This window comes from Alosa alosa, chromosome 14 (genome assembly GCF_017589495.1).
Source record: "Alosa alosa isolate M-15738 ecotype Scorff River chromosome 14, AALO_Geno_1.1, whole genome shotgun sequence".
Lineage (NCBI taxonomy): Eukaryota > Metazoa > Chordata > Actinopteri > Clupeiformes > Clupeidae > Alosa > Alosa alosa.
This window is the reverse complement of record NC_063202.1, coordinates 32,925,557-33,502,272: the sequence shown is the minus strand read 5'-3', so window position 1 is coordinate 33,502,272 and position 576,716 is coordinate 32,925,557. Positions and strand designations below refer to the sequence as shown.

Genomic DNA, 576,716 nt, shown 5'->3' with positions numbered 1-576,716 from the left:
TCACAATAATGTTACATTTAATTTACATGTTGACAATGATTACCCTAGTTTTGGTTGTTGTTGGCGGCGTTATTGCATGTTAGTTATGCCTACAATGCAAAATTGCTTCCTCACGATTGGAAGCTCCTGTGGCTGCATAGGATTTCAAAACACGGCAAAATGCCGCAGGTTTGTGAATAGGTCTGTGAGTAAGGAGTCCTCTTGACTTCTTTTAAGCTGTCAGAGGTGGGAAGGTGTGATTTGTTGGGGGCAGGGCCGGATTAACTGGGCACAAATGTCTGATGGCCCCCCTTCCCCCCAGCCAACGTGAATCGGGTGGTTAGTTAATAGGCCTATCGTGAAGTTTTTTCTGCCATCTAAGGCACGAGCGCATCTGTGAGGCCAAGCCTCACCAAGTAGCTTGTTTGTTTACAACTAACATTCCATTTAATTAAACTGCTTTGTAGGTTATGCCGAAATAGTTTTCAACATTTTGAATATTAGTGTCGGGTGAATTGAAATGTTCTCAAAGTAGCCTTATGGCTGAAAGCTGCTTGGGATCCCCCCCGCCAAGCAATATAACCATACAAACGCGCTTCCTGCACTCATTGTTTCAAAAGGAGTCATTTTGGCTTTGTCAGAACTGAAGAGCTGTGGACGGCACGGCACGGTATGCCCAATTAAAATAAATTAACGCAACACAACACAGACCCCGCTTCTCTCGCGTCAGTCACTGACATGAACGAAACACAGAACCCGCTTCTCTCACGGCAGTCACTGACAGTAACCTAGAATAAATGCATGGGGAAAAACACTTCCCCATGACAAAGACATCGTAAAACACTGAAAGTTAATATTTTGTCACTAGCAACATACATCTGTCCTTTGTCAAATGTGTTATGTTCCAAGTAGCCTATGCATATTTCTGCTTCATAAAGTTGAACAAATACATTTGCTTATTTCACAGAAAAATATAAATAGCCAGTTAGGGTCTACAGTGCAGAGTTGGTAAGTTATGGTAGGCCAACTTGCAGTGAACATACAAACAGGGGAAATTCTTTCTCTTGTAGCTGAGTAGCCTCAGGTGCGCACGTAGACATAAGGCAAACATGCTCTCACGACAATAACGCCGTTAAACTTAAATAGGTTAACATCCCTCTGAGTTCGCCTTCAAGCAAGGAAAACTATGATTTGAAGACATCTGTTTCGTTGGAAGGGCAAGGGGTAGCAACAGGGCAACACAGAGACAGGCCCGATGGCAGGGCTGTTATGAGAGTATTAAAATATGGGATATTCTACGGGAAAACATTAAAACGGCAAGACAGCGGGGGAAAGTTAAAATACGTGATAAACACGGAAAAAGTTGGCATGCATTGTTTCGGTCCCCGTGCACAGGGATTATTTGTCATATTATTAATCACATATGATTATTTGTGAAATTGTGCAAACAGGCGCAACACATTTGAAAAGGAAGGACTGATAGCATGCAAGCTCACGAGAAAGATGGATTTAAGAACGTTATCGCAGTGTGTAGCTGTGGCGCGGGCGGAAGACAGCGACAATTGGGAGGGTCATGTCATGTCTTTTTTAACAATTCTGTCGGAGGGTCATTGAACAATTTCTAGCAGGCAAGAGAGGGTCATGCAACTTGCAACTGAAGCACTCAAAATTCCTCCGGTGGCCCCTTCAATAAACGAACAGTCCCTAGATTGCTGCTGGGCTATATGTCTTGGTTCATGTCTGTTAACAACTCATTGCCGTCAAACGCACAGCCTATCTCGCGGTTGCATCCATTACAAACAAACATGCAATGTGAACGTCTGGGATTGGGGAGAGCACTAAATGCTCTACTGAATAAGCACGAAGTCAAACCTTTAAATGAAAAACACTCTTTAATAATCAAAAAAATAAAAATAAACCGCTGATGAAGTAAACTTGTGACCATCAAAAATCGTTTATCGCCTGTAGGCTAACTCCGTGATAACAGGACGTAACAGGAAGGCATTTGGCTGAGCAACGGAGGTTAATATGCTCTATATTTTGTCCAAATTATGTCTGTCTATCATCGTTGCACTCGGAGAAAACCAGAATGTTTAATTTGTCCTGCGTTTCTTCTACGGCTGCAAACGGGATTCACTCGCAGTTAACCAAATATTTCTTTATTAGGGCAGGGCAGGCATATTTCAAGTCCTACACCCACTCTGCTGGCCATTGAGAGGACACTGGTCAAGTCACTGGAAAAGACGCCTACAGTAGTTGATACGACAGGGTCACAGAGGAACATAGGGCAGAATTTACGTATAAATAAATAGACAATTTTTATGATGTAGGCCCGAAAATGAGATTTCCCTCTTTGAAAGACCAGCAGCCGCCACTGCTCCCACAGTATAAGCTGAAGTATGGACTAATTTGGGCTTTCACATGATGGTGTCTTCATTATAATGTCATAGCTTTTCTAAAATTAGACTTACAAAAATCACTATAAATCGCCCTATGCACAATATCAAAATATTATTGTGATATATGTATTGTATCACCAGGTTCTTGCCAATACACAGCCCTTTTATTTTTTTTATATAAAATTCAGCATTTTTTAAAATAGGCCTATACTATGCACATTGCAATATAAAGTCAAATTCTATTACAATGTTATGTATTTATGTATCCAGAAGACTTCTAAGTGATTACATTTAACCAAAATGATTAATAACCCTTAACCCTTAAAGGGGTAGGTTTTTGAACATTTTGAACAAGTTCCGCAACAATTGAAGGTTCTAAAATTCTATGTTGAATTCAATGAACCCAGATATTCTTTAGAATGTTAATTTCCCAACATTCCCGTCTCACCGGTGTGACGGTACTCCTTTAAGGGTTAATTCTTGAATTTAAACATGAAATAGGCTTCTTGAATGTGCTTGATATGCATATTATGCTAGCCTAGAAATCTAGACGCGCCCCTAGCGGCTAGTCTAGCAACTCTCCGTTGGCTTGTGAGCTCCAGAAATCGAAACTCAATCAGGCCAATGAAATCGTGTATAGAGTCGTTAGGTGGGCTTAACATAATGATTGATGGCAGAGTTGCAACGGTTTGGCTTGAATTCCCTGCTACTTGAAAACAAATAAGATGGATGTTGCTGTTGGCGAACAGTGTGACACGAGTTAAGCTTTTATTAAGTTGGCAAACGTTTGAACTAGCCAACTAGCTCCGCTGGTGGGAAACGCATGGGACTCATAGCACTGCCGCTGTCCTATTGCGTGCAGAGGGAATTTGAAAGACAACTGATTATCCCGCCCCTCGGACTGAACACTGCAAACGGTGAGTGCCCAGTGGCCAGTTGCACAAAGCACCTTTAGTTAAGTTTTTCCCTTAAAATCTGATTTAAGGGTCCCTTAAAATAAAAACGGTTGCACAAACACCCTTAAGTTTTCTCCTTATCTTGGTCTTATACTTAAGTAATCCCTTAAAGTTCGTTAAAACCGTTGCACAAAAGCCCTTAACGAGAAAACTAAGGGAAATATTTAAGGTACTTTCAGCGCTCCCTTTAACCGTTATCGAAATATGGCTGAGTTCATGATTGTAAACCATTGTAAACATGTTCCGAGATGTGTTTTCCGCGACCGAGAAAACCCGCTGGATACATTAACTGATGGGAAGTTATTGCTAGATTACAAATTTGACCGGCGGTCAATTTGTGAGTTGTCTGACCGTCTGGAGTTGGATCACCCTACTTTCCGCAGCTGTGCGCTACCAGCGGTACTGCAATTAATGATCGCTCTGCGATTTTCAGGGTTCGTACACCTATTCCAAGATCAAATTCAAGCACTTTTAAGATCAATTTTTTAAGCTTTTACAGCGGTGGCAAATGACATTATACGAATATACTAACTCAAAATGATTTTCACTTTTTTATCATTTAAAGATGGTTTTAACAGACAAAATTGTGTTTCTTAATAGCAGGAAAAGAAATTAAAGGAAAACTTAAAAATGTGTCACCTGTCTGGAAGTAGACTTTGCTTGCTATCTAACTGGCTGAGTCAATATACCAAAAAAATTCTTTGCTGAATATGTGAACTCAAACTAATGTTAAGGCTGCTCTTTCATGACAGTCAAGACTGATTATGTCTCTTTCTTGCCTACAACGGCATGCAGACAGGCCTACATTTGTTATCATGAGCTACCAACCAGTAGGCTAACAATGCGGAGATGTGACGTTGGGTGATGTAAAGATGACTGAGTTGTCATATAATTGGATAAATTTAACTTCTTGCCAGAAGGCACGATATGCACATATGCATGGTCAAGTCAAGTCAAGTCAAGTCAAGTTTATTTATATAGCACATTTCATACACAGAGGTCATTCAATGTGCTTTACATAAACAAAACCAAACGATAATAACAAATAAAAGCATAGAAGGGCAATATAGTCAAAGAATAGTTAAAAGGTAAAGATCATAATAAAAAAGAAAACATAAAACACAAGGTAAAATCATTTAAAAATAAAGAATAATTAGTAAGCAAAAACAAAGGCAAAAGTAGTAAAAAAAGTAATAAAAGACAAAGTAGAATAATTATCGAGGCAGATTCAGAATTTGTAACTCGGCACAGTTAGCAGAAAGCGTCTGAGAACAGTTTGGTCTTAAGTCTAGATTTAAAACTGGCTACAGTTGGGGCCTTTTTAATGTCATCCGAAAGTTGGTTCCACAGCTGAGCCGCATAGCAGCTAAAAGCTGCTTCACCATGTTTAGTTCTAACTGTAGGTTTTACTAGCAGGTTTTTCACCTGGGACCTGAGAGGACGAGAAGGTGTGTACTGCTGAAGCATGTCTGACAAGTATTTAGGTCCTGCTCCATTTACTGATTTATAAACAAGCAATAGTGCTTTAAAGTCAATTCTTTGACTTACTGGAAGCCAGTGCAAGGACTTAAGAATTGGAGTAATGTGGTCAGTTCTTTTAGTTTTTGTTAGAGTCCTAGCTGCTGCATTTTGTATCACCTGAAGCTGTTTAATAGTCTTTTTAGGAAGGCCTGTGAACAGTCCATTGCAGTAATCAACCCTGCAATGGTGTTTTAATGTCTTTCCACTTGTAGAGCCTATAAGCATTAAACCACAAAACTGAGCTAAAGTTTGACATGACCAAGCCAGGAGGTCATGGGTGTTGATAGAAATGTTGCCCCCCGCGAAATTCTATGGGGGTCCGGGGGCATGCCCCCAAGGAAGAAAAAAATTAAAAATAACCCCTTAAATGATGACTTATGGTGAATATTGCAGAAACTAATAGATACATTTACATAAATATAATTTATACATTATAGCATAAATCACACTTAGAAATACAGCCTATTAGGCATATGGTACATTTATAAAAGAGCAAAGTAGCCTATATATGCCTATGAAAGACTTAGCCTTTACATTACAGCCCTCTATGGTTATCATGATCATTTTGCCGTATGACGTAGAAACATTTGTTCAGTTTATAACATGTTTTGTTTATAACTTAAACCAACACACTTTTCCACAATATTCTACTTTTTTAGATGCACCTGTATATTTCAAGAGCATTTTCTCCAATTGGTTTTGAAGATATTTATACTGATCTCTGCTCCATCTTTATTTAAGAATGCTCTGCTTCTCCTCATCATAGTGAATGTTGCATTTATAAATTGCAGGGTCATAGGCTGCGGAGCTTGTACCTTCTGACACAGTGAGTGTCACATCTTGTCTCTCACTCACTTGTGAGGGCCCTTTGCCTATTATTTCCCTCCCTTCTCCTAACTCTTTCTCCTCATGTCCACCTTTCTGCCTGATTTCCCTTCTCCCGTCTCCTGTGTAAATAACTGACCGATAATCAATATCATGCTTAGATAATATCCATATAAATATCTACTATCTAGGCTACTATCTATATGCTACTATTGGTCCAGACTCTGATATCTAATTGTCAGTGCAGGTTAGCTAGCTGCAACTCCACTGAATTTCAGCATAACATTTTGAGTAGGCCTTGAAGTCAGCCTTTGTTCAGGTCTGACGATTATTTATTTTGGACAATGGATTTGTGGGTATTGAAGTTTATTTGAGCTGCGTGAGACACTGTGTTGCGTCGTTAGTTAGGACATAGCTCCGCGATAGCAGTCAACTCTACTTTCGTTTTGACATGTCAGAGGTATATCTACAACTACGTGTTGCGTGACGCTGCATTGATGCAAGGATAATTGTCTTGTCGGCTATTTTTAGTTAATGAATAAAACGAAATTTGAAGAAAGAAAGGTGACCTCTATCAGATACGGCCATAGACATGACTGGTCCGGTTTTGCATTCACATGCCATAAAGTTTCGTCTCCCTCTTCAACCTAACTTTTTCCTTGTCTTCCAATGATTGGAGCTAAGTAGCCTATTCAATAATATGTTAGCTTTAATGGCGACCTAGCTAGCAATGCACCTGTAAGACCCTAGGCCTACATGATTTCTGTTCAGCAGTCCAAAATAGCTGTTTTCTAACCAACGCTCATTGAAACGGCAACCTCACTTCATGTTGATGGTCATCTCCGACTGTGTGCAGGGGGGCGTTGTCACGCATGAAAACAGACTGGCAGATCAGTCACATAGCCTACGCAGATCGGTGCGCAACCGAGGACCATGGCGGAGAAGTTTTAATTTTAAACTCTCCGACGTTCTGTATCTAATAAGCTAACTATTCCGTCAGATAGCTATTTGTGTCAAAAGAAATACACTTACAATTTTAAGCATTTTCAAGCACTTTATCCGAAAGGCAAGCACTTTTCAAACCTTGAAAACGCAACATTAAAATTCAAGCATTTTCAAGGATTTCAAGCACCCATACGAACACTGGATTTTATGCTACTGGGACTTTACAGTCTGTGGTAGCGGACGTCTTTCACGTACACAGATCGACAGTCTGCCGCGTAATCCATCACGTTTCAAATGCCCTTTCTAGGCTCCTTAACACCGAGGTGAAATTTCCATCAAAACCGGAGGAGGACGAAATAGCAGCACATTTCTTCGACGTTGCCGGCTTCCCACGAGTGTGTGGGGTGATAGATGGGACCCACATCAGGATCCAAGCGCCTGTACAGTATGAAGACCAATTTGTAAATAGAAAAAAATACCATTCAATAAATGTACAGTTAGTTTGTAATCATGAAAGCAAAATAATCAACATCGTGGCACAGTGGCCTGGAAGCACGCATGATGCGCGCATTCTCGAAGAAAGCAACCTTGCACGGGAGTTTGAGGAGGGTAGACACAAGGGCATCCTTCTGGGTGACAGTGGCTACCCATGTCGTTCCTGGCTGATGCCACCTTTTAGGAATCCGGGAAACAGACCTCAGGCAAGTTGTCTAAATTGTAGCCAGGCCTGATAGGCAGTTTGACCTAAATATGTATCCTAATTAGTTGTGACTGATGCCATTATGTTCATCTCCAATCCCATACAACAGGAGAACTACAACGCCAGTCTGTGCAAAACCCGTTCAATTATTGAATGTGTCAACATGGTGAGCTACGCGTGGAACCGGGCAGGGCATGCAAAATAATTCTTGCATGTGCAGTGTTATTTAACCTGTCAAAGGACTTCGCAGGAGTTGAGGAAGACCTACCGGAGGCCATTGAACAGGTCGAAGAGGATGGGGAGGGAGGAGTTGAACTTAGTGGGAACATTGTAAGGGAAACCATGGTCAACAATTTCTTTAGCTAAATTAGGCTACAACAATGAATAAATAACTATTATGAATCACAGTCAGTCTAACTCATTTGATTACATGGAATAAAATGGTGATACACATTTAATTATTAATATATGATTTATTGATTGTGTAACTGGACTTATTCTTCAGTCAAGGTTAATGTTATTGATTCCCCAGCCAATTTGCTTAATTTATGCTGCAGCAAAACACTTTGCATTGTCAAATTATTTTTTTCAATTTCAAATTTTTCTATTTCTAATTGTAATTTATTTTTCTGAAGAAGCAAAACTTCTTTTTGCAGGGCCAATACGTCGTCCGAGGTTTCTTCGTTGTTTCTGTAATGAAAAGAAAAGAACAAAAGTAGCCTAATTAGGTCTGGTGGTTACATAGGCTAAACGTCAGCTTTTTGCTGCAATAAGACAGGCCTTGCCTAAATTGCATAGGCAGTTATATAGAACATCTGTATTTTATAAGACTACCATGTTTAGGATTGTAACACCATATGTAACATTTGAATATGGAAACATCAAAGTGTCATCAATAACTTACTTTTCCGCTCTCCGTCTTTTTTGCGCTTGGGCTGGCACAGGGATCACCTCATGCAGGACAACAGGGACATCGCGTTCACCCCTTGTTTCTTTATCTGGCTCACTGCAGAAGGTTTTGATGGTTAACTATACAATCATGCCATTAAAGATAGGATAATGTCATTAGGCTAATTAAGCTCAAACTAAAGAATATTATCAGGCTATCTACCTTTCCATTATGACACCGCTCTCCTGTCCACCAGCAATCCCCATTACTGTGGGTGAGTCCCTACCAATGATGTCGGCAACCATTGCAGCATCGCTTGAAATTGGTTTTGGAGCTGATCCACCACCTAAAAAATTATATTTGTATGGAAATAAACTTCGTTAGTAACATCAGGTAACATGAATTACGTTATAGGCAGTCAAGGCCAATGTTAAACGGACGCATGCTAACGTTAGTTAGCTAACTAGCTAAGTTAACAGCGGATGATGTACAGTCTAGTTTATAATTAATATTCATAACTTGTAGCATAATGAAAGCAATCACAGATTAATAGTTTGTTAGAGGGAAATATAATTGTTATTATGAACGACACCAGAACAGAAATATCAATGTCAATGACCATCAGTGACAAATTAATAACGGTTCTAACGTTAGACTAACTGGGCCAAGTTAACGAAAAGTTAGGCCTAGCCGTTGACTTGATTTATCTTGAGTCTGCAGTTAAAACATATCTTAAAAGTTATTCTTAACTTACCAGTTCCATTGGACTCCCTCCTAAAGCAGGACATCTCCTTCTTGGCCATCACAGTTAGATTCTCTAACTTTTTTTGTATTTCTGGTACACTCCTCTTCACCGTACTTCTCGCATTAATTTTAGCAGTGATTTCTTCCCAATTTTTGTTTTTTGTTTGCTGTTATTGTCGGGTCAAATTTACTTTTTAGTATAGTTTCTCGTTTACTGTATTCTTCAAGAAGAATAACTTTTTCGTCCTCTGTCCAATTTGGCTTCCTTGCCTTCTTTTCCTCCATTTTGAGTTGATAGTTTTGTAGTGTTTGTCTAACGTTATCGCAGGCAACGTTACCGTTACAGGTAGGCCTAGCCTACACAGGTGCGAGCGAGGTCTCCATGGAAACTATAGAATTTTCGTGTCGGAAAATCTCTTTCAATGCAGTAAATCCCTTAACGATTTTCTTAACTAAGGAAACAATTTAAGGCATTCTGTGCAACACCCTTAAGTAAATCCCTTACCTAAGGAGAATTTAAGCTTTAAGGGTCATACTTAAGGGAAAAAACTTAAGGTGCTTTGTGCAACCGGCCACAGACCCTACATTTTAATGTGGGTCTGGCTCGTCAGGCTAATATTATGCAAGTTTTGAAGGTAAACTTGGTTTTCCATTGGATGTCTGCTCATTCTGGCTGATACATTTATCACTGCCTTGATTGCCAAGTGTCACTTACAATGAAAGTTCAAAATGACTTTGGCGCAAACATGGCAAGAAATCTGATTAAAAATCAGGGCTTAAATTTCACTGCGGGATTGCGGGTATTGCGCATAATTTGTTCAAGTCCCGCAACTCTAGCCATCATAATGCGAGAAATTCCCGCATACACTTTTACAGCCTGTCTGATGACGTTAATATAGCCTAATCATTAAGTGGCGTGAATGCGGTGCTATTGACCGGACTGATCAACTACCGAGTTGAATTGAACATAGCCTCATGCAGACGCACACACACACGGAGAGAGAGAGAGAACCACTTTGCGCTTACGCAAATAGGCTACGCTACCATGGCAAGCTTTTACATCTGGAAAGAGCTCCTTGGTAACTATCCTGCTAGCTCAGGTCACGTCAACACTTGATCCCAGAAAGATTGTCTTCGACATGTTAGTTTTTTGAACATTTATTGTATCTAATGACATAGAAAACATAATGATTTGCATACACATACCGCACTATGCACAACTTTTATTCACTAGCGACTATAGCCTAAAACCGTCAGGTTGAAGGGGGGCTAATTACTCCATAGAATTACTCTCACGTATTTTCTTAAAGTGACAGGCACTCAATTACACCTACTCATCAGCAATGTGCACTCAATTGGACCTACACACCACATTAAAGATATGCCTAAGTGTTATAGGTTAAACGTCAATATGAGGCATTCAAATTACTAAATATGTTTAGCTACTAGTAATCACTAGTAAAATGCTATACTTTAAAAAAAATGCATTATTAAATAAATACACTCTATATGAATTCAAAAATATATGATAGAAACACATCACATAAGCTATCATTTTCAGTGTGTGTTTGTGTGTGTGGAGAGAGTCAAGCAGAATCTAGGATGTCCACTGTTGTGAATGATCCCACTACAGTATATATTACTGATGACGTCAGGGTGGTGGGGGCCCCAAAATCAAACACTTTTTTAAAAAAAGTATCGAAGTATTGAAATCGCAATTCTTGACTTGGTATCAGAATCGACCCCCAAATTGTGTAAATCCCCCCTACATGAATAACCTAAGGGGGGAATTCCCCCCCATTTTGAAAAATGAATTTTAAGCCCTGAAAAATGCAAAGCAGCTCTTTGTGTGGCTCTCTTTTCATTTTAAAACAATCTGATGCAAAAGCTGATGTTGCTGTGTTGCCTAGACCTGCATTCACCACATTCCAGGTTTAACATTGCTGTTGTGCAACAGTTTTGCTAAAGTTAAAGAAGAAATCTTTGTAACAGAGACTTGAAACTACCACGTTACTCAAACAACAACCAGCTTGCAAGTAGCCTACGATGAAAGTGATAATATGCCATGTCATAATGACATAATAAAATAATGTAAAAATGCTATGGCTGATACACTTTTTACTTTGGGCCACCTGAAAACCCATAGGCACAACTACATGAATATCTCTGCTTTTAAGTTGGGCCCTTTTATTATAGAGTTTGACTACAGGAACCAATCTGCGTGGGTAACAGCAAGCAAGGCAAGTACAGTATGAGCGCAACACATTCATCAATTTCTTGCCACTTTTAAAAGTAGCTTAGTCTGTGGCTATTGGCCACTAATTTTGGTAACGAAAAGTTATCATCTGCCAATTCAACCATCATCTGATGTTTTACAGTCATATAAGGGACAGAAGACACCTGTCGTTCCCACCAGCAACCCACTAGCCTAGGCTATAGGTCTGCAAATAATGTCAAACTTGACACAGCGCAAGTTTACTTAATTTAACCTATCAGTGCTCTCCGGTCAGGTTTACGCAGTCTCTGCCATGCAGCCTAGGCTACAAAGTTTCATACGTTTATAAAAACGATAGAAGGCCATAAGGGCAACATAGTCGCTTACTGTTTAATGACCCATGGTTTCCATCTTCAAAGTGCGAGCCATAATCTATAGGGCCCTGGTTAATGCTTTCCGTCAAAAGTGGTTGAGTTTCCATGTGATCCGCGATTAGTAGGCTAACTCCTTGTTTGTTGAGTATGATTCCTTCCTGGGATAGATGGGTCACTGATCTTCGTTTTCACGACAATAAAGAAAAGACTGAAAAATAAGACCACATGCTTGATTACGGAAGTCACGTTTTATGACGATTGAAATTGGAATGCAAGTAGCTTTTTACCTGTAAATGAGCGCGAAGCCTGACAACTTCTGAACTTGTGGCCGATCTTCCGCTCACTGCATGAAGTTATTTGAGGAACCGCGAGTGTAAAGCTGACAGCTCCTCCCATATGTCATTTTCTGTTACAGGAGCCTGTAAACACCTTTATAAAACGCGCTGCTTTCTGTCACCTCAACCGCCGTCTCAGAGGCGGACTATTTGCTATTCAGGCGATTTCGTTTTCCACCCGCATGTTTGGCCTGTAGACCGTATTGCAGAAGTTAAGTTTACTATGCTGGTTGAACGTTGCTGCTACATTTAGACAGGTAGCCTACATTGACACTGAAAATGTGACTGGACTCTTCTGAGATTTCGAAGTAGCCTAACTGCAGCACTAGGCTAGGTCACTGACAAAAGTCTTGTCACCTTTTTTTTTTTTTTTTTTTTTTTTGAGAAGACAAACAAACCAGAACCGTTTCAATAGCACAAGCACAACACAACTGAAACAACAATTGGTTTCCCCAAATTCAACACAAAATATTACAAAATGCTGCATGAAGTGAATACTGTCAAACTGACACTTAAGTCTTGTCACCCTTCACAAAAAGTGTCTTTTGCCCTGATAAAAGCACACCTTTCATTGTTAAAATTCAGTGCTATGGTTATGGGTAGTCAGGTGTCAGCTGTTGTAGCATTCCTGAGAAATATCAGTCCATTTCTAATGGACAATAGACGCATGTTTACTCACTTTACATTTCTATTGGTTTCTATGGACAGTATGATGTTATGTTATTATTTGCAGATCTTATACACAGATCTTAAACACTAATCCTGGCGCAGTGAGCTGCCTGCAACAACAGCAGCACTCGGGGAGCAGTGAGGGGTTAGGTGCCTTGCTCAAGGGCACTTCAGCCGTGCCTACTGGTCGGGGTTCGAACCGGCCACCTTCCGGTTACAAGTCCGAAGCGCTAACCAGTAGGCCACGGCTGCCCCACATGAAGCATATGATATGTCGATTGAAATGCATTCCACTCAGACAGGTGGCTACCAGGCTCGTAATTCACTTCTAATTGCAAACAGAAAATGTCTAGATAGCATCATGTTATGCTTCCATTTCCAAAGCAATGCAAGCTGTTTATACCAACTTAATATTATGCATATCATTGTTAATATTGTGCTATAAATGTAGCACAAACAATGCTATTGTTTGTTTATCAACCATAGTCTATATTTGAATGGAGCTGGCAAAAAGGTCTATGTAGACTCAATGCCCTTAAAGTGACAGTGCACCATTTATACTAGTACTTCAAACTAGTCATATTTTAATAGTAGCCTAGTATTTTTCTTAAGAAATTCATAGTTTAAACAAAAATACTTTGTGTGTGTGGGGGGGGGCACCACAAAGCAGTTCTGCTTAGGGCACCCAAATGGCCAGCAGCGGCACTGCGCAGGTGTTGCTGCTTCTGTTTATCACAATAAGTTTCATCTTCCCCTCTTATCACTGAATGGCCTGACATTTTTCTTGTCTGAGGGAAACGGTTATGAACAATGGGTTTCCAGACTAAATAAAACAACTTTAAGAGAGCGTTCTTGGAATGTTTGTTGAAGGTTACACAAAATTAAAACCTTTGGAGGATGTTCTGGGAAGGTTTCATTTTGAGTAAACTTCAGCGAACCTGACAAAAAAATTGAATTTCCATGACCTACTTTATAATGAAGGGTACAATATACCGACCAAAGATTTCAGAACAGCTGCATAGCGCTCAAGAATCTTTTACTTTTTTTCAGAGCGGGAGATGAATAGATGGGTATTGAATGAGCAAAGTTCGGCTAACCACAACTACTCAAGCAAGCAATAAAGCTAATAACCTGTGTAGCGTTGTGAGGGGTTTTCTGAGTTCTGAGGCTGTGTGGGCAATATTAGGACAAGAACAAACTGTGTTAACAGAAGATTGGAGCTTTTATTTTGCTATAATTCACTCTTTAGAGTAACTCAGGAAGGTGTTGACATTCATTTAAAGGAATATGTCACCCCTAGGTGAAATTGAGTCACTCCCCGCAGTCCCTAGAGTTGGATGAGTGAGCCAAAGCGTTTTATAGCCGACCCAGCCATTGTCCTAATCTAGAAACGGCCCGGTTAGCTTTAGCTTAGCGTAGTCGCTGTAATCCGGCGATATCAGCTAGCATGTCGTTGCAAAAGTGAATCAAATAACTCAGATTTTTTATAATTATTTCTCGTAAACTGTACATTCACATCGAGTACAAATATCAATGCAAATTGACACGAAGGGATTTACTAGACCAATTTAGATTTGGAACTATTTTCGGGCATAGCACTGGCATAGCACCGCTATGAAGACATCACGCAGCATCTGTAAACCCTCAACTTCCGGCAATACACCAGCGTGACTACCAAGTTCTCTGCTACTAGGCTGACACTAACAGGTGGGCTTTCTCTAAGAGTTCTAATGGCGATGAATATGGAAGATTACACGATAGACGAAGATGATGACTTCGACTACCAAGATCCAAGACCCTACCTTTTCGAACCTGAGTTCACTTAATAGGAGTTGCGAGCTTTGGATCTGGGAAGAGAGGACGTTGCGACTAGTCAAGGCGAGTCGGATGAGAGAACGAGAGCAAACACGAACTGGTGGTGTGAGTGTGGAGTGTGCCAACCCATGCCGACTGAAATGGAGGGTTTATGCTGTGCAGAGTGGGATAAAATACTGCCATCGATGGTGGGCAACGCTCCCGAAGAGGAGCTTGACCGCACTTGTGTCACTGCTACCGACGACTTCTCAGCAATGATCCATCCTGCAGTCCTCAGTTTTTTTCCACACTCCACACTCACACCACCAGTTCGTATCTGCTCTCGTTTTGCAACGACATGCTAGGTGATATCGCCGGATTACAGCGACTACGCTAAGCTAAAGCTAACCGGGCCGTTTCTAGATTAGGACAATGGCTGGGTCGGCTATAAAACGCTTTGGCTCACTCATCACACTCTAGGGACTGCGGGGAGTGACCCAATTTCACTTAGAGGTGGTGTATTCCTTTAAGTCCTCCAGATAAATCCAAACTCAAAAGTCCAAAGTCCAAAACTCAAGTTCCAGCTTTCCCGTCCACAAACGTATCTTTCTTGGAGCAGAGTTCCCAAGGCTTCCTCCGTGTGCTCCTTTGTCTTCCCCCAAGCACACCTTTTGTTGACCTCCATTCTGCCTTGGTGATTAATCCCAAACACCTGCACTCCTCCCATTGCATTATGGGAGATGTAGTTTCTACAAAGGCGGCCATCTTGGGACTTCCATGACCTCCTTCTACGGGAATGTACCGTCCGTCCACGACATGTCCCCTCGGGATGCCACACCAGATATACATCAATTCTGGATGAAGATATATTTGAATTAATGTATTTTGGCAAGTCAATTTAAAACAAAACAAAATTCCCTGACATTCCATGACAGCAGAGTCGTAAGTGGCTCACAGGTTCACAGGAAGCTAAACAAAGATTTACCGTATTTTCCAGACTATAAGTCGCATCAGTCAAAAATGCGTCATGAAGAGGAAAAAAACATGTAAACAAGTCGCACTGGACTATAAGACGCATGTATTTAGAAATGTATTTAATAAAATCCAAGACCAAGAACAGACAGAGACTATGTAACTGGACACATAGAGGCCAAGAAGATTGAGAATTCTACCGGGAATGTTAATGAAGACGAAGGAGTGAATGGCAGCGAAGCTGAGGCCAGCCGGCGATAACAAAGGCGGCCAACAAGGAGGGCCCGGCGGTAATTGTAAAGCAATTTACAAAAGATTCGATGAACGCTGATGCTGATGTGGTACATGAAAATGTAGCAAAAAAAATAAAAAATTTGAAGAATGCAATGCAATCAAGCATTTTGGGCGATGCGGAGGCACAAGCTGGCAGCAGAGCAATAGTTTGAAATGCTACCTCCGAAAACGAGAGAGAAAAAAAGTGTGTCTTTTAAAATATATCTATACTGCTCTGCATTCCACAAGCCTAGAGAGTTTGAACCTCCCATAATTAGTCCAGGCAAAGTAACTCATTTTGGAGCCAAAAACAGAACTAATTGTAAAATATTTTTTTTCAGCATAGATCATTTCTATGAGGTGTCCAGAACAACATACTAAAAGTCCTAAGAAATCCTAGTTGAGGAAATATGTTTAATTCTCATCAATCGAAGATGTGTGCCAGTATAAGGCCAGACAACAATACACCCCTATGGGACTATTTTCTCCCTTTACGTCTATCAAAATAAAACTTTACACAATGAAAGTGTCCATGAAAAGTACATTTTTTTGTATTACAAGTTTCTTTGAAAATGAATTTGAATATGTAAATGAGCTATACACTAATCGAATATAGGCTAAATATACCCGCATAGGCTTAATTTATTCCTTTACTCCTACCACAATAAAACTTTACACAATGAAGTCTACATGAAAAGTAAACATTTTGTATTAGAAGTTTGTTTGAAAATTAATTTGATAATATGCAAATGAGCAACATACTAATCGCATATGCCCAAAATACACCCTAATGGGCTTATTTTTTCCTTTACTCCTATCACAATCAAACCTCGCAGTGAAAATATACATGGAAGGTATTTTTTTACAAGTTTCTTGGAAAAATCCATTTTAAATATGCAAATGAGCTCAACACTAGGCGTAATTGACTTATGGCCTAGAAGCCATAAAGTCACAAGTAGAAAAAACAGGGACCATATTCTTGTCCATTCAGTAAGTTAACGTATGCATAAACGCGATCATTTTGAAGTCACTTCCACACTTACCACCTGGGTCACTTGCCACAAAAAGACTTGATTTGCATGTGTGTTTTGATATCTACAAATAAAAAAAATCATATTTGTAACTTGTATATTGATTTTTACAAATATAGATGTGCATTTGTAAATGAAATGCCATTTGTAAAACCGAAAATTTTATTTGTGAAATGTGATTCTGCATTTGTGGATCACCAGCACACGCATTCTTCGCTTTCCAAAGTTACGTGTTTTTGAGACGTTCTTCACATGAAAGTCACACAAATCCACACGTAAATAGGCCTACTTTAATTCACCGGCACACAGAAATCGCAATCCAGTAGATGGCGACATCCACAAATATTTCTTGACTTGCATTCGTGTTTTGATATCCACAAATATGCTGACACTTTGTAATCTGAGCTAGCGAACCTAGTTCTTAAATCTAACAAGTTATGCCTTTTACAACAAGCTTTTTGATGGAAAAGTGGTGTTTAATTTCCATAATCTTTGGAAAGCGAAGAATGCGTGTGCTGGTGATCCACAAATGCAGAATCACATTTCACAAATGAAATTTTTGGTTTTACAAATGGCATTTTATTTACAAATGCACATCTATATTTGTAAAAATCAATATACAAGTTACAAATATGATTTTTTTATTTGTAGATATCAAAACACACATGCAAATCAAGAAATATTTGTGGATCCCTCTCTGCGCATAAAAATATTATTGAGACAAATTTAGCTCCATAGAAGAGAGTGTACACATATTACATTTTGGTTTGTGCCATGAAGGGAAAACTGATTCAACTATATAAACCATATATTTTCTGAAAGCTTAGACCCTCAGGATGTGATCTAACATGACATGAGACATGTCCCACCCTTCTCATTAGTATGCTGCCCATGCATAATACATTGGGTATTGGTAAATAGTGTATATGGCTAATACCTTTTTGGCCTGTACCATTTAGGGAAAACTTATTCAACCACCTAAACCATATATTTTCTGAAAGCATACCCTCAGGATGTGATCTAACATAGGTTTTGACCTTTCTCACCCTCCCCTTTACTTTGCTGCCCGTTCATAATACAAAGGGTATGAGTAAATCGGGTATATGGCTGATACCTTTGGGTCTGTGCTATTTACTGTTTCAATCATATAAACCTGTGCCAAAACTGTTTGAATCATATAAACCATATATTTTCTGAAAGCTTATACCCTCAGGATGTGATCTAACATGACATGAGACATGTCCCACCCTCCTCATTATTATGCTGTCCATGCATAATACATTGGGTAAAAATCTCTGCCTCGTCACACGAATCTCCGTTTGTACCTGTTTAGACGCATATGAACAGAGTTTTCCCAAAAAAACGATCAGCCTGGAGTTTTTTTAAAAACTCTGTTTGCGAGGGGATAAAACCTCCGTTTGAAAAACAGAAAAACATCACCGGTTTCATCGTTTTCGTTGTCATCTAAACAGGGCCTGAGTTTCATGTAAAAAGATGGGAGGAGAAGCGTAAAATGCACCTCATTGTGTATTCCTCTGTATGTACAAACTGCCTGTGAAATGTTTTGGGGTGAAATACATCCGCCTTTTAAAAGCAGACCTGTGTAATCAAATTGTGGTTAAATTTGTCAGTAAGAGAAGCATTCAAAGCACCAGTTTTGCTTCTTTGTACTTTGTCAGAAACTTTCGCTGGCCTTTCGAATGTCTAACTTACTGTCTAACTTTTTGCAATTATTATGTAAGCACATAATGTAATCTGAAAACTGCTGCACTGGGTAATAAAACAATACAACTGATCTCAGCTTGTATTCTGTCTATAATTGAGCGGAATGGATATTTCTAAGTGTCTCCAAACTTTTGACTGGTAGGGTATATTGAAAGTAGGCCTATCAGTTGCAATGAAGTTTTCTGAAGCATACCCACCCATATAAGTATAGTTGTTGCTGATATGATGACCGTATCCCAGTGTATGCAATATCCTATGATTAGTGTGACTACAAGAAATTATACTCTGAATCAGAGTGGGGAAGAGCCAGTTTGGAAAAGGACTCTTTGCTTACTGCTTTGGGATTACACTAATGTGCTGGACATTGCACATCAATGCATAATCATAGTGGAAGTGGATAGGCAGAGGGTGTAGACTGTAGAGTGTCATTTGAAAAAGGGCAAAAGAGTATCATCAGGCCACATTTATTTTTTTTACATGTAAAGCCAGTTGACCATACTATATGACTCAACTGTTATCCCAGTAGTGAGTTCACACTTTGAGGGTTAAGCTGAAAACAAGTATGAGGGTGTATTTACATCAGCAGTCTAACTGAAGGTTTTGCTCTGTCTGACTAGGTGTTAACAGCCGTTAACATTCTTCTTCCTATCAGTGTCAACGACAAGGCAATTCACTGAGCTGTTTCAAGTCCTATGTGTCTGCAAAAAGTGTGAGTGGGCATGGAGTGGTGGGGATCTGTGGGCATAAATACTAATAATCATGAAATGATCTTATATTAAAGACTTTGGCAAAACTATTAACTCATTGAATGCCAAAAACGTTTTCCTTCCCATGCGTTGAGTGCCAAAAACGTAATATTTCGTTTTTAGCTTTTTTTTTTTAAATTACGAAACTAAATACTCTAACACACCTTATATGTGATTTTGGGAACTCTGTGATTCATGGAAATGAAATATATGACGATCGAAAACTCATGAAAACGCACAATCTGGACATTTTATCTGGACATGTTAGCATAACTCGGTTGCCGCTTTGGGTTGAATAAGTGACGCATTCACGTCAGGTCAAAACCAGGCCATTTTCGTGGGTCTATCACTAGGTGGCAGTCTCGCCAGGTCTCGCTGATCACTTCCCGGAAAGTTTACACAAGTAAGTAACAGGCAACACTTCATATTTCATGAAAGACGTTATATCTCCATTTCTAGAAAAAAACAGCGATTTTGATGAAAACCACAGTGATGGCCACTGTTTAGCTTGGGATTTCTCAGGAACAGAGGCGTGTAGAAATACACGGTTTGCACCCACCGAGAGCTTAAAGTCTCACCTTTTAAACGAGCCATTGTATGTGTTCATAGCTATAACACAGAATATGCTGTGGCTGTACAAAAATCATCAACAATGGTCTAGATTGCTGGCACTCTAGGACAAAGCTCCCGAAAACAGCTTGGCATTCAATGAGTTAAATTAGCTTTAGCTCAATAATCCCTCACTTTACATTAGGGTAAATGTTATACTGTACATTATTTATAGATTTTCATATCAGCTGTTTATGTGCTATGGCACTCATTAGGGTAAATAGCTTACTCTACATGTATTTATAGATTTTCCTCTCAGTTATTTATGCTGCTATGGCACTTAAATAGTATCTCACTTCACCACTCACATTAACATTGTTGCCACTTTCTGGCAAATAGCCAAATCTTGCTGAGGAAGATAGATTACCTGTATCAATTCCTGACTGAGAGCAAGGCCAGAGCTTTCCATTTTTTAATGCCAAAATTAATCCTCTAAACTGATGTTAGTTATTTGAAACAGGGGGCTCTACTTGGCAATCAGAAGAAGGAGTCTGCTTGCAAGGCGATGTATACAGTAGAACACAGCGATTCCACTAAACCTTGCTTACTGAAACCTGTTTGTGACTACATGCATTCTGCACTCACCTATTATTTGAACTCAAAGGCAAAGTGAAACTATCATCACTGTGGTCTAATAGGCAGTTCTACACAGTTATTCACTTTCACTATTGATTAACTAGGGGTTACAATCATAAACATAGCCTGAAAAAAGCAACCCTTACCCCAATAATGTTTGAATGACTAAATAAAAGTCCTAAGGCTATTTAACATGCAGTGAAGTTGTTTGGGACTGCTTGCTAAGGGCTGCTTACATCTCGTGACTTTGCGTCTTCAGCTGTGCTTTACATGAGTCTTAAGCTATAGACCAGGTTTTTCTTGGTCAGTATCGTAATGATTTTTAGATGGTGTAAGATAGCGATTTTTGGATCATGAGCCAGACCACAACTTTTGCCACACCCCCGGGCACAAGGCTTAATAAAAACTGAAGCGCATGGCACAAAATCTTACAGAAGCGTATTGCTGCCACACTAAAAAAAACAAAGGCTCAGTATTATGTAATTACGTGAAACATTTCTTGTTATATCTTTTTTATGTTTTAACAAGATATGTATCTCGTTTTTACATGAAATTATCACGTTATTGTTATGTTATTTCAAGATAACAAAACGAAACGAGGCCACGAGAGCTCATGGCCGAGAGAGAGATTCTGTGCGGGAGTAGCCTACTCACACAGCCTTATAGTTCTGCTTCATATCAACACAATAAATAAAACTTTCGTTAACTTGACGCAAGAGGTAGAAAGGGCTTTGATAATTACTAGCAAACTAGTAATTACCTAACCCTTTGTTAATATTTGTTAATTGTTACTAAAATATCTTTTTGCCACAAGTTAATAGTTAACATTAATTAAATATTAGTTGTTTGCATAAAATCTGTATGTTAATGTTTTAACAAATCTATTAACTAATATTGCCCTACACACATGTGTTAATAGTTAACTAAATGTATTTTTGGCACTAATTAACAGTTATTTATCATTTAAATGTTAAATGTTTATTTACAAACTATATGTTAACAGAAAAGTTAATGACTTATTATGACCGCCGCGCAGCGAAGCGGCGGTCATATAGATTTGGTCAGATTTTTTTTATTATTATTTATTTATTTATTTATTTATTTATTTTCTTTTTCGCATGCCCAAATTTCCGTCAATGATTCCCGGGACACTGAAAGACCGGGGTACACGAAACTTGGTGGGCATGTAACCCCACATGGATAGCATGGAACCGTCGTTTTTCGTTTTGATCTGTAGCCCCCCCGCTGGACTGGACCCCCCGAAAGGAGGGTAGGGCAGACACAGTTTTCTGTGAATATCTCGAAAACCGTAGGGTTTAGGAGGACCATTTTTTTTTTGTATGTTGATCTCAATGGGCCATGTCAACCTATTCCATAACCACTCATTTCATGTATAGCGCCACCTAGTTAAACACAAAAAAGTAAAAATTAGGTGTTGTAATTGAAGGTATCTGTGACCTAACATAGTCAAAACTGCACGAAATTGAAGTGTAGGATCATTATGACACCCTCTGTATGCACGCCAAGTTTTGTGGAATTCCGTTCATGGGGGGGCCACACAATAAATTAATTTATGTTACTATACACCAACTGGCCTGTAGGTGGCCGGAGACAGTTTTCTGTGAATATCTCGAGAACCGTAGGGCCTAGGAGGTCCACCTTTTATGTATGTTGGTCTTAAGGGGCATGTCAACCCATCCCATTACCACTTATTTCATGTATAGCGCCACCTAGTTAAAAATTAAAAAGCAAAAAATTAGGTGTTTTCATCACAATATCTCTGGCTGACAAGGTCAAAACTGCACGAAATTAAAAGTGTAGGATCATTATGACACCCTCCGAATGCATGCCAAGTTTTGTGTACTTTCGTTCATGGGGGCCTTTACAATAAAATAATTTATGTGTACATACGGGTACACAAAACTTGGTGGGCATGTACCCCCACATGGATAGCATGGAACCGCCATTCTTCGCTTTGATCTGTAGCCCCCGCTGGACTGGACCCCCCGAAAGGAGGGTAGGGCAGACACAGTTCTCTGTGAATATCTTGAGAACTGTAGGGCCTAGGATGACCAATTTTTTCCTGTGATGTTTGCCTCCAGGGGTCATGTTAACCCATTCCATGTGCACACATGTGCATAAACAGATACACACGCACACACATACATTTACAGTAATCATAATTGATGACACATACTCACACAGTAGACATATGTACGCATGCATGCAAAACACACATACGCAGGCAAACACACAAGCACGCATTACACAATAACACACACACACACCCACACATAAACATAAATTTGTACACGCACACATGCACACAATTCAAGAATTTTTCCCGCCATCTACTCCCCTGAATTTTTGGTCATTGATACCCGACACCGGAACCACCGGGGTACATGAAATTTGGTGGGTATGTAGCCCCACTAGACTTTTACGGAAAAATTTCAAAATTTCCACCACCACCACCCCCACACCACCCCCCCTCGTGCTGGGCCTACCTGAACCGTGGCACTGAGGATGAAGAATCTTTTATGGTATGTTGGTCTCAAGGGCCCACATCAACCTGGCTCATAATCACTCATTTGTGATTTGCACCCCCACCCCCCGGTAAAAAATGAAAATGCAATATTATTCTGCTTTAATCGCCCCAATCTTCAGTTAAGATGTTCAGAACTGCACCAAGTTGTAGTCTTGTGAAATTAAAAAGCACGTGTGTGTGAAGTATCCAAACAATGACACCTTCATTTCATTATGGCTGCTTTAGCAAAACACCTTAAGCTACTGTGTAGTGGGTCCCATTTAGAAGTGGCTACTTCATTCAAGGCTTTCCTTGACTCATGGAGCTGCGTGAATGTTATTACAACTTTTCGCCACGATATGACAGTTTAAGTCCCGCTTTGATACTGTAAGGCGAAGCCATTGGTTTCCAAAGGAGATTTTATTTGTGTCGCCAGCATAGCCTATTGACAATTTATGTTGTAAATAGGCCTTCCTTATAATCCTACCTGTAGCTTAGGGAAGCTAACAGCTTTCTATTAGATCTAGTTTGTTAGTTACCGCTTTGTCATAACTCCCTGATGCATTTTTTTGCATTTAGAATAGCCAGAGCGCAGTATATCTCAATCGAAAATTAAACAATATCGGTGCTTAGGGGACTAGGCTGGGTGAACCCAGCCTGATCTGCCCGCTATTTATTTTTTGATTTCTTAAAAGATTGAGCTTGGTCTGATGAAAGCCAGACTAGCCATGGACCTCAGTTAAACAATGCAAGGGAACATGAATCAGCCTATATTTGCACTAACAATAACGGACAAAAGCTCTTCAACTTTGGCCCGTTAAAATGTGTATGAACAGTCTAGCGACGCATTTCATCAAGGCCCATTTGGACATGTCAGTTATTTGAAAAACAAAACGGTAACTGGTTAAATGTAAAACAGCATTTCGTTTCAGACTAGGCTACTGTTACTTAATTTGTGCATTAACAATAACGTTTCAGACTACTGTTACTTAATTTGTGCATTGACAATAAAGTATTACATGAACTAAAGATGACTAAAATCTTATGTAGAAGAAGAAACATTCATCATTCATCAAACATCCATCCAAAAATGACCTTTGTTTTTGATAGCTGTTGAAAACGGCATGGAACTGACAGAGATGTTTTTGTTTAAAAATACATAAAAAATAAATAAAAATAAATAAATAAATAACATTATGCTGATACCTTTTGCTTTTCCCAAATACAATGTAGCCTACAGGTGTAAGTGACCTTTCATCAATCCAGTTGCAATGGATGAACTGTGATGAACTGCCCTACTTGTGATTGTTTAGAGATTTTAAAGGTTTTATAACAATGCTACATCTTCTTTGGCTATTCTAATGATCTATTCACCTTTTCAGCACCAGTAGGCTACTTTCTGTGCAGCCGCGACACACACACTCAGGCATGCCAAACAAGCATACACAAAAGTTTCAAGAGTGGGGGATGGAGTAAAATATGGAGACAAATTGAAGTGTGATTTATTTTCGCGGAACGGATGTACAGGACTGAGCGGCGGTCATATTTTGTACCGCTATGCGGTACATCTAGTTATTATTTAACTATAATTGTTATTAAACTGTGCTTCTGACTATCCCAATATGAACCACTCCCCATAGGACCCTTACAATTGATAGAATACTTTTATTGATCCCTCAAGGGGAAATTCAAGAAAAAAAACACGGAGCTACCTTGACATGCTGCCACTCTTGTCGGGCGCCGAACCACTTGCAATAAAGTTGGTTGCTTAATTAATATATTAGTAGTATATAGCTATAAGCGTGGGGCCCCTTATAATAAAGTTGGTTGCTTTAATTAATATATTAGTAGTATAACTATCAGTATGGGGACCCTTATAATAAAGTTGGTTAAGCTTTATTAATATATTAGTAATATATAACTATTAGTCAGACGGTGAAGGGACTGAGACCAAAACTGGCTTATCACATTTATTCCTTTAGGAAAAGTTCAAACAAAACATGCCTTCAGGCACTGGCTTACATAAAACAGCATCTGCACAAGCAAAATAAAAAAGAAGTAGTTGAATGGGCTATATTACATGCATCATTCCTATACCATCACTGTCAGCCCTACTAGCAAGGGAGACATGCGACATGGAATGTTCAGGTGCACAGAACGACAGTTAATTAATATTCTGAGACTCACTAAACACTCACAGACGTAGACCATACAGAGGTAATGCATAAACATGCTAAACTATATGTACATTCATTTCCTGCTAGACTGAATTGCACTTTCCATGCACAGTTGCACACTAAGCTAAACTACACTAAATGCATGTGTAGCGAAGCGGGAGTAGAGTTTCAGATTTTAGTTGTCGACTACGCCACCTAGAGGAGTTATGCTCCCCTAGGAATTAAATGGTGAGGTGGTGTGCTTAAATGCAGCCTGGGCACACACTTCCTAGCTATCAGATTTGTAGACACACAGGTTCAAGGTAATTATGAGACAGAGACAGAATTCTATAAACCAATAATTACGTGTTTTTATTGTATTTCAAGAACACATCAAGAGAATGGCATACGGTCATTTTATTTTGAACAAGACAGAACAATTCACATTAGGGATACTCCCATAGACAGGACACAACAAATACTTAAACACATGGAGTGGGGCTTACCCAGGGGAGGCAGGCTATCTGGACTGGGGTCAACAGGACCACACGCGGAACTCTGATACACCACAACCACCCAGGTGCACGCTACACTGGGAATGCACACACAGTAAAACACACACACATGAAAATAGACACCCACCACAAGGTGACAAGCCTCCCTGCAGTAAAGCCCCAACTTCGTAACAAAAAAAAAAAGAAACAATGAAAGACACAATCACACCAATGGGTCAAGAAACCGTCTAAGTCATGAGGAGCCAACAGACACTCTCACCGCCTGAGGGGCAGTGAAACAAAGGTGTAAGTGCTTACAGTTAGAGTAAACACAGCATGCACAACTGCAACAGAACCAAAACCCAACAGGGGCACCACAAAAGCGCCTTAACCACTCACAGCAGACTTTGTGACAAATACAGACACATGCCCATGCAATAGACGACACTTGCCACTGGTGAGACATATAATGGACAAGATAACAAAGAAATAAAACAAACTAAACACAATGCCAATGACGCCGCTTGACCTTTTCCCACAGACAAAGACAGAAATAAAACCATACAAATAACACATGCACAGGCCCGCATGCACACACAAGCGGAGGGTTACTGTAAGAAGCCTGTGCCAGCACGCACAGTAGGCTCGCCTAGATTAGGCCTACTGCTAATGGCATCACGTCGCGTGATCACATAATACAATCAAATCGCATTCAATGAAACCGGACATACCTTCTGCAGAAGACCACGGATATCCACGAGCTGCTAACCACAGGAGCACAGAATGAGAAGGAGCAAACGAGGGCACAAAACTAGAGACAGACAAACAATCCCAACCTAGTCCTGCCGCTTCCCAGGCCATGTCTGACACCACACTTATAAAGCAAGCATCAGCCTCTTTGATAATTACTACCCATCCGGCATCCGGTGTGGCACCGATGTGGTGGGTTGGCTTAAAGGCACAGGCACTCCATTTCAACCTATTACACATGGAAAGTTGCTAGCGGAGTTTACAGCTAGTCACGTAGGCCTACTGTAAGACTCAGTGTGTATGAACTCTTGGTCATAATGAAAACATTAATAAACGTTCTCTAAGTTGCTAGAATTGCACCCAAATCCTAACAATAGTGCAATTTTGTGCAAACAACTAATATTTAATTAATAATGATAACAATACAGGTGGTATATCGGCTTTCAACTTAAACAACATTTTACAGTTACAAAAATTAAACAAAGTGGGGAGTGCTTTATATAGTCAACCTACCCAATGCAAAGCATACCGCTTGATCGGCTATTGCAACAATACAGGACAAACGCAGCAGAGCTGCAGTATACCGCTTTCTCCAAAGGGGGCTCCAAAACACCAATCTCAATAAAGCTGCTTAATTAACGGGCGAAAAATCACATACAAACACTAAACTACATTTCTAACTCTGGTACACCCACTCCCACCTGAATTTTTACCAAATTCGAAAGCAGCAACCAAATAGTACTCCAAAGGCAAAGAGTACACTACTTTCAAACACTAGACAGAGGGTCACCAATTACAGGACAGCCAACCACAAAGGTATCCAATAAGGATGAAGTGGAAGAAGAGGTGCTAAACCCTCACACAACCAACCACTGGCAGTAGGGTGCCTTATACACCCCACAAGACCATAAAGCCATAAACCATAAATTCCATAAATTCTTGAAAATTAGAAAAGCTAGATAAATAATAATATGTCATTAACTTTTATAATTATTTGCATATAGTTTGTAAATAAACATTTAACATTTAAGTGATGTAAGAAATAATTAATTAGTGCCAAAAAGACATTTAGTTCACGTTATAACGTTATATACACGTTATAACGTGAAAATATCATTATCTTGAAATAACGTGATAATTTCATGTAATAACGTGATAAATATCTTGTTAAAACATGAAAAAGATATTGTTATAACAAGAAACTTTTTACGTAATTACGTGATACTGAGCCTTCCGTAAAATCTGCCACTGACTGGGTGTAAGATTCCTTGACCTCAATTCCTTGACCATCACTAATATTGTAGGCCTAGCTGATTTCAACTAGTAAGCAAATTTCTCGACAAAGTAAAATCCCTTCAGGTAATCCGAAGAGCTACAAACTGCAAACACTCAAACTGTATTGTTCATTTTAACTCACTAGGCCTAATCCATGTCCACCTCAAGCTGCTTCTTGATGGATACTCTCTTCACAGACTCACGTTCCTCCTCTTTGATAGATAGGCCTAGTAGTTTGAAGCCTTTTCTTACAGGTCACAAACTCCACATATGACCCCAACGTTGTCAATCATGGTTTAGGGCCCTATCATGACTTTCTAAAGTGCATCGTCACTCGTCATAAGTCTATTCAAATTTAGTAGGATGTCCAGTTCACATTGGGAGGGGTTTTGTTATCAAACGTGGAGCGCATGGCGCAACAAGGTGTTCCTAGGTTTTTTGATCAGTCATATGGGTGTGTTTGGGCGAACATCATTTAAACCAATGAGAATGACATTTGTCATTCCTTTAACGGCGAAAGCGATATGTCAAATAAATGCATCGGTATTTTGGCATTCAACGCACATTTGAAGGAGGCTGCTTATGGGGACCGTATGTGAAATAGTCATTCTTAAACCATTCTTTACTAAAACCTAGCATAGCCTTCATGCATTTGCACTCGTCTATTATTTGAACTCATTGGCAAAGTGAAACTAACTTCACCAAGGTGTCAGTCCACGAAGACAGTTATATGCAGTTACTTTCACTATTGACTGACAATGGGTTACCATCGAAAACATAGGCTGGAAAAAGCAACACTTACCCTAATATTGCTCAAATGACTGAATAAAACAACATTTATCCTGCAGAGGAGTTGCTTATATCTCGTGACCGTGCGCCTTCAGCTGTGCTCCATACGTGTCTCTCGCCTCTTCCCTTCCCTCACTTTTAACCGTCATTACCAATTTGCAAATGATGGTGAATAACTGCTCATCATGAGATGTACAGTATTTCGTAATATCTTTATTCTAATTATATTTCCCATTGTAATCGTGCAATTTGTAATGCTTTGCATGGAAGTGCGCTAGTGTGCGTTCATGAATGATATGACATGCGCTCTTAAAATAGCATATGAACAACTCGCCATTGACTTCTGACCAGGTTTAGGTGGAGTACGATAGAGATTTTTAGACAACGCGCCAGGCCCCTCCCTAGGTTGTTAATTGCCACACCCCTGGGCGCAATGTTTAAAAAATTAACGTGCAAAATACCGAATTAAACTTTGCGCGGGTGGAAAATGTGTTTTACGCCATGCGCTGGTGTGCAAAATACAGCCCTTAGAGTGAACTCATAGGTCTAGTTCAGGGGTCACCAACCCGTCGATCGCGATCGACCTGTAGATCTTTGGGACTTTCCCAGTAGATCCCGAGAATAACAGGAAAAATAAAAACACAGTCATCCAATGTTCGCCAACGTCACAAGGCCTACATTTCAGCGCGGGATTGCGGGTGTAGCGCATGATTTATTCAAGTTCCACAATTCTAGCCATCATAATGCGAGAAATTCCTGCGCACATTTTACAGCGCTGTCTGATAACATTAATCTAATAATGGAGCTGCGTGAATACGGGACCGGACGGACCAACTTCTGACTTGAACCAAATGTAACCCCATACAGAGACACACACATTCACAGAACCACTTTGCAGGTGCGCTCTCCAGGAAAGGAAAACAAAAGTTTAGGGATCGTTCGTTATTTATAAACGGGATCACCGGAGGGATTTTGAGTGCTTCGATCAAAAGTTGCATGACCCTTCCTTGCCTGCTATTTAATTTTCAACGACCCTCCAGCAGCATTTTAAAAATTATATGACCCTCCCCAGCTAATTGTCGATGTCTTCCACCCACGCGCTTACGCGCTAAGAAAACACATCAACATATGCTACCGCCTTAAAACCAACCTCTGCTTTCTGATCTTACACATCACACTTCACCAAGATGGTGGCCATTTCAGTAGATTTACTCACTAACATTGTTGTGGAAACACAATAAGCATGGAAACGAAATGCACACTGCAACTGCATTAGCCTACTTGAAAAGTTACTCCTCTAGTAAGTATTCACATGAAATAAAACAATAAAGCATTGAGACCATTCAACAAAGCACACTGGGTAATAACAAATTCAACACATGAACTTGTTGCTATGGACTCGTCTCTAGCCGCCGAAGCTGAACATTATCCAAAACTCAATTTCTCAGATGAGCGTCAATTTGGGAGCTTGCCACACTCTTTCCTTCTCAAATGACTTGAAAAGGCCGTTTGCACAATTTAACAAATAATCACAGGGACCGAAAAATACCTAACATGACAACTTTTTCCGGGTTTATCATTTTAACGTTTCCCCGCTGTCTTGCCGTTTTAATATTGTCCCGTGAAACAGATGTATTCAAATCATCGTTTTGCTTGCTTGAATGCGAACTCAGAGTGATGTTAACCTAGGCCTATTTAAGTTAATGACGTGGTTGTCGTGAGAGCACGATTCATTAGCGCTTGCAGTGTTCGGCCGTAGGTTATGCCTCGTCTTACCTGCCAGGCTACTCATCTAGACAAAGAATTCCCCTCTATATTCACTCCAAGTTGGCCTACCATAACTTACCAACTACACTGTAGACCATAAACTGGCTATTTATATGACCAAATGTATTTGTTCAACTTTATGAAGCAGAATTACGCACTGCTACTTGGAACGTAACACATTTTTGTTGGCAGGAGAGAGAATAACAGCCCAGATAGCAATTTCCTTTGGGCCGGATCCGCATAAAAGCCATTAGATCCGCCTGTAGCGGACATACGGTATCTGACTGTGGGCCAGGTCTGCTCCTGATACAGGTTTCAGCTCTGCTGGCAATGCTGTTTTATCACCGGTTTACAGATTTGTCCCAGGTCCAATTTCCGCAACTCAACTGGAAGTCAGGAGATGCGTTTAAAATACAAAACAATCGATTTGGCCCAAACCTGTGATAATGGATATGAGCCGAAGGACCATTTGTTCACAGCAGACCCAGGTGGTAATGATATTAATTAAGGTGCTGATTCTGCTAAATTGACCTTTCCCTACTTCATTGTCAACTGGCTGCTAAAGAAAAAAAAGGTATTTTGGAATGGCACAAATTTAGAAACCATGGGGGTGCACTATGTTCCCATGGCCACTTCATTTCTACAGTAAGGCTGGAAAAGAAGATATAGTTGGCTCAATATTGATCATATGCTCGTTTCATTATTTTTATTATTACCTAGCAGTGGTAAAAGTAGTCAATTGTTGTTTGTGTCAGATCAAACAGTGCTATGAGACAACCCCATATTCTTGCCACGCATGCAGAAGTCCAAGCAGTAACGTTAATCAAGGATCTTTGGTTTGCTCACTGTCAATCTTTTGACATGATTTGCCAGCCTGGACTAGGACAGCCCAACTTTTCAAGGTAGGCTCTGCTTTTCTGCTTTTATCTCTGTTGGTTTATTCAGAGACAACAATAAGCAAAATGGCGATTGATAACTTTACTGTAAGGTTATACTATTATTTTCCAGCAATATAGGCTAGGCTACTAGCTTAGCTTGAGCAAAACAGCCATCACAATAACTAGCCTATTTTGGTAACAGCTAACGCCAACAGGATCACTGATGATAAAAAAACGAGTGTAATTGTGACTTAACCTATTTTCAAAAGGAATAAATGGCTCATGTTTATTTTTTTTTTTTTTGTTGTTTCAGATTGACCATGGAGATGACTGATGAAGACAGCCTGAATATCGATGGGAACAGTGGAATTAACACGACTTAAACTTTGTCTGGGATTGCACTTCTACAGCCAGGTTGTTGAATAAAAAAAATAATAAGACACTTATGTGTAAAGTTTTTTTTACCCCCCTTGTGTTTGTAGCCTAGCTTATGTTTATCAGTTGAGCTGTTGGGAAAACGTTACGAACTTTAGCCTGGGTGAACCTATAACGAACCTGTTAGCAAATGTGTAGCAAACAGATTTTTCAGGATAATTTAGCCCTAATTACCAATCACATTTCACATGTCAAATAAAGCCGGCTGATGTCTGATAAACGGGTCCGTACCACACACAATAAGCGGACCCGTATTGCATATGATAAACAGATCTGGAACACGTCAGTAACACAGACTACCATACGGAACTGGGCCAGTCTTAGCCCTTATTGGTACCAGATCCGTCAAACGGATCCAGACCAATTTTGGACCGATGTGCGTTTGGACGCCGGATCAGGTCCATTATGCAGATCCGTGCCGGACGTTGTGGTAGGTGTGGCCCAGTTCCGTCCCAGTGTATGTTTGCTATCTGGGAGGTTACTGCCTCCAAATTTAGTAGTGTGGGCTACAGAAAACAACATTTCAATTAAGAGAGGCACAACATAGCCAACGTTTTCGGTCACCAACCATGAGAGAAAGGGTTCCACTTTCATCTCACACACACAGGCTACTAGCTCGTGTCTTAGAACATGCCAAACTAACGTCTTCTCTGGGGAGTCCGTTACTGCATATCAAAGATTCTAGAACAGAGCTCTAAAAAAGTGGTGGTAAAAAAAGTGGGGTAAAAAAGTGCAGTAGAAGAGGGGTTTAGTAGATTAAGTGGCAAGGGCTGCATAAAAAAGGTGGGGGAGGATTGGGATTGGGTGGGGGGCACCAACAAGGAGCACCCAAGAGCAACAGGGGCAAGGAAAACTCCCTTACCAAGGAAGAAACCTTGGGCAGATCCACGGCTCAAGGGGCTAACCCAACTGCCAGGGTCTTGGTGTGTGTGTTGGGGGATGACAGGGGAGATGGGATAGTGTGCTGTGTATGTGGGGGAGAGGGCAGTGTGCAATATGTGTGTTGGAGAAGCTTCCTCATGAGACAATGTGCTGTGTATTGGGGGCAGTGTGCTGTAAGTATGTTGGGGATGTGTGTTGGAGAAGCTTCCTGATGAAATAATGTGCTGTGTATGTAGGGGCAGGGACTTACTATTGCAAGCAGAGTACTGTATGTAATGTATGTGAGTGATGACAGTAAAGATGTGTGTGTGGGCGGGAGGGGTGGAGCAGTGACTATGTGTGTGTGTGTAGTGACTGTGTGTGTGTGTGTGTAGTGTGTAGGTGGGTAGGTAGGGGCAGTGTGCTGTAAGTATGTAGAGGATGTGTGTTGGAGAAGATCCTGAAGACAATGTGCTGTGTATGTGGGGGCAGTGTGCAGCAAGTATGTAGAGGAGGCTTACTGTAGCAAGCAGTGTGCTGTATGTATGTGAAGTGATGACAGTGATGATGTAAGTGTGTGTGTTGGGGGTCAGGGACTTACTATTGCAAGCAGAGTACTGTATGTAATGTATGTGAGTGATGACAGTGAAGATGTGTGTGTGGGCGGAGTGGAGCAGTGACTGTGTGTGTGTGTGTGTAGTGTGTGTGTGTGGGTAGGTGGGGGCAGTGTGCTGCAAGTATGTAGAGGATGTGTGTTGGAGAAGATCCTGAAGACAATGTGCTGTGTATGTGGGGGGGGGGGGCAGTGTGCAGCAAGTATGTAGAGGAGTGCTGTATGTATGTGAAGTGATGACAGTGATGATGTAAGTGTGTGTGTTGGGGATGGGGGTGGGGTGGGGGGCAGAAAGGCTAGGCAATCAAGGACATGGGTAGATGGAGGAGAAATCAAAAATAATAAATAAAAAGTGTGCAAAAGTTGGAGAAAGTCAGATATGTGTGTGTGTGTGTGTTTTGACGTGTGATGAAATAACAAAATAAATAAAAAGGTCTGTAGCATAGGGAGAGGGATGTAAAAGTGCTAAAAGTCTTGTAGGTGTGTGTGGGGGTGTGTGGGTGTGTGGGGGGTCATGAGTGCTGAGGAGTGAATGAGTGCAAAGTCAGTATAGTGTGAGTTCAGAGTTGGGAAATGTTTGAGAGTGCTGAGGAGTGAATGTGTGCAAAGTCAGTATAGTGTGAGTTCAGAGTTCGGATGGCCTGGGGATAAAAACTTCTCCTGAGTCTCTCAGTTCTGGCTTTGTGACTACATAGGCGTCTTCTTGATTTCAGCGGTAGGAATAATCCATTGTTAGGATGAGAAGAGTCCTTCAGAATCTTTTGGGCTCTTAGGAGTACTCTTCTGGAATAGATATCTTGTAGAGCAGGGAGTTGAGTTCTTATAGTACGTTCAGCTGAGCGCACTACTCTCTGCAGAGTACTACAATCTCTAACTGTGGAGTTCCCATACCAGGTGATGATGCTACCAGTTAGAACACTCTCAACCGCTGAAGTGTAGAAGGCCTTCATGATGGATGTAGAAACTTTGAATTTCCTTAGCTGACTAAGGAAGTAGAGTCGATTGTCTGGACTTCTTCAGAACATATTGAGTGTTAACAGTCCATGTTAAGTCTTCAGTAATGTGGACACCAAGGTATTTAAAACTTGTGACTCTCTCTACAGGTTGCCCGCTGATCATTAGTGGGGTGTAACTGTAGTTCTGCTGCTGCCTTCTGTAATCCACTACCATTTCCTTGGTTTTATTGATATTCAGTGTCAAGCTGTTAGATTGACACCACTGTACACTTGTCATATTCAATAACATTCACATATCATATTAATATTAAAACACTAACATTACAGTACAGTAAAGTACAGTTCAAAGCAGTACAGTAAACGTAAATCTCCGATTGGTTTTTTATATCATTCAATTAGCTCAAAGTTATCCTAGCATGCTACATGCTAGCCCCATTCTAATGCAATTGCTGCTACGCGATGCTAATCACTCGCTAGCCTTATCTTTGCTAGCAGATAATCACCGGCGTTCAAAAGAAGTGGATAAAGACGTGAAAACAATGAGGGAAGATTAAGGACAAAGTAGAAATAGTAAAACGACTAATGATTGAATTAAAAATGATTCACGATAGATAGGTGTCAAGAAGTAAAAGGTTTTGATTCAAAGTCTATTCATTCAAGTGTAACGTTATCGAGTAGAACGTAAAATAAACGAATTCTGGTATCCAAGCAACACGCTTGTCAAAATAAAAGCATTTCCCGTTGACTAGAAAATCGTATCCCAGGTAGCATTCTGACCCATTCAGCATTGGCCCAAGGTCAGTGGTTGTGTTGGCCCAACGTTGGCTGCTGACGGTGGCCCAACGTCATTTTGTCCGGTGGCCCAACGTTGGCCCAACCATTTAATTAGACCATCAGCAGACCTTTGGCCAACCCTAACCCAACCATATGCCAACTTAAAAAGCCTACCCAGCCAACCCAAAATACACCTTACTAACGCTATGCCAACCAAAAACCTACCTTTCTAACGTTGGGCCAACCATTTCATAGACCGACAGCCGACCTTTTGCCAACCCCAACTCAACCATATGCCAACTTAAATAGCATACCTATAGGAAAACACTATGCCACCCCAAAAATTACACCTTGCCAACACTATGTCAATGTTCTAACCTTAAACTGACTGCTTATTTCAGCAGAACACTCATCTTGATATTTTGGTCACCTTTATAGTTAGTACAGTAATTTAGAAATTAATCTGCCCTGGACATGTAATCTTAATAGTGATATAATACCAACACGAGATTAAGGGTTAAAATAAATACATTTAATAATAAATATTGATTTAATAATAATAATAATAATAATAATAATAATAATAATAATAAGCTTTATTTGTATAGCACCTTTCATACACAGAATGCAGCTCAAAGTGCTTTACATTTGAAGCATGTAACACAATAATAGTCAGTCAGTCATTATCAATCACTTTTCTTTGCTGTTTATGATCTACTCAGCAACATATCAAAAATATAGAAAATGGCGCCATAAGACTGGCAGCCTTAACCCTCTTACCCCCACAAGCACGCCATATATGGCAACTGTGGCAAGGAAAAACTCCCATATTCCAGGAAGAAACCTTGAGCAGAACCTGACTTAATAGGGGAGCCCATCTGCTTCTGGCTGGCTAAGCCCTCCAATAGTAGCAGATGTAGAATAATCTGAAAATGTAGTCTACAGGATAAGATGAGTTAACTAAAAGCTTTCCTGTACAGGTATGTTTTCAGATCTTTTTAAAAATATTTACTGAACTTCGCCTGCTTGATGTACAGAGGCAGGGTGTTCCATAGTTTGGGGGCATAATGGATAAACGCAGCTTCTCCACTTTGTTTGTGGAGCACTTTGGGTAATGATTAAAAGATTAGAATTGGATGATCTAAGTTTCCTTTGTGGTTGATAAGATATTAAAAGCTCAGAGATATATGAAGGTGCTATGCCATTCAGAGCTTTGTAAGTAATTATCATAACCTTAAAATCAATTCTATAGGAAATAGGAGCCAGTGCAGTTCAGCCAACACAGGGGTGATGTGTTCTCTCTTCTTAGTCTTAGTTAAAAGTCTAGCCCAGAGAGTTCTGTATGAGTGCCAATTTCTTTAGATGTTTTTTGGGAAGACCAGTGAAAAGTGCATTGCAGTAGTCTAACCTGCTAGTAATAAAGGCGTGAATTAGTTTTTCTGCATCTTGTTGAGTTAAAAAGGGCCGCACTTTGGCAATGTTTCTCAAGTGGAAATAGGCTGTCTGAGTAACTTTACTGATATGGGGGCTTAAAACTTAACTCTGCATCTAAGATGACACCGAGGCTTGTTACTTTTGGTTTGACCTGGTGTGCCAAGTTCCCCAGATTACTAAGAATAATATCTAGCTTAAGTTTTGGTCCAACCAGAAGTACCTCTGTTTTGTCATCATTTAGTTTCAAAACGTTTTTGCTCATCCACTGATTAATGGAGGTTAGGCATGCAGTGAGGGAGCAAAGGCCATCTGGGTTAGTTGGCTCCACAGAAATATACAATTGGGTATCATCTGCGTAGCTGTGGAAGTTTACATTATGCTGACTTATGACGTTTCCCAATGGAAGCATATATAGAGAAAATAGCAGGGGACCAAGGCAGCTCCCCTGGGCCACACCAAAAGGCAAGTCATGTTTTTCAGATACATGATCTCCTAGACTGATATAAAAATCTCTGCCAGTAATGTAGGTTTGAAACCAGTTTAGAGCATGATCAGAGAGACCCACCCACTTCGCAAGGCAGTGAATTAGGATGCTATGATCAATGGTGTCAAATGCCGCACTCAAATCCAGAAGAATAAGGATTGAGACTTTGTTTGAGTCGGTAGCTAGTCTGAGATCATTGACTATTTTTACTAGAGCCGTTTCTGTGCTGTGATTTGATCTAAAACCTGATTGGAATTTTTCAAGGATACTGTTTTCATTGAGGAAGGTATTTAACTGATTACAAATAACTTTTTCAAGTACTTTGCTCAAAAACGATAGATTTGATATAGGCCTGTAGTTGCTCAGATTGGTATGGTCAAGATTTGACTTATTAAGTAAAGGTTTCACAACAGCGGTTTTAAAAGCAGTTGGAAATATACCTGTTTCTAATGAGGTATTTATTACCTTGAGAAAAAAGGGAGCTAAGCTATCATATACTTTTTTGAGGAATGTAGTAGGGATTGGATCTAAAACACATGTTGAGGAGCCAGTTTGAGTTATAATTTTACCAAGCTCAGATTGAGTAATAGTGCTAAAGGACCTTAATTTTGGGGGGCTGTTTTTGGGTGTACTATCAAACATATTACTTGTGTTACCAATAGCCTCCCTTATAGAAATGACTTTGTTTTTGAAGAAGTCTGCAAATTCTTCGCATCTTAGAGAGGATGCCTGACTGAGTGTATCAAAAGGTGTTTGATGCAATAGCCTATCAATGGTAGAGAACAACACCCTAGAGTTTCCACTGTTTTCAGCAATTACCTTAGAGAAGTGGTTCCTCCTCTCATTCAATAGCTCTATTATAATTTGCAATTTTTTCTTTTAGAATGGCACGGTGAACCTGTAACTTAGTTTTCTCCATGTTCTCTCAGCTTTCCTACATGATCTTTTTAGATCATGGATATTTTCGTTCATCCAAGGTGTCAGTTTGCTACAGGGCTTTTTTTTAGTCTTTAAGGGTGCCACTCTGTCAAGCAGAGCCTAATTCCATGATTGAGAGCCTCTACCATTTGATCAATGGGATGATGTAAAATATCTAAATTTATGGAGTCTATAAGAGCTATGAACTGCTGTTCTGCTCTAATGTCCAAGAGTCACATTTGATTGCAATTTCAGGATGAATTTTTGGAGTATGTAGTACTATATTAAAAGATACACAATGATGATCAGACATATTTATATCATTTACTGATAAGTCTGTGACTTCTATCCCTCTAGAAATGACTAGATCGAGGGTGTTGCCAAGGTTGTGGGTGGGTCCTGTAACATGCTGCTTTAGCTCTAAACTGTCCAACACATTAAGGAACTTACTGGCTTTAGCATCAGTTGTCTTATTGACATGAATATTGAAGTCGCCATTTACAATTATCCGATCATAGCTAGTGATGATGAGCTTACATAAGTTCAGAAAACTGGTCGAGAAAGCCAGTCCATAGTTTAGGAGGGCGGTATAAGGTTAATAGAAGTACAGCTGGGTCAGCCTTCAGAGTGAGGGCAATATACTCAAAGGAAGCGACCAAAGTTGACTTCGTGTGCAACTATATTTGTTTGAGAGAATGGAGGCAATTCCACCACCTCGTTTGCCTTGTCTAATTGAGTGGAAGAAATTATAATTTGGGGACAAGTCTCAACAAGAACAGCTTCGCTGTCTGAAGTCAGCCAGGTTTCAACAAGAAACAGAAAATCCAATTTTTTTCACTAATAAAATCATTGATTGCAAAGGTTTTGGTAGTAAGTGCACCTATATTTAGTAAACCCATGTTAGCTGAAAATGCCTCTGGCTTTTGAGGAATATGCTGAGGTATGGAAAGAATATTTGTTAGGTTTCTAGTTTTAAATTTGTCTTTTCTTTTTGCTATAATGCTGGGTAGAAATCAACGTTGGAATAGAACTATAAGCATAAGTCATGCTATTGCATGACACAGCTTGATCTATGGTAGTAGTATTGTATGTTACCCTGCAGAAAACATTCTCAGACTCATCCACATGTATAAGGCCATTCAAATCAATACCTGGGGGGCGTGAATCTGTAATATTTTCTACAGAATGTCAATGCCAATAATGTCAATAATGAACATGTATGTGATGAGATCCTCAAGGGTTGATGGGTCATCAATCAGTTCTGCTCCTATAAAATAACAGAAATTACTTTTAGTTACTTTTAGAAATTATTTTGTTTTGCTTGCTCAAATAAGACTTCACTGCATTAGGAAGATTATACAGATAATTTGTCTGTAAACAAGAGATTACGAAATGTGTAACATTAATAATTTGTCTCAAGTGTAATCAAGCAATCATTTTATTAACTGGTGCCAATGTACAATCTATGGAGGCCTATTTCATAACATTCTCTTAATTATGTACAAGTACAAATGATGTTAATGCCTTCTGGTCACATATTTCCACATTTGTCGAACAGTTATTCATTTCAAGCTAGATAAAAAGATGAGACAAAAAGGTAAAACAACTTGCACTATGCAAACGACTATGCACTAATGACTAAAAAAACGTACAATGTCAGATATTTCCTCGGAATCACTGCTCATGTCAGATGGAGGATGTGATGGGGGATGCGTCTGCCTCTCTAAATTGAGGAAAGGAATTCAAGTTAACTACTTACTATTTTTCACAACTGTGATAAAAGTCAGCAATACAGACATACAGGCAATTAGAAATATTTTTGATTGGTTGTTGAAATCTGTACCCTTTTCTGATCTCCTTTTTCTTCCTCCATTTCGGTCACCACTGTATTTCAGCCATGTTTTGATTTTTTCTTCTGCCTCCATTAAGGTGGTCCCTTGTTTTTTGGCAGCATCTGCGTGGGGAATTTGGGGGAATTGAATGGAGAGTGAAGGATAATATTTTGTGTAAGACAAACAAGAAGATATTAATTATTCCACCACCTCTTGAAATCAGTTTAAACACCACTGATTTAGAACATGACGTGAAGTGTTGTTGTGTAGGGTAGATAAAACTGGATGTGTATAGCAGGCTACCAATCAGAATGTGTGTAGAATAAACATTGAATGAAATTGTAAAAGAGCTGTAGGCCTACCTATGATGACTTTTGCCAGGTGCAACACAGAGAAAGGACTTTTTTGCCCCCTGCCCATCCAGTTAAACTTTTTCGCTAAATCATTGCTGATTGTTTCACGCATGATCCTGTAGATTATATCTTTTGTTGTTGTCCCACCCAAACTCATGAGATGTTTTACCTATAAAATTAAATGTCCTTCTGGATTTTTAATTATTTTGTTATTTATTCAATTTATGTACCTATTTATTTAACATTGGCAACTAATTTTGGGTTTAGTAACCAATGCTTAGGTGGGTTACACCTTCACCCCTCTCCATCGACTTTGTTTGTGCATGCACATAAAAATGTCAAAGCAAAATAAGATTTAGGTAAGCATAGACTCAACCTAATGTTACATCTAAAAGGCAAGCTCGAATTAACAATGTTTGGTCTCCTCATTGCCAGTGCACAGGCTGCAGAGGGCAGCATGGTGGTACTCCTCACATCTGGTGTAGAGTAGAGTTACAGGCATAAAAACAAGATCAGTCAGAGACTTTCTAATGAGGAGACAGCACTCAAAAAATCCTCCATAGAAATGCATGGGGTACTGTTGTCTACACATATCCCACCCCTTCTTCGCCAAAATGTCGACATGTGTATACATTGAGCCAATCATGTGGTGTGATGTGACTACATTGAGCCAATTATGTGCTGTGTTGTGCAGACATCGTGCCAATCATGTGTTTTGAACTCGCCACTGGAGCACACTAGTATCGTGAAGCCTTGTGCTAGCGTATTTCTGCCGAATAGGATGCCCGATGAGTACCCAAAAAGCGTTGCAATATGACTGCCGAGTGGAGGGACTTGCCTAAAAGGACTTTGGAGCAGTCAAACTCAGCTAGCTAGACACAATTGTTCTTGTATAGGTGTCTATGCAAACTTTTTCATTTCGCTTGAAATTTTATTAAACTGGATCCAAATCAGTCTGGGTTCAAAAGCGGCCACTCTACCGAAACGGCTCTGCTGTCTGTAACAGAAGGCTTAAAAGAAGCCAGGGCGACCGCTCGGTCATCAGTACTCATTCTGCTTGACTTATCGGCTGCCTTTGACACGGTTAATCACCGTATCCTTCTCTCTATACTCGCTGACATGGGAATCTCCGGTTCTGCTCTCTCCTGGTTTGAATCCTACCTCACAGGACGCTCGTTTAACGCATCATGGCTTGGTCAGCTATCTGCACCTCACCATCTCACCACAGGGGTCCCCCAGGGCTCAGTGCTGGGCCCCCTCCTCTTTGCTATCTACACCACCTCCTTGGGACAGATTATCCGTTCGCACGGCTTCTCATACCACTGCTATGCAGACGACACACAGCTCTATCTGTCCTTTCCACCTGACGACCCCCTGGTTTCAGCACGGATCTCGGATTGCCTTTCAGACATAGCTACATGGATGAAGGCACACCACCTCCAGCTGAACCTCTCAAAGACTGAACTGCTGGTCATCCCAGCTAAACCTACCATACACCAATTATTACATCAACATCAAATTTGACTCCCTGTCTGTTTCACCGACCAGGACTGCAAGAAATCTAGGAGTTGTTCTCGACAACCAACTAAACTTCTCAGATCATGTTGCCTCAGTTAAGCCCGGTCATGCCGTTTAGCACTCTACAACATACGGAAAATCAGGACTTACTTGACTCAAGATGCTACCCAACTTCTGGTTCAGGCAATAGTCATCTCCGCGACTCGACTACTGCAATGCCCTCCTGACAGGTCTCCCAGCCTGCGCCCAGTGAAACCACTTCAGATGATCCAGAACAGCGGCGGGTCTACTGGTCTACAACCAACCCAAAGGGCACATGTTACCCCGCTGCTCATCCAGCTCCACTGGCTACCTATGGCGGCCCGCATCAAATTCAAGTCTCTAACACTTGCCTACAAAGTAGTCTCGGTTCTGCTCCCACCTACTTGAATGCCCTCATACAGACTTACACTACCTCCAGACCGCTGCGCTCTTCTGACGACATCCTTTTCCACTTTCAAAAAACTCCTGAAAACCCAGCTCTTTAGAGAACATCTACTCTCATAGCAACACTTACAACAAGTCTTACTGATCCTAGCACTCACCAGCCGTTTTAAACTGACAAGTAACTGTTAAAAAACAGCACTCACCGACGACTTATTCTTACTGTACTCTAATGTTTTTTTTAAACGGTCCTAAAATTGTGAGAATTGTTCTAAAACTTACTGTTTACCATGTTGTTAGTCGCTTTGGTTAAAAAAGCGTCAGCCAAATGTAATGTAATGTAATGTAATGTAATGTAAACTGTGAGTGTGTTAACAGAAAGTATTAAGACATTCTTACCTTTTTTTCTTTTCCAGGGACCGAACTGAAGAGGGATCGATCCACCATTTTGGAGACAACCGGAGGCAACATTGATAACCCTGACTCAGTTACGACAGCAGAACCAGCATCTCTACGGCTTAAGGACAACTTCAGCTTGATAGAAAACTTGCAACACTTAATTGACATATGAACTGATGTTGGATTAGCACCACTTGGCCTACTTGCTGATCGAATAATTTGGTGAATACAATAATAATTTAATTATAATTATGCTGGTGTTGTAATGTAGAATTATTTTCTCATGCTATGATTTCATACAACATTTGGGTTCTATGGAATTATTTGTTTTCTTATTGGACAGGAGACAGCTATTCCCAAAAGTGGGAATATCCCAGGTCAATAGAATAATCTGGTGTTTTAAGGTTAATTAGTCGGCGGCAGAATTAATGTATTGAATCAACACAGCATTTGTGATCGTAGGGTTGTTACCTTCACCACTCTGCCTCAGAACCTCGAGGTTACAGCCAAACAAAACACCTGTGATTATATCATTACCCAACACTCCTACTCACACAATTTGAAATTGCTTAACCTCTTTTCAGCCTTGGTAACTGAATACTAAAATTAAACTTAGGTTGATTGTCAGTTATCAGTCTTATCCTGTGGGTCATGTGCACTGCTGTTATTTTCTTATAACTTAATATAAAGCATAGTTTGGATTGGATTCTGATTAGCAGTCAGTGGTTTAGCTACTCTCCACCTCAGCCTCTCAAGGTCTTTATGCTCTCTCTCCTGGTTGACCAATGCCTACCCTGCAACGTGGTTTGTTTGTACACATCACTTGAATTCATGAAACACATGAATTTTACTTCAAATGTTAATAGAAATAATTGTCAGTGTGATTTATTAATGTGTTCCCTACATGCATTTAAAATAAATGATTCATCAATTCAGTATTGAATTCAGTATTTTTCAACTGGGTCAGAGTTTGTGGAAATTAGAAAATTGTAGTTCTGGATGGTAAACATTAATCTCAGTTTAGCATTATTTTTGTGGGGATGAGTCATCAGGTAGTAAATAAACAGTACAAACCAGTGGTCCATTTTTCTGGCTGGAAGATAGTTTGACTTAAAAATAAATAAATAGATAATATCTCTGCGGCCACGTTATTTAGACCACTAAATGGCAACGTTGCCAAATGACCATAGGGCCACGTTGCTCAAGTCACTAAATGGCAACGTTACCAAATGACCATAGTGGCACGTTGCGGCCACGTTATTTACATCACCAAATGGCAACGTTACCAAATGACCGTAGGGCCACGTTATGGCCACGTTGCTCAAGTCACCAAATGGCAACGTTACCAAATGACCAAAGCACCACGTTGCGGCCACGTTATTTAACCCTCTATACCCCAGTGGAATTCTACAACAATGCTTCAGATTCCTGGGAATTCTAAGAGAAAAGGGCAATTTGAGAAACATTTTAAATAACCAAGAATAACTAAAAATCTAATGAAAAGTGTCAGTTGTAAGTTTCTTTCAGTTTAAAGATTAGAAATTGCTCTTTCAAATGATATATGATCCATTAAAAATTATATATTCATGTTTCCCATAGACAGCCATAGGCCTACTCACTTACAGTCTCAAAGTTTTTCACTAACAAAAAGTTATAAATATGGTTCACATATTTCTGTATTAGAAGCTGGGAAACACGATACTATATGAGTACTGATTTCATTGAAATAGACTGGCATATCTTGCACTTATTTGGGATTTAGCTGGACAGTGAGCCTTACAGCTAAAAAATGATGAGGATATGAACTAACGTAGGCCATGAAGCATAGCGTATGAAATCGTGACTCATTTGATAAGCATGTCACCAACAACAGGGACTGTTAATCCTGACATGGATTTACGTTTTGTTTTATATGCACATCATGTTATATAATTTATCTAAACTTGATCAGTTGATGATAATGAACCTGTTGCACTCGTTCACTAACCTTCAACCTATCCTGTGCTAACATTACGAGTCTCAGACTAACGTTAACGTTACATCAGTGAAGGTAGCAAATTAGCAGGCTTTTTGTAATCAATGAAGATGACGAGACATTGGCCTACTTGTATACAAATACATTTTCCTGACATCCATAAGCAGAAAACACAACGGTGGTTCCCGCTTTGGTTATTAGTCAACAAAAACTCATTTAGAGAGACATACATAAGTAGTAGTTTGCAATAACTATCTGTAAGTGGGATAACGATAATGTTAGCTTTACTGTACATGCCAGAAAGGGGTAATGTTAATGTGATATAACTGCAAATAAACCTGGCATGGGTTTATCATAAACTTTATTGTTAATTAGGCCATGACCCATCATTGAATTATGCCTATATTTTGCTGGTGCTAGCTAAACTCAAACTGACTTTCACAGTGACAGCCATACAATTTTTTTTATGCCAGAGAGGCAGCTAAGTCAGTCATGACAAACGGGAGGATGCTAACGTTAAATTTATTACACTTTCATGTTTTTATTTTGTCAATTTCTCACATCAATATGATCGTCACTTACATCAAAACATGGTGGATGCACATCAATACCATCTCATCTAATGAGAAAAGACGCGGACGCTTGTTAGAAGCCATAACTCCAGAGGCACCGTAAGTCCTCAGCCGGTCAGTCAACAGGCTAAACTCAAAAATACCGGAGAAAAGTCAATAGCGACCTAGCCATTTATGTGTGTCAAAATAAAAGTCTGGTGTTTATTTATCCACTAACGCTGTATTATTTCATGTATGAAGGTTATACTGTAGCAGATGTCTCTTTAAGAATTGCGGCCGGCCGCGGCCGTTACAGGAGAATACAGAACGGCCGTCGACGGCCGCTACGGGGTATAGAGGGTTAAACCACCAAATGGCAACGTTACCAAATTACCATAGGGCCACGTTATGGCCACGTTGCTCAAGTCACCAAATGACAACGTTACCAAATGACCATAGGGCCACGTTATGGCCACGTTATTTACACCACCAAACGGCAACATTACCAAATGACCTTTAGCGCCGTTGCCAGGCAACGTTGCTTAAGTCACCAAATGGCCACTTCATAGTGGCAACGTTGTGGCCACGTTGCAGGAAGGTTGCCAGAATGTTAGTTGGCTGTGACCAACTGGCAACTTATAGGCAACGTGGCTGTTTAGTTGTGTGTTAGCTGGGTTGTACCCTTTTCATGCATGCTAACGTGAAGAATATGAACATGCTATTTTGTAACAGACGTTAGTTGGAAAAGTTTGTTTGTACTTACAGCCTGTGAGCTGGTGGTCGATCGTCATGACGGTACAGAACCAGGTTTTCAGAACATCGATGCAAAAACACTTTCTAACTGTAGGCAGTGAGTGTGGTCGAAATGATTGGAACACAGAACTAATGTTGCACTACTTCGGTGGTGCTTTTCCAATGATAAATCCGAACCATTTCTTCCTCAACTCTTGTTTCTAAGGCAAGACATGCCACATTAATGTGTTATTGCCACAAATAACACAGGCAGGATTTTTTTCCGCCATGTTAGCAACTTGCTGTTGGCTCCTACTAGCTGCAGAGAGACAATCCCCTAGCTGCAAAATCTTCTAGTCTTTCTGTAGGCGGTCACAAGCCAAGGTGGGCGAGGCCATGAATAATCCGTTTCCCTTCGGCTTCATTGGGAAGGGCTTTTTCTGATTCGCTTGTTTTTCCGTGTATTTTCTTTCATTGGCTAATGCGGGCAATGGGGGTAGAAGATCATTTTCACGTGCAGCATGCATATGCAACTTGAAGTGAGCTATAGTATTTCGAAAGTAACAAGTATTAAACGGTTTCTCAGTGAATGAGACCTTTAACTATGTCTGACTATCCACCACGTCTGTTTTTGAATGAACTTACCTGTTGAAATGTATTAGGCCTAGGCTACGGCCGACAGTGGGTTCCCCAAGCAATTTACCTCACGTACTGTAGCATTTTCATCATTCGCCTTTGCAGCATGGCTAGAGACACGTATGACTCATTGCATATTAATGAGACTTCCCATAACCGTATGAATATGAATGAGAAGTCCCGTAGCACCCCGCAAGACGAAAATCATTCATTCAAGCCATTTATTCTGTTTTTTTTTTATCGCTCTTCCCTGGTCAAATGACATGGAAGGGTTTGTTTACTAGTAGTGCCAATGTAGAATGCTTCAGCTTTTGCCACCCGGAAGAATGTATATTGTTATTGTGACGTCATGGTAAATTCTCGTATATATTTTTTAAAAAGTCGTGGTAGCGATTCAGACAAGGGTTTCTGCCCCACAAAAATGTATGGTCACCGGTCAATGATTGTAACAGCAGTACGCACGCTACTGCAAAATACACTTTTGTAGAACAAAAACAATCGCCTGAAACCACAGTTTTCAGCGCAGGCAAACCGCTGGATGGCTAAGCGGATTCACACCAATCGCGGTTGTGGATGCTGAAAAAATTAAACAAGCAATTGTGCATTATTTGCTTTGGGTAATATCATAGAAAAAGGCACACTCCCACCCTGTTCCACATTGACTATTAAATCATTCTAATTACTTACCGCAACCAGCGATAAAAGCCTTTTCTATTATTAATTTAGGCCTATTTTGATGAATTGCAAACAAGTCTCTCTAGCGCCCCTAGAGGAGATTTCCCCCCTCAAAACGTGGACTGGTTCAGGCAGGGGCCTGAAAGTTCATAATCCATCCATGCTGGTAGTGTTTCTCTTTCTCTCTGTTACACACACACACACACACACACACACACACACACCTGTCTGTTTGTCTATCTGATCCTTTACCCTTTCTTTTCATCACACTTACATAAGCTACGGAAGGCCTTACAGACTTCAGCTGGTACTATGTAAAAGTCTATTAAGTCTATTAAACTTGATTTAACAGAGATCTCTGCACTTTGTGCTCTGAATGGGTGTAGACAAGAACTGACAGAGCAGGCTAGGCCTACACTCAAGCACACTAATAGGCATTAATTGATTGTATTGATATTGAAGTATCATTTTTTTAGCGGACAATTTCGAGAATTGTAGGCACAATTTCTTGTTAAAGAGATCAATCATCAGCCTAAAAATGTTTTATAATGTTGTATTGTTTATGTGGCCCAAAAACCATATTTGACCTTTTCTGAATTTGACCTTTGATTTGGGTCCTTTAAAACCTTCAAAAAAATGGAGACATGTTTTTTTTTACACTTAAGAACCCCTAGAACAGGGATGTCAAAGTCAAATACATTAGAGGGCCAAAAAAACAAATTCAATGGTTATTAAAACATATTAAAATGACTGCACGTAACCTATTGAACCAAGACGTGTACTGTATTTTATTTAATGATTAAATGAATAATGAATAATGACTGTGACTGAAGTGCGGGCAAATGTACGATTTTCCCCATCCTCACCGACCTTGTCATAAAACTTGTTTAAATGATCATATGATGCCTCCTTGCTGCTTTGTCGTCTACATGAGCCTTTCTCAAACTTCTTTGACCTGAGGCCCAGTCAAGGCATACTTTGGGGTCATAGGGCCCACCTACATGAACCCACTCCCTCCTCCCACCCCCCATTAAATTATCATAATGATATCACAATTATTATTATTTTTTATACTATATTGCTATACATGCACTTCAAAACAGTCAATGTTTAAAGTGCTAAGATTGTTCACAAAAGTTTGTGAAAACATGCACATCAGAGTACTGCTTTACCAATGTAAAATATAATTAGGCCTACAATAGTTTCATTGTTTTTGCATTGTTGCATGATGCTTGCATGAGAAATACTTCTCAAAACCACTGCAGTTATATGGGTGCCGTTGTTTTGGGATGTTTCCCTCATGCAAGCATCATACACTGATAGAATATTTATATGTTATTTAATTACATTTAATTTGAATGCCTGAATGTAAGGATTCAGGAGACATAATACCAGCTTTATGTGAATGGTAAATGGCGGGTCAGATCATGCGTAAATCACTGATCTGGAGATCTTTAACTATCTTTAACTAAGACTAATTAATAGCTTTTGGCTGACTTTAATACTTAATGCCAAACAGTGTTTTATATAGTCTGTGCTCTGTTTTTTATGGAAGTTGCATAAATCCACGTCGTTCTATTAAATGTCGTTTCATAATTAGCCTTCCAATAGGTTGAAGCTTAGCTTTGCTACCAACGTGCACACGCATGCATTGAATAAACGCTCATACCACGACTTAATTCTATGCCTCTATGTTTGATGACACCAAATTAACAAGTATTTCCTACTAAATGCAGAAATGTTTGTTTTCTTTTTCTGTCCGCGGCTCTTTGACCAATTGCGCAGCAAATTATCAGAGGATGGCCCGGGAATAATTTCACTCTGCAGACCATTGTCCACATTGCGGACCGCGGCCCATAGTTTGACAAATGGTGACCTGCATGCTGCCATATTAAGGCCTTTTTACGGTGTGTTTTAGCCGGGTTTTCGCGTGGAAGGCTCTGTAGAAATCTGGCACCCTATTCAACTAAGTTAAACTGAAAGAGCGTGCCGTTCTGACACCAGAATGAACGAGTTCACAGTGACGTTCATCAGGCAGTAGTAGCCTAAAACAGTACGTTCAGTTCACGTTCGCTCAAAATACTGTAACGTCGGCGCAAAAGACAGTGTTAGCGTTCTCCCGCGCAGGGCATCCTGGGATACGAGAGCGAATATTTGGGGGGTTTATGTTGTTAATTCTCCTTAGTTTTGAGTGTAATGTTAGCGTCTTTATTGTAACATGTTTCCCTTTTAGTTCTCCCTCGTGTGTGATCCTTTTTGTGTGGGGGGCTGCGTCCTCCCCTGTATGTGTAGTGTGTGTGTCTGCTTGACGTGCCCCGTGTGTATTGTGTTCTGTGCCTGTGTCCTTACTCTCGTTCTCAGCTAATAAACCTTTTGATTGGACAGCTGTGTGTGTTGCTATCAAATCGTTATAATACATATGAACGAGTGACTTTTGTTCAATGAACGCGTTCAGGCACAACATTGGGGAGGGGGGTAGCTGAAAGTTGACATCTGCCCTGACTGAATACTGATGAATAATGAAGCCGAGGCCCACTTGCGGCGCCGCAGTGAGTTCGTGGGCTACCGTTGCATTGCGGGGAGTATTGATGAGCAAAACAGCACCTGGCGGCTGTGGCCTGCGGGCCGGTTCTAATACTAATCAAATATCATCCCGGGGGCCTTGACTTTGACATGTCTGCCCTAGAACAAAGATATAATCAATAGGGATGGGCAGAACGAGGCTTTGTGAAACAACGAAATGTTCGAAGCAATTGCGCCGGAATGTGTCGAGGTTTCGAAACAATCCGACACACGTAACTCCATGGTGACATCTAGTGGCCAGTTTTGCTAACATCACATTTTGACCGTGAAGCACAACTGCTTCAGATGAAGAATATAAATAGCCAACATGGAACACAAGATTTCGTCCACAGCCACGTGGTTCAGTGGTTAACACACTTGCATTCGGCCGGAGCGGCCGGTGTTCGACTCCCTGCGGGTGCTTAGAAATTTCAGACTAGTATATGCGTTCAGTAACTAGAACATTTTTAAATCTGCCAGTTAGATGTTTTGTTATTTCAGTTTCATAGTACATTATCCTTTGGAATATGCTGGAGAGGAAAATGCTACAATGGTTTTAAAATGTAGGCTATGCTTATGGCCCAGGGGTTTTTTTGGGAACATGTTGTAGGGAAATAAAGGATACATGTGAAGCAGGTTAGACTAATCAGGTACAACATGGGAAAACACATTTTTTGTATGTCAACATACATTTTTATTTAGGAATAACAGTTGTTCTGCCGTCTTGGCATTTAATCTGTTTCTTGTTTTTGAATAAACCTCCCCAGCCTTGGAAAAAATTCTTTCACAAGGCACACTTATTGCTGGCATGCACAAATATTTTTTTGCCATCACAGTTAGGTTTGGATAAACCACTCTCTCCACTATTTCAAAGGGTCAGCTGTTCTTGAAATAAAGGCATCAGTCATATATTTTTTTTACTTCTGCTACTATCTAAATATTAACGTCACTAGACTATATCTATCTAAACTATCGCTTACTGTCTGTCTCTAGCCTGTCAATTAATCTATATCACTAACCTATCAATCACAAGAATGCACTATAAATCGCTATATCTCTATATGTCTCTGTCGCTATATCTCTTAAAATCTCTCTCCTCACAAAAAAACCACAAAGATAGGATGTGTTTGAATGACTTTTAAGCATTCTGGGACTTTGTAATTTAGATCAAACAGGTGTTTACTCGGGTAATTGGCTCACGCGGCAAGTGTGCCACCTGTCCAAACCAAATTGAAACACCACGAAGCCTCACTAAGCCATGGTCACGTGACATGGGCGCTTTTGAACCACACTTCAAACACTTTATGCGTTTGGAAGCTTCGACACTGTTTCAAACGTCCAGCTTCGAAGTCCACATCCCTAATAATCAAAGATTCTATAGTTAACTAAGATGAATCATAAGACGATTCAGCAATGGAACGAAATGGCACTAGTTCCGGGCTCCTAAATAGGCGTGTCAAAACATAAACTTTTCTCTGAATAAGCAATAATAACATATACATATAATTTTGTATACTATTTTACAGTCATTGTTTGTGTGTGATGCCAATGAAACACTCTTTCGGACACGGAATGAATAATTTCATTTTGCCCCGTTAACCGAGCTAGCTAGCTAGCTAGCTAACGTTAGCACAGTAAACGGAAAGTGAATGTTCACTAGCTAGCTAGCAGCTAAGAACTTTGGTTAAACTTATATATTGTTGCAAACAAACCTGAAGTAACATATGTTCAGCAACTTTGTGGTAGTCTACTAGTTCTAGCAGAAAATATGTTAGGTTAGTTTATCAACCATCTCTGAGTCTAGAGCCTCTGAGAACAGGTGGCTGTGCACCAGAGCTTTGAGGAGACAGTGACAGATCACGAACAAAGCTATTTTTGTCTTTATTTGTTTCGTTGGAAAATACAATTTCAATGTCGGAATGTTAGGGAGACATGTGGCTTTTAGAAAATGGGTTCAAAACTTCGCTGAATGTAGGGCTAAGGGATTGGTCATATTCCGTGAACATGTTCATTTCTCCCATAGGAATACATAGACACTGGACCTCCCGCTAGACTCCTAAATGGGCGTGACAGCTTCAAACCCCACGTCACAACGTGCCAGAATTTACCCTCTTATGAATCGTCTCGCTTTATCAACCGTCTCTGATATAATACTCTCCAAAAATTAACATGCGATCGAGGCCCCCAAATTAGACACATAGGCCCCCCTACTATAATGTAACACCGCACCAAAAGGCAAATTCACCCTTCGCTAAGTCCCGCCCTCCTTAGTTACTGTTGCTATGCCTGACAAGCTTTAGCACCCTGCACGTCTATTACATAGGGGGAGAACCGGGACTTTTCAATGAAATGTAATTTACAAAGACATCGTACCACACTGAAAGCTAATATTTTGTCACTATCAACTTACATCTGTCCTGTGGAATTTCATCTCTGAACAATACCGTTCATGAGTTATTTAAGCAGAAGTCGAATGTGCGTTTTGTTTCATTCGACTCTCCTGGCCAGAATGAATGGAACAGGCATGGGGGACAAAAGAAACATACCATTTAAGCCATAGACTGTATATATATAACTGGACAGTGTGGTTGCATTCAGCAGTGTTCTATGGAATTGAAGCCGCCGAGGCGACGCCATCTTGGAAAATTTGCAAACAATTTGAAGTGCGGCTGCGCAGCAGAAGTTGAAGCATGCGCAGTGAAGAGGAGTCGCGGTCAGGCACGCCCACTCAGTGAGTTAAACACGCCCCTTGTGGAGTGAAACCCCCTTCTCGTTTTCACAACACAGGTCGATAATGAGGTCGACTCGGTGCCGAAGGCTATAGCTGGCTGAATGAATGATGTCACCACATCAATGAGCACCACTACGTTCTGAAAACACATGACTTTCAATAACTTGCGTGGCACCAAGAAAGGTCTGCCGCTGCTCTGAACCTTCTGTTAATGTGACATCATTCATACTTGAAGCTGTACACATCCCTTTGTTTCTATTTTCTTTATTGATGTCACCCAAACTTCAACTTTCTGTATGCCCCTGAACTCACACAAATTGTAAATTGCAATGCGCCATTTAACCAGTGGTGTAGTCTAGTTAGTTAGTTGTAGTGGTGGGTATACTGTGAGCAACCCCAAATGTTATTAAATACGTATCCTTGCCTATTTTAAATGGGTATACTGAGATGATGATGCTTTTTAAATGGGTTTACTGTGTAGTCCTGTGTATCACGTAGACTATACCATACCACGGTCATTTAACTGCCTTGGTATTTAAGTCAGAGGCCATTGCTTAGTATTTAACTGTAGCCTACACAAAGATGTAGACATTACAAGAATATTAATATTAGAATAATTATTGGTTGGTACTAAATCAATATTGAATGTTTTTTTTTATTTCTTTTGTGTGATATATCATTCAGAATGCTGCAACATGACTGGTCTTCAATCAGCCAAAGAGGACACATCGTAACTCCTCTCCTAGTTACTCTCCATTGGCTCCCTACAGTAGCCAGAATTAAATTTAAATCTCTCACTTTGGCCTATAGGACACTGACTGGATCTGCTCCTTGTTATTTTAATTCAATGATCAAGATATACATCCCCAACCGCCCACTGCGGTCTTCTGATGAGCGTCTGTTGTGTCGACCAGTCTTAAACGCTGGTTTGTGGTTCCATGTTGGTGGAATGAGTTGCCCAGTGCTCTTCGTTCTTGTGATAGTTTTTGGTCTTTTAAGCACGTCTTATACATTATGGTTTGTATGCAGTAGTACTGTTTTATTTTCATTATAGGCTGTTAATTAATTTGACATTGTTTATTATTGATATTCTCCTTACTGTAGTCTTACCATGTTTTTGTTATTATATTATTGATTAAATGGGCATTATCATTTATTATTGCTTTCCCCCCTAATTTTCATTGTTTATTTCATTAGGCTATTGATTGATCCCTGTTTTAAGTATTATATTGTTTTGTATTTGTTAAGGGTAACCATAACCATCATCATCATAATGTGGTATTTTCTTAGGCACTTGAAACAAAGAATAAAAATGTTTCTTTAAATGTAGTACCACCTTAAACACATCACACACTGAACAGCAAAGTAGCTTCCTGATTATGTGTAAAATGAGTATCCTGATGTAGTAGGTCCATGTTCTCATATTTTTACAGCTGACATGAAGGCTGCAGTATTACATTTTTGATTTATAATGGAGCAACCTCTCTGGTGAAAGACTAGCAAGCATGTGGTAGAGGCATACGATTACAGACATATTGAGAGAGCCTATCAATGAGTTGTCACAGTTTTCAATTTAGACGTATTATTTTGAAATGATGTACGTCTACGGGAGGATTTACACATCACTGGCAAGACCTGATCAAATCATACCAATGCAAAATCCTTCTCCAGCAGTGCAATCGCAGGTAACAACGATACCTTAACGCATTTTCAGATACCGCTGTTCTGAGCATACTAAGCAAATTGGCCATTTGTAACTTTAAATCCCTCCTCACGTTAAGCTATGGTCCAATAATGTTTTCACTAAAACACAAGTAACGTTATTTGTCGGGCTGATTCATAAATGGGCATACCGAGGTTGTCGACCTAGCAGGCTAGGTGGCGTTTATTGCCATTCGCAAAACTAAGCAAGAGTTAACGTTAATGAAAATGAAACTTAACATCGCCTTCTCCAGTGACAAAGTGTATTCAAATGAAGTTGCAACGATGATGGCGGCAATCACTGGTTACGTTATACCATTTGAAACAAGTAGGACTGTAAATGATGGTGACTATGGCTAACGTCACTTCGGATCAATATAGCAGAGCCCTTTTACTTTACCTATCAACTGGCTAATGCTAGCATGATGTAGCATGCTATGAGCTAATATACTTAGCATCTACGAAAGAACAGCACATATCTTTTTTCACAAAGAATCGGTCACAACTAACAACGATGTCTCGATTACAAACAACTACACAATGTACGACTATCAATATGTATTTAGTCAGACTGTGATAAGATATAGCCTAATGATAATAACAGCAACACTTATTTAGGTTAGATTATGTGTCAAAATCAGGTGTCGTTAAAATAAGGTAGCGACAAAGCGTCGAGTCTGCTGCCAGCCAGCTGTCAATCATAGGTGTAAACACACCCTTTTTAGATTTGTTAAAATAACATTTAAAAAAATAATTTCAGCGAGAAAAGAAAAATAGTGTGTATTTAAGCATCTTGAAGCCTATTTTTTTCGAATAAAAAGTTGTAGATGCAAAAATAGTTTTAGGTGAGAAAAGTGACACGGAAGGTTGGCTACTTGGCCATTGAAATACATGGAGATGGGCGGAGTTACGCTTTGTACTGCAACCAGCCACCAGGGGGCTCTGGACTAGCGCTCGCATCACTCTTAACAGACGGCACACTGTCCAGTTCTATATATACAGTCTATGATTTAAGCCATGTACTTCCCACAACTTCAATATTTGACAACATATTATGAATGGTACTTCAAATAGGTGTTATTTTAAATAGATTGCTGATGGGCTATACATCTTGGTGAACGTCTGTTAACAACTTCTTGCCGTTATCGTGAAGCGTGTATCTTGCGGTTATGGAAATATCATGCAATATGCCATTTTTTATAGTTAGAACAATATGTGTTCCTAATTATATCATGTTTCTATAGTGTAACATGTTATTTCACTGTGTCTTTACGTCGGTTAGGGCACCACACATCCAAACTAGAAATGCAATTCCAAGGAATTACCAGTGCATGAAAATGCTAAAGTTGTGATGTAAAATATCATGTATAGTTAAAACAGATAATACAGAGATGGTTACTACGGTGATGCTAGGATAGACATGGTGGTTGCATAGCTTAATAAAAGTTGATAGTTTAAAAGTAGACTGTTTAAAAGCTGAATGTATATAGTTTAAAAGTTGTTGATAGACAGTAGATAGTTTAAACGTTGTTGATAGACAGCTAGTTTAATAGATAGTTTAATGATAGTTTAAAAGTAGACCGTTTAAAAGTTGAAGGTAAATAGTTTAAAAGTTGTTGACAGACTGGAAGTTTAATGAATGTTGATATTCAAATAGTTTAATGGCTGTGTATAGGTAGATATTTGACGATAACTAAAAGTTGGAATGGCTCTAATGTTTGCTAGCAGTTATGCTAAGATTTTTAACTATGCTAACCATGCTACTTAGCTAATGTTTTATAGCAGTGCTAGCAATGCTAACATGTTAACCATGCTACTTAGCTAACTTAACTAATGTTTTCTAGCAGTTTTGCTAAACATGCTAACTATGCTAGCAATGCTAACATGCTAACTATGTTAACCATGTGACTTAGATAACCTAGCTTATAATTTTTAGTAGTTATGCTAACTATGCTAACTAACATGTTAACTATGCTAACCATGTGACCTAGCTAATCATTTTTAGTAGTTATGCTAACTATGCTAACTAACATGCTAACCATGTGACTTAGCTAACCTAGCTAATCATTTTTAGCAGTTATGGTAACTATGCTAACTATCAAGCTAACAATGCTAACTATGCTAACCATGTGACTTAGCTAACGTAGCTAATCATTTTTAGCAGTTTTGCTAACAATGCTAACATGCTAACTATGCTAACCATGCTAACTAGCTACAGTGGGTAGGAGTCATAGTTGATGACAAGTGTTGACATAGTTGATGACAAGTTAAAAGTTGTTCATAGACAGCTAGTTTAATAGATCGTTTAAAAAGTTGAATGTATACCCAGACAGCACACATACATCTGCCCGATGTCGGTTTCAGATCAGCATGGAATCCTCCCATATAATAATGTCGCAGGGGTATCGGCCTGAAGTCGCTTCTATGTATGTTGGCTTTTGATCGTTCCTACTATCCAAAACAGATCCCGCTATCTGTTTTTTTTTTTTACCCCAGCTTCCATGTATGTTGGCTTTTGATCGTTCCTACTAACCAAAGCAGATCCCGCCATCTGTTTTTTTTACCCCAGCATCCATGTATGTTGGCTTTTGATCGTTCCTACTACCAGACGCAGATCCCGCTCTATCTGTTCTTTTCCTGCATGTGTAGCAGGCAGCCAGGCACGTCAGATCAGCCTCCTGGAGCAGCGATTTTCATGTTGGTAAATTCACTCATGTAAATTGTCAGAAAATAGGCATTGTGTCAATTGTATGACTGTTTATATATTTGCCTGCTAGCCTAAGCCATAACTTGGTGTACACATTACTTTATAAAGAGCTGTTTTGGGGTAATTACAACTTCGTTGTGAACTAATTCACGTTAGCTAGTTGAGCTAACACTGGAAAATATGTTAAACCTAGCTAGCGGCTATGGCGAAATGTTAACACTACAGCATCCATGGTTACCGGTACAAGGACAGCAATATGCTTGGGTGTAAGAATAGCAAGTTATTATTTGACCGTGAGACTTAACCCAGGAAAGGCTGTCGTTTTTGTATGGAGAGGAGTGGGAGCTAGGCTATTAGCTAACGTTACTGTCTTGGCTGAGCTAACCTGCTGGTCGTGTCATCATAACGCCTTTGCACAGAGGAAATGCACAGATAAATGCATCAGCCAAAGTTCCCAAAGCAAATGTTGGCTACGTTTCAGTCCCAACTTTCTCTAGTCACTTCCAGAGTTCGATTTATGTGTGCCGTCTGGGTATAGTTTAAAAGTTGAATGTAGATAGTTTAAAAGTTGTTGACAGACAGCTAGTTTAATAGATAGATAGTTTAAAAGTAGACCATTTAAAAGTTGAATGTAAAAAGTTCAGTAGTTTAATGGGTTACATTGTTTAACAGTGGATTATTGTAGTGAGGACTTTTATTTTGAAACAATTTTGGGCAGAGAAAGCAGTTGAACAGGATGTGTAGTCTTAATAGGGCCAGTTTGTATGCTTAAAGCCTGAGACTGGCAGTTGATCCAGGTGGCCTGAACACCTGCCATAGGATTCTAATTGCTTAACGGCCGTATTATGATGTCATAATCGGCAATGTTAAGTCTATGGGGATTTTTAAAAAGTTTTTCTTTAATAGTTTAAAAAGTATAAAAGTTTCAAAGTTGAAAAGACATACCAACCTGATCTGTTTGAAGACCTACGTTACAAAGTTTGAATGAAGTTTCTAAGTTAAACTGTTCAAGAGAAATAGCGTACGGAAAAAGTGGTAAGCGGAATAATAATAATAAGAAGTAGTTGCCTAGGAAGAACAGTACAGTGCATTTTCATGCACTGTAATAATAATAAGAAGAAGTTGCATAGGAAGAACAGTACAGTGCATTTTCATGCACTGTAATAAGTGCCCTTCATGACCCACAGGCCTTCAGTCTCCACAGGTTAACATGGCAAAACTCGAAAAGCTTGTCAGACCTCCCGTGCCTAGTGACGGGTTGCTAAGCCACGATTGGCCTGTGGCGGTTTTCGGGTGTGGCTTAGCGAAGGGTGAATTGATCAACGTGGGCTGAGCTCAACGTTGAGCTCCACCTACATTTCACACTGCAGCTAGGTTAGGGGCTTCTTCCGTAGCTCTCGCCTTATGGGGCGTTGATGGCTCTAGCTAGCGCTGACCAATCGAATGTCTAACCGATAATACGTAGATGCATCACTTGAATGTGACTGGATGGTATCGCTTACATAGCCTACGCGAGTAGGCGGAACTCCATCAAAGAAATTCAGGTACGTAACACATCTGGCTAGCCAGTATTATTCGAGTTGCTGTGTAAATCTTCCAAGTGTGAGTATGAATCGGAATTTATTTTTACAGTAAATTACTTGCATTGGGAATGATTACTTATCGTTCGGGTTTTTTCAAGATCTAGTGATATCTTGCAAAGCAGCGGTGAGATGTTGTTTAGCCTACAGTAGCCTATCCTGCATGTTGTTGATAGACCATTTTTCAGACTTGCATGTTTCCGTAAATAATGTTGGTGCTTTGTGCTCTGTTTTAGTTGCTTGACATGATTATATGAGGCTAGAATTAAAGCCAGGTAGTATTCAGTTGGTTTATTGGTTGGTTGTTATCTTACGATAGGTCTAGTGTGTTTACTTGCTTGTGTAGCCTAGGCTATTGCTCTCGCATGCGTTTTGCAGCAGATTCGTTCACTATGTTAACCTTCCTTTTGACGTTACTTTACTCCAGCCTGGAAGCAAACGTGAAATATCTGCGTATAGCCTACCAACGCGATGACACAGATCCAGATGTGGTTGCGTAAAACAACAGTCGTATAGCCTACTTTAACCATTCACATCAGGGAGAGGTCTACTATATGCATCCATAAGCAAACAATTTTCGTTTCGGGGAAAGTTCAGGCGGACGTCCGCTGAAGGATGCGGGAACGTTTGCATAACATTCACGGTCATTCAGGAAAGTTTTCTCGACAGCTCAGGTCAGGGGCGCAGTTACCCATTTTTTGAGAGATATGCAACAATATTGCCCCCCCAAAAAAAAAGGCCAATAATTTACACTATTAGTGTGTATTAAATATTATTTTTTAAATAAATGCTGCCAGAGATAGAGTCTACTCTAAACGCTTCTCATAACGTCCTTTTGCCAGCTGTTGCTCACAGATAGATAGATACAGTAGATAGATAGATAGATAGATAGATAGATACTTTATTGATCCCTAGGGGAAATTCAAGAAAAGATGATAACTCTATAGGCCTACTTGTTTGTTTGCGCCATATTGACAACGCAATTTTAAGTTATTACAAGGAGCCTTCATTGTTAGGATATGGAAACATGTAATGAGTCAAAGATCCTTGAATGAGTTGTTGCTAGCGTGACATTTCTGTTTGCAGTTTGCCATTAAAAGTGCAGTATGAGCATGGTAGCCACCTAGCTATCTGAATGGAATAGGCTATGTTTCAATTGGCATATGCTTAGCAAACGCTGTTAACGTGAATATTTGCAAGCCTCCAAGCACAGACGTCTACCTGTTGCCTTTCACCATTCACTTATTTAACGGCTGCATACCTTGCCATCTCCCTTTCCCTCTTTCCTTTTCTATTTTTAGCCGCCTGCAGCTTTTTTGCTGTATCCATCTTTTTAGACGACAACTTACTACTCGTAGGCCTACCTAGCGCCCCCACACCCTTTTCTATGTCAGAATTCTATGATGGAATCTTATGAGATATGGCCTACTTTAGCCTGTTAGTCCTCTAAAATGTTATATAACATTGAGAACATGTTGAAATGATTCTCAATGTTATATATAGATTTAGAAATTATTTAAAATTAAAAATATAAATGGGGGGATCTATATAGTGAAGGCGTTAAAATGACAACAAGACGCAATCCACAAGATAAGATAAGATAAGATAAGATAATCCTTAAATTTGCATTGCTACAGCGTCCAAGACAGCTGTAGACTAACAGACAACCCCCCCATACATCTTCAGTAAGACATGCAACTATACACATTCCTTCATTGTATCCCTCAAGGTTACAATGCTCATAAAACTAAAGATAAAACATAGAATAAATGGATAAAGAAATACACAAAGGGGCTACTAAAAAGTCCAAAATAAGATAATACTAAAATCAAGAAAAAAAAAAATAAATGACAATAAAAATAAAATAAAATCAGAATGAGTAGTTACTCACCATCATTTCCAAATTGGTAATGATGGAGAGGCAAATATGAAGCACAGCTGAAGATGCACTGTCACGAGATGTAAGGAACTCTGCTTTTTCCAGCCTATGTTTTCGAAGGTAACCCATTGTCAGTCAATAGTAAAAGTAACTAACAGTGTATAACTGTTTTGTCGTTGACTGACACCACGGTGAAGTTAGTTTCAGTTTGCCAATGAGTACAAATAATAGACGAGTGAATGCGTGTAGGCTAGCGTTTTCTCCATCGTCAACGTGAACCATGTTCAAACAGTGACATGTGGTTTAATGCATGGGTTAACGTGACATGAGTCAGACAGAAGATGGGCCTGTCTTTAGTTCCTGAATCCTGTCCCTCTAACGTTAAATGGTTTGATTAGCAGCTAGAATAAAAAAAATCCCGACACCCCCCAACCCCCATGTTATTACACCCCCAACCCCCATGTTATTATTATTATTATTATTATTATTATTATTATTATTATTATTATGCTATAGGTTCAAATTAAGCTATAGGCTATAGATCCTATGAGTCTAAGCCATAGTAAAAAAGCCTAATTAGTCAAAGAGCCATTGTGTTTTGTGTAAATAGAGGTTAAGAAAGATATTCTATTCCCCCACTGCTAAAAAAAAATCTAGAGGAAACACTGGACTGTCTGACTATCTCTGACCACTATGCATTTTATTACCGCACCTCAACAATGCACCTCAACAATGCACCATAGACGATCATACTGCATTCTGTCTTTACTAATTATGGACTATGGACTGTCTGATTCCTCAGAACTATGCACTTTATTTGCTAATGCACTTCTGTGTTTTATGTATTTTTTTAAGCACTGCTATAAAGAAAACCACTTTTTAATGATTGCACTACTGGTTAAATGTTAAACTGCATGTCGTTGTACTGGTTGTCCTTACTTGTGCAATGACAATAAAGTTGAATCTAATCTAATCTAAAAGATGATAGCTTTTTTGTAGGCGAACTTCAGAGGTCTATTGTGACTGATTTGGTTGAGACCAGTGTTATTTACATGGGTTGTGATTCAGTGAGGATTTCACCTCATAATCATAATTTGCTACCCTGGGAATCCAGAGTTCTCGCGGAAGCATTTACTCAGCGAGAGACTCTGGCAACGAGTAATGATGCACGTAACTTTTGCCCCTTGCATCGCGGGGAACCAATCATATCTGTGTAGCTGATATAAGCGGGCCAGAGGCGAGCTAAACAGATAACAGACATGGCGTTATCCAATTGCGTCTAAGTCCGGAATCAGTCAGTTAACATTGATATTGTATACTGTTATCCAATTGCGTGCAGTGAGATTTTCAAATGCGTGCTTGGTGCCGCTCCTTGAGTTGGGACGTTATTCGTGACCAGACCCTTAATCTTTCAGATTGGGTCTGGTCCTCCAGGCTAATAATTCGCCTCATAATTTGAAGACTTACGGTACTTTTACAATCAGAAAGAAAAATGAAGAAATACATTACCATAGTATAGACAGAAATGGTAAACTCTGGTTCTATCTGCGCACCTCAAATAGGTGATTTCACTAATAAGCTTATCCACCTGGCTGAATAGTTGAGAAGACTCAGCTGGTGTAATAAATGGTTAGAACAAACAAGTGTGGTAGGATTTTTTCTCTGTGAACGCTGAACATCAAAGGATTTGTATAGAAAATAGTCTCCATCAGCGCAAAAATCGTTATTGGTGGACACAGGCAATTATACAGACCAGAGCTAGCCTATAGTCTTGGCAGAGGTCTTTGCTTGCTAAGTGTGCTTATAGTTACATTAAATGTTTTCTCTTTCACATTGTTCCTTAGTTAGTCTTCTCCATCCTCTCTCAAGGGAGATGATGACAGCGACACATTCACATTCTTCTGGAGTCATGTCTGAGGAACATGCCAAGAAAGTGCTACATGGCCAGTGGGGACGGGCTTGGTAAGTCTGAGGCATATCTGAAATCATTTCTAACATACACATAATGTGTCTTGTTTATGATCTACAGCTTAGGTTTTTTACTGTCAGTGATCCTACAGTGAAATTAAAAATACATATTTCAACAATCCCTTAGCAAAAAGAAGGTTATGGAAGTGTACTGTTGGTCTACTTATTTTGAACTAAGCATACGTATAGCTTACTTTTTGTGTACTGATCAGAGGCTTATATTGATAAGTATACATGAAGGTTTAAGTATATCCAGCCTATTCTTGGTACTAGAGATGAACCGATTTTTGGTCCGGTTCCAATTTCCGATTTTTCATAGAGTTTCACCTGCCGATACCGATTTTAGCCGATTCCGATTTCATTTCTTCTAACCATTTTACAGCACACACAAATAGTTATTTTCTATCTTTTCTTTAATAGAACATGTTAATATAGAAATGTAATCAACTTATCAATAATGAAATGGCTGTTAAAAAAATGGAACCGGTGATTAGACAGATTCTTCTTCAAGTCTAATTTCAGCTGCAGTGTCAAACTATAATGCCAGTGTAATTATAATGGCATATGCTATAGGCCTAATGCTATAATGCCAACTACAGTGTGGGACATTCATTTCACAGACTACTAATATAAATGCATTGTTTTGGAACATCCATTTTTTTCTTCTCACATCCAATATCCAACTAAAGATATAAGAACAATTTTCATGATACATTTGAACATGCTACCATGGAACATATTTTCATATGCATTGATCAATTTATGGGAGGGCGAGGGAAAAGTGGGAGTAGGCTATCACGCAAACACAGGGGAGGAGAAGTGCTAGTAGCGATTTAATTAGGTGCTCCACCATATATGAAAACAGCGCACGTCTGTTTTGCGGTGAAAAACTTAAATCCAAATTCCGGTTAAATGCATCAATTAGGCTATAGAAACTTTTAGAGACAGCTGATTTAGTATTCAGAGCATCAGTTTTCTTCATTGTAGGATACAATGGCAAAAGCAACTTTTGTTTTCCTTTCTAACATTGTTTGTTCACTTTCACGACATCCACTTCTCAATCTGCTAGGCATAGCCCTAGTCTACGTGCAGTAAATAGTTCTAGTATTTGGACTGTTTAGTGGAGTAGAACTACTAGGGCTACTGTATGTCGCTGCTTGTTGACATCTTATTATCATGTAGCCTATGATCGCTAAACTTTCAGCTGTGTGCACGCAATTAGCGGCAGGGATGGGCAGTGATGAGCGATGTTTACGTAGCCTATGAAGTGACAGCTTAGTAAATTCCACGCAATATGGCAAAGCACAGCGTTCGCTGCATAAAAAAACTCAATAGCCTATTAGCGCTATTTTCTGTGTAGCCCTACGTCCAGCCCTGAGTGTTGGTCTGGTTGCTGGCTTCTTCAAACTTTGCAAACTCAGCTGGGTGTTGTTACAATTGCAGCAGGCGAGCATTTGACCAGCATAAAATCGGCATGTCCCAGACTGACCGTCCCATAGACTGTATAGAACTGGACAGTGCAGTCTGTTAAGAGTGATGCGAGCGTTAGTCCAGAGCCCCCTGGTGGCTGGCTGCAGTACAATGTGTAACTCCGCCCATCCCCATGTATTTCAATGGCCAAGTAGCCAACTTTATTCGAAAAAATAGTTTTCAAGATGCTTCAATACACACAATTTTTCTTTTCTCGCTGAAATTATTTTTTTTAATGTTATATTAACAAATCTAAAAAGGGAGTGTTTACACCTATGATTGACAGCTGGCTGGCTGCAGACACGACGCTTTGTCCATTATGTTTTACCGTCTAGGCTGCAGACACTACCACGTCATCGCTCACTTATTTTAACGACACCTGATTTCAACACATAATCTAACCTAAATAAGTGTTGCTGTTATTATCATTAGGCTATATCTTATCACAGTCTGACTAAATACATATTGATAGTCATACATTGTGTAGTTGTTTGTAAGAGACATCGTTGTTAGTTGTGACCGATTCTTTGTGAAAAAGATATGTGCTGTTCTTTAAGTAGATGCTAAGTCTATTAGCTCATAGCATGCTACATCATGCTAGCATTAGCCAGTTGATAGGTAAAGTAAAAGGGCTCTGCTATATTGATCCGAAGTGACGTTAGCCATAGTCACCATCATTTACAGTCCTACTTGTTTCAAATGGTATAACGTAACCAGTGATTGCCGCCATCATCGTTGCAACTTCATTTGAATACACTTTGTCACTGGAGAAGGCAATGTTAAGTTTCATTAACGTTAACTCTTGCTTAATTTTGCGAATGGCAATAAACGCCACCTAGCCTGCTAGGTCGACAACCTCGGTATGCCCATTTATGAATCAGCCCGACAAATAACGTTACTTGTGTTTTAGTGAACACATTATTGGACCATAGCTTAACGTGAGGAGGGATTCAAAATTACAAATGGCCAATTTGCTTAGTATGCTCAGAACAGCGGTATCTGAAAATGCGTTAAGGTATCGTTGTTACCTGCGATTGCACTGCTGGAGAAGCATTTTGTATTGGTATGATTTGATCAGGTCTTGCCAGTGATGTGTAAATCCTCCCGTAGACGTACATCATTTCAAAATAATACGTCTAAATTGAAAACTCATTGATAGGCTCTCTCAATATGTCTGTAATCGTATGCCTCTACCACAGGCTTGCTAGTCTTTCACCAGAGAGGTTGCTCCATTATAAATCAAAAATGTAATACTGCAGCCTTCATGTCAGCTGTAAAAATATGAGAACATGGACCTACTACATCAGGATACTCTGTAAACATTTTACACATAATCAGGAAGCTACTTTGCTGTTCAGAGTGTGATGTGTTTAAGGTGGTACTACATTTAAAGAAACATTTTTATTCTTTGTTTCAAGTGCCTAAGAAAATACCACATTATGATGATGATGGTTATGGTTACCCTTAACAAATACAAAACAATATAATACTTAAAACAGGGATCAATCAATAGCCTAATGAAATAAACAATGAAAATTAGGGGGGAAAGCAATAATAAATGATAATGCCCATTTAATCAATAATATAATAACAAAAACATGGTAAGACTACAGTAAGGAGAATATCAATAATAAACAATGTCAAATTAATTAACAGCCTATAATGAAAATAAAACAGTACTACTGCATACAAACCATAATGTATAAGAAGTGCTTAAAAGACCAAAAACTATCACAAGAACGAAGAGCACTGGGCAACTCATTCCACCAACATGGAACCACTGAGGAAAAGAGTCTTGAATTTGACCTAGCGTTTAAGACTGGTCGACACAACAGACGCTCATCAGAAGACTGCAGTGGGCGGTTGGGGATGTATATCTTGTCATTGAATTAAAATAACAAGGAGCAGATCCAGTCAGTGTCCTATAGGCCAAAGTGAGAGATTTAAATTTAATTCTGGCTACTGTAGGGAGCCAATGGAGAGTAACTAGGAGAGGAGTTACGATGTGTCCTCTTTGGCTGATTGAAGACCAGTCATGTTGCAGCATTCTGAATGATATATCACACAAAAGAAATAAAAAAAAACATTTAATATTGATTTAGTATCAACCAATAATTATTCTGATATTAATATTCTACAATATTGTAATGTCTACATCTTTGTGCAGGCTACAGTTAAATACTAAGCAATGGCCTCTGACTTAAATACCAAGGCAGTTAAATGACCGTGGTATGGTATAGTCTACGTGATACACAGGACTACACAGTAAACCCATTTAAAAAGCATCATCATCTCAGTATACCCATTTAAAATAGGCAAGGATACGTATTTAATAACATTTGGGGTTGCTCACAGTATACCCACCACTACAACTAACTAACTAGACTACACCACTGGTTAAATGGCGCATTGCAATTTACAATTTGTTTGAGTTCAGGGGCATACAGAAAGTTGAAGTTTGGGTGACATCAATAAAGAAAATAGAAACAAAGGGATGTGTACAGCCTCAAGTATGAATGATGTCACATTAACAGAAGGTTCAGAGCAGCGGCAGACCTTTCTTGGTGCCACGCAAGTTATTGAAAGTCATGTGTTTTCAGAACGTAGTGGTGCTGTGCCATGTCCCATGTATAAGGGGCTTCAGGTTGATCCAGTGACGGTGGGTGATGATGTCAGGGAGATGGATGTCGGGGGACTTGGAGAAAGGGGGAGGACATGCCACCTCAGACCACCCCAGCCAAACCACTTCACGTAGGCATTCCCTTGCTTGCAGACTAATGTAGACCATGAAGACCACCTTGCCGCCACCTCCGGTACATTCAGCCATCACCCATATCTTACCTGCAAAAAGGAAAGTTACAATAAAGTTAGTCAGACAATTTTACAACATTACAAAGCATCTAATCAGGCACTCAACACCACTAGTAATACCAATTAATTAAATATATGTGTGCAATAAACTTCACAGCCTACCTAATGTTAACTACACATTTAAATATGCTGTGTGAATGTTATTAACTTGCGTCAGCTTGAAAAATAACGTTATCAGTATGACTGATCATGGACGTTAGATGACAAACTAAGGTCTTTCTCAAATGTTCACCGATATCCCTGGGAAGTGACTGGTTCTTGGCATAGTGTTTAATGCAGGCGTTTCATTTATCGATCATTCACTTATGCGGTCTACAACTACCGACCTACCGATCTATTTTTTAGAGTCTATCTATGCTACCGACCTACCATCACAGAAGTAGCTCTAGCTAGTGTCTGTCGTTAACGTTAGGAAAAATGCAACGCTGGCAAACTGGCTAGTAGTTACATTAACATGAGGTTGATGAGGTCAATGCTTCACATTACGTTAACTTGCGTTGCTTTATCACATCATACCGTTGCTTTATCACATCATATACTGTACTGACTGTCTTAGTGTTATTAATCCCCATGTACAGTCAATGGTTACTCCATGTTGAGATGGCATACATTGAGATATTTGAAAACAGCAACAACTAATAAAACCAAGTATATCATGCATTGACTGTTACGGGAGCTGTGTGCTAATCTTCACTTCAATGACTAACTTAGCCTCCCGTTAACGGTAACGTTAATGTAGCTGCTAACGTTAGCATGTAATTTGCTGTCCGTATTTCTGTTGTTAGCTCATTAGTATTCACCATACTAAATTGTCACAGTCTATAATCAACATAATAAGCTCTCTTAGACGTATTTAAGAACACCAATAGACAAAAAAAACTTTTCAGTTGATACAGAACACTTACCAGACGAGAACAAACCGATTGTTGTTTGTACTGTTTCGCTAACTCACAGCCGCAAAATTCATCCAGCCAGCTAGCCTTCGGCGCCGAGTCGACCTGCGTTGTGGAAAGGAGAAGGGGGCGGGTTTCACTTGACAAGGGGCGTGTTTAACTCGCTGAGTGGCAACTGAGTGGGTGTGCCTTACCGCGACTCCTCTTCACTGTGCATGCTTCAACTTTTGCTGTGCAGCCGCACTTCAAATTGGCTCCAAATTTTCCAAGATGACGTCGCCTCGGCGGCTTCAATTCCATAGAACACTGCAGAATGCAGCCACACTGTCCAGTTCTATATATACAGTCTATGGACCGGCCGATTGCCGGTCATGGCCGATCACGTGAAAAACGGCCAATTCCGGTCACCAGCCGATCTATCGGTGCATCTCTACTTGGTACTTTACTTAAATATACTTAACCCTTTAACTGGCACACCATGATATAAGTGATGAAAAAATATTTTTTTGGTTTTATCTTGCTCTATTATGGCGGCCTTACATTGTACAATTTTGGTGTGTTTTCACAATCGGCGACTAAATTTCCAAAATCGGACAGAAATCACGGGAGTTGTACTGGAATTGCGGCGCGCTCCCGTCAACTAGATCGTTAAGTGTAAGGGGCCAATCTTAGCGGTTTTAAGCGGTTTTAAGTCAGTCGGAGTCAGTCCTTTTCTAGTTTGTTTTGTAACATGTTTGATATTATAGGGGAATGCCGCGATTGGCGGACTTTGACCTACACACGCAGTAGCCGGTGTCACGAGACTCTATGAGACTCCCGTGACATCTTATGAAGCCAAGAACCTGACTGTTTGTAACTTTTTGCGTCCTGTTTCTTGTGCTTTTTTTAATGAGGGCAATCATATTAATCAATTGCAACACCCAGAGGAATAAACATCAATTTTACAAAATTGGGGAATGCCGCGATCAGCGGACTTTGATCGGCGGACTTTGACCTTCACACGCAGTAGCCGGCGTCACGAGACTCTATAAGACTCCCGCAAGTCTTTCTAGTCGTGGCTCATGCAAATAGTTACATGAACTATAAAAAACAATAGTGACCTCTCTCCAACACCAAACAGGAAGGGGCAAAGTAGGCGACAGCTGTAGCCTATATGATTATTTGTTATTCTTATAATATTTGTCATTTCTTATACATATTTAGTCGGCTCTTCCACGTGACAGGACAACTCTATTTCGGTTAGGGATGTCACGCATGAAACAATGCTGCAGAAACACAAAAATATGACTTTGAGTTTAGTAGGCTATCATTTCAGTTCCTGTTTATCTATTGCACGATGGGTAATAATTTAAAGGAATCTAGTTGCAGTCTTGTAATTAGTGACCCTGCAAGATCCCTAGTCATTGCAAAATCATAGTCTGTGACTTAAAACTCAACTACTTGTCTTTATGGCCTCCTTACACGTCTTTTCAGTAAAACTTGAATGGGGGGCATTAGTTAAAAGACTACAGTCGTTCAAGAATCTTTCCCAAATCTGGTCAAAGTTGTTTGGTGTAAGGTGGCCATGTAAGAGGGTCTGAGACTGTAGTCTTTCAAAAATCTTTTCCAAATCTTTGCCAATCTTTCCAAAGTCTGTCAGTGTAAGGAGGGCTTTAAGCTGTAGTATGACAAATCTGTGATTTTTTTTTTTTTTCAAATGACCCTCCCATTTCTATGAACCTCTACCAAACGGTTGAAGTGCGAGTTTATGATAAAAGTCAGTTATCTGACTTTGGCATGAGATTATTGTGTTTTACTGAAAGAAAAAAGTTTTTTTCCCCAAAAAAGTGGTATTTTGTTGTAGCCCTGGTCCCAGAGTTTAAGAAAAATCATGTTAACAAGAAATTAACTCATTCCCACTGTACCTGCAGACCACTTAAGTAAATTTACCAGTGAAATGAATGGGATTTTATGGATTTAGGTGAAGAATGTGTACACATAATACATTTTGGTCTGTACCATGAAGAGAAAACTGATTCAACTACATAAACCATATATTTTCTGAGAAGGTGTGGCCTTCGACATTACAGAGGTACTGAGCAAATATTTTGGGCTTAACATGTAGTACTCAAGTGGTAGATATGGCTCCATATGTTTGAACTCAAAACAGTTGGATTTTTTGGTAAGATATGGTGTCTTAAAGTGTGCTCTACCAAACAGCAGGCAGTATACTGATTGAAAAGTCTATTCACCTGTATACAGCCAGAGACTGATCTTTGAGAGGCTGCATGATTCATTTAATTTTATTCACTTAGATTCAAATATTACCCTTCTGGTAAACTTTAAGTATACCGATAGTATACTTAAATACTTTAAGTATACTATCATGATCATGAGAAATTGGGCTATACTAGAAATAGTATAGACTAGTACTAGATTCCCTGACTGTTGCACCTACAGTGGCCTTTATTTTGAAAAGGCCAATTCATTCACGCATTACGTGACGTGAAGCTGCGTGAAACTGTAGTACCACTTTGAGCCACTGTGCGTCGCTCTGCCACTGTACGTCACTCTGTCAGTAGCCTGCCTGCCGCCCCTTCTGAAAAAGCAGGAGGCTACCTTTAAACATAATTGTTGCCGAGAGGAAAAGGCTTGGCTACACAGTGGTTAATGGAAATCGAAATCTGCTTTTGATACCTGTGCCGCTCCACAAAACGAAAAAATATCTTAATTTGCTGTCTATGTTATTGTCCATGAAGGCATATCTTGCAAGTTGTTATTTTATGAAGACGTAAATGGTTGCTTTGCTTTCATTAATGGTTTTGCTATAGTCAAGTTTGCAAGAAGGAGACATAACGCTGGAGCATGCCACACTATCCAGGGACGTGCTTACACAGCTGTGATGGCGGGGGCAGGAGGACAACTGTTAGTGCAGGCTTTATATAAAATTCTTCAAAAGAAGCCTTATGAAATAAAGGCCTGCCTCGAATGCAGGCTTGCCCAAAATAAAGGCCTGTGGTTTGTGCAGCCTACAGTAAGTAGGCTAAATAACAGACCCGCCACAATATGCGGTATGATGATTTTTTACGAGCAAGATGTTTTTGGTGCCCTACGTGCATGCACTGCATTTTCTTAAATAAGAAATGAAATATCATCAGTAATATTCAACCCTTATTTTGTGATTTAGGAATAATGTACATTTTCATTAAGCACAGAGAATCGCATGTCAGTCCCCTCATATTTGGCTGACTTCTGCAGACAGGCAAAAGAAACACTGCCACTTCCCTCCCCATATTCCACTGATCATACATCAGATCGGCTTGTAGGCCATTAGCAATCTGTTTATTTTATTTTATGGCGCCTATACAGTAGTTGCCTGGTCATTTGCCATCCCCTTGGTACGCTTCGCTTCTGGTCTGGGATCTCGAACGTTTGCAAGCTGGATGCGTGGACTTTGTAGAAGTTTGAAACGATTGGATCTGATTTCACCCAATCGCTAACGTTTAGCCGTGACGTATGTTATGCGCCAGCTCGATCGTGAAGTAAGCTACACTACAACGCTCAGAAATTGCCCACAACAATCATTCCCCACCAAAGCGAACAAGATGGATGTAAATGACCATGCCAGCTTTGCGATACAAATGTAAGAGTTAGTGGAAGAATAGCAAATAGCAGATTGCTATTCAACAGTAAGGTTGAAGATAACATATTGTAACGCCGATGAGAAGTTAAGAGACAGGGAGGCTGATATATCGTTCCAAAACTCCGGTAGTTTATTTCCTATAGATGTACAGGCTAGTGCACGGGCAACAGGAGGTGTCCACTACAAAACAACAAACTGATCGCTGATAAATCACAGTCTCAATCAATCGTCATTCACACTCATCGGCCAACAACACAACGCAACACAACTCACTCGTACGTAATCCACTTCTACTCTGACTAAACTTAGACATCTTAGAACCCCCTATTCAATTCCCTCCCCTTAGCAATCGCTAACCTATCTGAACCCCTAAACATTCCCTCCCGGACACCTCCCCCCAATCAAAACACATCAGAACTCATTGACACATTCTATGACACAGGAAAGAGAGGGAGACACTCGCGCAAACACACACACACACACACGCACACGCCGGGAAGACAGAAGACACAGGGGAACACAGGGGAAAGCCCAACACGGGGGCAAATAGCCTCGGTGATACAATATCATCACAATTGTCAAAGCTATATGTGATCATTGAAAACATGCCGCTTCATTCATACCAGGTCTGCCGCACATGCTGTAATTTAATATCGAGGCTACTGCGCGATACAAATCAAACGTTTCCCAAATCCATCCATCCACGACATCTTTGCCCGAAATAAAATGTGTTAAACACTCCTTTTGTTCGGACTTCAGTTCCTGAATATTTGGAAGCGTAGCCAGCACAGACTGAGTTACTTCATTAACTTATGCCATTGCCAACTCCTCGAGGACTACAATTCAAACAGCGCAGAATCTCAACATCATCTCTCACAATTCCCGCCTTCTGCTCGCTGATTGGCGCGGAGTCGAATCTACCCCTACGAGCGAGGCCAATGGCCAGAATCCCAGACGGAGTCATGGAGGGAGATGAAAATCGAGCGGAAGTACGTAGGAAGGCAATTAAGGCCAGGCTAATACAGTAGATCACCTGCCACATTCTCACTTGCAATAGACAGATGCAATACCATCGACACTTACAGTAGCCTACTGCTTCAACAGTATCAGAAGGGAATAGTAGCCTATACAAAAAGTACTTCATACTATCTTAAAAATTTGTTAAAACGAATAGCAATTTGCAACCTGACAAAACACTGGATTAAATATCATAGGCACAGGAGAAAACTTGTACATCCATTGGCCCGTGGGGAGATCACATGCCAGTTGCCTCTTCCTTCAGTGCTATGACTCTGTTGACTTTGTCCAGATGGTCTATGTATTTATTGCAATGTTCGGCTGTGAGTTTGTTTCGCCAAAAAACTCTATTGCAGATATCAATGCGTGTTTGTTCATAGGTTTGGCCTCACAGGAAATATATTGTTTCATTTCAGCCCACACTAACTCGATAGGGTTCAGATCTGGCGACCTAAAAACATGGCTAGTTTTAATGGCTAGTTGTTTTGCGATAGAGCTAGTCGGACAGCCTTTTTTCCGCAGGGTCCTGAACTGTTTAAATGGGCTATGCTTTGGGTTAGTGATTGAAAGCGGAAAAAAATGCAATCAAGTTATGAAACGAGACGTTGCCAGAATAGTTTGCCATTATCTTTATTAAGTGAAGGCTATATTTTACTAAGCCTATGAGGTAAAAACAGAGAAAGGAACATGTGGTTTAGTCTGTGCTGCGTCACAATCTAAGCCTACTGTAGGCTTATGTTATTTAAGCCTACACATTTAGTCCGAAGCGCTAACCAGTTGGCCACGGCTGCCCCAAAAATTAGATGAATCAGAGCAAATCATTCAAATATGTGTTCCGAAAACCCAAACTGACTTTTTTTATATTATTTTTTTAATCATTAGTAAAACAAAAGCAAACAGTTTATGTCAATGAACACAGTTTGTAATGATCAATTCTGAGCTGCGTGACATCTGCTACAGCTCTAATTATGAAAAGCCAAGTGAATTGTATGTGACTTGTCTGTTCTGAAAACCTATAACCTTTATGAAAAACAATTGGCCTATTTTAAGGAGCTCCAAATAAACTAACGAAATCTGCTGAAGTAGCCTAAAGCATGTAGGCTAATGCTTCCTAAAGCATACCAAATGAAGTCCATTCTGTGGCTATTGAAATTTGTGTACGATCGTGTTAACTGTAACCCACCCTCTGAAGCCTTTTGTGACGCATAGAAAATACTTTTTAATGAACCTAATGTGTTCTTCATTCTCTTCTAAAAGTGTGAGGTCACGTGCGAATCACGCATGAAGCTGGCCAATTTGAAGTAATGCTCACTGTACCAGGGCTGCAAGAAATTTAGGAGTCATCCTCGACAACCAACTAACCCTCTCCGATCATGTTGCCTCTGTCCCCTGGCCATGCCGTTTCGCACTTACCTGACTCCGCCCGCATCAAATTCAAATCTCTAACGCTTGCCTACAAAGTAGTCTCCGGTTCTGCTCCCACTTACTTGAATGCCCGCATGCAGGCATATGTTACCGACCGACCGTTGCACTCCTCAGACGAACAACGTCTAGCTCTGCCACTGGTGCTTAGGCCAATACAAACTTTTCTCATCTGTTGTTCCTCGTTAAATAAATATACATTAGATTAGATTATATGTGATTCGATTAGATTAGATAATAAGAAAAACAGAATAAATATGGATATTTACTATGAACCACATAGACAGATATGTACAGTTATGTGCAGTGTAATTACAGTATGTTGTGTTGAGGGGCAAAAAATGTCCACAAAATGTTTGCACCTGTCAAAGTTGCCATGGTCGTGGATACCTCAACAGGCACAGGCAAGGAGGCATCGGGCAGGGGGCTTAGTTTGTTTGTTGTCACCGGGATGCAGAGCTAGAGTTCAGTAGTGTGACAGCCACAAGGAAGAAGCTTCCTCTGAACCTGCTGGTTTGGGTGCGGAGAGACCTGTAATGCCTCCCGGAGGGGAGTGGGGTGAGAACAGTCTTTGATGATGATGAAGCGCTCCTACACAAGCATCGCTTGCCTTGAATGGCCTTGATGGAGGGGAGTAGAGGAACCGGTGATGCTCATGTTGCTAGGTTACGGGGACGCTGGCGAGACACGCCGCTCCGTCTGGCATCATGTTTTTGTTTGTTTTTATGTAATGCCATGTTTATTTTTTGTATTGATTTGTCTAGTTAAATGTTTTCCCTGTTTATTTACGTTATTTGTGATAGTTGTCGTGTTATTCTTAGTCCTTTTTACTGCTTCTAAGTCAGCTGATGTCATTGACGTTTGTCATTTGGGAGCTTGCTATGGCTAGCTTTTGCCCTGGGCCTCTGACATCCTTCCATCCATCCGTGAGCGGTGTTGCACTTCCGAGGGGATCTCTCGGGACAGCTGGACCTAGGCTACTCTGCGAAAGATCTGCCATGGCCGCCGAGCTGTTGTTGACCTGCGAGCTGCCATGCCAACTGCTGACTAACTGGGCCTCTGACATCCTTCCATCCATCCATGAGCGGTGCTGCACTTTACTGTCTGGTCGAGGGGATCTCTCGGGACAGCTGGACCTAGGCTAATCTGCGAAAGATCAGCCGTGGCCACCGAGCTGTTGCTGACCTGCGAGCTGCCATGCCAACTGCAGACTAACGTTAACGTTGAAGAGCTGCAATCTCACGGAGCAACAAATGGTCGCTGTTAAAAGTCCACCGAGTTGCTGATCTGCAAGATCGCCCACAACTTCAGACTGTGCTTCCAGTGATATCCAGACTGCAGTCTACAAGGTCTAACGTTAACGTTATCTCCAGACTGCCAGTGAATTCACTGGGTTGGTCAGTTGTAAAGAACTTGCGAAGGCGTTGCATCGGTTGTGAAGACACAGCTGTGCGCAGTTTTCATGCGGGTCATCATTGCCCTTGGACATTTTCAGCTGGTTTGGAAATTGGACTAATTTTAACATCACCTTTTCCCCCTTTTTAAATGTATTTTCTTTTTTTTTACTTTTTATCTGTTTATTTGTTTTGTTGTCTGTCTTGTATCTGTTGGTGTCACGGGTACACTGGCGACTACGCTGCTCCGTCCGGCATCTTTTGTGTTTGTTATTTTTTAAATGTATTCGTCATGTCTTGATGTCATGGGCACGCTGGCAACTACGCCGCTCCATCCGCATCTTTTGTCTTTCTGTTATGTGTCTTGTTTGTGGAGCGCTTTGGGTTGCACTCTGTGCATGTTAAATGCGCTTTAAAAATAAAACTGACTTGACTTGAAAACTGACTTGACTATGCACAACTATTATTCACTAGCCTAAAACCATGAGACTAAAGGTTAATTACTCTGACATATTTCTTAAAGTGACAGGCACTCAATTACACCTACCCACCAGCAATGCCCACAATATGAAGTATTAAAACGACTAAATATTTTTTTAGCTACTAGTAATTATGCAGATTATAAAATACTATACATTGTTAAAATATATACACTTTATATGAATTAGAAACATATGACATAAGCCATCTAGACCTTCCTACCAAATAGATGGATTTGAACTTAATATAAGATTAATAGATTTAAGATTATAGATTTATTTTATTTTTTGCAGTGCATGTCACACCTCCTCATCGCTACACAGCATGTATGTTAGAATATGCTTTTTGTTTATAAAGAATATGCAGAAACTCAAAAAGAACATCTTGTGGGGAAATTCAGGGAAACAACATTAACCCTGCTACATAGGCTATGTTATTAATTTGCGATCAATTTAGATCACAAACATGTATATTATTAGACTATATAAATCACTTCAAGCACTATGGATTACATGCTAAAGAACATCATACATTCTGAAATGTATAATTTCTCCAATACCATGTTTGCTATAATACATACTTGGCAACTGTTTTTATATCATGTTCTCATTCAACTTCAACAGGCAAGTGGACTGGTTTTCCCTCATTAGTGTGATCCTGCTACTGTGCTTTGCACCCTTCATTGTTTTCTTCTTCATCATGGCATGCGATCAATATCAGTGCTCCATCAGCCATTGCCTGATTGACCTTTACAACGGTGATTCTACCCTGCTTTCTATCTGGGACCAAATACCCTCCATCACATGGACAGCAGCTAAAGTATATTCAATTTGGGTGATTTTCCAGGTACAGGCATTTTCTTTGTTATACATTTCTGTTCTCCCAAGTAGCTCTCAATGTGCCTCATGTGCCCTGTAACTCCTCATATTGCAAGAGATGCACAACATATAGCTTGCTATTAGGTCCCACTTGTCCCCTTTATACCATAGCCTTAAAAGCTGTATGATTGACACTGATAGTGTTTGTCTATTAATGAGCGTATATTTGATGCTTAACATGTCTATGTGAAGTTAGACTTGATCTTACTAATATTAAAGGAACACGCCAACTTTTTTTGGAAATTAGCTTATGTGCAGTCTACCTCAGTTAGATGGAGGATATACCCTTCTCTGGGTGTGCAGTAACCAGTCTGACACTGTTAGGCCCAATCCCATTTTTCATTCTTACCTCTTCCCCTTCCTCTACCCCTTAGAGCAGTGTTTGTCAAACTTTTTCAGATGAAGGACCACTTAACCAATAAAAAAGTAACGCACGGACCACCTAGTTAAAAAAAAAAAAAGATTAGACCTACTTCAACAGTAGGCTATATTAGCCTATACACAATAGGCCTACTCACTGAACCACCTTGCTTATTGTCTTTGCACTTTGCTTATTGTGTCAGAGGATTCATATGATTTAAACTGGCATAGGCCTATCTTACATAGACAGTGTTGCAGAACTGTTTGGATTTAGCCTACATACAAGTTGGTTCAATATTGCAAACAACTCATCTATTCTATATTATATTTTACCACGTCTGCTCGCGGACCACTTAGGATAGCTTGCGGACCACCAGTGGTCCCCGGACCACACTTTGAGAAACACTGCCTTAGAGTAATAGAGTGGCAAGACATAGGGGTAGAATATTCCCCCTTGGAAATGAGACACCACTAGCAGCAGGGGTCACCAACCCTTTGATTTGACCTGTAGATCGTTGGGACTTTCCCAGTAGATCCCGAGAATAACACGCCAACGTTTACAGGGCCTACATTTCAGTGCAGGATTACGGGTATAGCGCATGATTTATTCAAGTCACGCAACTTTAGCCATCACAATGCGAGGAATTCCCGCACAGATTTTACAGCGCTGTCTGATAACGTTATTCTAATAATGGAGCAGCGTGAATGTGGGACTGGACAGACAAACAGGTGACCAGCAGGTGTGCGCTTTCTCTCTCTCAGCAGGACAAAGGCTAGGTGCTTCTACATCAACTGATAACTGACAGGAAAGGAAAACGAAAGTTTAGCGATCAGGAATTTTGCAAACACAGAAGGATTACATAGAGTGTCCATGAGACGCGAGGGAACATGGATGTGTTCTCCATTTGAAAAACATAATTGATTGCGGACGTGCACAGACAGCTACAAACACGGAGCGCATCGTAGGCCTAGGTTACTTTCACTTTCTAGAGTGCGCAATCTGCGCATTCATTACGTGAAAGCTGCTTCATACCAAAACAGCAATCAAACATTAACAAATTTATCATGTGTTGTCACAAACACTTACTCATAGAAAATCAAAACCAAAATCATGTAAGTAAAGACTATGTGTTATCTCATTGACGCCTGTATAAGGAAAATGCGGTATCGGTTTGTAAAATGTATGGCATCGTTGTGTAACCCAGACTAAAAGGTACAGAGGCACGGATTCACGGGGGTGGAGGATGTGATATTTTTGACCTGATACATTTGCCTAAATAAAATGCCTTAAATTGCACTTCAAGGTAGAACTTGCCTTTGTTCAGGGCCGAGGTCAGGGATCTTGGGCTCAAAAAGGTTGGTGACCACTGCCCTACAGACAGACAGACACTGTCATCATGGTTCTGTATTGTATTTAACCAAGTTCAACTCTCAAGTCTTTCGACGCTAGCTTACTGCTGCCATTCCGCTGCTGAACTATAGCGAACAATTAGAAATCTGCCACCTGCCGCTGGTCACTGTGACCCCGCCATATGGTTATTGACTGTTGAAAGGGATAGTCTACCGCTAATGCATTAAAGAGCAACTTGCAGGTTAACAACCACAGTTAATTAACGTGAAGTAAAAATAAATAAAAATGAATTAATGTGAAGTAAATATTTTTCCAATAAAAGTTATCGAACGTTTACATTTAAAGTTGTTTTCATAACTGAATTTATTAATGTTCCAAAATAGATTTTGACATAGCATGTATTATGAGGGAGTCCAGTCAAGTTAGGTCAATAATATTAATTTGCAATTAATTCATTAATTTCATTAATTTCCTATACCCCTCTTACTGAGATTGTACTCCTAACATGCAATTGCCCTGTAACATACTAGACCCTATTCCTACCAACGTCCTCCATGACATATCTCCCACCATCACACCAGCAATCACACATGTAATAAACACTTACCTTGCTTCTGGTACATTTCTGACTGCATTCAAACTGGTTCAGGTAACTCTGCTGCTTAAAAAGCCTTCTCTTGCTCCCACGCAGGTGGAGAACTGGCCTGGTCTCACTCCTACCTTTCCTCTCTAAGGCTATAGAAAGGGCAGCTTCCAAACAAATCACGGGATTTCTATTACAGAATTACCTCTTTGATCATAACCGGAGCGACTTATATAATACAGTAAATGCAACAGCGTTTCAACAAACATTAAAGCAATGTCTGAATGAATAGTGGTCAAAGTGGGATACTTTGTATTGCCTCTTATAACAATTTTCAATTCAATTTTAATTTAATTTTACTTATAAAAAAAAAACATTACACATGTCTCATGGCGCTTTACAGAGTGTTAGACAATCAGAGAAAAGAAAAGAAGGCCCATGGGTAACAGGGGCGAGGAAAAACTCCCTAGAATTGGAAGAAACCTCGAGCATATCCACGACTCAAGGGCCTGACCCATCTGCCTAGGGTCAGTTACGGAACAGTAATATAATAATAATAATAATAATAATTTTATTTTATACAGTGCCTTTCTCAAACCCAAGGTCGCTTTATATAGTAGGAAGGCAAGGAAACACAACAAAAAAAACAAAACAATACAACAAAGACAAGTTATCTGTATGGAGCTATGTGGTGTGGAAGAGAAGTGATCATTAAACAAAAAGGTCTTGAGATGTGTTTTGAGGAAAGGAAGGTCCAGGAGGACTAGGTCCAGGAGGACTAAAATTGATGTATGTCCATTATCGGCAGCAATGAGGAGGTCGTTAAAAACTTTAACTAAGGCTGATTCAGTACTGTGGTGAGCTCTGAAACCAGACTGATATAATTCTGGATTTTATTCATATGTAAGAAGGCACTAATTTGTTTGGACACTATTTTTTCTAGTATTTTCGACAGAAAAGGGAGATTAGATATAGGGCTATAGTTGGCCAGGCTGTTAGGGTCAAGGGTAGGTTTTTTGAGGGATGGCTTAATAACAGATAACTTAAACGACTGTGGTACATGCCCTGATAGCAGTGAGTTATTTATGATCTGGAGCAAAGCATTGTCCAAGAAAGGGAGAGCAGATTTCAGAAGATGAGTAGGGATAGGATCTAGTAGACTAGTTGTAGATTTTGATGAGGAAATTGTGGTCTAATATGTCGATAGGTGTAAATGAATTCAAAGTTGTTTGTCTCATCTGTTTTACTTTGCTTTTAGTAAGTTACTTTGGACTAATTATAATTACATATAGTTTTATATACATTATAGTTAATGTAAATACTGTAAATGACCACACATACAGTCATCAGTGTAGATTTGGCAGTTGCAGATTACAATTATCATTATAATCACTTAGCTTGTTTCTCCAACAGGTTGTGCTATACATGTGTTTCCCAGACATTACTCACAAGTTTTTGCCTGGCTATGTCGGAGGAGTTCAAGACGGGGCAAGAACCCCTGCAGGTAGAGAAAATATCTCTGCTACTCTGATACATTTGGAATAATCCCTTTAACTGGGGCTATTATGAATGAGCTATTAAACTTACTGAAAATGTACTGTGTTGCAATGAAAGAATGATTAAATAATGGTATTTAATACAAAGTATATATTTACATGCCCAGTTTCATTTCAGGTCTCATAAATAAATACCAGATCAATGGACTTCAGTCCTGGATCATCACCCATCTGCTGTGGCTTGCAAATGCCAGTTACTTCCACTGGTTCTCCCCAACTATAATCATTGATAACTGGATTCCATTGCTATGGTGCACCAACATTCTGGGTTACTCCGTCTCCACCTTTGTATTCATCAAAGCACACCTGTTCCCAACCAATCCAGAGGACTGGTGAGGATTACTCTAGAATGAGAAAACTCAGTTTAAAGAAACTACAAATTTGAAGTTTTATTTGGTTCAAATGAACAAGCAAAAAATAACAAAAATATAAACTTGAAGTAGGACAGTTCCGTGTGTGTGTGTGTGTGTTTTGACGTGTGATGAAATAAGAAAATAAATAAAAGGTCTGTAGCATAGGGAGAGGGATGTAAAAGTGCTAAAAGTCATGTAGTTGTGCAACCAAAAAGGCGTCCGAACGCAGCGGCGCCATGGCATGCTCTACACAAAGAGTTAAATAATTTCTCACTTCAGTGCTGCGGATCATCTCGTACAGATCGTGTAATGTGCAGTAGCCTATAAGGGTAAATCGCACTGATTTGAAGTTACATAACTACCAGTGAGCCGCAGTCTCCTGCGCAGCATGGCGCAGCGCTTCAGCTTTACTTCACTACAAGGCATATGAAGTGCGTCCAAATTCACCCATTCTTCTCTGTTAAACTCCGCGAGAAGTAGGTTACTCATCACACATGTGTCACATGAAAGAGCCTTTTCTCAGCTTTTAAACGGTGCTAGCTAGCCATGATTTGCTGTAATAAACAGTTTGCGAGAAAAATAACTTATATAATTATTCTCTGCGCCCATCTCCACATCCATTCGTCTCGGTGGAATATCGTAGGCCTACACACTCTTCACGCAACACGACAAGCCATATATCAGAATAAACAGCAGACCTTACCGAACACAAAGGCATTCCCGTGTATAGTTAGTTGTTCCAGAGTAATCCGGTTTTGAAATAAATTGTAGCAAAATTCAACATGGTCTTTCGGCTTTAAGCATTTCTTAAAACTGAGCTGTGCTTACATCGCCTGTAAATATTAGAATCAGAGAATATACAGGCAGCTCACGGTTAAGAGTTTGTCAATGTAGCCTTAATGATTTCTTTTCACAAAATGCTAAGCATGCATGTATTTAAGTTTCTTAAAACTGAGCTGTGCTTAAATGGGTCAATGCATGATTTCATAACAGACCAAATAGAAAATAAATGTTAAATATAGCCTACATATCTGTACATATTAAAATCAGATTATGTAGGCTACACAGTATAGTTAGATCAAGTTGGACAGTAGCACATTTTAATCATGGATAGTAGTTGTACAGTAGCACATTTTAATCATGTTATATATCAATAGTGGCTGGTGAATGAGTTGAGTGGCTTTTTTTTTGGGGGTTAGTGGGTAGTGTCCCCACCAAAGCTCAGACCAAACCTACGCCCTTGGAAATAAGTGTTACATTCTTTTCAGTAAATATATTGCCAATAGGATATATTCATATGAACTTTTCACCAGACGTTGGTATTAACTCAAGACATTCACACATATAAGAATCCAAACATAAAGTCCATAAAAAAAGTTATGTTAAGTGGAAGGGCAGAGGAAACGTGAATTGAAATGTATTCAATACTTAGTGGAGAACCCTTTGTTTGTAATGACAGCTTCAAGACACTTCCTCTATGAAACTAAGTCCAGTACTATGAAACTAAGCCTATTTGGCCCCAGTATTTAGGTGTGAATATGGCCTATTCTTCTTAACAGATTGTCTTAAATCTGGAAGATTCAGGGGGGCCCTCTTGTGAACCCTGATCTGTAGTTCCTTTGCTCCTTCCACAAATGTTAAGTCAGGTTTGACTGGGTCATTCTACCTTTTTTCGGTATTTTGCAATTTTCCATATGGGAAAATTACATGGGTATTTTGAATTATCGCACATGTTAAACTCTTGCGGGGACCAAGAAGTCTGAAATGCAGACATTTTGCTCAACACACTTTTGTCTTCTGCCTTCGAGTGGGTACTGTGATCTTTGGTGCGTTAAGACGGCAAACTTACATTTACCCCTGGATCTCCTTATATGGGCAAAGATGGCAGCTTTGGTTGCTTTTTTGTAGGCGAACTTCAAAGGTCTATTGAGAGTTTCCTCTGCTGTATGCTTTGGATAGTTGTCCTGCTAGAAGGTCCTCATCCTCATCATGGTGGATAGCAAGATTCTCCTGGTAAATAGTAACACTCATTGTTCCTTATATTTGTTCCCTCATTGTTCCTCCAATTAGGCCTATATGAAATCTGGCAGTACCATGAGATGGAAAACAGCCCCACACCATTATGCTTCCACCTCTAAACTTCGCTGTTGTTGTAGTGTTTTAGGGTGATGTGCTATTTCTCCTCCAAACATAGTGTGTAGTTTGACAGCCAAAAAGATTAATTTTTCTCTCATTTGACCAGACTACATTGTCCCAGTATTTCATAGGCTTGTCCAAATGTTATGTAACAAACTAGTTTAAACGAGTTACAATATGCTTTTCTTCAGTAGTAGAGTCTTGGGGGGTAAGCGTACATTATGGCGGTGGAGTGCATTGCCCATTGTTTTCTCTGTAACAATTGTTGTTGTTCCAAGTCTTTTTGGAGCTCTTTCTGAGTGGTCCCTGGCTCTTGGGCTTCTTTTCTGACTCAGAAATCTTGCAAGGAGCTCCTGTGCCTGGTTGGATGATGATGAAGTTCGGAATTATTTCTGTATCCAGTTCCTTTAATATGTTTTGCAACAATAAAGTTGCAAAGGTCTTGCACAGCTGTGCACTTTTACCCATCCTGAGATGTTTCTTGTGTGACACCTTAGTAAGGGAAAACTTAATCGGTTCAATTGTGCTGCTCACCCTCAAACAATAGCACCTTGCATAAATCCATTAACTGTAGCCTATGTTACATAGATAGATAGATAGATAGATACTTTATTGATCCTCAAGGGGAAATTCAAGAATTTGACATTTGGAATTACTGTACTGTAATCCAAAAACTATAGCCTGTTACACTGGAAGTAACAAATCAAATTGCATCAAAACATCAGACCAATCAGCACCAATGTACATTAAACATAAAAATAGTTTGGTCATAATTGAATTAAGTTACTTTTAAGGATGTAGTCCTTAAAAGTAACTTAATTCAATTACGAACCAAACTATTTTTGTCTTTTGTTTTTATTCAATTCCATTTTTAGTTAAGTTTGGCACATTTAATATGGAAAATAGAGGGGAAGAAAAGACAAAATGAATAGAAAGGGCTAGGTATCCTAATAGGTTGCATGATTTATGAATATGTAATTATAGATTTTAATTCAATTAATATTTGAAAATATATTCTGTGCTCAACTTAACTCAAACTGACATGATGTCTATCTTTTCTGCAGCAAATTTTCTGGAAACATATTCTATGATTACATGATGGGAATTGAATTTAACCCTCGAATTGGGAAATGGTTTGACTTCAAGCTCTTCTTTAATGGTCGACCTGGGATAATTGCTTGGACTCTCATCAACCTGTCTTATGCTGCTAAGCAAAAGGAGTTGTATGGTTATGTCACAAACTCCATGATCCTAGTCAATGTGCTCCAGGTAAGTTCTCCCAAGAAAATATTGAAAATTAAAGAAGGATATTTTACACTGCACAAATATTTCGGTGTAAGGTGCAGACAAATAAACAAGCAGCATTTTAATTAGATAACAAGAGTGTTAGACTAGGCAGGATTTTGGAAAATGTGCTTATTTAAAGGCAAATCACGTTAATTTTTGGCATACAACATTTTTTGGGGTTTTGAAGGGTGCTGAATTCAAATCTTCTGTATGCCAGGCTCAAAAATGTCCCATAATGCCTCAAAATGGAGAAATCCAATATGGCCACCACTGCCAGGTCAAAATCTAATTAATCACTTGTCTTTTGGACTGTACAAGGTAAAAACCTGAATGTAATGTGCTTTTATAGGTTTTCACATATAGGGAATTCAATGCCATGCTCAGATTTAAGATCAAGACTAAAAAAAAAATGCTTGAAATGAATGTACATGGTTAAAATTGTTGCCTCGGATAATGAATAATTCATGAAAAAAAGAGGACCATGAAACAGGTTGATGGCTTTCTGAAGAATTTACTTGAAACATGTTTAGAAGCAAGGTTGATTACCATATTTTAACTATCTATTTATATTATTTATCTGTATTTTAACTATTTATTTAGTATTTGAAGAAAATGCTTGAAACTCTTAAGCTAAAGGCCTATGTTTAAAACTACTACTACTTACTACTAGATTTGCCTACTAATGAAATATGCGCCTATTATTTTGATGTCCAGTGTGCTATGATGACATGTTTGCTCATCCCACCCCCACCCTTACCCCTACACACACAAATACCCATATGTAACCCTGAATGAGGCCACACCCTCTACCTATACACTGAGTAGGCGCTTGTGAATTATGTCATTCCCCTTACATGATGCTCAGCAGTAACAGGTAAACTATAATATAATTAAGCAATATAGCACGAGTGAGAGTGGGGTTGGTCATGGATATTCCCACGGGTGTTGGGTCCCACAACAATTCTACCACAAACTAAATAATCTAAAAACACCCCAATATTGTTTAAAAATGTTAATTTCGACATCGTTCTTACGCATCAAAAAATAGTTCCCTTTTCAATAGACAGCGTCTTGGTTGCTAGGTAACCAACATTCCAGATCCCTCGTTACTGGTCTTTGTGGTTTACGTGTCTTCTTGAAAGAAAATTGGAAAGTCGGGCTGAAATCACATTCATATCTAGGTTTGCTGCATGCATGTTACAAGGACACTGGGCCATGTCATGTAAGGGACATGGTACTGCAAAAAAACGGAAACATAGCCTACATTGCAGAACCACTCAACTTTATGAATTTATGGTGAATAAATGTTACACTACTGTGCACAGCCTGACGTGACGATGCTAGCACGTTAGCAGCGGTTAGCTAACTATGCTAACGTTAGTTATCTACACGTCTCCTCCAAGTGACAATCATATTATACACAATACACTATGCTGGCAATGCTGAGAACAATTAGCATTCTCGTTTATCTTACTTACATTAAGTTGACTGTGTGGCTTAATCCACAGATGTGGTGAAGCATTGTTTTGTTATGGTTTGCTAAGGAGTAACCCATTGCTTGAAATAGTGGAGAGCTGGGATGAGAACATTGTGTCAAATCTTCGCATTGTATAGCGGAGTGATTTATTATTAGCTGTGCAAAGTCTGAGTTGAAATGTCCAGAGATATTCCAACTCATGGAACGTCTCTCGGCCAATCAGAAACAAATAAATAGTTCCATAGAACCCAATTGTTGTATAATATAATCACAATTTGTTTAGGACCATGTAATACATCTGTAATAGCATGTGAAGATTGTTATGTGAGGATTATGTATAGGCTAACTGAATAATTAATATATTATAAGAAACTAAAAAAACATAAGCTAGTTAGCCTTTGTGAATAGGAAGAAGCTAACTAGAGCCTCCACTCTCCGGGATGTGGGCCCCCTCTCGACAAGATGTCGGCCGCAGCATTCAAGGCCCCCGGCACATGAACTGCTCTGAGAGAGCTGAACAGGGATGAGCCCAGAGCCACAGGTCTGTCGCCAGGCTGCAAAGACCTGGGGCCTCATGTACAAAGACTTGCGTGGATTTCATACTAAAACATTGCGTACGTGCAAGCCTGAAAAGTAACGTACGCACAAAAAAATCCTGATGTATGAAACTGTGCGTACGCAGCATTCCATGCAGCCTTTCTTTGTACATCCCAATTAACGTGAAATTAAGCGTACATGCACGAGCATTACACTCCACCCTCTCTCCCTCAATCACACTCATTTTAATATGCTAACTAGAAGGCCACTCGAGAGCGCAGACCTCCACAAAGACAAAATGGCCTATCGCGCAATATTATTATTAACAATGAAAACTCATTTATGGATCCATTCATACTCGAACCTGCTCCAAAGTTTAATAATTGAAATCATCAAATTAATAATAAAAAAAAATTGTTTAGGCTATCTCCAGCGAATGCGAGGTAGAAGTGTTTATCCGACGAAATGGAAAGAATCTTACATCTTTATCATCTGTAATCAATAACAAAACAGTAGTGGCAGAGCGAAGCAGTGGCTAGCTATAGGGTCAGAGACTGTGGCAGAATTATCGGTCAGTCTGCAAGTAGGTGACAGGGTTCGCATAACTGGGTTTGATGCATTTGAACCATTACAACGCAACTGCATTAATTAATAAAACATTAAATCAATCGTGTCCAAGTAGGCTACCACGCATCGTGCACTCGAGATGGAATAAACGAAGTTGATCCAGGCCACATCGCCACAACATTACGATTTCTAGATCATATCCCTATATTTGCACACAAGTGTGACAACAATAATGCGAATGCTTACTCGAGGAAAGTCAAATGTATCCTATGCAGTCAATCACACTAAGGAAAATATAGCTTATATCCGCGCTTATTAGTCAGCCTATCTATTCTATCAATATGTGTAGGCAATAGGTTTTACATTCCCTTTTAATTTGTATCCTCTAATAAGTCTACAGTTGTCATTATAGATAGGTTGTTGCATATCAGCATTTTTGTGAGTACGCAAGCTTTGTACATGAGGCCCCTAATTGAGCCAGTAGAGAAATAACTGTTCAGAATTAATCTGTAGCCTTGGGTAGGCTTCTGCAGAAAACAATGTTGTTGCCGATTTAATACTATCTGGCGACGTTTTTAACAAGCTACGCAATTGAGGCTTAGACAACTATGACCCACGTTTTGGTTTCGTAAATTAATTTGCCCTACTTCTTGACTGCAATGTAGTCAATTGACTGCTTGACATGTCATTTTTATTTTTCTGTACAATAAACAATTACATCTGCTTTATGCACAGAATTACATTCATATTTGGCTGACTGTAGACGCCACTTCCCTCCCCATATTCCAAGATTAAGATAGTATGAAGTGCTTTTTGTACAGGCTACTATCATAAAAAAAAATAGTTAAAACGAATAGCTATTTGCAATTTGACAAAACACAGGTCCTCATTTTTTGCGAATCGAGGGACGATATGAGCCTGTTGCATTTAGTTAGATGTCCGAGTCACGATAATGTTTGAAAACCACTGGCTCGTAATCACAATAATTTAACACACGACAGTTGGATAACCTACTTCATCATGTCCCCATGCCTAAATTTTTGTGAGTAGCATAGAGATCGTTAAAAACAATAAAGTATGGCTCTCCGTTTGGGACATCGAAAATTATATTTTTAATAGACTACTGTCGAAGATGCTGACTTGCAAAAGCCTTGGGATAACACATTATCTCCACTATCATCAGTCATGCCCCTTGATCAAAGTGGGGAATGAAATAAAAGTTTGAGAACCACTGGCTTAACAAGTTACCTACAGTCCAGAACACAGAATCTGTTGCAATATTCTGATAATCGGCGATGATATCGGCAAATGTTTGTTTTCCAAAGTAAGAATTTCACTTCACCATGCACCTTCGACAATACCTGGCCTACCTGGTATCATTACAAACATTATTCTGTGTCCTAAAACTGGCATATTTTATGGCATTGTGTCATGTAAGTTCGTTGCAAAATCTAGAGAAATGTGTGAGGTGGTCAGCGGGGGACAATTGAGACACACATTGGGTTGTGTTATTACTTGAACATTCCACACTATCCACAGCTGTGGTAGGCCTATCAGGGGCAGGAGGATTACTGTCAGCGCAGGCTTTATATAAAATTCTTCAACAGAAGGCCTCGAATGTTGTCTTGTTTGTGGGAGCTTTGCTTACCTTCTGTAATTTCGGCTTCATTGAAAATGAGGGCTTCCCTCAATGACCCTCCGAGAATAAATAAAGGTTGAATGAATGAATGCAGGCTTGCCGAAAATAAAGGCATGTGGTTTGCGCAGCCTACAGTAAATAACAGACCCGCCAGAATGTGCGTTATGATGCTTTTTTACGAGCAAGATGTTTTTGGTACCCTATGCACACTGTGTGTTCTTAAATAACAATGATCATCAGTAATATTCGACCATTAATTTGGGTAAATGGGCAAGCGTGACCACCTTGATTGGCTGATTGGCTGATGATTGTAACGCTGGCATGATTCCAAACACCTCCCTTTACGATGATGAGTGACAGGTCTCAGAATGCGTCGCTACACAGGGCGGAAGATGATGAATAACTGGGGCCGTGGGCTATTCACAAAGGCTTTTATCTTACTACTAGGAGTAGGCTACTCCTAAATCGCACTTAAAGATTTTAGATTGGAGTTTTCTCTTAAAAGTTATTCACAAAGCCTTTCAGACAACTCCTAAACTGAGTCTTCGTGGCTATGGATGACGTCATTATTCATGCACGAGCTTGTCTGAAGTGACCACCTTGATTGGCTGACGATTGTAACGCGGGAATTCCAAACACCTCTCTTCCGATGATGACTGACAGGTGACAGGTCGGAGAATGCGCGCGCCACACAAGTAGTCTTGAAGGACGGAAGATGATTAATAACTGAATAAAAAGGCCTAGCCTAAATGAATAAAGAGTAAGGCAAAACAAATAGCTTAGTAGCCTAATGAAACATAGGCCTATGGATTGATGCAGTAGCCTACCTTTGCAACATTATTAAATTAATCTGTCACCATATCCCTAGGCTACGTTTGCAAAGAGGAGAACATTTTAATTTGATTCACAATGAAACGTTACATTTCATTTACATGTTAACAATGAGTAGTTTTGGTTGTTGTTGGTGGCGTTATTGCATCCCTTTTATGAATGCAAAATTGTTCCCTCGCGATTGGAAGCTCCTGTTGCGTATAGGCTATTTCAAAACATCGCAACATAAAATGCCACAAAAAAGCTGTTTATGAATAGGTCTTAGTGAGTTAGGAGTCCTCTCGACTTAAGCTGTCCCAGACTTAGGTGCTACTTTTAGGTCTAAAATGCTTATTGAATTACTTTTTTGAAAAATTAGAGTCCTAAAGTTAGGAGTGACACATGCATTATTTTTAGGAGTTGCTCCTAAATTAAGCCAGTTAGGAGCTACTTTTAGCCTTAAAATTCTTTTGTGAATATGGCCCTGAATAAAAAGGCCTAGCCTAAATGAATCAAGGCAAAACAAATAGCCTAGTAGCCCAATGAAACATACAGATTGATGTAGTATCTTTGTAACATTATTAAATTATTCTGTTACTATGCCTATGTTTGCAAAAGAGAACATTTTAATTTGATTCACAATAATGTTACATTTAATTTACATGTTGACAATGATTAGCCTAGTTTTGGTTGTTGTTGGCGGCGTTATTGCATGTTAGTTATGCTTACAATGCAAAATTGCTTCCTCACGATTGGAAGCTCCTGTAGCTGCATAGGATTTCAAAACCGCAGCTTTGTGAATAGGTCTGTGAGTAAGGAGTCCTCTTGACTTCTTTTAAGCTGAGGTGGGAAGGTGTGATTTTTGGGGGGAAGGGCCGGATTAACTGGGCACAATTGTCTGATGGCCCCCCTTCCCCCCAGCCAACGTGAATCGGGTGGTTAGTTAATAGGCCTATTGTGAAGATTTTTCCCTGCCATCTAAGGCACGAAAGATCTGTGAGGCCAAGCCTCACCAAGTAGCTCGTTTGTTTACAACTAACATTCCATTTAATTAAACTGCTTTATAGCCTATGCCGAAATAGTTTTCAACATTTTGAATATTAGTGTCGGGTGAATTGAAATGTTCTCAAAGTAGCCTTATGGCTGAAAGCTGCTTGGGACCCCCCCCCGTCAAGCAATATAACCATACAAACGCGCTTCCTGCACTCATTGTTTCAAAAGGAGTAATTTTGGCTTTGTCAGAACTGAAGAGCTGTGGACGGCACGGCACGGTATGCCCAATGAAAATAAATTAACACAACACAACACAGACCCCGCTCTCGCGTCAGTCACTGACATGAACGAAAACACAGAACCCGCTTATCTCCACGGCAGTCACTGACAGTAACCTAGAATAAATGCATGGGGGAAAACACTTCCCCATGACAAAGACATCGTAAAACACTGAAAGTTAATATTTTGTCACTAGCAACATTCATCTGTCCTTTGTCAAATGCATTATGTTCCAAGTACCCTATGTGTAATTCTGCTTCATAAAGTTGAACAAATACATTTGCTTATTTCACAGAAAAATATAAATAGCCAGTCTACAGTGCAGAGTTGGTAAGTTATGGTAGGCCAACTTGTAGTGAACATACAAACAGGGGAAATTATTTATCTTGCAGCTGAGTAGCCTCAGGTGCGCCGCGTGGGCATAAGGCCGAACATGCAAGCGCCAATGAATCGTGCTCTCACAACAATCAGCGCCGTTAAACTTAAATAGGTTAACATCACTCTAAGTTAAGCCTTCAAGCAAGGAAAACGATGATTTGAAGACATCTGTTTTTGGAAGGAAGGGCAAGGGGTAGCAACAGGGCAACACAGAGACAGGCCCGATGGCAGGGCTGTTATGAGAGTATTAAAATATGGGATATTCTACGGAAAAAACATTAAAACGGCAAGACAGCGGGGAAAGTTAAAATACGTGATAAACACGGAAAAAGTTGGCATGCATTGTTTCGGTCCCGTGCACAGGGATTATTTGTCATACTATTAATCACATATGATTATTTGTGAAATTGTGCAAACAGGCGCAACACATTTGAAAAGGAAGGACTGGTAGCATGCCATCTCACGGAAAGATTGATTTAAGAACGTTATCACAAAGTGTGTGGCTGTGGCGGGAAGACAATTGGCAGGGGAGGTCATGTCTTTTTAACAATTCTGTCGGAGGGTCATTGAACAATTTCTAGCAGGCAAGAGAGGGTCATGCAACTTCCAACTGAAGCACTCAAAATTCCTCCGTGGCCCCTTCAATAAATAACGATCAGTCCCTAGATTGCTGCTGGGCTATATGTCTTGGTTCTGTTAACAACTCACTGTCAAACGATAGCCTATCTCAAGCGGTTGCATCCATTACAAACAAACATGCAATGTGGACGTCTGGGATTGGGGAGAGCACTAAATGCTCTACTGAATAAGCACCTAAGTCAAACCTTTAAATGAAAAACACTCTTTAATAATCCAAAAAAAATAAACTGCTAATGAAGTAAACTTGTGACCATCAAAATCGGATTTATCGCTTGTAACTCCGTGATACCAGGACGTAACAGGAAGGCATTTGGCTGAGCAACGGAGGTTAATATGCTCCATGTTTTGTCCAAATGATGACTGTCTATCATCGGTTGCACTCGGAGAAAACCGAATGTTTCATTCGTCCCCGTTTCAATCGTCCTGGTTGTACCTACTCAAAACGCAGATAGAACCTTATTATTCTAAGGTAGCGAAATAGCGTTCAGCATGATTCATGCCCAATTAATTCCCCCCTGTTAAAGTGTTAGCCTTTGTAGTTTGGTTTTAGTGATAGCCTATGATAAACGGCTTATGGCCAAATATGTGAAAACGTTAAAATACAGTAGGCGATAAACCCGGAAAAAAAGTTGACAGTGATTTTTCATAATCACTTTGGAGGGTCATAGAAAAATGTATTGCTGGCGAGGGAGGGTCCGTCTTTTTTTGGACTAATGCTCCCAAAACTCCTCGGTAGCCCCTTAAATAAATAACGAACAGTCCCTAATGAAGTAAACTTGTGACAACGGAGGTTAATACTCTATATTTTGTCCAAATGATGTCTGTCTATCATCGTTGCACTCGGAGAAAACCAGAATGTTTAATTTGTCCTGCGTCTCTATGGCTGCAAACAGGATTCACTCGCAGTTAACCAAATATTTCTTTATTAGGGCAGGGCAGGCATATTTCTGGCTATTACATTATTTCTAAACCAGTCTGCTAAAGTCTGTAGTGAAGTCTGTGTAGGGTTTTCCAAGCTCCATTTCTTTTTACGAGACACCCTGCTCACTTGAGCCATCTACCGGTTGTTTGGGTTGTTGCAATGTCTCACTGGAAAAATACTAATTAAAGTCGCTAGCGGATACCAGCGTGATCCCACGCCAAGGACCCTGAAAGTGAAGCTGGCCAAGTCGAAGCACTGCCCACTGTAGGTGCCCTCGTCACACGGGGTCTGGTCCTGAACTGCAGGCGGGACCCATGGGTCATGGTGGAGAACACCCATGGATCCACTCCTAAGGCCAGCCAAGCCTTCCTGCATCAAGCTGAGAGGAGAGGCTGGCCCGGAGATTGTCAGGAACGACGAGGGCGCCTGGTGGGGCCACGGCCACTAGCGCGCTGGCCCCCCCGGCCAGCTTGTGGGTGGCTACACCGACCTTGGGATGCCTGAAGCCGCTGCCTGAGATCAGTCGGCCCCCAAGACGGATGCCCCAAGGTAGGTGTTGGCTGAGGCGTGAATGCCCTAGGGCGCCTAGCGCCCCTGGCACGCCTGCCAAGAGACCCGGACACCTCTTCTGCACAGTGAGAGCTGTCACACGCCTGCTGCAACAGGGTGGTTGCCTGTGGGCCGAACATGGACCCAGGCTCCACCGGCACTCTCAAAAGACGCTCTCTGTCTGCCTGCTGGAGCTGAGATTGAGACAGCCAGAGATTGTGTCTAGCTACCCAGAACTGAGCCAAGGAGCGGCCCGATGCCACTGCCTACTCCTTAGACACCACAGCGAGGTGACTAGAGCTCTCTCAAAAGAGTGGGATCACTGGCACTGCTTTGCAAGAAACCAGAGAGGTGTCGAATAGACAGGGACAGAATGGGCGCTGTGTTATCCAGGTGGGCTTGCATCGCTATGGGCCTATGCAACTTACCCAGCAGAGCCTCCATAGTCCTGCCATTGGCACTGAGGCAGGAGGGACCACCAAAGAGGGAGTTGGGAGAGGAGAAGAGGGGCTCCAAAGCTTGAGCCACTGGGGGAAGCGAGCCACAACCAATCAGCCCTTCGCCGTGCATGTTGGAAAGCACCTTAGCCTGGCCAGACCACCTACGAAAAGTAGTTGGGGAGGAAAACTGGCGACAGACCAAGTCACTAAAGTCTGGTATGAGTGCCGCCGCTGGGCGCTCAGTCATGTCTGTGTGGAACCTAGACACAGAGGCAAGGGTCTTCTCTGGAAGGGGAATATCAAGAGCCCTGGATGCCCTGCCAACGACCTCCTCAAACAGACGGGCCAGCTCGCCTCCCACCGGGCTGGCTGCACAGGGCTGTGCACAAGGTAGCTCCTCTCCCTCAGACAAGAGAACAGTCTCAATGTCCACAACGGCCTCCTCATCTTCCTCCTCCAGCTCACGCGGACTGGTAGGAGGAGCAGGTTGGGGAACTGCAGGCCTTGTGCTAGGAGAAAACAGTGAGGCTTGTGAGGCTGCTGAGGACTCCCCAAGCCCCCTGGCTACTCTTGCCATCTTCCTTGACGGCCTCTCGGAAACAGGAGAACCCGCACATTTACCAGAGAAAAAACGACAACGGGCGTCCCTTGTGTGCATAGGCATAATAAAACAATTCATGCATGACTGGCCCAAACACAACACACACTTATCATGGCCATCCAAATGTGGATGATCAGTTAGTGCCACAGCTACTATCTCTAAAAAGCTAAAGGAGATCATCTCTAAAAGCTTGTAAGGAGATCACCCTTCTGTGGTTGCTTCAAGGAATGTCTAAGCCTGCGCTGCAGTTGCAGGAAAAGTGGCATGTTATGCATAGTCATGCAGCTGCAGCAGCACCTGTCAGAACACTGCTGGAGAGGAGGAGGATGATTAGGATAGCCTAAGTGTGTAGCCTACCTCTTCATACCAAGAAGTTTAAAGAATAGAATAGAGCGGATTAATTACTAAATATAGGTAAATATGCATTATTAAATAAATAGTTAAAATATAGATAAATACAGATAAATAATACAAATACATAGTTAAAATATGGTAATCAACCTTGCTTCTAAACATGTTTCAAGTAAATTCTTCAGAAAGCCATCAACCTGTTTCATGGTCCTCTTTTTTTCATGAATTATTCATTATCCGAGGCAACAATTTTCACCATGTACAACTCAACGCTCTTGAAAAACTTGTTTGGTGAATTGCTCTTACGGTGAATTGCACGGATAAATATTACATGATTTTGTGCTTCTTTGTCAATCGGACCTTCGTCAAAATGAAACGCCATTGTGTGACAAGTGTAAAAATAGCGACCTGGTTGAACATGCACTGAAATAACCGAACATAATTGAACATAACTTTAAAAAAAACCTACCCCCTACCAGGTTAAGTTCAGAGACTATGTTACCATAGCTACTTACATAGCCAGATCATTTTTGAACATTTTGGAACTGAAATCCCAGGTTTACCTCTTCCTCTGGGTTAACATACCCATTTAAGTTCAGAGCCAATGTTACCATAATGACTTACATAGCCTGATCGTTTTGTAACTGAAATCCCAGGTTTACCGTTTACTCTGGGTTAACATACCCAGTTAAGCCAGTAAACCTGCTTTCTGGAATACCCCCCAGGCCTCTTACCATGACTTTACCAGGCCTCTTACAGTGCATGCACTGTACTGTTATCCCTAGGCTTCTTATCATCTATTCTTATTACAGTGTATGCAAAGCAAATGTTCAGTTTCAGCCATCTCTGTTTTTCACACTCCAATTCCAGGTAGTTAAACAACCGTTACTATTCATTAATTCAACCTTTATTTAGCTTGGTTGCTTGCTAAGGATGCGATGCAGAGAAACTTCTCTGTATGACAAAACGCTGGTTGTTAGTGATTGGGCTAGGCCAGAGCTAGGCCAGACTCTCTGCGAAGTCAGAGACTTGTCACCTGGTTTGACAGCAGTCATCTTCATCTGAATGTCAGCAAGACCAAGGAACTGTGCTTTGGAGGAAAGAGGGGAGCAGGCAACAGAGGACCTAACTTCATGACCATCAACATGAAGGGGAAGGATGTGGAACAGGTCAGCAACTTTAAATACCTTGGGACAATTATAGATGAAGATCTTACGTTCCAACTTAATGCAGACTACATCTATAAAAAGGCAAGACAGAGTCTCTCTCTCCTCAGGAAACTGCAAAACTTTAACACCAGCAAACACACCCTGACCATGGTGTACAGGTCACTCACTGAGAGTGTTCTCACGTTCAACATCACCTCAGTTCCGGACCAAGCTGTAACTCCATCTGAAAACTTCTCCATTCTACGGACGGACAAAACACCAGAGGCAGGTAAAGCCAGGGGTGGAGATGTCTGCTTCATGGTGAATAGCAAGTGGTGTGATCCCAGAAATATCACCATCCTGTCGTGCTCTTGCTCACCTCACCTAGAGCATCTCACAATCATGTGCCGGTCCTTCTACCTTCCTTGGGAGTTCAAGGCAGTCATTGCCACAGCTGTCTACATTCCACCACAGGCGGATACAGTTACAGCTCTGTCTAAATTCCATGATGTGCTTAATGTCTCCATAAACAAACACCCAGACGCTGCCATCATCAGACTTTAACAAAGCTAACCTTAAACGGGTGATGCCAAACTTATCCCAACATGTCTCCTGCCCAACTATTGGTGCAAACACTCTGGATCACTGCTATTCACAGTTTAGGAATGGCTACAAAGCCATCTCACCCGGCTTTTGGAAAATCGGCCATGCTGCTATATTCCTTTTACCGGAATGTAAACAAAGGCTCATACAAGAACCCCCGAAGTGTCGGGTGGTGCTGCGCTGGTCTGACACATCACTAGCTGCGCTTCAGGATGAACTAGACGCAGTTGGCTGGAACATGTTCCGGGAGAGCTCTGTTGATGTCAATGAGTTTGCGGAGACAACAATGAACTTCATAAGTATGCTGGCTGAGGAAGCAGCACACACTGTCACCATAAAGACATTTTCCAATCAGAAACCTTGGATGGATAAATTGATCCGGACTGCAGTGAATAATCCCGCAATACCACCAACGTCGACAGTGGTGAGGAGCAGCTTAGATAGAGATGAGTATGCGATCTCCGTGTCGGAGGACGAGGTTTGGAAAGCTTTGAAACGAGTTAACATCAGAAAGGCAGCCGGCCCCAAGTTTTGCGGATGATACAGTAGTCCTGGGCAACGATGAGACTGCCTTCTTGGAAGAAGTGAAAAAGCTGATTGCCTGGTGTCAGGCAAACTGTCTTCAACTGAATGTTGAGATGAGCTAATTGTAGACTTCAGAAGGAGGCAGCAGCAGACTTAAACCCCTCTCTTGATTGATGGAACACAGGTAGAGAGAGTTAGTGGTTTTAAAAATCTGGGAGTACACATCTCTGAGGACCTGACTTGGGCTACTCACATCCAAGCTCAGGTTAAAAAGGCCAGACAACGAATGTACCATGTAAGACAACTCTGGAAATTCAGGTTCCCCCAGTGATTTTAAAAAAAATTTTCACTGGGCTCATAGAGAGTATACTGACCCAGTGTATCACTGTGTGGTATGCCAACAGCACTGAGAAAGACAGCAACGCCTTGCAGAGAGTGGTTTCGCTCAGCCGAGCGCATCTCTAGGACTTCTCCCCTGCATGATATTCAGTTAAGAACACAATTATTCATACCACTGGTAAATATTGATGTAATGTTGATTTTCTCTTGACCAATATGTTTGTTCTGACTGAAAATGACACTGCCACATGCCCAAAGGTTGTAAGATAATGTAGTAGAAACATGGGATCAAAAAAATAATCATTTTCGTCTTTTTTTAGCATTTTTATGAAAAATGGCAAGTCCAAAATTATTCATACCCTTTTTAAATAATCAATGGAAACATCTTTATTTGCATTAACAACTCTCAAAATGGTTCTTGTAATATCTACCAAAGGACTGGACATATTTAACTTCTCACTACCCCAGCCAGCTGTCCCTGCATGCTTTAAAACCACCTCAATCTTGCTGGTGCCAAAACACTCCACTGCAACGAGCCTTAACTCATTGAATGCCAAGCTGTTTTCGGAAGCTTTGTCCTAGAGTGCCAGCAATCTAGACCATTGTTGATGATTTTTGTACAGCCACAGCATATTCTGTGTTATAGCTATGAACACATACAATGGCTCGTTTAAAAGGTGAGACTTTAAGCTCTCGGTGGGTGCAAACCGTGTATTTCTACACGCCTCTGTTCATGAGAAATCCCAAGCTAAACAGTGGCTAGTTTTCATCAAAATCACTGTTTTTTTCTAGAAATGGAGATATAACGTCTTTCATGAAATATTAAGTGTTGCCTGTAAACTTTCCGGGAAGTGATCAGCGAGACCTGGCGAGACTGCCACCTAGTGATAGACCCGCGAAAATGGCCTGGTTTTGAGATGACGTGCATGCGTCACTGATTCGACCCAAAGTGGCAACCGAGTTATGATAAAATGTCCAGATTGTGCGTTTTCATGAGTTTTCGATCGTCATATATTTCATTTCCATTCATCACAGAGTTCCCAAAATCACATATAAGGTGTGTTAGAGTGTCTAGTTTTGTAATTTAAAAAGAAAGCTAAAAACGTAATATTACGTTTTTGGCACTCAACGCATGGGAAGGAAAAACTTAATATTAAATTTTTGGCACTCAATGAGTTAATGACTTCCGTCCAGTTGCACTCACCCCTATCATCATGAAGTGCTTTGAGAGGCTGGTCCTGGCCCACCTCAAGACCTGCTAACCACCCTCACTGGACCCCTTCCAATTTCCCTACCATCAGAACAGGAGCATGGAGGATGCCATCTCTATGTTCATTGACTTCAGTTCAGCATTCAACACCATCATACCCTCCAAACTGATCACCAAACTCAGGGAACTGGGCATCAATACCTCCCTCTGTAACTGGATTCTGGACTTCCTAACCAACAGAACGCAAGCCTGTTAGGCTACATAACCTCATCTCCTCAACCCTCACCCTAAACACCGGCGTACCACAGGGCTGTGAGCTCTCTCCTTTACTCCCTCTTTACCTACGGCTGCAAACCTGTACATGGCTCTAACACCAAGTCAAGTTTGCAGACGACACTACGGTCTCAAAAGCAACAACGATGAGACGGCCTACAAAGAGGAGGTCTAGCACATAACATCATGGTGCACCGACGACAACCTGGCTCTTAACACCAAGAAGACAGAAGACCAAAGAGTTCATTGTGGACATTAGGTAGTCAAAAGCTGGCACACACCCCCCCATTCTCATTAACGGGACTGATGGAGCGTGTTACCAGCTTCAAGTTTATGGATGTCCACATCTCTGAGGACCTCCCTTGGACCCTCGACACCTCTACCCTGACCTCTTCCTGAGGAGACTAAAGAAGGTCCACCTGTCTCCTCAGATCCTGGTGAACTTCTACCGCTGCACCATTGAGAGCATCCTCACATACTGTGTCACAGTATGGTATGCCAACTACTCTGCCTCCGACCGTAAAGCACTTTAGAGGGTGTTGAAATCCGCATCACCCGTTCCTCACTCCCCTCCATCGAAGCCATCCACGGCAATCAATGCTTGCATAAGACACGCAGCATCATCAAAGACTATTCTCACCCCAACCACACACAGACTGTTTACCCCACTCCCGTCCGGGAAGCGTAACAGGTCTCACCGCATCCGAACCAGCAGGTTCAAAGGAAACTCCTTGTCTGTGGATGTTATATATATATATATATATATATATATATATATATATATATATATATATATATATATATATTTTATTATATAGTTATTTTAATTGTAAAGGATTCCACCTTCTTAACTGTATACTATTGTCTACACTGCACTATATATCTTATAGTATAGGCAAGCAGTGCATAAACAGTATATCACATTGCATTTTTCTGCTTTTTTACACTTCTGCGGTGCATTGCTGAACCACGAAGCAACTTGCGCTCAAACAACTACATTGTAACACCTGTTTCTAGAAAGCATCGCACCTGTGTCGCAATTCGCTACTTCCGGCGTTCGAACACCGTAGTACCAACTACGTTTTTCATGATGCTATACATCATTGGTGGAAACAGTGGCAACATGTGTAATATCCCAACCCCTAGAAATTCTTTGCCAAAGCTAGGGTTAGGCACCGAGCACCGGTTCTAATATGGCACCGGTGCCAACGCAAACGGTAGTAACTGCATCGAATAACAACGTGGATTTCGGTGCCTCATTTCGGTGCTCTGATAGCAACACATCCAGATACAGTTACCCAACATAAACACTTGGAACACAACATAATGGCATGATATTAATCTTTCATGTGCATGAGGCCCATATAGCATCACAATGAATATGAAGATCATGTTAAAAGTTAGCTGGCAAAAACATAAATATGTAGGTTACATACCTGATGTCATTGAGCTGTCAAAGAGGCTACGAAACCATCTCCGTACGTTATAGCTAATTAAACTCAGCTGACTGGTGTTAGCGCATATCCATAGTTGCTGTTAAAATGCCTACTAGGCTAGCGTTGGGAATCTAAACACTTCAACACCAACATGTAGCCTAACATGTTCAAAACTATTGCGTGTTATGGGGGAAGACATGAAACTTCTTGAAGCATTTGGGAACACACTGAATTAACTGGAAAGTAGAGTCTGTGTTAGATTAGCTTGCTTGCAAATGCCGTTGTCTATGACCTGGCAGTTCTATGGCAAGCGGTTTTAACATATCTTATGGCAAACCGCCCACACTGGGTAAACTTGAAAGCAGAGCTTTCAAGTTTACCCAGTCGCATCCTATCTAAATGAGAGGACATTCTCTGTCTCTATTGAAAACTTTTCTTCCAATATCATTAAGGGTACCTCAGGGATCAATTATTGGTCCTCTGCTCTTTAATTTATATATATTTATATTTAATTTATATATTATTTATAGTCTATCATTCAGCAGTACAACATCTCCTATCACTCATGCTGATGATACACAATTATACATTTCTATTTCCTCAGATGATCCTAGCCCTTTAAATGATCTTACCCAATGTATCTCGGATATTAAAACTTGGATGGGCCAGAACTTTTTAAAACTCAACGACAATAAGACTGAGATCTTATTAGTCGGCCCTAAGGCCCTGAGACAAAAGTTTCATCCTCTGTTAACCTCCCTGTCAGTAAATTCTCGTGAGGATGGCAGAAATCTAGGGGTAACTTTAGATGCTGAACTCAACTTCCAGAAGCATATCTCAAGCATCTCAAAGACTGCCTTTTACTACCTTAGAGTCATTTCTAAAGTTAGATGCCTCCTTTCTCCTCCTTACTCAGAAAAATTAGTACATGCTTTCATCTCAAGTCGATTAGACTACTGTAATGCTCTTTTTGCTGGACTAACAAAGCAAACACGATACAAACTCCAGCTAATTCAAAATGCAGCTGCCAGAGTACTAGTCAAAGTCAAAGTCTGCTTTATTGTCAATTTCTTCACATGTCAAGACATACAAAGAGATCGAAATTGCGTTTCCTACTATCCCACGGTGGAGACAAGACATATTTTACCAATTAGGTCCACAGACAAACATAAAATTCAAGTAAACAATATAAAAAGTAAAAATAAGAAGGCACATACAATGAAGAAATAAGAGCAGCAAAATTTGGTAGAAATTGTGCAATTGTGCATACAGTAGACAGTCAATATAATAGTGCAAAAGTCAGGCCAATAAATGGCTGAGGTAGTTTTGTTTGACCTAAGTATGCAAGTGGCATAGTGGTGCAAGTTATGTAAGAGCAGCAGAAGTGTGTTCAGAAGTGTTCAGGACAACAACAAGAAGTTGCAAGTGTACAAGTGGAGTAGTGCAAGTGGAGTAGTGCAAGGCAGCCATTGTGGGTCTAAAAGTCCAGGATGTTATGTAGCTGAGGGTGGAGGGGGGGAAGGGGGAGAGAGTTCAGGATCCCAACAGCCTGGTGTATGAAGCTGTTGGTGAGTCTGGTGGTGTGGGAGCGCAGGCTTCTGTACCTCTTCCCAGAGGGCAGTAGATCAAACAAATTGTGAGCGGGGTGACTTGCATCACTCACAATTGTGGTTGCCTTGCGGGTGAGGTGGGAGGTGTAAATGTCCCTCAGGGAGGGGAGTGAAGCACCAATAATCCTTCCAGCTGTGTTCACTATGCGCTGCAGGGCTTTCCTGTTGTATTCAGTGCAGCTTCTGCCCCACACAGCGATACAGCTGGAGAGGATGCTCTCAATGGTGTCTCGGTAGAATGTGGTCATGATGGCTGGTGGAGCACTTGCTCGCCTGAGTTTCCGAAGGAAGTACAGGCGGCGCTGAGCTTTCTTCACCAGTGATGCAGTGTTGGTGGTCCAGGAGAGGTCTTCACTGATGTGCACCCCCAGGAATTTGGTGCTGCTCACTCTCTCCACCACAGCACCGTCAATGGTCAGTGGCAGGTGTTGGGTGTGACCTCTACGGAAGTCAACAACAATCTCCTTGGTCTTGCTGACGTTCAGCAGGAGGTTGTTGTCCCTGCACCACGTGGTCAGAAGGTCGACCTCCAACCTGTATTGAGTCTCGTCGCCCTTGGTGATGAGACCCACCAGAGTTGTGTCATCAGCAAATTTCACTATGTGGTTGTTGCTGTAGGTTGCAGTGCAGTCATGCGTCAGCAGGGTGAAGAGCAGCAGACTGAGTACGCAGCCTTGGGGGGTCCCCATGCTCAGTGTGATGCTGCTTGAGATATTGTTGCCAACACGTACTACTTGAGGCCTCTGACAGAGGAAGTCGAGTAGCCAGTTGCAGAGGTAGGTACTGAGTCCCAGTTTGTCAGGTTTGCAGAGGAGTTGTTGTGGTATTATGGTGTTGAATGCAGAACTGAAGTCTATAAACAGCAATCTCGCATATGAGTCTCTTTTTTCCAGGTGGGTGAGGGCTGGGTGGAGGGCAGAGCAGATTGCATCCTCTGTGGACCGTTTGGCTCGGTATGCAAACTGGAAGGGGTCCAGGGTGGGGGGGAGAATGGCTTTGATATGTGACATGACAAGCTGCTCAAAGCACTTCATGATGATGGGTGTCAGTGCCACGGGGCGGTAGTCATTGAAGCAGGATGGAGCAGTTTTCTTCGGCACAGGTATGATGGTGGCAGCTTTGAAACATGATGGGACGATGGCTTGCTTCAGGGAAGTGTTAAAGATGTCTATGAAGACATCCTTAAGCTCCTCAGCGCCAGTCCTTCAGCCCGACCTGGGATGTTGTCTGGGCCTGCTGCCTTACGGTGTTGATAGCAGCAAGTGTCCTCTTCACGCTGTCAGCAGAGAGGCACAGGGGCTGCTCGTGTGGAGGGGGAGGGGTCTTCTGTGGGCAAGTGCTGTTTTGTGCTTCAAAGCGAGCAAAGAAACGGTTCAGATGGTTGAGCAGAGGGATGTTGCTCTCACAGCTCTGTGGCGCGGGCTTGTAGTCAGTGATGGCCTGAATGCCCTGCCATAGACTTTGTGCGTTCCTGCTGTCTTTGAAGTGGGTGGTTATCTTGCGAGTGTATTCCTTTTTTGCTTCCTTGATGCCACGGGACAGGTTGGCTCTCGCTGTTCTCATGCCAGCTTCATCCCCAGCTCTGTAGGCTTTGTCTCTGGCCCTCAGCAGCCTGAGGACATCCCCTGTCAGCCATGGCTTCCAGTTAGCCCGAGTGATGATGTCGTTTGTGTGGGTCACATCATCAATGCACTTTGTGATGTAAGAGGTTACAGTGTCTGTATACTCCTCTATGTCTGTCTGATTGTTGTAAGTGGCTGCCTGCTTAAACATTTCCCAGTCTGTTATGTCAAAGCAGTCTTGAAGAGCATCAGAGGCTCCCTCAGGCCACACTTTTACCTGCTTGCGAACCGGTTTGTTTGCTTTCACTCTACTAACTGGAACGAGAAGATATGATTACATATCGCCAGTACTAAAATCACTACACTGGCTCCCAGTAAAACAAAGAATTGATTTTAAAATACTTCTTATTGTTTTTAAATCATTGAATGGCTTAGCCCCATCATATATCTCTGATATGTTAACTGTATACTCCAGCCAGATGCCTATGGTCCTCAAGCAAAGGTCTCCTCTTAATCCCGAGAATAAATACTAGTTCCGCTCATGGTGCTTTTAGTCACTATGCCCCTACACTCTGGAACTCCCTACCTTCTGAACTGAGATCTTCTCAATCAGTGAATTCTTTTAAAAACAGACTGAAAACATAGTTATTTGCCTCAGCTTTTGGTTAAAATTTAAGGTCTTTCCAAGTTGGTGTGGCGACTTTCATTTTTATTACTTTTATCAGAAACTTTTATTTTTTATTACCATTTTATTTATTTTTTATTTTACTATCAATGTGTTTTAATGTCTATTTGATAATGTTTTTCTAAAAGTGCATCGAGTCTGTGTATGCCATATGAAATGTGCTATATAAATGAACTTGAATTGAATTGAATCACCAACCGGAACTACCAAGGAATGACACGTGCGACTGCTCAGGGGCAGTAGTTCAAACCACCAAACTTTTGCGATTGAGAGTTCAAACTACTCTTTCTAGAAACACCCAATCTATGAACGATGGATCGGACTACAAAGTTGCGACAGAATTTAGCCAACTACGCTTTCTAGAAAAACACCCCTGGTTAGACGTAAACTGCATTTTGTTGTCTCAGTACTTGTACTCTGGACAATGACAATAACAAAAAAGTTGAATCTAATGTAATCTAATGCAGATTGGTCCTAAAATGGGTAATAATGATGAAAACATATTTTGAATCATTTTTTTGTCATGAGTTAACATTGACTCATCAAATTTGTGAATTGTACGACAGAGTATTAGGGCCACACATGAAGGAAAAAATATTTTTGCCATGACGAGATTAAACTCGCCATGTCGACATTAAACTCGACATTTCGAGAATAAAGTTGAAATCTAATGTCGACTTTAATCTCGACGTGTCGACATTAAACTCAACATTTTGAGAATAAAGTTAGTTTGGAGAGAGAACGACCGCTCGGGACGATTGAAAGGGAGGACGAATTAACCATTCCAGTTTTCTTCGACTGCAACAATGATTAGACATAGGCCTATATCATGTGAACAAAACATAAAACATTAACCTCCGTTGCTCAGCCAAATACTTTCCTGTAGGTCCTTATCACAGAGGTACAGGTGATAAATGCGATGGTCAAAAGTAGCCTAAACGTCATTAGCGGTTTATTTATTTATTGTAGGCCATTAAAGAGTGTTTTTCATCTAATGGTTCAACTTCATGCTTATGCACTAGACTAGGCATACTAGGCGCTCTTCCCAATCCTAGAATTTCACATTGCTTGTTTGTAATGGATGCAAAACAGCCTATTGCTGAATCTAGGGACGAATGAAGATGTCCTCCTCCCGACCACCCCATGTACTAGTAGCCTACATGCGCACATATGCACACATAGTGCATAAATAAAGTATACATGCACACATATTCCCTCACGGGATCAAAATAGTATGCTTAGGCTATACCTGTGTTTATAGCCTCCTCTGTTTATTGCAGGTGAGACATGGAAAAACAGTTTTAGAGAAATTAGTTAACCTATGGAGAGTGACGGCCTGTGGTTCGTGAAGGGCAGTTATTTGAATGTGTGGTGGCCTTACCCACGTAAAACAGAGTGAAATAGCATTTTGTATAGAAACATTATATAATTGGATACATGTATTATTCTAGCTATATAGCCTAAACGGTATTTCCAACCGCGAGATACAGCACTTCACGATGACGGCAATGAGTAGTTAACAGACAAGACGCAATCTATCTGAATATCTGCAATCTAGCAATCTATCTGAAATAACACCCATTTGATTTTAAGCCCATTATTCATGTAACATATTGTGTGTTAGTGTAGGCTAGCTTAAACTGTGTATGCTATGTTTAAACTGTATTGCGACTTTAATGTCAGCATGTCGACTTTAAAGTCGACACGTCGAGATTAAAGTAGATATGATATTTCAACTTTATTCTCGAAATGTCGAGTTTAATCTCGCCATGGCAAAAATATTTTTCTCTTCATGTGTGGCCCTAATACTCCGTCATAGAATTATATAGTAGTCTACTGAAACACTGAAAAAGTTGAGTTTTTTTTTACCATGTCACTCATATCCACTGTCTAGACATTAATTGGAAGAGGAATGTAAATGTAGGTATAGCTGAATAAATCATTAAAATTTCATTTTCTCCTTCTCTCTCAGGCTATCTACGTGTTGGACTTCTTCTGGAATGAGGCTTGGTACTTGAAGACCATTGACATATGCCATGACCACTTTGGATGGTACCTTGGCTGGGGGGACTGTGTTTGGCTGCCTTTCCTTTATACTTTACAGGTTTGGATAACTGTCTAAAGTTACAAAAGTTTTTCTGTGGAATTCTGACTGATTCTGAAGTTTGACTGACTTCATGCCTTTATGTACATCCACTAATTGCTTTTATTTATCGCAAATAATGCCAGTTATTGCCAGCTAAATCTTATTTTGTCAAAATCGTGGCACATGTCCCCATTCTATTCCATTAACTGTCTCAGTTAACAACTCGGGTTAACTATAGGCCTACTAAAACAAAACAAATGTCTGTAGCCAGTTGGTTCCGGAATGGAACCACCAATCCAATTTGCTGCAGGCCTGATTAAAAAGGAAGTAGCATCCTCCAATGCGGGCTTCTAGCACCTCCATTTCAAGAGAAGTTTTCAGTCACAGATGACTCTACGGGGACGCCACTGATGGTGGGTGAGTCTCCTTTTTGCAGTGTAGACAGACTGGGACAACTGCTCTGGGATGGGAGGTGTCACTAAAACTGGCTCATAATATTTCTAACTGACCGAAGGCTTGGCACAGGGGGTCTGTCACCTCTGCCCTGGTCCTGATGGCCTAGTTGTACATTTCAGCATGGTAAATCATCATGTGGGTACTGTGGATTCCCTCCTGACCTTCTTAGTAATTGCTTGGCAAGGCATGGGTACTGTAGGCTACTCTATGTGTAGAAATAAAATATTCCGTAATATTTCAGTCAATCTTTGTGTGCTAAAATTTTCCTGTAGATGCCAATAACACATTCTACTTTTTTGCCGTAGTCAAAAGTCATCAATGTCTTCATAAAAAAATCTCACCTTTGGTCTTAATGATGTGCTTGAAGTCAAGTCAAATTCTTTTCAGTTTGTGCATGATTACATATTACATTACATTTGGCTGACGCATTTTTAACCAAAGCGACTAATAACATGGTAACAGATGAAGTTTTAAAGCTATTCTCAACAATTTTAGGACAATTTAAAAACGGTATAAGTGCATCAGTAGTGAGTGCTGTTTTTGACAGTTGAGTGTCAGTTCAAGACGGCTGGTAGGTGCTGGTATCAGCAAGACTTGTTTTAAGTGGTGCAATGAGAGGAGATGTGCTCTAAAGAGCTGGGTCTTCAGGAGTTTTTTGAAGATGGAGAGGGATGTCCCTGCCCTTGTAGGAACTGGCAGTGTGTTCCACCAACAAGGAACAACAGATGAGAAAAGTTTGGATTGGCCTGAGCGTCCGGTGGTAGAGCTAGACGTCGTTAGTCTGAGGAGCGCAGCGGTCTGGAGGTAGCGTATGTCTGTATTAGGGCATTCAAGTAGGTGGGAGCAGAACCGGAGACTACTTTGTAGGCAAGGGTTAGAGCCTTGAATTTGATGCGGGCCGCCATAGGCAGCCAGTGTAGCTGGATGAGCAGCGGGGTAACATGTGCCCTTTTGGGTTGGTTGTAGAACAGGCGTGCCGCCGCGTTCTGAATCATCTGAAGGGGAGATCCGTCTGGGAGGCTGGGAGAGCCGTCAGGAGGGCGTTGCAGTAGTCAAGTCGTGAGATCACTATTGCCTGAACCAGAAGTGGAGTAGCATCTTGAGTTAAGTAAGTCCTGTTTTTCCTTATGTTGTAGAGTGCGAAACGGCATGACCGGGCGACTGAGGCAACATGATCTGAGAAGGTTAGTTGGTTGTCAAGCACAACTCCTAGATTTCTTGCAGTCCTGGTAGGTGAAACAGACAGGGAGTCAAATTTGATGTTGATGTCGTGGTGTATGGTAGGTTTAGCTGGGAGGACCAGCAGTTCAGTCTTTGAGAGGTTCAGCTGGAGGTGGTGTGCCTTCCTTCATCCATGTAGCTATGTCTGAGAGGCAATCCGAGATCCGTGCTGAAACCGAGGGGTCATCAGGTGGATATGCACAGATAGAGCTGTGTGTCATCTGCATAGCAGTGGTATGAGAAGCCATGCGAACGGATAATCTGTCCCAAGGAGGTAGTGTAGATAGCAAAGAGAAGGGGGCCCAGCACTGAGCCCTGGGGGACCCCTGTGGTGAGATGGTGAGGTGCAGATAGCTGACCAAGCCATGATACGCTAAACGAGCATCCTGTGAGGTAGGATTCAAACCAGGAGAGAGCAGAACCGGAGATTCCCATGTTAGAGAGTAAGGAGAGAAGGATGCGGTGATTAACCGTGTCAAAGGCAGCCGATAAGTCAAGCAGAATGAGTACTGATGACCAAGCGGTCGCCCTGGCTTCTTTTAAGGCTTCTATTACAGACAGCAGAGCCGTTTGGTTAGTGGCAGAACCCAGATTGATTTGGATCCAGAAGGTTGTTCTGTGAAAGGAAGTCAGAGACCTGTTTGGAGACTGCTCGTTCAATGCCTTTGGATAGGATAGGCAGGAGACAGGGGGGTAGTTCTCGACTTGAGCAGGGTTGAGAGAAGCTTTCTTAAATACCCGGTGTTACCCGGCCATTTTGAACGCTGTTGGAAATGTGCCGGAGGTTAGCGAGGCATTGATTACATGTGTGATAGCTGGTGCGATGGTCGGGCTGATGGACTGAAGTAGGCTCGTAGGTATAGGGTCCAGCGAGCATGTGGTAGGACGGCTACATGTCAGGAGTCTAGATACTTCACTCTCGGAGAGAGGCTAATGCTGAAAAAAGATGTTCCAGCAGCCCCTGGAGGTTGTAGGAGTCGCGGTATCTGAGTCTGATCGTTGTGTGGGCATGTAGAGAATTGACTGCTGATTGCCGCCACTTTGTTTGTAAAAAATGAGGCAAAGGTATCCACAGTAAGGCTGGATGGAGGAGGAGGCAGCTGCGGGTTGAGTAGCGATTTGAAGGTTGAGAAAAGTTTTCGAGTGTCTGTAGTGCTGTTGATTTTGTCATTGTAGAAAGCAGTCTTAGCAGCAGTGATGCTGGCTCAGAAGGAGTTTAGGAGTGTCTGGTAGTTTTTGAGGTCATCAGTTAGTTTGGATTTGTGCCATTTCCTCTCCGCGGCTCTGAGTTTGGTGCGCTGCGATCGGAGGGTATCATTTAGCCATGGATGAGAGTGTTTTGATCGAGCTGGCCTTGTGGTTAGAGGGCACAGCTCGTCTAGACACGAGCTCAGTGTGGAGCAGAGCGAATCTGTGGCCTCATTAACCTCCAGAGAGGAGAAGGTGTTGAGTGGAGGTAGACTGGAGGCAACCACCGAGGAAAAGTGGGTTGGAGACAGGTTCCGGATGTTGCGGCGGAATGTCACCATGGGCTGAGGAGCCGGAGGCAGTTCTGTCAGGCTGACGTTGAACTGGATGAAAAAGTGGTCAGAAAGATGAAGAGGCGTCACCATGAGGGTGTCTGTGCTGCAGTTCCGAGTGAGGATCAAGTCAAGCTCTTTGCCAGCTTTGTGAGTAGGTGGGCTTTGAACCAGTTTGAGGTCAAAAGAGTGGATCAGGGCCAAAAAGTCCGCTGAGCCAGGGGCATCTAAGTGGATGTTCATATCGCCGAGGACAAGAAGCAGACAGTCATGCTCAGGGATGGAGGATAGCAGAGTGTCAAGTTCGGCCCATAAAGTCAGCCTAGTTGGCCTGGAGGGCGGTAGATGACCAGCACGTAGAGTTTTGCTGGGGCGATCACTGTGATGGCATGGAATTCAAATGAGACATATTTGTTTGAAGGCAGTAGCAGTGTGAATTTCCATTTGTTGGAGATTAGCAGGCCTGTCCCACCTCCTCGTCCAGATGGGCGAGGAGTGTGGGAGAGGGTCAAGTTAGTGGAGAGTGCAGCCGGGGTGGCAGTGTTCTCAGGTTTGATCCAAGTCTCAGTCAGAGCAAGGAGTTCCAACGAAAGGTGGTTGGCATAGCCAGCTATGAAGTCTGTTTTGTTGACTGCAGATTGGCAGTTCCACAAGTATAAGTAAGTATATACTCTTTTGATCCCGTGAGGGAAATTTAGTCTCTGCATTTATCCCAATCCGTGAATTAGTGAAACACACACAGCACACAGTGTACACACAGTGAGGTGAAGCACACACTAATCCCGGCGCAGTGAGCTGCCTGCATCAACAGCGGCGCTCAGGGAGCAGTGAGGGGTTAGGTGCCTTGCTCAAGGGCACTTCAGCCGTTCCTACTAGTCGGTGTTCAAACCGGCAACCCTCCGGTTACAGGTCCGAAGTGCTAACCAGTAGGCCACGGCTGCCCCCCTGCCAAGCCCATGGAGAAGGAGGTTTCTGTAGGTGAGGACCGTTTAAGTTGCTGGAGGTTAAGCAGATTAAACATGATATAGCTATACTAATACTGTAGCCTTAATGGTGCCTTAATGGTGCATAATTAAGCAAAGCTTAGATCTGGTTGGCGTAAGGCATGTTTGTATTGTAAGATTCAGCCAGATCTGCGCAGTGCTGCAAGATCGAATGCTGATTGAACACAAAGCCAGGCAATTTGCTTCCTTCAGATACAGGTCTTGTTATAACATCTCTATACATTTTCAAAGTTTACAATACGGTTTGTCTGTAGGAACCCTCACCACACTACTACAGAAGTGTGATTATATTTTGAGCATTGTCAGTGGTATAAAATAGCGTTTGTTTTTTGACATGCTAGCTGGCCCCCTTAGCTTTCACCATAAACCCATTCACAGGCATGAAAACTTCACCTTTTCGGCGAAATTCGCCGTTTTGAATCCAAAATGGGGGACTTGCGAGGTTCGCGCAGATCCGATGTGAAAATATTTGGGGGTATGGGGTTACTGAGTTTACAAATCACGCGCAGACACGAACTTGATGTTTTGTCAGAGCCCCATTAAAAACTTGTCTGATCCAGCAACAAATATGTTAATGCAGCCCCTATGCATTTATTAAATAGTGGAAGCTAATTGTTGCCGCGGATGCAACGCGAACAGAGCGCTTGCGCTGGAATAGCCTCTCTGTCTGTGACTGCAGATAGATGTGTCTGATATCAGCTGGAATGTGCGCCCGGCGAGGAGAGATGCTTATTGAGGTCACAGGTGGGCTAGTTGAAACTTTCAACTTCTGTCAGAAAAAGACATTGAGATTGATGTAGCAATGTAGCATAGGCTGTTGTTAAAGTTAGCGATATTGGACAGAAATATAGACATAACGAGTTCATTTGATGAAGAATATGTGCAGTTTGAGCCATCTAGATCGACAAAAGGTGAAGCAAATAGGCATACTTTATCAGTTGGCCTATAGCAAAGGCTAATGTGAATAACTAAATAGTTGAACTAAACTGGGCTGGTGCGTTTTGTCGAGTTCAGAGACAAAAGCAGTGTTTGACATGGTAATGCTGTCTTTTAAGAAACGATCAGTGGCCTGATCAGTAGGCTATAGTCTGTGTCTACAGGGTACTCTTAGGCAACTTCATCCATGGAAGCTATTGGCAACAATGTCACTCATTGTTGTTTTGCTATGAAACGGCCATTTCCCTCTTCATGCACCCTTCTCACCTTTTTCACCCCGGACCCGTTTTCATGCCTGCATTCAGTGTTAATGCAAAAAAACGGTCTTACTCAAAATGTAATTTTGCTCTCAATCAAAACTTGTTTACTAGCGTAAATAGACCTTAGGTTGTGTCATTCTGGAGTTATGCTTTAAAGGAGAATTCTGGTGTGATATTGACGTAAAGTGTGTTGAAACATGATACCGAGTGTGAACGTATGTCTCATAGGCCATCTCGGCTTGTCCCCTGCACTCCTGGGGGCGTATTACAGAAACTTCCTAACTCGAAAATCCTATCTTATCTGTTTGGTAACTACGGTAACAAGGGTTAGGATCGGATTTAGGAAAAAAGTCATTACAGAACGGCCGATCCTAAAGTCAGTTTCTTATCTTAACTCCAGATAGGAAATGTGTATTACACAAATATCCTAAGTTACCAAAATCCTAAATAAACGGTCCTAACTTTAGGATGACCCATCAGCTCTCCTAACTATCAAATTACTGTTACAAATAAGCGAGATGGCTGCTCTTTTGTTACATGTAGCGCAGGTACTGTCTGTATAAATCATCTTGTAAATAAACTACCAGTGCTTTTTCAAAGTTCACAATGTCTCGTTTTAAATGTCAAGGCCCTCAGAAGTCTAACAATGAAGTATGGAGCTACTTTGAGACTCATAAATGGTGTAAAACAGTGATTTATTTGCATGGCTAGGCGGATAACTAGCGCCCGATTTCTGAGTGCAGGGGACAAGCTGAGATGAGCTAGACATACGTTCACACTCGGTATCATGTTTCAACACACTTTAGGTCAATATCACAGCGGAATTCTCTTTTAACAGAGGTGGCAAAAGCCATTGGTGGATTAGCGCGAAGTTACATCAAGTTTCCAACGGGTAATGAACTCCACATTGAATTATTATTATTATGATAGCTGCTAGTTGTGAAGTGAGGTGATCCAACAACAAGTTTCATCTGTTGCTAAGTAACAGACATAAAAGCTGAACGTCGATGCTAGATCGCCTACTTAGGATATCTTAACTTGAGATAAGATAGGATTCCTAAATTAAGATAGGATGTGTTTCTGTAATACGGCCCCTGATTTATTTGCATCGGGCTAGCCATGCAAATAAATCACTGTGTAGTTTACTTACAAGACGATTTACTGGAATCCATGCATTTCCACTGAATTATTTTGGGAATCTGATCCCTTATCATACCTGTTCATTCTTACTCGTCGCTCGAATTATCGTGACTAAATTCAAGATGGCTGCAAATGCTAAACTTTGTGAAGATACTGTCTGTATAAATCGTCTTGTAAGTAAACTACCAGTGCTTTTTCAAAGTTCTCAATGTCTCGTTTTAAATGTCAGGGCCCTCGGAAGTCTACCAATGAAGTGTGGAGATACATTGAGCCTCGTAAATGGTGTAAAACTGATTTATTTGCATGGCTAGCCCGATGCCGAAGCACCACCATTGAAAAAGCTGTTGGTAGCATCGGCTAACTAGCGCCAGATTGCAGGGGACAAGCAGAGATGGGCTATGAGACATGCGTTCACACTCGGTATCATGTTTCAATATACTTTAGGTCAATATCACACCGGAATTCTCCTTTAAATGTTGGAGTGTCAAGAGTCCCAAACTTCACCCCATAGACACTTATAGGCCACTTTGGCAAAGTATTGTAACAGGCACTTATTACATGTGTAATAATGATCTGTAGGTGCACAAAAATACATTATGTATGTATAATACATAAGTATGTGATAATAAGGGATAATGTATAGAACGCCGGTCATTGTCGGGAAATACTGTAGGTCCCAACAGGGCGGACCGGACCCCGACGCGCAGCGGAGGGATCTTGTTCTGCCTGGAAGGGACCTATTTCCCGACAATGACCGGGCGTTCTATACATTATCCCGCTTATTACACGGCTACCCACTAAAGCAATCAACACCGGCAACAAAATATTGATTTAACAATAATTTTAATGATGATCATTATATCAAGGGTTGTGAAATGTCGAGATATCCCTGCCCTAATTGCCATGTAACTTGCAATTGAGTAGGTCTTTCCGTTGGCATTTTGCACCGATGGATAAAAAGAACGTAGTACCTGATTGAGACTCTCTGCATTATAATCAGCAAAGTCAACCGACATTTTTTTTCCACTAACCTGTCTTTGAAAACTGACATGGCCCATACCGTGGTCCGTTTTTTATTGATTTCATGTCGGTTCTCTTCAATTCTGTCTATGTCTCTGTCGTCCAGATGTTTGTGTCGTTTCGCTTCTTTGCCTTCCTCTGTGTTGTTTTCTTTTCTTTTTCTTTTCTTAACTGGTGAAGACAACTCAGCCTTCATCCAAGAATCGAAATCTGGGTAATCTCCAAGAATATTAAAACTCATATTAAACTCATCCATTGCGCCGGATGAATTGAAAGTTTGTCGGTTACAAAGTATCTGCAGGTCAACTCGCGTAGCTTAGCAACAGAGTATTCTAAAGTGATAAGTGGCTGGACTACTTGCGCAGTAATATGAAAGACGTGAAATAGAAGCACAAAGCCCATTTTCCTTGACAGCGGTCTGTTATACTTAGCAACGGTCTGTTATTCAGAACTAGCAGACTGCCGAACGTTGGGAAATCCCATTCAAGCCAATGGAGCGTTCTACTTGCCTTGTGAAGAGCCGTGTAATAATACATATCATTGCATAGGTTGTTACACGGTAACACTTTATTTTAATGTGTCGCTGTTACAGTGTACCTACCTAATCAGGTACAGTGGTACAACCTGTGTAACAACATGTACTATCAGGTACTATCATTGTACTTGCATTATGTATTTGTGGGTACCTACATATAGTTGTTACATTGTAATACTGAGTGCTTTTACAAAACTTTGCCAATTTGCCTAAATTTTCATCAGAGGCAAAGAGCTGACCTGAGACCTGCTGGATGGGGTAAATCTGGTCATGATAAATTTGATATACAAACCATTCTTAGCTCCAGTCAAGGCCTCATTGTCTTCAGTGTACATGTAACAGCTGTGCTGCTACAACCTTGTTACTCTTTGATACAGTGGAATAAACCTATTAAGTGTACCAGTTAATTACTTACATGTATGTTGTGTCATTAAATGTCTTGGAACATGTCTGCCATTACCCTACATAGCACATGTATCAACTGTGTTGGTACACATGTATTACTATTTGATACAGTGGCATAAACCCATTAAAATGAAGTGTACCAGTTAAGTAATTACATGTACAGTACATATTGTGTTGTGTCATTGGTGTCTTGGAACATGTCTGCCATTACCCTACATACTGTAGTACATGTATCAACTGTTTTGGTGCACATGTATTACTCTTTGATACAGTGGAATAAACCCATTAAAGTAAAGTGTACCAGTTAAGTACTTACATGTACATATTATATACATCCTGTCAATGATGTCATGCATCCTGTAATTGATCTGTTGAAACGTGTCTGCTGTTACACCACACAGTACATGTATCAACTGTATTGGTACACACTAAATACTCATTTAATACAGTGGAACAAGTCCATTAAAATAAAGTGTACCAGATAAGTATACATCCATATTACATGTATGTCCTCATTCTCAAGTCTTGAAATGTGCTACTACAGGTAGGCATAAACAGACCAACTATGTTACTTCATGAAATAATAAGTCATGTAATAAGTGTGTACCAACACAGTTGATACATGTGCTACGTAGGGTAATGGCAGACATGTTCCAAGACACCAATGACACAACATACATGTAATACTGTATGTAATTGTAAGTACTTAACTGGTACACTTCATTTTAATGGGTTTATGGTACAACTGAAACAGGTGCTTGACAGCAATGTCAACGGACAGTAAAATACTTTGCCGACTTCGTAAGAGTCCATAGTTGCTTTTGGTAGGTCATTCCACCAACATGGAACAACAAAAGAGAATAGTCTCGAGAATAGAATTGCCATGTGTGTAGGCTGGCAATGCCAGACGACGTTCCTTGGAGGAAGCCTTTATGAGAGCTTTGAAGTAAGTAGGAGCAGACCTAGCAATCACTTTGTAGGCAAGCATTAGTGACTTGAATTTGATGTGGGCGCTAAGGGTAGCCAGTGGAGCTCAATGAACAGCGGGGTAACATGCCCTTATTGGTTGATTGGAAACTAGAAGTACCGCCATTCAAGTCGGGAGGCCCATTAGGAGGGCATTACAGTAGTCGAGGCAAGAGATAACCTTGGTCTGTGGCAAGAGCTGGGTAGCGTGTTGGGTTAAGTATGGCCTGTTTTTTCTTAACATAGACAAATGTATCCAAACAATTCAATGGAGTATAAATTGGGTCATGGGTGTCATTAATCTGTGCTAATTGTTTTTGACAAGTTATTTTTTGTTATTAATTACTCAAAATGAACACATTCATTTTACAGCCCTATTTATTACATAATATGTTCAGACTGCTTATTACAAAGTACAATCCAAGATCAATACAAAATGTGGATTCTATATAATGAAGTGACGGTCCATTACATTTTGTGAAATTATTACATAAAGTGTTGTTACAGTTACCATATCTGTGCTGAAGCAACTAGATACTACTGTGTGTGAGGTTGCAGTTTTGAGTCTAGTGATTCCCATAATACTGGTCACATGCATCATGTAACTTTGGCTCATGTTCATAGGATTGATTTGTTCAGAAAACCATAAAATATCCTTCCAAACACTGATTTGTCTACCATGGTACTACTTCAGTATCAGTCCTGCAGTTACTATAATTTACCCATTTTGTTTTTTGACAGGGGCTTTACCTGGTCTACAACCCCATCCAGCTCAGTATACCTCATGCTTCAGGTGTTCTTATGCTGGGCCTCGTGGGTTACTACATCTTTCGTTCAACTAACCACCAGAAGGACCTTTTCCGTCAGAGTGAAGGAAACTGCATTATCTGGGGTGAAAAACCCACATTCATTGAATGCAAGTACCACTCCTCTGATGGCAACACTCACAAAAGCAAGCTGCTAACTTCAGGATTTTGGGGTCTGGCTCGCCACTTCAACTACACTGGTGACTTGATGGGTTCCCTAGCCTACTGTGCGGCTTGTGGAGGGACACACCTGCTGCCATACTTCTATTTTGTATACATGACCATTCTGTTGGTACACCGCTGTGTGCGAGATGAGCACCGTTGCAGTGCCAAATATGGTCATGACTGGAAGCGTTACACAGATGCTGTGCCCAGCCGACTTATTCCTGGAATATTCTAGAGGATAAAAGAGATCATTGAGGATAGTGCTGTGTTGAAGATGGTGTTAAATCATGACCCGTGAAAAAAATGGACATACTGCCAAAGGCAACTTACAAAAAACACTGAATAACCATAAACAAAGTGCATGTTGCACAGAGATACAGCAGAGGTACAGACTTCTCCAGCCCTCCCCTATCATTATGTGAGATTATAAGTAACAGTGTAGGTATAGATACAAGGATATCTTTGTCACATAGATACAAGGTTTATTTGTCACATACATGAAATCATGTGTTAAGTAAATAAATAATATTTTTACTTTGGAATTTAAGTGAGGTGTGTTTATTTTCTTGTGCTGAATTTTGTAATACATTAAATTTATATTTATTCATTTGGCAGACACATTTGTCCAAAGCAACTTACAGCAATGGAATAACATTCAATTTACCTACCTGGTAATCTCTGCAGGAACAATGCATCTTCTTAAATACTGGTTTCTTTTTGTTGATGTTTTTAGAATTTACTCAATAAGTAAGCAGAAACTGTATTGTAAAATGAAGCAATATTCATTTCCATGGTCTTACCTGGGTATTTTCCTTTTCTTGGCAATGAATACAAACTTTGACCATGTAGGCCTATGTTCTGCAACATTATCAAGTTAAACTGTCACGGATATGCAGGAGGACCCAAGCGCAAAACTCGTTGCAGGCAGAAATTTCAATAAACATACACTTTATTATCACCAACTACTTGCAGACAGGACTCTGACAGAACAAAACAGAGAGACGATCCCACAAAGAACAGAGAAACAGGAGGATAGAAATACACAGACCAATTAACAGAAAGACAGAGGACTGGACCAGACTAATAAGACAATAACAGGGAACAAGTGTGAGCAGAAACGGAGGGAAACTGACGAGACAGGAAGTGCAGACCATATAAGGGAATGGGTGGAGACAAAGACACATGACAGCAGACAGGTAACCAGAGCACATGGGGAACAGGCAAAACCAAACACAGGACAATACACAAAATGGCCACCAGAGTGGCACAAACTCATCAGTCCTGACAGGATCCTGGCAATGGCATATCTCAACTGTTATAGACTAATATGACACCATTGAACAACGTGGGATGTGTGCCAAAATCTCTACCCGGGACAGAAGTCCTGAAAATGACCACAATAAGTGACACTGTTATCACACTTCTGGTGAATGGGACTTTTTTTCTCTTTTATAGATATCTTCATACATTTCTACCAGATTAATCTTCATATTAACAGAAATACTTTTTGTATTACACTTTGCCTAAAAAACTAAAATAAAAGTATAAGTATATACTCTTGGATCCCGTGAGGGAAATTTACAAATGTATCAATCAATATCTTATTAAATATACGTACATATCAACCCTTGAAGCTTCAGATTTTAAATTGATTTTATAGCCAGATATAAAACTGAACTCACTGAATGTGTCCACAATAGCAGGAATAGATAGAGCAGGAGATGAAACAAACAGAAGAATGTTGTCAGCATATCAGGCAATTTTGTGTTCCTTGCCCCCCAAAAAGACATCCCTTATTTCAGCGTGTAGGCAGATTACCTCTGCCAATGGTTCTAATGCCAAGGCAAAGAGAAGAGGGCTTAAAGGGCATCCCTGGCAGACACCCCTGGCCACTGGACATGGTTCAGAGCAGCGACCATAGTAATGATAATAAAGTCTCCCCCCAGCCCAAATCTCTCCATAATGTAAAAAAATAGGACCATTCAACTCTGTTGAAGGCCTTTTCTCAGCATTCCAGTGTTTTCTGTTTGTTCTGTAATGTAGATTGTAAAATATTCAAAAGCCTCCTAACGTTGCTGGAAGAGTAGCGTCCATGAATAAAGCCTGTTTGGTCTGGGTTTATAAGAATTGGAAGCAGGTTTTCAAGGCATTTTGCTAATACTGTAGTAGTTTGCTGTCAACAGATATCAGACCAATTGGCCTGTAAGATCCGCATATATCGGGGGGCTTGCCTTTCTTCAGAATAACAGAGATGTGCGCAAGGTTTAAAGTATGGGGAAGACAACCCTTATCAAAGCAGCCAAAAAAGAGCAGACCACTAGTACTTTGCTGAAATTTAAAAAAAAAAAATGTGAATGTGATGTGTTTTTGATAGTTTCTGAAACCTCTTCCTCACTAATTGGCCTACATAATATCTCTTTTTGTTCAAATGATAGGGATGGAAATTCTATCTTATCAAGAAATGTTCTGTCTTATAAAGACACAGTGCATCTTGAGCTATAAAGGTCAGCATAAAATGAAAGTATAACTATTGCAATGCGATGCAAGGGTAGTTGTATTTTTAACACTATTCTATCAACACAGACATTTATATCGATTGTCTGGAATTTGCCTCGGGTGTACTGTGGAGTGGGTAAGATTGTTTTTAGTGGCACCTGTGAACACCTGACGAAGACCTGAGTGGTCGAAACGCTGTGTATCATCATCCACCATTAAACTGGGAGCTTTAGATACAGTGTGCGGATATCTCTTCTTGTGTTCTACGTGTTTGCATGGAATCATTGCCTCAATATCAACACATCAGGATGTAGGCTATGAATCTGATTGAATTTAGTATTGGCCATCCCCAAAATGCTAGCCTGACGAGCCAGACCCACATTAAAATGTAGGGTCTGGGCACTCACCGTTCGCAGTGCTCAGTCCGAGGGGCGGGATAAATGAGTCCCATGCGTTTTCCCACCAGCGGAGCTAGTTGGCTAGTTCAAACTTTTGCCATCTCAAAACAAGCTTAACTCGTGTCACACTGTTGGCCAACAGCAATATCCATCTTCTTTGTTTTCAAGTAGCAGGGAATTCAAGCCAAACCGTTGCAACTCTGCTATCAATCATTATGTCATGCCCCCCTAACGACTCTGTAGACGGTTTGATTGGCCTGATAGAAGTTTAATTTTTCGAGCTCACAAGCCAACAGAGAGTTGCTAGACTAGCCCTGGAAGCAAATGTAATTTGCTGCCGCTAGGGTGTGTCTAGATTTCTAAGCTACCAAAATGCACCAGAATACAGAAAATCACATCAAACAAATGAAAAAAATTCTGGGGGAGGACCCCCAAACCCCCCTTCTACATGCGACAATTAGTAGGGAGCCCTTAATACATGTGGGCCAGGGCCCCGAAAGTTCATAATCCGTCCATGCCTGGTCCCTACACCTGAGAACCACTGATGTACGTTTTGTTTACTGTACGGTATAATGCTGAATGACCCAAACAAAAATTTCCGCAGCAAAATTTTGGTTGGCCCCACCAAATCTCACTCCAAGGTTTCTTGAAAAGTTGGCAGCCCTCTAACAAGCATACATGATGGACTGAGACAACATATGAGACAATGTTTATTCCCACGGTAAAATCTGGTCAATGATTATCACCGATTTACGTGGGTGTTAACAACATATCGCTGCTAGGTCCCGTAGCTGCTAAGCTAAGCGCTTGTTTCAGAGCGGAGGTAAACAGCTAGCAGCTAGCTAGCTAACGTTCACCAGCCTTCCAACTTGCTGGGAAAACATACGAAACCATGCGACCAATTTATAACAAAACAACTGATATAGATTTCTGCCAAACGCTATATAAATGTCACTACAAATACAAGGGAAAGACTTACCTGAAACAAAGTGTTCACTGCACAACTATAAACATAGAGAGTGATGTAGGTGTCCATTTGTCCAGCTGTTCCGTCTTTCGAGGTGTTTTGGTATGGGTAGCTTAAATGATTTGGTGAAATTGCTACTTAAGAATTTGGGTTGGCAATAGCTATACTAACTTATTTTGAATGTTAAATAAAACACGAAATGTCGAATTTAATGTCGTAAAATTGAATATTTTTTCTTTTCTTGTGTTGCCCTAATACTCGATCTGTAGTAGCCTACAGCATTTGTGTGTGGTTCATACCTGCACCTTTTTTGTATGGTTGCCTATTTGCGGGTAACAGTAAATGAGTTCAGTTTAGAGATATCTTGATAGATATGTTGCATTTCTAGAGTTTCATCAGTGTATCTGTTGTACTGTATGATATGATTGTATTTTTTGTCTATTTTCTAGAGATTATTTGAGATTTGCGAAGTGGAAATAGTTAGAAGTGGAAGAGGAGAGTGCGTCAAAGAAAATGTATTTTACTGCTGTTCACACCTGCACCTTTTTTGTGTGGTTGCCTAATTTGTGGGTAACAGTAAATGAGTTCAGTTTAGAGATATCTTGATAGATACTTTTAATTTGTACAGAGTTTTATTGGAGCACCCGTGTTATGATATTTGTATTTTTTGTCTGTATTTTCTAGAGATTTGAGATTTGCCAAGTCGAAGTAGTTGGAAGTGGAAGAAGAGAGTGCGTCAAAGAAAAGGTATTTTACTGCTGTTCACACCTGCACCTTTTTTGTGTGGTTGCCTATTTGTGGGGAACAGTAAATGAGTTCAGTTTAGAGATATCTTGATCGATAAAACTCTGTACAAATTAAAAGTATCTGAGTACCTGTGTTATGACATTAGTATTTTTTTGTCTATTTTCTATGGATTGATAGAGAGTTGAAATTTGCGAACGTGGAAGTAGTTTGAAGTGGAAAGTGCATAAAAGAAAAGTTATTTTAGTGCTGTTCACATGTGCATCTTTTTTTGTATAAGTGTATATATACTCTTTTGATCCTGTGAGGGGAAATTTGGTCTCTGCATTTATCCCAATCTGTGAATTAGTGAAACACACTCTGCACACAGTGAGGTGAAGCACACACTAATCCCGGCGCAGTGAGCTGCCTGCTACAACAGCGGCGGTCGGGAGTGGTGAGGGGTTAGGTGCCTTGCTCAAGCTCAAGGGCACTTCAGCTGTTCTCACTGGTTGGGGCTTGAACTGGCAACCCTCCGGTTACAGGTCCGGAGTGCTAACCAGTGGGCCATGGCTGCCTTGTGTTGCTTATTTGGGAGAACAGTAAATTAACTCAGTGTAGAAGTGTCGTTTTTAGCAGACTAGTGCCTCTGTTTAATGACTTATTTGTATTTTCTGTTTTTTTTTTTGGGGGGGTTTCCAGAAATTACTCTTTGCCATATTATGGCTTCAGTGGCAAAGAGGTTCAAGTTCTCTGAAAAGGAGGATAGCATATATGAAGGCTTTGTCCATCAAGTGTCCGCGGTAATTGAAAGTGCTTCAAAGAGAAGATATTTTACAGCTATACTCCAGCAAGCCGACAAATGTTCACGCATGGTGGTTTTTGATGTGCAAAAGCATCTTTTTCCAATGTGCTGAAAAAGATCAGTAAGTTTATGAATAAAAATTATGTTATTGCAATGAACAATGCTAAGTAATCATAGCATTAATATCTTAATTATGATCTGTCTGCAACTTGTCAAAATTATCCATTGAAACAAAATATGTAAAAGTTCTTATTTAAGTAGTGTTTTAGCCTTGGAAACCTCATATGAACAAGGTTATGCTTGTTTAGTAGCTAATTGAGAATTTGTAATACGAGTCTGTTTTATGTGTTAAAATTTGCAGGAGTCCTTTGAAGGTGTCTGGTGTTGGGATGAGTTCGTCGAGACAAAGTGCTGGACAAAATGACCTGCTCGTGAACCATCGCAGCATTGTGAATAGTGTTACAAGAGTGGATTTTCTATTTGCTGAAATAGCCCAGGAGAACATACAGGAGAAGAAGATTCATGAAATCTTAAGCAATGGACGAGAGTTTCAAAAGGTGAATGTTGCAATATGTAATTGTATTGTCTTTTTCTATAGTTATTAGGTGGCATGATTGAAGTTGAATGGAATTGTATGTATGTATGTATGTATGTATGTATGTATGTATGTATGTATGTATGTATGTATGTATGTATGTATGTATGTATGTATGTATGTATGTATGTATGTATGTATGCATGTATGTATGTATGTATGTATGTATGTATAAAAGCAAATGTGTTTGTGTTCTAGGTAAACGTTACTGCCAAAGCTGTGAAGTTGTGCGAAGAGGGTGATGGGGTCACTCGTCAGAAAGTTGTAATGAAGAAGGCTACTTACATCATTGCAGATGCTACTGCGAGTGTTCCATTGACCATTTGGGGCAACAATTTGATAAATGTCGATTGTTGGTATAGTTTTTCAAATGTGTCTGTACGCCGAAATTTAGGTAGCACAGTGCTCACTACCACGGCAGAAACCCTTATTAGTACAACTGTAGAGCAGGCTACAACTGTTGTGTTTAAGGAGGATTCAAGTGAGATCATCCGTGGAGAGATAGCTTCAGCCGAAGCTAAAGTCGTTCATGTTTGTCCGAAACGGCATGAAATAACAAGTGTAAATGTTGACAGTCCGATCACACGTTGTGAGATGTGCAAAACTTTTTGGAAAACTAAGTACGTCACAAAATCTGTTAGTGTGGAAGTGATGGTGGATGTTGGCCATAAACTTGTGCTGGTGACTTTGGGTACGGTTTTGGTTAAGAGTTTGTTGGGGGTTGATGTTACTTCATTGAGTGCAGATGATTTGGTGTCTTCTCTTTTGGCACATAAAATTTTACAGGTAGAATTGCGAGGTACAGTACCTGTAAATGCTGAATTTGATACAGATGAGAGCGTCGGACTTAGCAAGATTAGTTTGTCATCAGATTGATTTTGTGAAAGGTTAAATACCTTTTTTTTGTAGTGTGTGTACATTTTCTCATACTGGAATATTATCATGGCTAACATGATATGAAAAGATTTGGTTGATATGCACACTGACATTTTTGAAAGACCATACCGTTTTTCAGTGCCTTTTTTTTGTTTTTGTAGTATGTGCATATATATATATATTTTAAGTTTTACATTTTCTCATACTGGAATATTATCTTTGCTAACATAATATGAAAAGATTTGGTAGATATGGACACCATCTTTTGAAAGAGCATACCGTTTTTCAGTTTACCTTTTTTGTTTGTTGTGGCTGATGAGCCATACCCATCAAGATGTAGGGTCTGGAAACTATTCATTGGTACTGCTTGATCCAAGAGGCGAGATAAACGGTTGTCTTTCAAATTTCCTCTGCACGCAATAGGATGGGGCTATAACTCATGAGTCCCATGCATTTTTCCACCAGCAGAGCTAGTTGACTAGTTGATCGAACTTTTGGCAATAAAAAAAAAGCTTGAGTCACGATTCAAAGATTGCTATTCGTCAGCAACAGCTTTCATCTTTGTTTTCAAGTAGCAAGGAATTCACGTGGAACCATCGCTGACTTTAAAGCACTACAGCTTGTTTATAAATTGGGTATATATGTCCTGCTCCATTTACAATCACGCATGCTTCAGCAGTACATAGCTTCACCTCTCCATTGTCAGGATAAAAATGTGTGTGTTCTAGGTAAATATTACTGGCAAAGCTGTGAAGTTGTGTGAAGAGGGCAATTGTGTCCCTTGTCAAAGTTATAATGAAGAAGGCTCCTTACATCATTGCGGATGCAACTGCGAGTGTTTCATTGACCATTTGGGGCAACACTTTGTTAAATGTGGATTGTTGGTATACTTTATCAAATGTGTCTGTACACAGATATTTAGGTAGCACAGTGCTCACTGCCACGGCAGAAACCTCCATTAATCTAACTGTATAGTAGGCTACAACTGTTGTGTTTAATGAAGATTCAAGTGAAATCATCTGTGAAGAGATAGCTTCAGCTGAAGCCAAAGTCGTTCATGTTTGTACAAAACTGCATGAAATAACCAGTGTAAATATTGACAGTCTGATCACACGTTGTCAGCTGTGCAAAACATTTTGGAAAACTAAGTACGTCACAAAATCAGCTAGTGTTGAAGTTATGGTGGACATTGGTAGTAAACTTGTGCCGGTGATTCTGAATATGGCTTTGCTTAAGAATCTGTTGGGGTTGGACCCTGCTTCATTGACTGCGGATGATTTGGTGTCTGTTCTTCTGGCTTACAGGATTTTAGAGAGAATTGCGAGGTGTAGAACCATTCAAAGCTCACTGACACCGAAAGTCCATCTTCTTTGTTTTCAAGTAGCAGGGAATTCATGTGGACCCATTGTTGACTTTAAAGCACTATTGCTTGTTTATAAATCAGTAAATGGAGCAGGACATAGATACCCATCATGCATGCTTAAGCAGTACACCGCTTGACCTCTCTGTTCTCAGGAGAAAAATGTGTGTGTTCTAGGTAAATGTTACTGCCAAAGCTGTGAAGTTGTGTGAAGAGGGTGATTGTGTCACTTGTCAGAAAGTTAGAATGAAGAAGGCTACTTACATCATTGCAGATGCCACTGCGAGTGTTCCATTGACCGTTTGGGGCAACACTTTGTTAAATGTGGATCGTTGTATAATTTTTCAAATGTGTTTGTACGCAGATATTTAGGTAGCACAGTGTTCACTACCATGGCAGAAACCTCCATTAATCTAACTGTATAGCAGGCTACAACTGCTGTGTTTAATGAAGATTCAAGTGAAATCATCTGTGGAGAGATCGCTGAAGCCACTCATTCATGTTTGTCCAAAACGGCATGAAACAACCAGTGTAAATATTGACACTCTGATCACAAGTTGTGAGATGTGCAAAACATTTTGGAAAACTAAGTAAGTCACAAAATCAGCTAGTGTTGAAGTTATGGTGGACATTGGTAGTAAACTTGTGCCGGTGATTCTGAATATGGCTTTGCTTAAGAATTTGTTGGGGTTGGACCCTGCTTCATTGACTGCGGATGATTTGGTGTCTGTTCTTCTGGCTTCTGGCTCTGGATTTTAGAGAGAATTGCGAGGTGTAGTACCATTCAAAGCTCAATTTCACACTGATGAGAGTCCATCTTTGTTTTCAAGTAGCAGGGAATTCATGTGGAACCATTGCTGACTTTAAAGCACTACTGCTTGTTTATAAATCAGTAAATGGAGCAGGAGAAAAATGTGTTCATAAAATCTGCTGTTTAAATTAAACAAGGTGAAGCAGCTTTTAGCTGCTATGCAGTTCAGTTCTGTACTCAACTTTTAGGTGACTACAAAAAGGCCTCAATTGTATCCAGTTTTAAAATTAAGCTTAAACTGTTCTCTGCCTTTTGCTAATTGCACTAAGTTATAGATTCTGAATGTGTCTTTAAATTATTGTGTCTTCCGTTTTATATTTTGTCTTTTAATTATTCTTTTTTAAACTGATTTTACCTTATGTTTTCTTATGTTCTTTACCTTGTAAACTATTATTTTATTGCACTTTTATGCTTTTATTTGCTGTTTGTTTATGTAAAGCACATTGAATGACCTGTGTATGAAATGCTCTGTTAATAAACTTGACTTTATTAATGTTTATGGTGACTTGATTGTAGATGTTCAGTTATCTTAAAGCAGTACTAAAGATTTGCTTTTGGGAGGGGCCCTCTATAGTTGAGAAGCTAGTAATAAATTAACTAAATGTTTCTTATGCAACTATGTAAAACCATAATCTGATACAATAGGAATGCACCAACAGTAGTCAGGAGAGTGAGCTCTTAATTTCTGTAGTATAGCACCTGTTCTGTTTTGATTTTGAAGGCAGGGAGAGTGAGGTTGACCTGGGGCAGCAATTTCCTATGGCTGTTTTTACAACTGGCTGACTTAGAATGAACAGCATTTCTGCTGCACTCCATCAAGTGTTGACATCAAAATTATTTTGGGAAATGTTATTTTAAAAGCAAAAACGTTAAAGGAATCCCAAAGATTATTTTGTACCTTGAAATGTTTCCAAAATCATTTTAGTGGTTCATCAAATTTGTAACCGGGTGAACAGCACTTCTGCATTCGCTTTGTGACCCTCTATCGGCTATAACTGCACTATGCAAGTTTGCATGATTGGGTAGCTGATCTGTATTTCAATGGAATGTGATGTAAGCAGTTACAAATTTGACTTTCTTCTAATGTTGCAATAGACATTATTATTTCTGAAGTTAATGCTAAATAAACAAATAGTGTGTGTGCGCGACAGGGGAAGTGTGTTTTCATGAAATATTGGCATGTGGCAGCAGTAGACCTACTGCACCTTATGGACAATGTCATGAACTGCAGTGCAAGTTCTAAGAGTGTCACATTGATTGTGTGTAGGCTACCAAGTTTGAGTAAAATTAGATCTTTAGGCCTGGTTAGTTTGAATAAGTCCGCCTGTATTATTCATGAATATTGTCTCAAAGTGTCTTTTGTGACGTTTATAGTTAGTCTTTTTTGTTGATATGCAAGTTAATGTAGTGTACATAATTGCTTTAATGGTAATTTGTTAGATGTTTTATAGTGAATTCATTTTGAACAGGCTTTGTTTATAATCTGAAATGACAATAGGCCTAACTAAAAGGATGATTACTTAGGGCTTCTACACACAGTTGCGTTCCGTCAACGCATGCCAGTGGATGTTCCCGACGGTAGCTATGCAAATGACTTAAGGTATAATCAGACATAGTTGATAAAATTAAGGATCTTTGGTATAACCATAATTTGATTGGTTGATGCCGTCTGTCGATGGGCTTGATTGGCCGGTGCGGTTACGGCTCCTACACACAGTTGTGTGTGTTGCAGTGCTTGAGACGCATCCCAATAGGCATGTTTGTCTTCATGCACATCTGTGCAGATGTGACTTGATGTGATGCATGCTGGGTTGAACCCAATTGACTGACGGCACCAACCAATCAAATTACGATTATACTTCAAGTCATTTGCATAGCTACCGTCGGGAACACCCACTGGCACTGATGGAACGCAACTGTGTGTAGGAGTGGTTAGCTATGTAGCCATTTGGCCACGGTCTGTTGTCAATGCACCTGCAGCTAATCAGTGATATCAGCTGATTGAATCAGTGACAGTATTTAAAAGTGTGATCTGTGGAGCAGTCGCTGCAGAAGGATGGATAGTTAGCCAATCTGATTTGATTGCTGGAGAGTTGAACGGATGGTGACGTCGACCGGAAGTGATTGGAAGCAAGCGAGTGGAGTGCGGAGTGGCGGTTTGTTTGTATCTCCAAGAGATATTTTCTTTTCTTGTTTTCGTTTGTTTTTGTTGTCGTTTTGGTATAATCTGATTTGTGACTGGGTCTGGATAGTATAATGGAGGAGGATGATGGGAATGATGATTGGTTAAATGGTCTAGAGGACTGGAAAAGTCAAGGTTATGTACACGGTAGAGGGAGAGGAGGAAACAATACTAGGTCTAATGGGGCTGAGGGAATGGGGAAAGGGCCATCGAAGAGGAGTATTGAAGAGGTAACTGATGAAGTAGGTAGAGATGTGAGAAGGAAGTTAAATCAGGAAGATGATTTGAAAGTAGTCGTTAAATTTAGAGGGGCATGATATAAGCGAAATTGGTTTGTTTGCAAACCAAACAGTGAGCAAAAAGAGAAGGCTATGAGATTACAGTCGGTGTGTAAGAAAGAAGTGAGCGATGTACGAAGCTTTGTAGGTATAAGAACAAAGGGAGTGATATCAGGTATACCAATTGGGGGAAAATTGGACGATCTTAAAAAGAATATAAAGGGAGGAACTGTAGTGGATATAAAAAGATTAAAAGCAAAGCGTAATGGAGAGAAAGTAAATAGCACTACAGTACTTTTGGAGTTCAAGGAGCAAGTGTTGTCAGATAAAGTGATGGTGGGCTATTTGAGTTTCAGGGTGCGGGAGTACATTCCTCCACCAACTCGATGCTATAGATGTCAAAGGTATGGTCATATAGCAAATGTTTGCAAAGGGAAATTAAGATGTGGGAAGTGTGGAGGAGAGCACGAATATGGGAAATGTGGAGAGGGGGTTGAGAGGAAATGTTGTAACTGTGGTGGGGATCATACGGCTGCGTATGGGGGGTGCCCTGTAAGCAAAAGGGCAGTGGTGGTGCAGCAGATACGGACAACACAAAACATTACATATGCTGAGGCTGTAAAGGTTGTCAACATGGAAAGGAAAGAGACACATGAGGTACCGGCAACTCAAGGTAGTGGTGCTGAATGCAGAAGGCCAAAGGAGGATGTGATAAGCTCAGAGAAATTAATATTGTACATTGCGTATGTGGTTAATTGTTCTGATCAAGCAAAAACGAGAACTGAGAAAATAAAAATAATTGTTAAAGCTGCTGCAAAATTCTTGAATGTGGATAATTTATCATGGGAAAAAATACAAGCTGATCTTATGCAGGGTGAAACAAATGATCCATCATTAACACCTAAGAACTTATTGATTTTACAGTGGAATGCAAGAAGTCTTATATAAGTATATATACTTTTTTGATCCCGTGAGGGAAATTTGGTCTCTGCATTTAACCCAATCGGTGAATTAGTGAAACACAAACAGCACACAGTGAACACACAGTGAGGTGAAGCACACACTAATCCCGGCGCAGTGAGCTGCCTGCTACGACGGCAGCTTCGGGGGAGCAGTGAGGGGTTAGGTACCTTGCTCAAGGGCACTTCAGCCGCGGCCCACTGGTCGGGGCTCGAACCGGCAACCCTCCGGTTACAAGTCCAGAGTGCTAACCAGTGGGCCACGGCTGCCTCAAATGCAGCCGTGCAAATGGGCAGGAGTTGAAAGGTTTTATTTATAATTTAGAATTTAGTTAAGCCAGATGTAATTTGCATTCAGGAGACATGGCTTAAACAGTCATTAGATTTTGTTATAAAGGGGTACATAAGTATTAGAAGGGATAGAGTGGAGGGAAGTGGTGGAGGGTGTGCAACTTTTGTTAAAAGAGGGATGCAGATGCAGTTTAGAGAGGTTAAGAAGGGTGTGGATTTAGAATATATTGTAATAGAAATATGGACAGATAGTGGTAGTATGGGTATCATTAATTATTACAATCCATGCAGACAACTAGAGGTTGAGAATCTGGATGAAATGTGGGATAACTTAAATGGGAAAGGTATTTGGTGTGGTGATTTTAATGCACACAGTACTCTTTGGGGGGATAGGGATGATTCTAATGGAAATATGATTGAGGAATATTTGGGTGAGAAGGGGCTAGTATGCTTGAATGATGGATGGATTGTAATGAGGGAAGGTAGGTGGATGTTAGAAAGAGCAGATTGGGACAAGTGAATACAGATTGGTGGGTGTAAATAAGGATCAAAGTGTTGAGAATTTATGTAGGGAAATCAGCAGCAGCGTATTAGATGCAGCAGAAGTAGCTGTACCTAAAACTAAGAATAAAAATGTCACCAGAATTGTAACTTGGTGGTCTAAGGATTGCAGTGAGAGTATAAAGCATAGAAATAGAGCCTTTAGAATTTTGAAAAGGTCACACAACTTTCAGAATATGATTGTCTCACTATTGCTTGCAATCTTTTGTACTCAGACAATAAGGAAGGCAAAAAAAATATACTGGGAAAAGTTTTGTGATTCTATTGGCAGAACTACACCAATACAACAAGTGTGGGGTATGATAAAGAAAATTAGGGGTAATGGGAGAGAATGAGTATCCAATAATGATGGATGATAACAGGATTATTACTAATGGTAGAGACAAGGCCGAAATTATAGCAAAGACATTAGTAAAGGTACATAGTGAAGCAAATTTAAATCAGGTAGAAAGGGAAGGAAGGGAAGCTACTAAACAAAGATATAGTGCTGATGTAACAGGGGAATACTTTGGAAGGGCCAAGAGGCCAATCACAGTAGCCTGACTACGCCACCCTGATGCCTAGTGCATCAGGGAATCTTTAAGAGATCGTACCTCTAAACCGAGACAGCTCTTTCAGGTTCGTAATTACACCATGAAGACATGATTCCAGGAAAACAAAGGATTTATTAATACACAAACGGGTGGGGATCTGAGGGTGGCAACTATGGACGTCCACACAAATATTTTACATGCAAGCATTAAGAAAAGCTCACCTATTACACAGCAAAGGCACACTGCAAAGCGATAAGCAATATACAAAACCACACCACACATATGCTCAGAGTAGCCCCCCTCAGAGCCACCTCCCTACTAAATAAACATAAAAGTTACAAACAGAAGGACAAGACAGGCAACACAAAAACCAAACATAAAACAACCAAAGCAAAACCAAGACAAGACAGCAGCACAACCCATGTTCCCCATCAGCATGACTGTGCTGCCTAAAAGAACAGAACACAGAAGATTAAACAAAGAACACACCACAATATACATAACATAAAACCACAAATGTTTATGGGGAGACAGCATACCTGACGGTAGCAGACAGGGGCTACACCAGTGGAGTCTACATTGCTACTGGCTGCTGCCCCTCTTAAGTAGCACTCCACTGGTGCCAGATTGATCAAATGCCTATGCCCCGCCCCCTTCATTAGTACTTGCAGGTGCTATGGGGAAATAGCAGGCAGAGAAGGTCTACCTGCTACACTGAGTTGGGTAATGATATTGAGGAAGGTGGTGTGATGGAGGTTCTATTTACAATGAAGGAACTGAATTGTGCTTTGAAGAAGGTGGGTAAATCCACCAGGGAATGACAAGGTTTGCTATGCAATGATAGAAAATCTAACTGATAACGGTAAGGAAGTAATATTGGCTCTCTTTAATAAAATATGGGTAGAAGGGGTAATCCCTTGTACTTGGAAGGAATCAATTATTATTCCTATTAGGAAACCTGGTAAAGACGCTAAATTGCCTAGTAGTTATAGGCCTACTGCACTGACATCTCAGTTGGGTAAGACCATGGAACGAATGGTAAATGATAGATTAGTATTCTTTTTAGAAACTAAAGATGCATTAAGGAATTACCAGAGTGGTTTTAGGAAAGGTAGGGGGACCATGGACCCAACGGTGTTACTTGAAGATGACATAAGGAAAGCTCAGGTAAACAAAGAAACAGTTTTAGCTATATTTTTTGATATAGAGAAAGCATATGACATGATGTGGAAGGAGGGGCTTCTTATCAAATTATCTCAGTTGGGAGTAAAGGGGAGAGGGTTTGCGTGGGTAAAATCTTTTTTATCTGGCAGGAAAATTAGAGTAAATGGGGTTTTGAGTGAGGAATATGAGGTAGACAATGGTTCTCCTCAAGGGAGTATTATTAGTCCATTACTATTTTCAGTAATGATAAATGAGATATTTAAAAATGTAGAAAGGTCTATTGGTGTGGCTTTATTTGCAGATGATGGAGCAATGTGGAAAAGGGGGAGCAATGTGGAAAAGGGGAAGAAATTTCAATCACATTGTAAATAAAATACAACAAGCAGTGGAAACAGTACACACATGGATACACATGGATATCTGTGGAAAAAACTAAGGTAATTTTCTTCACAAGGAAGAAAATAAGCCACGAGTTACAGATTCAAATAGCAGGTAAGGAATTGGAAAGAGTAGAGAGCTTTAAATATCTAGGTATATGGTTTGACAAAAGATTAACATGGGCAGTTCATATTCAGAAGATGGTAGAAAAGTGTAAAAAGTTATTGAATGTAATGAGGTGTTTGTGTGGGGTGGAATGGGGTGCAACTAGGAGTGCTATGCAAACAATATATACTGGATTGATTAGATCAGTTTTTGATCATGGGTGTGTTGTATATGGGTCTGCTGCTAAGACAGCTTTAAATAAACTAGACAGAGTGCAGAGTTGAGGTTTAAGACTATGTTGTGGAGCCATGAAGACAACTCCAGTGGCAGCCATCCAAGTAGAGATGGGGGAGTTGCCTTTAGATCTCAGAAGGGACGAGCTTAGCCTGGTATTTTGGGCAAACCTTAAAGGTCATAGGGAAGACCATTTTAGTCAATCTACATTGGTAGAGTGCCAAGAGAGACAGAATGGTACAAAAAGTAGTTTTGGGTGGACTATTAAACAGAAAATAAATGAGATGGAAATAGCCTTGTTGGATCTAAGTCCTACAGTAGTGTTTCCAAGAGTGCCTCTACGGACTCTTGAAGATCTTTCAGTTGATCTCAGTCTTTTGGAAGGAGCCAAGAATGGGGATATAGATAGTAATGTGGTGCAGGGGTATTTAAGTGAAAGATATGGGGATGGGATTATATTGTACACAGATGGGTCCAAAAGGGATGTGAGAGTGGGGGTGGCTTTTGTTATTCCAAAATTAAAAGTAGTAACACAAAAAAGAATTAATGATAATTTAGCAGTCTATACAGCAGAACTAATTGCTATTTTAATGGCGCTCTCTTGGGCTGAGAGTAACAGGGCAAGAAGTTTAGTAATTGCTTCAGATTCAGCATCAGCTCTGATGAGTATTCAGAACATAAATTCACAATCTAGACAAGACATTGTTATAGAAATTGTCCAACTGGCTAGTACATTAATTAAAGCTGGAGTCAGTGTTGGACTTGTATGGGTTCCTGCCCATAAAGGAGTAACAGGGAATGAGTTGGCTGATAAGTATGCAAAAAAGGCAACAGAAATGGAGTATATAAGTTTAAACATTAAGTATAGTAAAGCTGAGGTGAAATCAACCATTAAAGGAAAGATAAAGGAGAAGTGGCAAGTATTGTGGGATAATGGCCAGACTGGTAGGAGATTTTATAATATCCAAAAAAGAGGGATATTTTGCTAAGGAATTCTGGTGATTTTTGTTTTGGGTTTTTCTTTTCCTTTTTTAGAAGAACAGGTTTAATAAAAGAAGATTTAAGTGTAGGGAAATATTTTATTCAGACCCACACTCCATTTCAGAAGGTGGCGGTAATGCAACCAGACGTTGTTTGCCAACCGAAGAAGAAGAATTATTATTATTGTGCTATCTTGTGTAAACCATAAGAGTTTGTGTTTCTGCTCATTGTTGAGAATAGCCATAGTAAGCTTTTGAAATCATTTAGAAAGATCTCGGACTGTTATTTGGACTACGGCTTAGCTCATTGTCCTATTGGATTTGTAATTGTTATCAATCGTCTAATTGGTAAGTACCTACCTCGGATTGTTTGTTGGATGAAGATTTCTTCATAAGGCCTAGGCCTACCTGTCTGTCGCGTGTAACAACCCGGTTTCAGATTAGGCTCAGATGACCTGAGATGGCACTGCATGTTTTTTGAGAGGTAAGATTCTACTTCATCCAAATAGTTCTTTCAAGATTGTAAAAACAGTACTTTGAAAATTAGATATTTAGAATGCAAAATGGCATGCTTTTGTATAATGACCCTATTATTTATACTAGAAATCATGTAGTGCAGTAAGTATTTTGTGCAAGATGGTAGGCTGCAAGTACATCGGAGTTAAATGTTGGAGACTAAAAGCCTTAGGGAAGATGCGTTTCATGAGCCTATTAGTTTTGTTCATTAGACTGTTTATATAAGTATGCTTATAAGTGTTGATATTCATTTTGAATATATTTGATTTAAATGAATTACAATAGATATTTGTATGTATTCAATTTTGAAGAAGTTGTCATATGTTAAGTGAAAGAATGTTACAAATATTTACATAATATTTTTTTTATCTTGTGTGTGTGTGTGAATTCTAACTGATTGAATTAGTGTTACTATCTGAGATCCTAAAGCAAATGTAGCATGTTACACTTGACAGTTACTGATGCGTTTTCTGTGTGCTTTGCAGATGCCAAGTCCCAGTAAGCGGTCCATGGCGGCCAAGAAAAGACAGGCTGCATTGAAGTCCACAGAGGTCAAGTGTTGTGAAGAATTGTGATTGTGTGATTTTAATAAGGAATTGTGTAATGTTGAACACATTTTAAATGTTGACCCTAATTTTTATTTACAGTCAGTAGGTTGCAAAAGGGTTTTTTTTCTTGAAAATGTTGTGGTTAAATTTTGAATGTATTTGATTTAAATGAAAGACTATAGGTCTGTGTCTATATGAAGTTCTTGAAGAGCTTTTATGCTGTAAATATATGCATTGTTGTGCTGTAGAACTGCCTGAATAATTACAATGCAACTGTATTATATTATTATGGAAATATAGTATGTTAGACTTGATTGTTTATGATGTGCTTTCTGTGTTACAGATGCAGAGTCTGGTGGAAAATGCACTAGATGAGCTGGGTTCCAGTGACAAGGTTGGGCGTCCTTGTGAAAAAAAAGGCCAACCAATATCAAAAAACCTTCCAATACCATCCAATACCCTCCAAAACCTGTCAAAACTTGCCTACAAGTGTGCCTGAATATCCAACAAACCAACCTACTGTTACAAGTTCTGTGAACGAAATTGCTTCTAATTGTGTCTGTATAACTGAGCCTTGTGTTCCAGAGAGATCTGTGCTGATCGGGTCTTTTCATCAAGGTCATGCACGGTTTGGAAATGCACGTAACAGGCAGTGTGGAGCCATCAGTCTGACTGCACTTTTGATGTGCAAGATGAAGAGTGTGTTGACCTGGGAACCTGAAGATTTAGATGAAGTTTTGGTCCAGGGTACTGTCCTTTACAGGTCCATGAGAGCCCAAGGTAAAATAAGAGACCATGTTGACGGAAGGGGTTACATTGCAGTGTCTGAACTGCCAAGACGTCACAGATTGTGGAATTGTGTTTTTACGATAGACTTTGCCGAGTCTTTCACTGGTATTGTTCATGTTGATGACTATGACCATGCATTACGTGATGTTGCTATGCCTTTTGATGTAGCAATACAGCGGACATTGTTGAGTAATGATGGCTGCCTGTTAACCATATGTGCTAACACATGTGCTATTGTGAAAGAAGGATCCAAGTTTGCCTTTATTGATTCACATGCCAATGGGAGAGTTAATCAGAAAGGTCAAGATGCAAGTTGTGTTGCTTACTTTAGCTGTGTAGAGTCTCTGTTCACTTTTGTCTATAACTTTGCACGATCTTTTGGAGTAGACACGCCACGCTTTGAATTAACTGGAGTCAACGCAAGAATAATCGATGGCAGCATCCAGATGAGCAATGCATCCAGCTGTACAATGAGCTCTGCGAACTGCCTTGCAGGCTACAGTGATGTGGTGAAGGGTAAGCATAAACTAAATACAGATGATGTCATTGTTGTTAACGTGGAATCATACAAACAGCCTTTTCAATCTTTAAAGTGTAATTTGCAGGCAACTGATGATGTCATAAGTGATGTAAGAGTTCACAAACAGGTGTTTAAACCTTTAACTCGTCAGGATCAGGATGCACTGTGCACATGTTTAGATGTTGATTTGGGCCAAATGGCAACAACTGATCTTGATGACATGGGATGTCCATGTAAGACAGAAAGCATAAAGCCAGATGGGAATTGTTTTTACCGTAGCTTGGCCTTTACCATATGTCACAATCAAGACAAGCATCTGAAAATCAGACGGGCTGTTGTGCGACACCTTAAGACAAACAGCACCAAATTTGAAACATATTTGAGGGATGAATACACATCTGTGCAGGACTACATCACTAAATCAAGAATCTACTACTGTGGTTCATGGGCAAAAGAAATTGATATTTTTGCTGCCGCTGACTTATTGCAAACAACTATCATTACTTTTAATGATGGAAGATGGAATATGCACAAACCTACTGACTTGCAGTCATGTCGAGAGAATTGCATCTATTTGAATCACACTGGCAATCATTATGAAGTTGTTTCATGCGTACAACACAAAGATGCACGAAAGCGTTGTGTAGGCATGCCAGCCAGTCAAGATTGATGACAATTTGAGATCCACACGAAAAAGAAAGTTGGAAGATAAATCAGAAAATGTGAAGGCTAAGAAACAGCGCCAACGGTATGACAATGATGATTACAGACAGAGAAAACTTCAGAATGAGAAAGACAAGTACCAGAAAGATGAGGTTGCTGCAGAGAGAAAGCGTCAGTGTTCTCGTGATTATTTTCTAAAGAAATACAGAACAAATGTTGATTTCCGGAAATTTGTGCTTCAAAGTTGTCAGAGAAAATCAATCCAAAATTGCAGACATTAAGGATGTGTCTATTTTCAAAGGAGATATAAGAAAAATACAGATTTTCAAGTAAGAGTACGGGAGTATTCTAAGGACAAATATAAGAGAAACCAGAAACATCAGAATGCTGTCCGAGAGTATTCCAAAACCAAATACAAGAGAAACCAGAAATATCAGAATGCTGTCCGAGAGTATTCTCAGGACAAATACAAGAGAAACCAGAAACATCAGAATGCTGTCCGTGATTATTCCAAAACCAAATACAAGACAAATAGAAACTTTCAAAGTCTTGTTCGTGATTACAGTCGTATTAAATACAAGACAAATATTGGATTCCAAAACAAAATCAAAGAGCATAACAAGAGGAAGTATCAAGAAAATGAAAACATCCGTGAAAATAAAATCAAAAAGTTGTGAGGGTTATTCAACATGGCAGAAGAAACAGGAAGACATTGACTTAGCTAATGATCATTTTCGTCAGGAGGTCCTCCACGGTTCTGAATATGTATGTTCAGTATGTCACCGTTTACTGTTCAGGAAACAGGTGGTTGAGTGTAAAAGACACTGCTATGAAAGCAAAGGAGCAGAAGTGGCTGCATTGGCTAATAGATGCATAACATTGCAATATGTGCATGTGTGTGATGTCCAGTGTGAACAAGGCTGCCATTTGTCTGATAGTCCATCAAGCAAGTTATGGATTTCCTATACATGTCATCGAAAAATACTTGGCGGAAAGCTTCCTGAGGAGAGTGTTGCCAACAATATGCATTTGGATGAAATTCCAGCTGAATTGAAATGTTTGAACTCTTTGGAACAGCATCTTATTGCACGTCACATTCCCTTTATGAAGCTGTTGTGTTTGCCTCGAGGCCGCCAGAGAGCCTGCCATGGTCCTTGTGTCTCTGCTCCTATTAATAACACAAATGTGACAAATATACTCCCAAGAAATGAATGTGATGACAAGATGGTAAGAGTGAAATTGAAACGCAAATTGACATATAAAGGTCATTACGAGTACATGTATGTCCACACTGATCGTGTCAGAAATGCACTGGTATTTGATGGCAAACAATAAGTGGTACGGTGATGTGACTATGAATGATGAGTGGGTAAACTCTCTGAATGGCAGTGAACAGCCTGAGGAATGTACAAAACAGGAAACATGTCATGACCGTGATGATGAAATTGTGCCTGAAGAGCAAGCTGAGGAAGATTTGACTTATATCAAAGACCAGAATGGGCTTTTGTCAGATACATCATTACAACCTGTTGATCTGGGTTCAGAGATCATTGATCAGAATTTTCAGGACATACTTAATGTGGCACCAGGTGAATGTAACAGCCCAGTGAGGTTGCTGTCTGATAAAACCAACGAGGCAAAATGTTTCCCTGTGTTGTATCCATCTGGTGGACCTACATTCCATGATGAGAGTCCAAAATAACTCTGGCACGGTACCTGAATACACGCATTCTCAATGCGGATGGACGTTTTGCACAAAACACAGACATTTTTTATGCACAATATATTTCAGAGGTGCATCAAGTTGTATCTAGTGTATCAGTGGCATTACGCAAAGGTGGCAGCAACTCCTCTTTGAAAGATGCATCACCAGACATGTTGTTGAACTCAGAATCGTTGAGTAAAATATTGCGCAATGATGAAGGATAGCATTAAGTTCTTACAAGGAATTCGTGGCACACCTCCATACTGGATGTCAGTTCAGAAGGATTTATTTGCCATGATAAGACAGCTCTCCATACCCACATTTTTTGCATCTTTTAGCTCTGCAGATTTGAGATGGCCTGAAATGCTGAGCACTCTTTTAAGAACAGAAGGCAAACAAACACCTGTTGATCTTGATTGGTCTGACAAATGTGGACTCATACGTCGAAACCCTGTCACAGTGGCAAGAATGTTTGATCATCGATGGCATTGCTTTCTCCGTGATGTAATCATGTCATCAGCAGAACCCATAGGGAAAATAAAGGACCACTATTATCGTGTTGAATTTCAACAGCGTGGCTCATGTCCACTGTCTTTTTTGGATTGAAAATGCTCCCAAGATTGATCGAGGCAGTGATGATGAAGTGGCACAGTTCATAGATACGTACATCACCTGTGAGATTCCACCAGAAACTGATGCAGAGCTTTACGAGGTTGTGAGCAGCGTTCAGAGGCACAGCACAAGACACTCTAAGACTTGTCGCAAGAAAAACACAGTGTGCAGGTTCAATTTCCCACGACCACCATCAAGTTGTACTTTCATCACAAGAGGCGGTAACTGTGAGGATTTGAATGGCAATGATGACCATAGAAGTGCAAGTGCAATGATGAAGAAAGTCAAAACTGCGTTGACCATGCCTGACATGAATTTTGATACAGCTGATGCATTTTTTGAGTCTCTTGGGATAGATCAAGATTTGTTTGAAAAGGTGTTCAACATATGTTCCAAAAAGAAAAGCATCGTCTTGAAACGAAATCCTGGAGACATTTGGGTGAACCAGTACAACAAAGACTTACTCCGTGCTTGGCAAGGCAATATGGATATCCAGTATGTCACAGATGCTTTTTCTGTTGTTGTCTATATCCTGTCATACATCACAAAAGCAGAACAAGAAATGGGATTGCTGTTACAACGTGCACAAGATGAGGCAATGAATGGCAACCTTGATGCAAAAGCTGCATTCAAACAGCTTGGAAGTGTATATTTACACAACAGAGAAGTTTCAGCCCAAGAGGCAGTGTATCGATTAACACAAATGCACTTGAAAGAAGATGTACAGTTCATTCCCATTGGTGAGAACCTTTGTTACGGCTCCCACACACAGCTGCGTGCATCGCGTTGCTGGAGACGCATCCCATTCACTTTAAATGGGCTCACGTGATCCGTTGCCGAACTGAATTGTGGGTCCGTCGTGTTGCGTTTCTCCCACTGCTCGCGTTGAGGAGTTCAGCTGTTGCTGCACCGACAGACGGCACCGGCCAATCAAGCCAATCTACGGACGGCACCAACCAATCACATTACGGTTTTACTTCAAGTCATTTGCATAGCTACCGTCGGGAACACCCACTGGAATGCGTTGACGGAACGCAGCTGTGTGTGGGAGCCGTTAGGATGAGTTACCCTTTGCATATTCTCCAAACCAAAGTTCAGTTCCAACAGTGTAATGACGAAAGCAGCATTTGGATGACCAATATTGTTTAGTCCATTTTTATCCAAAGTTCTTTGTGGCAGTGAAACGATAGGCTTGGCAGGATTAACGCACCTTCTCCTTTACGTGGCAAAAATCATATTTATTGCTCCATGCAGCAACGAAAGGTAAAAACTTGTTGTAAATTAGTCCAGGTCCTAACGAAATAACTGTTTTATAGTGGTTTGTAAAAGAAAAGTGTGGCCGAAAAAATGTTTGTAACCAAGCTATCACATTCAATGCCCCCTGACCTCAGGTGCACCCGTCCCATATGCGGTCATGCCAACTACGTCACCCCTCGCTTGCATGACCTTAAAGTGCTAAGCACAAAAAATAAATAAATACCTAAAATAAATTATAATTCAAACTAAGTTATTGCAAGCATTCGTAACTAATCCAAACAAATTTCCCAATACTTATAAATAATTACATTCAAGACTTTAACCAAGAAAATGGCTATAACATTCCGGCCCCTAATTTCTTGTGCAACAAAAATTACTAAATACATGAATAGCCACTTCATATATCATAGACCAAAAATATGCATAAACCATCTAAACATTGTACACAGTTGTCATTGTATTTCATATTCAGAATGAATGTTCAGAATGAGTCCACATTGTTATGTATATCAAGGAAAGTTCATTGAAGTGTATGCAACAGTCCATCCGAATGTGTGTGGGTCTGAATGTATATGTACGAGCGAATGTGTTCACGAAAAAATATAATCGATCAAGGAAAAGCCGTTGAAAAAAAAACTCATAAAGTCTTCAGACAAAAATGTCCATAGAGTCCAAAAAGAAGTTGACCATACAAAAGTAAGTCATTATCATAGTCATTAACAAAAACATAAGCATTAGCATCAGCAAATATGTTAATGTCCATTGTATTCTTTACATTTGCACCTACTGTGCATTATACTTAATTATTTTCATTGAAAACATCAAATTTCATTTCAACAAGCATTTGAAAAACATAACTGAAAGTTTTTCAATTCAATAAATTAAGATCTTCAAACTTATTTGGCCTCGAGCAAAAGGCCTAGCTTAGTGATAGGCCTTTCCAATTCATTGGTTTGTGTTTTAACACTTTTCTCACAAACCCTCTAGAATCTTTTATTGTCTCTGTAATGCGCCCTAAAGGCCATGAATTTCGGGGGGCACACTCATCAGCTAAAAGGACCAGATCTCCTACTGAGAAGTTTCGCCGCGGACTGCTCCACTTTTGGCGCTGTTGCATTATGGGGAGATATTCTTTTGCCCATCTTTTCCAGAATAAATCACTGAGGTACTGGACTTGTTTCCAGCGCCTTCTTCCATAGGTTTCATGTTTGTCAAACAGACCGGGCGGTAGAGTGGGCTTCCCTTTTAACAACAGAAAAAGGCAAACAGTTTCAAATGGTAGTGACCATCTTTCAGTTCGGCTGAACTAGACACAATATTCATGAACTGCTCATCTTCTTGAGACCATTCATTCTTTTCTCCATAATGCTGCTCCATGAAATCTTGGTTGTATTGTTTTATCAACAAATTCTCTAAGTTTTGGATGGATACTCTGTTGACAAGAACATTAGCATTATTCATACTCCCACAGCCGAGTGGACCATTAATAACCCAGCCAAGCAGGGTTTTCACATATGGTCCTCCGTCCACACTGTTAATAATTTTCCAAGGTTCTAAGGCTCTTGGAGCATTGACTCCTATTAGCAGCCTGATGCCTGCATTGATGGGAGTAAAGTCAACTTCCTCAAGGTAAGACCATTTTCTTAAATCTTTTGCTGTCGGCATATTGTCATGTGTCACAGGGATTGATTTTTGTGTAAAAACATCAGGAAGCTTGAGGAAGATGTCACTGTCAAGAGCAGCTACTTCAAAGCCAGACACTTTGTAGCTTGTTACTGGTCTTTCTTGACCCATTGTCTTTAAAATAATTTCTACTTTCTTTCCAGGGGCCTGAAGCCGTCTGGACAATTCTTCAGTGCAAAAGGTTGCTGAGCTCCCCGGATCTAGGAAGGCATATGTTTCAATGCATTTTGTTCCCTTTTCTAGTTTAACTTCAACAGGCACAATTGCAAGAGCCCATTCCTTATTTCCGGCCTCACTATCACTACCAGTGGCCAGCGAGACCACTGTATCAGAACCTCTGCTATTTGTTTGATTTCCTTTGGTTGGTATGTGGAGAACTGTAGGATGTTTTTGCTTACACACGTTGCAAGACATTCGACTTAGACAGTTTTTGCTCATGTGTCCCTTTTGTAAGCATGCAAAGCACATTCCTTTTGCCTTCAGGTATTCCACCTTTTCGTGGTTGGGTTTGGTTTGAAATGTTTGATATTTTTCCATTGGGTGATTTTTATTGCAGAACATGCAGGGGTTTGTGAATGTGCTTGTGGTGATAGCACTTGACGCTGGTAAAACAGCTGTTGCAAAACTGCTCCCCCTACTGGACTTTGAGATGACTCTGCTTTGCCTTGGCTCTGCAGTTTTATTCAGTGGGCTCTGGATTTCCCCAAAAATTGGATCTAGCATTATGCGTGCCTGTTTATCAATAAACGCAAGTAGATCTCTAAAGGAGGCTCTTTGTTTGTGCTTGTCGTATATGTTACTGACAACTCCTCTCCACTTCTCACGAAGCTTGAACGGCAGCTTGGAAGCGATGACCTTCAAATTTGATGGTGTTTCGAGGTCTGTGATGTAATCAACTTCCTGCATGGTGTTGTGGCAGGATTTGAGGAATATTGCATATGACCGTAGACCAGACGCATCCTCTGCCCTAATAGCAGGCCATTTCAGCGCTTTGTCCAAGAATGCAGAGAAGAGATCCTTATTTTATTTCCAAAGTGCCACTCCAATTGTTTCTTGGCTTCCCTATAGCCTTTGTCTGGTGGCAGGTGAAAGCAGCTGTGCACAAGATTCTTAGCTTCTCCGGATGTATATTGCTGCAGATAGTACAGTCTTTGTTCATCATTGTCTGTTTTTGATTCGATTGTTTGTTCAAATGACTTCAAGAATGACCTGAACTGAAGTGGGTCTCCATGAAAGACAGAAACTGCTCTTGGTGGAAGCTGAGAAGATCCATGTTGCTTCACAAGTAGTGATGTAATTTCATTCTGCCTTTTAATCACTTTGATAAGAGAATCGTTGTTTGAATCTGGAATATATTGTAAGGATTGCTTTAATGCCCCTCGAGTAGGCATTTTGGTTGGGATGGAGAAAGAACCTGGTAATTCCGATTTAACCTCTGTTGAGGTAGGTCTAAAGTGTTCAGGATATATTCTTTGCTTTGTTTGTGTCTTTTTTGCTGTAGTTGGAAGAATGTATTCTGTTGATGCTCTAGATTGTGCAAAGTGACTTAAATCAACAGGCAAAAATTCCCTTTCCGAAAGAATATTGCCTCAGCTATTTTTGTTTGCAGTTTAAGTTTTTCCTTTTTTGATTTTAGTCGCAATGCCTCCATGTCTACTTCAAGTTGCTCCTCCAGAGACCGTGATTGCACAACACGTTGTATTCTTGCTTCGGACAGAGTCTCTGAGGCCTTGCTGGCCCGACTAGAGGCTGCGCTGGGAGGCTTTGTTGCGGCCTGTGAAACACTATCGTGCGGTGACACGGACTCATCAGCTGGCTCATGAGGATCGGCGTCTACCTCATCTGCTTTCAGCCAAAATTCTACGCCATCATGGAATTGTCTGAAGCTGGCCATCTTAGGTTCGTTCCAGTCTATTCTGTCCGGTTCATTTTCTTAATCAGATAACAATGACTGCACGTTATTTTGCAAATCATCGAACTCTTCTAAATTTTCAATAAAATCTCAAATTGGTTGCTTCACCTCTTCTTTAGTATATCCTGCCTCGATCAGAGCATTTATCTCGTTGCGCTTCCTTGTGAGAACTCCTAACTTTCCTCTACGCGTTCCGATTAGTTTGAACAATTTATTTTCTTTCTCAATCAAGGTTTCCCCTCGTCTACTTCGTCTGCGTTTTCTTTTTCCATTTTCACACTCTATCGTTTTAGTTTACAGAGCATTCAATGTCCAAAACATTCGAATGTTTTCTTTGTTTCCGCACGGCAAAACAGGTCAAAACTTTGAGCGCGGCGGCCCGACGTTGTTTAAACTTTGTATTACTCACAGCCTTCCATGAATCCACCATCAAAACTTTAAGATTGCTCCTTGTCCATAATCCATGTAACGAAATCCGTTTAATCCTTATATTTTTTCGACTTTGTTTAGTCCATTTTTATCCAAAGTTCTTTGTGGCAGTGAAACGATAGGCTTGGCAGGATTAACGCACCTTCTCCTTTATGTGGCAAAAATCATATTTATTGGTCCATGCAGCAACGAAAGGTGAATGAAAACTTGTTGTAAATTAGTCCACATTAAGGTCCTAACGAAATAACTGTTTTCTAGTGGTTTGTAAAAGAAAAGTGTGGTCGAAAAAATGTTTGTAACCAAGCTATCACATTCAATGCCCCCTGACCTCAGATGCACCCGTCCCGTCATGCCAACTCCCAGATTTTCTCCCACCAAAAACCCAGAAAAGTACTTCCATTCGTTGTTGCAACTGTTTTTGCCTTACTATGAAGACTGTCACTTGAAACCACCCCAGTTTGATACATATGATGATTTTTATAAAAATGGTGCAGTGAAATGTGGCATTGATGTCCAAAGAGTACAGTCAATTGTGGATACCAACAAATCTTTATTTGAAAGAAAAAGTGATGAGATTGACAGAGCTAAACAGTTGCTGGAAGACAACATTGACTTAGAAGATGCCTGGGCTCAGATATGTCCTGAAACAGAAAGGGAGCGTCTTTGTTGTTTGGATCTGATGAAGGACAGAGTTGTAGATGATGAAGGTGATAATGATGACAAACTCATTCCTGACCTGACCGCAAACCCACAGGCTACATGCACTTTGGAAACAAATCATGTATCAATGCCCAGAGAGGATGCTTTGCATTTATTACGATCATTAAATGAAGAACAGTCTGCAATATTCTATGCTGTACGTAGATGGTGTTTGCAGAAACTGTTTGGGCAAAATCCTGAACCATTGCGACTATTCATTAGTGGTGGAGCAGGAACAGGGAAGAGCCATTTAATCAAAGCGATAGGCTACATTACGAATCTACTAGGCTGTTGTCACAGATTGCTGAAAATCCTGAGGATCTCACTGTGCTTCTAACAGCACCTACAGGAGTGGCTGCATATAACATTGGCGCTGCAACAATTCACAATACTTTCTCCATTGGTGTAAATGTCAAACTGCCGTATCAACCACTAGGTGATGAGAAAGTCAATTCTTTACGAACCAAAATGGGCAGTTTGCAAATTTTGATCATTGATGAAGTATACAAGGATACAAGGAAGTTTATTGTCACATGCATATAGTTACTGGAAGTAAGAAATGCAGTGAAAAACTCCCTTACCAAGGAAGAAACCTTGGGCAGATCCACGGCTCAAGGGGCTAACCCAACTGCCAGGGGTCTTGGTGTGTGTGTTGGGGGGATGACAGGGGAGATGGGATAGTGTGCTGTGTATGTGGGGAGAGGGCAGTGTGCAATATGTGTGTTGGAGAAGCTTCCTCATGAGACAATGTGCTGTGTATTGGGGGCAGTGTGCTGTAAGTATGTTGGGGATGTGTGTTGGAGAAGCTTCCTGATGAAATAATGTGCTGTGTATGTATCAATGGTTGACCACCGTCTTATGGCCTACATTCATGGTAGGCTGCGTCAAATTAAGCAAACTGGTGATTATTCCTTGTTTGGAAAAGTGTCTGTGATTTGTGTTGGTGATTTTTTTTCAATTGAAGCCAGTGAAAGGCACACCCCTTTTTGCTGAAAACGAAGGAGCCAATCTCTGGGAGAACAACTTTGATGTTGCTGAGCTCACCAAAGTTGTAAGACAAGAAAATGCATTATTTGCAGAAATGCTTAATCGTCTCAGAGTCCGTAAAAAGAACGAACCTCTCACTTATGGAGTGTAATATGTGACAAAATGTTCAAACAATACTTTTCAAATTTAAACAAAAATCAATGAATCAAAATATGGAATAGCCTACAAAATTAAAACAAAAACAAGTCAAAGAAAAAAATAAAAACTCGCAAACAAATTATTTGTGTAGTTGCAAAATAAATTTGTCTTTAACTGTTTGAATAACTTCTCTTTTGGTGACAACATTCGTTTGTTTGCTGGCTTTACAGATGCGATTCTGTCTCTCGCGTTTGCGCTGCCTGTCTTTTCGTTTGCCTCGGATGATGAGACAAACTGCTCTGGACTGGAGTGTCGACGGTGAAGTGAGCGGTAGCTTCTAGCATTCTCTGGTGGTGAAGATAGCTTGAGGAACAAGAGGAACTCAAAAAAGTGTAAGTATTGGCCGTATTTGTTGTCTAGACCTTTTGCTGATTTGTTGTGTTAATGGAAAAGTAAGACTCAGCTCTGCTAGTAGCTACGTAAGTTTAGCTTTTACCTCATAAACAGACTGTAACGTTATAAAACGCTTACTAGTAGCTAACTTGTTAACGTTATCCATCTAGCACTTGCTAACAAACATATTTTCACATTATTTATATCTGCGTCACTCTATTAGCGTAACTTGCATGTACGACGGAGTATTAGGACCACACACGAAGGGGGTATTTTTTTTTTGTTGCCATGATTAGAGATTAAACTCGACTGTAATCTCGACCGCTCCAAAGTTAGAAGCTAGCTGCCACCGAATCCGGACAGTCAGACTCTAAATTAACCTTTGGATGACGACTCAACAAAATGCCTTGTGTAGTAACATTAGGGTGAAATTGTACTTGAGAATTGGGTTTAACAACAACAAAGTTAGTGCTATACTAACTAGTTTTGAATGTCAAGAATAAAAAAGACAAAATGTTGAGATTAAATTTCGACTTCAAAGTGGACATGTAGGTTTTAATCTCGTCATGGCAAAAATATTTCTTTCATATTTGGCCCTAAAGTTAACGTCAATGACATGTACAGAGTAGGCTACCCTAACGCCAAGGTAATGTGTGGAATACCATCTATGATTTATCCTTGTTTTGGCCATTCAAACATGTAGATTTTTATTCACATAATTACTAGGTTGTTGCCTTTTCTATCCAGTAGGTGGCAGTCCAGGATAAGAAATAGCAGTTCAAGAAAATAAACAAAATAGTAGGAACAAAGAAATTGAAGCAGCATAGCCTACAAGTGCAAACGGAAATGTAATGTGTGAAGTTATTGGAATGGAAATAAATGTAACCACCTTCCACATACTTTTGAATACATTTGGTTTCAAGTGTGCAACAAATGTAGTCAGCATTATTATCATCAAGAGGTTTGATAACTCGTAGGCCGAATTCCGGATTGTTTTGCATTGAGGTGCTACTTCAAACTTGACGAACTCCTATGGTAGGCAAAGGAAATTCCTTACTGCAGAAATAGTAGATTGATGCTACTGTCAACAGGTCTGGGCGTTCTTTTTAAAACGTAGGCCTAGGCTAAACGTTTCATTCAAAGCAGTGCTTTCTCGTCTGCCTCCTTCAGTCACTGTAGCCAGACTACACTGGGGCAAACGTCACTATGAAATGTGATTAATTAGTGTTAAATTTAACGAGTTATTATTTTGACAGCCCTAATTTTTACATTATTTATTCAGTGAAACAATACATTTCCTTGTATGCTGACCAATTGTTACTAACTAGCCTCTCTGACACCATACTCATATACAAAAGGGATAATGTAAAGAAAGTCTCAGATTTACTGTGAACACTTCAAAATGGGGAAAAAAAGGTGTTTGACCTTTTTGGTCATACTGCTCAGGATGGTTTATCTGTTGCTATTTCTCTGTATAGATTTGTTGTGGGACTTCAGTAGGATCCAATGCTCCAATGCAGTCCCAGGTAAGCTAGTGCATAGTCTATTCAATTACAAGCAGTTCATGGCCCATCTGTGTTTTATGCATCTCAATGTCACTATACTTTGGAAGTGTCCAACTGGGCTCATCTAGTCAGTACTGCAATTCTACATGCACTGGTGTTATGATGTGATGATGATGATGAGTTCAGTTGTGCAAAAAGGTCATTTTGACTGATGTTGGATGTTGTCTGTGTGTGCAGGAGCAAGTACGAGATGAAATCTTACAGAGAATTCATGCAAGATTCAGCTTAATTCTTAGAAATGAAACGTTAGATCTAGATTACCTTTTGGATGTGGCTCAGCAGGAGCTCTCCTTGGCAACAATGGCATTACGCCAATTAAATATCCCACTAGAACTCAACAGCCTACAGCAGCTGATTGACATCCTTAGCTTGCCAGCTAGATCTGCTCAACAAGCATCAGTTAATGTATCAGATGTTGTAACTTTGACTGTGGGAGAGCTGGGACGGCCTCGCTTAAGCATAGCTGCAGATGCTATTGAAGGCCTCCTTTCAAATGCACTACCTATAGGTCTTCTAGCAAACTTGTATGGTGTTTCAAGAAGAACAATGTACAGGCGAATGAAGGAAAATGGTCTCTCTGTTCGTGGATGTTATTCCGACATATCTGACGATGAACTTGATTGTGTTGTGAGGTCCATAAAATCAAGAATGCCCCATGCTGGGTATAGATTGGTTAAGGGTGAGCTATTAGCCAGAGGCTACCGTTTGCAGTGGCGTAGAGTTAGGAGTAGTGTAGAGCGTGTGGATGGAGCTGGAGTTTTGGCCAGGATGATACAAGTTGGATTTGTAGCGCGCAGAACCTATAGTGTCCCTGCACCACTGTCTTTGGTTCATGTAGACACTAACCATAAATTAATCAGGTCAGTGATCACACACACACACTGTCATTTACTACATATACTGTGTACAGTTTTGTCAAGTAGCAAAAATATCTGAAAATGTTGTACTTCTCAGATATAATATTGTTATATTTGGTGGAATTGATGGCTTCTCAAGGAAGGTATGTAGAAAGAACTTAACAAAATACACAAACAAACAAAGGTCACAGTGATTTACATGGCATGAAATATATTTTTGTTTGTTCAATCCTGTTTCTACACAGAGCTTCTATCTTGATGCTGCTGCAAACAACAAAGCCTCAACTGCTTTCTCTTGGCCGTCAAGGTAGGAAATACTGTCTTGAGAGGACTAATTAGTGCAGTGGTTCTCAAATACTCTGTTAGGGGTTTTCAAGCCCCCCTTGTCATCCATTACCCTAAAAATGTTAACACTACATGATTATTTTTACACTTATTTAACTTAATGTTTTCTACTAGTCCCCTATATCCTCCCTCACTTCTCCTCTTATTCTATAGAATGTTCTATTCTATGTACCATATCTGTATACCCCAGTGGGACCTGCCCCACACTTGGGAACCAAGCATACCTGTCAACATTGCCGTTTTCCTGGGTTCTCCCGTATTTCAAGGTCATCTCCCAGCACCGTCCCGTTTTGATATTCCTTCCGGAAAACTCCCGTAATTTGCATGGCCATCAAACTTCATTTTAAAATCATTGATCCATTCTCCCAGGTTACCAGATTGTGTATGAACTACACCCTACACAATCACTTACTTTCAATTTCAACCATTTTGTCATAGGCTAAAAAATAAGAAAGCGGGTGTCGGCTGCGCAGCCTGAGTCTCGCAAGCAAGCGAGCTTGTTGAATAGCCTACTCCAGAGGTAGCTGTTGTCAAATTGTTGGGAATTTAATTGATTAACACATCACATAAACTGTTATTGAGTGTGGTTTGATACACAATTGGCAACTTGTGTCCTCGGAACCGAATCTGACAGCAAGCAGTTTTGGAAGAAGGCTGCAGGCAGGCAGCTGGTGGATACATTCTTGCATGCATAGGCTTTCGGTAAGGTGAAAGCAACAACTGAAATACAGTGTTGAAAACGCGTGTATGAAACATGTTAAATATGCAAACACTGCTGCCCCCCAAAAAAAAAAAAATCTCCTGTTTTTGGAAAGCTAAATGTTGACAGGCATGGAATCAAGGCTCTGGAGAGCTTTACTATTTGCGGATCTTAGGCCACACCAGAACTCATTGCATGATGACTGGTATAATTGTTTTGTAGAGTACGTGGTGACCAAGGAGTCGAAAATGTCGACATTGCCCGATGCATGTTCTCAGTGCGAGGAACTGGACGTGGGAGTTTCATTGCTGGCAAAAGCGTCCACAATCAAAGGTAAGAGTTACGGTCATCAGTCAAAGCAGTACATGTTATACGTGTCTTTCTTTTACCGTATTTGCATGCTTGTGCTATGAGGGTTTACTATTGTTCTTTTCACAATATATTCTGATGCTGTAGAATAGAGAGACTCTGGCGTGATGTGTGGTCAGCTGTCACTTGCAACTACTATGAAGTGCTACATTCAATGGAAGAAGAGGGGCTGGTCGACCTATCAGATGAGATGCACCTCTTTTGTGTACATTGTGATTCTCCCACGATTGAGATCTGATCTGAAGTGCTTCTCGAGTGGCTGGGACAAGCATCCTCTTAGAACAGAGGGAAACCTATCTCCAGACCAGCTGTGGCACATTGGGATGCTACAAACACCTGTGGTTGAACCAGATGTAGAGGTACGTTTAACTTGATTCGCAAAACACTCCATTTAATGGAACGCGCTGACTTTTGCTGTATTCTCCAGAGTTAGTTGATACATACCCTTCTCATCTCCGTGCGTGTAGTTACTTGCTGTTTTTCAGCCAACAGAACCTATTCCTGACTGCACTGGTGACCTTGAAGATGGAGTGGTGGTGACCGAGATTCCCTGCCCCCTGTCAGATACGAACTTTGCGGTTCTTGAGGAAACAATTAATCCCTTACATTCCACACTGTGTCATACGGATTTGTACATACAGACTTTTGATCTTGTACAGAGATTGAATTGAATTAAATTAAATCTGAATATAGTTTGGAGACTGAAGTCCCTAAAAATGAGCCGTCTCCAGCTGCTATGGAAGCTGTGAGATACATAAATCCTCTTTTACCATCCAAATAAAATTAAAGAGCATATATGTTAATGGTTTACTACTTTCATTGTGATGGTGATTAATGATAAAGGACTCCACTGCACTATTCATAACATTTTATTGAAACAAAAATGTTTACAGCTCATTTACTTTAAAAGTTGACACCGAAAAACAACACACACTGTATAACACAGACAAACAGACTGACAAAGTATACTTCCACATCACCCAGAGCCATTTTCATGTTTTTGAATTCCTACTAGAATCAGATACTAACCAAAGTAACAGAACCAAGTGCTGAACAAGAACAGTGAAATGGCTCACACTCTGTAGAAGGATTGCCCATAGGATAGAGCAAGTTTCATTACGTTTTTAAACTCATCAAATGTTGTCAGGTGAGCAACTGGAAATGTTATTGTGCGGCTACAGGCACTAACAGTTGGAAAACAAATTGTATGACTCTCGTCACAATCATGGTGGAATTTCACATATATGTTGAAGTCCTTCTTCTCGCTTGGCAGAAGGGGCTTATGCGCTTGTCCGGTCATCCACTGCATGATTTTGCCAACAGTCAGATGCTGTGGAACCTCATCACTCAGATCAGTGTACAATCAATATAGTGTCCTCAGTGCAATATAATTGACTAAAGAAGGAAATTTGTACAAGAATATAATATTTTTATGTAAAGTCGCAAGTCAGTTCACTAGTCAGTTTCACACTATGGACCTTGGCCTGTATTCACCAGCGCTCCAGCAAGGAAGTAGATTGCAAGTTCCAGAGGGGGATTTCACAAAACCTGGATAAGGTATTTTAAACTGGGATTTTTTGGTTATCCTGGATGAATTTAGCGTTGACTTTGTTTCACAAAAGAGATGGCACATAAGTTAACACTATATATAATAACACTATATTTCTAGCACTAAACTTTAATAGGTACGAACTAACAAGTAAGGGATAATGGACGACACGGTGGTCTGTTCACAGAAGTTAATGCACGGTCAAGGTTGTAAAACGGCCCCGACGCGAATCCCAAGATTTATAATAAGGTGAATCAGAGTTCATAAACTTAATTTACATTACCTCAGTTATAAGCTGTGACAATTCCAAATCTGTGACATCACTGGTTGACACCTGTATGCTGTCTGAATCACCAGAGCAGAGGTATCGATAGCACCATTCACGCATACAGTTGGGGAGAGGTCCACCTTGTGCCATGCTAGCCGCCATAACTTCTCCTGCAGTCCTAATATCAAGAGAATAACAACAATACTGTATTTCAATCAAAGTAACTTTTCAGGAATGCAATTATTTACAGTACACAAGGACTAAACTATGTACCTGAAGTACAGTAGTTGTTATCCAGGCTGTTAAGACAGTAAAGGGGATTTTTCCCCTTATTGTCAGAGCTGTCCGTGAAAAGTTTTTTTTCGATCCCTGCAACCATCTCTGAAAAACAAACAAACAAAAAACTGATTATCTGTTATTAGATTTTTTTTAATAATGTCCAAAATTGCAGTGATATACTGTACAACTGTACCTGTTAGAACGTCTTTACTCAGGGCACCTGTGTCAATGCCGGATTCCCCCAAAAAAGTAACCTTCAGTCTGCCTTTAGGGGAAGATTTTTTTTGCCGTTGCCACTGTTGCATTCCTCTATTAAAGAGGTCACTTCTCACACAAAGGGGAAATGTGCTGCCTTCATCCACCTGGTAACTGATCCAGTCCAAGACATCCTCTGAACTTTTATTTTAACAACATAAGTGAACAGGGAAACAAACAATTAGATAATGCTTTACTGATACCTTTGAGGAAAATCCACTAGTAAACGGACTAGGCTACTTGCGGCGTGATATTTGGAAAGATGTGAAGCATAAAACCCGTCGTCATTGTCAGCGGCCTGTTATAGCCTACATAACAATGGTCTGTGACCTCTGACCGACTCTCTGAAAAACTCGGATCTGTACAAATTGCGTGGGTCTCGTTTTCAGATTGAAAAAACAACAACGGAATTCCGTTTAAAAACGGAACCTGATAGTTACTGGGTTAACTGTTTTTTTTTCCCAGTAAACAATACAGATCATGCAGTCTTGAGAACAGCTTAAGAGAGGAGGTTTTACCTTTGAAAAGAATGCATTGCTTCACTTGACATGTTGCAATTGCCATCATGGTCTGCAGCTCTGCAAAGACAAAAAATAATCTTTACACGGAGAGAAGCCACACGGCAGAACCTTGGTTCCGCAATCAAACATTTGTATTAAAGGCGCTCTAAACGATGCTGGGTAACATTACTTCTGTTGACGTTCAAACAAAACAGAAAGCTAGCTCGCTACTTCCTCCCCCTCTCTCCCCTACAATTTAAAGTCTCCTAAACACGCATCTCGTCAGTGATTTGCTGGAACTGTTTGTTATGTTTTTATGGGCAAGGTTTGCCCAAATAGTTTTGTGGCTGTTTTTGGAGCCTGGATTGTCCACAGAGATTGTGTTTTTTACAGTGTATTCAGGACACAGGCAGCTAGCGGATGGTGAGGTGATGTTTGCTTTAAGTGACAAAAAATGTTTTAGCCTAAGAAACGTATGACATCGCTTAGAGCACCAATAATTGCAATTTCATCAGAGTATGAATGTCTCATGAAAATATTATACTTAACAATACCTTCTCGAGTTAATTTCCAGCTCCCTACAGGAACTTGCATGTTGTTCCAATTCCACAACTGGATATTCCATTTGGCATACAGGGCACTGTCCTTGTGTTGGCTAGGAGAACACAAAAATGAATACTTAAGCTACATTGTGTAATTGCATGGGTTAATTCTTGGGGGGAATTCTCCTATTCTGTCCTTAGAGTTACATTTTGAGGAAGGTACTCATATGTTGTTTCTAGGAAGCAGTTACACATTAAGTGTCAATATTGCTTTACCTCTGGTTCTGAATCTGAGTCACATTCCAGGACATCGCATTGTTTTACATGGAGAGCAAGAAGCTGCAGTGGCATAACTTTAAAGCAATTCTTGCATTCAGCTTTGGGCATGAGGGAAAACTCCTGGGCATCACAGGCAAGAGGTACTAGATCAAATTCCTCCTGTAACGGGACAATGTACAACATGGTTTTCCCACCTACAGACGCGCTTCTGATGGTACTTCCTGTGTATCCCTCAGATTCAGGGGGTACTACAGATAGATGCCTTCGTCCATTTCCACCTGTTCAAGAATGATGCTATGAGAAATATTCCACAACAATTTCAAAGTAATTTTACATCAAAACATGTTTGAGTTTCTATTAATTGATATTCATACCAGCTGCTTTGTACAAGAGCCAGCCCTAAAAAATATGAGCGTACATTATGGATTGAATTGCGATAGACAAGGTCCATTTCCTGACTTTCGTAGAAATAAAAATCTTACCTCTGAGTGAGCCATGTCATCACCCATTAAGAGTGTTCTTTTACCAAGACCTGCCTGCATATGTTGTAGGTCTTGCTCGGCTGAGGGGGTCATGTCAGAGTTTTTGCGTAAGAGAAATACAGAAAAGTTAAAAGGCCTCCAGACTTTGGCCACCTTTGGTGACTTTGTGAATGCCATGACAGCGCGGTTAGGTCTCCGTTTGAAAAATCCTGGGAAAGACCTGTAAACAATATTGAGTAAATAAATAATATTCTATTTTACTGTATTTATTCTTTACTGCAAATCAGACCAGACGTCCCGAAAAATTCGGGACAGTCCCGATATCCAAGCAGTTGTCCCGAATCCCGAATCCTGCCCTAATTGTCCCGAAAATTATACTCAATCAGAATACTGAGTAGTTATTTTCTGATAAACATTAAAAACTGTCTGTAGAGAGGTTAAGTCGACTGCATGCAGCTACTTTGTTTCTTTTTGACGTTCTATAATTAGGCGCGAATATGCACTGATTTCGCGAAGCCGAGGACATTGAATGTGCAGGCAGCGCAGCAGGCAGAGCCAGCGTGTGTGCAAAAAAAAATACGTCGGAAGTTCGGCCTAATGTCCATGTCATTTTAACATAATCTACTTAATCTAACAATTATTTTGTATTCTTACTTAATGACCCATAATTTTGGCAAGGCTTGTTATTAGCGTTAGGCTATTATCCTTATTCTGAAAGGTCTGATTTGCACTGTTACGCAGTCATTGCTTTTTTTTGTTTTTTTCCCCACAATGACATTTTGAGTTAATGATTTCTCTGTTGTATTTTGAGGCAGACTTGATGTTTGAATAAAAATGTGTTTTGGTACAGGTTTGAAAATTAGCTGTAGTAGATAATTAGCCTGTTAACAGAGTGACACAGATATGGATAACGTAAAAATACCTTTGCTAGCTAGATGGTAGCAAGTTGGCTACTAGTACGCGTTTATACAGTCTGTTTATGGGGTAAAAGCTAAACTTATGTATCTACTAGCATAGCGGAATCTTACTTTACCATTATTCTTTCATGAGTTCTGTCTGTCTCTCCCGCTATCTCACACAGGCGCGTGAACGCACACACTTAAGTTCTCTGCCCCAAGCTGGCAGTGAGTGTCCATAAAAAATCTTTGGTGTCCATGGTTCTCAAACGCGCACGCACGCACACACACACACACACACACACATACCCATAGCTACGACAGAGTATTAACCAAAGATTCTAAAGTGGAGCGTAGCGTTAACGTTAACTTTAGGGGCCAAATATGAAAGAAATATTTTTGCCATGTCCACTCTGAAGTCGAAATTTAATCTCGACATTTTGTCTTTCTTATTCTTGACATTCAAAACTAGTTAGTATAGCACTAACCTAGTTGTTGTTAAACCCAATTCTCAAGTACAATTTCACCCGGCTAAAGGAATTTTGTTGAGTCGTCATCCAACGGTTAGTAGCTAATTTAACGTTAGCATCTAGAGTCTGACTGTCCGGATTCGGTGGCAGCTAACTTTGGAGCGATGGAGATTACAGTCGAGTTTAATCTCTAATCATGGCAACAAAAAAAAAAAAACCCTTCGTGTGTGGTCCTAATACTCCGTCGTACATGCAAGTTAGGCTAATAGAGTGACGCAGAAATAAATAATGTGAAAATATGTTTGTTAGCAAGTGCTAGATGGATAACGTTAACAAGTTAGCTACTAGTAAGCGTTTTATAACGTTACAGTCTGTTTATGAGGTAAAAGCTAAACTTACGTAGCTACTAGCAGAGCTGAGTCTTACTTTTCCATTAACACAACAAATCAGCAAAAGGTCTAGACAACAAATACAGCCAATACTTACACTTTTTTGAGTTCGTTGTTCTCACCATCAAGTTACCGCTCACTTCACGAGTCCACCACAGCACTGTACTGATGCGACATCAAAACCGCCAAAACCAGAGCAGTCTCGAGGCAAGTTGTAGTTCAGCTGTCAGTCAAAACACATCAGCAGAGAAACCAACCCACATGTGAACTTTTATGGAATCAATTTTGTGTCAAAAAAATTAAAGAATACTTATAAAATAGCAAGCAAAAAAATACAAATCAAAATACCAAATAGAAAAAATCAAACAAAAAAATTAAACTCAATCAAAAAATACAAGATTGCAATGAAATCATTTGGGTAACCGTGTAACATATTTGTCTTTGCCTCTTTCTTAGTTTTGTTTGATGCTGTTTTCTTTGATTTATTCCAGCTTTCTCGTTTAAGCCCCCTGACTTTTTGATTTTTTTTGGTTTTGACACAAACGTGTCTGGGGGTTGGGATTTCCTTGGGTGCATTCCCATTGGCTTATTTATGTTTGACGGACAGCTAAGCAAGTTTACGATTCAGTTTATTATTAACAATTGTAACTATTACTGATTGTACATTGTTGTTTACAGGAGCATTGTACATTGTACTGATTGTACATTGTTGTTTACTGATGACCTACGTGTTATTTAACCTGGAGCTTTTTGTATTCTTTGTAAGAACTCAGTTCATACTTGCTCCTGTAAACAACAATGTACAATCAGTAATAGTTACAATTGTTAATAATAAACAGAATCGTAAACTTGCCTATGTCCAGCCTTACCTCGGATTGCATTCTGCCATTAAGGTTTTCTTTTACTGTCTATGATTAAGGTGTATTTCTGTTCAAAACTCGCACCGGTGATGACGTTGTTACAACCAATCAGAAGCAGAGTACGGCATTCGCTTCATACACTTCCTTAGCTGTCCGTCAAACATAAATAAGCCAATGGGAATGCACCCAAGGAAATCCCAACCCCCAGACACGTTTGTGTCAAAACGTCAGGGACCGCAAATAAATAAAACGAGAAAGCTGGAATCGTAATCAAAGAAAACAGCATCAAACAAAACGGAGAAAGAGGCAAAGACAAATATGTTACACGGTTACCCAAATGATTTCATTGCAATCTTGTATTTTTTAATTGAGTTTAAATTTTTTTGTTTGATTTTTTCTATTTGGTATTTTGATTTGTATTTTTTTGCTTGCTATTTTATAAGTATTCTTTATTTTTTTTGACACAAAATCTGGTAAGGAGAAATAAGCATTTTTGACAAGAGCGCCACCTTTAGGTGCAGTACCCCAAATTTTGGGTTATGGGTAGTGGGGGGTACTGGTAACAATACTTGAAAATGTGAAGTTTCTAGGACTTATGTTTATAGGAATATAGGTGATCTAGGAAAAATGGCCTAAGTGGTCTAACTTTATTTGCCTATATCTTATAAATGGAACAAAATATCAAAATTCTGAGCGATAACTTTTGTTAGGCTTGGTCTAAACATTGTCTGTGAGAATTTTGGTGAAGATTTGATTATTTTTGAAGTGTGAAACTTTTTATAATGTTTGGCTTTTCCATGAAATTGTGTCAAAAGTAAAAAAATTTAGACCATAAGACCAGGGCCAAAAAGATGCATCTGAGTTTAGGGATTACTATTATGAAAGAATTTTGAAAAATTGAGAAATTAGCATAATTAACTTTTTTTTTCAGTAGCGCCACCTTTGGGTGCAGTACCCCAAATTTTGGGTTATGGGCAGAGGGGGGTACTGGTAACCATACCTGAACATTTGAAGAGTTTTGGAGTTACGGTTTAGGCTGCAGTATGACTTTTACAGAATTTTGGCCAAAAATGAACGGTACAGAAACAATAGGGGTCCTGCAGCTACGCTGCTCGGACCCCTAATAATAAGAACAAATAGAAATATAGCTGCAAGCAGCAATGAGGGGGCCAAGCAGTTGAGCAGGAGTTGTCATGACAACCCAATTTTGCTACATTATACACACACCCAATTTACCCCACCGTCCCACACACAGACATAAACACAGATAAACTTCCTCCCCCACACAACCCAATAGCTCCCCCTAGTGTTAATTTTGTCACCTATTTTTAATTTAGTCATAGTCTTAGTCTTGTGACGAAATGTCCTTTTTAGTCTTTGTCATATTTAGTCATTCAAATATCATTTTTGTTAGTCAAGTTTTAGTCGACTAAAAGTCTCGTCATTTTAGTCTAGTTTTAGTCAAAAGAAAACTAAAGGTATCTTAGTCTTAGTCAGTTTTAGTCAACACATTTTAGTCTTTTTTTTTAAAAACAAATTATTTCTGATTACCATTTGAGTCAAATAGTGTTTCACACATCTCAATTTTCCAACAATATTGTGTGTCCACAGGGCTACTCGTCTGTTATAATTACTCATTCTGATTTTTTGTCAGTCCGTATGTTTACATGCACAGGTAAGTCGAGCTACGGTTATAGCTCGGCTGGGATTTGACCATAGACAGTAAAAGATTTGACTGGACCACTGTCATATTCGTAGACCAGTGTTTCTCAAAGTGTGGTCCGGGGATCACCAAGTGGTCCGCGAGCAGACGTGGTAAAATATAATATAGATGAGTTGTTTGCCAAATAACTTGTAGTTAAATCCAAACAGAATAATTAAATCATACAGAATGAATCCTCTGACACAATAAGCAAAGTGCAAAGACAATAAGCAAGGTGGTTCAGTGAGTAGGCCTATAGACTAATTATAGGCTACTGTTGAAGTAGGTCTAATCTTTTTTTTTTTTTTTAGCTAGGGTTAGTTAAGTGGTCCTGAAACTGAAATAGTTTGAGAAACACTGTCGTAGGCCAATGTATTAATGTTTTATTCCGCCGCTAGATGGCGATATGCTTAAACACAACACATTCCCCAAACAGACTCTCCATCTTAGCCATAGCTAACTTGCTAGCTTAACTTTCTATATTAGCTTACTTGCTAGCAAACTTTGCATCATCAGTCTAACTAGATGAATAGTTGACATTACATGCTGAACATTTTCGTATGGACATTCTGGGGGATGTTAATTTGTATGAGAGAAGCGTCAACTTCTGGGTATGTAGCAGTGGCATAAAGCTTAGGTAGTTAGCTTGCTAACTCTGGCAGAAATCTCCAGTGTTCTTGTTCCATGTAGTTTTAGTTTGCAGCCACAGGGTTGCAGCAGCAGCACGTAGACTAGCCTACAGGAAAGCTGTTATGTATGAACTCATTCGAATATTTTGAAAATGTAACAGCTAGATATTCTGTCTTCTCATTTTGTAGACGAACATGAAGGGAGATTTTATCTTAGTTTTTATTTCATGCAAAACATTTTAGTCTCGTCTTTTTTCGTCAACAATAATGCATCTTAAGATAGTCTTAGTCAGTGTTTCAGGACATTACTGACGTCTCATCATCGTCTCGTCTTAGTCATGAAAAAAAAGGTCGTTGACGAACATATTTCCTCTCGTCTCGTCTGACGAAATTAACACTAGCTCCCCCACACATAAGCACACCTCAAACATCACCAAATCCACAGTCACGAGTCCACATACCAAGTTTGGTGTTGATACGAGAAAGTGTTGATAATTATAGCGCCTCTAGTGGTCAAAGGTCACTAAATATATTGAGCATCTTCAGGATGTGGTCCCGAGTCCATTTACCAAGTTTGGTGTCGATATGAGAAAGTGTTGCAAATTATAGCACCCCTAGTGGTCAAAGGTTGCTAAAATTATTGTGTCTCCTTAGGATGTTGTCCTGAGTCCATATACTAAGTTTGGTTTCGATACGTGAAAGCATTGCTTAAATATGAGCCCACTTCCTGTGATTATAGATCAAAGGTCATTACATTTATTGAGCCTCATCCTTATTGGGTCCTGACCCCATGTACAGACTTTGGTTTATCTATGTCAAAGCGTTGCTGAAATATGACTATACTTCCTGTGATTATAGCGACACACAGTGGTCAAAATGCACCAAATTTCTTGAGCCTTCTCCTAATTGGGTCCTGAGACCATGTACTGAGTTTGGTGTTGATACGCAAAAGCCTTGCTTAGATATCACTTCACTTCCTGTTTGGCGACTTCGATTGAGGTTTAATATAGTTGGAATGACTGAACAGTTAAATAGGTGGATAGTTTATATAGTTAAATGATTTACTTGGTAGATAAGGTTTAATATAGTTGGAATGATTGAACGGTTAGATAGATGAATAATTTAAATGGTTAAATTATTTAGGTAGATAATTGACGATAACTGACAGTTGGAATGGCTCTAATGTTTGCTAGTAGTTATGCTAACTATGTCATCAAAGATAATGTTAACCAAGTTACTTAACTTAGTTAACTTAGCTAATGTTTTCATTTTTAGTAGTTATGCTAACTAGCACTATGTTAACCATGTGACTTAGCTAACCTAGCTAATCATTTTTAGTAGGTATGCTAACTAGCATGCTAACATGTTAAGTATGCTTACCATGTGACTTAGCTAATCGTTTTTAGTAGGTATACTAACTATTCTAACTAGCATGCTAACTATGTTAACCATGTTACTAAGCTAACCTAGCTAATAATTTTTAAAAGTTATGTTAACTATGCTAACTAACATGCTAACAATGCTAACAATGTTAGCAATGCTAACATGCTAACCATGCTAACTAGCTACAGTGGGTAGGAGTCATAGTTGATGATAAGTAACAGTTACAATGGCTGAACAGTTAAAAAGTTCAGTAGTTTAAAGGGTTAAATTGTTTAACAGTGAAATATTGTAGTGAGGACTTTTATTTTGAAACAGTTTTTGGCAGAGGAAGCAGTTGAACAGGATGTGTAGTCTTAATAGGGCCAGTTTGTATGCTTAAAGCCTGAGACTGGCAGTTGATCCAGGTGGCCCGAACACCTGCCATAGGATTCTAATTGCTTAACGGCCGTATTGTGATGTCATAATCATAATGTTAAGTCAATGGGGAAATTTTGATTAGTTTTTAATTAATAGTTTAAAAAGTATAAAAGTTACAAAGCTGAAAAATACATAGCACCCATGTCCTAAGTAAGACCTACGTAACATAGTTTGAATGAGGTTTCTACGTTAAACGGTTGAAGCTGCATTAAGCGCGTTAGAAGAAGAAGAAGAAGAATAAGAACTAGAAAAGCATTTCTTGAAGGAAATACAGTGCATGAAAATGCAAAAATATGATGATACAAGGATACAAGGAAGTTTATTGTCACATGCATATAGTTACTGGGGGTAAAAAGTGCAGTAGAAGAGGGGTTTAGTAGATTAAGTGGCAAGGGCTGCATAAAAAAGGTGGGGGAGGATTGGGATTGGGTGGGGGGCACCAACAAGGAGCATGTATGTGAGTGATGACAGTGAAGATGTGTGTGTGGGCGGGAGGGGAGTGGAGCAGTGACTGTGTGTGTGTGTGTGTGTAGTGTGTGTGTGGGTAGGTGGGGGCAGTGTGCTGTAAGTATGTAGAGGATGTGTGTTGGAGAAGATCCTGAAGACAATGTGCTGTGTATGTGTGTGGGGGGGGGGGTGGCAGTGTGCAGCAAGTATGTAGAGGAGGCTTACTGTAGCAAGCAGTGTGCTGTATGTATGTGAAGTGATGACAGTGATGATGTAAGTGTGTGTGTGGGGCAGAAAGGCTAGGCAATCAAGGACATGGGTAGATGGAGGAGAAATCAAAAATAATAAATAAAAAAGTGTGCAAAAGTTGGAGAAAGTCAGATATGTGTGTGTGTGTGTGTGTGTGTGTGTTTTGGCGTGTGATGAAATAAGAAAATAAATAAAAGGTCTGTAGCATAGGGAGAGGGATGTAAAAGTGCTAAAAGTCTTGTAGGTGTGTGTGGGTGTGTGTGTGTGGGGGTCATGAGTGCTGAGGAGTGAATGAGTGCAAAGTCAGTATAGTGTGAGTTCAGAGTTCGGATGGCCTGGGGATAAAAAACTTCTCCTGAGTCTCTCAGTTCTGGCTTTGTGACTACATAGGCGCCTTCTTGATTTCAGCGGTAGGAATAATCCATTGTTAGGATGAGAAGAGTCCTTCAGAATCTTTTGGGCTCTTAGGAGTACTCTTCTGGAATAGATATCTTGTAGAGCAGGGAGTTGAGTTCTTATAGTAATGCTCAGCTGAGCGCACTACTCTCTGCAGAGTACTACAATCTCTAACTGTGGAGTTCCCATACCAGGTGATAATGCTACCAGTTAGAACACTCTCAACCGCTGAAGTGTAGAAGGCCTTCATGATGGATGTAGAAACTTTGAATTTCCTTAGCTGACGAAGGAAGTAGAGTCGTTGTCTGGACTTCTTCAGAACATATTGAGTGTTAACAGTCCATGTTAAGTAATGTGGACACCAAGGTATTTAAAACTTGTGACCCTCTCTACAGGTTGCCCGCTGATCATTAGTGGGGTGTAACTGTAGTTCTGCTGCTGCCTTCTGTAATCCACTACCATTTCCTTGGTTTTATTGATATTCAGTGTCAAGCTGTTAGATTGACACCACTGTGCCACCTCATCAACCTGATCCAAGTAGAACTGTTCCTTGTTGTTACTAATCAGGCCCAAGATCACTGTGTCATCTGCAAACTTGATGATGGAGGTATGACTACTGTTGGCTTTGCAGTCATGTGTGTAGATGTTGTACAGCAGTGGACTCAAAACACAGCCTTGGGGAGCACCAGTGCTGATGGTTAATGAGTCAGATGTCAGACCCCCCACTCTAACCACTTGTGAACGGTTCGTGAGGAAGTCAAATATCCAGTGACACAGGGTGGTGTTCAGTCCTAAGGCCTTCATCTTTGTGACCAAGGTGAGAGGTACTATCGTGTCGAATGCTGAACTAAAGTCAATGAACAGCATCCTCACATAATTCCCATTCCCCTCCTCCAGGTGAGTTAAGGTGGTGTGCATGAGGTTTGAGATGGCATCCTCTGTAGACTTGTTGGCTCTGTAAGCAAATTGGAGGGGTCAAGGAGGCAGGGAGGGATGAGCAGATAATGTTTTTCACAAGCTTCTCAAAACACTTCATCACTGTAGACGCCAGGGCTACTGGGCGGTAGTCATTCAGACATGATGGACTTTTGTTTTTTTTGGTACTGGAACAATAACAGACTGCTTGAGGCAAGTAGGAACTGTCTCTTGAGCCAATGATGTGTTAAAGATATAAGTGAACACAGGAGCTAACTGAGCAGCGCAGGGATTTCAAAACCCTGTTAGAAATTCCATCCGGGTCCAGTAGCTTTTCTACAATTTACCCTCCTAAAGGCATTGCTCACATCGACCTCAGAGACACAGAAAGGTGCATCCTCATTTGCTTCACATGCTGCAGCTAGTCCAATATAGTCTGTGTTTTTCATGTCAAAGCGAGCATAAAAAAGCATTAAGTTCATCAGGGAGGGCTTTACTCACATTCATCATAGGAGGGACTTTCTTTCAAAGCTAGTGATGGTTCGAGTCCTTTCCACACTGCATTGCTGGATCACCCTCCAAGAAATCAGCTTCAACTCTGTCTCTATAGCCGCTTAGCATCTTTAATAGCTCTAATGAAACTATAAGATGCTGCTTTGTAATCCGTCATATCCCCTGAAATAAGCAAAGCATTATAAGTCATGGTGCGTGTCTTTAATGCCGTTCTCACTTCTCTATCCACCCATGGCTTCTGGTTAGGGAAGGGTTCGGATCTTTACAGTTGGGATGATGGAATCAGTTAGCATATTGATATAACTCAATGATACTTCCGTAAACTCATTGATGTCAGCAGAGTTCGCCTTGAACATCTCCCAGTCAACGTTGCTAAGGGCGCCCTGTAGCCAGGCTTCCGATTGGTCAGTCCAGCTTGACCTCCTTCGTCACTGGGGGGTCCGTCCGACTTCTCTGTTTGTACATAAGCAGTAGGAAAACAGCGGCATGATCTGATTTTCCGAAAGCTGGTAGAGACTTCGCTTTGTAACTTTGTGAGTTCATATGGTTAAATTATTTGCTTGGTAGAGAAGGTTTAATATAGTTGGAATGACTGAACAGTTAAATAGGTTGATCATTGAAATGGTTAAATTATTTAGGCAGATAGTTGACTATAACTAACAGTTGGAATGGCTCCAATGTTTGCTATCAGTTATGCTAACTATGTTAACAAAGATAATAATGCTAACCAAGTTACTATGATAACTAGCATGTAAACAATGTTAAAATGCTAACATTTTAATTATGCTAACCATGTGACTTAGCTAACTTCGCTAATCATGTTTAATAGTTATGCTAACTATGCTAACCATGTGACTTAGCTAACTTCGCTAATCATTTTTAGCAGTTATGCTAACTATGCTAACATGCTAGCATGCTAACTATGCTAACCATGTGACTTAGCTAACTTAGCTAATCATTTTTAGCAGTTATGCTAACTATGTTAACTAGCATGCTAACATGCTAGCATGCTAACTATGCTAACCATGTTACTTAGTTAACTTAGCTAATCATTTTTAGCAGTTTTGCTAAAAAGGCTAACAATGCTAACAATATTAGCAATGCTAACATGCTAACTATGCTAACTAGCTACAGTGGGTAGGAGTCATAGTTGATGACAAGTAACAGTTACAATGGCTGAACAGTTAAAAAGTTCAGTAGTTTAAAATTGTTTAATAGTGAAATATTGTAGGACTTTTATTTTGAAACAGTTTTTGGCAGAGGAAGCAGTTGAACAGGATGTGTAGTCTTAATAGGGCCAGTTTGTATGCTTAAAGCCTGAGACTGGCAGTTGATCCAGGTGGCCTGAACACCTGCCATAGGATTCTAATTGCTTAACGGCCGTATTATGATGTCACAATCGGCAATGTTATGTCTATGGGGATTTTTAAAAGTTTTCTTTAATAGTTTAAAAGTATAAAAGTTTCAAAGTTGAAAAGTCATACCAACCCGATCTGTTTGAAGACCTACGTTACAAAGTTTGAATGAAGTTTCTAAGTTAAACTGTTCAAGAGAAATTGCGTACGGAAAAAGTGGTAAGCGGAAAAATAATAATAATATGAAGAAGTTGTTGAAGTTGCCTAGGAAGAACAGTTCAGTGCATTTTCATGCACTGTAATAATAAAATGCCTTGGAATAACAATACAGTGCATTTTCATGCACTGTAATAAGAAGAAGCCTAGGAAGAACAGTACAGTGCATTTTCATGCACTGTAAAAAGAAGCCTAGGAAGAACAGTACAGTGCATTTTCATGCACTGTAATAAGAAGAAGAAGCCTAGGAAGAACAGTACAGTGCATTTCATGCACTGTAATAAATCGGATAACAGTAGAGTGCATTTTCATGCACTCTAATAAGAAGCCTAGGAAGAACAGTACAGTGCATTTTCATGCACTGTAACAACAGGCAAGTCAACATACTTGACGACATGTGCAACAACAGTCATGGCACAACATCACAGTCAACACTAGGGGGTGTCGTTTTGTAAGGTGAGCAATGACATGAACAAGGCCGTTTTGTCACGTCTGTCATAAAGTGATTGTTGCATAGACATCTTCAGTGGACATAAGTAGTTGACAAAAGCAATATTTAGTCGACATAGGCATTATTTTTGACACTAATGGAACGCCATAGTTTTGTGCATAGAGGGCGGATTCACAATATATATTTTTTAAACTTAAAACAAGTCTACCTGTTTTTTGTATGGATTTTTATTTATTTCCTTGCATTAAAAAGGAAAACATTACTAGGCCTAGGCTACTCCAGCGCAGTAGATGGCAGTGCGCCTCCCGGTTTCCAATCGTAGTCATATTGATCATGACGGAAGAGATCTTAGAAACTGAACCAACCCGTTGTTGTTGTGTATTTCGTGAGATGGATATATTCCGTTTGCATTAAGATGTACTAACCTTTGCGACAGCATGGTTTTTGAGTCACTCGTGAGTGATCTGTTGAACAGGTTCATTGGTAATTATGTGGAAAACCTTGACAAGTCTCAGTTGAAAATCGGCATTTGGGGAGGTAAGTCAATATAGCAATGCACATCACGGTGTTGCAAAGTTCATGTAAACTAAACCGTGTCAGTCGCCTTCAACACTGAAACATGTTGCATGCTTTCTTTGACGTCAGTCTAAGCATGGGGATATCTTTGTGTTTGTTTAATTTCATGTAGGCTATTGTGCAATGTGCACATGACTCAGCTTTATCTAGCACTTGACTATCACTCTTTTAGAACTGTCACTCGATTCTATGAATACAACTACGTCAAATTCTCTAATCGCTCAGGCTGGCACTTGCACTGGCACTTGATGCCAGTTATCATTAAATTGCTTTTATATCGTCTGACTTTAATCTACATTTTGCTCAAATTCAGCCAAATCCACGCGGACCTCACCTGTCAGACATGTTTGTCTAATTTTTACAAAGGCTTTCTTGAAATAATCCGACCTGGCGAGAGGTCATTGAATTTGTGGGTGGGGCACCTGGCAACTAACCGAAACTAGCGTACATGCGGTATGTCACGGGATTTCAACTCTCAGTCATGAGTAGGCTACACACTATTGTTCTTTTAAAGCAAAAGCTAAGGTGTGACACTACAGGTGAATAGAGTACAATTTAGCAGATCGTCCACCTCCAGTGACAGAAAGTTCCCAGCATGATGTTTGTGGCAGTCTCGTTCCATCTCCTAACGAAAAAAAAAAAAAAAAAAACTAGGCTTAGCATAGTTGAGGCCTATACATTTTATAGTAGTTTGGGCTAAAATATTATAAGAAAACTATAGATATTATAGAAATCTTACAATAGGAGAACTGCCTGTATTTCTGGCTTAATCTGATCTAATGAACCTCAGTTGTTAGAACAACCTCTGTAGCATAATTTTGCAAGGTTTTATATGTCTATGGAGATTCATTTATGCATCCAGGTATTGTAGTTTCAACAAAGGTTTAATTTTAAAACACATTTCAGTGTTCAGCCAAACACCTTCATCAGTTGTTTAGTGTGCACAGGAAGTAACTCTGGCATTAATACACAAGGCAGTCACATGATCTCATGGCATGATGTCACATGACTGCTGAGATGTATTTAATTTGTGTTTGCCAGAGGTGTCCCAGCTTCAGATGATTCCCCTCCCTCCCCATCTTGAAAACTGTGTTGTTCTTTTCGTAGATAAGTATAAGGTATAGGTAAGGTATTATATGAAATGGCAGTCAGATTCCCCAGAGCCTTACCTAAGTCATAAAAGGTCACTGTAGTGGGGAGTATAAGACTTAACTAGAAATGTAATGCCAGAGGAATTACACTAGTGGATGGAAAGCTGCTGGCTTAATGTTGGTGGGGAGATTCCTGATAAAAAAAAACAAAAACATTGAATCACTTAATCTTTGAGTTCATACAAACCCTCGTACCAAAAAACCTTGTGAGTCAAGGCGTTCTTGAGATATAACACTCAAGGTGTTTTTGACCTTGACATTTGACCTTTGACTTCCAACATCAATTCTCCTCATCTTTAAGTCCAAACAAACACTCATACCAAATTTCAGGCATGTATGTCAAGGCATTCTTGAGATATCGTGCTGAGAGTATTCATGAACTTGACCTTTGACCTTTGACCTCCAACATCAACTCACTTCATCTTTGAGTCCATACAAACACCTGTGCTAGTGTTCTGATTAGCCTGGTAGTAGTTCCAAAGATTCTATAGTTAACTAAGATGAATCACAAGACGATTCACCAATGGAACGAAATGGCACTTGTTCCGGACTCCTAAATAGGCGTGTCAAAACATAAACTTTTCTCAGAATAAGCAATAATAACATATATATAATTTTGTATACTATTTTACAGTCATTGTTTGTGTGTGATGCCAATGAAACACTCTTTCGGACACGGAATGAATAATTTCATTTTACCCCGTTAACCGAGCTAGCTAGCTAGCTAGCTAACGTTAGCATAGTAAACGGAAAGTGAATGGGAATGTTCGCTAGCTAGCTAGCAGCAAAGAACTTTGGTTAAACTTATATATTGTTGCAAACAAACCTGAAATAACATGTTCAGCAACTTTGTGGTAGTCTACTAGTTCTAGCAGAAAATATGTTAGGTTAGTTTATCAACCATCTCTGAGTCTAGAGCCTCTGAGAACAGGTGGCTGTGCACCAGAGCTTTGAGGAGACAGTGACAGACCACGAACAAAGTTATTTTTGTCTTTATTTGTTTCGTTGGAAAATACAACTTCAATTTCGGAATGTTAGGAAGACATGTGGCTTCTAGAAAATGGATTCAAAACTTACATCGCTGAATGTAGGGCTAAGGGATTGGTCATATTCTGTGAAAATGTTCATTTCTCCCATAGGAATACATAGACACTGGACCTCCCGCTAGACTCCTAAATAGGCGTGACAGCTTCGAACCCCACGTCACAACGTGCCAGAATTTACCCTCTTATGAATCGTCTCGCTTTATCAACCGTCTCTGGTAGTTCACTCTGGGAGCTTAACAAGCGCAGCTGCCTTTAGGCCATTATGACATCACAGCCATTGAAGTCTATGGGGGAAAAATGAGCTTTTTAACATTTTTTTTATCCCCTATTTTTCAAAAAGTATAAACTTAAAAATCTGAAATAATAATTCTCTCGCCCAACTCCAGACCTTCAGAACGGTTATTTCAACATGTCTCTATGTAAAGCGGTTAGAGTCGCATTAATTCTTGAAAAGGTAAAAAGATAGTGGATTCCATCCACTATAATTACCCAAACTAATAATACTGCTGCCCCTAGTTTAAGGCTATATCAGGAGTGGCTAACCAGTTCAGCATGACTGAGCCACACAAAGAAAAGAACAAAGAAAATATGTCACACTACAGCATCAACATCGTCTTAATGAGACATAAGGTTACAGTTTAAAATGGCTATTCTCTTTTTCATTTAAAGCAGGACACTAGGCAGATGCTACAACAGATAATTTTGCAGAGTGAAAGTAACAACAATATCTGAGACGCATCACATATTCCCCTTCACTGAATGACTTATTGAGCAATGTTCCAATTGATATGATGCCAATATGACCGTCGAGTGCCATGTTAGTTTTCAAAAAACAAAATGAATTTGCTTCCCTGATTAACGATTAAGCTAGCAGCAAACCAACACTTTTATGGTGTTATTGGTGCAGACACATTCGTCTCCTCCTTCTGTTTGCGCTTTACTTTAGGCTATGTTTTCCTGATTGACGTGATTGCAACAGCAGTATTAATTCTGGCTAAAGAAACAAATGCTTTGCTTTCATTTAGGCCAGATTCCTGGGGGGTATTCCAGAAAGCAGGTTTACTGGCTTAACTGGGTATGTTAACCCAGAGGTAGCGGTAAACCTGGGATTTCAGTTCCAGAAAGCTCAAAAATGATCAGGCTATGTAAGTAACTATGGTAACATGGGCTCTGAACTGAACTGGGTATGTAAACCCAGAGTAAACGGTAAACCTGGGATTTCAGTTCCAGAAAGCTCAAAAATGATCAGGCTATGTAAGTAACTATGGTAACATAGGCTCTGAACTTAACCTGGTAGGGGGTAGGTTTTGTTCAGGTTATGTTCAGTTATTTCAGTGCATGTTCAATCAGGCCGCTATTTTTACACTTGTCACACAATGGAGTTTCATTTTGACAAAGGTCCGATTGACAAAGAAGCACAAAATCATGTAATATTCATCCGTGCAATTCACCGTGAGAGGGTGATAAGACCACGACATCACATAATAGGACTAGCCTATCCATTCTTTTCCAAACAAGTTTTTCAGCTGAATCCTAAATATATCCTACTTGAAAAGCATTCTCCATCCCTACATTACGCATGGTGGATTAGAATAGAATAAAATAAATCTTTAATGTAGGCTAGCTAGCCTAGGCTACACCATAGTGGACATTTGTGTTTGGCTCACCAGACAGATGGACAAACAACATCTCAGACACATTGAAGATATAATTAAAACAAGTACAGTACAAAAAAGGGGAAACATAGCCTATAGAAAATTAATAAATAGGTTTAAATAGCTGTACAGCTCAGCCGGGTATGCATGTTGTCACTAAGTTTGGTTAAGAATGCTGATGGCATTTGGGATAAAATATTTTTTTAATAGGCTACACACACTCTCCGACTGGGAGTTTTGTAGTGTTGGAGACATAGAGCATATCGGCAAGCTGTCGGTTGGTGCGTAAAGTTTGCCTTTGGCGCTAAAAGCAGTTCCTGCGCCTTCATTCGCTTTTCCTGGACACAAACCCACGATGATCATTAAAGTGTAGTTTCACCAACTGGCAGGTCAGCATCACTTATTAAATTTTCCAAATGTGCACCGAATTGTATCCAATAGGCTACCCATGCCTTCCAACATTCACCCTTCCGATGATGGAGCGCATGGAGTGCTCTTTCTTTCGCCGGTTTCACTCATGGTTTCGACTCTCAATAGATGATGTCTTTATAAGTTCGCCGTGAACGCGCACAACTCTAGGTTATCTAACACAGGGTTGATTGAACTAACTGGTAACCGGTGTTTTGGAACCGACAGCTCGGGTTTAGTCGTCACAGGTTCAGACAACCCAGAGGTTAAGTTTTATCTCAGTGTTTGTTAAACCTCCTTTCTGGAATACCCCTCTGTCCATTACACAAAGGGGTAGCCGTGGCCTACTGGTTAGCGCTTCGGACTTGTAACCGGAGGGTTGCCGGTTTGAACCACGACCAGTAGGCATGGCTGAAGTGCCCTTGAGCACCTAACCCCTCACTGCTCCCCGAGCGCCGCTGTTGTTGCAGGCAGCTCACTGCCTAGGGATTAGTGTGTGCTTCACCTCACTGTGTGTTCACTGTGTGCTGAGTGTGTTTCACTAATTCACGGATTGGGATAAATGCAGAGACCAAATTTCCCTCATGGGATCAAAAGAGTATATATACTTATACTATACTGCTCCAGCATTCTGATTCAGGGCCTAAATTTCACTGCGGGATTGCGGGTATTGCGCATAATTTGTTCAAGTCCCGCAACTCTAGCCATCATAGTGCGAGAAATTCCCGCATACACTTTTACGGCCTATCTGATGACGTTAATCTAATCATGAAGTGGCGTGAATGCGGTGCTAACCGTGCTATTGACCGGACGGATCAACTACCGACTTGAATTTAACATAGCATAATGCAGATGCACACACACACACACACACACACACACACACACACACACACACACAGAGAGAGAGAACCACTTTGCGCTTACGCAAATAGGCTACGCAAACATGGCAAACTTTTACATCTGGAGAGCGCTATAACTATCTCTGCTATGGTAACTATCTCTGCTATGTTAACTATCCTGCAAGGTAAGGTCACGTCTGCCAGTAATGCTCACTAAAATCATTAGTGAACATTGCAAAACACTTGATCCCAGAAAGATTGTCTTCGACTTGTTAGTTTTTTGAACATTTGTTTTATCTAATGACATAGAAAACATAATGAATTGCATCCACATATCCTTATGCACTATGCACAACTTTTATTCACTAGCCTAAAACCGTCAGGCTGAAGGCTAATTACTCTCACATATTTCTTAAAGTGACAGGCACTCAATTACACCTACACATCACCAATGTGCACTCAATTAAACTTACACACCACAATAAAAATATGCCTGTAATAAGTGTAATAGTTTAAAAATCAATATGAAGCATTCAAATAACTAAATATGTTTAGCTACTAGTAAAATAATATACATTAGTAACATATCACATAAGCCATCATTTTCATGAGTCAAGCAGAATCTAGGATGGCCACTACAGTATATTCAATATTACTGATGATGTCATGGTGGTGGGGGCCCCCAATCAAATACATTTTTTAAAAAGTATCGAAATCGCAATTCTTGACTTGGTATCAGAATCGAACCCCCCCCAAATTGTGTAAATCCCCCCTACATGAATAACCTAAGGGAGGAATCCCCCCATTTTGAAAAATACATTTTAAGCCCTGCTGAATCAGCTTTAATGATCTTATTACCCAAGCGGGTAAGTCAGCTAATAGTGAATTACAATAGTCCAGATTGAAGATGACCATGGTTTGAACAAGAAGTTGTGTGGAATCTTGTGTCAGATAAGGTTTGATCTTCCTAATGTTGTAAAGCATAAACTGACATGATTTTGCAATAGAAGCTACATGCTCAGAGAAGTTAAGTCAGTCATCAATTACAACGCCCAAGTTACGTGCCGATCTAGTTGGGGTCAGTGAAGTTGAGTCGAGCTGGATGTTAATCTGTTGAGGAATAGCTGTTTTAAGTAATGAAATGCATTTTGATTAATCTACTCAGAAATATATTCCAAGAGCTAAATATACTATACTGTCAGTGCTGTCTCTCTGTGTGTGTGAAACTATACATTTGCCTGTCCGTGTTTTGTCCTGAAGTAATTCTATTAGAGGGGAAGCAATTCTGCTGATCATTTGACTAGGTTACATTATTTTCATGTCCACCTTTTCCTTGCCACTAAAATGAAAACCTGTACTGTAAATGTAGAACTGACACAAAATATTGAATGAAATGGCACTGTTTTTCTCTGTAGATTCATTATTTTCATTTCTCAACACAAAGATATGGAATATAATATAATCTATTTGTTAATGACGTGTGTGTGTGTGTGTGTGTGTGTGTGTGTGTGTGTGTGTGTGTATGTGTGTGGTATTTGTATATCTATCAAACCGTTTGTCTTGCTGATTTCAAACTTGGCTGACAGACAAGAACACACATGGTGGTCGCGCCATTAGTTGCAATATTCTCCTGAACAGAGATGTCGCTGTTGTGAAAAGGCTATCGCTACCTACTTTACACAGTAGAAGAAGCTGTCTGTAGCATTGTCGGCAATGGCAGTAAAAGCCATAGAGACAGTAAAAAATAAAAGTTAGCCTCTGTAATGATACTTCAGACTTTGGTTGCTGCTATTCACAACTACCATCATTACCATCTAGTTTCCAAGGTGTGTGCAGATAGATAGATAGATAGACCGATAGATAAATACTTTATTCATCCCGAGGGATATTTTAATAATCTAAAAATTTTTTAGCAGTTGGCTGAGTTTGTGTAATTTCCTAAAGTGGAAAGAGATTTAGTTCAGGTCTTAGCAGATATCCTTTGGTTGAAAATAAATCTTTTCTATTCTTTCCTCTTAATTCCATGTGTTGCATATCTCGCTGGTAACTTATCCAGCAAACTATTAAAAATTCACGACTTTAACAAAACAGTCCTACGAACTGCAACTCTCGCTTGCCCTCAAACTAGTCCATCTTCCGGTTTTCGCAATTCGCTCAGCTGAAAAAAATAGAGTGATGCGCTACCCGGCAAAAATCCTGGCACGCCAGAGAGATCAACGTCATTTTGACGTCACATTGTCACGCTACCGGTCGGCAACGTCGAGTATGTAAGACGCCTTACAGTGGCACCACCAAATAACCTAAGGGCACATTTTGGAGAGAACGGGCACATTTTGGAGAGAGAATGTACGCACGCAAGAATCTGTAAGCTATTTGTGGCGGGTTACTAGCAAACAATGTTTAATGCATTAACTCAAGACGTCAAACGTTTTCTAAACAATAAAAACAGAAAGGATGTCTTATGCAAATCTTTCTTTTTTTATTTTCCACCCTGAACATGGGCAAAATGCCCCATTGACATCAATATGTTTTATATAGAGTTACCACAGTGCCACCTGTGGTTGTATAGAGTAACCTGTGGTAGCTCTATACAAAACATATTGATCTCAATGGTGCATTTTGCCCATGTTCAGGGTGGAAAGTGAAAAAGAAAGATTTGCATAAGACAAGTCAAATTAGTGTTTTTTTTTTTTTTTTTTTTTTTTTAAATGGAGAATCATGGAGAATAAAGAAAAAAAATATGAAAAAAATATTTGCATATTCCCACAAGGTGTTTGGCTGATCTGAAAATGAGACTTGTAAGGTCTGCTGTTCAGACCCTGAAGGAATTTATTTTCTGTTCATTGTTTTTTGTGAGAGTGTTTCTACTTACAGTATCTCCAGTAAGGAAAATAAATCAAGAGCCTATGTTGAGTACAAAATGTCTTCTGAAGGCCTAAACAGAGCCCAGCCAAAAACTCCAATAAAATTTGTATCAACTTTGAGGGAGAGCTATGACCATGCAGGATTATCCAGACCAAACATGACGATTTTGCTACATACTATTCCTATTTATGTACCAGCATGCAAAATTTGAGCCTCCTACATGGTTTAGTTCTTGCGCTGTGGGCTTGTGAACTTTGACAAAAAAAAGAGGCCGACCAAAATCGACAGCCCCCTCCCCCTGTAAAATTGGCTGGATCTTGGAAAGTATTGATTACTTTGTAATTTTACAGTGTGTCTCCTGGGTAACATAGGTACACCTGATAATTTTTTGGCGTGGGCCCTGGTTCAATTGACGTGGAATGACCCAGCAAACAATGTTTAATGCATTAACTTAAGACATCAAACGTTTTCTAAACAATAAAAACAGAAAGGATGCAGCAAGCAGCAAATGTAGAAGAGTCATTTCCAGTGGAAGAACAAAATGCTGAATGAAGCCCAAAGATATGAAGGCATATCAAGTCAAAGTCTGTTTTGTCAATTTCTTCACATGCCAAGACATACAAAGAGATCAAAATGACGTTTCTCACTATCCACGGTGGAGACAAGACATCATTTTACCAATTAAGTCCACAGACAAACATAACATTCAAGTAAACAATACAAAGTAAATAAGAAGGCACATACAATGAATAAATAAGAGCAGCAAAATTGGGTTGAAATTGTGCAATTGTGCATAGACAGTAAATATAGTAGTGCAAAGTCAGGCCAATAAATGGCTGAGGTAGTATGACCGAAGTAAGCAAGTGGCATAGTGGTGCAAGTTATGTAAGAGCAGCAGAAGTGTGCAAAGTATAACTGGGAAAATAAATCCGTGAAAATGCATGGATTCCAGTTGCTTCCAGTAGCAGCAACTGGAGTCCATGCATTTCCACGGAATTATTTTTGGAATCTGATCCCTTATCATACCTTACCGGGGCAGCCATGGCCTACTGGTTAGCACTTCGGACTTGTAACCGGAGGGTTGCCGGTTCGAACCCCGGCCAGTAGGAACGGCTGAAGTGCCCTTGAGCAAGGCACCTAACCCCTCACCGCTCCCCGAGTTGCCGCTGTTGTTGCAGGCAGCTCACTGCGCCGGGATTAGTGTGTGCTTCACCTCACTGTGTGTTCACTGTGTGCTGAGTGTGTTTCACTAATTCACGGATTGGGATAAATGCAGAGACCAAATTTCCCTCACGGGATCACAAAGTGTGCAAGTGTACAAGTGGAGTAGTGCAAGGCAGCCATTGTGGGTCCAAAGTCCAGGATGTTATGTAGCTGAGGATGGAGGGGGGAGAGGGGGGAGAGAGTTCAGCATCCTAACAGCCTGGTGTATGAAGCTGTGAGTCTGGTGGTGCGGGAGCGCAGGCTTCTGTAACTCTTCCCAGAGGGCAGTAGATCAAACAAATTGTGAGCGGGGTGACTTGCATCACTCACAATTGTGGTCACTATGGGTGAGGTGGGTGGTGTAAATGTCTTTCAGGGAGGGGAGTGAAGCACCAATAATCCTTCCAGCTGTGTTCACTATGCACTGCAGGGCTTTCCTGTTGTATTCAGTGCAGCTTCCGCACCACACAGCGATACAGCTGGAGAGGATGCTCTCAATGGTGCCTCGGTAGAATGTGGTCATGATGGCTGGTGGAGCACTTGCTTGCCTGAGTTTCCGCAGGAAGTAGAGGCGGCGCTGAGCTTTCTTCGCCAGTGATGCAGTGTTGGTGGTCCAGGAGAGGTCTTCACTGATGTGCACCCCCAGGAATTTGGTGCTGCTCACTCTCTCCACCACAGCACCGTCGATGGTCAGTGGCAGGTGTTGGGTGTGACCTCTCCGGAAGTCAACAACAATCTTCCTGGTCTTGCTGACGTTCAGCAGGAGGTTGTTGTCCCTGGCAAGTTGTTATTTTATAAAGACGTAAATGGTTGCGCTATAGGCCTAGTCAAGTTTGCAAGGAGGAGACATAACACGTGAGCATGCCACACTATCCACAGCTGTGGTAGCGGGGGTAGGAGGATTACTGTTAGCGCAGACTTTATTTAAAATTCTTCAACAGAAGGCCTGCCTCGAATGCAGGCTTGTCCAAAATAAAGGCCTGTGGTTTGCGCAGCCTACAGTAAGTAGGCTAAATAACAGACCCGCCACAATATGGGGTATGATGATTTTTATACAAGCAAGATGTTTTTGGTGCCCTACGCGCACTGCATGTTCTTAAATAACATCAGTAATATTCGACCATTATTTTGTGTAAATGGGCTATGCATTGGGTTAGACACCAGGGGCCATATTCACTTACTTTACCACTAGGAGTACTCCTAAATAGCAACAAAAGATTTTAGCTAGGAGTTTCTCTTATTAAGTTATTCACAAAGCCTTTCAGACCTACTCTTAGTAAGGAAAAATGACAACTCCTGAACTAACAGTGAGTCTTCGTTGCTATGGATGACGTCATTACTCATGCACGAGCTTGACTGAAGTGACCACCTTGATTGGCTTATGATTGTAACGCGGGAATGATTCCTAACACCTCCCTTATGATGATGAGTGACAGGTAACAGGTCTGAGAATGCGTGCGCTACACAAGGACGGAAGATGATGAATAACTGAATAAAAAGGCCTAGCCTAAATGAATCAAGAGTAAGGCAAAACAAATAGCCTAGTAGCCTAATGAAACATACGGATTGATGCAGTATCTTTGTAACATTATTAAATTAATCTGTCACTATGCCTTTGCCTACGTTTGCAAAGAGGAGAACATTTTAATTTGATTCACAATAACGTTACATTTAATTTACATTTTGACAATGAGTAGCTTAGTTTTGGTTGTTGTTGGTGGCCTTATTGCATGTTAGTTATGCCTACAATGCATTGCTTCCTCGCGAATGGAAGCTCCTGCCGCGTAGGATTTCAAAGCATCGCTTTGAAAAGAGGTTTGTAAATAGGTCTTAGTGAGTTAGGAGTCCTCTCGAACTTCTTTTAAGCTGTCCCAGAGGTGGAATGTTGGGATTCATTGGGGGCAGGGCCGGATTAACAATTCATAGACCTCTGGGCACAAATGTCTGATGGCCCCCCCTGCCCCCCAGCCAACGTGAATCGGGCGGTCAGTTAATAGGCCTATATCGTGAAGATTTTTCTTGCCATCTAAGGCATGAGCGCATCTGTGAGGCCAAGCCTCACCAAGTAGCCCGTTTGTTTACAACTAACATTACATTTAATTAAACTGCTTATAGGCTATGCCAAAATAGTTTTTAACATTTTGACAAAGCTGCTTGGGATCCCCCATGTCAAGCAATATAACCATACAAACGCGCGGCCTGCTCACTCATTGTTTCAAAAGGAGTAATTTCGGCTTTGTCAGAACTGGCCATTGTAGGTTATGTAAAAATAAAAAGCACCATTAAGTAGCCTATGCGAAATAGCCTTAAAATCGTTCCGGCGCCACTCTCTTGACAGGCTATGGACAACAGGCTAGTTGAAACAATAGCAAAGTATGCATATGTTTCACAGAATTTACAATTAAATTGAGCTTTTGTGCATGGTAGGACTAGGCAGGCACGTTGCTAGGAGCTCAACACATTGCAGACTTAAGCCCAGACATGAAATGTCCTATGTGGGAGAGGATTCAGGGGTTTCTCCCCCGAGAAATGTTTAAAAGTTGGTCACGTAACTCCTAGGCCTACCCAAAATGGACAGGATGTGGACAGGAAGGAAATGAAAGACTGTGTTGACAAGATCACCGAATTACTGCGTACAATACGCAAGACTTCCCAATCCCAAGGATTCTCTCTGCTGTAAATTTAAAAGCCTTTAGCCTTATGGACATTTTATTATTGTCGACACTTTTTTTATTGCCATTTGTACTTTTGCATTGTTTATTGACACTTTTGTAGGCTACCTTTGTATTGTTTACTGGACCAAATAAAAGTCCTCTTCTTTTTCACACCAACCTCTGCTTCATCCTTTGCTTAAAATAGACCACCAGTCACTGTTACCCTTTAAACCTGTGAGAGGAGGAAAAGGGCGCACACGGGTAGGCCCGAAACATTAGGAAATAGATTAAAAATAGGATTTCGGTCCCTTCCATTAAAAAAGTAATGCAGATGTAAATTAGGTTAATAATGCAACCTTAATGAAACCGAACTCTGGGATTTATTTGAACGTTTATTTTGAAGTGTTTCAGTTGATTTGATGTCAGATTTACATGATTCAAACGTTGTACTGGCACTTTAAAAAAAATGTAATCTCTAGCAAGCGCTGAGCTGTTCTCCACTCTTGCATCTCTCGTTCGCTTTAGTCCTGCAGCCACTGCACCTCAGCCGATTGCACAAGTTAGACTACATTACAATCAGGGGTGAAAGTAAGCCGGTACTGGCCGGTACGGAGTACCACTAAAATATTTGGAGAGGGTGCGGAAAAGAAAACTATACTGTCTCTGAAAAATATAGCACTTTCAGCATGACAACACAACTGCTAACGTCAAATTACCAGAAGCAACACGTTTCCCCAAAATATATTTCATATACATCGCTCTGAACTGTATCTGAATTGTGTCTAAACCTCCCGTGCAGCTGGACAGACAACGAAAGCAAGCTATAGCGGCGTACAGTAGCCCTACAGTAATTAGCCAACGCACTGGTATCCAAAGTGTTTTAGCAGACGGACGTTTCTTGGAAAGTCTCCCAAATAAAAAAAACATACAGGCTAAAAAAAAAATATGTTGATGTTTCAATAGCCTATTCTGGTTTTATGTGTGCAGTGTTTAGCTGGAGAGACAGGAGACAGACAGTGCGTGTAATGGGCTTAACCAGATCTTAGCGCAGCAATAATGAAAGTGTTTTTAGCGGACAGAAGTATGTTGCAGTCTCCCAAATAAAAAGGCATGACTCAAAGAAACGTGTTTAATGATATACAGTAGCCTATATAAAAAAAAATTGATTGGAAGAGGGAGCGAGCAGAGTAACTAGGTTAAATAAATAAATAAATGTTGAAATTAAGTGTTTGCAATTTATTCATAATCAAAAACAGATGCAGGTGGGTTAAAGAGTGATACTAGAGTGATAAGAAGTCCTAGTGAATGCTTGATAAGTAGACTATAATACAGTAAATAAACAAATAAATAAATAATAAATAATTAGGCTAAGTGAAATTTTCGGCGCGCATTATAACTCTATATCATAGTACCACCAAGAAATAAAAACTACTTTCACCCCTGGTGTCCAGTGAATCCCGTTTGCAGCCGTAGAAGAAAAGCAGGACGAATGAAACATTCCGGTTTTGTCCGAGTGTAACGATGATAGACAGACATCATTTGGACAAAATATAGAGCATATTATCCTCCGTTGCTCAGCCAAATGCCTTCCTGTTACGTCCTGTTATCACGGAGTTACAGGCGATAAATGTTTTTTGATGGTCACAAGTTTACTTCATTAGCGGTTTATTTTTTTGATTATTAAAGAGTGTTTTTCATTTAAAGGTTTGACTTCAGGCTTATTCAGTAGAGCATGTAGTGCTCTCCCCAATCCCAGACGTTCACATTGCATGTTTGTTTGTAATGGATGCAACAGCGAGATGGGCTACACGCTTCACCATGATGGCAATGAATTGAACAGACATGAACCAAGACATATAGCCCAGCAGCATCTAAAATAACACATACTTAAAGTACAATTCATGATGCGTTGTCAAATATTGAAGTTGTGGGAAGTTTACATAATTTAAGCTGTAGGATGCTTAATTCGTCCCCTATGCTGTTTCATTTGTCCCAGCCAGGAGGGACGAATGAAATAAAACTCACGTTCGACTTCTCCTTAAATAACTCTTGACCGGTTTTGTTCAGAGCTATACATGCAACTGTATTTGACAAAGGACAGATGTATGTTGCTAGTGACAAAATATTAACTTTCAGTGTTTTACGATGTCTTTGTAAATTACGTTTAAATTAAAAGTGCTTCATTCGTCCCGGTTCTCCCCTATGCTCTGGCTCATAGGCGCCGATACCGTGGGTGCTCTGTCGCTCCGTTGCTTAAAATCAAACATCGCAGTTGATGTTAAATTCAGCATCTCTCATAATGTGATTGGCTATGTTGCTGTCAATCCCCTACTCCATATCCTAACAACCAATGAGGGCGTCTCTCGTATGAAAATTCCTCATAGTACCTGGTGCCTCATAGAACGTCTATAACATAGCCTAGGTCAGGGCTATTCAATTAGTTTGTAATGGGGGCCAGTTCATGAAAAGCATCACAACTGAGGGGCCAGAGAAATGTGGCATGAAATATGAGTCACATTAACAGCTGTAGATACAATGAACAGCAGCAATATGGGTGTTCAAATGTTGTATTTTGTACATGCATAACAACATCATTAGCCAGTTGGTGACTAATATCTGAAATCTGTGATAATAACAGTAATGGAATATGTGCTTTGCGCACATCCAAGATTTCCAGTGAGTACAAACATTCAAACACTGTTCAGGTGAAATAATGTGTAATCAGTCGCATATGTAGCTCTTCTGACTTATAGGCCTACTTGTTACATTTGACGTTCCCACCATTTAAATGAGATGACCGTACCTCTAGATTTTCTTTAGCAGTGGGGGCAGGCCAGTCATAATAGCCTAATAATAATAACACGGGGGTCCGGGGGTCCGGGGGTGTGTCCCCCGGGATTTTTTTTTCTTTCTGGTTGCTAATCACACTATTTTAACATGTTTTGAGAGGGACAGGCCCATCTTTTTTCTGACGCACTCACGTTACCCCATGCATTAAACCAAAGCCACGATTTCCAAGAGGCATTTAGACAGGCTCATTTCTGACTTCACTAGACTATTATTGCATTTGTTTATGTTGTAAGACATGAAGAAATGAAGGACATAGCCTGGGCTACGCACAAATTCATCATTCACTAAATGGAGTTAACCAAATATTTCTTTATTAGGGCAGGGAAGGCATATTTCTGGCTATTAAATTATTTCTAAACTAGTCTGCTAAAGTCTGTAGTGAAGTCTGTGTAAGGTTTTCCAGGCTCTTTCTTTTTACGAGACACCCTGCTCACAAGAGCCATCTGCCGATTGTTTGGGTTGTTGCAGCGTCACTGGAGAAATACAAATTAAAGTCGTGTGATCCCGCGTGATATCACGCGCTGACCTCGAGGGAAGCTGGGCAATTTGAAGTAATGCCCACTGTAACACTTCAGAACATTTTATGTAGTCTCCAAAAAACAGCAATAAACATTTGAATTTAAGTCATTATTGAATTTTAAAATCATCAAAACTGGTCAAAAAAGAATGAAAAGTATGTTAACAAACTTTATTAATTTGTTTTAATAGCTTTTTAAGGAGGTATTGTCCTATCGTGTGACATCTTTGTCCTATGGTGTGACAGGCCAAAGTGTCACCAAATGACATTTCCCGTCACACCAAAGGACCTTTAACCTTTTGTGGCAGTTAATAACCATGCTAATACTAGCTGAACTGTCATTAGCAAAGCACAGGCCTTAATTTGGGGCAGGCTTGTGTTCGAGGCAGGCCTTTATTTCTTACGTCCGTTTTTATTGTGAGACAAGCGTTTCGTTTGGAGCGGCATACTGGTAGTAGGGTTGCAAAATTCCGGGAATTTTCAAAGTTGGAAACTTTCCATGGGAATTAACGGGAATATACAGAAATTAACGGGAATTAATGGAAATAAACTAGGAATTTTTAATATGACAAGTTAGTCTATAACAGGGAACTTAAATGTAGTGGACAAAACCCCATCTTGTAGCATAATTTTAGTTAAAACAACCTGATTTAATGCAATTTCAGTCAAATTTCTACCCTGCACATACAGTACGCCAATCACATGCACACAGCAATCAGCATAGGCTACTAGACATAAAGGAAACCTATGATGCGTTCATGTGCATGGGGAAAATAAATTCCCAGTGAAAATGTCAATTCATGTGGGAATAACTGGTGTGAAACTGGGGGAAGTTTGCAAACAGAGTTGCCCAGTTATGGGCTTGCTCACTTTTGTCCTCATTAGGGTTGCAAAGGGGCGGAAAATTTCCGGTAAATTTCCGGAAACTTTTCGGAAACTTACCATGGGAAGTTAAGTTGGGGAATTTTGGAAATATCCCAAATTGGAAACTTTCATGGAATTAAAGGAAATTATGTGAATTAATGGGAATTTACGGGAATTAACTGGGAATTTTGGGTAATTCATACAAACTGTTTCGTATACAAACATTAACATTTTGTTTCGTAATAAGCAATATGACTTGTATGTTGGTATTTTCGCTTAGCTTAGCATACAAAGCTAGCTAACATGCTAGCGGGAATCCCATTCTCTGCCTATGGTTTACTAGCATGCTAAACTAGCAACACTGAACTGCCCAAGATACACCACACCACTCAACAACAAAATCCGATTGGTTGGAAAAAATGTTCCCCATGCATATGAACGCACCATAGGTTTCCTTTATTTCTAGCAGCCTATGCCGATAGCTGTGTGCATGTGATTGACATATGTGCAGGGTAGAAATTTGACTGAAATTGTATTAAATCAGGTTGTTTTAACTAATATTAGACTGCAAGATGGGGTTTTGTCCACTACATTTAAGTTCCCTGTTATAGACTAACTTGCCATATTAAAAATTCCCAGTTTATTCCCATTAATTCCTGTTTATTCCTGTTAATTCCCATATATTCCCGTTAATTCCCATGGAAAGTTTCCAACTTTGAAAATTCCCGGAATTTTGCAACCCTAGTCCTCATTCAAATGGGTGTACGTCATTTTGCATAAACTGTAATGGGATGATTAATCTGTCTGATTAAGCTTGACAATTTATATATAATTTACATAATTTATAAGGTTTGGTTGGGGTGGTATGTTGTGTCATTATATTTTTATTTGTTTTACCAGTTTCTGGGATTCTAACTGAACAAACTGATGTCAATGTTCCAACCAATTGGATTTTGTTGTTGAGTGGCGTGGTGTATCTTGGGCAGTTCAGTGGTTTCAGTGTTGCTATCTTAGCACGCTAGTAAACCATAGGCAGATAATGGGATTCCCGCTAGCATGTTAGCTATCTTTGTATGCTAAGCTAAGCGAAAATAAGAACAAACAAATCATATTGCTTATTACGAAACAAAATGTTAATGTCTGTATATGAAACAGTAGGAATTACCAAAAATTCCCAGTTAATTCCCGTAAATTCCCATTAATTCCCATAATTTCCTTTAATTCCATGAAAGTTTCCAATTTGGAATATTTCCAAAATTCCCCAGCTTAACTTCCCATGGAAAGTTTCCGGTAAGTTTCCGGACATGTTCCGCCCCTTTGCAACCCTAACTGGTAGGCTATCAAAATCAGAAGATTTTCGGTTTGGTTTGGGATTTAATTTACTTTTGGTCTGTTTGATTATATTGCTAAATGTTGGGACTAATGGGCACTGAAATCTGGGGGTATTTGATGGTTCACTATGTAGTTGAAAGAGTGTCAGGATTTCCACCCGCTGTGTATTCCGAGACAAGGCAGTCGTTTTCACTTATTCATTGAACATTTAAGTTAAAGTTGAAGTTCAAGTAGTTTTATTGTCATGTACTTCTAAAATGAATTATAGGTAATGAAATTCTTAAGCTCAAGAGCCAGCTCAATTTAAAAGAATAAATTAAAAGCAGTAATTAAGAAGGTGTAATTTGTGTGTGTGTGTGTGGGGGTGATGAAAAGGGTAATGATGAAATGGTGTGTATTTGTGTGGGGAGGGGGTATGTTGTGTGTCTGTGTGGGGGTTCTGAGGTTTGAGGTTGATTAGCTATAGGGAAGAGAATTACAGTTCAGCATCCTGGTGGCTTGTGGAATGAAGCTCTGTATCTCTGTATCTGCTCGTACAAGTCTGCATACTCTTGTACCTTCTACCAGATGGTAGGAGTGTGAAGACACTGTGGCTGGGATAACTGGGGTCAGCGAGGATTCGCTTGGTCTTTCTCCTGCACCGCTGGCTGTAAAGGTCCTGGATAGTTGGTAACTCAGTCCTTGTGATGCGTTGCGTTGACCTGACCACCCTTTGCAGAGCTTTGCGATCATGAGCGGTGCTGTTACCATACCATGCTGTAATGTTGCCGTCAGGATGCTCTCAATGGTACAGCAGTAGAAGTTGGTCAGTATTTTACCGTCCATACCAAACTTCCTTAGCTGCTGAAGAAAGAAGTCGCTGTCTTGCTGACTTTGTGACCATACCTATATGGTGTGACTAGCTCAGACCCTCACTGATGTTAATTCCAAGGAATCTGAAGCAGGTGACTCTCTCTACTGCTGTGGCTCCATCTTTAGGGTGTGTGCTCTTCCTGCAGTCTCCTGTAGTCCACAATCAACTCCTTGGTTTTGCTGACGTTGAGCAGCAGGTTGTTGTCTTGGCACCAGGATGTCAGGGTTGCCACCTCTGCTCTGTAAGCAGACTCATCATCACCCGTGATACAGCCGATTATGGTAGTGTCATCAGCAAACTTAATGATGGTGTTTGAGGTGTGAGTTGCCATACAGTCATGAGTATACAACGAGTACAGCAGGGGGCTTAACACACATCCCTGCGGTGCACCAGCTGCTGAGTGTTAGAGTGGAGGAGATGATGTTACCCAGCTGTACCGCCTGTGTCCTGTCAGTCAGGAAGTCAAGGATCCAACTGCATAGAGAGGAACTGATGTGCAGGGCTCTCAATTTCATGATCAGCTTGGATGGAACTATGGTGTTAAAAGCAGAGCTGTAGTCGATGAAGAGCATCCGTACATAGGTCTTTTTTCTTATCTAGGTGAGAGAGAGCAGTGTTCAAAGCAAATGCTATGGCATCGTCTGTGGACCTGTTTGGCCTATAGGCAAACTGGAGTGGATCTAATGTAGAAGACGGGGAGGATGTAATATTATGATCTTTAACTAACCGCTCAAAACACTTCATAACAACAGAGGTGAGAGCAACAGGTCGGTAATCATTAAGGCAGCTCATTGTTGATTTCTTAGGGGCTGGAATGATGATGGACCTCTTGAAACATGCGGGGATAACAGGTTGATGTAGGGAGAGATTAAAGATGTCCATAAAGACCTCACCCAGTTCGGATGCGCAAGCCTTGAGAATAGGGCTGCACGATATTAGGAAAACATGCAATATGCGATAACATTATTGAGTACTGCGATAACAATATAACTTGCGATATTTAAATATTTAATGTTTTTCTCCATTCTACTTGCTGCAAGCATAGACTGTAGGTTTGGGGGGCGGGGAATGTATAATTACAGAAATAAATGTATAATTTTCTCTACGTAAACAATATAAAATATTATGTAGCCTAGGTTATCTATGGCCTGATGAAAGTGGACAGCTAAGAGACCTCAGGCTATTGAAGTTGTGTGGAAGATCCAAGAAAATCCTCGTAAAAGCTAAAAGACAGCCAATCTGAACACTTGTGCACCAACCAGCGGAATATTCCACATGGCCAGCCTTTGCTGGGCCTAGCAAAAAAGCTACTTAAGCTATATCACGGCGGTCTTAAGTAGCCCAGTCTGTAACCTCATATGCTGCGCATCCCACGTTATTAGGCTACTGGCATGCCGACTAAGAGTGCAGCGGAAAGTGAAAGTAAGGGGCTGCGATTGCACAGTCCAACAAAGTAGGCTAAACAACTTTTACAAATAACGAATCCTGATTACCTCTCTGTTGCTGTCTGGGGCTTTTGCTAAATGCAAATCATGAAATACAAAGATATCTTTGAAAGAAAGAAAGAAAGACAGATATCTTCTGATCCTATAACGATAACGAAAGAAATTGTTTATTCTAACACGGTGGAGAAGGACGCATTTGGACGCACGTCATCTTAATAAAACCAAAATATATTTCGATATAACAGACATGCTTTTCCTTTTAGTCACCAATTCCTCTTCACCCAAGTGTAGCCTACTGTACCTCGCTCGACTCACTATCTTCAGCCATCACGACATTAGCTCCCGCCTCAACACCTAAAACACCACACACCTAAACTGGTAGGGGACGGGCTTCTAGTAGAGCATGAAGACATCGGTTTGGTAAAATATGTTGACATTCAGAATGTGAATACACCATAGACTGTATGGAATGCGCACGGCACAGAAAATGTATCGAAATTTATCGAAAATTAAGTAATATTTGCGGTATGTCCACCGCAAGCGTTGATATCGCGATAATGATAGATTTTAGATATATCGTGCAGCCCTACTTTAGAACACTACCTGGGATGTTGTCAGGTCCTGAAGATTTATGTGTATTCACCCTTCTAAATGATTTACACACATCTCTTCCAGATAACTGAAATGGGCAGCAATCTTGCTCTAACAGAGACTCTGACCTGATGTCATTTTCAAAACGGGCATAGAAGGAGTTCAGGGGCCTCATTACAGAAAGAATCCTAACTGCTCATCCTAACTTAAGTTAGGATAGGATTTCAGAGTTAGGAAGTTTCTGTAATGAGACACCTATGCTCTGACGGTCCTTCCTCTGTAGTCTGTAATTGTCCTTAGTCCACTCCACTCCACGTGTCTCTGGTGTTAGAGCCGGTGTAGTGTGACTCCACCTTTTCCCTGTAGGCCTACTGTCTCTTGGCACTTTGGTTTTCTCAGTTCATAACGTGCTTTACTGTACTCACTTGGATTGCCAGAATGGAAGGCAGCTGTCCGAGCTCCGAGTGCTGAACATACCTCTCCGTTCACCCATGGCTTCTGGTTAGGAAAAGTTTGTACGGTCACCCTCGGTATAATGTCATCAATGCATTTGCATATATAGCCCGTTACATACTCAGTGTAATCGTTGATGTTATCAGCAGCCGTCCGGAAAACTCCCCAGACTGTTGTGTGGAAACAGTCACGCATCTGATTGATCCGTCCAGCGCTGTACTGAGCGAATCGCAGGTCGCTCACATTTCAGCTTCTGTCTATAGGCGGGCAGTAACAAGACTGAAGAGTGATACGATTTACCAAAGGCTGGGAGAGGGCATGCTTTGTAGGCATGGCTGTATGGAGTGTATGCATTATCCAGGTTGTTATCACCTCGAGCTGGAAAACTCACATGTTGATTTCGGTAGAACTTTCTTCAGGTTGGCTTTATTGAAGTCGCCGGCCACGATGAATGCGGCCTCCAGATGCAGAGTTTCATGCCGATCAATAATTTCATACAGGTCGTCCAGCGCCCGTGTGGTGTTAGCATGTGGTAGGATGTAAACAGCGATGAAAAAGACTGCTGAGAATTCCCCGGGTAGATAGAAAGGCCAGCATTTGACCATGAGATGTTCGAGGTCAGGAGAGCACCCTGTCGATGTCGTTTGTACATCCACACACCAGCATTTGTTAACCAGAATGCACACACCACCTCCTCTGTTCTTGCCCGACTCCGTTGTTCTATCCTGCAGATGGATGAAGTCCCTCCGGCAGAATGACAGAGTCTGTAATCGAGGAGTCCAACCACGTCTCCGTAAAAAAAAGACATTGCAGTTCTTGATATCACGTTGAAACACCAGTCTGGCTTTAAAATCATCCAGCTTGTTATCCAGTGATTGGACGTTGTCTTTTCCTCAATATGACCAATATTAACGGTAATGGTAAACCGAGGACAATGGCAACATTTTAGAGTGTCCCAGCCATAGTCCAGACCTCAATCCGTAAAAAAAAGTGAGCACAAAGACAGAGTGATGGCAAATAATCGCTCTTCACTCAAAACCCAGATTGCTGTTAAAAAGGTGCAGTCTAGAATCATTGTGGAGACATGGAGAGGCTTGGTAGGTATTATAAGAACCATTTTGAGAGTTGTTAATGCAAATAAAGATATTTCCATTGATTATTTAAAAAGGGTATGAATAATTTTGGACACGGCATTTTTCATAAAAAATGCTAAAAAAGATCAAGACTATTATTTTTTGATTCCATGTTTCTACCATATTGTCTTACAACCTTTTGGCATTGGCAGTGTCATTTTCAGTCAGAACAAACATATTGGTCAAGAGAATGAATAATTCAAGGGTATGAATAATTTTGTTCTTAACTGTATATCTGCCGCCCATAAAACGAATTTCTACCGTTAGCCTGTTAAACTAAATTAGCTTACATAGACTAACGTCTGGCTTTAGCTAACGTCATACCATATTAACCAAAGATTCTAAAGTGCTTCGCTCATTTTTAAAAGATGCATTTAATTCAGTCATCAGTTCATTCAGTTTATTAAGTCATGTTTTGTGAGACAGCTCTCTATGTAGGGAAGGAGGCAGCAGGCAGCTGTCTTCTGTTTCAAACAGACCCTCTATTGCTGAATCATGGTGAAACTGATTCCCACAAAATGTTTCATACAATATAAGGTAATTATACTTTTAACCTTTATTTTCAGGCAATGTTGTCCTTGAGAACCTGAGAGTGAAAGAAAATGCTTTGGTGAGTCTACTATCACTTTACCTTCATGATTAATGTCAAGCATAAACCAAACACTAGTGTTTTACTGGTAAGCTATCTTTAAAGGTGTTACAACTTTTTGAGCAATGTTGCTGAGCAACCATATAACCGGTTTAATGGGTTCTGAATGGATGTTCACGATAATTTGTCTACTGATAATTAAATTTCTCCAGAAAAAAAGGTTGCCCAATATGAATGGGAATATGCCGAAACAACAATACAGGAACATTGCCCAGCAAAAAGTCACCCTTTGTGTCATCAGATTTGCAGCCTATTTGTCTGTAATTTGAATTTGTTCTAGAATTTTCAGGAGGGCCATGTACTGTAGCCAGCATGCATGAAACATTTTTTGAACAACTGAAAAACATTGGAATTTTTTTTCTTTTTCTCTTCCTAGAGTGAGTTGGATGTACCATTTAGAGTGAAGGCAGGGCAGATTGGTGAGTATCATGAGTCATTTTCTATGTCCCCAAAACATTATGGGCGATATTTGAAATGATGGGCAAAGTGCAATGTCACTCACTGAGCAAAGTGTCTGAACTAAAGCTACTGAGCTGTCCCGACAACATACCTGCAAACTAGTCGCTTTTTGAGTGAAAATCCGTAGATCCGAAGAGCTTTTTTTTCCGGAGGTGGGGATTGGGGGGGTCAATTTGTGAGACTATATTGATCTATTTCATGCGAGAGTGATGGAGAGAGAAAGTGATAAGACAGACAATGACAGGCATGATTGGCCACTCTTTGTGCTATTTTTGCAGATCAGTTGTTTCTGAAGGCGGGCTATATCTCTCTCACTTTCTGTTATGCATAGCCTGCTTGCAGCAGCGATATAACTGAGGAAAAGAAGAAAATGTTGGCTAACAAACGCCCCATGCTACACTAAAGTGTATCTCTCTGACTATAGACTCGCTGAAGGACTTGCTGAGGTGCGCTTAGTGTAAACTTGTAAAAATTCACATTACCGCAGCTGCCCGTTTTGAATTCCTTTGCAAAAAATACCAAAATGAATCTGCACTGAGTGTGATTGTGAATTTACCTCAGCCTCATAGTTTAATGTTGTCTTGGAAAGTTATTGCTTGTTCACAAGTTTCAGTTAGCATTATATTTTCCATGTGTCGCAGATGGTTAGACGTTTTCAGGGAGCGCAGACCTTTCCAAGGCCAAATGTAGCTATTTGTAACGAATCTGGAAGTGGACCTATCAAAATATTTTGAGTTGTTTAGTGATTCTTTATAACATACACCAATCCGCCACAAACTCTATGGGTGCTGCCATCTTGCCTGCCGCCTTTACTGCGTGCCTGCGGAGTGTGACGGTGTGACACTTGCCTGTGCCTTCTAATGATTTTTCAATGAAAGCATCCTGTCATAGAATATCTAATAGGAGATCCTGCTCATGAAAAAAATGTCAGGTGAAAGGGAACATTAGGTAGATGATGTCAGGCAGTGGCCAAAACTTACCGATGAAGGTAATTTATTGACAACATAATGTTTTAAGACATGTATTAATTAATGACAACAATAAAACCGAATGCTGTCCTTACTAGCTGTGTTGCTAATATGTTCACAAGCTTCAGAAGTTGCAAATAACTATTACGGTGTGTTTCCACACAACGAAATTTCGCGTCGCTCTCATTGAGGTTGAATGGAGACGAAATTCGCCCTAGTTGGGCGAAATGAAAGCGAATCGCCCGAGGCAGAAGCGAAACAAAGTTAATAAGTTTAACTTTATTTAAATGAGGACCATTCAAGAACCAATCAGGTCCGCGTCTTTGTGTTTGGAGGCGGGAGTTACAAAAAAGTCTGACCAAGATGGCGGAGACTATCGATACCTGAGCTGTAACACAAACATATGTATGTGATTAAAATGTTTCTACACGAACATTGGCACTTGTATCAACACAAATTGTGGTTTATATGCCACACGAACTTAGTCAGAGCACATACACCACTAAATAGACCACTATATATGTTAGTTTAAGCACTCGATCTTTTTAGCTAGCTGACAGGCGAAATGCTAGTATTTTAGGACATTGGATTGCATTGTAAACCTAGCTAGACAGCTAGGCTACATGCTGCAACACAGGTATGAAATATATTATGTCTTATTGACCTTGTTGTTTCTATGAACATGAATTGTTGTTTATAGGCAACATCAACTTAGTCGAGGCATAAAGACCCCTGGATATCTTCATTAAGTACTTAAACGTTTGAATTAGCTGATTAGCCTAATTAGCTCGCTTGCCACCACTGGCTAGACACTGCAGTCAAAAGGTTAGCGGTTTCGCCGTCACGCCCCCGAGGCGAAATTTCGCTGGCTGAAAATAGCGAGGTGTTTCACTGTGTGGAAACACACCGTTAGCCACGACCACTGTAGCAGTAAAATACATGTTCTTACGGGTATTCCGGATTATTTTATTAATGGTATGTATTTCATCCACTTTTAACACACATCTTGGTCCTCCACCAGGAACTCTGTGTAATCCGTAAGGCTGTAAACATGGGCAGTCAATGTGCAACAAAGGTTTGTGAATTTCACAAACGGTTTAATTCTAGGTCTGTATATTTGTACTGTTAAAACAGCCGACCACACAACACGCTTTTTCCGGCATCACTGAACATCATGGGTACTAAATAAAAATTAAGAAAAAGAAGAAGATTTCGCATCTACAGCTAACGTTTGCTACAGCCGCCTACGGGACCAACACATTGCTTCGCTACTCCCTTACCAGCAAGGCAACGCAGTAATGGCGGCGCTGCTTTACTTCCGTGTTTCTCATAATTCTTGATTGCATTGCATGTAAATGCAATGGACTATTATCGCTGTTCTTCTTATTACAGTGCATGAAAATGCACTGTACTGTTCTTCCAAATCTTTTTACAGTGCATGAAAATGCACTGTACTGTTATTCCAAGGCATTTTATTATTATTACAGTGCATGAAAATGCACTGTACTGTTATTCCAAGGCTTTTTACAGTGCATGAAAATGCACTGTACTGTTCTTCCTAGGCTTCTTATTACAGTGCATGAAAATGCACTGTACTGTTCTTCCTAGGCAACTTCTTCTTCTTATTATTATTATTCCGCTTACCACTTTTTCCGCACGCAATTTCTCTTGAACAGTTTAACTTAGAAACTTCATTCAAACTTTGTAACGTAGGTCTTCAAACAGATCGGGTTGCTATGTCTTTTCAACTTTGAAACTTTTATACTTTTTAAACTATTAAAGAAAAACTTGCACTGTACTGTTCTTCCTAGGCTTCTTCTTCTTCTTATTACAGTGCATGAAAATGCACTGTACTGTTCTTCCTAGGCTTCTTATTCTTATTACAGTGCATGAAAATGCACTGTACTGTTCTTCCTAGGCTTCTTATTACAGTGCATGAAAATGCACTGTACTGTTCTTCCTAGGCTTCTTCTTATTACAGTGCATGAAAATGCACTGTACTGTTCTTCCTAGGCTTCTTATTACAGTGCATGAAAATGCACTGTACTGTTATTCCAAGGCTTTTTCTTCTTCTTATTATTCTTCTTCTAACGCAGTTAATGCAGCTTAAACCGTTTAACGTAGAAACTTCATTCAAACTATGTTACGTAGGTCTTACTTAGGACATGTGGGCTTTGTATTTTTCAACTTTGTAACTTTCATACTTTTTAAACTATTAAGGCGAGACACGGCAGGTGAAAACATCGTTTTTTCATGCACTGGTCAATTTCGAGATTTTGAGCTAGTATGTTACCTTAGCATGTATTCTATCACACTACTACAACAAAAAGTCCGATTTACACATTTAGGTGTTTATTTCATTATATTGTGTCTACTTTCGGCCTGTATATTTCTCCTAAATTCAGCAAAAGTTAGCATTCTAACCTTGCATGCACTCCCGCGACCGTGGTCCAAAACATAACATGTGTACTACCGTTGGAAAGCTCTGTTTTTCCTGTATCACGCTATGTGATCCATATATGGACACTTCCTTTGTATCAGTAACCAATCACGAAAGTTCAAAGGCGAGTCTAGGCTGAGAACGGAATCTCATTGGCTGTCTTTCAAGGCTGTTTTCTCAAAATGAGTTTCGCTCACACTCTGAGCTCAAAATTCCACTTCAGAAGCATTACATACACCAAACTTTCTAGACTTATGCCTAACTATATGTCTAAGATTTCTACAGAGGGGTTTGTTGATATATTATTCTTAGCCTGACTTACATGACATTTTATGCCTAAAAACATGGAAAAAAGCTATTTTTTTAGGGCTAGTGACATAATTTTCTGATTTACAGGACAACAAAAGTAGATATTCATAAATCCCTCTGTAAATGTTTTCCCATCTAATATCTGAACACAATGAAAACATAATTTTGAACTTGGCTGTATCCAATGCTCAGGTTTAGGTGCCTTAAAATGTATGCAAATTAGCGCATATTTAATTAGATAATGCCTAATTTGCATATGTAAACATTAAATTACAGCAAACTTGTAATACATTTTTTTCTCATATTAATGTAAGTAATCAACTGGGGAAGTTTCATAGTGATATCTGCTTGTTAAAAATTTTACCCTATTCACCTGTAGTGTCTCGCCTTAATTAAAAACTAGTCAAAATTTCCCCATAGACTTAACATGGGCTGATGACATCACAATAGAGCCGTTAAGCAATTAGAATCCTATGGCAGGTGTTCGGGCCACCTGGACCAACTGCCAGTCTCGGGCTTTAAGCATACAAACTGGCCCTATTAAGACTACACATCCTGTTCAACTGCTTCCTCTGCCAAAAACTGTTTCAAAATAAAAGTCCTCACTACAATATTTCACTGTTAAACAATTTAACCCTTTAAACTACTGAACTTTTTAACTGTTCAGCCATTGTAACTGTTACTTGTCATCAACTATGACTCCTACCCACTGTAGCTAGTTAGCTAAGTTAGCTAAGTCACATGGTTAAGATAGTTAGATGCTAGCATGTTAAGATGCTAATTAAGATTTTTAGCAAAACTGCTTAAAATGATTAGCTAAGTTAGCTAAGTAACATGGTTAAGATAGTTAGCATGCTAGTTAAATTTTTAGGAAAACTGCTAAAAATGATTAGCTAAGTCACATGGTTAAGATAGTTAATCTTTAGTTAGCATTTTAAAGAAAACTGCTTAAAATGATTAGCTAAGTCAGCTAAGTAACATGGTTAGCATAGTTAAGATAATTAAGATGTTAACATGCTAGTTAGATAACTGCTAAAAATAATTAGCTAAGTTAGCTATGTCACATGGTTAGCATACTTAGCATTTTAACATTGTTAGCATGCTAGTTAGCATAGTAACTTGGTTAACATTATTATCTTTGTTAATATAGTTAGCATAACTGCTAGCAAACATTAGAGCCATTCCAAGTGTCAGTTATCGTCAACTATCTACCTAAATAATTTAACCATTTAAACTATCCACTTATTTAACCGTTCAATCATTCCAACTATATTAAACCTTATCTACCAAGTAAATTTTTACCTATATAAACTATCCACCTATTTAACTGTTGAGTCATTCCAACTATATTAAACCTCATCTACCTAGCAACCAATATAGTTTGTTTTTTTACTCTGTATGATATTTGACATCATATTTTTTGCATTTTCATGCACTATATTTCCTTCAGAAATGCTTTTCTAGTTACAGTGCATGAAAATGCACTGTACTGTTAAATCCTAGGCTTCTTCTTATTCTTCTTCTTCTACGGCGTTTAATGCAGCTTCAACCGTTTAACGTAGAAACTTCATTCAAACTATGTTACGTAGGTCTTACTTAGGACATGGGTGCTATGTATTTTTCAGCTTTGTAACTTTTATACTTTTTCAACTATTAATTAAAAACTGTTCAAAATTTCCCCATAGACTTAACATGGGCTGATGACATCACAATAGAGCCCGTTAAGCAATTAGAATCCTATGGCAGATGTTAGGGCCACCTGTCCCAACTGCCAGTCTCAGGCTTTAAGCATACAAACTGGCCCTATTAAGACTACACACCCTATTCAACTGCTTCCTCTGCCAAAAAACTGTTTCAGAATAAAAAAGTCCTCACTACAATATTTCACTGTTAAACAATTTAACCCTTTAAACTACTGAACCTTTTAACTGTTCAGCCATTGTAACTGTTACTTGTCATCAACTATGACTCCTACCCACTGGAGCTAGTTAGCTAAAGTTAGCTAAGTCACATGGTTAGCATAGTTAAGATGCTAGTTACCATTTTAAGCAAAACTGCTTAAAATGATTAGCTAAGTTAGCTAAGTCACATGGTTAGCATAGTTAGCATGCTAGCATTTTAGCATGCTAGTTAGCATTTTTAGCAAAATTACTTATAATGATTAGCTAAGTTAGCTAAGTCACATGGTTAGCATAGTTAGCATGCTAGCATGCTAGTTAGCATTTTTAGCAAAACTACTTATAATGATTAGCAAAGTTAGCATGCTAGCATGTTAGCATGCTAGTTAGCATACTTGGTTAACATTACTATCTTTGTTAACATAGTTAGCATAACTGCTAGCAAACGTTAGAGCCATTCCAAGTGTCAGTTATCGTCAACTATCTACCTAAATAATTTAACCATTTAAACTATCCACTTATTTAACTGTTCAGTCATTCCAACTATATTAAACCTCATCTACCTAGCAACCAATATAGTTTGTTTTTACTCTGTATGATATTTTACATCATATTTTTGCATTTTCATGCACTGTATTTCCTTCAGGAAATGCTTTTCTAGTTCTTCTTCTAACGCAGCTAATGCAGCTTCAACCGTTTAACGTAGAAACTTCATTCAAACATTGACGCGTAGGTCTTAATTAGGACATGTGAGCTTTGTATTTTTCATCTTTGTAACTTTTATACTTTTTAAACTATTAATTAAAAACTATCAAAATTTTCCCATTGACTTAACATTGCCCTTTATGACATCACAGCAATTAGAATCCTATGGCAGGTGTTCGGGCCACCTGGACCAACTGCCAGTCTCAGGCTTTAAGCATACAAACTGGCCCTATTAAGACTACACATCCTGTTTAACTGCTTCCTCTGCCAAAAAAAGTTTCAAAATAAAAGTCCTCACTATAATATTTTACTGTTAAACAATTTAACCCTTTAATCTACTGAACTTTTTAACTGTTCAGTTAGCATTTTTAACAAAACTGCTAAAAATGATTAGCTAAGTTAGCTAAGTCACATGGTTAGCATAGTTTAGCATGCTAGCATGTTAGCATCTTACAGCATTTTTAAAGAAAACTGCTAAAAATGATTAGCTAAGTTAACTAAGAACATGGTTAACATAATTAAGCATGCTTAGCATGTTAGTTAGATAGTTAAGCAAAACTACTAAAAAACGATTAGCTAAGTTAGCTAAGTAACATGGTTAAGATAGTTAGCATGCTAGCAAGACGGTTAAACATAGTTAAGAAAACAATTAAAAAATGATTAGCTAAGTTAGCTAAGTAAAGATAGTTAAGCATGTTAAGATGCTATTAGATACCTACTAAACATGATTAGCTAAGTTAGCTAAGTCACATGGTTAAAGATACTTAACATGTTAGCATGCTAGTTAGCATAACTACTAAATATGAAAACATTAGCTAAGTTAACTAAGTTAAGTAACTTGGTTAACATTATTATCTTATTATAACTGCTAGCAAACATTAGAGCCATTCTAACTGTCAGTTATCGTCAAGTATCTACCTAAATAATTTAACCATTTAAACTATCCACCTATTTAACTGTTCAGTCATTCCAACTATATTAAACCTCATCTACTTAGCAACCAATATAGTTTGTTTTTACTCTGTATGATATTTTACATCATATTTTTGCATTTTCATGCACTGTATTTCCTTCAGGAAATGCTTTTCTAGTTCTTCTTCTTCTTCTAACGCTTTTTGTGCGTTTAATACAGCTTCAACCGTTTAACTTAGAAACTTCATTCAAACTGCATTGCGTAGGTCTTACTTATGTGACTTCAGCTATGTATTTTTCAACTTTGTAACTTTTATACTTTTTAAACTATTAATTAAAAACTACTAAAATTTCCCCATTGACTTAGCATTAGATTATGACATCACAATCGAGCAATTAGAATCCTATGCCAGGTGTTCTGGCCACCTGCAGCCACTGTCTCAGGCTGTCTCAGGCTTTAAGCATACAATATGGCTGTATTAAGACTACAGATCCTGTTCAACTGCTTCCTGTGCCCACAAATGTTTCAAAATAAAAGTCCCTTTAAAATATCCAACTTTTTAACTGTTCAACTACTGTCAACTGTTGTAACTGTTGTAACTGTCCTCTGCCTTCAACTATTTCAAAATAAAAGTCCTCACTAGCTAGTTAGCTAGTTAGCCTAATTAACATTTTAGCATAACTGCTAAAAATGATTAGTTAAGTTAGCTGAGTCACATGGTTAGCATAGTTAGCATCGTTAGTATCGTTAGCATGCTAGCATTTTTAGCAAAGCTGCTACAAATGATTAGCTAAGTTAGCTAAGTAACATGGTTAACATTGTTAGCATGTTAGCATTTTAACATAACCTCTAAAAATGATTAGCTAAGTTAGCTAAGTCACATGTTAGCACAGTTAAGATGTTAGCATTGTTAGCATTTTTTGCAAAACTGCTAGAACACATGAGCTAAGTTAGCTAAGTAACTTTGGTAGCATAATTAACGTTGTTAGCATAGTTAACATAACTACTAGCAAACATTAGAGCCATTCCAACTGTCCGTTATCCTCAACTATCTACCTATATAGAGCCTTTAAACTATTTGTCTATCAATATACATTAAACTATCAGTCTATCAACAACTTTTAAACTATCTACATTTCATTTTTAGACTTTCAACATTCATGAAACTATGTGTATCAACATCCATTAAACGATCTGTCTATTAACAACTTTTAAACTATCTACATTCAACTTTTAAACTGTCTACTTCTAAACTATCAACTTTTATTAAGCTATGCTGTCTGTCCTAGATTCATTTTCATGCACTCGTAATTCCCTGGAATTACATTCTCCAGTTATTATTCTTCTTCCGACCAACTTTGACGTTCAAAGGCTCTAAAACCACTGAACCGTTTTACGTCATTCAAACACTCCTACAAAGGTCTTGTAACGGAGATTTGTCCAATGTATTTTTCACATTTGTGAACTTTATACTTTTTGAGATATTTACGATAAAAGAGCAATAAATTCCCATTGACTTAACATTGACCGCCCGTGGGCGAACTTTTTTAGCATTATGGCGTGACCTCCAGCTGAAAGCAATCAACAGTTGAACGTGAGCTACCGCTGGCCCTGGAGCTGTGAATCTTCTGAACGTCTTCGCCTGCTGTGCCTTGGTCACTTTATTTGCTCATAAAACTCTTCTTCAGAGGCACATTTCTCTAATTACAGACAAGGTAAGTGTTCGGTTTTGGTATTTGAGTCATTTATGTCGTCAAACATTATGTAATGTAAGCGTGTATGAAATGATGGGTCACAAATAACTAAACTAACGTTATAACATTAGGTAACGTTAACGTTAGTGAAATAGTTGACGTTAGCACCTTGCTACGTTGGTATTATGTAAGGAAACCCACTGTTAATCAACGTTAATATGTCGTCAACTTTACAGTGACCGATTAGCTGTAGGTTTCGATAATAACAAAAACGTAATGCACTAACGTTACATTTGTTCATTAGGCCTACCTACCAGGAGCGTTTTAACTAGAACGTTAACGTAAACCAGAGAAGTAGGCCTACAGATACTAGGCTCTGGTTCTATTCAACATCAGGTCACTTTCCCTAGAATAGATTATGTATGCAGACTTCGTGGTGCTTGATTATAGCCTAGGGCGGCTGTGTGAAGGGACCTGATGAAACCCATCATGGGTTTCATTCATGGCATGAATAACGTTAGCTAACGTTACTTGTTGATGGTCATAACGTTATAGCTTCTACCGTTCACATTTTAGTTAAAGTTAACAAATATATGCTCCTGTTTTTATTTTAACAAATGTTTAACGTTGTACACCGCTTGTTTGTGTATCAAATAGGCCAGGCTCGTTTCATTCTACACTCCTGATTCGTACGTAGCCTACAATAAGTAAACACTATCACGGTATACTATCTCGTCTATTGATGGGTTTCATCAGGTCCCTTTCAACAGACAATCAAGCACCTAGATTATGAATGCATTGGTGCTTTATTAATACTCCTGTGGAAAGGGACCGTATGAAAGCCATGAATAGGCTACTGCTAGGAAATGGACAATACGACTAAAGTCTTGTTAAAACACACAACAGAAGTTGAGCTATAATGTTTGTGTTGTCAACATAGGCTACAATGTTTACTTGGCCTACTCATTTCTGCATTGTTCTAGTCTATAAATTAAAGTGTAGCCTGGCACGTGAATCAAACTTTCCAGTTGTAGTATATTGTAATCTGTAGGAAAAAATGTGTCTGACAGACCTAGCAAGCTGTTTAAGTTATAGCAGTTGGTTATCAAGATACTTACTTAGTATCAGAATGATCCATCCTTACTCATATGATTATCAACAGCAACAACAGACCCTTTGCCTGCAAAGTTTTCTAAGCTGTTTACGTTTTATATTTAAAAAAAATATGATTAGCTATCACCTATACTAAAACTGAAAATAATAAAACACAGAATTCTGCTTTGTTTGCAATTTAATATTATAGGCTAGTATTTAACTACCAGTAGCTTGATGGTGCAACAATTGTATTGTAGGCCTACCTTTTTTTTAATTGTCCTAGAATTGTTGAGAGAATTGTTTAAAAAGCTTAAACTGTTTACCATGTTAGTCGTTAGGTTATAATGTGTCAGCCTAATGTAATGTAACAACTTCACTTAAATACCTTAGTTGTATTGAACAATTGTACAATTGCAGACATTCCTTGTTTTGGTATAACTGTTAAACTTGTTTGCTTTTGCCTTTTAGGTTCCAGACCAGACCAGTGGTGATGACCGTGTATGACATTACGTGTGTGCCTGTCTGTGTGCACACCTGTCAATCATACATCTCTGACAATGTTGCTAGCAACATACCTACTAACATACATTCTTACAAACATGTGACCATATCTCAACATATCTGCACATACCATTTAACCATACTGAGACTTATCTGAAATCTACACTGAGACATTCTGAGAAATATATTGTTGTGTGAGAACTATACTCACTAACTATATAGAACATGTATACCTGTGAATCATATTTGTCAACCATTCATATCTTTAATCATACCTGTGCTGTAACATCTGTGAAACATAGCTGTGCTGTTAGACCTCTCTTTTTAGACCTGAGCTGTGCTGTGTGAAAAAAAAGATTCTAACCTAAGTTCTGTCTAAAACTGATCATCTGAAGGGCTGACTCTTTTATTCTTCAGTGTATATATCACCATCAAATTTGACCTAATACCATTAACTGAGGCCTAGCTGTTGCTGCCAGTTCAGAGTTACCACTGATAAATAGATCTGTCTTAGGATAATATGATTGGCATTATCAAGTTCTGTATATATAATATACACAACTGTGATTTTTTACTTCAAGCTTACATTGGTAAGTGTTCATTAGTGTATTCTGAGTATTATTCTGCTGTATTAAAACAAAGAATGTTGATCAATATTGAATTGACAATTTATTTTTACTGACTGTCATATACTCTAAGCTAACATCTAACCAAGTAAGTGGTTTTCAAGAATACTGTAAGACTATGTAATATCTGAATAATCATAATGTAAGTAATATAATGTTATACACAGCAGCATTTTTTGCATTTACATGCAATGGTAATTCCCTGGAATTGCATTTTCTAGTTATTAGTATGTAAACAAGCGAGACCTAGGCTTTTAGATGGACATAGCGCACATATCTGTGAGAACCGCCCCTTTAGTAGGGATATGTATCATTGCAGCCTCACGAGTCACTAGGCGTTCCATACATAACCCCTTACATAGGCTTCAAACCAAATAGTGTGACCTGAACCCTATTTTGCTTTGCTGTGCTGTGTAAACTTCTCTCCAAACCTCTAATACCTCAATTTAAAGGAAAATTCTGGTATTTAGAACTTTGAGTCCCTTTTCTGGATTGTTTTGGATAAACTAGAGTGGTGGACACTGACATTTTGATGATTGGTCCTTTCTTGACTTTTCTGACTCGTTTTGAATCGCCTTTGACTACTCAGAGTGGCTGCCAACAGGCATGCTCAAACATGTCCTAAAACAACCCTTGACGTTCGTTTTCAAAACTGTGCAGCTCACCGAGTGGTTAGTGGTGTTCGTTGTTTATTAAAATCAAATATATTGGCGCAATGTATGATTTCCAGCCGTATTATTTGCTATTGTGGAACTTTTTTTTCAGACACCTCACAACTGCGTATACAGTGGGCAGTGCTTCGACTTTGCCAGCTTCACTCGCAGTCCGCGCGCGGGATCACGCGACTTTTAATTTGTATTTTTCCCAGTGACGCTGCAACGATGCTGCAACAACCCATACAACCGGTAGATGTCTCAAGTGAGCAGGGTGTCTTGTAAAAAGAAATGGAGCCTGAAAAACCCTACACAGACTTCAGTACAGACTTTAGCAGACTGGTTTAGAAATAAATTAATAGCCAGAAATATGCCTGCCCTGCCCTAATAAAGAAATATTTGGTTGACTGCGAGTGAATCCCGTTTGCAGCCATACAAGAAAGGCAGGACAAATTAAACATTCTGGTTTTCTCCGAGTGCAACGATGATAGACAGACATCATTTGGACAAAATATAGAGCATATTAACCTCCGTTGCTCAGCCAAATGCCTTCCTGTTGCGCCCTGTTATCACGGAGTTACAGGCGATAAAACGATTTTTGATGGTCACAAGTTTACTTCATTAGCGGTTTATTTTTTTGATTATTAAAGAGTGTTTTTCATTTAAAGGTTTGACTTTGTGCTTATTCAGTAGAGCATTTAGTGCTCTCCCCAATCCCAGATGTTCACATTGCATGTTTGTTTGTAATAGGTGCAACCGCGAGAAGCTATGCGTTTGACGGCAATGAGTTGTTAACAGACATGAACCAAGACATATAGCCCAGCAGCAATCTAGGGACTGTTCGTTATTTATTGAAGGGGCCACCGGAGGAATTTTGAGTGCTTCAGTCAAAAGTTGCATGACCCTCCCTTGCCTGCTAGAAATTGTTCAATGACCCTCCGACAGAATTGTTAAAAAAGACATGACCCTCCCCTGCCAATTGTCGCTGTCTTCCGCCCGCGTCTTTCCTTTTCAAATGTGTTGCGCCTGTTTGCACAATTTCACAAATAATCATATGTGATTAATAATATGACACATAATCCCTGTGCACGGGGACCGAAACAATGCATGCCAACTTTTTCTGTGTTTATCACGTATTTTAACTTTCCCCCCTGTCTTGCCGTTTTAATGTTTTCCCGTAAAATATCCCATATTTTAATACTCTCATAACAGCCCTGCCATCGGGCCTCTCTCTGTGTTGCCCTGTTGTTACCCCTTGCCCTTCCAACGAAACGGATGTCTTCAAATCATCGTTTTCATTGCTTGAAGGCGAACTTAGAGTGATGTTAACCTATTTAAGTTTAACGGCGTGATTGTTGTAAGAGCACGATTTATTGGCGCTTGCATGTTCGGCCTTATGTCTACGTGCGCACCTGAGGCTACTCTAGAGAAAGAATTTCCCCTGTTTGTGTGTTCCCCGACAAACACGGGACGTCCCCCGGACCTTATGTCGACATTCACGACGTCCTCGATTGGTCCCGAACGTCATGTTCTCTAGCGGACGTTCCGGTGACCTTATTGAGGTCCGGAGCAAGTTATCGCTTGGTTATTGCGTGATGTCCGTGCAGGACTTTCTGGGGATCGCCACCGCCAGGTCCCTCGGATGACATTTGCATTTGGTCATTTCAAATACCTCCTAAGGACCCGACAATAACATTATACCGGGACATGGGGACGCTTGTTTATTCACACATGGCAGCAGAGTTGAGATCGCCTGGCTACGCCTGCAGGACGGAGACATGACATCCATGCACCCACTTCACGCTACACGCCTGGGGATGACTAAAGTATCTATCTAGTCTCTAGCAGTAGCTGCATTAGCCTACCGTAGTCTAAGGCAACATATCATACAGTTTATGAAGTTGTGCGTCTATGAGCAAAGTAGAACCACATGTCTACTTTGCTCATAGACGCACAACTTCATAAACTGGGAAAAGGGTTGTTAACGTTAAACTCAAAATGTATGTGCTACATAAGTTAATGTGCTGAATTATGTAGCACATACATTTTGAGTTTAACGTTAATGTATAACGTTACAAACTAGGGAAGGGATTTTATCAAATTCATGTTAGCTGATGTGATGCTTGGTGTAACGTTAGCAAAGTCGCTGTTCTTAGCTTCTAGCTTAGCCTACAAGGCGCATTTCTTCAGATAACTGTCATTAAGTGATGCATGTAACATGCTCTAAATAGGCAGTGGTTTATTTAACGTAGTCACGTACTTATTATCTGTTTTATTTTCAGAAACACACACACGGCCGAATTGGGAACCGACTTTTGGAGCTAAATAGGCCTAGCACTTCTACAATGCAATAAAACTAGAGAAATGTTAAAAACAGACCACGTATCATTTGTTTAGGGTTGTCTAGCAACAGAAGTGACTACTTAATTTGTAAAGCAAAACGATCTAGCTCTACATTGCAGAAGAATTAAGGATAGGCTACTGCTTCTTCATGACTTGTTTAAATGTCATTGTAATTTATTTGACGCATGCTCGCGTTTAAAAGTGTCACGATAGCTGTCCCCGATGTTACAGCAGCTCCTTGTGGAAACAGCAAAGAGTGCACATATCCGATGAGATTTCTGACGAGGAGCAAGCTCTCTGCCTCACCAGAGCCTTACTCTTTATTAATAAAACAATGATATAGAATAGAAACATCTGGAATCTATTTATTTCATCTTCGGCTACAAATAACAAATACAGTTGGCTACAAATAACATTCATAGCCTAGAGAAAACGATACATTTTTCTTTATCTGCAATGTTCCAGGAAGATAGGCTTACATGTATAGGCTGTCCCTGTTTGATCACAGGTCCAAGAAAACGAGTGGATATAACGTCAATGCATTCTAGTTATGTTTCATGTACTTTATTTCATGTTGAGTTTTGCTTCCCAGCATGCATTGCGTATTTTTAGTATTTTTGGCAATTATTAGTTTTTAATATTTTGAAACAATATGGTTTGAACAATTTATCTTAGGCTAGCCTAGGCCTACTCTGATGATGTTTCAACAATATGCTACGAGATATGCCCATTAAAACGTAGGCTATTAGTTTATTAAGAAAATTACACCGTAGATGTGAAAGCAGCACATGCTAGCCCGGTATAAATGTCTACTCATCATTAGTGTAATGCATTCGGAGGACGTGATTTCATACATGTGTGAAAATATGAGGTGAGTGAACTTGATTGTGTAGTTGTAGATCAAATCATTAATGCGTGTTCATGTTCCGTCTACCTCTCTCCTAGCAACGCTGAGACTTACAGGATGTAATACCATACCAAATCGCTTCATGTTTTTTTTTTTACCATCGCGAAATATAAACGTCGCTACATAACGTCGCTGGTGACCATTACAGGACGCCCTCTCAAAGTCTCGTGGACGTCTTTTAGACCTCCCGAACAGAGGTCCGCGGGACGTAAAGGGAACCCTACACAATGTCGAGGAGGTGACGTTCGCCAGGGGACCTTTAGGGGACATCGCCAGGACTTTATTTTGTTTACTGGGTCACTCCAAGTTTGCCTACCATAACTTACCAACTCTGCACTGTAGACCCTAACTGGCTATTTATATTTTTCTGTGAAATAAGCAAATGTATTTGTTTAACTTTATGAAGCAGAATTACGCACTAGGCTACTTGGAACATAACACATTTGACAAAGGACAGATGTATGTTATAGTGACAAAATATTAACTTTCAGTGTTTTTTACGATGTCTTTGTCATGGGGAAGTTTTTTTCCCCATGCATTTATTCTAGGCTACTGTCAGTGACTGCCGTGAGAGAAGCGGGTTCTGTGTTTTGTTCATGTCAGTGACCAGGCTCGGACTGGTAATCTGTACAACCGGGCAAATGCCTGGTGGGCCGGTGACCTCCGGGATTTTTTTTTTTTTAAATTATTTTGCCTATTTGCGGCCCGTCATGTAGGCCTAGCCTATAATTTAACCGTAAACAGCAATCAGAGGTCTAGTTTTATTCCATAAATATATAGTTTTTTATAGAGTTTTATATAGTTAGTTGCACACGCTACCAATAGCTCATTTACTGCACCATGTAAGCTACTGTAGTGTGGTTCTGTCAACATAAAAAAAACTACGGGTAGCCTACAATTTTCACACAACTTGGTGGAAAAGTGTAGCACAGGTTAAAGAAAACCCATTCATTTTTGGAGCTGATCCTACTCAAAAGGAATTTCAAAGTATTTCCCATATAGTAGGCCTATCCTTTTAGCTCACAACGACAGTGAAAGTGAAACTTAGAAAGTGGTCTCTCCACCGAGTGTTACATTAGATGCTATCAATCGCGAGTCGATGCAGGTAAAAAGTAGACTATCAAGTTCAACTGGTAGGTAACGAAGGTATTGCAAAATGTGATGACTAGGTGATGAGACAAACTAGGGCAAAAATGACAAAAGCCGAAATTACTCCTTTTGAAATAATGAGTGCATGCATTTGTATGGTTATATTGCTTGACGGGGGGATCCCAAGCAGCTTTCAGCCATAAGGCTACTTTGAGAACATTTCCTAATTCACCCGACACTAATATTCAAAATGTTGAAAACTATTTCGGCATAGCCTATAAGCAGTTTAATTAAATGTAATGTTGTAAACAAACGGGCTACTTGGTGAGGCTTGGCCTCACAGATGCGCTCATGCCTTAGATGGCAAGAAAAATCTTCACGATATAGCTTAGGCCTATTAACTGACCACCCGATTCACGTTGACTGGGGGGCAGGGGGGGCCATCAGACATTTGTGCCAAGTTAATCCGGCCCTGCCCCCAACAAATCACACCTTCTCACCAGCTGCGACAGCTTAAAAGAAGTCAAGAGGACTCCTAACTCACAGACCTATTCACAAACCGGTTTTGTGGCATTTCGCCTGTTTTGAAATCCTATGCGGCTACAGGAGCTTCCAATCGTGAGGAAGCACTTTTGCATTGTAGGCATAACTAACATGCAATAACGCCACCAACAACAACCAAAACTAGGCTACTCATTGTCAACATGTAAATTAAATGTAACATTATTGTGAATCAAATTAAAATGTTGTCTTTTGTGGTCGGGTCGTTAATCAGCGCATATTTTTGAGGGTCGGGTGGGTGCGGATGTTAAAAAACCTTAACCCCCGCACAGGAGTGAAAGTAGTTTTTATTTCTTGGTGGTACTATGATCTAGAGTTATAATCTTGGCCAGAGCTACCAAAAAAAATTTCACTTAGCCTAATTATTTATTTATTTGTTTATTTACTGTATTATAGTCTACTTATCAAGCATTCACTAGGACTTCTTATCACTCTAGTATCACTCTTTAACCCACCTGCATCTGTTTTTGATTATGAATAAATTGCAAACACTTAATTTCAACATTTATTTATTTATTTAACCTAGTTACTCTGCTCGCTCCCTCTTCCAATCAATTTTTTTTTATATAGGCTACTGTATATCATGAAACACGTTTCTTTGAGTCATGCCTTTTATTTGGGAGACTGCAACATACTTCTGTCCGCTAAAACACTGTCATTATTGCTGCGCAAGATCTGGTTAAGCCGCATTACGCACTGTCTGTCTCCTGTCTCTCCAGCCAAACACTGCACACATAAAACCAGAATAGGCTATTGAAACATCAACATATTTTTCTTTAGCCTGTATGTTTTTTTTTTTATTTGGGAGACTTTCCAAGAAACGTCCGTCTGCTAAAACACTTTGGATACCAGTGCACGCTAGGCAATTACTGTAGGCTACTGTATCGCTATAGCTTATAGCTTGCTTGCGTTGTCTGTCCAGCTGCACGGGAGGTTTAGACACAATTCAGATACAGTTCAGAACGATGTATATGAAGTATATTTTGGGGAAACGTGTTGCTTCTGGTAATTTGACGTTAGCAGTTGTGTTGTCATGCTGAAAGTGCTATATTTTTCAGAGACAGTATATTTTTTCTTTCCTGCACGGCACCCTCTCCAAATATTTTGGTGGTACTCCGTACCGGCCAGTACCGGCTTACTTTCACCCCTGCCCCCGCAACACTAGAGCATAGACATAGGGTTGCGCGTAGGATAACCCTTTTCCTGGACCAGTTACCTGGTTTGGAGTCCAGACTACTGTTAGTAGGCCTAAGACAAGACAAGACAGTATGCAAGGTTTATGTAGAATTATCGTCATTTTGCATATTTGTGTTAGACATATTGAAGGCAGACTCTGAATGTCAAATCCAGCCAGTTTATTCAGCTATACACTGCAAAAAGTAAAACCTAACCAAGTTCTATATAAGGCATACTGTAGGCGCAATGTCAAATTCAGTAGCCTAATATGAGACACATTCTTGCCTCTGGGATACTCACTCCTTGAGACTAGATTGAACTGTTGTGCATAACAAACAACAAACTGTGTGTATACAGCGTTCACTTAAGAAATTCACATTAAGAAATAGGGGTGTCACGATTAAGATTTTATATCGAAATCGATCGAAATTACATTTCAATCTCGAACTTGAACGATACAACTACACCCCCAATGTCACGTCCAACATGTATGCCAAGACGCACAAACGCACACACATGTGCTGAACTGCGGTGTCAATACTCTTCTAATTTTAGGCTGCAGCCAGTTAAAATATACACATCAACTTACCAAAATCGAAGCCCCTCTTGCTACTCTGAAATCACCCGTGTGGAAGTATTTTGTCGCTCATTCACATCAATTAACACTAACTTAGCCTACTCAACTTAGCAAGTGAAAAGATGATCTAGTTAAGTTACAGTCCAAAATTACTTAGGCTTATAATGCATATTGATAAGTACGTATTCCATGAACACTAACATTGGGTCTCTTTGGAGTGTGCTGAAATAATGAAATTATCATTCTGTGTTGTTTTATTTCACTCTGTTCATGTCTCTGTTTAGCCTAATGTTTGTTCTGTTTACATTACAACCTCGCGGTTTTGAAATAAAAAGCGGTTTCAAAATAAAAGCCCCCCGAAACAGAAAAGAAAAAGGTCAATAACATATAAGGAATGCTTTAATAGAAATATAAAAAAAAAGATTGAAAATTGAATCTAATTGTGACTTTAAAATTGAAAATTTAATTGAATCGAGGATTTGGAGAATCGTGACACCCCTATTAAGAAATTATACCATGACTGCTGCTCTGGCATAATATGCTAGAGCAGCAGTCTTGGTATAATTTCTTAATTTCTTAATAGGATTCATCAACGTATCAGGAGGCAAATGCCAAGTGGAATTTTGGTTTTGTAGATAAGGAAATGGCAGTGACCGAAAAAACTGGTTGGTCAAACATAATATTTGGAGAATCGTGACCCTCCTATAATTTCTTAATAGGGGTGTCACGATTCTCCAAATATTTCCTTCTCTACAAAACCCACTTGGCATTTGCCTCCTGATATGATGATGAATGCTAGAAAATCTTTCTGAATCAATCACTCCACCCACATCAACATAATATATCGCTAATGGACAATTGCACTTTGCATGAAATGGTCTCATCTGCCACACGAAAAATGGTGCTGTGTCTATTTCATTTTTAAAAGGTAGTTGAAACTTAGCTTCAATCAGATTGTTCTAAATCATCTTTGACAATCCCAGAAAAAGTTGAGGATTTAAATAAAGGAAAATAACTGTGTTATTTTCACAGGAAATCTCTTGGTCCCCCCTCTGCATTCACTCATAGTAATATCAAAAAGACTAGATGGGTAAGATGCGGTCACCGATGTTCATCCTTCCATCGCCTGACACTTTGTTGAATCCATATTGTTTAGGAGCTAACATTTAGCGAGTCACTATAGCAAGTAGCTGACTGGTGGGGAGACCGCTAGCAAGCTACCCTCCCTAGCTGATGTTCGAAAACACAGATAATGCCAAACAAAACGTTCTCCCCTACACAGAAAAAAACCTGATGTATTTTACTAAACTAATGTAAAACAGATTATGTGAATGGGCTACACGTTTATTATGAAGCTCTTGTTAGGTCATGGGCAACTGAAAAATGATTGCAAGCTCTTTAATGGAGGGACGGGGATTGGCCAGAGTGTTGCGTCAATCATATTCAACTGCAGCTAGTGTGATATTCTGCCCAATCAGTCACTGCTTCGGGTGGGACTTATCTGCCATAAGGATCAATTCACAGTAATTCACAGTAATTCTCTGTTCCACCGTTGTACATTTTTTTGGTTTCTCTCTACACTTGAAATGTACCCTGAGTTATAGAATGACCCGTATATGCTTGAGCCACTGTTGAATGCCATTTGCCTGAGGAAGACCCAGTAGGGTTGAAATGTTGCAGTACAATAAATGTATGGGAGAAGTGCGGGCACCTCATTCTTTGAAGTTGTATCCAGCCCCTTTTGCCCTGCACCTCACTGGTGGGGATGTGCACACTACTGCTCTAAGTTACAGGAGTGCACATGATGGAAGATATGAAAGGCCTGCTTGTGTTTATATAATGTTTTAGTTATCACCCTGTCCAGGGCATCCTGATTCTGGTGAAGATATACATTTCAGCTGTTGGTCTTTTTAGCTTTGTGACAAGAATACAGGAGTATTTTTTGTTGTGTGTTCTTTTGGTTTGAGTTTTGGTCTGAGAAACAAGTTCTCCACTCATGCGAGTTGGCACTTTTCTCTTTCACAGCACCACCATTCACTACATTAGCATTGATGCTATCCTTGCCATAAAAAGAACTTGAGAGATCTTTGAAACAGTAACATTGAACAAATTGCAACACCATTATGCTGTCAGAATACACAATTGTTGTTCTGTTGCACAAATTGCATTATAGTCTGAACATATTTGAAGGTTGAAGGTGGAGATAAATATAGCGAAGGCATATTGGGTACCAATAGGGCCTTCGTCACACGTATCATATTTGATATTTTAGGCCCTTCAAAGCAGACAACTTATGCTGTGATGACCACATATCACACTCTTGACATTTTCTCAATCACCTTAAGTTAGACACTGGGAGTGGTTTTCCTACAGTTTTTCAACAGTTGAAGAGAAGAGAAATATTCTAGATGACTATCTCTTTACAACTGGTTATGATGATGCCAATAATGTGCAAAGCAAACATTTTCTGAAATGTTCTGAAGAGCACAGTGAATTCAAGTGTGGTACTATCATAGGGTGCACAAAGCAAGGTACATAAAGACATGGTTTGGTGAGTTTCATTTGGAAGAACTTGACTGGCCAGCTCAGAGACCTCAACCTCATTGAACACCTTTGGGATAAACTACTGTAATGGAGATTGTGAGTTAGGCCTTCTCGTCCAACAGTGCCTAATCTCACAAATTCACTTCTGGATGAATGGGTGAATAATCCTAGAGACACTCTTCCCAGAAGAGTGGAAGCTGTTATAACTATCCTATGCTTATATAATTACAATGGGAAAGTTCCTGTAGGTGTAATGGTCAGGTACCCAATACATCCGTCCATATAGTGTTTTTGGGGCAGTTATCGTATCAGCAAAATCTCTAATTTCCACAGGGGTGCCCAAACTGTTGCATACAACTTTCTAGTGATTTTGAATGAATGAATGTCTTTATCATCATTGCATTTGATTACAATGAAATTGTAATTACAAAATTGGAAATTGGAAAATACTGTTTGCTTTTACTGTTTGAAAATGCAAAGCGCCTCCAGAGTTAGGCTAAATGGGTTAGGGGGGGATCATCAGTGAGTTAAGCTGTGTTTTGGGGTAAGTGCTGAAGTTCCTGTCCCTTTTATTTTCCAGGAAAGCTAAGTTTGAAGATTCCTTGGAAGAACCTGTATAATGAAGCAGTGGTGGCGACATTAGAAGATGTCTATGTCCTTGTGGTACCTGGAGCGAGTGAGTAATGTTTCATTTTTCAATATTCAAGAATCGTTTTTTGTAAAAAAATCATCATTATACCATCAAAATCATATTACTGGTATTTTTTGTGACTATAAACCTCAAACTGGTCCCTAAGTACAGATTGGCAACTTGCATGACAACTTCTGGTGTCTGTGAGTATGATGGGGTGAATGTGAGGCAATGCCATTTAAAGCTCTCTAAGTGCTCTATTGAATAGAAAAGCACTATGCAGTCTATTTACCATTTTACATTTTTCTAATAACCTCTCTTTTAGATAGGCAGTTAGATCACTCACTTGGTCCACAAAAGCATTTTTGCTAAGGCTAACGTTTGCAAATGTTTGAACACATGCTGGGCACACTACTTTGTTAACTTTGAACAGACATTGCTTGAGAAAGTTTCCTTCTGCAAATTAGTGCACTGATTTTGTGATTTCTTCTGCCACAATGAAACTGGCTTTTACTGCAGTATCTCATAATGTGTCGTAATGCCTCCTAATGTTATAATCTTTAATCATGGCCACATCAGACCCACAAATAAGACAGACAGGCGTGTCTGCTTGACTGCACATATTTCTTGAAAAGTTTTTTCAAGAAAGTTTTTTTTCTTCTGGATTTTTGTTTTCTTCAGTAAATTTGTGTCAATGATTCCTGGGACACTGAAAGACTGGGCTGCACGAAACTTGGTGGGCATGTAGCCCCACAAGAATGAAACCGAACCATTGTTTTTTGTTTTGAAAAACATCCCAAAAGAATACTTTTCTAACCCCACAATTGAAATGGACATGGTGCCATTGGAATTTAATGCTTCTTTTTTATGCCAATCTCAGGCCATGTCCCTGGGTCAAAAATAAATCCGCAAAAGCTAAATACTTTGACCAGATGTGCCCTTATAAAGGTTTAGCTGAGCTGTGCATGTTTGGAAAAGAGGGATCCATGATCAGTATCCAAGATGACCAAGTGATCCATTTTGAGATGGAGTGAACATTTCAACCACCAATATACCATCCACAATGTGGAGAATAGCTATAGAAATGTATTAGTTTTGGGTGTTTTTCAGACAATTGGACCTGGTGAACTTCTCAAAGTAAACGGTAACACCAAAACAAGGGACAAATTGAGAATTTTGGAGGAGAAGATCAGGAGGTCTGCCGAAATACCTGCCCCAATAGGCGGCATTGGACCATTAAACCACACAATGATCCAAAACATACAGATAAACAAGGCAAGAAATGGTTAACCGAGAACAATACCAACATTTTAGAGTGGCCCAGCCATAGTCCAGACCTCAATCCGTCAAAAAAGTGAGCACAAGGACAGAGGGATGGCAAATAATCACACTTGACTCAAAACCCAGATTGCTGTTAAAAAGGCGCAGTCTAGAATCATTGTGGAGACATGGAGAGGCTTGGTAGGTATTATAAGAACCATTTTGAGAGCTGTGAATGTAAATAAAGATGTTTCCATTGATTATTTAAAAAGGGTATGAATAATTTTGGACACGCCATTTTTCATAAAAATGTTAAAGAAGATCAAGACGATTATTTTTTGATTCCATGTTTCTACCACATTGTCTTACAACCTTTTGACGTGGTAGTGTCATTTTCAGTCAGAACAAACATATTGATAAAGAGAAAATCAACATTGAATCAATATTTGCCAGGGGTATGAATAATTTTGTTCCTAACTCTGTGTGTGTGTGTATATATATATATATATATATATATATATATATATATATATATATATATATATATATATATATATATATATATATATATAAATATAAATATGTGTTATATATGTATTTTATATGTTTTATAAAATATATAAAAGAGTGAACAAGGAGTGCCCTATCTATCTATCTATCTATCTATCTATCTATCTATCTATCTATCTATCTATCTATCTATCTATCTATCTATCTATCTATCTATCTATCTATCTATCTATCTATCTATCTATCTATCTATCTATCTATCTATCTATCTATCTATCTATCTATCTATCTATCTATCTATCTATCTATCTATCTATCTATCTATCTATCATCTTCTTGTCTTACTATTTTTTATTATTATTATTATTTGCCTTTTGTATCTTTTTATTGTTCTTGTTTTGATATCTTGATTATTGTTGTATGTTTTGTAAACTCAGGGCATTGCTGTAAAAAAAACTTGATGCTCAATAAATTTCTCCCTGAATGATGATAATCTGCCTGAAACACAAATATAGCACCCATTGGGATCCACTGTTGTTTTGGAGTGCTTTGAATGGGATTGCTTTATGAATTTTAATGGAAGCCCGTCTGGACTTAATTTGGTGTGCTCTAAAGCTGTATGATTTCTTGCAGAACGGCTATCTTTGTGCTCATGCTATGCAAATGGTTAAGCACTTTGTTACCTTTAACAGGTGAGTTTAAGCCATTCCAGCTCACAACGGAGAGATTACCTCCCTGGGTCAAAGAGCATATAGATGAGCCATAAAAAAAGATGATAAGCTTTATTTGTATAATAAGCTTTATTTGTATAGCACCTTTCATACACAGAATACAGCTCAAAGTTACATTTGGAGTATGTAACACAATAATAAAGAAGTGTCAGTCATTATCAGTCATTCCTCTTCATTGCTGTGTCATAATACTATTGAAAAAGGGGTAGGGGGCAGCATTGAAGACATAAAATATGTGATAGATGGAGACCATGCATATCATCAGGGGAAAAAGTAGCAGTTTTGATAAAGATACAGAGAGATAGTTACAAACAACATACAATCACAGCCAATGCTACAAACCCAGCACCTCCCCCAAGCAGCTTCCCAAACAAGCTGCATTAGGTAACACTTTTGTATCTTCCAGAGCCTCTAGAAGCAACGTCTCGTGACAACAATAACATGTCACAATATGAAGACACCGCATTGTTAACACATCATGCTAAGCTAGTGTGCAGCTAAGCTAGAGTGCAGTGTAGGGCTATGGCACCAAGTAAGCACCAAGTGGATTACTTGGATAGCGAACGCTGTGGTACGTGGTATTTATCAAACTTTCACTTCATGGGGTAGTCTGCGCCTTTCTCCACCCCCTACCGCAGTTTACGAATGTCCACAACTGAACGGTGTAGCCTACATACAAGCGCAGTTGAATGAAGTTAACTGATGACAACATTAAAAACAATCAAACATTTAGCGATCATGAAATAATACAATACATGATAAGATGTCAACAAGCAGGAAGATAATGAAGATCAGTAGTTCTACTCAAACCACTTGTCCAAGTAGGAAAGTTTAAGTTGATGACGTGAAAGTAAGACATTCGAAAGGCCAACGAAAGTTAAGGTTGCTTTTGATATAGTACAAGACGCAAGACTGATACTCTAAATAGCGATTCTGTTGTCTTTGAAAGGTTCTCTTATTGAGGCATTTAACCACAATTTGAATTAACACCTGCTTTTACAAGGCGGAAATATTTACACTTGCGCTTTTACGGGCAGTTTTTGTACATACCACGGAGTACATAATTAGGTGCTCTTTACGCTTTCCCTCCCATTTCTTTATGGTAAACTCCCACTTTCCCCTTGACCCTCCCATGAATGCATATGCATGACACGGAAAAACGCAATTTGCCATTTTCAACTCCCGCCACAGGCAGTCTGCGCTTTTTCCTCAGTGCGGCCTGTTTGTACATACCTCGCCATGATTTTACGCACACATTGTGAAACAAATACGACTGAAGTGGGCGCAAAAGCGTTAGTACATCTGGCCCAGAATGTCAAAAATGATTCCCAACATTGACTATCACTGTGACCTATGCCCACCTAATTGCCTAAATCCTGTTAATCACCACTGGATGTATTATATTTTTATTTGTTTATTGTGCTCTAGCAATAAAGTATGATGCTGAGAAGGAAGAACGCTATCTACAGGAGGCTAAGCAGAAAGAACTGCAGCGCATTGATGATGCTCTTCAAACTGCAGCACAAAGAGGTGACAAGCAAACACACACTGTTTTCTATTCTAATGAATAGCTAATACTATCTTCTTCCTTGTTATGTTTCCTCTGTCCCTTACCATTTGTATTCTGTTATCCCTCAATTATGCTGCGGGATGCAGTCTCTCCGCAGGAAGCGCTCTTGCTTAATTTGGAAAGTTATGTATGCAAAGATTCCCACAGGGGTAGGTTATTGGTGAATGTTATGCTGTATATCACTTGTTCTCATGTCTTCTTGGCTTCATGTCAAGCAATGATGTACCGATGTAACCCAGTGTCTCCCCTATATTCATTTAATAGTGGCCCACCATCTAAGCGGAAATATGAGCATAATTGTTGAAATTGTAATTTATATACTATTGTCAACAAAGTTAATGTATGAAAAAACAATCTTGTTCAATAACAAGCTTAAGATTTCATGGCTTAATGGTAAAGGCCTGTAGGTGGCAAAGACAATAGGGGAGACTGGGGACAGTTCTAAAATCTTTTTCTTGTCACCTTTCATTTTGACACTACACACAAAAAGTTAGGGATATCTGGCTTTCAGGTGAAATTAAATGTTTCAGGAAGTACTGAAAAATTGAACTGTTGGCTTATGTGGTCATCTTGTGGCTAATGTATTTTGTTAGCTGTCTTTTGCTAGCTGTCCTTTGCGGTCATGTTGAGAACACTTGCAAAAAATCTATTTGGTATTGATTTTAGTATGAAGAGACCTAGCGCTCTCTCGAAAGATCATTTTGACTTAATTTAACCCTTAGGATTCCAGGCATTTTTTGTGTTTGTTTGTTTGTTTGTTTGTTTGTTTATTTATTTATTTATTTATTTATTTATTTATTTATAAATTACAGTGGCCCAGATGGCTCAACGAAATACAAAGGCCACAACACTTGCAAGTGTTCACAACATGACCACAAAAGACGGCTAACAAAATACTTTAGCCACAACACAAGTAAAAGCCACAACACATGTAAGTGTGACAATACAACGGATATGAACCCACAATGAAAATTGGCCATGGCCGTCATTGCTCCTTTTGCTGGCTGTGATGCCCCTTTAAAAATAGGAGGTTCACAGGCCACTGTGGCATTGGTGCCCCCTTCTTTCAATATTCTGCTTTGCGTCCAACTAATAGCGTTTTTATTTAGGATATAGCCTGTCAAATTAATCTTATCATGCACAGCGCAAATTAATTTAGTCTTTTACGCAGTGGAGAAAATGACCGCACACGGCAAGAAAGAAAGTGCATCCAAATTCACCCATTCTTCTCTGTTGAACTACTCGCGAAGTAGCCTACTCATCACACAGACATAACGATTTGCGAGAAAAGTAACTTTACCATATTTTCCGGACTATAAGTCGCATCAGTTGTCACCCTACTAAACTCTAGCATCCCGGTGACATCCAATGAACTAAGCCCCCCATCATCCCCCGCCCCGCCCCCGCCTGATGCCTCCTTGCCTGTGCCTGTTGAGGTGTCCACGACCATGGCAGCCTTGACAGGGACAACAAGGAGTCGGACATCCCCCAGCCCCCCCCCCCCCCCACAACTGCACTACCCTATCCCATCCATAGTGTCTTTATTTACAAATGTACATACTGTAATTACACTTATACATAGCCTTATTCTACTATTCTGCTGCTCTTCATCCTGCACATACACTTATTCTTAATACTATTATAATGTTACTGTCTCTGCACTACAATAATACTGTTACCACACTGCACATAGCTGTACATACTGTACATATCTATATGGTTCATAGTAAATATCCATATTTATTCAGTTTTTTCTGTAATATATTCTGTTAATACACTGTATATCTATATTGTTCTTACTACTACTATAATGGTACTGCCACTACATTGCACATATCTGTACATGTTGTTCATACATTGTTCATATTACAAGCCATATTTATTCTGCTCTGTTACTTCTACTACACTGCACATACTTATATTCAATTTATAGTACTCTAAACCACCTTCCGAAAACAACTGTATACTACTGTCTACACTGCACTATATTTTTTGTCGTGTCTATGCACCACCTACTTTGTATATCACATTGCACTTTTTCTGCTTTTTTGCACTTCTGATTAGACACAAACTGCATTTCATTGTCTCTGTACTTGTACTCTGCACAATGACAATAAAGTTGAATCTAAAATGTAATCTAATCTAATCAGTCAAAAAATGCATCATGAAATGGAAAAAAAACATATATAAGTCGCACCGGACTATAAGTTTCTTAATTTAGAAATTTATTTCACAAAATCCAAGACCAAGAACTGACTATGTTAACAGGACACATAGAGGCCAAAAATATTGAGAATTCTACCGGGAATGTTAATGAGGACGAAGGAGTGAATAGTGGCAAGCTGAGGCAAGCCCGAAGGCTGCCAATGAGGGCCCAAGGGTAATTGTACAAAAGATTCACCAAACAAAAATGCTGATGTGGTACATGAAAATTTAGTAGAAAATGAGAAGAATGCAATGCAATCAAGCATTTGGGGCGACATTGAGGCACAAGCCGGCAGCAGAGCAAATTTTTGTGAGGCTACCTCCGAGAATGAGAGAGAAAAAGATGCACGTTTTAAAAAAACATACAGAGGAAGGAGTGAGTGATTGCCGGCTGCAATCAATCATTTTGGACGATATAAAGGCACAAGCTGGCAGCAGAGCAAATACTCGGCAGGCTACGAGAGTGAGAGAGAGAAAAAGATGCGCATTTAAAGTGTAATTCCAGCAAAAATTGACCCAAGAGTGTTTTTCTGCATTAAAACACATCAAATAAGCCGTGGAGAGAGTATCTGTCGTTGATCAACCACTACAGAGCTTGCTCCGGTATACGCTACAGCCCCAAATCGCAAACAGTGGATTAGCTAAGGGCCATGAGCGAAACGCTTCCCAAATAGCATTTTTTAACCAGTAATATTGTTCAAAACAGCATAAAACCTAGTCAGTAGCTTCCTCAGGGTCCCTACACATAAAACGAAGCACCAACAATGTAGTTAGCGAACCCGGAATTTATTACAGAAGACTAAAAGAACACTTACCAACTGTCCCCCTACCAGCTTCTCTCGAAGGAAACTCCATATAAGCCATTACCTTCCAACAATAGACGTCATGGTCCATGTGAGATCTCAGTCTTCTGTGAGATTAACAGTCTACTGTTATAAACTCCGGGTTCGTTAACTACGTTGTTGGTGCTTCGTTTTATGTGCTTTTTTTAGAGACTGCATGCCTTTCTTAGCCAGTATGCACATTTAATCTGGAAAGGCAAGTTATTCAACTACCACACACAGAATAAGGTGACCATATGTCCCGGTTTTGACTTGCGTGTTCCAAGTTCCAACAAAAGCCTATCGAGACAATAAAATGTCCCGGTTTACACCAGCCACTATTAAAGTTTGGTCTTATTACAGCCCGATCATTAACTAAACCCATGTAGAATGAACAGGGCTTAAATTTCAGTGCGGTATTGCGTGTATTGCGCATAATTTATTTAAGTTCCGCAACTCTAGCCATCATAATGCAAGACATTCCCGCACACATTTTACAGAGCTGTCTGATAACGTTAATCTAATAATGGAGCGGCCTGAATGCGGGGCTATTGACTGGACGGACCAACTCTGACTTCATTTGAACGTAGCCCCATGCAGAGACACACGCATGCAGGATCACTTTGCGGGGGCCTCTCTCTCTCTCTCAGCAGGATTTGTCACCGCTGAAGTCAAATTATGCTAGGTGTTTCTACATCAACTGCTACCGACAGGAAAGGAAAACAAAAGTTTCGCGATCAGGAACCGTCAGGAATTTTGCAAACACAGAAGCATGACAGCCTAGAGTGGCTTTAAGACGCGAGAGAACATGGATGTGTTCTCCATTTGAGGAACGCTATAATCGATTGCGAATGTGAACAGACAGCTACAGACTCGCCTAGCCTAGGCCTACTTTCACTTTTTAGAGTGCGCATTCATTACGTGAAAAATGCTTTGTAGCAAAACAGTGATCATTTCATGCATGTCTGGATAACGGGTGAGGAATGTTTAGGAGACAGACTATCGTAAGTTTCATGTAGTTGAAAGAGTGTCAGGATTTCCATCTGCTTATTGCGAGACAAGGCATCCGCTTTCATTCATTCATGGAACGTGTGCTGTGCTGTAATGGAAACCTTATTCCATATAGCCAAATAGGTCTACAATAGCCTAAATTGAGTTATTTTTAAAAAAAATATGCATGATTTACTTTTTTATAAAATTTGTAGGCTGGAATGCCTCGCAGCAACAATTGTGTTTAAATGTAGGTTACTGCTTCAGCCTCTGCCAAGCTCAGAAGGGGGCAGCAAGCGACTGGTAGCTTGAGAGCGACGTGTTGGAGTCTCATGGTGTAGGACAATGACTTTTCATTTCCGTTGTGGGTTCATATCCGTTGTGTTGTGACACTTGCATGTATTGTGGCTTTTTGTTGTGTTGTGGCTAATGTATTTCGTTAAGCTGTCTTTTGTGTCGTGTTGTGAACACTTGCAAGTGTTGTGGCTTATGTGGTCGTGTTGTGGCCTTTGTATTTCATTGAGCCATCTGGGCCACCGTATTAAATAAATGACAAACAACACAAACATAGATTAAACCTTTTTTTAAAGTATATTTTTTTGGACTTTTATGCCTTTAATTGACAGGATAGTGGAGAATGATAGGAAGTGATTGGGAGAGAGAGTCGGGGTGGGATCTGGAAAGGACCACGGGGCGGGAATCAAACCCGGGTTGCTGGCATACGGTACAGGTGCCCCAGCCAGTTGCGCCACGGCCGGGGCCAGATTAAACTTTTTTACTAATTGAAATCACACACACACTTATCCTGAAATATAATACCATTGATTTTTTTTTTCAACGGTCATAGTCAGAGAGATATCCCTCAAAGTCATGTTGACACTACTTTCTATAATGCAAGTCAGTAGGTGGATTACAGTCTATGGATAGATGGTGCTGTTGCTGATATAGTTAATCTACCCATCCCTGGACAGGAAATGACTTTCATACAAATGTCCCATGGTCATTTCAGTTTACTTTCTGATTAGTTTGATGGTCAAAAATAATGATAAAACAATGTTTTGTGAGTTCTCTCCCCACTATTATATTTTTGCGACGTTGAATTTAAACTGAAATAGTGATCTGGTCTGTGTATGATACGTTCATTCGTTTTTCCATTTAAAACCAATAATCAAAAAACTAAAATGCAGTTACTTTTTCTATATCCGTTTCTAAAACCAAAATGAAAAACAGAGATAGGGAGTCGTTTTTTCATTTTCCGATTTTCTTTTCTTCAGCAAACAGAATGGCCAACTGCCGAGTGCATTCAAACTTCTGTAGACTGCTCCAACCTGATGGAAATGTATGACCGGCAGGCGACCAAAGGAACCGTTGTTTACGCAAAAATTGGGGTGGTGTCATATCGTGGCTATCTGAATGATATGGCGTAGAGGCATAAAGGCTTGTACAGACATAATCTGTGACCTGTTGCCAAAGCATGCGATGCATTGCAGCAATTAAAGCACCTCACAGACACCTCACAGAATGTTTCGTCAGCAAACAGAAGTAGGTTAACGGCCAACCCTGAGCACATTCAAACTTCTGTAGGTCCAACCCGATGGAAATGTATGACCGGCATGCGACCAAAGGAACCATTGTTTCAGACAATCTAGTTCAGTAAGTATATATACTCTTTTGATCCCGTGAGGGAAATTTGGTCTCTGCATTTTTCCCAATCCGTGAATTAGTTAAATACATACAGCACACAGTGAGGTGAAGCACACACTAACCCGGAGCAGTGAGCTGCCTGCTACAGCGGCACTCAGGGAGCAGTGAGGGGTTAGGTGCCTTGCTCAAGGGCACTTCAGCCGCGGGTGTGGGTAGGTAGCCTATACTGTCCAACATGGCGGACCGTGCGTTTAGTGGTTAGGCCTTCAATTGCGTTTTTTTTATTGTCATGAACAAATTAGTTGGGGGGCGTTACGGGGGGATTCCCCCCGTAGATTTTTTTTTTAAACATTTCAGCGTGTAAATGTGCATTTTCCCAGCATTTCGCTGTGAATTTTTTTTTTTGTCTCTTACATTAGTCTGTGTATCACCCTAAAATCGCCGTCGTTACACTAACAAGTAGCCTAATGTTCCAACATGATAGGTCCCCGAGCAGGAATCTGCTTCACGTATTGTAATTGCAAACACATTTAATAGGCGAACATGGAGCTACTTACCTCCAAACATTCATCTTACTGGACAGGGGACAGCAGCAGTGCGTTCAATGTAGCCCATGTCATTGAAAGTAAACACCAAGCCAATTTGTATATGACTGGGAGAGCAATAGAGATGATTTTAAGAGGATAATCTTATTTAACCTTAGGCTTTTATGATTATGGTTTTATGATACCATAGGCTAAAAGTTGAACTAAAATGCAATAACAATGTACAGTAAGTTAAATTATGTTCATGTACTTTAAGTAGGCTACATTATCAGTCAGCAAGCTAACAGCAAGCTAACAGCAAGAATAGAACAGACAGGAATATACAGAAATACAGAAAAACAGGTATTAAATCACAATACAATAGAATATTAAAACTGATATTGATAACCAAGTAGTGAAAGGTACTTATCTTATTGAACCATGTTTCAGGAAATAGGCCAGGGTTGGTGGTATTTCATTGGTGCTCTCTGCTGTGAAAATGGAATTAAAACAAGAGGAAACTATACTTACCTGCAATCTACTTAATACTATCTTCTGGCGGCTCAGCTATACCCATGCCCCGTAATGCAGGCTCTAGATATGCCAAAATCAAGAAGATATATACTGTGAAATACAGTATGTGTACCAGCATTCTTTCTGAACATGGCAATGTGGCATTTGATTATTTAAAGATGAAATCCAGTCGCCTTTCCTTCTTTGTGAATGATGAAATCACACGGTCATGCAGAACATCTCTGGCCTTTAAATTCAAAAGCAGCTCTGTCTCAATGGCCATTAGTGCAAGAGAGGATAGCCTCTGTCCAGTTGAGTTCCTAGAATAAGTATTTATTCTTCTCAGAGCTGAAAAGGACCTTTCCTCTGAAGCAGTGGATACAGGGATGGTAACAGCCAAGCAAACAAGGGCATACAGTTGGTGCATGCTCCTTTGTAATCCTTTCTGCTGGAGGTACAGACAAACATCTGATGGGCTCTTACCTTCAAAGTCTGCCATACCATACATCACACTGAGCTCAGCTTTTAATCGGGTCATATCAAACAATGGTCCATGGCTCACCCTCAAGCTGTCAAAAGCTGCCTCTGGGAATGTTGCTCGGTAGGTTGCAAACTTTGAGGCATCAAGAAGAGAGAGGAATGAAAGCCTCTGATGATCCTTGAAACGAGAACTTGTCTGCATCACGATGCTGTCAAGAATCTGGCCATGGAGTTGCTTGTATCGGTGGCGAACATTCTCGTCTGGGTGACCTCTGCGAGTTCTCGGTGCCCCTACCTCACGCATAGTGGATGCATAAATGTTATCAAAGCTCTCCTTCTCATGTTCAACGATGCCACAAAACTCATTCACCCGGTCAAGACAGAATTGCATGTCCAGAGTTTTGGTCTGCAGTATGTCAAACAGAACGTCGGCATGAGTGAACACACCAGAGAAAGCGGAAAGCATGAAACAAAAATCAAAGCTGCACAAAAGACTAATGTAGCCATCTGCACTCCGCACAGCATCTTGATCATAGTCATCGTGGTTTTCAAGAATTGTTTCGAAAACATCAAGAAGAGCTTCTCTCTTCTCCATGACTGTCCTGACTAATCTGGAGTTGTACTGCCATCTCGTCGGTGCCACTCGAGGAAGTCGCCGTTCACAAATCTCGTTGAGCAATTCTGTTCGTTCCGGCGATCGAGAAAAAAAAAACGCCAAGCCTGAAAGATGTGAGAAGAAGACATTGCACTCTCGTATCTTCGACACACCCTGTGTCAACACAAGGTTAAGCGTGTGAGCATAGCAATGGATGAACAAGGCCATTGGAGCTTGCTCTCTCACTTTAGCCTGAACGCCGTTAATGCCAGATGCCATTACAGCAGCACCATCATAGCACTGTGCTACAACCTTATGCAAACAGTCGTGCTCCTCTAAACAGTGACTTCTAAGATCTTCCGATTCTTTTTTACCTGAATATTATGCAGCTCAGTAGCACGTCGGCGCTGCTCATCAAGCTGTAAATCGATCCTGCTAACGCCGAATGTCACTGTCGACACTGTAGCCTGAATATGGCTAGTTGTATTCTGGTGTTTAAGTGCTGCCTTTGTAAGACAACTTAAATTAGAAAAGCCCGAATAATTCCAAACACCACGGTCATTGGAGTAAAGCAGGCAGTCAAAGCAGTACAGTCGATTATTGTACTTTGATCCAGTAAGCCACGGGTAACGTTCGTAATTACTTACCTGAAAATGTCTCACGCAGTTTTTACTTTCTTGGCTAAGTGCTAACTGAGGCATTGGTCGACCTCTCCTCACAATTTCCATCTTCTCAGTGAAATCTCTCCTTGAAAATGGTACTGACAGTAAGTTAGAAACTAGATCACACACGTCTCCTGCCATTGACCTGTCAAAGTGTAAAATTCACCTAAAGAAAGCGAGAGCGAGTTGACACATGTCAATGACACATACATATCCTGTGGCTGTCTGACAGAAGATGCTCGAAGTTTACCTCACGTCAAAACAAATAGTTCTAGCGGCAATATTAGTTTTGATCGACGAATTGTTCCGGGTATTCTTTTGGAACATTGCAGGCCCACCAGCAGTCAGACCTGCCTACCACGTTGTAATAGGTTGATTTGACTGGCTAATCTGTCAGATGTAGCCATCAATCAAACCGAATCCAAATATATGATTTCTAATGGTTGCTTAGGTACCGAAAACGCAGTGATTCCTTGTGAAGGCCTGATGCGGGCCTTAACAAGGGAAGACATGCGATTGGATAAAAATGTATCGCACGCCCTCACTATTTGTTCACACAATCTGTCAATCAGATAACATAGCGAAAAGCGGTAGGATGTGGTAGTAGTCAAGAACGATCAGGAAGGAGAAACAGAAGCAAATAATAAATGGTAAAGTAAAATGTTATTAAAGACACTATTATTTTTCATTCGTTTGAAAATAGTTAGGAAGGCCCTGACGGTCCGCCACTGCTGTCCAAATAACACTGTTACAGGGGGGCTACACCGCTGAACACTACTAAAGCATTCCGTTCGCGATGCGTAAAAAACAATTTTAGAAGATTGGTGTATTTTTTTTAGAAAATATGGTATGGGGCCCGGGAGGTGACATAAAAAAAACAAAAAACAAAAAGCCACTGAAATTAGGTTGCAGTTCCTTATCTTGCCAACTGCGTTGGTGTTGCATTCCACACTGACTGACACGCCAACCTAGTCAGGGTGCGATTTGTGAATAAAATCTGAGGGGGGATGCGTTATCGCTCCTACACATCACTCCATCCTAAGCCTCGATTTCAATAGTCAATTTGATTTTAGAGGCTCTAAAAATATGAAGTATGTTTCCTTTTCTTTAACATGTTTAGCTGGATTCCCCAGTGCAGTGAACAAGCCGCTGCATTCTGCAGTGAGTCAAGACCAGAAGTTAACCTTACCACACACGCACAGTGATATAGTCTTTTGATTTTAGACAGGGCCGGTCCTATGTTATTCTGGGCCGGGGAGCACGCGGCACAGGTGAGCACAGGCTACCAGGAGAAACATCAACCAATTCAGATCAATTAGTTAAAATAATATAGATCAACCATACAATTGCAAGCGACCATGCCACAGCGGGCTACTGTATAAATGTCCTCATTTTTCTACCGTATCCTCAAATTCGTCTGCTGCTCTGCTATGTTCTTTTTTTCTGGCTACCAAATTTGTTTACAGACATTTTTCCACTAGTTTAGCCTACCAAGCATACGCGTAGCCACGGCCGGGCCAGGCCCGTCTACTTGTCAGTCTTGCCCGTCAAATTAGAGGGCTTTCCTTCGTTTACGTTCACCATCTAAAAACAACGCGCAAGTCAATACTGCGCTGAGAGCTCAAGAATCAGTCAAATCGCGAACAGCCAGCAGCTGTAATTGTCAGGTGTGATGACGCGCTGAAACTACATTCATGCATTGCTTTGCTTTAGTTGAAAATGTTTCTGCGTAATTTGTCAGCTGTGATCAAATACGTTCAATAAATTCCACTTTTATGTCATAAATATAACCTGCCTATGCCTAATGTTTGTATGGTCACCCATTTGAACATTTCTGGCTACGCTACTGCTACCAACAACAGAATCTCTTGATCTCATGTCTTGACACTTGCAGTCAGATGGGCTAACGTAGCCTACTACTCCCCACGGGGGAGGGGGAACTTTTGATACATTTTTAAAAATAAATCGTCCTCAGCCAATAGGGAAACTGCCAGAAACAACAAGCAACGCTGGTAAGTGAGACACAAGCTGGTAAGTGAGACACAGCAATGATGCTGTACTGGCCTCACTAATTTTAGCTCATTAGTTATCCAGCAAGTTAAACATTAGGCTATAGGATACAAAGAACGTCGATGCAGCTTGATCCTTTGTTCAGTTTCTCCCATTCCTTTATTAATTTTGTAAAACTGTAACACAGAAATACATCTCTTTCAGCTCATTTATGCCTTTTTAGGAATATACATTTAGGAATATAAATCACATAGAATATGACTGACTGCAACCGTAAATAACACACTTCATCGCTACCACGTTTCAACCACGCTAGCCGCCATTACGATATAAGAAACCATATCAATGAACTAAAATGGCTTATATTGCATGTCACACAGTTACCTAACACACATGTAGCAAACGAAATAATACTTACAGGCATTGCCCTCATAGGGAACCAAATTATAATTAAAGCGACTTATTGCTGTAAACTGGTAGCTGAATATTCACGAGACACTAAAACATCCGTTAACTTTCGTACTTCTTTTCCGTCGTGAGAGAACAGGAAGTAGGCGGAACACATTTCTGCATACCGGGAAAATGACCATTTCGCCCAGTAGATGGCACTCTAACACAACAATTGCTGAGAAACATAGAAAACAGTAAGCTTGACGTTTATGTCTGCTAAGACCATGACAGATGCACTTAATGCAGAATCACCACAGAAAGCGTTTATTTGCTTATTTATTTTTCTGGGCCCCCCCCTCCTGAACGGTGCGGTTGCTCCCGTACGGTGCATAGTGCTCGTCATGAAAAGAAAACAGCAGCTTAATATTTTTCAGGTGTTTAACAGTAATAGGCGCACTGTTCTTAGCAGTTATGCCAAAGGCAGTGAGATTAGCCATTGCATCCTAGTCACTCTGTTTGGAACATCGCAGTTTGGGTTCAAGATTTTCGGTAGTACGGAGCCCAGGAGGTGACATGGAAAAAACAAAGGTAAAAAAAAAAACTGAGAAAAGGTATGTACTGGGGACAAATACTGACTAGGTTTGTGAGATATTGAGTTTGTTTTTGCGAGATCTCGAGTTTCTTTTACGAGATATTGAGTTTCTTTTGCGAGATTTCGAGTTTCTTTTGTGAGATATTGACTTTCTTTTGCGAGATCTTTAGTTTGTTTTGTGAAACGTTCTGGAGAGCTCTAGCCACTGAAATTATGTTGCAGTTCCTAATTTTGCCAGCATGAGGCCAACAAGAGCAAAAATAAATGCAGGCCAGGCTGCGGTGTCTGTGTCGGTGAAATCACTCAAAGAGATCTCAGAAGTGATACCGATTACGTTACATTTGTTAGTGATGGATCGACAAATAACAACTTATTTTGAGATGGGGCTCAAATACAGCCTACATTAGGCTACATGTAAATTGAGTAATTAGGCTACATTATGTTAATTAAAAGATTAAAGTAAAGAGTAGGCCTAGGCTATTGTCTTTTGCTCGGACTGGAAGGCTATTCTAAAATCAGGGCTGGGGGTTGCAACGGGAGCAACCGCACCGGGCCTGGTCATGAGGGGGGGGGGGCCAGAAAAATAAATAATCAAATAAACGCTTTCTGTGGTGATTCTGCATTAAGTGCATTCTGTGTCTCACTTACCAGCTTAAAGCGTTGTTGCTTTTTGTTTCTGGCAGTTTCCCTATTGGCTGATAACGATTTATTTTTAAAAATGTATCAAAAGTTCCCCTTCCCCCCCGTGGGGAGTAGTAGGCTATGTTAGCCCATCTGACTGCGAGTGTCAAGACGTGAGATCAAGAGATTCTGTTCTTGGTAGGTTAAACTAGTAGAAAATGTCTGTAAACAAATTTGGTAGCCAGAAAAAAAGAACATAAACAGAGGATGGAAAATACAAAAAAGGAGGGAGAGAACGCAAAGAAGGTAGGCCTATGGTTCTTGGCTTAACGTTCAGGCAGCAGACGAGTTTGAGGATACGGTAGGACAATGAGGACATTAATTCAGTAGCCCGCTGTGGCATGGTCACTTGCAATTGTATGGTTGATCTATATTATTTTAACTAATTGATCTGAATTGGTTGATGTTTCTCCTGGTAGCCTGTGCTCACCTGTGCTGCGTGCGTATACCTAGGCCATATGGCTGTCGTGGTCGTGGTCGCGCGTGCATGTTGTGCGTGTGCATGTGTGGTAACGTTAACTTCTGGTCTTGACTCACTGCAGAATGCAGCGGCTTGTTCACTTCACTGGAGAATCCAGCTAAATAAGTTAAAGAAAACTAAACAAAACTTCATGGAATGTTGCTAGGTTACGGGGACGCTGGCGAGACACGCCGCTCCATCTGGCATCATGTTTTTGTTTGTTTTTATGTAATGACCATTCTCTCTTTATTTGCATTATTTTTGGGTAGTTTTTGTGTTATTCTTAGTCCTTTATTTGCTGACAAGTCTGTTGATGCTGTGACGTTAAGTTAACTTAACGTTAAAGTCCATTGGGCTGAGGACCTAGCCATGGCTAACGTTGGCGTTGGCTTTTGTCCTGGGCCTCTGGTGTACTCCATCCGTGAAAGGCGCTGCACTTCGGAAAGGGATTTCTCCGCTGCCGCGACCACTGGATTGACCTGCGAGCTGCCATGCTCTGCTGCCTGGAGTCTGGATTGAGTAGGCTAACTTTAACGTTAGAAGGAAGTTTGAAGAACTCTGACGACAGCGATCTCACTGAACGGTCGCTGTCAATGTTCACCGAGTTGCTGATCTGTAGGATCACCTACGACCTCAGACTGTTCATTGCTTCCAGTGCTCTCCAGACTGCCAGGAAAACGTTAAATCCTCCGGGTTGGACACAGCTGTGCTCCTTCATCATTGCCCTTGGACTATTCAGCCGCTTAACTAGATGCAACCAACTGGACTAAGTTAACATGAGTTTTCTTTTTAAAATGTCTTAATTATTTATTTTATTATTTGTTTTTGTTTGTTTGTTATCTGTCTTGAATGTTTCACATGTTGTATGTTTCACGTGACGGGTACGCTTTGCGCTGGCGATTCGCGCCCGCTCCGTTAGGCATTTTGTTATTTGTTTGTTTGGGTCTTGTGTGTGAAGCACTTTTGTTGCACTTTGTGCATAGAAAAAATGCTCTTCATGTTTGTCTGTAAGCACTTTGTGCTCAATGCTTGAAAAGTGCTATATAAATACATATTATTATTATTATTATTATTATTATTATTGTTATTATTATTATTATTATATTATTATTATTCATATTTTTAGAGCCTCTAAAATCAAATTGACAATTGAAATCGAGGCTTAGGATGGAGTGATGTGTAGGAGCGATGACACATCCCCCCTCAGATTTTTTCACAAATCGCACCCTCACTAGGTTGGCTTGTCAGTCAGTGTGGAACGCAACCTCAGATCAATGCAGATGGCAAAATAAGAAACTGCAACCTAATTTCAGTGGCTAATATAAAGCTCTCCGGAACATTTGTAGTGGTTCTCATATACATTGATGGATTTGCGAGATCTCGCAAAAGAAAGTCAAGATCTCGCAAAAGAAACTCGAGATAACACAAAAGAAAGTCAATATCTCGCAAAAGAAACTAGATCTCGCAAAACAAAGCAAGAACTCACAAACCTGCAAACCTAGTCAGTGTTTGTCCCCAGTACATACCTTTTCTCAGTTTTTTTTTTTTTTTTTTTTACCTTCATTTTTTTTTCATGTCACCTCCCGGGCTCCGTACATAGGCTATGCGACGCAAACGGAACAAATGTCATTTATTTTTCTTTATTGCATTTCACATTATCCATTAGGTCAACATTGTCTTTGTAGCCTAATCCCTTAGTTGAAAATACAGGATAATTTTTGTTTAGCAAGTGACTATAGAACTTCAAAAAGTCATATATTGTTGGTTTTAAATGGAAAAATAAATGAACAAATCGTACGGACCTGATTTGTTAATCATTTTTACACTAAAAACAATAGAATAACCCTTTGTTTGGTGATTTCCCACATTGATTTTATTGTCTTTTCAAAATAAACACATATGCAGTTTGAGTCTTGCAAGATTGTTTCAGGTGGAATTTTGTCCCATTCTTCCTGTAAACATGTCTTCAGGCGTGCATCAGTATGAGGCCTTCAAAATGTCACCCATTTTCTGTTGGGAATAGGTTAGGACTACAGGCAGGCCAGTCCAGCACCCGGACCTTGTCGCAGTCATGCCCTTGTAATATGTGCAGTTTTGCATTGTCTTGTTGAAATATACATGGCCTTCCCTGGAAGAGGCGTCGTCTTGATGGCAGCATATATTGCTCTAATATCTGTATGTACTCCTCACCATTAATGATGCCTTCACAAAAGTTACCCTTGCCAATGGCACTGACACAACCCTAGACCATGACAGACCCTGGTTTCTGTTGCAGGTAACAGTCTGGAAGGTCCTTTTCAGGTCCGGAGCACCCAGCATACATTTTTTCCAAAAAATACTTGAAATACTTATTTGACCATAATACATTTCCACTGTGTCATGGGCCATCCGAGCCCAGAAAATTCAACAACACTTCTGGACACAGTTAAGATAAGATAAGATAAGATTCCTTTTGGCACAGTAAAGTTTGAAGTGGCATTTGCGGATGTAGTTTTGTATTGTAGTGCTTGACAAAGGTTTGCCAAAGCAATCCTGAGCCCATGTGGTGCTGCTGTTCACCGGTTCGAGTCTGGGCGTGTGCAGGGCTGAGCTGTGCGGTTCAACACTTACTGTAACAGGTTACACATGAGCCAAATGAAATAGTTATCATTTACCTTGTTAAACTCTGATGATGAATTTGAAGAGTGTTACACACACGCACATGCACACACACACTGAACATTGACACAACTGATAGGAAATAGACTACATATTGTTCGTAATACATTGTATTGTGTCTGCACTTGCTGAACATACACATGGCAGTGGGCCACTCTTTTGGCTGTTGTGGGACAGATGTGGCCTGCAGGCCGCTATCTGGGGAACCTTGAATTTATGACTTTGGTCAGGTATCTTCCTGAAATCCACCTTCTAAAAGCTGTACCCGGGTACTTGCAGGTGTTGCATAACAAAGCCATGCGGGCATACAGTATGAACATCATTTGCTTCGTCCAGATGCTCCTACATTTTCTTGCAATATGTGGTAGAAAATTTTTGCATTTATTTCCTTTTCTCATATCTTCAGTCGTTCTTTCTTTGATCTGGCCTCCCATTTCTAGCCTTTATCTTCAGAGTTGTCTGTGTTATCTGTCTGTGTCTATTTATATCCACTAACTCTACCCTCTTCTCTCATGTGTGTTCTGCATGCGAAAGGACAAAAGCATAAAAAATATAAAAGAAACTTTAGGAAATCTAAACACACCAAACAAAAGACAGGTATGTCAGCTTGTATGTTATCAATGTGTGTGTTAGTGAACTGGGGGCCATGGTTCTGTGCCTATTGTGTATGAGTGATATTTTTGGATGGGACAATAAACTTTTTCCATTGTTTAACTGAATGGTTATATATACCCAGGGGGCAAAACCCTACTTTTTGTAATGAGATAGGATCGTGTAAAAGGTTGTTATACATAAAATGAAAACTTGAATGTTCACAAGGGTCACAACCTGGGTGCATTACCCGGTCAACAAAAATCTTCAGGATGTGTATCCCTACTGTAAAAATAGTGCTTTGAACTCATGGGACTTCCCGATCACTCACTCAGCATTATAATCTGAATACATATCTCAGGGATAGTTCACACTAGAAATTATCAGATCTACTGACACAGTGAAAAACAGGCTTTCAGATGATGCCTTTCAGATGATGCCTGTTATGCAAGTCATCTGAAATAAAGACTTGAAGTACTTAAAACGAAATACTTAAACTGTTGTTGGTCATTTTTATAGAACATTTTGTTTCCATGTTTTTCCTCTAGCTTAGCCCACAATAAAGAAAAGGCTATTGGTCTGTAGATGAGTAACCAAATATTTTACACTGTTTACACTCAAATTTGTTCCCAAACTTTTTTTCCGAAATAATAAGGAATGTGAGGAGGTTACTATTATCTTTAAAGAGTGCATCTACAATTGAAACTATCTACAGCCTATGACGCAAATTGAATAGCCATGTCCGGTGTACGGATGTCTGCTTTAGTTGACTAGATTTCAATCGGTCAAGTTGAAGAGCTGGTGTCCGTTAATGTTCGTGCAAATAGGCTGATTCATGTCCCTAGCATTTTGCAACTGCGAGGTCCATGGCAGGCGCCCCACAGAAATGTTTCATTTTGCGAGTGAGATGTCCAGGCTGTCCCCTGTGCGACGTGTTCACCCCCCCAGTTTCAGAGCTATTCTAAATGCAAAATTGCACAGAGAGCCATGACTGTGGTAAACAAACTATATCCTAATAGAAAACTGATAGCTTTCCTGGCTAAATGATATAAGTTAGGCCTATTAGACAACATAAATTGTGTTGACGACCCAAATAAAATCTCCTGCGACCCAGTCTTTGGGAAACACTGCTTTAACTTACTTAAAATAAAGGACTTATATTTCGACTAGACTTGTATTTCGTGCATTTGGCAAAAGCCCCAGACAGCAGCCTAGTGGTATTGGGATTCGTTATTTGTAAAAGTTGTTTACTTCGCCCTGCTCGACTGTGCGATGGCAGCCCCTTACTTTCACTTTCTGCTGCCCTCATAGTCGGCATGGCCGGTAGCCTAATAACATGGGATGCGTGGCATATGAGGTTGGTACAGACTACTGAAGATTTTAGATGAGTGACCGCAATAGTAGTCCTAAGTAGCTTTTTTGCAAGGCCCAGCAAAGGCTGGCAATGTGGAATACTCTGCTGGTTGGTGCACAAGCAAGTGTTCAGATTGGCTGTCTATCCATCTTTTACGAGGATTTCACTGGAGCAGATCTTCCACACAACTTCGGTAGCCTGGTCAGTATGTGTCTTAGCAGTGCACTTTCATTAGGCCATAGCCTATATAATATTTTAGATTAGTTTTTTTTTTAAAATTGGTGTTTACTAGCTCCCCACCTCCACTGACGATATCATCGTCCATCATCGAAATGTTTCACTGCACACATTGTCAAATGCCAATTAAGGGGACATCGCCCAAACCCTAACCTAAAGGAAAGGAAATAGTGCATGCAAAGCAAAGTGCATGCCAGGCAAGTTTTAAAGTTTTAAAAGCTATTTCATTTCTAAAGTATACGATAAACAAATAAGTGCAATTAGACAGTGACCGACAAAGTGGAGAATTATTTATGTAAGGGATAATGTATAGAACGCCGGTCATTACTGGGAAAATCGCCCTGTCGGGACTTATTTTCACAGTAATGACTGGCGTCCTATACATTATCCCACTTATTATACGGCTACTTGCCAAAACGAAATAATAAACTCCCCACGATATGACTTTAGCCTACATAACCTAGCCTATTTGTTACCGTTCATCGTGGCATTTGCTGAGAAACAAATAGTTCGCAACAACACACGCTGCTGAACTTGAATCAAACATTCTTTAGAACACAGCCAAAGTCCTTTTAGGCAAGTCCCTCAACTCGGCGGCCATATACCAACATTTTATGGGCACTCATCGGGCATAGTCTTTGGGTCGAACTGCGCGTGCGCAAGGCTTCACGACACCAATCTTGCTCCAGCGGCGAGATCACAACACATGATTGGCACGATGTCTTCACAACACACCATATGATTGGCTGGAATGTATTCACATGTCGACGTTTTGCCAAGGAAGGAGTGGGATATGTGTAGACAACGGCCATATTGGCGTGACAAACTAGCCCCATGCATTTCTATGGAGTATTTTTTGAGTGCTGTGTCTCCACATTAGAAAGTCTCTGACACAGCTGATCAACCGTCTGCTTTCACGTTTGAATGAAGTTCCAGTCCTTGCGTAGTGATATGAAAGACATTAATCAGAAGCACAAAACCCGTTGCCATTGACAGCGGTGATTAAATGCTTTGCCGGTGATTTATGTAGATTTAACATAGGCCCGAACGTTGGGAAGGCCCATTCATGTGAATGGAACTTTCTGCAGCACTCTGAAGAGCCGTGTAATAAATACTAGTTACAGTAGATACATTGGAAGATAGAAACAGTTAATTAGTTAATCAGGCGTCCATTAAAATTCGCAAACAATGGCGAACGTTTGCAAACAGTTTTCTGTTGGCCTTCAGTTTTCGAGTTTTCAGCGAACAATTGCAAACAGGAGGTGGTTCTCTGCGAACATACAGTGGAACTGGACGTGAGTTTGACGAAGGCAACAATGCAATTACCTTTACAATGGAATGTTAACACCAAATCGTTCAAATGTAACTGTACAAAGAGAACATGTTCACCACGAACGTTCGCCACTGTTTGCCAAATTTGAACGCACCTCAGTTTGTCCGCTAGTCAGTAAGTTGAGCAGGCCTTTATTAAGAGAACTCAACCTGATATTATTGGGATGAACGAGATTATATAATATAATATATTATTATATGGCTCCTCAGAATGCTGCAGAAAGTTCCCAATAAGCATGTATGCTTCAGCAAGCACACTATTAACTATAAGTGGATGTAGTTAGTTGAGTAGCTCAAGCTCACTTCCACCTGTTTTCTACTGACAGCTTCTCCACTTCTAAGGCCCCCTTTCTCTGTGTACCTCTCCATTCAACTAGGAATATTGATGGAATGCACCTTACATCCATCAATCGTTCCATCTATTTACATTATTCCATTTATCCATCAACTCATCTATGTGTCAAGACATACATCTGTCATCTGTTTACATGTATTCATTTGCATTAATTAATTTAGCAGACACTTATTTATCCAAAGCAGCATACAACCATGAGGAGTAACATTAAAGCTAGATTGCAGAGGAGACCTTAGATAACAATTAAAACTACAACAATACATACTACCAGAGGATGAGAGTGCAGACGTTGCAGAGGCACTCTGAAAAGTTGAGTCTTCATGAGCTTCTTGAAGATAGAGGGATAGAGCCAGACTGATTTGGATCAAGGAGGTCATTTTATGAAGGGAATTTTGTGAATTGTTAAGAAACCTCCCTTTCGTAGAGTCCAGCCGATATTTCTCCACTTGGGAGCAATAGAAAGTTTTTCATGCAGCGGTGTTATCAAAACTAGTTTGAATGCAGTTGAAAATGTACTGGAAGCCATTGAAGCATTAATCACATGTGTGATTGCTGGTGAGATGGTAGGAGATATGACTTGGAGGAGGTTGGTTGAAATTTGGTCCATTGGGCATGTAGTAGGACGGGTACATGTTAAGAGTTCAGACATCTCACTCCCATGAAGGAAATGATACAGTAGGACAGCTGCATTAGTGGCTGGTAACTTGTGAGGTTGGTGTTTTAGTTTTGTGCCATACAACGTGTCTTCTTCATATATACCTACATATTTCTTCATCCATCTCTCCAATATAACTACATCCATCTCCATACAACATCTCCATATATCTACATCCATCCATCTGTCTATCTACTTCCAGGGCTGTAATTTGTTTTGTTTTGCTCAAAGCAGTGGTGCTACAGGGCACACAACTTGTAGCATTGGTACAGCTCTAAAATCAACCACAAGTAGTGCAGCTCATCATAGGTAAGTGCCAGACAGAGGCCACGAAGGTTACATAAAACAAAATCCAAACTTTAGCAAGAAATGTTTTCAGACAAACTTCATGGTCTAATTCAATGTGGTTCACAAAAAATGGGATGACCAATGCCATCTCCCATCAACCTGGAAAGATACTAAAAACACTAACTATTTCTTTGTTTAGTCGGAGCAGCTGGTGGATCTTTATGTGAAGACCTTATGTGTCTTTCCCTTGGTGCGCATCAATGTAAAAAAAAACTCTTCCTGATTTTTCCTACCATTGCTTGACTGGGTCTTCAGTCATCTGTAGTATTAAAATTACCATCACATTGGATAGCTACTTTCAACTTGAGTGAAATACTTACGATGTTATCTGGAATTGTTATCTGGTAAGTGAAACTAGTTCAAATATGAGTTTATCGGATAAAAGGTTGTATTTTCATAGAAGTGGAAGGAATGCCACAGATTACGATTACTTTTTTTTTTTTACTTGGAACACTGTAGCCCCTGACTGACAATTTTAGGGGTACTCACTTTAAATTGACTGGCAATGCAAGTATTTTCTTCCCCCCACATTTTAATTGTGTTACTGATAAATGTTGAGTCAATAGATACAGAAATGATGTGCTGTTTTATACAAGAGTTAGGTCCAGTTGAACTATGCATTAATATATGATTGGACAAGAGTCATCATCATGAGACATGACCGTTCCATTCATTCAAAGCCAGAGGGCAGCGATTTCATAATGTTGCATTTGACCGTTATTAAGAGAGTAAATCTCTCAATCACATCTAGAGCTGAGGATACAGTTTGGGGTGTTGGTGTTTTTGTAATATCTAAGTAATATAAACCCCTCAGCCATTGCTGATGGAAACATTGTTTTCTTGCCTTTTTCGCCACATCATCTTCTCAACCTCAGGAATTTGTTGCTGTAGGTCCTGGATGACGTGACCTGTGCAGTTAACTAATCACTCCTGAACCCTCCCCCTCTCACAAACATTGGCCTACACTGTCAGACTTGTTCCCTTATTGTTTTTCAACATGAAATAAAATAATAATGCAGGTCGCACATGAGCGAGTAGTTGAAAATACTTGCATTGTCTCAAAAAATGCTTGCTGTCTGGAACTCTGAATTAATAGGAAATATTCTGATTACGTGCACAATGAAGACATCAGTTTGTTTCTAGCATAGACTACCACAGAGATATACAGATTTCAGCAGTAGAAATTGGCCGTGCTACTGCGATTGGGTGACTCCTACATGTAAAAAGCAGCATTAGGAGTGCTATGGACCCTCTATGTAGGTTTCCAGTAATTGTTGACCAGGTTGTACACCCAGGTTGTGATCCTTGAAGTTTTTAGATATCATTTCTGGGTCCCAACCTTTCAATGTATTAAGAAATGGTAACCATACTCACAAGTATACGGTGTGTGGTAGTATGAAGTATGAAATCATCATTTAGCCTTAGTAGCTACAGTGTTTTAATGAGCAGATAAATAAACCATATTTATGTATTGCCATGTGATCCATAAACACCAATGGTGCATTCAAAATATTTACAACCACTTGATTGAACTGGTTATTTCATTTCAGAGAATCCTAAAGAAGAGAAAAAAGACTCATTTGTAGAGAAGCTTGCCACACAGGTCATCAAAAACTTGCAAGTGAAAGTCACCAGCATCCATATAAGATATGAAGATAATGTAAGTTGTAGAAATCTGGAACAATCTCCAACCAAACATTAAATCTGCTGTGCCAGTCTCAGCGTTTAAATCTTAAATCATTTTTACAAAATAGCATTTCTTAATAATTGAGGGGTTCATTCTTTGAATCTATGTTGTATTTGCTATTATTACTACTACTACTACCCCTACTACTACTATTATTACTACTACTACCACTTTCTTGTTTGTACACATTTTTACAATTGCTTTTTCACCATACATTTCACATATCGTGGTAAAGCAATTTGTGCTCACTACTCGCAAAGTGCTATTAAACCAAATTTATTATTATTATTATTATTATTATTATTATTGTTACTAGTTGTAGTAGCAGTAGTAGCAGTAGTGTGAAGTCACTATAAATTAAGTTACAATACAGTGAGATATGTAATGTCCACAACTTTGCTTTTTTATTATAGGTATCAAATCCACAGAAGCCCCTCTCAATTGGTGTAACCCTTGCAGAGCTTAGTTTGCAGGTGAAGATGCAAACACAAGTATTTGTGTCCATGCAAACGCACCGTTTGTTCGTTTTTGTGTTGCTTTGCTGATGCTTGAGCATACACATTGTGGCTAAACTTTTGAAATGGTTATGTAACTGCTTTTAGGCACATCATTATGCTCTTATATATTACAGACCACGGATGAGAATTGGAATATGTGCATCCTTGATGAAGCCTCCAAGATATTTTATAAGGTAACATTATTGGTCAAACAAATGACATTTACATTTTTTTCCACTTCATTTACCAAAACTTTCCCTTTCTCTGCAGCTGGGTCGTTTGGAGTGCCTTTGCACTTACTGGAATGTCAACAGCTCTACTATGTCCTCTGGGTCATGGGAGGATATTGTGGTAATGTACCACACACATTCATCATTTTCACTTAACATCCCACAGACTAAAAAGTGTCACACATTGTGACCTTTTTATTGTTAATGTTTAATCTCATATAAACATAAAAAGCCTAAATTTCCCTCATGATGAACAAAGTATCCTTTCATCTATTTACCTATTCTAAATTGGGCCCACTTTACTCAAGAGTGAACTTCTAGTGGCAAATTTAAGGAAAAGTTGGCAAACCATCTCTTTCCCATAATGTGTAGGTGCTGATGAATAGTTTTATTTTTTTTACCATGTGTGACGGTCTGTGGACCGGCACCCAGGATTGGACCCAATAGCAGACACCAAATCAGGAATTGAAGGGAAAATACTTTAATGAAAACTTAGCTTCAAAAGGGCAGTTCAAAAATAAGGAAACTCTGACAGGGCAGGAACAAACTCCACAAAAGGCAGGGCAAAAACAGTCCAACACTCAGAAGATTTCAAAACTTCAAAAAACAGATTAAATTCCAAAAGGAATCCAACACGAAATCCAAAAACAGTCGACGATCACAAAAACAAAGCTTGACACAGAGTACACTGGAGATACGGACTTGACAAGGACTTACATGAAGTGACTGAAAGACTCAAAATAATCTAGCAAAGAACACAAGAAGAGACAGGGTTTAACTACACAGAACCAAACAGGACTAACAAGACACAGGTGGAAAGGAACAAGGCAATAATCAGGGAACAAGGCTCAGGTGAGGGGTATGGTCAAGAAGCAAAAGCACATGACAAGGGTAAAACAAAGGAACACATGGTACCGACACAGGAAGTAAATCAAAGCACAACAGGAAGTGACAGGAAGATATAAGGCAAGGCAAAACAGACAAGAAATACAATCACTACAGAAAACAAGGAATAAATGGCCAGGACCTAATGATCCTGGGCCGGATCCTGACACCATGCATAATTTTGCATGTAAAGCCTGCTAATTTGATTAATATCATGGGCCTTTATTAGCCTGGCTAACGCCAAACCCCATCTCATTGAGATGTGGTTTGGGAACTACACATTCATTTTCTCGTATTTGAAACGTGGTGTACGAATGCCCAGAGCCGTTTATTGGGCGCTACAAATGTCTATCAAATGCGTCTGTACGTACCTCTTAAGGCATACATGGGCAACATACGGCCCGCAGGCCACATCCGGCCCGTGGGCTTTCCCTGACCGGCCCGCGTAAGGTCCGTGAAAGAACAATAGTCAAGAGCCTAGCATGGAGATAATGCATGCAAATCAATATCGTCGTTTTTATTTTGAAAGCGACTGCTATTTGTGCAGCCCATACATTTGTGCGTGGATGCATACGACGTAAACACCCTCACTGATGTGCTGGTGAATAGAATTTATGCTTCTGCGTCGACACAATGCAGTTGCCTTTACGTCGGGCGTAAACCTTTCAAAGTTTTGTGTCTCTTATGTCTGCGTCGACTCACACCACGCCAAGGTTGTTAGAACGAACTCCTACTGCTGCTCGTTGGCGTAATGAAGTGTTCATTTTAAAACGTTACTGGCAGATAAACAGTTTACAATCGGATAACCCCGTAATTGTAACCAAAATATGTCTGAGTTTATTTGCAAAGCTTATGTTAGTAAACTACTAAGATGCTACTACCCACAGGTTGCTTGAAGCAGCCGGCTCAACACACAGAGCGAGTTGACCAATCACAGTTATGTGCATAAAGTTAAAGCAAAAACATAGCCTACATTTTTTAAATAGTTTTCTTTGTGCATGTTGATTAACTAATGACAGCCTGCTATTGTCTACTCCACATTTTCGTAGTCTAATTCTGCATAGAGTTAATTTAATGATTTAATGATGAAATATTGCTGAGTGTTGATGGAAATGGTGGCACAGGCCTATCGGTTGTACTGACTCCTTCACATTTTCATGACCTAGCCTAATTATATAAATATTGTAGTACTTTTTTATATCAGTCTTTGAAAACTGAAAAAAATGTCAATGTCAAAAAATCATTTTCTAGAATGATGATTAAATACTGGACATAGATTAAATATTGCTGTTTTTCCTTTGTCTCCCTCACATTTTCATCTGTTCCTACGACTAGTAAACAAAACCATATGATTTACTTAATGTTATACAAGAACAGAATAGAATTGAACAGAATTGAGTTCAGACTTGAGTTCGGTATTTTGGGTCCGGCCCTCCTCAACAGTCCCAGTTTGTCATGTGGCCCCGTGGGGAGATTAGTTGCCCACCCCTGTCTTAAGGGCTTTGGTGTGTCGTCATTGTCTTGCTGTCCCCCCTCTGTTCTATGATTGGTTCCTTTATTGAGGTGAAAGCGAAGTCCATAGAATCCAGGCTGCCTAGCAGCGTGAATAAAATCGTGCGTGTAAGGCAGCGTGGGAAAATCCAGGCTAGGCCTTTATGAATGGAGTTAAAAAATAATAGTCGGTTGATTATGTACTTGGAGGAAAAAAAATATACTTTTTTCGTATTACCAGTTTTCTACAATTGTTATGATTAAATATGTAAATGAGGCATTTTCTATTTAAATAGATACCAATGTGCATACATTTCAAATACAGAAATCTGAACATTGGATAGTCAGGTTCAAAATTCATGTTTCATTTTGTAGGCAAATTCAGGTCAAATTTATTTACACTAGCAATTTTGGATTTCTCATTACTCCATGGGCCAGATGTATCAACGGTGTATAAAGTAGTTAAAATCATGTTGAGGTCTTTCTACACATGAAAGGGTATTTATTTATTAACCCTTAGAACCCTAGACTGTTTTAAGGGCATTTTCACTACCTTTAGTTAGAAGGATTTATCCTGGTCATTGTAAGTGTACATTTCATGTATTAATACTTGCATTGATTTAATTTAGATTTTTAAATAATAAAAATACAAAATGCGTAGTATAAAAATTCTTATATTTGGACATGTATCTCACCACTGCAAGCTGGAATCTGTCCTGAATCTGGCAATATCACTGCCATGGTGGAGGGATTCTCTGGGGCTGAGCAATTTACAGACATATGTGGTGTGTGCCTTACAAAAATAAATGGCATTTTTTTATTTTCTGCGCTCCATATCTGTGACACGAACTGATCTGACCCGACTTTACCCGAGTTTGCGTGTTAGCCTGTGTGTGCCTATGGTGTATGCGCTCAATGATTCTTTACAACAACTTTTTACTGCATTGCCATGAACAAAGTAAAGGCAAAAAAGGTGTTTCTTTGTTGAACAAATTGGGATGCAATGAATTGGATGCCATGCAGGAATTTGCTAGGATCTCAAAACTGGATTATGAACATGCTTTAGAGAAACACACAATAGAGTTGGATTATAGACATGCTTTGCCACAAAAACAGACAAAAACGTGGGGTAAGTCCAGCTAATGAAGTTATTATTTTGCTGTCACTTCCGTCACGTCTGTTTTATAACCCAGAAGTATGTACTTGGTATCAAATGATAGCTCTGAGTGTCCTCTTTCATCTGACATGCGTGGCATATCTATCCGATCACGGGTCCGCGAGTAATTCAAACGAGAGTAATGTGTGCAGTGTTGGTTTGTGTACATAACGTTATTATTTTGCAGTCACTTCGTCTGTTTTTATAAACCAGAAGGATCAATATACATGGTACCAATGGATAGCCCTGTGTCTCGTCTTTCATCTGATATGCTTGCCATATCTATGCGATCACGGGTTCGTGAGTAATTCAAACGAGAGTAATGGGTGCGCAGGTGAACGCAGAGAAGTATAGACTGTAAATATGATACAATTTGATCATGATTTTTTTTTTTTTTTTTCATACTTGATCGTACAGACAAGTCTCGTTGGAAAGCCCCACCTTTGCTCTGTCACGCAATAAAGGTTTCATCTCGCTGCGATGAACAGTTCCAGAGCAATGTAACAGAGAAGAAAGGGTGTGTTTTTTTTATGCACTTAGCGTCAATCGGGTTCTAAGGGTTAAAAGACACTTGCCAGAGGACATGAGTGCCTCCGTGCATTGTCTTAATGTGATATATAATAATAATAAAATGTGCACTTTGCAGATTGGTGACACCAAGAGTAAGATACAAGCTAAACGGCCCATGCATCCATCATAGTATTTTTGTGCACGTAATATTGCTTATTGCATATTTCTTCCATACCTGAGCTATCAACATAGTTATCAAATAAATATCAAATAAATAGGAGGAGATCACATCAAGGTATTTAACTGTAACTAGAAAATTTAATTTCGAGGAAATTACCAGTGCATGAAAATATAAATATACTGTTTATTAACATAAAATGCAAAACAAACTTTTATTTGGAAACAGTTGGCAGGAGTCATAGTTGATAACAACTGACAGTTGAAATGTCTAAACAGTTAAATAGTTGAGTAGTTTAAATAGTTAAATTATTTAATAGTGAATTATTGTAGTGAGGACATTTATTTTGAAACAGTTGTGGGCAGAGGATATAGGAACAGAATCTGTAGTCTTAATAGAGCCAGATTGTATGCTTAAAGCCTGAGACAGAGTATATAGTTTAAAAGTTGAATTTAGATAGTGTAATGGATGTTGATAGACAGAAAGTTTAGTTTCTGTTAACCATGTGACTTAGCTAACCTAGCTAATCATTTTTAGTAGTTATGCTAACTATGTTAACTAGCATGCTAACATGTTAACTATGCTAACCATGTGACTTAGCTAACCTAGCTAATCATTTTTAGTAGTTATGCTAACTATGTTAACTAGCATGCTAACATGCTAACCATGTGACTTAGCTAACCTAGCTAATCATTTTTACCAGTTTTGTTAAAAATGCTAACCATGCTAACTATGTTAACCATGCTAACTAGCTACAGTGGGTAGGAGTCATAGTTGATGACAAGTGTTGACATGGTTGATGACAAGTTAAAAGTTGTTGATAGACAGCTAGTTGAATAGATAGTTTAATAATAGTTTAAAAGTAGACTGTTTAAAAGTTTAATGTAGATAGTTTAAAAGTTGTTGATAGACAGCTAGTTTAATAGATAGATAGTTTAATGATAGTTTAAAAGTAGACCGTTTAAAAGTTGAATGTAAAAAGTTCAGTAGTTTAATGGGTTACATTGTTTAACAGTGGATTATTGTAGTGAGGACTTTTATTTTGAAACAGTTTTGGGCAGAGGAAACAGTTGAATAGGATGTGTAGTCTTAATTGACCCAGATTGTATGCTTAAAGACTGAGGCTGCAGGTGGCCTGAACACCTGCCATAGGATTCTAATTGCTTAACGGCCATATTATGATGTCACAATCGGCAATGTTAAGTCTATGGGGATTTTTAAAAAGTTTTTCTTTAATAGTTTAAAAAGTATAAAAGTTTCAAAGTTGAAAAGACATAGCAACCCGATCTGTTTGAAGATCTACGTTACAAAGTTTGAATGAAGTTTCTAAGTTAAACTGTTCAAGAGAAATTGCGTCTGGAAAAAAATGGTAAAAGCGGAATAATAATAAGTTGCCTAGGAAGAACAGTACAGTGCATTTTCATGCACTGTAATAATAAGAAGTTGTTGCCTAGAAAGAACAGTACAGTGCATTTTCATGCACTGTAATAATAATAATAATAAGAAGAAGAAGACTTCGGATAACAGAACAGTGCATTTTCATGCACTGTAATTACCAATCATTTGTTTTGCAGCAGTCAGGCAGATTTTTACAGTGTTTATTTTTTACCAAGCGAGAACTTACTTAGGGTTATCAAAATTATTTGAGACTTATATGACACTGAAAAGTGTTGTAGTGCAGTGGCATGGAATCATGGTCAATATAATTTTTATTTAACCGTTCACAACTACAATGCTTCTTAGTAAGAGTTGATAGGTAATAGTGGAAGTTTTTCTTGGTATTTAATTCTTTAGTTTCTCTGTACTTACCTGTAGTCATTTTTCAATAATGTTGTGTAATTTATTGGTAATAGTTTAGGTGTTCCTCAGTATCTCACATGTAGTTTCTCTATACTTACCCTCATGTTACTTGTGGTAATTACCTAATAATATACCAAAACTTACGACATACTTACTAGTTAAAGTGTAACTCCGGCGAAAATTTACCCCAGGGTCTCTATCTGCATTAAAACACATCAAAGTAGCCGTAGAGACAGTATTTTTCGTTGATCAACCACTACAGAGCTTTCCCCGATATACGCTATTGCCCCAAACAGAGTCCTTTTAGGCAAGTCCCTCCACTCGGCGGCCATATTGCAACACTTTTTGGCCACTCATCGGGCATCCTATTCAGCAGAAATGCGCGTGCGCAAGGCTTCATGACACCAATCTTGCTCCAGCGGCGAACACATGATTGGCAAGATGTCTTCACAACACACCATATGATTGGCTCAATGTATTCACATCACACCACATGATTGGCTCAATGTATTCACATGTCGACGTTTTGCCGAGGAAGGGGTGGGATATGTGTAGACAACGTTACAAACTAACCCCATGCATTTCTATGGAGGATTTTTTGAGTGCTGTGTCTCCTCATTAGAAAGTCTCTGCCCCAAATCACAAACAGTGGATTAGCTAAGGGCGGTGAGCTAGATGCTTCCCAAATAGCGTGACATAGATGTAAACAACAGACACACGTGTGCAAGACATGGAGTGCAGGAGTATATAGTAATATTTTAATAATATAATTTTACAATTAGGGGTTTGCACGGCGTGTCATCAGATCTGGACGTCGCCATATTGGAGATACTCGCCTCATTAGAAAGCATTAGGCACTTAAGTAAATCCCTAACATCGTCAAGGAAAATGGTTAATTATGTGTTTTAGGTTGTACCAATAGGTCAGACTGAGAAAAACATCTGGTGTAGGTATCAACTTCCAAAAGTTCTTAAAAAACCAGGGAGAAAGGAGAATAATGACAGAAGTTATCAGAGGAAGGGAGGCGCTTGTGGTTGAACTTGGTACTTTGTCTCCCTCACCCAACTCATATGGATCTGTGCTGCCCATAAACCGTAATTTCTCGAAATATCGCACCTTTTCTTGTGGTCCAAGTCCTGCCCTTTATGCCTTTGTATCTTAGACGCATTTTGATGAGCTTTTCTGTTGTTTAGACACGGCTACAATCACGTAAGATATCCAAAGTGCATAATACTCCATTGTACTTCATTCACTGAGTACCGCCAATATGGCCGTGCGTGGTGGGTTACCATGGTTACTGGCCAGAATGTGACGTCCGTGCAAACCCCTAATATTTTATTTATTTATTTATTTATTAATTTATTTATTTATTTGGGGGGCGGGGGCACAAAACAGTTCTGGTTTTTGCACCAAAATAGCCAGCAGCGGCACTGCAAACACACACTTCAAACGCATACTCTACTTTGACATTAGAACAGCCTAAATGTGGCATGCAACAGCATTTTCTGTTTTGGTAAATGCATTTCTCCTCTCCGCACTGCAACTGTTAAAAGATGTAAATGTTAATAGAGACTTTGGTTTTAATTATTCTATTGCTGTATTTTATTTACATCTATTCGAATGAAGGAGTATACACACCAAAAAGATTTTTATTTTATGTGCTGGAATATGCAGAGATATAAATTGTTTTTTGCATTTAATTTAATGTTAAATACATTTTTGTTTGATGCAATGTGCATAGTTAAGATTGAAACTAATAAAAACAAGTTTTAAAAAAGCGTATTCAGGTTGTGTATAACTAGTGTGTTTTTGAAAAGTAACTAAGTAAAGTAATTAGTAAAGTAACTACCGTATTTTCTGGACTATAAGTCACACTTTTTTTCATAGTTTGGCTGGCCCTGCGACTTATAGTCAGGTGCGACTTATATATGAAAAAATTATATAATTGAACATGTTTTTAAATGTTAATTCATATTAACTGACATGAACCCTACATGAAATATTACTGTCTAGCCGCGAGAGAGCGCTCTCAAATGCACAAGTTCTGTGCATTTTCAGTCAGAGATTAGTGGTTGCACTATGCCTGAAACACACATGCATACCTGAATCCTCAAATTACGGCCAGGATTCTGTTTGGGCCTCAGATTCGGACAAATAAAGGGCAGTAATAATTTTGTTTCAATTTAACTCATAAAAGAGCTCTTCTTAATATTTTATATTGTTGGTTGGTTTAACATTGTTGCCAATGAAAAGTCACACGTCTCCAACACGTTGCTCTCAAGCTATCAGTTGCATGCTGCCCCCTTCTGAGCTTGCCAGAGGCTGAAGCAGTAACCTACATTTAAACACAATTGTTGCTGCCAGGAATCAGCCAACGAATTTTATAAAAAAGTAAATCATGCATGATTAAAAAATAACTACGGTAAATTTAGGCTGAATAAGGTTTCCATTTCAGCACAACACACGTTCCATGAATAAATGAAAGTGGATGCCTTATCTCGCAATAAGCGGATGGAAATCCCAACACCCTTACATGAAACTTAATAGTGAACCATCAAATACCCCGCAGATTTCAGTGGTCATCAGTCCCGTTATTTAGCAATATAATCAAACAGTAAGCCATGCCCCAAATGAAGGTGCTGTGCTTTGCGCAGCCTAATAAAAAGACCCCAGCGATAATTTGAAGATTTACGATAGTCGGTCTCCTAAACATTCCTCACCCGTTATCTAGAAATGCATGAAAACATTTGAAAACAAAACTCACTGCATGTAGGTTAATATTTGATCGCTGTTTTGCTACTAATTATCTTTCACGTACTGAATATGCACACTAGAAAGTGAAAGAAGGCCTACTGCGCTCGGTGTCTGTATCTGTCTGTTCACGTCCGCAATCGATTATAGCGTTCCTCAAATAGAGAACACATCCATGTTCTCTCGCATTATAGGCTGTCATGCTTCTGTGTTTACAAAATTCCTGACGGTTCCTGATCGCTAAAGGTTTGGGTTCCTTTCCTGTGGATCGCGATTGATGTAGAAGCACCTCCTAGGCTATAATTTGACTTCAGCGATGAGAGAGGAAGAGAGAGAGACACCCACAAAGTGGTCCATGCGCGCGTGTGTGTCTCTGCATCGGGTTCAATTGAAGTCAGAGTTGGTCTGTCCAGTCAATAGTCCCGCATTCAGGCCGCTCCATTATTAGATTAATGTTATCAGAGAGCACTGTAACATGTGTGGGAATTTCTTTCATTATGATAGAGTTGTGGGACTTTTATTATTATGCTCAAGACTTAATAACTTATGCGTAATACCCGCAATCCTGCGCTGACATTTAGGCCCTGGTTTTAAATGCGCATCTTTTTTTCTCGCGCTCTCTCGGAGGTGGCCAGTCGAGCAATTGTTCTGCTACCAGTTTGTGCCAATATATCGTCCAAAATGCTTGATTGCATTGCATTCTCCACATTTTTAGCTAAATTTTCATGTACCACATCAGCATTTTTGTTCTGTGAATCTTTTGTAAATTGCTTCACAATTAGCGCGGGCACTCATCAGCAGCCTTCGGCTTACTATTGACTCCTTCGTCTTCATTAACATTCCCTGTAGAATTCTCAATATTTTTGGCCTCTATGTGTCCAGTTACATCTGTCTGTTCTTGGTCTTGGATTTTGTGAAATAAATTTCTAAGTATCACCTGCTTGCTGCAGCTTTGGTTTGCACGTCCTATTAAAACCGGTCTGTGCAGTCTTTTTAAAACGCATCTTTTTCTCTCTCGTGGGCATTTAATCTGCTGCCGGCTTGTCACTCCACATCGACCAAAATGCTTGATTGCATTGCATTCTCCACATTTTTAGCTATGTTTTCATGTACCACATCAACATTTTTGTTCAGTGAATCTTTTAAAATTACTTTACAATTACTGTCGGGCCTATAGGCCGATCGCTACAACTTCGCTTTGGTCACGTCCTTTTAAAACCGTATTTTTCTCTCTCCTAAGCATTTAATCTGCTGCCAGCTTGTGACTCCACATCGCCCAAAATGCTTGATTGCATTGTATTCTCCACATTTTAGCTAAATTTTGGTGTACCACATGGCATTTTCTTTCAGTGAATCTTTTGCTTTACAATTAGGCCTATCCGGCCCTCTTCTTGGCTGCCTTCACTCCTTCTTAGCCTTCATTAACATTAATCTTTTTTTGCCTCAATAGTCCAGTTACATAGTCTCTGTTTTTGGATTTTGTGAAATACATTTCTAAATAAATGCGACTTATAGTCCAGTGCAACTTTTTCCTGTTCATGACGCATTTTTTTACTAATGCGACTTATACTCCAGAGCGACTTATAGTCTGGAAAATACGGTAATTACTTTTGAAAATAAGTAATCAGTAAAGTAACTGGATTACTTTCTTGGATAAGTAATTAGTAATCAGTAACTAATTACTTTTTCCAAGTAACTTGACCAACACTGGTCCCTACACACAAAGCGAAGCACCAACAACGTGGTTAGCTTAACCCGAGTTTTATTACAGAAGACATAGATAGATAGATAGATAGATAGATAGATAGATTTATTGATCCCCAGGGGAAATTCAAGGTCTCAGCAGCAGCATACATACAACACAAACACATTCTTTAACAGCAGAAAGAGTAATTAAAGTATATAATATAAAAACACAACTAAGCAGTAAGGACAGTAGAAGATAAAGAATATGCTAAATATACTAAAATACAAATTATACAAACACTTAATACAATATATAAAAATATACTAAAATACAAATTACAAAAAATACAAATTATACTAACACTTCATCTAAATCAATTCTAAAACAGTATCCACATAGTAGTGATTAATAAATCAGAGGCGCTTGCAATGACTGAGGCAGGGACTGAGCCTGTGATTCTCTGTGCATAGTAAGGTATGGTAAGGTGCTCTAAGGTGCTCTGTGTGAATGAGTGTCATGGTGGTAGTGCAATGGTGATGGTGGTCATGGTGATAGTGCAAATGAGTAAGTCAACAGTGCAACAATGCAGAAATAAAGTAAAGTCTATATATTTAACTATTTAAGAAAATGTATAAGTGTGACCACAGTTCGGCTGTGGCATGGGGGGGGCATATGTGCTGATGTGCCAATATAGCACGCAAACAGTGAGGCATAAAGACAGTGGTACAAGTGGCTACTGGACAGACAGTACCAAACATGGAGGGGGTGAAGAGGCTATGCAGAGTAGTGGGCAGTCAGTACTCAAACATGGAGAGGGTGGAGAGGCAGACAGACTAAGCAGAGACTAAGCCTTTTCCCTTAAGTGAGGCATTGAACAGTTCAATGGCCCTGGGGACAAATGACTTTCTCAGTCTGTCAGTTGTGCAAGGCAGTGAGCGAAGTCTCCAGCTGATCAGGCTCTTCTGCTTAACAACAGTGCTGTGGAGTGGGTGACACTCATTGTCCAAGATGTTGATCAGTTTGTTCAGGGTCCTTTTGTCAGATAGTGAAGTGAAGCACTCCAGTTCAGCTCCAACTACAGAGCCAGCTTTCCTTACCAGCCTGTCAATTCGCCCCACATCCTTCTTCCTTGTGCTTCCTCCCCAGCATACTACTGCATAGAAGAGGACGCTGGCAACAACAGACTGGTAGAACATCCTGAGGAGCTTACTGCACACATTGAAGGACCGCAGCCTCCTCAGGAAGTACAGCCTGCTCTGCCCTTTCTTGTAGAGTGCGTCAGTGTTGGCTGACCAGTCCAGTTTATTGTCCAGGTGGAGACCCAGATACTTGTAGGCGCTAACCACCTCCACATTGACCCCATCAATGTGGACTGGTAGCAGAGTGGGCTTAGACCTGCGGAAATCCACCACCATCTCCATGGTCTTTGAAGTGTTAAGTTGAAGATGATTGAGTTTGCACCATTGCACAAAGTCCTCCACCAGGCTCCTGTACTCCTCCTCCTGCCGGTTCCTGATACACCCCACAATTGCAGTATCATCAGAAAACTTCTGCATGTGGCATGACTCGGTGTTGTAGCAGAAGTCAGATGTGTACAGGGTGAACAGGACTGGAGAGAGCACAGTTCCCTGTGGCGCTCCGGTGCTGCAGATCACAGTGTCAGAGAGACAGTTCTTCAGTCTGACGAACCGTGGGCGCTCGGTCAGGTAATCTGTAATCCAGGTTACCAGGTGAGCGTCAACACCCATCTGCAAGAGCTTGTCTCCCAATCTGAGGGGCTGGATGGTGTTAAAAGCACTTGAGAAATCAAAGAACATGATTCTCACAGCACTTTTCCCCTTGTCCAGGTGGGAATGTGTCCTGTGTAGAAGATAAGTGATGGCATCGTCCACGCCCACTTTCTCCTGGTAAGCAAACTGGTCTAACGGGTCTAGTGCATGGCGTACCTGGGGTCTGAGCATGCCTAAGACCAATCGCTCCATTGTCTTCATCACATGTGATGTAAGAGTGACAGGTATGTAGTCATTAAGCTCACTAGGGTGTGGCTTCTTAGGGACAGGGGTGAGACATGATGTCTTCCACAGTGTTGGAACTTGTCCAAGGCGTAGGCTCAAATTGAAGATGTGCTTCAGTGGCTCCCCCAGTTCAGCAGCACAGGCCTTGAGTAGCCTTGGGCACAGTCTGTCAGGCCCAGCTGCTTTATTGCTGCGCAATTTCTTAAGTTGGACTGTCACTTGATCTTTCGTAATGGTGAGGGGTGTAAGGGGAGGGGAGGGGGAGGGGTGCATCTGGGATCTGTGTGTCTGATGGCTGTTGACTGAGGTCGTTGTCACCTCATTGTTCATGATCGCCATGTGGGGGAGGGGTGCAAAATCCAGTGATGGTGGGGGGTGCGATAGCCTGTGATGATGGAGGTGAGTGTTGCGCTGGTATTGAGGGGGTGTGTGGGTGAGGGCTGGTGGACAGACCACCGCCATTGGAGCTGGAGCAGGGCAGTCAAACCTGTTGTAGAAGTGGTTCAACTGGTTCGCCCTGTCCAGGTCCCCCTCCACAGAGCTGCTGTTCTTCTTCAGGCCAGTGATAACCTTCATGCAGTCCCATGTCTCCTTCAAGTTGTTTTCCTGCAGCTTCTGTTCCACCTTCTTTCTGTAATCCTCCTTAGCTTCCTTCTGCTTGAATTTGAGTTCCCCTTGCACGCGCCTCAGCTCTGCCATGTCCCCCCCTCTGAACATGCATCTTTTTCTGTTGAGAAGGGTCTTGACATTGCTGGTTATCCAAGGCTTGTTGTTGGGAAAGCAGCGCATAGTTCTGGTGGGAACAACAATGTCCATGCAGAAGTTCAGGTAGTCAGTTGTGCACTGTGTGACCTCCTCCAAGTCCTCTCCATTCTGTAACACACTCCAGTCAGTACACTCGAAGCAGTCTCTCAGAGCCTCATCCACTTCGCGTGTCCACTTCCTGAAGGTGCGTGTGGGAACTGGTAGCCTCTGTACTTTGGGCTTGTACATTGGCTGGAGATGAATGAGGTTGTGGTCTGACTTCCCTCACGTTTGCATACATGAGGTCTATTGTCCTGTTTTTCCTTGTAGGGCAGTCAACATACTGGTAAAAATTTGTGAGTGTGGAATCCAGTGTTATGTGATTGAAGTCGCCAGAGATCACAAAAAAGGCGTCAGTGTGTTGGGTTTGAAGCCTAGCGATTGTGGAGTGGATGACGTCACACGCTGTATCCGGAAGAGCTCGAGGTGGAATGTAAACACAGACAGCAATTGCGTGCGAGAACTCCCTCGGCATGTAGTACGGACGGAGACTAACCGCTAATAACTCCACATCCTTACAGCATACAGTCTCCTTCACTGTAACATGTCCGGGATTGCACCATCTATTGTTAATGTACAGCACCAGTCCGCCTCCCTTCTTTTTGCCAGAAAGTTTACAGTCTCTGTCCAAACGAGCTACACTGAAGCCAGGCAGCTCAACGTTAGAAGTGGGGATATGGCTTGTTAGCCACGTCTCCGTAAAGCATAACAAACTACATTCCCTGTACAACTTCTGGTTTCTTACCAGGGCATCCAGTTTGTCAGTCTTATTAGCCAGTGAGTTCACGTTTCCCACGTTTCCCATCACAATCGATGGAACTGAGGGCTTGTATCTCCACTTCTTCTCCCGACATTTATCCTGCAGAGGAGTTGCTGCTTACATCTCGTGACCATGTATCTTCCGCTGTGCTTTGTACTTTTCGCTTTAGACCAGTTTTTTTTTCTTAAAAGTATCGCTACTAATAAAATTAGGTATTGTGACAGGGTATCATAATTCTTTTGTATTATTGGTGCACCGTGCAAGACTATTTCAAGGACTGCAAATAATATGAAGACATGATTAGAACAGAAATATTTTGCAAGCCTTGGTTTTGGGACCCATTCATGATAGACAAGGTTTGAGCAAAATCTGAGATGGTGCTGCAACAACCTTATCTAATTTGACACGGAATGACTCAATTGAGACACAGAACGTACTTTTATGTAATCTGTGTACATCCATATACCTGTATTTAGATATTTAGTGAATATCACATGATATTAAATACTTCTATTCATTCATTTGTATTTTTGTGCATTATTTTAATTGCCCCCAATGACTGTTTTATATTTGTAGGATATGCTAAAAGCTGGGATCAGCACCAAGGACCAGGGACTGAAAGAATTTCAGTACAGTACGTTGGAAGTGATAATAATGATCAGTTGATACATTGGATACTACATGCCTTGTTTGAGGTTGTTTTTGTAATGACATGAACTATCTTTAATTTATCTGTTGCAGTATTTAAACCTATATTTGCCACAGCAAAAATCTGTATCAACCCAAATGCAGAGATGGAGCTGAAGACACCAAGAGTTACCCTGCATCTAGAGGTTGACAAAATTGCTCTTGAGATGACCAAATCTCAGGTACACCCTGCTGCTCATCCACAAAATCTCATGCACTTCCACATAGACAGATGCAACGTATATGTATACAAACAGAACATTTAAACATGCACAATGTGCATAACTGAACACTGTAACACATTTCTCCTCCTGAACATTGTTCCTGTCACATTTGTACTAAAATGAGATCACCTGCAATCTCATTAAGCCTGTACAATTCAGTAGCTTTCATTTGGGCTCACATTCAGCTCAAAATGTTAATTTGTGCGACAATGTTCATAAGTGTGGGTCTGTGTGTGTGGATATGAACAGTACCTGACCATGGTGGAACTGCTTGAGACCTTTGACTACATGGCGAAGAATGCTCCTTATAGAAAGTTTCGGCCAGATGTTCCGGTCCATACAAATGCCAGGCAGTGGTAAGTTTGTGTGTGCGTGCGTGTGTTGGTGTTTATGTGTGTTTGTGCGTGTGTGTGTGTGTGTGTGTGTGCGTGCATGTGAATCTGTGTGTGCATGCCTGTTGGTGTGCATGTGTGTGTTCGCATGCATGCATGCATGCATGCATGTCTACTGTGTGTCTACAGTATGTGTGTGCATGTGTGCGTGTGTTTTTATGTGTGTGCTTGTGTGTATGTTGCACTGAACCTGCTCTCATTTCCCTACACTTAAGTTGTGTGGTCTCTCACTTTTACTCATTGACCTGAAGCAGCTTGCCCTCACAGACACCTCACCTGACTCTTTCTTGTCAGAAACTGAGAAACAAAAACATTAACGTTATCAGTGAGTGTAGCGACATTACGTTAGCTTACGCGAGTATAACAACATAGCTTTAACACATAATTTTTATGACTGCCATCCTGTTTATATCAAAGCTCACATACATTTCAGTGCCAATAGGTGTTATATTGTAAACGTTAACGTTATGCTATGTAACGCTACTCTCGCAGAACATCAGAATTGACGTAAAAGGTTAACGGTAACGTTGTACACTTACAGTGGGTATCAGTTAAGAATCACGCACGAATCGCACACCATATTCTCGGCAGAAATGGCACAAAGTTGACCCAAACAACCACCAGGTGGCACTTGGGAGTTCTGCCATGACGCATCCAGTTTCCAAGTCAGTCCAAGTCAGTGGAACAATCAGAGACAGTTGAGCCATTACCAAACATGTATGATAATACAATAGCGTGAGTTTATATATCTTATACCCTATTTGTCACGGTTACTTATAGATTTGATAGTGTAACAATAGCGCATGAGACACTTGGAGGATGGACACCAGAGACGGATGCGTTAAGTGAAAGACGTACCCTATTTTTCGCTATAATCAATGAAACTGGCGCAGCGAAGATTCTGAAAAAAATGCCTTTTCAGTAGAACAAGCAGAGACAGTTGAGCCATTTATCACTTCATTCACATGGAGTTGACAGACTAATAAGAATGCACAGGACTGTGAAGAGGGCGAGCAGGGTTCGAGCCGTGGGGGCAGCCATGGCCTACTGTTTAACGTTTCGGACTTGTGACCGGAGGGTTGCCGGTTCGAACCCCGACCAGTAGGCACGGCTGAAGTGCCCTTGAGCAAACCCCTCACTGCTCCCCGAGCGCTGCTGTTGTTACAGGCAGCTCACTGCGCTGGGATTAGAGTGTGCTTCAACTCACTGTGTGTTCACTGTGTGCTGAGTGTGTTTCACTAATTCACGGATTGGGATAAATGCAGAGTTGGCGTCTGATCCATATGAAGTCCCACTGTTGTTGAAGGCTGATGTCTCTTCTGTTTTAATGAAATGCGGAATTGATTTGACTGAGTCTAACTGTTTCCAATGGTGTAAGTCAAAGACCGAAAACTAAGTCTTATAATGACCTAATGGTATAGTCTGTTTTCCATTTAGGATGCACGGGTGAGGGATAAGGCTTTCATGGTGGACCACGCACTTTTTCTTGAGTCAGGAACTCTGCACATAGGCTTAGTACATAGTCCATAGCCCAGCTCCAGCGAAGACGGCTCTGGTCATCCCATCTTACCCCCCCCTTCCTCTAGCCTACCATTCAGGCTATGAAGACCTGCAAGTTAAAAGTTAAAAGCTGAACTGCTGTGAAAGAAGGGGACAGGACTCGCCTGTAGTCTGGCAATTTAGGCTACAGAAGGCTATAGCTAAGCCTACTTAAGTAAAGGATCTATAGAAAGCCTATAATATAACAGAAAATAATAATAGAAAATGCTGCTTGGCATGCTGGTCCTTTACTCTCGTTCACTAGCTCACATTTAAACCGTTATATTTCTCTATTATATTATAGGCTATCTCTATTGTAGTAATATAGTCTAAAGTTGTAATGGGCATGAATAAAAAAGGCAAAAAACGATTGCGATTGGATTGAGAATTCCTTCGCTGTTTTGTCGGTTTGTGCCAGACTTGTGCTCACATTTTTCTGTACGGAGCTCCAGGATCGGCCACTCCTTCACTGTTTGTGAAACTTAACGTGAAAAAGCTTAACGTAGCTTAATGTCCCAAAATGGCAACAAGTCGTTTTACTCCCCATATGCGCACATTATAAAGAAAGTTTAACATGTCCCGAAAACAGCTATCAATTAATCACCAAACGTCTTATAAATAAGTCTTGCCAGGAGCAACACCTTGCAAAAAAAAAAAAAAAAAATGATAAAAATAGGCCTAGGCCTAAAAATGGTTGGAATGGAAAGATGCAAGTTATGTTTTAGAAAGGCTATATTTCAACCTCGTTAGTGTAGTAAAAAAAATCAGAACTATTCACAAGGTTTCTCGGCAGCATATTAATGTTCTGTTAGCAAGCAAACTTCTCATGACTGCCGACAAAGTAGCCTACTGCCAGCTGACGATAACCTGACTCTCGCCAGATGAATTTCGTTCCGCCTAGCTCCACTCATCCATCTGGGAGCAATCCATTGGAGTGTTGCTTCAGAAGGCTGGGCCTAATCAAAAAATGATTGCATATGATTGAATAAGCCCACTTGTCCGTCATCTATTGACGTGCTACTTCAACCACTCACATCGAAGCCAACCCGTGACGCTGATAACAGTCTCACAGTCGCTTCTACGCTATGTCATATCTATGAAACTCCCGCCCTGCGTCCTGATTGGCTTTACCATAAAATCTGCTGCAGAAATCACTCTCAATGGAAGAGGTCCCAGATGGATGTGAGTGAAGCTAGGTGGAGCTAAGCGGAACGAAATTCATCTGGCGAGAGTCATGTTAAGCTGACGATCAAGATATCCTGCCACTGAATCTAAAACTATGTTTGACATTATGTACAAAGCTTATAGGCTACAGTGGACCAGCATGTTGCAGTGGCTGCTAAAAACACCGACAAACAACACACTGAAAACTCGCCCAATCACAGCCCTTGCTGTCGAACGCTCCGTCCGGTTCGACCGCTGAACGCCACAGCGGAATTATGCTGTCCCCAAGTGGCTGCAGTTGTACTTACATTTCACGTAGCTGCGTGAATCACGTTTTTTCGTGAGTGAAGTGTTCATTTTTAACTAGTACCCACTGTACCTTCATAGTCATGAATATAGCTGGTTATGTAGGCCTACAGCTTAAGTCCGTTTTCCTTAATGCCATGGTTGAGTATGTCTTAATAAGACGGTGTACATCGTTGATAGTGACACGGGGTAAGTCTCGAAGGCAACGAATGTAGAAAGTCATTGATTTGACGGCTCTGACTGACAGAAAGCTGACCACAGCTGACGACCGGAAATGAATGAACTGTCTTATCGTAACCATGAAGAAACTGTGCATATAGGCTATTACTGTCGGTCCTTCTCGTTGGCTGCTGAATTCGTTCGCTGAATCGCCTGGCTCTCCTCAATTTCTCCGCCATTCACTCCTTTGTCTTCATTAACATTGTCTTCATTAACATTGTCCATAGAAACATACGAACGCCTTGTTGCGCCATTTGCCCGACGTTTGTTAACGTTTGAAAACAAAACCACTCCCAATGTGGACTGGACAACCCACTCAATTTAATTAAGCTATTTGCTAGTGACCATGGGCCCTATCATAACAGTCTAAAGCGCATGGTCACTAGTCAAAAGCATATTCAAATTTCCACATTGGGAGTGTTTTCGTTATCAAACGTCGAGCGCATGGCACAACAAGGTGTTCCTAGGTGTCTTAATCAGTCATGGGTGTGTTTGGGGCGTAACATAATTTAAACCAATAAGAATGACATCTGTCTTTCCCTTTAACGCCGCAAAGCGCGACGTCAAAGAATGCATCGGTATATCAACGACACATTTGAAGGAATCTGCTGGCGAGACCGTATGGAACAGTCATTCCACTAAACCTTTTTTTGCTTTACTAAAACCTAGCATAGCCTTTACGTGTTTGCACTCGTCTATTATTTGAACTCATTGGCAAAGTGAAACTAACTTCACCATGGTGTCAGTCAACAACAAGACAGTCATAGGGCCAATCTCAATTCTCTATTTTACCCCTCCACCTTCCCCTTGCCCCTTCCCCTCCCCCTACGTCTTGGCCCTTGAAACAGAGTGTTAAGGGCTAGGGGTAACAACATACCCCTATGAATTGAGACAACACTCGTTACGGTTACGTCATCATACATCGTCGCTAGCTGGCTGCACGTCACCAGAGGCGACAATTGTTGATCACAAACTTCAAGATGCCGTCTGCAAGTGTGTGTATGTCGATTGCGTGGATTATAGTTATTTTTTTGCGATTGTCTGCAACAAATCGCAGAATTCAAAGGAGAAGAAGAGCTCTGTGACGCCTACGACTGCTGGTGGATCAGCTTATGGTATGTATGGATTAGTTGCAATTTGTAAACAACTGTATTTAATGTTAGCCAAACTAACCCAACACAGTAGCTGACGCTGGACACACGTAAATTACATGGTATTGTAATACGAACCCAATAAATATCTATGTGTATACGTAATATTTTGACATGACTGTTAGCTATATGTTAAGGTTTAATGCAACTCGTAAGTCGTACCTGATCATGGTCATATCGATGTATTTGGATCATGCATTAGTTACTATGTGCTTTGTACGGGGAGAGGGGAGATGTAACTGTAGCCACTATGTGCTTTGTTGTGGGGGAAGGGAGACGTAAACAGCTAGTTTGAATGGGCAAACATTTTTTCCAACTCAGCCCATTAATGGTGTGATGTTTTTCTTTTCCAGATTGGTGCTCCAACAAGATACTGTGCCATAAACCCCAACCTGCCTATACAGCGCATATGGTTCGATGTAGAGACTGAGCTGAAACAGGATTTCCGCCTCAGCAGAAGAGCGATGCACAGTTTAATGAGGCTTTTGCAAAGGGAGCAGGACCATGGCTGGGGTATTGAGATGGAAGTGCTCATATACACCTTTTGGCTGGCACATGGACTTTGGCTGGCACATGGACTATAGGGTGGTGTGCCGTGTCTTTAATGTTCCAAAGCCTACAGTTCACCGCCTCGTCCACAAAGTGGCCCAGAACATATGGGACAATCTGGGTAGAGCAATCCGCTTCCCTGCAACAGTGGACCTGCCTGCAGTTGGTCAGGGATTTGCAGACATTTCACGAACCCCTGCATTCCACAATGTGGTTGAAGCAATTGATGGCAGCCACGTACGGATAAAACCCCCAAATTGTCACAAATTAGATTATTTGAAGGTTTTACTCCATCAACATGCTAGCAATATGTGACTCGAATGGCAGGTTTCTGGACATTTATGTGGGGTACCCGGGGTCTGTTCATGACACACGCATCATGAAAAACAGCAGTTTTTATACCGCGGGACGGTATCCTCCAACGGGCTACATCATTCTGGGTGATGGTGGGTATCCCTGTTTGGCAACTCCAATTTGCCTTATCACCCCATTCAAAGAGCCAGTGCAGGGACCAGAACAGCGGCGATTTAACCACTATCACTCAAAGGGGCGCAGCATAATTGAAAGGGCGTTTGGCATGATGAAGACCAGGTGGAGGTCAACACTTTTCAGAGCTGTGGAGGTGAAGCCCACATTTGCACCACAGGTAATTGCTTCCTGTGCATTCTTGCACAATGTGTGTATGGACAATGGTGACACATTGACTCCAGATGAAGACATTTTAAGGGATAGGTATGACCCCCAACCTCCCCATGAACCAATGGCATACAACGAAACCTCTGGGAATGACATAAGAAACAGACTGGCTGCCCTAGTTTCAGGCAATGTGCAAGCCCCATGAACATGAAAGGTGTCATGCATGTAAATATGTTGTAGTTATCTTATGTTATTTTTGATGGTGGTGGTGAATATGAATGCAGATGTTCTAATCTGCGTACTACTTAGTACTGTCTGTTTGCAATAAATATTTTTTATACACACTGCAGGGTGTTTTGTATCTTTTTCAGTTATTACGGTTTTGAATTTCATTGATGTTCAGAAACAATGTCTTTGTTAACCAAAATCTCTTTATTGCCCAATAAAATGAACACAACGGGCAAACGCATTATATAAAAAATAACACAGAACCATTACAAAAATAACTTAAATGGCACACATATTAAAAAGGCACTGAAAAGTATAAAAAACAAGGCACTGAAATGTATAAAACTGAGAATGTGCAAATAGCAAACATAAAACAAAAAACAAAACTACAGCTTATCTACCATTTTTTCAAAGAGGTTCAAGAACCTCTCTGTTTTGGCCTCACTCTCCTCATGGCGCCTCTGCTCTTTATGTGACTCCTCAGTGAGGTAATCAAGGACAGGGTTGTTCCTCTTTCTCTTTTTTTTGGGTGAGGGAGTTGGGGGGCTATCCATGGCAGAGGTAGAGGGGTGAGACATGGCTGCAGAGGTAGAGGGTCGAGACTGAGGTGAGGAGGTAGAGGGCTGAGACTGAGGTGCAGAGGTGCTGGCAGCAGATGAGGGCTCAACAATCTCCTAACAGAACAAGATATCTTGATTACAATCCACAAATTCTGTTGCTATAATGTTGCTATATATATATTATACTGCATTACATACCATGAGGATTGGTGTGGGATCCTCATAAAAGGAGGCCACCACCACAGGAGGGTCGACTGAGGGCCTGTCACCCAACACCTCATGCATCTCCTCATAATACTGCCAGGTCGCAGTGGTCACTTCCCCTCTGTCTGTTTCTGACCCTGTTTTAGGAGTTCATAGCTCCTGGAAGGACACACAGCACACACAAAAGTAAATAATAACAAATACATTATGCATTCATTGCCCTGCATTGAAGATGTAAGGTTTTTCTTTAATGGAATATCACATACTTTGTATTTTTGTTTCAAGTTCTCCCACTTCTTTGAGGCCTGTTGGCCATTGACCCTTCCCTCCAACCCCATTTCTGTAATCAGTGTCCTGTAGCATAACCAACAACAATGTACAGGTGCATGAACAGGAATGAATGACACATTATTGCAATAACAACAATACAATTATGAATGGCTACAACATTGAATGCATGACTCACTCCCACATTTGCTGTGCGGCGTATTTTGACTTCAGAGATTTCTGCTCGTTTGCGTGCCGAAAACGTATCAGCTGCCATGTTTCCTCCGGCGTCCCTGTGTGATAAAGGGCGATATATGTAAATGTGTAAAAATGTCTTTAGTTGTCTACACTGATATCAAACGGAATTTGCTGCTAATTGAGTTTAGTAAACTAGACATGCATGGAGTTCACTGCGCCGGGATTAGTGTGTGCTTCACCTCACTGTGTGTTCACTGTGTGCTGAGTGTGTTTCACTAATTCACGGATTGGGATAAATGCAGAGACCAAATTTCCCTCATGGGATGCCGACCTACCCGCAATCTGCAATATTACCTGGAAATCTCACCCGCACCCGCCTGACACACGAGTCAATAAGCTGGTCATAAGTCGGCCCGGGCATCACTATTGTATTTTAAATGGTTCAAGTTTAGACGCAGAAAAAAGTTGTCAGAATAATAATTATAATAATAGATAATAATAAAAATAAGAAGCCTGGTTATAACCGTTTGAACATGTATGTATACTTTAGAGTTTATTTCAAGAATCATTGAGCAACCAAGGGGAGAGCATGTAAGACTTCTACAGTAGTTTACAAGGAGTTGCAGTAGGGGATCAAGAGAAGTTGAGAAGCATACTTTATTTTCCCCATTACCATGTAGTGGTCATATTATGAACATATATTGTACATCTAGTTGAGATGAGGTTGTCATCTTACTTCATAAACCCCCTGTAGGAAAAAAATGAAGCAAATTATTAGATTGACAAGTAAAAAAAGTTGAACATAAATTGGACTCTGAAGAGTTAAAATAAACAATAAGCAAAAATGTGTTACTGTTGATGTGATGTGGGAAGTTTCAATGAAGAGACATGAGACATACCTCATGTTCCTTTGCTACTTTATTTTCTTTTGTACACCCAGGTGGCAGTATGGTATTCAGAGTATATTGGAAGTACACATACGAAGACTGAAAGAGATGTGGAGCTGGCCTCATATCAGACAACATCGTCAGCATCTTCGTGCATACAGAGTCATCTACAAAAGCCATCTCATTCAAGGCAAAACAAAGGGTGACCGGGACACACAGATAAAGGTTTGCATATACTGTATAACGCAGGGGTGGGCAAACTGTGGCCCGCGGGCCGCATCCGGCCCGCCAAGCACTTTCATCCGGCCCGCCGAGCATTTCATTTAGTTATCAGGCTGCTCGCTATTTTTTTCCTGCGATAGAGACGACGTTGGTTAGCTTTACTGCAAACTGCTTTTCACTCTCCTTAGAGAACGTTTACAATGTCAATGTCAAAACATCATGTTAAATAGAGATAACATCATGTTAAACCAAGTTATCTCCTTTGCAGCAGATCTAACGTGAACATGCGATTCATTTAATTGGGAACGCGTCTCCACTCACGAGAGGGAGAGAGAGCCGCAGGTTCCAGCTGGCTTGTCATTGTTGATAATTGATATCTCCTTCTTATAAGAAACTTTTAAAAGGAAATCATGAAGGCAGCAGTAGTTCCCACTACTGACCATTTAAAAAGTGTGAGAGGGCCATACCGTAGCAGGCAGAAGATCATTGAGAAATAAACGTGAATTAAAGCGACTGTCTTAAAGCGACAGTGTTAAACAGCATAAAATTAGCAGTATTTTTAAGCAATTAATATTTTAAAAGAAATATTTTGTCATACTAAATTATAGGCTATTAAAAATGTATTTATGTATTTTATGTTTTTATGTGTGTGTCGTGGGGGGGGGGGTGGTTTGTGCGGCCTGCCGGCCAATTTTTCAAACCCAGTGTGGCCCTTGAGCCAAAAAGTTTGCCCACCCCTGGTATAAAGTGTAATTCCAATAGTAGATTCCAAAATTGACCCAAGGGTGTTTTTCTGCATTAAAACACATCAAATAAGCCGAGAAGACAGTATTTTTCGTTGATCAACCACTACAGAGCTTGCTCCGGTATATACTGTAGCCCCAAGTAGCAAACTGTGGATTAGCTAAGGGCCATGAGCGAAACGCTTCCCAAATAGCATTTTTTTGACCAGTAATATTGTTCAAAACAGCATCAAACCTCGTCAGTAGCTTGCTCAAGGTCTACACATAAAACGAAGCACCAACAACGTAGTTAATAAACCCGGATTAACATGTACAGATATGTGCAATATAGTAGCATATAGTGTCTAAACAGCATCCTAAATAAGTCACTGAGGGCTTGGCAGGGAAGAGCTGCCCACCAAGGCTGATACTATAATATTTCATGTGCATGAGGCCCATATAGCATCACAATGAATAAACATAACCTGATTATACATCATATACATCAGGTATGCAACCTACATAAATATGTAGGTTACATACCTGATGTCACTGAGCTGTCAAAGATGCTACGGAACCATCTCCATACGTTATCGCTAATTAAACAAAGCTGACTGGTGTTAACACATAGCCATAGTTGCTGTTAAAATGCCTACTAGCGCTGGGAATCTACAACACAGACATAATGTAGCCTAACATGTTCAAAACTATTGCATGTTATGGGAGAAGACATGACATTTCTTGAAGCATTTGGGAACACACTGACTTAACTGGAAAGTAGAGTCCCTATTAGATTAGTTTGCTTGCAAATGCAGTTGTCCATGACCTGGCAGTTCTACAGTATGGCAAGCGGTTTTAACATACCTTATGGCAAACCGCCTACAGTGGGTAAACTTGAAAGCAGAGCTTACCATTGTGTGTGCATCCATGGCAAGCTGTTTTAACATTTAAATGTATTATGCGTAGGAGCAATGAGATATTGATAGTAAATTGAATATAACAGTTCAATGTCATGTTCAAATTTGTCTTATCAATAAAGAAAGCAATTCATGCTTTAGACCATTTTCATTTAAAAACATGAACCGGCACCGTTTTAAAAGTATCGATTTAGCACCGATATCGGATAAAACCCAAACGATACCCAACCCTACCAATGAATCATTCTTTAGGACATGATGCGAATAATTTAGTTAGTCATGTAAACTGAGCTAGCTAGTATAGCTAGATAGTATAGCAACTATAGTTGAAGGACTTCGCTTAAACTTAATATACTATTGCAAGTTCACTTGAGTATAAACTATCCACTTTAACTAATGTCAGTGATGTTATTCAGCTAGTTGTCATTCAAAAGAAATTGCACTTCTCCATTTAAAATGTTACTTTAGCTAGGAGGCTAGCTAGCTTCCTAGCAACCGGGCAGTAACTGACAGCAGCATGGTCTGATATTAAGTTGTTTTTTTTAAAATCCGAACCCTAAAAAATTACACTATTAGGCTAGACATGATCCTAAACACTTAGATTATGACAAAGGTTTCCAAAAAACCCTCAACAAATCCAGAAAGACATAATGACCAATTTATTAAAATAAAAATTCCACGTTAAAATTAAAATTCCAATTCCAATTAAAATTCCACATCTCCCATTGCCATTAGTGCAGAGAGGGCTTATTCTGGTCTGCATAAAGGGGGATTTCCCCCCCTCCCCCTTGCAATAATCGAACGCGGAAGTTGTCGAACGTTTGCGCCTCTCACTCCGCTCTAACCCTCTCTGCTTGGGCTATCATTATGTCTGTCAACAACATTTAAGTATGTTTGTGTTTGTATGTATGTTCAAATATGTGATGGCAATTTCTGCTTTCAAAAGACTATGCATAGTGTGTTTTTGGATGTCTGTGTTTCATCAAAATGCTGTTTTATCTCTATTTTCTTTTCAGGAGCTGGAAAAAGTTCTAGATGTGTTTAACATTACAATGGCACGCCAACAAGCCCATATGGAGGTGAGGCTTAACATCGATCCATGCATTTACTGCAAGTATTTTATAGTGTTAACAATAATGATAATCTTTATTTATATAGCACTTTTCAAAAGCTAAGTTACAAAGTTCAGCTGTACAAAGGCAGCAAAATCAAGCAGACACAAAAGTAATTCATTTTCAAATAAAAAAGTAAAACGGTTAGATTAGCGTAAAACAAAACATCATAACTCCATAATGTCATACAAGTTTAAGGAAAACAAATAATATTTATAAATAATATTTATGTGAGTAAAGTCAATGCAATCTTTTAGAGATGGTCAAATTTAAACCTAGGATAGGCTTTCCTATAAAGATGTGTTTTGAGGAGGGACTTAATGACTTGGTTAATCTGACATCCTCTGGTAGATCACGCCAAAGCTGCAGGGCCTTCAATGCAAAAACTGCTTCTTTTAAGACGTCTCATGAAAACAAGCAAATTTGGCTGCCAGTGCGTTGAGCAAATTTGTCTTAAGACTCCTTAAGATTTTGGGCGAACTTTATTCGAGATTTTATATGAGCTTTGCCCATCGCCCATAGAGCTTTGACTGGTGAAGAACTCGGGCAATAGTTGTTGTATGCAGAGTTTCACCCATCTCAGCAACTGAAGCTTTTAACTCCTTGAGACTTGTCACAGGTGCCTTGATGCCCCCCCCCCCCATATTCTGGAACGGTCACTCAGTTTGTGGTAATTGCAAGTGAAATTGTCTTTTTTTGATCAGTCCTTTATACCAGTGTGTTTACATCAGTTCTGGTATCTTATGTGCATCACTCATCTAAGTTTGCATTATTACTATTATTCACACAGTGAAATTCATAATCATACAATGAGTACATGCTCAAAGGAAAACACATAATTTTAATGGGTGACCATTACAGGTGAAAAAGCTCATTTAAAGCTAATTAAGCCAGTTGTTGGCCATATTTGCTAATGTTTTCAGCATCCCATTTTTTCCCCTTCCCATGCATTTGGTAGCCTGATGTAGTCATACTCAATTCTAGTCAGAATTTGAGTCTGATACTGCTTTAATGGGATGTTATTATGGGGTGTGTTTCAACCAACACGGTGAAAATGACTCAATTGGATGAGACGCAACCAATTAGAACAACAAAATAGCATATTGTGAATCCGTAACCAAAACATCCTTCTTCTCGCTGTTTTAGTTTTGTTTCGCTTTCGATCATTTTCAAGTTATCAAGTTATTACACAAGTTATTTTCAAGTTATCAAGTTATTACACTCTCATAGGCTAAATTGTTGCCTACAACAGACGCAACAGTGACATCTAAATGTAGGCTATAGCTTCTCTAGAGACAACAAGTTTTTTGTGTAAACAAAATCAACTGAACCGCGCTCAGGTGACATGATCGACAAGGCATTGTTGCTCATCTTTGAATCATTGAATAAAACCTGCCCATACAATTAGATTGGTGCGAACTGCTTTGGTTCGGGCATAGTCAACTTCTCAATGGAACAAGTCCAGACAAGGGCTGGCTTTCCAGGCTAGCCTTTTGGTACACTTTGCCCATTTTAATTGCAGCATAGTGGTCTATTAGGCCAACCAGGGTGTAATGTCCAGTTGACTTCACTTCTCCTCCTTCAAGTCCTATGGGATTACTCTTTTTTATTATTATGTGTGCATGTGCATAATGCTTTGTTTCTGTACTTTAGGCCCTTAGGTCAGGGCAAAAGGTGGTATGCAAAAGGGGAAGTGCCCAGAAGCAGAGTGGGGGATTCTTCAGCAGCCTTTTCTGGCGGAAAGAAAGTGGGAAGAGAAAAGAAGGGGATGATGAGAAGGAGGAGGACACAAAGTTAAGAAGTGAGTATGCTTTCTGATCAGTGATGAACGGTATACAGTCTTCTTGGTGCACCAAGCTAACAATTTTGCACCGGTATGGGATTTTTATAATGGTGGGTTGGTGAATGGTATGGTTATAATGGTGGTAATGTGTGCTTGCGCCAAACATTTCGAACTGGGGCTTGTGTGAGCTTAAAAACAGGCATGATATCGCTGTTTGTAAAGGTATTGCTGTGCGATCACAGACCTTCTCTCTCTCTCTCTCTCTCTCTCTCTCTCTCTCTCTCTCCTTCTCCTTCTCTCTCCCTTCCTCTCCTGCTCTCTTAGTGGCCCTTTCCCACAGCTCTGGTAATAATAACATAGTAACAGCTGAACAGCTGAAACATCAAGTTATGCTAGAATTAGGGCAGATGAGAAAAGAAGAAAATTCAGGTAATCAGGTCTTCTATCAGGGTATCAGCAAGCATAGAGACAGGCAGACATCATACTACACAGTGTGTAGTAGGCCTGATGTGATGGTAACAGTAATATCTGCATAATGTGTGCGGCCATTAGTAAATACAGTATTCAGAAATACAGTATTTTTTTTACTTTTCTGTTTTCTTATAGTAATATTTTTTCTGTTGTGATATGAAACAATAAGCTATTTTAATCAGTAGGATGTTAAGAAAGTGTTTGTGTACTGAAAACCTTCAATATATTCATGATAAAATGTTTAATCTATTTGCCTCTGAATGTACAATAAAATATAAACCCAAACTGTGAGGCGCGCCTCACCTGGGGGGCGCATTATTTGGCGCCCCCCATTCAGTAGAGCATTTAGTGGTCTCACCAATCCCAGACGTTCACATTGCATGTTTGTTTGTAATGGATGCAACCGCGAGATACGCGCTTCACCATGACGGCAATGAGTTGTTAACAGACATGAACCAAGACATATAGCCCAGCAGCAATCTATCTAAAATAACACATACTTGAAGTACCATTCATGATATTGATTGTCAAATATTGAAGTTGTGGGAAGTTTACATAATTTAAGCTGTAGGATCTTTCATTCGTCCCGCATGCTGTTTCATTTGTCCCAGCCAGGAGGGACGAATGAAACAAAACACACGTTCGACTTCTCCTTTCATAACTCTTGAAAATATTAACTTTCAGTGTTTTACGATGTCTTTGTAAATTACGTTTAATTAAAAAGTGTTTCATTCGTCCTGGTTCTCCCCTATGCTCTGGCTCATAGGCGCCGATACCGTGGGTGCTCGAGCGACAGAAAATATCGAGCACCCACGTGTGCCAGCTTACAGTCCTGGCTAAATTTACATTAATTTAAAATCAAACATCGCAGTTGATGTTAAATTCAGCATCTCTCATAATGTGATGTCGATCAGTTGTTGTCAATCCCCTACTCCATATCCTAACCACCAATGAGAGCGTCTCTCGTATGAAAATTCCTGACACTTCCCACCTGAAGAATTAACGCAAGGCCTTATCGGGTCTTCAGCCCCGAATGTTTAAGATGTATATAGCCCTGAATATCATTTTAAAAGTAGTCTGATTGTTTTGTGACACAGCTAAACACTGGTACCTCATAGAACAGCTATAACATAGCCTAGGTTGTCGCAACTCGCAAAAGTAAAGCAGATAGAAAGAACTCACGCAAATCTAGCCTACAACACGCAGACAGCTTCATGCGCAGGGGAGAGAGAGCGTGTGCACAGGTGTTTTATGATTGTTGGCTTCTGGTGGTATCTTGCTAATTCACTGAAGAAAGACTTATGATTATGGATAGAAAGAACATTCTGAAAAGGAAATGAGTAAGGCAATGAGGAGCAATGCTATAGTTGAATACTCATGTTGCTGTATCAGCAGATGAAAAGGACCTGAGAGTGCCACTGACGACGTCACTGCCTCATAGGCTCACAGGTTGGTGAAGGAGAAAGCTACATCTAGCTGAGGCCAGTGACTATGCTTTTGTGAGAAGGCACACCATTCATAGGCCTAAGAATATCCGTGGCAGACCTTTACAAAAAATATGATACCATACACGCCTTTTACACCAGTGTAGGATATGGCAAAGTTTGAGAACCACTGCCTCCACTTACTGTCAGCTAATGTGCGCTTCTGGATGGATAGGCTATTTCTCGTTTTTTTTAACGCCGTGATGTCAAAACAAAATATAATTTCTATTTATAAAAACAAAGCAAAGTGTTTTTTCCTTTTAGTTAGATTCATCTAATTTTCGGGAAAAATATTAAACCCTACAGCAAGTAACCTGCCTTGGTAGGGACGTTTGAATCATGTAAATCTGACATCAATCAAATCAACTGAAACACTTCAAAATAAACGTTAAAATAAATCCCAGTGTTCTGTTTTGTAAAGGTTGCATTATTTACCTAATTTACATCTGCATTGGATGACTTTTTTACTGGAAGTGACCGAAATCCTATTTTTAATCTATTTCCTAATGTTTCGGGCCTACCCGTGCGCGCCCTTTTCCTCCTCTCTCAAGTTTAAAGGGTAACCGTGACTGGTGGTCTATTTTAAACAAAGGATGAAGCAGAGGTTGGTGTGAAAAAGAAGAGGACTTTTATTTGGTCCAGTAAACAAAAGTACAAAAGTAGCCTACAAAAGTAGCCTACAAAAGTGTCAATAAACAATGCAAAATTACAAATGTCAATAAATGGCAATAATAAAGTGTCGTCAATAATAAAATGTCCATAAGGCTAAAGGCTCTTAAATTTACAGCAGAGAGAATCCTTGGGATTGGGAAGTCTTGCATGTTGTACACAGTAATTCGTTGATCTTGTCAACACAGTCTTTCATTTCCTTCCTGTCCACATCCTGTCCATTTTGGGTAGGCCTAGGAGTTGCATGACCAACTTTTAAACATTTCTCGGGGGAGAAACCCCTGAATCCCCTCTTACATAGGACATTTCATGTCTGTGCTCAAGTCTCCAATGTGTTGAGCTCCTAGCAACGTGCCTGCCTAGTCCTACCTTGCGCAAAAGCTCAATTTAATTGTAAATTCTGTGCAACATATGCATACTTTGCTATTGTTTCAACCAGCCTGTTGTCCATAGCCTGTCGAGAGAGTGGCGCCGGAACGATTTTAAGGCTATTTCGCATAGGCTACTCAATAGTGCTATTTCACACGCATTATAGCGACCCCCACTCACCGGGGTTAGTTGGAAGGTGTTAATAGACGATTGGCGTAGCCTACAGTGGGCATCGCTTTCAAATGGCCACTTCAGTCGCGCATTACGAAGCGTGAAGCTGCGTGAAGCTTTAGTACCACTTTCAGCCACTGTGCGTCGCTCTGCCACTGTACATCGCTGACTGCCGCCCCTTCTGAAAAAGCAGGAGGCTACCTTTAAACATAATTGTTATCGAGAGGAATCCCAGCCTACGAATTCAATAACAAAATAAATCATGCATAATTAAACATTACCTCGATTAAGGCTACTTGGGTATGGCTTAAGACTTGACTACACGGTGGTAGCGAAAATCGAAATCTGCTTTTGATAGCCTACCGGTGCCGCTCCACAAAACGAAAAAATATCTTAATTTGCTGTCTACGTTATTGTCAGTGTTGGGGGTAATGCAACTACGCAAATCAAAACAGTGTCTTTATTTGCCCTACTTCTTGACTGCAATGTAGTCAATTGACTGCTTGACATGTCATCTTTATTTTTCTGTACAATAAACAAATACATCTGCTTTATGCCGCAGAATTACATTTATATTTGGCTGACTGCAGACGTGCCACTTCACTCCCCATATTCCAAGATTAAGATAGTAGCCTATACAAAAAGCACTTCATACTATCATAAAAAGTTTTTAAAACGAATAGCTATTTGCAATTTGACAAAACACTGGTCCTCATTTTGCGAATGCGAGGACGAAATGAGCCTGTTGCATTTAGTTAGATGTCCGAGTCACGCATAATGTTTGAAAACCACTGGCTCGTAATCACAATAATTTAACACACGACAGTTGGATAGCCTACTTAATCATGTCCCCATGCCTACATTTTTGTGAGTAGCATAGAGATCATTAAAAAACAATAAAGTATGGCTCTCCGTTTGGGACATCGAAAATTTATACTGTTCATAGCAGCGAGAAGCCTTTATTGTGTGACAGAGCAGAAGTGGGGCTTTCCAACGAGACCACGCACTTGTCTGTACGTTAAAGTATGGTTTAAAAAAAAGATTTAATAAAATCATGAAATTAAATCAAATTGGATCATATTTACAGTCTCTGCGTTCACCTGCGCACCTATTACTCTCGCTTAAATTACCCGCGAACCCGTGAACGCATAGATATGCTTGCCATCATCAGCTGAAAGAGGAGACACAGGGCTATCCATTGGTACCAAGTATGTCAATCCTTCTGGCTTATGAAAACAAACAAAATAATAACGTCATGTACAAAAACCAACGCTGCACACCCATTACTCTCGTTTGAATTACTCGCAGACCTGTGATAGATATGCCATGCATGTCAGATGAAAGCGGAGACACAGAGCTATCATTTGATACCAAGTAAATCCTTTTGGGTTATGAAACAAACAAAGTGACAGCAAAATAATAATTTCATATAGCTCGACTTACCTCACATTTTTGTCTGTTTTTGTGGCAAAGCATGTTTATAATACAACGCTATTGTGTGTTTCTCTATGGCAAAGTAATAGTAATAGTAAGGCATAATCCGGTTTTGAGATCCTATAACAAATAACAATGATCATCAGTAATATTCGACCATTAATTTGTGTAAATGGGCAAGCGTGACCACCTTGATTGGCTGATTTTAACGCGGGCATGATTCCAAACACCTCCCTTACGATGATGAGTGACAGGTGACAGGTCTCAGAATGCGTGCGCTACACAAGGACGGAAGATGATGAATAACTGGGGCCGTAGGCTATTCACAAAGGCTTTTATCTTACCCCTAGGAGTAGGCTACTCCTAAATCGCACTAAAAGATTTTAGCTTGGAGTTTTCTCTTAAAAGTTATTCACAAAGCCTTTCAAACAACTCCTAAACTAGGAGTGAGTCTTCGTTGCTATGGATGACGTCATTACTCATGCACAAGCTTGACTGAAGTGACCACCTTGATTGGCTGACGATTGTAACGCGGGAATGATTCCAAACACCTCCCTTCTGATGATGAGTGACAGGTGACAGGTCGGAAAATGCGTGCGCTACACAAGTAGTGTGAAGGACGGAAGATGATTAATAACTGAATAAAAAGGCCTAGCCTAAATGAATAAAGAGTAAGGCAAAACAAATAGCCTAGTAGCCTAATGAAACATAGGCCTATGGATTGATGCAGTAGGGTAGACTGAGTAGCCTACAGTTGAGACATGTGTACAGTTGAGACACCTTAAATATCTTGCTTGCACAGCAAGCCCAAGTTGTGATTTTTGCTATGCACATGCATATTAGTGCCCTCTTTGATCATGGAAAATTTGAACAACACAAGTATCTCCCATCCAAGGATATCGGCAAATGTTTTTTTTCTAAAGTAAGAATTTCACTTCACCATGCACCTTCGACAATGAATACCTCATTACAATTATGTTACTGTTAAACGTAACTGGTATCATTACAAACATTATTCTGTGTCCTAAAAACTGGCATATTTTATGGCATTGTGTCATGTAAGGTCGTTGCAAAATCTAAAGAAATGTGTGAGGTGGTCAACGGGGGACAATTGAGACACACATTGGATTGTGTTAGGCTACTTGAACATTCCATTTGTAGGCTGCTGTTCGCTATCTGTTCCTGTGTCACATTTTGTTCATGATGTATACGCTAATTTAAATGAAATGAATTAATTTGAACTACAAACACTTTGCAATTGCTATGTTTTTATTTATTCAACTTTCCAACTAACGGTTAGTTAACTATACATCATTAAAGATGGGTGTCTCAACTGTACCAGGTAGGTGTCTCAACTGTACTCTATAGGGTACAGTTGAGACAGTCAAGACAAAAAATGCACCTTATGTTTATGAGCTAATTGTGGAAAATATAAACTACTCATGGGTATTATTGATTTATAATATTTTAGTCTACAAGCTAAGGTAATGGCATGTGGAATGTTGTGTGGAAAATCACTTCTTTTCAGTATCTATTTTTTGTTTGATTTTGTGTGGGAAAAGTGTCTCAACTGTACTCAGTCTACCCTACCTTTGCAACATTATTAAATTAATCTGTCACCATATGCTAGGCTACGTTTGCAAAGAGGAGAACATTTTAATTTGATTCACAATTAAACGTTACATTTAATTTACATGTTAACAATTAGTAGTTTTGGTTGTTGTTGGTGGCGTTATTGCATCCCTTTTATGAATGCAAAATTGTTCCCTCGCGATTGGAAGCTCCTGTTGCCGTATAGGCTACGCATTTTAAAACAATGCAACGTAAAATGCCACAAAAAGCTGTTTATGAATAGGTCTTAGTGAGTTAGGAGTCCTCTCGACTTCTTTTAAGCTGTCCCAGACTTAGGTGCTACTTTTAGGTCTAAAATGCTTCGTGAATTACTTTTTTTGAAAAAATTAGGAGTCCTAAAGTTAGGAGTGACATGCCCATTATTTTTAGGAGTTGCTCCTAAATTCGCCAGTTAGGAGCTACTTCTAGCCTTAAAATTCTTTGTGAATACGGCCCCTGAATAAAAAAGGCCTAGCCTAAATGAATCAAGAGTAAGGCAAAACAAATAGCTTAGTAGCCTAATGAAACATACGGATTGATGTAGTATCTTTGTAACATTATTAAATTATTCTGTTATTATGCCTACGTTTGCAAAAGAGAACATTTTAATTTGATTCACAATAATGTTACATTTAATTTACATGTTGACAATGATTAGCCTAGTTTTGGTTGTTGTTGGAGGCGTTATTGCATGTTAGTTGCCTACAATGCAAAATTGCTTCCTCACGATTGGAAGCTCCTGTAGCTGCATAGCATTTCAAAACACGGCAAAATGTCGCAGGTTTGTGAATAGGTCTGTGAGTTAGGAGTCCTCTCGACTTCTTTTAAGCTGTCACAGAGGTGGGAAGGTGTGATTTGTTTGGGGCAGGGCCGGATTAACGGCACAAATGTCTGATGGCCCCCCTTCCCCCCAGCCAACGTGAATCGGGTGGTCAGTTAATAGGCCTATATCGTGAAGATTTTTCCTGCCATCTAAGGCATGAGCGCATCTGTGAGGCCAAGCCTCACCAAGTAGCTTGTTTGTTTACAACTAACATTCCATTTAATTAAACTGCTTTATAGGCTATGCCGAAATAGTTTTCAACATTTTGAATATTAGTGTCGGGTGAAATTGAAATGTTCTCAAAGTAGCCTTATGGCTGAAAGCTGCTTGGGATCCCCCCCGTCAAGCAATATAACCATACAAGCGCGCTTCCTGCACTCATTGTTTCAAAAGGAGTAATTTTGGCTTTGTCAGAACTGAAGAGCTGTGGACGGCACGCACGGCATGCCCAATGACCATAAATTAACGCAACGCAACACAACACAACACAGACCCCGCTTCTCTCGCGTCAGTCACTGACATGAACGAAACACAGAACCCGCTTCTCTCACGGCAGTCACTGACAGTAGCCTAGAATAAATGCATGGGGAAAAACACTTCCCCATGACAAAGACATCGTAAAACACTGAAAGTTAATATTTTGTCACTAGCAACATACATCTGTCCTTTGTCAAATGTGTTATGTTCCAAGTAGCCTATGCGTAATTCTGCTTCATAAAGTTAAACAAATACATTTGCTTATTTCACAGAAAAATATAAATAGCCAGTTAGGGTCTACAGTGCATAGTTGGTAAGTTATGGTAGGCCAACTTGGAGTGAACATACAAACAGGGGAAATTCTTTCTCTAGTAGCTGAGTAGCCTGATGGTAGGCAGGTGCGCACGTATAAGGCCGAACATGCAAGCGCCAATGAATCGTGCTTTCACGACAATCACGCCGTTAAACTTAAATAGGTTAACATCACTCTGTTCGCCTTCAAGCAAGGAAAACTATGATTTGAAGACATCTGTTTCGTTGAAAGGGCAAGGGGGTAGCAACAGGGCAACACAGAGACAGGCCCGATGGCAGGGCTGTTATGAGAGTATTAAAATATAGGATATTCTACGGGAAAACATTAAAACGGCAAGACAGCGGGGGAAAGTTAAAATACGTGATAAACAGGGGAAAAGTTGGCATGCATTGTTTCGGTCCCCGTGCACAGGGATTATTTGTCATTATTAATCACATATGATTATTTGTGAAATTGTGCAAACAGGTGCAACACATTTGAAAAGGAAGTACTGGGAGCATGCAAGCTCACGGGAAAGATTGATTTAAGAACGTTATCACAGTGTGTGGCTGTGGCGCAAAGCAGCGCGGGCGGAAGACAGCGACAATTGGCAGGGGAGGGCCATGTCTTTTTTAACAATTCTGTCGGAGGGTCATTGAACAATTTCTAGCAGGCAAGGGAGGGTCATGCAACTTTTGACTGAAGCACTCAAAATTCCTCCGGTGGCCCCTTCAATAAATAATAAACAGTCCCTAGATTGCTGCTGGGCTATATGTCTTGGTTCATGTCTGTTAACAACTCATTGCCGTCAAACGCGTAGCCTTTCTCGCGGTTGCATTCATTACAAAAAACATGCAATGTGAACATCTGGGATTTGGGAGAGCACCTGTGATAACAGGACGTAACAGGAAGGCATTTGGCTGAGCAACGGAGGTTAATATGCTCTATATTTTGTCCAAATGATGTCTGTCTATCATCGTTGCACTCGGAGAAAACCAGAATGTTTAATTTGTCCTGCGTTTCTTCTACGGCTGCAAACGGGATTCACTCGCAGTTAACCAAATATTTATTAGGGCAGGGCAGGCATATTTCTGGCTATTAAATTATTTCTAAACCAGTCTGCTAAAGTCTGTACTGAAGTCTGTGTAGGGTTTTCCAGGCTCCATTTCTTTTTACGAGACACCCTGCTCACTTGAGACATCTACCGGTTGGTTGGGTTGTTGCAGCGTCGTTGCAGCGTCACTGGAAAAATACAGATTAAAGTTGCGTGATACCGCGCGCGGACCGCGAGTGAAGCTGGCCAAGTCGAAGCACTGCCCACTGTACAGTGGACTAGGCCTGTCAAAATTTCTCAAAAATGACGTTAAAATTTTCCCTCTAAAATAAACACATGTATTCGAATATATTGGAAAATCTAGGCTATATTATTTGCGCATTATGTCAGTGACACCCATCATGTCATCTTTTTTTAACTTTTTGGAAACTTTTGAATTAACTGAAAGAAGATAAATATTTTTCGTTAGTTTTGGAAGTTTATTGTTACCTAGCCTACTATGGCCAGTTCCGACAAAGCCGAAATTACTCCTTTTGAAACAATGAGTGAGCAGGCCGCGCGTTTGTATGGTTATATTGCTTGACAGGGGGCATCCCAAGCAACTTTCAGCCATAAGGCTACTTTGAGAACATTTCCTAATTCACCCGACACTGATATTGAAAATGTTGAAAACTATTCGGCATTTGCCTATAAGCAGTTTAATTAAATGTAATGTTAGTAATGTAACATTACATGTAATGTAAACAAACGGGCTACTTGGTGAGATGGCACGAAAAAATCTTCACGATATAGACCGTTTTTTGTGGCATTTCACGTCGCAATGTTTTGAAATCCTATGCAGCTACAGGAGCTTCCAATCGCGAGGAAGCAATTTTGCATTGTAGGCATAACTAACATGCAATAACGCCACCAACAACAACTAAAACTAGGTTACTCATTGTCAACATTAAATGTAACGTTATTATGAATCAAATTAAAATGTTCTCCTCTTTGCAAACGTAGGCATAGGCATAGTGACAGATTAATTTAATAATGTTACAAAGATACTGCATCAATCCGTATGTTTCATTAGGCTACTAGGCTATTTGTTTTGCCTTACTCTTGATTCATTTAGGCTAGGCCTTTTTATTCAGTTATTCATTATCTTCCGTCCCTGTGTAGCACACGCATTCTCAGACCTGTCACCTGTCACTCATCATCGGAAGGGAGGTGTTTGGAATCATTCCCGTGTTACAATCATCAGCCAATCAAGGTGGTCACTTCAGTCAAGCTCGTGCATGAGTAATGACGTCATCCATAGCAACGAAGACTCACTGTTAGTTCAGGAGTTGTCATTTTTCCTTACTAAGAGTAGGTCTGAAAGGCTTTGTGAATAACTTAATAAGAGAAACTCCTAGCTAAAATCTTTTATTGCTATTTAGGAGTAAGATAGTGGTAAGATAAAAGGCTTTGTGAATATGGCCCCTGGTGTCTAACCCAATGCATAGCCCATTTACACAAAATAATGGTCGAATATTACTGATGATCATTGTTATTTAAGAACATGCAGTCTTGGCGTGGGGCACCAAAACATCTTGCTTGTAAAAATCATCATACCGCATATTGTGGCGGGTCTGTTATTTAGCCTACTTACTGTAGGCTGCGCAAACCACAGGCCTTTATTTTGGGCAAGCCTGCATTCGAGGCAGGCTTGCCCAATGTTTATGTCTCCTCCTTGCAAACTTGACTAGGCCTATAGCGCAACCATTTACGTCTTCATAAAATAACAACTTGCCAGATATGCCTTCATATCTTTGGGCTTCATTCAGCATTTTGTTCTTCCACTGGAAATGACTCTTCTACATTTTCTGCCTGCTGCATCCTTTCTGTTTTTATTGTTTAGAAAACGTTTGACGTCTTGAGTTAATGCATTAAACATTGTTTGCTGGTAACCCGCCACAAATAGCCTACAGATTCTTGCGTGCATAAATCTCTATTCTCTCTAAAATGTGCCCGTTCTATAGGCTGGCCAAGTGCGTAATTCTGCGGCATAAAGCAGATGTATTTGTTTATTGTACAGAAAAATAAAAATAACCTGTCAAGCAGTCAATTGACTACATTGCAGTCAAGAAGTAGGGCAAATTAATTTACGAAACCAAAACGTGGGTCATAGTTGTCTAAGCTTCTATTGCGTAGCCTGTTAAAACCGTCGCTAGATAGTAGCCTATTAAATCGGCAACAACATTGTTTTCTGCAGAAGCCTACGCTAGGCTACAGATTAATTCTGAACAATTTCTCTACTGGCTCAATTATCAAAAAGGTGCTTTCTCTTCGTCCTCCGCAAATGAAGCAGGTAGTTCCGTATAGAGACGTTAGAATAAATTAGCGTTTGCGATTGACAACGTTGTAATAAGTAGGCTATAACACTAACTTTGCAAAGTTAACTTGAATGCATCAGTTTTAAACAAAGTTGTGTAGGCTACACCGCGCCAGTTGTAGTCCGCATGAACAGTTCTTGCACAAGACACTTTTGATTTTGATTTGCGTAGTTGCGTTAGACAATAACGTAGACAGCCATTTAATATATTTTTTCGTTTTGTGGAGCGGCACCGGTAGGCTATCAAAAGCAGATTTCGAATTTAGTTACCACTGTGTAGCCAAGCCTTAAGCCATACCCAAGTAGCCTAAATCGAGGTAATGTTTAATTATGCATGATTTATTTTGTTATTGAATTTGTTGGCTGGGATTCCTCTCGGTAACAATTATGTTTAAAGGTAGCCTCCTGCTTTTTCTGATGTACAGTGGCAGAGCGACGCACTGTGGCTGAAAGTGGTACTAAAGTTTCACACTGCGTAATGCACGGGGGGGGAGGCCCACATTGATGGAGTTTGGGAACCCATGCTATAGAGGGCTACAGTAAATGAACAAATACTGTGATATACCTTGAAACCGTCAAAATCCTTTTTGGTCATACTAACCAGCGTTATTTTTGATCACCAAATATATTTTGTTAATGAAAATCATGAAGTACAAAATGATTCAAGGCAAGATTCTGTGTGCATAAATACATAGTATGGGTTGTGCATCCACAGGTCTGGAAGCCATCTTAACATCGGAGGAGAAAGAAAAACTCTACACAGCCATTGGTTACAGTGGCAGTTTACATAATCAAGCACTGCCAAAGCAGGTTTGTATAAGTGTCAAAAAGAACAAATCCCTCTGAGAAAATTGTTATTCAGATAAACTATACCAAGTATTAAATTAATGTCAAGGAAAACAAATCTTTGTCTAAAATTCTTATGTCTGTAATGAACAATCAAATTAGAGCATAATATCTCTTTCGTTAGTAGGACAGTTTGTACTGTAGTGGGTGTTTCATGTATAATGTTTCAGTTACATTTAGGACTGCCAAAATAACATTGAAATAACATTGAAGCAACACTAAAGCACTTTTCCTCTGTCGCACGCATGCTATTTGTTTATCTAGCACCGGCTTTGCAAATAATGATGTCCACAGACACGGTAGAGTATGTTGCATAATTTAATGAAAGTATGATGTATTGCGACATCAGAAGCAAGTCAAATTTGTAGTTTCTTATGTCTCATTTCATCGAACTACAGATCCGCTACCTGATCTGGCAAACTTACATAGTGCGGTTATAGCCAATAGAGGGCCGCAAAGCAAATGCAGAAGTGCCGTTCACCCTGTTACGAGTTGACGAACCACTGAAACGATTTTGGAAACATTATATTATGGTACAAAAAACTCCTTAGTGTTGCTTTAATTGTGATTAATTAAAAGAAAAATTGTACATCAAACAATTTAATACAGATCAATCACACCTAAGTGACTTATAACAAGAGAATATATCTATTAATGACAGGACCGTCTGTCTGCCTGTGTGTTTGTCTGTTATTCACATATCTCTGGAACCGTTGTCACAAAGATATTGTTAAATATTGTTAAAAGAAGCCATATTGGGTTTTTGCCACTCTAGCCAGTGTAGCCACTCCTCCCTCTCATACATCACAGTGCAGCACTGAATCAGTGCACATGAGTACAGTATAAAGTCAAGTAACTGCTGTGTAAGCTGTTTAGAAGATAATCATGTCTGGCCTCAACAACATATACTGCCTCTGGATGAGGTTTGGTTGCACACAATTATTCCTCAAATTTTGCAACAACATGCCAGCCCACACTGGTATGCAGTGGCTATTCAAAAGACATAAGATGGTGTGTTCATAAACTGACACTTTGAATTGCCTACTTTGGACTGTCTTTGGACGTCAATTCCGACTGCACGGTTCCAAATCGAAACAAGTGACAATTGGGCCCAAATTTAAGGATGGTTTCAGAATACATTTGAAGAGCATTCTACTCTGGCCACTCAACACTCTGCCACTCTGTGTCTGTAGCTGCTATGTCACCTAGGCTGTAGTAGGAAAGTTGTTGTTGCATCATTGTTGTTTGTCTCTATCAAACATAGTCTTAACTCAAAACAGCTGTTAGGCCTACTGTTAGGCCTAGTCTTTGTCATTTTGATCTGTAACAAATGTCAAATTCAGCCATGCTTAAATTATGTGGGGGTGGGGCTTGGGGTTCTTAACTACATACTGATATGGGAGGGGGTTATATGAATGAGAACTGTTTTAATAGAAGAAACATATTTGACCTAATAATATAAGAGGGAAACAAAGACAATAAACAGATTACTCATGTTTGCTGTGCATCTCAGCTGCTGCTTTTAACTGACTCTCCCATAGCAGTAAGTGCCTCTTCTCCAAGTTATGTCTTTCTGACTGTCCTGTTGATGTGATGGATAGCTAATAAAACTGGTTGGACTGTTCAGTCTCCCCATATGTGTTTATAGATATTGTCCTTCTGTGACAAGCTTGTGAGTCTTGGGAATAATTTTTAATTTAACAGCTGGGTTGAAGGAGCAAATATTCAGTGTCAGAGTTAATGAATTAGCCTAATAGTAGCCAGTAAGTTATCCACTATAGTCAGCAACATAATATTGTACTAGCTGATGTATTAGGCTATTTACTTAAGCCTACATTTGCCTAGCTACATCCAGGCTCCTTACATGCTTGCTAAAAAAATAATGGAAGAGTTTGGGTACACCGTTTCAGCTGTCTTCTGTGCATTAACAACAGTCCTTGTATCAGCGACATGTGTTTTGATTTGCATGCTTTCCCTGCGCACATCTCTACAATGAAACAATACTTTATCGAGGCTAGTCTATATTTTAAATAGGCAATCAATGCATGCTGCAGTGTCAATTTATTAGAAAATTCAGTTTATCAGTTACGCAGGAACGGACGTTTCAGTTATTCAGTAACTGTGATGTAGTTACTGAAAATTAAACTGTAATGTGTTACCTTACTTTGTTACACAATAGAGTAGTTCAGTTGCAGTAATGTGTTATGTTGCAACTTGTTACCCCGAACATTGACATTCAAGTTACAGTGCAGAGGAGACCTTAGCTAGCAATTACTACCGCATCTGTCAATACTATTACTAGAGTCCCTCACAAATAATGAAAGAATTGGGCATACAAACATCTAAATGAGCAGTATAACTCCAAAAAACTGAATCTCAAAATGTAACTCAACGGTTTCTGGCACTTCATCATGATGAAGAAAGCTGAAAGAGCATGGTGGATGCTTTATTTCTGGCATTTTTGCAAAACTGTTGCTTTATGGTTGACATGCTGCTATGCATGAACATTTGTGTGTGAAAATTATTTAAGCTAAATAATAGTCTGCATGTAACCTAAGTGAAATAGCTGACTAATCATGGCAACTATTTGGCATACAGCAAATCAGGTAAAGTACAAGAAACACAAAAAATAATTTAGCTGTTGATCAACATATTTAATTGAATTGGCCCTGTCCCCTAAATTGTCAGGATAGCATCAGCTTTCAAAAGCAGTTTAGTAGTATCATGTTTCTAGCCGAATTTGAAAAGCAGTTATCTGCTCTATGTAGGTACCTCCAAATAAATTGGACTATTTCTTTTGTTTCTCCAATTGTTTTGGTAAATTATGGTTTTGCCGAATATTATTTTGAGCTGTTACACCAAAAAACAGAACATTTTTCTTTGTGTGTACGAGACATAATTCATACCCCTTGCATTTTACTGCGAGGTCCACGGAATGGCACGTGCCCTACAGAAATATTATTCAATTTTACGAGTGAGCTGTTGGGCCCCCCTTGCGATGTGTTTGGCCCCCCCAGGGGTGATGATGTGAGCGAAACATTGTGACTGAAAAGCAGAGCTGTGACAGTGGGAGAAGGGAGAAGAAATAAAATAATATGGTGACTTGACTGCTGTTTTTAATGTATTTTCAAAACATGATGACACCTGCATGTTCCTCGTAAATTGTGATTAGGCCAAGCAGAAGTTCCGTCAAAAGTATATGTAATATATTTTAGGCAAATATATTAAGACATCTTTCTTTTGTTATGCTTTTGTCAGGCTGCTATGCACATCAGAGCTAGTTGAGCAACTACCTGTTGTGAATCAGAGTTGGTGACACCTGATTACCTGATGGCGTAAAACATCTGCCTAAAATTGAAGGCAAAAGACTATTTTAATTTGCTTGTCTGCTTTCACCTGCTGGAGTCCTCCATACAATAATGTGTTTGATGTTGTGTTTCAAACTGATATAGCATTGGTAACTGATGGCTGGGTTATGACTGTATGAATGTATTTTACAGTATGTTGCTGTGATTGTGAGTGTTAAGCTGATGAGGACTTCCATCACTCTGAGAGAGGCAGAAAATGTTCCAGAAATCCTGAAGGTCCAGATGGTTGACCTCACAACTCAAATCTCACAGAGACCAGGAGGTCAGGCCATCAAGTAAGTAAATTTTGGTCAGAAATAGTACAGTGGCAATTATACATCTCCTAGCTAAGCATGAAATAACAACCATATTCATTGGTGATCATCTAAGGCGAGACACTACAGGTAAATAGGGTAACATTTTAAAATAATATACATCACCATGAAACTTCCTCAGTTAATTACTTACACAAGTATTAAAAAAATGTATTACAAGTTTTTGAAATTCTAATGTTTAATTATGCAAATTAGGCATTACCTCAATTAAATATGCTCGATTTTGCATATATTTTCGGTAAATAGATCTGAACATGATAAAGCCAGGTACAATTCTTTTTTTTTCATTTTGTTTGCATCCCTTTATATAGCCAAAACACTCTGATTTCATCACTTAAAGGAGATGTATATATTTTGCCTTTTTCTTCTAAAACAATTATGTCATATTAAAGTTATCTCTATTTATGCTAGGATGGAAGCTGGCCTAGAGCACTGGTATGTGACTGGCTTACAACAGAATGGAGTGGTGCCTTCTATTATTGCATCAATGGGAAGCAACACGTCTTCATTGCTAAATATACTATTCGAAGTGAATCCTGAAGATCAAACTGCTGATCAGCTTCTTTACATCCAATCCCAGCCTGTGGAGATAATCTATGATGCCGTAAGAATCATGCTTAGATAAACAATTATGGTTTGTTCTACAGCACTACATTTAAAGCAAAACATATGCAAAAACAAATACAAACTAGACAAGAAATGGTTAACAAAGTAGAATATCAATCAATTTTGGCTCAACCATAGTACAGACCTAAATCCGTCAAAAAAGGAGCACAAGGCCAGAGTGATGGCAAAAAACTTTTCCTGCCTCAAAACCTGGATTGCTGCTAAAAAGTTGAGGTCCAGAATCATAGTGGAGACATGAAGAGGCTTGGTAGCTTAAAAAGGGTATTAATAATTGTGGACATTCCATTTTTCATAAAAAATTTAAAAAGGAAAACTTTTTTGATTACATGTTTTTACCACATTATCTTACCACACCTTTTGGCATGTGACAATGTAATTTTCAGTCAGAACACACAAATTGGTCAAGAGAAAATCAACATTAAATCTATATTTGCCAGGGGTATGAATGATTTTGTGTTTAACTGTATAAACTAATATGTGTGAACTATAAATGTTGTATACAACTACTGCAATTAGCACATAGCCAAGTTAACACAAGTTCAAAATTCTCCTTCATTAAGCCTTATGGGCCTTTTCGAAAGTTGTTTCAGTATCAACTTGAAATACATAATAAATATATGTATGGAAATCTTTGAAGTTCTTGTTTGATAAACTTGTGCTATCTTGTCTTGTGTTAACTTGGCTGCCTGGCTAGTTCTACAAGAATACATCATTTTTACTACACTGCAAAAACTATTTATCTAATAAAATCTAACCAAGTCTTATTTATCTTATATCAAGTATAGAACGTCGGCCATTATTGGGGAAATAAGTCCCGACAGGGCTAACCGGACCCCGACAAGCCCTGAAGGGACTTCTTTTCCCAATAATGACCGGCGTTCTATACATTATCCCGCTTATTACACGGCTACTTGCCAAAACGAAACAATAAACTCCCCACGATGTGACTCTTTAGCCTACATAGCCTAGGCTATAGTCTGTTTGTTACCGTTTCATCGTTGCGTTTTGGTTAGAAACAAATAGTTCGCAACAGCACACGCTGAACTTGAATCAAACATTCTTTAAAACACAGCTGATCAACCTTCTGCTTTCACTTTTAAATGAAGTTCCAGTCCTTGCACAGTAATATGAAAGACGTAAATTAGAAGCACACAGCCCATTTTCCTTGACAGTGGTCTGTTATACTTAGCAATGGTCTGTTATTGCGAATTTTGAGAAAGAAGGCCCATTCCAAGTGAATGGAGCATTCTGCAGCACTCTGAAGAGCCGTGTTATAATTAGGTCATAATTCATATGCAACAACGTATTTAATAACTATGAATAAGGGGTAATTAGGAGCTTACATAGGAGAAATTGTTAATTAAGAGTCTAGTAAGGGTAGAATAAGGTCTTGCAGAATAAAGTAATTAGTGACTTATAATGACTAACAAGTGGCTAGTATGTTACTAAACATGTTAGTAAGCAGCTAATTAATGGTCAATATGCGTGTTTTAACTCATTGAATGCCAAGCTGTTTTCGGAAGCTTTGTCCTAGAGTGCCAGCAATCTAGACCATTGTTGATGATTTTTGTACAGCCACAGCATATTCTGTGTTATAGCTATGAACACATACAATGGCTCGTTTAAAAGGTGAGACTTTAAGCTCTCGGTGGGTGCAAACCGTGTATTTCTACACGCCTCTGTTCCTGAGAAATCCCAAGCTAAACAGTGGCTAGTTTTCATCAAAATCGCTGTTTTTTTCTAGAAATGGAGATATATCGTCTTTCATGAAATATGAAGTGTTGCCTGTAAACTCTCCGGGAAGTGATCAGCGAGACCTGGCGAGACTGCCACCTAGTGATAGACCCACGAAAATGGCCTGGTTTTCAGCTGACGTGCATGCGTCACTGATTCGACCCAAAGCGGCAACCGAGTTATGATAAAATGTCCAGATTGTGCGTTTTCATGAGTTTTCGATATATATAATCGTATTAACCACAATGTTAATATTTTGATTGTGACCAAAGTGCTCCACAAGCAAAGCGGAGAAGCTGTTTTTATTCATTATGCACCAAAGCTATGGAACACCCAGCCTATGTACATCAAACAGTCAAATTCAGTCAACATCTTTAAAGAAGACCTGAAAACATACCTGAATATGAGAGCTTTTAGTTAACTCACTTTTATCTTGTAGCCTATTTCTTCACATTGTTTTACATTCTACTGCTGCCATTTACAGGTTCTTCCCATTTTCACTGCATTAGTTTTATTGTATGTGTTGTTATTATTGTTTTGTTTGTTTTTTGTATTATTATCATTCTTTCTCTACTATTGCGTTAAATGCTCCAAATGTAAAGCACTTTGAATAACATTCCGTGTATGAAAGGTGCAATTCAAATAAAGCTTATTATTATTATTTTTTTTTTTTTTTTTTATTATGACAATTATACTGACTATTGTTTTAAAAATCCTTAGAGGCCTAAGATTTTCCTTGTTTTGCTGATATTCCAGGTTACAATCAACACCTTGGTAGAGTTTTTTAAGCCAACAAAAGGAGTTGACTTGGAGGTCATTACCTCTGCAACACTCATGAAACTGGAGGAGATAAAAGAGAAAACTGCAACTGGTAAATGTGACTTCAACTCACACACACACACACACACATTGTCATTCATATTCACATAACATGAATGTTTGATGAACATGAACAAGAATTATCTACACTGCAAAAACTGCTTATCTAATGATTAATTAAGAAGCCTATGATTCCTCATATCAGATGTTTAAAGTATCTTGAAGCATTAAAGAACCATCGCTAACTCTCTGCTAAGAGAAGAGAATGAGTGAAATTGGTGAATTTCTAAATGTTTCATTCTGTACGTATGTATTGCAGTATATTATATGGTATGTCTCAGTGTTGTCTTTTGATCCATTCAGGTCTGTCTCACATCATACAGACACGGAAAGTTCTAGACCTGAGAATCAACTTGAAGCCCTCTTATTTTCTGTTGCCATTTTCTGGCTTCAATTATGCTGAATCTGACTTGATGATACTTGACTTTGGTAGTTTGCAGGTGAGGAAAGAGAACATACAGTGATAATGGTCTCATCAACACCTGTAAAATGAGTACATTAAATTGGTTGCAAGATCCCATAAAAGTATAATATGATTTGTGTGTGGTTCGTTGACCTCTGTAACTGTATATCCAACTGTATCATCATCATCATCATCATCATCATCAACCATTTTTTATTCAGGGAGAAATTGACTGAGCATCAAGCTCTTATACAGCAATGCCCTGAGTTACAAAACATACAACAACAATAATCAAAATAACAAAACAAGAACAATAAAAAGATACAAAAGGCAAATAATAATAATAATAATAATAATAATAATAATAATTCACAAAAAACAAATAATAAACAAACTTTTATTTGGAAACAGTTGTGGGCAGAGGAAACAGTTGGTGAGATGCCAACTGACAGTTGAAATGGCTGAACAGTTAAATAGTTGAGTAGTTTAAATAGTTAAATTATTTAATATGATTAAATTATGGGCAGAGGAAATAGTTGAACAGGATCTGTAGTCTTAAGAGAGCCAGATTGTATGCTTAAAGCCTGAGACAGAGTATATAGTTTAAAAGTTGAAAGTAGATAGTGTAATGGATATTGATAGACAGAAAGTTTAATGGATGTTGATAGGCAGCTTGTTTAATGGATGTTGATAGATAGTTTAATGGGTGGATGAGTGAATGGTTTGAAGAGGATGAATGGATAGAAAGTTGGATGGAATGTGCCTTATATAATGGAGAGACACAGAGAGAGGTAGCTTAGTTGAGCAGAAAGCAGTTGATACAGGTGCAATCAATTTAATTAGCCCAAATCTATGGGGAAAAATAAGCTTGTTTTTTGTTAATATCTCAAAAAGTAAAAGTGAAATACATTGCTCAAGTGTCCTTTTCAGACCTACATTACAGAGTTTGAACGAAGTTTCTATGTTAAACTGGTTGAATCTGAATTGGACACAGAAATTTTGGTTAGAAGAATAATAATAAAACTAGAAATGTAATGCCAGAGGAATTACAATAGTGGATGGAAAGCTGCTGGGTTAATGTTGGTGGGGAGATTCCTGAAGAAAAAAAAGCATTGAATCACTCAATCTTTGAGCTCATACAAACCCTTGTACCAAAAAATCTTGTGTGTCAGGCATTCTTGAGATTTCACACTCAAGGTGGGTTTGACCTTGACATTTGACTTCATCATTAAGTCCATACAAATGCTCACACCAAATTTGAAGCATGTGCGTCAAGACGTTCTGAAGTTGTGACACAAGCACGAAAGCTGGCCTTTGGAAAATGTAGTTCAGAGAAAGCCTAATTGTATGCAATGCAAAAGGCTACCTGCAAAACGGGGCTTTCAGTTGGTGTTGATGACTGCTCATTCTGCACCCAGATATCAATTAGTCCTTGAATCTGTTAAAATCAACATTACTTTGTCAACGTTAAAATTTCCACTAAAATGAATATATATTGAAACAATGTTGAAATTACAACCAATCTACAGCCAGGATAAATTTGGCTAGGCCTAGGTATGTCTGGTTTAGGCTACACAAGCAAGCTTGCATTAATAACCATTGACAACTTGTTATCAGTTAAGCAAGTGCATTTATTCACTCTTCATCTAGAAATTCACGTGTGCTGTGCTTTTCTGCCATCCATAGCAGTTGCAGTCAGCCTGATCCTCCAGTAGCAGAGTGAAGCGGCACCTAACAGAAATAGAAGGAGGGGGAAAGACAGTTGTTAGATAAATATGTTCAACTGAACAACAAACTAACAGCTAAGCCTACAATCAAGTAATTTTACGCCACAACCTACCTCTCATACAAACGTAGTTCAAAACGAAGGCTAAGTTTCAGCCATTGATTGTTTGCCATTTCCCTCGTCAGGCCAGCTATCGCTACGAAAGGTGTCTGGCTGACAATTTGAGTGTGAAGTGCTTAGCTACCACCTCCACTGCACACAACCGCAAACCTAGAAACATTTCCGAGGTCTAGCTAACGTAATATAACTTACCTACTGAATCCTCGGTTATCGCTTAATCAAGTAATGAACTTACTCGGCGTAATACCAGTATTATCAAACTAGCTAGAGTTAAACTTAACGTCCTCTCTAGACGTAGCATCTACAAGTATGTTGCTAAGCTACAAGTTTGAAGCTAACGCCAACTTGCTTGCTTACTTGATTAGCCGAGTCGTTTTAAACAGACTTCACACACTCCATTCGAATAAAAAACACAAATTAATTGTAACTTACATTGGGTGTGGTAGGAAAACGTCCATTTCGTCGTTGTTTGTTGGACGAACCAGACAACAAGAACGTAAACTTTCTTCAAGAGGATGCATGACAGCAGTGCCTGTAGGAATCAATGACGCAAGGAGAACGCTACTGTGCATGCGCACAAGTTAATTACGGGATGTGTAGTTTTAGGGAGCACCAGATTGTATGCATTAGAAGTTGAGACAGGTGACACCTGTGCCAGTGTTCTGATTAGCCCGGGAACTACTCTAGGAGCTTAACGAGCACAGCTGGCTTTAGGCCATTATGACATCAAAGTCATTCAAGTCTATGGGGGAAAAATTAGCTTTTTAACATTTTTAATCCCCTATTTCTTTAAAAAGTATAAACTTTAAAAAAAAAAAGGCTGAAATAATAACTCTCTTACCCCACTCCAGACCTACACAACGGTTATTTCAATATGTCTGTATGTTAAGCGGTTAGAGTCACATTCATTCTTGAAAAGGTAAAAAGAAAAGGTTATAATAATAAGAAGAAGCCAGGAGATTTCAAGATAGTGGATTCCATCCACTATAAAGTAGAAGAGGACTTCGGATAACAGAACTATCACAATATAAAAGGTCTAAATATTAGCAAAGCAAGAACATTGTACAACAGCCATATCATCAATCATATCCTTGAATTGGTCTAGTGACACAAACCTATCTAATTTTAATAATTCTTGCAATTTGTTACATTTATTAGATGCAAAAAATGTAAAAGCAAATTTACCAAATTCAGATTTAATTTTAGGAGTTTGAAGAGATAAAACCCTGTGAATGTGTATTGTGATTTGATTGATTTCCAAGTTATCCAAGTTAATTAAGTAATTTCTCCATTTTTGCATTAAGCAATATATTTGGGTGCAATTTGATGGAATTTATACATAACCAATTTGTTTTTGTATTTGCATTTATAGTTAACAACTGTGGATCAGGAATCTCAGCAGTTATTATCCTGCTCATCTCTGGAAGAAGTAATGGACCAGGCTTATGAAAAATATTCACTAGAGCTGCGCAATGTTCAGTTATTGTTTTGCACTGGAGGTATGTAACACTCACAGCTCTCTACACTGCAAATAATGAATTCTAACCAAGTGTTATTGATCTTATATTAAGATTAAAAAATCTATTTGGTATTGTTTTTAGTATGAAAAGACTTACCTAGCGCCCTCTCAAAAGATCATTTTGACTTAATTTAAGAAGACTTTAACTTATTTTAAGGAGTCTTATCAAGACAAATTTGCTCAACGCACTGGCAGACAAATTTGCTTGTTTTTAGGACAAATTTGCTTAATGCACTGGCAGACAAATTTGCTTGTTTTCAAGATGAGATGTCTTAAAATAAGTCAATTTTTTTTAAATTAAGTCAAATGATTTCACAAAAAAGCGCTAAGTAAGTCTCTTTATACTAAAAACAATACCAACTAGTTTTTTTTTTATCTTGATATAAGATTAATAACACTTGGTTAGATTTTGTTAGATAAGCAGTTTTTGCAGTGTACAAGTTGATTTTTGTTTCTCTTTCAGTCAAATCTCCAAAAAGGACCCAAAGCTGCCATCTTTGTCCATATAAGGAGATCCTGGAGATGACCGAAGCTAACTACTTATTGGAAGTTGCACTGCAAGTTAGCTCCCATGTAGAAAATATCAAAGTTCCCCATCTTAACGTACCAAAGATCACAAAACCCACTAAAAGTTAGATGACAAAAGTGTATAGGGCAAAATGTCTGCCTTTCAGGCTCCTTCACCGGGAGAGTTTAACAGGTGTGATTATTCAAAATCTCCATGCTATCTTCCCATATGAAAAAACACAAGTACCCGGAACTCCTTATATGGGCAAAGATGACAGCTTTTTTTGTAGGCGAACTTCAGAGGTCTATACGAATAGGGTCAGATGGGTATGAACTGAAATTCAAAATCAATTAATTTCATACCCCCGAGCAATATATTAAAATAACTCCTTCAAATTTGGCTAAGAAAGGTTTAGCCGATGAAAATCACTGTGGTGTTAAGGTTTTAATTTTTTAAGAAGGTATTAAAAAAGGTATTAAAAGGTATTGAATTTCACTTCAGGATTTCTGTATATACCCTGACACAGGCAAAAACTGGAAGGCTTCCCATCAGACAGGTTCCTCCCCCCAGCACATATTGCAGCCCATGGATTTCACCCTCCAGCTCAGCAAGTGCATGGTGGACCAAGATACCAGGATGCCAAGGTCGTGCATTTTATCATTACTATGATTCTAACTGTGTCTCTTTTTAGTTAAATGTGGTTCATGCTGTAACTCTACACTGCAAAAAATGAATTCTAACCAAGTGTTATTGATCTTATATTAAGATTAAAAAATCTATTTGGTATTGTTTTTAGTATGAAAAGACTTACCTAGCGCCCTCTCAAAGATTCATTTTGACTTAATTTAAGAAGACTTTAACTTATTTTAAGGAGTCTTATCAAGACAAATTTGCTCAACGCACTGGCAGACAAATTTGCTTGTTTTTTAGGACAAATTTGCTTAACGCACTGGCAGACAAATTTGCTTGTTTTCAAGATGAGATGTCTTAAAATAAGTCAAATTTCTTTTAAATTAAGTCAAATGATTTCACAAAAAAGCTCTAGGTAAGTCTCTTTATACTGAAAACAATACCAACTAGTTTTTTTTTTTATCTTGATATAAGATTAATAACACTTGGTTAGATTTTGTTAGATAAGCAGTTTTTGCAGTGTAGTTTTTAAAGATAAGGTGGATGAGGGACAAAATGCTAATATATGTATAATATAATGCAAATATACTGTATGTGTATTTGGAAATATATAATAATAATAATAATAATAATAACTAGAAAAGCATTTCCTGAAGGAAATACAGTGCATGAAAATGCCAAAAATATGATGTAAAATATCATACAGAGTAAAAACAAACTATATTGGTTGCTAGGTAGATGAGGTTTAATATAGTTGGAATGACTGAACAGTTAAATAGGTGGATAGTTTATATAGTTAAATGATTTGCTTGGTAGATAAGGTTTAATATAGTTGGAATGATTGAACGGTTAAATAGGTGGATAATTTAAATGGTTAAATTATTTAGGTAGATAATTGATGATAACTGACAGTTGGAATGGCTCTAATGTTTGTTAGCAGTTATGCTAACTATGTTATCAAAGATAATAATGTTAACCAAGTTACTTAACTTAGTTAACTTAGCTAATGTTTTCATTTTTAGTAGTTATGCTAACTAGCATGTTAGCAATGCTAACATGTTATCTATGTTAACCATGTGACTTAGCTAACCTACCTAATCATTTTTAGTAGGTACGCTAACTATGTTAACTAGCATGCTAACATGTTAAGTATGCTTACTATGTGACTTAGCTAACTTAGCTAATCATTTTTAGTAGGCATGTTAACTATGTTAGTTAACCTAGCTAATCATTTTAGCAGTTATGCTAACTATGCTAACTAGCATGCTAACTATGCTAACCATGTTACTTAGCTAATCATTTTTAGCAGTTTTGATAAAAATGCTAACAATGTTAGCATTGCTAACTATGCTAACTAGCTACAGTGGGTAGGACTCATAGTTGATGACAAGTAACAGTTACAATGGCTGAACAGTTAAAAAGTTCAGTAGTTTAAAGGGTTAAATTGTTTAACAGTGAAATATTGTAGTGAGGTTTAATATAGTTGGAATGACTGAACAGTTAAATAAGTGGATAGTTTAAATGGTTAAATTATTTAGGTAGATAGTTGACGATAACTGACACTTGGAATGGCTCTAATGTTCGCTAGCAGTTATGTTAACTATGTTAACAAAGATAATAATGCTAACCAAGTTACTATGCTAACTAGCATGTTAACAATGTTAAAATGCTAACTATGCTAACCATGTGACTTAGCTAACTTAGCTAATCATTTTTAGCAGTTTTGTTAAAAATGCTAACTAGCATGCTAACATGCTAGCATGCTAACTATGTTAACCATGTTACTTAGCTAATCGTTTTTAGCCGTTTTGTTAAAAATGCTAACAATGTTAGCAATGCTAACTATGCTAACTAGCTACAGTGGGTAGGACTCATAGTTGATGACAAGTAACAGTTACAATGGCTGAACAGTTAAAAAGTTCAGTAGTTTAAAGGGTTAAATTGTTTAACAGTGAAATATTGTAGTGAGGACTTTTATTTTGAAACAGTTTTTGGCAGAGGAAGCAGTTGAACAGGATGTGTAGTCTTAATAGGGCCAGTTTGTATGCTTAAAGCCTGAGACTGGCAGTTGATCCAGGTGGCCTGAACACCTGCCATAGGATTCTAATTGCTGTGATGTCATAAAGGCCCAATGTTAGGTGGCCTGAACACCTGCCATAGGATTCTAATTGCTGTGATGTCATAAAGGCCCAATGTTAAGTCAATGGGGACATTTTGAGTAGTTACAGTGCATGAAAATGCACTGTACTGTTCTTCCTAGGCAACTTCAACAACTTCTTCTTCTTCTTATTCCGCTTACCACTTTTTCCGTACGCTATTTCTCTTGAACAGTTTAACTTAGAAACTTCATTCAAACTTTGTAACGTAGGTATTCAAACAGACCAAGCTGCTATGTCTTTTCAACTTTGAAACTTTTATACTTTTTAAACTATTAAAGAAAAACTTTTTAAAAATCCCCATAGACTTAACATTGCCGATTGTGACATCATAATACGGCCGTTAAGCAATTAGAATCCTATGGCAGGTGTTCAGGCCACCTCTGCAGCCTCAGGCTTTAAGCATACAATCTGGGTCAATTAAGACTACACATCCTATTCAACTGTTTCCTCTGCCCAAACTGTTTCAAAATAAAAGTCCTCACTACAATAATCCACTGTTAAACAATGTAACCCATTAAACTACTAAACTTTTTACATTCAACTTTTAAACGGTCTACTTTTAAACTATCATTAAACTATCTATCTATCTATTAAACTAGCTGTCTATCAACAACTTTTAAACTATCTACATTCAACTTTTAAACTATATACATTCACTAGCTGTCTATCAACAACTTTTAACTTGTCATCAACTGTCAACACTTTTCATCAACTATGACTCCTACCCACTGTAACTAGTTAGCATGGTTAGCAAAGTTAGCATGTTAGCATTGTTAGCATTTTTAGCAAAACTGCTAAAAATGATTAGCTAGGTTAGCTAAGTCACTTGGTTAGCAGGCTAGTTAGCATTTTTAGCAAAACTGCTAAAAATGATTAGCTAGGTTAGCTAAATAACATGGTTAGCATAGTTAACATGCTAGCATGTTAGCATGCTTGTTAGCATAACTACTAAAAATGATTAGCTAGGTTAGCTAAGTAACATGGTTAGCATAGTTAGCATGCTAAGATGTTAGCATGCTAGTTAGCATAGTTAGCATAACTACTAAAAATGATTAGCTAAGTTAGCTAAGTAACATGGTTAACATAGTTAGCATGCTAGTTAGCATAACTACTAAAAATGATAAGCTTGGTTAACTAAGTCACATGGTGAATATAGTTAGCATGTTAAGCATTCTTAAAGATAGTTAGCATGTTTAAGAAAAACTGCTAGAAAATGTTAGTTAAGTTAGCTAAGTATTATGGTTAGCATGTTAAGCATTAAGCAACTACTATAAAACCTTAGCTAAGTAAAGCATGGTTAGCAGAATTACAAATCTTAGCATAACTGCTAGCAAACATTAGAGCCATTCCAACTTTCAGTTATCGTCAAATATCTACCTATACACAGCCATTAAACTATTTGAATATCAACATTCATTAAACTGCTAAAAAATGTTAGCTAAGTAGCATGGTTAGCAGGTTAGCATTGCTAGCACTACTTTAAAACATTAGCTAAGTAGCATGGTTAGCATAGTTAAAAATCTTAGCACTGCTAGCAAACATTAGAGCCATTCCAACTTTCAGTTATCGTCAAATATCTACCTATACACAGCCATTAAACTATTTGAATATCAACATTCATTAAACTGCTAAAAAATGTTAGCTAAGTAGCATGGTTAGCAGGTTAGCATTGCTAGCACTACTTTAAAACATTAGCTAAGTAGCATGGTTAGCATAGTTAAAAATCTTAGCACTGCTAGCAAACATTAGAGCCATTCCAACTTTCAGTTATCGTCAAATATCTACCTATACACAGCCATTAAACTATTTGAATATCAACATTCATTCAACTTCCAGTCTGTCAACAACTTTTAAACTATTTACCTTCAACTTTTAAACGGTCTACTTTTAAACTATCATTAAACTATCTATTAAACTAGCTGTCTATCAACAACTTTTAAACTATCTACATTCAGCTTTTAAACAGTCTACTTTTAAACTATCAACTTTTATTAAGCTATGCAACCACCATGTCTATCCTAGCATCACCGTAGTAACCATCTCTGAATTATCTGATTTAACTATACATGATATTTTACATCACAACTTTAGCATTTTCATGCACTGGTAATTCCTTGGAATTGCATTTCTAGTTTATATAGCACTTTTCAAAACAAAGTTACAAAGTGCTGTACAATATCAACATAAATGAAAATGCAAATAAGATAATAATATAACAATCAAATAATATATATTAATTCAATTATTTGACATTTGCAAATAAATATGTTTGGCTTTGTGTGTGGGAAGTGTTGGATTCTGCATTTGTGGATTTGTGGATGACATAATTTTGAGACATTCTTATCGCGCAGCGATCCACAAACATACCCTGAATTTGCACACAAATTCACCCTCCCCTGGACAACCAGTAGATGGCAGTGTTCTGCAAAATGTCAGTTAGTAACTCAGGCAGATATGTTTTTCTGACTGCGTAGCGAGTGTTTTCCCACTGTTTTCCCTACTTCTAATGGAGTTCAGTTCAGTCAAGTCAAGTGGTCTATGACTTTAGCAGGATCAATGACATGGAAACTGACACTGGATTAACTGTAAGTAATAACCAGAATCCAGGTTAGAAGTGGGGAAAACAACGGGAAAACGCTACGCAGTCGGACAAACTTATTTCCTCACTATTGCTCACTATTCTATCCCCATATTTATGTGCCATCGAAATGATTATTTTAAGGTAAAAAAAAAAACTCTTCAGGGAGCCTTTAAGTCGGCAAAGACATTTTGCGCAGTCATATAATTAGTTCTGTGCTTTGCATGTCAAATTTGGGCCCTTGAACATGTCATTTCACATTTATTTATGCAATTGCGTAATTTAATTGCCTTGTGACCTTATAGATTTTCATTACACCAAAATCATTAGCTTGCTTATTTACATGTAGTATTATATTTCACCAGAATACAAATGTCTGCTTTCTGCACCTAATTCAATTGCAGCAATGCACCACTGTTGAATGCATATAGGGGAGACGTGGCAGGTTGTTACATATCAATCTATCACGATCAGATTTGTTGTATGTATTTTTTGTAAATTAGTATTAATATTTTGTTTGTTTATCCATTGCAGGTTCAAGTTATTGGGTGAATTGCCACTACTGCATGTTAAAGTCTCTGAACAGAAGATCAAGGGCATGTTCAACCTCCTGAGAAGCATTCCTTTACCATCCACAACAGATACCCTTGCATCTCCTAAGAAGGTATGTGCATCCATGAGGAAGTTATTACATGAGATGTAATGTAGAGAGATGCGGTTTAGTCTAGGCCAGAGATGGGCAAACTATGACCCGTGGGCTGGATCCGGCCCACCACGCAATTTAATCCATAATTTAAAATTATGTTATCATAGGCTGCTGGTTATTTTTTTCCTAGACGACGTTGTCGTTATCGTTACTGCACACTGCTTATAATTGATATCTCCTTTTTAATATTAGAAACTTTTAAAAAGAAATTATAAAGGCAACAGTAGTTCCCACTAGTGACCATTTTTAAACTGTGAGCAGGCACAGCCATAGGCACAGCACTAGCCATAGGTTAATTTGAATGGAGCTGGCAAAAGATTATGAGAACGCGTAGACACAATGCTCTTAAATAAGTCCTATGCAACAATTTTAGCAAAAATTACCTTAATTATGCAGGTTGAGAGTCGTTGTGATGGTTCTACAACACTTTTTGGGTCGTTTGGTGGGTGCTTCGTCTCCCCCTAGTGCTTCTCCGCGGAAAAAACGAATATGCAACTTTCTGTTCGCGGTCCGAACACATCCGGATGTGACTCAGTGGAAGTATCCAATCGCGCCTCGAAAATGTAGTCAGATTGTACAGTAGTTTCTAAGAAGACTGCAAAACGGACTCCGACTTGGCTTTATTGCTGTTGAAATTGTAAGTAGCCTACCCTTGGGTGAACTTGTTTTTTTTGTAATGTGGTTTGATAGTCTCTTGAACAATGTGTTTGCTCGACCGTTTTATTGTGAGCCCTGTATGTGTTTAGCTTGGTTTCTTGATGGCTAGCTCACTAGCTAGTGGGGGTTTAGCGTAGCAGTCACTTGCTACCGAAGCTGCAGGGGGAGCTATGTCATGAAAAATGCGAGACCAAATCAGGCGAAAACCCAGAAACAGCGAATGAATAACCAGACCTGCATAGGGCTTCTTTAAAAGTGACAGTGCACATTTATAAATGATTATGAATAAAAATGATTGAACATCAAATTAGCAGTATTTCTTAAGAAATACATTTTTTAAAACAAAAGGTGGGTTGAGTTATATTTGGGCCAATACAGGTACTTGTTTATATTATAATGTATTGTAATCCTACATCGCCATTTCACTTCAGAATATCGACATATGAATTGTTTGCCCATCTTTATCATTGCAATTGATCTCATCCATTTTTGCAACAAATTCAAACAAATGGCCTATTTACATCCCAGATAGCAATTAGTCATGGACGCTACGTTAAATCAATATTACTGTCAACGTTAAATCCTTGAATCAACGTCACACTTGCAATGATTGTACATCATTTTGCGCCCTCAATTAATATTAAAACAACGTTGAAATTCTAACTAAAGATCAACATGATTTCAATGGTATTTCGATTGATATTAAACCGAAGTAAACCACTATTTATCTGGCAAATATATATAAAATGTTTGAGTTTACTGTCAAAATGACAGACTGAAGATGGTGTTTAATGGTATTTAATTTTAGCTGGGTGAGCTCACTGAACCATGCCGTGTTTGCTGGCAGCAACAGCCATTCATAGTCAACTATAAATCCACTACTTTTCAATCACCACGTCCAGATTTCCCGGTCAACCATAAATCCATGACTTTTCAATATCTTTTAGTGAACTATGTATCAATGCTCTGTTAATTATTTAAATATGGGTTGAACTCGACTTGATCCAAGGATTACAACGGTACCTCATTTTTCAAAATCGGGCGTACAGGTCAAAAGTTACGTGCATTAATGTACATCCAAAATGCCAAAACACTAGATTTTTTTTTTGCTAGTTACAGCAAATTATATTGTTCCCCTTACAATGGAGTCCCGAGTCCTTGTATCAAGTTTTGTTTTGATAAATGAAAGTTGAGATATGAGCTAACTTCCTGTAACTCTAGCACCCCCCTAGTGGTTGAAGGTCACCAAATTTATTGTGTGTCCGGATGGGGTCCCAAGTCAATATACCCAGATTGGTTTCTATATGTGAACAGGCTAATACAGTATGAGCCTACTTCCTGTGATTATAGCGCCCCCCTAGTGGTCAAAAGACACCAAATGTATTGTGCATCTTCAGGATGGGAGTCCCGAGTCTATGTCCCAAGTTTGGACTTCATACATCAAAACCTTGCTGAGATATGAACTTACTTGCTGTTTGGCGGTTTCACGACTGATTTCGATCGGCTTTGATTGGTGAACGCTTTTGAAATTCAAAAATCCTTTCCATAACTTTTGCCACGCATAGTCTGAAAATAATGTACGTAAGTTTTGTGAAGATCAGACTAAATTTGTGACCTGTGAAACTTTAGCTTCGCTTTCGCTAAAATCCAATATGGCAGAGATTGACGACACATGATGCATCGAACTCGGCTTGATCCAAGGATTCTAACAGTACCTCATTTATTTTAAATCAGGCCTACGGGTCAAAAGTAACGTGCCTTATTAACACAACACCCAAATTTCTTGGCTAATTGCAGCGCGCCCTAGGGATCAAAGGGCACCACATTTCGTGTGCATCCTCACATTGGAGTCTCGAGTTCATGTACCAAGTTTGGTTTTGTTACGTGAAAGCGTTCCTGAGATATGATCTTACTTCCTGTTTGGCAGCTACGTCGGCAATTTCGTTTGGCTGTGACGGGCAAACGCTTTCGACAATCAAAAATCCTTCTGGTTACTTTTGTGAGTCTTGGTTCGGGAATCATGTACGTTAAGTTACGTGAAGATCGGACAAAATTTGTGATCTATGAAAGTTAGTTTCAGTTTCAATGAAATCCAATATGGCGGAAGAACGACTAGGGTCAGTGACGTGATCTTCTCCCGTAACACCGGTACTGACCGGACCTTCTAGAGTTGGACAGGTGGCGATATTTCAAAAGGTCCAGGGGCAGGAGCTAACGGAAAATTAGGGACCCGGGAATAATAATAATAAGAAAATTTAAGAAGAACAATATTGTGCTGCTTTCAGCAAGCACGCTAACTAAACCAATGTTGTTTCAATATCTATTCACCATTTAGTGCTCCTGCACTGTCGTGTTTTTGTCAAGATTGTAATGCTTCTTCAATGTCTATTTACCATTGAGATTTCAATCTCAATCTTTTGGATGGAAAATCAACATCATATGAATGTCACCTTGCTATCTGGGATAGCTTTTGTGGTGAACAATGTATGCATGTGTGCGGATGATGCCCATAAATAGGCAATGTGATTCATAGCTTTGCAATTCATATTGCCTACCTATATTTTAGGTAGACTTTGACTGTGTGACTGTTCTGCAAATATATGCAGGTTTTGGCCACACCTCTGTCAAACACAACCAAGATTTTAAAAGCTTCTACTTTTCTGGACATGGACTCAGGTAAAGTAACAAATGCATATATTACACTTGGATATACGGTATACAATTTGTCTTTGACTTATCTTCACAAGGATATTCTTTTTCACAGTTTGACAAGCCACATGCCAGAAAGACTTTCTCCAAACAGGGAAAACACAGACTATAGTATATATGGCATACTGTGTCTACAGTAATTCATTTATGTGCTATGTTATGTATTGAAACTACTTTAGCTGAAGGAACCAGACCTTTGGAACTTTTTTGGATGAAACTGATACTGCTGATGCTGGTGATGATTGTAATGTGCATGTACAGTATGTGTATGTCTGTAGACTTTGAGGAGGATACCAGTGATGCCTCTCAAGATGAAGAGCTCATGAAAATGACAAAAGCTGAGCTAACAGACTTGCAATTCAAGTTTGAAGTTAAAGAGGTACTCTTTGTTGTGTTATAGTTGGTTGTTTTTTCTTCTATGGGCTTTCTGTGTATGCAAATTTACTCATGATTTGAGTTAATACATTTAGTTTATGCTTCCGAGGAACTGCAAAGTGTCCTTGCTCAGGTGCGGTTCACTAATGGGAGCAGACAGTGAAATATGGTGCATTGAACTCGACTTGATCCAAACATTTCAATGGTACCTCATCTTTCAACATTGGACATACGGGTCAAAGGTTTTAGGCATTAACGCCTGTCCAAAACGCCAAAACACATTTTTGCAGAGCTGTACATAGAGAGAGTTCCGCTGCGCGTCGGGGTCCGGTTCGCCCTGTCGGGACATATTTCCTGATAATGAACAGCGTTCTATACATTATCCCTTACATACTCGGCCCTTCAGGCAAGACCCTTTAGAATCCACAGGATATAAACAAAATCTTTAATCAATTCTACAGTGATTTGTATTCCACCATTAACCAACCATCCCAATAAGAGGTAGATATAGAGAGATAGATGCATTCCTTGATTCAATTGAAATTCCCTCACTAACCATAAAACAAGCAGACACATTACATAAATCGCTTACATTCGAGGAACTCGCCAAAGCCCTAAATAACATGCCATGCAATAAATCACCTGGCCCACATGGATTACCGGCCAATTTTTTACCACGATTCATCCACACAGATGTCAAAGCCAACTCCATTCCCCACATGAACAAAACAGCTATCACAGTTCTATTAAAACCTAACAAAGACCCAATCCTCCTCTTTAGCAACCACCCTTTGTCACCTATCAACACTGACCTTAAAATTATCACCAAAGCATTAGCAGCTAGCTTTTTTTTAATGAAAAACAGGTATACAACATCCATAGACTTTTCAATCTGATTGGCATATCCCAAAAACACCAATACAACACAACCAGGGTAGTTATTTCATGGCGGCCACGACGGCCATGGCCTTGCCCCTTGTGTTGGCCGTGATGCCCCTTTGAAAATCGGAGGTTTACAGGCCACTATGGCCTTAGTGCCCCCTTCTTTCAATATTCAGCTTTGCGTCCTACTAATAGCGATTTTTATTTAGCCTTTGGCCTGTCAAAATAATCTTATCATTCATAGCGCAAATTAAATTAGTCTTTTACACAGTGGAGAAAATGACAGCGCATGGCGAGAAAGAAAGTGGGTCCAAATTCACCCATTCTTCTCTGTTGAACTACTCGCGAAGTAGCCTACTCATCACACAGACATCACATGTATCACATCACATGAAAGAGCTTTTTCTCAGCTTTTAACCAATGTTAGCCGCTAATTGTTGTGGTGAACGGTTTGTGAGAAAAGTAAATAATATGATTAAATGTAATCGTATTATTCTGCATAATGATGGTTCTGCGCCCATCTTCCTACCCATTCATATTGGTGGAATACTTCACGAACCCTTCCTTCAACACATGGCAAACCATATATCAGAATAAACAGCAGACCTTACCGAACACAAAGGCGCAAAGCAGTCCCCTGTACAGTTAGCCGTTCCAGAGAAATCCGGTTTTGAATTTGCAGCAAATTTCGACATGCATGTCTGGCTGGTGTGTTTACAGACATCTTCAACTTCTCCCTGTCCACGTGTGTTGTACCAAGCAGCTTTAAGTCATCTGTTATTGTTCCAGTGCCTAAGAAAAACCAAATCACCAGCTTGAACGACTGGCGACCTGTGGCCCTCACCCCCATCGTGAGTAAATGTTTTGAGAGGCTTGTGAAGAACATCATCTGCAAAATGATTCCACCTACGCTTGACCGTCACCAGTTTGCCTACAGACAGAATAGATCTACTGATGATGCCATCACCAGCGCACTGCATACCTCCCTGACACACCTGGAGAAAAAAGACACTTATGTAAGGATGCTGTTTGTAGACTACAGCTCGGCCTTTAACACCATTGTCCCCAGTAAACTCGACGGCAAGCTCAGGAGTCTAGGAATGCACAGCGGCCTATGTAGCTGGATACTGGACTTCCTCTCTGGACGAAAACAGGTGGTGAGAATGGGCTCCATCACATCCTCCTCCTTGACCATCAGCACGGGAGCTCCGCAACGTTGTGTTCTGAGTCCTCTCCTCTACTCCTTGTATACGCATGACTGTGTGGCTATACACAACACCAACACCATCATCAAGTTTGCAGATGACACCACTGTAAGCGGTTTAATCACAAACAATGATTACAGCCTACAGAAAAGAAATCAACAACCTCATGAATTGGTGTAAAGGAAACAACTTGTCTCTGAATGTGTCCAAGACAAAGGAATTGATAGTTAACTACAGGCGGAAAGAACAACAGTTTGAAGCCATTAACATCAATGGTGAGACAGTGGAGAGGGTGAGAGACTTTAAGTTCCTTGGCGTTACCATCTCAGAAGACCTCACCTGGGACAGTCACACTCAGCACATTGTAAAAAAAGGCCAACAACGTCTGTACCACCTCAGACGATTGAGAAAGTTTGAAGAAGCTTGAAAGCTCGTACCACCAGACTCCGAAGTAGTTTCTTTCACCAAGCAATTCAATTGCTGAACTCATGCTGAAGACAACAAGGCACTGTTTTCTTCTACACACACACACACACACACACACACACACACCTTTCATTTATTTATTTTTTGAGGAGAAAAAACACAACGAATTTATTTATTATAAACCTATAATTAGATGTAATAAAAGAAATCTTGAATCTTAAATTCAAATTTGGGCTTAAAGTTTCACAATGTGTTTAAATTGTTCCACATGATTTCATAACAGGCCAAATAGAAAATAAATGTTAAATTTAGCCTAAATATCTGTAAATATTAAAATCAGATGATTTACAGTTCTATGTAATATGTCATGTTTCATGTTTTTGTAATGTTTCATACAGTAATGCAGGTCTACTGCTGTGAATAGGCTAAATACAACTTTGATAATTTATATAGCCTACTACTGTATAGTTAACTTTGGCCTTGGTGCCCTCCACCAAATATGCCCAACTGAAGGCCTTTTGGCCTTGCCCCTAAAATGGTGAAATTCCAAGCCTGAACACAACACCATCATAGTGTCACTATACATAAAAAAGGCATTTGACAAGGTTAATATCATTCATCCATTGGATAAGGACACTATACACATCACCAATGGCCACAATCACCACACATGGGTTCATTTCTACAACCATTACATTGCATCAGGGAACCAGACAAGGCTGCCCACTCTCTCCATCTGTTTGAACCACTCGCAGCAGCAATCCGTCAAAACCGCTCAATTAAAGGAATACGAAATGCCAACACAGAACACATAATCAGCCTATTATGCAGACAACTTCTTATTGTAGCTACAGAACCTCTGCACATCTCTACAGGAAGTGTTCAATATCATTAACAAAGTCTCCCTTTATCAAATGAATTGAAGTAATTGAAATTAAAAATCAACTGTGCTACCACTCTCTGAAGATAGCTGGGACACTGCAGTCCAAGATCCAACTCTTCCTCTTAACACTGGTAACATCAAATATTTGGGCATCACTATTTCCCCCGACCTGTCAGAGCTGTTCAACCTCAACTACACACCCCTGCTAAAGAAGATGATTTAACGTCGGTCCAAACTTCCACTCACCCTCATCGGCTGAATTTCAGCAATTCAACTTTGTCAAATGTCAATTTTATTTATAAAGCGTATTTACAGACGGCTTAGCCGCATCAAAGTGCTTCACAATACAGTGCAATAAATAAAAACAGGAAGGCACAAAAACAAAACAAAAAGGGCTACAGTTAAAATAAATTAAGAAAAGCAGAAAAAGAACAATTAAAACTAAACACTGGGGCATAAAGGGAGACACTAGCCAAAGGCAAGTGAAAAGAGGTGGGTCTTTAAAAGGGACTTAAAAACATTTAGAGACTGAGCTGAACGAATGTGGAGGGGGAGGCAGTTCCAGAGTTTAGGGGCTGCCACTGAAAAGGCTCTGTCCCCCCTAGTTTTCAGCCTCGCCCTGGGTTCTTCCAGCCACAGTTGGTCTGCTGACCGTAGTGCTCTGGAAGGGGAATGGTGGTGTAGAAGATCAGACAGGTAGGTGGGGGCCAGACCATGGAGAGATTTGTATACAGTCAAGAGGAGTTTGAAATTGATGCGGTAGCGGATGGGGAGCCAGTGGAGTGAAGCCAGAACTGGGGTGATATGTTCACGTTTTTTAGTGCAGGTGAGGAGTCGGGCGGCTGAGTTCTGAACCAACTGCAGGTGGCGGAGCTGGGATTGATCAATGCCAGTATAGAGAGCATTACAGTAGTCCAGTTGTGAAGTGATGAAGGCATGGATGACTCTCTCGCTCTGGGGCAGGTAGGCTTTGGTCTTAGCTAGGGTTCTGAGGTGGAAAAAGCTCTTCCTAACTACTGCACTGACCTGCTGTTCAAACTTGAATTTGCTGTTAAAAATCACGCCCAGATTCCTGACAGAGGGCCTGATGTTAGAGGCAATGGGGCCCAGGGCATTGGTGGAGAAGGCCGGAGAGGTTTTGCCAAAGACAATTAACTCAGTCTTGCTCTCGTTAAGGTTGAGGAAGTTTGCACCCATCCATGACTTGATGTCAGCAAGACAGTCACGCAGTAGATGGAGTGCAGCCTGCCCATCAGCCTTAAGAGGGATATACAGCTGGACGTCATCTGCAAAGCAGTGGAAGGAGATGTTGTGTTTTGCCAGGTTATCCCCTAGGGGTAAAATGTACAGTAAAAAGAGGATGGGACCCAAAATAGAGCCTTAAAGGGGCCCTGCAGGTGAGGGGGGCAGGAGAGGAGAGTCTCCTAGCTGGACAGAGAAGCTCCTAGCTTGGAGATAGGCCTGAAGTTTGAGAGTATAGCGGGGTCAAGGTTGGGCTTTTTTTAGTAATGGTTGAATTGAATGGTTGCATGCTTGAAGGCAGCCGGGACGCAACCAGAGATGAGGATGGTGTTTATCAGCAGCAGGAGGAATGGGGCAACCGTACCGAGGACAGTAGCATCCTTGAGTAGACGGGGGGTAGGCAGTCAGAGGGGCAGTTTGAGCGCCGCAGATGTCTGACTCGTCAGAGAGGGAGGATAGGGAAATGGGCTTAAACTGCTTGAGGACAGATGGCAGGGGGAGGGGTGGAGGGGCAGGGAGTGGGATGGCAGGGGTATCTGAAGGCCTTAGAGCGGCAACCTTGTCAATTAAGAATTTTTGAAAACTTTCACAGAGGGCGGGTGATGGCACAACAAGGGATTCATTACGGGGATTTAAGAGAGAATTCAGTGTATTAAAAAGAACCTGGGGTCTGTGACTGTTTCTGGAGACCAGGGTGGAAATGTACTGAGTTTTAGCAGCTTTAACGGCTCGGTGGTAGTCCGACAAGCAGCATGGTCGCTTGCAATTGTATGGTTGATCTATATTATTTGAACTAAGTGATCTGAATTGTTTGATGTTTCTCCTGGTAGCCTGTGCTCACCTGTGCTGCATGCGTATACCTAGGCCATATGGCTGTCGCGGTCGTGGGCGCACGTGCATGTTACTCCCCGGCCCAGAATAACAGACCGGCCCTGTCTAAAATCAAAGCTATATCACTGTGCGTGTGTGGTAACGTTAACTTCTGGTCTTGACTCACTGCAGAATGCAGCGGCTTGTTCACTGCACTGGAGAACCCAGCTAAACAAGTTAAAAAAAAGGAAACAAAACTTATTTCATTTATTTATTTATTTATTTATTTAACATATTTTTAGAGCCTCTAAAGTCAAATTGACTATTGAAATCGAGGCTTAGGATGGAGTGATGTGTAGGAGCGATGACTCATCCCCCCTCAGATTTTTTCACGCAACCTCAGACCAACGCAGATGGCAAAATAAGGAACTGCAATCTAATTTCAGTGGCTAAAGCTCTCCGGAACATTTCTAGTGGTTCTCATATACATTGATGGATCTCGCAAAACAAACTCAAGATCTCGCAAAAAAAGAAAAGTCTAAGATCTCGCAAAAGAAACTCGAGATCTCGCAAAAGAAAGTCAATATCTGGCAAAGGAAACTCGAGATCTCGCAAAAGAAACTTGAGATCTCGCAAAAACAAAATTCAAGATCTCGCAAACCTAGTCAGTGTTTGTCCCCAGTACATACCTTTTCTCAGTTTTTTTTTTTTTTTTTTTAACCTTCGTTTTTTTTTTTTTTTCATGTCACCTCCCGGGCTCCGTAGTTCTAGTATCTGATGTGTATATTTGTTCTGTGTTTTAGGTCTTGCTGCAACTGACACGGGATGACTCCAATGAACAGTGTGTTTTAGCTTGTGTTTGTCAGCTTGGTGCTGAGGGTAAACTTAGAACATATGACATGAATATTACATCATACTTGCACAAGGTCAGCCTGGATCACTATGAAATTAGAGGTATACTTTACACACATAATTATATGCTATCTCTTGAATTCTCTCCCTCTCACTCTCTCTCTACACACACATATACACACCCACAGACTCTCTGGAGTAAGAAAAGAAATGATGCAGTTAGTCAAGAAAAAAATAGAAAAAAAAAGAAAAAAAAAGCTGTTGCCTCAGCTTGTGTACACTGTATGCTGTGTGTGTTTCACTAATTCACGGATTGGGATAAATGCAGAGACCAAATTTCCCTCACGGGATCAAAAGAGTATATATACTTATACTTATACTGATGCTGGAGGACTATTATTCCAAGAGTCATCATAACCCAGCCTGCATCTGTATAGAAAATGTTTACAAATGAATGCCATTGAAACAAATCAACTTATCAATTCTGATAGCCATTTACAACACACACACACACACACACACACATTCACACTCTTTCTCTCTTTCTCTCACTCACTCACACACACACACACACACACACACACACACACACACACACAGAACATGTATGTAATATAGACATGTATACACACACTGTGTTGTTTTGCAGACTCCTTCAATCAGCCGCTGCATTTGATCTGTTCTTCTGATGCCCATGACAATGATCTGTTGAAAGTAGTGTTTGTTAAAGTAAGCCATGTGTCACACTCATGCATGCATGTGCAAGCACGCACACTCAGTATTTTAAAGCATGTTCTTATGCCTGTACTGATACTGCTGATACTGATGTTTGTGCTTTATGACCTGCAGGCTGATCCTGATGGACCACACTTTCTGAACACTTTTGAGAACACTGAACAAACACTTAAGGTAAATCCATAAAAATGTGTTTACCATATTTAGATAAATCATCGTAACCTTGTGATTTAACGTGGTGGTTATTATGAAGGTCTTGGGATATTCCACATTACATACTGCAGATTGTTTAATCATGAGAGAAGGCCCTGCCCTCAAACTTTAATAGTATTTGTAAAGCATGTCCAACAACTTGAAGGGCCCTATTTTCGCGACACAAACCTGGCGAAAAGCGGATTATTATCTCAGCACAAAGTTTATTGTTATGTATCTTAACACGTCTCTTTTATTGAGCAATTGTGGCAATTAACAACCTAAGGAGGGGTCTGAGGGGTCATTGATTTCTGACCAAGAGAAACCTGGAGAGAGCTGGGTGAAGAGGTTACCGCTAGAGATGTACTGATTGCAATTTTCTGTTTCCGATTTTTCATTAAGTTTGACCTGCCTGTACCGATTTGATCCGATTCCGATTTATTTTTTTCTAACCACTTTACAGCACACACAAACATTTATTTTCTTTCTTTTCTTTAATATAACATTTTAACATAGAACTTGAATCAACTTTTCATTAATGGAATGGCTGTTAAAAAATGGAACAGGTGAACAGACATATTCTTCTTCAAGTCTAACTTCAGCTGCAGTATCAAACATCACCAAGCAGTGGACCAAGCCTATCAGCAGAGCCCAGTGAATAGACCCTGTATGTCATCATGGCAAGAGCATGCACGACACACTCTCATGACAATTTACTGTTCCAGAGATAATGTTTGCCAGCCTCACAATCAAGTTTCATACAGTTTGTGCATTATCTGCAAGTAGTTTTCAATACCATAAATTAGTTGACAATTGTTCAGTCCACCTTCCATCAATATATGAAAAAGGAAGATCTCAAGTCCTGTTTAGTTGCTTCACTGCTGAAGTTGATTGGTTTTAATGGATCCATCTGATTCATCTGTGTGTATTGATCTAGTTTTGATTAAAATCCAGTATGGCTGAAAATCCAACATGTAGGAAATTGGCACTGGGCAACTCTGCTTGTCCCTAGGAAACTCTAACAGTACTCTTAGCCAAAAACAAAATGTAAATACGTTTGTAGGTGTGGTCACAGATAGCCCATCTAGAAAGTGATGTAGGATAATAAGGAACATAGGCAAGGTAACTGTGGGTGCCTGTCAGGGACGGACTGGCCATCCGGCATACCAGGCATTTTTCCAGTGGGCCGACTCACCTTTTGGGCCGATATAGTAGTGTATTATATATTTTAATTTGTTTGGCCAATGGTCGGCCCAAAGCAAGGACAGTCAGCGGCCCATTGGTTCATTTTCCATACTGACACTAGACTGATCCAATAATAGCTTTTGTCAGGCCCCACCTCAGGCACAAACAAGTGTCAGATCGATGTTAATCGTTGGTCAGATTGATCAGTTTCCGTCAAATGCCCAAAATTCAACATCGATGGCATGTGGTGATTGGTCTCTCTTTGAGGGCAGCCGTGGCCTACTGGTTAGCACTTCGGACCTGTAACCGGACCTAACCTAACCCCTCACTGCTCCCCGAGCGCCGCTGTTGATGCAGGCAGCTCACTGCGCCGGGGTTAGTGTGTGCTTCACCTCACTGTGTGTACACTGTGTGCTGTGTCTGTTTCACTAATTCACGGATTGGGATAAATGCAGAGACCAAATTTCCCTCACGGGATCAAAAGAGTATACTTATACTCAAAGTAGAGCGTCGAAAGGGCTCTATCTAGGAAGGGTTCTCTTGGTAAAGATGGCCTAAATACTATAGGCTGACTGTGAGCGACCGAGGCAGCCAGCCCACCAATTGGGATGTGAGCTTGGGGTTGTACAGTGGGTCCCAGTTAAGAATTGACACTTCATTCACCATCAAGGTGATTCACGCAGCTGGGTGAAATGTAAGTACAACTGCAGCCGCTTGGGGGCAGCATAGTCCGCTGTGGCGTTCCACGGTCGAACAGGACGGAGCATTTGACAGCAAGGGCTGTGATTGGCCGAGTTTTTTAGTGCGTTTCTCTGTGTTTTTAGCAGCCCCTGCAACATGCTAGTCCACTGTAGCCTATAAGCTTTGTACATAATGTTAAAAATAGTTTTGGATTCAGTGGCAAGATGTCTTGATTGTACAGTGCCTGTCTCTAATTAATGTTTTAAAATGAGAGCTTTGTCAGCTGGCAGTAGGCTAACAGAACATAAATATGCCGCCCAGACACCTCGTGAATAGTTCTGATTTGTTTTACTACACTAACGATGTTATGCTTACAGTATGTTTACTACACAGTAATGTTAACAAAATGACAGCATTCATATGACAAAGGAAAACGAATTCGGTCACTTAAGACTGTGCCACAGCAACCAGTGTAGGCTACAGTCCTACCCAATAGGCCTAATCGAAGCAGATAGCGTTGTCTGGCGGTCGAAGTGGGTTAATCGCGGCGTATTTCCAGAACAGGTCTGCAACTTTCAGGCAGTTCTGAGTTCGAATCTAGGCAGGAGCAGAGCCATATAATATATTGTTATCATTTTTTGCAAGGTGTTGCTCCTGGCAATACTTGTTTATAAGACGTTTGGTGATTAGTTGATAGCTGTTTTTGGGACACGTTAAACGTTCTTTGTAATGAGCGCATACGGGGAGTACTGTTACGCGCTGTTATAACTGTAGGCTACAATGATTGCAATACAAAAATATGCGCGTGTTAGTTTAGTTAGTTTTGTGATGTTTTGCACTTTTGCCTCATGTGTTTTCAGGTTTAAGGGCTTTTTTGGCAAGATTGACCTTGGTTAGACTCTGCATATGTTATTTCTCCGTATGGAAAATAAAGTCAATTTTCGACACACGTCTGTTATTAGATAGATAGATAGATAGATAGATACTTTATTGATCCCCAGGGGAAATTCAAGCAATAACATTATTAGTTCAATAACAAATGTTCCTTGTTAAAACATGTGACTAGTGAAACTCAAATGATTTTAGAAATATTTAGCCAAAGCCAAAAAGTGTTAGAGAGCAGGAGAGACGCCGGTGCAGCTCAGTCTTCTTAATTTTCTTTATTCTTTAGTAAAAGGTGCAGAACATTATTAAACTTTGACTAACGTAATGTTCGTTAGTCAAAAACATCGACACGTCAAAACGTTAGTCAAAGTTTAATAATGTTCTGCACCTTTTACTAAAGAATAAAGAAAATTAAGAAGACATCTGAGCTGCACCGGCCGCTCTCTTCTCTAAAATATCTGTCCTGGCCTGGTTGCACCGGATTGTCGCCAAACGACAGAAGCGCGGAGAACCCTCCTTTGTCTACCAAAAAGTTTGTGCCCCGCGCTCCCCCACTGCTTGTGAAAGAAGGGGGTGGGGGAGGGGGGCTTAACGTGAAAAAGCTTAATGTCCCATAACAACAACAAGTCATAATGGTAGGCTACAGGAAGTGGGGGGAGGGTATGGGATGACCAGAGCCGTCTTCGCTGTGCTATTCAGAAAGCATCTTCTATTGTCTTTCCAGGCGCACACAGCACAGTTACCATATAGCCTATCGAGTGCCTTAACAGATAGGCTCTGCTCTTGGGTTTGGCGTCACAGCGAACTCAACCCTCTTGTTGCTTGCAGTTTGTTAAATAAAGCGATGCAGATTACATTATTTATTTCTGATTAATTGCGTCTTTTGATGTCTTTTGCAACATCTGCTTGTTAGGCTGGGCTACTGTCAATGTCCTGTACAGGTAAATGTTCAACAATTGCTGGTGCAGGCCTACAGGCTATAATCAATTAGGGACTGTTCGTTATTTATTTAAGGGGCTACCAGAGGAGTTTTGGGAGCGTTAGTCAAAAAAGACGTGACCCTCCCTCGCCAGCAAGAAATTTTTCTATGACCCTCCAAAGTGAATGAGAAAAAACGCATGACCCTACCCAGTCCCAACAATTTATTGATACCTTCTGTAGTCTACTGGGTCAATTTGGGAGCTTGCATGCTACGACACCTTCCTTGAAATGCCTTGAAAAGGCTGTCGTTTGCACAATTTCACAAATAATCACCGGGACCGAAACAAACCTGTCAACTTTTCCCGGGTTTATCGCGTATTTTAACTTTTTCCTCGCTGTCTTAGGAGGAGCTGCAGGGCCGTCGCAAGGGGGTGCGAGGCCCTGTGCGAACTTGACAGATGGTGCGAGGCCCTGTGCGAACTTGACAGATGCATGAACTTACGTGCATGAAATCATGCGATAGCTTACTTTACACATAGCCAAGGCTACAGTCGGTGCATTTTAGTATCCTAGTCTAATAAGCTACACCAGCTTGTCTTTAAGAGGGGAAATTGTATAGCCTATAACATTAGCTGAGTCACATATTTGGCCATATGGTGTGTATCATAGGCTACATCACGAAACCAAATAGTGTAACAAAGGCGAACACTTTAACAGGGGAAATTAATTGGGCATGAATCATTGTGCTGAACGGTATTTGTCAATGAGCAGAAACACGCACGACATTCAAACTGTTGATAAGATGTGCACTATGGAAACTGGTCTGTAGGCTAACATTGGACATATAAATGACACTGACTCGCCATATCCTGACTCTGAAAAAACATTGTCTTGCTTTGCATAAACTCAGCAATGAAATCATAGGCCAGTTTGCAGGTAGCATAACGTCTTTTTCAATTCATAGAAGGGAGAGCCCAGTCTCTCCTGTGACATTGAGGTGCGCAAATAGTTTTTAATAGCCTGTTCAACTTCGAAAAGCTTCACCCGATGACGGTCACTGATCGTAATTTCAAATTTCGGGAAGCTTCGTTCAATCTTTTTAAGTTTTAAGTGCAGTAGGCCCCTATCTGCCCCCTTTGGAATTACAGTATATCTTGAGCCTATTATAAGGTCCAGTGCGTTATGTCCTGGGATTCGGACGTGCTCATCCTCTTGTTGCTTTGATATCTTCTTCGTTGTCGTTTGAACGTCGGCAAGCAGGCATGTTGCGGTTGCAATTTAAGTGAAATTTCTACAGTAGGCCTACAACATGCAACATGCTTGTTAGGCTGGGCTACTGTCTTGTACAGGTAAATGTTCAACAATTGCTGGTGTGCAGGCTATAATCTATTAGCTAAATCATTTGTCCAGCTGTTTAAAAAAAATTGTGCTACATTCAAACGCAAAAGGTGCTTTGATATCTTTGAACGTCGGCAAGCAGGCATGCTGCGGTTGCAATGAATGAGGATAATTGGTTTTATCTGCGGATTTATTTTTTGCATTATTTTGAATATGAATAGCTCCAGTCTCAACAGCACGTCTACTTTTTTCAGTTCTAACCCACATCCCCTCTCGCTTTGTCTCTTTCCATCCCTGCGCATGGGGCTTTCTTAAAGGAGCTGCACCATTTTACAACAATTGCATCTACATTTTCATATTAGAATGTTTTGTCTGTTTAAGTGTAAGCTTAAACTACCGTGATCAATTTAAGTTCCCGTGCCCCCGCTGAAAATCTCATGCTATCTTTACGCTATCACATCTATAAGTAACCGTGACAAATAGGGTGTAAGATATATAAACTCACGCTATTGTATTATCATATATGTTTGGTAATGGCTCACTGCGTCATGGAAGCAGTTAAGTCAAGTCGCATCAAAAAGAGTAGTGGCAGAACTCACCTTGTGGTTGTTTACTGCAGTTTGTGCCATTTCTGCTGAGAAAATGGGGTGCATGATTCATGAAGGAACCCGTCCAAACTTAACTGGGACCCACTGTAGGTGGAAAAGAAGGTGCAGGAGAGGTTTTCGGCAGTGCAAGACTATTTATTAAATAACCAAAAAAAACTTGCCGGAATAGCAATAGGCTATTATTTAACAAGAAAAACACTTTTAAACAAACAAACCAAAAATAAGTTCAGTATTCCAGTTCAGTAATCCAGATTCACACAAGAGCTTAAAGCTAAATCTCTGCCTCACAACAGGAGAGCTGCTCTCTCTTTGCTCTCCAGGGGAACTGAGCTACCCCTCTTAAATAACCTTACTAAATGTCCTAAATTAGCCCAAATGAGGATATTGGCTCAAACCACCCAAATAGGTAACCACTTTCACTGGACATTCACTATTAAGAAAATAACTAACTATTACAAATATATACAAAATGACAATGGTGCATATTACTACAAAAATACATGTTAATTACCATAACCCATTTTCCCCACATACATAATAATAACAAGAAGACAAACAGACAAGGCAAACACCCCTGTATCACAATGCCCCACTCCCTCCCCCTGTGGGATGTTGGTAAAAGCACTGTCCCAATAATTAACTGTCCTACGTCCCACTGTCCTATAATTAATAACGCCGCATTGGGCAAAACTAAAGAAAAATCGCGGCAGACCAAACATTTGGTCTGACGCATGAATGAACGCCAAACTGGCAGCAAAACTCCCGGCACCAACAATTAAACAAACTGTACACCAAACATACTTTACACAACATTAAACAATACTTCAAACAAACACACAACACCGTTTATAAGCCAGGGAGATGAGGCGGGTGACTGTGTGCGTATGGGTGCATGTATGTGTGTGTGCATGTGGTTGATGTAGGCCTACTGTTCTAAAATGTAGGAATACCAGCAATTTATGTAGGTATAGCCTATAGCAGTGATTAGTGTGGGGCAGGCATCACTAGTGTGGAATAGAGACATGACAGGTGGGGCGCGATGAACCGGAGGACATTTGTTTTTTGTGCCTATCTTAAATAATGCCTTTCTTTTTGTCAAGAATAGAATTGAATATAATAGAATTAGAATAGAAACTTTAATTGCCACACAATAATGTTGGTGGTATTTTTTGTAGCTCAGTCCGGTGGGGAGGTGGGGGTGGGGGGATTAATAGCGGGAGGTAGGGCTGGGACAATGCGTCGACGTAATCGATGACGTCGACGCAAAAAATACGTCGACGCAAAATATGAGCGTTGATTCGTCAAGCATAACGTGCTGCTAAATATTTTTAATTGGACACCTTCAGTGTTTTCCATACGTTGACTAATCTGTGGCTGGGCACCACGAAATCTACGAAGCTCCCCCTAGCATCTGTACGTGTCGATACGTGAGCGAGCCCTCGCTCGGTCTGAAGCTCTTCCTTTTCTTTGCATCTTCCGTCAAGGGTTTTCGCTGCTTCTTCGCCGGCTCTGCCGTGGCCCACTGGTTAGCACTCTGGACTTGTAACCGGAGGGTTGCCGGTTCGAGCCCCGACCTGTGGGCCGCGGCTGAAGTGCCCTTGAGCAAGAAACCTAACCCCTCACTGCTCCCCCGCCCGCCCGTTATAGCGGCAGCTCACTCTTGCCCGATTAGTGTGTGCTTCACCTCATTGTGTGTTCACTGTGTGCTGTTTGTGTTTCACTAATTCACCGATTGGGTTAAATGCAGAGACCAAATTTCCCTCACAGGATCAAAAAAGTATATATACTTATATACTTATACACATGTTTGCAACAATAGCTAGCATTTCGTTAGCCTGCCTCTGTGCTGGGGAAGCAGGATGTAAGTGATCCTGCTTCTCGTGATGTCTGAGACTTTGCGAGACTGAAGGTCGGCAGGTCGAAAACACCGAACTTGCAAGCGGGATTGTCTTCCTACAGGCAGTAGGGGCGGGCGAGAGAGTCTTCATTCACCCTGTAATGAGTCATTTAACCATATACCGACTTACGAAGATGATTAATTAGCACGAAAACGTTGCCTGGTGTCCCTTTAACAGAACATTACATAAAATTGCGAACATTACACAAAAACAAACAAAAACATGATGCCAGACGGAGTGGCGTGTCTCGCCAGCGTCCCTGTAACCTAGCAACTGAATGTACCTGCAATGCAAAAAACTGCTCGAGTAACCAAGTGTTAATCTTGAAATAACATACAAATATAGTTGGTATTGTTTTTAGAATAAAGACACTTATCTAGCGCTTTCTTGTAAAATCATTTGACTTAATTTAATAAGAGTTTGACTGATTTTAAGACATCAAGAAAACTAATCACTAAGATATTGTCAAAATGGACTATGTACTAGCTGTAAGTCTGTAAGGGGTGGTGGTAGTGTAGTGGTTAAGGTGCTGGTCTAGCATGCAGTACCCAGAAAATGTTTGGTTTGATTTTGCTGTCAGACGTTCTGTGAATGTAGTTTGAGAAAGGAGAAAAGGGTGGAAGGTTTTAAAAAAATGTGTTTTAGCAATTTTGAAAAACTGTAAGTGTTTCCCTTATTTTCAGCGGTATATAATTGACATATGTAAGTCGCTCTGGATAAAAGCATCTTGTAAATGAATACATGTAAATGTAAAACAAGCAAATTTAGCTGCCAGCGTGTTACATTTTTGTTTTTTTAAGATTAATAACACTTCACTAGATATCAGTTTTTGCATTGTAAATATGGATCTTACCTGTGCATATGTGTATTTTTGTGTTCAGGTTGAGTTCTCCTCTCTGGATTTTCTCCTTCACATCAGAGCACTGCTGTCTTGCATAGATTGTTTAAGCTCAGCCCTGCCTGAAGAGTGGACGACAGGCAGAGACAGAAAAGAGAGGAGTCACCATGAGAAAGACTTGGAAAAGATGGGTAAATAGCTGTATGATATAGGACAATAGACAAGGCTATTGCCTTGCATCACATAATCACACATTCAGACAAGGGCCCTCCATAATTATTGGCACCTCTCGTAAAATATGAGTAAAAAAGGGTTATACAAAAAAAGATAGATGAAAATAAATCCAACCTTAAATAAATAAAAATCCAACCTTTATGTGACACTAATTTATGTAGAGAAAATGTACCTAATTAAGAAATACATTTTTTCACAAAACCACAAGTATTGGCACACTTGCTTTTAAAACGTTGCTGTTTGGTATTGACTGTTATTATAAATTAAATGTGAAGGTGAACTGCAGCATATTTTTTTGAACAAAGGTTGAGGAAATAAAACTTTTGTGAACATAAAAATAAAATTCTACTGAACGTCATGAATGTATTGTTCAAATGTTTAAGTCCATCTCAGAAACTCAATATCAAATACCATATGCAAACCCCTTGAGATAAAACATGTTTTTTGCCATTTCAGCATTCACCAGAATTATTTTTTCCCTTCCATCAGAGATTAAAGGATCCAGAGATGCAGATGTTGTGGCCTTTAAGGTTGTTGCTGTACTTGGATCCTTTGGAATTAGGGTGTGTGATGACCAAGTTGAAATAGCTGATATCAAAATACGAGGTACAGTATTGTGTATTTATGTACATGCTACAAGTGTATGTTTCCTTAGTCCTTAGCATATTGTTGTAATAGTTTGTTGGCCTACATTTCATACACATTATGTTCTAGAGCTCGACCGATATGGGATTTCGAAGGCCGATGACGATACCGATATTTATATTTATCGAATATTTCAAAAGCCAGTCATAGTCAATAGTCATTTTTAGCTAAAAAAAAATGTAAACATGTTCTCCCATAACAAAGTTCTGATCAAGGTGGGACATTATAGCCCCTATTTTGACGATCAGAAACGCAGTGCATAGTGTATTCTTATCACAACGCAAAGTTTATTCCTATCTTACACTCAAATTTTTCGCTGTGCCATTCTCTTTTATTACACAATGTGCCCAGGTGTGTGCCAATTAACATGTGGTCTGGCGCATGATCTAAGAATCGCTATCTTACACCATTTAAAAAGCATTACGCCACTGGCCAAGAAAAATCTGGTCTATAGCGAAAGGCACATATGAAGCACAGCTGAAGACGTACTGTCACGAGATGTAAACAGCGACTCCTCTGCAGGATAAATGTCCTTAGGTTATTTTATTATTATTTAGGTCATTCGAACATTATTGGGGTAAGTGTTGTTTTTTTCATGCTGTATTTTTCGATGGTAACCTATTGTCAGTCAATAGTGAAAGTAATTAACTGTGTATAACTGTTTTGTTGTTGACTATGACACCACGGTGAAGTTAGTTTCACTTTGCCTAGGAGTTCAAATAATAGACGGTAATATATGTTTAACTAAAGACTCGTGTGCATGCAGATTTCTTCAAATGCGCCGGTGACCATCAAAATATGCGCTGATTGCTGTTAAAGGGAATGACAGATGTCACTTTCATTGGTTTAAAGGATGTTACTCCAAAAACACACCCATGACTGATTAAGAAACATAAGAACCGTCTTTTTGCGCCCGACAACAGTCTTATCTACTCCACAGTACACCCAAGACAACTAAATTATAACGCCAGACTATCAATGTAAATAAAAATGTCTGTGTTGATAGAATAGTGTAAGAAATAAAACTACCCTTGTATTGTGTACTTTGTTCCCTGAAGTTGGTATTAGGCATATACTGTACAGTAAGCAACGGCAGCGGCGTTACCTAGGCCAGGGGTTCCCAAACTTTTCCACGACAAGGCCCCCCAAATACCACTAGTTTCTGGCCTAAATAATAAAACTATTCTACCATCGGTGTGCATTTACTTTCCCCTTTCAAGAAATAAAACTATCAACACAGACATTTACATCGATGGTCTGGCATTTTAATTTATTTGCCTCGGGTGTACTGTGGAGTGGGTAAGACTGTTTTTAGTGGCAGGTTAACACATACACATGTTGAAAACATGTTGAAAACACATTGTCTTGTGAAAGTGAACTGGGCATACGCTCACATCAAAAACAAACCATTTTACACCATTGACAATGTTCAAAATAGAATGACACTTCTTTGGTAGTGTGGTTAGGTTGTCTACAAACAAATTGAAGTATTGTAAACGTAAGTGTTTTGAAAGGTTATAAAAGTGTTATTTGCCCAGGTTGTTTTTGTTGCCGTTTTTAAAGCCTGGGCTGTCCACAGAGATTGCATTTTTTGCAGTGTATTCAGGACATAGACAGCTAGTGGTTGGTTAGGTGATGTTTGCAGTAAAGGACATAAAATGTTATAACCTAAAAACGCATTGCATCGCTTAGAGTACCTTTAATATAAGATTATAACACTTAGTAAGATATCACTTTTTGCCGTGTACTGAAAACATTTTATTAGATACACAGTTTTTGCAGTGTAAGATTAATAACTCTTGGTTAGATTTTATTTTTTGCAGTGCGGAAGCTAGTATTTTTTAATTTAAGCAGTGTATAGACATAGATGTATGTGAATGTATATAGATGTTTGAATTATATTTGAAAAATATGAAGCCTATGCATTCTTTTTTACAGGAATCGATGCATCTGCTATGGTCCAGTCAAAGAAGACAGAGGTGTTTGTTAGGCTGAAGGATATTGCAGTTATGGACATTGCTCCAAAAACGCTCCATAAAAGGGTATTTTTGTTATTATTATTATTATTATTATTATTATTATTATTATTATTATTATAATTTCAGGAATGCATACTAGAACTTCAGCATATAGACAGTAGCTTGTTGTGAGTAAATAAGCTAAGGACTCAAACTAATGAAGAGATAAAAAATGCAGTGAGGTCAAGCTGCTTGAGCACAGAGGTGTGTGCTATCTGAGTTATCTTGAGGTTTTTAGCATTGCATTCACATGGTACCTTAGATAGCCAGCTAGTCACTAGTCACACTAACAGAACTGCCCTACCTAACAGCACTTCCAAAATAAACAAAGCACATACCCCATTGAAAGTTTATTGACATTTTTAAGCTTTTAAATTCTTTGACATTTTTTAAGTTATGAGAAATTGCACACTTTCAACTTTCACATGACTTTCATGTTGCTGTATTGCCGTTAACTAAACTGCTGTGTCATGTCATATTTTACACTCATTATAATCTACTTACGAATTTGTCTGCACCTCAAACCTGATACTCCCTGTTTACTGACGTAAAATAGTGTGTTGCGTTGATGTTGATCACATGCATGTGTAGGTCAGTTCAGGGTTCACAGTTGAATGTACTGTAATGTGTGCACACATTAGAATATCATGAAAAGGTTTTCAATGTAATATATTTTACAAAGTAAATCTTTCATACATTCTAGATTAATTACATATAAAGGTAAATATGTCAAGCCATTTTTTGTTTTAATCTTAATGATTATGGCTTATACACTGCAAAAACTGCTTATCTAACCAAGTGTTATTAATCTTATATCAAGATCAAAAAATCTAAATGGCATTGTTTTCAGTACAAAGAGACTTACCCAGCACTTTCTCTTAAAATAAAACTTAATTTTAATATAATTTTGACTTTATTTGAAGATGTCTTATCATGAAAACAAGCAAATTTTGCTGTCAGTGTGTTAAGGAAATTTGTCTTAAAAATAAGCAAGCACATTTGTCTCAAAAACAAGCAAGCAGATTTGACTTCAAAACAAGCAAATTTGGCTGCCAGTGCGTTGAAAATTTGTCTTGATAAGACTCCTTAAGATAAGGCTAATTCTTATTAAATTAAGTAATAACTAAAACATAGACAAATGTTATCAAAATGTTTGAAGTTATATCACTTATCACTAATATATCATAGTTATATCACTAATCATGCCCTTTTGCTTTTGTTTGTACATGTTTTTTTATGTTAGGTGGTCTCCATTGTTGGAGAGGAGGTGTTCAGCTTTAAATTGTGTCTTTACCCCAATTCTACTGAGGGTGAGGGTTACTTAGACACTTCAAAGGTCGATGGAAAGGTTACTCTCAGGATGGGCTGCATCCAGATTGTGTATCTACACCATTTTTTTACGTCTCTGCTGGTAAGAACACATGCACACACACAATCACATATAACATTACTGATGTTGAATGTATTTGTATGTGACATTTTTTATGATGTGAGTTCTGGTGAGGGATGGATAGTTTCTCTGATACGTATATTTAAAATGTGCATTTCAAATACAAAATAGTATTTTGTCATTTGTATTTCATTGGGTTGAAAATAGCTTTGTGCTTTGTATCAAAATGTATTTATACTTTATTGACGTGTACTTTTGTGTTTTTTTTTTTTAAACTGCAAAATACTTTTTCTAGGAAATCTATGCCATAAAAGTGCAAAATGATGCATGCAACCTCTGATTGTTGCTGACTTATGCCTAGCAGACACTGTACGATTTTGACCCAATTTTAACACAGACTCAGACTGATCTGGCAAAATGTAGTATCTGCTCTGTCTGACTTGTCATGTTGGAAATCTCAATCTGGAAATTCTCTTAGGGCCTCAGGAAAACCTCTGCCAAGTTTATGGAATTACACAGTCATGTCTCAGACATCAGATGAAAAGGTGTCGGGTCTCGGGAAAACCTCTGTCATGCTTATTGAATTGCACCATCAGGTCTCAAACAATAGACAAAAATGCTTCATGTGTTAGTAAAATCTCTAAGGCAAAACGCCCTCAGGCGAAACGTCCACAGATGAAAATTGTGTCAGAAAGACCTCTGAAGTTGGCATCCCATATGATGAAAATATGAATAAAAGTATTTTGATTCATTTCTGCTTGGGCTGTCAGCGTTAACTGTTTTTTTTAATCGCGTGTCGCCTATGATTTTTTTTTTTATTTTACCCCGTCACTTGTCCTGTTACCCACAATCCCCTTTGACTGAGTACTAGAGCTGGTAAGTCCTGCCCATCCGCTAAACCCCCAGTGGACCTCTAAATTGAAAAATCGTCAATGCAAGTGAATGTGAGAAAATAATTATTTTCTGGTCCCGTTTGAATTGTGCCATGAATGTGAACATACGTTGTCTGTGAATTTTTAATATAATTTTTCATGTTACGAGTTTGACAGTATATTATGATTCTTCGGCTATCAGTTGTGGAAAAGACATAACGAGAAAGACTCCTCCTCATGTCGCCTACATGTGACGTGAGCAAGCTCTAATCGCTCTAAACATTATCTGAAATGCTAGTTTTTGTAACGGCAGGAATAAACACACATGGTAACAAAAATATTCGAAACATGTCTAGCTTTACTCAACACATTAACACTATGATACAGTGTGATTGTAAAGTTGTATGGTTCACTGTGTTCAAAGTCGATCTTAATAACCCTCTACATCTCGACCAACTGATGGTTGTTATGGGAAACTAGTTAGCTGTCGTCTAGCGGAAAGTTGTAGTCCACAAAGTGCTCTCACACAAAGTTTAACCGCATCAAACTTCTACCCGCTCAATTGTAGCATTCTTTACACGAAAATTTATATTAAAAATTCACGGACAACATATGTTCACATTCATGGCAAAATTCAAACGGGACCAGAAAATAATTATTTTCTCACATTCACTTGCATTAACGATTTTTCAATCTAGAGGTCCAGCGGGGATAGCGGAAAGGGCGGGACTTACCAGCTCTATTTTGACCCTTTGATGCACCGTTTCCTGTCCTCAAACTGCCACAGACACTTCCTAGTAGGCTTCTGCCTAGCCTTCTTCCTCCTGTAGTCATGGAGATAATAAACACTAGGGGTGTAAAGATTAACCGATACGTATCGGTATCCGTTTTTAACGTGTAAGATACGGCTACATCGATACGTGAAGCCCTGTATCGAGAAAAAAAACTGAAATGAACCGGTCGTTATATCGATTTACTTGTTATGAATCGGTGCACAACCTTTTCTGCTCGCTCAGACTCATTTACGTTCCAAGCAGCACGTTCATCCCACTTCCGATTTTGAAACTATACGTGGCACGGAATTGTGGGTAATGCAGTTCGTTTTTGGTTACATTAATTGCCCAAAGTTGTCAAATGACCTCATTACCCATACATCTATTGCAACTTAACCATGTGACAACTTGCACTCGGTCGGCTTTTGCGAAATCCAGCGCGAAATTAAGCACTTATAGCTTTCCTAAACAGCAACGATAGTCTGTAGAGTAGCCTTACCTTTGATGAAGGGATTTCCTTAATGTTAAATAATTATTTGGCCCTTGCTGCTTAAACGATGCATAAATTATTAGCCAATGATTTTGTTCATATTCACTCAGACTTGTGGCATTTTAGGTTTCGGCATTAGGTCTACTGTTGGAACAAAATAAGCCCAGAGAGTTCATTGATTTGTAGGCCTATTTTATTCTTGTAGGGTAGGCTAGGCCTATATGAGAAAAGGCCAAGAGTGTCTTAAGCACTGTTTTATTTTATTTCGGTATTGTCTTACCTCAACAATGCTACAGCTCCATGAAAACAATCAGATATAACTCTATAAAATCTGTAAAGTCTATAAAAAGTCCATTCTTGAACTGCATCGAATTGCATCGAATCGCATCGCATCGAATCGTACTGAATTGTTTTTTATAAACATGTATCTTTTCTTGTATCGAATCGTGCCCATGTATCTAGATGCGAATCGTATCGTCTTTTACATGAGAGATTCACACCCCTAATAAACACCAATGCAGTTCTGATGCTTTAATGCGCTGTGGACACGAGTGACATGAGTGCGGCGCACTCCGCTTTCGACATTCAATTACATTAGATTCTGTTGTTCTGTAGTCAAAAGCTTATTCAAATTTAGTAGGATGTCCAGTCCACATTGGGAGTGTTTTTGTTATCAAACGTCGAGCGCATGGCGCAACAAGGTGTTCCTAGGTTTCTTAATCAGTCATGGGTGTCTTTGGGTCGTAACATCATTTAAACCAATGAGAATGACATCTGTCTTTCCCTTTAATGGCACAAAGCGCAACGTCAAAGAATACATCGGTATTTTGACAGTCAACGGCGCATTTAAAGGAGTCTGCTTGCGAGACTGTATGGAACAGTCATTCCACTAAACCTTTTTTTGATTTACTAAAACCTAGCATAGCCTTTACGCGTTTGCACTCGTCTATTATTTGAACTCATTGGCAAAGTGAAACTAACTTCACCATTGTGTCAGTCAACGACAAGACAGTTATATGCAGTAAGTTACTTTCACTATTGACTGACAATGTTACCATCGAAAACATAGGCTAGAAAAAGCAACACTTACCCTAATATTTTTCAAATGACTGAATAAAACAACATTTAAAACAAAGTTTATCCTGCAGAGGAGTATACTGTTCAGCTTTGCTCTCGCCTAATCACTTTTAACCGTCATTACCAATTTGCAAATGCATTGTGAGATGTATAATATCTTTATTTTAATTATGTTTCCCATTGTAGTCTAATCGTGTAATATTAATGTTTTCTATGGATGTGCGCTGGTGTGCGTTCATGGAGGATAGGAGGATGGTGCGTTGTGCACCCGCCAATATGACTGTTGGCAATACGCTCTTAAAAATAACATAAACAACTCGCCATAGACTTCTAACCAGGTTTCTCTTGGTCAGTGGCGTAATGCATTTTAGGTGGTGTACAATAGCGATTTTTAGACAAAGCGCCAGGCCACTCCCTAGGTTGTTAATTGCCACACCCCTGGGCGCATTGTTTAAAAAATAAACGTGCAAAATAAGAAAATAAACTTTGCGCCAGGTGGAAAACGAGTTTTACGTCATGTTTAGCTGTTGGCTGCAGCAACTCGAGGTAAAACCGATTGTTTTCGGGGTTTTTTTGTACCGACAGTACCCAGTGACTTCTAGAAATGGAGATCTATGTGAAAAATCGCTGGAATTCCCCTTTAATCCAGAGGTACTACTGTTTCAATAACAAACTAGCGATTATCAGACTTAACACAAACTTATATTCATTAAATATTTACTAAGCAGATGGAGAATATAGACAGTTTCTGTGCTATTTAACCATATAACAACAAACCACTCTTTCTGATAAGGTAATTATTCACCATTCATATGTCTTTATAGGTAAGTGGATTAAGACGTCATCACGTAGAGATTGGCATGGGATACTTTCCATAACATCATCTCTCAATGCAAATCAAACCAGCTTTTAGACTAACTGAAATAAAACCATGTGGGGCTATTTTAATTCCAAAGGTCAAGGGAACTTCATCAGGAAGCATAGTATCCTGGATCCATGAAGTAACTGGCCTTTAAAAATAAAAATCTGGCTGATTTTAAAAGGATACACTGTCGGAGCAGTCCTTAGTTCAGGAAGCAGGGAATTCCAAAGAGTGGGGGTATAGTGATTAAAGGCACCATGTGAATTTGAGTTATTTCTGGGTATTGCAAGGAGCCCGTTACCTGAGGATCTTAGGGATCTAACTGGTGCATATATGCAATGAGGTAGGAGGGAGCTACACCCATCAATGATTTAAAAACAATCAGAAGTCAGGAGCCAATGGAGTGATATTAATACTGGAGTGATGTGATGAGATCTTTGTGTTCTGGTTAGTACTCTGGCTGCGGCATTTTGGATAAGCTGGAGTTTGTTTAGGGTCTGTTTTGTCAGTCCAGCAAAAAGTTTTCGCCAAGATATAAAAGCATGAACCAGCTTTTTGGAGTCTGCTTGAGTTAAAAAGCATCTAACCTTAGATATATTTCTAAGATGAAATGGATAATAAGATTATGGATTATAAAATGGAAATATTAGATATGTGCTTTTGAAAGTTAAGATCAACATCTACAATGGGCATTACTTTCAAATGGCCACTTCAGTCGCGCATTACGCGGCGTGAAGCTGCGTGAAACTTTAGTACCACTTTCAGCCACTGTGCGTCGCTCTGCCACTGTACATCGCTCTGTCAGTAGCCTGCCTGCCGCCCCTTCTGAAAAAGCAGGAGGCTACCTTTAAACATAATTGTTGCCTAGAGGAATCCCAGCCTACAAATTCAATAACAAAATAAATCATGCATAATTAAACATTACCTCGATTTAGGCTACTTGGGTATGGCTTAAGGCTTGGCTGCACAGTGGTAACGAAAATCGAAATCTGCTTTTGATAGCCTACCGGTGCCGCTCCACAAAACGAAAAAATATCTTAATTTGCTGTCTATGTTATTGTCAGTGTTGGGGGTAACGCAACTACGCAAAGCAAAACAGTGTCTTGTGCAAGAACTGTTCATGCATACTACAACTGGCGCAGAGTAGCCTACACAACTTTGTTCAAAATTGATGCATTCAAGTTAACTTTGCATAGTTAGTTTTACAGCCTACTTATCACAACGTTGTCAATCGCAAACGCTAATTTATTCTAACGTCTCTAAACGGAACTACCTGCTTCATTTGCTGAGGACGAAGAGAAAGCACCTTTTTGATAATTGAGCCAGTAGAGAAATAACTGTTCAGAATTAATCTGTAGCCTAGGGTAGGCTTCTGCAGAAAACAATGTTGTTGGCAATTTAATACTATCTAGCAACATTTTTAACAGGCTACGCAATAGAGGCTTAGACAACTATGACCCACGTTTTCGTTTCATAAATTAATTTGCCCTATTTCTTGACTGCAATGTAGGCAATTGACTGCTTGACAGGTTATTTTAATTTTTCTGAACAATAAACAAATACATCTGCTTTATGCCGCAGAATTACGCACTTCGCCAGCCTATAGAACGGGCACATTTTGGAGAGAATGTACGCATGCAAGAATCTGTAGGCTATTTGTGTCGGGTTACCAGCAAACAATGTTTAATGCATTAACTCAAGACGTCAAATGTCAAACGCAGCAGGCAGCAAATGTAGAAGAGTCATTTCCAGTGGAAGAACAAAATGCTGAATGAAGCCCAAAGATATGAAGGCATATCTGGCAAGTTGTTATTTTATGAAGACGTAAATGGTTGCGCTATGCAGTATATAGGCCTAGTCAAGTTTGCAAGAAGGAGACATATTGCGTGAGCATGCCACATTATCCACAGCTGTGGTAGCAGGGGTAGGAGGATTACTGTTAGCGCAGGCTTTATATAAAATTCTTCAACAGAAGGCCTGCCTCGAATACAGGCTTCCCCAAAATAGGCTAAGGCCTGTGGTTTGCGCAGTCTAAAGTAAGTAGGCTAAATAAAGGACCCGCCACAATATGCGGTATGATGATTTTTTTTACAAGCAAGATGTTTTTGGTGCCCTACGCGCACTGCATGTTCTTAAATAACAATGATCATCAGTAAAATTCGACCATTATTTTGTGTAAATGGGCTATGCATTGGGTTAGACACCAGGGGCCATATTCACAAAGCCTTTTATCTTACCACTATCTTACTCCTAAATAGCAATAAAAGATTTTAGCTAGGAGTTTCTCTTATTAAGTTATTCACAAAGCCTTTCAGACCTACTCTTAGTAAGGAAAAATGACAACTCCTAAACTAAGAGTGAGTCTTCGTTGCTATGGATGACGTCGTTACTCATGCACGAGCTTGACTGAAGTGACCACCTTGATTGGCTGATGATTGTAACGCGGGAATGATTCCAAACACCTCCTTAGTGAGTTAAGAGTCCTCTCGACTTCTTTTAAGCTGTCCCAGTGGTGGAAAGTTGGGATTCGTTGGGGGCAGGGCCGGATTAACAATTCATAGACCCCTGGGCACAAATGTCTGATGGTCCCCCTCCCCCCCGGCCAACGTGAATCAGGTGGTCAGTTAATAGGCCTATATTGTGAAGATTTTTCTTGCCATCTTGGCACGAGCGCATCTGTGAGACCAAGCCTCACCAAGTAGCCCGTTGGTTTACAACTAACATTGCATTTAATTAAACTGCTTATAGGCTATGCCGAAATAGTTTTCAGCATGTTGAATATCAGTGTCGGGCGAATTAGGAAATGTTCTCAAAGTAGCCTTATGGCTGAAAGCTGCTTGGGATCCCCCCTGTCAAGCAATATTACCATACAAACGCACGGCCTGCTCACTTGTTTCAAAAGGAGTAATTTCAGCTTTGTCGGAACTGGCCATTGTAGGCTATGTAAAAATAAACTTCCAAAACTAACAAAAAATATTTATCTCCTTTCAGTTAATTCAAAAATTTCCAAAAAGTTAAAAACCGATGACATGATTCGCGTCACTGACATAATGCGTAAATAATATAGCCTAGATATTCCTATATATTCAAGTACATGTGTTTATTTTAGAGGGAAAATTCGAACGTCATTTTTGAGCAATTTTGACAGCTCTAGTCCACTGTAGGATACGCCAATAGTCTATTAACACCTTCCACCTAACCCACGGTGAGTGGGGGTCGCTATAATGCATGTGAAATAGTACCATTGAGTAGCCTATGCGAAATAGCCTTAAAATCGTTCCGGTGCCACTCTCTTGACAGGCTATGGACAACAGGCTGGTTGAAACAATAGCAAAGTATGCATATGTTGCACAGAATTTACAATTAAATTGAGCTTTTGCGCATGGTAGGACTAGGCAGGCACGTTGCTAGGAGCTCAACACATTGGAGACTTAAGCCCAGACATGAAATGTCCTATGTAAGAGGGGATTCAGGGGTTTCTCCCCCGAGAAATGTTTAAAAGTTGGTCACACAACTCCTAGGCCTACCCAAAATGGACAGGATGTGGACAGGAAGGAAAGGAAAGACTGTGTTGACAAGATCAACCAAATAAAAGTCCTCTTCCTTTTCACACCAACCTCTTCTTCATCCTTTGCTTAAAATAGACCACCAGTCACGGTTACCCTTTAAAAACCTGTGAGAGGAGGAAAAGGGCGCACACGGGTAGGCCCGAAACATTAGGAAATAGAATTTCGGTCCCTTCCAGTAAAAAAGTAATCCAATGCAGATGTAAATTAGGTAAATAATGCAACGAAACGAAACGAAACGAAACAAAACGAAACCGAACTCTGGGATTTATTTGAACGTTTATTTTGAAGTGTTTCAGTTGATTTGATGTCAGATTTACATGATTCAAACGTCCCTACCAAAGCAGGCTACTTGTTGTAGGGTTTAATATTTTTATTCAGAATGTTCTTTCTATCCATAATCATAAGTCTTTCTTCAGTGAATTAGCAAGATACCATCAGAAGCCAACAATCAAAAAACACCTGTGCGCACGTTCTCTCTCCCCTGCACATGAAGCTGTCTGTGTGTTGTAGGCTAGATTTGCGTGAGTTCTTTCTATCTGCTTTACTTTTGCGAGTTACGACCACCTAGGCTATGTTATAGACGTTCTATGAGGTACCAGTGTTTAGCTGTGTCACAAAACAATAAGCTTTGTCAGACTACTTTTATGATTTGATGATATTCAGGGCTATATACATTTTAAACATTCAGGGCTGAAGACCCGACAATAATTCTTCAGGTGGGAAGTGTCAGAAATTTTCATACGAGAGACGCTCTCATTGGTGGTTATGGAGGATATGGAGTAGGGGATTGACAGCAACATAGCCAATCACATTATGAGAGATGCTGAATTTAACATCAACTGCGATGTTTGATTTTAAATTAATGTAAATTTAGCCGGGACTGTAAGCTGGCACACGTGGGTGCTCGATATTTTCCGTGGGTGCTCGAGCAACGGAGCACCCACGGTATCGGCGCCTATGAGCCAGAGCATAGGGGAGAACCAGGACGAATGAAACACTTTTTAATTAAACGTAATTTACAAAGACATCGTAAAACACTGAACGTTAATATTTTGGCACTAGCAACATACATCTGTTCTTTGTCAAATACAGTTGCATGTATAGCTCTGAACAAAACCGTTCAAGAGTTATTTAAGAAGAAGTCGAACGTGTGTTTTGTTTCATTCGTCCCTCCTGGCTGAGACAAATGAAACAGCATGGGGGACGAATGAAACATCCTACAGCTTAAATTATGTAAACTTCCCACACCTTCAATATTTGACAACATATCATGAATGGTACTATGTGTTATTTTAGATAGATTGCTGCTGGGCTATATGTCTTGGTTCATGTCTGTTCATTGCCATCATGGTGAAGCGCGAAGCCTATCTCGCGGTTGCATCCATTACAAACAAACATGCAATGTGAACATCTGGGATTGGGGAGAGCACTAAATGCTCTACTGAATAAGCACTGAGTCAAACCTTTAAATGAAAAACACTCTTTAATAATCAAAAAAAATAAACCGCTAATGAAGTAAACTTGTGACCATCAAAATGGTTTATAAGCCTGTAACTCCGTGATAACAGGGCGTAACAGGAAGGCATTTGGCTGAGCAACGGAGGTTAATATGCTCTATATTTTGTCCAAATGATGTCTGTCTATCATCGTTGCACTTTCGGGAGAAAAGCGGAATGTTTCATTAGATCCTGCGTTTCTTCTCTGGCTGCAAAGCGGGATTCACCATGATTAACCAAATATTTCTTTATTAGGGCAGGGCAGGCATATTTCTAGCTATTAAATTATTTTTTATTAAACCAGTCTGCTAAAGTCTGTAGTGAAGTCTGTGTAGGGTTTTCCAGGCTCCATTTCTTTTTACGAGACACCCTGCTCACAAGAGACATCTGCCGGTTGTTTGGGTTGTTGCAGCGTCGTTGCAGCGTCACTGGAAAAATACAAATTAAAGTTGCATGATCCCGCGTGATGTTACGCACAGACCGCAAGGGAAGCTGGCCAATTTGAAGTAATGCCCACTGTAAGATCAAAATGTTATCAAGATCAAGATCAAAATGTTATGTTGCAAATAAATGTCATGAATTTCAAACACTAGGTTTAATCTAAATAACACATGCTAGCTAATTATCAACTAGAAAACGCAATTCCAGGGAATTACCAGTGCATGAAAATGCAAAACATATGGTGTGAAATATATTGTTAAAACAGATGATGTGCTAATTGGCAACCAACATGATGAGGTTTAATATAGTTGAAATGACTGAACTAGGTAGATGAGGTTTAATATAGTTGGAATGACTGAACTAGGTAGATGAGGTTTAATCTAGTTGGAATAACTGAACAGAAAGGTGGATAGTTTAAAAGGTTAAATTATGTTGTCGACAGAGGAAACAGTTGAACAAGATGTGTAGTCTTATTAAGAGAATGAGACTGCATGCTTAAAGCCTTAGAAACTGACAGTTGATGCAGGTGGCCGGAACACCTGGCCTAGGATTCTAATTGCTTAAGTGCTCTGTTATGATGTCATCAGCCCATGTTAAGTCTATGGGGAAATTTTGAATAGTTTTTAATTAATAGTTTAAAAAGTATAACAGTTACAAAGATGAAAAATACAAAGCCCCCATGTCCTAAGTAAGACCTACGTAACATAGTTTGAATGAAGTTTCTACGTTAAACGGTTGAAGCTGCATTAAATGCTTTAGCGGAAGAATAAGAATAAGAAGCCTAGGAAGAACAGTACAGTGCATTTTCATGCACTGTAATTAATAGAAACGACAGCTCTGCATTAGAAAAGCTAATGTAACTTGTTTAGGTAGTTAGCCCTGCTCTATGAGACCTTTTTGTCTGAAACTGTTTAGTCTGACTATTGAGGCCTGACTGCATTTCCATAAACTTGACAAAGGTTTTCCTGAGGCCTGATGTCTTTCCATCTGATACCTGATACCTTACTTTGACATCTGAGGATGCCTTAATCTGGGCACCGTATATATATATATATGTGTGTGTGTGTGTGTGTGTGTGTGTGTGTGTGTGTATGGGTGTCATGAGTATGAGTATTACCAAAACTCCTCTTCATTTTCTTTAGGACCTTAAGATTATCCTGTCATGTCAAACATATTCTAAACCTCTGATACTGACACTGATGGTGTGAAATTTAAATTGTGCCTAGAGTTGCAATCTTTAAAAAAAGTGTTTTCATGTGCCATGCAAACTGTTGCCGCCTGATCTGAGTTGACGTAGATGTGAGTCACATAATGTGTGAGTCTAGATGGTTTACAGCACACAAGGTCTACCACTGATAAATAACATATGGTTTTGGTGCAGTATCAAAGCAAAACACTAATTCATATGTCTGCAAATCCTTTAATGTGGTAAATTACTGCATGAAATATTTTGCCACAAGTTCAAATCAAGACACTCTGATACATTTGCCTTTAGCAAAACTTCATGTACCCTATAAAACAGAGGTTGAAAGTAATTTTTGTAAAGATAACCAAGGTTAGTAAGCAGTGATCAGCGGGCCGACATCTAATGTGAAGCTTATATTTCTGCATCATTTGCCCTTTCATTGACATGTTTGATTTTAGTCTTTATGTTAATAAGCATGAAAAAAAAATATTTTTTTGTCTAGCCTGTTACTCCTACACACAATTAAGCTCAATCAATAAATGTAAGATTTTGACCATTGTCTCGTATTTAAATTCAATTTAAGTCTTTTGCTTCTGAAGGAGGTTTAGGAAAAACAGGTCAGAATTCAGTACGAGTTGATTTATTTCTGTGAGACGAAGACAAGACTGTTGTAAGCAGCAATATTTTCCTCTGGGCAGTGCTGTAAATGGCTGTCACATCTATATTGACTCAGGCAGCAGCACCTACAATTTCTTTACCATTTTCTGTATCTTATTTATTATGTTCCTTTCAGGGATTCCTTAGCTTTCAGTGTTGTTCTCCCAATGAGGTACTAATTTACCGTTTGCTTCTGTGCAGACTCAACATTTCTTTGCATCCTGTGATGATAATATGTCAGGCCGTCACCCATATACACTCCAAGAATCACTCACATATATTTGAATTATAAGTTAGTCTTTCACCTTTTCTTGCAACTGCATTATTACCACATTCTATGAAAGAACTGGTTGCATAGCTGCAGGGGTGCCTGCACTGCAAAAAATGAAATCTAACCAAGTGTAATTAATCTTATATTAAGTAAACAATACCAACTAGAACTTTTGATCTTGATATAAGATTAATAACACTTGGTTAGATTTTATTAGATACGCAGTTTTTGCAGTGTAGTAGACCTTATTATAATACCAGTTACCACTTAGCCTGACAAGCCAGGCCCACTTCAAGAGATGTTGGGTCTGGGAACACACCATTGGCAGGGCTCAATCCGAGGGGCGAGATAAACGGTTGTCTTTCAAATTCAAAATTGGAATTTCTGTTTCTAGTTGAAACCTGGCTAACTTCAGACAGCGAAGCTGTTCTTGTTGAAACCTGTCCCTCATTTATCAAACTGGTGCTTTCTGTACGTCCTCTGCCAATTAAGCCACGTAGTTCCCCACGTAGTAGGGAGAGAATGCATGCTCTCTCTATAATGTAAGAGTGCATCTAGGCTAATCTATGTTTTAAATAACTGCGTGCTGCTATGGAAAAGTCAATATATTAGAGATATTGTGAGTAACGTAGGAATGGACGAGTTATTCAGCCTAACTGTAACTAATTACTGAAATTTTAATTATAATGCGTTACCTTACTTCGTTACCCAATAAAGTAACTAAATTACAGTAGCGCATAACTTTATAATTCGTTACTCCCCATCACTGCTTGTAGGCTACGTGGGTTTTAATCAACATCAATTTTGTTTATTTCCTGTCGCACTAGTTCGACGACGCTGCAGCCTCCAAGGCTTTAGAACAGGGGTGTCCAAACTTTTTGACTCAGGGGCCATATTGGGTGTTGGAATGTTTTGTATCATTTAAATGACAAAGTAATTTTGTTGTAGAAAATTAATTTCTTAAGAAATACTGTTCATTTGATGTTGTTTAATTCATTTAGAAATGGTACACTGTCACTTTAAGACTCATTTGCCAGCTCCACTAGTCTATGGCTAGTGCTGTGCCTATGACTCACAGTTTATAAATGGTCAGTAGTGGGAACTACTGTTGCCATCGCGATTTCCTTTTAAAAGTTTCTTATAAAAAGGAGATATCAATTATCAACAATAACAAGCCAGCTGGAACCTGTCGCACTCTCCCTCTTGTGCACGCTCAAATGCGTTCCCAATTAAATGGAGTAGCATAACGTAGTTAGGTCTGCTGCAATGGAGATACTATGTATCTCGATGTAACAAGCTGTTTTGACATTGACATGGTAAACGCTCTCTAAGAAGCGTGTAAAGCAGTTTGCAGTAGCCTAAAGTTAATCACAACGTCGTCTATGCTGGAAAAAAATAGCGAGCGGCCTATAATAACCTAATTATTTAAATGCACGGCAGGCCGGATTAAAGTGCATGGGGGGCCGGATCTATGATAAACTAATAAATGCTCGGTGGGCCGGATTAATGTGCGTGGCGGGCCGCAGTTGGCCCACGGGTTGTAGTTTGGACACCACTGCTTTAGAACTACCGTAGTCGCTCCACTAATGAAACACGTGACTAAAAGGCACTTTGTCATTGGCCGAGGGTGAAGCCCTGAACTTTGTGAGAGAAGGGAGAGCATTGCAGCGCTTGGGAGTGCTTTAAAACTCACAGAAAAAAGTAGTAGCGTTCGTAATGCAGTCGGCCCGTAAAATTAAATGAGAATCGAAGTCATATAAAAATCATATTGTGCACAGGGGTGAGTCGAGATCGCAATTTTATAACGTTTTATCGTGCAAGCCTAATATACACACTACTAAGTATTTCTGATATGTTGCCAATTGGATCATAAACAGCCACAGCAACGAAGAGGAATGATTATTATTATTATTATTATTATTATTAAATTGCCTCTGCACACAATAGGATAGCACTACAACCAATCTTTCTTTTGTAGGAATGACTTCAGTGTTGTCCTTTGTAATTTTCTAAAGGAAAAGCTTAACTCCAAGTCTTTAAGAGTCACGGGCAATGCCGATTCGAAAGACCACCAGCAGCAGCCATCTTCTTTGTTTTCAAGAAGCAGGGAATTCACACGGGACCGTCGCAACTCTGTTAAGCCTGCCCACCGACTCTATACACAAAGTGATTGGCCTGACTAGAGTTTGGTTTTTCCAGCTTGCAAGCCAGCGGCGAGTTGCTAGACGATCCTGCCTGCAAATTACATTTGCTGCCGCTAGGGTGCGTCTAGATATCTAGGCTAGTTACCACTATAAGACAACTAAAACAACACAAAATAAACAGGATGAAATTGTTGCTGAAAATATTTTATTCCTGTAGGCTATATTACCTACCTACATTGCTGGTACATTTTACAACAGTAGATCTCCATGAACTCATTCCCTTTGATGTCTTTCAGTAGCCTATCGTATAGTTTATAGCTTAGTTGCCTTGTGCAATATGACTTTGATGTTTTGTGGCCTACATTTCCGTCAGTCTACAGTCTTTTAGCCCATCTTTACCAACGGAACCCTTCCAAGATAGCACCCTTTCAACGCTCTACTTTGAGAGACCAACCATTCATGCCGTCGATGTTTAATTTTGGGCGTCTGACGGAAACTGATCAATCTGACCAACAATTAATGTTGATTTAGAAAACTTGTGTTGCGCTTTTTGTTATTGTGTTCACAGCAGTGGGTGACGGCCTTACTAACAGGCTATGTTATCATTACCATACCATTATATTATCACAATTAATAAGTCATCATAATAATCATCGTCAACATGACATGTCACACATACCTACTCCATTACTGAGTTCTTGTTATCATGCAGCCTCAGCTACTCTCTCCACCATCTGCTCACTGTCCCTCTGTATGCTTGCTTACATATCTTTGTTCAAATTCAACAAACTTCAACCTGTTGTTGACACAAACCTACTTGCAATATTGTTTGTTTTAGAAGCTTCTACATTGGTTTTATTTTTATACAATTGGCACTACCGGCATCCGCCGCAATTTCAATGTGAAGGCTACTTCAATTAACCATTTTGATGGAGCCAAAATGGGAGGGTTGGGGCCTGACGAGCTGTTATTGAGAGTCAATATCGAAAATGAACCAATGGGCTGCTGACTGTTTTCTTTGGGCCGATCGTTGACCAAATTAATACAATTATATAGTCTATTCTATCGCCCCAAAAGGTGCGTCGGCCCACCGGGAAAATGCTGGTATGCCAGACGGCCAGTCTGCCCCTGATTGAAAACGTTGATAATATTTGTCCTTTTCCCGGTTTTAGGTTTGTGCATTGGTCAGCTAAAAAAGTAGTCTACATAGTTCTAACAACATCCACATGCAATATCTTTACAACAACAATACCTAACAACGACCTATTCATTTGGACAACTTTATACAGCCCTATAAGGGCTAAACTTACCTTTAGTTTTGTTCTAGTCCGAGTCCAGGACAGGAAAAAAAAAGTGTTATGCATGACAGTATCAAGACAATCATTTTGGGTTATTATTTGTTGATCTAAAAGCAATTGTAAGTATAGCAAAAGCAGCATTTGTAAGTATAGCCATTCCCCTTTCCCTCCAATATTATTATAAACATAATAAAGACACCTGGACTCGGTCGAGACCAAGTCATCTCTGGAGCACTTCTCCCTACTGGAGCAGGGTAGCGGGAAATATCGCACACATATCGTCAGTCATACTACTGTGTATACAGGGCTACCTGTTATTTTTCTGGATTGTGAAATAGTTGAAACAGCTAATAGGCCTACCTACAAAACGAATCTGCACACCAAAATGAATTGTTTTCGTTTTGACAATTGGGTGTCGGTGTTGGGGGATAGGTGATTTGATTCTGGAGTGATCTGGATGATAAGACTTTTGAAGTCTCTTTATACTAAAAAAAATACTAGATTTTGATCTTAAAGACCCACTGCGAATCAAGTATTTATTGTTTTTGATATGTTCTTGTGGTGTTTTTCATGTGTTTCAACACATATTATGAGTAAAGTACACAGTAAACATAATTCCTGAGAATTTCTGGTTTGAATGGTCAGTGCACCATTTTTGATTTCCAAATATCAAATCCATTGAGCCCGTCTTTGTGATGTCACAGAAATGGGGATCAAATGAAATCCTAATTAACTTGCAACTAAGTTCAGCAGGCTATAAATAAATTAAATAAAATCCCGTTATAATCACCCACTTTGGCTATAGCTTACCGACTGTGCATCTTCAGTTTTAACTTTCAGTCATAATCCCATAGCCTACTTTGTTTGAATCTGTCCATTTCTTTTCAACTTGACCGAAGTCATCCATACATTTGCACAGACGTCTGCACTATTGTCGAGCAGCAAAGTTTATGTTCTCCTGTCTCTTGATTTGTTTGTAATGGAGTCTGGTATTGTTATGCCAGTCTCTCTACTGTATTCGAAACAGCAGGTGTCAGTCTACAGCTTTGTTAGCATAGATAAATTAAATTGATATTATGAAAAACAGCTGCCATTGAAACTTTCTTTCTCAACAGTGAGTTTTTCAATTATGAATCTACACACCTCACGCAGGTCTTGACTCTTTATAAACAAACTTCAAAGCAAAAGTGAAATTTCTCTAAGTCAATTCTTTGTTAGGCTATGGGATGGCACCATTCTACTGTAGGCCTTCACTATTCAGTTCACCATGCTTACGTTTTGAAAATCAAAGACTGGTTTGTGTTCTTTCTGGATTTAACAGGCATTCAGAAGATCAATGACAAAGTCCATGTTCCACGTTTTCATATCAACTTAAATGAACAAGGTGGTGGATCGGTCTGGTTCTATTTTAAATAAATCACACCACTTTGATAAGGCTGCCTTGATTTCGAACTTGCGTGCTGTAGGTGTGACAGAAGCAGGAATGGGAGAATGTGCATAACACAAAAGTGCGTAACTGAAGCGTGTAAAAAAAAAAGCTTTCGCATGATTTACGCGCAAATGGGAGAATTCCCCCCTTAGTAATTATAGTGGGGCTGTTAAGCTCTTAAAATAGGGACGATCTTGCTTTTTGTGAAAGAAGCATGAAACTTTCAGGGTTTGTTCTTGATGACCTAAGCTTTAATTTAAGATCTGGAGGCAGTTTGACCTCTGAGGTCAGATAGAGGTCACTGACCTCTGTAATATGTTGTGACACTAAAGGTGAATGGGGTAAAAAAATAATAATTGATATCACCATGAAACTTTCTCAGTTGATTACTCATGTCAAATTAGGAAAAAAATGTTTTTTATATTTTAATGTTTAAATATGCAAATTAGGCCTTATCTCACAAAATCAGATTGTCTGATAAAGCCAGGCTCAAAATACTTTTTTCATTTTGTTGTCATATGAGATAGGAAAAGAATTACTGAGGGGTTTATGGACATCTACTTCTATTATCCTGTAATTCACCTGTACCACTGTGATATTAAAATTTCTAGGCCCGAAATTAGAAATGGGTGTATCTTAGGATCTAAATGTGATAGAAATGTAAACTAAATATGTTTTTCCATGTTTCTGGGCATGAGGAACTCATCTATAGCATTGATAGCACTCTAAGAGGTCAACATCATTAAGTGCAGTGAAGATCACTGGCAAAACATCTACTTCTGTTATCCTGCATATATATAGCAGGGTATTTATTCGGGGGGGTTAATAATGATGGGGAAGAGGGTTACATGAACACTTCGAGCAAACAGGTGGCCAATCAGAGATTCGAAACAAATGAGAGACCAACATGTCACAATGCAAAAACGCCGGTTTCCCTATTTACATGCAACTGCGAAACTGGAGTTTTCCAAATAGTTTTTGTGATTTTCGTGTAAATGAGAGGCCAAACCACGTTGAAATATCTGCGTTTTTCCTTCGTGTAAACAGGATCGTAATTTCCCACAGTTCTGGGGTACAGGGTGGGGCAATGGGTGTGGCCTGGGTGTGGTTTCAGAAGTTCCGGCACTTGGGAACCTAAATGGTTGTGTGCTGCTTTCTCTCTCACTTTCTCCTTTGACTGTCCAACAGCACAGAGCGATAAACAGCAGACTCAGTTCTTCAATTGAAGAAGAAATGTTGATTGCCTTTGGAACTGGAAGCCATTTCTGTTATATATTCATTCACAATGTGGTTACTGCACTGGGTCCTTCCACTGGTTCTGCACTGCTAGCATTTCATGCTTTCACTGGCTGTGATACAACATCTGCATTCAGTGGCCATGGTAAAAAGACTGCCTGGGATACATGGCGTGCACTGTATATCCAGAAGTTACAGAGGTTTTCCATAAAATGTTGCAAATGCCACAAGAGTTGAGTGATCTTTCCTTGTCTCAACTAGAACGTTTTGTGGTGCTGATCTACAGGGTTCCCACGGGTCATGGAATTTATGGAATATTATGGAATTTTAGAAAGTCTATTCCAGACATGGAAAGTCAGGGAATTTGATCATTTTTGGAGCACAGTCATGGAATATCAGGGAATTTTAAAATATACTTGCCAAAATACATTCTGCCTTACAAAGGCTAAGAGCAGTATCTGCACTTTTTTTTTCACAATATTAAATGCCAGTGAAAGTATCATATTCAAAATAGTCAGTCAGATTTTACAAAAAGTAATTAACATATACTTTAATAAATATAAGCAGCAGTGTGCAAAGGTGTCAAAGGTTAGGTTTTGGTGTGCAGCAATTCAATATTGCTTGACATGAAAGTCTACAAGAATACCCGAATGATTTTGTTCCATTTTAACATAAATGTTTATAAATGACAGAGTTGCCATTGTTAAGGCATCTAACAGCATATCTTCCAGGGCTTGAAAACAAAATTATTTTTCAAACGTTCTGTTCCGAACGGTTCAGGTAGGCCAACGTTTTTGTTCTTGCATGCGTTCCGCCACCAACATATCGGTCCTGAACCGGTTTGGAACGCAAAATATAAAGTTCCGGCAGTGTTTGGCGGGCCTATCAAGTCTATTTTTGTGGACTTTACCTTAGAATAGACGTACTCATTATTTCCCCTTGATTTAGCCTATACCGTAGCTATGCCCTAAAGTAATAAATCACAGGCGGCATCCAAAAACATTCTAATGGGCTATCCATCCCATAGCCTACAGACTTACTGTAGGCCTAACCTATAAACCAGGTAAGGAGTTTAGCACGTATCCAGAAATATATTTGATAAGAAATTTCTTATCAAGAACGTATCCAGAAATATATTTGATAAGAAATTTCTTATCAAATATATTTCTGGATACGTGCTAAACTCCTTACCTGGTTGTAGCCTAAGTTTTATCCATATGGAGATCTTCAAAGGCTTGCGCTATAATTCCAACCCTGTTTATAAACGAACCTGTCTGTTGCTGACAAGGCCTATCTCAAATTTCCGCTTAACTCTTCTACATAGAATAGGCTATAATTATAATTAAAACATTTCAAAATCCGACTTTAAAACGACGACAAAGTGGACAGGCAAAATAGGCTATTACGCATAGGCTACAAACAATTTCCAAATCAGTTTCAGTAGCCTACACTACGAGCTGGCCTAAGATCCGAAGTGGCAGACGAATAGGTTACATTACAACATCAAGACAAAATATACACATTTGGACCAAAGGTCCATTTATTCGTTTTTTTTTTTTTTCAAACTGCAGAAATCAAATTATTAGGCTGTTCGCCTACAATCAAACGAGTAGAACACTTTAGGATATGCTTTTGTGAAATTTTATAAAATATATAGAGAACTAAAAAAAAAACGCATAACCGGTTTTGTGGATTTCAGAATAACGTTTTTGTTCCGGAACAGTTGAAGACCAGTTTGTTTTTGTTTCCGCTCTTCGTAAAATTCCGTAAAATTCCGTTCGTTTTCGGTTTTCGTTTTCGTTCCTTGAACCAGTTCGGAGCCCTGATATCTTCACTAAAAATGTAGTAAGTACCTCCTCAATTAATATAAAAACTGAGTGATTATGATTACTTGTTACACTTACTGCAAAATGTTATTGTATGGCCACATAAGTATAAGCAGTAATGCAAAGGCAAAGCGCAATAAAACTACCAAATTTTGCCTAAATGTCAAAAAACAAAATGTTTAATATTCACCTCACTTTGATCTATCTAATGTTGTTGAATATAATTTGATGCTTATACTTGGTGTAAGAAAAACACAAAAGCTGTTTTTCTCAGCTTGGCATTTTTGCAGATACTGCTCTTTGGCTTTGTAGGGCTGCATTAATACAAATACATTTCCACGCAGAATTGGTGTATATCTGGTTAGTAGCTGTATGGCTTCCTTAAGTAGCCCAACTGTGTTTATTCAATGCCTCATCTCCCGCTCTAAAAAAGATTCTTGACCTCAATGCGGGTACTCTGAAATCATTGGTCGCTATATTGTACTATTCATTATATAGTAAGTCATGGAAATTCAGGTTTTTTGTCAGGGAAAGTCAGAGAAAAGTCATGGAATTTTACATTTGACTTAGATCCAGGGTTCCCACTCTATGACAGAACAAGTGCATGCTTAGAGGTCAATGAAGCAAGGAAACAACTTTTTATCCAGAGGTCAAGATCCCTGGAAAACATCCCCCCTACACAAGCTGCTTTGAGGCAACACATCAAAAGAGCAATGCACCAGGCTAACCTAATATGGAACCTTGCCTTGGTTCCTAGCCCACAGTTACCAAGTCCTTCAGACTGGGGATGGATTGATACAGATGCAGGCTGACAGCCACGTTGGACAACACTCCCTGAGGCATCACAGGCATGCTATGAGCTTGAGCACTGTGGTTGTAAAAAGGGTTGTACCGGGCACTGTAAATGCAAAAAGGCAGCGTTCATGTGTACAAGCTGCACAGCTGTTTTGTAGGCCTTTTTCTTACCCCCAAAAGCTAAGGCCTCTACGACAACTTTCACTGTACTTTTTAGAATGCTGATATGTTTGTTACCTGTTCAATGTTACATTGGGGATTTGTGACATGAGTTCAAGTTGTGACTTTTTGATAGGAGCTCAAGTTCAAGTAGGGCTACATTTTTGTCATGTCCATATTTATATGGAATTGTTTGGTGAAATGATACATTTTGTACTTGGATTTGCCCAATCATTGGATCTTTTGCCAGTGATCTTCACTGCACATAATGATGTGGACCTCTTAGAGTGCTATCAATGCTATAGATAAGTTTCTCATGCCCAGAAACATGGAAAAACATATTTAGTTTATATTTATATCACATTTAGATCCTAAGATTCCTAAATTCTAATTTCGGGCCTTGAAATTTCATATCACAGTGGTACAGGTGAATTACAGGATAATAGAAGTAGATGTCCATAAACCCCTCTAATTCTTTCCCCATCTCATATGACAACAAAATAAAAAAAAATACTTTGAGCCTGGCTTTATCAGACAACCTGATTTTGTTTCTTAAAATGTATGCAAATTAGCACATTTTTAATGAGATAATGCCTAATTTGCATATTTAAACATTAAAATATAAAAAACTTTCAATACATTTTTTTCCTAATTTGACATGAGTAATCAACTGAGAAAGTTTCATGGTGATATCTATTATTTTTTTTTTTTTTACCCCATTCACCTGTAGCGTCACAACATATTACTGAGGTCAATGACCTCTATCTGACCTCAGAGGTCAAACTGAGAATGCCTCCAGATCTTAAATTAAAGCTTAGGTCATCAAGAACAAACCCTGAAATTTTCATGCTTCTTTCATAAAAAGCAAGATCGTTGAGCTTAACAGCCCCACTTTTAGTAGTGTTTTCAGTGTTGCAGTGTTCTGCTGACGTGAATGTCTTGTACACACAAAGTGAAGTGTTCTGTTTTTGGGTGTAAGAGCTCAAAATATGATTTGGTAAACCCATAATTACCAAAACAACTGGAGAAACATTAGAAATGGTCCAATTAATTTGGAGGTATCATAAAATACCATCAAAAATCATTTAGCAGATAACTACTTCGCAAATTAAGTAAGTAAGTATATATACTTTTTTGATCCCGTGAGGGAAATTTGGTCTCTGCATTTAACCCAATCGGTGAATTAGTGAAACACAAACAGCACACAGTGTACACACAGTGAGGTGAAGCACACACTAATCCCGGCGCAGTGAGCTGCCTGCTACAATGGCGGCGCTCGGGGAGCAGCGAGGGGTTAGGTGCCTTGCTCAAGGGCACTTCAGCCGCAGCCCACTGGTCGGGGCTCGAACCGGCAACCCTCCGGTTACAAGTCCAGAGTGCTAACCAGTGGGCCACGGCTGCCCCTACAAATTAGACTAGATGGTATAGTTTTGCTACCAAACTGCTTTTGAAAGCTGGTGCTATCCTGACAATTTACTCAGGGGACTTGGCCAATACAAGCAAATATGTTGATCAACAGCTACAATTCATTTTTTTGTATTTCTTGTACTTTACCCGATCAGCTGTGAGCTAAATAAAAGTTGACCATGAGTACCCAGCTATTTAGCTTAGGTCACATGCTGACTGGATATTATTTAGCTTCAATAACTTTGTTCACACAAATGTTCATGCAAAGCAGCATGTGAAATTGCCAAATGCCAGAAATAGAGCACCCACCATGCTCTTTCAGCTCTCTATTGTGTTGCCAAACACAGCAACCACCCTTGGGGAACATCTGTGTCGCATGTCTTCTTATATTGAATCTGCCAATGCTTTTGATGGACCATCAAACAATTGTCATCAGAGTCTCATTGTATGCAGCACGTTGCATCTAATCACATATGCATTATGCACAGTTTGAAAAGTTTATTTCCTATGCATTTTTGGCTTACATGTTCTGGCATACTTTGTGCTCTTCAGATTTTTGTGGATAACTTCCAGGCAGCAAAATCAGCCCTGACTGCAGCGACATCTCAGGCAGCGGAAAAGGCAGCAAGCAGCATGAAGGAATTTGCTGAGAAGAGTTTTCGCCTGTCCATGGATGTCAAACTCAAAGCCCCCCCTCATCATTATTCCCCAGTCATCTTCCTCCCATAATGCATTATTGGTTGACCTGGGACTCATCACTGTGAGCAACTGTTTCAGCCTGGTTCCAGCTAATGAAGGTCCATTTCCTCCACTTCTGGAAACAATGGAAATCAAACTTACCCAACTCAAACTGGTCAGGTACATAAAGAAAAACAATGAAATATGCTTTGATGAGATGCCCTTCTCTTTTATTACACTGTGTGCTCAGGAGTGTGGCAATTAACGACCCAAGTTGTGGTCATGGAGCATTATCTAAAAATCGCTATCTTACACTATATAAAACGCATTACACCACTGACCACGAAAAACAGACCGTTCTATAGCGAAAGGCGCATGTGAAGCACAGCTGAAGACGCATGGTCACAAGATGTAAGCAGCAACTCCTCTGCAGGATAAATGCTGAGCATTTTTTTATTCAGTCATTTGAATATTATTGGGGTAAGTGTTGCTTTTTTCAGGCTATGTTTTCGATGGTAGCCCATTGTTAGTCAATAGTGAAAGTAATTAAGAAGGGGTAAATGGATGACACGGTGTTCTGTTCACAGAAGTTAATGTACGGTCGAGGTTGTAAAAGAGGAGCGGAGACACTTGCGTTGTGTTCATTTCTTGTTACAATTTAAACGTTTTAATCGCTAAAACTGTCTTGTTTGTAGAACTAATTTCTTCCGACACATATCAACTAATTTCTCAACTTGCAGGACAAACTGCCGTTACTAGTTCTAAATACGTGGTTGCTACGGCCAAAGGCCAGTCGTTAGTTCTATCTCTCCCGTTGTCAAGCGGGCGTACAGTATCCCAAGATTCTGATGAACTTTAGTTTTGAAACATCGCTATTTTACTTAGCCTGCTGTCATCCATCTAGCTAATAGCCACCTCCGTCATATGCTATAAGGTTGCCATGTTCTGAACGTCTGCATTTTACAGCTCGGATGCAACGTGACAGTTCATTTAAACTTCACAATGATTTCGGCGAATTATTATACAAGTGTGATACGGCCAACAAAATGGATCTACTTCATAGGTGTGCAAATAACATACGGTTAATGGTCGTTCTAAATTACGTAGGACAATGGGAAATTCAACCAAGCAGTGGAATAACTGTGTATAACTGTTTTGTCGTTGACTATTGACACAACGGTTAAATTAGTTTCACTTTGCCATTAAGTTCAAATCATAGATGAGTGCAGATGCGTGTAGGCTATACTCTGCTAGGTTTTATTAGAGCATGGTTTAGTGGAGTAGATACGGTCTCGTGTGCAAGTAGATTCCTTTAAATGCGCCGCTGACTATCAAAATACCGATGCGCTGTTTGATGTTGCACTGCTTGCTGTTAAAGAGAATGACAGATGTCATTTTCATTGGTTTAACTCTTCCCCTTGAACGCCTACTAGGAGCAACCCATATGCATGTTGCTAGGGCTACCCAATACCCATGGAACATATTTGCATAAAAGAAAACAAACCTCCACAAGTGATTATAAATTACTTTTACCATCATATATTTATTGAAATATAGACATATTTCACAGACATTGAATATCTCTGTAAAGATGAGACTCTGAACTATCAATTCATTTGGGATTCAATGTGATTCAACTAATTTTGAGGTATACAGTGGGTATCAGTAAAGTTTGGACGGTTTCCTGCATGAATTCCGCTCGAATCGCGCACCATATTCTCAGCAGAAATGGCACAAACTGCAGTTGACCCAAACAACCACCAGGTGGCACTTGGGAGTTCTGCCACTACTATTTTTGATGCGACTTGATTTACTGCTTCCATGACGCATCCAGTTTCCAAGTCAGTAGAACAATCAAGAGACAGTTGAGCCAAACATATGTGATGATTAGGGTTGGGCACCGAAACACGGTTCTAATATGGCACCGGTGCCGACGTAAACGGTAGTAACTGCATCGAATAACAACATGGATTTCGGTGCCTCATTTCGGTGCCTAAATCGCGTTTTTTTTGTACGAGGCATCACTACATGTCATGTGCCATCTCTAACGTCTTGCTCTGATAGCAACACATCCAGATAACCTACAGTTAGCTAACATAAACACTGGATGTATAAACCAGAGGGGTGCACCACTATAGCCCAAGTAGCTTTAAAGCGATATCAGGAGCTCCTGTAAAAATCTAGCAGTGGGCCTAACTACACACCAGCAAAAGGCTATGAAACAACATCAACAGTATACGTTACACAATATGCTTGCTAATGCGCTAGCTGGCATTTATTTGAAATGTTATCAGCAAAGTTGTAAGATGAAAACTTTATTTCACAGTGTGTTCTAAACAACATAATGGCATGATATTTATCTTTCATATGTATGAGGCCCATATAGCATCACAATGAATATGAAGATCATGTTAAAAGTTAGCTGGCAAAAACATAAAATAGGTTACATACCTGATGTCACTGAGCTGTCAAAGAGGCTACGAAACCATCTCCGCACGTTATCGCTAATTAAACTCAGCTGACTGGTATAGTGCATAGCCATAGTTAAAATGCTTAGCTGTTAAAATGCCTAGCGCTGGGAATCTAAATATTTCAACACCGACATGTAACCTAGCATGTTCAAAACTATTGTGTGTTATGGGGGAAGACATGAAATTTCTTGAAGCATTTGGGAACACACTAAATTAATTGTTAAGTAATTCAGAAAGAGTCCCTGTTAGATTAGCTTGCTTGCAAATGCCGTTGTCCATGACCTGGCAGTTCTATATGGCAAGCGGTTTTAACATAGCCTACCTTATGGCAAATTGCCTACACTGGGTAAACTTGAAAGCAGAGCTTACCATTGTGTGTGCATCTATGGCAAGATGTTTTAACCTTTAAATGTAGGCTATTATGCGTAGGAGCAATGAGATATTGATAGTAAATTGAATATAACAGTTAAAAATTGTCTTACTGATTAATAACTGATTAATTTCGATTAATTAATTTGAGAAAAAATAACTGATTAAAAAATTAGTGCAGATTAATCGATTCCATATGACCTTTGACCCCGAGCCGTTCTAGTCAGTAAAAATAGACTGTAAAATGAAGGAGAGGGAAGAAAACGTGCTGCCTGGATCATTGATTGGAACATTTACTTTTAAAAAATGGCCTGATGGTGTTGATAAAAATAAAGTGTTAAAAATAAAGTCCTTTGCAATGTCTGCAAGTGTTGACATTGAGGGGAGTGTTAATTTATTTTCATTGTGTCCCCTAGGTTATATCTGTGGCCTGAAATGCCTTGTATGTGAAAAAAAAAAACTTCTTCCCGAAGCACTTTTGAATTTATTTCCTCATATTAGGTCATATCATAGATTATTATGGCCATTATTTGAACAGTGAAAATAATAATAAAAGAGTTTTTGAACTTTAATGTCACTAATGCTGATTATTCAATGATTCATTTGAATTTAAATATTTAAAATACTTTCACAGCAAAAATTATATATGCGATTCATTTAGATTAATTAATCACAGAGTATGTAATTAATTAGATTAACTTTTTTAATCGATTGACAGTCCTAAAAAAAGCAATTCATGCTTTAGACCATTTTAATTTAAATACAAAGTACCGGTTCAGGCACTGTTACGGCACCGGCACCGTTTTAAAAGTATCGATTTAGCACCGGTATCGGATAAAACCCAAACGATACCCAACCCTAATGATGAGTTTTATATATCTTATACCCTATTTGTCTCTTCTGTTTTAATGAAATGCTGAATTGATTTGACTGAGTCTAACTGTTTCCAACGGTGTAACAGCAATAGTTAAACAAAAAATGTAGTAGTTAAAGCCCTCTTTGAACTGTGTAGCCTTTTTTTATTTATTTGATTGTTTCTGTTTGTTTGCGAAGATGATAGTGGGTGGTCTTGTAATAACGCAAGTGAAAACTGATTTAGACATTTGGGCAACTCATTCTGTTAAATCAGTTTCCATGGCATTTTGGAGAGATGTGCTAGAAAATCTGTTTAGGCAGTCCCATTTATGGTAACGAGGAAAGACAATTGAATAGCACAATTTTTTTTCCCAATCATTTCCATAAAAGTCAAAAAGTCAAAGACAGAAAACTAAGTCTTATAATGACATAATGGTATAGTCTGTTTTCCATGTAGGATGCGCGGGTTAGGGATAAGGCTTTCATGGTGGACTACACACTTTTTCTTGTGTCAGGAACTAAACAAGAAAAAGCCCAGCTCCAGCGAAGATGGCTCTGGTCATCCCATCTTACCCCCCTCCCCCCACTTCCTCTAGCCTACCATTCAGGCTATGAAGACCTGCAAGTTAAAAGTTAAAAGCTGAACTGCTGTGAAAGAAGGGGGCAGGACTCGCCTTTAGTCTGGCAATTTAGGCTACAGAAGGCTATAGGCCTGCTTAAGTAAAGGATCTAAATAAAGCCTATAATATAACAGAAAATAATCATAGAAAATGCTGCTTGGCCATGTCTGGTCCTTTCACTCTCGTTCGCTAACATAAGCAACATATTGTAACTTTAACCAATGGTTTAAGCTTACATTTAAACCGTAGGCTACACTCAAATGGGCGCCTATGTCCTATGTCTCCAATGGATAACATGGCAAAATTCTCTGAAGCTCGGTTTCAAACTAAAAGTCCTCACTACAATAATTCACTTTTTTAACCCTTTTTAACCCTTTTTAACAACTTAACCCTTTAAAATACTCAACTTTTTAACTGTTCAGCCATTCCAACTGTCACTTGACATCAACTATGCCTCCAGTTAAACATATTAAACCACGAACTACCTAGCAACCAACATAGCAACCATTGAAATAAAGCATCTGTCACTTTCCATAGCAACCAACATGATTATACTAGCAAATAACAATAGTAGCTCCTTCATCTCTGATAGTAGCCAGCATGGATACCCTAGCAACAATCTAGCAACGACCTCAAGGACCCTAGCAACAGCCTAGCAACCACTTTCACAGTTAAAACCTAGCAACCGACATAGCAACCGACATGATTAACCTAGCAACAACCTAGCAACCACCTCAAGTACCCTAGCAACAGCCTAGCAACCATGTCAAATACCCTAGCATCAGACTAGCAACCATATCAAATACTCTAGCAACAGCCTAGCAACCTCTACCACAGTTACAACCTAGCAACCAATATAGCAACCAATGAGTTTAACCTTAGCAACCAGCATAGCAACCACCACAACTAACCTAGCAACAGCCTAGCAACCACCTCAAGCACCCTAGCAACAGCCTAGCAACAGCCTAGCAACCACTACAACAGTTACAACCTAGCAGCCAATATAGCAACCAATGAGTTTAATCTAGCAACCAGCATAGCAACCACCAAAACTAACCTAGCAACAGCCTAGCAACCACCTCAAGTACCATAGCAACAGCCTAGCAACCATGTTAAATACCCTAGCAAAAGCCTAGCAACCATGTTAAATACCCTAGCAACAGCCTAGCAACCTCTTCCACAGTTACAACCTAGCAGCCAATATAGCCACCAATGAGTTTAACCTAGCAACCAGCATAGCAACCACCACAACTAACCTAGCAACAGCCTAGCAACCACCTCAAGTACCCTAGCAACAACATAGCAACCATCATCACCTAATGGTTAGCATAGTTATCATTGTTAGCATAACTGCTAGCAAGCATTAGCTGACTTAGCTAAGTAACATTGTTAGCATAGTTAAAATTGTTAGCATAACTGCTGGTAAACATTAGAGACATTTCAACTTTCAGTTATCATCAAATATCTACCTATAAACAGCCATTAAGAATATCAACATTCATTAAACTTTCAGTCTGTCAACAACTTTTAAACTATGTACATTTAACTTTTAAAGGTGCCATGTGTAAGAATTGAGATAAAAATATCCAAAAAATGAGCTACACGCATCAAAAGAATGAGAAGAAATAAGGGCGATGATGTCATTAAAAAAATGACAAGGTATAGTGCTGCAGATATATCAACCTGAATTAGCATGCTAAATTATTAGCCACAGCCCGACAGGTGTCATAATACCAGTTTTGGCCATGGGAGGCAGTATGCGGGCAACATAACCGCCAGCCAAACTGCAAGACACGTTTCCCGGTTGTTACTCTAGGGTAGACCATCTTACTTTCTGGAGGTATAAATCATCATAAGCAGAAGGCTCTGAAAACGCAGTACAACAACGTTGTTGACAACAATAACAGGAATATTTAATAAATTGTTAGCCAACACGGTCGGTTTTCTGTTCATTGATAGCCTTCTCATGACCTCACTGTTGAGCCTGATATTTGTTTGAGAATGAATAATGCCTAGCTTGAGAAAATGAAAACAAAGAAAACCCAACTTTGTTCCCAGCTCCTTACATAAATGCAATAGACACATACAGTATTTGACTAGTTTGCAGGAGCACACAAAAGGCATGTGAATGGCAGATTATCATTTAGGCTGACACTCAACAAAATGCAGACACATGTTTGATGGACTGTAGTTAGCAGGTGCGTATCCCACAAAAGGCACCTGCCATTTGGACAGGGGAGATGATTTTGGAAAAATAAACCACGAAAAAACGAACCACTTTACCGTTATGTTAGTATTTTGTTTGTTGTTTAAAAATGTTGCATATGATGGCCTTGAAGTCTTGAGTTACTGAATTGGCAGTTCGTGCATGCTCTCTCCAACGCAAACCAGATTTGTGTTCCATAGCCAAGTAATTCTGCTATATAACATTGTAAACAGATAAATGTGTTTATTTGAAGCACACATACAAATACTGTAGGTCAGCTTCAAGTAGGCCTATGCGCACTTACGTGACTACTTCAAGTATTAGTACTTTTCATTCTTCAGCGACGTCTATTGCCACTGGTCTGAGAACGGAAGAATAGGATCTGAAACAACTGACAGAAGACAGAAGAATAAACATTTTCTCTGAAAATAAAATCATAAAAAAGCAAGTATGTCCGAGGCCGCCTAAATGAAGCGGCATGTCCAGAGGTGTGGGCAGTTCATCCCCGCCCTGGACCCACATTCCATTTGCATAAGCTGTCTGGGTATATCTCATGCCCGAACAGAGTTGGCGGTCCCACAATTCTGCTCGCACTGCGAGAGGCTGGGGCTGAAGGCTGTCATCTTCCGGGCTCACATGCTTGCTTGAGGAGATGGAAGCCAACGGCCCCCCTCCCAGCCCACCTCTCGGGGAGCCACTCTTGGTTCCTGAGCGCCTCCTGGTCGAGCAAGGGGAGGCAAATTTGCCGGTCGGGCTGGCTGCTGAGACCCCCGCTGGCAATTTTGCTGTGTCCTCTCCAGGAAGCTCTCTGGGGTCTCATGATGATGACCAGGTGTCCCTCGTGGCCTCCGAGAGTAGCTCACTGGAGCAGAACCCGGAGGAGAGTGTAGGGGACGATGCACTCTTGGGGGAAACCCTATTCAGCACGATCACCCGTCCAGGGCTTCGGGCCTTTCTCTGCCCCTGCACGGGGCAGAGGAGCAGGGGCTGATCCACCTGCCCAAGGTGGAGGAGGCGCTGGCTGCCTACCTCGCCCCCCAGGGAGCATCGGCCCGTAGCCTGGCCATTCTGCCATCTAAGCTGCGCAGGGCCACTGCCAGTCAGGCGTCTAAGGCTTACGCCAGTGTAGGGCTGGCATGCCGTGCCCTCAACACCACAGCCTTCCTCCAGGTCTACGCCGGGGAGAGCATGAGGCTGGCTGCGGAGGACGACGAAGCCCCGACTCCACTCCTTGAATGAAGGAGAGCGCTGGCCTTGCGGGCCTCGAAGTGCGCAGCCCTGGCACAGGGCCGAGCAATGGGCCATTTGGTGGGTCTGGTACGCCATCTGTGGCTCACACTGTTCCAGCTACCCAACAGGGAGAAGACTCTATTGCTGGATGCGCCTATCTCCCCCTCTGGATTGTTTGGGCCGACGATGGAGAGTATGAGGGAGCATTTTGAGGTGATGCAAAATGGCGCCATGGCGCTCAAGACATTTCTGCCCCGGCAGGAGGCGATCTCCCGCCGGGTGTCACCTCCTCTCAGTCCACGCAATTCATGTTTCGGAAGAACAGAACAGGGCGGCAGATATGCTCACGAGGGGCCCCCAATCACTAGCCTTGCTCCGCCCTCCTACGTACTTCCGCTCAATTTTCATTTCCCTTCAGTAAGTCGTCTGGGCCTGCTGTATATTCACAGGTTTTCTCCGGTCAAAAATTTGCAGGTCCAATCAGCAAACCGACGGAGTTGCTGAGAACGAAGACGTTGAGGTTGTGCACTAGTTTGAGCATGACATACGTTACGACTAAACGTTAAAAATTGGTTATGGCAGATCCAGAGTGGCTCTGGGCAGATCCAATAGTTTTAAACTTCAACAGAGTATCTGCATTCAAGGAAGTTAACGCTTGGCAATGGAAAGTGGCCAGACTCTCTGTACATTATGAAATATGTACGAGAGTTTAGTAGGACCAGGCTACCCTATCACATTGGGAGTGGCGTCTTCACCCACAGGTGGTGGAGGGGGTGTGGCAGCGCTTCGGGAAAGCTAATGTCGATCTCTTTGCCTCGCGTGAGACGATACACTGTGTGAAGTGGTTTTCCCTGACCAAGAGCGATGCTTTGCTGGGAGTGGATGCTCTGGCACACGAATGGCCAAAGGCCTTGCTGCATGCTTTCCCCCTGAAGGCATTGGTCCCAGCGATGTTGGAGAAGGTGAGTAGAGGCAGCATGAAGTGATTTTGATTGGTCCGATCAGATTTGGTTTCCGGTTTGACCCTGGTCTGGTCTCAACTTCTTCATGGACAAGAAATTATGTACAAGCGCTTGTTTTGGCCTCACACAAACAAGCATACATTTGTCACTGTCTGAAGCTCAGATCAAATAGAAGTGGTCAGACAGTGCTGACAGGACCAGTAATAGCAAAATAAACTACAAAATCACAAAGCCCAGAAGATGGTTCAGTATAAATTAAAGTCAGAGTCCAATAGGTTGTCAAAACTACCTTTCTTCGAAAATACGCCATGCCTGATATAAAGCTGAAAATCACCACCTCAGAATGAGATAATATGGGTAAATTATACATTTTCTGAATCCGTAGAGTCATGCCATTATTGCAGTGTTTGCATCTTGCATCTCTGATGCTCCCTGATGCCACAGGATTAAAAGAAAAAAGATGATTTAGGCGGAAATGGCAGGAAAATGTGTGTGATTAAAAGTTTGGAGAGCTCCAGGGTTGGCTGTATTTGTCCTAAGTGTTCACATGAAAGCTCATTGTCCTCTTTAAAATGATACCAAACATAATAAAATAAAAGATGCAAATATGTCTTTAACAAAGGCCAATAGCAAGATAGGCACACTAATTTAGCTGTGACTCCAGAAGGGTTATCATACAAAAATGTTAACTACAAACATGTATCTTTTAAAAAAGTATAAGCAACCTTTGCCACCTTGAGTGGTACTGACATCTCATCTGGCCCATGGACAAACTAGCTGTCTATCAACAACTTCTATCTACATTCAACTTTTAAATGGTCTACTTTTAAACTATCATTACATTATCTATCTATCTATCTTAGGGGTGTAACGGTACACAGAAGTCACGGTTCGGTTCATACCTCAGTTCGGACATCACGGTTCGGTACGAGTTCGGTACAATGGAGGGAAAAGCAAAACAAAAATGCAGAAAGCATTTTTTTTTTGTACATGTCTCAGGCTGTACCACCTAGTGTCATACAGTCTCTTCCCTGAGCTATCTGCAACAGCAAAAGTGTGTAAGATGTAGGCTAAACAGTACAATAGGTACCCAGACTCCATCTGTAACTTGTAAACAAAATAAGATAATCAGCTATAAAACTGAAAATAGGCCTACAGCATCTCTTATTTCTGAAAGTGCAAATTACATAGAAAAATGATTTTTAAAAATCCACTTAAGCAAGACCTTCAACATCTGCATGTGTTTAGTTGTATGTGGAAGGGTCTACAATTTGCCTCAATATTTTTTTTATTGTGTGTAAAGTAATAATCTAGCCTACTAACTGTGAAAATATCACACTATTTTGCCTTTTTTTTTAAAAACGAAATTGCTCCTTTCATTTCATAAACAGACTACAACTAGAAGTCACGTGACTTTGCCCTTTGATGTTAACTCACCGTAGCATGGTTTGTTTATTAGCCTGGTTAGCGTTGTCACTTTATTTTACTGTCTATGCACGTAACACTACCAGCTCCTCATGTGAGAAGTTACAAGTTACCCCAACATAAAGGTAATTACCACGCATTTACATAGCTTTCTGTCATTCACTTAAATCATTTAATTTAAGCCATAGGTTTTGGCCCTATTTGTATGTGTATCCAAAGGCTGCTGAAGCGCAGGGGAAGTTTTTTCCCCTCGTTTCAGTGATTGGTAGCCTACATCATCTGGGTGATGGCTTCGAATATGTGTAGCATTTTTTCCACTCACATACCTAACCACGCCGACACACAGTTTCATCTTATCCACCACTCTTTTGCCTGTACTAACGTTACTGTAACTGAAGTTCTCAAACTTGCGATATTAAAGAGACCAGCGGATCCTCTAACTCTTGTGGGTCTAACCTTAGTGCTGCTAATGACTGACGGACTCGACCGACGACCTGACAAAAAAAACATAGGCGCCAATCAGAGCTTCAGAGCTAAGGCGAGGCTACAGATTAGCGTTAGGTGTCGCTAAAGGACTCCCGTAACTCAGTAATTGTGCATGACATTAATTAATGCGCACACGAGTTTTATGTATTTTTATACCGTGTATTCTCCGTGTAAATTCATGCACCGAACCGTGACGCCCGTACCGTTTCGGTTCAATACGAATACATGAACCGTTACACCCCTAATCTATCTATCTATCTATCTATCTATCTATCTATCTATTAAACTAGCTGTCTATCAACAACTTTTAAACAATCTACATTCAACTTTTAAACAGTCTACTTTTAAACTATCATTAAACTATCTATCTATTAAACTAGCTGTCTATCAACAACTTTTAAACTATCTATATTCAACTTTTAAACTATCTACATTCTACTTTTAAACTCCAATGTTGTCCATTAAAATCTTTGTTAAAAGACAGAAGTCTTCTTCTCCCAGACAGATCTATAAAATAACGCCATTCAAAAGAAATACACAACACCATTTTGTGTGGCAGCAACACTCATAACAAAATCACTGTGGGATCCCTAGGGTTCAAACAGAACAAATTGCAGCAAAAAAAAAAAAATCTGAGTTTGGATTTGTTAAATTTGTTAATCAATTTTTACTAAGCTATGCAACCACCATGTTTGTTCCAGCATCATCGTAGTAACCATCTCTGTATTGTCTCTTTTAACTACTGTATACATGATATTTTCCATCACAACTTTTGCATTTTCATGCACTGGTAATTCCTTGGAATTGCATTTCTAGTTTAACATTTAAAATCTTAATTATACATCCTGTGTTTTCCTTTGTATGACCAATAGGATAACTTTGAAAAGCATGATGCCCTCTCAGATGTCCGCTGAGACTGAGCTTCTGAATCCCATTAATCTGGAGCTCCAGGTTAAACGCAACCTTTCCTCAACCTGGTTTTCTAAAATCCCTGGATTGGAGATGCAAGGAGTCCTCAATGCAATGAATGTGAGTTTACACATATCCAGTGTTTCCCATACATTGACTTATTTGTGGCGGCCCACCACAATATCAACATTGACCACCACACAATGATTTTCCAGGTTGTACTAAATTGTGCATAAATCTGGTTAGCATCATAACCACACTGTGCTAATTTGTTAAAAACTGTTGCATTCAAGTTAATTCTGCAAACCAACCACCACAAATGGAATTCAATTATCTGGGAAACACTGCATATCCACATTAATATATATATATATATATATATATATATATATATATATATATATATATATATATATATATATATCCATAGCAAAAATACTTTGTAGTTGTGCAAACCCATAAAAGTGCCTTTTGGTAGTCTTTTAATCTCACATTGAATCCACATAATGGTTCTATAACGTTTTTGAATCACTCACATTTTAATTAATTTGACCTCAAATGTGGAACATTCTTCCAAGTCAGACATATGAAGATTAGTTGGTGGAATATTCTTTTTTTTTTTTTTTAATGCCTGTATTTCCTTATTCATCAACTGATTGATTGACCTGATTTTCTAACCGTAAATTACTTTAGTGTGAAAATGTTGCTGAACCCCTCCTTCCAAACTGGTATGAACCCATTTAACAATGCTGATCTTCAACATGTCTGGTAGATCATTGGCCAAGAGCTCTTTCAAAATGGAAAATGTTTTCCTTGCTATACTAAGTTCTGTGTTTGAATTGAATCAAAACTAACTCATTCTCAGTAAACACTTAAAGCACTTGTCTGTTTTGAAGAAAATCATGGTTTTGGAAACACTAATGCTACTCATGGAGGCTGCTAATCAAGAAGTCTGTAAATTAATCACTTAATGATGTATCACTCCATTTTCCAATTCACACTCCAATTCACACCTCTATATTTTTGTAGTTCACATTTCACATGTGCGTTATGGAGCCAGAGAGATGGCTGCCATTGCTCAGTTTCCTCCTCAACTCGGACAGATATTAGACTTACTTTACTATCTGGTTCAACATTGTCAATCGCAAACGCTCTTTACCAAACTACTTAGCTTCATTTTCGGAGGACGAAGAGAAAGCACCCATTTGATAAATGAGCCAGTAGTGGAGAAATAACTAAGAAATAATCTGTAGCCTACCTGTATGTTGTTGGCGATTTAAACTAACCTATCTAGTGGATGTTAGCGGACAGTTAGCTTGTTTATAGTTTATTCCATTGTTGCGAAGCCTGCTTTCAGACTCAACCGTCTTTTACTATGGTTGTTACAGTTACGATATGGAACGGTGATTAAACTTTTTGTTACCAGATCTACTTCATAGATAACAACAACAACACATTACATTTTATATAGCTCGACACTCAAGTGCTTCACATGGAAGGGGGGACCTCACTGACCACCACCAATGTGTAGCACCCACCTGGGTGATGCACTGCAGCCATTATGCGCCAGAACCCTCACCACATACCAGCTTAAGGTGGAGAGTGAGGGAGTGAATGAGCCAATTACAGATTATAGATATCCTGTTATTCAGGATTATCACCCGGAGAGAAGAAATACTCTTTTCTGATTGGCTATGAAGTAGATCGGATCGGATTAATTCCGTATAACAGGACACCTTGGCGGCCGTTATCCCTTACTTAATAGCCACCCTACCAGCCAATCAGAAAAGAGTATTTCTTCTCTCTGGGTGATTGAAAAAATGCATGAAACAATACAACAGCACATATTTGGACCTAAACAATAGAACACAGAATAGGGAGTGTCAATTCTCAGTTAAGTTTTTCAAATAATGTGTACTTTTGCTTGACCACATATTCTAATTGTTACTGAAATTTCTAAATATTTCCAAAACATTATTGAAAACATTAACAAATCCAAACTCAGATTTTTTTTTTTTTTGCTGCAATTTGTTCTGTTTGAACCCTAGGGATCCCACAGTGATTTTGTTATGATTGTTGCTGCCACATAAAATGGTGTTGTATATTTCTTTTGAATGGCGTTATTTTATAGATCTGTCTGGGAGAAGAAGACTTCTGTCTTTTAACAAAGATTTTAATGGACAACATTGGAGAAGAAACCAGCAGCCGTTTTGTTGATGTGGATAGACCCACTACCGCTACAGAGTGTCATCAGAATGAAGAGGTGACATGTAAACAAACTGAAGAACCGAGTGTTTCGCCATTATCAGAAGCAGGAGATCAACAGTTAATCACTGATGAAGGCCTTTGGAAAAACACAGTTAACATTCTGCTCAACTTTGAAATCATGGAAGTATGCAGACAGTCGCTAATTATAGACTTCCTCTCACTGATATTTTATTAAGCTTGAGGGGGAAGACATACTTTGTATTTCTTTCTTGACCATTCAGGTTACATTGAGACTGAAAAAGTCTCATGAGGGAATTGAGAGTCCATTTCTAGACCTGAATGTTTCACAACTTGGTATCAACATGACAACACGCAAATATGACATGTGTGCCACCACTTATATACAAGCAGTCTCGTTGAGGTGTCCACAGTTCTTAGGTAAGTCTGCTGCAAGACTGTTTCACCACAGGGTAAATATGGACCTAGGATATCTTCTGATCTTGAGTATTTGGTTGAGTGTTTGTTCACCATTTCCTACAGTTGTCATAATTCTCCTCTTAACGACTAGTACCAGTGTACTTAGCCATGTTAATGCAGTGAAGAAGCAGGAATTGCAAATTGACCTATTTTCTTCAATTTTCACTCAAGCAAAGCAGCATTCAGAATATCAGAAAAATAGGCATTTTATGAAAAGTGAGCAGGGCCTATGAATTCCAGCTTCATTTTTTAATACATTTGTGAACCAAATAGTAAGGCCCAGGGGAACACCTAGATATCTAGGAACCTAGGAACACCCTAGGAATCATTTAATGCATATAATAGTTAAGCAATATGACACGAGTGGGAGTGGTGTTGCAAATGATATTGGCTGTAATTCGGCCATAGGTATGAAGCCGAAGAAGGAGTGCTGAAGGTAGTTACAGTAAGGCAATGCTTCTGAACTAAATTATGCATCTGGCTCCAACATAAATGTTTTGAACATACACCAAAAACAAATGGGAATTGCAGCTGTTCTCGCTAATACACATTCCATTGCTTGCCATAACAACCCAAATAAAAAGAAATTGGCCATCTAAATAAAAAAAATAAACCACCTAAAATACTGTACGTTTGTTCATATCACTTTATTACAAATAACATGATTATGTTAGCAACCAGCATAACAACCACTTTATTTAGCAACACCCTAGCAATCATCTCGATTAACCGAGCAACATGCTAGCAACCACTACCATAATGTAAATCTAGCAAACGCTATACTGTATTGATGATAGCAACCACCATCTCTACCCTAGCAACACTTTAGCAATAATCTCGAGGACCCTAGCAACCACTACCATAATCTCAACCTAACAATTGCCATTACAACCAACATGATAACTCTAGCAACCAGCATTGCAACCACTTTAATTAGCATACCAACCAACAAGTCAACCCTAGCAAACACTAGCAAAGTCATTGTACATGCTACTTTCTACACTGTAAATATGACAGTCATAGCAGTTCTAGTGTTAAGACTGTGCCGTAACATCAACTCTGTGAGATATCTGTCGCAAATATAACCAGATATCCACGGAGACAGGAATTCAGGACTGGTGCCATGGGTCTAAAGGCTGATCTGTCATTATCAGAAGTTCACTGAGTTGCTTATGACAAAGATTATTCAACGGGTAGAATCCCATCAAAGGCATCCTATGCAAGTTTTTTTTTACCTTAATATAAAAGCTTCAAAGTCATTTTGATAGTAAACTGACTTGCAATAGGGAGAATTGTTTTTTTACGTTGAGCGACGCTTTTCATCTGACCATATAAAGCGGCCTTTATTATCCATCCATGATGTAATGGCTAGAAAAAAAATTAGATGTTGGCACATAAGACTTTGTTTATGGTGTCAGTTTTGGACTATGATTGTGAAGGATTAAACCATTTTAGTTTTAACTTTTAATAAGCGTCCTTCAATTATCTTATCTTTCAATTTACTGTGTTACTGTTACTGTTTAATTAATTTTTTTACCCACTGCAGACGTAAATGGAAAACCTCTCTGCCTCGTTACCTCTACTGCAGAGTGTGGAACAGAACTTCTCAAAGTGCAATATGCCAAGGTATGTACAATATTGAGCTCACTACAGTATCTATATATATATATATATATATATATATATATATATATATATATATATATATATATATATATATACAATACCCTCCAGAATGATTGGCACCACATGCTAAAGTGTAAAAATAATCTGTTGGTGATTTATTGTAATCTCACAATGAAAACAAATAGGAAAGATCCAGCCTTGAAGGGAAGCAAATTTGTTTTGAGAAAAAGGAAAATATAAAGAAATAAATATTTTTAACAAAAACACGTTGCTCACAATTATTGGCACCCCTGCTTATTATACCTTCTTAAGCCTCCCTTTGCCAATAAAACAGCTTGTAATATTCACCTATGATGCCCCATAGAGTTGGAGAATACAAAGCAAGAGATTTAAGACTGTTCATCTTTACAAAATCTTGGATCCTGTTTAAATAATGTACTGTAATGTAATGTAATGTAATGTAATGTAATGTAAATGTTTATTCTTTGAATGGTAAAGGTTCCACCAACATTTATGGGTGGAGCATCAAACTGTGTTCATATATTAATGATTGTTGGACGTTTTTCTGAGCCCACACTGATTTTTATGTACGTAATCGGGTCTGTTTTTCAATGCAGTTCCACCTGAGGGCCCAAAAATCACTGCCATCCAATATTTTTTTTCAGCCATGTCCCTCTGAATTCTCTGAACATTTGAATTATATTATGTACTATAGATGGTGGTATATCATCACATTCTGTAGATCATTGCAGATTTCACTGCTACACATCCATAGGAATATGTCCATGTGTCTAATCACTTGTGACCAAAGTTGTTGCCAATGAAGTATTTGTTGCACAGCGCTGTAACAAGATGTCTCATTTTATTTATCAATAATGCTAATTGGACTTTTACAGGCTGATAAGAATGGGCCAAACTTCCGAACCACCTATAAGAACACTGAACAAATAATAAATGTAAGTAAGACTGGAATTGTGACATGATATCACCAGAAAGCAGAATAGTGTTCACATCATAGATGTCAGATATAATCTTTTGTAATTAAACCAAGTCAAAATAGGGGGAGAAAAACAATGACATATTATAAATATCAATTATGATAATCATACTTGCTAAAGGTGTAAAGATGTACCGATACGTATCAGTAACCAATTTGAATGTTAAAGATGCAAGTGCATCGATATGTGAACCCCTACATCGGTTTAAATGTACTATGAACAAGTCGATAGCCCAAATTTAAAATTACAAATTGGTTTCTGTTAAGCAAAGCTGCAGTGGAAGACCTAACATTCAAAATGACTTACTTTCAAAATCATAAGAAGTATGATTCCCCCGCCCCCCCCGGCACTCGAAATTTAGCAAAAGCTACATCTACACCATAGTTTTAAACTATTGTGATTGGCTCAGCAGATACGTGATAAGGGTGACATGAATGTATAGATCTCTATTCATTGGCCTAGTGATTTTGTTTAGAGACATTTTAATATCAATATAATGTTTGTTCAGTATTTCAATCCAGTCATTCAAGTCATTGTGTCTTGGAGAAATTATAAACCCAATGACATGCAATTGTAATTTTTCTCATGCCATAAAGTAACAAAAATAACTCACCAGTCTTTTATAGAGCTCAACAGTCCCGCCCACCTCCGATTCCTGAAGTAAGATTCTAGTTACTTTTTCCATTGAGAAGTGGATTATAATCCATAAAATTGTAACCGTCTACCGACTCAAAACAAGCTATGTCATGATTAAGTGATATGCTCATAAGATGCTGAAAGTTCATGGGGCATCAACGTTTGAAAAAAATGTGTTTTGTTCGCGATTCCACAGAAAAGTACTACACTATACAAAATCATAATGTGTAAAAGCCGGTAAAAGAAGAGCCTTTGATTGGTAGAGATCACCGTTGCCATAGAAATATTTATACCTTAACTCCTGCCACTGCAAAGTTTGTTCAGTCGCTCAAACTGCTCGAACCAATATGGATGAAGACGCAGTAAGAAGCAATGCGTGGCCATCCGATGAAAACAGTTTTTCTCACCTTTGAAAGTTGAATTTACTCAATGTAAACGGTAGGTAGTTAGTCATCTTGTTGTCTTCCATTAAAAAAGAAAGCATGTAGTCTGTATGCTCGGAAATTAAAATATGTACAGTCTTATACCTTAGCCTTTTTTCGTTTTTTCTGTTTTGTCTGTTTTTTTTTTTTGCTTGAAATGAAATGTTGTATGATTGAGTCACTTCATAGCTGGTCAGCCTAAGGCAGGGTCTAAAACTCTTTATATACGGATTCCAGAAATGAACTGAAGAAATGAATGGGAAATGAATGGGACACTTTCTTCCATAAGCTCTCTCGGAGGAGGGGTGGGACTGTTGAGCTCTATAGCCTACCAAGTTGATAATTATTTATAGAATTGTATACTATAGAATGAAAAAAGAAAAATGGAATTTTAAGCAAATGATAAGAACTGTATTGCATTTGGGTCCTATTATATTGTATCGGATCAAATCGCACCAAATTGTTCTGTATTAAAACATAGTCTGAATCGTAAGCTTATGGATTAGATAGGTATCGAGATAGGTCTTTTCAGGGAAAGATGCGCACCCCTAATATTTGCATGTTCAATGTATCTAACTACAACATAGGTCTTGTTCTCCTCTCTGGATGTGAAACTGCACAGTGAGGCTCTGCTCTCTGTTATGAACTACTTCTCATCTGTCATGATCCATTCACCAACAAGCACCGTCACTGCTAACATAGAGACCAAACAGAATGTTGGTTCAAGAGCACATGGCAAAACATTTGGTAGGAAATGTACTCATATTCACTTACAAAAGAAAATATCATGTTTTTTCTTTCACTCAGTAACACTGTTTTGTATGTATGTTTGTAAAGAAGTTTCAGAATCTCCTGTTGATGATGGTGTGATTGATCTGAAGATCTTGATGAAGCTTGGGGCATTTAATGTTTTGTTATGCGACCTTAGCTGCCGTATAGCAGATGTCAGGGTTCAAGGTAAATTGTACTCAAATACTCAGACATTACAATAATATCATACAGATGGAAAGACAATTGGTGATGTACGAGACTGCATAATTCAGTGTGTTGTGTGTATGTGATATCAGGTCTGCAAGGTCTCCTGTTGAAGCAGCAGTCTGAAATGCACATGTCCACCAGCCTCAAAGATTTCATCATGGAGAATGTGGATCCCAACACACTGCACACCAAGGCAAACCAAGGCTCTTAGATTGTTCTAAATTTAGTTTGTTTCACTGTTCATCTATTTTGCTTCCCTACGGTGCACATACAATTATTTTTTTTTTTCCTAAAGGTTGTTTCCATAACTGGAGATGAAGTTTTTAGATTCAGCATGAGCTTGACTCCTAAGGCTACAGAAGGTTCTGGTTATGCTGACGTGACCAAGATGGATGGGTGTGTCAAGCTGTCTGTGGGCTGCATCCAGGGGGTCTATCTACACAAGTTTGCCATGTCACTTCTGGTAGATATCTCTCTCTCTCTCTCTCTCTCTCTCTCTCTCTCTCTCTCTTTCTCTCTTTCTCTTCTCTTTCTCAATGTGAATTTGTGTGTGTGTGTCTAAAATTGAGAAACAATAGGTTTGGGAGTCAGTAATGGGATTTTATGATGTAATATTAAAGGTACCGATTAGCACACAGCAGGGTTGTGCACAATTCGAATTGCAATTCTGCTTCCTGTTTGCTACCTCAATTGAAGTGCAAGTGAAATTCAAGAATTGAATTGGAATTTAAGAGCCAGTTTCAATTCAATTCTGGAATTTTGCACAATCCTGGCACACAGAGCTTTTAAAATGGCTACTGCAGTCCAGCATAACATTTTTTAGAGCCTCTTCTCCAGACCCAACTCAAATGGGTAGCCAGGAACACAATCTGCACAAACAGATTTAAGAGTTGAAGAGAGAGTTAAATCAGAGTTAAAACAGATAATGCAGAGATGGTTACAGTGGTGTTGCTAAGGTAGACATGGTGGTTAAAGTGGTGGTTGCTAGGTTGTTTGCTAGTTTAAATTGTTGCTAGGATTTATGAAGGTACATATGGTGTTTTTTATGCAAAATAAAGCGGTTGCTCTGCTGGTTGCTAGGATAATCATCTTGGTTGCTCACGTGGTTGCTAGGTTGTTGCTGGGGTAATTAAGATGGTTGCTAGGATGTTGCTAGAGAACATAGTGTTGCTTTGCCAAATAAAACAGTTGCTAAGGTGGTTGCTAGGGTAATCATGTTGATTACTATGGTGGCTGCTATGTTGACATTATAGTGGGGGTTGCTAGATTGTTGCTAGGGTAATTAAGATGGTTGCTAGGGTGTTGCAAGAGAACATATGGTGGTTTTCTATACCAAAACAAAACAGTTGCTAGGGTAATCATGTTGATTACTATGGTGGCTGCTATGTTGACATTATAGTGGGGGTTGCTAGATTGTTGCTAGGGTAATTAAGATGGTTGCTAGGGTGTTGCAAGAGAACATATGGTGGTTTCTATACCAAATAAAGCAGTTGCTATGCTAGTTTGCTAGGGTAATCAAGGTGGTTGCTAGGTGATAGACTAGATAGGTTGATAAACAGATCGTTTAATGAATGTTGATAGACAAATAATTTAATGGATGAATGAATGGTTGGAAGTAGATGGATGGAGAGAAAGTTGAATGGGAAGTGGTTTGTATTAATATTAATAAGGTAATTGCAATGGTTGCTAGGGTTTTTCTAGGGTACATGTGATGGTTATAAATAAAGTGGTTGCTAGGGTAATCATGTTGATTACTATGGTGGCTGCTATGTTGACATTATAGTGGGGTTGCTAGATTGTTGCTAGGGTAATTAAGATGGTTGCTAGGGTGTTGCAAGAGAACGTAATCATGTTGATTACTATGGTGGCTGCTATGTTGACATTATAGTGGGGTTGCTAGATTGTTGCTAGGGTAATTAAGATGGTTGCTAGGGTGTTGCAAGAGAACATATGGTGGTTTCTATACCAAATAAAGCAGTTGCTATGCTAGTTTGCTAGGGTAATCAAGGTGGTTGCTAGGGTGGTTGATATTATATTGGTGGTTGCTAGGTGATAGACTAGATAGGTTGATAAACAGATCGTTTAATGAATGTTGATAGACAAATAATTTAATGGATGTGTATATGTAGATGGTTTAATGATGTTGATAATTTATTGGATGCATATAATTTAATGGATGAATGAATGGTTGGAAGTAGATGGATGGAGAGAAAGTTGAATGGGAAGTGGTTTGTATTAATATTAATAAGGTAATTGCAATGGTTGCTAGGGTTTTTCTAGGGTACATGTGATGGTTATAAATAAAGTGGTTGCTAGGGTAATCATGTTGGTGTACTCCTGGTGTACTTACAAACTTTTCAATGCCTAATTTTATGAGTAAAGAACATAGTTGTACTACTGTAGAAGTTTAGTACCATTCAGGGCATTATTAGTGGGGTAATTTACGAGATACTAAGTTGGTTCCATTACGCCTGCAGAAAGTTTTTTTTTTCTGACAGCGCTACTTGACCAGGGTTCGACCAAGGGAAAACAGGTTCTGGGGAGGGTGTTTTGCTCGGGGTCATGGTGCAAAGGACCCTAGGGTGAAATTACTCCGAATCATCGCTTTAAGTGGATGGATGAGAGACACTGAGCAGATTGCAGTTGGAACAGGTGCAAATCAGCGTTAACGGCTCTTCATGATGTCATAATGCCTAATGGAAAGTCTGTGGGAAAAAATACGATTTTTTGTTCATATCTAAAAAAGCATAAAGTACACACACAGTGAAAATTCCTTAGCAGCTATGTCATTTTGAATATCTATGTTACAAAGTTTGAAAGTATCGTTTTACCCCTCCTCGCATCACTGGTACTTTACAAGCCCTGCAAATAGCAATTTTGTTATCAGTTTCTGGAATTTGGAAATACTGCCACACAGCCATGTTGAAGTATGTTGTCGGGCGCTCATAGTAACGTAAACATTTGCTTCAACGTTCGCATCATGAACAGGTCGCCTTATCGGCCAGGCACACCGGAGAAATGTCCATATCGGCTGATGCCGATAATTAAGTTATGAAGGTTTAATATGCAGATACCGATGTCAGGCCATGCATCCCTACTAATAATACTATTTTAATAAAGCTTTTCAAGACATACATACTCTGTGATTAATTAATCTAAATTTAATCGCATTCATCCCATTTTGCTATGAGCATATTTTAAAAACAATTTTGGCAGATGAGTGAATCAATGAAAAGCCAAACCAACATTATAGATTTTAAAGTTCAGCGTCTCTCTCTTTTATTATAATTTTCCGTTTGGCGCAGGTATCAGCGTAGTGCCTCCTGTCAGATTGCACATGTTATTGACAGTGAGCGGAAACTTCAGTCATTTGCATTTATCATGGTAAAATGATAAATGCAAATGACTGAAGTTTCCGCTCACTGTCAATAACATGTGCAATACCCAGTCCTGCCCAGTTTGGCTAATAATCTTTGTCTAGTAACAAGCCGATAACGTTTGCAATTTAAACCTCCTGCAGCTTGCATGACTGAAGTTTCCGCTCACTGTCAATAACATGTGCAATACCCTAACACCAAGGTAATGTGTGGTATAGCCCCCATGATTTCTCTTTTCTTTGCCCATTCAAACATTTTTATTCAGATTTTATGTTGTTGCTTTTTCTATCCAGTAGGTGGCAGTCTAATAGATAAAAATTAAAGCAGTTTAAGTAGTTGAGTAGAAAAAGATTAAACTAAACAGTAGGAAAAACAAGACAAGGAAAAGCAGCGTAGAAGTGCGAACAGAAATATAATGTGTGAAGTTATTGGAATGGAAATAAAATGTCTTCTTGAAGGTGGTTACATTTGTTTCAAGTGTGCAACAAATGTAGTCGATTTAGTAAGGGAGTTAGTCGGTTAGTTAGTTAGTCGGTCATAGGGTAGGCTAAATAAACAATGTGATTGCAAAGTAATGGAAATTCCTTGCTGCAGGAATAGTAGAGAATGATGCTCCTGTCAACAGGAATGGTCTGGGTGTTTTTTTTATGTAGGCTAAATGTTTCATTCACAGGACCAAGCTGTACTTTCTCGTCTGTCTCCTTCAGTCACTATAGCCAGACTGCACTGGGTCAAATGTCACTACGAAATGTGATTAATTAAGTGTTAATGTTTTTAACACGTTATTCTTTCTGTAATGAATTAATCGAAATGAACACATTATTTTGCCAGCCCTAATATTTGCACATTTTGCACATTGCCCCCTGTAAAAAATGAGTAAATGAATACATGACAGATCAATTGTGTAGCTGAGTAAAAATGGTGGGATCTAAATCACATGTCTATTATGACATTTTGTTGTGTATGATAGAATTATCAGACATATGAGACAAGCCCACTTCTTGAAACGTATCAGTGGTAATGAGAATAATCCAAAAGTCCTCTTCTCAACAATTCCTCTCTTTCACAATAATCCCCTTAGACAGTGATTTTGTGTTCACTTCCAAGTCCAGATGTCAAAAGTTTACAATATATTTCATGGATTAGATAATTACAAACAGGTCTGGTATTGCCAAGTTAAACAGTGTATTACAATTCCCTTCATTAGGTTTTGTTTTGGTTAATGCTGAAATGCTGATGAAGGTGACATCCCAGCTTAACATACCTACTTGATCATATACAACCACGTCTTTAGAACAATGTTTAACTGCCTATCAGGTTATATTCTAGCAATCATCAGCTGTTCTTTTTTGTTTTTTTTAGATTTTTTTTGGATTTGTTCACTTCAGAATTACCTTGGACACCAAAAAACCTGCACTTGTTCTTCTCAACCTGAGCATGGCTTTTGATTCAGATTATTACAATATATTTGTAGATAGACTACATAAATGTGTTGACCTGACACCGCTTTTCTGAAACAGTTAAATCTTACCTCATAGAGAGAGAATTCTTTGTCTCATCCAAACCATTTTATGGCCATGAAAGTTTGTTTTTCATGAAACAAAATTTCTAAATTCTAAGTAATTTTTAGCAACAGATGAGTTTTTAGGGGCAACTCAATGGCCTGAATTGGGTTTTTAAAAACAGTCAACTGTAGATATTACATTGAATGTTTTGTTTTAAAACCTGTAGTTAAAATGTAAACTTTTTTTTTATTTTATCACTCATTTCAGAATTTGTCTGCTGCCTAAAATGTGGTCAATGTTCAATGTTTGCTTCCGTTTAAACACATTTTACAAACATATTGCTGTAAAGTCATAACTTGTGTAACCCTTCCCAGACTATTTATTTTCTTATTCTCCTTTTTCTCTCTGTCCATTCAGAACTTCTCTAATCACTTTCACATGGCAAAAGAGGCTCTGAGTGTTGCCACAACTCATGCTGCAGAGAGGGCTGCCAGCAGTGTGAGGGATCTCGCTCATAAAAGTGTCCGTGTGTCTTTGGACATAAGACTAAAAGCCCCTGTCATCATTATTCCTCAATCCTCATTGTCCCATAATGCTCTGCTGGTTGACCTGGGCCTCATCACAGTTGACAACACCTTCAGCTTGCTACCTTTGGAAGAGGGTCCCCTCCCCGTTGTAATCGAGCACATGAATGTGAACCTCACACAACTTAAGCTTTCTAGGTAGGAGTGGAGTTACGTGCAATTTATATGATTTTTGAAAGGGAAAGTATTTTTTAAAGATTTTCAGATACAGTTAGGAACAAAATAATTCATACCCCAGGCAAATATTGATTTACTGCCAAATGCCAAAAGGTTGTAAGACAATGGAGAATCATAGACAGAGAAACATAGAATAAAAAAATAAGTGTTTTCATCTATTTTAACATTTTTATTTTTAAAAATGACATGTCCAAAATTATGCATACCTTTTTTATATAATCAATGGAACCATCTTTATTTGCATTCACAGCTCTGAAAATGGTTCTTATAATACTTACCAATTCTCTCCATGTCACCACAATGATTCTAGACTCAGACTGCAAATTTTTAGCAGCAATCTGGGTTTTGAGGCAGGAACGATTCTTTGCCTTCTTATCACTCTGGCCTTGTGCTCACTTTTTTGACGGATTGAGGGCTGGACTCTAAAACGGGCCACTTTAAAATGTTTGACATTTTTCTCTCTTAACTTTCCCTTGCTTTGTTTGGCTGTATGTTTGAATCATTGTGGGGCTTAATGGTCCAATGCCACCTATTGGGGCAGGTCTCTTGGCAGACTACCTGATCGTTTCCTCCAAAAATCTTAATGTAGCCCCTTGCTTTTGTGTTACCATTGTAAGAAAAAATCTCTCTACTCTTGGATTGATGCAGAAGTCAGGTTTTATTCCAATGCAAAATGGTAGAAAGGTTCCCAAAAGTACTCAAAGGTTCAACCTACTGTACTGTATGCCTGCCCTTGGCATATTCTTTCTCCTTCGTCCTGTCTGGGTGAACTAACCAAAAGTTACCCACTCAAGTAATTATATGCTGGTCTCAATGCAAATTGATCTGGCTCTTACTGCAGAACTGGTCTGACAACCTTTTGTTTAACTATGTACAGTATGTGATAATTGAGTTAACCTCACACCTTTATCTGGGATGGTTTTCAGTGGCCTACCCCCGAAACCCATTCTATGATCGTTGGTGTTTCACACCTCACCTGGCATTAAACCGTCTGGCCGGCCATTAGAACACAGAACTTCATCTTTGTTGGAGAAATCACCCATAAAATTCAGCAGGATTAATTTCTTACACCATTTACTTTGAGAAGATTACCTGCTCCCGTTATGTAAAACACACCCAAAAATAATACATTTCTACAGCTATTCTCCACTGTGGGTATGGTGTTTTGGTGGTTGACCCCCATCCAAAAATGGACCACTTGGTCATCATTGATGCTGATCATGGATCACTCTTCTCCAAACATGTACAACTCCGCTTAACCTTTATAAGGGCACACCTGGACAAATAATTTAGCTTTCTCTTAGCTTTCTTTTTGACCCAGGGACATGGCCTGAGATTGGCTTAAAAAGAAAGCATTAAACCCCTATGATGCAATGTCCATTTCAAGTGTGGGGGTGAGAACATTATTATTTTGGGATGTTTTTCAACCAGTAGGACCTACTGACCTTCTCAAAGTAAATGGTAACACAAAACAAGAGGCTACATTAAGATTCTGGAGGAATGGATCAGGCAGTCTGCCAAGAAACCTGCCCCAATAGACTGCATTGGACCATTTAACCACACAATGGTTCAATGGTCCATATAGAGCTGCACAGTCCCGCCCCACAGCCAAAATGCGGTCAGGTGCCGGATGTAAGATTCCCATTCATTTGTCCCATTGACGTTTGGAAAAATCCGTATCTAAAGAGTTTTACAGCATGTCTAAGGCTAACCAGCTACGGCATAACTCATAAGCATACAACATGAAAAAACTAGGAGAAATCCAAAAAAAGTCAAAGGTACAAGACTGTGTACATATTTTCATTTCCGAGCGTAGGAACTACTCATCCCATAAACCACCGCGCCTCACTGAATAATATAGGCAAAATCGGCGCGATTTAGGGGCCGTTTATACGAGGACGATTGCGAAGGAAGACGACAAAATATTTTATCGTAAGTGCCTTTCGTTTACATCGCGACCCGCCATCGGGCTTGAAGACGCAAAAATCTGAAGACTCCTTCCAGAGTGTAGAGTTTTGAAGACGACCGGGTTGCGTCTCCGTCTAAACGGCTAAACCAAAGATCCTGATTACCTCTCTGGCTAAACTGTCAAATTAGAATGTCTGCCATTAGTGGCGTGCCGGGGTTCTATCACACCACCACCCAGCGGTCTGGAATGCATATCCAATCAAATATCACATACTCTTGCGTCTTCATATAAACAAAGATTTCCCCCTGAGAATGCTCGTCTAAACCCGAATAAAAAAATGAAGACGAGACGCCACTTCTGCGTCTTCTCTTTTCATCGTCACCGTATAAATGTAGCCTTATTTTGCCATTTCCAACCGGCGACAGCACGCGAACCCTTTCCTCCAAACAGTGATTTTTATATAGTGAATGTGCAGTTAATAGCAGTTATTTCAGGAGTAATCGTGTAAATAATAGTGTTTTGATATTGAATTTTATATTTATCATCGTGTATTTTATATTGTGTGTGTGTGTGAAAGCGGTTAATGTTAACGGCAGTGCTTCGTAACGTTACCTGACTCATCCTATGCTGTCATCACTGCTCAGTTGGGCTGATGCATGGACTGGTACATGGTCTGCTCTTGGACCACCATATTCAGTTTATTAATTTGCTGTGAATTATTACACAAAATGTCCATTAAATGCACGTATTGCAAGTATTCCTAGGTTATTGATTGATATGAATCATACAGTATGAAGGCTACAGTAGCTAAGCACTAGCACTGCTAGCAGCATTAACGTTACTAAACTCCCTGCTTAACTCACCACAACTTTGTAGGTCTTGTCCCTCATGCTGGCCCTTACAAAACCCACAAACTGACTCTCGGACACACAACAGTCAATAATGTGACCCGATTTAAAGTGGCTTTCACCCCTTTGGACACTCACTAAAACATAATATATTTCATACCTGTGTTGCAGCATGTAGGCTATTGTTAGCTGCATTATGTAATGACATACAATGTCGGAAATGCTAAAGGTTAGCCTGTCGGCTACCTGAACAGTTTGAGTGTTTAAACTAACATTTACAGTGGTCTATTTGATAGTGTATTGGCCCCCGACTAAGTTCGTGTGATGTATAAACCCCAATCCTTGTTGATACAAGTACCAATATTCGTCAAGAAAGTTTTTAATCACATTAAGATTTTCGCCATAGGCAGTAAAAAACTCCGCCATCTTTGTCAATATTTTTCGCTGAGAAAGTTTCAAACTATGACCATAACGGCCTTTCCACCAATCAGAGGCATCACTGTGGGATTGTTCAGGATTGTGGGTAATGAAGTACTTATCCAAGAGATCGCGAATAAAAGGCATTTATCTCAAAACAAGGTTAGTGCCCCATGAACTCTTGGTGTCTATATGAGCATATACAATCGCTTAGTACAGCCGTAGCTGGTTTTAAGTCTACCACGTGCAGTTAAGTTTTTATGGCTTATACCGCAATTGTCAATGGAGAAATTGCATTGAATTTTTACATCCGGCATCGGCTGTGGGCGGGACTGTGCAGCTCTATTTCATACAAATGTAAAAAAAAAATGAAAACGCTTTTTTTATTCCATGTTTCTATGACATTGTACAACCTTTAGCCATGTAACAGTGTCATTTTTAGTCAGAACAAACATATTGGTCAAGAGAAAATTAACAGTAAATCAATTTTTGCCGGGTATGAATAATTTTTTATTCCTAACTGTATGTCTTTGGTACTACTTTCAAAAAAGGCTACTTATTTAGACCATCTTTCATGTGACCTGATTTAGTCACCACCCCTGACGATTGGTGTAATTACAGTAACAGTAATTATTGCAATTTTAGAAAAGGTAGAATGTGCTGTCCAGCACTCCACAAATCTATGGCATAGGTTGCAAGTAATTATGTTTATGTTTATGATATTTGGCAGACACTTAAAGGGACACCAGGCAAGCCTGATGCTTTTTCTCTACGAAACTCCCCCTCGCTCGGTCTGAAGCTCTTTTCCTTATCTTTGTGTCTTCTATCAAGGGTTTTCGCTGCTTCTTCGCCGGCTCTGCCATTATACACACGTTTGCAACAATCTCTAGTGTTTCGTTAGCCTGCCTGCTTCGGTCGGCGGGTAGGATACACTGAACTTGCAAGCAGGATATTCTTCCTACAGGCAGTAGGGGCGGGCGAGTGAGTCTTTATTCGCCCTGTAACGAGTCATTTAACCATATACCGACTTACGAAGATGAGTAATTAACACGAAAACGTTGCCTGGTGTCCCTTTAAGTCCAAAGTGACTTACAAAATCAGTAATAATTACTTATAATATACTTTAACGAAACCTCCAAAACATTTGATAACCTAATGCAACTGCTAAGCTATCAAGTAGCGTGATAAACAAATCAAACAACTTCAAACGTATTGAATGACCTAATTAAAGAATTTAAGTCAACAAAATGTGTTGCAACAAAATTATTTGTCATTGTAATGTCTGTAATGTCATTGTATTGTCCAATGAAATGAAAAGCTCTGCGATTTAATGTGCACAGCATTATCAAAATGTGCTTGCTAGTATGAATGAGTGAAAACAAAGTCATTTGATTTTATAACAGAAGAAACCAGCATTATTAATGTTAGCTACTTTTAAAAAGGTTACTCCTTTTTCATTGTTGTGTGATGAAATATAAGTTTCTCTGTAATGTTATTATCAGACAAAATTGAGCTGCTGTATCTAGCCAGACTGAATTATTAGTGTCACGTGTACAGTCTCTGTACAGTTTCTATTAAGAGACAAAAGGTTAGGCAAAGAGGTATGCATATGTTGTGACTTAATTTGTTTGTGCTTGTCTTGTTTTTGGCTGTACCAGAGTACATTTGCATCAGAACTACAGTACTGAGCTATTGGAACCTGTGAACCTGGTGTTGAGTGTGCAGCGGAACCTGGCCTCTTCCTGGTATTTGAGTCTGCCAGCCGTGCAAATACACGGTGACCTCAAGCCAATGAAGGTCTGCATACACACATACATTATGTAGACATGTTCCTTATCTTCACACAGTTAATTAAAACCAATATTTCATGTACATGTGTTAGGAATCTTTTTTTACAATTGAGTAATTCCCATTTACCTTTTATTCAAGGTTAATTAGCTTAAATCAAAGCCAACATTATATGATGCAGTAAGAGTCAGCCAACAGCTCACTTTGCCAATAAAAGCTTAGGGCAAAAACTTGAGTTTGTGGCTAAATGTTGGCACTACACAAGCCCATTCACCAACACTAAGAGCAAGTCTTAACTAGGAGCGATGCGAGCGAACATTAGGTATTAAATTAGTTGAATTATATTGTTTTCAATTGTCCTGACAGTACGCAACATAAAGCAGTGCTGTGCAGCGAGATGCAATGCAACATTTTGAGCAAACATTTGTTGGGTGCCCCGTTTTTATGTTTTTTCTGTCATTCATGTTGCTCTGCTGAACAAGAAAAATGAGGCAATAGAAGGGCATATTTAAAGGATTCAATGTAGACAAATAACATTCAATGCAACACAACAGTTGCTCGCTCAGATGCAGCGAGGATTCCCTGTAAGTCTGAAGTGGCACTTCATAAATGGATACATGGGCCCCAACCATGCCAGAATAGGGTTATAGATTAAAAGCTTTCCTAAACAAGTGGGTTTTGAGGAGAGACTTGAAGTAGTCAACATGGGCAGTGGATCTGACCTGCTGAGGCAGACCATTCCACAGGTGGGGGGCCACTAAGGAAAATTCTCTGTTGCCCATGGAGCCCGGTTTAGGGGATAGTGAGGAGGCCATGATCGGAGGAACGCAGGACGCGTGTAAGGGTGAAGGAGTTTAGTCAGATATGTGGGAGCAGAGCCAAATAGGGCCTTGAAGGTGAGGAGGAGGACTTTCAAGTCAATCCTCAGTGGGACAGGGAGCCAGTGGATGCCTTGTAACACAGGGGTAATATGATGTCTGAAAGGGGTAGGTGTGAGCAGCTGGGCAGCTTAACTTTTGGCGTGTTGTAGCCTGTTGAGTAGGAGAGAGGGGAGACCACTGAAGGCCATGAGATCGGATGATTTATCCAAGGGGGAGCATGTAGATGGAGGAAAGGAGAGGGCCCAGGACTGACCCTTGGGGGACCCCATGGAGGACAGTCAATGGAGGGGACTGGACACCACTAATGGTGGTAAACTGCAGACAGTTAGTGAGGTAGGACTTGAACCAGGTGAGGGCAGAGCCAGTGAGTCCAGCAAGGCTTTCTAGCCATTGCAGAAGGATGGTATGGTTAACAGTGTCGAAGGCAGCACTGAGGTCAAGCAGGATTAAGATACTAAGTGTCCCGAGTCAGCAGCCTGCAGGAGGTCATTGGTCACTCTGACCAGAGCAGTTTCAGTGCTCTGTTGCTTCCTGAACCCAGATTGGAATGGGTCGAGTAGCATGTTGGAGACAAGGTGGCTTTGGAGTTGGGTGTAGACAACATGCTCAAGCACTTTGAAGAGGAAGGAGAGGTTGCTAAGGGACCTGTGGTTGGTTAGGACATCAAGGCCAGGTTTTTTGAGTGTGATGGATCCGGTTTTCAGGGCAACAGGTACATGACCATGTTTAAAGGGGGAGTTGATGACATGGGCTAAAACAGTGGACAAAGCTGTGACCGTTCGGGAGATAGCTGGCACATCGACCTGGCTGAAGGCTGTAAAAGCATGGTAAGGCTTTGTGTGTAGAAGAGACAGGTCACAGGAGGGGGCAGTAGACGACTGGAGTCAATATAAAACTTAATATTGTTATCCAGAATATATTCACTAATAGAGAGTGCTTAACCCATAATTGAGCGAATGTTGTAAAGGGTCACTTTGGTCGTGGAAGCTGAGGCAGATGAGTTTTTCATTTCTTTGGGAAGGTAGCGGAGATTGGAAAAGTTCAAGCCCCTTTAAATAATGTGCTTCTGACGAGTTCTTGCGAGAGCACAATGGAATTGTGGCAATGAGCAATGATGCACGTTACTTTTACCCCTTGCATCCCGGGGAACCAATTAAATCGGCATATCTGATCTAGGCGGGCCAGAGGCAAGCTAAACTGATGATGTCAGCGTTGCAACGTTGGAGGTCAGTAAACATTGGTCGTAGTGTTATCCAATTGCGTCGAAGTCCGGAATCATTCAGAGTAAACATTGGTCTAGTGTTATCCAATTGTGTGCAGTGAGATTTTCAAATGCATGCTTGGTGTCGCCCCTCGAGTTGGGCCATTACATTGTTCATGGCCAGACCCTTAATCTTTCTAGATTACCAGGGTCTGGATTTTCCAGGCTATAATCCCACTGGATTTTGTTGTGAAAATTGTTTTTTTTGCATATTTTGCTAGTATAGAGTCCAAGGAACAAGATTTTCTTTTGTCTTCAAATTTTCACACTTAAATGACATCATCATTTATATAATGCATAATTAAGACTGGGACTACTATCACTTGGGGGTCAAATGTGAGAAAAAACTGGTAAAGAGGGCATTTTGCCTAATTTTTGGGTGCTGATTCTGAATATCATATTTACTTAGCTAATGTTTTAGTTTTAAACATGCTAATTAGCATTTGCGGCCTAAAACTGGCCTCCATAGGCAACATAGAACGGGTGAATAGGGTAAAAAAATTAACTCCTTGATATTCTTGAATATCAATGAAACATTACTAGTTAATTATTTATGTTGAGACAATATTTTGTTGCATTACAAGTTTTCTGAAAATATGTTTATGGATGTAATTGAACAATATCTCATTAATTATGCACTATTTTACATACATTTCAATTACATACATCTGAATATTGGATAGTTAACATTGAATGTAGTCAGGTTCATGTTTGCCTTCAGAACTTTTTCTGGATTCACAGCCTTAACAGAATGGCTTGTTCAAGCGCCAGTCCTCGGTTATGCCGATTTCAGTCGTCCCTTTATCTTAGAGACGGATGCAAGCCATGCAGGATTGGGGGCAGTTCTGTCACAGGAGAAGGGTGGGTTGCGGCGACCAATAGCCTTTGCTAACCGGGGCTTGCAGGCAAGTGAGAGGAACATGTCAAATTATATTGCCATGAAACTCTAACTCCTTGCAGTCAAGTGGGCAATCATGGAAAAAAGTATCTCCTGGTTCACCGTGTACACTGACATCAATCCCCTCCAATACCTGCAGTCAGCGAAACTCGGCACTCTGGAAAAGTGCTGGGTTTCTCAGGTTGCCCTCTTTGATTACAACATTGAATATTGTCCTTGGACAGCTAATCGCAATGCCGATGTCCTTTCTAGGCTTCCCACAAGCCCCACTAACACTTTGCGATCTGTCACACGGCCTGGACATCCCCCTGCCGATTGCCATAGCCAACATGCAAGCCTTGACTGCATCTATCCAAGACTCTTGGGTGACAGAATCTTGTATGGTGAACACCATCCCTGGTCGAACCAAAATGGACCTAAAAGTCCTGCAAGGGACTGATCCCGGCATTTCCAGATTTCTGTGGTTTTCGCGACAGGGGCGTGAAGACAAGTGGAGTGAACAAGACAAGTGGAGTGAACCAAGGGTCCAAGTCCAGCAGCTGATAAAGCAGTGGTCCCAGATACAGGAAGTGAATGGAAACTTGTACCGAGTGATCCAGGCTCCTCCTTCCAGGGATCCAGTGCTGCAGCTTTTACTACCCAAAGTGTCGAAAGCGAGTCGTAGTGCTCACTATAGCCTACACAACAACCATGGCCATCTGGGGGTGGACAGGACCACAGATCTGATACGCCAGAGGTGTAACTGGCCCCAGATGTGGCATGAGGTGCAAAAGTGGTGTTCTGAGTGTGAGCACTGTGTGGTTGCTAAAGCAAGACAACCCAAGCCAGAACCTTCTTGGGAAATCTGTTAGCCACTAAGCCTTTGGAGATAATCGCCATTGACTTTACTCTCTTGGATTGGGCTAGCCAAGGAGTGCAGAGTGCCGATCAGGGGTGCAGCTTTGAGGGGGAGCTGTTGAAGCACCTATGTGATATCTACAGCATAACAAAGAGTAGAACCCCCACTTATCATCCAGAGGGGAACGGTCAATGTGAATGTTTCAACAGGACACTTCATGACTTGCTCAGGACCTTACCCCCTGAAAAGAAGCATAAATGGCCCCTGTTGCCCCCTCAGCTCCTGTTCGCCAAAAACACCACCATGCACCAGTCCACACAGCACTCTCCATATGAGGTGATGTTCGATCAGAAGCCACAGTTACCAGTCGAACACCTACTTGGAAATACTGGAGGTGACCACAGGGACAGTCTACCGACTGATTGGGTGGTGCAACAACAAAGAGCACCTGACTTCTGTCTATGCTAGTGCTAGGAGATGGTGGTCCTGACACTGTACCCATATTACCACCTGGAACTCTAGTCTTTTTCTAGTGGGCGGTGGTAGTGTAGTGTTTAAGGAGCTGGGCTAGCGTGCAGTAGCCTGAAAGTTGTCGGTTCAATTTCCGGCTTCCACTTTTATGCCCTAGACTACAGCAAGGCACTTAACCCCAAGTTGCACCAGGGACAATGTGATCCCTTTTAATATAGCTGACATATGTAAGTCACCTTGGTCAAGAAGTGTCTGGATGGAATTGGCACACACTATAAGATCAGGCCGTAAGGGGAAGAGGGCCCCCTTAAGACCATGCATCGCTCTGAGCTTAAACCTGTTCCCACCGGTCAAGATTCATCCAGCCCACCAGCACTGGGAGGGAGGGAGCCATCGGGAGGGAGCCAGGCCTCGGTAACCCTGCAGTTGGAGACCCGTTGAGGGTTGCCATAGTCCACACCAGGACTAGTGCTTAGCATCACAGTGACCAAGATGTGAACTTGACCAACTGTCCCAGGCTCATTTGGAGGGTGTACCAGACCAACCCCCCACAAACCGCGCCAGACACCTGGTAGTGGCACCATTTAGCACAGACACTTTGGAAGAAACAGAGCTGGCCTTAAGCATAGCAGCAGGTGAAGATTTTCCAATCGTGCGCCCCCTGGAGGAGTTGGGTCTGAACCCTGATCCAGTTCTATCCCTCCGACGTTCCAGTCTTAATACTGCCGGACAGCATTCAAACCCCTTCCACCTCCCACAGTCTGTTTCACATGGGTTCTCTGCCAGTGTAGCAGAAGTTAATGTTTCCCGTGTCCCCTTCAGGCCTTGGCAGTAGATAGGTATGCTACCGGGACGGTGAACTTTAAAGCCAGGGGTGTATGTGGAAAGGCTGACCTGCAGCGCTGCTGCACACGCCCACCCGTGGGTGGTGATCATATACGTAGCTTCCTCTGGGAGAACAATGCCGGTCATTTGAATTGTTTGGCGCATGGGTGCTTGTGGTTGTTGTCGTTGGAAGAACATGGCTTTATTCTTTATTCTAAGACTTCATTGCTTCACTCGCACGCCCGGCCTGTTGGCTGTGGATAACCCGTTGCTTTTAAAGAGAGCAAATGCACACAGACACTCAAAGTTTGAAATCTATGGATATTGTTTTAGAACCAACAACCTTTTTACATTACCTGGGGGTTTTGTGTGCAAAAAGTGGAATTAATTGTCAAAAAATAAGACGATTTGTGAAAATCGCTTTTCGGACTAGATATAATCGCTTATTTTACGTTGTAAAACATACAGATAAAAACACTAAAGATGGATCGTGAAAATTTGAAGACAAAACAAATCTTGTTCCTTAGACTCTATATTAGCAAGAAACCAATTTTCTATATGTGAAAAAATCAATTTTCACATGAAAATCCAGCAGGAGCCTATTTTTCAAACACAGCGTACTGTACTATTAAAGCTGAATTGCGTTAAACAAATGTGCCTTGATAAGATGTCTTATAATTAGATGTGCTGCTATTAGATTAAGTTAAAATGATCTTTAGAGAAAGCACTAGGCCAAGTCTCTTTATACTAAAAACAATACCAACTTGATTTCTGATTAAAAGAAAAAACACGTGGTTAGATAAGAAGCTTTTGTAGTGTATGGTGTTTGATGTGGTTGTGGAGGACGTTCCAGAAGAATGAGAGTGTTCAGCAGATGAGAAGGCCCTGTCACCCTATAGTCTGGAGCTTGGTCCTGGTGGTCATGAGAGTATTTGCATCAGTGGACCTGAGGTGACAGGTGGGGGTGTGATGGATGAGGAAGTCAGAGTGGTACTGAGATATAGTTACCTCTGAGAGATATAGTTACCTCTTAGACATATAGTTACCTCTTCGCCTACTAATGCTATCTGTGCAGCTGACACAGTTTCAGCTTCTCTCACACTGAAACGCGCATACAGTAAATGAGTGCTCATACTGCTAGCACCTTATTTTATGCCTCTATGTTTGATAAAGCCAAATTATCAAGTATTTCCTGATCAAGAGATGTTGTTTTCATTTTCTATCCATCTGCGGTACCATGATCAGTTGTGCCACAAATTATCAGACAAGTGACAGAACTGGACATAATTTGGCTCTGCAGGTCCCATGGACCAGCAGGTTCCCCTTCGTGGAGCGGCACTGGTCCGCGTCCCATAGTTTGATACATACCATATTCATTAAATACAATACCCTCCAGAATTATTGGCACCTCTGCTAAAGTTGACTAAAAACCGGTATAAAAAATAATCTGTTGGTGATTTATTGTCATCTCACAATGAAAAAAATAGGAAAAATCCAACCTTGAAAAGAAGCAAATTTATTTTGAGAAAAAGGAAAATCTCATAAAGAACTAAATATTTTTAACAAAAACACGTCGCTCATAATTATTGGCTCCTCTGCTTGTAATACCTTCTTAAGCTTCCCTTTGCCAATAAAACAGCTTGTAATATCAGTTTGTAATATTCGGTAACACTTTATTTTAATGTGTCGCTATTACAGTGTACCTACCTAATTAGGTACAGTGGTACAACCTGTGTAACAACATGTACTATCAGGTACTATCATTGTACTTACATTATGTATTTGTGGGTACCTACATATAGTTGTTACATTGTAATACTGAGTGCTTTTACAAAACTTTGCCAATTTGCCTAAATTTTCATCAGAGCTGACCTGAGACCTTCTGGATGGGGTAAATCTGGCCATGATAGATTTGATATACAAACCATTCTTAGCTCCAGTCAAGGCCTCATTATCTTCAGTGTACATGTAACAGCTGTGCTGCTACAACCTTGTTACTCTTTGATACAGTGGAATAAACCTATTAAGTGTACCAGTTAATTACTTACATGTACATATGACATGTATGTTATGTCTTCGACGTCTTGGAACAGGTCTACTAATTCACATGTACTGTGTGGTGTAATAGCAGACACGTTTCAACACATCAATTACAGGATGCATGACATCATTAACAGGATGTATATAATATGTACATGTAACTACTTAACTGGTACACTTTATTTTAATGGGTTTATTCTACTGTATCAAAAGAGTAATAAATGTGTACCAACACAGTTGATACATGTACTACAGTATGTAGGGAAATGGCAGACATGTTCCAAGACACCAATGACACAACATACATGTAATATGTAATTGTAAGTACTTAACTGGTACACTTCATTTTAATGGGTTTATGCCACTGTATCAAAGAGCAATAAGTGTGTACCAACACAGCTGATATATGTACTATGTAGTGAATTAGTAGACCTGTTCCAAGACATCGAAGACACAACATACATGTCACATGTAAGTAATTAACTGGTACACTTAATAGGTTTATTCCACTGTATCAAAGAGTAACAAGGTTGTAGCAGCACAGCTGTTACATGTACACTGAAGACAATGAGGCCTTGACTGGAGCTAAGAATGGTTTGTATATCAAATCTATCATGGGCAGATTTACCCCATCCAGCAGGTCTCAGGTCAGCTCTTTGCCTCTGATGAAAATGTAGGCAAATTGGCAAAGTTTTGTAAAAGCACTCAGTATTACAATGTAACAACTATATGTAGGTACCCACAAATACATAATGCAAGTACAATGATAGTACCTGATAGTACATGTTGTTACACAGGTTGTACCACTGTACCTAATTAGGTAGGTACACTGTAACAGCGACACATTAAAATAAAGTGTTACCTAATATATGACACCCCAAAAAGTTGGAGAATACAAAGCAAAGGATTTAAGACTGTTCGTCTTTACAAAATCTCCCCAGATCATCCAGATTCCTAGGTCCACACTTATACGTTCTCCTCTTTGACTCACACCACTGTTTTTCTATTGAGTTTAGATCAGGGGACTGGGAAGGCAATGTCCGAAGCTTGATTTTTGTGTTCAGCAAACCATATTTGTTTTGATTTGGATGTTTGCTTTGGTTCATGTTCAGGTTTTTCTTGATGTTCATGATACAATGCACCTTAATTAGGTTCCCAAGGCCCTTCGGAATAAAAACAGCCCCGCAATATCACAGCCCCTCCACCATAATTCTCATTAGGCACGGGGTTCTTTTCAGTATAGTCATTCTTCTATGTATGCCAAACACCTAAAGTGTTTCTAGCCAAAGAGCGCAATTTTCATTTAATCTGACAATAGACCACACTTCCAGACAAAGTCACTGTACCATTCACTAACTCCTGCCGTTTACATTGGTAATTAAATGACTGGACAGGCTAGATTATCTCTAAATAATCTATTGTCACTTTTGAATATTTTTTTGGGGACTTGGTGACCCCAAGATGATACCTTTGTAACTCTCCAACAGTGGTTCTTATGGAATTTTTTGCTGTACGTGGGGGCAAGATAACCATGGGTCTTTGTCCAAGCATGTTTGTCACATTTCCAGATGATTAGAACCTTTTAAGAATTGTTTTAACTGTAAATATAGACATTTTCAACAAATTACTAGTTTTCATAGACATTTTCTGACTTACAAATGTCAAAACACTTTCTTTTTATTTAAGTTTAGTGTATAAACTTGTCTTTCTGATGCCGAAAATGACTAGAGGATTTAGCCTCTGTATTGACTGTATTTTCATACCATAGTGAAAAAGAAATTCATGAACTACTTCTGAAAGTTCACAGACACTCTGATTAACTTAAATAAATTGAAATTAGATATGAAAATGCTTCTGTCAGGTTTTGTATATAAGTTTTTCAGGGGTGCCAATAATTGTGAGCAACGTGTTTTTGTTAAAAATATTTATTTCTTCGTGAGATTTTCCTTTTTCTCAAAATAAATTTGCTTCCCTTCAAGGTTGGATTTTTCCTATTTGTTTTCATTGTGAGATTACAATAAATCACCAACAGATTATTTTTTATACCGGTTTTTAGTCAGCTTTAGCAGAGGTGCCAATAATTCTGGAGGGTACTGTATTTAAAGACATGAGTATTGAAATGCATGTGTTTGTGCATGCACATGGATGTATGTTCATATGTATGGTATTGTCTGTAATTACAGGTATCACTGAGTCAGGAGGATCTTAAAATGGCTCTAAGTATTCTGATGGAGAATACAGGAGAGGTCAGCTTGGGAGACATTCAAAAGACAGTTGATTACAAACGTGACCGCGCCAAAGAGCAGGATTGCACAATAAAAGGTAACAGGAAGAGACATAAACTGATGTTAAAGTAAATACAGTAATAGATATGATTGGTAATATTGTTCTTAATGTTTGCTTAGATGTGTGTGTGGATCAATCAAACAAGGGACCAGAGACTGAACAGCTGGCTGCAGAGACGATGGAGACACTTAAATTCAGCTTTAATATTAATTCTCTTGGGCTGGTGCTATTTGGCAGCCACTCTCAAAAGGTATATGTTTTATGCAAACAGTCTTTTCTTTGTTTGTGAATGTGTATGGGGATTACATTTCTATTTGTATATCCACAAAGGTATCAGAGAAAATTATGGACCAGCCTTTAGGAGAATTCACACTCCATCAAATGAGAGCTGAAGGAAGGGTGCTGTCAGATAACAGCCTTGAAATATCTACTGTTCTGAAGAGCTGCACTTTACATGACCATAGGACCACTGGTGAACGAGTCACATCTAGGTATGTATAGATATACTGATGGATGCAGAAGACTGAGGCCTTAATCAGGCACTCTTGTGTTTGTGACATGCTTTTACATTTTTGAGCAATTCACAAACTTTGAGTACCGGTGTTTCAACAGCAAGAGCAAAAAAAAATCTACAGTACAAAATCTATTGCCACATGTGCTCAGGAGTTCTTCACCAAATATACCCTCATACACATACTCCGCTGGGGCTTTTTGATGATTTAGTAAGATAGTTTTATATATTTTTTTTTCTCCAAATTGTCTCCAAATGGTCAAATATGATTTTTGGGCAGTCGAGAGATCATGTAGATGCAGCACACAAATTAAAGACTGGATTTACACGTTAGCCTGCTACTTCTGGAAATTTGCCGGTGTCACATGTAGTTATAATATAATATAATTATAATATTGGCCCATATAGGCCCACAATATGTTTATATAATATTTAATTTATATAATTTATTAAGCATGGTTTCAAGTCATTTATTGTGACTATTTTGGGGGGGGGGGAATCCAGGGCAACTAAAATGATGTCACGACCGTCCATCTAAAACTTTCAGTAAGGGTCTCCACTCACAGGTAAACCTGGCTGTATGACAGTTCATCACAGCTGTTGCTTCATTACAGTATAAGGCTACCAGGTCTGTGGTGAGGGGTCGCTGGGAGTGAGTGTAAAGGGGCTGTGATCTTGCAGCAATGAACTTCTACAAACAACAATATCATGTCTGTTTTTAAGCTCACCTATGCCGACCACAAAACGTTACTGATCTACTGGGAATTCACATTGTGTGCGCAGTAGATTGTGCAACTTCATACAATTAAATGAAAGTAGCCTTCTTGTGCAAAGCTGACAGGTCACAGGCACAATGCACAAGCTGGTACATTGTGGAAATATATAGTTTGTGATTTAGTGCCATTTAAATGTATAGGCAATTATGGCTATTTAAAAAATATGTTTGGCAGATTTTCTGTATGTCCGGTATTCTGCAATGTTACCAGAACATTTGGCCTGTAAAAAAAATATTCCGTAAACTCTACTGATTGACAGACAAACTTAACACACACAAACATTAAACATGTATACAGCAAGATCTCAACAACAACCCTCCAGCTCCCCAACCCTTTACAATTCATACATCACCATCATAGGTCTAAATAATACACACACACACACACACACACACACACACACACACACCCACACATAGATATTGCACGCAGCCCTACAACAGAAATTGCACAATTCCACAATGAGGTCCATGTTAGTCATTGCCCACTGCCCAAGCAATAAATGTTGCCAATTTCCCCACAGGCCTTGCATGTACAGTGAAAGTATTGCACATCCTCCAATAAGACTAGGAAAACACATGCACACAATGCATGAATCAGTGACAGACCCAAGTCTTCATCATACGTGAACTTTTTGTTCACCATTTGGAGTATTTCTGCTTCAATTAACTCAGACAATATCGACAGAATCACTTCTGCATCATTGCAAACAAACATGTTTTTTATCGCATTTCCTCTATTTTCTTTTCTCGCATCTTCCACTATTTTCTTGAACACTTTTTTAAATAGTAACATTGTGCAAATTATGGACCAAAATGAACCAAAGTGATTTTGGTCTTGAGTTGAAGCACTGGATGTCTACCATTTAGTGGTAGATAGTCCAATTTTCCGACTTTGACACTTAGGGCCCCCAGTGTTAACCCTCTATCTCGGTGATCTAAAATGCATAGTCACTGGCAAATAGCTTAGGGGTTTGTCCAGTCAACATTGGGGGTGGTTTTGTTATTAAACGTTATGAAATGTCAGGCGACTGGTGCAAAAAGGCGGTTCTTATGTTTCTTAATCATTCATGGGTGTGTTTTGGGCGTAACATCTTTAAATTGAATTGAAAATCTGTCATTCCCTTTAACAGCAAGCAACTTTAAACGGCGCATCTTTATTTTGATAGTCAGCGGCGCATTTGAAGGAATCTGCTTGCATGCGAGATAAATTTCAAAATTTCAATTTCAAGATATATTCCAATAAACCATGCTTTACTAAAATCTAGTATAATTGAGTACAGCCTACACGCATCTGCACTCATCTATTATTTGAACTCAAGAGAAGCGCATGGCGAAAAATCCGAGTGTAAAATAGGAATAGACGCTTTGCACTGAGTTTTAGATCACCAAGATAGAACCCTAGGGGTGTACACAGATAACCAGTTAACCATTTGAAATATGGTATACTAATATTAATATCCCTAATCGGTATAATATCCTATATCATGAAATCATGGCAAAGGTTGTGCTACCATGGTAGTATAGCATAGCATAGACGTTATGCTACCATGGTAGAAGTTCGGTTACAATGGCACTGTTTATTAAGTAAAAAAAAAGTAAGAATGTTGCAATTGGATCATTTTTGCATTTTCTTTGTCATTTTTTATGTAAGGTCTTCGAGTGTGAAGCCAACACAATGCAGAAAAATAAAAGTCCACCAAATGTACAGTCTTATGAAGGACTGAATTTGCATTGTTAAAGACACCAAAGAGCAACACAGACCAGAAGCTATCCACCAAATGCTCTTGATAATGCAGTGTTGGTAGTGCAAATAACCAAATAATAACTGTTAATAACTGTGATTACAAACATTTATATAACTATATAACTTACTTATGAGAATTAATGTAGGAACAATGCTAATGTGCAGTTATTCTAAAGTGTTACCAAAACTAGCATAATGCCCTTAATGACCTACCTTAAACCTTCTTAAGACGTGCAGTTGTTCTACCATGACTACAGGCAAATTGGGAGAGATCTAAGAGATGTTGTACTTGCCTTAGTTGATATTAGACTCCAACTTCAGGTCTTGAGAAATGGTAGTTCCCAGGAACTTTAAGGTCTCCTGAAATCCACAATCATCTCCTTAAATCCACAATCAAGTATTGAGTGTGTTCAGCTCCAGATTATTCTGACTGCACCAAAACACCATCCTGTAGACCGTGATGATGGTAATCAAGCATGCACCTTCCTTCATCAGTGTTTTGTTTGATTAGGCCCACAGTCTCCAGAAGGCTCTAAAGTAGTGTCTGGTGTCCCAGACCCACCCACCTCCACACTCATGATGGGTTCTCTACCAACAAATTGTTCGGTCATTCGTCTTGCTTATTTATGATTTAATCAGCAACAACAACAAGACAAACCCTTGTTGCGGCCATCCACAAAGACCACCACATAAAAAAATGAATATAACTCACACACACTGCAGGCACTAAGTGACATAACACAAGAAGAATCCGTATCAGTTAATCAAGCTTGTTTTTAAAAGAACAGGATTTGTGATCAATCCAAGTGTGGATTTAGATTTCTGACAGTAATAAATTAGTCACATCCAAAATATGTGTTGCATCTGTTTTTGGGTCTACACATGTAGTATGACCTGACCTGAATTTTTTAGGCATAAGGTGTGCTCAAAAAATGTTTTTTAGGATTGACAAGTCCTTTGAAAGATGCTCACTCTACTAAAGAAATCCTCAATGCTCTAATGTTCAATTTATGTGCTCAGAAAAGTTAGCATGTATCTAAAAAAGTTAAAATCTTAAGCATGTATCTAATAGCAACAAGTCTCTATCCCCCTGGCTGTATTTGTGGGCAATATAATGAATGGCAATATTGTATGTCTTTCCTCTGCTTTGTTTACAGAATGCTGGGGAGGAGAGATGAGGACAGCTCCGATGCCATGATTGATGTGACATACAGGCAGAACATAAGTGAAAGAAAGGTGGTAGTTGTTTTGCAAAACCTTTATTTGTGCGCCAGTATGGAGTTTCTTTTGGCCGTGGCAGACTTTTTCATCCAGGCTATGCCCCAAATGCCACCTACTAAAGTTGACAAGGCTAACCAGCTTCAGGTGAAACAGGTGTCAGATGCCACGTTTGCTGCACATAACCACTCAGGTAATGCAATGTGATCAAATGTATGTATTTACGCACACACATCCACACGCACACATCCACATGCTCGTGCACACACACACACACACACACACACACACACACAAGAGTAGGAGATGGAGACAAATTGACAAGCGTGATTTATTTTTGTGGAGAGAATGTTGTGGCGAGAATGCATTCGTCAGTCAACATCAGTTTGTCAGTCAGATTTTTGCATGCATTTGCGCAAGCTTTGGCTCTCTCTGCGTAATTAAGGATCCAGGCTCTGCAGTAGCCGACCATACGCATACACACACACAGACACACACACACACAACCAGCTTGGTTACGGATTCGTACCGCGCACAAAAACAAAACACATGTTGAGAGAAAACAGACAAAGAGAAGACACACATGCATAAACTAGTAAAACAGACAAAGAGAAGACACACAACAAGCAACAAGTAAAAGTCTCACACACAGGGGCTTGAGCAAATAATGACACACACACAAACTTGGTTGAACAAAGATTCCACACGCACAAACACAAACAAATACGTGTCTCACGCACTCAGATAGCCTCTACAGCCGCTTGTGCTTTCGAGGTGTATTTAATGATACCGGTACCCGCCAACAGAAGCAATAATAATTATAATTAATAGTCAGATATAGTAGTAATGAAAATAGTTACAATTAACAACTGTGCTGCGCGCACTCCTCTACCTTATGGTAGAAGAAATTATGGCCAATATTGCTCACTTCACGCTTGCACGATTGTTCCCACTTCGGAACTAGGATCCTAAGGCCCAACCCCCCCCCCCACCCCCCACGGAGAACCACGCGTTTATTTCAGGCGCCAGGCGTCTTGTTCCCAGACCAAACTCAGCCACCTAGTTTGCTTCTAGGTATCTCGTTCTACTTCGAACTCAACCACATACATATGCTTCCAGGCGTTTCGTTCGTCAAACTCAGCCTCTTATCACTGGCTAATGTTAACAACTCTTTCACGTCGAGTTTAGCCAAACTATTTACTCTTATCACTGGCTAACGTTAACAACTCCTTCACGTCGAGTTTAGCCAAACTATTTACCAGGCATCAATTTGAAGAACACAGTATCATATACCAACTCCAATGTCTTACTTTAAAGGTGCCATGTGTAAGAATTGAGGTAAAAATATCCAAAAAATGAGCTACACGCATCAAAAGAATGAGAAGAAATAAGGGCAATGATGTCATTAAAAAAAAATGACAAGGTATAGTGCTGCAGAGATATCAACCTGAATTAGCATGCTAAATTACTAGCCACAGCCCGACAGGTGTCATAATACCAGTTTCGGCCATGGGAGGCGGTATGCGGGCAACATAACTGCCAGCCAAACTGCAATACACGTTTCTCGGTTGTTACTCTAGGGTAGACCAACTCACTTTCTGGAGGTATACTACTGCCCCCATCTATTATGGAATGTGGAGTATGAATTGATTTTTTGGCGGACATTACATGGTGTAACAATTCAACCCTAAATTTTATATATGAGATGAACGCTTCTAAAATCAGAAAGAAATAATTCGGACACCAGTCATTTGAGTTTAAGTTTAGTTGCCGTTTAGTGAGGCTTCACGGTCACGTTATGCTTAACTCGCTTAACTGATCAATTTCATACATGCAACAAATCCCATACAATTAACAAAATAACCCCTACCCCAAACAGAAATATATAATTCAGTCCAAGCATGTACAGATAAACTTGATCACTTTGTTCTACCCAGCCCCAACCCCAAAGTCATATAAAGCGCTACCGCAATTCCAGGTGCGCACAATGTCCGCACAACAGGCGCACAACAGAGAAGAAAAAGGAGTCGCTCCTCGAAATGGAAAAAATGCAATAATCCAATAGCCCCGTAATAAAAAATCCACGAAAATAAACTGTAGGCCTACAGCGTAGGAAAAAATAAACACCGCGGGCTCACCACACCGAAGGCCTGAATGTTCGAAATGTCCCGCTGCTTCCTCGTTTCTCCCCAGACAATAGCCATTCCAGCGGGAGAAGCGTTAATCCTTTTTTTTTTGCACGAAATGTGCCGAGAATAACCTGTATGCAGCGTCTATTTCAATCTCTTATTTATAATCTCTGGTAAACGTTTACTCTCCCAAAAACACACCTCCCGTCTGGCCTCCCAGCTACCCTTTTAAAACCTCCCTCCCCCCAGGAATAGGCCAGGTGCACATCTCACGTGACCTCATTACCTACAGGTACCAGGTAGCCAAAACAAAATACATTTTCATCTCAAACAAATATTTCATTACAGTTCAGTTATTTCTGTGTAATATTCATACAACTAGAAGGCTCTTACCAACATCATATTCAGGCAGGAAATTAAATAAACATTCCAGTTATTATCCTATCTTATACATTATTCAATTCATAGGACAATAAACATACGTACAGGTTACAATGGCGCCTTTAAACGGTGGAAAACGTCATTCGACGCCCAACTGTTAATATTACGATTTCAGTTCAACATTTTTGTAGGCTACTTCAAACTATGATCTTTCAAAAACCAACACACTTAAACCCACTTCCTACTAACGTCGAAATGGGCACAACACATAGTTACACAACAAACAAACAGATTTGCTGTCTAAGAACAAACCAAGGCCTTATCTGGATTATCAAAGCAATTAGAAATGTAACCCAGCTTTCTTACCACACATTAGCCGTTCTGTTCCACTGGGGTTCGGGAGTCCCGTTGTCTTGAACACGAGAGGAGATTGGAGCCGTCTCAAGTCGGGTGCCTGATGCAAAACTGTTTCGTTGTGTCGTTGGCCTTCTCCCGGATTGCAGAAATTCGACTCTCTTCATACCGCGGTTATGCGAAGAGCCTTGAAACGACGTCCTTACTCCAATTTCACGTCCAGAGATTTGGGACCCTGCTCACAGTGCCATAATGTGGTGAGAATTAAAAATGATGTGGGAGCAAAACCAAACTGAGATGTGTTAAGAAAGGGAGACGCTCCCAGGTTTATTACAAGCCAGCTCGGAGGAGAACATGAACAAAGTTGCCTCTGTCCAAGTCACCTCACGACTGTCCTATGTCACAGCCTTATATTCTGATAGTAGGCTCTTTGTCTGCTCCAGTGAAAAAGTTCAGATACGCCCCAGACATATGCGTGTTTAATTAGCGCCGACCACCTATGGTGAAGTCTGGCATAAGACAAAAGCTGGGCCGTTGTACATGACAAAAGACTTGATTTGCAAATGGTCGAGGCGTGTCTTCACCAGGCACAATCATCAGTTAATGCAAATATGAGGCAGACAGACTGATGAAGTTAATCACATTCGTTTACAGTATGTTCTTGCAAATAATTTTTACTACAATGTCCAGCTATGTGGTACATCTACACAGACAGACAGACAGACAGACAGACAGACAGACAGATAGAAAGATAGATAGATAGATACTTTACAGGAATTACTTTGTTACAGCAGCTATACAGCAGATTACCAGAACACACGTAATGCATCCAACACATGTTAAGCCTTCGCCCACTGCATCCGAGCACATCAACACACACACACACACTACATCCAACACACACTGCATTAAACATTCCATGACCATACCAACTGACATTGACACAGATGCAAAGTAGCAATAGTTTGCTGTAATGTCACTAGATAGATAGATAGATAGATAGATAGATAGATAGATAGATAGATACTTTATTGATCCCCAGGGGAAATTCAAGGTCTCAGTAGCATACAGACAACACACATACATTCGCTAACAGCAGAAAAAGTCATTAAAAGTATAAAATATAAAAAACACAACTAAGCAATAAGGACAGTAGAAGATAAAGAATATACTAAATATACTAAAATATAAATTATACTAACTAACACTTAATCTAAATCAATTCTAAAAATAGTATCCACATAGTGGGTGATTAATCAATCAAGAGGCGCTTGCAATGACTGAGGCAGGGACTGAGCCTGTGATTCTCTGTGCATAGTAAGGTAAGGTAAGGTGCTCTGTGTGAGTGAGTGTCATGGTGATGGTGCAAATGAGTAAGTTCAACAGTGCAACAGTGCAAGAATAAAGTCTATATCTATATATGTAACTATATTAAGAAAAGGTATAAGGGTGGCCACAGTTCGGCTGTGGCATAGAGGGAGGGGTTATGCATATGTGCTAATATAGCACGCAAACAGTGAGGCAGAAAGACCGTGGTAAAAAGTGGCTAGTGGACAGACAGTATCCAAACATGGAGGGGAGGGGGGGGGGGGTGTTGAAGAGGCAGGCAGACTATGCAGAGAAGTCTATCTCTCCTTTTCCCTTAAGTGAAGCATTGAACAGTTCAATGGCCCTTGGGACAAATGACTTCCTCAGTCTGTCTGTTGTGCAAGGCAGTGAGCAAAGTCTCCAGCTGATCACCACCATCTCCTTGGTCTTTGAAGTGTTGAGTTGAAGATGATTTGAGTTTGCACCATTGCACAAAGTCCTCCACCAGGCTCCTGTACTCCTCCTCCTGCCCGTTCCTGATACACCCCACAATTGCAGTATCGTCAGAAAACTTCTGCATGTGGCATGACTCGTAGTCGTGTTGTAGCAGAAGTCAGATGTGTACAGGGTGAACAGGACTGGAGAGAGCACAGTTCCCTGTGGCGCTCCGGTGCTGCTGATCACAGTTTCAGAGAGACAGTTCTTCAGTCTGACGAACTGTGGTCGCTCAGTCAGGTAATCTGTAATCCAGGTTACCAGGTGAGCGTCCACACCCATCTGCAAGAGCTTGTCTCCCAGTCTGAGGGGTTGGATGGTGTTGAAAGCACTTGAGAAATCAAAGAACATTATTCTCACAGCACTTTTCCCCTTGTCTAGGTGAGAATGTGTCCTGTGTAGAAGATAAGTGATGGCATCGTCCACGCCCACTTTCTCCTGGTATGCAAACTGTAGCGGGTCTAGTGCATGGCGTACCTGGGGTCTGAGCATATCTAAGACCAGTCGCTCCATTGTCTTCATCACATGTGATGTAAGAGCGACGGTTCTGTAGTCATTAAGCTCACTAGGGTGTGACTTCTTGATGTCTTCCACAGGGTTGGAACTTGTCCAAGGCGTAGACTCAAATTGAAGATGTGCTTCAGTGGCTCCCCCAGTTCAGCAGCACAGGCCTTGAGTAGCCTTCAACACAGGCCCCGCTGCCTTATTGGTGTGCAGTTTCTTTAGTTGAGCTCTCACTTGATCTGTTGTGATGATGGGGGGTGTAAGGGGAGGGGAGGGGGAGGGGTGCATCTGGGATCTGTGTGTCTGATGGCTGTTGACTGAGGTCATTGTCACCTCATTGTTCGTTATCGCCATGTGGGGGAGGGGTGCAATAAGCTTGACTTTAAGTTCTCCTTGCACGCGCCTCAGCTCCGCCATGTCCCCCTCTCTGAACGGCATCTTTTTCCTATTAAGAAGGGTCTTGACATTGCTGGTTATCCAAGGCTTGTTGTTGGGAAAGCAGTGTACAGTTCTGGTGGGAACAACAATGTCCTTACAGAAGTTGAGGTAGTCAGAGGAGGTCACACAGTGCACAACTAAGTCCTCTCCATTCTGTAACACACTCCAGTCAGTGCACTCGAAGCAGTCGCTCAGTGCCTCATCCGCTTACGGGTGTCCACTTTCTGAAGGTGCGTGTGGCAACTGCTAGCCTCTGTACTTTGGGCTTGTACATTGGCTGGAGATGAATGAGGTTGTGGTCTGACTTTCCCAGTGGGGGAAGGGGGTTTGCACTGTATGCATCCCTCACGTTTGCATACATGAGGTCTATTGTCCTGTTTTTCCTTTCCGCAGTCAACAAACTGGTAGAAATTTGTGAGTGTGGAATCCAGTGTTATGTGATTGAAGTCGCCAGAGATCACAAAAAAGGCATCAGTGTGTTGGGTTTGAAGCCTTGCGATTGTGGAGTGGATGACATCACACGCTGTATCCGGGAGAGCTCGAGGTGGAACGTAAACATAGACAGCAATTGCGTGCGAGAACTCCCTCGGCATGTAGTATGGACGGAGACTAACGCTAATAACTCCACATCCTTGCAGCATACAGTTTCCTTCACTGTAACATGTCTGGGGTTGCACCATCTATTGTTTATGTACAGCACCAGTCCACCTCCCTTCTTTTTGCCAGAAAGTTTACAGTCTCTGTCCAAACAAGCTTCACTGAAGCCAGGCAGCTCAATGTTAGAAGTGGGGATATGGCTTGTACGTCTCTGTAAACCATAACAAACTACATTCCCTGTACAACTTCTGGTTTCTTACCAGGGCATCCAGTTCGTCAGTCTTGTTAGCCAGTGAGTTCACGTTTCCCATCACAATCGATGGAACTGAGGACTTGTATCAGAATTGCAGAAGTGTTAAATACACAACAACACACGCACCCTGAAGCTGCGCTTATTGTGGCCGGTGATTTCAATCAAGTACATCTGAACTGGTCCATGCCTGAATTTATTCAACATATTCACTTCCCTACACATGGTGACAACACACTAGATCACTGCTACACACAGTTCAAGAACAGTTACAAAGCTAAGTCTCTACCAGCTTTCGGAAAATCAGATCATGCCGCTGTTTTCCTACTGCCTATGTACAAACAGAGAAGTCAGACGGACCCCCCAGTGACGAAGGAGGTCAAGCGCTGGACTGACCAATCGGAAGCCAGGCTACAGGACGCCCTTAGCAACGTTGACTGGGCGATGTTCAAGACGAACTCAGCTGACATAAATGAGTTTACGGAAGTATCATTGAGTTACATCAATAAGCTAACTGATTCCATCATCCCAACTGTAAAGATCCGAAGCTTCCCTAACCAGAAGCCATGGGTGGATAGAGAAGTGAGAACGGCATTAAAGACACGCAGCATGACTTATAATGCTGTGCTTATTTCAGGGGATATGACGGATTACAAAGCAGCATCTTATAGTTTACGTAGAGCTATTAAAGATGCTAAGTGGCGCTATAGAGACAAAGTTGAAGCTGATTTCTTGGAGGGTGATCCAGCACGAGTGTGGAAAGGACTCCGAACCATCACTGGCTTTGAAAGAAAGTCCCCTCCTATGATGAATGTGAGTAAAGCCCTCCCTGATGAACTTAATGCTTTTTATGCTCGCTTTGACATGAAAAACACAGACTATCTTGCACTAGCTGCAGCATGTGAAGCAAATGAGGATGCACCTTTCTGTGTCTCTGAGGTCGATGTGAGCAATGCCTTTAGGAGGGTTAATTGTAGAAAAGCTGCTGGACCGGATGGAATTTCTAACAGGGTTTTGAAATCCTGCGCTGCTCAGCTATCTCCTGTGTTCACTTATATCTTTAACACATCATTGGCTCAAGAGATAGTTCCTACTTGCCTCAAGCAGTCTGTTATTGTTCCAGTACCGAATAACAAAAGTCCATCATGTCTGAATGACTACCGCCCAGTAGCCCTGACATCTACAGTGATGAAGTTTTTTTAGAAGCTTGTGAAAAACATTATCTGCTCATCCCTCCCTGGCTCCTTCGACCCCCTCCAATTTGCTTACAGAGCCAACAGGTCTACAGAGGATGCCATCTCAAACCTCATGCACACCACCTCAACTCACCTGGAGGAGGGGAATGGGAATTATGTGAGGATGCTGTTCATTGACTTTAGTTCAGCATTCAACACGATAGTACCTCTCACCTTGGTCACAAAGATGAAGGCCTTAGGACCACCCTGTGTCACTGGATATTTAACTTCCTCACCAACCGTTCACAAGTGGTTAGAGTGGGGGGTCTGACATCTGACTCATTAACCATCAGCACTGGTGCTCCCCAAGGCTGTGTTTTGAGTCCACTGCTGTACAACATCTACACACATGACTGCAAAGCCAACAGTAGTCATACCTCCATCATCAAGTTTGCAGATGACACAGTGATCTTGGGCCTGATTAGTAACAACAATGAACAGCTCTACTTGGATCAGGTTGATGAGGTGGCACAGTGGTGTCAATCTAACAGCTTGACACTGGATATCAATAAAACCAAGGAAATGGTAGTGGATTACAGAAGGAAGCAGCAGAACTACAGTTACACCCCACTAATGATCAGCGGGCAACCTGTAGAGAGAGTCACAAGTTTTAAATACCTTGGTGTCCACATTACTGAAGACTTAACTTGGACTGTTAACACTCAATATGTTCTAAAGAAGTCCAGACAACGACTCTACTTCCTTCGTCAGCTAAGAAAATTCAAAGTTTCTACATCCATCATGAAGGCCTTCTACACTTCAGCGGTTGAGAGTGTTCTAACTGATAGCATCATCACCTGGTATGGGAACTCCACAGTTAGAGATTGTAGTACTCTGCAGAGAGTAGTGCGCTCAGCTGAATGTACTATAAGAACTCAACTCCCTGCTCTACAAGATATCTATTCCAGAAGAGTACATCTAAGAGCCCAAAAGATTCTGAAGGACTCTTCTCATCCTAACAATGGATTATTCCTACCGCTGAAATCAAGAAGACGCCTATGTAGTCACAAAGCCAGAACTGAGAGACTCAGGAGAAGTTTTTATCCCCAGGCCATCCGAACTCTGAACTCACACTATACTTACTGACTTGGCACACATTCACTCCTCAGCACTCTCAAACATTTCCCAACTCTGAATTCACACTATACTGAATTTGCACTCATGACCCCCCCACCCACACACCTACATGACTTTTAGCACTTTTACATCCCTCTCCCTATGCTACAGACCTTTTATTTATTTTCTTATTTCATCGCACACACACACACACACACACACACACACATCTGACTTTCTCCAACTTTTGCACATCTCCATAGAACTTTTTATTTATTATTTTTGATTTCTCCTCCATCTATCTACCCATGTCCTTGATTGCCTAGCCTTTCTGCCCCCCAGGTTTCTTCCTTGGTAAGGGAGTTTTTCCTTGCCCCTGTTGCTCTTGGGTGCTCCTTGTTGGTGCCCCCCCCAATCCCAATCCTCCCCCACCTTTCTTATGCAGCCCTTGCCACTTAATCTACTAAACCCCTCTTCTACCCCCCCCCCCCCATAAATGCACAAATAGGCTGACACCAGACATAATTTCACTGCATTTATTACTTCCAGTAACTATATGCATGTGACAATAAACTTCCTTGTATCCTTGTATCTCCACTTCTTCTCCCGACACCTCATCTTTACTTTTACTCCCCCTCTGCAACCCCGAAAGCACCACAGTTCCTCTGGGATGTTGTCGCGAACACAGCCAGCATTCCGTCACAGTGCGATCAGCTGATTCCTTGTGTACAAAAGTTTGCTGCCGCTGGAGCGTTGCCACATGTCCGTATCCATAGGATAGAATAAAAACACTCCTCAAAGTGTTTTTACAATGTTTTGCACATTAAACAGTCTGATAACAGCTGGTAGGAAAGACTCCTTGCAGTGTTCAGTCCTACAACTTGGTAAGATTAACCTGCGACTGAAGGTGCTCTGCTGGAACACCCCCAGGGCATGTCCTGAATTGAGTGCAGTTTTTAGAGTATTCTCCCCTCTGCCACCTGCTGTATTGTGTCCTATTTATAGGAATGGAACCAGCCGTCTTGATTAGCTTATTAATTCTGTTCTTGTCTGCTGATAGAGCACCCTCTCCCCAGCACACCACTCCATAGATAGAAATGAGCACTGGCCACTGTGGTTTGATTAAAAATTGCGCAGAAGAGGCTTGCTGATTATAAAAGAATGCAGCCTTCTTAAAAGGTTTGTCCTTTTTTGTACAGCACCTCCATGTGGAAGGAACAGTCCAGCTTGTTGTCCAGCTTGCTGTCCAGCTGTACCCATAGGTATCTACAGTATAGCTGGGGACCATTTCCATTTCTTTCCCTTGGATGGTAACTGTAGCTGGATCAGGACGTTTCTTCCTAAAATCCACGTTGAGCTATAGATGGTTGTTGTTGCCCCTGTATTTCCGCTCACACTCTCCCTGAATACACCCAACAACTGCTGTATCATCTGAAAACTTCTGAAGAAAGCAGCTATTGGAGATTTATTGGAAGCCAGTTGTATACACTGTAAACATGAAAAGGGGACAGAACGGTTTCTTGGGGGGCCCTGGTGCTGCTGAAGACCTTTCCAGAGACACAGTTTGGGAGTCTCACATACTATGGTCTACCAGTTAGGTAGTCCATGACCCAGGACACCAGTGCTGTCTCCACCTCATCTGACCAAGCAGCCCAGGCTGGATTGTGTTAAAGGCGCTCAAGGAGTCAAAGAACATGATTCTGACCGAGGCATCTGCGGTGTCTAGGTGTGCATGGATCCTCTGTAGCATGTAGATAAGAGCATCATCCATGCCGATGTAAGGCTGATATTCAAACTTTAAGAGATCCATGTGGGCACTCACCCTGGGCTTAGGGCTGGGTGATATACCGAATATACTCGATATATCGCAGTTTGCTGTACGTGAGATACATTAAAGTGTTATATCGCAAATATTGAGTAGTTCACCGTCATCATTTTCTTAAGCGGCAACACTTACTTTGCTGTTTCGTGTCCCATTTCTCTTAACCTCTCACTCTCAGTAACAACGTGAACAACGCACATCACACACTCACCAACCAATCCTGAACAATCTATTCAGATGAGGGTGTGACGTCTGGTTGTAGACGAGAAGTAAACTCTCAGTTCAACAGCGGCGGTAGCATTTCTATCTATGGGTAGCATAGGCTAGTGTTGTTCAACAATGAGCTAGGTTAATAGATGGAAGCAGTTCTGATTTGGTTACACAAAATGAAAAACAAAACAAAATAGCAAGGGATTTTAAAATTAAACTTACAACGATATCTGTGCATTAGGCAGAAGGACTACTGTCTATGTCTACAGTATGTGCACGTCTGACTGTTTCAAAACAACAGCGCAAATGTGCACATCTCACTTTCCACACATGCTTTTCACGTGCTAAATGTCTATGCTACCCTCCAGATTTATTTAAATTAAACTTATGAGATCTGCGCATTGAGGTAGATTAGACTACTGTCTATGAGTGCATCTGACTGCAACCGTGTCTTATTTATCAACCAACAACCGAACAACTAATTAAGGAAGCACGCACCACACCGTACCTTACCTTCTGTCTGATGTAAGCCATCAGCATTCATATGGAGACATATCAGTGACAGATTGAAACAAACTACATTAGAAAGTTAACTAAAGCCATGAAGCCATGCAGAAAGAGAAGCAGTTTGTCCTGAAGAGTGGATAGGCAGAGGGGCCTTTCAAAGAAGGCAGGGGAAGAAGAGAGAATGATCAGTACAGTAGATTTATACCCATCCTTTACATTAGCATACAGGGGATCAAGTGTCCGCTTTTGTTGTGCAGCCGACAAACTGTTTAATTGTGGGAAGTACATTGGAGAGAGATTCATGATTAAATCTCTGGAGAGGAGAAAGAAAGAGAATATATTTATTTTATTTTCAATTTTATTTATTTATTTTCAAGTGGCTAATTGATGTTTCATATCAACTAATGCTTAAAGGTGCCCTGCCACACGTATTTCATTAGTATGTGGTAATATCTGAAGTTCTACCATGGACTCTGTAACATTTTTTGTGGAAAAAATGCCTTGGTTACCTTGTTTCAAGCCATTCTAGGGTGGTATAGAAAGAATGCAGGAAGAGACTCGGCTCGATTTGCGCCAGTTCTCATTAATATACAACGAGCTAAGCTGCTTGACATGACAGCTGTTATCAACAAATTTTAGCTTCATGGCATGAACTTAGCTTGGCGGCGAGTGCTAGCATTGTCCAAATGGACGTAAAACCTGCTAGGCTAGCGAGTGCAAACCTGTAATAACATAGCACTTCCTTGAGTTGACAATAGCGTTTTACTTACAACCTAGGCACTGGTCGTAGACTGCCACAATGGTAATGGTTCAGGCTTCAACAGCAACCTTTTTGCGAAGCCTCTGCTGAACTTGCTGAACTTGCCAAAGTTGATGAAGTCACTGTCTTCAAAATGTGATGAACAGAGAACTAATTTCGAATTATAGTATTGTGGCATTGTTCCAAAACATAAACTGAAGCCATTTGATCCTCAACTCTGGGTTCTTAGGCAACATGCATTGTTGAAGTTCCATTCGTGCATAGCGCACAAGCCCGTTGACGGATTAAGTGGGCGCAGTCTCAACTGGGCGAGCTCACGAATAGTAATGAGCTCAGTCAATCCCACGTCAGACTGACCAGCTTTTGACCTGATTTCTCCGCTTATTTCTTTTCAGTGGCTAGAGCTGACAGAGGAGGTAGCAGTTCATTTTCACATTCATGACATAACCCAAACATATATGGACCTAACATATTTAAAAAAAATACAAGTAAAATGGTTTTGTGTGGCAGGGCACCTTTAACAAGTCCCTGTGTAAAATGTGGTGCTTGTATCACAAAGTGATTTCATCAACATTTGCACTACCTCACTAAAAGGTCTTATATGTTTTCAGTCTTGTATTTCAGGTGTCTACGCAAATGTTTTGAGTTGTATGTTAATAGTTTTGTGCTTGTGCCCAGTGTGGATGCAGAGGACCTACGTACATGCAGTTGTTGTGAACCCCGAAGTCGTGTTTGTGGCAAATCAAACATGTGCTCAAGCACCATCTTTGGTGGCATCATTCCAGTGTGACTGCCACTTCAAGTCAGACGGGACTTTTTTTAGTTTATCATCCAATATCAGGGACCTGCAACTTCTTGCTTGTCCTTTCATACGCAAGCAAGAAGACAAGGCTGTCTCAACGGTAGGGCCAGACAAATACAGTACATGACATTACTGTACCAAAATTAGAGTACCATCCTGGCTGTATAGTGTTTTCAGAAGGCAAGGAATATACACAAATAGTTAATATGGTTCCTCAATGTACAAAATCTCATTCAGCATTGCATTAAAAAATATGCATTCTTAAATTAAGATGCAGTGTGATGTAAACAGACTGTGTTTTCTATATAGTACTTGCTTGCAAGTCTTGCTGACAATATACATATCTTCAGGTGCTGCATCCATGTTCAGTCAAGCTGGAAGGCAGAATGGAGCCAAACGGTCCTCTGCATGTCTTGGTGGATATAGAGGAAGTAATCATCAAGGTAAAATCTGAAATCTGTATCCTTGTACTCTCAAAAACTTGATCCACTCTTCCACTCTTGTTTGTGAAGTCTGATCGGATGTGTTTTCATAAAGGGTGTGTTTAGGCCAGTGGCTCCTCATCATGATTGTCTTCCATTGAAAACAACGGAGTTTATGGATGGTATGCTGGATATTTTACGGTAAAATATTAAAACGGGAAGACAGCGGGAAAAAAAGTTAAAATATGTGACAAACCCGTTAAAAACGGGAGGGTTGACAGGCATATGCACTAAGTTTCTTTCAGATGGGGGGCCTTTCTGCTCCACTCATGACTAGTGAGGCTTCAATGATTACAGTATCACTACTAAAGGGACGAGTCTCAGTGATAGGTGCGCTATCCGTCTGGTAGTGAAAGCCTAGTATTTTGTCAAGCTTGTTTGCGCGCTAATAATCAAGATAAACAAATGCCCAATATATTCCAAAGAAGAAAAAAACGGTAACACTTTACTTGACGGGTGAGTTCATAACACATTCATAGCAGCTGTCATAAACTGCACATAAAGCATTCATGACTGTTTCATGAGACATGACTCAACATTCATAACAAACCTTTCATGAATGTGGAAGACAGAATGACGACAACTTGTCAGAATAAAAAGTCCAACAAGTCGCAGCATTTGCCGTTTTTCTCTTCAGCCTTTGTAAATATTTCATGAATATCTTATGAAGTCTACATCGAATGTCACTTTACTATACAAGTTGTGAAGTATTCGTAATCACTGAGTTTAACACTGAGAGGTAGTCTAAACTAGCCTACATTCAGCTGACCCTTATTTGTTAACCTGCAATGGTTGGACAATGGACATTCCGAGTAGCAAATGATAAAACAAATATTTTTTTATGAAACAAAATTTTTTTGCTTGACCATGTTCTGTCTTTTTGGCACTGGAGTAGCCCATTGACTCAGATGTGACGTGATCAGGTAAGAGGTTTGGAACAAAAACGGCAATGCTGCTTTGCGATTGTTGGACTTTTATTTTGACAAGTTGTCGTCGTTCTGTCTTCCACATTCATGAAAGGTTTGGTATGAATGTTGAGCTATGTCTCATGAAACAGTCATGAATGCTTTATGTGCAGTTTATGACAGCTGCTATGAATGTGTTATGAACTCACCCGTCAAGTAAAGTGTTACCAAAAAAACTAATTTAACACATATCAGTGGGCAGCTCAACATATTTAGCCTAGGTCCACTTTCAGAATCGTTGCAAATGGCAACATGGCTTTGATAAAGATTTGCACTACGTGAGCACCTTTTATTTATGAAACCGTTTAAACTTCATGTTTTTATCAGCGACACATGGAACATGTCAGCTGAAATAACTTGTGAACAAGCAAGAACTTTCCAAGGCATCAGTAGGCTATTATACCAAGGTAAATTCATAAATGCAGCCATTTTCATTTTCGCAAAGTATTTCAAAAAGACCAGCTGCTGGGGAACATGAATTTGTGAGTGACACTAAGCTCACTTTCAGCAAGTCTTTCATTTACCCGCTAAGGGTAGAAGTAGAGTATCCTAACAGCGTGCAACTCTGTGGTGTTTTACCTCAAGTCTACTTGAGGTAAAACACTTTAGTGTAGCATAGGCTGTGTGTTTATGAGCGTACATTTTAATTTTTGAAGCCCTGAATCCTTCATTAATTGTATTGCTTCTGTCAGTGCTCCACAATAACAAATCGTACTGGCGTATTCTGATGTGAAAATGTGTACCCGATATGCAAAATGCATACAGATTGGCAGTGTCACATAGCCTGACGAGCCAGACCCACATCAAGATGTAGGGTCTGGGGACTCACCATTCGCAGTGCTCAGTCCGAGGGGCGGGATAAACGGTTGTCTTTCAAATTCCCTCTGCACAATAGAATAGCGCTACAATTCATGAGTCCCATGCGTTTTTCCCTAGTTTTTCAAATTTTTGCCAACTTAAAAAAAGCTTAACTCATGTTGCGCTGTTCGCCAGCAGCAGCATCCATCTTCTTTGTTTTCAAGTAGCAGGGAATTCACGGCGAACCATCGCAACTCTGCCATCATTATGTTAAGCCCGCCTACCGACTCTATTCACGATGTGATTGGCCTGATCGAAGTTGAATTTTTCCAGCTTGCAAGCCAACGGAGAGTTGCTAGACTACCCTGGCTGCAAATTACATCTGCTGCCACTAGGGTGTGTCTAGATTTCTAGGCTAAGTGTCACAGATATACTGTACAAAACAAATGCAACAGTAATGCACCACACACCCACTCATTATGTTTGAACAGCACAAAATACTGAAACATTGAGTTGAGTGAGTGAGTGAGAGACAGAGAGAGAATGACGAGAAACGGATATTAAGGGTGCCCTCTACTAACTAGCCCCATGGGTGACACATGAAAATATCAGATTTTTGAATGGGTTTCAGATTTTTGGAGTCCACTGTTTAATGGTCCATAATTATCATCTGGTATAATTATCATTATCATAATGATCATCTGGTGCTTTCTGTTTGTTTCCCTGAGTTGGTATTTCTTCTTTTTACCTTCCTGTTTCTTTTCATTGTTTTCCTTGAATTTCCAGATCTCTCCAGTTATTATAAACACAGTTTTGACAATATCTACAGCCATGACTCTAAAGGCACCAGCTAAGCAATGTGAGGTATGTCCATCTGACTGGAGCAAACTGTTGAGTGTCATGGATATCAATAGCTGCAACTACTGGTTCCTGGGAGTAGATCCTGCACAGGAAATGACTGAGAATTTCATCGTTGCTAAGGAGCATGTAGACGAGAACTTCAAGTTTCAGGTGAAAGTTGTCCAGTTGATTTTGGAGTCTGGGCTAGGTCATCGCACTGTCCCACTGTTATTGGCAGAGTCCTCTCTCACCATGGATGCACACAATTGGACTTCACAGCTGCAGCTCAATGCCGACATGACTCTAGAGGTGAGAATCTAATAGTGGCAGTACGCACACTGCTAACCTCTGCTTTTTCCTTTCAAAAAAACATTATTGTGAGGTATTTTTGTGTTACAGGTTAATTACTTCAATGAAATGAATGCTGTCTGGGAACCACTGATAGAACGAGTGGATGATGGGCAACACCGATGGAAGCTCAGCTTGGAGGTAAACATTTACTGTGCTTTAGCTCCAGATTAGTAGGGTTTGTGCATTATTTAAAATGGTCATTGCTACAACGGAGAGCTTAACTGCCAGCTACCAATTTTGACATTTTGACAAATTCAATTGACCGTCTGACTACGTCCATGATGAACATTTATTTATTTATTTTTGTTCTGTTACAATCATTCAACATTTTCAATATGTCGAGTTTAATTCCTGGTAGCACACGTGGGCTCTAATTTGTATGACAGGAAAGTTTGCAAGCATGTGTGCGGAAATGCATCCAGCCCCAGCTCCAGTGGGTTGTCGTTGTGAATTGAACCACAGCTCGCAATGGGTAGTTTCCCTCAATGCAAATTAGGCCGATCTTTGCAGCACTGAAACATTCTCAAATGTTCGCCACAATCTGGGGGTGTAAGCGCCACTCTGACTGATGTGGGTGGCTTCTGGATGGCAGGCCCGCACCACTGTTCTGTGCACTAGGCACTAGTGTTGTCACGATACCAAAATTATGACTTTGATACGATACCTGCCATAAATATCTGGATGCTCGATACCGAAAAGATACCACGGTGAAATCCTAAAATATCGGGAAAAGACAGGACGCAGACCTCCTCCAAGAGTATTGAGTCATTTACATTACATTACATTACATTACATTACATTTGGCTGACGCTTTTTAACCAAAGCGACTAACAACATGGTAAACAGTAAGTTTTAGAACAATTCTCACAATTTTAGGACAGTTTAAAAAAACATTAGAGTACAGTAAGAATAAGTCGTCGGTGAGTGCTGTTTTTAGCAGTTACTTGTCAGTTTAAAACGGCTGGTGAGTGCTAGGATCAGTAAGACTTGTTGTAAGTGTTGCTATGAGAGTAGATGTTCTCTAAAGAGCTGGGTCTTCAGGAGTTTTTGAAAGTGGAAAAGGATGTCCCTGCCCTTGTAGGAACTGGCAGTGTGTTCCACCAACGAGGAACAACAGATGAGAAAAAAGTTTGGATTGGCTTGAGCGTGCGGGTGGTAGAGCTAGACGTCGTTCGTCAGAGGAGCGAGCGGTCTGGAGGTAGTGTAAGTCTGTATGAGGGCATTCAAGTAGGTGGGAGCAGAACCGAGACTACTTTGTAGGCAAGCGTTAGAGACTTGAATTTGATGCGGGCCGCCATAGGTAGCCAGTGTAGCTGGATGAGCAGCGGGGTAACATGTGCCCTTTTGGGTTGGTTGTAGACCAGGCGCCCCCGCTTCTGGATCATCTGAAGTGGTTTCACTGGGCGCAGGCTGGGAGACCTGTCAGGAGGGCATTGCAGTAGTCGAAGTCGTGGAGATGACTATTGCCTGAACCAGAAGTTGGGTAGCATCTTGAGTCAAGTAAGTCCTGATTTTCCGTATGTTGTAGAGTGCTAAACGGCATGACCGGGCTTACTGAGGCAACATGATCTGAGAAAGTTTAGTTGGTTGTCGAGAACAACTCCTAGATTTCTTGCAGTCCTGGTCGGGTGAAACAGACAGGGAGTCAAATTTGATGTTGATGTCGTGGTGTATGGTAGGTTTAGCTGGGATGACCAGCAGTTCAGTCTTTGAGAGGTTCAGCTGGAGGTGGTGTGCCTTCATCCATGTAGCTATGTCTGAAAGGCAATCTGAGATCCGTGCACTGAAACCAGGGGGGTCGCCAGGTGGAAAGGACAGATAGAGCTGTGTGTCGCCTGCATAGCAGTGGTATGAGAAGCCGTCTTGAACGGATAATCTGTCCCAAGGAGGTGGTGTAGATAGCAAAGAGGAGGGGCCCAGCACTGAGCCCTGGGGACCCCTGTGGTGAGATGGTGAGGTGCGGATAGCTGACCAAGCCATGATAATGCTAAACGAAAGCCCCTGTGAGGTAGGATTCAAACCAGGAGAGAGCAGAACCGAGATTCCCATGTCAGCGAAGTATAGAGAGAAGGATACGGTGATTAACCGTGTCAAAGGCAGCCGATAAGTCAAGCAGAATGAGTACTGATGACCGAGCGGTCGCCCTGGCTTCTTTTAAGGCTTCTGTTACAGACAGCAGAGCCGTTTCGGTAGAGTGGCCGCTTTTGAACCCAGACTGATTTGGATCCAGAAGGTTGTTCTGTGAAAGGAAGTCAGAGACCTGTTTGGAGACTGCTCGTTCAATGCCTTTGGATAGGAAAGGCAGTAGTGAGACAGGGCGGTAGTTCTCGACTTGAGCAGGGTTGAGAGAAGCTTTCTTAAGTAATGGTGTTACCCGGGCCACTTTGAACGCTGTTGGAAATGTGCCGGAGGTTAGCGAGGCATTGATCACATGTGTGATAGCTGGAGCGATGGTCGGGCTGATGGACTGAAGTAGGCTCGTAGGTATAGGGTCCAGCGAGCATGTGGTAGGACGGCTGCATGTCAGGAGTCTGGACACTTCACTCGGAGAGAGCGTGAATGCTGAAAAAAGATGTTCCAGCAGTCCCTAGAGGTTGTAGGAGTGCGGTATCTGAGTCAGATCGCTTGAGTGGGCATGTAGAGAATTGACTGCTGATTGCCGCCACTTTGTTTGTAAAAAAAAATGAGGCGAGGGTATCTGCAGTAAGGCTGGATGGAGGAGGAGGCAGCTGAGGGTTGAGTAGCAATTTGAAGGTTGAGAAAAGTTTTCGAAGTGTCTGTAGCTGTTGATTTTGTCATGGTAGAAAGCAGTCTTAGCAGCAGTGATGCTGGCTGAGAAGGAGGTCAGGAGTGTCTGGTAGTTTTTGAGGTCGCCAGCTAGTTTGGATTTGTGCCATTTCCTCTCCAGCGGCTCTGAGTTTGGTGCGCGCCATGATCGGAGGGTATCATTTAGCCATGGATGAGAATGTTTGGATCGAGCTGGCCTTGTGGTAAGAGGGCACAGCTCGTCTAGACACGAGGTCAGTGTGGAGCAGAGCGAGTCAGTGGCTTCATTAACCTCCAGAGAGGAGAAGGAGTTGAGTGGAGGTAGACCGGAGGCAACCATAGAGGAGAAGTGCGTTGGAGACAGGTTCCGGATGTTGCGGCGGAACGTGCAGGTAGCAAACGAGCATTTGATGCACTATTGCAGTGTGCAGGTCAATTCTGGGTTCTAAACTTCCTACATAATTATATATATTTTTTTATAGTCAGTAAAATAGTAATTGGTGTGTGATTAAGTCCTTTATTGTTTGTTATAGTTCATTTACATTGTGTTGTGTTTTGCCAATATAGTACCTTTAAATAGCCAAAGTAGGCTAGATCAAGGTCAATTACTGCATGCAAATCACTGAATGCTATGCAGAGGGGCCTAATCTTTAGGCCATCTGATGTAGGCTACCTGGCCTTCCTGTGTTTATGGGCTTTATTTGACAGTTGCAAAGGGGAAAAGGTGAAGATAGTCTTCTTTGCTCCCAGTGTACAAGTACCACTTTCCAACCAGGTCTTCGTCAGATAGGCCTACACCATTACTTGTTGCAATATATTTGTGTACATTAGACCTATGTCTATTTTATTGATAACATTATTTGCTACCACGTCACAATAAGCCGCTATTATTAGGACTCAACACGCTTCAATGGTATTATGCTGTGTGCTTTAATTAGTGCATTTTGGGTAGCCTATCCTACATCTGGGCAATAATTATTGAACAAATTGCAGCCTACATGCCATGACAAACATTACCACTAGTACTGACCGAATATTAAACAGATCGTTTGCAAGTTATGGTAATGTTATAGGCTACTAGCGTGAACATTGCGTTTCCATCACGTAGTCGTTATGACTCGTCAAAATTCACTGATGAAGGAAGGTTCGCTTTATCCCAGAAAACCATACTCGTTTCAGTTAGGCTAGACTAAAACTGAAGAGATGAACTTGGCACTAATCATGTAGTGGCGTTTTCTATAGCCTACTCGTTAACCTGTCGTTCTTTGAACTCTTTAAAAATGTTGGGATATGTCTGCGAGGTGCTTAGCCAAGTTCTATGCGTAGCCTACTGCTTTTGAATGACTTTGAAACATATTTTACAAACGGGCCTCTGTGTACCTGATGATATGCCTTCACTATCCGCGTTGTATCCGAAATAGTTCCAAATTTCTCTTTGACCTTTTGTTTTATCTACAAGCCGAGGACTGTCGGCAAAGAACTTATGTTGACGTTGGCTGCGCACTCACTCACTCAGAGATGCCTGCTTGACACGCCCACTTGCCTAGATGCGTGCAAGGAGCATGGAGAGTGGGAGCAGTCCACACAGACACAGAACGTTATTATTTTAATAAAGTATCGATTCTAAAAACATCGGAAATCGTATCGTTTTTTGCATGAAGGCATCGTGATGCCTTTCTAGTATCGATACACCGTGCCAAACTACTAGGCACATAGTGCATGTCACACATAGGCCAGATGCTTGCATGCCCATAATAACAGTTTCCTCGCCAGGCAGCAGAGCTGCAGAAACTACATTTGTGGTTGATGTATTCTGTGTCACCACCATGTTGTCCTGGTCAAATGCTTCAGTGTGTGAAACAGTGTCTACAGCTCCAAGGTGTCTATGTGGAGGTGCCTCTGCATGCTTGTCCACACGCCGCTGACTGTCCGCCCCGTCGTGCATGCTTCCCCTGCTTTGGAATGAGAGGAACACACCTGCGCAATGAGCCCAGGGAGTGCCAGAAGGCTAGCATATTCCAGAACTGTTCGGCCACTACAAGCTAGGGTGGGGTAGGGTAGGGAGCCACCACCTTCTCGACACAGGGCAGGGAGGAGTAGCCCAGCTGATCCACGTTACAGATAAGAGAGACGAGAAGGCCAAGTACCCCTTCACTACTGCCCACTCCTGATCCTCCAAGAAGCAGCCATCTATCATGGTCTCAGTCACCAGAAGTAGAAGTTACGAATGAGTCTTCGGGCTGTCTTCGGGACTGGGGTCGGGTTCTGCTTCCTCCCCCTGTGAGGGTGGAACTGCCGCCTCACCTTCTGGCTCCTGTCAGAGGTGAGGAATAACATCACTTCATTACTATGACAGAACATGTTCACTGGGAGCTCACTGCTCTCGATATCCAGGGCTTCGGGTCAGAGCATGAGTGAAGAGGGGGAGTATATCTGCGAGCTGGGTAGGATGGGGCTACCTGATGCGGACTCATACACCAGGGTGTGATAGTGCAGTGTCTGGGCCATCTCAGCACATTGGGGACAGAATGATATTGAGCAGAGAGCTGCCTAGGTATGTGACCCAGGCATGCTATAAATCGTGATGCCCATTGAAAATTGGAACAGCAGGCTTACACAGAGGTGGACAACAACGGAAATCTGCTTCCTTTGTTGGCATAGTTCTTCAGAATATATTGTGAGGGGGACTCTTGTAGCCCAGTGTTCTGTGAGCTTGAGGTTGGAGGCTTTTCTTCTTCGTGGTTTGACAGTTTGAGGGTCGCTGAAGAATTAAGAAAAAAGTTTAACGTGGTGCACCATTATACAGTGTAAGTCCCACGGAAAATTCCCTCTGACAGTTGATTGGAGATTGGTTCAGATCTATGAGGTCATGGAGGGATGACTGCATTGGTTAACATGGAGTGAACTTGGATGGAAGAGAACTACTACTACTAATTACTCAAACCATTCATGTTTGATTGTGCGCTACTCTGATCAATAAATTAGCAAATATTGACATTACCCACTGGTTCTCAGTGTGGTTGTCACAAGGCTGAAGCCTGTTTGTGATGCATGTTGCACTTTCAGATAAGAGCTTGGGATATGTCTTCCAGGGAGTGTCTTAACCATGTTATGTTATGTTTTACATTTCTAGATGAAAACCAATCCTACGCGAGATAAGAGCCCTGTACCTGGAGATGATTTCATAATATTCCCTGATCCTCAAACTGCTATTACAATAAGCTCAAGAGACACCATGAACATTACCCTCTCCAAATGCTCACTCTCTGTCTTCAGTAACCTAGCCAAGGTGACCTCTCATGTTCTCAGTCAACACATACTACCAATCTTCATATATAATGACAGATACACAGCAGTGGAATCATCAGTGATTGCAGTGTCATCAGTATGATCTATAGTCCCCAGATAAATTATATTAGTATATTATATAGAACCTCATTATTGAACATGATTCCATATGTCTGTAGTTGAATTGCAGTTCATAATATGCTTATTGATATTTATATTTGTATGTGTACACCTACCTTTGAAATCTTTTGAAATTGTCAACACTTTTCCAATTGTTCCCAATTCTGCCTTCCATGTAAGAATGTAGGGATTTTAGAAATGAAAAAATATCTACTCTTTCTTTTTTGTTCTCAGGCATTCTCAGAGGGTGCAGCTTCATCCTTTGACTATTTTCTGAAAGAAAAGGCTCCATTCACCATTCAGAATGCTTTGGGTATACCATTGCTCATCCAGCACAGCAGCAACTTGCGTATTGTGGACAAACCTGGGCCAGGAAAACTGCATGAAGTGGCTGTAAACCAGACCATTGACTTGACTTACTCTTTGGTCAAGCCCTTAACTCGAGCATGCCTGTCACCCCTTCAGAGACAGGAAAGCTGTCTCTTCTTGAGCATAGGTAAGAATTGACATTTATGTCTGTGCAAAAGTCTTATGTCTGTGCAAAAGTCTTATGTCTGTGGCTCCGTCCAGAGTTAGCTCCGCTTTCCTCCTTCCTAAATCCGGAGCATCCCGGCAGGACGCACAGTGTCTGCGGTAATTGTTTCATTGTGATAGAAGGTAAGCTTCTTTCAGGTGGTTACTCATTGTGATAGAAAGTAAGCCTAAGCGGGTTTGTTTTGCCACAGCAATATATTTTTTTTCCAATACTGTACACATCGATGAAACAGGACGAGCATGGAGGTCACATCAAAATCCTGGTACAACCAAATTGCTAGGAGGAGTTACACTCATAAGGGGATATAAAGACCTGCTACTTTTAAGAGAGAAGTGTTGTAGCGAGCCCCGCCCACCTCAGCAGTTGACCATTAGATAGTGACAGTCTGTTTTTCCTTGTGTGCCATTTATATAGCAGTAGGAATAAAATATTTCTTTTCCAATAATTTGCAAAAATCCCCTCTTTAATATCAAAGTGAAAGCAGGCCCTGGAAGGCTTGTAAAGGTACAAGTAAAATTAATTCAGCAAAATATATGGAAATCCTGGAGGACAATCTGATTCAGTCTGCAAGAGAACTACGACTAGGCAGAAGATTTACTTTCCAGCAAGACAATGAGCCGAAGCATACAGCAAAAAACTACACAGAAATGGTTTAAAGACGACAAGGTGAATGTTCTGGTGTAGCGGAGTCAAAGCTCAGACCTCAATTCTATAGAAAATCTGTGGCTGGACTTGAAAAGGGCTGTCCACACCCGATCCCCTTCCAGTCGGACAGAGCTTGAGCAGTTTTGTAAAGAAAAATGGAGTGAAATGGCAGTATCCAGATGTGCAAGCCTAATTGAGACAAAGGCTCCATGCTTTAATTGCAGCCAAAGGTGCATCTACCACATGCTGACTTGAAGGGGGTGAATATTTATGAAAATGCTTATTTTGCATTATATATTTTTAATTAAATAACATTACTTTCTAGAATTCTGCTTTCACTTTGACATTGAATGATTTTAAACGATTAAATTAAGGACAAATTAGATCAAGATTCCATTGATAAAAGCAGTAAAAGGGGAAAATCCAAAGGGGGTGAATACTTTATAGGCACTGTATATTGTGTTTGGTCATTGTAGTCAAATTTATGAAATATCGGCTAAAGGAAGAAAACTCAGAACTTCTTTAAGACATGATCTATCCCCCAGTTTTGGTTTTGCCATCCGGCTATGAACTTGTAGCACCCGATGCGCAATGGACGCACTGTGTTATTCATAGAGAAGCGCTCGTGTCAAGGCAGCTTAGTTAGTCCCGACCTGAATGAGATTTTGAATGAGGTTGTGAGAGTGGTGAATTTCATCAAGACCCGGCCCTTAAAAGCGCGTCTATTCTCTGCACTTTGCGAGGAGATGGGAGCTGACCAAAAGGCTGTTCTGTTTCACAGCGAGGCAAGGTGGCCACTCGGGAGCCACACTTGTGATCCCATGTATTAAACAGTAGGCCTACATCACATCCCTGCAAAGTTTATTTAAAAAATATTTCCCAACCAGCAGTGCTCAGTATGACTGGATTATGGATCTATTTAATGCAGCATGTTGGTATTTCATTTGAATATATTGTACAATGCTGTAAAATATTGGCCTATGCTGCCTAATATGTTGCTGGAAAACAGAAATATGTTTTTAATTTACAATGGCACATTATGTATTTATTTATTATTATGACCGCCGCTAGCGAAGCTAGCCCCACTAGACTTTTACAGAAAAATTTTGTTTTAGATCCCGGGGCCACTCCCCTGCTGGGCCCCGAACCGCAAAAGCAGTTTTTCCTAAATAACTACCTGAACCGTGGCACTGAGGATGAAGAATCTTTTATGGTATGTTGGTCTCAAGGGCCCACATCAACCTGGCCCATAATCACTCATTTGTGATTTGCACCCCCCCCGGTAAAAAATGAAAATGCAATATTATTCTGCTTTAATCGCCCCTATCTTCAGTTAAGATGTTCAGAACTGCACCAAATTTTATGTGTATGATTGACCTGGCATTCTCTGGGGGTGTGCCAAGTTTCGTAGAATTTCATCCATGGGGGGGTCTAAAAAAAATTAGGTTATGTGTACATTTAGTGGCTGTACACTCATTGGCCTGTAGATGGCGGAGCATACATATACACATGCACACACACACAGGCACCCACATACTATCGGTATGAGAACGGCCGATACATAATTACAAATTCAGTAGGATTAAAAGAAAGCCAAAATAAATATTCATCATCATCATCATGGCTGCATTTCCAGTATTGGCGATAAGTAGTCGTTTGTCCACTAGATGCATCGTTGCAGTGAGACGTAATTTTGTTGGAAGTTAAAAGTGGGTTGGAAAAACAATGGACGCTTCCTACATGGACTGTAGTTTACCGCAGAGAACTTCTAATAAGGATAGGACGATGTTCACATGAATTGTAATTCCCCTTTCTTCTTGAAGCCAAAATAAATCTGAGGATGTTTATCGGACATGCTTGGTTTTACCGCAGGCAATGCGTTAATCTTATAATATCAATAAGGACCTAGGTTATGTTACCGTTAAGCGTTGGTTGAGTGATGGAGGCCAATTTGATTGATTGCATTTGTAGAAAACTATAAATGCGGTTATACCAAGCAAATTGATAGCAGCACTGTAATTGTATCTTTCGACTGTCATTTGTTGCACGTGCTACAAAAATCATTCTGTGCAATGGAAGATTTACCAACGTTACACCGGTCTGATACAGTTTTGCCTATAGGCCTACATGCGTGAGACTGAGACGTCTGTTTATTTTGTTTTAAGTGCGTGCAGGGTGTGAGAGGGGAATAAAAAGCACGTGTGTGTGAAGTATCCAAACAATGACACCTTCATTTCATTATGGCTGCTTTAGCAACACACCTTAAGCTACTGTGTAGTGGGTCCCATTTAGAAGTGGCTACTTCATTCGCGCTTTCCTTGACTCATGGAGCTGCGTGAATTTTATTACAACTTTTCGGTTTCAGTTTAAGTCCGCTTGATACTGTAAGCCATTGGTTTCCAAAGGAGATTTTATTTGTGCGCCAGCATAGCCTATTGACAATTTATTACTACCTTATAAGCCTACCTGTAGCTTAGGGAAGCTAACAGCTTTCTATTAGGATCTAGTTTGTTAGTTACAGTTTTGTCATAACTCCCTGATGCATTTTTGCATTTAGAATAGCCAGAGCGTGGATATCTCAATCGGAAAATTAAACAATATCGGGTGCCTATGGACTAGGCTGGGTGAACCCAGCCTGATCTGCCCGCTATTTATTTTTTGATTTCTTAAAAGATTGAGCTTGGTCTGGTGAAAGCCAGACTAGCCATGGAGCTCAGTTACACAATGCAAGGGAACATGAATCAGCCTATATTTGCACGAACAATAACGGACAACAGCTCTTTAACTTTGTCCCGTTAAAATGTGTATGAACAGTCTAGTGACGCATTTCATCAAGGCCCATTTGGACATGTCAGTTATTTGCACCACTGGTTAGATGTAAAACAGCATTTCGTTTCAGACTACTGTTACTTAATTTGTGCATTAACAATAATGTTTCAGACTACTGTTACTTAATTTGTGCATTGACAATAAAGTATTACATGAACTAAAGATGACTAAAATCTTATGTAGAAGAAGAAACATTCACAAAAAATCTATCCATCCAAAAATGACCCTTGTTTTTGATAGCTGTTGAAAACGGCATGGAACTGACAGAGATGTTTTTGTTTATAAATAAATAAATAAATAACATTATGCTGATACCTTTTGCTTTTCCCAAATACAATGTAGCCTACAGGTGTAAGTGACCTTTCATCAATCCAGTTGCAATGGATGAACTGTGATGAACTGCCCTACTTGTGATTGTTTAGAGATTTTAAAGGTTTTATAACAATGCTACATCTTCTTTGGCTATTCTACAATCTATTCACCTTTTCAGCACCAGTAGGCTACTTTCTGTGCAGCTGCACACACACACTCAGGCATGCCAAACAAGCATACACAAAAGTTTCAAGAGTAGGGGATGGAGTAAAATATGGAGACAACTTGAAGTGCGATTTATTTTCGCGGAACGGATGTACAGGACTGAGCGGCGGTCATATTGTGTACCGCTATGCGGTACATCTAGTTATATATGCAGCGCCAGCTGATTTTAACTCTGCTGAAGAGGATATATTTAGAACTTGTCATTATCATTATTTCAATAAATTTGACAATTTTAAGCTTGACCTACCACTTTCTTAAAGCGATGAGGGACAGGTGGGGCTCTCAAATGCCCCCTTGATCAAAGTGGGGAATGAAACAAAAAGTTTGAGAACCACCGCCTTAGGCTATATAGTTCTAATAGCAAACAGAAATGCCAAGATAGCAACAGGTCATTACATCCTTTAATTGTCAAAATATTATTCATTCATTCATGTTATACGAGCAGAACTAAACTATATTAGATTCCTGACCACTTTTACAGTCGACTTATAGGCCTTAGGTCTAGAGAGATGCGCTAAAGCACAGCCAGGTATGGTGCACAATGGAGATTCCAAAGCACTCTTCTTTGGTCAGAATGTAGGTCCGTCCTATGCACCGAAACTTTTTACAATGCAACAACATATTTAAAGAGCATCAAGCTATTAAAATCTCTTATGTAAGCACATAATATAACAGAATATTAGTCAGTCATTTTTATTAGGTCAAACAGTGATTTGATAACGTTTTTATTTAAGCCCATCCAAAACTGGAATCCTGGCGTCGTGCCTGGGTTAACCATATTTATTTTATGTGACAAATTGCATTTTAAATTAATTTGAACAGGACTGTAACTGGGTGGATATCTGTGTCTGTGTCTTTCCAGTCCCCACAGGTTACAGTGAGATCTCCAGTATTCCCATCAGTAAACCAGGTAGACGGCTCTATAATATACGAGGACCACATACACATGAGGTTGTGTCAGTGCTGCTGCAGGTTGATGCCAAACAGGGTAACAAGGTCATCATTGTCAGATCTCCACTTCAGGTAAGTTTGTAATGTGTAGAGTGATGGTAGGATTGTTTTTAAAAACAATTAAAAAAATAACCAGGGTTTCCATGGTCATGGAATTGTAGAATTCCTTTTCATCCTTTTTCCCTCGCCTGAGGAAATCATGGAATTCAGTAAATTCATTCAAGGTTTTGGAAAAGTCATGAAATTTCATTTTAGGATGCATAGGCTTCTCTAGACCCCTTTTACTAAGGCACATGCCCCAGTACTGAACTGCTGTGCCCCAGTAAAATCTCTAGTAGTTAGATAAATATAAAAAAAAAATGTCGGGGGGAGTATTCCCCCGGACCCTCTATGTGTGTGTGTGTGTGGGGAGGGTGTGTCTAAGTGCAGTTTCAGGTCTAGTGACACCCCTGGAGCGTACATTAACTCGCAGAATTTGACTTCATAGATATAGAATGGTGGTGGAGAAAACACAGTTTTATCCAATCTTTTCATAATTGGTTCAACCTGTGGTGTACAGTAAGCAAATTTGTTCTTGTAGGCCGTGAAATTTCATTCAAGGTCATTGAAAACTCTTGGAAAGGTTTTTAAATTGTGTCAGTGAAAATGGGTGGGAACCCTGTTTAATCCTATTAACTAGATGTATTAACCCATGGCAATGCCTTACCTTCCTCTTAATGCTAAGGTGGTAGAGATATTTTAATCCATGTTCTAATGAAGTAAAATGTACTCTCAGAAGAGTTGAGTTTTCAAGAGCTTCTTGAAGATAGAGAGGAACATCCCTGCTTTAGATACATTTGAATAATTAATTAAATTATTCTAATGTCTGTTCAATGTTTTTTAATGTCTTTTGTTTAGATAAAAAACCACTTTTCTGTGCCTTTTGCTATCCTAAAATACTGCCCAAACAGTGGAAACATGGTCAATGTAGGCGTCTCCCAACCAGACAAAGAGTTACATGTCACCTTAGAGTCTTACAGGTAAGTTGAAAGAAAGACAACACAGTTGTCATTTTGTTGTTTAAGTATACCTCTATCATAATTTCATTTATTACACGGCTCTTCAGAGTGCTGCAGAAAGTTCCATTCACATGAATGGGCCTTCCCAACGTTCGGGCCTATGTTAAATCTACATAAATCACCGGCAAAGCATTTAATCACCGCTGTCAATGGCAACAGGTTTTGTGCTTCTGATTAATGTCTTTCATATCACTACGCAAGGACTGGAACTTCATTCAAACGTGAAGGCAGACGGTTGATCAGCTGTGTTCTAAAGAATGTTTGATTCAAGTTCAGCAGCGTGTGTTGTTGCAAACTATTTGTTTCTCAGCAAATGCCACGATGAACGGTAACAAATAGGCTAGGTTATGTAGGCTAAAGTCATATCGTGGGGAGTTTATTATTTCGTTTTGGCAAGTAGCGATAATAAAGCGGGATAATGTATAGAGCGCCCGGTCATTACTGCGAAAATAAGTCCCTTCAGGGCGGAACAAGACCCCTCGCTGCGGCGTGGTCCGGTTAAGCCCTAATCGGACTTATTTTCCCAGTAATGACCGCTCTATACATTATCCCTTATATATACTTGTGAGAAGTGTTCCCATCCCAGATGAGAGAAAGAGACAGGCAGTTACTCCTGTGAAAGGGGACAGAGAGAAGAGTGTGTAGCTCAGTGGTCTAATGGGGTTAGGCTGGCAATCGGAAGATTGACAGTTTGAATACCAGATGGTCACTTGATGGTGTGTGCTGTGCCCTCAGACAAGGCACTTAATCTGCATTGACTCAAATCCTTCAGATGTTAAATGGGTACCAGTTTCGGCTGGGGTTTACCTGTGATGGACTGGTGTCCTATCCAGGGATAGTCTAAAACTCTCATTCGCTTAGCACCACAGAAACGGACATAAGCACCAGCCCTATTAGTGTCTATGGCTAGGAAAGGAGTAACTTAACTAACAGGGAGAATCCTTCAAAAGAAAGTTAGAGAGGTAGAGAATTGGGGCTTGCCGAAGGTGACACTGAAAATGTATTGATCATGTTTCCTAGGCTATATCCTGAATATTGTGTTATTCATTCAATCTCCTTGTCTCTATCCCTCTGTCCCTGTCACTCACTCACACACACACATACACACACATACACATGCACTTATTATGTAAATGGCACACATGGTATGTAATGACTAATTTTTGCCGATTAGTGTCAGTTAGCATGCATACTATTATAAGTATCAATGGCATCTAATGATCATTAAGACCAGTTTTGGTCTTTATACAGAGCCTTATAGAGCCTTTATAGATCATCTTGAAATTAAAGTTCAGCTGTCACACAATAACTGAGCATCACCTTAACCAAAAACATCCCATAACCTTAAGTGTAACCATGCATTTTAGTTAACAGTGTCAACAGATAGTTTGTTGATAATCTGAACATCTGTAAATAGTCTAAAAGGGACTATCCAAGTGTTTTTTGGATATTTTTGCCTATTAAAGCAACACCAAAGAACTTTTCCTCTGTTGCACGCACTATTTGTTTATCCAGCACCAATATTCATTAGCCAACAATGATGTCACCAGGACACTTCAGTATTCAGAAATCCGGTTTTCTATTTCCAGCCAAAGCTGCGTTGCATTGATTTTAAGTAGTTTCATATAATGGTAGTCTGACTAAAAGGGTGCCTAAAGCACCCTAAGCCACGTAAAAGTACATTTATATTATGTAAAATATAACCATTAAGCCCCCCCCCCAATTGAGGGCCTTCTGATGCATGCTGTACAGGCTGTATCCCAAAGGTGATGTGGAAATGTGAAAATACACTTAATTGCCTAAATATGACTTACCATCAATTTATCATGGTGATCTGTTTCAACTGCAGGTATCAGCTCTTCCTTATTCCTGTTGGTAATTTAGAAGGTCAATACTTACCATCCTCTACATGCATCACCTGGAAAGAAAATGTTCACATGAGCTCTGAGGTGCAATCGGAACTACTGTGCCCTGCTAGCAGTGCCAGTTTCCTTCCATTGGTGGTGAAAACATTTGCCATACCTGATGACCTGACTTTTATAGCTAGTCAAGCAGAGGAAGACTGGGACCCTGCCTACATTATTCACTTGTATCCAGCAGTGACTATCCGCAACCTCCTGCCTTATTCCATACGGTACTTGCAAGAGGTAAGATACAACTGATATATGATTATATACTGAGTATCAGTGCAAGTGCAATAATAAAACATGTGACATGACATTACACATATATGCATAAATATTAATACATTCTTCATAGGGGACCTCTCTAAAATGTTGTTGATGTATTTGACCCAGTTGGTAAATAATGTGCTCACGTTGGTGGCAAAATACATGTTGCCAACAGACTTGCCAACAAACTAAACATGCTTCTAGAGGACTTCTAGACCACAATTAGTACTTATAAAGACTAGTTAGTTTGCTATCTGATGTGTCTTGGTGATATACTCCGCAACCAGACTATGACAATTTAATCACATTAATCGCATATTGTAACTTTTTGGAGACAGTGAGACTGAAAGCTATCATCATCGGTAATCATTACAATGTGTGTAGGAGACGATTCTGTGTGGAATTTTCGTCTACCTGTGTCCGGTCCATAAGTGGATGGAGTGCTCTCGCTTGGTCATAACATGAATCAGTGAATCTTATTTTGTATGCGTGTGCTTCTGCAGTCAAAATTTTGATGTATATTCAGATCAGGAATAAGCAGGTTGAAAAAGGCAAATGGGCACAGGTAACACAGTTAACATGGCCGAGATAATGCAAAGGAGACTATGTACTATGTGATACATATGTAGCCCTCCCACCTATAATCTGGCTCATAATTCTACTTTGTCTAGGGGTTGTGAAACTACAATAGTGGGATGCACATCGAAATGTAACTTATCATATTAAACAATAATACACTCTTAATCGTTTTACTAACCAACTCAGACACTGTTATAGATTTGAAGTAGAAAACCAAAGATGCATTTATTCACATTGTGAATCACTACAGATAATAGTTTATCTGCAAACAGTTCAAACCACACAGAGAAAGAGAAAATCAACCTAGCAAATGTCCTACTGGCCAGTATAACTAAAGTTGGCGCGCTTTCGTTGGAGCTCATAGGAATCAATTTGGAGAATCATAGTAGCAGTATGGCGTGCAAAATATTCCACTCACTACCAGCATTTCCTGTCGTACAAATCCAGTGCTGCCATAGGAGTCCGAAATCCCCCCTCCGAAGTCCTGTAGTCATCCACGCCTTGGAGCGAATGCCCAGCCGTCGTTCACGTCTCTGGCACAGTTCAAGTCCGCTAGCACAAAAGCGGTCAAGTAACTAGCCTGTAGTGGTTTCTAAAGCCTTATGAACTTCCCCCGCGGTAACTGACCTTCATGTCCTCGCATTCACACATAAATGCAGCCACATTGAAAAACATCTGTTAAAGTAACAAAACTCCCTCAATTTAAAAAATCAGTGTTAAACTATTAATGTCTTTGTTAGCCTAGGCCTACTCTTGTGTCAGTCTCTTAACACTCCGCCATCTTCTTCTCTTCTCCCCACTCAACCCATAGCCAAAACAAAACTCAAATCATTAATTGGTTGTCAGCGCCACCCTGCTGATTGGCAGAAACCCACAAAATAGAAAGGTTCAAATAATACATAATTTTCACAATAACCTGTTATTTTAACTAAGCCTATCACAAAGGTATTTTTAAACTTTATAAACTCACACATGAATGTCAGGAATTAAGAAGGGCCCTGCACATATATATGAAATAAATTTACCTGTGTGCTTGACGAGTCCCTATGTTGCTGTGGCTAGCATACGTTGTTATGTTGTAGTTGCAAAGTTCATTCCAGCTCAAATAACTTTAAAAGTGATCGTACAAGATGTTTTCTTATTAATTTAACTGATTTACAGGTTATCGTGCCATATTCAGACTTGGGCCAGAAATTGAGTCTAAATATCTTGTCCACAACATAACCAAAATACACCATTATATGTGCTGAAGTCAAAGACTTATCTCAAACAAAAGTCCGGCAGAGTTCTGTGCAAAATGTGTTTAATGTCTCCATAGCGCAAAGCCTGAGTGGATTGCACGATGTCGAACACCAAAATTTATACCCCTCCTTAGATGCTGACACACCACTTGGTAACTTCAAACCCACAGGTGGCGTTATGAAAGGATCGTTTTTCGGTCTTATCTCTTGCTAGTCGGCACCTGTTGCTGCCAAGTGTATCTTTTCAACTCCATCAGGGCCAGCAGCTTTCCGGGCATTCACCCTGCCCAGGATGTCGCAGACATCTGAGGTGGAAAATTGGAATGTATCGGTGAAACAGCTGACTTGAAGGCTGCCTCCTTGTTTCCCCGGTCAAATCGAGCATAGAAGTGGTTTAGTTCGTCTAGGAAGGAAGGAGAAGAGGGTAGGGAAGAATTGCATGGGGATTTGTTGGTGATTATATTTAGGCCTTGTCACATACACCGGGGGTTGGAGGCGTTGAAGTGCTCTTCAATCCTTTTCTTGTAGGTGTGTTTGGCCCTGGACATTCCTTTCCTCAGGTTGGATCTGGCTGAGCTGTAGGCCTCATGGTCTCCCGACCTGAAGGCTGCGTCCCTAGCCTTGAGGAGGAGGCGAACTTCTTTGTTCATCCAAGGTTTCTGGTTAGGGAATAATTTCACTGTTTTATGTGTAGTCACTCCATCTACACACTTTTTGATATAATCCAGGACAGAGTTGGTTTATGTGTCAATGTTGGTTTGGAAGTCTGTGGTGGAGTCAGTAGCAAACACATTCAGTCAGTGTGTTGGAACTGGTGTTGTAGAGTGGAGTCTGCGTCTTCCATCCAGATAGGTAGTCAGAGGTAGTCAGACTGACCAAGGTGGGGGAGGGGTGTGACTTTGTAGGCACAAGACACGTTTGTGTAGACATGATCCAAGGTTTTACTGCCTCTTGTAGAGCATGAGACATTTTGGTGAAATTTAGGCTGAAGAGTTTTAAGGTTGCAATTGTTGAAGTTCCCAGTGACAATAAAAGCCCCATCTGGATGTTTAGTCTGAAGCTTGTAAATGGCAATAGAAAGTTTTTTCATTGCTGCTTTGCTGTTGGCATCGGGTGGTACATACACAGCAATAGCAACAATGCAGTTTAACTCACGTGGAAGGTAGAAGGGCCTGCATCTGACGATTAACTATTCCAGTTCAGCAGAGCAACAGTGATGCAGTCTGTGCACCAAGTTTTGTTTACATAAATGCATAATCCACCTCCTCTGCTCTTACCTGAAGCCTCCGCTGTTCTATCTACCCTGAAGACAGAATGGCCTTCTAGCTCCACCACGCTGGTTGGGATGTCGTTAAGCCAAGTTTCAGTGAAAAACATGACGTTACAGTCCATAAGGCTTTTCTGTGTGAGGGTCCAGATCTTAAGTTCACCCAGCTTGTTCAACAAAGAACACATGTTGGCAAGAAAGATGCTGGAGACAGTGTTAATTTCGTTGACAAAGACTATGACAAAAATATTTGTCAACGAACCTTTTTCACCGTCTTAATAAAAAACTTAATAAAAACGTACATTTTATACCACTAGGTGGAGTCTATGCATTTAGGTAGATAGTCTTGCACTGCCTCCTTGTAACTGTGTACGAGTTAACGTCTCCTGTTAGAAGAACGTGCTGTTACTGAGCTCTGTAATACTACAGTATTTACTTGAATACAATTCATATAAAAGCTACCACTCGGTACAACATCCTTTGTGGTCCTGGTTATTATCCAAGTTACCACAGAAGACTGTAACGAAATATAACTCACACTTTAGTCAACGAATAAAATTGAGACAAACATGTTAGGGAGGGACGAATGGAAAAGAGATCCAATCAGAACTACTCTTTTTGTGGGGAAGTTGGGAAGAAATCCAATCAGAGCGAATCTTTGAGGGTAGGTTGATCTATGCAGAAGCAGCAGAACCATTTAAAAAGCCGACTCATTTGCAGAACTTCGCACAGTTTCGAGGACGTTTTCACAACAGTTAGGTTGTTTACATTATATGCACAGTTGATTTGAGACTTGAGACAGACTGATTTCAGCTGTCTTCGCTCATTAATCGCATTTCATAGTGACATTTGACCCAGTGCAGTCTGACTGAAGCAGGCAGACGAGAAAGCACTGCTTTGAATGAAACATTTACCCTATGTTTTAAAAAGAACGCCCAAACCAATACTGTTGACAGGAACAGCAATCTACTATTTCTGCAGTAAGGAATTTCGGTTGCCTACTGTAGCAGTTCTCGCGTCTTGTTGCGTTTTGTGTCCACTCTGGTGTCTACGGGGCCGTAACACAGTAGAGATCGCTACTCCTGTAAGTGTGGGTGTGCTCGTCTTCGGACTGTGAGGATTTCACAGGGTAAAAGAGGAGGTATGCATTTTGTCTAAAGGGGCTCCCTTTCACATAGTTGAGATCGCTACTCCTGTGTGTGTGTGTGTGTGTGTGTTCGTCTTCGGCCTGTGATGTCACAGGGTAAGAGAGAAAGTATCTTTCAGTGTATATATCTAGTGCGAGGGCCCCTTTTCAACGGGTTTACGATGTACGAGAGGGTTGACTTGATTGAGAGGCTCTCTCTATCTGAATCAAATTCCCTAATTTGGGGTTTGGGGGCTAAGGAAGGTGGACTACTTCAGAGTCTCTTTCTATCTCGGAGTCCCAATGCCCTTGGCTCGTACTTCATAATGTGGTTAACTCAATAAAAAGGGGAAGAACTTCAGAGCTGTGTTTACAAAAGTTGTTTAGTCATTCTTAAAAATTTGAGTTTGCTCAAAATTTAAGCTCTTCTGAGTACAGTTCTTATAACACACAAAATGTAAAAATGTTACATAACAATTTAGGTTCTATCCCTAATTACTCTTGTATTTATCGGACAGGCTTCTGTGTCCTTATCTGTGTGATGTGCATTTAGACTTGTTCTGCTGACATACAGTCTCTTACAGCTGGCACATCATGTTCTTACATTCTGTCCTTACATTACGTTCAAAGTACATTTAATTAAGCATAACACTTTAAATCTAACACATATTTTTTATATCTAAGCAAACACATTTTATGTTTCAAGTAAATATTCCTTAAGTCTGAGCAAAATCAAACCCTATAAGTTTTATAAGCAAACGTTTTTTTATGTTTAAGAAAAACACTCTCTGAGTCTAAGCAAAATCATAACAGGTTATTCTAGCAAAAACATTTTTAACTTTAAATATAGCTGCAAGCAGCAATGTGGGGGCCAAGCAGTTAAGCAGGAGTTGGGATTGGATTGGATTGGACTGAACTGGACTTGACTGTGATGTGGATTGCATTGGACTTGTTTGAATTGGACTGGACTGGATTCGAAGGTCACCGAATTTATTGTGTGTCCTCAAGATGTACTCCTAAGTCCACATACCAAGTTTGGTTGCAATAGGTGAAAGTGTTGCTAATCATAGAGCCCCTAGTGGTCAAACGTCACCAAATCTATTGTGGGTCCTTAGGATGTGTTCACGAATCATTGTACCAAGTTTGGTGTCAATACGAGAAAGTCTTCCTAATTATAGCGCCCCTAGTGGTCAAAGTACACCAAATGTATTGTGCGTCCTCAGGATCGGGTCCCGAGTCCATATACCAAGTTTGGTTTTGATACGTAAAGGCGTTACTGAGATACGAGCTAATTTCCTGTATCTCTAGCGCCCCCCTAGTGGTTGAAGGTCACCAAATGTATTGTGTGTCCTCAGGATTGGGTCCCAAGTCCATATACCAAGTTTGGTTTCCATATGTGAATGCATTGCTGAGATATGAGCCTACTTCCTGTGATTATAGCGCCCCCTAGTGGTCAAAATACTCCAAATGTATTGTGTGTCCTCAGGATGGGGTCTCAAGTCCATGTACCAAGTTTGGTTTAGATATGTGTAAGCATTGCTGAGATATGAGCCTACTTCCTGTAATTATAGTGCCACACTGTGGTCAAAATTTACCAAATTTCTTGAGCCTCCTCCTAATTGGGTCCTGAGCCCATGTAACAAGTTTGGTTTTGATATGTGAAAGCATTGCTGAGATATCCCTTCACTTCCTGTTTGGTGGCTTTGCCGCCAAGTTTGATTGGCTGTTACAGGCGAACGATTTTAGGTTTGAAGACAAAAAGGGATAACTTTTTTGAGGCTTGGACTGAAAATTATGTGTGTCAAGTTTGGTGTCAATCGGACAAACTTTGTGACTTGTGAAAACTTTTAGGTGTTTTTGATTAAATCCAATATGGCGGCCGGATCAATTACGTTGACGTCACAAATTCACATCTGTCGGACTTCTTACCTCCCATAGTATTAACAATCATCATTAGTAAGTTTTAATTCCAAACACAACACCCGTTACAGGCCAAAAGGTAAATTTGCTAATTATAGCGCCACCTATAGGTCAAAAGTCATTATATTTATTGAGCCCCCTCCTTATTTGGTCCTGACCCCATGTACCGAGTTTGGTTTTGATACGTGATAGCTTTGCTGAGATATCACTTCACTTCCTGTTTGGTGGCTTCGCCACCAATTATGATTGGCTGTTACGGGCGAACGGTTGTAGATTTGAAGACAAAAAGTGACAACTTTTTTGAGGCTTGGACTAAAGATTATGTGTGTCAAGTTTGGTGTCAATTGGACAAACTTTGTGACCTGTGAAAACTTTTAGGTGTTTTTGATTAAATCCAATATGGCGGAAAATCCATCATGGCGGAAAATGAAGTCATAGGGTGCGTTGAACTCGGCTTGGTCCAAGGATTCCAACGATACCTCATATTTGACAATCGAGCCAACGGGTTAAAAGTTACTTGTATGAACGCACGTCCAACTTTGGCCTGTTGGTGGTGCTAGAGTGCTCGAGGTGCCAACTTTAAAACTTAGTGAAATTAATCATGGGACTGTGCCTAATTTGTGTGCCAAATTTTACAACTTTTTACCAGACGGTCCTATGGGCTGCCATAGACTTCCATGACGGAATAATAATAAATATAGCTGCAAGCAGCAATGAGGGGGCCAAGCAGTTGAGCAGGAGTTGTCATGACAACCCAACCCATCCCCCAATTAACCCCCCGTCCCACACACAGACATGTACACAGATAAACTTCCTCCCCCACACAACCCAATAGCTCGCCACACATAAGCACACCTCAAACATCACCAAATTGATTGTGCGTCCTCAGGTTGTAGTCACGAGTCCACATACCAAGTTTGGTGTTGATACGAGAAAGTGTTGATAATTATAGCGCCTCTAGTGGTCAAAGGTCACTAAATATATTGAACGTCTTCAGGATGTGGTCCCGAGTCCATTTATCAAGTTTGGTGTCGATACGAGAAAGTGTTGCAAATTATAGCACCCCTAGTGGTCAAAGGTTGCTAAAATTATTGTGCCTCCTTAGGATGTTGTCCTGAGTCCATATACTAAGTTTGGTTTCGATACGTGAAAGCATTGCTTAAATATGAGCCCACTTCCTGTGATTATAGCGCCCCCTAGTGGTCAAAGGTCATTACATTTATTGAGCCTCATCCTTATTGGGTCCTGACCCCATGTACAGACTTTGGTTTATCTATGTCAAAGCGTTGCTGAAATATGACTATACTTCCTGTGATTATAGCGACACACAGTGGTCAAAATGCACCAAATTTCTTGAGCCTTCTCCTAATTGGGTCCTGAGACCATGTACTGAGTTTGGTGTTGATACACAAAAGTCTTGCTTAGATATCACTTCACTTCCTGTTTGGCGGCTTCCAAACTTGATTGGTCGTGACGGGCGACAGGTTTTGAATATGGCTCCAAAAAGGAATGCGTTTGTGAGTCATGGTCTGACGATCATCTGCGTCAAGTTTCGTGAAAATCGGATAAACTTTGTGACCTTTGAAAACTTTTAAATCCAATATGGCAGCCGGATCAATTACGTTGACATCACAAATTCACATCTGCCGGCCTTAGGATCTCCCACAGACACCACTAGTACATTAACATTAACAGACACCAATAGCAAGTTTTAATTTCAAACACATTACCTGTTACAGGCCAAAATGTAATTTTGCTCATTATAGCGCCACCTATAGGTCAAAAGTCATCAAATGTATTGAGCCTCCTCCTTATTGGGTCTTGAGCCCATGTACTGAGTTTGGTTGTGATACATTAAAGGTTTACTGAAATATTACTTCACTTCCTGTTTTGCGGCTTTGCCGCCAAACTTGATTGGTCGTGACAGGCAACAGGTTTTGAATATGGGTCCAAAAAGCAATGCGTTTGTGAGTCATGGTCTGACGATCATCTGTTTTGTCAAAATTGGACAAACTTTATGACCTTTGATTCCTTTTAAGTGTTTTTGATTAAATCCAATATGGCGGAAAATCCAACGTGGCGGAAATTGACGTCATGGGGTGCGTTGAGTTCGGTCTCATCCAAGGATTCCAAGTATACCTCAATTTGTATGGTTGAAACTTTAAAGCGCATAGATGTAATGCAAAAATCTGACACATTGGGGCTTAGAGCACTTGACATGAAACTTAGTGAAATTAATCATATGACTATACCGAATCAATGTGCCAAATTTCCCAACTTTTTACTGTATGGTTCAATGGCAAATGAGTGTTTCGTTATAATAATAATAATAAGAACACGTAGAATCACTATGGGTTGCCTCGCAGCTTCGCTGCTTGGCCCCCAAATATAACCGCAAGCGGTGATTTACGGAGTCCGAGCAAAATGAACATGAGGTAGCATAGCTTTTTAGTTTTACATATGCATTGATTGTTTGGGCCCAATTGTTCAAAAGAAAAGTGATCGGATTTCGGTTATCGGATTTCAGTTACCGGATTTCGGCTATCGGATTGGATCAAATCTTGAAAATGGCTTGTTCAAAGGGAAACAAGGATTCTGAAATTGGATTAGATCACATAATCTATTCTTGGTTTTGATCTGGATAAAACCTTCACATTGTGTTGTTCAAAACTTTTGAGTTGGATTGGAATAAATTTGATGCATAAAATTAGGATTACCCTGTGCTGTAACGTTATAGTGTGCTAACCAGGGTGCGATTTGTGTAAAAAACAGAGGGGGGGGGATGATTTTGAATAAGTTTGTAACCCCCCCCCCCCCAAAAAAAAAAAAAAAAAAAAAAAAAACGAACGAACGATTCATAGCCTAGTAATGTCATGGCTAATAATAGCCTATATTAATTTTGCCACCTTTGTAACATTTTAGTTTTAGTTTACCGTGGTGTATGACTAAACAGCGAGTGTGTTTGGTATGATGATCAGCTCCTCTAATGCAGGGTAGGACTACGTTTTGACAAGCATACAAATTCACCTTGTTCTTGCCCCATCTGAAATTACTCCTCTACTTTTGCTGCCTCCACCCTTTCTGTATTTGTTGTGCAAAAAAACGTTGTATATGATGGCACTGAAGTCTTAAGTTAGTGAATTGGCTAACAGTGTTAGTTGTGTAGGCTACGTGCATTCTCTCTCCTGCTGATTTGCGTTCAGTAGCCAAGTGCGTAATATTGCAAAAGTATATTGAAAAAATAAATGTGTTTATTGTAGCCTACAGAAAATAAATAGCCTACTATCATACTGTCAGTTAATTGGCTACAGTGCAGTGAAGAGTTTGGAGAGTAAAGTTATAGGGCAACTTGAAGTTTTATGAAAATAATTTATGAACCAGAACATAAAGACCATGAAGCTTCTATTTCTTGCAGCTGTTAAAACACCCGCTAGATAGTTTAAATACCCACCAACATTCACAGCAGCATGAGTGCTGACAGTGACGGTGCGTTTCTGATGTCAGATTATTATGTAGGCTAGCCTACTAGACTGTTCTCACATTGCAGCGCTTTACTTATATGAAGTAGCATTAATCAATATGAAGGGCAGAGGGGGATAAATGTTGTCCCCAACGGGGATAAAAAATAATTTAGCAGAGGTAGGGATAGGAAAACCAGAGGGGGGGAAATCCTCACCATCCACCCCTACAAATCGCACCCTGGTGCTAACCTCCACAACCTAATAGTATTCTAACAATACCCTATTCTAGTGTGCTAACCTCCGCAACCCAACAGTATTCTAACAGTAGTATTCTAGTGCGCTAATCTCCACAACTCAATAGTATTCTAACAATACTCTATTCTACAGGACTATGCATTTGTCATGGATAAGATGAAGGATCTGATAATGGAAGGCAGTGTTGCCCACAGAACGGAATTGTATTTGTGGTGGTAGGTGAAGGGGGGTGGGGGTGGGTTCTGTGTTGGAGTCAATAAGATGAACAGCCTACAATTATGCAGTTATACTTGCCTTGCACGACAAGTCCTGACAAGTAGCTGTAACATTATAGTGTGCTAACCTCCACAACCCAACAGTATTCTATTCTAGTATGCTAACCTCCACAACTCAACTGAAGGAACTGTAGGGGGTGATGTGGGTCGAGGTAGTGTGAGTGTGTGGCAAGCAGGCAGAGCCTCGGTCAGAAGGCTCAATGGTATGGAGTGATGACACGGAGATGGCAGGTTTCGGTGCAACACAAGTGAATTTTATTTGAGTTTCAATTCATCTGTTCTTTTGTTCTTTACTTGTATGTGTGTTGCATCAAAGAGGAAACAGACAGAAAATGGAGTAATCAGTGAAATGGGGTAAATCAGTACAGATCCCAACTCACAAACAAACCAATTGACATTTGAACAATAAACTGAAATCATATGGCTATATAAGGTACAACTAAACAATACTTGACATCCCAAGTCAACCAACATCACCTAATCATCTCTCACATGGGACTCTAACACACCAAACCAACAAACAAAGACCTTAACTTTACACATGATGGCAGAGCTACTCTACAAACTGATAAACATCACAAAAGTCATAGTGAGGGTCATTAAAGTGATGACTTACGTTAACTCAAAGACGCACACAGAGCAGGACACAGTGGAGTGCTGGGTTGAGATGAACAAAAGAGTGAACAATTTATCCTGGTCTGAGCCCCTGCTCCGGAGCTACAGGGTTTCCCAGCAGGTAAACTGGGTGTGGTTAGGTGGCAGAGCCAAACAATCCTGCAATTTCTCCACAGCACTTTCACCTCAAGCCCTCCTTACACTGACAGACTTTGGAAAGATTTGCAAAGATTTGGAAAAGATTTTTGAAAGACTACAGTCTCAGACCCTCTCACATCTAAAGACAAGTAGTAGTTTTAAGTCACAGACTATGATTTTGCAATGACTAGGGATCTTGCAGGGTCACTATTTACAAGACTGCAACACGATTCCTTTAAATCATTACCCATCATGCAATAGATAAACAGGAACTGAAAATGATAGCCTACTAAACTCAAAGTCGTATTTTTTGTTTTTTCTGCAGCATCGCTTCATCGCGACATCCTTAACCGATATAGAGTTGTTCTGTCAAGTGGAAGAGCCGACTAAATATGTATAAGAAATGACAAATATTATAAGAATAACAAAAAATTATAGGCTACAGCTGTGTCGGAGTCAATAAGATAAACAGCCTATAATTATGACCGCCACGCAGCAAAGCAAAGACGAAACTTGGTGGGCATGTAACCCCATATGGATAGCATGGAACCATCGTTTTTTGTTTTGATGTGTAGCCCCCCCCCCCCCCCCCCAGCTGGACTGGACTGCACCCCTCAAAAAAGAGGGTAGTGCAGACACATTTTTCTGTGAATATCTCGAGAACCGTGGGTTTAGGAGGACCATTTTTTTTTATGTATGTTGATCTCAAGGCCATGTCAACCCATTCCATAACCACTCATTTCATGTATAGCCACCTAGTTAAACACAAAAAAGTAAAAAATGAGGTGTTGTAATCGCAGGTATCTGTGACCTAACATAGTCAAAACTGCACGAAATTGGAAGTGTAGGATCATTATGACACCCTCTGAATGCACGCCAAGTTTCGTTGAATTCCGTTCATGGGGGGCCACACAGTAAATTAATTTATGTTACTATACACCAACTGGCCTGTAGGTGGCCGAGACATTCACATAAAACTGTCTCGAGAACCGTAGGGCCTAGGAGGTCCACCTTTTTTTGTATGTTGGTCTTAAGGGGGCATGTCAACCCATCCCATTACCACTTATTTCATGTATAGCGCCACCTAGTTAAAAATTAAAAAGCAAAAAATTGGGTGTTTTCAGTTCAGAAAGTGTAGGATCATTATGACACCCTCCGAATGCATGCCAAGTTTTGTGAACTTTCGTTCATGGGGGGCCTTACAATAAAATAAGTTATGTGTACATTTAGTGACCGTACACCAACAAGGATTCCTGGGACACTGAAAGCTTGGGGTACATGGTGGGCATGTAACCCCACATGGATAGCATGGAACCATCGGTTTTCGTTTTGATCTGTAGCCCCCCCGCTGTACTGGACCCCCCCGAAAGGAGGGTAGGGCAGACACAGTTTTCTGTGAATATCTTGAGAACCGTAGGGCCTAGGATGACCATTTTTTTCCGTATGTTTGCCTCCAGGGGTCATGTTAACCCATTCCATGTGCACACATGTGCATAAACAGATACACATGCACACACATACATTTACAGTAATCATAATGCATGACACATACTCACACAGTAGACATATGTACGCATGCATGCACATGCACAAACACACATACGCAGGCAAACACACAAGCACGCACATACACACACACACACACACCCACACACATAAACATAAACGTGTACACGCACACATGCACACAATTCAAGAATTTCTCAGAATTATGAACAGGCAAGATGGGGGTGGGGTTGTATAAAATGAATTTATCATGTTTTGGTACTTGTTGTCTAGCATACCAGTGAGAATTAAGTGTGGATAATGCAATTTAGTGAGACAGTTAGAATCATATAGGCCTTTCAGCGTGATTTATTTTTGTGGAACAAATGTGCTGGACTGGGCGGCGGTCATATTTTGTACCGCTCTGCGGTACATCTAGTTATACAGTTATACTTGCCTTGCACTACAAGTCCATATTGACAAGTAGCTGTAATGTTATAGTGTGCTAACCTTCACAACCGTACAGCATTTTATTGTAGTATGCTGACATCCACAACCCAACAGTATTCTAACACTAATGCTTCAAGTGGGATTTGAACTCTCAACCTAAGGATCACCAGTACAAGGCATTATCCCACTGAGCCACTGTCAACCCTACATGTTGTCCAGTCACATTCACATAGTAATAATGTGTATTGGTAAACACACAACAAGAAAAACTCCAAGCATACATTTGACAATAAAATGAAGGGCTTCCCTAAAAGAGTACACCTGAAAACTTTTTGAAATTCTGGGGCAATTAGACATTTGTAGAGATGAACACTAATGGATGAAATATAAATATGATAGACGTAATGATGAAGGAAAAATAGTCAACAAAGAAGTTCCCCTAAATGTAATAGATAGTCCCGGCATTCTGATTCTTGGCAACTGATGAGTGTGAATGTTGATTGGCTGATGTCATTCAGGTGCTGTTCAATGGTGTGAATCTTAAATTACAAATCCTAAAGCTCTAACAGGGATTCGAACTCTCAACCTAACAAACACCAGCACTAGGCATTATCCCACTGAGCCACTGACAATCCTACATATTTGGCAGTCACATTCACATGGTGAAAATGTGTGTTGGCAAACACACAACATCAAGAAAATTCCTAGCATACATTTGACAATAGAATTAAGGGCTTTATAAAAAAGAGTACAGATCTGAAAATGTGCACTGTTAATGGTATCCACATAATGATGGTTGTATGGTTGTTCTCCAAAGAAAAAAAATGTACTCATATAGGAATATAGGTGATATAGGAGAAATGGGCTGAGTGGTCGAACTTTATTGGTCTATATCTCTGAAATGGAACAACATATCCAAATATTTTTGATAACTTTTGTGAGGCTTTGTCTAAACATTGTCTGTGAGAATTTTGGTGAAGATTTGATAATTTTTGAAGCCTGTGAAACTTTTTATGATGTTTGGCTTTTCTCTGAAATTGTGGCAAAAGTAAACATTTTTAGAGCATAAGACCAGGGTGAAAAAGATGCATCTAAATGTAGAGATTAATATGATGAAAGAATTTTGAGTCTAGGTCAATCTGGTAAGGAGAAATAACATTTTTGACAAGAGCGCCACCTTTGGGTGCAGTACCCAAATTTTGGGTTATGGGTAGTGGGGGGTACTGGTAACAATACTTGTGAAAATGTGAAGTTTCTAGGACTTATGTTTATAGGAATATAGGTGATCTAGGACAAATGGCCTAAGTGGTCTAACTTTATTGGCCTATATCTCTGAAATGGAACAAAATATCAAAATTCTGAGCGATAACTTTTGTGAGGCTTGGTCTAAACATTGTCTGTGAGAAGATTTTTTGGTGAAGATTTGATTAGTTTTGAAGAGTGTGAAACTTTTTATAATGTTTGGCTTTTCCATGAAATTGTGTCAAAAGTAAAAATGTTTAGACCATAAGACCAGGGCCAAAAAGATGCATCTAAGTTTAGAGATTAATATTATGAAAGAATTTTGAGTCTAGGTCAATCTGGTAAGGAGAAATTATCATAATTAACTTTTTTTTCCAACAGCGCCACCTTTGGGTGCAGTACCCCAAATTTTGGGTTATGGGTAGAGGGGGGTACTGGTAACCATACCTGAAAATTTGAAGAGTTTTGAAGTTACGGTTTAGGCTGCAGTATGACTTTTACAGAATTTTGGCCAAAAATGAACGGTACAGAAACAATAGGGGTCCTGCAGCTACGCTGCTCGGACCCCTAATAATAGGAAAACCTAGAAACACAATGGGTGCCTTCGCAGCTTCGCTGCTTGGCCCCCAATTCTAAGCTTCTAAGTTTTGAAAAAATCTAACTTGTTTCACACTGGTTGTCTATCATTACCTTGCAGCATTTGCACATTTTTATTTGTTTTGAAGCAAGCTGGATTTAAGCAGTTATATGACTAAAAATCTTTCAATTGTAAATTATGAGACTTTCCACTTTTTCACTCTTCTAGTTGCATCTTTCTACAGTCTGAAGTAGCACCTCAATGCAAAACAATCCGGAGGTAGTCCTACGAGTTAGCACACCTCTTGATGATAATAATGCTAGCCGCCAGCCTTGTCAATGGTAACTTCGTTAACGTTTTGCTGAGCCTTTCTTAACTAACCGACAAACTCCCTTAATAAATGAACTACATGTGTTGCACATTTGAAACAAAATGTCTTCAAAAGTATGTTGAAGGTGGTTACATTTATTTCCATTCCAATAACTTCACAAACTACATTTCGGTTTGCACTTGTAGGCTCTTTCTCTCATTTTGCTGCTGTACTGTTTTGAACTATTTCTTTCTACTGGATAGAAAAGGCAACAACCTAGTAATTATGTGAATTAAAATCATGTTTGAATGGCCAGAAAAAAGATAAATCATAGGTGGTATTCCACACATTACCTTGGTGTTAGGGTAGCCTACGCTGCACATTTATGGTTTAAGGCTTTATGGTCTTATGGGGTGTATAAGGCACCCTACTGCCAGTGGTTGGTTGTGTGAGAGTTTGCGCACCTCTTCTTCCACTTCATCCTTATTAGATACCTTTGTGGTTGGCTGTCCTGTAATTAGTGACCCTCTGTCTAGTGTTTGAAAGTAGTGTACTCTTTGCCTTTGGAAGTACCATTTGGTTGCTGCTTGAATTTGGTGAAATTCAGGGGAGGGGGGTGTAACAGAGTTAGAAATTTAGTTTAGTGTTTGTATGTGATTTTTGCCGCAATTAAGCAGCTTTAAGATGATTAAGATTGCACAAACAAATTAATTAGGGTGATAATCTGCATCTCCGTTCACCAAAAGCTATGGTTTTGCTAACCCATTTGCACAATAAATAATTTCTGAAAGGTTCTCTCCATTGTTAACGTGCGACATTTCTCCATGTGAATGTGGGGGAGTGTCAAGCAGGGAAGTGATAGCCTATTGCAGGTAGGCAATATTCAGACAGAAGACGGGCACTGCTTTCTCTGTTGATATTTCTGTCCCTCTGAAAACTGTGTTAAAATTATGTTTTTAGCAGTCAAAATTTAATTTTCATGAGCTTAACCATTAATGAAAGTAAAACAAACATAAACAAAACAGCCTCTTCATAAAATAGAATAATAGAAAAATAAAACAGACACCTTCAAAAACAATAACAAGTTCTATCATGAGACTGCATGTCGCGTGAGGTCATGTGAGAATCACGCGTGAAGCCGTATAATTGAATGTAGTACCCACTGTAGCTGTAGGCACCAATCATTATTCTCTGTGCCCATCTCCACATCTATTTGTCTCGGTGGAATATCTCACGAACTCTTCACGCAACACATGACACACCATATATCATAATAAATCAGACCTTACCGAACACAAAGGTGTAATGCATTCCTGTGGATAATTAGGCGTTCCAGAGTAATCCAGTTTTGAAATAAATTGAAGCAAAATTCAACATGGTCTCCAACTTTGGGCTTTAAACATTTCTTAAAACTGAGCTGTGCTTAAATCGCCTAGATATCTGTAAATATTAGAATCAGAGAATATACAGCTCATGGTTAAAAGTTTGTCAATGTAGCCTTAATGATTTATTTTCACAGAATGAAAAGGTTTAGAGAAAATTTTTAATCGTATTGCAATAATGCCAATTACCGGGACTATTTAGGTTACTATAATCATATCACATTTCCACATCGGATCTCTAGTGGCTGGTGAAAGAGTTGAGTGGCTTCTTTTATTTTTTTTGGGGGGACCAAACCTAAAGCTCAGACCAAACCATCACACCTGCTACCAACACCAATCAAGCGCACCTTCCTTCCGACGTTATTTTTATAACCACCAGCCGCCACTGATATGGTAAAACTGAAAATAATTGCAAAAACTAATTACATTTATATCCATAAAAAAAAAAAAATATATATATATACAGGCGATCTGATTTGGCTGATGCTTGCGCTTGAAAAGTTAAACTTCCGCTGCAAGCAACATGAGTGAACCATTCAAACGCCAACCATTTAAAGTTTATTATTGTTGTTAGTAGTGATGTAGATTTTTCATATTATTATAGTGTACATATATAACTTGGTTGTTTTTTTCAATCACTGTTATGATTTTAACTTGTGTGTCTCACCATCTGTGCTTTTTAGGGCTCAGCAGAATTTTACGAAATATCTGAGGGAAGCACTTCTGATGTCCTGAACACCCGCATCACTGGTGAAATCATGGAATTTATGTTGATGAAGTATCAGGGCCGAAACTGGAGTGGAAGGATGAAAATACATGACAGCCTGGCAGAATTTGTCTCTGTGTGCCTAATCAGTCAGACATCAGAGGAGCTGGTAGTGGATCTGCATGTCCATGTATCAAAAACCAATGGAAATCTGATGCTTTCTATCTTCAGCCCTTACTGGATCATCAACAAGACATCCCGAGTGCTGCAGTATAGTGCTGAGGACATATGTGTTAAACACCCATCAGACTTTAGAGATGTCATTCTTTTCTCTTTCAAAAAGAAGAACTTCTTTAGCAAGAACAAAGTGAGCAGTTCTCTAATGTTACCCATTAGATTCCTTGAGTTCATTGAAACAGCTTTGACATACCTTCACCAACAGTAATGAAATAGTTAGATCTTGTGTAGCCACTCGGTGTAATGCAAAAAGTCTAAAATGTTTATATTGGCTTCCACTGTTACCAATGAATTTCAGACGAGAAATACAATTTAAAAAAGACTTTAGAGAACAGTGGACAGTTAACTAATTTCCTCACCTCTTATGTTGCAGTTGCAGCTCAGTGTGTCCACAAGCTCCTGGTCTGATGCCTTCTCTCTTGACACTGTTGGAAGTTATGGCTGTGTCCGATGTCCTGACAAGAATATGGACTACCTGGTAGGACATTTGTGGTATTATTTTTTAAATATCATGTCAACAACCTCTTAATTCTATCTGTAAAATAGCCAGTATTATGATTGTATACATCATGTTGCCCTCAGCTAAGCAGCAAGGATGTGTAGGTGCCCATTCTGTTTCTCCTTGATTGTATTACATCTTTCTCTGTGGACGTGGACCTAGGGCTAGGCTACATAAGAGCTGCTTTGTGACTCACTAAATGATAATAATAATAGTAATAATAATAATAAGCTTTATTTGTATAGCACCTTTCATACACAGAATGCAGCTCAAAGTGCTTTACATTTGGAGCATGTAACACAATAATAGTCAGTCAGTCATTTTCAATCACTTTCACTTTTCTTCATTGCTGTGGCCATTTATGATCCAATCAGCAACATATCAAAAATATAGAAAATAACATGTAACAGAGTTATTAGAGAAGAGTCAGTCATTCCCCTTTGTTGCTGTGGCCGTTTATGATCCAATCAGCAACATATCAGAAATACTATTATACTTCGATGGATATATAAAGGCTTTGCTGACAAATGCCTAGGCTAAACAAATGCTTAGGCCACGTTGATGCGGACTCCAAGCAGCCAGCCTTAGCTTGTTCTTAGCATATGTTGCAATTATTTGAATTTATACACAGACATTCAAGACTGGCAGCCTTAACCCTTTACCCCCCACAAGCACACCATATGATAGGTGTTTAATTATATATGTAATTATATATATATAGGTGTTATTATTATATTATTATATTATATATAGACCTAATATATATATATATAGACCTTCTTTAGTCTCCTCAGGCAGAAGAGACGTAAACATGATGTGCAATAAACTGCCACTTCGAGTAGCCCAGGCTACTTTGGACTTCCAACTGCAAGGTCCCAAATTAATTGAAACCAGCGATAGGCTAATGGTCCCGAATTTAAGGACGTTTCAGAATGCCACACAGCTAGACAATGAGTGGCAGACAGAGCAAAATGTCACTTATGACTTATCACACTAGCTCCGGTATTGCACACACTGATTCACTGCAGCTGTAGCGCAAAAGTTTTGTTTAAAGTATGCCTTTTTTTGACTCGGGATGAAGTATGACATGTCTGCCATCTAGTGGAGTGGAGGTCGAACGAAATATGACACCCTATTTGACTAAATCGGCCGTTTTATTCAGTACCGCATCTTGTCGACTAAAGTCGACTGTGGCGCCTAGAGGGTTAAACTACTGAACTTTTTACATTCAACTTTTAAATGGTCTACTTTTAAACTATCATTAAACTATCTATCTACTAAACTAGCTGTCTATCAACAACTTTTAAACTATCTACATTCGACTTTTAAACTATATACATTCAACTTTTAAACAGTCTACTTTTTAACTATCATTAAACTATCTATTAAACTAGCTGTCTATCAACAACTTTTAACTTGTCATCAACTATGTCAACACTTGTCATCAACTATGACTCCTACCCACTGTAGCTAGTTAGCATGTTAGCATTGCTAACAGAGTTAGCATTTTTAGCAAAACTGCTAGAAACCATTAGCTAAGTTAGCTAAGTAGCATGGTTAGCATGTTAACATAGTTAGCATTTTTAGCAAAACTGCTAGAAAACATTAGCTAAGTTAGCTAAGTAGTAACTTTTATTAAGCTATGCAACCACCATGTCTATCCTATCCTCACCGTAGTAACCATCTCTGTATTATCTGTTAATATAGCTAAGTACTATGGTTAGTATAGTTAACATGTTAGCATTGCTAACATAGTATAAGTATAAGTATATATACTTTTTTGATCTATTGAGGGAAATTTGGTCTCTGCATTTAACCCAATCGGTGAATTAGTGAAACACAAACAGGACACAGTGAACACACAGTGAGGTGAAGCACACACTAATCCCGGCGCAGTGAGCTGCCTGCTTCAACGGCGACGCTCGGGGAGCAGTGAGGGGTTAGGTGCCTTGCTCAAGGGCACTTCAGCCGCGGCCCACTGGTCGGGGCTCGAACCGGCAACCCGACGGTTACAAGTCCAGAGTGCTAACCAGTGGGCCACAGCTGCCCCAAATTAAAGGGAGATCGCCTGACCGGGCGGGCACGTCATCAAGCAGGTTTCGAATCGGCGATGCTGGGACAATTATTCATATGCTCCGCACACCGACGTCTTATCCATTGTGCTACTGCAGCGATAGTTAACATTTTTAACAAAACTGGAGATGGACAAAGCACAGCATTGCAGATGACCTGAATCTGATGATGAAGGCGACTTCATTACATTGGAGAACATCCCTAACCTAGAGCTGACCTTAGCCGAAGATAATTACAACGAGGAAGAATCTCTCGGTCTGGCAGCAGAGGAACTAGATAAGATATCAGATGCTATTTCCACAGTTACATTTGACAGGGATAAAGTTTGTGTGTTAGAAACTTTATCCATTGCTACTAGCTAACGTAGCCCTACTGTCGTTATCTATTGGCACCATAGGCTACTAGCCAAAACCCATTACAGATAGTTTCGGTGGGCAATTAATTTGAATAATGCGAGAATGTCTTGTTTTGACTGATGGCAGGTGCCTTATCGTGTGTACATTCAAATTAACAGGGGTTTGCAAACGTGGTCTCATGTTTGTTAGTTCGTGTTTTAGACTATTTTATCCATTGCTAAACCTGCTAAATCCATTGCCAACGTGGTGCCTTGCATTGGGTGTTGCAAACGTGATCTCATGTTTGTTTTAGACTACTTTATCCATTGCTACTAGCTGGTTCTGTAAACCATTACAGATAGTTTCGATGGGTCATTAGCACTGCAGGCTGACAAATCAGTGACCGTGACAGGGGGGAGGGTTGATCTTAATGTCATGTAAATGAGGACCATTGTGTTCCCCTCCCATGGATTGAGGGAGAAAGTAGTCAAATTGAAAACCCTGATTTCTCAGCTTGTAGCTTTGAGATGTGGATACTTTAAAATGGCTACAACTTATTCAAATATTGTCAGATCTCCATGAGTGAGACATCATTGGATAGCTTTGAAACTACACTTTCAGAATCTTTTTTTTTTGTTTCAAAAATATATATTGATAAGCCTTCATTAAGCAAAATTATATCATGTAAAGTTACAGTGTCAACTGGACTACATGTTAGCAAGATGCACATAATGTCAGCTAGCTCTGCACGTAGCTGGTCAGTAGCCTATGCAGGAATTGGTCAATTTTGTTTCATGTTTATTTGATAACATAGACTTGTAATACATGCTTGTAATCTGGCCCTTTTCTATATAAAAAGTGTTTTTGTGCTGCTTGCAAACCGCAGTGCTTGGTTACTGCTAGATTGTATGCTAGCTTGAAGTTGTGTGTGAGTTCATGTGGCTTTGGTGAAGCTCTCTGGATCGGCATCTATGTGAAAATTGTCATTTGCCTTGGTTTCCTGCCCTGTTAATTAGTCTGACTATTTATACAGTCTGACATTATTGGTAAAATCAATGGCGTGGCCATCAGACATTATGAAATAGGCAACAAGCAGTAGTAGCAGCATAGGGCAATACATTTTCTGACTTTTATGTTTAATATCATGGTGGTGTGCTGAGAAATTGTCTTAGCATTTTCTGTTGAGACACTTTCTCATAAATACGTTTGGCAAACACTGTAGGATAACCTACTGTAGTTCCACATTAGCTTTTGAGTAATCAGAGCAGCAACACAACCTAAAACAGTTAGCACTGTAGCAGTAGCACTGTAACGTTAACGTTAAAGCTACAGCTAAGTAGGAGAGCCCTACAAACAGTCTGAAGCAAGTTTGCTGATGTCAGATTAAACTATTAAATGAACACATCATTGTAGACCTGTGGCAGTACCATAGCCTATGTGCGTGCAAGTCATGAACATAAGTTAAGTAACCGATAGCCTAAATATTTCAAAATAGTCTGCACAAACCCATACTTGAGCGCACTTGGTGTTCACTTTCAATATGACATGGACTAAATTGCACGTCTTCACCGGACAGTAGCAGGCAGCAGATTGTAATGAATATGGGTGATGAATAAGTAGCCTAGCCTAACAGCCTATTCACTTTGCTGCTGATAAGGATGATGGCCGGGTGCTATTCGCCTAATAAAGATCTAAGCAATGCGGAATTCAGCTCGGAACATTACTTGTTTGTCTAACGAAGATTCTAGAGTGCTAAACAGATTTGCGTGAGAAAGAGAAAACTTTTCCCCCCCACCGTGAAATGCTGGGAAATTGCACATTTTAACGCTGAAATGCAAAAAAAATCTTCGGGGGATATCCCCCCCGGAACGCCCCCCTATTATTATTTTTTGGCAAAAAATAGTCATCATTGAAGGCCTAACCACTGAACGCACGGTCCACCATTGGTTTTAAGTATACATGATATTTTACATCACAATTTTCATGCACTGGTAATTCCTTGGAATTGCATTTCTAGTTATCATTAAAAACAAGAAAGGCATGAGAACAGTTTATCCTGAAGAGTTAGGAGAGGACAAGCAGAGGGGCCAAAGATGGCAGGGAAAGAAAGGATTAAAAGAGTTAGCCAAACAGTGCCTAATGAATGCTTTACAAATAAAATATATAAATGAATGTAGCTTATTTAAGTTTGGTGAGAAATAATTGGTGCGCACACTGTTCACACAGTTTTTGAAATTCCGTTCAAAGTTGTCATATATTCAGAGAAGAGGTGAACAATATGTGATGAAGGTTTACAATGAAGTCCCATTACTTGATCATTACAGAAGAATGAGTGTGTACACAATAAGTTTTTTTTAACTGAGACATAAATGGGATTCATGCGTGAAAGCAATTTATGCATCCCGATATGATACCGTTTTGAGGTTTGGCACACCTGATTATTTTCACCAAGTGTTATGTCTGTGCCTCAAGCACCACAAGCACACTCTAGCACCACCAATGGGATTGAATTTGGAGGTGTATTGATGCAAGTTCAACTATAGTTTAACACCCTAGGATGTCAGTTGCTGCCATGAACTAATTAAAGCACTTTTATCACAGGGCACTTGTTCACTTTTTCTTCAACATTGCTGTCAACTGCCATCAATAAGAAATAATTGAACACAGAACTTTGCTTTGCTATAATTTATATGAGCTTGTTAACCTTAGTATAAGTGACACAATGATGCTGTTTTCTCAGTGTTTGTGTATGTGTGATTTTTGCAGGTTGGTGTTTGTATCCAGATGAGTAGTTTTAATCTGAGCAGAATAGTCGTCATGACACCATTCTACATGCTGGCCAATCAGAGCTGTTTAGAATTAGAGGTGGGGGAAATGCCAAGTGAGAACCAATCCTCCAAGAAACGATGGCATTTCATTGGATCCAAAGAGGTGAATAGGGCTGCTCTCTCCTAATTATGTTGTCATGTCAATGTCAAGAAAACTATGTTTATAGAGTTTCTCTATCTAAATAGAAGTGTAAATGAACAAATTACAAATGCAAATTTACATTCATGCTTTACAAACTATTTCTGAAACGAGGCTGTGCTAAAAAATCCCTCTTAATTTCAGACAAAGACTCGCTAGTGTGTCAGGCGGTATCAAGACTGGTGCCTCCAAGTTAGCACTGTTATCTTTTTCTTAAGAGTGTGTCCATCAGAGGACCAGGCGGGGGTGATACATGCTACATCACCGATTTTGATGAAACTTGCCAGTTTGAAGGGTTCACCTAAACAGTTTTCTTCAGCATATTCACAAAGGTGTTCTTAAACCTCAGAATTGTTTGCAGTTTCGTGCTGAATCCCAAGTTGACAGGGTGTGCCAATCGTTCTTAATTGGCATAGGTAAACGCCCTGTCAATCTCCATAAAAGGGCATGATACTGCAGGGCCGTGTGCACACAATTTCAGGCTGAGGCACCAGTTTTTATTTCTACCTTATATTGTACACTACATGAGCAAGACAATTTCATTACCGTATATGACACATGCTTGCTATGCTATGAACAAATTTCTGTAAGAATGAGGCCCATAGTTTGTGTACACAGAGTTTACTAAAAAGAAAAATCTAGATCTTTGTTTTCATTTTTATCATATCCTAGTTGGGTCAGACACCACCATCTTTCTTTAACATATCTGATGTATTGGTCAGTCATTTTGTTTTCACTCAGGAACACAAAAAGCAATCTTCAAAACAAGGCACTCAGTTTGGAGTCACTACGGTGTTCTGAATGAGGGGGACAAGTGGAATGTAGTTTGTACACTTCTCTTCAATCAATGAGACTTTCACTATGCATGCACATGACACGCCAAACTAACTTGTGCATGCGCTAGTTGACTCCGCTGGGCTTAACAAGGTGAAGGCATATCCCATTTGGAACATGAGTAAGAGCTGTAGCTCACCTCAGACATACACGTTTCTAGATGAGATTTCTGGATAGCTATGCACCAGTTTTCTGCTGCTGAATCTTTCATTGTACAGTATAGCAGTTTACTCAGGTGGCTTGTAGAGCTCCTTTGTTAGCTACTGTAAGCAGACCTCTCCTTCTAGATAATCACTCCATTTGTGAAGCCGCATTCCTGCATGAATGCAGTGTTATTGTCAGAGGCACAGATGCAATTTTTTGTTAGGGATGCAAACTCAATCTCACTCAGACCTGAGACCAAGATGACAAAGACACAGAACACCATAATTGGGCCAGCCCTGTGTCAATGAACCAGTGCACTGCCCCTGCTTTATCAGTCTTCCAGTTAAAGGTGCACTCAGCGATTGTGCAGGAAGTCACATTTGTTTATGTTTATGTTCATATTTAAATTTATTAGCAGACGCTTTTTTTCCAAAACAACGTACACTATATTGACCAAACGAAACACACCAGGGGGGTAGCTCACCCCTCCCCTCAGGATTCCCAAAGAAACTCCACACAGGGGGTCTGTTTGGAGGACAGGCTCCCCCCACTTTGTTTCCAGTTTTCGGAACCTGGGCTGCCTACAGAGACTCACGGAATGAGCAGCTAGTGGATTGTGAGGACATGACTGCTGAATGTGACCGAAAATGTTATGGGCTTGAAAATGTGTACAATTACTGACTGCGTTTAATTTATGGATTAAATCATATTGGCGACAAGGGGCGATGGTCCACCCGGATAATGACAAGTATGTCAGTTTACCATTTCACCTCTGCCAAAGATGACTTGGTAAAGACTAGGACCCCCTTCCCCAACACCGGCACATTTTTATGTACATTTGTGATGTGTGAGAGCGCCACCAATTTCTTGCAGATTTATCCCTCCAAACTATGCAGGTCAAGTAAAAGTGGATGGGGCACCCTGCTCGACCAACCAACCACCCTGTTACATAACTCTGTTCTAGCAAAATTAATTTGAAGCTATTATAATGTGATATGATATTGTTATGCTTTGATGCTGTATAATATCCTTTTTGACTTCATATTATCAGGTTTAAACTTGTTATTGTATGTGTCCTCAGTGTATACCGCTTTGGCCAGAGCTGACCACCAATAAACTCTGTGTTAGAGTGGTGGGATCTGAAATCACTTCTAAGTCTTTCTACTTCAACAAACAGGACAATGGCACTCTGATCAGTATAGATGAGGTGAGGAAATGGTGATGAATGTATTGAATGATGACACAGAAAAACAAAGCTCTTTCTTCTAGAGTATATGGCATATACAAGTGTCTTATAACATAAGTCTTTCTGCCTGGACCTCTGCAAATATCTGCTAGTAGCTTGCCATAGACTTTAGGTGGTTGCCACCGCTACTGATTGTTTGCCTCACTGTAAAGCAATTGCACTGTAAACAAGCAATGCGGACATGCTGGCACAGCTTGAAAAGGATCAGGAAAGGAGTATGATCAGAATAGCTGATTCTGACCAAGTGCGTCAGATTGTGAGAGGCTGAAGGTAAGGGAAGAAAATGGAAGGAGATGGCAGTCCAGAATGAGAATAGATTTTATTTTTGGGCCCACACTTCACAATCATTCACGAGTACAAATCCCCAACTAGTCTGTCTACTTCCTGCATTGTGGTACATTTTGAATTTGACAATGTAACTTGTTAGCTTTGTTCTGACTTCAGTCCCTTTAATTTGACTATAGTAAGATATCATTGAGTAGGGTCACATCTCTGACCATTATGACACACAATTCATATTTGTTCTCTCTTTAGTATGGAGGCCTCCTTGTTGATGTCAATATCTTGGATCACTCAACAGTCGTCAGCATCTCTGATTACTATGAAGGTTCTGCTCCTGCTTTGCTGATCAATCACACATCCAGGGTCAGCATTCTGTTTCAACAAAGGTTAGCTTGCAAAATACATAAACGCATACATTTCTTTGTTTATGTCTTGGTGTCGCGGGTACGCTGCATCCAGCATCTTTTGTCTTTTGTGTCAATGAGTGGGTTGCATTCCATGTCTATGTGAAATGTGCTATAATGTGCAAATAAACTAACTTGACTTGATTTGAAAAAGTCTTTTACATGGGAAATATGTATGGGGGAGAAACTATCTAATTGAAGCTATTTTTAATTACAATGGCATCAGTGTCCTTGCTCCTTATTCCACCTTAAGTAAGATTCAGGCAAATTACCATAAAGGCTAACACATGCTTCCTTCAAGTCACATCCAAGTATTTTTGAGGCCAAAAATATGTTGTTTTTTGCCTTATGAACCCTTTCCTAAACCATAGGGTCTCTTTCAAGTATTCAAAGGCTGGAGAGTTAATGTGAAAAACAAACCTAACTAACCTCACTGCATGTCCCTACATTTTCACACTTGAATGTATCAATAAGAAGTATCACAACACTGAGCCAGCATTGGCAGCGAAATTTGCTTGTTTTCATGTTGAGACTATGGGATATCTTCAAATAAATCAAACTCTTATTAAATTAAGTCAAATGGTGTTACAGGAAAGCACTAGGTAAGTCTCATAATACTGAAAACAATACCAACTAGATTGTTTTATCTTGATATATAATTAAGAACACTTAGTTAAATTTTATTAGATAAGCCGTTTTTGCAGTGTATAATTTAGGGTAGCCCTGACATGCCAAGCTTCCAATGTCTACCACTGCAATGATTATTCCATAAAAATACATGGATAACTTAAGATATCTAAAAGTTTATACATAGTAATGAGTATTGTTGATTTGAGTACACCATTTAACTACGGAAACCCAAGTATGAACAATGACACCCTCAAAGAAATATTTATCGAGTAGCCTATATGCACAGACTTTCCTGGATTAGCCTATTTCGGTGTCAGACTATCAGACATGACAGATGACGACAACAGGCATGCCATGATGTAGGATTCTCAGAGAATAAAATCACTAGCAAGGTGGAAGTAGTGTAGTGCAGTATTTCTTAACTCATTGAGTGCCAAAACCATGCGTTGAGTGCCAAAAACGTAATATTACGTTTTTAGCTTTTTTTTAAATTACGAAACTAGACACTCTAACACACCTTATATGTGATTTTGGGAACTCTGTGATGAATGGAAATGAAATATATGACAATCGAAAACACATGAAAACGCACAATCTGGACATTTTATCTGAACATTTTATCATAACTCGGTTGCCGCTTTGGGTCGTGACGCATGCACGTCATCTCAAAACCAGGCCATTTCTGTGGGTCTATCATTAGGTGGCAGTCTCGCCAGGTCTCGCTGATCACTTCCCGGAAAGTTTACAGGCAACACTTTATATTTCATGAAAGACGTTATATCTCCATTTCTAGAAAAAAACAGCGATTTTGATGAAAACTAGCCACTGTTTAGCTTGGGATTTCTCAGGAACAGAGGCGTGTAGAAATACACGGTTTGCACCCACTGAGAGCCTAAAGTCTCACCTTTTAAACGAGCCATTGTATGTGTTCATAGCTATAACACCGAATATGCTGTGGCTGTACAAAAATCATCAACAATGGTCTAGATTGCTGGCACTCTAGGACAAAGCTTCCGAAAACTGCTTGGCATTCAATGAGTTAACTGGTGAGCCTAATAATTTGATTTCTGCAGTTTGAAAAAAAAAAAAACGAATAAATGGACCTTTGGTCCAAATGTATATATTTTGTCTGGCTGTTGTAATGTAACCTATCCGTCTGCCACTTCGGATCTTAGGCCAGCTCGTAGCGTAGGCTACTGAAACTGATTTGGAAATTGTTTGTAGCCTATGCGTAATAGCCTATTTTGCCTGTCCACGCCTTGTCGCTTTAAAGTCGGGATTTGAAATGTTTTGCGCAATTATAGCCTATTCTATGTAGAAGAGTTAAACAGGAAATTTGAGATAGGCCTTGTCAGCAACAGACAGGTTCGCTTTTATAAACAGGGTTGGAATTATAAGCGCCAAGCCTTTGAAGATCTCCATATGGATAAAACTTAGGCTACAACCAGTTAAGGAGTTTAGCACGATCCAGAAATATTTTTTTGATAAGAAATTATTTATAGGCATAGGTTAGGCCTACAGTAAGTCTGTAGGCTATGGGATGGATAGCCCATCTGAATGTTTTTTGGATGCCGCCTGTGATTTATTATTTTTTGGGCATAGCTACGGTATAGGCTAAATCAAGGGGAAATAATGAGTATGTCTATTCTAAGGTAAAGTCCACAAAAATAGACTTGATAGGCCCGCCAAACACTGCCAGAACTTTAAGAACGAACGATATTTTGCATTCCGAACCGGTTCAGGACCGATATGTTGGTGGCGGAACGCATGCAAGAAAGAAAACGTTAAACATAGGCCTACCTGAACCGTTCGGAACGGAACGTTTGAAAAATAATTTCGTTTTCAAACCCTGCATGTTAGACATCATTTTGTAGGCTAAATAAGGCAAAACAACCTTGAATATTTGATTCATTTATGTTGAGGACAAAAAGGGACAGAAACCCCAGTGTATGGTGTGCAGTGAATTGCTGGAGCATGAGAGCATGAAATCATTAAAACTAAAACACCACACAGAAGCAAGCACTCTACTGTCAAACACAAACCGGTCAAGTACTTTGAAAGGCAACACAGGAGTTGAGGACTTCGGAAATGTGCCTAACGTCAACATCAGAGTTTCTAAGTTCTTTGGTCAACATGTTCCAAACAAGTGTAGGCACTTTGCACATCTTACCACATAGCTCACAGTCTCAGTTGGCTTGAGCGCTAAAATATGGGTCGCGACTTAATGACCATGGGAAATTGAGGGTCCCAAGGCCAGACCAGTTAAGAATCACTGGTGTAGTGGATAAGGAGCTGGGCTAGCATGCATTACCCTGGGAAGTTGGATGTTCAATTCCCAGCTTCCACTGTGGTGCTATTGGCCTTTAATTTAATCAATATGTCTAAGTCGCTTTGGATCAAATGTTCTGCTAAATTAATGAATGTAAATTTAACCTTTACAACTTATTTCAGGGTTCCTATGCAGTATGGAAAATCTGGAAAAGTATGGAATTTGATTTTAGTAGAGAAATATTTGTGTTTCCAGACTATTGCATCTACAGTATTAATCACTTCACTCAGGTCATAATGAACCATTCCTACTGTTGTGTAGCTTAACTCATTGAATGCCAAGCTGCCAAGAGTGCCAGCAATCTAGACCATTGTTGATGATTTTTGTACAGATTTTTGTCTGTTATAGCTATGAACACATACAATGGCTCATTTGAAAGGTGAGACTTTAAGCTCTCAGTGGGTTCAAACCGTGTATTTCTACACGCCTCTGTTCCTGAGAAATCCTAAGCTAAACAGTGGCTAGTTTTCATCAAAATCCCTGTTTTTTTTCTAGAAATGGAGATATTAAGTCTTTTTATGAGTCACTATCACCCGACATATTGACGCACTCTGGCAAGGGCGTGCCCTCTTGCAACCGCGACTCGGCCTACCACCCACTCCGCTAGGCCCGGCTCGTGGTGGAGGTGGAACTCGCTCCTCAGCACAGTGTTCAGTCACTCCTTGTAACGTTTTTGACCTGTTGTGGTCAGAGTCATCTTGTCTTAGTAGAAAGGTGGACTCATCCAGCGTTGTCTGGCGAAAACGCACCTGCTGCAATATCTTTTTCTTCGACTTTTTCATTTTTCCCTTCAGCACCTGAGAAGTGTTGCCTGCAAAGTTTCTGGGAAGAGATCTAACGAGACCTGCCACCTAGTGATAAACCCACGAAAATAAATGACCTGATTTTGACCTGGCGTGCATGTCACTGATAGGCTAATCAGTGACTGATTCGAAACAAAGCGGCAACCATCAAAAGCCGAGTTAAGATCAAACGTCCAGATATAATGTCCAGATCTTGCGTTTTCATGAGTTTTTCGATCGTCATATATTTTATTTCCATTCATCACAGAGTTCCCAAAATTACATATAAGGTGTGTTAGAGTGTCTAGTTTCGTAATTAAAAAAAAAAAAACGGTGATTATCATCAAAGCTTTATTTTAATGTGTCGCTGTTACATTGTACCTACCTAATTAGGTACAGTGGTACAACCTGTGTAACAACATGTACTATCAGGTACTATCATTTTACTTGCATTATGTATTTGTGGGTACCTACATATAGTTGTTACATTGTAATACTGAGTGCTTTTACAAAACTTTGCCAATTTGCCAGAGGCAAAGAGCTGACCTGAGACCTGCTGGATGGGGTAAATCTGGTCATGATAGATTTGATATACAAACCATTCTTAGCTCCAGTCAAGGCCTCATTGTCTTCAGTGTACATGTAACAGCTGTGCTGCTACAACCTTGTTACTCTTTGATACAGTGGAATAAACCTATTAAGTGTACCAGTTAATTACTTACATGTACATATGACATGTATGTTATGTCTTCGATGTCTTGGAGCAGGTCTACTAATTCACATGTACTGTGTGGTGTAGCATGCACCCTGGATGCATGACATCATTGACAGGATGTATATAATATGTATGTACTTAACTGGTAATGTAAGTACTTAACTGGTACACTTTATTTTAATGGGTTTATTCCACTGTATCAAAATAGTAATAAATGTGTACCAACACAGTTGATACATGTACTACAGTATGTAGGGTAATGGCAGACATGTTCCAAGACACCAATGACACAACATACATGTAATATGTAATTGTAAGTACTTAACTGGTACACTTCATTTTAATGGCTTTGTGCCACTGTATCAAAGAGCAATAACCAACACAGTTGATATTAGACTATGTAGTGAATTAGTAGACCTGTTCCAAGACATCGAAGACACAACACAACATACATGTCATATGTACATGTAAGTAATTAACTGGTACACTTAATAGGTTTATTCCACTGTATCAAAGAGTAACAAGGTTGTAGCAGCACAGGTTGGAGCTAAGAATGGTTTGTATATCTATCATGACCAGATTTACCCCATCCAGCAGGTCTCAGGTCAGCTCTTTGCCTCTGATTAAAATTTAGACAAATTGGCAAAGTTTTGTAAAAGCACTCAGTATTACAATGTAACAACTATATGTAGGTACCCACAAATACATAATGCAAGTACAATGATAGTACCTGATAGTACATGTTGTTACACAGGTTGTACCACTGTACCTAATTAGGTAGGTACACTGTAACAGCGACACATTAAAATAAAGTGTTACAAAGCTAAAAACGTATTACGTTTTTGGCACTCAACGCATGGGAAGGAAAAACGTAATATTTGCGTTGTTGGCACTCAATGAGTTAACTGTCAGTCCACATCATCAAGATACAATTGAATGGGGGTCCTCAGAAAAAAAAAAATCTCCCACAAAAACCAAATCGAGAACCCCTGTTCTATGCACGTGCCCTACACCATTGTGCACTGGTATGTTTGCGTAGCTCTGCTATTTTCGGCTAAAACACTGGTAGACTTTTTCGATTTTGTAAAAGATACCAAGACATGGATACTGCATTATCTGATAAACTGTTATTGCTAACATATAATATTGTTTATGGTGATTGAGGCCTCTGCCAGCAGTGCACTAGTCTCCAACATATGTAGGCTATGCTTGTATCTACAGAGAACTAAAAATGTGAGTGCACCTTCCAACACAGCACTTTCCCCAACGAAAAGTATCCAAGGGCTACCAAGTTAATAATAAACATTATTATACAGCTCTTCACAATGCTAGTAGAACGCTCCATTGACATAGAATATGGTCAGAAAAATGTACCGAGAAGTTTGAAAATTTGAGGATGGAAAAAGTATGGAATTTTGAAATGGAAAATGTGTAGGAACCCTGTTATTTGTAAATGTGTCAAAAGGCATAGAAAGTCCTCAGTTTAGATGAGCTCAAAAATATCCTGAACTATCCACGTGCAACTCCTTAGTTTATCAAGAATTATAGTATTAGGTAGTGGTTTATAAAACATTTATCCACACCTTAACTAATCATTAGTGCATGTGTTCAATCATATTTTTTATAAATACATGCCTACATGTAGGTGTAAATTGTTTCTTAATCAGTAACACACCCATTCTACTGATCTTATAAACCATAGACAGTTCCTTAACAACTGTTAAATAATGGAAATATTACTTCATTAACACATTATTATTGCATAATTTAAGTATTAATAAATTAGCATAGTGGGTATCCAACTCACTATGTGTATGGGTTGAAAGATAGCACGAAGCTAGCTAAATGCATGCTCATATATAATCACTAAGTATATAAGTATAAGTATATATACTCTTTTGATCCCGTGAGGGAAATTTGGTCTCTGCAAAACAAATAATGAAATAACAAGTCTTTTTTTTTTTTTTTCATTTTTGATTCTTTATTGAATATCAAATGAACGAATGATACACGGACCACTAATATATGAAATGGTGGCAGATCTGGGTAGCCTAGACTGTGCTGAAATATAGCATGTGTAAATGGCACTTACAATGACCAGGATAAATGCTTATAACTAAAGGTAGTGAGAATGGCCAAACATGGAGTAGGGCTAAATAAAAAATGGCATTTATTTCTGTAAGGCACACACCCCATATGTTTCACATTTGTTCAGCCCCAGAGAATCCCTCCACCCTGGCAATGATATTGCCAGATTCAGGACAGTCCGCCCTACACACACATGAGCTGCCATCTTGCAGTGGTGGGATGCATGTCAAAATATAAGAATTTTTATAATACGCTTTTTGTATTTTTATTATTTAAAAATCAAAATTAAATCAATGCAAGTATTAATGCATCAAATTGTGGCAGATTTGGGTAGCCTAAAATAATATATAGTATGTGCGTATGGCACTTACAATGACCAGGATAAATGCTTCTAACTAAAGGTAGTGAAAATGCCCTTAAAACAGTCTAAGGTTCTAGGGGTTAATGCTGCAGTCAAACCTAGCAGGTAGCAACGGTTATTAAGATGGACTTCAAATAGTTGAGCTGCGTGAAGAGATGTGTGAGATCTGCGATGGCCCAGAAGGTGGGCTGGTGTGTATGTACATTTTGGGGTGTTACAAATAATAATAATAATACATTTTATTTAAAGGCGCCTTTCTTGGCACTCAAGGACACCGTACATACAAATATAAAATATTTAATAAACAAGCAAGAAAAGACAAAAACGGAAACAAAACAAACAAACAAAAATAACATCATATGGAATAAGCAGTTTTAAAAAGATGTGTTTTGAGTTGTGATTTGAAATGGGGGAATGAATCAATGTTTCTAAGTTGGGGTGGTAGTGAATTCCAGAGACGGGGAGCAGAGCGACTGAATGCTCTGCTCCACATGGTGGTGAGACGGGCGGTGGGGACAGACAGGTGTGAATGCTCTGCTCCCCATGGTGGTAAGACGGGCGGTGGGGACAGACAGGTGTATGGGAGGAAGAGAGGATCTTAGAGAGCGGGAGGAGTGGGAACATGGAGGAGATCAGACAAATATGGAGGGGCGAGGTTGTGAATGGCCTTGAAAGTAAACAGGAGGACTTTAAATGGATCGGAACTGAACCGAGAGCAGTGGAGCTGATGGAGGACAGGAGTGATGTGGTGAATGGAGGGGGTTCGAGTTATGATGCGGGCAGCTGAATTCTGGACTAGTTGAAGTTTATGGAGGGATTTGTGGGGGAGGCCGAAAAGGAGAGAGTTGCAGTAATCAAGACGGGAAGTGACGAAACTGTGGACAAGAATGGCAGCAGTGTGGGGGGTTAGGGAGGGGCGGAGACGATTGATATTACGTAGGTGGAAGTAAGCAGAAATGTGCAGACCAGAGCCTAATATGGTGCAGCTCCAGAATGTTTTGTCACTTATGAGCTTAATTGGGATTCACCCGTTTTACAGCAGCAGTTTCAAGTGTTTCTTGGTGTTTAAAGCCCCCAACGTTGTCTTTAAGGCAGCGCTGCCTGGAAGGCGCTATAGTTAGGCATGGGTTAAGGTTAGGATTAGTTGCCTTTAAGTCGACGGTGGCAGCACTGCCTGGAAGTTTTTTGAGCAGAGCATTGTTGCTCCTCCTAACCAAAATATTAACTTGTCCCTTAATTTCCTTTTTCTGCCTTGACTGTCTTGACATTATTTTCTCATGCTAGATAAATTACATGCATCTGAAATATAACAATATACCCAAAAAGGCACACTGATCTGTGCACTCAAACACACTTTTTCCTGTATGAAAGCTATAAATTAATGTTTTTGTGTCTATTATTTTAGTGGATGCAAAGTACATCATGAGCTCAAGTCAGGCGAAGTACAACATTTTGCATGGGATGACCCTTCAGGGATTCGTAAACTCAGATGGAGTTTCAGAGAACACCAAGGAGAACTAGACTTGGTGAAGGTATGTATACCTATGTGTGTGACCTCTGTGAAGGGTCATTGCAGATTCCATAGAAGCATTCAATAGATACTCTCGTAAACATAATTTGGGATCATTTGCAAATAAGTGCAAAGTCCTTGTTTTCAGTATTATTATTCAGTCTGCACAATTGTTTAAGAAGAAAAAATGTGGCCACAATGCAAAACAGAATATATACTGACTGACTACCTTAGCTCTCTTCCATTTCCATTGAGGGATGCTATAATCCACATGGGCTGTGCTGAATAGGGGTGTCATGATTCTCCAAATCCTCGATTCGATTTAATTTTCGATTTTAAAGTCACAATTTGTTTTTCGGTCTTTTTTTTATATTACTATTGGCCATTCTCACTATTTACTTTTTTTTGGCCTTTTCCTTTTCTGTTTCGGGGGGCTTTTATTTTGAAACCGCTTTTTATTTTGAAACCGTTCCAACCACGAGGTTGTAATGTAAACAGAACAAACATTAAACAGAGACTAGTGAAATGAAACAACACAGAATGGTAAGTTGATTGTTTCAGCACACTCGGAAGAAACCCAAGGTTAGTGTTCATGGAATATGTACTTATCAATGTGCATTTTAAGCCTTAGATCTAGATGTAACTAGATCATCTTTTCACTTGCTAAGTTGAGTAGGCTAAGTTAGTGTTAATTGACGTGAATGAACCACAAAATACTTCCACACCGGTGATTTCAGAGTAGCAAGAGGGGCTTGGATTTCGGTAGGTTGATGTGTATATATAACTAGTTGCAGCCTAAAATTAGAGGAGTGTTGACTCCGCAGTTCAGCACGCGCGTGTGTGTGCGTCTTGGCATACATGCTGGACGTGACATTGGGGGTGTGGCTGCATGTCAATTCTACTTTTGAGTTCGAAGTTCGAGATTGAGATGTAATTTCGATCAATTTCAATATAAAATCGAAATCGTGACATTCCTAGTGATGAATGCAGAAAGTTCCAATGACTTGAATGGATTTTCCCAATGTTTGGATGTCTGATATTTCTGAATAATGACCAGTGAACTGGGGTCCGCGGATTGCAGGCGGTCCGCCAAATTATTTCTTCTGAAGCATTTTTGTCCACCTCCAAAAATGTTATACGTCCAATAAGCTACATTAACACAAACAGAACGTAGAAAATATGCTTTCTATTGGTTTATAAAATAACACATAGGCTACCCATGAGTCTTCATGCAATCATGTGATCACGGTACCTCCATCTGCCCACAAGCTCTGTGTCACTCATCAGGGTCAGGCCTCTTACTGGTTAGGCTATGAGATATTTCATCCATACTCAAGCTTGCTCAATTCTTTGTCCTTCCCTAATTAAAATGTGATGGCTAACTGTAAAGCTGATGATACAAGAGGCAATTTGGGCAATGTTGTCGGCAACGGGCAACCGGGTGAGACACAGGGCAACAGACAGCTAACAGTTTACTGGGGGTGAAACAATGTCTTCTTAACAACCTCAGCATATACAAATAGATGTTAGTTTAAGTCAGTGTTTTTTTTTTAAGCATTTGAGGAGGTAAAATGCCCAGTTTGGGTTTTACCATAAACACTTAGCGGAGTAAAAATATATAAGAAGCCTCTCTTTTTCCTCTCTTCACTGTTGTGAGGCTGCCATCTTTGTTAAAAATTTCAGAAGCTCACAGATGGTCATGTGATTAATTGCTAGTACTCTGATTGGATGACATCCAAATGTTGCCCATAAGTATCCAAATCATTCAGATAGAAATGATGTTGCCCAATCTCAGTGGCAAAGTGTCACTCGGCAACATTGACCAAAAAGTTGCCTTGTGTATAATCACCTGAAGGTAGAAAATATGGTAATAATAAACAAAATAAATTGCAATTGATAGGGTTGTGTGTGTGTGTGTGAGTGACCGACAGACACTTAGTTCCAAATATAACATATGAATATCAGGCCTAAATTTGGGGTGGGGCAGAGTGGGACGGGGGGAGGTCCGTGATCAGTGTCTTTCTCAGCCAAGCTTGGGCTGAAAAAGGTTGAAGACCCCTGGAGTAGGAGATTGATACAAATTGACAAGCGTAATTTATTTTTGTGGAGAGAATGTGCAGGACTGAGCGCCGGTCGTATTTTGTGAATCTGTAGATCTGCGTTGAATCTGTGCATCCCAAAATCCTATCATGAATGATCCGCCGTTAGCAGAGCGGAGCTCAGCCTACCTAGAGCCGTCTTGTGCTGCTGTGTTTGCACTTTACCGCGCTAGTCGGGGAAACTAACAAACAAACTCGTCGGTGGGACGAGTACAACCCCAAAACAGAAAAAGTTGGGACGTTGTGTAAAATGTGAATAAAAACAGAATGTAATAATCTGCAACTCTCTTAAACTCATATTTAGTTGCAAAAAGGACACAGACAACATATCAAATGTTGAAAATGACAAATTTGACTATTTCATGGAAAATATAATGTTAATTTCGAATTTGATACCAGCAACATGTTTCAAAGAAAGTTGGGATTGGAGCTAACAAAATGCTGGAAAAGTGTAATGTAATATATTCCTCCTTTTGTTTTCTTTATCATTACACTTTTCCAGCATTTTGATAGCCCCGTCCCAACTTTTTTTGTAAAATATTCCTCCTTTTGTTTTCTTTATCAACTAATTAAGGTAACTGGCAACACGATTGGGTATGAAAAAGAGCATCCCAGAGAGGCAGGGTCCCTTAGAAGTAAAGATGTAGGGGTATTCATCACTCTGTTTAAACCTGTGTGCACAAATGATGAAACAATGTAATTTGAATGTTTCTTAAGATGAAATTGTGAAGTATTTGGATCATCTACAGGACATAATATCATTAGAACATTCAGAGAATCCAGAGAAATCTTTGCAAACAAGGGAAAGCGCTGAAAAACAAATTGGATGGCCGTGGTCTTTTGGACCTCAGATGGCACTGCGTCAACACCAGACCTGTTTCCAGATGTGTCATTGTTGGGGCTCAGGAAAACTTCTGATAACCATAGTCTATGTGCCAGGGCTCCGAACCGGTTCAAGGAACGAAAACGAAAACCAAAAACGAACGGAATTTTACGGAATTTTAAGAGGAGCGGAAACGGAAACGAAAACAAAATGGTCAACAACTGTTCCGGAACAGAAACGTTATTCTGAAATCCACAAAACCGGTTAATAACGTTTTTTTTACGTTCTCTATATATTTGATAAAATTTCACAAAAAGCATATCCTAAGTGTTCTACTTGTTTGATTGTAGACGGACAGCCTAATAATTTGATTTCTGCAGTTTGAAAAAAAAAAAAAATAAATGGACCTTTGGTCCAAATGTGTATATTTTTTGTCTTGCTGTTGTAATGTAACCTATCCGTCTGCCACTTGGGATCTTAGGCCAGCTCGTAGCGTAGGCTACTGAAACTGATTTGATTTTGCCTGTCCACGCCTTGTCGCTTTTAAAGTCGGGATTTGAAATGTTTGGCATAATTATAGCCTATTCTATGTAGAAGAGTTAAGCGGAAATTTGAGATAAGCCTTGTCAGCAACAGACAGGTTCGTTTATAAACAGGGTTGGAATTATAAGCGCAAGCCTTTGAAGATCTCCATATGGATAAAACGTGAGGCTACAACCAGGTAAGGAGTTTAGCACGATCCAGAAATATTTTTGATAAGAAATTATTTATAGGCATAGGTTAGGCCTACAGTAAGTCTGTAGGCTATGGGATGGATAGCCCATCTGAATGTTTTTGGATGCCGCCTGTTATTTATTATTTTTGGGCATAGCTACGGTATATTCTAAATCAAGGGGGAAATAATGAGTACGTCTATTCTAAGGTAAAGTCCACAAAATTAGACTTGATAGGCCCGCCAAACACTGCGGAACTTTAAGAGCGAACGATATTTTTTTGTTCGAACGGTTCAGGACCGATATGTTGGTGGCGGAACGCATGCAAGAACGAAAACGTTAAACATAGGCCTACCTGAACCGTTCGGAACGGAACGTTTGAAAAATAATTTCGTTTTCAAGCCCTGCTATGTGCACAGTTTGATACTCAATTCAAAAACTACAGCCAAAATTGTAACAGTCAAAACAGCCAACATTGTATTGAGACATGATACAAAAAAATACCACCATCTTATCTGGGCCTAAGCTTGTTTAAAATGGACTGAAGTAACATGGAAAAAGATCCTGTGGTTAGACCAATCAAAATTTGCCATTCTTTTTGGATATCATGGACTCATCTAGGAGAGGGCCTATCCAAGTATCCAACCTTTCCAACTTGTTTTAGTGCTCAGTTCAAAACCCAACATCTATTATGGTGTGGAGGAGCATTAGTGCCTACAGCAATATTTCAGGAAAACAATGCCAAAATGAATTCTGCACAAGGTATTTCTCCATACCTGATGAGTCCAGGTGCTAAAATCTCTGCAGTCTGCATTCTAGATTTGTCAAATTAGGTGCATAATGGAAAAAAAACATGACTTAGAATACCCCATACTGTTGAACAACTGAAATCCTATATCGGGGAGTAATGGGACAACATTTCACTCTCAAAACTCCTCAGTTCCTAAACATTTACAGAATTTTGTTAATTGAAGAGATGAAGCAGCACAGTGGTAAACATGCTCCCGTCCCATATTGACATATATTTTCCATGAAATAGTCCAAATTTTCAACATGTGATATATTGTCTATGTCCTTTTTGCTGATAAATATTGGTTTACAAGACTTACAAAACTATATCATCACATTCTGTTTTTATTTGCATTATTGCATACTAACCATTCCTGCTTCAGTTCCAGACAGGTCATCATAATAAGTTATTAAAACCTGCAGGGCTAACCCCTTTCATTTCTGCTGCAGCAGGTTGTGCGCAACAGAGTAGATGGACATAAGATACAGTCTGAGGAGTTGCAGCTTTATTCAGTTACCTGCAGTTGAAACTAAACATAAGTTTCCCTCACAAACTCTGATTGGTCGCTATAGCTTATTCCCAGCTGAGCCGTTTATGAGCGTTTACTCCTAAATGAAAATGATTCATGCACTGTCTCTAGCCACTCACTCGCAATTCACTGACGTCAGGTTCACTTAAAGGAGCCACACATAGGGCTAGGCTACTGCTATTTTGTTGACTGCTATACTATTGAGGACTATTATGAGATCTGTCCATCATTTGGTGGTAGGTAAAATAACTGCAATAAAATTATGCTTATTAAATGCTTTCCCCAAATCAAGAGTAATATTATCGGTTATCGGTACCGGCCACAACAAATCAATAAATATTGGTTATCGTTATCGGCCCTAAAATTCCATATCGGTGCATCTCTAAAAAAAACATGGCAAAAGTTTGCACTTCTGGAGTGATGATGAGGTCAATTTGTATATTAAAACCTGAAAGTTTAAATGTCAGGTGTCAAATATCGAAAGATGAAAGTAGCCTAGGCTATAATGCTCAAAGAAGCAGGTTTTGAGCACACTGCTGACAGATGACGAATCGGTGAAAACCCCTCAAAGCAGCCTATTTATTATTAGGCTAAAATGCAAAATAATCATGGCTTTAATCAGCCTAAATTCACCTTTTTTGTGACACAGATACTACGTCTACTGCACATCGCTGCTTTATTCAGTATGCCGATTAATATTTAAATGGGTAGATTCCGTTTTCTGATGATCTTATTCTGAATAATGACCTAACCAGAATGGACCTTAATCGGAATATGGTGTGCATGGAAACGTGATTCATTAGCTAGCACCTGACGACAGTTGACACACATTGTTTTTCTACTAGCCTGACGTCGTCATACTCAATTCTAGTCAGAATTTGAGTCTGAGGAGTTGCAGCTTACTGACACTCCGTCTATGACACTGCGTCTTCAGCTGTGCTTCATATTTGCCTCTCACCCCTCTTCTAATCACTTTTATCTATCATTACCAATGTGCAAATGATGGTGAATAACTACTCATTGTGGGATGTATTTCATAATATCTTTATTCTAATGAGATGAGCAGGGTACGTTGTGCACCTGCCCATATCACTATTAGTCATAGTCAAATTTATTTATATAGCACAATTTAAAACAACCCGTGGTGTGCTCAAAAAAAAAAAATAGATAATAGAAGACAAAATGAATAAAGACAACAGCACAACAGGAAAATAAAACTAAAATAATATGTACATATATAAAGCCTATATAATTACATTCCACAATTCATTTAAAAGCCATTAATAGCATGTTCTTTTAACTTGGCTTTAAAAGCACCAATAGTTGGTGTAGATCTGATGTGAAAAGGCAGGTTGTTCCACAACTTTGGCCCAGCTACTGAAAAAGCACGGTCACCTTTATTTTTTATGCGACTCTGAAGAACTGAGAGCAGTAGTTTATCTGAGGACCTAAGAGTTCTGGGAGGGCAGTGAAAGTGTACAAACTCACTTAGGTATTGAGGAGCTTGTCCATTTAAAGCTTTAAAGACAAAAAGAAGAATTTTGTAATCTACTCTAAATTTCATTGGTAACCATTGCAGATATTTCAAAACTGGAGAAATATGTTGTGTCTTTTTAGACTTGGTGAGCAGCCTTGCAGCTGCATTTTGCACCATCTGAAGACGGGAGTGGACTGAGTGACACCAAAATAAAGGGAGTTACAGTAGTCTAAGCGGGATGAAATAAAGGCATGAATCAATATCTCAAAGTCTTTGAAAGAAAACATAGTTTTGGCTTTACTTAAGATTCTAAGGTGGTAAAAAGATGACTTGACAACAGCATTAAGCTGTTTCTCAAATTTAAAATCAGGGTCAAGTAGAAATCCAAAATTTCTTGCATAAGGTTTTACATATCTGGCAAAAGACCCTAGTTCACTAATTGCATTATTTGCAGCTTCATGTGAACCAAAAAATAGAATTTCTGTTTTGGATTCATTCAGTTTTAAAAAAAATGGTCGACATCCATTGTTTAATCTCTTTTAAATGGGAGATACAGTTGTGTATCATCCGCATAGCAATGATAGGATATACCGTGCTTTTTCATAATTTGACTGAGTGGCAACATGTACAGTGAGAATAAAATACAACTAAGCACTGATCCCTGTGGAACACCATAAGATAAGGGGGCAGATGAAGATGAAGTATCATTGAAAGAAACTGAAAAGGTTCTTCCCTCTAAGAAGGAGGCAAACCATTTCAGTGCGGTACCTGAAATTCCAACCCAGTGCTCAAGGCGTTCTAAAAGAATGCAGTGATCTACAGTGTCAAAGGCGGCGCTAAGATCTAGCAGCATAAGTAATGCACAGTTCTTTGCATCCACTGATAGTAACAAGTCGTTAGTAACTTTAATTAATGCAGATTCCGTGCTGTGTTTAGGTCGGAATCCAGACTGGAAGATGTCTAACATCTCATTCTCTGAGGTGTGACAAGGAAATGGGTACAAAGCTAAGCAAGGAGGCCGTGAGCACTGGAGGAGTTTCTAGATATACATGTGCATCAAACTACTATACTTGGTCACGTATATTAAACATTTTGTTAACAAAGAAATCAAGGAAATTACCACAGTTCAAAGAAGGAGCAGTATTTGCAGTTTCCTTGGGACTGATTAAGGATTTTAAAGTGCTGAAAAGAACCTTAGGCTGGTGACTATGTTTAGCTATAAGATCAGCAAAATATTTCTCTTTAGCAGATTTAACTGCCTTCTGAAACACAGTTAGGGAGTGTTTAAAGATGTTTAAAGGTGTCATAACAGCTTATCTTTCTTCCATTTTCTCTCAGCCCTTCTACAAGCTCTTCTGAGCATTCTGGTGGTGTCATTAAACCAAGATTTTATTCTACTGATAATGCGCTCTTAAAATAACATATAAACAACTCGCCATATATTTCTGACCAGGTTTCTCTTGGTCAGTGGCGCAATGCGTTTTAGGTAGTGTATGATAGCGATTTTTGCCACACCCCTTGGCGCATTGCTCAAAAAAGAGATGGGCATGGCAAAAAACTTGAGTCTATGATCGGAATAAGCTTTGCGGCGTGATGATTATAGACTTTCTGCCAGGTTTTGTGTCACAAAAATAGGGCCTTGATACTGCTCCATTGGGATGTGATTATGAGGTGTGTTTCAACCAATATAGGGGGGATATGCCTCTGCACTCAATTGGATAGACCTAATCAATCAGAGCAACAAAATAGCTTACCGTGAAACTGATTCCTGTAGGAAGAACACCTGATCCATCCTTCTTCTCCACAAGAAGGTTACCTAAAACACTGATGCTAGCTGGCTTTCATTTATTCATTCAGCCGAGGTAAATAATTTGACAGATTGACGTGATACTTTATAGCCTAGAAATCTAGATTTCTAAATTTAATTTGCTGCCCGGGCTAGTCTAGCAACTCTCTGTTGGAAGAATTAAACTTTGATAGGCCCAATCACATTGTGTATAGAGTCGTTATGCGGGCTTAACAATAATGATTGATGGCAGAGTTGAAACGGTTCGGTGGGAATTCCCTGCTACTTGAAAACAAAGAAGGTGGATGTTGTTGTTGGCGAACAGCGTGACACGAGTTAAGCTTTTTTTTTAAAGCTGCAGTTCGCAATATTTTTTGATCATATTCACTGAAACCGACACTATGGTCCGACAGAACAACATAAATCATCCGGTTTTAGAAAAAAACCCGCACTTCTACCTCCACCTAGAGCCTGTTATTTGTTTTGCAAAAATCCACAGCTCCCGGTTTTTCTGGTCCAATCAGAGCAGGGCTGTGTGAGATCTGACTGTCAATCACAGTCTGGTGCAGTCTGGTGCGCACTGACAAGCACAAACTCGATGAGAGGGTGCTCGGTGGTAGTGGGGGAGGGGCATGAGAGTTGTAAATATTCAAAAGTCCCCTCAATCTGTCAGACCTGCCAACTGCAGCTTTAAGTTGGCAAAGGTTTGAACTAGCCAACTAGCTCCGCTGGTGGGAAAACGCATGGGACTCATGAGTTGTAGCGCTATCCTATTGCGTGCAGAGGGAATTTGAAAGACAACCGATTATCCCGCCCCTCGGACTGAGCACTGCGAATGATGAGTCCCAAGACCCTACATTTTAATGTGGGTCTGACTTGTCGATAGATACTTTATTCGTCCTGAGAGAAATTTTTTAAAAAGTTATAAAAGATTAAAAAGACACGTAACAGACAGAGGCTGCCACTCGCGTCGGTGCCTACACACCAAACTTGAAGTAGCCTAGCCTAACAAACAACAAAGATTATATTGGTCAAAAGTTTAGGTGGGCGGGAGTGATGAACTGATATGCTTGATTGAAAAAGAATTTGACTTATTTTAAGACATTTCATCATAAAAACAAACAAATGTGGCTGCCAGTGCATTAAGCACATTTGTCTTGATAAGACTCCTTAAAATAAGTCAAACTCTTATTAAATTAAGTCAAAATGATTTTAATATAAGATTAATAACACTTTGTTAGGTTTTATTTTTTGCAGTGTAACCATAAACCTATGCAACTCACATCACATTCTCCATAAGAATGAATTAGTTAGAAACAAGGTAAACAGATGAGTCTTTTGATACTTTTTGAAGATCCCATATTATGTTTATTGTTTATCACAATTGTAATTCTTACATCTTACTTATAAAAGTCACCCTTTTTAATTGTACAAACTTTGATGGCTAGTGTGAGGTTTGTCTAGTTTTTCTAGTCTTAGTTCTTGTTTTAGTGTGCTGCTATTAGTTGTGTAAGGTATTGTGCTATAATGCTTTCCTACAGGATGAATACGGTTCATTTTCAATGGATGACGATTGCCATGTGCACTGGGTGAGCTTTCTTGATGGGCGACAACGTGTTCTGCTCTTCACGGAGGATGTTGCAGTGGTAGCTAAAGCACGACAGGCTGAGGAGCTGGAGCAATTCCAGCAAGAAATCAGTGTGTCTCTCCAGAACTTGGGGCTCTCACTGATTAACAACAGGAACAAGAGAGAAATTGCCTATGTTGGCATCACCAGGTACATGCAGATTTGGCAGTCAGTATATGAAGGCATAAACAAGACTACTATTCTCACATTCTCTGGGTACTTCCAACAATTGCTTGATCTCTATGCTACTAGATATCCAAAAGTTATGTAGTATTTAAGCTGATCATCATTTTTAAAACCATAATGTAACAGTAACCAGCTTATACAGTAGCTGTGCAGTAAATACATTAACCTCCCTCCCAACACCTTAACAGCATAACTCTCAAAAAGAATTTCAAGTTTTTGCCTGAAATTGCACTGTGCCTATTTACAAAAGGGCATTGTTCCCACCTCTTCTGGGGCCTACCATCAAATGTTGGACCTCTATAGAAAGCTGAGAACCTCTAGTTTTCGTAGGAAACAGTCAAAATAAATGTGTGATGAAGAGTTACAGAGGCTAGAATATAGTTTTTTTCTTTCTGCCGGATTACAAGCATCTCTGAACTGACCACATTTCAGCCCTCTAGGTCTCTTGATATCCCTTAGAAACACAACTGAGCCCTAGCACCAGGTCTTGTGAAGTTGTGTGCAAAAGTAGATCAATATAGAATGAAAATATGAGTGCTTTAGACTATTATTTGCCAAGGTATGCCCATGCGTTTTGTAAAATGCCTATGGATACTCCCCATAGGACTTGTTGTTATCCAAAATGCATACTGACAATCAAATGCTTACTGCACATGAACCCCTTTGTGTAGAAGCATAATCCTGGTCTCAAATGAAAGGTAACACTTTGAGGTTTCATGCTTGTATTTGGATTATACTTCAGGGGTTCTGATATGGAATGACTACACTAAATATGGAATGATTACAAAAATGTCTCTATTTTTGCATTTACTTTGTTGGTTCAATGAGTGTGTATAAGATAGCCTATACATCTGTACAACTAATATTGGATAACACAACATGAAGATTCAATTTCTATGGATTCTTGTGAATATTTCAGTACCCAATATGTTGCATCTACTTATTGTGCTGCAGCTACACTGCAGCCAGAAGTCAGGGTAGCACCAAAAGCGGAAGGGGGGGAGAGGGGGCATTTTGGATCAAATTTAATTGAGATATAATAAGATTAATCTAAGAATGTAAGCACTATACAGATTGTACATGAAAAAAGTTGTCATTTTTGGATTCCCAAGAGTCAAAGCTTTGAAATAACATTGTATAACATGGTGTATAACATTACTATGCTACATAGCAATATGGTGCATACAATTGATTTAGAATGTTGGGGGGAGGTGGGGGAGGGGGGTAACCCTCCCGCCGGTGGGACACTGAAAGTTATGTGGTTTTAATTGACAGACGTTAGCACCCATAGTACAAAAAGTGATATTAACATTTTGAAATTTATTTCATTTTTCAACATCTACCTTAATTTGCATTGAAAGTTAAATTTCCTCTCCTCTTATATATTTGAGTGCCTGGGACCTACTATTGCTTTATTGGATTTTCCCTACCCCAAGAGCACCGCTTGAGGACTTGATAACTTCACCTGAGCGCCTGGTTGAACTTCTTCATGTCATTAAATTTCCTCTATTTTCTATTTCAGTTCTTCAGTGGGTAGATTCAAAAACATACAGGTGCATCTCAAAAATGAGAATTATGATTAAAGGCTTAGGAAACCGTTGGCAGTATTTTGACCTAATTATAAATTGTTGAGTATAAAATGTTATTGTAAAACAATAATTGACTTTGTGACATGGAATCACCAAATCCCTACTCTCATGTGTTCTTACTCTGAGTCTCATTTTTCAGTGTATTATGGAGGTTAAGAGTATCTAAGGACTACTGTACCTCTGACTGGAAAGCCAGTTTTTTCAATTTCCACACAGAGAACAATTCTTCTGTAGCATACCCATCCAGTAAAAATACTAAAAATCAGTCATTAAAATCAATCCAACTAGCCTTATTTTGAACTTCTATCCTCAAAGTTTCTTCTTGGGAATGGAATTGTCCACCTTGAATCAATGTCCTCAATAGATGCCACTAGAATAGATTTTTAAAAAAATCTAAAAATAGTGTTGTAGCTTTGTTGATGAAATATAGTATATTTTGGTTAAATTAAATTTACACATCATGGGATCGAGTTTCGTCGCAAAGCGGTAATGGTAATTGTAGCGGGAAGCTACGTCAAGCCGGGGATTCTGAAAATAGGCGAGACCTCTCTGTTGAAGTGAAGTGAAATAAACCAATCACATGCAACCAGCGTTAAATTCTGATCTGTCTATTGGCAAATAAATGCAAACATCCTTTTATCGTAAGAATAGGACATTCTGCTGTTCTATGTGAAAAACTAAGCAGGACAGTAGCCTAGGCTATAGTCAAAAGACAGGGGTGTCCAAAATAATATAAATATGTCATTGTATCAAGTAACGTGTTGAATTGATATTTGGAGTTTAGAGAGGTTTGATGTCATCATAAATTCACTGAAAGTTCATGAGAATATTAAAATACTAGAAGGTCTTATTAGGCTATTGTAGGCTGCTACTTGCTGGTGCTCCTGCTTTATTAGTAGCCTATGTTCCCACCCTCTGTTTCCAATATAAGATACACCAGTTTGCTGGTATATCTAGTAGGTTAACGACTCTGCATTTGCAAGTTCCAAATATATGGATGGATTATCGCTTGATAGAAAACAGAACGACCTCAAAGCCTATGACTCGGCACCGAAACTAAAATCAGGTAGGCAATAGGTTGTGTAATTTCTCTTTGAACTATTTAATCTTAGTCCACTCTCTTCCATTCATATAGTAAGTGCTTAATTTGGAAAATAGTAGGTGCATGAGAACATGCAGCAGTGCGCTCAAAAGTGTCTTCACTTATTCTGAAACAGCCTGGGCTACAAAACCCATGCATAGACAATGTTCTATTCTATTCTATTCTTTGAAAAAGTATTCAGAGCAGATGCGCAACAATATTGAGATTGTAAATGCCTCTATGCCTGCTGCAACATGCTATAAACCATTTAGTTGCTAATGCAAATAACAGTCTAGCCCAAAACTACTCAAATTTTGCTCCCAAACGAGCAAGTTTGATCCTGTTATCAACCATAAATAGACCTTAGGTTGTTTTTTCTTTGAAGTATCCCTTTAACCTTGGCGTGACTCTGCCCACAATGCTCATGCACTGTCGGCAAAATACACTCTCAAACTCGCAACCCATGTTTCTACTGAAATGGTACAAACATCAGAATTCTAAAGATGTTTAATTATGAAGTGGTTTTGGTTAAACTAGTGCTACACAACATAACAAATATTGGTTACACTTTACTTGACAGCATCGACATAAGAGTGAAATGACACTCTCATGAACGTGTCATAAACAAGTCATAAACGTTTATGACATAACGTTTCTGTTATTAAGTGACATTCGGTTTTTGTCATAAGAAGTTAGGATTAGGGGTAGATTTAGGGGTAGGGTTAAGATTAAGGTGAGAGGTTAGGATTAGGGTTAGGGTTCATGTGTCATGACAGTGTCATGTGTTCATGACAGTGTCATATCACTCTTATGTCGATACTGTCAAGTAAAGTGTTACCCAATTATTTGTTGTGTGAAAGTAATACTTTTGATGTTCTGAACAAAGCTATTCTTTATGTGAGTTTATAATTTAGCATCCTAATGGCATCTGAAAAATCTGAACATCACACTGTCCAGTCATAATCAGATGAGAGTTAAATGCAAAATGAGACTATTGTGTCATACCAAATAACTTGAGTGCTCATTTAAAATGCACATTTCAAAAGCCAGCAGACACTAGGAAAGGAAGTGTTACAGACACTTCCTTTCCCAGTGTCTGCTGTTCTTTTGAAATGTGAAATGTGCCTAAATGTTTCTCTGTGATTTTTTATGTTTACTGCAGTTCAGGAGTGGTGTGGGAGATGAAGCCAAAGAACCGATGGAAGTCATTCAACCATAAAAACATAAGCTTACTTGAGAAAGCATATCAAAATTACCTCTCATCAGCTAAAGAGCCTTGCTGGGTGAAAGTAGAAAGCAATTTAGAGGTAAGGACAACCACAATGAATACCCTAGCAACACCCTAGCGACATCCTAGCAACCACTTTGCATGCACTGGTATTTCCTTCAGGAAAAGCTTGTGTAGTTAATTTCTGAAAAGTATAAATTGCACAAAAGAGAAAAATACTTTTCGGGAGTTTCAATGTAAAGCGGTTTAAGTTAACACAGAAAATCCTGGAAGAAAAAGAAGCCACTGAATAACAGTAAAATGCATTGCTCCACATGCACAGTAAAAAGAAATAGAAACCACTGGATACCATGTATGCACTGTAATACTACAACCCCAAATCAGAAAAAGTTGGGACGTTGTGTAAAATGCAAATAAAAACAGAATATCATATTATACAAAACTTGTAAACCCATATTTAGCAGTAAAGACAACATATTAGATGTTGAAAATATATTTTATGGAAAATGTATGTTCTTTTTTAATTTGATGCCAGCAACATGTTTCAAAAAAAGTTGGAACAGGGAATGTTTACCACTCTGCTGCTTCATCTCTTCATTTAACAAAATTTCTGTATATGTTTAGGAACTGAGGAGACCAGTTGCTAGAGTTTTGAGAATGAAATGTCCCATTACGCCCCGATATAGGATTTCAGTTGCCCAACAATATGGGGTGTTCTTAGTCATGTTTTACATGATGCACCTAATTTGACAAATTACTGCAGACAGGCCATTTAGCACCTGGACTCTTTCTCTATGAAGAAATACTGTTTAAATATGTGCAGAATTCAATCCGGCATTGTTTTCCTGAAATATGCAAGATTTTCCCTGGAATAGACATTGCCTGGATGGCAGTATATGTTGCTCAAAACGTGTATACATCATTCAGAATTGATTGTGCTTTGCCAAATGTACGAGATGCCCATGCTATAGACACTAATGATGCCACACCGTCATAGATTTTGGGTTTCGAACTGAGCACTAAACAAGTTGGATAGGTTGGATCTTTGGATAGGCCCTCTCCTCTTTAGCCCAGATGAGTCCATGATTTCCAAAAAGAATGGCAAATTTTGATTGGACTAACCACAGGACCTTTTTTCATGTTACAGTACCTCAGTCCATTATAAAAAAGCTCAGGCCCAGATAAGACCGTGGTATTTTATGTATCCTGTCTCAATACAATTTTGGCTGTTACAATTTTGGCTGCAGTTTTTGAATTGAGTATCAAACTGTGTACATAGACAATGGTTATCAAAGGTTTCCCTGATATTTGCAGATTATTACATTCTGTTTTTATTCACATTTTACACAACGTCCCAACTTTTTCTGTTTTGGGGTTGTAACACTCCTCCTCCTACTACTACTACTACTACTAATAATAATAATAATAATAGTAATTGCTTGGCATGCACTGTAATAATTTTAATGTTCCATATACTTTACATGGATGCATTAGTTTGGTTTAGTATCATATTTGACTTCATTGATAAGGTAGAAAGATTCATGAAAATAATAACACATTTAACGGTAAAGCAGCATGGAAACTTAAAGGGGAACTATGCCGGTTTTTCTTTACTTAATTTACCTTAATTTAACAACTTTGGAGTCATTGTGGAATGAATATAACTTTTTCTGGGGTGAATGGTGGCCGCCTTGCTTCCCCCTAGTGTCTGCGAGCGGGAAAAACAGCTTTGCAACTCTGTGCCTGCAGGCCGCCGGCCTCAGAGTCAGAAAGTCTCGCTGTCTCATGATGTAACAAATTGCTTTACTGCTCTACACTCATACACACCAGGCACCGGCTAGAACAAGGTAGTGATGGAGTTTCTCAGACATTCGTCATGGCAGAGCCAGCTAAAAGAAGCAGAAAGCGGGTAAACCGCTGTTGGAGGAACAAGGAAAGAGGAAACGGCAGACTGACTGAGGAGTGTCGTAAAAAATATACTCTGAAGCTGTAGGGGGAGCTCTGCAGATAAAACTGCGAGCAAAAAACAAGAAAATAGCGAAGAAATTGCCAAAACTGCATAGTTACACAAGCTAAAACAGCACTTATACAAGCTAAAACAGCACATTTAGCATTTATTAAAGGCTTACAGGCATGCTAACATGTATTATTTTGATAATGTAATGCTGTTGAACCTTTTTCTTTTTTCTTGGGATTGTTTTATATTTACTATTTTATAGTTAAATGACAGGTGTGTATCTGTCTTTCGCATATAATCTGTATTGCGTACTGTCTGTTAAAACATTTACTTAATGTGTGTACATAGTTGATTTGCAGTGAGATATGTAGCTAGCTGCCAATCATTTTACACCCAACTGATTTTCATGTAATTTTGTGGGAAAGGTCAATTTTGGAAAGTTACCAATGCAGATGCGTCAGCCTTACTTCTGTCCAATTCGGAGGAATTCCCTGGCCGGGATTCAAGTTGAATATAAACAGTCAAAACACCAGAGGAGTCTGAGGGCACAACTTCATTGGTTACAGGTAAAACACACATGCACTACAGAGTATAACAATAATTAATCATGTAGCTTAAGTCACACAGCATTGTGAAGTTAGCTCATAAAAGGAATTATAAGTAATGAAATTCTTTTGCTCAAGAGCCTGCTCAACTTTAAAGTTACTCTAAGTGACGTGACGCGGTTTCTAAGCTAAACCATTTTTTGGCACAAACACCAAACATCACCTCACCATCTGCTAGATACCTGTGCCCTGAATACACGGAGTAAAAAAACTGCGTTCTCTGGGGACAGTCCAGGCTCCAAAAATGGCAACAAAAACAACTTGGTCCAGCCTGGACCGCAAAAACTTAACAAGTTATTCCAGCCAAGTACCGACAATGCTCGTTTAGGAGAGTTTTAATTGCATGGAGGGAGGGGGGGTGGAGTAGCGAGCTAGATCTCTGTTCTGTTTGAACGTCAACAGAAGTGAACATGGCTTAGAGCACCTTTAAAGAATACATTAAAAGTAGTAATTAAAAAGGTATATTGTGTGTGTGTATGGGGGATATGCTGTGTGTTGTTTGGGTGGGAGAGGGATGATGAAATGAGGGATGATGAAATGGTGTGTGTGTGTGGGGGGTAATGGGGTAGGTGGGGAGGTGTACCTGTGTGTGTGTGTGGGGGTGTATGTTGTGTGTTTGGGTGGGGGAATGATGAAATGGTGTGTGTGTGTGGGGGGGAGGGTGGTGTGAGTGTATGGGGGGGGTTGGTTTGTGTGGGAGTAATCGGTTGTGTAGGCATCATCGGTTCTACCATTGATTTCAAAGTTCAAGATAGAGATGTAATTTTGATCAATTTTTCAACTTTTCAATCTAACCCCCTCTCTTTTTTTGTCTGTGGTATCTAGCCTAACATGGGCCCTTGAAATTAATAGGGGCTGTACTTCCTCACTCTCTCCAGGTACAGTGGTGTCCAAAAGTAAAGGAAGGGACCTAGGTAGTACCACTCTTACTTGTAACATTGTTGTCAGACTCTGTTGTCAGTGCTAACTAGCAAGCTAACTATCAGTGCTTATAGGTTGTTGCCCCCATTATTTACGGTATTATGGAATATCTGGAGCGAAAAAATGCCCCAGATGTATATGACTGAAAAGTGTGGATCTAAGTATTTAATTTATACTGTATAGCGCATTTTTCATGCACAGAGTGCAACACAAAGCGCTTCAGACACACACAGAGCATGCCAGATGGAGCGGCTAATTTCAGCTCCCAGGTCAAAGGTCACCAAATGTCTTGTGCATCCTCACAATGGTGTAATGAGTCCATTTACTAAGTTTGGTTTTGATATGAAAGCATTGCAGAGATACTAGCTCACTTCATGTTTGGTGGCTTCACAGCCAAATTCAATTGGCTGTTAATAGGGCAAACGCTTTAGTCAATGGCTCCAGGAAGTAATGCGGTGGTAAGGCATGATCTGAAGATGGTCTGTGCCAAATTTTTGTCCAAAGAAAGCTTTTTAATGTTTGGCGGAAAATCTAATATTTTGATTCCAACGGTACCTCAACTTTGAAAATTAGCCTAGTGAGTCAAAAGTGACGTCCATGAACACACATCCAACTTTGACCAGTTGTTGGCGCTAGAGCACTTGCGGTGCCGTTATAAAACTTGGTGAAAAGAATCATGGGACTGTTTCCAATCAGTGTGCCCAATTTCACAAAAACGTTCTATGGGCTGCTTGTGATACTGCCCGGGGCAGACCACTGTTTTGGGATTGTGCAAACGGGTTGGAAGTGTTCGAGCAGGATGGAAGGACAGGTCACAGTAGCAACTGATGTTGGAAAGGGGTTTTTATTTCCCACGAGGCAAAATATTAACAAACAAAATAAGTAAGACAGCAGTTTAGTCCAGTACTTTCCACAACACGGTAACATACCACCACAGCCTCACAAACAGCTGTTACTTTCTCTCCTCATATCACAAACTGACTGCTTCATATAGGTACTCTCACCCATAATGCAACATTTGGGAGAAAATCAACTATAGGTAACACATCTTAATTTTCTGGCAAATCAATTAAGTGATTTTGGCACCAATGGCTCCCCATAACATTTCCCCATCTACAACAGTTTGTTTTCTATAGCAATGCAGGCAACACAGAATTAGATAACGGATGACAACACATACTGATACACATACACACGAAAAACAGAATACTTGATCTCCCCCACACCATTTCCCATGACCCAAACAGTCCTTTAAATAGTACTGGCGCATAGTGCACTCTTGTTTGACCATCACGAATGCGGAAGACGGCGAGAGAAACGCAACAGTGAAAGAAAGTGTCGGTATCAGTAAGTGAGTATGTACTGTATGTTACAGAACAGCAATGGGATCCTACATTGTAGCAAACGGGGAGATGGAACACAGAAGTTTTAATCAGTAACATTGTGTGTGTGCGTGTGTGTATGTATGCGAAGGGGAGATGCGACCAGCGCGCTATTTGCGGATATCAGTGAATGAATGAATGAATGAATGAATGAATGAATGAATGAACGAACAGTGTTTCATAGTTCAGGGAGGTGCGTAGTAGACCTGGGAGAACACGGAGGTGAGACAGAAAAAAAAGAACGCCCGGTCTTTTCCACACTGCTATAGACTCCAATGGCAGAGGAAAGATGTGTAATAATAATAAGAAAAGATAGAAACACATTGGGTCAAAAATAAGTCCACGGGCAGTGGTCACTTGCCATTTAACACACATCATTATGTAGAGCACACAATGAAGGCCATTGTGTCCATGTTTCAGAGAAGGAGTGCCATCCACTGTATTGATGTTGCGGCAGCAAAAGCATCAGTGCATAGCGCCTCTGATTATCCCTGCTGCCCGGCAATCTACAAAAGCATAGAGCATCCTTCATGAGGGTTACATTTGTTTGCGGTTTTGGAGAGCCTTATGAGACAACATACGAAAAAAAGTTGAGAAGAAATGTTTTGTGAACTTTCCTCCAGGAGAATGGTTGACAAGCCTTGACAGACTTGTCTGACGTAACATCCGGCAAATGCATTCTACCTAGAGTGTGTCCAAGGCTTTTGGATGTGTCCTATTTGCTTCCAGTTATAAGACACCATGGCCACTGTAGATATTGGAGACACGTCAACTGAGCTCAAACTCCTATCCTGCTTCTCTGAAATCACTGGTGTGGGGAATATTTTATGGTTCATTCATTCATTCATGTTAACACAAACTTACTCAACGTAGAAAGTGATAAGAATTTCTGGGTACAGTCCAAGTGTACTTTAAGGCATAAAACACATTAGCATTGCAATAAATATTCACTAAACACTTACCTTGTGCCTCTTCGGAAGGAGCTAAATCAGATCATTCTTTATTTAATTATAGTGGATGGAATCCACTATCTTGAAATCTCCTGGCTTCTTCTTCTTATAACCTTTTCTTTTTACATTTTCAAGAATGAATACGACTCTAACCGCTTAACGTACAGACATGTTGAAATAACTGTTGTGTAGGTCTGGAGTTGGACAAAAACTTTTTTCAAAGTTTAGATTTTTTGAGAAATAGGGGATTAAAAAGGTTAAAAAGCTCATTTTCCCCCCATAGACTTGAATGGAGGCTGTGATGTCATAATGGCCTAAAGCCAGCTGTGCTCGTTAAGCTCCCAGTGCAATTCCCATATCTCATGCTTTGCGCATTATATCTCCAGAACGGCTTGACGCATATGCTTCAAATTTGGTACAAGTGTTTGTATGGACTCAAAGATGAAGTGAGTTGGAGGTCAAAGGTCAAGTCCATGAATATTCTGAGCGCGATATCTCAAGAATGCCTTGACATACATGCCTGAAATTTGGTATGAGTGTTTGTATGGGCTCAAAGATGAAGTGAATTGATGTTGGTGGTCAAATGTCAAGGTCAAAAACACCTTGAGTGTTATATCTTAAGAACGCCTTGACACACAAGGTTTTTTTGGTACAAGGGTTTGTATGAACCCAAAGATTAAGTGAACCAACATTTAAGCCAGCAGCTTTCCATCCACTACTGTAATTCCTCCAGCATTACATTTCTAGTTTCAGTATGTTCACATCTATAATAAAATAATATATATGTTCTGTTAAGTAGCTCACGGTAGGAACTCAAGCCAGGTATGCAATAGTAATAACACAATTAAAAAAACAAAAAAAAACAAGAATCAAATCGAACCATGACTTAATAATCGAACATTAAATTGAAGTAAAGTGACACCCATACTAAGCCACTATTGCTAAAACAGCTGGAAGTTGTATAATTAATTATATGATGGTAAAATAATTACAAAGGACTGTTATGGTTGCAGGTGGATAACCAGCTCCCTGGTGCCATTTTCCCTGTAGTCTTCCATCCTGTGCCACCACCGAAGTCGTTGGCACTGGACTCAGGTAAACCCTTTACAGAAGAACAAACACTTCTTCCTAGTGAATATTTGTTTTATTTTGCAAACATGTAGTGTAAACAGTGTTGGTTTTATCTTATATGGTGTCCTGTATAAACCTCCCTATTAATCAATGAATAATTCATCGCTAAAAGGCAGTCTTGGGTTCAAAGTGACCACAATCAATTGTAGATGATGTTAATGGCTTCACATAGACAGTGTACAACCCTGAGAGAAACAGTTTACTTTGATATCACTGAAGCGGTTAAAAGAGAAATCCCCCCTCACCTCCCCCCGCCCTTGCCTGTCTCGACCTACCTGGGATGATACTAGGCCGCTGTATGTCAGACGAATATTGGAGTGTGCGAAGACTAGCTTGGTGAAGAAATCTAAATTTGGTAAGACCAGTCAGTCGATGAATCGTAGTGGAGGGATCTATTCGTCAAGAACCCCGCCCCAACAGTGAAAACAACAGTGAAAACAGGGAAGAAGTGGAATCCACAACAAGCAGTTAAACATACAAAAGACTCACTGCAGCACAGGGATATTGTTGGACAGAGTGGAAGAGTAGAGTTTGGTCTTGATGCCAGTTAGAAAGCATGGGTAGGGTAAAGCACAGTCTTGTATGCAAGCAACAAGAGAAAGAATGATCCACAGCAATGTCTGAGACAAAAAAGGACAATGAATAAACTCGCATCATGTTGTGAAGAGGAAGATCAGCTGGAGAAAGCCATGGATGCTTGGATGCTGTCCACATGATATAAATTGCTTGATGTTCTCCAAACTTCACCCAACCTCAGTCAATGGGTGAGTAAAGACAGAAGCTGCAGAGTCAATGTTGCTACAGCTGAGGACATAATGAAGGTTTAAAATCACTGGCATGTTTTTCTGAGAACAAACGAGTTGAGGTTAACTCCTTGCTAGTCAGGGTTATAAATTAGCACCCGCCAACCCGCCAAATGCGGGTTAAAATTTATTGTTGTGTGTTAATAAAAACTTACCAGCCAGTTTGGCCAGTGATGCATGAGGCATTACGTGCATGATACATACATACATATGCTCTGTTCTCGGTCATATATCCCCCCCTGGCAGTACTTCCTACATTTCCCATGACCACTGTGCCGTAATGCTCTGTGATGCCGTTTCATACGCCCATTGGCTGCGCACAGTTTGCAGTGAAACCAGCGCGAGAGACTGAAACGAATAGAGCGTCTACCAGAAAACTCAAGGAATTAGAAGAATGAACGAAGCCAGAGCAGGGAGCATAGACTGAAAAAGGAGGGAGTTAGCCAGTAAAGTAAAGTAAAAACAGACAGTACATAACACATGTACATAACACAAATACATAACACGTTACGAAATATTAACACAATTAACTCATTGTGTTTACCTATTTCCTTTGTGGGGGCTGATGTCATGTAGCGGAGGCCGCAAAACCTGAAGCAGCTAGATCATTTATTTTATTGTCTATGGAGTTAGCTGAAGATGGAGAGGAACGTGAGGAGCTTGTATAGGCGAAAATGATCAGTTTTAAAAAGTTGCCTGATCAGGCAAAAAAATTCTGAATAATTGTCCGTTTATGTATAGTTTGTCAACTGCCAAGACTGTACGTATATTGTTTTTCCGTTGTTCCTTTAGTATGGGGTAGAGAGCTTTCCTTCGTTTGTTTATTTCCCGTGGGTATTGGTCGTTCATTCCGAAATTGGTGTTCTTGAGTAGTTTTCCTTTACTTTTGAGAAGTTCCTTGCTGGTATCCTGGTTCCTTATTATTATTGAGCTTCATGAAATATATTGCGCTCTGAAATAACAAACCTTTTGCCAGGCTGGGGCCTCATTAGGGGGGAGGGTGCCGACAACAGTGTCATTGCAGTTTCCTCTCATAGAATTGCCCCGCCTGCCCAGTTGCGACAGCTCTGTTCGCACGGAGTGGACTGAGTCTGGAGCATCAAGAGCCATTCACAGATGTGTCCAGGAAATGGGCTACAAGTTTGACATTCCTAGCATCAAGCCACTCTTTAATCAGAGATAACATTAGAAGCGTCTTATCTTGGCTAAGGAGAAAAACAACTGGACTGTTGCTTAGTGGTCCACAGTCCTATTTTCACATGAAAATAAATGTTGCATTTAATTTGGAAATCAAGGTCCCAAGAATCTGGAGAAAGAGTGAAGAGGCACAGCATCCACATTTCTTGAAGTCCATGTGAAGTTTCCACAGTCAGTGAATATTTGCGGTGCCATGTCATCTGCTGGTGTTGGGCCACTGAGATTTATAGAGTCAATGCAGCCGTCTGCCAGGAGATTTTAGCACTTCATGCTTCTGTCTGCTGACAAGCTTCATGGAGACGCGGATTTCCTTTTCCAGCAGGACTAGTAACTGGTTGGCTGACCATGGTATTACTGTGCTTGATTGGCCAGCCAACTCGCCTGACTTGAATGGGGTATTGTCAAGAAAAAAATGAGACACCAGATTCAAGAATACAGATGAACTTAAGGCCACTATTAAAGCAACATGGGCTTCCATAATACCTCAGCAGTGGCACAGACATATTGCCTCCATGCCACATTGCATTGATGCAGTCATTCATGCAAAAGAAGTATTGAGTGCATACATTTAGTTTTTCAGATTAGTCAGGTTAGTTAATCACTTTTCAGAATGTTGACATTATAAACTCTTCATTTCATTTTTTTAAGATACTGGATTTTGATTTCCATGAACTGTTAAGTCCTAATCATCAAGACCAAAACCAAAAAAGGCTTTACATATTTCATTTTATGTATAATGAATTAAGAAAATATGATGGTTTCACTTTTTGAAATGAACAATGGTAAAAAATTTAACTTTTAAATGAATTTTGATTATTTGCACCTGCAGAGTGGAATATTCACTATTCCTTTGTGTTTTCTTTGATTTGCCCTAGAGCCAAAAGCATTCATTGATGCCAGCGTTATCATCAGATTTAATGAGCACAGCCAAGTCATGCAGTTCAAGTGAGTCTTCTTGTCATTCCATGACCTCTCTCTATCTCTCTCTCATACACTCACTCACTTATACAATAACAGCTGAATAAATAAATATAATTTACATCAATAATTGCAGGTACTTCATGGCACTTGTACAGGAGATGGCAGTGAGGCTTGATCAGGGTTTCTTAGGAGCACTCATCTCTCTGTTTACTCCCTCTGTTGACAACCAATTCAGTAAAAAGCAGGTAGGTATGACTCCCGTATGTGGATGTTTGTATACTGTGTTTGCATGATTTGCCTAAAATGTATTTGTATTTTCAACCACAGCTCATTGTGAAGGATTTAGACACACTGCAGGAGCAGTTGATGGAGACATCTAGAACAGACAGTTCAGGCCTCAGCTTCTTTGAACATTTTCATATCTCCCCTATAAAAGTAAGTTTAATTTACTCTCTGTAACAGTTCACTGTAACACTGTCAATACTGATAAAACGGACAATAATAAAATAATAATGATAATTTTAGCATCAAATAACAAGTTGCGTTTGAGTTTAACCAAACCATCCAAAATGAATATGGCAACACCTCCGTAAACATGGACCCTAAAATTCTGTTTTTACACTGCAAAAACTGCTTATCTAACCAAGGGTTATTAATCGTATGTGTTCTTATATATACAGTCGTGTGCATACGTTTAGGCACCCATGCTAAAGTTGACTAAAAAGAGGAATAAAAAAATAATATTTTGAAAATTGATCTTAATGCCTTAACACTTTGAATGCCATGCTGTTTTCAGAAGATTTGGCCCAGAGTGCCAGCAATGTAGATCACTGTTGACGATTGTAGAGTCACAGCATTCTATGTTAAGGCTATGGACACATACTGTGACTCACTTGAAAGGTGAGACTTTAAGCTCTCAGTTGTGTGTTAATAAAAACTCAGCTCCCGTTTATTTCTACATGCCTCTGTTCCTGAAAATCCCAAGCTAAACAGTGGCTAGTTTTCATCAAAATCCCTGTTTTTTTCTCGAAATGGAGATATAGCATCTTTTATGAAAGAAGTGTTGCCTGTAAAGTTTCTGGGAATTGACCTAGCGAGACTGCCACCTAGTGATAAACCCACGAAAATAAATGGCCTGGTTTTGACCTGACGTGCATGCGTCACTGATTCGACCCAAAGCGGCAACCATCAAAAGCAGAGTTATGATAAAATGTCCAAGATAAAGAGTTTTCGATCATCATCTATTTCAGTTCTATTCATCATAGAGTTCCCAAAATCACACATAAGGGGCCATATCATCCACTCAAGCGCAATTGACTTTGTATACTGCCGCTTTTGTGTTTCCTATTTTGCATTCAGCGCATATTGGAATTTTCCTTCCACAGGCACACGTTTAAATTAGGGAATGCAATTGCGCCCACGTTCCCTGTTGATATTTTGCAGAAAACAATTCCGCCACAGACCAGGAACATCCTGGTCTAAAGTCAGTGGCGCAAATTCAGATGCTATTTTAAGGGTGCATGCATGGCCACAGGCCTGCAGGAATGAATGTTATGCGCACAGATCTACAGACACCCCCGTGCACACACGGAAACATTCAGCCTTGATAATATTTGTCTGTTTCCCAGTTTTCTTTGTGCATTGGTCACCTAAAAGTAGCCTATATAGTACAACATCTACATGCAATGTCTTTACAACAACAACGCCTAATTACGACCTATTCATTTGGACAACTTTATACAGCCCTATAAAGGCTAAAGTTACCTTTTAGTTTTGTTCCAATTTTCCGTTGTATGGCTTTAAACAGTGTGTGCGCTTTAACATCAGCCTAAGCATTATTCCAGCTGCGCTAAGGTTTTGACAAGCACCACAAGTTAGCCTACCTTATTGTTGCCCATCTGAAATAACTCCGAGCTTTGCTTTGTTCCCTCCATCCTTCCAACCATACAGTAGATAGTAAAAGAAAGCAGCAAGTAGCCTTGGCTACAATTTCTGTAGTTGCTGCGTCCATGCATTGTTATTCTCTCTCCTGCTCAAACAAAAATTGTGTGTGCATTAAGTTATGATAACGTGTTTACAAACTCTACTTTACAGAAAATATTGTAAATAGTCTACTGTCATGCAGTTAATGGGATACTGTGTAGAGTTGAAAAGTTAGGTCAACTTGGTGTGAATACACACAGAGGAAATTGTTTCTCGTTGTTGAGTTGCCTGATGGTAAGGTGCGGCCGTAGTACACCTGCAGACGCGCTTCCTTAACCGCATGTGCTGCACACAGTGTTGGCAACTATTTCAAATGGAAAGTAGCTAAAGCCAGCTCCAAAAGTCGCTAAATGACGCTAGATGACGTCACACGCGAATTTGCATATTGATTACGTCACGTCGTGCCCCAAAAAAAAAGGTGATTGCCCTTTAATTCTCCTTTACTCCGGTTTGCTTTTCTCCTACTCATATAGGCAACTTTAACCTAATTTAAATATATTTGATTTAATATACTTGTACATTAATTGATACACTTTACTTTCTGTATTTTGCCGCAGCCTACACCAGAATGAGCATCAGGTGGCTGAAAAGCAATCATTTCCAACCTATTCACTGCTGCATCTGCTTCGCCGCAAATTTCGATTGGCTGTTACAGGCCAATGCTTCTGTCAATTGTTCCAGAAAGCAATGCACTCATCAGGCATGCTCTGAAGATGGTCTCTGCCAATTTTGGTGAGGATCAGCCTGAAATCTGTGACCTGCGAAAACTTTTTTGTGTTTTTTATTAAATCCAATATGGCGGCCGAATCAATTACGATGACATCACAAGTTGATGTGGGTCGGCTTAAGGACCTCCAACAGTATTACCAGACATGACTAGTGCATTTTAATTCTAAACACAACAGCAGCTACAGGCCAAAAGGCATGTTTCTTAATTGCAGCGCCCCCTAGAGGTCAAAGGTCACCATATTTTTTGCGCGTCCCCCTGATTGGGTCCTGAGTACAGGCACTAAGTTTGGCTTTGATACATGCAAGGGTTGCTGAGATATGAGCTCACTTCCTGTTTGGCGGCTTTGCCGCAAATTTCGATTGGATATTACGGGTGAACGGTTTTAGTTCCGGAGACAAAACACCACAACTTTTGTGAGGCTTGGTCTGAAGATCATGTGTGTCAAGTTTGGTGACGATCGGACAAAATTTGTGACCTGTGAAAAATTAGTTTTACTTTCACTAAAATCCATCATGGCGGAAGTTGATGTCATAGGGTGCGTTGAACTCTGCTTGGTCCAAGGATTCCAAAGATACCTCATTTTTAAAAATCGGGCCAACGGGTCAGAAGTTACGTGCGTGAACGCACGTCCAACTTTGGCCTGTTGGTGGCACTAGAGCGCTCGAGGTGCCAACTTGACACTTGGTGAAATTAATCATGGGACTGTGCCTAATTACTGTGCCAAATTTCATAACTTTTTACCAGACGGTTCTATGGGCTGCCATTGACTTCAGTGACAGAAGCGTTATAATAATAGGGAAGAAAACATAGAAACACAATGGGTGCCTTCGCAGCTTCGCTGCTTGGCCCCCAAAAAACGAAGATAAAAAAAAAACTGAGAAAAGATATGTACTGGGGACAAACACTGACTAGGTTTGTGAGATCTTGAGTTTGTTTTTGCAAGATCTTGAGTTTGTTTTGTGAAATCTCGAGTTTCTTTTGCGAGATGTTGACTTTCTTTTGCGAGATCTCGAGTTTGTTTTGCGAGATCTCACAAATCCATCAATGCATATGAGAACCACTAGATGTTCCAGAGAGCTTTAGCCACTGAAATTAGGTTGCAGTTCCTTATTCTGCCATCTGTGTTGGTTTGAGGTTGCGTTCCACACTGACTGACAAGCCAACACCAAGTCAGGGTGCGATTTGTGAAAAATTCTGAGGGGGGATGCGTCGTCGCTCCTCCACATCACTCCATCCTAAGCCTCGATTTCAATTGTCAATTATAGCAATATGAAGTTTTGTTTCGTTTTCTTTAACTTATTTAGCTGAATTCTCCAGTGCAGTGAACAAGCCGCTGCATTCTGCAGTGAGTCAAGACCAGAAGTTAACGTTACCACACACGCACAGTGATTGTCTTTTGATTTTAGACAGGGCCGGTTCTACGTTATTCTGGGCCGGGGAGCAACATGCACGCACGCACGCCCACGACCGCGACAGCCATATGGCCTAGGTATACACACGCAGCACAGATGAGCACAGGCTACCAGGAGAAACATCAATCAATTCAGATCAATTAGTTGAAATAATATAGATCAACCATACAATTGCAAGCAACCATGCCACAGCGTTAAGCCTTAACGTTAAGTCAAGAACCATAGGCTTACCTTCTTTGCGTTCTCTCCCTCCTTTTTTATATTTTCTATCCTCTGTTTATGTTCTTTTTTTCTGGCTACCAAATTTGTTTAACGCAGCTACTACTCCCCACGGGGGAGGGGGAACTTTTGATAAAAATAAATCGTTATCAGCCAATAGGGAAACTGCCAGAAACGACAGCAACAACGCTTTAAGCTGGTAAGTGAGACACAGCAATTAATGCACTTAATGCAGAATCACCACAGAAATCGTTTATTTGATTATTTATTTTTCTGTTGAGCTGTTAGATAGAACATCTACTTGTAATAAAATGGGCTAACTACATAGGCCAGTCATTCCTTTTATAATCATGGGGCAACGCTTTGGGCAAATTTGCGATGTAATTCACTAATGAAACAGGCATGAGAGGGGAGATTTTCTGACGTTTCAACAACTAAACAAAGTTTGCCATCGTTCCAAGAAGTTTTTTTTCTCACACTTTGTGCTGCTGCAGTCAGCCTGGGTAAACCGAAGGATAACGCAAAGAGAAAAAAAAAATAACCAGACACATGAAAAAGTCGCCATATTTGTTGTCATTTTTCTAGATAAGCTTTTCAGTTGCCACAGATGGGCAAAAGTTGCTAAATCTAGCGACAAAGTTTTGCTCCTCTCATCTATACGGACACAGTTGTTCCCATTTCTGCAAACCAAACATAATTCCAAGGAAAAATATTAGCCTACCACATGAGGGAAATCATGGTGGTGTCCATTAACATGTGAAAAAATAGGCATAAATATAACATACACATTTCCACAAATCACGGATGTGTTGATGACATAAATTAGGAAATATTAGAGGACTTAAGGAGACGTGATGCTGAACTGCATGCCGATGCCATTTAACCCAAATTCCCCAGCAGCAGCATGAGAGGAGAGCTGATCTGACAGAAGGGGTGCATCATCTATAGTGAGGTAATGTTAGATTACATTGCAAAAATATCACCATGCATTCATAACCTTATGATTTAGTGAGAGTGATCCCAAAACATCGGAAACTATGTCTTTGTGACATTTCTGTATTACATTTTGTCAAGAAGAAAAATCAATAGCAAACTGTTCCCAACGGAACAGTCCTTATAGTGCTGTGAACCGCTCCTGGCTGTGCCTGGCAAATCCGCCATCATAATAGCAATCTGCTGTGGAACAAGCGCGCCTGTTAAAGGGAATGTGAGATGACGCTCTGACTGGTTTATTGCATGTTATGCCCAAACCACACCCATGAGTAATGTAGCTACTTAAGACCACCCCATTTTAGATTTGCGTCGGGCGCAACAGTCATTTATCCCACCAGTAAAATAGCAACAGCGCCCAAGATCCGCCCGCAAAGTTACTTACACTTTGCATTTGATCCTTGCGTTTCAGATCGTTAAGATAGCGCCCAAGGGCAACTCTAGCCATCATGCGAGAAATTCCCGCACACATTTTACAGCGCTGTCTGATAACGTTAATCTAATAATGGCTATTGACTGGACGGAGCAACTCTGACTTCAATTGAACGTAGCCCCATGCAGAGACACACACAGGACCACTTTGCGGGTGCCTCTCTCTCTCTCTCTCTCAGTAGGATTTGTCACCACTTAAGTCAAATGATAGCCTAGGTGCTTCTGCATCAACCGCTATCGACAGGAAAGGAAAACAAAAGTTTAGGGATTAGGAACAGTCAGGAATTTTGCAAACACAGAAGCATGACAGCCTATAATGCGAGAGAACAGGGATCGTTCTCCATTTGAGGAACGTTATAATTGATTGCGGACGTGAACAGACAGATACAGACACGGAGCGCATAGTAGGCCTACTTTCACTTTCTAGTGTGCGCATTCATTACATGAAAGATCATTTGTAGCAAAACAGCGATCAAATATTACATATATGTGACCCTGCCTGTGATAACCCAGCTAAAGTCGTTTTTTTATGTTGCGTATTTTTTTACATCAGATCATTCTACACAGTAGAAAATGTGAAATGTGAAAATTTTCAAGATATACCTAATATTGATTGAGTTAGGCCAATTTAAATATTTGGAGAATTCCGAGCTCTGAATTTTAGGTTTTTGAGAAATTCCTATTTGAAAATAAGTAAGCAGTGAGACTGTGTCAGACAGACAGTGTCCAAACACCGAATTGTTTCAAGAGGTAGCATGCATGACATGTCCTTAAAATAGGTTGGTTAGATTCACAACAAGATAATCTTCAAGAAAGAAATCAGTTCTCCTGAAATGTCCATTGTGATACGAAGCAATCCATTGAGAAATCCAAATCCGGCTTAAGTCGCAACTTTCCTGGCATATACGGAAGCAGTGGCGCTGCATACGGTCAGTCAATGTCTAAACACCGAATTGTTTCAAGAGGTAGCATGCATGATACGTCCTTAAATAGGTTGGTTAGACTCATAACAAGTTAATCTTCAAGAAAAAAAATCAGTTCTCCTGAAATGTCCGTTTTGATACGAAGCAATCCATTGAGAAATCCATACCTGGCTTAAGTCGAAACTTTCCTGCCATACTGAAAACAGAGCTAGGTGATGCGCATTGATATTATGGTCTGGATTAACTTTCTAATGGGGGAAAAAAGAAGTTCCTGAACTGAATGTTTTACGCCAACATTAAACTCACAGCCGATTGAAAATGTGATATTGTGGAACTAACTTCCGGTTATTCTCGGGGGAAAATGTAATCGTAACATCAATTAAAGTGTTAATTTTAATATCCATCATGTCAGAAAAGATCATTTAAATACTACATTAGTATCTAAGCCATCATTTACAAGTATAAAAAAATATCCCATATTTTTGTCATTTTTTATGACTAGGACTACTTAACACGCTTTATCTCAAAATAAGATCTGGCGACTTTAGCCGGGTTCTCATGGGCAGGGTCACATACAGTATGGCAGTGAGTTTTGTTTTCAAATGTTTTCATGCATGTCTATATAACGGGTGAGGAATGGAGACAGACTATCGTAAATCCTCAAATTATGCCTGGGGTCTTTTATTTAGACTGCGCAAAGCACAGCACCTTTATTTGGGGCAGGCTTGTATTCGAGGCAGCTAGGCCTTTATTTCTTACGTGGTGCATTATAGATAGATAGATAGTAGGGGTGTAACGGTACACAGAAGTCACGGTTAGGTTCATACCTCGGTTCGGACATCACGGCTCGGTACAAGTTCAGTACAATAGAGGGAAAAGCAAAACAAAAATGCAGAAAGCATTTTTTTTTGTACATGTCTCAGGCTGTACCACCTAGTGTCATACAGTCTCTTCCCTGAGCTATCTGCAACAGCCTGAAGTGTGTAAGATGTAGGCTAAACAGTACAATAAGTACCCAGACTCCATCTGTAACTTATTAACAAAATAAGATAATCAGCTATAAAACTGAAAATAGGCCTACAGCATCTCTTATTTCTGAAAGTGCAAATTACATAGAAAAATGATTTTTAAAAATCCACTTAAGCAAGACCTTCAACATCTGCATGTGTTTAGTTGTATGTGGAAGGGTCTACAATTTGCCTCAATATTTTTTTTATTGTGTGTAAAGTAATAATCTAGCCTACTAACTGTGAAAATCACTATTTTGCCTTTTTTAAAAAATGAAATTGCTCCTTTCATTTCATAAACAGACTACAACTAGAAGTCACATGACTTTGCCCTTTGACGTTAACTCACCGTAGCATGGTTTGTTTATTAGCCTGGTTAGCGTTACTTTATTTTACTGTCTATGCACCTAACACTACCAGCTCCTCATGTGAGAAGTTACAAGTTACCCCAACATAAAGGTAATTACCACTTGCTGATTTACATAGCTTTCTGTCATTCTTAAATCATTTAATTTAAGCCATAGGTTTTGGCCCTATTTGTATGTGTATCCAAAGGCTGCTGAAGCGCGGGGAAGTTTTTTCCCTCGCTTCAGTGATTGGTAGCCTACATCATCTGGGTGATGGCTTCAATATGTGTAGCATTTTTCCACTCACATACCTAACCACGCCCGACACACAGTTTCATCTTATCCACCACTCTTTCGCCTGTACTAACGTTACTGTAACTGAAGTTCTCAAACTTGCGATATTAAAGAGACCAGCGGATCCTCTACCTCTTGTGGGTCTAACCTTAGTGCTGCTAATGACTGATGGACTCGACCGACGACCTGAAAAAAAAAACATAGGCGCCAATCAGAGCTTCAGAGCTAAGGCGAGGCTACAGATTAGCGTTAGGTGTCGCTAAAGAACTCCCGTAACTCTCGCTACTTAACAGTAATTGCGCATGGCATTAATTAATTTTTAATTAATAAAATAAGTTTTATACCGTGTATTCTCCGTGTAAATTCATGCACTGAACCGTGACGCCCGTACCGTTTCGGTTCAATACGAATACATGAACCGTTACACCCCTAATAGATAGATAGATACTTTATTGATCCCCAAGGGGAAATTCAAGAATATGTTATTGTTATATTTTAACACAATATTTTATTGTGAGACATAGGCCTACTTTTCGTTTGGAGCGGCATACCGGTAGGCTATCAAAATCAGAAGATGTTCAATTTGGGATTAAATTTACGTTTGGACTGTTTGATTATATTGCTTAATATCGGGACTGATGACCACTGAAATCTGTGGGGTGTTAGATGGTTCGCTATTAAGTTTCATGTAGTTGAAAGAGTGTCGGGATTTCCATCCGCTTATTGCGAGATTGCGCTTTCATTCATTCATGGAACGTGTGCTGTGCAGTATTGGAAATCTTATTCCGTATAGCCAAAGAGGTCTACGATAGCCTAAATTGAGTTATTTTTTTAATTATGCATGATTTACTTTTTTATAGAATTTGTAGGCTGATGCCTGGCAGCAACAATTGTGTTTAAATGTAGGTTACTGCTTCAGCCTCTGGCAAGCTCAGAAGGGGGCGGCAAGTGACTGGTAGCTTGAGAGCGACGTGTTGGAGACTCATAGTGTAGGACAATGACTTTTCATTGGCAACAATATTAAACCTTAATATAAAATATTAAGAGGTCTTTTATGAGTTAAATCAAAACAAAATTAGTACTGGCCATTATTTGTCCGAATCTGAGGCCCGGCTATAAATAGAATCCCGGCCATAATTTGAGGATTTAGGTATGCACGTGTGTTTCAGGCATAGTGCAAGCACTAATCTCTGACTGATAGTGCACAGAACTTGAGCATTTGAGAGCGCTCTATCGCGGCTGTATACGTAATGTTTCATGTAGGGTTCATGTCAGTTAATATAAATTAACATTTAAAAACATGTTCAATTATATATTTTTTCATATATAAGTCGCACCTGACTATAAGTCGCAGGACCAGCCAAACTATGAAAAAAAATGTGACTTATAATCCAGAAAATATGGTACTAAAATGTAACTATAATTATGCACCTTGTATTTTAATGAACATTTATTTATTTCCGATACATTATTTATTCACATAAAGTGGTGCATTTGGATCATTTTCCAAAAGATGATTTTTTTTTATTCCTCTTTTTAGTCAACTTTATCATGGGTGCCTAAACTTATGCACACCACTGTGTATATATATATATATATATATATATATATCAAAAAATCTACTTGGTATTGTTTTTAGTATAAAGAGATTTACCTAACTTTTACTTTCTCGTAAAATCATTTGACTTAATTTAATAAGAGTTTGACTTTTTTTAAACTGGCAAATATGGCTGACAGTGTGTTAAGCATTTTTTTGGTTAGATTAAATTTTTTGCAGTGCAATCATATTGATAGCCCAACCTTATTAAAATGCCTCATGTAACCACCTCAACTGATCAGATTTGTCCGGATCCTATTAACTTTTCAATCGGATTGAGAGAGGTGATGTACTTCTTTTTATAATCTAAATGTTGAAATACATTTCTTCTTTCTGTGCATGTGCCATATGTGGGTAAAGCACAGTGACGTAAACAAATGAGTTTCCAAGCTGGACAAAATTGAGGCGAATATGAACAAACAGAAGTCTGTAGACTTGAGAAAGCTTGTTGAATGACTCAGTCGTTGTACATCTCGTAACAAGTTATTCAAGCAGGTGTTTGACACGATATGGGTAAACAGAAAATTTCTTATATGGCTCTGGACATGTAAACGTGAACACTGATCAGTTTATTTAGCGTTCATTTGGAATCTCTAATCAGAATGATTTCAATCAGATTGAGAAAGAATTGTTCACGCACTGCAAAAAATAAAAGATTAAGTGTTATATTATTCTTTTATTAAGATTTTAAAAATCGATTTTGACTTAATTTAAAGGGGTAGTTCGGAATTTTGGACATAGGACCTCATATCCAATATTTATATTTATCAGTGGAGACCGTTTTCAACACGTTTCATCTAGTCCTTCTAGTTGCAGAGTTCGCTGTTGCTAGGCTAGCGCAACTCAACTGTACATGGTTAGCCTGCCACTAAAACAGCACTCCACTGTACACTGAGGCAAATAAATCATCACGCCAGACTATCGATGTAAATGTCTGTGTTGATAGAATTGTATCTGTATTTGCATTCACATATTTTTAACAGAAATCCGGATTTTGAGGCAGGAATGATTGTTTGCCATCACTCTGGCCCTGTCCTCACTTTTTTTGAAAGATTGAGGTCTGGACTGGCTTTTCAACCAGGATGACCTGGTGACCTTATCAAAGTAAATGGTAACACTAAATCAAGGGGCTAAATTAAGATTCTGGAGGAAAAGATCAGGCAGTGTGCCGAGAGACCTCCCCCAATAGACGGCATTGGACCATTAAACCACACAATGATCCAAAACAAACTTGCCAAACAAGGCAAGAAATTGTTGATAGAGAACAATAGCAATATTTTAGAGTGGCCCAGCCAGACTCCAGACCTCAGTCCGTCAATGACAGTGTCATGTTCAGTCAGAACAAGCATATTGAAAAAGAGAAAATCAACATTAAATCAATATTTGCCAGGGGTATTCTCATTTTGATCTTAACTGTATTGTTAACAAATCTTGTTCCATGTACCCTTTTTTGAATTTGAGACCCTGCCCCTCAAAAGGTCTCTGCCATGGCCCTGTTTAACAGACTTAACCCTCGTTGACCCTTAGAGGTGCCGCTGCAGTCTGTCAATAGGGTAGGGTTCAGGGATCACATTAGACTAAGTGAAGTGATCCATGTAGTAAAATCAACGTTGTCATTTTAAATACATTTTTACCACGTCCGGAATATGTCAAAAACGTAGTGTATGTATAGCTAATTTTGCTAGCTTATTTATAGCTAGCTATATATATCACACTGCAAAAAATAAAATCTAACCAACCATTTGGTATTATTTCACGTATGAAGACATACCTAGCTCTCTCTCGAAAGATAATTTTGTCTTAATGGAAGAAGACTTTGACTTATTTTAAGGATTTGGTGTCAACTGATCTTATCTTATCAATTTTATATTATAAAAATGTACTTCATGCACTGGCATAAATTTGCATGGTCTTAGGACAAATTTGCTGTCTTTTTCACATTCCGGTCACGGTAAAATGTACACATTTTTAAAATAACAATAACGTTAGGTCTACTTCATGGATCCAAAAACCATTTAGCTTAGCATGATCCCTGAACCCTCCCCTTTTGATAGACTTCAATTAAACAAGTGTAAGTCAATTAATAACACTTGGTTAGATAAGTAGCTTTTGCAATGTGTAAATCCAGCTGCTGACAGTTTCATTACAGTGCATGAAAATGCACTGTACTGTTCTTCCAAATCTTTTTATTATAGTGCATGAAAAAACACTATACTGTTCTTCCAAAATTTCTTATTAGAGTGCATGAAAATGCACTCTACTGTTATCCGATTTATTACAGTGCATGAAAATGCACTGTACTGTTCTTCCAAATCTTTTTATTACAGTGCATGAAAATGCACTGTACTGTTATTCCAAGGCTTTTTCTTCTTCTGATTATTCTTCTTCTTCTAACGCATTTAATGCAGCTTCAACCGCTTTTAACGAAAACTTCATTCAAACTGCGTTCGCTATGAGGGTCTTACTTAGGACATGGGGGCTTTGTATTTTTCATCTTTGTAACTTTTATACTTTTTAAACTATTAATTAAAAACTACTCAAAATTTCCCCATAGACTTAATATGGGCCTTTATGACATCACAGCAATTAGAATCTTTTGCCAGGTGGCCAACTGTCAGTTTCTCAGGCTTTAAGCATACAGTCTCATTCTATTAAGGTTTTGCACCTACGTCATAATGTCATGTGACCGTTTGTTTACAACTAGAGTGGTAGGCAAGAATGGTAGGCAAGGCACTGCAGAGAGTGGTAGGCAAGCCTACAACAGTCGGGTTGCATAGGCTACACATAGTTACAAATAGCTTCAAAATTGAAATTTTAATATCAAATATTGACTGGGATGCCGACCACTTGTGTAGGCCCTAACAATTGGTTTTACAATAAGAAGCAAAAGGGCTACGAATGACCGTTTAGCCTACCTATCCTCGTGGTTGTGGAGGATGATCATTAGCAGCTGTGAAGTCTTTTATTCTCAAGATAGCCTAATGGTGTAGCCTAATGTCTACGAAGACGTAGGCTAAAATACAAATCTACAGTCATCCAAAAATGAATTGCCAGAGATAGGCTATGAAGGGAAAAAGTGCAGCATTTTAAACATGGCAAGATTATTTTTACCGGAACAGTTTGTTCTAATTTGTCTCGTAAAATTAAATTGCTTGTGGACATCAATCACCTATCTTCTGTCCTTCTATTTCAAGTTATCATGAGTGTCATTTGATTATATAATCACAACAAATGCTAATAAATGAAAACAGAATAGGCTTATGTGCTATAGGCTAACGTTACAGGTCACAAGTCTACAGAGGCTAACTCCCGTATGTCAAAATAAACTGATTTGATCCTAATTGTTTAGCGATCACACACAACAACTTAACACAGCAACCTCAAACACCACTGTTGAACCTAGGCTACTGCTTCAGTCATGTAAGAAATAAGCAGTTTATGAATTATCTTTACCCGTTTAATCAAGTCCACATGACCAAAATAACAACATATTTAAAGGCTGAGCTAGCATAACAGCCTAACTAATAAAAGGTTTCATACAATTAATGAACTTTATCACTCACATTCTGAGTGGTTATATATCCATGCAGATCATCTTCGAATAAGCCATCGCTGTTATATGATATAATATGTTACAGGATACAACGCCATTAATGTTACATGATGCTGACTGACGCTGGCTATAACAGTAGCCTAGGCTACCGTTTTAACGTCTGCTGAGTCTGCCTACCAAAACCTGTCGCTGTTCAGTTGAAGTTAAATGCTCAAATATTGTTTGATTTTGTGTCAGCTTTCAGAAGGAAGACATGTTCCTTTCTGGTCAAATTTCACAGCTTCTAAGAAAGGCTATCGTCTTTGTGTAAACCGAGTTTTGAACAGAGAAAAAAAGTTAGGCTACCATTAAGCTACATGCAGGTTCTCCCATAACGTTATCGATACAGATCAATGCACCAAATCAGGGCGATTTTAGCAAAACAACGTTCCTGTGACAGGCTATCAAATATTGAACAATGGGATAACGTTTCATCGTCACCTTTATTGATGCCTGAAATGTTGACATTAATGAAATACAGAGATGTAGCCTACTGAGAGGCAGCTGCAGACAACGATGTTCAATGGGTTCAACTTGTCCCTTGCCTACCAGCTGGATGTAAACAAAGCTATAGAACCTAGAATACGTCACATGAAAAACGTTAATAAGACTACACATCATGTTAAACTGTTTCCTCTGTCCACAACTGTTTCAAAATAAAAGTCCTCACTACAATAATTCCCTATTAAATAATTTAACCATTTCAACTATCCACCTATTTAACTGTTCAGTCATTCCACCTATATTAAACCTCATCTCCCTAGCAAATAATTTAACCTTTTAAACTATCCACTTATTTAACTGGTCAGTCATTCCAACTATACTAAACCTTATCTACCTAGTTCAGACATTCCAACTATATTAAACCTCATCTACCTAGCAAATAATTTAACCTTTTCAACTATCCACCTATTTAACTGTTCAGTCATTCCAACTATATTAAACCTCATCTACCTTTCAAATAATTTAACCATTTAAACTATCCACCTATTTAACTGTTCAGGCATTCCAACTACATTAAACCTCACCTACCTCGCAAATAATTAACCATTTAAACCAGTGTTTTTCAACCTATTCACTTTTGACACTTAAGATGTCCCACGGCACACTAACATCCTGTGTGAAGAAAAAATAAACATACCATAGCCTAAAATTTTAAATAATACACAGATATGGCTTTATTATGGCTTCTATGCAGGACCTGCTCAATAAAACAAGCGTCCTCTGTTTCATTTGTAGGTGACTATATCTATAATTTAATTGTTGTTATGAACTGGATATGTGACGATTCTGTGAATACTGGATATGGGGGCCCAGTTGTACAATGCCTGCATACCACAAATAGTGCAATCATACAATCAATGAGGGCATGTGGTTATAAATTCTTTGATGCAACAGTTGCTTTTCTGGACCAGTGAGTGACATTTGGGTAATTTTCTGCGGCACACCTGATGATCTCTCACGGCACACTAGTGTGCCCCGGCACAGTGGTTGAAAAACATTGATTTAAACAATCCACCTATTTAACTGTTTAGTCATTCCAACTATTAAACCTCATCTACCTAGCAACCAATATAGCAACCACGTCAAATACCCTAGTAACAGCCTAGCAACCACTTCCACAGTGACATCCTAGCAACCAATGAGTTTAACCTAGCAACCAGCATAGCAACCACCACAACTAACCTAGCAACAGCCTAGAAACCACCTCAAGTACCCTAGCAACAGACTAGCAACCATGTCAAATACCCTAGCAACAGCCTAGCAACCACTTATACAGTTACAACCTAGCAACCAACATAGCAACCAATGAGTTTAACCTAGCAACCAGCATAGCAACCACCACAACTGACCTAGCAACAGCCTAGCAACCACCTCAAGTACCCTAGCAACAGCATAGCAACCATGTCAAATACCCTAGCAACATTCAAGCAACCACTTCCACAGTTACAACCAAGCAACCAATATAGCAACCAATGACTTTAACCTAGCAACCAGCATAGCAACCATCACAACTAACCTAGCAACAGCCTAGCAACCACCTCAAGTACCATAGCAACAGCCTAGTAACCATGTCAAATACCCTAGCAACAGCTTAGCAACCACTTCCACAGTTACAACCTAGCAACCAATATAGCAACCAATGAGTTTAACCTAGCAACCAGCATAGCAACCACCACAAGTACCCTAGCAACAGCATAACAACCACCATAACTACCCTAGCAACAGCCTAGCAATCATGTCAAATACCCTAGCAACAGCCTAGCAACCATGTCAAATACCCTAGCAACGGCCTAGCAACCACCACAACTTCAACCTAGCAACCACCATAGCAACCAAAAGGATTACCGAAGCAACCAGCATAGCAACCACTTAATTTGGCATAATAACCAACATATGTACCCTGGCAACACTATTGCAACTATATCTGCATTTGTTTTTACTCTGTATGATATTTTACATCATATTTTTTGCATTTTCATGCACTGTATTTCCTTCAGGAAATGCTTTTCTAGTTAATAACTATGACCTTGGTATATGTCTTATTATTTACCACTCTCCTCTTAGAGGCACAGACATTAGTCATCTTAGGACAGACCCAATCATTTGAGATTTGCCAGTATGATTTGGCTTTTGACTAAAGCAGTTTTTAGAAGTTGACTAAACCATGTGAAAGGTTTAAGTGTATATGTTGTGTTCATTGTTCTTCCCTTTTATGTGCATCCACAGTTACATCTTAGCCTGTCTCTAGGCTCCAGTGGAGACGAGGCAGAGCAACAGGAAATGGTAGCTGTCCAGTCATTGAATCTGCTACTTAAGAGTTTTGGAGCAACCCTCACTGATGTGGATGATCTCATTTTTAAGTAAGTATCTCTTCAACAATGCATTATAAATAAAGTTGCCAGATTTGAAATATCCCCTCTTCTATGTCTCTTGTGATTGTTCCCGAATTGTCTTAGCCACTTCAAACCTATCTCTATACAGACTCGTACAGACAGTTGAATGAATTAGCAGGCAGCTCACTGCGCCGGGATTAGTGTGACTTGTAACCGGAGGGTTGCCGGTTCGAGCCCCGACCAGTGGGAACGGCTGAAGTGCCCTTGAGCAAGGCACCTAACCCCTCACTGCTCCCCGAGCGCCGCTGTTGTAGCAGGCAGCTCACTGCGCCGGGATTAGTGTGTGCTTCACCCCACTGTGTGTTCACTGTGTGCTGTGTGTGTTTCACTAATTCACGGATTGGGTTAAATGCAGAGACCAAATTTCCCTCACAGGATCAAAAGAGTATGGACCCTTTCAAGAGTTCCATTATCAGCATCATGTTATCTTAATGCAGAGGAAGTAGATTGGGGCCCAAATAGAACGTTCAAGCATTGTTTTTGTTTTTATTGTTGAAAGGGTCTATATCAGGAGTGGGCAAACTTTTTGGCTCAAGGGCCACACTGGGTTTTGAAAATTGGCCGGCGACAACACGCCCCAACACCCCAATACACACACATAAAATTAAAAAAAAAAAACAATTATAGCCTATAATTTAGTATGACAAAATATCTTTTAAAATATTAATTGCTTAAAAATACTGCTAATTTTATGCTGTTTAACAAATGTATAAATTGTGCACTGTCGCTTTAATTCACGTTTATTTCTCAATGATCTTCTGCCTGCTACGGTATGGCACTCTCACACTTTTTAAATGGTCAGTAGTGGGAACTACTGCTGCCTTCATGATTTCCTTTTAAAAGTTTCTTATAAGAAGGAGATATCAATTATCAACAATGACAAGCCAGCTGGAACCTGCGGCTCTCTCTCCCTCTCGTGAGTGCAAACGCGTTCCCAATTAAATGGATCGCATGTTCACGTTAGATCTGCTGCAAAGGAGATAACTAACTTAGTTTAACATGATGTTATCTCTATTTAACATGATGTTTTGACATTGACATTGTAAACGTTCTCTAAGGAGAGTGAAAAGCAGTTTGCAGTAAAGCTAACCAACGTCGTCTCTATCGCAGGAAAAAAATAGCCATCAACCTGATAACCAAATGAAATGCTCAGCGGGCCGGATGAAAGTGCTTGGCGGGCCGGATCTGGCCCGCGGGCCGCAGTTTGCCCACCCCTGGTCTATACCTAATACTTATACTTACTTATACTTGAATATGACCTTACAAGAGAATCATGGTCTGAGTGGATAGATGGACCGGTTTGCAATTTATTTTGGATCTATGCTCCATAGCCACACTAGCCTCGTGAGACCATCCTGATCTCGTGAGCTTCAGTTTTTCACTCGCAGATCAGTCAGGCATCTTTCCGAAAGACATTTGGAGCAGTTTGCCATACGACTAGCCAATCAGCGTTGGTTTTGAGGCGGGTTTAGGTGTGACTCAATGAACAACATGACTGCATCCAGAGATGAGCTGAGCGTAGCTATCGCACAAGTTTTATCCGAATTCTGGGGAAGCTGTGAAGCTATGAGGAATGAACGACACAGACATCCTCCACGGGCGTTTCCAGTCCGTAATGGAGGAATATGCTTTCTTCAGAAGTATAGGGCCTACCGTGAAAACTTGGTGGGGATTGTCGTTGATGAGGTTCATGTCACATACAAATGGTAAGTTTAAAAACGTTAACGTTAGTTACGTTACCTAACTTAATTGTATGTTAAACAAAGGCATTAGAACAGTGTTACTCATTGCGCGGCTCGCGAGCCACATGCGGCTCGTCAAGCTATAATTGGTGGCTCGCATGCAGCTTTGGCGAGATTTCGGCAAATTTGGTTTTACTCATTTTGAGTAGGCCTAGGCATAAACTGTTCGCCAAAGGCCATCATCTCTGGCCCCAGCTTGATAAAAACAAAAGTATGCTCTGATTTAGCCTAGTCTACTGTATGACTTCAACGAGGTGATATTTAGTTTCGTTCTGCTTACAGTATCTCCCTGCCACTTGCACCGCCCTTGAATGCAATCCGCTGCCCTGTTTACTGGCAATGCTACAGCGGACTTAAACTGCCACCTTGTGGCGATAAGTTGTAAGACATTTCATGCAGCTGTGTGAATCACGGAAAGGGCGAATGAAGTTGCCATTTCTAAATGGGACCCACTGTAGGCTATGTGGTAACACAGCCAATATATTTTTTCAAATGTGCTTCATAAGCATACAATACTGCACTACAAAAACACAAACATCTGAATTGTTGAAATGTTGTCGTAAAAGTGGCTCTCCTTTTGATTTTGCACTGCCAATGTGGCTCTTGTGAAAAAAAATAGTGAGGATCACTGCATGAAAAGAACACTTCATTCATCTGATTGGTTGATTTGGCCCGTCAATAACCAACATAGGTGGTGATAGACTGATGGTTTATCCAATCAGCTAACCAGTATTTTCGCCCCTTCCCAAAAGTTCTCCAAATAAAGAAAAGTTCCCAGATGGACATGCAGAGCAAATGCGAAGCATCCATCTGGCGGAGTCAGGTTATAGCCACACGCTATCATCATTCAGAATTGATTGTGTCAGATGTGCAAGATGCCCATGCTGTAAGCAATAATGCATCTCCACATCGTCATAGATGTTGGGTTTCAAACTGAGCACTAAAACAAGTTAGATATGTTGGATAATTGGATAGGCCATCTTTTCTTTAGCCCAGATAAGTCCATGATTTCCAAAAAGAATTGCACATTTTAATTAGTCTAACCACAGGACCTTTTTCCATGTTACCTTAGTCCATTTTAAACAAGCTCAGGCCCAGATAAGAAGGTGGTATTTTCTGTATCATGTCTCAATACAATTTTGGCTGTTGCATGGTTTAAGGTTTTTGAATTGAGTATCATACTGTGCACATAGACAATGATTATCAGAGGTTTTGAGCCCATACAATGATTTTTACAGAAACAAGTCTGGTTTTGATGTAGTGCCATCCAATCTTGTTTTTCAGTTCTATCCCTTGTTTGCAAAGATTTTTTCTGGATTCTCTGAATCTTTTAATTATATTATGTCCTGTAGATGGTGAACTACTCAAATACTTCACAATTTCATGCTAAGAAGCATTAGAATTACATTGTTTCATCATTTGTGCGCACAGGTTTACACAGAGTGATCGATACCCCTACATCTTTACTTCTAAGAGACCCTGCCTCTCTGAGATGCTTTTTTTCACACCCAATCGTGTTGCCAGTTACCCTAATTACAGTGGGCATCGCTTTCAAATGGCCACTGCAGTCGCGCATTACGAGGCGTGAAGCTGCGTGAAGCTTTAGTACCACTTTCAGCCACTGTGCGTCGCTCTGCCACTGTACATCGCTCTGTCAGTAGCCTGATTGCCGCCCCTTCTGAAAAAAGCAGGAGGCTAGGCTACCTTTAAACGTAATTGTTACTGAGAGGAATCCCAGCCTACGAATTCAATAACAAAATAAATCATAATTAAACATTACCTCGATTAAGGCTGCTAAGGCTAAGGGTACACTACAAAAACTGTTTATCTAACAAAATCGAACCAAGTGTTATTAATCTTATATCAAGATAAAAAAAACTAGTTGGTATTGTTTTCAGTATAAAGAGACTTACCTAGCGCTTTCTTGTGAAATCATTTGACTTAATTTAAAAAAAAAATTGACTTATTTTAAGACATCTCATTTTGAAAACAAGCAAATTTGTCTGCCAGTGCGTTAAGCAAATTTGTCCTAAAAACAAGCAGATTTGTCTGCCAGTGCGTTGAGCAAATTTGTCTTGATAAGACTCCTTAAAATAAGTTAAAGTCTTCTTAAATTAAGTCAAAATGATCTTTTGAGAGGGCGCTAGGTAAGTCTTTCCATACTAAAACAATACCAAATAGATTTTTTAATCCTGATATAAGATCAATAACACTTGGTTAGAATTCATTTTTTGCAGTGTATGGCTTAAGGCTTGACTACACGGTGGTAGCGAAAATCGAAATCTGCTTTTGATAGCCTACCGGTGCCGCTCCACAAAACGAAAAAAATATCTTAATTTGCTGTCTATGTTATTGTCAGTGTTGGGGGTAATCGAACTCACATAAATCAAAACAGTGTCTTAATTTGCCCTACTTTTTGACTGCAATGTAGTCAATTGACTGCTTGACATGTCATTTTTATTTTTCTGTACAATAAACAAAAACATCTGCTTTATGCCGCAGAATTACATTCATATTTGGCTGACTGCAGACGCGCCACTTCCCTCCCCATATTCCAAGATTAAGATAGTATGAAGTGCTTTTTGTATAGGCTACTATCATAAAAAAAATCGTTAAAACGAATAGCTATTTGCAATTTGACAAAACACTGGTCCTCATTTTGCGAATGCGAGGACTATATGAGCCTGTTGCAATTAGTTAGATGTCCGAGTCACGCATAATGTTTGAAAACCACTGGCTCGTAATCACAATAATTTAACACACGACAGTTGGATAGTCTACTTCATCATGTCCCCATGCCTACATTTTTGTGAGTAGCATAGAGATCGTTAAAAACAATCAAGTATGGCTCTCCGTTTGGGATATCGAAAACTTATATTTTTAATAGACTACCTAAGATGCTGACTTGCAAAAGCCTCGGGATAACACGTTATCTCCACTATCATCAGTCATGCCCCTTGATCAAAGTGGGGAATGAAATAAAAGTTTGAGAACCACTGGCTTAACAAGTTACCTGCAGTCCAGAACACAGAATCTGTTGCAATATTCTGATGATCGGCGATGATATCGGCAAATGTTTGTTTTCCAAAGTAAGAAATTCACTTCACCATGCACCTTCGACAATGAATAGCTCATTGCACTTGTTACTGTTAAACTTAGGCCTACCTGGTATCATTACAAACATTATTCTGTGTCCTAAAACTGGCATATTTTATGGCATTGTGTCATGTAAGTTCGTTGCAAAATCTAGAGAAATGTGTGAGGTGGTCAGCGGATGACAATTGAGACACACATTGGATTGTGTTATTACTTGAACATTCCACACTATCCACAGCTGTGGTAGGCCTATCAGGGGCAGGAGGATTACTGTTAGCGCAGGCTTTATATAAAATTCTTCAACAGAAGGCCTCGAATGTTATCTTGTTTGTGGAGCGCTTTGCCTCGCTTCTGTAATCTCGGCTTCATTGAAAATGAGGGCTTCCCTCAATGACCCTCCGAGAATAAATAAAGGTTGAATGAATGAATGAATGAATGAATGCCCAAAATAAAGGCCTGTGGTTTGCACAGCCTACAGTAAATAACAGACCCGCCAGAATGTGCGTTATGATGCTTTTTTACGAGCAAGATGTTTTTGGTACCCTACGCACACTGCATGTTCTTAAATAACAATGATCATCAGTAATATTCTACCATTAATTTGGGTAAATGGGCAAGCGTGACCACCGTGATTGGCTGATTGGCTAATGATTGTAACGCTGGCATGATTGCAAACACCTCCCTTACGATGATGAGTGACAGGTGACAGGTCTCAGAATGCGTGCGCTACACAAGGACGGAAGATGATGAATAACTGGGGCCGTAGGCTATTCAGAAAGGCTTTTATCTTACTACTAGGAGTAGGCTACTCCTAAATCGCACTTAAAGATTTTAGCTTGGAGTTTTCTCTTAAAAGAAACAAAGCCTTTCAGACAACTCCTAAACTAGGAGTGAGTCTTCGTGGCTATGGATGACGTCATTTCTCATGCACGAGCTTGACTGAAGTGACCACCTTGATTGACTGACGATTGTAACGCGGGAATTCCAAACACCTCCCTTACGATGATGAGTGACAGGTGACAGGTCGGAGAATGCGTGCGCTACACAAGTAGTGCGAAGGACGGAAGATGATTAATAACTGAATAAAAAGGCCTAGCCCAAATGAATAAAGAGTAAGGCAAAACAAATAGCCTAGTAGCCTAATGAAACATAGGCCTATGGATTGATGCAGTAGCCTACCTTTGCAACATTATTAAATTAATCTGTCACCATATGTCTAGGCTACGTTTGCAAAGAGGAGAACATTTTAATTTGATTCACAATGAAACATTACATTTCATTTACATGTTAACAATGAGTAGTTTTGGTTGTTGTTGGTGGCTTTGCATCCCTTTTATGAATGCAAAATTGTTCCCTCGCAATTGGAAGCTCCTGTTGCGCATAGGCTACACATTTCAAAACATCGCAACATAAAACATAAAAGTCCTCTCGACTTAAGCTGTCCCAGACTTAGGTGCTACTTTTAGGTCTAAAATGCTTCGTGAATTACTTTTTGTGAAAAAATTAGGAGTCCTAAAGTTAGGAGTGACATGCCCATTATTTTTAGGAGTTACTCCTAAATTCACCAGTTAGGAGCTACTTTTAGCCTTAAAATTCTTTGTGAATACGGCCCTGAATAAAAAGGCCTAGCCTAAATTAATCAAGGCAAAACAGCCTAGTAGCCTAATGAAACATACGGATTGATGTAGTATCTTTGTAACATTATTAAAGTATTCTGTTACTATGCCTACGTTTGCAAAAGAGAACATTTTAATTTGATTCACAATAATGTTACATTTAATTTACATGTTGACAATGATTAGCCTAGTTTTGGTTGTTGTTGGCGGCGTTATTGCATGTTAGTTATGCCTACAATGCAAAATTGCTTCCTCACGATTGGAAGCTCCTAGCTGCATAGGATTTCAAAACACGGCAAAATGCCGCAGGTTTGTGAATAGGTCTGTGAGTAAGGAGTCCTCTTGACTTCTTTTAAGCTGTCAGAGGTGGGAAGGTGTGATTTGTTGGGGGCAGGGCCGGATAACTGGGCACAAATGTCTGATGGCCCCCCTTCCACCCAGCCAACGTGAATCGGGTGGTTAGTTAATAGGCCTATCGTGAATTTTTTTCCTGCCATCTAAGGCACGTGCGCATCTGTGAGGCCAAGCCTCACCAAGTAGCTCGTTTGTTTACAACTAACATTCCATTTAATTAAACTGCTTTATAGGCTATGCCGAAATAGTTTTCAACATTTTGAATATTATTATATATTATATATTAGTGTCGGGTGAATTGAAATGTTCTCAAAGTAGATGGCTGAAAGCTGCTTGGGATCCCCCCCCCCCGTCAAGCAATATAACCATAGAAACGCTCTTCCTGCACTCATTGTTTCAAAAGGAGTAATTTTGGCTTTGTCAGAACTGAAGAGCTGTGGACGGCACGGCACGGTATGCCCAATGAAAATAAATTAACGCAACGCAACACAACACAGACCCCGCTTCTCTCGCGTCAATCACTGACGGTAACCTAGAATAAATGCATGGGGAAAAACACTTCCCCATGACAAAGACATCGTAAAACACTGAAAGTTAATATTTTGTCACTAGCAACATACATCTGTCCTTTGTTAAATGTATTATGTTCCAAGTAGCCTATGTGTAATTCTGCTTCATAAAGTTGAACAAATACATTTTATTATTTTACAGAAAAATATAAATAGCCAGTTAGGGTCTACAGTGCAGAGTTGGTAAGTTATGGTAGGCAAACTTGCAGGGAACATACAAACAGGGGAAATTCTTTCTCTTGTAGCAGAGTAGCCTCAGGTGCGCACGAACATGCAAGCGCCAATGAATCGTGCTCTAACGACAATCACGCCGTTAAACTTAAATAGGTTAACATCATTCTAAGTTCGCCTTCATGCAAGGAAAACGATGATTTGAAGACATCTGTTTTAGTTGGAAGGGGCAAGGGGGGTAGCAAACAGGGCAACACAGAGACAGGCCCGATGGCAGGGCTGTTATGAGAGTATTAAAATATGGGATATTCTACGGGAAAACATTAAAACGGCAAGACAGCGGGGGAAAGTTAAAATACGTGATAAACACGGAAAAAGTTGGCATGCATTGTTTCGGTCCCCGTGCACAGGGATTATTTGTCATATTATTAATCACATGATTATTTGTGAAAGTGTGCAAACAGGCGGAACACATTTGAAAAGGAAGGACTGGTAGCATGCAAGCTCACGGGAAAGATTGATTTAAGAACGTTATCACAGTGTGTGGCTGTGGCGCGGGCGGAACACAGCGACAATTGGCAGGGGAGGGTCATGTCTTTTTTAACAATTCTGTCGGAGGGTCATTGAACAATTTCTAGCAGGAAAGAGAGGGTCATGCAACTTGCAACTAAAACACTCAAAATTCCTCCAGTGGCCCCTTCAATAAATAACGAACAGTCCCTAGATTGCTGCTGGGCTATATGTCTTGGTTCATGTCTGTTAACAACTCATTGCCGTCAAACGCATACCCTATCTCGCGGTTGCACCCATTACAAACAAACATGCAATGTGAACGTCTGGGATTGGGGAGAGCACTAAATGCTCTACTGAATAAGCACAAAGTCAAACCTTTAAATGAAAAACACTCTTTAATAATAATAATAAAAAATAAACCGCTAATGAAGTTAACTTGTGACCATCAAAAATCGTTTATCGCCTGTAACTCCGTGATAACAGGACGTAACAGGAAGGCATTTGGCTGAGCAACGGAGGTTAATATGCTCTATATTTTGTCCAAATGATGTCTGTCTATCATCGTTGCACTCGGAGAAAACCACGGTAAACGGGATTCACTCGCAGTTTACCAAATATTTCTTTATTAGGGCAGGCATATTTCTGGCTATTAAATTATTTCTAAACCAGTCTGCTAAAGTCTGTAGTGAAGTCTGTGTAGGGTTTTCCAGGCTCCATTTCTTTTTACGAGACACCCTGCTCACTTGAGCCATCTACCGGTTGTTTGGGTTGTTGCAGCGTCTCACTGGAAAAATACAAATTAAAGTCGCGTGATACCGCGTGATCCCACCCGCGGACCGCGAGTGAAGCTGGCCAAGTCGAAGCACTGCCCACTGTAGTTTTTAAACATTCCTCCTTTTGTTTTCTTTATCATGTTATATTATATTGGGGCAGCCGTGGCCTACTGGTTAGCGCTTCAGACTTGTAACCGGAGGGTTGCCGGTTCGAACCCCGACCAGTAGACACGACTGAAGTGCCCTTGAGCAAGGCACCTAACCCCTCACTGCTCCCCGAGCGCCGCTGTTGTTGCAGGCAGCTCACTGCGCCGGGATTAGTGTGTGCTTCACCTCACTGTGTGTTCGCTGTGTGCTGAGTGTGTTTCACTAATTCACGGATTGGGATAAATGCAGAGACCAAATTTCGCTCACAGGATCAAAAGAGTATATATACTTATACTTATACTTATCATTAAACTCAGTGTTCATTTGTACGCAAAGCTTGCTACAGTTTTTAATAGTGTAACTGTGCATTCATTAAGTCATAAAACCCAAACCAAAACCAAAAAAAGCACCATAAGCAGTCATAAGGGCAGGCAAGCTTGTTTACTTAATTTCTCTTTTACATTCCTACCCCTTCAGACTTGCATTCTTTGAAGTCCGCTTTCAGTTCTACCGAAGGGAAAAGTTGATGTCAGCGGCCATTCGGCATTACTCTGAGCAGGTGATAATCAATCTTTCTATTACTGCTATTCTTATTAATCTTGCTTCCTGTGAATTATGTTTATTCTGGTACTGCAGTGCGAACCTAAAGTTCTATGCATGTGAAAAGTTGTGAATACATGGTTACGTTTACATTGACTGTTAAAAGTGACCCAATTTAAATTTTTTGCTCACATGTGCCACAGTTCAGATAAGTATTATGAAGAAGTAAACAGGAAGAAAAACACATGGATTGATTTTCTTATTTCAGTTTATAGTAATTATAGTAATCAGATATGATTTGGGTACCAATGTGATTTGCCTAAACTGACAGATCAGATATTTTGCTGTCATTTTGACTGGCATGTTATGTAAGGGATAACGACCGCCGAGGTGTCCTGTTATACGGAATTAATGGACAAGGGCGAGAGGTAAAGAACTCCCCGACGCGCAGCGGAGCCCAAGTGATGGCGTGTACAGTTAACTTGTTTACAGTTTATTCATTGTTGCAAAGCCTGCTTCCAGGCTCAACCGTCGTCCTACTATTAAGCAATATAGCACGAGTGAGAGTGGGGTTGGTCATGGATATTCCCACGGCTCCGGCCGAGTGGCGCAGGCAACAACAGCCGTGGGAATATCCATGACCAATCCCACGATCACGAGTGCTATATTGCTTTTATACAACAATTCTACCACAAACTAAATAATCTGAAAACACCCCATTATTGTTTAAAAATGTATATTTCGACATCGTTCTTACGCATCAAAAAATAGTTCCCTTTTCAATAGACAGGGTCTTGGTTGCTAGGTAACCAACATTCCAGACCCCTCGTTACGGGTCTTTGTGGTTTACATTGTCTTCTTGAAAGAAATGTTGAAATCACATTCATATCTAGGTTTGCTGCATGCATGTTACAAGGACACTGGGCCATGTCATGTAAGGGACATGGTACTGCAAAAAAACATAGTCTACATTGCAGAACAACTCAACTTTATTAATGTATAGTGAATAAATGTTACACTACTGTGCACAGACTGACGTGACGATGCTAGCACGTTAGCAGCGGTTAGCTAATTATGCTAACGTTAGTTATCTACAAGTCTCCTCCAAGTGACAATCATATTATACACAATGCTGGCAATGCTGAGAACAATTAGCATCCTCGTTTATCTTACTTACATTGAGTTGACTGTGTGGCTTAATCCACAGATGTGGTGAAGCACTGTTTCGTTGTGGTTTGCTAAGGAGTAACCCATTGCTTGAAATAGTGGAGAGCTGGGTGTCAAATCTTCGCATTGTATCGCGGAGTGATTTATTATTAGCTGTGCTGAGTCTGAGTTGAAATGTCCAGGGATATTCCAACTCGTGGAACGTCTCTCGGCCAATCAGAAACAAATAAATAGTTCCATAGAACCCAATTGTTGTATAATGGTTGTTATAGTTACCATTCATAAGCATTGATATGGAACAGTGATTAAACCTTTGTCCTGTTATTCAGAATTAATAGCCACTCCACCATGAAAGGCAAAAAAGGCAATAAAAAAAAATTATAGGCACAATTCTGAACTTTGCATCAAGCCCTGCAGTGTAAGAAAACTTTTCAAGTTACTTTATTGTGTCCCCCAATGGGGCAATTTGTTTTGCAGCACACAGTACAAATCACACACAGTACTTTTTTGAAAATGTCAAAACAAATTTGGGTAGATGCAAATGTTGATCCATGTGTTCTAGTTCTTGAAACAGATGTATGTATTGGTGTTGGGACTGGATGTGCTGGGGAATCCTTTTGGTCTCATCAGAGGCTTGTCAGAGGGAGTGGAGGCCTTTTTTTATGAACCATTCCAGGTACGTTTTTGTGTGTGTGTGTGTGCGCGTGTGTGTATGCGTGTGTGAGAGTATGCTTGTGTGTACACATATTCACAATCTTGTATGTTGGTGAAGGGAGCTGTACAGGGACCAGAAGAATTTGCAGAGGGCTTTGCCATTGGAGTACGCAGTCTTCTGGGACACACAGTGGGTAAGAGTCACACATAAGCACATTTCCATTATGTGTATTATGCAATGTATTTATTATACAGTGTGTGAATTATATTACAAGTTGCTGTGGTGCAACTGGTTACAGCACTCATTCCATATTCGGGTCCACATGCCTAAGGGGACACAAGTTTGAGTCCGACCCTGGTTATTTCCCGTTCCCACCCCATCTCTCTCTCCCGCTCGCTTCCCATCATTCATTCTACTGTCCTTTCCACTTCAAGCCATAAAGCCATATTTTTTTAAAAGATTTATATCACAAAGGGCCACTGTCCCCAGAGCACCTCGGGGTTAAAGCGTAACTTTCGCCAAAAAGCATCCTGTGGTGTTTTTGTGAATGTACCCATCAAACTTTCGTTTAAAAGCATAATTACGTCCGAAGCACCACTTTTAAGCTTGTCCGTGTTGTCGTTTTCGGGTCAAATAGCCTTTTGAATGGGAATTACAGGGACACTACTATTTTGTTACATGATCGCGTCAAAATCACTATTTTTAAAACACTAAGAAGGCTCGACACAACATTGAACTTTGATCGAAGTATCATGAACTTCATAAGTCTACACATGAACTCAAGCATTGAGAACATTGTTCGTGTACACATAGTTTGCTAAAAAGAACAACAACTTGGACAACTCACTCGCGAGCAGAAAAAAACCAAGAGTTGTTCAAAACCTTTCTTTTAGTAAATTCTGTGTACACAAACAATGTTCTCAATGCTCAAGTTCATGTGTAGAGACACTGATGGTACTTCGATCAAAGTTTCATGTTGTGTTGAGCCTTCTTAGTGTGAAATATAATAATAAAAAATATTTTGATGCGATCATGTATCAAAATAGTAGTGCCCTTATGATTCCCATTCAAAAGGCCATTTGACCTGAAAACGACAATACGGACAAGCTTAAAAGTGGTGCTTCAGACATAATTATGCTTTTAAACAAAAGTTTGACTCGGGTACATTCACAAAAACACCGTAGGATGCATTTTGCCGAAAGCTACGCTTACACCTTGTTCAAGGGCACAACAGTGGAAGGCTGGAATTGAACCCACAACTTTTCAGGCTCACACATTCTGTGATTTTCCACTCATTCTCAAAATTCAACATCATAGAGTTCAGTGTTACAGTCTTCTTTACATGTGTACACAGGTGGTTAGATAGCTGTTCACGTGTGTGTATGCTTTTAGGAGGAGCAGCAGGAATGGTATCACGGATCACTGGCTCTGTGGGTAAAGGTTTGGCAGCAATCACCATGGACAAAGAATATCAGCAGAAACGCAGAGAGGAGAGAAACAGACCTCCCAAAGATTTTGGAGAAAGTCTTGCCAAAGGAGGGAAGGGTTTTTTGAAGGTACACAAGATTTATATCTCTGCATGACTGAATGTCTTCACTACCAGCATAGTCTTACTGTGTCTTCTCCTTTGGATAGTACTGAAAAAGTTACCCATGGCAATTCCAGTATTGAAATAAAAAATAAGATGCTAATCGGGTCTTTGCAGTGCATTAAGGAAATACCAGATTCAGAGTCATCACCCAAACAAAAAATAGGCAATTTCTTAAAATCCTGTTCTCAAACACTGTACTATATACAACACACTTCCTGCTGTTGCGGATGCAATACACTGTTTGAAATCTCAGGAATAAATCCCTACGAACCTTTTACTGATGTTGTGTCTTATCTGCAACATAATGAATAAAAATGATCCGTAATCCATCGCAGACAACATGATACAATCCATTTTATTCTAGTTAGTCTGTGTACGTGACATCCATGTACTCATCCATCTATCCACATCCATCCATCCATCCAATCCATCTACCATCCATCCATCTAACCGCTCGTATCCATGTATTTACCTACCTTACCAACCATTTATCTATTATCCATCAATCTCTCCATCCATCTACCTCAATCCACCAGATTAACTTCCAGTTCATCATTTTAGAAAACAGCTATGCTGAGGGACAGCTTCCGCATTTTCCATAATTTCCAAGTGCGTTCACTAGCAATGTTGAGACTGCAATGACAAGCGAAAGGAGATTGTGCTGCAACCCAAGCAGCCTCTGTGGCTAAGATGGCGGATCCACTAACATTTAGTAGCCTAGTGCAGGAACTTCAGAAAAACCGAGAAAGCCTGGCTACAGAACTTAAAACGTACCTCTCCACATCCTTGGAAACGTCCTTTACGCCCACCAAATAACAATACAGTGCATTGCTTTGCTTTTCATGTACTGTAATTTGAAATGATACTACCTTAATGTGCAAATTTTCGGGTCTATCCATAAAAAAAAACTTCAAATAATAGCCTGGGCTTTTATTTTCCCAAATTGTCAAACTGCACTGACTAGTATTTCAAACGGGCGTCTATATAAGACAGGCCTTTAATTCCCTTCACACAAAACTTTTCCTCTGCAAAGAAATATGGGAAATATTATCGAATGAATAATTTCAAACATACCAAATGCCTGCCCATATTACTAGGCTATCCGATGATAGGCTTCAAAGAAAGTTAATATTCACTTAAAGTTAATATATTTTGTCACTATCAACCTACGTTTGTCCTCTGTCCTTAAATTAAGTCCAAATGATCTTCTAGATAAGTCTCTTCACACTAAAACAATACCAAATAGATTTTTTGGTAACACTTTATAATAACTACACATTAGTCCACCAAAACCTTTAGCCACATGAGGTAGATGAAGAGTTCTCCCGATGCACATTCCAGAGAAACACACATAGAGAGTAGAATGAAATCAAAGAGCTGTTATTTATTCCACAGTCCGGTTGACTTTTAAGAAGTGAAAGTAAAGGATTCAAAAATATGGATAAACTAAACAATATGCACTACAAAGTGTTATTAATCTTATATTAAGATCAAAAAAACGATTTGGTAGTGTTTTTAGTATGAAGAGACTTAGTGCTCTCTCAAAACATAATTTTGACTTAATGTAAGAACATTTTGACTAATTTTAAGGTGTCTTATCAAGACAAAATTTACTCAACGCACTGGCAGCCAAATTTGCTTGTTTTCAGGATGAGAAAGAGAAGAAAGCTCTTCTTAAATTAAGTAAAATTATTTTACGAGAAAGCACTAGGTAAGTCAATTTATATTGAAAACAATACCAACTAGATTTTTTGATCTTGATATAAGATTAAAGGTGCTCTAAGCGAAACTGGGTAACGTCACTTCTGTTCAAACAAAACAGAGAGCTAGCTCGCTACTTCCTCCCCCTCCCTCCCATGCTGCTCATGTACAATTGAAACTCTCCTAAACGCATATCTCGTCTGTGATTTACTGGAACAGTTTGTTATGTTTTTTATGGGCTAGGTTTGCCCAGGTTGTTCTTCTTGCCGTATTTGGAGCCTGGTCTGTCCACAGAGATCGCGATTTTTTACAGTGTATTCAGGACAAAGACAACTAGCGGTTGGTTAGGTGATGTTTGCAGTAAAGGACATAAAATGTTTTAGCCTAAAAAATGTGTGGCATCGCTTAGAGCACCTTTAATAAGACTTGGTAAGATTTTATTGGATAAACAGTTTTTGCAGTGTGATATAACGGTATAATTCTATACGAATATGCAAGTACGAGTATGCGCTATGTGGTCGGAAAACTATTCCAACTCGTGATCTAACCTGCTGCAGTGTCAATCAGTAAGTCAATTAAGGCCTACACCAAACAGGTGAACATTCATATTGAAGACTTCCAATGGCTGGTTGACATCCCCTTGTGGCCACCACAGGAATCTGAGGAAGTCACGGTGACACTCCTGGTCATGCACTTGATAGTACATAGCATCAATGTCAGCCATTATTGAAATTCTTTCCTGCCTGAACCTAAGCAGAACACCTAGAAATGTGTTGGCTAGGTCAGGACCTTGAAGAAGTTCTGAGATTTGCCCTTGTATGAAGATGAGCAGTCGAACACAACTCGAAGTTTTACTTTTTGCTTATGGTATACACCATGATGTGGTTGGTACCATACCTGCCCATCGTTCCTTTGCAGCTGTTCTGGTGACACCTTTTCTGCATAGCCCTTTCAAAGTACGTCCTCTATGAATGCTTTACTCCGTTCCATAAGCAGAATCCTTCATTGATCTCCTGGAAAGACTCTGTGTGCTTTGCACTGCCACTTCATGGTTGTTAGGTAAAGTTACGTCTTGGTCACAAAAAGGTAAGGGTAGGTAGTAAAGTTCCTTTTTAGAGTGTGACCGCTTTTGTTGTCAAGTCCATGAATCCTTTATCCTCAACAGCAGAGGCGGACAGAGTACATAGCTTCATTACTTGAGTAAAAGTACAGATACCCTTTGCTAAATTTTACTGACAAATAAACCTCCTTGTATCCTTGTACATGTAGGCTACATGTACTTTATTATACAGTAGGCCTGTTGAAAGTAATAAACTTAGACATATTAGCGCTTCAATTAGCAAAAGCACTTTAATAGCCACATTAGCGCCTCCATTAGTCCTTGTGAGATGCATTTGGTCCTGATGCTGCAGAGAGCCATCACCTATGCAATCACCTATCACCAAATGCGTTGCACATTCTCCTCAATTTCATTTGTATTATGGACTGCCTTTGAATCTAGTTTAATATGTTGATAGAAAGTGTCAAGACCAGAGCCAGCGGAAGGCAATCCTGCGCCCTCGGCGAAATAAGAATATGTCGCCCCCATGTTCATAGACTGTGTGGCATTTTCGACTGTGTGCTACCTTCCCAGAATCCCCTGGCTGCAGCGTGCATATCGGGGCTGGTTTCAATGTGGAGGTGCTCAATGTTGCTACTTTCCAGCACTACTGGACCGCAAGGAAAAATAAAAAAAATGTTGCGGGACAATTGCGATTACAATTAAGCAATTAGGCTTTTCACGTAACATAAACATATTATTATTACAGGCTATTATACTGAAATCGGACTACCCATTTAATATGATGCTGTCTGTTAGGTGTGCATTTAAACATGACATTAGGAACGCACTTTGAGTGTCGCTGTCTCATATCACCCCGCGATAGGACCATCTTATTGCAGGGAAACAGGCTCATTGCTCCCCTGATTCAGTGACATGGAGAGATTCAGATTTTACCTTATTACATTGTCGTCCCTCTGCTTACGTTCCACTGCTAGAGACCTGACGATTCAGGCTGAAGATCAGCACCCATATGCGGGAGAAAAGTTTTTCAACCTGTGCACTTTTCTGTATACTGCAGCACTATGCTTTGAACGTCTCATTCATGACTGTTATTTAACCGATATCACTGAAAATTAATTACTCACTGCTCCCGCATTTAAACCATCTATGTCATTATTTGGCAATACAGTACACCTGGTAGTTTCGTAATTTTAAAAAGAATGCCTATACCTTCCGGGCCTGGTCAAGATGCTAGCCTGTTAAGAAATACACACATTTTCGCCAGATGAGTACAGTACAGCCCATACTGAAACCTATAGAAAGCCCCAGACGAATAGGCAAGATGTTTTGTGGTGCGTCGGAAAATGAGACATTTTATTTATTTATTTTTTCCTGAAAAAAATGAAAGCAAAATAGACATAAACAAAACAGCCAGATGCCTCTTCATAAAATAAAGTTTTATCGTGAGACTGTGTGTCGTTTTGAGCAATGTATTGGTAGGCTATATTAAAAGCAGAAGATTTTCAGTTTGCTTCGGGATTTAATTCACTTTTGGTTTGTTTGATTATAGTGCTAAATGTTGGGACTGTTGCAGGAGACGTACTGTAGGCCTATCAGCCATCGAAATGAAAGCTCATCAGGGGGTAATATTGTGGAAACAACTGAAAAAACGTTGGGTAAATATATGGTCCATACTGTAGCATACTGGCGCGCATAGACTCAAAGCGGCAAAAGCCGACGTTCCTAACCCTGCTCACAAGTGCCACCTGGTGGTTCTTTGGGTCATTGCAGCTTCTCTGGGAAAATATAAATAAAAGACGCATGATTTACGCGTGAGGTCACATAAGAATCATGCGTGAAGCCAGACAATTCAAAGTACTACCCACTGTAGATTAGCCTATAACCTAAATGTGAAGTGCTTCATATATTTTAATTCTATGTTGACTGAGCTGACCCCAATGCACACAGTGTGGAGTGCACTGTCACTTGCTATGCACATCAATGCCAAAGTTTTTAACTGGCGAACACTGGAGGAACAATGTATTTTATTGAGCAATGCTGACAAAATAAAACTGAATCTTAATTTACACGGCGGCAAAGTGTGATGTTGGTGGGCAGACTTGTATTAAAAACAATGGAATCTAATGTAAGCTAATTGAATGTCGAAAGCGGAGTGTGCTTGTGTCTGCGCCAGTGTCCGCTGCGCTTAAAGCGTCATTCAGCCGACCGGGGGTTCAGAACTGTGTTGGTGTTTATTATCTCCATGACTACAGGAGGACTGGGCAGAAACCTACCAGGAAGTTTCTGTTGCAGATTGAGGACAAGAAATGGTGCATGAAAGAGTCAAAATGGTAGCAGCTAAAGACTCTGTATTGTAGGCTGTCCATCTTTTACATCATGAAATCCTACTCATCAATCATTTCCTTGTGTATGTTACCTAGCATTTAACGTTGTGTATGGATTGTGGCATTACAAAAAATATCTCTCTTATCCACCTCAGGAGCCTTCTCTTTATAGTGGGTGTCAGAGGTGGCTGCAGGTTTAACTTTGATGGTCTTATATTTTCACTTAAACTAACTGTCGAAATTCCTCCCTGGTAATGTAGTTAAAGTGAAAAGTCCCAGCTAATTCCCCAATTAATAGAATGTAATGTCATTTGGTTTTCCTTAAATGATACAAGACTCCGAACCCCCAAAGTGACTGAAACTTGTTGACTTGACTTGGCATAGCACTATCTTGTTAAGGTTGGACAACCTCAAAATTAGCAGCCCACTATTTTAGGTAGCCAATTATTATTATTTTAGGTAGCCAATTATATGGCTAGTGCCAAATTCTGGCCAACAAAGAATGTTACTTGTTACTTGCTACTAGAAGCAATAAAACCATGCTGGATTCATAGAAATTCTGTATTTGATGTATTCCTCTTTCCAGGGTGTGCTTGGGGGTGTGACTGGAATTGTCACCATGCCTGTAGAAGGTAAGCATAATTAAGCAACACTAGACTAAGCATCATTAAGCAACAACTTGCCACTTTTTGAGGTATGCTTTTATCAGGCAATTTGTTTTAGTATCTTCAAATTCATTTTTATTGTATGTGGTCATGTGAAGGACAGATAAACACATTATTTCCAGCAGAACATAGAACATGGTGTATATGGCTATGTTCTGGGCTCAAATACCCAGTTAGCATATTAGCAAGAATCTAACCGTGCATAACATCCATAGAAACTATGTTTGCAAGCTATGTTAAAGCATCTATAAAGTGACACAATTGTTACTTTATATAGGTGTGCAAATAGTTTTTAATAGCCTGTTCAACTTCAAAAAGCTTCGTTCACCCGATGCCAGTCACTGATCGCAATTTCAAAGTTCGGGAAGCTTCGTTCAATCTTTTTAAGTTTTAAGTCTGTCCCCTTTGGAATTATATCTCGAGCCTATTATAAGGTCCAGTGCGTTATGTCCTGGGATTCGGACGTGCTCAAAAAGAAAAGAAAAAACACTTTTTTTTATAGATGGTTATGAGGAGCAATATGAGTCTGAACTCAGTGTCATTCAGACTCAACCCTCTTGTTGCTTTGTTGATTGCAACCCTCGGTTGCAATTTAAGTGAAATTTCTACAGTAGGCCTACTACATGCAACACGCTTGTTAGGCTGGGCTACTGTCAATGTACTTGTACAGGTAAATGTTCAACAATTGCTGGTGTACAGGCTATAATCAATTAGCTAAATCATTTGTCTGTTTAAACATTTTTTGGTGCTACATTCAAACGCAAAAGGTGCTTTGATATCTTTTTCGTTTGAACGTCGGCAAGCAGGCATGCTGCGGTAGCAATGAATGAGGATAATTGGTTTTATCTGCGGATTTATGTTTTGCATTATTTTGAATATGACTCGCTCCAGTCTCAACAGCACATCTACTTTTTCCACACGCATCTAAGTTCTAACACACATATCCCCTCTCGCTTTCTCTCTCTCCATCCCTGCGCACAGTGCTTTCTTAACTCATTGAATGCCAAGCTGTTCTCGGAAGCTTTGTCCTAGAGTGCCAGCAATCTAGACCATTGTTGATGATTTTTGTACAGCCACAGCATATTCTGTGTTATAACTATGAACACATACAATGGCTCGTTTAAAAGGTGAGACTTTAAGCTCTCAGTGGGTGCAAACCGTGTATTTCTACACGCCTCTGTTCCTGAGAAATCCCAAGCTAAACAGTGGCTAGTTTTCATCAAAATCGCTGTTTTTTTCTAGAAATGGAGATATAACGTCTTTCATGAAATGAAGTGTTGCCTGTAAACTTTCCGGGAAGTGATCAGCGAGACCTGGCGAGACTGCCACCTAGTGATAGACCCACGAAAATGGCCTGGTTTTGAGATGACGTGCATGCGTCACTGATTCAACCCGAAGCGGCAACCGAGTTATGATAAAATGTCCAGATAAAATGTCCAGATTGTGCATTTTCGATCATATATTTCATTTCCATTCATCACACAGTTCCCAAAATCACATATTAGGTGTGTTAGAGTGTCTAGTTTCGTAATTTTAAAAAAAGCTAAAAACGTAATATTACGTTTTTGGCACTCAATGAGTTAAAGGCGCTGCACCATTTTACAACAATTGCATCTACATTTTCATATTAGAATGTCAAGTGTAAGCTTAAACTACTGTGATCAATTTAAGTTCCCGTGCCCCCGCTGAAAGTCTCAGACGCTTACACTATCAAATCTATAAGTAACCGTGACAAATAGGGTATAAGATATATAAACTCACGCTATTGTATTATCATATATGTTTGGTAATGGCTCAACTTTCTCTGATTGTTCTACTGACTTGGAAACTGCATCATGGAAGCAGTAAGTCAAGTCGCATCAAAAATAGTAGTGGCAGAACTCCCAAGGGACACCTTGTGGTTGTTTGTGTCAACTGCAGTTTGTGCCATTTCTGCTGAGAAAATGGGGTGCGTGATTCATGAAGGAACCTGTCCAAACTTAACTGGGACCCACTGTAATAGGGGGAGCCCATCTGCTTCTGGCTGGCTGCGCCCTCCAATGGCAGCAGATGTAGAATAATCTGAAAAAGTAGTCTACAAGATAAGATGAGTTAACTAAAGGCTTTCTTATACAGGTATGTTTTCAGATCTTTTTTAAAAAATATTTACTGAACTCGCCTGCTTGATGTACAGAGATAGTTTTGGGGCATAATGGATAAAAGCAGCTTCTCCACTTTGTTTGTGGAGCACTTTGGGCACAATTAAAAGATTAAAATTGGATGATCTAAGTTTCCTTTGTGGTTGATAAGATATTAAAAGCTCATAGATATATGAAGGTGCCATGCCATTCAGAGCTTTGTAAGTAATTAACATAACCTTAAAATCAATTCTATAGGAAACAGGGAGCCAGTGCAGTTCAGCCAACACAGGGGTGATGTGTTCTCTCTTTAGACTTCCTGAAGTCCACAATGAGCTTTAGTCTACTATAGGCTTAGGCTATATAGGCTTTTTTTCCCCAACATTGTTTTGAAAACTAGTCCCGTTTTTAATCAAAATAATTCATGTGAATCAGGTTTTTTTTTTTTTCAGAGAGAGAGAGAGAGAGACTGCTATTTTTGCAGACCTATCAGTTGTGTTTGAGGGTGGGCTGCCTGCAGCAGTGGTATGACATAGGAAAAGAAGAAAATGTGACACAACTGAACAGAAACACATCACAGCTAACAAGGTTGTCAGAACATTCCGGGAATGTTAGATTTTAGTTGCGGGAACATACCCTGATTTTCCCTGGTTTTGGTTGTTCGGAAAAGTTTTCTTAACATTCTCTGAGCGTTAGTTTTGGGTAACGTTGCAACCTTTAGGGGACCTTTGTAGAACACTCTTTTTTACGTTCCCCTAACCTTTAAAACAATGTTACATCTTGGTATTACCCATTTTATTACTTTAAACTGTGTGAATGAGCACTCATATTAGCAGTAATGAATGAACAGGCAAACTTGCTGGGATGTAAAAGTTTAATACAAAATATAATAAAATGCAAATAACAAAATAGAAAAATATAAAAGGCTTAACAAAATGATAAGGCAATAAGTATATATAACGTCTTGCGTAGACTTACATGTCTTTACCTGGTAATATCTTCACACAAGAAGGGTGGAACACAAGGGCTGATGCTTTAGCAACAGCCTTTACTATTATAGTGTTAGTTTGATTGAACCCGCTTGTTCTCCTGTTGATTGATTGCACCCGGCTGAGACCGCCCACCGAAATCTAAACAAAGGAGGCCTAGAAAGGGTGGGGACTGGCTTCACAATCTAACCACTGTGTTAGTTTCTGATGGCCCAGTCAAGATTTCCATGCAAGGCCCAGTAATGCATTTCAGGTGGTTTCAAAGTCCAGGCAGGTCAGAATACTCACAGATTTTAAGTTGCAGACAGCAGTAAACTTACACTAGCAGACTCTTGAGCCCAAGGAAATCTGCCTGCAATTTGCTTCCTAGAGAATTGCTGTGCAAAATCCATGTTGTGCCCTCTTATTGGATTGGATCAAGTGCTTTTCTGGTTGTAATTATCGATATTTTAAAGACCAATTGTCAATTATGTGCCTTGCATTCTTACCCCTCGTCATTTATTCAACATCTTGATTGATCTTAAAGCTAAAAAAAATTTGTGAATACAGATTACCTTCTAACTTTAATGACAGAGATACTGATATACTCTAGATATTAATTGTGATGAAATTAAAAGTTCATGGTGGGATATTTTTATTTTGTCCTTCAGGTGCAAAGAAAGAGGGTGCAGCTGGCTTCTTCAAGGGAATTGGAAAAGGATTGGTAGGCGTTGTTGCCAGACCAACTGGAGGCATTGTTGATATGGCCAGCACTACCTTTCAGGGTATTCAAAGGTATGAGAATGCTGAGAAATATTTAAATAGATAAAATCAACCATTTGATTTTTTTATTTTATTTTCAAATAGTATGTGCAGTTTTGTATTCAATGTGTACCGTATTTTCCAGACTATAAGTCACACTTTTTTCATAGTTTGGCTGGTCCTGTGACTTATATCTCAAGATATATATAATTTAACATATTGTTAAATGTTAATTCCTGCTGACTAACACACATCTTTGCATGAACCAAGGTAATATTACCGTCTACAACCGCGGGAGGGCGCTCTAGGCTTGTAACTTGTTGGCTTGTTATGTTAATTTAGCCTATTCAGCTTCCCAAGCACTTCCCATGTTCAACACAGCCAACCGCTAGCATTTTGCTAATCGCTAGCATTTAGCTAACAAATTACACAGCAAAGGACAATGGCAGTTCAAACGAGGGTCAGCAAACAAACGTGTAGTCATTGTTAATATTCCACATCCGGTAGAAAGGAGACATCACAACAAACTGTGCAACTAGGAACTGACATTTTAATTTCCTTGTCACCAAGCTAACCAACATCAAGCTGGCTAAATAGTATAGCTGAATAACTGTTACGTTAACATACCTACCGGACACCTATTCTGCCTGTTGTTCTGTGTGCTATTGTGTAGTTGAATAACTTGCCTTTCCAGATTAAATGTCTCTTCTTGATCTTGGATTTCGTGAAATAAATTTCTAAATAAATGCGATTTATATTCCGGAAAATATGGTAATTGCTCAAAAGACACCTGATGTGTGAGTGTCAACAGGTGAGTAATGCATCGTGGTTGACAGGGGCATGTGCATCATGCTTTTTTGTTCTGCTTGTGTCATGGCCAGAGAGAGTACAAGTTTTATGTGAATCCAAGGAACAAATATAACATCTATCTTCATGACAGTGCTGCCCTTGTCTCCAAACCCCATCGGCAGGGCAGAGCCTTGAGAGCCTTGAGAGAATTGAGATTGGAGATCCATGTCAACAGAAACCATGAACTGATCTTCTTTTTTTCTGTTGCATAGAACTTTAGGCTAAAGGGAGCATTTGAATCATTAATTTATTTGGGTTTATTGACAATAAGCATGAGTGATTTGACGTCCTATAGAAGTAGCTTCTTAAAAGACTTATACAAGACAAGAAGATATAATAGCTCCCATGCATTTATTTTTAAGCGTTTTGCAGCTAGGTAGCTAAAGCAAAAGCATGTGTCTTTGCACAATATACACAACTTAAAACAGTGATATTACAATATTATCTAGGGATGTAACAGTACAGATAATTCACGACTCTGTTTATACCGTCTTTCGGACATCATGGTTTACAGGTTTGTTACGATGGAAAAAGAGAGGGAAAGAAATGCATAATGCTAGGTTGTGGAGCCAGCCATCCTGCCTGGCTTGGCCATGTAAACCTTTTTCTATTACCATACAAGTCACACCAGATACCCCAGTGCTCTCACTACAACCCTCTCCTTTAAAACAGTTGTTCTATCTATCAGTCTAAGATTTCAGACTCTAAGAGTCTATAATTTCATCCATATTTGCAAATACACTGTGTATTCTCCTTATGCCTGAATATATTGAACCTTGAAGTCCTTACTGTTACAGCCTTACTACTGTCCCATGAAAGAAGAACTACTACACCCTATGAAACAAGAGTAGTAAAAAAATATCAACAATATCAACTTATTTTGATTGCATGATAAATGTGACAGTTGTGATGCTTGATCACTTCAGTGTACTTATGCATAGTATCAATGATAAACTTTATTTCAATCAGAAACTTTATTTCAGACCAAAATACAATCAATTTAAAATGCCAACAGTATAACAATATCAAGACAGAGAACTTGTTTAATCCTTTCAATACAGTGCCTACCAAGTTCTGTATTCTGAGCACCTTAGTTCTGTACTTAAACCACCTTAAAGAATAATCAAAGATTCCACCCATCCAAACCAGATCCATTAGAACTGAAACCACATGTTTTAAAAATAGCTTCCTCGCTTCAGCAATCAGACTCCTGAACATTACAAAATGTATCTGAACATTATTTACTTTTTTGTTTTATTTGTTCTCTCTCTTTTCTTCTTTACTGGATTGAGCTACTTCTTCCTGTAACAAATATTACCATCAACATTGTTGTGTGGCAATAAAATGTATTTATTTATCTATCTATTGATCCATCAATCTATCTTTCTTCTATCTGTCTTTCTTCAGAACAGGATGAAAGCTCTTCAACATAGAATATCACCAAAAAGTTTAAAAAGATAATTCCTAGAATAGAATGCCCTGTTGTTGGTCCAATGAAGATGTGTATGTCATCATTGAGGCATTGGGTGGGCATTTGGCTAATCAGAATCAGCTTTATTGCCAGGTTTGCATAAACAAACAATGAATTTGTCTCCGGTTAATCTTTGCTCTCAAAGTACAACACTCACTTAAAGGGACACCAACAACGTTTTTGTGTTAATTAATCGTCTTCGTAAGTCAGTATATGGTTAAATGACTCATTACGGGGTGAAATGAAGGCTCTCTCGCCCGCCCCTACTGCCTGTAGGAAGAATATCCCACTCGCCGACCTTCAGTCTCACAAAGTCTCAGACATCACGAGAAGCAGGATCAGTTTACATCCTGGGGATATCTGCCTCCTTGTTGGCACTACTACCAGGATCGGGACCGGATCCCTGAAGAAGCTGAAGAGGCTTTCCTAAGCTACCAAGAGAAAAGAGTCTCTATCTTTCCTGACTACAAAACTGCTGTGACCAAGAAATGTGCACAGTTCAGGGAAGCAAAGCGTCTCCTTCGTCCTATCAAAGGAGTGAAGTTCAGGTAGTTGATCCCTGCCCTGCTGAAAATTACGTTGCCTGATGGAACACTACACAAATTTGAAGACCCCTCTGCAGCAGTGGATTTCATCAAAAACATAACACCTGCAGGTACAGTGGGCATTGCTTCGATTTGGCCAGCTTCCCTCGCGGTCCGGTATCACGCGGTATCACGCGACTTTAATTTGTCCAGTTTCCAGTAGCGCTGCAATGACGCTGCAACAACCCAAACAACTGTCTCTTGTGAGCAGGGTGTCTCGTAAAAAGAAATGGAGCCTGGAAAACCCTACACAGATATCACTACAGACTTTAGCAGACTGGTTTAGAAATAATTTAATAGCCAGAAATATGCCTGCCCTGCCCTAATAGAGAAATATTTGGTTAACTGCAAGTGAATCCCGTTTGCAGCTGTAGAAGAAACGCAGGACAAATGAAACATTCCGGTTTTCTCGAGTGCAACGATGATAGACAGACATCATTTGGACAAAATATAGAGCATATTAACCTCTGTTGCTCAGCCAAATGCCTTCCTGTTACGTCCTGTTATCACGGAGTTACAGGCGATAAACCATTTTTGATGATCACAAGTTTACTTTATTAGCGTTTATTTTTTTGATTATTAAAAAGTGTTTTTCATTTAAAGGCTTGACTTCGTGCTTATTCTGAAGAGCATTTAGTGCTCTCCCCAATCCCAGACGTTCACATTGCATGTTTGTTTGTAATGGATGCAACCGCGAGATACGCTTGTCATAGGCGCCGATACCGTGGGTGCTCCGTCTCTCGGGCACCCACTGAAAACATTGAGCACCCACGCGTGCCAGCTTACAGTCCCGGCTAAATTTACATTAATTTAAAATCAAACATAGCAGTTTATGTTAAATTCAGCATCTCTCATAATGTGATTGGATATGTTGCTGTCAATTCCCTACTCCATATACTAACCACCAATGAGAGCGTCTCTCGTATGAGAATTCCTGACACTTCCCACCTGAAGAATTAACGCAAGGCTTTGTCGGGTCTTCAGCCCTGAATGTTTAAAATGTATATAGCCCTGAATATCATTTTAAAAGTAGTCTGACAAAGCTTATTGTTTTGTGACACAGCTAAACACTGGTACCTCATAGAACGTCTATAACATAGCCTAGGTGGTCGCAACACACAAAAGTAAAGCAGATAGAAAGAACTCACGCAAATCTAGCCTACAACACGCAGACAGCTTCATGCACAGGGGAGAGAGAGTGCGCGCGCGCACAGGTGCTTTATGATTGTTGGCTTCTGCTTCTGATGGTACTGTATCTTGCTAATTCAGCAAGATTTTAGCGTTCAGTAGGCTATTTAAGATTAACGTGGCATTTCCCTGCTTATTCTTTACACCATGCTTTTAGGAAACCAATCTTTTTATCATAGTTCCCTCTTCAATGAGCGATTACCAGCTCGTTTTTGTAACAGAGATAGCTGTTTATTGTCCCTAGGTTTACAGAAACACCTATTCATATTAATACGTAGCCTATGGAGTGCTGCCGACCACTGTTCATTATGGCCCAGAATGCCTTGCATGTCTTTACAACAAAACAACCCAGTAAAACCTAATTTCCCGTAAACATATGAATTTGCATACTTGTAACATTTTTAATAATACTCTCCCATCATGATATTTAACAATAATGAAAAATTTCATTTGAATACCGTCAATGTGAAAACAACTCCCTTATGTAAGCTATATATAGCTACTGTTCTCCTTGCTATTTCAGTTCGTAAGTCCATACTATCCCATGGCAGAGCAAGGATTTCATGAGTGGGCAAGGTTGCCCGGAGACATTGTGGCTGCCCAGAGGCATTGAGCATACTTGGAAGGCATTGTGATAGAAGGTGAATGGTGAGAGTTACCAAATACCTGTGTGTGGTTTACAAAATGATGGAAACTTTTGGAATATTTCTTTTTTTTTTAGCTTATGCACCCTCACATTGGAATCCCCAGTTCATAAAGTCCCCAGTTTCGAAAATCAAAAATCCTTCCGGTAACTTTTGTGAGGCTTGGTCCAAGGATAATGTACGTCAAGTTTTGTGGCGTTCGGATCAAATTTGTGACCTTTGAAAATTTAGTTTTGCTTTCTGTTCAATCCAATATGGCGGATCGACGGCACGCCCACCTGACGTCATCTTCGCGACCAACTTACACCGCTACTGACCGGACGTTTTAAAGTTGGAACGGTGTCTCTGTCTCAAAGGGCCTAGGCGCTAGGGCTGACAAAAAATGGGAAAAATACGGGACGGGAAAAATAATAATAATAAAACTTAAGAAGAACAATAAGTGTGCTTTGCAAGCACACTTAATTATTGTGAATCAAATTAAAATGTTCTCTGCAAACGTAGGCATAGGCACAGTAATTAAGATTAATTTAATAATGTTACAAAGATAGGCTACTACATCAATCCGTATGTTTCATTAGGGGCTATTTGTTTTGCCTTACTCTTGATTCATTTAGTCTAGGCCTTTTTATTCAGTTATTCATCATCTTCCGTCCTTGTGTAAGCGCACGCATTCTCAGACCTGTCACCTATCACTCATTATCGTCAGGGAGGTGTTTGGAATCATTCCCGCGTTACAATCATCAGCCAATCAAGGTGGTCACTTCAGTCAAGCTTGTGCATGAGTAATAACGTCATCCATTGCAACGAAGACTCACTCACTCACTCTTAGTCAAAGATTCTAGAGCGCTCCACTTAGCCTAGCCTACTAGTGGTAAGATAAAAGGCTTTGTGAATATGGCCCCTGGTGTCTAACCCAATGCATAGCCCATTTACACAAAATAATGGTCGAATATTACTGATGATCATTGTTATTTAAGAACATTCAGTGCGCGTAGGGCACCAAAAACATCTTGCTCGTAAATCATCATACCGCACATTGTGGCGGGTCTGTTATTTAACCTACTTACTGTAGGCTGTGCAAACCACAGACCTTTATTTTGGGCAAGCCTGCATTCGAGGCAGGCCTTCTGTTGAAGAATTTTATATAAAGTCTGCGCTAACAGTAATCCTTCTGCCCCGATACCACAGCTGTGGATAGTGTGGAATGTTCAAGTAATAACACAATCCAATGTGTGTCTCAATTGTCCCCTACTGACCACCTCACACATTTCTCTAGATTTTGCATCGACCTTACATGACACAATACCATAAAATATGCCAGTTTTTAGGACACAGAGTAATGATGATGAGTGATGATGTTTGTAATGATACCAGTTAGGCCTACGTTTAACAGTAACATAAGTGTAATGAGATATTCATTGTCGAAGGTGCATGGTGAAGTGAAATTCTTGCTTTGGAAAACAAACATTTGCTGATATCATTGGATGGGGGATAGGCCTACTTGTTTATTTTTACGTAGCCTACAATGGCCAGTTCAGACAAAGCTGAAATTACTCATTTTGAAACAATGAGTGAGCAGGCCGCACATGGTTAGTGTATGTATGGTTAGGCTATATTGCTTGACTTAAATCCCAGAGAGTAGGCTACCGCACCCCACAGTGATGGGCCTAGCGGTCTTACGCGTTCAGTGTGGGGTATAAACAAGCTGAGAATTTAGCGGCGTCACATCTTCCTGTCACAGACGTGGGGAGCTCTTTGAAGCTTGGGATAATGTGGTACGATATGATATGCATACGGTATGATTATAAAGGCAACTTTCTGTTGCAATATTCTGTGTGTTCTGGACTGCAGGTAACTTAAGCCAGTGGTTCTCAAACTTTTTCTTTCATTCCCCACTTTGATCATGGGGGCATTGACTGATGATAGTGGAGATAACGTGTTATCCCGAGCCCTTTGCAAGTCAGCATCTCCGACGGTAATGTCCCAAACGGAGAGCTATACTTTATTGTTTTTAACAATCTCTATGCTACTCACCTAAATGTAGGCATGGGAACATGATGAAGTATCCAACTGTCGTGTGTGAAATTATTGTGATTACGTGCCAGTGGTTTTCAAACATTATGCATGACTCGGACATCTAACGAAATGCAACAGGCTCATAACGTCCTCGCATTCGCAAAATGAGGACATACAGACTGCTCAGATAACAAGTGTACCTCCAGTTTTTAGTCAAGTTATAGACCTGTTTACCTTTTAAAGGTTCTGCATTCTGCAATGAGCAGTGCTTTCCCTTTTGAATTGGAAATGCTCTGTGCTGAGTTTTCTCCTGTGCCTACGATATTTAATTCTATTTAGGTGTTTTGTCAAATTGCAAATTGCTATTCGTTGTAACAGATTTTTATGATGGTATGAAGTACTTTTTGTGTAGGCTACTATCTTAATTTTGGAATATGGGAAGGGAAGTGGCAGTGTTTTTTGCGCGTCTGCAGAAGTCAGCCAAATATGAATGTAATTCTGCGGCATGAAGCAGATGTATTTGTTTATTGTACAGAAAAATAAAAATGACATGTCAAGCAGTCAATTGACTACATTGCAGTCAAGAAGTAGAGCAAATTAATTTACGAAACCAAAACGTGGGTCATAGCTGTCTAAGCCTCTATTGCGTAGCCTGTTAAAAACGTCGCTAGATAGTATTAAATCGCCAACAACATTGTTTTTTGCAGAAGCCTACCCAAGGCTACAGATTAATTCTGAACAGTTATTTCTTTACTAATTTCTCTCTAATAATTAATATAATTACACAAGACACTGTTTTGATTTGTGCAGTTGCATTACCCCCAACACTGACAATAACGTAGACAGCAAATTAAGATATTTTTTTTGTTTTGTGGAGCGGCACCGGTAGGCTATCAAAAGCAGATTTCGATTTTCGTTACCACCGTGTAGTCAAGCCTTAAGGCATACCCAAGTAGCCTAAATCGAGGTAATGTTTAATTATGCATGATTTATTTTGTTATTGAATTCGTAGGCTGGGATTCCTCTCGGCAACAATTATGTTTAACGGTAGCCTCCTGCTTTTGCAGGCAGGCTACTGACAGAGTGATGTACAGTGGCAGAGCGACGCACAGTGGCTGAAAGTGGTACTAAAGTTTCACGGAGCTTCACGCCCCGTAATGCGCGACTGAAGTGGCCATTTGAAAGCAACGCCCACTGTAGTACACCAGCCTAACTAACTTGAGGATACAGATGACGGTGAGCTAACGGTGGCCAAGTAAATAGACTGTCTATTTGGACTAGCCTACTGACTGCTAAGCTTCATCATCTTTATATTTTCCCTTCTATTTCCGTCTCTAAATAGCTTAGAGGTTTTTTTTAAAATAACCTAATAGTCTGCTTTTTGAGCTGATGTTATGGTATTTGTATTTGCCACTCTTATACTGTTCATTTAAGCCTCTGGTAGCACGTCGGCAGCTCTCTTGAATGAGCAACGGTGCTATTTCAGATTTTTCATCAATGTTAAAAGGGGATATGCGCGCTTTAGCAAGGGATGAATGTGTTTTTGTCTTGTAATCTACTTTTTCTATTTTTTATTTTTTGTATTTGTCGATCATTATGCCTGCCCAAATAGCTTTTCATTGTGATTGCTACTCACAGTAGGCTACTCAATGTGACTCAGACTGTGACTCATTCTGCAGTCTCATAGGAACAAGTTGAATTTTGTCAGCTGGAATTGCAGGGGACTAAATGCACCAGTTAAACGTAACAAAGTCTTGAGTAATCTTCGTAAATTAGAGGCACTCATTATTTCTTTGCAAGAGACACATCTAAAAGTGGTGAATCACGCTAGGCTGAGAAAGAACTGGATAGGTAAAATATATCATTCAACATTTCCAGGCCAAGGTCAGGGGTACAGCTATCCTCATACATAAATCAGTCCCCTTTATTTGCTCCAATGTCCTAGCAGATCCCAATGGGAGATATATTGTGGCTACTGGGAAAATTCATAATATTCCAGTCATTGTCACCAAATTGGGACGACTATAATTTTTTTAGAACTTTTTTCTTCAAGCTCACAGATATCGCAACACATTCTCTCATACTTGGAGGAGACTTTAATTGCTGGATTAACCCAACTCTTGATTGATCATCAACCAAAGCACACTCGCCATCCAAATCTGCAAAAACAATTCAATCCTTTATAGAGGAATTCAACATATCTGATCCTTGGCGTTTTCTACATCAGAACAGCCTCCTTCCAACCACCTTGGCGCTTCAACACTCGCCTGCTGTCTAGTGATGACTTTGTCCAATCCATATCCAATCAGATCAACACCTTTATAGAGATTAATAAAACTCCTGATAGATCTGCATCAACTCTATGGGAGGCATTGAAAGTGTATCTCAGAGGGAGCATTATTTCAGACACTGCGTTTGAAAGGAAGATAAGGGAGGCAGAATTATCAAGAATTATTCTTGATATATATCTCAGGTGTGTGTGTGTGTGTGTGTGTGTGTGTGTGTGTGTGTGTGTGTGTGTGTGGGAACACCACTGGCGTAGTGGGGCCCTCCAAATCATGTCAAAAAAGTATCCAAATTCTTTGCTTTGTATCACTATTGAAATCATAGGAAATTAATAATTAGGAATAATTAGGAAATGTTGGTATTCTCACAACACTTACAAGATATATTCTATTGAGTATCTTTTATTTTTCATCAGATATTGGCTCTTGAATGAGATAGAGATAGATAGATAGATTGTAGTATATGAATCTGTAAATAATTACTATAGATTTGAGTTGTATCGGTTTAGGACACCACTACCAATGGCACTGGGCAACCTTACATATTGTTGAATTATATTCAGCTGGTTTAACAACTAAAACATTAAAATATGTAGGCTAGGCTAACGGCCTAAAAACAGATTGAGTTTTATATCTGTTGTGTGCCCATTTAGTTATAGCGAGGAGCTATAGGAGGTTTGATACATAAAGATACATAGAGAGTTTGATACATACTTAGGGGCAGCCGTGGCCTACTGGTTAGCGCTTCAGACTTGTAACCAGAGGGTTGCCGGTTCGAACCCCGACCAGTAGGCCACGGCTGAAGTGCCCTTGAGCAAGGCACCTAACCCCTCACTGCTCCCAGAGCGCCGCTGTTGTTGCAGGCAGCTCACTGCGCCGGGATTAGTGTGTGCTTCACCTCACTGTGTGTTAACTGTGTGCTGAGTGTGTTTCACTAATTCACGGATTGGGATAAATGCAGAGACCAAATTTCCCTCACGGGATCAAAAGAGTATATATACTTAAACTTACTTATACTTATACTTAGTATGCAAACCTGTACCAGCAGATACAGAGACAGTTTCTAACCACAAGCCACCAGGATTCTGAACTTGTCATTATGCCGCCCACCCCCACATATAGGTACACCCCCCTCAGTCACACACACCATTACACCGTAACTCCCCTCAAACACACACCATTACACCCCCCCACACACACACACACACCATTACACCATACCTCCCAAACACACCATACCCACACACCCTATTACTCCTCCCCACACACACACACCATTTCATCACCCCCCACACACACACACACACACCAACATCCTCCATCCCCCATTTCACGCCCCATCATTTTGTGTTCTGTTTGACAACAATGATGTCTGTTGTTGTTCAGATTGGACATGTTTAATATCATCAAGGTGCATTTTGATTGCTTTGCATTTTGATTGATTGACTCCTATTTAGCACAATCAGAGATAAACAAGCTCAAGGAATTCCCCTTTGTTCAATGAGGAGTCACTTTCATCATGGGCCCTGAATGCACCATCAAGTTCAAGTTCAAGTTTATTATCATGTACTCATAAATAATCATTTATCAGCATTGAAATTCCTTGTGCTCAGGTGTCCATTCAACTTCAAGAATAAATAAAAAAAAATACTATAAAAAATAGGATGGAGAGAGAAGGAAGAAGAGGGTAAAACAGAATTCAAAAAACTAAGTGCCATTATGTGGGGATTTTCAAGGATGGTTCAGCATCCTGATGACTTGCGGGTAGAAACTATCCCTGTATCTGCTGGTACGGGTCCTTATGCTCTTGTATCATCTGCCAGAAGGCAGGAGGGTGAAAAGACAGTGGCTGGGACGACTGGGGTCAGAAATGATACAGTTTGCCTTTCTTCTGCAGCGCTGGCTGTAGAGGTCCTGTCACTGACTGATGTATGGATGGTAACTCAGTCCTTGTAATGCGCTGTGCTGGTCTGACAGCTCTTTGTAGCGATTTTCGATCCTGGGCAGTGCTGTTACCATACCATGTTGTTATGGCACCAGTCAGAATGCTCTCTATTGTACAGCGGTAAAAGTTGGTCAATATTTTGTAGTCCATGCCAAATTTCCGCAGACGGCGCAGAAAGAAGAGCCGCTGTCTTTGTGACCACACCAATATGGTGTGTCCAGCTCAGATCCTCACTGATGTTTATAGCCAGGAATCTGAAGCTTTTGACTCTCTCCACAGCTGCACTCCCGATGTGAATGGGTGCGTGTTCTTCTCCCTGCAGCTGTCTGTAATCCACTATCAGCTCCTTGGTTTTTGTTACATTGAGCAGACTGTTATCCTGACACCAAGATGTCATTGTTGCCACCTCTGCTCTGTAGGCAGACTCATCACCATTCTTGATGCAGCCGATTATGGTGGTGTCATCAGCAAACTTAATGATGGTGTTGGAGCGGTCAGTGGCTGCACAATCATATGTCAACAGTGAGTACAACAGGGGGCTTAACACACCAGTGCTGAGTGTTAGACTGGAGTAGGTGATGTTACCTAGCCATACTGCCTGTGGCCTGCCTGTTTAGTATCCAGCTGCACATGGAGGGACAGATGTTCAGGTCTTGCAGTTTCATGAGCCTAGATGGTACTATGGTGTTGAAGGTGGAGCTGAAGTCGATAAAGAGCATCTGTGTGTACGTGTTGTTCTGATCCAAGTGAGAGAGAACAGTATTCAAAGCCAAAGCTACAGCATCATCTGTAGACCTGTTAGACCTATAAGCAAACTGGAGTGGGTCTAATGCAGTAGACAGACAGGATGTAATGTGGTCTTTGACCATTGGCGGAGTGAGGGGGTGGCTTCGGGGGCTCAAGCCCCGAATCTTTTTTTTTTGTAGGCTGTGTTTTAAATTTCCAACTATTCTAATTTCTAATTTAACTTCCCCTCGGTTTCTCTATAAATGTTACGAAATGTACTATTACTGAGCCAATATCCCTTATTTTCAAAGCCCAATATTGACAGCCTAATCTGATTTCCCACACGATGAGTTTAGGCAATGCCAGAGCCGTGTTGAGATGTAGCGGTTTACGTCTTAAACCTAGCTGGCAGGAAAGTTCAGAGCGGCTACTGGAGAGGCGCAGTCAGTTTACAGCAAGCCGGTAAGAAAAACTATTGTCAAGACATTAATAATAATAATAATAATAATAATAATAAGCTTTATTTGTATAGCACCTTTCATACACAGAATGCAGCTCAAAGTGCTTTACATTTGAAGCATGTAACACAATAATAGTCAGTCAGTCATTATCAATCACTTTTCTTTGCTGTTTATGATCTACTCAGCAACATATCAAAAATATAGAAAATTACGTCATAAGACTGGCAGCCTTAACCCTCTTACCCCCCCAAGCACGCTTTATATGGCAACTGTGGCAAGGAAAACTCCCATATTCCAGGAAGAAACCTTGAGCAGAACCTGACTTAATAGGGGGAGCCCATCTGCTTCTGGCTGGCTGCGCCCTCCAATAGTAGCAGATGTAGAATAATCTGAAAATGTAGTGTACAGGATAAGATGAGTTAACTAAAAGCTTTCCTGTACAGGTATGTTTTCAGATCTTTTTTAAAAATATTTACTGAACTCGCCTGCTTGATGTACAGAGGCAGGGTGTTCCATAGTTTGGGGGCATAATGGATAAACGCAGCTTCTCCACTTTGTTTGTGGAGCACTTTGGGTACGATTAAAAGATTAGAATTGGATGTTTCATGCATTTTAGAGCAAAAAAATGCCTTCCTCGACATCAGCAGATGTTATCTAACACCCCACTTCTCCACTCAGGTATAGATTACGAATCGAGCATGAGCCCAGCACAACCAACGTTAATTATTGGCACAGCAGTCAACCAATCAGCAAAATAACTAGCTATGGTAACTAGGCCTACAGCAAAATAAAATATAGCCTAGGCCTACTGATTACAGGGCCTACATTTCAGCGCAGGATTGCGTGTATAGCGCATGATTTATTCAAGTCCCGCAATTCTAGCCATCATAATGCGAGAAATTCCTGCACACATTTTACAGCGCTGTCTAGCCTACGTTAATCTATTTATGGAGCGGCGTAAATGCGGGACCGGACGGACCAGCTTCTGACTTGAATCGAACGTAACCCCATGCAGAGACACACACACACACACACACACACGCAGAGAACCACTTTGCAGGTGCGTTCTTTCTCTAGATCTCTCCATTTGAGGAACGTAATCAATTGCGGACGTGCACAGACAGCTACAGACACAGAGCGCATAGTAGGCCTAGGTTAGGCTACTTTCACTTTCTAGAGTGCGCATTCATTACGTAAAAGATGCTTCATACCAAAACAACGATCAAACATTATCAAATGTATCATGACGTGTTGTCACAAAGACTTACTCCAATTAGAAAATCGAAACCAAAATCATGTAGGCGTGTTGTTCTCTCATTGACGCCTATAACGAAAATGCGATTTCAGTTTGTAAAATGTATCCCCCCCAACTGAATTAATCCCCCTATGTGAGGCACTGAAGGGGGGAATTCCCCCCCCCCCCCGATTTTGACAAATGAATTTTAAGCCCTGGATTAAATGTAGCTTCATGTGTTCCACTGAACATTATAATCAGTGGGTTCACAGAGTTTAAAGTAAACATTTATTGAGACAAGGTAGCATCCCATCAGGGTTATCTCGGCATAGTATACTAGCCTATAATATACAAACCATAACTCATAAGAACACTTAATTAACTAAGTGCATGCTGATCAGATAGGCTATGCCCTATAGACCCCTTTTGAAAGACCCAAAACTATAATTTTACACAGTGTGGCATAGTCAGATACCTTGAGTCTCACATTTTTAAAGTCTCAATGTGTCCATTAGTTTACACAGAATTCACAAGTCATTATTTAAGGGGTTATTTTTCAAATTTTTCTGATGGGGGGGCATGCCCCCGGACCCCCCTAGCCTTCCTGTATGTGACATGGGCTAAGCCCCCAATGTTTCAAATGTCTGGCTCAGCCCCGGTCTTTGACTAACCTCTCAAGACACTTCATCACAACAGAGGTCAGAGTGACAGGGCGGTAATCATTTAGACAGCTCACTGATGGTTTTACTGGGATGATGGTGGCTCTCTTATAGCATGTGGGGACGACAGACTGTAGCAGTGAAAGGTTGAAGATGTCTGTGAATACCGCTGTTCAGAAGCACAGGCCTTAAGAACACACCCCGGGATGTTGTCAGGTCCTGGAGCTTTATGTGCCATCTTGCCTCGCATTATAATGTCAGTTAGTCTTGTCATTATTTCTCTGTTCCTTTGTCGCTTCCGTTTTTCTTTGATTTTCATTTCCCTGTCTGCTCTCTTGGAAGCTTTTTTTAGAGGCCTTTTTCTGAAATTACTCCACCTGACCATGCTTATCATGAACAACTTTTTGTTTTTTCCCCATTGCTACAATACTAACATCTGAAACTTAACTGAAAAAAGCTTTTCCCCCAAAGTTTTACAAATCATCCAATTCCTTTGGCATATTTACCGTATAGGATTTTTACACCTCTGCTTGATTTTGTAATTGAACAACCAATTAGATTTGAATCACCTAAGAATCGTCTAAGCATGCTATTGGTTTAGTTGGCTAGAAGGCTAGCGTTTTGGCATTGTGATACCGCTATTAACAAGAGAAAAGCACTTGCTTTTACTAATCCATAATTGTAAAAAAAAGAAAATCTTTAGGCTACTAGATTGATTTCCAAGAAAGATTGCTGTACTACCCACCCAGCTCCGACTATATTAAGCAGCTCTGACATCAGAACATTATAAAAGGATGTGGCTAAAAAGTACTTTAAATGAGAAGTAATATGTAGGGCTATGTTTTAACAATGGGAATGACTCGAGCAAAATCTGTTTGGTCATTGATGGCACCAATCTACTTTGCCTTTTAGTAATACAGTTAACCTGACATAATCTAAAAATAAAATATAAATGATTGTAAAATGAATGTAAGCAGCACTCTACAAATTCAAAATCTTATGAAAGCATTTTGTTAGCTGTAAACATGACTCAAGTACAATTTTGAGTCAAATAACATCCATTTTATGAATTTTATTTCATTATTTTGTGCTTCATTGTTGTCACAGGTAGGCAGCACCTACTTTGGGAAAGCCTGTCTCAGAGGGTACGGTTGTACTTTTTTTTTTTTTTTTTTAACTCCATTGGGCACCTCATCATATTTTCACTTGGAGTGGCATTCCCTCCCCCTCTGAACGTCAGTAGTAGTCAAGGTGAAAGATAACCATGGTCTGTAACAAGAGCTGTGTGGCATGTTGGGTTAGGTACAGCCTGATTTTTTATATATAAAAGGTGCTCTGCGATGCCACACGTTTTTTAGGCATTTTATGTCACTTACTGCAAACATCACCTAACCAACCGCTAGCTGTCTGTGTTCTGAATACACTGTAAAAAAACGCGATCTCTGTGGACAGCCCAGGCTCCAAAAACGGCAACAAAAACAACCTGGGCATCGCTTAGAGCACCTTTTAAATAGTGGTTAGCTGGTCATCAATCATGACATGACCCCTGTGGCAAGGCAGTGAGATGCGGACTTGTGTCCTACCCATAGTTTGGAAGCCGCCCTTTCAACAGCCTGAGAGAGAGAAATGAGAGGTGTGGATAGATCCCTACTTAGGTGAGAGCAAGGGAAGGCTTTTTAAGCAGCAGTGTTACCCAAGCAAGTTTAAATGCAGTTGGAAATGTACAAGAAGCCAGTGAAGCCATTGCTGCAAAATAAAGTATGATAAATACAATAAGCATGTTCAAATGTTCAAAAGCATGTTCAATTATGTATACATACATCCATGGAATGTAGGTACTCATTGCTGGTCTCAATTTATTTTGGAAATGTTTAATACTGTAAGATAAGTGTTCATTTTATTTTTTTATGACTGAATGTACACATAACTCCTTTAATGAGTATCAAATGCAACAATATTCCCTCTATACTGATAATACATTGAAAATATAAATATATTCACATTATCATAGGTAAATGTTCATGTTTTTCCTAGTGCACCGATTATGTATACATTTGTCTCACTTAATCATCTTACATGCTTACAAAAAAAAAAAAAATCAATCTTGCATATTTAGGGTGTGCGTCTGATTCATGGTTTGGTGCATGGACAAAACATGACTTTGAAATGTTTTATTGATAGAGTGGCAGAATCTTCGGAGGAAGTGAACAAATTACGCCCAGCACGTCTAATTCAGGAAGACGGGGTGATCAGACCATACAACTTACATGAAGCCCAAGGTTATGACTTTTACCAGGTGAGATTGCTCAGGTGCCCAAAGTGGGCTTTCCATATATGTCTACTATTCTCCCTACCATTATAAAAGCAGTGAACTATGACATTCCTGGACAATTTACAAGTTTGTGTTGAATTACAAACTAAAATTCCAGATCATACTTTGAATCTGAATACATAGAACTGTATTGATTCTTATCATGTAATGATTCTGTAATAGTTTTCTCTTCTGTTTCTATTTTTCATGCAGCCTGAGGAGGAATGAGTTGGTGGGTGGGAGTAAGGGGTTAGGGATTCTCACATTACACATCAAAATGTCACATTCTTCTGAAGAGGTTATTTGAGTTAGTTACTCTGTATTTAGGTAGAGTATGTGGCAGAGAGAGCAAGATTTTGTGTATTTTTTTCAGTAAAGAATATTTGAAATCATTTCTCTGTTTATTGAGAATGCCTCAAATATTATCCTAGATTTGTGGATAAGTTTATGTTTATGTAGTACAATTATTCTGTTTGAATATTGTGAAATGTACCTCCCCCCCCCCCCCACCCTGTCATATTTCTCCAGATCATTTAACGTTATGAGTGCATTTTGTTTGCTTTTGTCTTCTCCTCGAAATTTCAGCTTGCATTTGAGCATGCCCCAGTGTTGTTTCAGGTTTGATGAGGGAGCATCATATTCAGCTCAATCTTTCAAAAACTCATCAAAAACTGGCCTCCTAGTATTCCCAGCCAATCCAGCTATCCCACAAAATATCCAACTTCAATTATCATTGACCCCCTAATTAAAACTTTAAGAGACTATGAGCATGGTCATAATGATCAATGACCAACTTAATTTCTCCAAGCATGTAGCTTTCGGGCTCGATCTTGCAAACCAGCGCAATTGACTTTGTATACTCGCACTTTTGTCTTTCCTATTTTGCAGTCGGCACATATTGGAATTTTCCCTCCACAGGTACATACATGTATACCACGGGCGTTTCAGCCGAAAAAGAGGGGGGCGTTCCGACGCTAAACGGGTCCCTGTTGATATTTTGCAGTTTCCAGAAAACAATTCCGCCACAGACCAGGAACCTCCTGGTCTAAAGTCAGTGGCGGAAATTCAGATGCTATTTTAAGGGCGCATGCATGGTCACAGGCCTGCAGAAATGAATGCTATGCACACCGATCTACAGACACCCTGTGCACAGATGGAAACATTCAAAGCCTTGATATTGTCCGTTTCCCGGTTTTGTTCGTGCATTGGTCAACTAAAAATTTAGTAGCCTATACATCTACATGCAATATCTTGTCGCCTAATTACGACCTATTAATTTGGACAACTTTATACAGCCCTAGTTTTGTTCCAATTTACCGTTGTGTATGGCTTTAAACATCGTGTGCGCTTTAACATCAGCCTATAAGCATTATTCCAGCTGCGCTAAGGTTTTGACAAGCACCACAATTTTGCCTACCTTGTTGTAGCCCATCTGAATTAACTCCAACCTTTGCTATGTTCGCTCCATCCTTTAGTTGTTTTCAAAAAAACGTTTTATATCCATGATGGCCTTGAAGTCTTGAGTTTGTGAATTCGCTTAAACAAGCTTGCATATCCATGATGGCCTTGAAGTCTTAAATTTGTGAATTCGCTTAAATGTGCTGTTAACCAGCAACCTCTATGGTAAAAGTAAAAGAAAGCAGCAGCCTTCGCTACAATTTCTGTAGTTGCTGCATCCATTCATTGTTATTCTCTCTCCTGCTCAAACAAAAGTTGTGCGTGCATTAAGTTGATGATAACGTGTTTACAAACTCTACTTTACATAAAATAAATATTGTAAATAGCCTACTGTCATGCAGTTAATGGGATACTGTGCAGAGTTGGAAAGTTAGGTCAACTTGGAAAGTGTTTCTCGTTGCCTGTTGGTAAGGTACAGCCGTAGCTTACACCTGCAGAAGCGCTTGCTTGGGCGCCTGTTTTGCGCAATGCACTTTTCTCCTCTCATCTATACGATGCAGTTCCCATTTCTCCAAACCATACATAATTACAAGGACAAATACAAATTGCTACACAAGGGAAATCATTGTGGTGTCCCGATGTAAAAAAACAGGTATAAATCTAGCAAACACATTTCCACGAATCACGGATGTGTTGATGACATAGGCCTAAATTAGAGGACTTAATGAGACGTGATGTTGAACTGCATGCCGATGCCATTTAACCCAAATGCCCAGCAGCAGCACGGGAGAGGAGAGCTTATCTGACAGATCTGCATTGTCTATAGTGAGGTAATGTTAGATTATTACAAAAATATCACCATGCATTCAAAAGCTCGTGATTCAGTGAGAGTGATCCCAAAACATCGGAAAGTGACATTTCTGTATTACATTTTGTCAAGAGAAAAAATCAATAGCAAACTGTTCCCAACTGACTATAGCACTGTGAACCGTTCCTGGCTGCGCCTGGCAAATCCGCCATCATAATAGCAATCCACTATGGAATAAGCGTGCCTGTTGTTAAAGGGAATGTGAGATGACTCTCTGATTGGTTTATTGCACGTTACGCCCAAACCACACCCATGAATAATGTAGCTGCTACAGACCACCCCATTTTACATTTGTGTCGGGCGCAACAGTCAATTTCCCGCCGGTAAAATAGAAACAGCGCCCAAGATCCGGCCACAAAGAGATTTGCGCGAAGTCAATTGCGTTAAAGTGCAAGATATAGCTCTTCATCTCAATGTCTTATCAGTTCACACTTTTTATATTATAGCATATAGCATATTTTACACAATATGTCACTGGACTGGACTATTGCAATGATGATGTATCTTTTGTCAAGGTCCTGGACACATTTAACTTCTGTGTTGGTGACCCTTAACTCCCACCTGTAACTGATGGAAGTGGATGAAATTTGAATCTTATACTCACCTAGCAAGCTTACTGAATTGACAACAGCATATTTAAATTTTAAGTTCATTAGACTACGTTCAGATTTGCCTTCTTTTTCTAACAAGTTGTGCAGATAGCTGTCAAAAACAGAGTGAAGTAGGGCATTTATCCGCAAGAAGTCGAACATTACTCAACTTTAAAAACAGCTCGGTCACGTTTTAAAAGAAGTCGAGGACTTTTTTTGAAAACACGGTCTACTCCATAGAATTATAAAATAAAACGGATCCTGGCAGCTGCAAAAAAGACGTCTAGTCTGGACATACCCTTATGTTCGCATTTCGTCAATGAAGTGCTGACAACGATCCAACCAAGAACAATTAGCCTATTCTCACAGGCTGTTTTTCTCACCAACGCTGTAATAAAAGACTGCGAATGTTCGCCTTGTAAAAATAGCCTAGAGAACTACCTATCAACTCTGTAGGCCGTTGTAGGCAGTAGGCAGTTAAAACTTGCACAATTTCACATTAAATAATGTCAACATTAAATCATGTGAATAATAGACCTATATACCATATCTATATATCATATATATATATATATATATATATATATATATATATATATATATATATATATATATATATATCTATAACCAGAGAATGACTAAGTGAATGAAATAAATTCCTGCAAGAAGGCTAAGCAAATAAATTGTGAACATCTTGCACATGCTTGCACATGCACAGAATGGATCGGACAGGCAGCACGGATCAGGTACCCACAATTTCCATTCCACAGAGGACCCTGTTTCATTGAAAAAGAATCGTAAAGCTTCCCTGTAAACAATAATCTGTTTTAACAGCTACAGATACTTGGCACGTCCATTTTTATATATAATAATAGTTTTTGGTTATTGTTGTTGTTATTTAGTGGTTGTTTTGTTATATTTTCAAATGTAATATTGCTATATATTTGTTAAATTATGTATAATGTTGATTTCTAACTGTTTTCAATGAAATAATTTCATTCCACTTCAAAGTCTGGTAACACTCCATAATAAGGTGCCATAATAAATAGCAAACTAGTAATTACCTAACCCTTTGTTAATATTTGTTAATTGTTACTAACATATCTATTTGGCACAAGTTAATAGTTTTTTAATCATTAATTAAATATTAGTTGTTTGCATAAAATCTGTATGTTAATGTTTTAGCAAATCTATTAACTAATATTGTAATAATATGTGTTAATAGTTAACTAAATGTCTTTGGCACTAATTAACAGTTAATTCTTGCATCATTTAAATTTTAAATGTTTATTTGCAAACTATATGTTAATAGAAAAGTTAATGACTTATTATTATTTAACTAATTGTTATTAAACTGTGCTTCTGTCTATCCCAATATGAACCACTCCCCATAGGACCCTTACAATAGATAGATAGATACTTTATTGATCCCCAAGGGGAAATTCAAGAAAAAAATACGAAGCTACCTTGACATGCTGCCACTGTTGTCGGCGCCGGAACCGCTTGCAATAAAGTTGGTTAAGCTTAATTAATATATTAGTAGTATATAGCTATAAGTGTGGGGCCCCTTATAATAAAGTTGGTTAAGCTTAATTAATATATTAGTAATATGTAACTATCAGTATGGGGGACCCTTATAATAAAGTTGGTTAAGCTTTATTAATATATTAGTAATATATAACTAGTCAGACGGTGAAGGGACTGAGACCAAAACTGGCTTATCACATTTATTCCTTTAGGAAAAGTTAAAACAAAACAACAAGTAGTTGAATGGGCTATATTACATGCATCATTCCTATAGCATCACTGTCAGCCCTACTAGCAAGGGAGACATGCGACATGGAATGTTCAGGTGCACAGAACGACAGTTTATTAATATTCTGAGACTCCCTAAACACTCACAGACGTAGACCATAGCTAATGCATAAACATAATGCTAAACTAAATGTACATTAATTTCCTGCTAGACTGAATTGCACTTTCCATGCACACTAAGCTAAACTACACTGAATGCATGGAAAGTTGCTAGCGGAGTTTACAGCTAGTCACGTTAGACTCAGTGTGTATGAACTCGTGGTCATAATGAAAACATTAATAAACTTTCTAGAGTTGCTAGAATTGCACCCAAATCTTAACAATACATGTAAAGTAACATAATACAGGTGGTATATCAAAGTGTTCAACTTAAACAACATTTTACAGTTACAAAATTAAAACAAAGTGGGGAGAGCTTTATACAGTCAACCTACGCAATGCAAAGCATACCGCTTCTGATCAGCTATGGCAACAATACAAGGACAAAACGCAGCAGAGCTGCAGTATACCGTTTCTCCAAAGGGGGCTCCAAAACACCAATCTCAATAAAGCTGCTTAATTAGGCGAAAATCACATACAAACACTAAACTACATTTCTAACTCTGTTACACCCCCCTCCCCTGAATTTCACCAAATTCAAGCAGCAACCAAATAGTACTTCCAAAGGCAAAGAGTGCACTACTTTCAAAGACTAGACAGAGAGTCACCAATTACGGGACAGCCAACCACAAAGGTATCCAATAAGGATGAAGTGGAAGAAGAGGTGTGCAAACTCTCACACAACCAACCACTGGCAGTAGGGTGCCTTATACACCCCACAAGACCATAAAGCCATAAATTCCATAAATTATCCACAAAGCTAATCAGAAAAGCTAGATAAATAATAATATGTCATTAACTTTTATATTAGTATATAGTTTGTAAATAAACATTTTACATTTAAATGATGTAAGAAATAACTGTTAATTAGTGCCAAAAATATATTTAGTTAACTATTAACATATATTAATTAGTGCTGTCAAACGATTACAAATTTTAATCACGATTAATCGCTGAATTCCTATAGTTAATCACGATTATTCACATATTTTATCGCATGATTAAAATTCTATTATTTTGCATTTCTGAACTTTTCAGGAGTCCATGTTAACAATATAAAGCAATTATTATTGTGTGTATCTTGATTAGGATTCAAATGAAAGCAAAGCAAGTTACTTATTAACTTAACTTTAAGACGTAGGTCTATTTGATTATTTCAAATCAGTTTTCAAAAGATGTGCAGCAGACCTGAGGCAACACAATATATTCTTCAGAAATATAGCTAATAAAGGGCATAACAAACATAAAATGCTATATTCATTATCTTTGAGTTCAGTTGAAAATAAGGAACTTTTCGACATGAGTGCACTGCCATTTTATAGGCCTACAGTCTATGGTGCACTGTCACTTGCCACACACATCAGCGCCGAAGTTTTTAACACGCCAACACTGGATGAACAATGGATTTTATGGAGCGGCGTTGACCAAATATAACTGAATCGTGATTTACACGGCGGCAAAGTGCGATGCTGGTGTGCAGAGTTGTATTGAAAAGAATGGAATCTAATGTACAGTAAATGAATGTCGAAAGCAGAGTGCATCGCACTCATGTCGCCATCGGTGTCCACAGCAATTTAAAACACCATTCAGCTGACCGGGAGTTCAGAACTGCGTTGGTGTTTATTGTACGAATCTACTCTTTGGCCGGCTCGTAAGCCCAAACAAGTGTGTGCAGCATGCCTTTACGTAGCCTACTAAAGGCACATCATCATAAGGCTACATTTAATCTGCATCACGCCCCATTTTAGCGGAAAACAAGTACATATATGTACGTTTAGGCCTACTTCAATGATCAATGATATATCATTGGGAAAGACAGATAGCCTAATCACACCTTGACGTTACATCTAGTTGTTCATTTACAGGCCATTCAATAATTTTACTAACACGGCAGTTATAAAGAATTATGTGTATGTAACTTACTCAAGTCGAAACGATGTAGGCTACATTACAACCCATTCAGCACGTACTAGCTACACTTACCATATCCCATGTAAAACGGTTAGCTTGCTAGCTAGCTAACTGTGGAACTTCAGTATAACAGGCATAGCCAATTATCTCACCTAGTTGTAGGAAAAAGGCTACGTTCATATTACAAGTGATTGAATGAATGTGTGACTTATGTTTAGTTGATGTTATGACATGTAAAGGCTTGCCGAACTTAGTTATAGTCAGCCACGGGCAGTTTGCCTACATTCGTGACACTCCTGTTAGGCTAAACTGGAAAGAGCAAAAAATAGGAACATAATGGTCACGTTAATCCCATAAACACACAGATAACTCTTACACCAACCTTATTTTGTGCCTTTTATTCACATTTGTTTCAAGATTTAGTAAGTATAACCCCTTTTCGCTCCCCACTTCTATGCAGCATAGGTTTCCATTATCCAAACAGCTCCCTCTCCCTAAAAGGGGCGTGTACATGCAGCAACCTGGTCTAGCTAGATCCAGTGTGGTGTTGTAGTTGTTCTAACGTTACTAGTTGTTGCAACAGCTTGTGAAAAAACTACAAAGTTTGTTACACCAAAAAGAACGTTAATCTCGCGATAAAAAAAATTGACGGCGTTAAAATAGGTTTACGGTAACGCCGTTAATAACTCGTTTAAAGGCCGTGTTGCAGGGTTCATTTTCCAACGAATTTGCACAATTTGCTTGTTGGTAATAAACATTCAAACTGTTATCCATTGTATTTGATGTTGTTGGGTATCACAAAACGGAATATAATACGAAAAGGCAGGTACTATTTCACATCGTTTGAAGTGATTCTCCTTTACCCCACAATGCATTGCATTACGTCACCTTGGGGAGGCTACAGACCAAAGCCCACCTTGAGACCCTTGAGAGTAACGAGAGAGAAGTAAAGAGAGACGAGTAAGGGATTGTTCAGCAGTAGATAGCGCCGGTTATAGATATCGCTTCCCTAGTTACTGCAGCTCTCCACCACAGTTTCCATCGGAACGGCACAGCCCACTAACCTGGCAATAGCCAGATGAATTTCGCTCCGCCTAGCTCCACTCATCCATTTGGAACCGATCCATTGAAGTGTTGCTTCAGAAGGCTGGGCCTAATCAAAAAATGCTTGCATATGATTGAATAAGCCACTTGTCCGTCATCTATTGACGTGCTACTTCAACCACTCACATCGAAGCCAACCCGTGACGCTAATAACAGACTCACAGTCGCTTCTACGCTATGTCACATCTATGACTCCCGCCCTGCGTCCTGATTGGCTAAACCATAAAGTTGGTTGGAGAAATCACTCTCAATGGAAGAGGTCCCAGATGGATGTGAGTGAAGCTAGGCGGAGCTAAGCGGAACGACATTCATCTGGCTAGGGTCAGGTTAACAGCCCACACAAGCACCTGCAAAACAGTGACTTGCCCATATTATCTCCCTCTTTGATAAGCCGTACCCTGACGATGTCAATGGCAATCAATCACGAGCAGTAGTTATCGAAAATATTCATGCTGAAGACACGACCAGCCTAATCGGCGGCGGCGGCTAGAAGCTAAGTTTGCAACAACTGAGGTGGCTCACAGGTGGGACTAAAAAGTTAGCCCATAGCTAGCTATCATGATGCTTTATATTCTGATCTTCTGACTAAGTTTGCCCGGTAGCCTACTTATCTGAACTAACGACTGATCACTATCACTAGATATAAAGAAAATGTTGACTTTCACTCGGTGCTGTTCACTGACAGAAACAAAAAAAGAGTCGTAACGTTATAAGCATAATGCATTGAACTGAATAGGTGCATTATGTAGCCTCATAACGAGGCTTCTCAAATTCAGAAAATTGCATTAAACTAAAATCGGAAGACATTGTTATCTTTGTTAGACCATAAAGTCGTTGTCATATAAATGCTGTAACGAAATTCGAAGTGTAAATACACAAACTTTATGTTGAAAGTGTAACCGTGACCGTTTCCCATAGGAATGAATGTAAAATATACCCTCCAAAACGAGACCTCCCGAAATTCAGAAAAATTACTAAATTGATATCAGGCACCGTTATTACCATTGGTAGATCATAGCGTAGCTGTGATATAAATGCTGTGACGAAATTCGAAGTGTAAATATACAAACTTTATGTTGAAAGTGTAACCGCGATGTCCATTGAAATGCATTGAAATGAATGAAGCGCAGATCATGTAGTCCCTAAAGTAACGTCATCACCGAATTGCGTAAAAAAAACCCGCTAATGCTAAAAACAACAAAAACTGGCATTTAACACCATTTGGAGACAGTTTTTAAAATGATATACATATATTGAGTACTTTATGTACCCATTAATCAACAGTGGTGGTTAACCTGCAACACAGGCTTTAACTGACAGCACTAATATTAATACAATATTAGTTAATAGATTTGTTAAAACATTAACATACAGATTTTATGCAAACAACTAATATTTAATTAATGATGAAAAAACTATGAACTTGTGCCAAATAGATATTTTAGTAACAATTAACAAATATTAACAAAGGGTTAGGTAATTACTAGTTTGCTATTTATTATGGCACCTTATTATGGAGTGTTACCCAAAGTCGCTTTGGACAAATTGTCTGCCTGATACTTCAACTATCACATAAAAGTAACAATGTAGTAACTGTCTTGATCTATCTGAGTGTGAGTTTGTGTAGTTAAAATATGTAATAAAGCACAGTTAATTCCATGCAGTGAGTTAATGTGAATGTGCATGTTGGTGTAAGTGAAGTGTGCTTGCTTTAAAGGGCTACATGTATGGTTTTGTAATTAAGTAATTCAGTCAGGGTTGTTCCAGTTCCATTAGTGGCTGTGTGATTAATTAGTTGTAAAACGGCTTATTTTTATGTCTGTGAGTAAAAGCAAGTTTATAGTCCAGGCAACAAGTGTCACCAACAAAAACGAATCGCTGCCAACATATTGTCACGGAGCTACAGGCTTTCATAGGTCATTGTCGAATTCAATGTCTGCTAGTTTCTATAACAACTTGGACATTAATGTTACCACAAAATGATAGTAAACAGACACACCCCGTGACCATGGCAACACACAATAGAACTCTAAACTCAGTAGAACTTTGTTAGTAAAGGTTAGGAAACATAAATCCATTACAAATGGATCACAAATCCGTCTTTAAATTGCAATACGTTAGCGTTCACAAGCTAATGTTGATAAATGTGTAAAGTAAATGTGAGCTATGTTAAACTGATTTTGTTAACTTACTCTACTAGCCTAACATTGACTAATAATATTGCAGATGTTCCAACACATACAACCCGGTAATAGTATTTTGAAAGGGTGTCAATTTTTTTTTTTTTATGTGAATTCACTGGATGCAGTATGATATGATATTGGTAATCTTCATTGTTCAATTGGTTTGTCGATAAATCATAATTGAAAGTTCAGCCTTAAAACCGCTTCACTGTGACTGTGTAACTGTGTTTTATATAAGACTAATTATTTATCTTTTTTACAGAGGTCAGAGATTAAGCAGGTGGATGGGGAATTCTTCAGGGAACACTTTGATTTCCCTGGACACAGGAAAACTAAAATAATCATAACTAACAGGTATGTCCATCCTGAAAGGCAGTAAGAATGCTTATTTAAGTCTTGATGAATTCATTGTGTAATGACATTTTACATCTTTGATATTTCAAAAATAGTGGTAATGCACATTTAAATATGAATTTCAACCTATATGTGCACTAATTTTGTGTGTGATAGGCGGGTAATGTGTGTGAAGGAGATAGAGTTCGTTGGTCACTTCAGCAAGGACTGGGAATGCCTTTATAAGCTCTTCTACAAACCACCCAGTGTAGAGGGATCAGACCTCAAGCTTTATTGTAAGGTAGGAAGTGTGCACAATGGTTGCCCAGTGGTGTATATTGAATACACCTGTGGGTAGTTTCACAATTAGGGTAATCGCTTGACATTGTATCTCAAAATACGATTATACTGGAATACTGTTGGATAACTATGTTGCTATTAATGGCTAGACTTGACAGTTGGCACAAAAATGACCATTTGTTGGCACAAAACCATCTTTCAGTCATTTCTATCCTCAAATTCACATTTAATTTTAAAACTACACCACTTCAACACATAATATTAACAAAATGTACTATGGGCAAAAAACTGGACCACACTATGATATTTTGTAATATGTTGTAATATGTTACATATTTCAGTCAAACATAAGTTCAGAAATATAGCTGAGCTAAAATATAGCTGTTGAACTTGTTTAGGAATTACTTCAAACCAAGTAAGAGCCTACCAACAAAATTTCCACATAGAATTTGAACGTCATAATAAGTGATATTGTTGTGAAATGTAGCCACTAAAATAGTGAGTGTGCAGACTCTATTCACTTCGTGAATGAGTTTTGTTTACCAGGCTAAGCGAAAAATGCATCACCACTCCAACACACATTTTACATTGGAAGTAAAAATTGTCAATGATGACCAGTTGCCATGAAACATTTTAACCTTCAGCAGATCTAGATTAAACATACAAAATATGTGAATAATGATATTTCAAGAGGGTTTAATTTTTAGGCCTTGTGAAACTTATCCTGATTGTGAAACTACCAATGTATTTGTAGAAATAATATAAGTGACATATACAGTATGTGTGTATTTGTGTATTTTTGAGTCTATGTTGATATATTGTTTTATGTAGGAGCAGAATAAATTGAGGATCTCTAAGAAAGATGGTGAGGAAGTGAGAGTTGTGGCAATGAAATATGCTGAGCTTGCAGAGGTAAGGCTATTACACAACACACAAAGTAAATAATTATCCAGGGCCTTGTGTAAAAACTGTAGTGAACAGACAAAAAATAATAGTTCAGCTGTATGAAATCAGGCCTGAATGGTGTATGAACAAACAACTAATTTAGCACAATATTAACACTTCTACACAGTGTAGCTACACATTAAGGGCTCTGTTTTAGCAATCTGAGACGCCTGGTCAGAGACGCAAAGTTCAAAAACATTTAAGGCGTGTCCAGTCCATATTTAGACACCAGGTGCATTGTTCAGAAGTGTTGTTCTTATGTTTCTTAATCATTCATGGGTGTGTTTTGGGCGTGACATCCTTTAAACCAATAAGAATGACATCTGTCATTCCCTTTAAGAGCCAGCAGCACAACATCAAATGGCGGGTAGGTATTTGGACAGTTAGGTGTACGGTATGAATAATGGTCTGTTCATCCACCTGGGAATATCAGGGACCGCCCCTGTGATTACGTTGTTTTTCCCACTGCGAGTGTTCATGTGCTTTGCCATCGTAATGTGTGAAAAACATGGATGCAACAACAAAGGTTAAAGCATATGCTCACTAATCTTAAATAACAACAGTATTTACAGTCCTTCAACGCTTCTGAAAGAAGGATATGCAGCTTTCAAGCGACAAAAACAGCAAATTCACAAGTTCACAAAAAATGTATAGACATGAAAGTCCACAAGGACTACAAATGTGACGACGAGCCCCCAACTGGGCAACTCGGTTAGCAAAATCTTCACCCAGTTTCCCACCTCTTATTCCCAAATGCAGTGACATGAATGATGATATTTTCCAAACTGTTTTTCCCATGCACATGACCGATCCCAAGCCCTGCGTTCCATTGTCAGTCCCATAGTTACTATTGCTACGTCGGATAAATTTGGTCGGGAAAGTGTGAGAGAACACGTTTTCAACATTAGATTAGATTAGATTCAACTTTATTGCCATTGTGCAGAGTACAAGTACAGAGACAACGAAATGCAGTTTGTGTCTAACCAGAAGTGCAAAAAAGCAGAAAAAGTGCAATGTGATATACAAAGTAGGTGGTGCATAGATAGGACAAAAGTGTAGACAGTAGTATTCAGTTGTTTTCAGAAGGTGGTTTAGAGTATAGTATAAATTAAATATAAGTACTGTATGTGCAGTGTATTAGCAGTAACCTTATAAGAGCAAAATAAATATGACTACAGTATATAATATGAACAATGTATGTACAGATATATGCAATGTAGTGGCAGTACCATTATAGTAGTAGTAAAAGAGAGGAGACACTAGTGCCATTTAGCCGAGTGCAACAGTGTATGCTGGATAATTTCTGGGCGTCAAGTAATATTGCTTCAAGATGCAGAGTGCTCTGAATGGCCGAATGTGCCACTAATCAATGCATTGATGTAATTTCCTTTTTAGCTCTGTGAATTCATATGGTGTGTTTGCACTGAGGATAGGAGTCACCTGAAACGTTTGTATAGCACTTTAACATGCATGCAGTTTGATTAGACATCCTGAGTGGATTACTCGATTTCTTTTGGTATTTTTAACCACTTTGAGTCTGAGCTTCATTGTTGGTTTCATTTCCGGCACCAGCTAGAATTAGCCAATTAGGTCCTATGTTACAGATGGAGACAACGTAAGGTACAACGTAGTGCCGTTGATGTAGATTTCTCTCAGAGGAAAATAAGTTGTTCGGGAATGCACTTCACCTACTCTTGCTATAGGCACAAATGTATTTCATTGGTTGTGATAACATTTTGTGGATGGTGGTGTATAAGTTTGCCCCTTGTCTCAAAGTCGTATAATGTGATGTTCATATGTGACAATATAATAAACCATGCAAGTCATTATTGAGTAAGGATTCACTATAGGCTACACAAATAATGATCTAATTTAAGTAGACACGGGATGTACTGTAGGAAACTTGTGGATAACTGGGATTTTTGCTGCACCCAGTGTGAATTTTCTGCTTGTTAATGTAAATGTACAGTAAATCAGGTTTATTAGCCAAGTATACTTGCATATACAAGGAATTTGTTCTCTGCATTTAACCCATCAGGGGGTAGTGTACAACACTTGACTGGTAACTACAGTAGAGTGCAGTCTCTGAATCCTTTCCTAATGTATATCCAAATCATCAAAATCTCTTTTTAATTCACATAAAAACCCATTTTTGCTATATTTGTGTACAAGAAAGAGATGATGTAGAGTGTATGAAATACAGTGAATTTTGTGGGTGATTTAACAAAACCTTATTTGAACAAATATACTTATCTGTTCTTATATGCTCGCCCCAAATCTGGCAGACCAATCAAATCGGGCTTTACTATGATGGACAGGTGAGCAACAGCGCCTCGTCTATCACGTCATCTGAGCATGCTTAGGTTGACTATGTTTGCAACAAAAACACTGTGGCTAGAAGGAGACAGATGGCTTCTAAGACCCCATATGGAAAATAGACAGATAGATAGATAGATAGATAGATAGATAGATAGATGCTTACTTTATTGATTCAAGATTCATATTATTTCAATGAGGTGTTATCACTGAAAACTTTGGCCAAAGTTGAGATGTGGGAAAACTCATGGTTTCACTTTCATCAAGGGAAAACAGCGTGTTGCATTGTGACATGTTGTTCCCTCGTTCATTTGAAATCTCTGATTGACCACCTGTTTGAGGGATTTGCGACAGCCTTTACCAGCTGTTTATAACTTGTAGATAGGCTAATATGTGTTGGTCTGTTTGTCTGTCTCATAATGGTTTGTGCAGTGGAATAACTTCATGACTGACCATAATGACACAGAACGTGTTTATGTAATCACTATTTCAGTATGTATCCTTTTCACTGCATAAATTCATTTAGAAATTGATTTCTATTGCAACCACAATGATCCTGGGTTGGAAGCAAAATTAGTAAAAACGCCAAAATAGCCTAGTGCCTCTTTTGCAATTTAGCAATCCAAAGTTTATTATGTTCCTTTCTTTGGGCAGATTCCTGAAATTGTGTTCCTAAACATCTCTAGCATGTGAAATAAGAGTTACCGTTGATTCAATATGGGAGGCAAGCCTACTTATTTGTATGTCAAGTGCTAACGTCTCTAGCCTACATTTCCTACCGCAATACTACCGCGAAAAATGTCATACACTTAGCACAGTTTGTGCTGATACGTTAAGAAATAGTTGAAACATTAAATAGCCTATAACATCTTGTTGTTTGGGGACAACATTTTAGAAGTAGGCAACATTTTGATTTATTAGGCCTACGAAACTAGAAGCGTCACTTCTCCCATTCCATAAGCTAACGTTATGCATACATGCATGCTACCCGGTTTTATTTACCTTCCTCCCAACTCAGGATCACTTCCTACTTGCAATCCCTGACCTAAACCAAATTCTGCCCTGGAAAAAGTGATAGTTTCGATGTTGCCATTATTTTCGTTGCCACTTTGACCATTCATGAGGTAAGATTCTCTTGCTTCGCGTGTGTGTGTGTTTGCCGTTGAATCAACTTTGTGGTGCTCAGCTGATGTGGGCGGTACTCAATTATATTGACATGAAAACAACCAATCACAAAGAAAAGCTTACTACTCTTTGAATTTCGATTTGCTATATTGCAGTAAGGCTCGTCAAAAGCATATTTTGCTTTGTAGAGGTATTTTGTCGTCATAACAACTGCAATGCCATGGTTCCTGGAGGAACGATAATTGAACGATCCGTCAACAAAGGGTTAAGTGGTGGTGTCACTCCAATGCCCACAGCCTCATTTTCACTGGGCCCGGGTTGCGGTTCTGAGTCAGCAGTCTCCCCGGGTTCTGAATCACCGCAAGAGTCCACTGCAAAAACTTCAGCTACAGCAGATGGGGAAGAACATGGTTTGGCGAGGTTAACCCAGACTTAACTCATTCGACTAACTTGAGGCTTACGTTTTCGGGGGTTCCTGGTTGAGCCTCTTTTAGGCTTCCCTCCACAGCATGGAAGTGTCTTGATTACTCCCACTTCAACATCAAATGAACCTTTAGTAGTCTTTAGCCTCACCATGGTGGTTGGGTACTCACGGGTGTCTCCATGGACACAAACGACGGGAACCGGTTCGCCTTGAGCAAGGTGCGATGCCTCTAACACGGCCACTTGAACAAGGGTCTAAGCACTTCCCGAATCAAACAAGGCTTCCACATCACACCTGTTGACTGTTACCAGGCAGGTCGGTCTGTTGTCTCCCCTCTCCCCAAGGAGGGTAGCAAAGTGCACTTGAGGGTTGCTCGTAGACCCCGCTGTAGACATTGGCTCATCGGACTTGTCACACTGCCAAGAGATATGGCCCAACTCGCCACAGCTGTCGAGATTCAGGGTTCAGGAGCTAGATGGAGGGCTATCAGGTTTGGTCTCTTTTTGGCGGACTCAGCTGGGCCTAATTGGAACGGAAGCTGAGGGTTCTTTACGGGGGAGTCAGAGCATATTGGAGGCTGCCTGATACTGCTCTATTGCTTCTTCTAACTGCATGGCTGTTGTTAGTTTCTGGTGACTGATTACCTTTTTTCTTCATAGGGCAGAGCTCTCAGGTAACGATCCAAAACATGGGTTTCCACAATGGCTACTGAGCTGTTCTTCTCAGGTTCTATCCACCTCTTTGTTACTCAAATCAATTCATGCATTTGTGCACGAGGCGTTGTCCCCCTTTGGAAAATCCAATTATGGAAATGCTTTACCAAACTAAACTTGGCAAGGCCATGGCGGCTTAGAATCTCCTCCTTTAGTTTCTCATAGTCTTGGCCAATGCTAGTCTCTACATCTTAAAATGTCTTAAGAGCCTCACCTGAGAGAAAAGGAGCAAAGAGTCCTACCCACTGTGCCTTCGGTCACCCCTCTCGAGTAGCAGTTGCCTCGAATGCATGAAGGTAAGCTTGCACATCATCAGTCACTCCCAACTTCGAGAATGAAATCCCCTGCCTTTGAGTTTCAGCTTGGTCTGTCGAAGCTCCAGCTCCTTGAGTTGATTTGCCATAACTTGCAGTTGTAGCAAGTTGTAGTTCGGGACTTGTACAGTAGTTCGGGGGGCGGACATGTTGTTATAGGCACTCCTGTAGAGCAGTGTTTCTCAAAGTGTGGTCCGGGGACCACTGGTGGTCCGCAAGCTATCCCAAGTGGTCCGCAAGCACATGTGGTAAAATATAATATAGATGAGTTGTTTGCAATATTGAACCAACTTGTATGTAAATCCAAACAGTTTTGCAACACTGTATGTAAGATATGCCAGTTTAAATCATATGAATCCTCTGACACAATAAGCAAAGTGCAAAGACTATAAGCAAGGTGGTTCAGTGAGTAGGCCAATTGTGTAGGCTAATATAAGCTACTGTTGAAGTAGGTCTAATCTTTTTTTTTTTTTTAGCTAGATGGTCCGTGCGCTTATTTTTTATTGGTTAAAGGAATTATCCGGAGTAAAATGCACTTCAGATCAATTTACGGATGATTGGGAGTACATACATTGAGTTGACACCCAAATCATGTCATTCGGATGTGTTTTGAGAAAGTTCGATGTTACCGTTTTTAGTCAAAACTCGTTAGCCTGGACGTGACGCGGGCATGTCATTTCCCCGCTACAAAACGCTATTTTTATACCTCTTCTACAGTTCCAAACAACATTACACTTACGTGGTAGTGAGTAGAGGGTCCCTTAAGCCAAACCGAAGTATCCCGAGGTCTTTGTGTGGTCGGATAGAGAGTCCAGAATGAATTTCATCAAGCCAATACCTTTCCGGAAATGTTGCCATCTTTGCTGCCATCTTCAGGGGAAAGTTTTTTTTTAAAAACGGCGACGAAATTGTGAATTTCCAGAGCATGTTACTCCACTCTCTGGCTAGCAGCCTTTAAAGTACCCAACATATGCATCAGTTCTACGCTCAATTTATTCCCAGGGAAAGATTTTTTATGTTTTAACCTATGTTAAAGCAGCATTAAGGTTGCTTCCCATCGTGATGGTTGACAGACAGACTCTGTAGTCACAACTTTGATTGTGTAGTATGTGATTCCTACAGTGTAAAAAAAATGTACTAACATTAGAAACGTAAAAATATTTAAATAGGTTAAGAAAGCCACCACTAGGTCACATCTATGGTTAGATTGATTTGTTTAGATCCATTGAAATTGCTGTCTTGACAACGCTACGTCATGGCTTTGGTACTCTATTAGTGTATTACTGTTATCTCTTTAATTTGTCATTGTGGTCATTTTATACAATGAGTCAAAATGAATCATTGTTATTATGTCATATATCATATCTCATAAAGCCCCCTTCCCTGTGATATTGGTTTGTTCCAAAAGTTTCAGGACAATATATCTGTTATGTGTATATATATGTTAATATATCCATATCTAAATAACAGCACGGAAAAAAGAAAAAAAAAGGAATTGATGCAGGTAGCCATCATCTTTAGTTATGTAAAGTAATGGAAATTCTACACTTGCTATTATTGGCTATATTGTGTTATTCTTGATTGAAGCTAACAAGATTTGGGTATTTTCAAGTGGCAGCAATGTAGAAACTAATCTTGAATTGAGTGATTTAGGGTCATAGCAGCATATTTATAGCAATAACTGCCATATAAATCTATAAATAAATGTGGAGTCGGCTATTTACCCTTGAAAGTAAAGAGAGATTACTTAGCTACTATAGCTGGTTTAGTATTCAGCAGTATAATTAGCATTTATTGCCCCCCTCTGTGGCCACCCACAACACCCCCTGAGTATCACCAACTGACAAAAGTCAATACAAATGTACAGCAGACATGAAGGTGTGGATGCACATGCTACATTCATTTCATTTTTGAAATATCCAGATGATGTGCATATGCAACATTTGCACATCAGGCCCCAGGACACTGTTACTAGTTCTCATTGTACTCTTATCTCTCATGATTTGAGATGCACCATCTCTCCTTTCTTTTTTTTTTGAAATTGCGAGATGCCATAGTGAGTGCTCAGATGGCTCAGTACCAACAGCAGATGACACGCCAGCAGTCTCACCGCCTTCACAAGCTTTGATCAATTGCATTAAATTTTACTGATGTTCGCCATCTTTAGTCCTTCACAGTTTGCTTGATTTTTGCTGTATGCTCTTCACCCACTCCTACTATCGCATACAACCTACAGGCAGAAAATTATTTGAAATGTAACCTCTCAAAATTAAAAAGTTTCTTTCTGTGCACATGATTTTTCTGTAAAACAGCCATTGGCAGATTTCTTTGTTACTGGCTATTTCATGTTTAACATTAATACAATGTTTGCCTATTTCATTCCAAAATATTAATTTGTGTGTTGCAACTGTCATCTATCATGCAAAAGTTCATTGTAATGTCTCTTAATTCTGTCTGTTTATTCATGTCATCCCAAATCATACTAGTTTCTGCCAGGTCTGTCTGGTGATCTTTAGATTTACTATCTGTGATATTGTGTCTCACTGGAGTAATTAAATATTTTCAAAATTAATTAAATGAATGGTGAAAATCCTCTGGAATATGGTATTTCAAAAATGATAATAGTACTTATACAGCATACAGGACACGTGTGTGTGTGTGTGTTTGGTGGGGGGCGGGGGGGTGTCTATATTTTCATCAATCCACACGAATATTTCTTGATGTCAAGCCAAAAACCTGCTTTTGTTTTTGTTTTTTTTAATTTTGTTGATTAAAAATAAAAGCATGAAATATCACATCTACAGAAGTATTCACTCTTGCACTGGTACATCTTACTTACATCTTACTGTCATGGTAATATGGTATTATAGTCTACTGAATGTTGAAGGGAAGGTTTTCTTCAGTGTGGTAGCACAGAGACTGACAAGTTACCTTGAAAGGAATAAACTAATCGATACCACGGTGCAAAAAGCTGGAATCCCTGGCTTCTCCGGGTGCTTAGAGCATACCAGCATGATTTGGCACCAAATTCAGTTAGCAAAGCGTGAGAGGAGAGACCTGTACATTGTGTTCTTGGATTTGGCTAATGCTTTTGGATCAGTACCACATAGTCTGTTGTGGGAGGCCTTTGATTATTTTAGAATCCCAGGTAGCATTAAAGGCCTAGTAAAAGCATACTTTCTGGATATTCAACTATGTTTAACTACAGCTGAGTACACCTAACCTGACTCTCGCCAGATGAATTTCGTTCCGCCTAGCTCCATCTGGGATCGATCCATTGGAGAGGTGTTTCAGAAGGCTGGGCCTTATCAAAAATCCTTGCATATGATTGGATAAGCCACTTGTCCGTCATCTATTGACGTGCTACTTCAACCACTCACATCGAAGCCAACCCGTGACGCTGAGAACAGTCTCACAGTCGCTTCTACGCTACGTCACATCTGTGAAACTCCCGCCTTGCGTCCTGATTGGCTCTACCATAAAATCTGGTGCCGAAATCACTCCCAACGGAAGCGATCCCAGATGGATGTGAGTGGAGGTCAGGTTAGAGTACACCACAGGGTGGCAAGAACTCGAGACAGGAATCATGGCGGGTTGTACCATCTCCCCACTTCCTTTTACAATGGCAATGCAGGTCATCATTAGGGCCTCAAAATGGGTAGTGGGTGGGGAAAAGTTGCAAGGAGGGCCACGCCTCCCCCCGATAAGGGCTTTCATGGACGACATGACAACCTTAACGTCAACCGTTCCATGCACCAACAGGTTGCTGGATAAGTTAAATAGTAATCTGCAATGGGCCAGAATGAAGGTGAAGCCAAGTAAGTCTAGGAGTCTCTCAATTGTTAAAGGGAAGGTAATAGATAAGAGGTTTGCTATAAATAAGGAGGTGATTCCCACAGTTCTGGAGAAACCAGTGAAGAGTCTGGGAAGGTGGTATGATGCAAGCCTTAGTGATAAATCACAGGTTGAAGACTTGAGACAGGTCACTAGGCAAGGTATTGCAAAAATTGACAAGTCAGGGCTGCCAGGTAAGCTCAAGCTGAGGTGTTTGCAGTTTGGTTTGTTGCCTCGGCTAATGTGGCCATTGACAGTTTATGAAGTTCCCCTGTCAAAGGTAGAGAGGTTGGAAAAAATGATCAACTCCTTTGTCAGAAAATGGCTCGGAGTCCCACGCTGCTTAAGCAGTATAGCCTTGTATGGGAAGGGTATTGTAGAGTTGCCAATATCTACTGTAGTCTGACAGAGGAATTTAAGTGTGCTAAGGCTAGATTGGAAATGACTCTTCCTCAGTCCAAGGACCCAGTGGTGAGGAAAGTTGCACCCACAGTTAATGCTGGGAGGAAGTGGAACCCAGAGCAGGCAGTTAAGCAAGCTCAATCAGCATTGAAGCATAGGGATATAATGGGCCATGTGCAGGGGGGGGGTCTAGGGGTGGGTGTAAGTAAACCCTTGTGGAGTAAGGCTTCTGCAGGAGAAAAGAGGAAAATGGTAGTGGAGGAAATGCATAGACAGGAGGAGGCTAAGATGTACTAAGGCAGTGAGTGAACTGGGAAGGGGTGGAAAAAAGATGGATTAAATGGAAAGATCTATGGGGCATGGAAGCTGGTAAGATCAGATTTATGTTAGGTGCTACATATGATGTGCTCCCATCTCCCAAGAATTTAAGTCAATGGTTTGGTGAGGATGATAAATGCATACTTTGCTCTTGTGTGGGCTCCACCATATCCTATCAGGGTGCAAGGTAAGTCTCACCCAGGGGCGGTATACGTGGCGTCATAACCAGGTATTGAAATGTGTGGCAGCGGCAATAGAGGATAAAAGGAGAGAAGTCAATTCATTAGCAGCTAGGAAAGGGGTAAGGCAAATTAACTTTGTACGTCAGGGGGATAAACCTTGTTTCGCGAAGGGTAGGTGTAAAACCGGCCAGTTGAAAAAATGGGGCGGGCTGGGAAATGAAGGTTGATCTTGGCCAGCAGATGGCGGTACCTCCACATATAGTGAGCTACGACCCGACGTAATTCTATGGTCGGATTCAGAGAAGATAGTTTACTTCATTGAACTCACTGTTCCTTGGAAAGACAGAGTGGAAGTGGCCAATGAGCTGAAGAGAGCTAAATACACTGAAATAGCAGAGGAGGCAGCTAAGCGAGGTTGGAGTGCACAATTAAGGCCTATTGAAATCGGTGCACGTGGGTTTGTGGCCAGATCTGCTATTGGCTTGCTGTCTGAATTGAGCATTTGTGGTCGAAGTCTAAGGCAGGTGGTTAGTAACATGTCTTTAGCAGCAGAACGGGCAAGCGAATGGTTGTGGGTAAGGAGAAGTTACCCTTCCTGGGGCGCAAGCTAAGGTGAGCTAACTGGCTCATTTGTTTTGTGTTTGTGATGGACTGTGCCTAGGTTGATGGTACTTGGCTAAGGTTTTTTATGGTTTATGGTTCAGTCCGCATCAATAGATTCGGACCAACCTAATAACTGAGACCATGCCTAGGTTGGTTAAGGGTATTTGGATGTTTGTTGTGGTAATATGGTGGCAGCATGGGGCGAAGCTAACTGGCTAATTTGTTTTGTGTTTGTGATGGGGCCTAAGCTAACTGGCTAATTTGTTTTGTGTTTGTGATGGGCTGTGCCTAGGTTGATGGTTGGTTGGCCAGAGTTTTTATGGCTATGGTTCAGTCCACATCAACGGGACGGACCAACCTAGCCAACCTTGACCATGCCTGGGCTGGTTAAGAGTATTTTGGGTATTGGATATTTCAATGTGGTAATATGGTGGCAGCATGGAGGGAGTGTCTCCAGGACGCTGGTTTCACTGTTAAGCCTTCATGAGGTGTCGTGGGCCCTACTAACGAAACATCGGTGAATGAGGGTGCCCACTTGATAACCCCAATGACATGCATACTACTATATACTGCTGTTGGATGGGCCATTTGTATTGTGTTTGTGACCATTTGTTGGCGGTTGTTGGGTAGTGTGCTTTTTAAAGTTAAACTTGAGCAGGGGCTTCTGAATGTGTTTTTACCTTGGATTTTGGCACAAGGGATTTTAACATCTAATCCTGTGTAATAATACCAAGCAAAAATCTACAAGATAACTAATTTCTTTTTCAATAGTGGCCAATACACAAACAATGGCCTCTTATATTATGTCAAACGCAAGAGACAGAGAATGAGATTTTGCAGCAATTTAATGTGACAATTAGTCAGGCCGAAAAGGTCCCCCTTAGTGAAAGCTCATCACATCTACCACTTTGTGAGGCAGCTTTAGACTATGCGAACAGACCTCGTCAACACAGTACAAACAGTGGTGTCAGTGACAGTACAGACAGAAGATTTTAGTAGTCATCCAGCTCTGATGAAAGTGAGTCTGGGGAGATGAGTCTACGAGACAAACTTCAGCAATGGGCAACGACTTTTGAAATTAATCTCGTTACAGTTACTGCTCTTCTGTCAATATTGCTGTTCCCCATTAGGTGGGGGTGAATATCACAATTTTGGATTGGCTAAGGGAATTTTGTCCAAATTGAATTCAATCCACCTACCTAGTTGCCTTCAGACAATTCGATTGCAATTTAACATTGATGGTTTACCCATTTTCAAAAGTTCTAGCATTAATCATATTGACAGCATACCATCCAGAGCTGTTTAGAGATCTTGAGATTTTTCCTATGGGAAAATAACAGCCAGTGCTCATAGGAACTAGGAGGCCAGTAACAGTTCCAAAAATCGCCTGCCTCCTCCAACCAACTACATGGCACTATGGCAGTGGCTTTGTCCCGGACTTCTACAACCTTCCACACCTGTGCCATCTGATAGAGGTGAATGAATGGAACACTTAAAAAAGAACAATAGTTTTGAGTGTGTGAAAAAGAGAACCATGAGAAACATATTTGGCCTACACACCAAAGTCACGGTTAGTGTACATGTTGCAAGATCAACAGTGATCACTAACTGAAAATAACATAGGGATTTGGAATTATCCCACCTGTTGAACTCACAGCAACGACAAAATCAGAAATGCAAACGTTTGCTCTAAACACTTTTGTCCTCTGCCTTCGAGCGGATACTGTGATCTCCGATACGCGAGTGCTGCACACTTGATTTTTGCTACACCAGAGCTAACTTGCTAACTAAAAAAATGGCAAGTTGCATCGCCTGTATTTACAGAAATAGATAGATGGAAGGCCACAGAGCTAAGGCAATTCATGGTTTACAGTGGGCCTGTGGTTCTAAAGTAGCCTGGCGGGCCATCCTATATCATTGAAATGTATAGTCTGGAATCGAACCATTCACCTCGCTTAATCCAAGGGCGGCAGAGAATTGTCTTTCAAACTGCCTAGGCATGCAATAGGCCAGCCTTCTGACCGTATCCGGTCGGCAAAGCGGCAAATACATCCTTCTTGAAAGGAATGACTTAAGTGCATTGTGTTGCTCAACTTTCAAAGAAAAGCACAAGTCCAACTCCTCCAAAATTGGCGTAGCGCCGATTGAAACAACCGGCTCTTAAGTTAGCCATAGCCACCATCCTTGTTGTTCCCGTGTCGCCGGGACTGTCGTTATCCTGTTAAGCCCGCCTTAAGACTTTCTAACAAAATAGGCTGTGTGATTGGATGGCGTCCACGGTGTCAGCCAATAGAAATCCCTATGGTTTGATACTAGACGTACAGGCTGAGCAGATTAATTTGCCGGCGCTAGGGTGCGTCTAGATTTCTGGGCTAGTTCTAAAGCACATTCTTCCACAAGAGATTTTTGAAAACTTCTTGTTCTCCGTGGGTGTGTTTTTATTACCTAAGCCTAATCTACCATTACAACAGTGGTCAAGAGGTTGTCAAAGGTGCCTGATACCTTGACTTAACCTCCAAGTATACAGCCCCTTCTGTTTGACTTACACCAGGATGGTCCATTGCCTCTGCCTTTCTGTACTGTTTGGCATTGCTGAATTACAGTGACAAAAGATTTGTCTGTCAAAGACTGGGGACAACTGCATAGCAGTAGGACAGGAGATTGCACTTGTCCAAAACATTGCGCAAGTGTCTGGTTCAGTTTTTATAGTCTACAGAAGACTTAAGTTTCAGAGAATCACATTTCACTTACCCCTGCCCATCCCTTACGCCTGCCTATCCCATATGGCAAAAATCAAAGTGTGCAGCGTTCACATACCGGAGATCACAGTATCCACTCAAAGACAGAGGACAAAACCAACTTGTATGTAAATTCAAACAGCAACATGCCTATGCAAGCTACGCCAGTTTAAATCATATGAATCCTTTGACACAATAAGCAAGGTGAGTAGGCCTATTATAATATACTGTTGAAGTATGTCTACTCTTCTTTTTTTTTTGCTACAGTAGGTGGTCCGTGAGGTTTATTTATTGGTTAAGTGGTCCTTGGTCTGAAAAAGTTTGAGAAACACTGGCCTAGTCTAACGTTAATCATTTCTGCATTATTCTGGCCTAAAATGTAAAGCGTAGCCTGGGACACGAATCAAGCTTCCCAGTTGTAGTACATCCTAGAGTAGGCCTACATCGTAATCTGTAGAAAAAATATGGATGACAGACCTAGCAGGCTGTGCTCTAGTGTAGTTGGTTACCAAGATACATAATATCAGAATGGTCCATCCTTAAGATGATTATCAACAGCAACAACACACCCTTTGCCTACAAAGTGTTCTAAGCTGTTTACTTTAAACTGTTTGGCTATCAACTATCCTTAAACTGAAATGAATAAAACACAAAATGTTGCTTTGTTTGCAATGAAATACTATAGGCTAGTATATTTAACTACCATTACAGATTTATGGTGCAACAACCTCACATATCTAAGTTGTATTGAACAATTGTACACATTCCTTGTTTTTGGTATAACTCTAACTTGTTTGCTTTTGTCTTTTAGGTTCCAGACCAGACCTGTGTGGTGATGACCGTGTATTACTTCACATGTGTGCCTGTCTGTGTGCACATCCTGACAACCATACGTCGCTGACATTAACACTTACATTCATTCCTAAAAACATGTGACCATATCTCAACATATCTGCACATACCTTTGAACTATACTGAGAAGTAGATCTGAGATCTACACTGAGACATTCTGAGTATTATATTGTTACAGGAGGACTATGCCAACAACTATATGAAGCATGCACACATTTCAATCATACCTGTGCTGTGACATCTGTGAAACTTAGCTGTGCTGTTAGACCTCTGTTTTTAGACCTGAGCTGTGCTGTGTGAAAATTAAGATTCTAACCTAAGTTCTGTCTAAAACTGATCATCTGAAGGGCTGAATCTTATTCCTCAGTCTATATCACCACCAAATGTGACCTATTACTATTAACTGAGACCTCTAGCTCTTGCTGCCAGTTTATAATTACCACTGATAAATAGATCTGTCTTAGGATAATCAAGTTCTGTAAGAATGCAAATTCAGTAGACGTCTGGTTTCTCCCTAATCATTATTGGGTAACTTTTAAAATTGGTTTCAACAACTGTGATTTTTTTTTTTACTTCAAGCTTACATTGGTTGATAAGTGTTCATACTGCTGTATTCTGCTATATTAAAACAAAGAATGTTGATCAATATTGAATTAACAATTTATTTGTACTGTCATGTACAGTACTCCAAGCTAACATCTAACCAAATAAGTGGTTTTCAAGAATACTGTTTTCAAGAAGTCTATGATCTGAATAATTATACTGTAAGTAATATAATGTTATAAACAGCAGCTTTTTTGCATTTACATACAATGGTAATTCCCTGGAATTACATTTTCTAGTTATTATTCCGCTGACGCTTTTTGTGCGTTTAATGCGGCTTCAACCGTTTAACGTAGAAACTTCGTTCAAACTGCGTTGCGTAGGTCTTACTTAGGTGACTTCAGCTATGTATTTTTCAACTTTGTAAGTTTTATACTTTTTTAAACTATTAATTAAAAACTACAAAAATTTCCCCATAGACTTGACATTGGATTATGACATCACAATAGAGCAATTAGAATCCTATGCCAGGATCCTGCCTCAGGCTTTAAGCATACAATATGGCTGCATTAAGACTACCGATCCTGTTCAACTGCTTCCTGTGCCCACAACTGTTTTAAAATAAAAGTCCCTTTAAACTATCCAACTTTTTAACTGTTCAACTATTGTCAACTGTTCAACTGTTGTAACTGTCAGTCAACTATGACTCCCATCAACTGTATCCTCTGCCTTCAACTGTTTCAGAATAAAAGTCCTCACTAGCTAGTTTACTAGTTAGCATAATTAACATTGTTAGCATAGTTAACATAATTAGCAATTTAGCATAACTGCTAAAAACGATTAGCTAAGTTAGCTGAGTCACATGGTTAACATAGCATTGTTAGCATAGTTAACATTTTAACATAACTACAAAAATGATTAGCTAAGTTAGCTAAGTCATATGGTTAGCATACAGTGGGCATCGCTTTCAAATGGCCACTTTAGTCGCGCATTACGAGGCGTGAAGCTTTAGTACCACTTTCAGCCACTGTGCGTCGCTCTGCCACTGTACATCGCTCTGTCAGTAGCCTGACTGCCGCCCCTTCTAAAAAAGCAGGAGGCTAGGCTGCCTTTAAACGTAATTGTTACCGAGGAATCCCAGCCTCTGAATTCAATAACAAAATAAATCGTAATTAAACATTACCTCGATTAAGGCTACTTGGGTATGGCTTAAGGCTTGACTTCACGGGTGGTAGCGAACATCGAAATCTGCTTTTTTTGATAGCCTACGGTGCCGCCTCCACAAAGCGAAAAAATATCTTAATTTGCTGTCTATGTTATTGTCAGTGTTTGGGGTAACGCAACTACGCAAATCAAAACAGTGTCTTAATTAGCCCTACTTCTTGACTGCAATGTAGTCAATTGACTGCTTGACATGTCATTTTTATTTTTCTGTACAATAAACAAATACATTTTTGTGAGTAGCATAGAGATCGTTAAAAACAATGAAGTAGCCTATGGCTCTCCGTTTGGGATGCTGACTTGCAAAAGCCTCGGGATAACACGTTATCTCCACTATCATTAGTCATGCCCCTTGATCAAAGTGGGGAATGAAATAAAAGTTTGAGAACCACTGGCTTAACAAGTTACCTGCAGTCCAGAACACAGAATCTGTTGCAATATTCTGATGATCGGCGATGATATCGGCAAATGTTTGTTTTCCAAAGTAAGAATTTCACTTCACCATGCACCTTCGACAATGAATAGCTCATTACACTTGTTACTGTTAAACGTAGGCCTACCTGGTATCATTACAAACATTATTCTGTGTCCTAAAACTGGCATATTTTATGGCATTGTGTCATGTAAGTTCGTTGCAAAATCTAGAGAAATGTGTGAGGTGGTCAGCGGGGGACAATTGAGACACATTGGATTGTGTTATTACTTGAACATTCCACACTATCCACAGCTGTGGTAGGCCTATCAGGGGCAGGAGGATTACTGTTGTCTTGTTTGTGGAGCGCTTTGCTTCGCTTCTGTAATCTCGGCTTCATTGAAAATGAGGGCTTCCCTCAATGACCCTCCGAGAATAAATAAAGGTTGAATGAATGAATGAATGCCCAAAATAAAGGCCTGTGGTTTGCGCAGCCTACAGTAAATAACAGACCCGCCAGAATGTGCGTTATGATGCTTTTTTACGAGCAAGATGTTTTTGGTACCCTAAGCATGCGCATGTTCTTAAATAACAATGATCAGTAATATTCGACCATTCATTTGGGTAAATGGGCAAGCGTGACCACCTTGATTGGCTGATTGGCTGATGATTGTAACGCGGGCATGATTCCAAACACCTCCCTTACCATGATGAGTGACAGGTGACAGGTCTCAGAATGTGTGCGCTACACAAGGACGGAAGATGATGAATAACTGGGGCCGTAGGCTATTCACAAAGACTTTTATCTTACTACTAGGAGTAGGCTACTCCTAAATCGCACTTTTAGCTTGGAGTTTTCTCTTAAAAGTTATTCACAAAGCCTTTCAGACAACTCCTAAACTAGGAGTGAGTCTTCGTGGCTATGGATGACGTCATTACTCATGCACGAGCTTGACTGAAGTGACCACCTTGATTGGCTGGCGATTGTAACGGGAATTCCAAACACCTCTCTTCCGATGATGAGTGACAGGTGACAGGTCGGAGAATCGTCGCTACACAAGTAGTCTTGAAGGGCCGGAAGATGATTAATAACTGAATAAAAAGGCCTAGCCTAAATGAATAAAGAGTAGGCCTAAGTCAAAACAAATAGCCTAGAAGCCTAATGAAACATAGGCCTATGGATTGATGTAGTAGCCTACCTTTGCAACATTATTAAATTAATCTGTCAACATATGCCTAGGCTACGTTTGCAAAGAGGAGAACATTTTAATTTGATTCACAATGAAACGTTACATTTCATTTACATGTTAACAATGAGTAGTTTTGGTTGTTGTTGGTGGCCAAAATTGTTCCCTCGCGATTGGAAGCTCCTGTTGCGCATAGGCTACGCATTTCAAAACATCGCAGCGTAAAATGCCACAAAAAAGCTGTTTATGAATAGGTCTTATAAGACCTATGAGTTAGGAGTCCTCTCGACTTAAGCTGTCCCAGACTTAGGTGCTACTTTTAAGCGTCTAAAATGCTTCGTGAATTACTTTTTGTGAAAAAATTAGGAGTCCTAAAGTTAGGAGTGAAACGCCCATTATTTTTAGGAGTTGCTCCTAAATTCGCCAGTTAGGAGCTACTTTTAACCTTAAAATTATTTGTGAATACTGCCCTGAATAAAAAGGCCTAGCCTAAATGAATCAAGGCAAAACAGCCTAGTAGCCTAATGAAACATACGGATTGATGTAGTATCTTTGTAACATTATTAAATTATTCTGTTACTATGTCTACGTATGCAAAAGAGAACATTTTCATTTGATTCACAATAATGTTACATTTAATTTACATGTTGACAATGATTAGCCTAGTTTTGGTTGTTGTTGGCGGCGTTATTGCATGTTAGTTACGCCTACAACGCAAAATTGCTTCCTCACGATTGGAAGCTCCTGTAGCTGCATAGGATTTCAAAACACGGCAAAATGCCGCAGGTTTGTGAATAGGTATGTGAGTAAGGAGTCCTCTTGACTTCTTTTAAGCTGCCAGAGGTGGGAAGGTGTGATTTGTTGGGGACAGGGCCGGATTAACTGTCACAAATGTCTGATGGCCCCCCTTCCCCCCAGCCAACGTGAATCGGGTGGTTAGTTAATAGGCCTATCGTGAAGTTTTTTCCTGCCATCTAAGGCACGAGCGCATCTGTGAGGCCAAGCCTCACCAAGTAACTTGTTTGTTTACAACTAACATTCCATTTAATTAAACTGCTTTATAGGCTATGCCGAAATAGTTTTCAACATTTTGAATATTAGTGTCGGGTGAATTGAAATGTTCTCAAAGTAGCCTTATGGCTGAAAGCTGCTTGGGATCCCCCCGTCAAGCAATATAACCATACAAACGCGCTTCCTGCACTCATTGTTTCAAAAGGAGTAATTTTGGCTTTGTCAGAACTGAAGAGCTGTGGACGGCACGGCAAGGTATGCCCAATGAAAATAAATTAACGCAACGCAACGCAACACAACACAGACCCCGCTTCTCTCGCATCAATCACTGACAGTAACCTAGAATAAATGCATGGGGAAAAACACTTCCCCATGACAAAGACATCGTAAAACACTGAAAGTTAATATTTTGTCACTAGCAACATACATCTGTCCTTTGTTAAATGTATTATGTTCCAAGTAGCCTATGCGTAATTCTGCTTCATAAAGTTGAACAAATACATTTGCTTATTTCACAGAAAAATATAAATAGACAGTTAGGGTCTACAGTGCAGAGTTGGTAAGTTATGATAGGCCAACTTGCAGTGAACATACAAACAGGGGAAATTCTTTCTCTTGTAGCTGAGTAGCCTCAGGTGCGCACGTAGACAATAAGGCCGAACATGCAAGCTCAATGAATCGTGCTCTCACGACAATCACGCCGTTAAACTTAAATAGGTTAACATCTAAGTTCGCCTTCAAGCAAGGAAAACGATGATTTGAAGACATCTGTTTCGTTGGAAGGGCAAGGGGTAGCAACAGGGCAACACAGAGACAGGCCCGATGGCAGGGCTGTTATGAGAGTATTAAAATATGGGATATTCTACGGGAAAACATTAAAACGGCAAGTTTTAGGAAAGTTAAAATACGTGATAAACACGGAAAAAGTTGGCATGCATTGTTTCGGTCCCCGTGCACAGGGATTATTTGTCATATTATTAATCACATATGATTATTTGTGAAATTGTGCAAACAGGCGCAACACATTTGAAAAGAAAGGACTGGTAGCATGCAAGCTCACAGGGAAGATTGATTTAAGAACGTTATCACAGTGTGTGGCTGTGGCGCGGGCGGAAGACAGCGACAATTGGCAGGGGAGGGTCATGTCTTTTTTAACAATTCTGTCGGAGGGTCATTGAACAATTTCTAGCAGGCAAGAGAGGGTCATGCAACTTGCAACTGAAGCACTCAAAATTCCTCCCGTGGCCCCTTCAATAAATAACGAACAGTCCCTAGATTGCTGCTGGGCTATATGTCTTGGTTCATGTCTGTTAACAACTCATTGCCGTCAAACGCATAGCCTATCTCGCGGTTGCATCCATTACAAACAAACATGCAATGTGAACGTCTGGGATTGGGGAGAGAACTAAATGCTCTACTGAATAAGCACAAAGTCAAACCTTTAAATGAAAAACACTCTTTAATAATAAAAAAATAATAATAAACCGCTTTTTTAACATTTTTGCAAAACTGCTAGAAAACATTAGCTAAGTTAGCTAAGTAACTTGGTTAACATAATTAACTTTGTTAGCATAGTTAGCATAACTGCTAGCAAACATTAGAGCCATTCCAACTGTCAGTTATTGTCAACTATCTACCTATATAGAGCCTTTAAACTATTTGTCTATCAACAACTTTTAAACTATCTACTTTTAACTTTTAAACTTTCAACATTCATTAAACTATCTGTCTATTAACAACTTTTAAACTATCTAAATTCAACTTTTAAACTGTCTACTTTTAAACTATGAACTTTTATTAAGCTATGCAACCACCATGTCTGTCCTAGCGTCATTTTCATGCACTTGTAATTCCCTGGAATTACATTCTCTAGTTAATATTACTACACTAACCCGATGTGGACAGAGATATAAATCCCATCCACTCCACTAAGAATGCAACCAGTCGGTGGCGATGAGATGGTGATGAGATTACGTTCCCTCCCTAACAGTGTGTTTCCACACAACGAAATTTCGCGTCGCTCTCATTGAGGTTGAATGGAGACAAAATTCGCCCTGGTTGGGCGAAATTAAAGCGAATCGCCGAGGCAGGCGAAATAAAGTTGGCCAAAGTTTGACTTTATTTAAATGAGGACCATTCGAGAACCAATCAGGTCCGCGTCTATGTGTTTGGAGGCAGGAGTTACAAAAAAGTAAGATGGCGGAGACTACCTGAGCTGTAACACAAACATTTGTATGTGATTAAAATGTTTCTACACGAACATTAGCACTTGTATCAACACAAATTGTGGTTTATATGCCACACGAACTTAGTCAGAGCACATACACCACTAAATAGACCACTATATATGTTAGTTTAAGCACTCAATCTTTTTAGCTAGCTGACAGGCGAAATGCTAGTATTTTAGGACATTGGATTGCATTGTAAACCTAGCTAGGCTATATGCTGCAACACAGGTATGAAATATATTATGTCTTATTGACCTTGTTGTTTCTATGAACATGAATTGTTGTTTATAGGCAACATAGTCTTAGTCGAGTCATAAAGACCCCTGGATATCTTCATTAAGCAGAGCTGCCAACTCTCACACATTGAGAGTGAGATTCATCCATTTGATTGGCTCAACACGCTTTTACACCAATCAAATGCGTGAGGGTTGGCAGCTCTGCATTAAGTACTTAAACGTTTGAATTAGCTGATTAGCCTAATTAGCTCGCTTGCCACCACTGGCTAGACACTGCAGTCAAAAGGTTAGCGGTTTCGCCGTCACGCCCCCGAGGAGAAATTTCGCTGGCCGAAAATCGCGAGGTGTTTCGCTATGTGGGTGGGTTTCGGCTATTTCAAACATTTAAGTACTTAATGAAGATATCCAGGGGTCTTTATGCCTCGACTAAGTTGATGTTGCCTATAAACAACAATTCATGTTCATAGAAACAACAAGGTTAATAAGACATCATATATTTCATACCTGTGTTGCAGCATGTAGCCTAGCTGTCTAGCTAGGTTTACAATGCAATCCAATGTCCAAACATACTAGCAGTTCGCCTGTCAGCTAGCTAAAAAGTTCCAGTGTTTAAACCAGTGGTCCCCAAACTTTTTCTTCCGAGGGCCAGCTCACTACCCAGATAGCAAAGGGGCGTTGAATCCACGTTGAATCAACCTCCGCCGCTTCAACCAAACCGCGTTGAATCAACGTTGAAGCCGGTCGTCGATTCGACGGCAATTTGCTCATACTGTTCCATGTCGAATCAACGTTGAAAAGGGGTTGACTGGTGACAGCGAATCGACCCCCCTTCAACCTTTATTCAACTATCGATTATTGTCGAATTTTGGTCGATTGATTAATTCAGTTTCACTTCCTGTTTTATCTACAACAGGACATCATGAAATGACTCTTACAATAGGATAACAAAGACATTTTACTTTATCTCCTTCAAGGCAGAGTGCCAACATACTTACAGCACACTGCCCCCACAGCACATTGTCTCATGAGGAAGCTTCTCCAACACACATATTGCACACTGCCCTCTCCCCCACATACACAGCACACTATCCCATCTCCCCTGTCATCCCCCAACACACACACCAAGACCCCTGGCAGTTAGGTTAGCCCCTTGAGCCGTGGATCTGCCCAAGGTTTCTTCCTTGGTAAGGGGGAGTTTTTCCTTGCCCCTGTTGCTCTTGGGTGCTCCTTGTTGGTGCCCCCCACCCAATCCCAATCCTCCCCCACCTTTTTATGCAGCCCTTGCCACTTAATCTACTAAACCCCTCTTCTACTGCACTTTTTACCCCCATTAATGCACAAATAGGCTGACACCAGACATAATTTCACTGCATTTCTTACTTCCAGTAACTATATGCATGTGACAATAAACTTCCTTGTATCCTTGTATCCTTGTATCCAGATCTAGGCTAGGCGTACTAATGAACACACAGAACATCTTATCAAACACATTTTCGTTTATTTATGTTCCATCGGATCCATGTAGGTTTATTTTTTGTTCCATGTCTTGTCTTGTTATGAAGGCGCCTGGAAAGAAATAGAGAAATATTAACATTTAGTAGGCTACAAAATATGTCCAGCAATAGCCTACGCCTAATGAGATTTTTAAAAAGCTCGACTAGCTGATCTACCTGATCTTGCGCTGGCCTGTTTCGCCTCCCTACGCCTCCATCTCTCTCCGGAGCGTACTTCAACCACTTCTTCACCGTGCCTTCATAAATCATAATTGTGCTCCCTGGCAGCTGTTTTTGGAGTGCAGCTGAAAGAAATAAACAATACAAAACAAACGTTAAAAGAAAGGAGGACATTCTGATATAAAACAATTTTGAACCACAAAACATGAACAGGAAATTATACGACTCGTTTTTGGATGGTCAACCCCGTCAAGAGTGATCCAACGTGGCGCAGGTAAGCTGTAACATTATAACCTTTATACATGTCAATCATTTAGTTTACAAAGAAACTTAATTTAATTAATTTAACTTAGAATAAAACCCTACTAAAATGGGCACAATATCAGAATGCCTGGTGCAGCATTAGATGGCCGTGCACGAGATCAAGAAACTAATCCCTGAGCCAGGATTGGTCAGTACCCTAGCCATGAAGGCAGAAGGTTGAAGGAGTTTTGTAAACACTCTAAAGGTAATACATTATATTATTGTTGGATGTAGTGGAGGTAGCAGTTTGGGATTAGACTATCTAGCCTAACCATTTTCTGAAATAGCACCAACATTATTTATCATTAAATATCGTTATTTATTAATTTTAAGAATAGGCCTAGCCTACAAAAGGAGAATTGTTAGTTTTCTGGTCAAATTTGCTCGTAGGTGCGCAATCCCCCAAGTTCAACAGAATGCTGTGTAGAGTCTAGCCAATTTTGGTTTTACTCATTTTGAGTAGGCCTAAACTGTTCGCCAAAGGCCATCATCTTGATAAAAACAAAAGTAGGCTCTGATTTAGCCTAGTCTACTGTGTGACTTCAACGAGGTGATCTTTAGTTTCGTTCTGCTTACAGTATCTCAATGCCACTAGCAACGCCTTTGAATGCAGTCCGCTGCCCTGTTTACCGGCAATGCTACAGCAGACTTAAACTGCCACCTTGTGGCGATAAGTTGTAAGACATTTCATGCAGCTGCGTGTATCACGGAAAGCACGAATGTGCTATGTGGCCGTTTCTAAATGAGACCCACTGTAGGCTATGCGGTAACACAGCCAATACATTTTTTCAAATTTGCTTCATAAACATACAATACTGCACTACAAAAACGCAATCATCTGAATTATACTTCTCCCTTCACCCAAATAATGAAGGTGAAAGGAAGTTGTTAAGCCTTGGCTGAATATATTTAGCTATATTGGCTGTGTTATTTCTTTTTTGTGGGATATTTATTTATAAGCATTTATATTAGAATGTATATTATATATTATATGTAGAAATGCACATTTGAAAAGGTGAGTTAGTATGTTGTCGGTGTACAGTAGCCTACTTTACGTGATGCAGCGGTGCCAATGCGCTGCTTGTTCCTTGGAACAATAACGAAAAGATAGGCCTTATAGCAACAATTTGCATTTAGACTTCTTGTTGCAGGACGGCTGCAACAGGTTGGGCTTCTTGTAAAGACCCAGGAAGAACCGGAGCACACCAGGTACTGAGCTTTTGACGCTGAGGAAGATGCTGTGCGTCGAACCGTCAGTTATTTGCTCCAAATAAAGCAAAGTACCCCGTGCTCCGGTTCTTCCTGGGTCTAGTCTTTAGAGTTTTGCTGTTTTCCCTCAAGGCTAAAAGTCAAAAACACATAATCTGTCCCCTATATTAAAGACTTTTGAATCAAGAATGAACCAAGAACACATACTCATAAACTACATATTTTCTGAAAGCTTATGATCTCTCGATGTAGACATTTTGACTTGTCCCAACTTATTTTAGTTACATTACTTTGTTAAAGTAATTGAAATAGTTACACTACTATTACATTTTAGATAGGGTAACTTGTAATAGTAACACATTACATTTTTTGACAAACATACCATACAGTACATCACTGAGCATAGTTTCTTTAAAAGGTTTCTTGTGGCCTTTTCCTGCCCAGTTGAAAAGGCTAGCCAGGTTGTTGGTGAGGCCATTCTGCAGCATCCGCCTTACGGTCACTTCAGCAGTGTGCCCACCAACAAGACTAAATGTAGAGATCTGACAAGACATAATGAAACAACAAACAAACAGATGAAAAGAAACATTGCATGAATAATTATGTACCATATTAGCGAACTCATCTGTGTCACATACAGTGGGCAGTGCTTCGACTTGGCCAGCTTCACTCGCATCCGTCCGTGGGATCACGCGTATCATCCGCGACTTTAATTTGTATTTTTTCCAGTGAGGCGCTGCAACAACCCAAACAACCGTAGATGGCTCAAGTGAGCAGGGTGTCTCGTAAAAGAAATGGAGCCTGGAAAACCCTACACAGACTTCACTACAGACTTTAGCAGACTGGTTTAGAAATAATGTAATAGCCAGAAATATGCCTGCCCTGCCCTAATAAAGAAATATTTGGTTAACTTCGCGAGTGAATCCCGTTTGCAGCCGTGAGAGCGAGGGACAAATTAAACATTCTGGTTTTCTCCGAGTGCAACGATGATAGACAGACATCATTTGGACAAAATATAGAGTATTAACCTCCGTTGCTCAGCCAAATGCCTTCCTGTTACGTCCCTGTTATCAATGGAGTTACAGGCGATAAAATCGATTTTTGATGGTCACAAGTTTACTTCATTAGGGACTGTTCGTTATTTATTTAAGGGGCTACCGGAGGAGTTTTGGGAGCATTAGTCCAAAAATCGTGACCCTCCTCGCCAGCAATACATTTTTCTATGACCCTCCAAAGTGATTATGAAAAATCACTGTCAACTTTTTTTCTGGGTTTATCGCCTACTGTATTTTAACGTTTTCACATATTTGGCCATAAGCCGTTTATCATAGGCTATCACGAAACCAAACTACAAAGGCGAACACTTTAACAGGGGGAATTAATTGGGCATGAATCATGCTGAACGCTATTTCGCTACCTTAGAATAATAAGGTTCTATCTGCGCTTTTGAGTAGGTACAACCGGACGATTGAAACGGGGGACGAATTAAACATTCGGTTTTCTCCGAAAAGTGCAACGATGATAGACAGTCATCATTTGGAAAAAACATGGAGCATATTAACCTCCGTTGCTCAGCCAAATTCCTTCCTGTTACGTCCTGGTATCACAGAGTTACAAGCGATAAACGATTTTTGATGGTCACAAGTTTACTTCATTAGTGGTTTATTTTTTTGGATTATTAAAGAGTGTTTTTCATTTAAAGGTTGGACTTCGTGCTTATTCAGTAGAGCATTTAGTGCTCTCCCCCATCCCAGACGTTCACATTGCATGTTTGTTTGTAATGGATGCAACCGCGAGATAGGCTATGCGTTTGACAATTACATTACATTACATTTGGCTGACGCTTTTTTAACCAAAGTGACTAACAACATGGTAAACAGTAAGTTTTAGAACAATTCTCACAATTTTAGGACAGTTTAAAAACATTAGAGTACAGTAAGAATAAGTCGTCGGGTGAGTGCTGTTTTTAACAGTTACTTGTCAGTTTAAAACGGCTGGTGAGTGCTAGGATCAGTAAGACTTGTTGTAAGTGTTGCTATGAGAGTAGATGTTCTCTAAAGAGCTGGGTCTTCAGGAGTTTTTGAAAGTGGAGAAGGATGTCCCTGCCCTTGTAGGAACTGGCAGTGTGTTCCACCAACGAGGAACAACAGATGAGAAAAGTTTGGATTGGCTTGAGCGCATCGGGTGGTAGAGCTAGACGTCGTTCGGCCAGAGGGCGCAGCGGTCTGGAGGTAGTGTAAGTCTGTATGAGGGTATTCAAGTAGGTGGGAGCAGAACCGGAGACTACTTTGTAGGCAAGCGTTAGAGACTTGAATTTGATGCGGGCCGCCATAGGTAGCCAGTGTAACTGGATGAGCAGCGGGGTAACATGTGCCCTTTTGGGTTGGTTGTAGACCAGGCGCATACGCTGCGTTCTGGATCATCTGAAGTGGTTTCACTGGCGCAGGGCTGGGAGACCTGTCAGGAGGGCATTGCAGTAGTCGAGTCGTGAGATGACTATTGCCAGAACCAGAAGTTGGGTAGCAACAATGAGTTGTTAACAGAACCAAGACATATAGCCCAGCAGCAATCTAGGGACTGATCGTTATTTATTGAAGGGGCCACCGGAGGAATTTTGAGTGCTTCAGTTGGAAGTTGCATGACGCTCTCTTGCCTGCTAGAAATTGTTCAATGACCCTCCGACAGAATTGTTAAAAAAGACATGACCCTCCCCTGCCAATTGTCTTCCGCCCGCGCCACAGCCACACGCTTTGTGATAACGTTCTTAAATCAATCTTTCCCGTGAGCTTGCATACCAGTCCTTCCTTTTCAAATGTGTTGCGCCTGTTTGCACAATTTCACAAATAATCATATGTGATTAATAGTATGACAAATAATCCCTGTGCACGGGGACCGAAACAATGCATGCCAACTTTTTTCCGTGTTTATCACGTATTTTAACTTTCCCCGCTGTCTTGCCGTTTTAATGTTTTCCCGTAGAATATCCCATATTTTAATACTCTCATAACAGCCCTGCCATCGGGCCTGTCTCTGTGTTGCCCTGTTGCTACCCCTTGCCCTTCCAACGAAACAGATGTCTTCAAATCATCGTTTTCTTTGCTTGAAGGCGAACTTAGAGTGATGTTAACCTATTTAAGTTTAACGGCGCGATTGTCGTGAGAGCACGATTCATTGGCGCTTGCATGTTCGGCCTTATGTCTCACGTAAGCACCTGAGGCTACTCAGCTGCAAGAGAAATAATTTCCCCTGTTTGTATGTTCACTGCAAGTTGGCCTACCATAACTTACCAACTCTGCACTGTAGACTGGCTATTTATATTTTTCTGTGAAATAAGCAAATGTATTTGTTCAACTTTATGAAGCAGAATTACGCATAGGGTACTTGGAACATAATACATTTGACAAAGGAAAGATGAATGTTGCTAGTGACAAAATATTAACTTTCAGTGTTTTACGATGTCTTTGTCATGGGGAAGTGTTTTTCCCCATGCATTTATTCTAGGTTACTGTCAGTGACTGCCGTGAGAGAAGCGGGTTCTGTGTTTCGTTCATGTCAGTGACTGACGCGAGAGAAGCGGGGTCTGTGTTGTGTTGCGTTGCGTTGCGTTAATTTATTTTCCGTGCCGTGCCGTCCACAGCTCTTCAGTTCTGACAAAGTCAAAATTACTCCTTTTGAAACAATGAGTGCAGGAAGCGCGTTTGTATGGTTATATTGCTTGACGGGGGGGTCCCAAGCAGCTTTCAGCCATAAGGCTACTTTGAGAACATTTCAATTCACCCGACACTAATATTCAAAATGTTGAAAACTATTTCGGCATAGCCTATAGCCTAAAGCAGTTTAATTAAATGGAATGTTAGTTGTAAACAAACGAGCTACTTGGTGAGGCTTGGCCTCACAGATGCGCTCGTGCCTTAGATGGCAGGAAAAATCTTCACGATAGGCCTATTAACTAACCACCCGATTCACGTTGGCTGGGGGGAAGGGGGGCCATCAGACAAAAAATCACACCTTCCCACCTCTGACAGCTTAAAAGAAGTCAAGAGGACTCCTTACTCACAGACCTATTCACAAACCTGCTGTTTTGAAATCCTATGCAGCTACAGGAGCTTCCAATCGCGAGGAAGTAATTTTGCATTGTAGGCATAACTAACATGCAATAACGCCGCCAACAACAACCAAAACTAGGCTAATCATTGTCAACATGTAAATTAAATGTAACATTATTGTGAATCAAATTAAAATGTTCTCTTTTTTTTGCAAGCGTAGGCATAGTAACAGAATAATTTAATAATGTTACAAAGATACTACATCAATCCGTTATGTTTCATTGGGCTACTAGGCTATTTGTTTTGCCTTGATTCATTTAGGCTAGGCCTTTTTTTTTATTCAGGGGCAGTATTCACAAAGAATTTTAAGGCTAAAAGTAGCTCCTAACTGGCGAATTTAGGAGCAACTCCTAAAAATAATGGGCGTGTCACTCCTAAATTTAGGACTCCTAATTTTTTTCACAAAAAGTAATTCACTGAAGCATTTTAGACCTAAAAGTAGCACCTAAGTCTGGGACAGCTTAAGTCGAGAGGACTCCTAACTCACTAAGACCTATTCATAAACAGCTTTTTGTGGCATTTTACGTTGCGATGTTTTGAAATAGCCTATGCTAACAGGAGCTTCCAATCGTGAGGAACAATTTTGCACTCATAAAAGGGATGCAATAACGCCACCAACAACAACCAAAACTACTCATTGTTAACATGTAAATGAAATGTAACCTTTCATTGTGAATCAAATTAAAATGTTCTCCTCTTTGCAAATGTAGCCTAGGGATATGGTGACAGATTAATTTAATAATGTTGCAAAGGTAGGCTACTGTCCTGTCAGACCTGTCACTCATCATCGTAAGGGAGGTGTTTGGAATCATGCCCGCGTTACAATCATCAGCCAATCAGCCAATCAAGGTGGTCACGCTTGCCCATTTACCCAAATTAATGGTCGATATATTACTGATGATCATTGTTATTTAAGAACATGCAGTGTGCGTAGGGTACCAACAACATCTTGCTCGTAAAAAAGCATCATAACGCACATTCTGGCGGGTCTGTTATTTACTGTAGGCTGCGCAAACCACATGCCTTTATTTTGGGCAAGCCTGCATTCATTCATTCATTCAACCTTTATTTATTCTCAGAGGGTCATTGAGGGAAGCCCTCATTTTCAATGAAGCCGAAATTACAGAAGCGAAGCAAAGCGCCCCACAAACAAGACAACATTCGAGGCCTTCTGTTGAAGAATTTTATATAAAGCCTGCGCTGACAGTAATCCTCCTGCCCCTGATAGGCCTACCACAGCTGTGGATAGTGTGGAATGTTCAAGTAATAACACAATCCAATGTGTGTCTCAATTTTCCCCCGCTGACCACCTCACACATTTCTCTAGATTTTGCAACGAACTTACATGACACAATGTCATAAAATATGCCAGTTTTAGGACACAGAATAATGTTTGTAATGATACCAGGTAGGCCAGGTATTGTCGAAGGTGCATGGTGAAGTGAAATTCTTACTTTGGAAAACAAACATTTGCCGATATCATCGCCGATCATCAGAATATTGCAACAGATTCTGTGTTCTGGACTGTAGGTAACTTGTTAAGCCAGTAGTTCTCAAACTTTTATTTCATTCCCCACTTTGATCAAGGGGCATGACTGATGATAGTGGAGATAACGTGTTATCGAGGCTTTTGCAAGTCAGCATCTTGACGGTAGTCTATTAAAAATATAAGTTTTCGATGTCCCAAACGGAGAGCCATACTTTATTGTTTTTTAACAATCTCTATGCTACTCACAAAAATGTAGGCATGGGGACATGATGAAGTAGGTTATCCAACTGTCGTGTGTTAAATTATTGTGATTACGAGCCAGTGGTTTTCAAACATTATGCGTGACTTCGGACATCTAACTAAATGCAACAGGCTCATATCGTCCTCGCATTCGCAAAAATGAGGACCAGTGTTTTGTCAAATTGCAAATAGCTATTCGTTTTAACTATTTTTTTTTATGATAGTAGCCTATACAAAAAGCACTTCATACTATCTTAATCTTGGAATATGGGGAGGGAAGTGGCGTCTGCAGTCAGCCAAATATTTATGTAATTCTGCGGCATAAAGCAGATGTAATTGTTTATTGTACAGAAAAAAATAAAAATGCCATGTCAAGCAGTCAATTGACTACATTGCAGTCAAGAAGTAGGGCAAATTAATTTACGAAACCAAAACCTGGGTCATAGTTGTCTAAGCTTCTATTGCGTAGCCTGTTAAAAACGTCGCCAGATAGTATTAAATCGGCAACAACATTGTTTTCTGCAGAAGCCTACCCAAGGCTACAGATTAATTCTGAACAGTTATTTCTCTACTGGCTCAATTATCACACCACTTTTGATTTTATGTGGTTGCGTTAACCCCAACACTGACAATAATGTAGACAGCAAATTTCGATTTCGATTTTAGTGTAGTCAAGCCTTAAGCCATACCCAAGTAGCCTAAATCGAGGTAATGTTTAATTATGCATGATTTATTTTGTTATTGAATTCGTAGGCTGGGATTACTCTCGGCAACAATTATGTAAGGGACGGCAGGCAGAGCGATGTACAGTGGCAGAGCCGCGGCACAGTGGCTGAAAGTGGTACTAAAGCTTCCGCAGCTTCACGCCCGCGTGTCTTGTGAATGAAGTGGTCATTTGAAAGCGATGCCCACTGTAATGAGTAATGTGTTCCATTGTTTTCAAGGATTATTCCTACAATTACTGTGAGTGGTGTACTGGATGGCTGGAAAGAAGAGGTATGTTCATAATAATTTAAATTGATGTAATGTAATGTAAGTTAAAGTTTTTTGGTAGTGCTCATTTAAGTACCATTTTTTGCTTCTCGAGCGGGTTTTCCTTGATCAGAGCTTCTGCCTGTTCAAACTCCTCCATTGTGTTGAGAGGCAGTTTGATGTTTGACGAGGAAGCTTCAGGGGTTGCCTGCCTCACCGTCTCTCTCCTAATGTCACTCCCCAGCTTGCTGATTTCCTCTTTCATTTGTCTGTTTTCGTCCAGCACTCGCGACAACAGCTGTATCACTTTTGTCAATCCAATATCTGTCAATTTAAGTTACTTAATATTATAAATATGTTTTCTTACTGGTGTACTTTCACATTTCAGCTCATTCTGATGTATATGACTATGAATGTTTGTGTCTCCTTAACTTACCACGCAACAGCGGTTGGTGTGGCTGACGTGCATCTATATTTGAAAATCACAAGGTGCATCGATTAGATTTTTTTCAAAATTGGTGTATCTAAGGAAGAGTTTGTGTAAAATGTACCTTGTGTAAAATGCCCTTCTTGATGTGAGTCTGCATGGTGTTTGAGAGAAAAGAAATAGAGGAGAGTGTTAGAGGGCAAAGACTGACAGGTACAGGCGTAGGGTGTCAATGTTTCAGTAGTGTACCGGGTAGGAAGGGTTAGGCCTAAATTACCTCTTTGGGTGGTTGATGACCCTAATAGCCACTCACTATTGATGTCTGCAAAGGAAAAGACACAGAATACAGAATAAGATAATGGTATAGTTAGCATTTGAGTGTTACTGGAAATGGCATTAAACAGTAAACACACAAATGTTTAGCCTATCCTACCTGGCCCAAAGTCAATAGTTGGCCTTGCCGTTTTTTCTAGGGGTTGGCTCATCCTCATCAGTGTCCTCACCTTGAAGTATAGGAAATGGCAGTTGAATTTTAGACTGGCCTAAATGGACAATCAGATATTTGTTTGATTCTGAAATATGTGTTATTGCTGTAGACCCGCACCTCCAATAGCCTCTCGTGGCAAGCTCCAACTCCTGGCTGTAGCTGATGAGCCCGCTCTTTCAAGATTGCTACCTTGAGTGTAGCGTGGGTTTGCCCTTTGGAACAGTCATGGTAGTGGGTCAGCAACACCAGAAATATAAACAGAACACACTGAACAAACTTTTTTTTTGTATATATATTTTGTGAGCTTTTCGGTTTTGCTTAGACAGGAGGACAGAATTTTTTTTACCTTCTTTTTCTCTTGTTAGGAGTCTCAGCCTCTGACTGGATGTCTGTTGTTGCACATGCTGTTCTTAAAATATATATTATATTATTCTCCAATCTTCTCGCCAGGAGTTGTGTCTGGGTAGCTAGATTGCTAAAGTGCCTAGTGCCCAACGACCGTCCTGTTTTTACACCTGTGCCTGTGGGGAATCCAACGGCTTGTGTCTGCTGACTCGGCGTCTACCTCTCAACCGCCTGTACTGGAACGTCAGATATCACCAACAGCTTGTGTCAGCGGCTCGAGCTTCTACCTCTCAACCGCTTGTCCTGGACATCGCCAACGGTTTGAGTCTGTGGCTGCGACTCGAGCATCTGCCTCTCAACCGCTTGTCCTGGAAGGCTCCAAAATCCACTGTAACTGTTCGCCCAGAACTTTGTTGAAAGACGGATCTACTCAGTGGCAGATCGCTGTTGAAATTCCAGCTGGTCAGCTGGACGAAATAATTCCATTCTCACATACACTGATTTAATTTAATTATATTCACATGTAGTTTATATAAGCTGTATATGTTTTGTTTTATATAATTTGTTTATTTATTTTAATGGCCATATTTATATTGTGATAACCTGCGAGTTGTGTGTGATAATTGTGTTCTGTTACTGGTCAGTTCTTAAATTGTTGTGTGCCTTTTAGGGGATTTGGGGGGTGGAGTTTAGGAGTGTGCGTGCGTGTGTGGTGTGGGTTCGAGAGAGTTGGTTGTGAATGCCTTGTTGCCTTGTGACAAGAGTGTCCGGAGTATCACATTGGTGTCATAAGCTCGAGAATAGACCCCGCTCCGATTGGCTGTTTCTGGCTACTGAGAGGGAATTATGGATAGCTACATGGGTGCCCGTTCCAAGGTGAAGAGTGAGAGTGAAGATGATCTGCCTGAGCTCCCTGGCCTGTCGTCCTGGACTGGCGGAAATTTTGGAACTTTCGCGACGGGTGCCGCTGTTTCAGCGCCACTGGGAGTCTGAGAGGGCTTCGGCTGGGCTACGTCACGACCGCGAGTTTACTTCGGATGTAAACAAAGATGGCGGCGCCCTGCACTTTGCTCCGGCTAGCCCAAAGACACCGAAATTCTCTGGTAAGGGAAGCTGGGAGGCATACCGAGCCCAGTTTGAACTTTTAGCCTCTGCCGCATGCTGGTCTGAAGCAACAAAGGCCCTTCAGCTCGCCCTGTCGCTGACGGAGGACGCATCAGCCTGCTTGCTGCTTTTAAGCCCAGAGGAGAGAGGGGACTATACAACACTAGTTGGAGCGTTGCAGAGGCGTTTTGGGGAATTTAACCTGAGGGACTCTCTACGGTGTGAGTTCAAACATGCGCCTTTAGACAGCCGGGTGAGTCTATCCGTGCCTGGCTTATGAGATTGAGAGCCTCAGCGAAGCGCCGTATGCTGATATGCCAGCTGCCATCCAGGGTGAGCTAGCACGACCAGTTTATCAAGCCCTTACACCGGACAAGCTACGCATGCCTGGTCGCCCACCCTGCTACGCTAGGTGAAGCACTTGATCTCGCCATAGAGGGAGACTGCAGTTTGTGCTACAAAGCAATCACCATCCCCTCGCGGTGCCGCTGCTGTGACGGAGGTGCTAGATCAGAGGCCAGCGTGGGTGGACGAGCTGATGCGTGCTGTACGGACTCAGTCTGCCCGTCCTGAGGATGACACCAGGCGCCCGCCCGTTGTCTGTTGGGGGTGTGGCCAGCCCGGACACCTGCTTCGCCGCTGTCCTGCAGGGAGGGTCCAGCAGGGAAACGGCAATGGGTCGGGTAGCCCGACCTCTGGACCCCTTCAGCCACTCACCGGGGACTGCAGCTTTCGCCTGAGGGGGGGGGAGTGCATGGACATGCTTATACGGACTGATCCTGTTGTAACAGTGGGCTGGACAGAGGTGGGTAACTTGTGCCTACGTTCCGGTGCTGGTGGGAAATGTGTAGGTTGCTCAGCCCTGGTGGATACAGGGTCCACTGCCACATTAGTAAGACCTGGCGTTGTTCGGCGGGGACCGTCTTAGAACAGACTTCTGTAAAATTACAAACAGTTACTGGAGAGACAGCCTCCATGAGGGGTAGGGGGACTTTTGTCTTCAAATTGGGGAATTTAGCAGTGACTTTTATGGCATGGGTGGCAGAGGTGCGTGACCCATGTATCCTTGGCCTCGATTTTCTAAAATTCACGGGGTGTGCATTAAACCTGGGCTCCGGAGCGCTGATTCTACCTGGTGGACAATGTGTTCAGCTGACATCCCCTCCCAGCAAGTACCACAAATTGTGCCCACCTACGGGCTTAACAGCACATCCTGAAGCTACTGGTCCCCAGGTGCAAACGACACAGTCTAGTCCGCCCATGTCGCTCGGGGGCCATGCTGTCTCGCCTCTATCTGAACAGACAGGGGACCTAGAGGATCGAACAGAGGCAATCAGGGATATTTGGAGAAAAAACTGTGCAGGTCTTGATGACCAACAACAAACTAACCTGTGGCAACTGCTGTGGGACTTCAAAGACATTTTTGCTCTCAGCGATGATGAGGTGGGTCTCACGATCTAGTACAGCACCACATTGACACTGGCGGTAGCGGCCCATCAAAGTGCGCCCCGCCGCCTACCCATGGTACAACAGGAGGCTGCGGATCAGGAGGTCCGTGCCATGCTCAAGTCGGGCATCATCGAGCCCTCGGACAGTCCATGGTCGTCAGCCGTTGTCATGGTCCCCAAGAAAAAGAGTTCAAGATGGAGATTTTGTGTGGACTATAGACCGCTGAACAAGGTGACAAGGAAGGACTGCTACCCCATCCCGCGGGTAGATGAGACACTGGACCTGGTGTCTGGGTCCTCATGGTTCTCATCACTTGACCTACGGGTGGGTATTGGCAGGTCCCCTCTCCCTCAGTCGAGACCTAAGACTGCGTTCAGCATTGGCAGGGGCACTGGCAGTTTAAAGTTCTCAGCTTTGGACTATGCAATGCCCCAGGGACATTTGAGAGACTTATGGACAATGTACTGGCTGGTGTCCCTCGCCAAGAGTGCCTAGTGTACCTAGATGATGTCCTCGCTCATGGAAAATCCTTCCAGGCTGCGCTAGATTCCCTGAGGCAGGTGCTGGGGAGAATAGCTGGGGCAGGGCTTAAACTGCATCCTGAAAAATGCCATTTTATGAAAAGGGAAGTGGAGTTTCTAGGCCATAGAGTGAGCAGTGAGGGCATTAGCACACTTGAAGAGAAAGGCTGTGCTATTAGAGACTGGCCGACCCCTAATAACCAGAGACAGCTCAAAAGTTTCTTAGGACTAGCCTCTTACTATCGGAGGTTTGTAAAGGGGTTTTCCTGCATCGGCGCACCTCTTTTCCGCCTGCTTCAGAGAAATCAGCCATTCACATGGTCTGCTGACTGCCAGGAGGCATTTAGCACTCTGCAACAGGCCCTCACAAATGCCCCAGTCCTCACCCCAGACCCAGCTTTACCTTTTCTGTTGGATACAGATGCCAGCAACGTTGGCATGGGCGCTGTGCTGTCCCAAACAGGGCCTGAAGGAGAACGAGTGGTGGCGTACTTCAGCCGCATCCTCAATAAGAGTGAGCGGCGTTACTGCGTGACGAGGCGTGAGCTGCTAGCCGTTGTGACGGCTGCTCGACACTTCAGGTATTACTTGTGTGGCGTGCCCTTCACCGTCAGAACGGATCATGCTGCACTCCAATGGCTGATGTCTTTCTGTGAACCAGAGGGCCAGGTAGCGCACTGGCTTGAGGAGCTACAGTCTTTCCACTTCACTGTGGTGCACAGGCCTGGGGCTCAGCACGCTAATGCGGATGCCTTGTCCAGGCGCCCATGTGCTGTGGATGGCTGTAGCTACTGCGACAGAAAGGACGCCAGAGAGAGAGAGCTACTGGGCGAGGAGACTGCTGCTGAGCCGACATGCCAGGGCGCTGCAGGTGGTGGATGCTGCTGAGTGGGCCGCCCATCAGGAGGAGGATGGAGACCTGAGGCCAGTGCGTCAGTGGGTCCTCAGCGGGCACAGACCACCCTGGGAGGCTGTGTCAGGACTGTCGGTGGCCACAAAGAGTCTGTGGAGTAAATTCAATGTGCTACGCCTGTCTGATGGGGTGCTGCAGCGTGTGTGGAAGGAGCCAGCCACTGGAGAGGAGAGGTGGCAAGTTGTGGTGCCAAAAGACCTCAGAGAAGCTGTGCTGGGGGCCTGCCATGGATGTTCTGGTTCTGGTCACTTCGGGAGCTCTAAAACTCTCCATCGGCTACGCCAGGGGTTCTATTGGGGTCAGCACCGTCGGGATGTTGAAGATTTTTGTCGACGCTGTGATGCATGTGCAGCACACAAAGGACCCCTGGACCAATCCCATGCCCCCCTTCAACAACAAACATCAGGGGCACCGATGGAGAGGGTAGGTGTGGACATAATGGGCCCATTTCCTGAATCAGACAGAGGAAACAAATATGTGCTGTGTGCGATGGACTACTTTACGAAATGGCCGGAAGCCTATGCTCTACCGGACCAGGAGGCTGAAACAGTGGCAGAGGCACTGATAGAGGGCATGTTCAGCAGGTTCGGAACAGCAGAGGTCATCCACAGCGACCAGGGTCGCAATTTTGAATCCAAAGTTTTTGCTGCCCTGTGTGAGCGTTTAGGCATGCAGAAAACACGCACAACACCATTGCATCCACAAAGTGATGGCCTAGTAGAGCGGTTCAATTTAACTATGCAACAGCAGCTAGCCATGCTCACAGCAGACCACCAGCGCGACTGGGACAGACACATCCCGTTTGTTCTAATGGCATATCGCTCCGCTGTCCAAAGCTCCACCAACTGCACCCCTGCTCTACTAATGCTAGCCAGAGAGATTCGGACGCCTGCAGAGCTGGCATTTGGTAGGCCACCGGACGCTGAACATCCACGGGGCGGTATGCTCGAAACTTCAGGATCGCTAGAAAAGGCCCATGCCTTTGCCAGGGACCAGCTGGAGAAGGCCGCATGAGACAAAACGGAACTATGATGTGAGGAGTAAGGGCAGAGACTTCCAGGCCGGGGAGTTGGTCTGGGTTTATACTCCTAAACGGAAAAAGGGACGGTGCCCCAAACTGGACTGCCACTGGGATGGCCCTTGTAGGGTCATCGAGCGTGTGGGTGAGGTGGTCTATAGGGTACAGGTTCCCCCTAGGGGTAGGAGAGTAGTTCTTCACCGAGACAGATTAGCACCATACAGAGGGAATGCTGTCCCATCGTTTGAGCTGGGGCCTAATTCACGGACAAATCCCGGGCCCTCTGCAGATTCAAATATCTCGGCCTCCCCTTCCCTGATGTCCCCCAGCCTTACAGTGCCTGACACCCATTCGGCGTTCTCCGCTCAACCCCCTGTATCACCGCAAGGCAGACTGGGACCAGTCCCAAGCAGGCCGCAGAGACAGCAGCGGAGACCGCCACGGTTCAATGACTTTTGCATGACCCCTCGAGGGCGAGGGGCTTCATAAAGGGGGGAGCAGTGTGATAACCTGCGAGTTGTGTGTGATAATTGTGTTCTGTTACTGGTCAGTTCTTAAATTGTTGTGTGCCTTTTAGGGGATTTGGGGGGTGGAGTTTAGGAGTGTGCGTATGGTGTGGTGTGGGTTCGAGAGAGTTGGTTGTGAATGCCTTGTTGCATGCGTGAGTTGTGGCTAAAACAG

At 40.1% G+C, this 576,716-nt stretch overlaps 5 protein-coding genes and 1 pseudogene across 9 annotated transcripts in view; 4 read left to right on the top strand and 2 right to left on the bottom strand.

The window, feature by feature from the left end:
- Positions 1-11,944, bottom strand: part of LOC125307118 (two pore channel protein 2-like) — a 278,758-nt gene extending 266,814 nt beyond the window's left edge. Inside the window, exons 1-2 of one of the 2 annotated variants that reach the window (XM_048262913.1) lie at positions 11,835-11,944; positions 11,561-11,755 (exon numbers count right to left, since the gene is read on the bottom strand). In XM_048262913.1, the coding sequence (XP_048118870.1) occupies positions 11,561-11,654 (94 nt within the window). In that variant the 5' untranslated portion in view covers positions 11,655-11,755; positions 11,835-11,944. The remainder of the gene's footprint in view (positions 1-11,560; positions 11,756-11,834) is intronic. The other variant, XM_048262914.1, reaches the window with a different exon arrangement.
- Positions 11,945-57,567: 45,623 nt separating this feature from the next.
- Positions 57,568-115,918, top strand: dhcr7 (7-dehydrocholesterol reductase). 4 transcript variants are annotated; one of them, XM_048263351.1, is made up of 8 exons: positions 57,568-57,727; positions 61,487-61,604; positions 75,403-75,625; positions 79,365-79,455; positions 79,626-79,839; positions 83,061-83,265; positions 104,829-104,960; positions 115,147-115,918. In XM_048263351.1, the coding sequence occupies exons 2-8, from the start codon at positions 61,516-61,518 to the stop codon at positions 115,609-115,611; spliced, it is 1,419 nt and encodes a 472-aa protein (XP_048119308.1). In that variant the 5' UTR covers positions 57,568-57,727; positions 61,487-61,515; the 3' UTR covers positions 115,612-115,918. The 4 variants fall into 4 exon arrangements, with proteins under 4 accessions (XP_048119308.1, XP_048119309.1, XP_048119311.1 ...); XM_048263352.1 differs by having other exon boundaries at positions 57,725-57,785; XM_048263354.1 differs by lacking the exon at positions 57,568-57,727 and adding an exon at positions 57,749-57,785 and having other exon boundaries at positions 61,512-61,604.
- Positions 115,919-131,166: 15,248 nt separating this feature from the next.
- LOC125306965 lies at positions 131,167-138,591 on the top strand (annotated as a pseudogene).
- zgc:174680 (uncharacterized protein LOC100136843 homolog) lies at positions 132,420-149,528 on the top strand. The gene is made up of 11 exons (XM_048262335.1): positions 132,420-132,556; positions 133,074-133,139; positions 133,480-134,441; positions 144,761-144,922; positions 146,402-146,449; positions 146,666-147,348; positions 147,443-147,488; positions 147,591-147,652; positions 148,613-148,723; positions 148,847-149,118; positions 149,245-149,528. Exons 5-10 carry the CDS (start codon positions 146,438-146,440, stop codon positions 148,995-148,997), a joined length of 1,065 nt encoding a protein of 354 aa, XP_048118292.1. The 5' UTR covers positions 132,420-132,556; positions 133,074-133,139; positions 133,480-134,441; positions 144,761-144,922; positions 146,402-146,437; the 3' UTR covers positions 148,998-149,118; positions 149,245-149,528.
- Positions 149,529-149,661: 133 nt separating this feature from the next.
- Positions 149,662-154,885, bottom strand: LOC125307418. The gene is made up of 8 exons (XM_048263384.1): positions 154,766-154,885; positions 152,914-153,133; positions 152,429-152,709; positions 152,165-152,265; positions 151,629-151,688; positions 151,049-151,251; positions 150,850-150,957; positions 149,662-150,754 (listed from the first exon to the last, which is right to left on the bottom strand). Exons 3-8 carry the CDS (start codon positions 152,612-152,614, stop codon positions 150,597-150,599), a joined length of 816 nt encoding a protein of 271 aa, XP_048119341.1. The 5' UTR covers positions 152,615-152,709; positions 152,914-153,133; positions 154,766-154,885; the 3' UTR covers positions 149,662-150,596.
- A 9,663-nt stretch (positions 154,886-164,548) lies between these two features.
- Positions 164,549-546,807, top strand: vps13c (vacuolar protein sorting 13 homolog C). Its single transcript, XM_048262721.1, is given in 83 exon segments — positions 164,549-164,738; positions 187,206-187,249; positions 187,665-187,707; positions 209,327-209,422; positions 213,307-213,408; positions 235,096-235,205; positions 235,646-235,705; positions 235,864-235,923; positions 236,000-236,080; positions 250,573-250,630; positions 250,738-250,865; positions 251,157-251,263; positions 259,261-259,432; positions 262,085-262,147; positions 263,834-263,981; positions 275,890-275,984; positions 279,521-279,663; positions 280,114-280,306; positions 282,820-282,934; positions 283,246-283,382; positions 286,564-286,690; positions 287,745-287,862; positions 293,120-293,249; positions 296,555-296,624; positions 296,936-297,036; positions 303,284-303,434; positions 303,982-304,061; positions 304,182-304,241; positions 312,657-312,804; positions 313,337-313,453; positions 315,431-315,534; positions 316,754-316,921; positions 339,441-339,578; positions 339,580-339,746; positions 351,063-351,219; positions 353,231-353,491; positions 353,589-353,745; positions 355,331-355,410; positions 356,307-356,366; positions 358,054-358,213; positions 358,304-358,423; positions 358,534-358,637; positions 358,740-358,907; positions 363,744-364,048; positions 368,920-369,058; positions 378,447-378,585; positions 378,669-378,799; positions 378,880-379,040; positions 382,740-382,993; positions 395,525-395,748; positions 395,999-396,091; positions 398,680-399,042; positions 399,133-399,222; positions 404,984-405,139; positions 405,493-405,754; positions 410,667-410,827; positions 411,653-411,774; positions 413,663-413,960; positions 430,991-431,380; positions 431,624-431,728; positions 436,924-437,088; positions 439,184-439,309; positions 439,883-440,016; positions 448,345-448,471; positions 458,208-458,443; positions 462,312-462,456; positions 464,760-464,900; positions 469,206-469,287; positions 472,199-472,268; positions 472,378-472,489; positions 472,572-472,679; positions 488,501-488,634; positions 498,126-498,207; positions 499,918-500,031; positions 500,128-500,203; positions 501,403-501,566; positions 507,276-507,321; positions 511,111-511,234; positions 527,445-527,559; positions 537,805-537,896; positions 538,053-538,176; positions 539,007-539,087; positions 546,051-546,807. Coding segments are annotated over 83 exon segments (11,082 nt in total). The 5' UTR covers positions 164,549-164,638; the 3' UTR covers positions 546,141-546,807.
- Positions 546,808-576,716: the final 29,909 nt, after the last annotated feature.

What these genes read in the sequence shown, in the direction of transcription:
- dhcr7 (XM_048263351.1), top strand. Translation starts at nt 61,516, where the DNA reads ATGATGACAGCGACACATTCACATTCTTCTGGAGTCATGTCTGAGGAA. An exon ending in CGGGGCAAGAACCCCTGCAG is followed by an intron (nt 79,456 to 79,625) that starts GTAGAGAAAATA and finishes GTTTCATTTCAG; the next exon opens with GTCTCATAAATAAATACCAG. An exon ending in TCCTAGTCAATGTGCTCCAG is followed by an intron (nt 83,266 to 104,828) that starts GTAAGTTCTCCC and finishes CTTCTCTCTCAG; the next exon opens with GCTATCTACGTGTTGGACTT.
- zgc:174680 (XM_048262335.1), top strand. An exon ending in TTGATGGCTTCTCAAGGAAG is followed by an intron (nt 147,489 to 147,590) that starts GTATGTAGAAAG and finishes GTTTCTACACAG; the next exon opens with AGCTTCTATCTTGATGCTGC. An exon ending in GCTTTCTCTTGGCCGTCAAG is followed by an intron (nt 147,653 to 148,612) that starts GTAGGAAATACT and finishes ATTGTTTTGTAG; the next exon opens with AGTACGTGGTGACCAAGGAG.
- LOC125307418 (XM_048263384.1), bottom strand. Translation starts at nt 152,614, where the DNA reads ATGTTGTACATTGTCCCGTTACAGGAGGAATTTGATCTAGTACCTCTT. An exon ending in CTGGAAATTAACTCGAGAAG is followed by an intron (nt 151,689 to 152,164) that starts GTATTGTTAAGT and finishes TTGTCTTTGCAG; the next exon opens with AGCTGCAGACCATGATGGCA. An exon ending in TAACAACTACTGTACTTCAG is followed by an intron (nt 150,755 to 150,849) that starts GTACATAGTTTA and finishes TCTTGATATTAG; the next exon opens with GACTGCAGGAGAAGTTATGG.